The following is a 505,362-nucleotide window of genomic DNA, read 5'->3' on the forward strand; positions in this document are numbered from 1 at the left end:
CCTCGAAGGGACGCGCTCCCTTTCTCCCCAGGCTCAGGCAGGGTCTTAGACGCGAGGGCAGCGGCGGGAGCGGGGTCGGAGCGCACGCCTTCCGGGTTCCCCAGAAGTTCGCAGGTTGCAAAGGGACCTCGCCGAGGGTTTCCAATTCCCTTTCTCCCTGCTTGGGCTGTTGGCGGCCACTCGCGAAGAACTCCGGCCCCCTGCCCCCCGCCACACAAGCGCGCTCTGGTTGTGCGGACCAAAAATAAACACACAGGAGGTTATTGCTTTTTCAACTCCGCGCTGCGCGCTTTACGCGTTGCGTTCAGTTGCTTCCCTCTTTCCTCTCTCCTCTCGAATTTTCCTTCTTTCGTCTCTTTCATTTCTCTCTTTCTCTCATTTTTTTAAGATCTGCGAGCTTTGCGGGCGCCGCATGTTGGCTGCGGCCCGCTTCCTGCTTTCTAATGTTCCATTGTGAGGAGCTTCCATTGTGACGTCGCGCCCCTTCGGCTGGGCTTTGTCTGTCCATATATGGGCAGCTACGTCACGGAGCTTTCCCGGGGCTCAGATAAATAGGCTGGTGGAGTTCCCTGGCTGGGAGCTTTTGGGCAGCAGTGAGCTTGCTAGGAAGCGGCGGGGCTGGTGGTGGTGGTAGCAGCGGCAGCGGCAGCGGCAGAGGCGGCGGCGGCGGCAGTGGCGGCGGTGGCGGTGGCGGATCGGGGGGCGGGGGGGCCGCCGGCGCGCATCTGTTTGTGAGATCAATACTGAGGCCGCGTCCAACCCCCTCGGACCGAGGTTCCCCCAGCCCAGGCCCCCCACCACCCCCCCGCACACGCCCCCCCCCCAGCCTCTTACGGCACCAGCTGAGGCACCCAAGAGGATTACCCCCCCTTTGCCCTCTCTCCCACCCACCCCAAAAAAGAGAAGATCCCCTCCCCTGGCCCACCCCTTCCCCTCTTCCCTCCCCCTCCCCCCGAACTTTCCCTCTCGCATGCTTTTCCCCTGCACCACGGATCGCCTCTCGGATGCCGCTTGCCTGGAAGCTGCGTTAGGAGCGAGCGGCGGCGGTGGCGGCGGTGGCGGCGGCGGCAGCTCGGGAGTGCTATGACCGGCAAACTCGCCGAGAAGCTGCCGGTGACCATGAGCAGTTTGCTAAACCAACTGCCTGACAATCTGTACCCCGAGGAGATCCCCAGCGCGCTCAACCTCTTCTCCGGCAGCAGCGACTCGGTAGCCCATTACAATCAGATGGCTACAGGTAAGGGCGGCGGGGAGGCGGCGAGGCTGCGAGGAAGGAAAGGGAGAGAGGAAGAGGAGGAGGGAACGAGCTAGCGATGGATGGATAGATGGCTGGCTGGCTGGCTGGATGGAGAGATGGATGGATGGAGAGATGGATGGATGGATGGAGAGATGGGGGGCGCGCTGGAAATTTTCCGGGGGGCGAGTTGCTTTTCCCACCCACTCCTCCCGCCCTCCCCGATCGGGAAGGCTCGGTTGGCGACGCCACGGTAGAGGCTTCGGTTCTCCCGGGTGGGGGCAGCCGCCGACCAGAGGGAGGTAGGTACGAGCGAGCGGCTCCGGGGTTCTCCACTTAGGGGGCGCGATCGCCAGGCTGCGCGCAAGGCGTGGTGCTGTCGCCCCCTTTCCCGGGAGGAGCCCAGCGTCCCTTTCACCCGCGCTCTCCCCCCCTTACTCCCTCAGCCTCCCACCCGGGATGGAGCCATGTGCGGCGTGGAGTCCCCGCGGTGGGAGAGGTACTGCGACGCTGCCTTTCCGGGGCGTTCAGCAAAGCCGTGGGGGTGTGGGGACGGCGGGGAGAGGGAGGGGGTCCACCGGCGCGGGGGCCGCCTCGGGGGGCGATCCCCCAGCCGTGGAGCTGGAGGAGAGGAGCCACTCCCGCCATGGAGACACGGGCCGGTTTTCCGCCGCCCTCCACCCTCGCTAGCTGAGGCTGGGCTTTCCCCCTCCAGCAAGAGCCGAAAGCTCCTCCAGGCCTGGAGAAGGCTGGGGCCCGGGAAGGCGGCGGGAGAGCTCCCTTGGCGGTCAGAACCCCTCTACGCGCAGAGGACAAAGCGTCGGAGCGCTCCGGGTCAGCGACCCGGGCGCGGTGCGCACGGGGGGCTTCGTCGGGGCAGGAAAGGCGCGGCGTCCCGGCGCGGACAGGGCTAGGGGAAGAGGCCGAGTTGTGTGCGCTGGAGAGCGAGAGCCCGGCGCGCTCCGGGTCTGAAACTACCTGTAGCTGCTGCTACCTGCCCGCCCCACCTCGGAAACAACAACAATGCTTCTCGCGCGCGCGCGTGTGTGTGCGTGTGATACGTGAGTGTGTGCGCGGCGTGTGCGGTGTGTGTGCAGCAGCCACTCCACACCCCGATCCGTAGTATTTTGCTGTATCCAGGTTGCGCCCGGGAGCGCGGCACCGCCCGCTTTGCGCCGGGGCGCAGCTTTCCTCCTACCCCGTGCGCTGCTCACTCCACCCGGCCGCACCCTCCGCACCTGGGCAAGGACCTGGGCGCCCCGGCCCGGGAGCCGGCTCGGCTTCACTCACCCCTCCCCTCTCTTCCCCGCTCTCCGCAGAGAATGTGATGGACATCGGTCTGACCAACGAGAAGCCCAACCCGGAACTCTCTTATTCGGGCTCCTTCCAGCCAGCCCCCGGCAACAAGACCGTGACCTACTTGGGAAAGTTCGCCTTCGACTCCCCTTCCAACTGGTGTCAGGACAACATCATTAGCCTCATGAGCGCCGGCATCTTGGGGGTGCCCCCGGCCTCAGGGGCACTCAGCACGCAGACCTCCACCGCCAGCATGGTGCAGCCGCCGCAGGGCGACGTGGAGGCCATGTACCCGGCGCTGCCCCCCTATTCTAACTGCAGTGATCTCTACTCGGAGCCTGTGTCTTTCCACGACCCCCAGGGCAACCCCGGGCTCGCCTATTCCCCCCAGGATTACCAATCGGCCAAGCCGGCCTTGGACAGCAATCTCTTCCCCATGATTCCTGACTACAACCTATATCACCACCCCAACGACATGGGCTCCATTCCGGAGCACAAGCCCTTCCAGGGCATGGACCCCATCCGGGTCAACCCGCCCCCTATTACCCCTCTGGAGACCATCAAGGCGTTCAAAGACAAGCAGATCCACCCGGGCTTTGGCAGCCTGCCCCAGCCGCCGCTCACGCTCAAGCCCATCCGGCCCCGCAAGTATCCCAACCGGCCCAGCAAGACCCCGCTCCACGAGCGGCCCCACGCGTGCCCGGCGGAGGGCTGCGACCGCCGTTTCAGTCGCTCGGACGAGCTGACCCGGCACCTGCGCATCCACACGGGCCACAAGCCCTTCCAGTGCCGGATCTGCATGCGGAGCTTCAGTCGCAGCGACCACCTTACCACTCACATCCGCACGCATACGGGCGAGAAGCCCTTTGCCTGCGAGTTCTGCGGGCGCAAGTTTGCGCGCAGCGACGAGCGCAAGCGCCACGCCAAGATCCACCTCAAGCAAAAGGAGAAGAAGGCGGAGAAGGGGGGTGCGCCCTCTGCGTCCTCGGCGCCCCCCGTATCCCTGGCCCCTGTGGTCACCACCTGCGCCTGAGGCTCGGGCCCCCAGATCCCCACTTTTCCCCTCCAGTGTCTCCCAGCTGCTGGCCTGAAAGCAGCGGGAAAGCTAGCTACGGAGGCGCAGGGGCCGCGCCCTGGCCTCTCCATGGACGTAAGGTCCCTTGTTCCCCTTCGATGTCCCCCGTTTCCACCCTTTCACACCGGCCAACGGTCGGGGGCCAGGGCAGGAGGCGCCCTCCCTTCGCTGCCCCCCCTTAACCAAGGCGTGGGGGCGGAAAGGTGGCGTCTAGCCCGCTTTGTTCAGTTCGGATCGTCTTGATCCAGGGGCCGCTGGGCCGCGCCAAGGACCTGCGGGGGACTGAAGGCGGGGCCCGCCCAAGCCTCGCCCGACCCAAGCACCTCACGGCTCCCCCCACGTCTCCCTCGGTTCCCCCTCGAAGACCCGAGAGGGGGAGGGGGTAAGGAGCGCACCAAAGCGCAGAGCTTGCTGCCCGCCGCACGCACGCGCGCCTGCGTGCGGGGATGCGCGCGAGTGTGCGTGCTCGCGTGAGTGTTATGTGTGTGGGTGTGTGTGGGTGTGTGTGCGCGCGCGCGCACGCGTGTGTGTGGGTGTGTGAGACTCTTGAGCTGAACTGGGCTGTGTCCACCCCAAACTCTTCCCCACATCGGGTCCCCAGGCCGCTGGGGGAATGTCCCAGGTTGGGGGCCTGCACGTGGCCGGATGAGACGGTCTTCCATCTGCTCGGAAATAATGTTTCTTACAGAAATGCCTCGGATGCCGCCGCCGCGGGGCTGCTACCGCCGTGTAGGGTTCGGCCCCTCAGCACCCCTCCTTTTCCGAGCGCTTCCCTCTTAGGCCTCAGGGCAGTTTGATCTGCGGGGAGACGGAGCAGCCATCACTAAACCTGCCTTGTAACAGATCTATTTCCTCAGCCCCACTTTTCAAAATCTCTGTTCCTGAGTTCACCCTCGGCCCTTTCTCCCCCCTCCTCTCCCTTCGCTCTAAGCCTTTTCCCATCTCTTTCAAAATCTTCTTCCAGAAAGGCAGGCCTCAACCAGCCACCTCATTTCACCATCTTTCTGTTTTTGCTCGCACGTACCCATTTCTCCTTCCCCGCCATTGATGGGAAAACAGGCTCATTTTTCATCCTTTGTCATGGCCAACACAACAGGTAGAATTAAAATCTATGTGGTGTGTGTGTGTGTGTGTATGCATGTATGTGTATATACACGCATACATGCATATGTATATATAACACACACACAATATGTACTCCTAGTAAAATAAAATTTCTAAGGTACTTGGCTATCCAGTGCAGTGCACCGGGATAAAGAGAATTTGTAGGTATATAAGCTTTAAATGATTTATTTTTTATGAAAAATTTAACTGATGAGATTATATCTACATAGGTATGTGTATGTATATATACACATATGTATGTATGTAGGTATACCTGCATATACACACATCTCTGTCCAAATTTTCCTTAAAGATATGGGTATTTTTGCATTAATCCATGTTTCTGAATGAGGCATATCTTTTCCCCCCCGTAGCCCAGTCTCACCTTCTCCCTGCCCTACCTCACCTCTTCTCAGGCACCCCCTCCTCCCTAGCGCTTCCCCCACACAGGGGTGACTCTTTTGAAGTGGAGTAGTAGGGAAGGTTGCTCTGACACAGCTTCCAGCACAGTCTTGACTGAATGTACTGTTCCCTATTAGCGTTATTTCTCCTGTGGTCACTAAGCTGCCCAGAGAGAAGGAACAAAGGTCTGGAGTTTACAGAATGTCTGTTTTTAAAGTCACTTTATGCGTTTCCCACTTTTTTTTTTTTTTTTTTAAGAAAAAAAGCATCGGGGGTTTTTGTTTTGTTTTGTTTTTTGTTTTTTTTTTTTTTGGGTTTGTTTTTTGTTTTTTGTTTCCTTTGGTGGTGGATAAATAATACTAAAAGGAGTCTAGTGAAAGGGAAAAAAATCAAAGAGCAGGGGGATTGTGAATTTCCAGGTACTTGGACTTTTTGTAGGAGAGAGAAGAGGGTGAAGTTTGCCAGGAGGGCCCATATTTTTTCAGCTGAAGGGTAAAATCTTTCTTTGCAGAGACAGTATTTTGCTGAATACTTTTTATAATGTGATGATTATTAAAAACAAAAATTTTGGTCACTTCAAAGCTGGAAGGAGGAATCAAATATCCTTTAATATTTTTTCCTTGCTCCTTCTGGTTTATGCATGTCACTGCATGATAATCTGAGTTTTCCTTTGTTTTAATAAAACTGTTCTCAGACATTTAAGCTTAAACTAAGAGAAAAATAACTTTGTTGCCAAAAGGTTGTGCTATCCAGATTTTTTATATGTCTGCATGTTTAAAAAAAAAACAACAAAAGAAAATGCACTCTAACTTATGTGAACTGAGAGAAAAAAATCAGGTTTTAAACAGGAAAACCTATGGGGAATGATATTTTTTGAAAGACTTTTGTATAAAGTTGAGTACTTAGAAAAAGACAAACCAGATGTAATATATTTTGTGGATGTTTTTATTTCTTGGATTTATAGTACCTTATACTAAGGTTAAAAAAATATGCTTGATATTGTGAAAAGGTGAAATTCTTCACCAACATTTCATTTGCTCCTTTGTCACATTGTTATGCCAATATAATATAGTTAATGAAAACAGCATTTTTAAAAACCGAAATATTGAAATGGTGTAATGTTGTACCATTTGCACTGTGAGCAAATGCTAATACAGTAAATATATTGTGTTTGCTGACAATCAGCCGGCCTATAAATCTCCTTATTTTATTTCTTGTTTTCATAGTATAAAGTTTTGGTTTGGCCTGTTTTTTTGTCTTGTTTTGTTTTTGGCTGCTTGTTGGTTTGATAGGTTCTTATGCCAGGTTTTGCTGTTCTTGCTCTGAAAACTCAAGGTGAAACATGGAATTTGGCCTTATTAGAAGTTGGTCAGAATTTTGCGCGGGTTCTGGTGTTTCAAATCCAGTGTCGAGTGTTTACTGTGGTTCTAACAGAATAGAATTCTTCCTCCATACTGCTGAGACTCTCAAACTGCCAGAGAGATGAGGCTAACAGATGAAATAAACTCATGGGAATCAGGACTACTGACCGGAACTTTCTAGAACCCTTCTCCCTGGTTTCTAATGGGTTTTGAGGGTAGAGAAGTGGGGGGTCTTCTAGTTGATAAACTATGCCTCTGGAGGTAACAGGGCGCTCCAGAGCAGGACTCTGTAAAGTCTGTACAGCAACACTGAGTAGTGCTCTTGCTAAAGCTTTTGAAGCCTGAAAAACAGGTGGAGACTTGAGAGAGGGTTCTTCAAGGTTGGCAAGATAACCAGAAAGATTGGAGGCTCTATTGTGGTCAGATAATTGGGAAAAAATCAGATTTTAAAATTCTGCAACTTCAGTCCTACTTGGATGGGACTGTCCAGGCCTCACTATTTGTAGCTGCCTGGGAAAGAGGGTCTTGGCTGAAACCACAGCTCTTATGAACTCCCCAGGGACCCCATGCTTCTGAGAGGAGTAAGAACATTTGGGATTTGGAGAACTTACAAGGAATATTTTATATAGCATTAACTGCTCACATTTTATGACTTCTATCTCCCATAGATGTGATGCTTCCCCTACTCTATGAGCTTTCTTCCCCAGAATCTTACCCTTTCTTAACTGAGTTCCTATGCCAACCCTAGAGCTTTCTCCCGGTTCTCTTAAAGAGATATGTATCCACCACTTTCTTCGTGTGTCCCCCATCTCCACCCTGCTCCCCTCACCTTATTTCCCGTGAGTCTTTACAATCCTTTATCCTCGTGAGGCTTGTTCTAGAATGGTCTTTGGGCAGATCTATCCTTTCTCTCCCTTTCTTCCTGATTGCCCTTTAAAACACTCAGTTGGGCTTCTCTGTCATGTATTTTGCTTACCATCTGCCTCAGTGAAGCTTAGGGGCAGGAGCTCCATGTCTGATACTGCACTGTGTAAATGTAGCACCATACTGCAACTCAGGGGACAGTGTCTTGACACCTGAAGCAACGATCCAGTGACAGAAACGTAGTATAGCGTCCCTGCTCAGAAACTACTCTTGCTGCCCCAATCAGGCCCATCACCCAGAAAATGTGGGTGGTATTTCTGGCTGGCTATAGTTACCAAAAAGTTGAGGGCAGACCTGGGTGGAGGTGGTGGGTTGTGGCCTTAGAAAAGAATGTTTTTGAAGTTCAAGACCAATAAAGAGAATGCGGTATGGAATCTTACATTTTCTCACCCACACAATTCTAGGTCAGTGGCTGCCATCTTGAATTCCCTTCTCTCACCTCACGAAACTTTCGAAATTCCAGACTGCAACTATAGCCACAAGGAAGTGTCCTTTTTTAACAAAGCGAATCCAAGATGACTGAAAAGTCCTAATGATTGAGTATATAATCCACCTCTTTGCTAAACTAGGTATTTGCTTCCAGATTTCTATGTGTTTTTCAAGTGCATATTATCAGAGAAGGATAGCGTCACTGGGTGTCTTCATAGTTAGCATCCAGCCCCACCTGCACCTTCCCCAATCAGATCAGGCCTTCAGAGTTACACTTTCGTCAACAGTGTACTATGCTTCATGATTAATAAACTCACTTCCCATTGGTGCATATTACTCAACTCAACCTGGTTCAACCACTGGGTGACAATATGGCAGCCCGCCTGGCTGGCACCAGCCCTTGTGTGGTGTAATCTCTGATTCATGCTTTGTAGCTAGATAAGGCTGTCCCAGATAGCATCACACCAGCAACCCAACCTGCCTGGGTTTTGTAAATATGGGGAGAGGAAACTCAATCCTCAAACTTAGGGATGAAGTAGGGAGATGGGTAGAGGAAAGGGTTGGTGGAGCTATCATGAGAAGGAATAAATGGAAGCTTTGCTGGGAGCAAAATCAGGCATAGAAGTATGGAAGAAGTAGAGGCACAGCTACATACAAAGCAACTTCTAAGGTGTTTAGGGGTAACTGAAAGGATTTCTCTCTCTCTCTCTCTCTCTCTCTCTCTCACACACACACACACACACACACCTTGGGAGTGGCTTGCGGAAGGTGATGAGTCTTTGCAAAATTGTACTCTGTGAACTAGGGCTGGATACAAATGAGGAGATACTTCATGAGAAGCAGAGGCAAGGAGTGGCATATGTTTTTAAATGGTGGTGGCAGTAGTGATGTGTGTGTGTCTATGTATTCTTCTCAAGGATATAAAAAGGAATATTAAGGTGGATGATATTAATGGTAGCAAGGTAATGGCTTATGGCCAGTCACTACTGATCTCCTTTTACTAATCCAGAATATGCCTGCCATGGGTGAGGGGGTGTGAACTGCCTTTTCTTGCCCTTGATCAGCTCCCCTGGTGCCATGGATAAATAAGCCTAGGGAAAGTAGAAGGTCTCCGTGAGTGTCCCAAAGACTAGAAGTCATACCAACAAAATCTTAATGACTAGGGGAAATGACTTTCTAAAAGGTACAATGGGGTTTTCAATATAGGTCGTGATCCTAATTCTATCCCAAGTGGTTCTTTTTGGAAAACCACTCTCTGCATGGAGAGGAATGAGGCCCCCAGAGGAAGAGGAGAGATCAAGTGACTCTTGGAGCCCTTCGGACACACTAGTCCCTGAGACAATGCTGGGAGCAGTCATGCCCCCATCAGTCATCCACAGTGGCCAGGGACATGTCTGGCCTTGTCAGCTTCTCCCAGCATCCCAACTCTTGAAACTTCACCACTCTTTCTGCCTGAAGGTTCCTTTCTACCCCATCTCTCATATTTTCAACAGCTGATCATTTTCACAGTCTCTGCAAGAACAGAGGTGGGCCAGGGTTGGGGGCAGTGTGATGAGGCTTTCCCAACTTGCCCTAAAGTCACTGACCTATCTCCATGCCCAGGCAGGAAGGGACCAGACCCTGACTCACTTGCCTAGGATCCTCATCCCCCATCCTCATTACGGCTGCTTCCTCGGGCATGGGGAACTGGGACAGTCCCTACCTCTGCCTCTGCTGGCCACCAGGGGCACAGTGCTCCTCTGGCCGGCTGACCTGGGTGTGAAAACAGTATTTCCTCCCTCCCGACAAAATGCGCAGATGGCTAGAAGAAAGGTTTCTGAGCAATCTTACTAAGGAGCTGACACAAACATGGCCCAGAGCTGCAAACGAGAAGAATGAGAGAATCCAAGATTCTAGATGGTGCTGGCTACTCAACAGAAAGGCTCTAATGTCTAGGTTGGGTGGGAGTTTGACCACCATCTGATTTCTTTAGTGTTGCCTAGGCCGCTTCTTGACCTCATCTCCAGGAAGGCCCTAACGCATTCTCTTAGGACGAAGACATGGGGCCTCCCTGGTTTATTGATACCCTCCTCTCAAGGTCCCTGGACAAGGGACAAAGAAGTCACTCTCTGGTCCTCAGAATGCCTCTCCTGGACCTCAGGCAACCCACCCTTAGCCTATAATCTCCTCTTCCGTCTGTTCCTGGGGCCTCTGCAACTCCACCACCGGTCCCATCCAATCACTACCCACCATTGTTCTCTGGGCCCTGATCATTTTGCAAGGAGCATGATCACAAGTCCTTCAGGCTGGCTTTCCTGGTGAGGTCTGCCCAGGGTCTGCAGCCCTTCACCTCGGGCCTTCTCAGTGGTATCATAACCCACCCAGAAACAGACTGCTCTTTTCTCCCAGCTAATAGCTGACTTGAATTCCTGTTTGAGTTCCCCACCGAGTTCCTAGTTATGGTCTTAGGAATGCTTCCACCTCTTGGCTTCCTGGGGGGAAAGAGATGGCTGACACCACTAAGGCTGGGGACACCCCAACCTTCCAGAAGGGCAGTCACCTTTGTCTGAGGATCTGTATTCTCTGCGGTGGCTCTTTCCAGGGGGTGGCTTCCCACACACACACCCCTCCCCCATGCATCAGGTCCCTGTCTCCATCAAAGGGCTAGAGATTAGTGACCAGAACAGAACTGGACCCCCAGGAACCTTGGCTTCTTCTCAAGCATGGGCTACAAGAGCTCTAGCACTTTCTACTCTTTGTGTTTTGCTCCTCTGGGTTGTCTGGGTGCCTGATGGTCTTCCATTCCACTTTGTCCCCTTCTAGAACCTCCCCACTTAAGAAGGTCAAGCTATCTGAGCAGAAAGGCAGAAAACTTCTAGTGCCTGTGTGACTCCAGGGCACTAAAGAAAGTCTCCTTTGGAGCACTTATTCCTCCCTCAAGCTTCTGTCCTGAAAATTGGGGGGCTGTTTGATAATCCAGCAGCAACTTGGCTTTTCCCATGGGGCTCTGAGCCAGCTTTGGAATCACCATCTCCATCTCCATCTGAATCTCCACTCTGCCACTTATGGTGTGACCACTGGCAGGTTTCTTAGCCTCTCCACACCTGGGTTCCCTCTGGTCTTAACATGGCATTGTAGGGTTCAAATGACGCAGTGTATATGGTGCCTGGCTCATGATGGGTGCTCCATACATATTGCTTATTTCCCTTGTCCTGTGTCCTGTCCCCTTTCCCCATCCTTCAGAAACAGATGCAAGTAAGAAGGCTCTGTCTCCACCAGGGATCCACACACCCATTCAAATAGAGCCAAGGCAGTCTCCGGTCCTCAGCACTCGCTCCCAGCTCCAGCCCTCTATGGGACATCTGTATTCTGAAAATGGATCCTTTCAACCCCACCTCCTCCCTCCAGTCCACCCAGAGGACACAAGTCCTGTCCATTCCCAGCTGCAGCTGCTGGTCATTGTTGTCATTTCCTGGCTGGCTCTTGACCCCATCCCAGGTCCTCTTGTCTCTCTCACTTAGATGGGTGGATGGAACACCTTCCTGATGCAGTATCATCTGCAAAGTTAATTAATGTGTCATTGGGCTGTTGCCTGCTTCCTGATCCTTATCAGGGATTTAAATAAAACGCAGCAGCCCCAGTTCCTCCCCGTCTGTCCTTCTCTCTGGATCTGAGGCTTGTTCTTAGTCATCCATCCTTGACCTCAGCCTTCTGGCCAGTTCTCAGCTTCCAGCCTCAGGGCTGAGGGACTGCCCCCGGCCCAACCCTAGTTCGGGAGCAGAAGCACCACCCAGGGCTTTCGTGGCAGTGATGTTGTAGGAGAGAATCATGTAGAGCAGGGCCCTTATCTCATCCCACCCCCTTGAGTGGGTTCCCCCACATTTGTGGAGTCATAAGGGACATTAAGAGTCCAATACCCTCTTTTTCAGGAAATAAATAAATAAATAAATAAATAAATAAATAAATAAATGCCTCCAGAGGTTCCATGACTTTTCCAAGATCACATCCAATAAGGGAAGAGCCAGGACTTCAGATCCAGATGCTCAGTGGAGGGCCCCATAGAAAATGTTGATTGCTTCATTTATTCAGTACTATTTGTTAGGGGATATAGCAGTGAACAAAGCATCCTTCCATTCACAAAGCTTCCCTTCTTCAGGCCAGAAGCAGGTAAAAAACATATATGTTGGATTGTGATTTGTGTCAGAGAAAAATACAGCAGAGCAATTGGAATGAAAAATCTTGGAGTAGGAATAACAATTAGATAGGGGGCAGCTAGAGCCGGCCTCAGTGGGGAGGGGCCTTTGTACAGATGCAAGAAGTGCTGGAGGCAGTCCTGTGGACATCTGGGCAAGAAGGGGTAGCAAGTCTAAGGCCCTGGTGGTGGTGTTCTTGAACTATTTAAGGAGCCAATGAAGCCAGAGTGGCTGCTGAGAAGTGAGGAAGGGGGTCAACCGCAGGAAGAAGGGGAGAGGGTAGGACCTATGCTGGGCTGCCAGGCCTCCTCCTCTCTGCCCTCAATGATCACCCTTCCTCCACTTGGCTTTTTAATCCCCCCAACTGCAGTCTTCTTAAACTTTATTTCATGTCCTTTCAGAGGCCCCTGCTGATTCCTAAACCCCAGTTTGCTTGCCCAAGGAGAGAAAGAACTGCCTCCTTCGAGAACCACAGCCTGAGAATCCTTTCTTTTCCTGCTGACATTTGCCTGGGTACCAAGTGTCTAATAAGATGGATGACTCTTCCTGCTGCCCAGTCTCAAAATGGGAATCTCCCTTGGCCTCCTCTCACAGAAATCGTTCTTACAAAGCCAGCTTCCTCCTTCATCTTAGCTGGATGGGCCATGTTTCCTGCCTTGGCAAAGAGCTGACGAATGGCCAAGTTCCTCCAATATGGTCATATTCTCACCCCTACCCTGAGCCCTTAATGTGCAAGATGGGACATTCCTAAAACCACTTGACCCAGTATACCATGAGCCATGAAGCTCTGTGTCCCAGGATTGTCACAAATCTTGGTGCTCTGGCATTATCTCTATAGGCTTGTCTAAACCATTTATTTCATCTGGACAAGAGAAATTGCTTCCCTCTGCCCTTTCTTTGGTCTTCCATGTCATGTCTTTCCAAATGCCCCTCTCAGTCTGTCTTTCCTTGGCAGCTTGGCATCATCCAGAACTCCTTCACATTTCATTTGTTCATCCGTTAATTTTACGAAAATGTATGAAGCCAGGTATAGTGTCTGTCTGTGGGGTTGGGGGGAGTGGCAGGCAGCACGAAGATGAACATGACAGGACACTCTCCCTGCCCTCAAGGGTATTTCATTCTGTTGGAGAAGAGGCAGACACCTAAACAGATTATTTCAATACACTGGGCCTGGTGTCATGTAATGGTGGTCCCTGATAGAAAGACACCTACCTAAATCAGAGTCTGGTGGGAGGTGGGGGAGGCAAGAAAGGGAACTTCTTGGAGGATCTCAGAAGGTCCTCTTCCATGTCTCTCATAATAATGAAACCAAGGCACTGAGAACTCACTACCTGACAAGTGTTGAGCTAAGTGTCTCTTTGTAAATTATCCTATTAGACTCCAGGTAGAATGGATCTACCCCAGAATGTTCACCTGGCACCCTGGGGGGCTGCTCACTCTCTTGTCCCTTTCCTCAAGGAGGAAAAAGAAAGTCTCAGTGGCCCACAGGCCCCAGGAAACAACATACCAGCTTGGCATCCCTGGAGCATGCCCAGCTGGCTTGGTGGAGGTTGTCCAACCCAGATGACACTTCTCTGTGTTACATTCTGGTTGCTTCTTCTTGCTACAGGCCAGACTTTTTCAGAGCTGGGGGAAGGGTTATGTTGGGGGATCCATCTTCTGGTTCTCCTTGGTCCACACAGAGCATCCCTCTGGCTGACTTCCCAGCCCACTCCTCATTTCACAGCCTGAAATAGTGAGCTGGAAGGGAACACTGTCCTCCATTCTCTTCTCTTTGGGCACTTAAGAGTTCTGCTTCCACAATTCCAAGCATAGACAAACCTCTGCCTTCCTCCCCTCGGCCTACTCACCTACTTCTCTGTTGCTACCGGTTAAAGAGCTCAGGCCTCTCAACCAAAAGACCCAAACTATAGCTTTGGCCTTAGTATTGTTCTTCTCTCTGCGTTGAACCATATCAGATCAAAAGATAAGAGATAGACCAAGTCAACCTCATAACTTGGTCAAGCATCTGTTCTCCCATCTTCCATCTGTAGGGGGTTATTAACCCCTACTCCACATGGCTGCTGAGAGGTCGACTGCAATGTAAAATTATGAAGGACTGCTATCCCGTCCCAGAAGCCTGAAGAAGACTGTTGGGGAACACTTTTCTCTTTCTACAGTGAATATTCCAGGCTGACGTTCTAGGCAGAGCTAGGAGCCGCGTCTGAACTCAGTGACTCTTCCTACTAGGTCAGATGAGAAAACCACACAGAGTTCAGATGGTTCAGAGGTGGCAAATCCGGGAATGGTCCTTGTTTCATTGTTATAAACTATCTCCTGGGTCTAAGTGTACTGAAATCCAAATCCAATGAGGATATATATCATCAAACCGCTGTATACCTCTGGGACTCCTTTATGTCACTCCTGTACCGCACCCAGAGAGTTAGGACACCTGGCTCCTGATCTTGACTTTGATATGAGAACAAAGCTGCATGATGTTTGCAAAGCCATAGCCCCCCCTCTGTGTCTTCAAGTCCCCATCAGAAAAGTGAGTGGTGCTAGTGGTGGATCCATATGGTACTTCAAGCTTGGATGTGCAGAGGTGCCAGGACCATCACCCTGTGCATACAGGACCCACCCCTCCACCTTAGAGCTGGAGGACTGAGCCAGGGCCCGGCAGGGGCAGGAAAAGGAAAAAGCCTCTGTTTTTGTCCTCGTAGGCCCGAACCTGATCCTACTTGCTGCTGGCCTCTTTCCATCCCATTGACTTCCTGGGGCCTCTCGTTCTCTGGGCCAAGCCAAAGGTATTTAAGATGACATTTAGTGAGATCCTCTGGTTTGGGGTCTCGGCAGTGGCCTGTGATACATGGATCAGCCCCAGGCCATGGACTGGAAGGTGCCAGAGGGTGGCTGGCTCCTGAACAGGAGGGAGTAGCAGAACTGTGGAGGGCTCAGAGCTCTGCCTGTGGGCCTCCACCCTGTGAATTCCTATCACTCAGAATCCTCTGTTTGGGGATATTAGCCCCAAAGAGCCTCTGCCTCTCCTAAGGGGGCCTAATCTCAGGAGAGGCTACCCCAGAGGTCCTGGAACCTCATTTCTTCTTCCCAACCCCAAAGACCAAGTGTGCTTCTCCCCCATCCTCCTCCCAAACAGGCTGCCCGGAACCATTGGCCCCTCCCTACCGGCCCGCCTTTTCTCCCTTATCTTGAGCATCACCCATTTCTTCCATCCCTCCCCACACTGGAGCGTCTGCTGGGTTACCCAACCACCCCTAGGTCAAGCCTGTGTCGGATGGGTTGAGTCATTACCTCCATCTCCTCTCCAACCCTCCCAAGGTCCCAGGGCTTGGTCTGGTTTAGCAAGCTGGGAGGGAAGGCTCCATCCCTTCCATGTGGGTAGGCTCCAAGGCTCCACAGGCCTCTTGGGACCAGGATTTTCCTGGTATTTGGCCTGACTTTGTCTTCTCTGGAACAGTGCCTCATGGGCACTCCTATGTCCTCAGCACTATAGATTCCCCCCCTCCCCCATCACCAACGAGACCACCCAACAGATGGCCTGAGTTTGCTTCCTGCCCATCTCTCCACCCCAGCTCCTTCTCTGGCTAGTCATGGAAACTTGGACACAGCAACTAGCCTCTCTGGGCCCCTTACGGGCTGACACTTCCATAAGGTGGTGGTAATAGCACTGTGCCTGCCTCAGGCAGGACACCAGCCCAGCTGCCTTGCCAGGTCCCTTAGGTCTGCTTGCCCTCTGCTCTCTCTTGCCCTTGCCCCAGAACGCCTCCTCTGCCACCATGTGGGATTCTTGGTTCACCATGCCCCTCTTCCTCATGTGCCAGCGGTCCTTGGCTCCTACCTCTCTCCCATCCACATCCTCTCACCCTCCGGCCTCCGAGGGCTGTCCTAGGAGAGTCTCCAAACACCTGACAACAGGCTTCCCCAGACAAATCTCCCAGAGGTTCAGGTCACTGCTTCCCTCTGCGATCTCCCCACATTATCCAGGAAACCTACAGGCTATGGAGCACAGCCCAGTTTCCCCCACCCTGGGACAGGAGGATGGGCTCTGTCCTCTCCCTGGCTGGTCTTGCAGTACTCGGGGGTGGGGGTGGGGGGATGGGGGCCTGGGCCATCCCGCTGTATACGGCCTGCTCACATGACCCCCATCTCCGTGCATGCCCGCAGCACCCCACTCTGTTCTCCCACAGCCCAGGCTCCCTTGCTTGCCCTCCCCCTCTCGTTCTCTTTCTGTGCTGCGCTCCTAGAACACACCCTCCCGGCCCACCAATCCTACACAAGCCACTGTGCCTTACAAGCCTCGCGGCTTCACAGTCTCCCAGGCTGCCTTTGTGGGAAGGGTCTCTGCGGTCTACTCCCTGAGCCCTGAGCCCCTCTCCCAGGGAGGAAAAGCAGCCCCAGGCCCCCAGGGGCCCAGGCAGCCCCTCCCCAGCCTCTGGTGAAGGGAGCAGGAGAAGGAAGCATGGTCGGTTCTTTTCCCTGAGACTCCTAGATTTTGCACCAAAATGCAGGGTGTGCTCCTGTTTGCATTTTTTTTTTTTGTTTCCTTTCTGAAAATAACCATGAAACTATCATTTCCTCCCACTGCCTTTTCCCTATCTTATTTGGATTAGCAGAGTTGCTGGGAGAGGTGGTTTGGAGCCACTGGCAAGCCTCCTTCTCTGACCTGGGTCCAGAGAGCTCACAGGTGGCTTTTGAGCAGGTGCTGCCAGAGGGGCACCAGGTCCCACGGTGGGGAGGAGAGGGGCACAGACGCTGGACACCGTGGAGTCCCGTGACTCCCTCCATCACAGACCTCAGGCAAACCAGGTTTCTGCCCCGCCTTGTCCCCAAGTTGGCAAATCCTGGGACCGACTGTGCCCTGGTTTCCCCTCAGGCGTAGCTTCTGGACGTGGGGGAGGGGCCAGCTGCTCACCCCCATTCTTGGCTGGCTGGAGGGGAAGCCACGATGGTTGCAGACTCTCCTAGTGAAGTGGAGGGGATCCACACAGGAGAGTCTGTCCTTATATAAGAAGGAAAATGGGGTGCATGCTGGGGGGTATATTATTGTGTTTCCCGTCCAGTGCCTCCTCCCATTCGGCCATTCTAGGCATTCATGCTGGTCCTCCAAGAAGCAACCCTCTAAGGATACCAGATCCAGGTTGGGGTGGTGGACCAGAGAGGCCCCCAACGGAACCTGCCGCACACTCCTCCCAAGTACCTCCAGGTCCAGCCCACTTCCCATAACTTGCTTGACAAACTGGGTTCTCACTACCTCCACCAGCCCATGCTGTGGAGGCACTGGTTCCACGGGTCTCAAGCCCTCCAACACCTCAGGCGGTGAGGAGAGCAGTCAGAAATGAGGGGGTGAGAAGCCAGCACTCCTTGCCCTGACTACTTTCACAAGGCACCCCATACCAAAGGCTCAGGGCCCCAGCTATACAGGATTCCAGTCTCCAAAGTCCACAGCTGCTTGTCTTTGTGTCTGGTTGGGAGGGAGGGCCCCTGGGGTCCAGGAAGTGACGATGCCATCCAAGGCAAGGGATGCCCAAGGTGAAGAGGGGCTAATGCCTGAGCAGCACTCATACCTTGGCCTGGCCTCTGGGGCAGGGAGAGTTTGAGCCCAGCACCCTCCACACCTTCCCTTAGCCTCTCTGCCCTGCACTGCGTGCCTTCTCTGGGAATTCGTTCCCGATCAGGCCAGAGGTACAACAGGCTAGGACTGGAGGCACACTGGCCTGGCCCAGTGGCACCACTGGTTCCTCCTACGGAGCAATGAGACCCTTCCTACATGCTGCTCCATGCTGGTCACCACCTCCTCAGTGCGCAGATTTACCCTCAAGAAGCCTGGAGTAGTGGCGTCTACCCCAACCACTGACGCCCTTCTCTAAGTCGGCCTGCTATAGTGGAGACCTCCTCCCTTTCTTTCAGGGTCCTTGACTGCCCAAAAGACAGAAAGCCTGACATGGTGCCCTCCCTGCCCCCACAGGCCTTCCAAACACATCCATACCATGCACCCCTATGGTCCTGCCCCATCTTCTCCAGCAGGACCCTTCTCCACCCCCACTCCCTGTGCCAGGCTGAGCTGCTGGGCTATTTGGGGCTTTGGCCGGCCTTGCAGTGTAATCAGTGCCTCAGGATAATTGCCACCTGCCCTGCCGGTGTCTGGGGGCTGTCTCGGCCACAACAGCAGGGGGCGGACACTGGGCAGCCAGGCCCAAAGTGAGGTCAGGCTAGGGCAGTCCTCCCCACTCCCTGGATCCGCTCTCATCGTGTGTGGGACCTGCAAGGATTCCCGAGAAAAGCCATGCGCTCCTGGGGGCTGTGCTCACCTGGGATACCCTGCGGCTTTTGTGGAGAGCAAAGGGTTCTCCCAGCCAAGGGACAAAAGTCCTGAGGCCACTCTATCACCCACAATCACCTCCCTGCACTGCCATCTGATATCAGTGGGTACCCCTCCTGTCTGCAAGCTGACCTCTGGGCACTGCCACCGCTGGAGCATGGGCTTTGCAGCCAGAATGACTTGTTGGACCATCCCAGGATCTCCTGTGGCCAAGCCAACCAAGCCTCATCACCCTCCTTTGGGAAGGTGGCAAGGGTTATTGAGATGGCATATGAGTGAGAATCCCACAAATGCTAGCTCCCTCCTCTTTTGCTACTTTCTTTTCTACTCCAAGGCAATTTAGATAACCTGGTTTTAAACACCTGTCATTGTCACTTGGCCAACTCTATGACTTTGGGCAATTGGTTCAGCCTTGGTTTCCTCATCTATAAAAAGGATCATCAGAGCAGCTGCCTCATCAAGCTACTGTGAAGAACATGTTGTCTTGGGTCACCTGGTTGGCTTGGTCAGTAGAGTGTGTGACTCTTGATCTCAGGGTTGTGAGTTTGAGCCCCATGTTGGGTGTAGACATTATGAATAAATAAAATCTTTTTTTTTTCAGCAAGGTAAATAAAATATTTTTTTAAAAAACAGAATACAGTGTTGAATACATGTCAAATGCTTCACTCAGCACCAGTAGCACTCAACAATGATAGTTATTATGGAGAACTGTGAAGAGCAAAGAATGGGTGTGGGGAGCGTCAGAAAGCCAAGTGTGCCACAGTCAGGAGACCAAAGCCTGAAGAGATGTGCTGGAGCTGATGGGACAAAGCACACAGCAACCCCAGTGCCTGGACATCCTCTGTGACAGCTAGGGCTCTGAGGGTGAGGGGGACTTTTCCCAGAACTTCTCTCTCTTGCAATCCTTTTTGCTCTAAGGTGATGCCCCTATAAGCTCCTCATTTAAAGAAAATTTGCAACAGCAAAATTAAGATGAAGTAGCTTTGATCTTGGGAGATGTCGAAGTAAAATTGTTTCCTTTTCTTTACTAATATAATCCCAAGGTTATTTGTCCTAATCCTTGGAATTCTTTACAAGGCTATCCACTAGTGGCTAGCCAGTGGGAGGGCCATTCAGACAAATTCCTTCTTCACAGGATGGAGCAACACGGGTGGGGGGATGGGTTGAAGGACTGACCAGAGAGAACAGGATTCACAGGGTCAGCCTGTCAACATACAGCCCAGTTCCATCCCTCCCTGCCTCAGAGCCTTCCCCAGGGAGGTGCTGAGCTCCCATCGCTGGCACCCAGGTCAACAGGACAGACCAGGAGGGCACCCCGGCTCTTCTGCCCCATCAGCACCAAAGCAGGAGCAAAGGCCACCCAAAGTACCAAAGACTGTCCCCTTGATAAGCAGAGGAAGGGAGAAGGTTGGAGGGTAGGGCCTGGAAAGCAGGGACTAGTCCCCACCTGCAGGAACTGTTCAACCCCAGGTGGCACCCTGCAAGCCCCAGGCCGAGGTGGCACTTCTTGGCCCCTCCACAGCCTGGGCACCAGCCCCATGTCACAGCCACTGTAGACTCTTTCCTCCTCTTCGGCCACCAATGTTCCCTCCTCAGGAGCTGCAGTGACTTCCCTGTGACTTCCCTTTCCAGTTGACCCTAGACCCACCTAGAGGAACAGGCCACCTGGAGCCAACTCAGACCCTGGGGAGCACAGGCTCAGTGCTCCTCTGGTCAGTTCTCTTTTCAGTGGGCACCTCCTAATCCAGGTCGAGCTATCAGGGGGCTGCCCAGCCTTGACAGAGCAGCCCTTGGACTGATGCCCAGGACACATGTTGTCCAGGGGGATTGTTTTCCCTCCTGGGTGCACTCTTTCTCACTCGCGTCTCCTCCTTGGCTTCTGCGAGCTAATCAGGGAGAAGGAGGGGGAGGAGGGGGATGCTGCTTGCCTTCCCCGTTATCTGCAGCAATCCACGGTGACTAATGCTCCCAGTTGGTAAAAAGGCAGTGTAATCAAAACACTTTTTTTTTAGTCCTTAAAGTTAGTCATTCTCCCAGAGTGGAGGAAAAAAAAGCCCACAGCAGGCACCATGAAATGCAAGCTGAGAGGCTCACGCTGCGGGTGGAACTAAAGCATTGGCCATGGGAGCTCCCTATGGGTTTGAGGCCCGGTCCTTCTTCCTCCTGGACCTTGGCTAGCCCTCCTGCACACCCTCCTTTCTTCTTGCTTTCCTTGACATCTGGGCTGTCTGATCCCTAAAGGGCTTCCATGCCAAGTCCGGAATCTGCCCTTTTCTCTCACCCTGCCAGGTGCTGCCACCTGCTGGTCCTGAGCTCGCCAAACTGGGGGAAGCATATAAAAGCTCCCAGGATGAGGCCGGGCACCGAATCCCTTTAGGTGCCCAGTCTCCTGCTGGCCCGCTCTCCAGCCCCAACCCAACCGTTCCGTGTTTGTGCTTCTCCTGTCCCCGACTGTCTGCTGCTCCCTTCCACTTTGCCTTGGCAGAACTATAGGTTGTCAGAAGTAGGAACTTCTAGAATCATAGGTAAGAGGTGGGGTACCATAGTGGCAAAAAGCATGAGGCTCAGGGCCAGGCTCCCCAGGTGGGAATTCCATCTCCCTACCTACCAGCTGTTCTTTGTGCTGATCACAACAATGGTACCTACTTCACAGGGTCATTGTAAACAACAAAAACTGAACCACTGAGAATAGTGCCTGCCATGTTGTGAGTGCTCATGATATTTACTAACTCATAATAAAAATAATAACAGCAACTAAATGATAAAGTAGAATGTACCTCATTAGTCATCCAAGGCAGACATTGCTAATCAATCACAGAACTTCCCCCACCAATGGCAGACTCCCCAGAATTCTCATATGGTGCCCCAAGCAGCCAGGAATAAGCAATTCGAGATGCCAAGTGGGATGGCACCCATTTGCCATCCCAGATCTAACCTGGACTCTTTATGTGGCAGTCAAGAAAAAGGAGACCCTGAGGAGGGAAGAGACTCATTCCAGCTACTTGGGAGACATAGCCGGGGTCCAGACAGCTATTCCTGGCCCTGACAGCTTGGCTAGCCCAGCCTCTGACTCGCCACTTTGCACTGACATTTGAGCCATTGAGGTGTGCTTCCTGCCACTGGAAACTCTTACCCTCATATCTTCCATCAGCTCCCACCCTTGGTCCTCTCCCATGCCCTTGGCCCATGGCTGCTCAGGGAACTCTGTTGTTCTGAGACATCTTGCTGAGCAGATGCAGAGCAGAGGGAAGTGGGTAGTGAAACCAGAAAAACCTGAGGGTCCCGAATTTACCCTGCAGGAGACTCCCGAGGAGCACAGACCTTCAGGGCTGCAAGGGAGCTCAGCCCATCAATTCGGCCCCTGAAGGTGAGTCCCCTCAGTCTCAGCTCTTATGTTGTAATGAAACCCCTAATGGCCCAGCTCTGGTTCTGGAATCCTTGCTCTTAGCTGATCAGAGGTCAGCAGGGTGAAAGAATGAGAGGGTCAGTCCTAGACCTCTGACAAGACCAGAGAGGAGGGTCAGTGGGGAGCACTTACTTACCAATTTCTGAGTGAAAAGCTCCAAGGAGAGGGGAGGGATGTGATGGCAGGACTGGTTCTTTGGCTGCTCTCCCTCTGGTATAGAACTTTGTCCACCCAAGCAGATCTCTGCCACCTGAACACTCTTTGAACTTCAGACTCAGACTCTGGGGGAGGAAGCAGCTTCCACCAGGCTTGCAACCAAGAGCATCCACCTCTGTCTGAAGCTCCTCTACTTTCAGCTTCCACGTAGAAACTGAATTTGCTCCTTTTCCAGCCCTCTCCTGGACGGGCAGGATCAACCTAACCCGCACGGTGCTGTTGCTTGGTTGGTTCCCAAAAGAAAGACATAACTCCCAAGCCTGGTCTGGATACCCTATGGCTGAGTTTTCTATGACAGTGGGAGGTGTTGATGCTTCCTTGTGTTCAGCTCCCAAGGGATCAGTGCCACAAGGCATGGCACGCTCATGGAAGGAAGCTCGGGGGTCCACGGAACAGCAGGGGACCTGGCCATCCATCCTCAACCTGGCACACTTCAGGCTGAGCAAATGAGCCACAGACAAGGAGTCAGAGCAAGCACTTTCCAGACAGATTCCTAGAAGGCCAGCATTCTTTCCAGGACCCTCAGAGGTCCTTCTGGCCTCATCAGAGCCAGGGTTGGAGGTAAGCAGCACAGCCCTAGTTGGGCCTTGGGCTGAATCCTTCCCTCCCTCTCCCCCAACCCCCCTGCGGGCTCTGAGATGTCACTGATCCCTCAGAGCTGCTCTGAGCTTGCCTTTCTGTTCTGGCCCCACCCCACAGGCCTCCCCTATTTTCCTATTTCCTGAGGACCTCTTCAGTCAACAAGACAGTCAACGTAAAACCTCAACATGTTGGCAACTTTGGTGATATTATCCAACCACTCATCTTCTGGACAATGGGGCCAAGGCTCAGAGAGGGGATGTGATTTCCTGAGGTCAGTCCTAGTATCAAAGGTGGAACCAGAGCCCAGGACTCCTCCAGACTCTTAATTCAGAACTCATCATTCTTGACCTATGGGATGTTCCTGCTATTCCCAGCCATGAAACAGTCTTCCCCTGGGATATGGTGATGGCCTAGGCTAATACTTTTGGAAATTCTTTAGCACTTTGGGGGAATAACACAGAGCATGAGGAAAGGAAGAAGCAGGTGGGAGAGCCATCCACAGGTGTTAAAATGCCAGAACATTCATAAACCACAGCACCCATCATCCATCCACCACACCTTGTACAAAGCAGCAAGGACTGTCCTTACCTTTGCCTACTCTGTCCTGGCTGCTCTTTGGTCACTTCTCCTCCTCTTTATTCTTCAATATGCTCTAGTGCTCATTTTGGCCCATTTCCTGAGGAATAACACGGTGATGAAACTAATCTGTGTAACGCACTTGAGGGCCCACCCTTTATCGGAAAACCTTGGTGGAGTCAAACTCAGACCCTCCACAGAGGAAACAGGAAACACAAACGAGGGACCATCTCCTGTAGAAAGTCCTCTGAGCCTCTCTACTCCTCCTGACCAAGCCGTCCACGCTCCCCTGAGAAGGCAGAACAAGTAACGTACATCTGTTCAGTGGCTTAGCTGCTCTCCAAATGACCCTAAAACACTCAAGATCCATTTGAAAGAGAATTCCCAGAGAGAGGGCCCTTGTGGATCTGGCAGTTACCTTCACGGGCTTCACCACCTGCCTTTCTCTTCTAAGGCAAGGAGGTTCTTGGGGGTAAGGAGGCCAACACAGCCCAAGACCCCAGGCAGCTTATGAGGAACTGAGACCCTGAACTCTGACTTTGGGAGACCCAAAGTGAGCTGCTTGCCTGGAGCTCAGGTCCCTTCTCGGCCAAGACAGGTCCCTCTGCCTGGACCGTCTGCAGCCCTCATCTCAGATCAACCCGGTTAGCCTGCTTTGCCTTCAGGACTTGGCTTCTCCTAGAAGCCACGTACAGCTTGCAGGAGCCCTTGACTGGCAGCCCAGCCCCCTGTCCTTTCCCATCACATGTGATTCTTTAGGTGCCCCTTACCTCTCCCTCTGGGCAAGTGGCCCTGGGACGGATTAAAGGCAGGATCCACCTTCTTTCTCAGGGTTGTGACCTTGAGGTTGCACAGGGCCCAGCACATGGCAGGATCCCATTTGTTAAATGACAGAGTAAAAAGAATGGGACCGGTCACATCCCCTGGGTTCTGTAAAGGGGAGCGGAGAGGGAAGGACTGGGAGACCTTTACTCTTTGTTCTCTTCCGTTGGGTCAATCTACAGAATGTTTCCAACCCAAAAAGCATCTATTTTATATTCAGAGCCTTGTGCCATCTTGAAGAAGGGAAGATCCATTTGTGTCTGTGTTTGTAGGGGAAGGTCAGGGTGCACAATTTAAAAGACACAAAAATCCCATACGGTGAATGTAATCCCCCCCTCTTTCCCCCAACTGGCTCCTTCCCCCATCAACAAGGACTACTACTGTCTCTGGATTAGAAGCCTTTTCACAGAAAAACTGAGGCACTAACAAGGTTAAGAGGCACGAATGAGAATTTTACAAGTCAGTGTCTCAGGACCCGGGGTCCCCACGCCGCCCCCCCCCCAGCCCCCCAGCCCCCCAGCCCCCAAGGCAAGGCGCGAGGTCGCGGGCCGGGGACACCGCGCGGGGCGCCCGCCGCTGCAGAAGGGTTAATGCAGCGAGGCCCCGCCCACCGCCCCGCCTCTTCCGGGCACAGGAGGCGTGGTCGCGTCACTTCCTGGAGACTGGCTGAATCCGGAAGTGATCCCTGAGGACCCAGTCGCGGCCGAGGACCCCGGCGGCAGGGCCGAGTTCGGGACCATGAGCTGGTGAGTGAGGCCGAGCCGCCGGAGCCCCAGGCCCGCCGTGCGCCTTGCCCGCGCCCGCCTGGGTCCCCTCGCCCGCGCTGCCCGCACGGACCCGCCGCCCTTGGTCGTTTGAGGGCCCTTGCTCCGGTGCTTTCCCGGAGACTCACCGGGAGTTGGGTCGAGGGGTCCCCCTCGGCTTGGGATCCCGCGTCTGTTTCCTGACTCTTTCTGTTGCAAGGAACCGGTCGCGTCTTCTCCCGGCTGCTTGAACTGAGGAAGTCTCCTGTTTCCTCGTCTTGTAAATGCTCGCTGTGAGGTGGAGTCAATGCTTTCTCCCCCGTGGGCATCTGTCCACCGCTCCCATAGCCCCGGAGCTGTGGCTCTCACTCTGGCAGTCTGGGCCCAGTTTCACCGACCAAAAAAATCCCCTCGCTTCCAGATGGCTAGCCTTTGCACCACTTCATTGTCTTGGAGAGACAGAACTTGCTTCTCTTTGGGGGTGGGTCCAGAGTTGAAAACCCACACCCACACTCCCAGTGTGGGATTGAACTAGCTTTCGTCGCTAACAGGGCCATTACCCCACTCACTGCTTTCTCTTTAAAATAGACATAGGTAAGCTTAAAACATGATGGGAACCAGCAGGCCATCAGAAAAGATGCTAAGGAGTCTCAGAGTAGTAGAGTCACCACTCCAGAGCCGGTAGGTACGTTGCTCTATGATGCCCACAGCTCATAGTAGAGACTTCGTAATATGTAATGGTTGATTTGTCTTGTAAGATTCGGTTTGCCCAAAGGGCCTTACCTTCAGGCCCAAGGACCTGCATATAACCACAACCGGAAACCTCAAGACGGTCCAACTACAGTTCGTTTATATGAATACATTGACCCCCAGAGATGTAGGAGATTAATCAAACCTCTCTTGGAATCCAAGGTCCATATGGAATGTGTTTGCCACTCTGCCCTCATATAGTCTAGCCTGTTTCTTTATGCAAAGTAAATGTAAGATAACTAGTCATGAGTGAATGAAGGTAGTAGAGTATCCTTCAGGAAGGCTCTTGCAGGCTCACATTTGACCATTAGTGTAGTGGAAACTACACGCTAGCCACAAGCAGCTAATGGCAGTCAGCGTTGAGGACAATTCTCTAATGTAAAATTTAAACCATTTCTGTCCCCTCCTCCCTCCTGCTTCTTAGACAAGATTGATGGACAAATGTCAGGCAGTAGGTGCCAGCACGTGAGGGAAGCCCGGAGCAATGCCCTAATAAGCCCCGGCAGGAGCTGCTCCTTTTCCCTCCACCTTTGCCCCAGGAGGCCGATAGGGGGTTAGAGCTTTAAAAAGCTAACTTTCCCATCTTGTTATAACCTAGTTAGTGATGAGAAAAGTGGCAGTCCTTCGATTCCCTCTCCTTGAGGAATTACTTCCTTAAAGTGTCAGCCTGGATCCCCTGACCCTGTGATATAGACGTCCTCTTGCCAGCCACATCTTGAATCTTTGGAGTTCTCTTGCTTAATTTTTCAAGGTAAAAAACAGAAAGTGCGAATGCTTTGTATTGCTTAGATTGGCATTTTACAATTTTAAAAATCGATCTTTTCTTCACAAATGGGGAGAAGGACAGACCGGAGACCAGTGTAAAAGATTCTCTTGGTGATCTGAAGCATACTGTTAACACCTGTCTTGAGGAAGTCTTTTTTTTCTGAAAAAGTAATAGCCTGTTTCCTGAGGCCTGTCAGATTGCAGAGAATTGAAATTGACAACCAACTGTTCAGCGAAAGCTGAGATTTTTATCCTGTAGAATTAATTCACTAGTCCATGTGCGGCTTGGCACCTCCCTGGACTGAGGGTCAGAACCAAAAGGGTGGCTTTGTCCCTCAATGCCGAGATTCCTTTTTCTTCCTCTTTAGAGGGCTTCTACGTCATCTCTTACGTGGACCCTGACCCTGTCTCACTGAGAGGGGAACAGCACCGGCGCCTGGGCACACAATCACACTCAGTTCCTGGCTCAATGGCTGGCAAAGGGATCGGGGCTGGGTCCTTCTGATTCACTCCTGGAGTGGTTTTCCTGCTCCCAGAATGAATCTATCCATTCATCCGAGACTGGAATTCTCAGTGGGGGAAGAGACCAGAGTGACGTAGGGCCATGATAGGAGGCCGATGCCCAAGGTCAAGTTCACCAAGCACATGGGGTATTCCAGCCATCATTGAATAAGGCCCAGGGGCATGCAGCGCATGGTCCCCAGAGTGTAACCATTGTTCTGGGCTAGGCTGGGCTCTCAAAATGTCACAGTGAGAAATGTCCAATATTGATGCCCTTTGTACACTGTGGACTTTGCATGAAGAGTGAGCGGTCTTTGTTCCCTGCTTCCTCTGTGCATGCAGCTCGCCCACCGCGTTTGTTTAGTGGGTACCTGCTGCCTTCCTGTACCATCTACCCATCCATTGGTCTGCTGACCACCCACGTGTCTTCTAGCCAGCTGGCGCAGTGGTGTGCCCTGCTAGAGAGAAGGCGTTTGATGTTCACATCTCAGATACTGATCCACCCTCTGGGCCTAAGTCCAGTGCTTATCTCTCCTCTCCTCCTGCTTGTTTCCCCCTCTCTCTTCTTGTGTGTCTGTGTCTTTACTGTTGTAAGGAGGGAGAATTCAGTAGAATTAAGAATATAATATATCTTGTTAATCTGGCTTAGCTGTCTCCAGTAATTGTAGCCTTCCCTGGAACCACACACCTTGATGCTCTTTAGGCTTAAGTGATGAGGAGAAAGGAGGCTACAAGAAATCTTCCTCTATTAGGGGTGTAGAAGTTTGACTCAGGATGAAGGAAATGAGGGTCCGTACAGAGAAATCTGGCTGGGTGTTAGAGGGGTGAGTTCAGGGTCTGGTTCCTTCACAGCCTGGCCTGGGTAGGCATCCAGCCTTCCTCCGTCTTGTTTTCTCCAACTGCGGCATGCAGAGGACAAGCCTGGCTGACATTGTACCACCCAACTGTGTCGTGAGAAAAAAATACAGACTATGCACATATGATTGTTTTCTGACTCTTCTGGGCTCTTCTACCTCCCGCTGCCCCTTAAGTATCGGTATTCCTTGGAATCCATCCTTTTTCCCTCGCCTTGTTCTCACCATGTAGGCCCTCCCCCATCATCTTCAGGATAAAGGCTGGGCCATGACTTATAAGGCCTTCCTGGACCTGGCTGTCCATCTTTACTCTTCCCCTCATCGCCTTGTCCATCAGGCCAATGCACACTCATCCTTCCAGAGTCAGGTCAGGTTTCACATCTTCTGAGGGTTTTCCCCCAACAGCCCCCCACACCCTGCCAAGCCAAGTTGGATGCCCCTCCTCTGACCCTCATTAGTGTCTGTACTTGAATTGTTGGTCTGCTTGTCAGTAACTCCACTGTGCATGAGGACGGGACTGTGTCTTGGTCATCACTGTATCCCTAGCAGTGTTCCCAGCAAACAGTACATGTTTATTGGATGTATGAGCGAGCACTTTTTTTCCATTTCCTGACTTGCCTTAGCTCAGGAAAAATTTTCAGATAAAAACATGCAGAACCTATAAGCCACTTCCTGAAATGGAGAGTCTCTAAAAGTGCTGTTGTTAAATCAACGAGGGAAGAAGTGGCTTCAGAGCCTTTCAGAGACTGTCTGATTATTCTCTCTCCTCTCCCCCTGCCAAACTACCCTCTTCCATACATGCCTAGAACTCCTGTAGCACTTCCACATCCTTCCAGGGAGCACAGACGTGATCCTCTCCCGCTCAGGCTTTGTGAGGGCAGGATCTACAGCTTCTTCACCTTTGTGTGTGTCTACTGTTTGCACATAGTAAGTACCTAATTGGTAATTGTCAAATGAAATGAATGGAATATAAAGAAAGGAACGTAAACTGCCGAGTCAAACTGAACCACCCATTCTATTTCATACATGTTCTCAGTGGAGTCTCTTTTCCCTCTAGTGTTACCCTTGCTATTGCACATTTGTATAATGCTTTTAACTTTTCAAATGACTTTCCCATCCATTATCTGACTACATCCTCACATGTACCCTCAGAAGTATGCAGTTCAGGTCTTCTTATCTCCCTTTGACAGCTTATTAGAATTCATGTGCGGAGTACCCGGCAGCACTAGAACTAAAATCTGCTGCTCCTGAGTATTCTCTGTGCTTGAACAGAAACGTTAGAAGAATGGAAGACCAGGGGCATCTGGCTGGCTCCATGGGCAGAGCACGTGACTCTTGATCTTGGGGTCCTAAGCTCGAGCCCCATGTAGAGTGTAGAGATTACTAGAAAAAAAAATTTAAAAAGGAAGACCATTCCCAAGTAGATTGGGCCCCAAAGGAAGATATTTTACTTTGCCAGCGTGTATGAACTCTACCAGGGTGGTAGTGAATTACAAAAAGTCGCCAGTGTTCACACTCCAAGCAATAGAGGAAGTGTTCTGGACCATCTCAGCTTCTTACTCTGAGGCCTTCCTGCCTTGGGCAGCCTTCCTACTCACTTCCTTGGACAGGCCAAACTCTTCCCAAGCTTTTTCCTCTTCTGTGGAGAGCATGGTCATGTCCAGAAGACAGGGCCCCCCTGGAGAGCCTGTGTGATTCTATAGTTAACGTTGCTTTGGGCACAAATGTAAAGCATCTCACTCTTGTTTCTGCTGAAACATTCCCCTCTTGTAATGAGAGGGGAAGGGACTTTTTTTACATTTGGAAAGAGTCAAGTATCTTAAATCCCACAGCTTCTTTGTCAAAGATGTTTTGTTCTGTGTTATACTCTTTATGTGCATGTGTTGGGGTCACTTCGGAGTTGGCGGTTTAGTTATTAGGGTTGCTTCCCTGAACCCGTTATTTCAGTGGCTAATCCATTAAATATGGCCCATAACATGTTGCCATACAGATAATGCTCAATAAATATTTGTTGATCTGATGCTCATTGAACATTTCTACTGTACAAGGGCCTGTAGTAAATGTTGGGGGACATTGAAAAGGCTATAAGCATCGATGCCTGTCTTGAGCCAGCGTATAGAAAGTGCCAGGGATTCATGGAATGACAGCCAATCGCTAAATGTTAGGGTGACATCAAGAAAGATTTCAACCAGAGGATGTGATTTTAGCTGAACCTTGACTAGTGAGTGTGCACTGTCGCAGTGGGCAGTCAGAGAAGGGTCCAGGTAGAAGAATAACCTTGACAAGGTGTGTGGAGACAATGCATCAAGTATTCGACACGGTCCATCAGGAGGCCAGCATGGGTTTCTCAAATAGGGATTTGAGTGGAGGCTTCGTTGATGACAGCTGGCCCCATAGTCAGGGCCATGTTGTCAGTGCTTTCAGTGCAATGCCGAGGAACTGAACTGAGCCGAGGCTTTTGAAAATTGAAGGGATTTGAGCATGGAAGTGGCATGGGGAAATCAGTGATTTAATCAGATGAATTTGGTGGTGGTCTATACAAGAGCTCAGAGGAAAGGAAGCATGGAGCCATGGGGACTGACTGGGACAGTAGCTTCCAAATTTTTTTGACCACAACTTGCAGTCAGAAATACCTTTGATATAACGGCACACATACATTTATACTTCAGATAAAAACTTTACATGGTATATGTCTAATGTACTCTAGCATTTTCTGTTATATTCTATTTCATGTTTAAAAGAATGGTGTATTCAGTTGATCTCATGACTAATTTTGATAGGTTTACAGTGGAGTAACATGTAGCAGCAAACGTGATTGATGCATGACCCCAGTTAGAAAAACACTGATCTAGGAGTTCATTGCAGGTATTCAGACTAGAAGCCAACGCCTGTAACTCCAGCCAGCTAAAGGTAGCATTGTTAGTTTATTTGTTTGTGTTTCGTGGGTTATAATAATAAACCTAGAAGGAGTAACTATAAAGAACCCCAGCTGTGTGCTTTCTAAGAACTTAATCCAGAGATGTGAAAGCTGTCAATCACTTTATAGAAAAGAAAACCCAAGTGGACAAAAGCCTTTACCAAGATGTTGGTTTGTTAGTAATCAGGGGAAAGCAAAGATGCCATTGCACAGCCATCCAACAGGCAACAATTTTAAAGTCAGGCAAGGGCCAAGTATCTTAAGGATGAGGAGCAGTGGGAGCTGGCTGTCCACTGGCATCAGGAGTGCAGAGTGGTGTGGGGGGTGGAGGTGTAAATTGATACAACCCCTTTGGAGATTTCTACAGTGCCTCTGGCAATAGGAAACATTCGCACCCCCTCACCCAGAGAAACTCCTGCCCTGGTGCAGCAGGAGACTACAAGGGAGGGTGAGTTGCTTCATTGTCTGTAGATGTCCAGCCTCTACAATGTGATATCTTTACATAATGAAACATGTAATCATTAAAATGAATGAAGTAGAACTATATATATCAGCATGGACAAAATCTCAGAAGCATAATGCTGGACATAAGTTAGTTTCCTAGTGATACATTCAGTATTATTCTATTTACATAAAGTTCAAGCCTGTAAAACAATACTATGTTGTGCTCACAGATTTAAATGTATGTAGTGAAAGTATAGGAATAATGCCTACTAAATGCAGGGCAGCAGTTACCACTAGGGTGAGGAGGAAGAGAGAAAAGAAGATGGAATGGGGCTGTAGCATTCAGGGAACTCCAGCAGTATTGGAGATGCTGCATTGCTAAAAGAGTAAGATCTGAAATAAGTGTGGCTTCATGTTAGAACCTGATGGTGCTAGGTGAATGCATGAGTGTTTTTAGTATTCTCTGTAATTTTTTGAGTGTTTACAATCATTTATAATAGTTTCTATTAACTTTTGTCATGCCTCGCCTGACTGGCATCACGGCTAGGGTTGACCTCACTGTTCATGGCAAGAGAATTATTGCCTTGCCCAGCCAGTAGGTGCGGATGACCTAGGGAGGTAGGCCTAGAAGCGAGTTTCCATCCCCCTTCTCTGTCCTGCTATCAGACCTTCCACAGAGAAGGGAAAAGGTCAGTGCAAGCTCTTTGTGTAATTTCCAATTGGTTAGAGACAGGAGTGAACGTGAGATTAGAGGTAGTGCCTCAGAGCTAAACAGTTGGTCTGGTGCTTCTCAGGGTCTGTTGGTGTCTGAGCCACTGTTCGCCCATCAGAATGGGAAGCAGGCATTGGAGGCTTCTCTCTGGCTTGTTGAGTAAGCAGGATAAGCTTTTCACCTCAGAAAGCCTTCTGTTTTCCTTTTATAAAATGGGGAAATGCATCTTCTAAGGAGCTACAAAACAAACAAACAAACAAACAAACAAACAAACAGAATACCTCCCTGAATTGCCTTCCTTCCTTTTGTTTTCCTGACCTTTAGATGCCTCATCAGCCTCCAGACTTCTGTCACAACTCCTTTCACTACTCAGGAAGAAGTCCCCATTCACTGTAGGCAAAAGGATTAACTTGGGCCTGGCAGTGATGCACTATGATACGGGACTGCTGCTTGCCCCCAAAGCAGAAAAAAGCATTTCAGGTTTCCTAGCCATACTTACCTCTGTGCAACTGTGTGTGAACCACCCCCTCAGGCCTGTTTGATCATCATCATCAAAATATCACCACCACTGTCTTTCCAGCAAATACAGGCTGCTGAATATATGTCAGGAACTATTTTAAGCACTAAACTCATTTAGTCCTCTCAGCGACCTGACCCTACATAATATATATGTTCTTGTCCAATTCTAGACAAGGAAACTGAGAGCCAGCAAGGTTAGGTAACTTGTCCAGAACCTCACAGCTGGCAGTCTGTCCCCCAATGCAGCGCACCGTCTCTTGTGAGGAATACAGCAGTGGACCGCTTTAAATGAACTGATGTATCAGAAGCACCTAGCACAAACCTGCAATAGGAGATGCTCAATAAATGGTCACATGAATTGGAGGATTTCTAAGATTTCACGTGCTGTGAGATCTCACTGAACAGTCTGTGATTCATTCTGTCTCAACTTCTCAAGAGGTCAGCCTGGGGAGCAGTGGGGAAGGAGGGATCACAGCTGAGCTGGGGAATTGTTCTGGTCCAAGTGACAAATCAGCCAAGTCACAGAGTCATGCCTTTTATTTTTAAACACACACATACCTCCTCGGACGGGTGGTGAGTTAGGGTAGCGTTGTGTGTGCTCTGGTTTTAGATCTGGCTAGTTTAAGGGAAAGGCTGACGGGAGGGGGGATGGTGGAGAGGCTGTGGTCAGAGGTGCTGGAAATGGCCATTTCACAGCTCTGTTTTCCTCCATTTCCCCTTCGGATGGGGTCTCTCACACCCTTGCTCGGGCTGAACTCTCGATGGCCGGGTGACACTGTGGCCAGATGGCCTTACAGAGAGGATGACATCCAGCAAACAGCTGTTCTGCTGGAGCCAGCTTCCTCTCCATAAGGCCTGCCCTGGCCCCAGCCCTGTTTCCCCTTGGAGCGTCAAGGTGGTGGTAGCCTTGGTGGGCCCTCAGACCAGAGAAGGCAACGACCCAAGGATAGGGTAACAGAAGGATGGGGGGAGGAGGGGCTTGTCCTTCTAGCCTGCAAAAGCTGCTGCCTTTCGCCCACCTTCCTGCTCTTGCCGAGACAGTGACTCAGGCCCAGACCACTCCCCGGGGAGCCAGGATTTCAGCCACTATCAACTGCCGCCTACTCTTTGCTCAGCCCTCCCTTCGTTCTCACCTCCCTCACCTCCTCCCTCCCCCCCAAAACTGTGATCCATCAGAAAGATGTGGGGTGGGGTGGGCTGAATCATTTCAGGGTTCTTTCCACCCCCAAGCCAGGCCGAGGGCTCATTCACATTCAGTAGAAACAACTTGCAGAGGCCAAGGCCAAGGTGAAGACCAGGGAGGAATGTGTAGGTTCCAGCTTCTTTCCACTCTTCATTGTAATGGAAGCGGAGGACTCTCTGAAGAAGGCGGGGCTTGAGGGATCTGCTGGGGTGACCAGGGGATCCCCACCCAACTGCCATCTGGGCCTGCCTCTTGTCTCTGCCTCTGCAGTCGAGGGGGTGGGGAAACAAAAGATTGAGAAACCTAGCAAATTGAAAATGCAAAAGAGCTGTTTTTGTAAATAGACATTACACAAGAGCAGGAGTTTTTCTGGAAAGGTTTTACTGAGATGGACAGAATTAGCCAACTGGCATCATGCTGCTAATAGAGATATTTACTGTTTGAAAAAGTATATTTGTAGCTTTGGAGAACATCCTGTTGACTTTTCTTTACTGTGAAAGTGAATTTTCCCCCTTTCCCTCTGTGCACATAGAACTTTTTTTTTTTGTTTTGTTTTTTGAAGTGGAGCACGTTGAGGGATGGAGAAGGGGAGGCTCAAGAGAATTGTTTTCTCCGTTTTGTTGCTGAGACCAAAATATCCCTTCTCCTGCCCTCTGGTGCTCATATTTACGGATTGGCAAACAGAACCAACCAAGGAATTCTCGTCCAGAGGCTAGGAGCACCGAGCCCTCTTGATTTCTTCCAGAGCAGAGAGATTCTGTGGGGAGCAAGCCCTGTCTTCTCTCTGGACCTCATCTCACCCACCTGATGCCACAGGAAGAACACTGAGGGGAGCTGTGAGGAGGAGGGGGACAAAGGTTCTGAGGCCCAGTGACCGTCTCCGGGTCCTGGAGGACTGCCAGCCTCGGCTCCACAGTTCCAGCTGGGCCAGGACTCCGCTGTCCTCTGAGATGCCACGATGCTCTTACTCTTGCCACGTGCGTTCCAGAGCAGCTGTTTCTCCCGAGGAAGTCCCTGCGTCCCAGCAGGGTTCTAGAACCACAGGGATGAGAACAGGGAGGCAGTGTTGAGAAGCAGAGAGAAAAGGCAAAGAGCTGCTTGAAGTGTTAGTCCTTCTGCTCTGTCTTCTCGCTCTCCCCTGGCCACCTTTCACCGTGTCAGTGGCAGAGAATCTGTTCTTCCCTCAGGGTACCTGCCCCAGTTTTCAGGCTATTGAGGGGAGCATATCTGCCATTTGGCAGCCTTGGAATAAATCCAGGAGACTCTTCTCCCATCATATTTCCTCTTAAGCTCTTCAAAATATTAGTTTTAGGGGCGCCTGGGTGGCTCAGTCGGTTAAGTGACTGACTCTTGATTTCGGCTCAGGTCATGATCTCAGGAGCATGAGATGGAGCCTGAGGTTGGGCTTGTGCTCAGTGGGAAGTCTGCTGGAGACTCTCTCTCTCCCTCTCTCCCCCTGCTTGTGGGCACACTATCTCTCTCTCTCTCTCTCTCTCTCTCAAATAAATAAATAAGTCTTTCACAAGAAAATATAATAGTTTTCCCTCAACCCATATTCAGATAACATGTCTAGCCAGGCTTTACTGCCAATGCCAAAGGCTAGCTCCGTTTTCACAGTCTCCACCGAGTAAACTTTCCCCTGTCCCCAACTGCTGCTTGTGGCTGGGAATATCATCCTTTTAGGTTGGTTTTAGTTAGATAGGGACTGGGAAACCAAAGACAATGATACTACTTTTCTTTGTTGTTTATAAAGCCTTCTCTGAGACTAATTTTTTTCAGGAACCTTAAATTAAATGGGGGTATGGTGTTATATAGGGCCCTTGGGGCAACATAACCGGTTTACTCATTTATTTAGCCACTTATCTATCCAACGCTTACTATGTGCATCAAACTGGACTATACACTCCCTGAGATCACAGAATGAGTCAGTCTTGTTCATCCTGATAGCCCTAGCACCTAGCATAGTTCTAGGTATAAAGGAAGCCCTCAGTAAATATTTACTGAATATTCATTCAATGAAAGGTACTTACAGAAGTTGCAAAAAAGCATAACATTCAGTCCCTGCACTTGAGGGCTTATGTGTCATCATCAAAAGCAAGACAGATAAACAGCAAGTTGGTTAGCCTAACCCTTTACTGGGCAGAGTGTAACAGTGAATCACAGCACTAGGTCTGAGAGAACAAACTGGGCATCTAAATGCATGCTGAAAAAGCTGTGATATAACTCAAAAATCCAACCTTCGTATCTTTTAGGAAACCAGGAACAAAAAGATATTTCCTTACCATTAGGAGGCTTCCTGGCTGAAACCAGTAGACTTTTTCATATTTAATAGTGAAAGGTCAGTCTCGAAGCATCCTTACTAAAGTCAGACATATTTTTCTACAATTTCAGGCCAATGCTACAGACAAGACAAGAAATGGGTACAAAATATCAGGAAAGAAAAGGGAAGTTTTATCATTATTTTCAGGTGCTATAACTCTCTGTTTGGAAAACCTAATTCTTTTTTTCCTAGCTGAATTTCTCAGACTATATAGGCTAAGTATGTAGGTGTGATGACTGGGTCAGGGTAAATATTTAATACCCAGTAGCTTTCCTGTGTACCAGGACAATAAAATGAAAGGGAATTCCACTTGCAGTAAACCAAGTGGAATTGGTTCCGTGTGTAGGGCTAAAAATTTCACATGTAAGTGTTATTTTGGGATCTTGATATTCAGCAAAATAAAAGTAGAGGACCTATATGAAAAAACTCTTAAGACTAAAGCACATGGGGATCCCTGGGTGGCGCAGCGGTTTAGCGCCTGCCTTTGGCCCAGGGCGTGATCCTGGAGACCCGGGATCGAATCCCACGTCGGGCTCCCGGTGCATGGAGCCTGCTTCTCCCTCTGCCTGTGTCTCTGCCTCTCTCTCTCTCTCTCTCACTGTGTGCCTATCATAAATAAAAAATAAAAAAATTAAAAAAAAAAAAAAAAGACTAAAGCACATGATAAAAAAGACTTAAATGAGGGATACCTGGGTGGCTCAGTGGTTGAGCCTTCGGCCCAGGGCATGATCCTGGAGTCCTGGTATCAAGTCCCACATCAGGCTCCCTGCATGGGGCCTGCTTCTCTCTTTGCCTACATCTCTGTGTGTCTCATGAATAAATAAATAAAATCTTAAAAAAAAAAAAAAAAGACTTAAATGAATGGAAAGAAATATTTTGGCCTTGAATGAGCCAACCTAATATTTGTAAAAATGTAGGCTCTTCAAAAGTTAATCTATAAATATAATGCATTTTTAGTAATAAGTATCCTGGGGCGGGGGGGCACACAGCATATGACTCTTAAGTTCATCTTAAATATCAAGACAAATTAAAATAAATTACCTGAAGTGAAATGTAATGAGAAGGGATCTGTTTGGATAGGTATTAAGAACTCTTATAAACCTAAATAATTAAATCTATGTTATTGGCAAAGGACAGGTCTGTGGTATGGAATAAAAGTATTTAACACTAAAGAAATGATTTCTTGGGGATCCCTGGGTGGCTCAGTGGTTAATATCTGCCTTTGGCCCAGGGCATGATCCTGGAGTCCCGGGATCGAGTCCCACATCAAGCTTCCTGCATGGAGCCTGCTTCTCCCTCTGCCTGTGTCTCTGCCTCTCTCTTTGTGTGTCTCTCATGAATATATAAATAAAATCTTAAAAAAAAAAAGAAATGATTTCTCAAAGATAGTTTATTTTTAAATTAGGTTAAAATAACTGGCTAACCATACACTCAAACTCTAAATAGAATAAGGATTTATTTTTTTATTTAAAAAAATTTTTTAAGATTTTATTTATTAGAGAGAGAATGAGAGAGAGCATGAGCGGGAGGGGAGGGGCAGAGGGACAGGGAGAAGCAGACTCCCTGCTGAGCAGGGAGCCCTATGGAGGGCTTCATCCCAGGACCCTGAGATCATGACCCAAGCCTAAGGCAGACGCTTAACTGACAGAGCCACCCAGGTGCCCCTGGAATAAGGATTTAAATATAAAAAATACACCACTAAAATTCATTTGGAAATGCAAGGGACACAGAACAGCCAAAACAATCTTGGCAAAGTTGGAGGGCTTACTGCTTCTCAACCACAAAACTCTCAACAAAAGTCCAGGAAGTAGGACATTGTGATACTACCATAAAGATAGTGTAGGTCAATGGAATCGAAATAAAAGTCCAAAAATAAACCCTTAACATTTATGGTCAGTTGATTTTCTTTTTTTTAACAAGGATGCCAAGACAGTTGAATAAGGATGGAATAATCTTTTCAACAGTGCCAGAATAACTGGGTATCCACATGCGAAAGAATGAAGGGAGGCCCGTACCTCACACCATACACAAAAATTAACTCAAAATGGATCAAAGTCCTGAGTGTAAAAGCTAAAACTATAAAATCTTAAGAAGAAAATATAGGGGTGAGTCTTCGTGACCTTGAATTTTTTTTGACCTCTGCTTTTTTTTTTTTTTTTAAGATTTTATTTATTTATTCACGAGAGACAGAGACATAGGGAGAGGGAGAAGCAGGCTCCATGCAGGGAGCCCAATGTGGGACTCGATCCCAGAACTCCGGGATCACGCTCTGGGCCAAGGCAAGATGCTCCACTGCTGAGCCACCCAGGCATCCCGTGACCTTGAATTTGGCAAAGAATTCTTAGATGTGATACCAAAAAGCACAAACAACAAAAGAAAAAATAGATTGTACTTCTTCAAAACCTAAAACTTTTGTGCTTCAAAAGAAACCACTAAAAGAGTGAAATAAACAACTCACAAATGAGAGAAAATGTTTGCAAATCATATATCTGATTAGAAACTTATACCCAGGGCAGCCCCGATGGCCCAGTGGTTTGGCACTGCCTTCAGCCTGGGGTGTGATCCTGGAGACCCGGGATCAAGTCCCACATTGGGCTCCCTGCGTGGAGCCTGCTTCTCCCTCTGCCTGTGTCTCTGCCTCTCTCTTTCTCTCTCTCTGTGTCTGTCATGAATAAATAAATAAAATATTTTTTTAAAAAAAGAAAAGAAACTTCTACCCAGAATAGATGAAGAACTCTTAACAACTCAACAATAAAAAAAGACAACCCATTTTTAAAATAGGCAAAGGGTTGGAATAGATGTTTCTCCAAAGAAGACATTTAAACGACTGATAAGCACATGAAAAGATACTCAACATCATTAGTCATGAGAGACATGCCAGTCAAACTGCAATGAAATAACTCTCATACTTGCTGGAATGGCTAAAATAAAAAAGACAATGACAAGTGTTGGTGAGGATGTGGAGAAATTGGAACCCTCACTTACTGCTGGTGATTTTAAAATGGCACAGCCACGTTAGAGAAGTCTGGCAGCTCTGCAGAAATGTAAGCATGGATTTAACCATATGGCCCCAGCAGTTTCACTCCTAGGTATATACCCAAGAGAAATGAAAATATACGTCCACGCAAAAACATGTGCAGCATTTATAATGGCCAAAAAAATGGAAACAGCCCAAGTGTCCATCACCCAGTGAATGATAAATGGAAAGCGAATTTGTGGATAAAGATGGTATATCCCTACAATGGAATATTATTCGGTGATAAAAGAGGAATGAAGTCATGATATATGCCACAATGTGGACGATCCTTAAAAACATTTTGCTAAGTGAAAGAAGCCAACACAAAAGACTTCTTATTACATAATGCCATTTGTATGAAATGTCGATGCTAGGACATTCCATAGATACAGTAGATTAATGGTTTGCCTGGGGGCTGACTACTAATAGATATGGGGTTTCTTTTGGGGTGATGAAAATATTCTGAAGTTGGATTGTGGTGATGGTTAACTCTCTAACTGTACTAAAAACAACCAAATTGTACAGTGAGTGAATATTATGGTATGTGAATTATATCTCAATAACGTTATTTAAAACTTAATAAAAATCAGCTTCCAAGTAAAGATGACAGATTGAATACATATATCTAAGTTATCTCCCTCACAAATCCCACAAAAAGCACAGTAAAGTGATTTTTTTTTTTTTAAGGCACAGATCTACAAACTCAGGGAGAATAGAGACATCAGCCACATTTAGGAATTGGAATGCAGTAACATGCAGTAACAGTCTTAAGTTCCAAGAAAGCCAAATCCTAAACTGGCATTTAGGAAAACCAAGAGCCCTCATGACTTACATTATTGAATCCTCAAAAGTACAGGAATTGGTGGCAATAGGAACTTCTAGAAGTGGGGTGAGGCCAAGCACTCAGATCAGAAGGATTGCTTAAAAGTGGTTTCTGAGTAAATTTTTTTTTTTTTTTAAGATTTTATGTATTCATGAGACACAGAGAGAGAGGGAGAGACACAGGCAGAGGAAGAAGCAGGCTCCCTGCAGGGAGCCTGATGTGGGACTCAATCCCAGGACTCTGGGATCAGGCCCTGAGCCAAGAGCAGACACTCAACCACTGAGCCACCCAGGCATCCCTCTAAGTAAGTTTAGAGCCCTGCCATCTCCTCCCCAACTCCAGTGTCCCTGGGAGACTGTCCCTGCCTCACCCTAGCAAAAGAATGAAGGGGCCCCACCCCTTGGAGAGTATGAGACAGGGAGTTCCTCTACTAGGCACACAAAGGTGGATTTACTATGTGAAAACTATTTAATAAGGTTTAAGCTTTGGGGCCCCTGACTTCCATGAACCTTGTCCAAGGCCCCAGAAGGAACCCTGGTGGTGTGTTCACATGATGCTGGGTTTTGTAAACATCAAAAATATATACTGCACTCAGTTAAGAAAACCTCTGCCTTCACTTCCTCCTTTTTCTGCTTATACTACTCGTGTCAGGCAGCTTTGGAGTAGCACAGGCCTTTCTGGAGATGTGACCTGAGGGTTGAACAGGGAGTATGCTGTTTTAGCTGCAATTTGTCGACATTTGAAAACTTTGATGAAACCATGAGATATTGCACATTCCTGAATGGTAGATATACAACGAGTCCCTCTTCTTATCCTCTTTAAATGTACTTAAAAACTAAGGGAAAGGGCACCTGGTTGGCTCAGTCAGTAGAACTTGCAACTTGATCTTGGAATTGTGAGTTCAAGCCGCACGTTGAACGTAGAGCTTACTTTAAAAAAAAAAAAAATTGTACGCCTTCAACTTTCACAATGCTATATATATCTATTGTGTCTCAATAAAGCTGGAAAACATTTTTAAAAGAAGAAAAAAAGCTAAGAGGAAAATTGGGTCAAAAATAATGGAACACAATATAAAAGTGACAAAGGTGAGCAATTAAATCAAGAGATTCTGAAATCAAAGTACAACAAAATATTTTCAAATTGTACTAAAAACTAGTGATTCATTATGAGAACGAGATCGGTTTTAAATAGCGGCAGTTGCTTGATAATCTAGTTAATAAAGAGGAGGAGCAAATCATGAACACATTGATAAAACATTTAAATTTTTTAACATGAAAGATAACGAAGATGACATAACTCATGATGTACCCTCTTCCAGGGACATCAGTGACAAAACAATTAACTCCACTAATTCAGAGTGGTTAAGATTAGTAAGATTAGTAATCATACAAGAAACCCTGAAATGTGTCCTAGAATCTTAGTTTATTTATGAAGGAAACATGAGATTTTCCTAAATTTTACAAGTCCTAAAATTTATAGTATATTTATATATTACTGGTAAGCCGAAAAAAAAGCTTTTCTAAACTGTCAGTAATAGAAAACAAATCTTAGTCAACCCTACTAGAGGAAGGCTGAATTACCTTTCTTTTCTCTAAGAAAATGATGGTACCCACTCTGTGTCATATAAAGAGGCAATCATAGACTACGCAGCCAAAAAAATGTAGGGAAATGAATACAGAGGTGTGTCAGGCAGATGATTAATAAAAAAATTAGGTGATTCTTGATTTTCTGATGTTCATGTTATTTGTCAGCTTTTATAACTTATAATTTGTTATGTTCTTTTCTCTGTCTAAATAAATACTTTCCTGCCTATTTTTATATTTGTTTTTTTTTTTAAGTTTTTTTAAAGATTTCATTTTTAAGTAATCTCTATACCCAACATGGGGCTTGAACTCACAACCCCGAAATCAAAAGTCACACATGCGGGGATCCCTGGGTGGCTCAGTGGTTTAGTGCCTGCCTTCACGCCCAGGGCATGATCCTGGAGTCCTGGGATCGAGTCCCACATTGGGCTCCCTGCATGGAGCCTGCTTCTCCCCCTGCCTGTGTATCTCTTCCTCTCTCTCTCTCTCTCTCTCTCATGAATAAATAAATAAAATCTTAAAAAAAAAAAAAAAGAAAAAAGTCACACATGCTACCAGCTGAGCCAGCCAGGCACCCCATCTTGTTTTTATATTTGTGAATTGGCATCCTTTTTCTTTAAAAGGGCATGCAAAATCACATAAGCTAAAAAAAAAAAAAAAAAAAAAAAAAAAAATCACATAAGCTACAGGCCCACAAACCCCAGATCCGTTGTAAGCCCAGTTGAAGGCCAGACTGCATCCTGAAGGCAGGAATGAAGTGAAGGAATGCATGGGGAGGGCTGACACAACCCTTCGCCTCACGTGTGTGTGCACGTGACCTCTTCTCACTGAGCCCTCAGAACACTCCATGGCGAGACAGCAGAAGAATCTTCTCTAGGAAAATTTACCTGCCCATGATTAGAGACAAGTACTAATGTCAGGGGCTCCCCCACAAAACTGCCCAGCCAGGCCACTCTACATAGTAGACAGACATCATCAGAGCACTCCCGGCTTCTAATCAGCTGTTTTGTCTCCTGTCACGCATGTGAGCAGACACCCAAGAATTACCATACCCCAAGGGGAGTGTTGAGAATAAAAAATGGAAACAAAAGCAGAAGACAACTTGAGGGGGAAACTGAGACTACAGGAAGAAGAAATGTTTTCTAAAGCTATCATTAAGGTCTTTACAGAGATAAGGCATCCATGAAATAAAAAACAGGATACATAAAAAATAAAAATAAAAAAAAAACACAGGACATCCTGAAAATTAAAAAGAGCTCTCGGAAATTAAAATTATGATCACAGAAACAGGGCACCTGGCTGGCTTGGTCCGGAGAGCTTGCAGCTCTGGACTGGGGTCATGACCTCAAGCCACACGTCGAGTGTAGAGATTACTTACCTAAATGAATAAAAACTTTGAAAAATGTATGATGGCAGAAATGGAAAAGTTGACAAGTGTTAGAGGATAAGAAAATGTTGAAAAATTGAAATTGTGGAAGCAACCAAGGAGGGTCTGCATTAGTATTACAGGAACTTCAGAAATAAGAGGCAGAAAAAATGGGGGGAAGAAACCAACCACAACCACGTTTTTTTAAAATTCCAGACAGAAGATGATGAATTGCCAAACTGGAAGAGTGGCATTCAATTTCAGTGAGTGAAATTAGACCCACAAGGTACATCGCTGTGAAATTTCACACCGCCACCGCCAGAGACAAACATGATCCAATAAAGTTGCGTGAAGAAGTAGGTCACCTACAAAGGATAGAAACCAGGGTACTTTAGACTTCACCACCACAGTAGTAACTGTGAAAGGAGAAGCCAGCAAAGCAATGCCTTGGAGATTCTGAAAGATAAAGCCCAGCCCACATTCTATACCCAGTCAAACTAACTGGTGTGAGGCAGCATCAGAAGGGTTTTGGTTATGCAAAGTCTCAGAGTATCTGGCACTCGCTTTTACTCCGCCCAAACAAGGAGTAAACCAACAAAGAGGTAGATGTGGATTCCAGGTGTTTGAATTCCTGGGAGAAACAAACGGATTCCGTGTGAGGGAAGACACGGGGAGAGCCTGGGCCCCCAGCTGTGCACCAGGGCCTGAGCAGCTAGCTCACAGGCTGCCGCCAACACTGCTTCAAAAAGTGAACCCCCATACAAATGAACGTATTGGTGGTAGACTGGGACAGCTGAGACAGTGAGGGATAAATACGTAGGAAATTCTGCACGTGCAAGAAAAATGACAGTTTCAGGGAAAGCAAAAACCTGCAATGTTATTAGTTATGTATGGCCGCGTAACAAATTACCCCACAACAGTAGTGTCTCAAAACAACAGTACCAGTTTCTGCAGGTCAGGAATTTGGGAGTGGCTTAGCTGGGGGGCTTGGCTCAAACACTGTCTTCTGAGGGTTTGGCTGAGGCTGAAAAATCTGTTGGCCGCTGCCACATGTAGGAAGGAAAAGAAATCACATTATTGTCCTAATAGTTTACTTAGTATTGATCTAACCAAATCACATAACTATTTCGAGAAGAAGAGGAGATGCAGATGTGCCTCTGTGTAGTGGGGGTGGAGGCCTAGAAAAGGTTGGTTTGTTAAATCTTCCTCTTCCAAAATAAAAAGGCAGGAGCTAGTGCCTAAAACCTAACAAGAAATAGCAATAGAAGCATTTTTATTTAGAGATGCAAGGGCACATGCCAAAAAAACCAGTGGAGTTGAAAGCGCTTGTCTTGGGCAAGTGAGACAAGGGTGGGGAAGGGAGGATAGAACCAAATGTTTCACTTAACAAACCTTAATGTCTTATTAAACTATGCCCACGTAGAACTCTGATGAAAGCAAACTTAGATTAATAAAAGGAAACCAATAAAATAAATTTAGGTGAATTTTTATATATTGGGGCGGAGAGGGCAGTTCATTCTCACTAAGACACCTAAAGAAGACATCATAAAAAAGATTTGGTAGATTTGACTTCATACCGATTGGAAGCTTCTGTACATTAAACACATATGTACAGGGGATCCCTGGGTGGCTCAGCGGTTTAGCACCTGCCTTTGGTCCAGGGCGTGATCCTGGAGTCCCAGGATCAAGTCCCACATTGGGCTCCCTGCATGGAGCCTGCTTCTCCCTCTGCCTGTCTCTCTCTCTCTCTCTCTCTCTCTCTGTGTGTGTGTGTCTCATGAATAAATAAATAAAATCTTTAAAAAATAAAAAAAAAAACACATATGTACAGAAGGGAAGAGCAAACACTAAGCCAGAAAAAGAAAAAAAATCCTGATAAAACAGGCCGAAGGGCTAGTGGTAAAATGTAAACCATTTCAATCTTTTAAAAAATGTAAACTGTCTCAATCTGCCTCTAGGGTGATTTGGCAAATGTATCAAAGTCTTGGACATGTATATATCCTTTGACCTAGCGATTCCAATTCTAAGAATTTATCCTATGTGACTAGTTCTTGATGTACACAAAGATTTAGCTATTAGAGTTTTTTATAATAGAAGGAAAATATGAAACAGTTGAAATGACCACCAGTAAGTGATGTGGGACACAAAAATAAAATGGTGAATGAAGTACTAGGTAGCCTCTTACAAGTCAGCCTGGTGACAAACCACATACTGGCATATAAAAGCCCTTATGAGGGGGATCCCTGGATGGCTCAGCGATTTAGCGCCTGCCTTTGGCCCGGGTGTGATCCTGGAGACCCGGGATCGAGTCCCACATCAGGTTCCCTGCATGGAGCCTGCTTCTTCCTCTGCCTGTGTCTCTGCCTCTCTCTCTGTGTCTGTCATGAATAAATAAGTAAATAATCTTAAAAAAAAAAAGCCCTCATGATATGTTTCCTTTATTCTTTAAAAGTTATATAAATAGGGGATCCCTGGGTGGCTCAGCTGTTTGGCGCCTGCCTTTGGCTCAGGGCGTGATCCTGGAGTCCCGGGATCGAGTCCCGAGTTGGGCTCCCGGCATGGAGCCTGCTTCTCCCTCTGCCTGTGTCTCTGCCTCTCTTTCTCTCTCTGTGTGTGTCTATCATGAACAAATAAATAAATAAATCTTTAAAAAAAAGTTATGTAAATAGGCATATATACCCATGTACATATATGTACACACAGATTCAGGGTGTTGCTGTTTATTTTTCTCTGTGTGTGTGTGTGTGTGTGTGTGTTTGTATTTTTCCATGTTTTCCAAGTGTTTGACACTGATCAGGTGTTATTTTTGTAGTCAAGGAAAAAACAAGGGATTTTTTTAGTTTATTTGAAAAATATGGAAAGTGCAAAGAAGAAAACAGTAATCACACACCACCCCAAATTAACCGCTACTAACATTTGGCATATTTGCTTCAGATTCTCTTCTTTCTGCAAACTTTTAAAATATAATTAACACCAAAACATTAGCTTTGGTTATCTTTAGATATGAGACTGTGAGCTGTGTTTTGTTTTTTTTTTCCTTCTTTTCCTTACCTTTCTCTCTCTCTCTCTCTCCACCCCCCCATACTTTTCTGTATTTCCCAAGTTTTCTCTGATGATTGTATTTTACTTTTTAAAGGCATAAACTTCAATTAACTATAAAAGGTAGACTATTTTTAAATACCAAATAAAGTCTTAGGTATTTAGAAGAAGGTAAGCAAGATTTTGGACTAGAGAACAGCTTTGATCAAGCTGGGAAAAGGAAAGGCATCCCATGTGGATGGGGTGGCCATAGGTCCCAATTGCCCTGGATGGTCCAAGTTTTATACCTGTCGTCCTGATGACATTTTGCACTCAGTTGACATGGTACATGTAACCTGTCATTTGTGCAGAAGGAGCTGTGTTTGCACAGCCCCTTACCTCCTAACAACACTGCTCTCTTCATTTCTTGTGTTTCCAGTCTTTTAAAGAACAACGAGCCCCTTTGAAATTCCATGGTGTTTTAAGGTTAGGTATTTTGATCAAATGATTTTTCTTACTTGCTTCAAATAAATATAACAAATTCATGTGAAAGAGTAGTAAACCATGAATAGCAGAGAGAGAAGTGGATTGTTTACTCCTGGTTCGGTTGTGAAGGAGCAGAATGACCCTGGGCTAGTCATTGGACCTCTCCAGATTGGCTTTCTCATCTACAAAATGAGAGGGTTGAACTGGAACAATTTCTATGGTAACTTGCAATTCTAAAAATACTGTGATTCCAAATTAAGATTTAGAGAGGCTGTGGCACCACAAGTAATGGCATCTAAGTTCCTAATTTCTTTGTAGCTTGTCTGTAGTATTAGACTCCAAGTTAGAATCATTTTGAAGACCACTCAGAATTCTGTAGAATTCTCATCCAGCTCCTGTGTTCCTGCAATGAAGATTCAGTTTAGAATTCAAGTTTTATTAGATGGGCTGAAGGGACCCTCTATTCCATCTCCTTTGTCTTAGAGTTTAAGAAACTGAGTTCCAAAGAGATCGTGATTTGTCCACAAAACTAGTCAGAGACGGAGACAGGCTTTCTGATTCCCAGGCTAGAGCTTATTATACCGCAACATGCTTCACACAGAACAGAGTCCATCTTTTCTCAATGCCACCAGGGCCTCATTTGCACTGTCACCAAAATGGTCCTTGAGGGCAGTTGTTTGCCTTACAAAACCATTGTGTCAATCAACTCCAGTCCCTAATTTTGGGAAGAATAACTGGGGGCACGAGGAGGGAACTACAGAGCTTAGCTCCCCTAACCTCTGTTCTTCAGATCTGAAGAAGGGAAAGAGCAATTTCGCCTTTTCTCTCCTTTTCAGTTCCAGAGCTTACCTTTCCCCCCTGCTAATTATATAGCCACTGATTATTTGTTTACAGAAGCCACGTGAATCAGCCAGCCCCCAAAGGGTTAATGCTCCTAAATTACCAGGCTGGGTTAACAATAAACAGGATGTCCTCCAGAAATTAAATTTAAACCGCTGTGACTCAGGCTGGCCCATCCTCTCAACCGGATCGTTGTCTGGGGTTATTATCCGTGGTTAATTATACCATTGGGTTTAGCAACAGCGTTGGTCAGTTTGGGCCAAGAGAAAGCAGGCTTGGGCAGAAGGGGGTGCAGAGGGAAGGGGCGGTGGATGGGTGGGTGCGGCAGTGGAAGCGGGAGGTTTGAATGGGAGGGATTCTGGCTCTAGGGCGTGTCCTGAGTGCTACAGGGAATAGGAGTAGGAGTGGCATTGTCCCCTCAGTGTTGTTGTGGTGTCCCCTAAGTTGATCCCAGGGGGGCTTAACACACTTTTAGCTTGAGGGCCTCCCGGAGCCTCTGCTTCTCCAGCAGTTGGCACCCTGGTGTTTACTTCTGGCCAGGCCACACTTCTCAGAATTGTAGAATCAGAATTCTCAGTGCCTCCAGGAAGCTCTGAATTATCCAGTTTAACCCTGTCCTTTCACAGAGCAGGAGATGGGTCCCAGGGCAGTCATTACCTGCTGAAGGGCAGCTGGCTCCTCAGAGGTGGAGGCGGCAGTGGGGCTGGTGCCTTGGTTTAGAGCCTAGACCTTGACCTTCCTTCTTTTAGGCCAAACTGTCAACTGTTTCCAAATGGGGAACCCGAGGTGCAAGAGCTTCCTAGCAAGTTCAGGACAAACTTGGGCTCAATTCAGATTCCTCTCCAAGTTAGCCACCTTTCAATTTTGTCACTTCTTACTGGAAATAACCCAGCCTGGTTGGTTCTTCACGCCCCGATAGTTTGCTATCTCCAGCCACATAGGAGGCTGTGCAGGGCTACTGTTTGTCCCTCTAGAAAGAAGTAGTGAAGCACCTAATACAGACGATAACTGGTTCTTGTGGTGTTTTTTTAAATGCTTGTTTTCAAGGATGACAGCTACCTAGGCAAGCCTGTGATTTCTGACTTCACAGCCCCTCAGGACAGACTTACAGTGACCTGTTAGTGAAATTGCATCTCTGCTTTCCCACCTTCACTTCTGCAGTGTGTCTCAACACCAGAGTCTTGGTAGGAAAGATGGTCTGGGGCAGAAGGCTGCACCCAGGACTTCCAGCTGACACCGTCCATGGAAAGATCACTCTCCAGAGCCCAGCCTGGCTTCCGATGGCCTGAGACCCACGGGGCATGTGGCATGAGTGCTGAGGAGTGAGCCATGGCTGCTCTTTGCCTTCCTGGGGAATAGCAGCCTAGACTTCATCAATTCTTTCCAGCCACATCCTTTCCCGCATCTCCTAAAAGCCCCCTTTGTCTTTTTTTCTCATAGGATTCCTTTCAAGATTGGGCAGCCCAAGAAACAGATTGTCCCCAAAACAGTGAGTAACCCGATTCTTTCATTCTAAGACTCTGTCTCACGTGGCCTTTGCAGAGAACCAGAACTTTGACTCAGCACATCGTGGCACTGGGAGGGCAGACCCTGGGCTGCCTTCTTCCCAGCCGCGTCACTCTAGAGCCTCACCTAGACTGGGACTTGCAAGGGGCCTCCTAGCTTGGGACATTTTCCTGCCGCAGATCAGCCTGGGCTCGTCCCCGTCGTCCTCAGGCAGGTCGAGGAAGTAGGTGATGGGTGAGGAGAAATCCATTGCTTCTGAATGGCCCAGCTCTGCGATCTGGCATGACATCTGCACTTTCCTAAGAGGGCTCCTGAAACATAGGCCCCCACCGAAGACATGTCCCAGGCCTTTATCTCCAGCCACCTCGGGCTGCATGAAGACCAGGAAGCTTCTCCAGGGGGGTCCTTTTCTCTCCACTGCCAAAGGCACGTTGGCCAGGACCCAGAGTCAGTGGGAGGGCATGACTGAATCCTGCCCCCTTGAAAGCCCACAGTGTTTATCCCTATTTTATCTCCAGAATGGGAGAGGAATCATAGATTCTTAGAAAGTTAGAAATGGAAGCCCTTTCAGATCATCTAGTCCGACTGACAAGAAAACCCAGGCCCAAAGAGTCACAGTGACTTCCTAAGGTTGTAAAAAAAAAGACGAATACTGACAGAGCTGAAATTGGAACCCGAGTTAGAGCTTCTGTTCAATACACATTCCAGTACTTTGTGCTACCTTACTCAGGTTGTGATGGTCTCCCAAGGTTTGGGAATTCTGGTAAAGAATGATGTCTTGAACATCCCCCCAAACCACCCTCCAAAAACCTAAGCAGGCTCTTGGTTTTACTGTGGGGAACCGTAACTGCACAGCGCCTCTCATTGTGACAGTTGCAGGAAGTGAGTGCTGTCAGCCTGGTAGACGTCCTGATGGTCCTCCTTGGCTCCAGCCTCAGAGCTACAGGAAAGATAACTGCTTCAGTTTGGCAAGAAGGGAAGTTCAGCACACATTTGACCAATGGCTTAGTCTTTGGAAAATCCAAAGTCAGGCCACTTAAAAGGAAATGGGCCTGCATTTCTCTTTCCAGTGAAGGCAGGCCGGGGACAGCCTGAGAGTTTACCTCCCATGCAGAGGCTGACCATCTGTGGAGGCTCTCAGCTGAAGCGCCGAGAATCTGGGCGTGCAAGTGTTGGGCTCTAGCCGGCTACAGGAAGTGGGAAGGTGTGGCTTGGAGTCTCCAGAGTTTAATCCAGGGCAGATCTGAAAGGGAAGTGGTTTTGAGAAGGGTCCTTTATTCCCAACACTCACTACCAAAAAACAAACAGACAAACAGAAAACTCTCCCAACATCCTTACCTTTGTGGAGATAGTCGTCGTTCTCCACAGAAAAGTCAGTTTCTGGCTTCCTTACCGGAGTTTTTTGACGGAAAGATCTCTGGGTCTTTTCCTCTGAGGAGTAGCAAGGACTCCCCAGAGAAAGGACAGAGATACAGTCCCAGCACCCTACAGACAGGCCCACGGCTGGGCCCCTGGCCTCTCTCTTCCCTCCCCACATGGCTCTTATTTGGGATAGAATCGCAGTCCTCTGACTTCCGTAATCTGCTCCCCCGGACAGACTGGGCAGCAAGTAGTGGTTACAAAGAGGGATTTGGGAGTTTTCCTGCCTGGATTCCCACTGCTCTGCTGCATGCTGTGTGTGACCGAGGGCAAGGCCCTCACCCCCTGAGCCTTGCTTCCCTCCTCCATAAGTACGGATGAGCCTCGAACCTGTGCCATTGGTGTATTATAAGTCTTACATGAGCTCCTGCGTATGAAACACTTCACCCAGCGTCTGGCACATAGTGCGCCCCCAATAAATATTAACTACATGGTGGGAAGATAGTTGATTTGACTCTTAAACCACCAAGGACTCAGCCTGTCCCCAGGAGCCAGATCCCTAGTTCAGGGAAAGGGTAGGCGGGGCCTTTGATCTCTTACAAGGAATCAAAGCGGAGTTAGGGCTTTAGAAGAGAGTTATTTGCTCCCTCAACTCCCCAGAGGCACTGAAGTATAAGGAATGAGAGCCTGCCCCTTCGGTCTCATTCTCCGCCACCCCTCCTGGCCCCCACAACAGGCCGAGCCCAGGCAGCTGTCTCGGCGCCTCTGGCGGCTGCCCCTAAACAATGGTGACGCACTGCTGTTCTTGCCCAGGCACTGTCAGAGGGGGCCCAGATGTGGCTGCCTGCTGACTGGAAAGCCTGGTGCCCCTGTCATGGGAAGAAACACTCATGTTATCTTCAGGGAGTTTCAGGAGGTTTTTGGCTCAAGGCACCCAACTGTAAGACACAAAGAAAGCATTGTGCATGTGCTCTCACTGTTCTCCTGTGCCCAGGTCATGAACACGAATTCTATTATTGTCAAGGCTCTGGCTGGAATAGCATGTTCTCTGCAGGGGCTGGCCATTGGGATGGAAGTGCAAGGACAGAAGGTCCCCCAACTCCAGGTCTGAACCTCCTGCTCAGTCCCCCTCCTGCTCTTGCAGTCCCATAAAGTAGCTGGAGCATCTTGGTGTGGCAAGAAGTAGCTACTCCTCCCTCCGTCACCTGCAAGGATGGAAGAGCTCTTGGAAGCAGATAGCTTGGGTCTTACGGGTGAAGGAAAGCACACACTCAGAGTCATAGCTACGTAGGTTCTCCACAGCATCGAGGCAGAAGAGCATCCACCGTATCGAGCCTTCACTCCAGAAAGATTTTCGCTTGCAAAGTGGAGCATCTCTCAGCCTCATTTAATCTCGTTGCAATATACCAAAGGGACAAAGGGAAGCTGCTCCCCCCCACCAACACCTCTCAAAGAGAGGCTTCTTAGAGCACCTCGCATGCCCCTTGCCTCAGCTCTGATCTGACACAGCTTAGCTCCATGGCTAAAGCCCCAGCCCTGCCTGCTGGCCTCCTTTTTCACATCACCATGCATGGCCATTTGGCTGGGAACTGGACCCAGTCACCCACTTAGAGACTGAGGCCTGCCCTGGGCCAGCCTGCCCCAAGGCGGTGGCGGTTGAGCGGTGAGCGCACAGTCTCACCCTTCCACCTGCAGTATTCAAGAACATAGGGAGCAGGCGACAGGGTGGTGCTCGAGTCCCCCTGTGCTAACCCCGCCAGCCTGGCCCAGCCGCCCCTGACCCTCTGACAGTCCTGCACATGTGTTTACACTCACATTGTTGACTGGGGGCCAATCGCCTCTTTGGCAAAAGCATCAAGCGTTCAAAGATGTTCCGATCTTTTGTGTTTGGCTCTTCCTTTCAGAATGGATATACCTCGGACTAAGGCTCCAGTGTGTCTCTTTATTCCTTCAGCCATTGTCTGAGGGGCCAGAATCCTGGCTGTGTGGCCTTGGATCTTTCCCCAGGGGAAGAGAGAGATCTTGAGGCCAGGGAGCTGTAGAAACAACCCACACCTGGCTTCCAGAAGCAGAGGAGGGAAACGCTCATGAACATCGCAGGCTGTCACGGCCCCTGAGCAGCAGCAGAAGGACCAAGCCCCACCCCGACATACTTCTGACCCGCCAGTGTGAGACCTCGAGTTTCTCACCAACCAGAGTAATCCGGCCCAGTTGGAAACCCACAGTCGCTCACTCTGTGTGCAAGTCCAAGCAGTCCCAGCTGGGGGGACCAGGTGCTCTCTGACATCCCACACACACACACACGCATCAGCACACGTGGGGATTGCAAAAGAGAGTGCCGGGAGCCAAGGCTGGAGCTCCGGTGGGTCGGCAGGCGTTCCTTGAGCCTGCCTCCCCAGCAGCAGCACCGACTCCACGTTCTTGATCTTCAGGAAAGCTGGATTGTGACCAGGACCTCCTTAATCTTAGTTTCATTCTCTTGGGAAGAAAAGACTTTTCATATGTGAAGACTCCGCTCAGCAATCCTATGAAGTAAGAGGTGATGTGTCCTGTGAAGGTTCATCCTAGCTATCAACCAGCCACATGCTATGCACTGCCTCGCCTCTCAGCCAAGGGGCTACAGTTCACTCTGCACCCCCAGACTGCTCTGGGCTTGGCACGGACTCCTGGGAATCCTCCAAGCAAGCCAGTGGGGCCCCATGCTACCCCCTTGCCTCGTTGGCTACCGGAAATCTTCAGAGGGAAAAGCTAAACAAAGTTTTCCCATGCTACCAGGAAAGAAACCGAGACTCAAAATGTTAGGTAGTGTGCTGCACAGCTGGCGTCAGAGTTCATGTCTCATCCATCTCTGCTCTCTCCTGTCCCCGACCGTCCTCGGAGAAAGGGCTGGACTGCCTCTATGCCAGCTTGCTGGGCCTGGGCCAGGCGCCCCCCCCCCCCTGCCCCCCAGAACAAAGCCACCACCTGTAGTCATGCCAGATGTTCTTCAGTCCTTGGCTGAGACTTTGATTCCTGCCCAGCTACACATCCCCTGGGACAGGTGGCACTTGAAGCTTTTACCAGGAATATATGCTTTAGTGAGAGCAAATTTTGAATTTCTCTAGAGCAGCTTTTGATGGGTCATAAGGAAGGCAGTGATGAAGATGTCCAGTTCCTGGAAACAGAGACGGGGGGTCTATAGAAAAGAGGGCAAAGACTGTGGGAGGGGGAGAAACCAGGAGTGAATTTTACCTCACACTTTTGTGCCAGATCCCAGATGCTGGGATCATAAAGTAAGGAAAGACCCTGGGTTCCTGCCTTTAAATTTTACAGTTCAGATGAGGAGGATGAGGTATGTCTGTGCAAGGGTGACACATGGTCATGCCCTAGGACCCTAGCTACTCAGGTTCTCCGCACCATTCCCACAGTGTCATGTCTACCATTTGGGTTACATGTGTGTGCCTGTGTGTGAATCTGTTTCATCTCTTCCACAAGGCCCTGCGTCTGTTGTATTCACCGGTGGATCCCTCACACCTGGCAGAGTAGATGGTCATAAGTGTTTGTGGGATTAATGACTGTCATTTTCTCTTTTTTAAAAATTTTTTTAAAGATTTTATTTATTTGACAGGAAGAGAGAGAACACAAGCAGGGGGAGGGGCAGAGGGAGAAGCAGGCTCCCCGCTGAGCAGGGAGCCCAACACAGGACTCAAACCCAGGCCCCTGGGATCATGATCTGAGCCAAAGGCAGACGCTTAACCAACTGAGCCACCCAGGCACCCCCCTGAATGTCATTTTCAAAGTGGGGGAGGGTGCCGAGCTCGAAGACTGAATTCTAGCCTTGCTTTGCCACTGACTAGCCCCTACGTCCTTCCATCAATCACCTCCTATCTCCAGGCTTTGTTCTCCTCATTCATAACATGAAAAAATTGGCCCAAATCATGGGCCAATTGACTATGACTATGTTGAGTTTACCTCGGTGCACATGAGGAGTATGGGGTCCATGGGGCTCCTGAAAGCTCCTTGGCTGGGCACCATGAAGGAAGGGTATGCTGGGTAAAGAGCAGTGAGGCCGTGACACTTTGCACAATTTCGCACTCCATGAGCGTCAGCCTGCCTGTTGTGAGCATGAGAATCCATTCAGGGCTCTCACTGGCCGGAATCTTGGAGAGCAGCCAAGAAGGCACCTTTCTGAGATCATGACTTTAATTCATCAGCAAATACATTTTTCCCCTTTCACTAGAATGCTAAGAGCACAGGCCTTGGAGCCAGGCCACCCATGTCCAAATCCCAGCTGGGCCACTCACTAGTGGTGTGATCTTGTACAGTCTGTTTCACTGTGTCCTAGGGAGCTCCTGAGTACAGTGAGGCCCATAAGTACACCTGCCTTCTCCAGGTGTGGAGGAACGGCCGTCCCCAGAAGCACGGGGTGAGCGCCCTGTGAGCGTTAGCTGCTTTTACTTGAGACCCTCAGCCCAGAGGCTCAGCAAGCCGCCAGGGGAGCTGGTACTGCCTCTGTGGAAGGGAAAGAGGAGAGGCCTCGGCCCCCTCCTTTCAGCTCTCAGAGGTTGTATAACTCACGGGCCACTCTCCTGAGAGACCATTGCCAGAGCCCTGGTTGATGGATGGAGAAATTCAGGCACTAGACGTGCAGATGACTTTCTTAATTTCTGATATGTGGGCAGCAGAATTGGGATCAAGACTCACACACATCTGATGTAAATATTGGTGGCATCGGGGAAATGTGGTAACTCAATCCAGAATTTTAAGAGAGCCTTGCCTGAGTCCGTAGTAATAGTATTTGTGCTGGGTACATCCCAGCACACAGAGCTCAGACACAGGATCTTTCAGGATCCACCCGGAACCTCCTTGCAGGTGGCAGGCCCTGTGAGGAAACCGGGAGCTGGACGGGACCCACCTGCTTCCCCGCTGGGCTGCCTGAGTCTCGGCACATTCCAAGCACCTCACCTGAGGGGTGAGGGAGGAGAGGGAACCCAGCTGAGTGCCTCGCTCCCTGTGGCAGAGGAACAGAGCCACAATCCGCTGCTACTTGCCTGGCTGGCCCATCTGGGAGGGGAGGCTTTTGCCCTAAATCCAACACTTAATTAATTTGGGAACACAGGGATACTGTGTCGTTAACGATCTGCTGGTGCTTGTATGGGCTGGACCGAGTTGTTCTCCACAGCCGGGGGGAAGTCGTGCAGGGAGTTTCGGGAGGCTGGCAGATTTTTTCCAACGTGTTGTCATTTCTCTGATGATTGAGTTATCTCTTTGGTTACAGGTGGAGAGAGATTTTGAAAGAGAGTATGGAAAACTCCAGCAGTGAGTGTCAACCCCCAGAAGGATGAGGGAAGCGGGGAGGGAAGGGCAGGAGCCTTCCGCCAGGTCTCAATTTCTGCTGTGCCCCTTCTGGCACCGCCGGTGGTGGGCCTCTCCTCTGCCCCACTAGTACCCTGGGAGCTGAGGGTGGCTCAGTTCACAGCCTGCCGGAAGTTCTCTGCCAGCTGATGGCTGTGGGAGAGTCGTTAACTCATAGCCTTTGGGTGCCTGGCTTCACGCAGAGCTGGTGGTGGCCCTGCGGTCAGTGGGAAAAATCCCTGCAGAGTTAGGGGCCCCTTCTTCTCCTGGCAGGCATTCCAGAGTGTCAGGTTGGCCTTAACTCAGGTGGATGGGAAGGAAGGGGGTTGAAGCAGGCTGGTGGTGCCAGGTGCCCAAGCCTGTGCCCCTGCCTTGCAGGCTGGAGGAGCAGACCAGGAGGCTGCAGAAGGACATGAAGAAGAGCACCGATGCTGACCTGGGTAGGTGGCGGATCCCCAGGCCTGGCTGGGAGGGGCGGGGGGCGCACAGGGTGGGCCTCCGGCCCTCCATCACTTAGCACTGGCTCCTGTGGTCTGTGCACAGAGCCCCCTGCCACTGCTCACCCAGAGGCTGCAGGTGGGTCTGAACACAATTGCCACGGCGTCCACATGCTGTGTGCACAGCGAGCCGAGGGTCTGATTTCGGAGCCCATCTATCACTTGTTTTGTGGGTAGCTGCACGTTACCTGGGTGGCATCTTTATCATTTGCCACTGCCTTTTTAGCACAGGAGAGGCGGCAGCCTACTGCTTCCTTTCCTCGGTGCTTCTCCAGACCACTGTACTGTCCAAGCACAAATGAAGGGAAGGTAGTGTTTTTATTGCAAGCAGCTTTGGAAGCAGTGGAATGTCAGGGGTCCATGAAGTAGAGGGTGTGGTTGTCCAACAAAGAAATGGGGCGGGGGGGCAGGGAGCAGTGCCCTGGAGCCCAGAGTCAGAAGCAGAGTCTGGGCAGGAAAGGCCCTCCTGAAACAGCAGCACCCCAGCCCAGCCCAAGGCCTGAGCCCCACCCCAGACAGTATGTCAGAGTCTCCGGAAGGCCCACCCCAGACAGTGCCGCTGCAGCTGCTCCAGGGACCCCATTTGGAGAACCACTGCTCCAAACAGTTGAGGGGAATCAAGTTTCCTGCTCTTGGAATCTAGTCCGCTCCCTGGACAAGATCTAATGTCCCATTGCATGTGCCCAAACCAGATCACCTGCACGTGACCAGTCCTGGTTGACCCTTACATTCTCAGGTTGCATTGGGGTTCCAGAGACCCATGTGGTGTCTAAGACCCCCGCTCTCTTTAAGGTTCAAAGACAACCAGGCTTCCAGTTTGCATTAGGCTGGCCACACAGTCCCAATGCCTGAGGGTGGGGGCCCAGTGGTCCTTGGATGTGCTCACAGAGGCGGCTGAGGACTCCCGGGGGACGGGGGTGAATTTCGTGCTATTAATGGACTTCAGATGGTTCAAACAAAGGACCCCCCCCCCCCCCAACAAAGGCATGAAGTGTGAAGGCTTTAGGAAAGAAAAGGAAAGTTGGGAAGAAAGTCTCCTCCAACCCCGACTTTTCAGGGATTATTCCCAAAATATTTTTTAAAAAATTAGAAGAAATTTTTCAGACATTTCCAGTTTTGTCCAAGTTTTTATCCTTTCATGACACTGTCTTGAGACCATTTCATAATCCAGGCAGGTGACGTTTGCTCCTTGGCCTGCAAAGTCACCTCGCAGATTTGAAAGAGGGGTTTTTTTGCTCCACTGCTTTGACATTTCTGGGAATTTTACATTTTCAGGGTTCTCCTGTGTTTAGCCTGTTTGCTGGGTGACCGCAGCAAGCTCCCAGTTTCGAGAGGAAGCCAGGACAGGTCTCTGCCCAGGCCAGTCACCCACCTTGGGCCTCTTTGCTGGCCTGTGGAGGGGCCCAAGTGACGAGGGGCCTCTGGGTGGGTTTCTGTCTCTCCCCTTCCCCCCCGCGGGCTAAGGCTGGGCTTAGGGCTGCTCCCTCCTCGTATACAGTGGCCAGGCAAGGCCACATCTGTCATGAAGTGGAGTGGCCCTGATTTCATAAATTCAGAGATTTTTTTTCACATTTAATAACAGCTCTGAAATCTAGACACCGTAACACTTAATGGTGTTTAGTTGGCAGCATTTTTGTCCTTCAGTGGCTCGTATGGTAACGATGTCTTACAGTTGCTGGCATCTTAAATCCAATGGTGTAAGATAGTAAGAAATACATTCAGAAGCTTGTTTTCCCCTGAGACCCTGGATTTGGCACAGACCCTGTGGAACAAGCATGACCCTTCTCCTGTCTCTCTTTCGGCACCTGGAGACTTTGTTTTTTTCTCCAGAGCTGCCACTAGAGCTCGATCCTGCCTCGGAGCTGCCATGGGATTTCCAGACTCCCCTTATGTCAAACAGGGTCAGAACACGTGAACAAGGCTACAGCAGGGCAGTGGTCTCTATCCATGTGGAAGCAGTCTCAGGAGCCTTGAACACCATAAGCCAAGACTGTGGCAGAGAGGCAGGTACCCGGAGGCTAGGCCTGGCCCGGCACTCGCAGTTGGCTGGCCTTGAGGGAGTTAGACGCTCCTCTGAGCCTAACGCGCCTCATCTGTAAAGTGGAGCCAAACATGACTCCTGGGTTATTGGAGCCCCGAATAAAACAGTGGGGGCATGGGAACCTGTTGGCAGCTATGTAGTTCTTGGCTTGTACGAGTTTTTAAGTCTCCATTGTTTGTGAACAGAAGTCCCAAGGGGCAGGAAGAGACTGCAGAAGGGCCATGGTTCTGGAAGGTCTCCGGGGAAAAAGGGTTTCTGAATGTATGTCTTACTGCTCTGTGGCACTGAAGCCTGGGGTGGTCTGAACACACCAAACCTGCCCTTGTTGTGTCGATAAGATGATATCAGAAGCAGGCCACCCCCATTCTGCAGGTATCATCTGTGGCGGAGCTGAGTAATGACAGCAGAAACCAAGCAGCCCCGAAAGCCTAACCTCTCAATTTCTAGCCCTTTACACTGTTTGCCAGCCCTGGTGTGGAAGGCTGTTACTCTTGTCCGTGAGGGAGTCCCAAACCAAGCTTCACCTCCAAACCGCCCAGAGAGTGTCTTTAGAATGCACGTTCCTGGATTCCAGACTTACCGAATTAGAATCTGTACAGCTAGAAATAAGTTTGTTTTTTTAACAGCTTCCCACCCAAATGATTCTGTTAAAATCTCGAGTTCAGAAAATTAAGTCATCGCAAAAGGTAAAGCTACTCAAAAGAATGACCCAGAGCCGCATCAGATGGTCAGGAACAACCACCAGGTAGTAAGGACTCATGACTCACGGCTCTGTGGTGCTTTGTAGAGCCCATGGCCCATGGCCGGGGCGGAGGTCAGGGGGTGGCCCCTGGGCTGAAGGAGGACAGGGTCCTTCCTGATGACAAGGCCCTGAAGCCAATCCCCTCGTAGGTTCACTGAGCTTTGACTTCTTACAGCCATGTCCAAATCTGCTGTGAAGATATCCTTGGACTTGCTCTCCAATCCCCTCTGCGAGCAAGACCAGGACTTCTTGAACATGGTGACAGCCCTAGACACGGCCATGAAGCGGATGGATGCCTTCAACCAGGAAAAGGCAAGTGGGGTTTTGCCCTCCCCCTCCTCGTGGCTTCTGCCCGGGTGGAGCTCCTGCAAGGGGTCCTCAGCAGGGACTTCTCAGCTGCCCTCAGCCCTTGGAGGCCCGTGTGTCCAAGCCCCATGAGCTCTTCTGTGGCTTCAGCACTGGAAGCTCCCCGTAGCTCACTCACAGTGCGACCCTGAGGGAGAAGGGGAGCCCCTCACACTTGCTGCAGTGCCTTCCCGGCCTCCCCACTGAGCGGCCTGCAGACAGCGGCTGGGGGAGGAGAGCTGACCCAGAACGAGCACAGTTCTCCCCGTTGCCTCGCTCCCGCCGCAGAGGTACGGACGCCACGCCTCGCCTGTTCGCTCCTCCCCACAGTCTTGTCCCTGCCCAGGGCTTTCAGCGTAACCCTGAGGCCCCCTTTCTCTTCTCAGGAATTTGGAGGCCCCTGTGTGAGGAAGAGTTTGACTCCCCCTCAGTTTTGTTGTCATTGGGTATTTTCTTTTAACAGGTGAACCAGATTCAAAAGACCGTGATTGAACCTTTAAAAAAGTGAGTAAAGGTCATCCGGAGACCACAGGCCTCAGGGAACTGGGTTCAGGGCATTTATTGGAAAGGCAGGTCAGCTGCCCAATTGGCAACCAGATATCATCTCTAGCAGCCTGTCCGCAAACACGCCAGGGCTGACCAGAAGCTCAGCAGGAACGCTGGCTACATGACCTGTGGCCCTAGGGGTGCCACACCCGTGGCAGCTCCAGAGCGCCCACCTGGCTGGGGCACACTCAGTGACAGTGGGGCACGTCTGAGCCGCCACAGCAGGTGGCCTTTGCTCCAGTGGTCACTTCGCCACTCTCCCCTTTGTTCCCGACTGAGAAGCAGAGGCCCGGGGCCTGCCGAGTCAGGCGAGCGAGGTCTTGGCCGGCCCTGAGCGGGGCTGGGCAAGGCCTTTCATCTCAACCGGCCGCACTGGGAGAGCAGCTGCCTGCCGCACTCAGCTTTTGAAATGTGGGGGTGGCTGCACATGGGGAAGGGCGCAGCCGCGGGGGCCTGCCTGGGAAGGTCCCCTCACTTGTGACCTGTCAGGGTCAGAAATTCTTCTGTAAGACTCATCTTCTCTCAGGCAGGCCCTGGGCAGTGATCAGACAGGCCTATTCTATTCCCTGAGTCCCTGGAGGGGGTGGGCTGGCGGCGGGCTGGTGGGGGGCGGGGGGGGGTCCAGGCAGGAGCCTTGCCTTGAAGCTCCCGGATCACTTCATCATCTTCCCTAGCCTCTCCCAAACTGACTCTGACCTAGAAAGGCTCCCGCTCCAGCCCGGCAGCTGCACTTTATTACCTCTTCTGTGGTGGTCCCTGGCAGCTGCCTCACCAGGCCTGGGTAATGAGGCTCTGCTAATTACCATTAGGCCTGGATCAGGGCCCGGAGGGAGATGAAGAGCGCAGCTTTTGGTCCTCCAGCCCCTGGCGTTGGGGTTATGGAGCTCTTCGTTCCCTGCTCAGGTCCAAGGGGTGGGGTTAGGGAAGGCTCCTTCTAAGCCGGGGCTCTCTGGCAGCTTGGCCATAGTGGGAAGGGATTTCTCCCTGCACCCCACTCCTTCCCTGGCCCCTGCTCTGCCCCAGGTTGCAAGCTGCCGAGGAGGCTGGTGGCTGGTGGCTTGAGATGTCAGCAGGAGCTCCATTGCTGGTGGCCTTCTGAGTGGGTCTCCAGGACTGAGGGTTTGCAGCTGGGTGGGAAGGACCATGGGCAGAGTACACCCTGTCCCCCGGGGTCCCTGGGGCTGCCGCAGAGGCTGCCGTGGACACCCACAGCTGGCAGAGCTAGGCAGGGGACACCAGCTCCGAGGACTAGGGGGACTGACTCCAATCTCGATTTCACAACCAAGGAGGCGGCCTTGAAATCTGATGCCTGGCTTCTAGAGCCAAATGGAGAGAAATCCCGGCTGCTTCCCACCGCCCCAGCAGCCCACCACCTGCCAGGAAGGTGGGTGAGTGGCACAGGGGGCGGGCACCATCTCCGCAGCGGATCCGCTGACCTGCCTGAGCCCCCGGCCCGCCTGCCTGGCGGCTGGCTCCTCCGGCCCGTAGCCGACATGCGATCCCCCCCAACCACATAAAACCGCCACTGCCTGCTGCCGCCTCTTGCCAGGAGAGGAGCTCCCAGGGACCCCGGTACCGGAAACAGGAAACTGCAGCTTTCCTGTCCTCTGATGAAGAACATGGCCACATGGCCACCCCACCGCCCCCAGCCTCCCCCCAGGGGGCTCGGCCTCTAATCCCCCATCTCTGGGCTGCGTTCACATGGTCGGATGGGGATGCTTTCAATTTCCCTTTCCTGGTGGGTGGAAGATCCCGGCTGTGTGGGCACAGATTGAGGAATGGCAGGCATTCCCCACCAGGGCCGGCTGCTCCCAGCCTACCTCCCAGCCGGCCTCTTCTCCCTCCGCCTTCCCCTCCTCCCTCTCTCTGCCTCCTCACCCCACCATTAGCCCAGGGGAGGCAGTTTGGTTGAACCTTAGGACAGTCACCTGGGCAGAGCTCCAGCGATGGTCCGGTGTAGGCCCAGCCCTATTCCCCCTTCTCCAGAGGGTAGACACAGCACAGATTTGAGGAGCTTGTGGCCTAGTGCGGATGCTGCAGAGGCGCTCTGGGGAAGAAGGACCCGGATAATCCGTAACTGCCAAGGTGGTGCAGCTCAGTGGGTGTGGCAAGTGCCAGGTGGGCCAGCCTGCCCCAGCCAGCCCACGGCCCTGGCCAGGCCCCACTCCTCTGAACCTGTTTCCCCATCTGGGAAGGGAGGCCTGAACCTCCACCCGCCACCTGGAATGGCTTGGTCGGCGCTCAGGAGGAGGAGACAGAGGTGTCCATGGGCTGAAGTGGTGGGTTGAGCTGCCTCTGGAGGATGGAGTCCACCCTGGGGCCCTGGCCCGGGGCCTCTTGTGTTCCACAATACTGCTTATTATCGGGGGGAAGTGGGAGATGAGCGGAGGGCCCCGACTTCCCAGCCTTGTTTCTTTGTGGCAGCCGGGTGAAAGTGTGGACTTGGTACCTGCGGGACAGCTGGGCCCCCACCGCCCCTTCTCAGCTGAAATCAGCAGATAACTCTGTAGGGTCCTGGGAGCAAGTCTGGGAGGGCCCAGGCACAGGGACCAGCCTCTGGCTGTCCCCACCTTGCTGCCCACCCCCCTTCCCTTCCCGACCTGAAGGTGGGTGAGAGCACTGGCACCCCGCACCGGGGCCTGGTGCTGTACGAGCTCCCGGCGCAGGCAGCATCCCATGTGTTGTGTCTGTGTAGTTAACCAGAGCCAGGATTACAGACGGGGTCCCCCTGGGTCCCCGCGCTTTTGTCACCACCTCAACTGTGCCATCCGGTCCCCCTGCCTGCCCTCGGTTTACCCACTTTACTGTAAGAAGGGCATGACGCCTGTCTCCACTCCGAGGGAGTCCTGCAGCCCAGAGCCCAAAGCCACCCAGGTGGTAAGTGACTGACTCGTGACCCATCTGCAGTGACCTAAGCCAGCCAAGCCTCCCGAGGTCTGTTGGTGTGACCGAGGGGCACCATTTTGGGAGGCAGAAGTTACTATGGTGAAGAAATGGTTTTCCTAGAGGCTCTAACAGAGCAGCTGGGACCGGTTTGCACTGCAGCCACTTCCTCCCCACGGGGGACAGGTGCTCCTGCTTCTAGAGGCCGCCTGGCATCCTGGAGACACATCACTCGTACACTGCCTGTCCCCTGAGGTTGCCTGGCACTGCATGGAACTCTGTAGTCCTGGACCCTTGCTTGGCTCACTCAGGGCTCAGGACTTGGCCCTTGGTGGGATTCCTGTTGCCTTTATGAGCTCATCCAGTCCTTGCATTTAGTCAGCATCCCTGGTGCCTTTGACCAGAGAAGACAGGCGCTGCAGGGGCCAGAGGGCATCCGGAGCTGCTCAGCTGACCAGCAAGGTGGTCGTCCACACGCCCCCCCCCCCCCATCCCCGTAACGTGCATCTCGTGCTGTGGACACTGCCGTGCTGCCCTCTTCCTAATAGGAGAAAACCCTTCAGCTGCCGCTTCCTGCCTCCTTCCCATCCTGTAAGCACCCCCTGCCCCCCCAGGCCACCAGCAGCATGGACAGCAGAGGTTCAGGCCCTGGGGCCACCCAATCTGGGCACCTCTAATGAGAGAATGAAGGTGGCCCTCAGTGGCCCCTCGTCTGGCTGGGGTGGAGGGGGAGGTGGCAGTGGCTTTCTCAGGCTCCATTGCACCTGCTTCCTTGAGTCACATCCTCTCAGCTGCTGGTCACAGTCCTCCCAGGGAGGGAGAGGGGCTCACCGAGCCGCTGACACCCTGTCAGAGCCACCACCTGAGGCACAAACAGCAAGGCCTGTCCCTGCCGGTGGTCTCAGCTCTTCAGACCTGCCCAGAGGCGGTGGGGAGGCGGTGTCCTGGAGGTGGCCACTACCCACACCCGGCCTGCACCGCACCCGGGAGGCCTCTTCCACCGGCAGCTCAGTCGGTAGCAGTGATTTGATGACTGATTTGTCCAAGGGCCTGTCTTACCCACTTCTGGCCTTTCCACTTAGGTAGTGAGCCCATTAGCACACGCCATCAGCTAGAAGCGCTCACTTTAGTGCTCTTCCTCGGGTGTAAGAATCACCAGAATTTTCCTGCATCTATAGCCTTGGCTGGGGAATTCAGTGCTTTGGTCAAATTTATATTCTCTGTTCTCTGGCAAAAGACACTCTGTCACAAGGACCCTTCATCTGTTGAGGCTTTTTTTGTTTTGTTTTTTTGTTTTTAGGATCTTATTTATTTATTGGAAGGGGAAAGAGAGAACATGAGGAGGGGGAGAGGGAGAAGCAGGCTCCTCGCTGAGCAGGGAGCCTGATGTGGGGCTCGATCCCAGGACCCCGAGATCCCGACCTGAGCCAAAGGCAGTCACTTAACCCACTGAGCCACCCTGGCGCCCCTGTTGAGGCTTTTAAAACCCAAATTCATCAAACTAGAATTTTATGCAAAACTTGGAAAGAAAAACCAAATTCATGGGCAGGCCCCTTTGAGAGGCGGACTTGGGGAGTCATTCCTGATGTGGCATCTGAACTACCTAAACGTGGCCCGAGAGGCCCTGGGCGCTCGTGGAAGGGGAGAACCCCACTGCTCGCTCCTGGCCCTGAGTCGCCCCCTCTGCTTCGCAGCCCCCCCCATTTACCTCGATTGCGGGGCCGGATCTTCTCAGGCTGCTCACGTTCCCACCTTGCAGGGTGGACACCTCCAGCCTCCCACAACAGTGACAGGCACCTCCTGCCCTGCACGCTTAGCATTCCAGGAAGCTGGCCCATCCCCTCCTGTCCAGTTCCAGAAAACCTGCTTGCAGGTTTGCCTTGCCTCCTCCACCATTCCCTTGATCAAGGGAAGTCCAGCATCCCTGCCTGGGATACAGCCCTGCCCTGTGTCTATCTCCCGGTCTCCCACTCCTCCCCGTTAGAGATGACACCTGCCGCAAGGATGATGCCCACAGAGCCAGAGTGTCCGTTGCCCCTCCGTGAATGGCATATAGTCCTCAGCATTTCCCTGTGGTCCTTTTTAGTTGTGGTGGGGCCAGAAGATGCCCTGGAGCCATTGCCCTCAAACATCTGGTTTGAGAGTGTAGCCATGTGAAGGAAAGCACCAGAGGATGCCTGCTTTTCCCGTGGTCAGCTGATAGAGACCAATCCTAGGTTTCCACTGCAGTTGTCACCTGCTGGTGACATCTCATGGCATCATGAGATGGTGGGGAGGTTCCCTGAGGACTGGGATGCTTGAGTTCTCTGCTGGACAGTCACTACCTAATTGTGACCTTGGAGAAGTCACATCATCACTCTGGCCTCCATCTCATTGGTTGTATTACAGGAGGATGTTGGACAGAGGACTCCAAGGAGTCCCTCGGCTCGGCCACCCTCTGTGACAGGTGTCTGTCACGCACGGGGCCATGTGAGATGGGCAGGGAAAGAGCAGGGACCGCCTCGGTGGCCTCCTTGCATTCCTGCCCCTGTGGCTCATCTCAGGTCAGTAGGGTGACCCTTAGCCCTACCTTCTTTCCCTGGGCCTCACCCCAGATCGTATTCTCAGCAGCGGGAGCCCCACGAGGCCCGGGCCTCATCTGCCTTGCTCATGCGAAATCGCCAACACCCAGAACGGTCCGGCACTCGGTAGGCGCTCAGGCTGGGCCGCAGCTCCGAGAACGGCCCGCATCCAACGGGGCTGTGTCTGGCAGGTTTGGCAGCGTCTTCCCGAGCCTCAACATGGCAGTGAAGCGGCGGGAGCAGGCCTTGCAGGACTACAGGAGGTTGCAGGCCAAGGTGGAGAAGTACGAGGAGAAGGAGAAGACCGGACCAGTGCTGGCCAAACTGCACCAGGTACCAAGAGGAGGGCGAGCTGGGTGTGGACAGCGGGCCCCCTGGGGACACACGGCGGATGCCTCCTTTACCTGGGGACCGCCCTGGGGGCTGTGGGACTCTCTCCTGCCCCCGACGGGCACGTCCTGCCCCAGGCAGGGACGCTGGAGGAGCCACCGGGAGCCCTGCCAGCCCGTGTCTTGGTCCCCAGGCCCGAGAAGAGCTTCGGCCTGTGCGGGAAGACTTTGAGGCCAAGAACAAGCAGCTCCTGGATGAGATGCCGCGCTTCTACAACAGCCGGCTCGACTACTTCCAGCCCAGCTTCGAGTCCCTGATCCGAGCGCAGGTGAGGCCGCGCCCCACCCCGCCCGCAGGACCGCGGACACCTCCCTGGGGAGATGCGACAGCGGTGCCGTCACCCTGCCCCCGTCACTGCCTCCAGAGACTCCAGCTCTGAATGTTTGCTCCACTTCTCTGTCTTAGCTCCTCCGTGGCTCTTTGGTTAATCCCAGCTCTGGGATGAGGCCCTTTTTGTGGAATGGCTTTGCCCTCCAGTTCTCTCCTTCCTGTCCTTGTACCACCTGTGGCAGGAAGAAAGCAGGCCACACTGTCCACGCCTCCCTTTGGTGGGCAGGTCCTTTGCATGGTGTGCTCAGGAGGCCAGGCGCAGGGGCCTGCAGGATGAGGGCCCTTGGCCCCGCAGCCCCACAGCAGTCACTCCTCTTCTGATGTCCTGACTTGTAGCAACCCTTGGAGGCCTCCCTAAACCCTGGGGAGAGCGTGCTCAAGGCCCCTGCGTGGGGGCCAGGCCAGGCGCACCTTCCAGCAGAGAGGCCAGCCGGCCTCAGACAGGGTGTGGGAGGGGCACGGGAGCTCCGGGGTCTGGCAGTGAGAGTGTGGCGGGCCACAGGCTGTGACCCTGTCTCTCAGGCCTCAAAGGTGTAAGGACACAAAGTACAACTGCCCACAGCTCCTGCCTGTAAGGGAGAAGGCTGAGGTACAGAGTCCCCACCAAGAAGGACCCCCAGCCCACGGCCGGTGCCCCGCATCCTGCCACCTTTCCCACAGTCCCCCGCAGGTAACAAAGCTGGCGGCGCGGCCGCCTCCAGCCCACCTCTGCCCTTGGCCTGGGTGTCTGGCGCCCTCCAGTGGACACATCCGGTCCTTGCAGTCAGCAATCACAGGCGGGGCCCCCCACAGCTTTGAGAACACCGAAGGCGAAGGCGGGGCTGCACACCCGGGCTCAGGAACCCTGAGCTGGAACTTGTTAGTGTCCTTGGTCGCTGGGGAGAAAGGAGGCCGCACTTGACCTTGCACGAGCGAGTGGGGGTTCCTGCCCCTGCCCCCTGAGCAGTGCCCCTGGAGATGAGGCTCCCCTCCAGCAGCTCAGCCTAGGCCTGGGAGAAATGGGCTCAAGGAGACCTGCGCCCTCCCTCCCCTGTGCCGCCACCACCCCTGCTCCCGGCCCCCGCCCCCTCCATTCTGTTGTGAGTTAGCTCCAGGGTGCCCGGACCAGAGCAGTTTAGGGGCTAGGGATGCCCTGTAACCAGGCAGCGGGGTGCCTGGGGGCTGTGTACTGCCTCCTCGGCACCAGCCTCCACCTCCCGAGGCTGTCGCTGCCATTAGTCACTAGAGAAGTGAGCATCCCTAGTGACTCAGCCTGCGCAGTGCGGCTCTGGGGCAGGGAGTGGGGGAGGGCGGGCCAGCCCCTGCCCTCCCCCAGCACCCGCCCAGGCCCCATCCGCTCCGGTGGCAGCACCACTGGCACACCTCCACTCAGCTCCCCCTCGGCCCAGGGCAAGTCCAGCTGTGGACTTGCCATCAGACCTGCCGCCCCTCCAGGCCTTGCCCACCGGTGACAGCACTCCAGGGTCCAAGTGGAAGCAGAGCTCCTGCTGCCCAGGCACAACTTGGAGCCGGACATGATACCACATAGGGGTGGGTGTCCAGATAGTGTTTCGAGGGGTGGGCATCACTTTCATGAAAGTAGGTGTTTGATTTGGTCATGAAGTGGCGACTGGGGCAGAGGTGGCCTCTGGAAAAGGTGCTGGGTCTGAGCAGCCCTCCGCCACCTGAGAGTTGCTGGTGGGTCTCCTGGTACCTGAGCACACCTGCACCTGCCCCACTGCAGGCCTCTCCTATCTCCCCTGGACGCCCCCCCACCCCGACATACACACACATGGACACGAGGCGGACTCTGAGCCCTGCCCTCAGCCCACGACAGCAGAGGTGGTGATGAGCAGGCTGTTGCCATCCATGAACAGTGGGACAGGTCAGGAAGGAACAGAAGGCTGGGGAGGTGTCACCTTCCTCATCTTTGCTTCTGGGAACTCCCAGGGTCTGGCGGCCACTACACCCTCTCTCCTGTGGATGAGGGTCCCGGGCTTCTAGCTCTGCTAAAGCAGCCTGTAGTTAGCACCGGCCTCCCCGGCCTCCCGGGACCTGCCTAGGGCCCTGCCAGTGCCCCCACCCCAGCCTCAGCTTCCCGAGGGCATGAAGGCCCTCCCCACCTCCGCCTCCCCAAGGACCCTCTGACTTACTGCCATCCTGGCAGCAGCAGCGGCTGCCCCTGAAGGGCTGGGGCCCGTGGCTTCAGTCTCCCTGCCTGCTGTGCAGTTTCGGGATGGGCCGAGGGGACAGTGGAGACAGCCCTTTCCCCAGCCTGAGTGCTCTGCTTGAGGGCACAGCAGTGTGTGGGCCTCTGGGACGCTTCTCTGGCCCCGCTTGTCCTGCTGTGCCCGGGGGTGCCGAGCTGTGGGGCCTGGTGCCACGGGAGCCCGGCACCTGCCAACCTCCTCCCCGCCTCTCCCCCCAGGTTGGGTACTACTCAGAAATGCAGAAGATCTTTGGAGACCTGACCCAGCAGCTTGACCAGCCTGGCCACCCTGACGAGCTGCGGGAGAGGGAGAATGAGGCCAGGCTGAGTGAGCTCAGAGCCCTCTCTATTGTGGCAGATGACTGAGTCCTCGCTGCCCTTTGGAGACTCCGGGGACACAAGTCCGCCTCTCCGGTCTCTGGCCTTGTCAAGCTTAGGCTCAGGTATGAGCCAGCAAAAGGCCCTCCCCTGAGAGAAGCACAGGGACAGCAGAGCCCCTGCTCTACCTCACCAGCCCTCTGAAGTGACCTGGCACCAGGAGCCCCACACAGGCTGCTATCTCCCCACCCATAGCAAGAGCCCAGACAGGTAAGCAGAGCAGAAAAACTCCAGGGGCCTTCTCCCCTCTAAGAGAACCGTCCAGAGGGCATCCTGGCCCGGGGCCTGCGCGAGCTTCCAGCCTTCAAAGGCACCGGCTTTGCTCACCTGGCATCAGCCTTGCTTGCAATGTCGCGATCACATCTACCTCCAAAGACCCCTGGGGAGTCCACCTGCCCTCGTTGCCTTTCCGCTCCAGACTCCTCTATTCTGAAGAGGCCTGAGAGTGCCATGGGGAACAGAAGAGCTGTGCTCCCCCAACCCATAGACCCCCTCACTCCAGCCTCCCAGCACGACAAACTGGCTTAGCCCACTTCTGTCCCTTAGGTCAGGTGCACAGAAGAGTCCCAAGCCTCGTAGGTTCCCTAGGAAACCAGACTCAGCTCGTGTAAATAGGCTACCAACCACACAAAATGTCACAGCCTGATTCACAGGCCTCAGAGCAACAACAGTGGGTTTGTCTCACCGGAATACTTGGAATTTTATTTTTTCAAGTAAAGTTTTCAATAAAATTGCCAGCTGTTACTGTGCTGTGACTGAGAGGAGAGCCACCCTAGGATTGTGGCAGGGTGTGCTGCCCCCTGCCGAGCTGGCCGCACCTCTACAGCACTGCCCCTCTCGACCAGCAGGTGGCAGGGCCCAGAGCACCCGGGGCTCACCCTTCCCACTGCCCCGCCCTACCTTCTGGACTAAGGGCTGGGAGGAAGGGGGCCTGCACAGGCAGACCTAGAAGAGGAAGAAGGGAAGGGCTATGGAGGACACGTGGCTTGTTTTTGACTTTGGTTTATTTAAAAAACAAAAAGCCAAAAAAAAAAAAAAAACCAACTTTATATACAAAGTCAAACTGAAACCACGGATTATGGAAAGAGGCGAGACTTATGGGGGGAACAGGGAAAAAGGCTGGGCCAGAGCCAATACCACATTCTGAACATGGGGAGGTGCTGGTTTCTTCTGGCAAGTCTGGGGTGGCTAGAACACAGTGCTCTCTGGGAAACACAGCCCAACACCAAGAGTTTGCTAGCACGGACTCCATTCCTGCGATGGCCAAGGGAGACCCTTCCCCCAAGAACCTGCTCCTGGACCTAGCAGGATTTGTGCCATCCGGAGGAAGGGCTCTTACCCGCCCCCGCCAGATTCCACGTCTGTTTCTTCAGTTTATTGGCATCAGACCTTATGACATACTTGAAAAGCCTTTTCCTCCCCTGTCTTATTCTAAACTGGAAAAGGACAGGAGAAAGCACAAGACTAAAGGGCCCCAGGAGAAATCCCAAGGTGGAGGGCAAAATGACATTCGAGGGGTGCAGAAGGTGTTGGATTTAGTTGTTAAGTGGAACCAGGGTTCCCCACTCATCCATCCCACATAGCGCAGACCCCACCCTGACGGCCTGAGCTCCTCTACAGAGGCTGAGCACAGGGGTCAGCCACCCCTGCCCATGGCTCCCAGGTCCTGCTCCAGCTGCTTTCTGGAACCAAAAGGGCTCGAACGTCAGCAGGCTCCATCGCTGACCCCACGGGAGGGCAGCTGCTGCGCCAGGCCCCTTCAGTTGCTAGGTGCCGGCTCCTCCTTCTCTACCCAGCTGTCAGCCTGTAACGAGAATCAGGACTTGAGGAGGAAGGGCCAGGACGGGGGTGCCCACCGACCCCCCTTGCTAGGAGCAGGCTGCAGCAGAGGCCAGACTGACCCCCATCCCCAGAAAGGAGCAAGTGGGGAAGCCGAGGCGAGGTGTGGCGAACTGGGGTGGGGGCGGGAGGGGCAGAGCGGTGGCTGGCTATCGTCCTCACAGCCTCCCAACAGGACACCGAGCCGGCCTGGCTCTCCCCCGGGTGGAGAGAGGGCTCACCTTCTCAACCATCCGCTGCATTTCCAGCTGCAGGGGGGTCAGGCGCCTCCGGAACTCCTGGAGCAGCCGTTGCAGCTGGTTCTTCTGGCGCTCGGCCGTCCGGGCCGTCTCCTCCGCCTCGGCCAGCCGGCTGCGCAGCTCCTGCATCTCCGCCGCCAGTGTCTTGTTCGTCACCTCCGTGGCTGAGAACCGATTATGGCTCTCCTCTGGTGGGGGGAAATGGCAGAAAGACCCCTGCTAAGGTTGAGTGTCGCAGCCCAGGGCAAGAGGCCCGAGGCGTGAGGAGCCTATGAAGACACACGTCTGCATGTCCTATCCTGGTTGGGTCCCTGCAGCCGCAGGCCACTCACCCAGCTTCAGTTCCAGTGTGTGAATCTTGTTCTCCAGGTAGAGCCGTCCGCTGTCCTGCTGCTCCGCACGCTGCAACAGGTTCCCCACGTTGATGAGGCTGCCGTTGTGGGACACCAGGCCTTTGTGTTCCGTGGGAGCAGCACCTGGTTTTGCGTTTTTCCCCGAAGGAGGTAGCAGGTCCAGGTTTCCTAGAAGGGGCCGTGAAGATTTAGGGAGAGGTTCTCAGGAGAAAGCAGCCTGCCCTGCCCGTCCTCCTGGGAAGGCTGCAGGGCACTCCTCAGGACGCACCGAAGAGCACCTCCTCGGGAAGCCCGGCGTCTGTGCCCTCCTGGCGGCTGTACTGAAGGCTGCGGTACTGGCAGATGTTCTGGGTCACCACCCTGCTGACCAGCTGTTTGGCCTACAGAAAACACACACCGAAGAAACCCACTGACGAGAAGGGGCAGCCCTCGCCCCTGTGACATGCAAGCACCCTGAGCCACCCATGGGAGTGCATGCACAGGCGCCAGGGGAGGCCATCTGAGGAGGCCTGAGGGGATGTAAGAGCAGGCACCTGCTCTGCACTGAGCCGGAGCCCAAGGGTGAGCAGGATTCTCTCCAAGTCCCGCCGGTGCAAGTAGCCACACCAGTTGGCGTCAAAGAAGACAAAAGCAAGAAGACAGTCCAAAGGGAGCACGGCAGAGGGGTCCAGCTCCTTGGGCTGCAAGATAGACAAGGATGAACAAGATTTACAAAGCATTCTCTGAACAGCGAAATCACCCAGGAGGTAACCCCCTGAAAAAGGAGCTGACATCATCACACCCGGGTACCCCTTCCAGCTGGAGATGGGAGCCCTGGGCCACTTGGGCACCAGGGGCTGTCACACACACACAGGAGCCGAGTGTGCTCCTGCATCAGACACCGCCCTGGTTCGCCCAGATGGAGCTACTAAAGCATCCCGGATCCTGTGAAAGTACCACTCCGCAAGCCAAGAACCACATTTGTCTTTTGTCGGTCAGAGGATGCCAGGAGTCATACGGTAAAGTCTCCCCATCCCAGCAGTGAGTCAGAGGCCTCGCTAGGCTTCACTGTCAGTGGGGCGGGGGGAGCAGGAAAGAGGTCTCACCATGTCCTGAAGAGAGGAGAACTCCATCTCTGATTGGTTCGAGGCAACCGACCGCACCTCTGAATCTTCCAGCTTGGCTCCTGCTACAGGAAGCCCGAGGTAAGCAGGGAGCAAGGAGACCCCTCCCTCCCCCCGGGGCCCAGATGCACAGCCATGACAGGAGAGCACCAGCTACAGAGCCGGGAGGCTGCTGCGTGATGCCAGAACGTACCAAACTCTTCTTCGCCGTCATCCCTTAGAAGGAGCAGCTCTGGGTCAAGGGCCATCTCACAGAGATCCTCGGATGCCTCACCCCGGGGTTTTTCTTCTTCCTCTCCCCCGGAAGACGGAGGTTTGGGCAAAAGCCCATCTTCCTTCTGGAAGCAAACCAAGATGCGAACGGTCACCTGTAACCGCTAACAATGATAAGAGCCGACATTTGTGCGCTGGCCGTGTTTGGGCACCGCGGTAAGGGTTCTCTATACAGTCTGGTTTACTGCGTTGTGACGTGGGGTTCAGAGTGAACTAGGGCAATTCTCAGGCACCTGGCATTCTCTTTAAGAGTCAATTCAGTCCCATAAGAAATTACATTTATTCAATAGCATTTAGGAAGAAGCAGACCCATGTACTTTAGAAAGCATTAAGAAAATGCAGTGTGCTAGTTAACCATCAAGGAGCCCAAACCCCTGTCCTCAGAGCATATTAACTTCTGTGCTGCCGTGGCCCGTCGGCCACACTTCCAGGCCCACCTCCCTCCCAGCACCCCACCTCCTGGCTGTGTGGCCATGTGGCAGAGTGCAGTGCCCTACTCCTGAGGACGTGCCAAGGCAACGGGGTGCATGCAGGCAGTGAGGGGACAGTGAGAAGAGCCCCGCAGAACCCCCCCAGCAGCGCTCAAACCCGCTCGGCACTCCCGTGTGCAGCCCCAGTGCCCAGGCAGGCAGCAGAAGTACTCACCGGTGGGGCGTCTGACTCGGCAGCTGTGCCCTCACTCTGTACCTCATCCTTGGGCTCCTTGGCAGCCTCTTCCTTGACTGCTTCTTCTTCCTTGGCTGCCTCCTCCTTCTCAGGTTCAGGCGGAGCCACTACCTTTTCAGGAAGGCTCAGCAGCATTTTATAAATCCTATAGCCAAAATCCCTCTGGAGCATCTCCAAAAACAGCTCAGCCAACACCATCACCTTGTGGAAGAGACAACAGCAGCCCGTGAGCATCTGGAGAAAGGGAATGTTCCAAGCCCTCCATCCCATACACCCTGCCACACAGCCCTTCCAGACCCCTACACCTACTTCAAAAGAGATCCTTTCTTTTGGCCTCCGGTCCTCCACAATGCTATGGAGGGAGAGGTTTACACAGCCAGGGCGGGCCATGACAGCAGGTTCTAGAGGGGGTGGAGGGGCCTCGGGGAGATCAGTGTCCATTTCCTGCTGTGTGGTGGCCTCCGGATTCTCCGCATTCTGTTTAGAGGTGTCTGCTACTTGCTCTGATGTATCAGCTGCCTGCTCCGGAGGCTCTGCTTCCTGCGACAAAAGTCAAGAGCTATGACCACCTGCAACCAGAGGTCAGGACACCCACTCTGCCCACTTGTCTGTAAGGCTTAGCCTTACCCCAGACACCTCTTGGGCTGGGGGAGCTGCCTCTGCAGCTTTCTGCTGGCACAGGGCCTCCCACTCTTCCAAAGTAGGCATGATGGTCCAGACATCTGGCAAGTACACCACCACAGTCTGGAGCCGTCTTGGGGGACCCGGCTGCAGGTACTGAAACTCAGCAAAGCGCCACCTGCTCACGGCAAAAGGAAAAAAGAAGTCCTGACCCACAACCTTTACAGGTGCTTCAGTTTCCAACCAACATTTAATGAGCACATACTGCACACGCAGCGTTGAAAACATGAAAACAAAAGAGACCAAGTCCTCGAGAAGTGGTTCCCCGATGGGCCGACATGAGTAAGCAGACAATTACTATCCAGGGTGCTCCCAGCACCAAGGACCACTAACGTGGCTGGGGGGTTGCATGTGACAAGCCTTGAAGGGTCGGCTGGCCCTCAACACACATACACCTCCTAGTCATGCTCACAACCAAGACAATCATCTGCAAGGGCTGGAGGGAGGGGTGAGGTAGGCCTGGGGGAAAAGAAGAGTTCTGACAGGTCAGAAAGGCACAGGAACCTGGTCTCCCAGACAGTCGTGCCAATGAGCCACCAAAGAGAAGCCCAGGACAGCCACTCACCACTTTGTGCAGGCGCTCAAGTCAATGCCAGTCTGGGCTTGCGCACAGCGAATGGCAGTGCGGACTAGCACCTGCGGGTCGCCCTTGGGGTCGAGGCCATCCAAAGAGGGAGACCACTCCCCCCCAACCAGCACTGCCTCTTCTTCTTTCCGGCTCAGCAAAAACTGCAAAAATAAATGAGATAAAAAAACAAAAAAACAATTATCTGGATCTCTCACCAGGAGGCAGCTTACCACCCCTGGGGAATGAAAGCAGCAGGATATGGTGAAGAGTCTGCCACACGGGGTGGAAAGCAGGGGAGGATGGATCTCTCCACCTACAAACATGAACTAGCCATGTAACTTTTTCTGACAAGAACATCCTAAGCCATGCTGTCTTTCTGGCAAAATGAGTGGTCATTTCAGTTCTGGGCTCCTTGTTTCTACGAGCTCGTGAACAGGAGCCAGGCTGCTGAAAACGTGACAGGGCCTGGCCATCATCCAGGACTACCTCCTGCCTCATGAACTCCAGCTCTTACTTTAATCTGCTTCAGAGGATGTTCTGGTGTCTCCCTTGGCTCAGCCAGGTCATCCACAAAGAGCATGCAACAACGATACAGTTCCTCCAGTCCCGGGGAAGAGAGCAGCAGTACCTGTGCAGGGCAGCATGAAGGACACGCTCAAGAACTTTACTGGCCTCCAACCATGGGACAAGGCAGCAGGACCTCAGTCCTCTTACCTTAGAACTGTAAGCGGGGTCACTGTCTGCAGAGGTGGGCTCAGCACCAGCATCTGGAGCTGGCTCCTTCTCAGAAGATACCTGGATGCGGCTTGGAGGATGGAGGGAAAAGGGCTGGCTCAGAGGGAAGGCTGACAGCCAGCTCAGACACACAGCCAGAAAATCGGAGGGCACCAGGAGGCTGCGGTAGCGGCGCTGGAGCTCTAAGAAGTCACAGGTAGGGCTGGGGGAAGAAAGCAAGGGGATCCAGACTGAGCAAAGACCACACTATTTAAAAAATGGAACCATGAAAGACTTGGGGGGAGAAAAAGGGCAAATTATTTTCTAATCTGGGAAGAAGACATCTCTGAATAGAAAAAGATGGATGAGATTTGACCACTAAAATGTTTCAGCCTCAAAAAAAAATAAAAAATAAAAAATAAAAAAAATAAAATGTTTCAGCCTCTAACAGCAAAGTAAAGTCGAACTGGGAAAGAAAATACAGAAAAACATTTGCGTATCTGACAGCTACGGCTCACTATCTTGATTGAAGAGAAGCAAACAAATTATATCAGGTTCACAAGAAGGTTCACGAGTCTGAGAGAAAACTGAGAAAATGGTCATCAACAGGTACTTACCAGAAAAAGAAAAGACTTAAAAGCCTGTGAACGCCTGCTCAATCTCACTTAGAACTAAAGACATGCAAATCAGAATATTACTTTTCTCCAGAGAGACTGACAAGGACTGAAAAGTTTGGTAGCACAGCACTGCCAACAGCAGGGGGAAAGGAAAACTGAGCACTTCAGGCCCCTCGGGCAAGAATGGAAACCAACACAGCCTCTTTGAGAGAACCGGCAATGGATGTGCAAGTTCAACATCAGACCCTCTGAGCCAGCTACTCCATTTCCAGGAAATGACCTCAGTAAACTACTTGCCCCTGTCCACACGGACTGTTTGTGACAACAATATGTAGGATGATTAAAATGTGGAAACAGAGAGCTGGTGAAATAAATGGTCTATCCATTCAGTGGAATATTGCGTAGGTGGTGAAAAGTATGAGACTAATCTAACAAATGCTAACATGGAATAAATTCTAAGACACATTAAGTGAAAAAGCAAAATCCCAACCAGTACGTACAAGAGGCTTCCGAAGACATGTGTGTGGCTACCTGCTGGCAGTCACATTCTGATTAGCAGGAGGCGCTACCTGCATCCTTCTCCAAGATATGGGGACCACACCATCCTATGAGACTAACCTGGGAAAGCAGCTGGGTTAGCAGGGGGCACGGGACAGGCCCTACCCGGCCCTGCAGAGAGGAACCACTGATGCCAGAAAGGGCAGCAACAAGCCCTCTTTCCCTTGCACCTCGAGGAGGAGGTGCCAGGAGGCTGCCCCCTACCCTGAGCTCGGGCTTAGGTGAACTTTGCTACTGGGGCAGTGGCCGGAGCCCTGCCTCCACGCTGCTGGAATCACTCATCTGCCTCTGAGTCAATCAGTTCCTAAGCACGATACATAAGCTTGCAGGCCAGAGTCCTCCCATGCTCTGGAGCACTCTAAAAATGAGTCTAAGGTCCCCCTGGAAAACCAGTCCCAGGGTGCTTAAGATCAGGACTTTTCTACCTAAATTAGAACTGGTATTGGGTACCTGGATTCTGACCGGTAAACCTTAATGATAACCTGGCATAATTATTTCTGGTGATAAAATCACAAAAGCTCTATCAAGGCATCCATGTCCAAGGCACTATGATGGTCAAAATTGTGGAGATTCAGAAGCTAAAAACTGGGATCCCTGGGTGGCTCAGCGTTTTGGTGTCTGCCTTTGGCCCAGGGCATGATCCTGGGGTCCCGGGATCGGGTCCCACATCAGGCTCCCTGCGAGGAGCCTGCTTCTCCCTCTGCCTGTGTGTCTGCCTCTCTGTCTCTGTGTCTCTCATGAATAAATAATCTTTAAAAAAAAAAAAAAAAAGAATCTAAAAATTGTTAGATTAAGAAACAGAAAGGTCCCAGGCGCATGACCCTACACACAAACACACTTATTCTTGCATAGACTGTATCTCATTTACACAAGAAACTGTTACCAGCTGCAAAAGCCTCACCCCCCACCCCAGCCTCACCACTCACCTGTCCACAGTATAGGGAGTGAGATGGACCCGGTAAGGAGGCAGGTCATGCCTTGGTTTCTTAGCACCCCAAGTCTCTCCACCAGCCCGCTGCTTGCGTTTCTTGGAGTCATAGTCATCGCTGGGGGGGTTGATCCATCACCAGGAGGAAGAAACCACAATGTTACATTAAGATTCAATACCTACTGGCCTAAAAGAACTGGAAACAATCTGAATCCCCAACATCAAAGAAATGGATAAAGAAGCCTAGCTAACAGCCATCTAACATTTATAACATTGTTATAAAGTTATTAAAATGGACCTTTAAATACTTATAAACAGAAAACCACCCATGGTGAGCAAAAAGACTAGTACAGGAAAGTATGTATATAGTATTGTCTCAACTGTGCAAAAAAAGCTTTAAAAGACTGAAAAGTAGTAAAGTATTGGGGCACGCCTGACTGGCTTAGTTAGTGGAACATGTGACTCTTGATCCAGGGTTGTAAGTTTGAGCCCCAGGCTGGGTGCAAAGATTACTTTTAAAAAATATATCTTATAAAGTATTAATGATGAACACCTCTGACTGGTAAGGCTTGTGAATAATTTTTTTCTATTTTTCTGAACTTAAAAATTATAGCTAACGTAATTTTTTGAAATGCCAAGATTTTAACTGATTTTTAACATGAGACACGTATATAGCATCATGCAAAGGATTCTATAAAGGAAGTTTTATTAAGAGACAGTTCTTGTAACAAACCCTTAGCACTATGCATTTAAGTCATAAAAACACTAAAACCCTTTGATCCAATTATTCCATTCTTGAAAATATTATCCCAAGGAAGTTAACTCAAAAGAAAAACATAAGACTATGAATAGTGGAAAAAATTCACGCTGAGAGGCGCCTGGATAGCTCAGTCAGTTAAGCGTCTGTCTGCCTTCAGCTCAGGTCATGATTCCAGGGGTCTGTGATCGAGCCCCACATCGGGCTCCCTGCTCAAAGGAGAGTCTGCTTCTCCCTTTCACTCTCCTTCTGCCTCTCTCCCTGCTTCTACTCACATGCTCTCTCTCTACAATAAAAAATAAAATAAATAAAATAAAATAAATTAAATAAAAAGATTTTACTTTTTTTAAAAGATTTTATTTATTTATTCATCAAAGACAGAGAGAGAGAGGCAGAGACAGGCTAAGAGAGAAGTAGGCTCCCCGCAGGGAGCCCAACGTGGGACTCCATCAATCCCAGGACCCAGGGATCACAACCTGAGCCAAAGGCAGACACTCAACCACTGAGCCACCCAGGCGCCCCCAATAAATAAAATCTTTAAAAAAAAAAAAAAAAAAAAAAAATCAAGCCAAGAATATGAAAACCACATTCAAATCTAGTTAATACTTGAACTTTTAGGATTATACCGCAATATGGAAAAAAATGTTTGATCACTTTAATCACAATGTATAGAAATAATTTGGACTCTAAAGTCAAAATTTTTTAAAATTAAAATTGAAAAAAATTATAAAAAGTATGCTCATACTCAGAAAAATTATAAAAAGTATGCTCATAAAGACCACAAAAGAACATAGAAAAAAAAAAAGCAGTAAGTAATTTCTCTTTTCAAAATTGTTTTCTAAAGGTCTTTAAGAATGGTAACCTTTACAGGGAATGACACATTTTTATCGTATTTTAACTTTACCTACCTAATAGCATGTACTACATTATACATTTCTATACTTATGACAGTTTCACTACTTTATGGGTTCAGAAGTAAAAACAAAAAAAGAAAAACCTTTAGACCATTATAAAATGCCAGACTGATAAGAGAAAACAAAACCCGCATGTCTCACGAGAGAAAGGAAATCACTGTCAGTTCTTCCTGCCCAGGTATGGCGCAGACTGCAGTCTATTTACCAGAAGGCCTCTGCTCTTCCCTTCAGACCCACCTGTCTTGTTTCCCTGATCATTCCAGCCCTGGGCATCTAAGTTCATTACATTCAACACAAGGTTTTTCATCATTTCTCTATCTGCCTGGCTCATTTCCTGGTTTATTAGCATCTCCATCCGAAAGCTGCCTTGCAATCTTGCCTTTACAGGATGTCAGTACTTGCACGTTTCTAAGAGTCATTCTGACAGCTCTCCTCAGCTCATCCACGACTGGGTGAACACTTCAGTAAAGGCTGTCCACCCCTAGTGACGGTGGATGTCCCACTGAATCCTAGAATTCAATGGCCAGTTTTCTCTCCTCACTGTGAATCGTAAAGAACACATTAGAAAAGTGGTACCAGTGGGAGACATCTCAGTAACCTCAGCAGGATGCTGCGATGGCATCCCGCTGGATATGCCTGTCCAAAAACCTCAGTAGTTCAGTACCGGCAGTCCAACGGAGACACCGTTACCTCCGTTACCTCCCACCACCATTATCCCAAAACCTGAAATTTAAAATAAAACTTGGCTTCCAGTCAAAACGCTAAAGTAGCTGGACTCCTTTGTAAATTGTTGTTCTCCCCGAGTGACCTAACTCCTACTGCTCCCTTTCCTACTTCGCAGCCTCTCTGTACTGACTGATGGTGCTATCTCTCAGCCAGTGGCAAGACCTCCTTTCTCTAGAAGCCACGACGCCAAAGCATTATGGTGAGAATCATGTCACACAGGCCTCACACAGGGCTTGGCGTGTCCAGGACAATCAAATGCATGTGACTATACAGAATTTGAAACGAAAGCACAAAGTCAATAGCAACCATTGATTCCCACCCAGGCTACACTATCCCTCAGGGCACTTGCTGTGATTTGGTAATGATGCCTTTAATAAACCCACAGGATGGGAGAGGTACAAAGTCTGAAAATTGGAGACAGGGAAGATGCACAGGACAAGAGGTGTAGGTGTATGCAAAATATACACCAGTGACTTGAGGACAGAACAAAGCATTTCAAGTAGTGGAAGCACGGTGGAAAACAATCCTGGACCACAGAACCATTCTCCTAGTTAGAGTTCATGATGACCTAGCCCAAGGGAACATCCTTTTGTTTGCTTTGCTTGTATTTGCAATTTTCCATAATAAAAAAATTAAAGTAAGGACCGACAGAAGAACTAAAACAAGTCAACAAACTAGCCCAGAGCTTAACTCCTAGGAATATAAGCATAACCTTCTAGGGAGAGAGTAAGGCAGGAGAAGGAACACATGAGCTGGAGAGAATGGGGAGTGTGCTCCCAGCAGTCCCTGAAGCTCAGAGATGATACAGGATGGCCTAAAACACCCCCAACGTCCCAAAGCTACCATGCCGGCTGCACATGTGCCATGAAGCTATTTACATGTTCTAGGCACAGGCCTGGACTTTTGGGAAGAGTGCAACCTATAGACTCTAACGCTAAACTGAGGTGTACAGTGTATATAAAGAAACGTTATACTACAAATTAAGACATACTACAAATTTATACTACAAATTAAGACATTCCCATTTTTTGGACAGTCACCAGTATCTGCATAGTTTGATTTTTGGCATCTCAGTCTTAAGGACAAGAATTAAAAGGGAAATTTCTATATTTTAAAAATTCAGTGTGGTATTTTGAAAGATAAACTATATTATCAAATCCCTGCTGAACCAATTTATAAAGTTCTGACATTGGCATATACATCTCAGTGCATCAACTTATTTCAGGGGAAAAGGCCCAGGATCTAGTTGCAGAAAGAGAATGCTGGTGTCAACAGGTGGCAAAGAGACACTGCTCCTAGAGACAAATAAAGTATCTTCCCTATTTGATCATTCTCTTACCTTCGGCCTTGATCCAATCGTCCGTGAGGGCCCCGAGCAGGAAATCTGTTCAGGTGGCTCAGATGAAGTGTGTGGGATGTTTGGAAGAGACTCAGAGCTACAGAGAAGAAATGGCTGGTGACTCTAAAACCCTACATATCTGCCCAATTTCCCTGTCCCTTTCCTCCAGTGATAAAAGTACTCCCTCCTAGTCTGAGAGTAACCACCTGAGAGTTACAGGCCCATTCATCCAAAATACCCCATAAAGCCACACCCCAACATCCATCCCACCGGTACGCACGCTTCTGAGGAAAGAGCGGAGGAATCCGGTGAGGCTGGAAGATCAGCTGGGGCTGAGCTCCCAGAATCCCTTGCTTCTGGCCCAGGGCTGCCACATGTAGAAGGGGAGGTGCTGGGGACTTCAGCAGGGGCTGTAGGACAGTAACCAGGAAATTCAGGGAATCCTGTGGCTGATGTGCTCACTACCTTGGAAAGATACAGCCCCACCCCTTGACAAAAGTAAGGTTCTTGCCCAGCTGTCAAGGCACTGGGGGTTCCCCCCTCCCCTTTCCAATGCAGACACCAGAAAGACGAATACCTGGTTGGAGAGCGTTTGCACCTTGACAGCATTCCAGGGCACTGCCTGGCCTGGGTTGTATGCAGCCTTCACCAGTACCTTCTCACCCAGCTGGGGCAGCCGGCCCTTCACCACACTGCCAGCACACAAGCCAGGAGACCCAGTCAGGAGACAGACCCTGGCCAAGCCACCTTGACTGCCCCTATGAGGCCCTGCCCATCAAGATTTCGCACACCTTGCATAAAAACAGCAAAGCAATGGCTTCAGAGGGGCCCCACCAGCATGGTGACAGAACTGAATTCAACAAGCATTTCCAGAAAGGGACTAACCTCAAGCCTACCTGAGCTGAAAAAAGACCTCTTCATCCACCACCCCAAAGTAGTCATGCAAGCTGGTAACAATGCCAGTGAAGACCCGCTGCTTCTCCCCACCCTGAAAGAGAATAGTGCAGTTTGAAAGTAACAGCATTTGTCTACGCTCTGCCATTAGCATCTCATCTCCAGCCAAACCCCATCTAGCTCAACAGAGGATGGCATCAAGGGTCACATGAAGGAAGCACACAGAAAGAACAGTCATAATCTACTGCCGGGAGGAGGAAGAGATCACACTGAACCTTAGCTCACAGGCTTCTTCTGGGATTTCCAGTTCTTTAATTCCAAGAAGCACCCAAGAGATTTCAGCCAGAACTTAGGACTCCCGGTCAGAGGTGTCTAGTTACCTCCATCCCAGCCCAGGCCAGGAGCTCCAGGAAGGATGAACATGGCAATGCAAGAATGAAAGCACCAGGCCCCCATGCATGCTGCACTAGTCCCAAGTGCTGAAGCTCACTAGAAAAAATGCACAACCTACCTGAAGGTGCCTGGCATTTTGGGACAGGTCTGTGGCCACAGGAGGAGTGAGCAAACCAGGAGGAGGACCCAGAAGAGATGTTGAAGCTGCGCCTATGTGGACAGAGAAGCAATCTCCAGGAGCTGCACCCACCATTTTGAGCACCAGAGTCCTCCAGAAGGTACGGGGGACCCAAAGGGCAAAGGGACTCGAAGGGACTCGAAGCGACTCCTCCGCAGGGTCTCACTTGCCACCACTGTGCTCGTCTCCTATCTTCCTATGAAACGTGGGCAGCAAACTGCGCTCCCCCAGAGAAACCCCCAAAGCCACATTTTAAAAGACTAACTCCAAAGCACATCATACCCACTATGGGGCCAAACAGGGATAAAGGTGATCACCTGAGAAGTTACGTCCCCCTGGAAGCGGGTTGATCCGCTGGCGCTTAAACTGGGACATTGGGAATGCTGTCCTCTTTCAGAGTCTTAGAAAAAAACCTTTAATTGGAAAAGAAAGAAGTTAAGAGCTCAGAGGGAAATTTTCCATCGACTCCCCCCCACACACACACACACACAGACACCCCAGCCAAAAAGTAACGGAGGATCTTGATGTAGGTGTGCAGGTGGGTGCGGAGAATGAATGGAGGAGCTGGAGAGCACATAAAGCAGGAAATGCAAAAACTACACCGCTGCAGGGTGCCCTCACGGTAGTGTCGTGGTGGGTGATGCCGTCAGGCTGTTTTTAAAGAAAAGGAAACTGAAGCTCGAAGAGACTGAGGCTTGCCGAGGGTCACATCACCAGTCGGTGACAGAGCTGAGCCTCGCACCCAGGTCGCCAACAACTTGGCGCCCCTCTCCCTCTCCGCGGATGCCTGGGGAGACCCCGGTGACACTCATTCATTCAAATACATCCGTCAAAAGGCCCTCCACCAGGCCCGGGAAAATGGAGGAGGCCGGTGCGGGAGAGGAGGAGGTGTGGGCCCTGTCCCCGGAAGCCCGGCCCGTTGTTCCCCGGACCGGCTGCTGCGAAGGGAGCCCCGGGGCCCGGCCGACGCGAATCCGGCAGCGCGCCCGCCCGCCCCGCCGCTCCCGAGCTCCCGAGCTCCCGAGCGCCCCGGGCCCCCGCTCCCGCCTCAGCAGCCGCCGGCACCGGGCCTCCCGGGCCGGGCCGGGCCGCGGCGGGGCCACCGTGGGAGGACCGAGGCGCGCGGTTTCTCCTCCTCCTCCCGCCCGCCCCCAGGGCCGAGGCCGTTGCCAGGGAGACGGGGCTCGCAGTCCGAGGGGGGCTCGGCCCCTTCCGCGCCCCGTGCATCTTGGCCGCCCGGCCCTCGCAGCCCCGCGGCCGGGGGAGGGGCAGACGGGCGGAGGGGCGGCGGGGGGCCCCCCAACCCACCTGCGGGCCAGGGCCGCGACACCGGGGGGACAAAGACACCCGGAACCACCACAGCCGCTGCTGCCGCCACCACCGGAAGCGCCTCTCCGGAAGCGCGACCACTGGTCGGAAGCTGCCACTCTCCCGGATATGGTCCCTCCCTCCGCTCCACCGACTTCTCCCTTCCCCCACGCCGCCTGCCATCCCGCTCCAACTGTGGAGCGGAAGTGCGCCTTCCCCGATCGGACGCGCGTTAGGAAGCCGGGCCTCGGTGGTGCCCCCGCTTAACGGTCCCATTGGAAAAGTAGGTTCTGGCGCATTGGTTCCTAATCAAAAAAAAAAAAAAAAAACCGGCAGGAGCAGGACCCCCAAAGAGAGTACCCACCGCCCGACACCTGGCCTCCTGGCGGAGCCCCGGGCTGCAGCCGCAGAAACAGCCCCTCCTGTCTGAGGGCGGAGGGGCGCCCCCGCGGTGGCCATCTCTAGGAGGCGTTCCTGAGGGACTCAAGCCCGTGACTTCATCCCCAGCCCGGCCCTTGCATTGACAGCTCCCCTCCCGACCTCCGATACCTACCGGAGACTAAGCCTTTCCCCGTCCTCAATTCCCAAAGAGCTGGGAGCCCAAGGTGCTGCAATAAATAAACCACCACAATATCTTGGTAGACATTTACAACGTGCTCAGGAACATTTTCCTTTAGTCCTCACAACTCTGGAAGGTCACAGAGGTCAGGAATCGGTGCCCTAATTCTCAAGCTATGAACCCGAAGACCTTGGAGAAGTGACCTGCTTCAAGTCTTGCCTGCTCCTCACTGGCCACTTAAGCCTCCACTGGCAGCCCCAGTCCTCCTGTAGCCGCCTCAGGCCTCCCCGTCCTCCCTCCAGGGTGTCCCCCTCCCAACACCACACCCTCCTCCCCCTCCCCGTTCATTTAACATTCACAGCGTACTTGGATGAGACAGTTTAATCTCATTTTATCTTCATAACAAGACTGTGAGGTAGGTGGGGCAGGTATCATGAAACCATCTGGGAGGTTAAGTAGGAAGCCATGGCTCAGAAAAGTTAAGGGATTTTTGTCAAGGTCATAAAGCTCGTAGGAGTCTCTGGTTTTGGCTCTGATGTGTAAAGGGACCAAAGCGGCGGAGGACAGATCTTGAAGGTTACTACTCTGCTCTTCTCCACGTTGTCCCAGGCAAGCTCTCTGCAGAGGCACCCAAGGTGGGACCCTCCTGCCCCGTCCTGGGGCTACCCACGAAGGTATGAGGAGGAAGCAAGACTCCAGATCAGCCCACTGAGGAATGAAGGCCGGTTCCATCCTTCTGCAGTTACCTCACCAGTTACGTCACCCAGAGGACCAACCCCCTGAGCGCATGATTCAGAAGACAGGGATGGATCCAGCCAGTTTGCAACAGTGACACACTCACAGAGATACACGTATCATTTTGCATAGATCCACCTCTGTGACACGCCATGCCCCAGTAGGACATCGTGCCAAACCTGCTCCAAGGACTCCGGATAAATAAGTTAGTTCACATTGTCTAGGACCAGGGATTTCTGGCAACCAGTAAGGAGCCCGGGGGCTGCCACACCTGGGGGGCCTCTCAGGGAACCAGGGCTCCTCTGCCAGGCTGCCCAGAGGAGAAAGATCCAGCTCTCTCCTCAGAGAGAAGAGTGAGTATCAGCAGCTTTTCCTGGCAGTGCCCAGAAGCAGCAGAGGGCAAAGGGCGAGGAAGAAGACTTCACTGCACACCCCTCCACCCAGGGTCACGTCCCCGCACCAGGAGGTCTCAGCATACAGAGAGGTTTTTCGTTCGCTGCTTCTTAACCACAAATGATGGCATAAAGGTCTTCCGGAGTGGCTGGCATGAAGTTCTTTCGGGGACCCCCCTTGACTCAATCCTGTGCAAAAGGAAAGGTAGCTTTAGGCTAGGAGGGGGACACGAAGGCAGCAATGGCCACAGACTTGATGGGGAATTGCCTATCTGCCGTGGGGAGCCGGGGACTTCGGCATGGTGCTTCCTTGCCCCACTGAGTTATTCACCATCACCCCCCATCATCTATTGGGGAATCCTCTGTGTCCCTTTGCTCTCCCAGCAAATCTGGGAGGTGGCCTAAGGTTCAGCTGCGAAGGGTGAGGGCTTGCTGGGTGGACATGAGGGGGTTTCCCCTCTTCTGGCCCTGCCCCTGCCACCGTCTCACCACACATGTGGCCTCAGGAAAGCAACTGCCTTCCCCAGTCCAGTCCCCATCCTCCTCTGTAAACGGGATGTGTTAGCTACTTTCTGTTTCTTCCAGCACCCTCTCCAAGACTACCTGCGTCTCTCAGATTTCAAAGGGACCAAAAAAAAACCCACAACTGGCAGTCCAATCTCAGCATCCGGGTTCATCACTCCTTTCGCTGCCCTAACCTGGGCTGGGCCCCAGGACTCACCTAGGGGCACGCCCATCAGAAGGGGCAGGGGACTCAGGGTGCTTCGGGCTCCTCCAACGGATCCGGTTGAGCAGGACTTTGACCTTGTTCCAGTGGGAGAGATCCAGCTGAGCAGAGGGTGGGGGGATCACCACAGAGCTCCTCCCCACAACGTACCCCTGACCAAGCTCCCAGAGACAGCAGGCACCACAGCCAGGACAAGTCACCCTCTCCAACCAGGAATTCCATCACTTTCTGAGTGTTTCCAGCCTTTGGGATATGTACACATCCCAACCAGCCCCTAACCCCCTCCATCCTGTCACCTGCCTCCGCACACACCCATCACCTACCTTGTGTCCCTGGGAGGGTGGGAAGATGTGGGCTGGCTCTGCGGTGGCCTCTGACAGCCTGTCAGGGTTGGCACTTGGCAGCCCTACCTTTAGGGCTACTGCTGTTTTTGCCCCTTCAGAAAGAGAATCAGATTACCCAGGGCCAGAAGCAGGAACCCACCCATCAAGGCCAGGACTCAAAGGGTCTGCCTGGGGGGCCCTGGGCAGGCAAGACACAGTGGGAGATGCCATGGCCCCTCACCTGTCTCCTGTGCCTGGCTCAGCAGTTTGCGTGCCTCACTGCCTGGGGCACGAGAAGGTGGAGGTGAAGGTGCCAGGATTGGCTCCCCCACCTCCTCCTCTTCCTCTGCCTCCTCCGCTTCAGGATCCTGTACACAGGACAGACGGGCACTTGGGACCTGACTAGAGGGCTGAGGCTGTTCTGAAGGGAGCCCTGGTTCCAGGGGTCCCAGACCTTCTCTGCTTCCCCCACTCACCTGTCTCCACCCACCCCCCACTGGCCTGTCCACCTGCAGCTCACTCACCCTTGGGGGCCTCTGGGTCTGCAGCTGCAGGTAGAGCTGCTGAAGCCTTGCCATCTGCTCCAGCACGAGGCACAGGTGTTCCAGGTAGCGGAGACCCTGCCCTGGGAGACAGGCCCAGGCTTCAGGCCCCAGGCCCCTGACCTGTGGGACAGAGTGAGGTAGGGGAAACCCCTGAATTCAGCCAGACGCCCATCCTGGGCAGCCAGCAGATGGGAGCAGAGGGGCCGGGGATAGTAGGCGCACACCACCAGCTGGCCTCCCTACCCGGCCAGGCATGGCCAGGCTGGCCCCGTACTGCCCCCCTCCACACAGCTGGGAGTGGGCCGAGGCAAGAACAACCCGTCAATTAGAAGCAAGGAATGCCCCACCCCGAGAGAGCTCCAAGGAGAAAGAGCCAGTGAGGCCCCACAGCCAGCAACCCACCCCCAGCCCCCCCACCCCCGTGTGAAAGGGCCATTTCCATCGCACTCTTCACCCAGCCTGAGAGGTGGCGTGGCACTCACCACCTCTGCTTCTTCCAGGCCTGCCTCTAGGTCCGTTTCTGCCTCAGTGGCCTCCTGTTCCCCTGCTCCAAAAAGGGGCACATCATATTGAGGCTTGCTTGGTGGCTTCAGGGAACGGTGGTGGGGCGGCGCGCCGGCAGGGGAAGCCGGGAGTTGGCGGGACCGCTCCAGCACCTGCTCCAGCTTGTGGCTGGCCACAAGCCGGCCTAGGTGGGCGGGAGGCTCCATGGAAGCGAGGGCCCGGGGCTCAGGGCTCCCTGTGGGCTCAAAGTCCAGAGAGTCCTGAGAAAGGCCCGGTGAGGCGGTCAGGGGGCTGTCTCCAACCACCATCTCCACTCCTGAGTCCCGGGAGGCCAGTTTGAGAAGCGGCTCCTGCCTCCTGGGACCTCTCAACTGCCCATCCGCCTTCCAGGAGGCCAGCGAGCACCCCTGAGCAGCGTCCGGGATCCGTCTGTAGGTGCTGCTGACTCCAGGTACTACGCAGCCGAGCGCCAAGTCCTCAGCAACCCCATCTGCCAGGAGAGTGAGTATCAGGCTGAGCAGGCCGCCCCTGACGCCCCCAGCATTCCTGGCAGCTGGCAGCATTCCCCGCGGAGGAGTGTCCTGGGCCAGAGGTGGAGGGAGGCGAGCCACTGGGTGGCCACCGCCCCGCCCAGGTCTCTCCCTTCCCTGGCCTGGAGAAGTTAAGATGGGTTCCCCTCACAGTAGTCTTTGTTGGCCATCACAGCCCCCCGGGATCTGGGCTGTGTGGCAGGCAAGGCCTGGTAGGGCACATTCATCAGCTCCCGGTCTGGCCGGTCCCCCTTTTGAGGGGGGAGCTGCTGCTTCTTGGGATCCCTTGTGCCCTGGGGCCGGGTCCGCCTAAGACCTCCAAGTGGTGAACGGGGAGCCTCGGTCTCTCCAACTACTCCCCACGGGGCGGTAGGGCTGTGACCTACTGTGACCACCCCCACCCCCACCCCCACCCCCACCCCCACGTCGGGACACGGGGAAAGGCACAGAGAAGGAAGCCTGGGGTCGGGACTGGGATGCGAGATCAAGTCCCTCCGGAGCTCCCGGGGAGGGTAATAAAAATAACAATCGCCGTAGCCGTGGCGGGCTGCTGTGCTTTTAAATGAGAAATAGTGAAGATTTTTTGGAGAGCTGGTGGGAAAAGGGGGGGGGGAGCTGATTGGGGGGGGAGCGGAGGCGAAGCCGCGCCCGGCCCCAGGGCTGCCCTCGGCGCTGGGCCCACCCAGCCTGATGCACCAGCGCCGGCGCGAGCGGACAGACCGACGGCCGCCCCCGGCTCCCCAGGCCAAGCGGCCCCCGCCCTCCCGGCCGAGGGCGGTCTCCTTCGGGGACGCGGCCCCCACCGCGGGGGGATCCACTGGGGGAGTCAGAGGCCGGGATGGACGGGGCCGGTCTACCGCCCCCACCCGGGGCTCCGGGGCGCGGCGCCATCCCCAGCCGGTCCGAGGGGAGGCGGCCCCGGGGCAGGAGGCGGGGGGGACTCACCCCGGCCGCCGAGCGGCTCCACCGCGAAGACGCGCCGCCGGCCCAGCATGGCCCCGACGCGGCGCCCGGCCCGCCTCCCCCGCCGCTGGCTGGCGGCTCCGCACGCGTCCGGCCCGGCTGGGCGCGGCCCCGGACCCTCCCGCGGGGCGCGGAGGGGAGGGGCGGGGCGGGGCGGGGCGCGCAGGTGAGCGGCGCGGGGGGCGCGGGCAGCGCCTGGGTCCGCCGACCCTCGGGCTCCGGGCGCCGTCGGCTGCAGCTGCGGCCCCCGCCCCGCCCCGCCCCGCCCCGCCCCGCCCCCGGTTCCCTCGCTGCTCCGTCTTCCTGCCGCCGAGATGCCGCCGCGGATGGGGGGCGTTGGCGGGGCCTGGACGGGGCGCGGAGCGCGGAAGGAAGTGGAGCCCCACGGAGCTGCGGCAGAGCCCCCGCCCCGGCCCCGACCCGCGGCCCCGCGCTCCCCGCCGTGTGCCCGGGCCCGCCGCGCAGCCGCCCCAAGCCCGCCGCGGCCGACGGTCCCCCTGCGCCGAGCGCGCGTGTCCGCGGCGAGAGCCGAGCCCCGCGGCGCCCCCTCCTCTTCCTCACCCGAGCACCTCGGGGAACTGGGCCCGGGGGGGGGCCGAGAAGCAGCCTGGAGGCCGCGTCCCCACCCCCACCCTCTTTGGGCCCATGCATTCCACCGTCCTTCACCCCCAAAGGCTCCCAGCCTGAAAGGGGAGCTGCCGAAGGTGACCCGAGGGGCCGCTGGCCTCCAAGGAGACCTCACTCGCCGGAGGAAGGGGACAGGACTGGAAAAGTCCCGGCAGAACCCAAACCCCCGGGAGGCAGATAAGGGAGCTGGTGGACGTGCAAACTTGCACCTGAGCCTCGGGGGGAGGGGCTGGGGCCGGAGCCCTGGGAAGGAAGTGGCCGTTAACTGGGAGGGGAGAAGACACTACCCACCCCGCTGTGCTCCTTGCTCCTTCATACCCTTCCTCAAACACCTTACACGGGAGCCTTACCAGGGGGCCACAAACTAGAAGATTCTAACTGTGTAGGAAGAGGAAACGGAAGCCGGTAGCCGGTAGCCAAGTCGGGAGACAGAATGAGAGCCTAGTCCCTCAATTACCTGCCATTCAATTACCTTGATTTTCAGGCCAAGCCCTACCCTGCTAGGCATAGGTCCTCTGGGTTGCCCCCTCCTAACCCCATCCTTCTAGGCAGCACCGCTACTCCATTCCCCTTGCCCAGATATAGACGGGGACACTGAATGCAGGGCCTGGCAGGAACTGCTTTATGCTTGTCCAACAGGATGTGTGGCACCAAACCCCATAGGCAGTGTCCGACCCCACCCCAGCCCTCCTAGGTAGGAGGGTTGGAGGGCTGGCCCCTATCAGGTGGCTTCCTCCCTCCAAAGAGAGGGTGGGGAGGTAAAGGGGGGGAACCTTTGCCAGATCTCGCCCTGAATTTGGAGAATGTGGGGCCAGATTCCAAGCAGTCTCCCTGGTGACTCTGGGGCAAGAATGCATCTGGAACAGGAAGCCCAGCCAGCAGGAATGCAGTGTCTCAGCACAAGGCTTTGTGTGGGCTCAAAAGAACCCACACCCCCACCCACACACACCCAAGCACACTCCCTTCCAGGCCACACGCCTGCACCCCACCACACCGATAGGCCTGAGGGGTATCTGGTGATGGGGATCCTTCATGGGGGCTACACACTTCCCTCCCATCTGCCTTCTGAAGCCCTGACTGGAGCAGCCCTGTGACCAGAGCTAGGTCCCGGCTTCGCCACACAGAGGGCTCTGTATCTCCCACCCTCCCTACTACTAAGGGAGAATCCTTTCCCTTTGAGAGATGCTTGAAGGAATGGCAAAGCCACCCCCTCGCTGCCCACCTGACTGGTGAGCAGCTGCCCTGAGTTCCTGAGACACATGGTGGCCGGGCAGAGTCATCTCTCAGGATGAAACCAGGGATGCCCAGCTGCCCCTCGTCCTCCATGGGGAAGTCCCAGCTTCAGGAAGCACATTTCCTGCAAAGCTCAGCACTGAGCTAGGCCCGGTGGGAGGAAGGTCAAAGCCAAGAGGCTGGAGGCAGCTCCTGCCAGAGCAGAGAAGGCTGGGAGCCATGGTGACCTCCCTTGTGGCCTGGGAGGCAGCCTCTGCTGATAGAGGTGCAAAAACTCCCTACCCCAAACCAGAAATGCGGGATTCAGACTCCAGGTGCCATTTCCTCCCCTCCCCTTAACCAGCTAGGAGTGCTTGGACTGGTTACTCATCCTCCCTGTCCACAGTTTCTTCATTTATAGAAGAAAGGGGATAGCAATACCTATCTCAGAACTGTGAGGCTTAAAGCACTTAAAACATCTGTGTGTTAAGATTATCTAGTCGTGTAACTTTGGGAATGTCACCTTCCCATTTCTAACTAAAGGGGCTATGTTAGATGCTCTCTGGGGAACTTTTTATTTTTTTAGATTTTATTTATTCACAAGAGACACAGAGAAATGCAGAGACACAGGAAAAGGGAGAAGCAGGCTCAATGTGGGACTCCATCCCCCAACTCTGGGATCACGCCCTGAGCCGAAGGCAGACACTCTACCACTGAACCACCCAGACACCCAGATGCTCTCTCAGGGAACTTCTAACTTGAATCTGTCTCCATTTCTGAAGTTATTCCCCCAAATGCAAAAAAAAAAAAAAAAAAAAAAACCTCAAGAGGGCACAGCACTGGACAAATTGCAGTCTTATAATTAGATAGTTGCCACACACACATACACACACACACTATATCTGGGTCACGTGGAGTGGCCGCTCACAGCTGGCTTGGCATGGGTGGAGGGAGAGCAAGGTAAAAGATCGAAGACTGCCCCCAACCTTCTCCTCTGACCAATGGGTTTGGCTAATAACTCCATCTTCCAAAGAAGTTTGCTCCCAAGCTCAGGCTGGCTGTGTAGCTGCAGAGCACTCTGAAACCCTCAGGCTCCTGCAAAGAGAGCTGCCTGCCACAACTAAAGAACTGGATTTCAGCTTCAACCCATCCAGCAAAAACAAAAACAAAAACAAAAACAAAAAAGCCCATCCAGCCTTCCAAAGGCATTCAGCAACTCACTGGCATACCCATTTCACAAGGGGCTCCTATCCCACATTTTGTTCTCCTCCACTCCTTAGAACACTGCTGGCCCACCAGGCTTGGTTACAGGTGGGGATCTGACCATGTTAATATCCCAGCCCACCTTTTCCAACCTGTCACTTCCCTGCTTTAAATTTTCAAAATGTTTCCAGAGCCTCAGGTGAAGTTCAGACCATTTCTTCTGGCATTCAAGGCTCCCATCTCCCTTTCTAGTCTTCTCTTGATACCTCCTTCAGCCTCTGCCCTAAACTGAGCATTCCACCTGCACCCACCCCATCGGTTGGCGTCTGTCCATTCCACCGGTCAAGTCCTGTCCATCCTTACACACAGATGGCCTCTGCTCTGTACTCACGGGGCCCGCCTTGTATGTTCCACATTAGCTCTAGGACTCATTGCCATATAGTCTTATTTCATTCATGCCATCTCAGTTGCTGCCACTTGACCATTACCTTCAGGAAAGCAACAAAAAAAGGCTATATTTTTCCATATTCTCACTGTGCCAGGACCCAGGTATTGACGGAGGGGTGAAATGGCCCCTTTTGGGCGCATTCTCCTCTGTAGCTCCCTGTCGTGGGCTACCTCTGACAGTAGGTGGCGCCAAGGAGGCCGTCCCGTTGCGGACCAGGTGTTCTGGCCTGGTGCACTCCTAAGCCACAGAAAGCCTTGATCTTTTCTATGAAAATAAAGGCAGCCATCCAGGCAAAAGGTGAGACAATTATAGGAAGGTGTAAATTATATCAACAGGTGCCTGAGGAGCCAACACAAACAGTCTCCACCAAGGTTCCTTCCAAAAAAAAAAAAAAAAAAAAAGGTTCCTTCCAAAAAGAGCCCCACAGCACAAAAGCCTCTGAAGTCCAGCTTTGATCATTTCTGTGAAAATAAAGCTGAGGCTGTGGCCCATTCCTCAAGCTACCTGGAGGTGGGGTGGGTAGGTCTGGAGCACCCAGCAGCACCCATACACCTTTCTGAAATGTCCTTTGGGATTAGGACTGGGGGTGGTGGGTGAATCAAGCCCTAAATCTGGTAGGGAACCTCTGGCCCCCACCTCAACTCAAACATACCTGAGGGTAGACTCACCTGGCACCTAGCACTCTTCACTGATTGTTTTTGTTTCTCAAATCAACTACCAATGAAGCCAGTGGGGTCTCCCAAGATGGGTAGGGTGGTCCCTTGGGATGGAGACTCCACTGGCCTGTCCTTCCCAGGCAAGGCTAACCTGCAGCCCTGTCCGAGGTTCTTTCTGGTGATTATCTTTCTCAAATGGGTGCAGACAGCCTTGGCCAAGTGCTGGAGGTGCTCTGGATGCTGCCCTTCTCCTGCCCACCCGGCTCATCTGGGTAAGTCAGCGGGGCTCACAGCATTCACCCCAGGTAGAGCAAGGAGCACAGAGTCCCAGGCTGGCCAGTGCCAGAGGAGTATTGACACTGTCTCACCAAGCCGGGCCTGGACAGATTGGACATCCGGGCCTGCCTCCTATTTCTCCTGCCTGCCCTCCAGCACCTCTCCTCTTCTCCAGGCTCCCAGTGAGAAACTCACACCTCTCATGGACCAGGAATTATCCGTAAAACTGGCATCTATAAAAAAGGGTCTAGGAGGTGGGGCGCCTGGGTGACTCAGTCAGTTTAGCACCTGCTGGGGCTCAGGTCATGATCCCAGGATCCTGGGATCAAGCCCCCCATGGAGCCCCCTGCTCAGTGGGGAGTCTGCTTCTCCCCCTCCCTCTACCCGACTAGTCCTTATCCACATGTGCTCTTTCTCACATAAATAAAATCTTTAAAATAAATAAATAAATGGGTTCAGGAGGGGCACCAATAAATGGGTCCAGGAGGAGCACGCAACCAAATGTACTCCACCAACTGTCGTTTTAAGTTCAAGCCCCATATTGGGGGGTAGAGATTACTTAAAAATAATATCTTTTGGGCAGCCCCAGTGGCTCAGCGGTTTAGCTCTGCCTTTAGCCCAGGGCCTGATCCTGGAGACCCGGGATCGAGTCCCATGTCAGCCTCCCTGCGTGGAGCCTGCTTCTCCCTCTGCCTGTGTCTCTGCCTCTCTCTCTCTCCCTCTCTGTGTCTCTCATGAATGGACGAATAAAATCTTTAAAAATAATAAAATAGGGATCCCTGGGTGGTGCAGCGGTTTGGCGCCTGCCTTTGGCCCAGGGCGCGATCCCGGAGACCCGGGATCGAATCCCACGTCGGGCTCCCGGTGCATGGAGCCTGCTTCTCCCTCTGCCTGTGTCTCTGCCTCTCTCTCTCTCTCTCTCTCTCTCTTAGACTATCAGAAATAAATAAAAAAATAAAAATAATAAAATAAAATTGTTTTAAAAAAGAGGAGAAGTTGTCCAGAAAGAGCATAACCTTCCACCAAAAGAAGCAAGCCTCTTCAGTAAGGGGGATCACATAGTGAAGCACCTGGTAAGGCAAGGGTTCATGGGAGGGAGGGAAATAAAAGGGAAAAAATTATGCCAATAAGGACTTTCTCCCCAGTGGTAGAGAGAAGCTCGTCCCCAGGGGCCCGGGCTGGGAAGGAGAGAAAAGATTTACTTTGTTTTGTCCATGTATATATATTTATAGAGCTCATATGTGAAAACTATACAGAGTGAATACCTTTAGCCTCTGGCCCACCCCTCTCTTTCTACATATTTATCTCTGTGTCACATCCCCCACCTAACCCCTGTTGCACAGAGATACCCAATGCAGTGCCCACCTCAGACTTTGGTGCACAGCCTGTCCTGCGGGGGAAATTGAGAGTACCTAGCAGAAGCCTGGGACGGTGAGACCGTGCATGAGGACAGGTCCCAGGCCCTGGCCTCACCTAGCGCGGAGGGCGGAACCCCACCACCTGCCACCACCCTTCCCTGCCAACTTGTTTTTGGCATGGCCTTGCTATACAGGTGCCCACAGAGTTGAGGGCAGGCTGAGAGCACAGCCAGGAGCTCAGGCCTGGGAGCTGAGGGTGGGGGGTGAGGAGTAGCGCTGGCGGGCATGCTTCTCACAGTACAGCTCGTCTCCCACCCAAAAGTGCCCCCGCATCTTCAGGTTCAGCCCACAGTCTGCGCAGGAGTAGCAGCCCGGGTGACGGTAGCGCCCCTCCTGGATGCGTACAGCATGGTTCCTGCAGGGGCGATGGAGAGGGGAAAGCCATTAGCCTGGGGCGTTGGGGTGGAGATGGGGCGACAGGCAGGACGCTGCCATTCTCATTTCCCAGGAGCCTAGTTCCCAGCCCAGAGTCAGGGAAGATCCCCAAATCTCAGACCCTAGACTCCCTGAGGCTTCCTTTGGGGCTCTCACTTCAATAACTCCCAACCCCCACCCCTAGGACCTCTGGTTTAAAAAAAAAAAAAAAAAAAAAGGAGTCCTTTCTCCTTTACACAAAGCAGACATAATCCATCCGGAATTTTCTGGGTTGTTAATGGAGCAGTGGTTCTCAAAATGTGGTCCCAGGTACCAGGACCCTCAGGATTGCAACCCCTGGGAACAAGTCGGAAATGCAAATTCTGGGGCCAGGGATCCCCAAAGAGGAAGCTCTGAGGCATGGGCCAGCCATCCGTCTAACGAGCCCTGGGGAGCCCTGCCCCCTGCTCTGAGATACACCACTCGCATCTGCACAACAGGCATGAGCAGTATCCCATTCCGCAGGGGGAACACGAAAGCCCGCAGAGGCTAAGGGCTTTGCCTAAGGTGAGTCATCCGCTCGTCAACACTGCACACTGCACGTTAAGAAATTTATGGCAGGGGGAGTGGGCTTTCAGCAATTTGCCAGAGAATGTGGCTGCATTATAATGCCACCCACTGAGAAAAATGAACCTACCTCTGGAAAATCTCTTTCCAAAGGGGGTGAGGGAGGGGGAAGAGCAAAATTTTCCAGGAGGAGGCACCTCATCTAGAGGCAGATCTCCAGAGGCTTTGAGATTATTGGAGAGCAATCAGAAGCAGTAGCATTTCTTCTTCCTCCTCCTCCTCCGGGGTGGGGGAGAGAGACCAGGAAGGAGGAGATGCAGCAGGAAGAAGCCAGCAAGGCGTGTAAGAAGCCTGAAAATAACCCACAAACCCCACCCCACCCCCTCCAGGGGCCCTGACAGGCTGTTCTCTGCAGAGTCTTCCTGAGGGCATCCCAGGCTCCACCCCCCACCCCCCACTCCCACCCCCAGCAGGGCCCTGCCTGGGCGTGCCTGCCTCCCAGCCGCCAATACTCACACAATGCTGGTGCCGCACTTCTCGCACGTGTGGAGCTTGGGTGGGGTGGCCAGGGCCCTGGAGGTGGGCAGGGAGGACTGGGGGCTCAGCAGGCTGGGCAGGAAGGCAGGTGTGCCACCTGGGAGGGGTGGGGGGTGCAGACAGACACATTAGAGTCATCCACCAGCGGCAGCCCCAGGCTGTATTGATCCTTGCATGCTCCTCGCACGCGGACTCCTAAGAGGTGCTCTTGTGCACCTCCAAAGGAACACTGGGTGTGAGGCAGGTAGGTAATAGAAGAAGAGAGTGATCACGGCAGCTCCTTGGCTAAGGCTCAGTCAGCCCAAGCTAAGGCACCCCGAAGAGCGTCTGTGCTGTAGCTACCACCTCCCACCAAGCAGGCGTTTCCTCTCGTGATCCAGTCGTGAGGATATTAATTAAAAATGGTAATAACAGATAATAGCAGCACCACACTACCTTTATACAGTTTTCAAAGAGCTTTTATGGACACTGTTGCATGTGAGCCTTGGAACAACACTGAGATGAAGCACAGATGTTCCTGGGCGGGTATGGTCCCTGTTGGCCGCCAAGGACGCCAAGGCTTGAGCCTTGGAGTCACCGACTGTCTGTGCTCCCCCCACCCCTCTCCCTGGGCCCCGTCCCGGGCTCCACCAAGGCCTCAGGGTGATGATGCACAAGACTGGCTCCCTGCCCTCTGACCGCAGTGAACATCCCAGGAGCTGAAGGTCAGAGTTGAAAGGGGCCACCAGATACTGTGCTGGTGAGGCTGTTGATCCTCCCGACCGCCCCACCTCTGCCTCCCTGTAGCCAGTGCTCAGGCCGGGCCTCCTCGCCTCTCCCCTGCACGGGGGCAGCGCGCACGCACGCGCACACACACGCACACACACGCACACATGCACACACAGTACAGGTACAGCCACCTCAGGAGCTGCGCAGGCCCGTCTGCCCCATCAACAGCTCCTCAAGGGCGGACAGGTGCCCGACTGCGCTCGGCCCCACGCTCCGCACGCCCCTGGCCCATCCGACAGGCACAGTAAATCTGTCCAGTGAATCACCGAGTGGCCGGCAAGAGCCCGTCCCTCTCCTCCTGCTCACTCCGGCATCCGAGAGGCGGCGCCTGGCGTTACGTACCGGGCCCTCCTGGGTCAGGGCACTCGTCGGCCGGGCACGCGACACCTCTCAGCCAGGACTTGACCTCCGAGACCGCCGTCTGCGCTGCCAGGCCCGCTGCTCCGGCTCCCACACCAAGCCCCGCAGCTGCCAGCCACAGCCACCACAGGCCACGGAGCTCCCTGCCACTTTTTTTTTTTTTTTTTTGGTGTCCTCTCTGAGGCTCCAACTCCCAGCCGCCATCTTAAGGCCTTTGTTAAAAGTCTTGATCTTTCTTCAAGAGTCAAGTCAAACCCACCTTCCTCTGTGAAGCCCTGCCTGGGGACCCTGCCCCCCACCTTTATGCTTCCCTTGACACGCTTCCTGATCCCAGGGAGCACCTCTGGGTGCACCCCTGCCAGCACCTCTGGGTGCACCCCCCTACCAGACCTACCAGACCTACCAGACCTACCAGATTGAAAGCTCCTTTGGTGCTGGAACCCCCCTCTGGTGTCTACTCCTGTGATGCGCACTTAAGAAATACTAGTTCAATATCGTGTCCAGTCGGGGCCCAGGGGTGTCCTGCTGGAACCTACTTCCTACCCTGGGGGTTGGAACCCCCCGCCCCCCCTCCCCAGGGACTCACCTTTCTCCTCAGCCTCCAGGGCTTCCTGCAAGAGCCGAAAGGAGCTGGACTGCCGGGGGGCCACCCGCCCCTCGCGATTTTCCTGCAGCATCTTGTAGACTTCGGAGTCCTCGTCCAGAAGGTGGCTTCCCCTTTCGGAGTCCGCACTGCGGGGACGGGAGGCAGCCAGGAGTGAGGGGCCCTCCCTGGGTATGAGCGCCAGCATGGGGGCAGGGAAAGGGTGCCCCAGGGGAGACCCAGGGGATTCCGGGGGACTCGGAGGAAAGCCAAGGCCCCCCCCACCTCCCCACTACCCCATCCCTCTTCTCTGGAAAGCCCGTCGGCCTCAGGCCCTCCCAGGCCCTCCGGGACCCCCCACCCCCACCCCGGGGCCCGCCGGTACCTGAGCCTGGGGCTGGAGGGACAGGGACCCGGGGAAGGCGGCAGCACCAGCACCGCCGCGTCGCCAGCGCCGCCGAGGCCGGCCTGCGGGACAGCGAGGCACCAGGGGAGGAGTCGCGGCTGCAGCCTCGGGCCGCCCGCCCGCCCGCCCGGCCCCAGGCCCGCCACCAGGGGGCGCCCGGCCCCCGCTGACCAGCAGGCCCCCTGCAGGCCCCGGGGTACCCGGCGGCCAGCACCCACCTACACCCACCTACGGAGGTGCAGAGGCCCCGCCAGGAGATTGGGCAGGGGCTGGACAGCAGAGGGGAAGCAGATCCTCCTGCGGTGAGGTCGGGGAAACATGGAGTGAAGGGCCTGAGACCCCTCCAGGGGCAGGGCTGGGGCCGCACCAGGGACCTCGCCCCTGCACACGCCTCCTGTCCCAGGTGTGGGCTGGTGGGCCTCTCGTGGCTGCCCTGGAGCCGTGGGGGGTCAAGCCCATTTGCGGCCCACGTGCCAGCAGCAGTGCCCCCTCTCCAGGTGTGTGCTGTCCATCTGGGGCTCTTTACACTTGCTGTCCAGTGGAAATCTTGCCTTCGAATTCCCTGTTGCTCCCCTTTCTGGCCTGCACCTCTGCACCCACCCCTCCTCCTCTGCTTCCTCTCTCTGGGCACCCCCAAGGAAAGAGGGAGCCCCACCCAGCCACAACCAGACAGGCCACAGCGCACCATGCTGGGAGCACAGTTCCCCAGAAGGCCGAATTCCCTCTTATTTTATTTTATTTTATTTTATTTTATTTTATTTTATTATTTTTTTTATTTTTTTTTAATTTTTATTTATTTATGATAGTCACACAGAGAGAGAGAGAGAGGGGCAGAGACACAGGCAGAGGGAGAAGGAGGCTCCATGCCAGGAGCCCGATGTGGGATTCGATCCCAGGTCTCCAGGATCACGCCCTGGGCCAAAGGCAGGCGCCAAACCGCTGCGCCACCCAGGGATCCCTTTATTTTATTTTTTAAAGATTTTATTTATTTATTCATGAAAGACCCAGAGAGAGAAGCAGAGACACAGGCAGAGGGAGAAGCAGGCTCCCCGCAAGGACCCCAGTGTGGGACTTGATCCCAGGACTCCAGGATCACACCCTGGGCCAAAGGCAGGTGCTCAACCACTGAGCCACCCAGGTGATCCCCAAATTCCCTCAATTTTAAAATTCAAAATCAGGGACAAATTATGGGATGAAATGATAAAGCCCTATGAATTTTTAAGCTAAAAGCAGAAACTTGAGAGTTTTGAGAAGACAGCCCTGGACCCTCACCCCTGCAGCCCCCTTCCACCTGCCTACATTCCTCATGCTCTCAATGCCACGCAGTTGACAGACGGTAAGATGGTTTCCTCAGGAAGGACAGTCAGCCCCTGCTACTTAAGAACCATGTCCCGTTGCACCATCTGAAGTCAGCATGTGCCCACACAGGGGCAGCGGCTAGCCAGAAGGGGGTGCTGAAATCCACCCAGGCGCTCTTGGCAAGCCAAGTCCCCGTGCCAACCAGCCAGAGGGGTGCTCCCTTCACTTCACATCTGCTCACCAAAGCATGTGCCGACCCAGACATGGCACTTCCAGTTTCCAGAAGGGCACCATAAAGGCTGGTGGTGTCCTGTGCCCTGGGCTCAGTGGAGCCCCAGCCAGCTCAGGAGCCAGCAGCAAGGCCCTGGCCCTGGCAGACTGGGGTGGGGGCACCTCATCTACAGTCACCTGTACCCCCCTTCCTCCTGAAAGACCACTGTGCCCTGGTGGAAAGGGGCCCAACCCCCTTACTGGGGAGCAGCTCTGCCTTCCTTCTCCCTCCCTCCTGGTCAGCTAGGGACACCTGCAGGAACCTTCATCCCCAAGTACAGGGGGTGAAAGGGCTCATCTATAGCCAACACCTCTCAAAATGTGTTCTGGTGAACACGGGGACGTTAATAAGTGAGTTGCAGGTGTGGGGCAGGGAGCGCCAGGAGAAATTCTGTTGTTAAAGTAAGTTTAGGAAAAATAAATAAATAAAGTTTAGGAAATTAATAAAATTAAATCTATTTCTCATGGGACTTCTTAGAGCCTTGAAGGTGCTACAAGTACACAGTGACTCCCAAGAGGGAGGTGTGGGGCCCTGTGACTCCCACACCATCTGACCACAGCCTCCTTTATAGGCCAGAATGCAAAGCTTCATTGGGCTAGGAATTTCTGTTTATCCACCAGTGCATCCCCAGAGCCTAGAAGGGTGCCTGACACAAAGCAACTGCTCAATAAAAGTTTGTTGAAGGAATGACCACGGTCCTCAGGCCAAAGAAGGAAACTCAGAGCATGGAGACTAACTCTGAGGTCCAGAGAGAGCAAGAGGGGCTTATCCCAGGTTAGATGGTGGCGGTGGTACTAAGCCACGTCTCCCTACCACCCAGCCCAGGGCTCCTGTTTACACAGCATGGGTGGTCTTCAAGTCTTTGCATCGGGTCCCTGAGGGCTTCTGAAAACACATATTGGTGCCCCTGCTCCGCACCCTCACTCCTGCATCTCAGGCTAGGACCTGAAAATTAGCATTTCTAACAGGTTCCAAGGTGCTGCTGCTGGCTGGGGAGCCACACCCTGTACCACCAGCATCTCCCGTTTGCCCAAGTTTGGGACGCTGCAGGGAAGAAGGCCAAGATGATGGACCCTCTCCAGCCATGCCCTGGGCCAAGCGTATTTTCAGCTGGTCTCCACCCCAAAGCTCTCCCGGAGAAGCCCCTCCCCTCCCCACCCCACCGCCACCCCAAACATGCCAGGTCTTGCTGGTACACCATTTTCCCATCTCCCTGGCTTATCGTCCCCTAATCTAAACCCTACCCAGTCCTACCTCCGACGTCCAGCAAAATTCCTGACAAAGCCTTCTCAGGCCACCCAGCTGACACTCCTCTCCCCTCCCAGAATGCCTCCTGCTTTTATAATTAAGACCACACTGTTCAGTTCTTAATTGTTCCAGAACTGCTTTACATGTTTGTCTTATCTCCCAACTACATTTCACATTCTTTAAAGACGGGGATCTTATCGAAGGCATCTCCATGCCCACACTGCCTGGCAGGCCACTGAGTAGGCCCACAACGAGTCACTGGAGGGGCCCTACCATGGGCTCCCCCACAGGAGCCCTCCCTCTCCTTCTCCAGAGCCCCCAGTTTCTAATGCCCTCCCCCAGCCATCTCCAAAGGCTCTGCCTTCTGGAATGCAAAATCAACCGGGAGGTAGGATTCCAGCGGCTGGGCCTCATCCCCTTCACCCCAAGGCTGGACATGCCCCCCCCCAACTCTGCCGCCAGCAGCTGTGGCCTCACTCCCTCACTTCCTCACCCCTGCCCTTACAGAGGAGAAATACCACCAAGGCAGGGAAGGCGGGGCCTGTCACCAGTTCACAATGGGACCCAGTGGGGGGTGTCCAGGGTAGAAGGGCAGGGAAGGGGGCAGACAGAAAGTAAGCCAAATGCAACTTGAGGCAGAACCACAGTCCCACTGGTGGTGGTTCTCTGGGCTGAGTCAGAGGAGGAGGAAGGGGGATGGGGGGGACAGGAGTTGGGGGTGGGCATGGGACTTGGAATGGGGAGGAATGTGTTCAAGAGATGCAGCCAGAGCCAAAGGGAACCATCCCAACAACAGCAGCAAAACTATTTCAGCCCTGGCCCAAGAGAAACACTCAGGAAGGGAGGAAGCTAGCAGGAGGAGGGGAGGCGGCAAGTGGGAGGGCAAGAGGTAGAAGGCCGCTGGGGACTGGCCAGGCAGGGCTGGGGCACAGAGAGGGCGGCCCACCACAGACACAACGGCCTCCTGGCTCGGGAGAGGGGCGTGCTTGGTGCTGGGAAATGGAGGCCCCAGCTGCCCAAGTGGGACCTGAGTGGGTCCTGCTGGTGGGCAGCAACCAACCAGGATGGGAGGCTCTGTCCTCCCCCCAGGTATCCTCACCTGGCGGCTTCCAGGACGGCCCCCATAGGAAAAGCGGTTGGCAGCAGTGGGTCCCGGGGAATATGCCAGGTTCTGGAAACTGAAATGCAGGCAAGGGCAGCTGGGTGCCAGGCATCCCCCCCCCACCACCCGCCTGCCTCAGGGACACAGAGGGTGTTCCCTCAGGCTCCCCTAAACCCTAAACCCAGCTATGGAGACTGAGGGGCCTGGTCTGGACCCCACCCCGTACGCTCACCTGCGGCTGACCACAGCCTCCCCAGGGAGGGTGTGCGGGCTGCTGGGGGGCAGGGCAGAGAAGGGGCTGCCCGGCTGGGGGCTGGAGGAGCAGGGGCTGGAGCAGGAAGACCGCAGGGAGGACTGGCTGTCCGAGTGGGTCCTCACAGAGCCCTGTGGAGAGAAGGCTGGGAGGGTGGCACCCAGCCCCTCCCGGCCCTGCCCCTCAAGGCTCCCCTTCACTTCAGGGTGCTGGAGTTCCCAGAAGAAGGCCCCATCCTACCTGGAAGCGAGTGGCCAGCACTTCCACAGAGCTTTCCCCATTGGTCTGCCTGGGGGAAGCAGCCGGAGACCTGAGGAGAGGCCAGGGGAGGCAAGTCACAGGAGTCCTGGAACCCTCCTAACCTGACAGGGGCTGCAGATTCCAGCTGGTCCCACAACAGATTCTCAAGATTAGTAAAATGTTCAAAACGTGGATATCAGGTTGTCAACTTGCAACTTTGCCAAATTCAAAACAAACAATCATTATCAACAACCACCGCCATTTCTCCAAGGAAAGGACAGTTTAGCATCAATATGTAGACTGGACATACTTCATAAATTCAATTTTGTTAAAAACTCCTCACAGTATCCCCTGTCTTTTTCTTTTCCCTTTTCTTTTTATTCCTTTTTTAAAAAGATTATTAATTAATTTATTTATTTATTTATTTATTTATTTATTAGAGAGAGAGAGCATAAGCAGGGGAAAGGGCAGAGGGAGAGGGAGAAGCAGACTCCTCAATGAGTGTGGAACCCCGACGTGGGGCTCGATCCCAGGACCCCAAGACCATGAACTGAGCCAAAGCCAGATGCTTCACTAACTGAGCCACCCAACCACTCCTCTTTTTTTTCTTTAAGTAATCGCTATGTTCAACATGGGGCTCAAGCTCACGACCCCGGGATGAAGAGTTGCATGCTCTACTGACTGAGCCAGCCAGGCACCCCTCTTTTAATTTTTTTTTAAAGATGTATTTATTTACTTATTTATGATAGACATAGAGAAAGAGAGAGAGAGACAGAGACACAGGAGGAGGGAGAAGCAGGCTCCATGCTAGGAGCCCGACGTGGGACTTGATCCCGGGACTCCAGGATCATGCCCTGGGCCAAAGGCAGGCGCCAAACTGCTAAGCCACCCAGGGATCCCTTTTTTTTTTTTTTTTTTTTTGCATTTCATCCAGACTTTGTCACTGGTCAGCATCAGTTTGTAGATTAATTTTGGGGGAGATTGCTGATTTCACATAAATAATCCTTTATCTTGCACCCATGGAGAAACTGAAGCCCAGAGAGAGAAAGCAATTTCCTAAAGCCCAACAATGGTCAGGCCAGCCGCCCACTCTCCTCTGCCCAGCCAGATGCTGTCTGCCACCAGCTGCTAATGGCTTGGAATACCTTTGAGAGGGTCATTCCTGGTCCCTTCTGAAGCCAACAAAGGATGGAGCCTGTGCCTTCTTCCCCCCACAGGACCCAGAGAGCTAAAGCAACAAGCAGCCCCAACCCCCCCACCAATCACCAAGGCACCCAGAAAAGAGATGCCCTTACCTCAGCTCCCTGGGACCCCCTCCAAAGCCCTTCCCACTGGAGCCTTGAACAGGAAGCCATGGGAGGGCTGGGGCTGGCTGAGGGTGAAGAAAAAGCCCACCATGTCCCAATCCCACTACACCATTCCTGGATGTCGGGTCACTTCCAGAGAGGTCAACAAGAACCTCAGTCATCGCACACCACAGCAGCCACAGCCTCAGCCTCCCCAGGGAGGGGTGTGGAGCCAGAGTGAAGGGAGCTCAAGCTCAAGCTCAGGCTCCAGTCCAGAGCACTGCTTCCTGCCACAGAGCTTCTGGGTGCCCAAGTGGCCTCCTGATGTGGGGGAGACTCGGGGGGTTTCGGAGGAGGCCAGACAAAGAAAGAAGAGGCAGGGAGTCTTGACCTACCCAACATGGAGCTGGAGGCCTGGAGGGATTCAGCCAGGCCCACTCCCTCATGGGACTGGGTCCCTCTAGAAGGAACTGTGAGGAAGTGATGGCGTCAGCAGCTCCCTGCCCCTCTGCCACCCCATTCTGCAGCCTCTTATAGACTTTGGTTCCCTTCACATATGCCATAAGCTACTCTCCACCCTCCTCTTCTAGGCCCCACTCCTGCAAACACTCATGAGTCCGAGGAAGGAGTCAGGATGGGGCCAGGGTCATGAGAGCATCACGGAAGCCAGCTTCTGCAGCACTGTGGGATGGTGGGGGGTGAAGAGATGGCATGGAGCCAGGGCCCAGAGAGAGCCCAAGTGAGGGGAGGGGATGGCAGAGAGGCTGGAGGTGCCTGACTCAGGTTCAAGGCTTGCCCAGAGGGTTCTCCTGGCTGGGGGATCTCCCAACATTCTTGCCCTGTGACTCACTTGGACGCTCCACCCCAAGGAGCCACCTGTTCCCCCCACCCCCACAACCAGGTCTCCGGGCTGAAAACCCAAGCCTAGGAATCTTCCTTCACCAGCACAGCCCCCAGAGGCAGTGGGGAGGGACCGAGGGGTCCTATGGTGAGTGAGCTCCCAGACCCCTCAAACCACCCCCCCCCGGATCAGAACAAAGGCCATCCTCTGTTGGAGGCAGGGGCCCAGGAGACCCAGCCTAAGGCACACCTTTCCCCTCTTCAACCCACTTCATGCCCACACCCTGTACCCTGCGCACTTGGGAACCCGTCAAACCCGGGCATCCAGGTGGCTGATGCCAGCCTGCCCTGCCCATGGCTGCATGCCCAGCCATGCATAGGGACACCCCCCAGCCCACCCTGCTGCAGCCCCAGAGCCTGGACCTTCTCAAAGATGAGCCCAAAGGGCCCAGGAAGGCCGGGGTGGGGCTGAGGGCAGGTGGGTGAGGACAGCCGCCGTGCAGCAGGCAGGCAGAGGAGAGAAAAAGCCGGCGGGCCCAGCGGAGGTGGAGGGCCTACCGGTCTAGCTGCAGCCGCAGGGGTGAGGGGCTGTGGCGGATCTTGCTCTGGGCCTCAGCATGGAGCATGCCCTCGGCGCTCTCCCCGTTGATGGCCACGATAATGTCGCCAGGCCGGAGGTCAGCAGCCTCAGCCTTGCCCCTCTCGGTTACCTGTAGGGGATGAGATATCCCTGCTCAGACAGTGATGACATTCCCGTCGGGATGGAGGAGAGGGGGTTTCTCTCTGTCCTGCCCAGGGAACACAGACGCTGGTTTGAAGCAGGCTGGCCTGCTTCCCACTTTGTCCCCCGGCCCAGCAGGCTCTGCCCAGCTGATCGGCTCATGCCCTCCAAAAGCTAGAGGGGAGCCACCCCCCCTCACCCCAGCGCTGGCGTTCTCACCGGGCCTCCCGAAGAAATGGCAGCATTTCAGGGACTGTACTTGGAAATGCTTTAGGATAGAGAGCCCTGCCCGTGCACATCACACCATGCAGGTGGCTGCCTGCATGCAGCCCGTTGGCACGAACGCTCCCTGGCCTGGGCCTGGGTCAAGAGGAAACTGCCAAGGACCTGGGGCTTCTGTTCTAGTAAACTCCCCCAAATGGCTGCCAGCAGGTATAGGGTTGGTGTCCAAGGAGAGAGGAGCCCTGTACTTGGCCCAGCTCCCTTTCACTCCCCAGAAGTCTGTTCCTGGAGTGGTCATCGCAACCCCATGGCAATGGAGCCCCAGTCCTCCCCAGGCTACCACTCCCAGCAGCAGACCTCTGCTTCCAGAATAAACAAAGAAAGGTGCCTGTGCAGAGCAGGGTAGACCCTACCTCTGGGGGGCACCTCCTTAGCTCCTGGAACTAGCCCTTACCTTGGTCACCATGATGGGCGAGTGGAAATCCCTGCCCCCAGTGATCCGGAAGCCCCAGGGCCCTGGCCCTGCCACATCCACCGTCAGCGTCAGCGCCATATCTGAGGAAGCAGAGGGATGGAGACGCTGTAAGGTGGCAGGAGAAGCAGAAGAGAGGGGATGACAGGTCCAGTGAGCAGCCAGTTAGGGGCTGGGGGGGTGAGGGGGAGGGTAGAGGAAGTGACTAACTCCCTTCCTCACCCCCCAGTTTCACTTCCCCCCACGCTGGGAAGCCATGGCTCTGAGTTCCCCCTTCGCCGCCACCATCTCCAGCAGCGCGGCTCCCAGAGGGCAGGCTGCCAGGGCGCCTCACGGGGGCTTGCGGGATGGAGACCAGGAGAACAGGCGGCAAGGCCGAGGCAGGTGGTAGGAGATGTCACCGCTTCCTGCCTCTCCCCCTCCTCCACCAGCAAGGCTAAGTCGCTTCAGGGCCCGCTTCCTGTCCCCAAAACTGACTGCACAAGGTACTTCCTCCCCACTCTGGGGGAGGGCAGTGTTCTGGGAACAGGAGTGATAGCAAACAAGGGGATGAGGCCACCGCAGACTGTCCCAGTAGTTGGCTGGGTGGGGACTGGCCCAGGGTCCTCAGAGGGGCCTCCTGGCTGCCTGCCTGGCCCCTGGCAATGTGGTCCAGATAGGCAAGACTGGGCTTCCCACCACCCCCAGCGGCCTGCTGCCCTCCGAACAGCCCCAGCCAGGAGGACGGGCTCATGTGCCCGGCTGGGCACATCCACCCTCTGGCAATGAGCAGCAGGGTGAGCTGACTGATGCTGCCTGCTAGCTGGCGCCCCGGGCCTCCCATCCACTGCCCCTCCGCTGGGCAAGGGAGTGTCCTCGCAGACCAGCCCTTGTAGGATTTCCTGAGCCTCTAGTTATGGAGTCAGGAGCCAACCCGGGCAGGAAGCTGTAATGCCAGCCTGGGCCACCACCCTACCCAGCAGCCCCCTGAGGCTGCCCCTGGGGAGGCCCAGAGACCGCAATTGCTGTCAGAATCGATCAAGGACACTGGGGCCACTTCCCAAGTTTAAGAGCCTGGGGAGAGCGCGCTCAAGCCAGAACCGGCTGCCCGCCCTCTCCTCGGCCTTTTGCCCAGGCCTAGCCCCTGCCCCTGCCCCTGCCAGGTCCCGGGGCCCGGGCCGGCGCTGGCAGTGCAGAGCCCCCGCGTTCTCAGACCTTTGAGCCGGCGGTGGACTCCGCGCCCGGGCCGCGGGGAGGTGCCCAGCCCGTCGGCCCGGCTCTCCCAGCTCCGGCGCCCTGTGCGCTCCGAGGCCAAGGTACCGCGGGCCGGACGCTGGAGCAGAAGCGCGGGGATGAGAAAGGGCCGCCCGCGGGGGGCGCCGCCTCCGGGGAGGCTGCAGGGCGGGCGCCGGGGCGCGGAGGGGGCGGCAGCGCGCGGAGCCGCCAGGGCCCCGGAGCCGGCCGTGCGGACGGCGCGCAGGTGGGCGCGCTCACCGGGCCCCGCTCACCTGGCCCCGCTCACCGGGCCCCGCTCACCCGGCCCCGCTCACCTGGCTCCCGCTCACCCGTCGGGCTGGGCGGCCGGGCCCGGGAGGGAAGGGCAGGGAAGGAGGAAGGGTGAGGAGCCGCCGCCGCCGCCGCCCGACTCTGGGGAGAGCCCGCCCGGGGCTCCGGGACCTGCCTCCGCCCATGTGATCCCGGGGCCGCCCCTGCCGCCGCCTCCTCCGCGCAGCCCGGCCCCGGCGGCCACCTGGCCCTCGCCCCGCCGCGGCGTGCGGGGAGGGGGCGCGGCCTCCCCCGCCAGGTGCCCTGCGACGCCCGGGGCTGCCGCCCCCCGAGCTCTCCCAGGCCGGCCGCGCCCACCCGCCTTCCCGGGGCCTCCCCCCAGCACCCCGCGGCGGGGCGGGCCGGGCCGGCTGGGTCCGTCTGCGGTCCGCCCGGCTCCCCCGCCCACTCCGGGCTCCGACGCCGGCGCGGGTGCGGCCGACACCCCCGATCCCGAGGCGGGCGCCCGCCGCCGCCCCCACCGCGCCCCCGAGGCCGCGGCGCTCCCGGTGCTGGGGCCCGCGGGGGGCGCTGAGCCGCTGCCGAGACGCCCGCGAGCCGGCCCCGCTGGGGCGACCTCCCGACCCGAGGGCCGTGGCGGGGGTCGCCGGGCACTCCCCGGGCTGGCGCCGTTTCCTTCCCTGGCTGCCCTCTCTGCTGCCCTGCTGGGGTGCGCCAGCCGCAGCAGGCACCCCTGGCCCCCGCTCCCGCCAGCCACCTGGAACCCAGGCTCCGGGGCTAGGGACACGGCAGCCAAGGGAAGGCCCCAGGCCCCAGCCCAGACCCCTCTGGCACACGGTTCCCCAGAGCCATCCCCGGGCACCTTCACCCGGAGCCCGAGGGTCACCGGTCCTCGCGCATCTCCCGCCGGCCCGGACTTTGCACGGTCGCTGTGGGGCTGGGCTGTTTTCAGGGAAGCACACCTGTGGGCACAGCTGTAGGCTGCCTGGCTCCGAGTGAGTCATTCCCTCGGCTTCCCCCTGCGAGGACTGCCTTCCACCCTCCCGCCACCCTCCCCGCCCACCTCAGCCCCGGCTCATCCTCCCTGCACTGACCCGGCCATCAGCGACAGCGACAGCGCAGCCTCCAGCTCCCTGCTCGGGCTCCCCCCCCCTCCCCAGGTGTGAAAGCCACTCTCCCACCCCTCAGTCCCGGGCCTCCAGGATTGACCTCTTTGCAGGACACCACTGCTCTCCCCCCCACAACTAGACTGGAGGCCCTCCAGGGAGCAGGAGACTGCAGGACGGGCAAGTGCAGCCTTGGAGTCGCACAGACCTAGCCTCAAATGTCAGATCTGCCTCTTACAGCGTGACCTTGGGTAATTTCCTCAGTTTCCCCATGGATAAAATGGAGATAATGCATACCTTAGCCTCCGGTCTGCAGACTGTCCTCCCCAATGTGCTGACGGGCAGGTTCCTCTTAGGGTGGGAGGGATTTGTTCACTGCTCCATTCCCCGAGCCTAGCACAGTGTCTGGCACACAGCGATTAGCATTCGCTAATCGTAGAATGAATATTGTTTGAATGAGTGAATGGATTCATTTCCCTTCCTTCACCCCCAGTTTGTGGCAGGGCCTCTGTTTTATGTCTTTCTGTGCTCCTGACATCACCCTAGTCCCTAGCATCTATAGGTTAATCTGTAGGATTTCTACTCTGTGGCTTGTGCATTCACAAAACTCACAACAAAAACAAAATTGACTAAGCAAGGGCCAGACCCTGTGGACCAGAGGGGAGTACTGTCCCCATCTAAGCAACTCTGGTCCTGGGCAAGTCACTCAGCTCACCTCGCCAATAGGATAAGCATCCCTCTCCCCCACTGTGGCCTGCAGCCCTTTCTGACATCTCAGGTCCCCCTCACCCCCTCAGGCCTCGGGCCCTCCCCTCCCCTCCCACCTCACACCAGGTCAAGGGACAGAAGCTGTCATTGTGCAAGCAGGTGGCAGGCAGCCCATGGGCGGAGGGTTGATTTGCTGCAGAAGTTTCAGGGTTCCATCAAAGAGGGTGTGGATTTGGTTTCTGCCCCAGGGAGAGGAAGTCCCAATCAACCCTGATATCTTTTATGAGGGCATCAGGGAATGCGAAGAAGCTGTGACAGGGGATCAGGAAAGGACCAGTGGGTTCCTGAAGGAAGGTCATTTCCACAAGATGGGCTGGGCCTGCTAACTTAGAAGCAGATGGTGGTGAGGACTGGGGTGGACAGAAGAGACGGGTGCACATAGGTCTTGTTCCTCCAGCTGCTGTTTAACCCCCACTGGGGCCCAGGCCACACCCCAGCTCAAGGAAACTGCCAGGGCCAGGCTGTGGCCCGGTCATTCACAAGCACAACTAGGCGCCACCACCTCTTCCCACCCACCTGGCACCACAGGGTGCCCTGTGACAGGTCTAGCAGACAGGACTGTCAGGAAGAACGTGAGAGGCCCAGCCTGGCGCTGCCCCAGGAAGTCCTGGGCCTCATGCAGGACCTTCCTTATCCAAGACAAGGAAAGGACTGCCTGGGCATTTAGTATACTTAGTGCAGAGAGGTGACAAGAGTCATTGGACTTGACTTCACATTTTACAATCATGTAACCCAGACAACTTAATTTCTCATCCTCAGTCTCTCGTCCCATAAAATGGAACCCCACCCCTGTCATTGGGACGCTTACATCAGATAACCCACGTGTAGCACCTTATACTTTGCTCAACGCCCAGCAGCTGGCAAGGAATGGAGTTTTCTTTCTCGGCAGAGCACCCAGGCCCAGACTGTGCCACTGCTGTGGCCCTGCAGGAGCCACCAGGCCCCAGGACTCTGAAACCCCGGATGAGAGGCGTTGCTTTGGCTAAGCTGTGCCCCACCACTCCCAGCTTCCCACAACCAATGGCTCAGAAACCCAAACCCAAAGAAGAAAGTAAACAAACACACGAGAGCTTCGGTGTGGAAATGGAGCACACAGAAGGAAAACATTAGAGCAGAACAGCTAGAAATGTCATCTAGTCCAGCAACCCCATGGCGGCTCTGGAATCAAAACAGCCTGCACACAAGGCCGCATTCAGCTCCCATCTCTGGTTTCTCCCCATGGCCAGGCCTTGCCCTGGGCCCTGTGACAGAGGTGCTCTCAGGGCTGCTTGTCAGACAGCTGCCCAATCCCGGGGGCTGCCCCATTCCGCCCGCGAACTGACGTCTGAGATCTCCAGAGATAATGATGGTGCTGTCTCACCTCCCCTTTCACACACAGCCTCACGTCCCACCTGGCTCCCGGCACAGCCAGCCGCCGAGACAATCCCCACAATCCTTCCCACCCGGAAGGAAACAGACTGGCGAGGTCCCTGGTATCCAGATTTATTTTATATTCTCTTCCAAGGGGGATTTGGGGGTTTGGAGGAGCGGGTGAGACAGGAGGGCAGCACACCTCAGTCTCCCCAGAAAACACTTGGGGCGGCGGCCAGTTCTCTGAGGCTCAGCCCTTCCTGGGCACTGCAGCAACACGATGACACGCACGGCCCAGGCCCAGGTCTGGGCAGCCTCTGGGAAGAGGGGGCGTTCAGGCAAGGCCTCTTGCCAGGGCTTAGGCACTAAAGAGGTGCTGGGTCTCTCTCCCACTTCACTCCCAAGCCCAGCTGGAAGCAGGAAGACAAAGGGGGCAGCAGGCAAGTTGGAGTGAAAGAGGAGGACTCCCCCCTGCCGCCCCCCCAGGCAGAGGCGGCCTTTGGTCTCTGTTAGGTTAGGAAAGCTGGTTCTGGGTAGAGGAACCCCATGGGGGTGAAGCTGGGAGCCAGTCCCTGTTAGAGGAAACGCCATAGCAGGGCAGGGGGGAGCGGGGCTCCAGGGTCTGGTCTCAATAAGGCCTGGAAACAGTCTCCACTTCAAAGCAGACCTCTATATTTGAGGGGTGTGGTAGGGGGGGAATAAAAAGGCTGCTGGAGGAATGTTTGTGAGTTGTGGGTGGGAAGCGTTCCAGGGGGCTTTGAGGGGGGCTCCAAAGAATGGTTGCTGGGGTAGTCTGCAGATGCCAGCAGCTCGGGTCTTGGGGAGAGGATGGAGGGGGATCCTCTTTCCTTCCTGTAAGTGCTACTGCTCCACACCCCATCCTGGCTGGGCTCTGAGTTGCCACGGAGACGACTCACACCGGAGCTACATAATTTCCAGGGAATGTCCCAAACTTCTGGGTCCTCCGAGAGACACCTGAAAGAGAGAAAGAGGAAAGGCATAAAAGGCATTCCCTGGACTTTAGGAGGAAGGTCGGGGTGAGGGATCTTCTCCCTACTGGCAGTGCCTAGAACTGCAAGTGGAGTCCCCCACCCAGGGAGGGAGGATTTATTTTACTCGTTTCTGCCCCCTAGTGAGCAGATGGGCAAAGCTACACTTTTTTTTTTTTAAGCTACACTTATTTTTTAATTTTTTACTTTTTTTTTTTTTTAAGATTTTATTTATTCATTCATGAGAGACACACAGAGAGGCAGAGACACAAGCAGAGGGAGAAGCAGGCACCACATAGAGAGCCCAACGTGGGACTCGACCCAGGGTCCCCAGGATCACGCAGGCGGCACCAAATCGCTGCGCCACCACGGCTGCCCAAAGCTACACTTTTTAAATGCAAGGACTGGGAATTGAAGTACTCTAGAACTTTGCACTCAGCCCTGAATTACCCCGCCTTCCTCAGGAATGCCAGGAAGCAGGAGGGTGAATCCAGAACTTAAATGCAGAGGAAACTCACTGGTCTCACCTTCAATTTAGAGATGGGACTGTCAGGCAAGGCCTAAAGAGAAGGCCAAGTGAATCCCCAAAAAGCACTCTTGCTTAGAGGGAGAGGTGGGAGTAAAATCCAGGCCTCGGGTCTGCTACCACCCCAAAGAAACCCATGTTCTGGGGTGGAGAAGGGAGAGTGCTAAAAGATATAGGAATGCAAAATGAAATTAAAGTCCTGAACCTTCTCTTCCTTGCAGGCTGGCATCCTGACTTCCTTCTGGGCAGCCCTTGCTCACCCTGCCGCCCCCCAGGTCTTGCTGACACAGTCCTGCTGCCTGGGATGCCTCATTTGCCCTTCACGGCCTCGCTCCCCCACTTCCTCCAGGAAGCCTTCCCTGATCTGCACTGTCTGAAATGATAACCACTAGCCACATGTAGCTGCTGAGCACTTGAAATGTGCTAGTCTGACCAAGACACTGAACTTTCTTAACCTTTCCTCTGAAAGCACTTATGGCTTTAATATCACAAAACGGCACTTTTTCTTCTTGTCTATATTTGCACAATTTTATTAGTGGTATTAAAAAAATTCAAATGCAGGGGCGTACACAGTAAAATGATAATGTGCCCCCGAGCCCACCCCTCCAAGGCAAGAACTGTTAACAGGTTGGTGCTCCATCATCACTGGTGTGTCCTAAACTTGGTGGGGAATGAGGTGCTAGGATTCAGATGAGAAAGGGTGGGTTGCCAGGTCAAGAGACTGCCTGCCCTTGGGGCCACCTCTGCTCTAGCAGCCTTGCCACCCTTTAAGCTCTACAGTCTGCTGTGGGAGGGGGCTTCGGGCTGTTCACTACTCTTTGAGGACAGCCCCTTCCTCTGAAGCTGAGGCTGGCCCTGCCCACTCTGAGGACAAGGCCTTGTGAAGCCTGCTGGCTTGGTCACCTTGAACCAGGCCAAGGCCAACTTGAGGCTTCCTGCTTCAGTCCTTTCATGAACTGCCCTAGGGCCAGCCCTGACGACTGGCTCTTTCTCTACTCTGTCCCATGGGGGGTGGCAGGGGCAGCTGCTAACTGGGGGCAGGGGATGGGTGATACATGCGTGTGAGACTCAGTCCTTTCCATCAGGAACTCAGTGTCTCAAGAGACAGGCCCTTCCTTGCCAAACTGCTCCAGAGACAGGTGAGCGGTGGGAAGGAGCAGGGGTAGAAGGTCAGGAGCCCTGCTGCCCCGAGTCTGTACTGACTTCAGCAGTGACCCTGGGCTCGTCTGTCAGACCATGAATCTTTGCTCAATCAGCCCTGGCAGGCAGTGACAGTCCACCCAAATCTCCCCAGCAACCCCAAGGTACTCCCTTCTAACTTGCCCCCAAGTCATCTTCCCCAGGATCCTGGGATACTCCCTCTGGTCTGCCCCCCCAGCTACCCCACCTGGGGACTCAGAGGTACCCCCTTCTGGTCCGCCCCTCAGCCCATCCCCTGGGGACCCTGAAATACCCCTTCCAGCCTGCCCCCTCCAGGCCCACATACCCACAAACCAGCCGTCGTCACACTGCTGCATGACATCCACCCGATCCCCCTCCTGTAGCTCCAGCTCATCCTCATTCTGGGGCCTGTACTGGTACATCGCCCGATACCTGTGGGAGACAGCATCGCGGCAACTACTAGAGCCCGGCCCCTGCCTCAAACCAGGCCCAGAGTCTAACCCAAGTGTTGCCACATCCCCCGGATTTTCCAGATGATCCCATTTGCCCTGGCCCAGCTCCTAGAATGCTGACTCCCATCTGGCTTCAGCACATTCTTCCCCAGGCCTGCTCCCTGCACTCTGAGCCCTAGCCACCCCAGCATCTCCTCTGAGTTCCCACTGCCTCCAAGTTCATTCTACTGGTTTCCACACTTCACGCATACACACACTGACCACAGAGCTGGAAACCCAGTGAGGAGACTGAGGCCCAGGGGGCAGAGAATGGGAGGCTTGTTTTAAGGCTGTAGGGCTGGCAGGGACAGGTGAGGACCACCACAAACAACCCATAAGTGCCGGAGGTAGGAGTCACCAAATCCATCTTAGGGGGGAAGGGGCAGACTATGGTCAATGTGCGTAGTAGTGCCTGCCAAGCAACACTCCACCCCTGATCCAGCATCCCCAGATGGTACTCACGGGGTCCAGTGTATCTGAGTGGTGGTGGTGGGGGTCCCCAGGTCCAGGGGACGGCTGGAGTCTCCAGGATGGGACAGAGTTGACCCAGGGGTGCTGAGACCCTGGGTGTCCATAGGAGGAAAAGCAGGCACACGCAAGCATGAGGGAGGAGAAGTGCGATGGGCCCTCCCACCTGTCCTGCAGCAGCGTTCTCATATTGCCCCGTCTCATCCTCTCAACCCCCACGGTCTGTTCGACAGTTTTGCTTCACAGGCGCCAAGAAGCTGCGGCCCAGGTAGGGTAGGTGACTGAGTCTAAATGCCAGCACAAAGCTGGGAACGGAAGCATCCCACGCACTGGCTTGAGCCTGCTCACAGGGGTTTCCTGAGTGAATGGATGAGTGTGGGAGCGAATGTACTCGTTTACAGGCCACATCAGTATGAGGACCAATGAAATCCTTTACCTGTTGGCTACTACAAACTTTTAGGTCAAACCCACCCAAGTACCCTCCTCAGGGGGAATTACTACCCCTATTCCACAGCTGAGAAAACCCAAATCCAGAGAGGGTAAGAAATCTGCCCAAGGTCACACAGCAGGTGAACGGCAGACTTCTGACTCCCACGTGACCATGTCCCAGAAATTCCTATTGGCAAATCACAAAAGTGGAATCTATAGGGTCAGGAGGCCTGCGCTGGCTTTCAGGTCATTCCTAGAGCTGGCTGGCTGCCCCATGCCTCCGTGGGCTGCAGCTGTGGCTCAAAGGCCAACCAGGGGTCTGAAGGCCACAAGGCCAGGGTGGCTCTGTGATGCAAGGCTCTCGGTCCGGGGCAGACCAGGAAGGAGTCCAAAGTGCAGACCCACTTGGTGGGAGGAGCAGGGAAATGGAGGAAATGGTGTGGGGAGCAGGGGTCAGCTCTCTAGCCCAAGGCAGATCACCCTACCTGGGTCTGGGCTCTGGGCTCCTGGGTGGGGAAGGAGAAGCCAGTGCGGCGGGGGGAGGTCCGGCTCCCCCAGTCGGTGGGATCACCTGGGCTGTGTGGTGTCAATGGGGAGCTGGAGTGCCGAGCCAGATGGGCGGTGGTGGTCAGGCGCGGTGACGCGGGGAGCTGGGGACCATCGTCACTGATCCGGAGCCGGGGCTCACGGCACACCTGCACGTAGCTGGCAGGGAAGATGCCCTGGCGCCCGGTGCCTGAGATACGCCCCTCGTACCAGTTCTCATTCACCTTGCGGATGAGGCAGATGCGCTCCCCCTGGAGGGGCAGGCACAGGGGCATTAGCATCTGCAAGGCCCTCCTGGGCATCATGCCCCGAGGGGAGGGGCCTGTGTGGTCTGTCTCATTTAGACCTAGCGCCTTGCACAGAGTGAGCAGGTCAGCAGGAAGTCACGGGCACATCACGAGGCAGTGGTAGAGTCAGGAGCCAAGCCCAGGCCGCCTGAAGAAGCCCAGAAGTCTAGGCTCTTCCCACAACATGCCGCCCTGGGTGTGGATCAGGTCCTGCCTCTCTGGGAAGCCTATCTGACACGCACCCCTCTGACTTCATAGCATCCTCTCCCCAGAGTTCTGGTGGCTATGAACAAATCGGGCTTTGCCAATTCCAAGTTGGGCGGCACTGGACCAGTTACTTTGCATCTCTTAGCCTAGTTCCCTCACGTGTTAAGTGGAAAGAACAATCCTGTTGCTGTGAGGAGCAAAGGAGATCAGTGACAGATGGTAAGAAGCACTGGACAGTCATCGGCCACCACTCCTGTCCCTGCCTCCTCGCTGGTGATCCATCACCAGTGCATCAAAAAACAAACTCTCCGAGGGCAGCCAGCACATCCTCCAACCTACATGCTCACTGACATTAGGTGAGGCTGCCCTGGGGAGGGTGGTTCCCTGCCCCCCACCTCTCTCCACCCAGCCACCTCCCTCCTTGTCTCCTTGGGGCTAGTTCTTCTGGAGGATGTTCTCTAAGGGCATGCCCCAAAAATCAACCAAAGAGAGACCAGTTCTGTTTCCTAGGACAACATTTTTCAAACTTACCCTGACTATGATCTATAGTAAAAAATATGTCCTAATAACAACCCAGTATACACACATGTGCATGGGTACATATGTAACCGCTTAAAAGTTTGATAAAATAGCCTTTTTACATGCAAGACATTCTAACACTTCCTTTCTGTTCTAAAAATGCTCACAGCCTATCAACCTGCAACTGAAAAAAAAAAAAAAACACACAACCACAACTACTCTAGAAGTTTCAAACTTTTTAAAAAATGGGCTAAATTAAGGGAAACATAGATAAAGAGATTAGGGAAAATTTTAAATACTGGCTGAAGATTGGTGCACCTGACTCTTTAAAAAGATGTTTTTACTACACATATTTACCTATGTCTTCACCTCCCCCCTCACCCCACCCCTACTTCCTGCCTGGCCTTACCTTGCGGAAGGACAGCTCCACCTCCAGATCCCCCTTGAAAGTGTACTGGGCCACAGCTTCTCCATACTCCAGCACCTGGTAGGTGGGGGGCTTGATGGGCTTAGGGATCTCATCTGCAGGCAGCACCTACAGGAAGAAAGTTCATGAGAAAGACTCAGCCTGGGTATCAATTGGGCACAGGTAACAAAGAGAAGATGGTATGGGCACGATCTGCCCCCAAGGCCAGCAAGGACACAGACACCAGCCACAAGCTTGAGGGTAGCCAAGGGGTGGTTAGTCCCAGAAGGCTACTAGAGGAAGAATTTCCCCAGGAGGTATGCAGAGTAGGCAATGACAAGCCAAAGATGGAAACCAGTCCTAAGAGACAGCATATATTGGAGCCCAGATGTACATGAGGAGTTCCAAAAAGCAAGGCATAGGGATGCCTGGGTGGCTCAGCGGTTAAAGCATCTGCCTTCGGCTCAGGGTATGATCCTGGGGTCCCGGGATCGAGTCCCACATCGGATTCCCTGCAGGGAGCCTGCTTCTCCCTCTGCCTATATCTCAGCCCCTCTCTCTGTCTCTCATGAATAAATAAATAAAATCTTAAAAAAAAAAAAAAAAGCAGGGGATAGCTGTAACCTGATCTAAAAGTGAGGATCTAACTTTTTGTTTTTAAGATTTATTTACTTGAGAGAGAGAGAGAGCTTGAGCTGGGAGGGGGGCACTGGCAGAGGGAGAAGCAGGCTCCCCACTGTAGAGGGAGCCCAATGTGGGGCTCGATCCCAGGACCCTGAAATCATGACCTGAGCTGAAGGCAGATACTTAACTGAGCCACCCAGGCACCCTGAGGATCTAACATTTGACCACTGCTGAGAACCAAATGTCTCTCTTCCCCCCACCTTTCTACCCCATCAGGTACCCAAAATTCCCATGTTCTCTCTGCTTCACCCTACTTATAAAAAAAATCAAGAAGCTAGTAAACTAGTTCATACTAAGAAGTAAATTACTAATACCACGGAATGCTGTATATACTTGGTGGAATTTCAGAATCAGAGAAACTGTTTTGAAGGTAGGGGAGGCCTACTAATGCTTATCAAATCGAGAGCCTGAATTAAACAACAGCCCAATCCATGGGTCAAAGAGGAAGTCACAAAGGAAATGAGAAAATAATTTGAGTTGAATGAAAAAAAAAAAAAAACTCACAAAATACCAAATCTGTGGGGTGGAGTTAAAGCACTGCTTAGAGGGAAATTTATATCATTAAATGCTTGTATAATATTTTTAAGTAAACTCTATCCCCAACGCGAGGCTCAAACTCACAACCCCAAGATCAAAAGTTGCATGCTCTACTGACTGAGCCCGCCAGACACTTCTGGATCTTGTACTCAACCACTTGTCTTTGAACCTTAGCAAGTGCTTCTGTAAAACGGGGACGACTGATCACTTCTCAGGTTAATGAGAAAAGCAACGGAGGTAATAGGCGTGAAGGATGTGATGAATGTATATGTGATTTGTAAGCTGTCACACACTTCGTGCTTTTTCCCCGTTGCCTTCATTATCCTTCCCAAAGACAGCTTGAGAGAGGTGGATGCTGAATGGTGGAAGTCTGGCCTGGTGGCCTCTGGTGCAGGAGCCAGAGGTTTCATTTGGTTCCCCATGGGCTGGGCTCCACCTTTAGTGTTCATTTCAGAAACATGTCCTGAGTGCAAGCAGAGCACTGGGCCAAGAGCATGAATGAGGCTGGCTTGCCCCAGCCTCCTGGAGTTCACAGTTTTACCTATCAGGAAGCCTGTCAGATGTAGGTTATCTCCAGAGAGAGGCTATGGAGGGGATAAAGGGATCTGCACTCTAAGTCTCTGCAAACCCATCCACCCTCCCAGCTGGGCTCTCCTTTGCACCCCTGCTTACCTCCACATAATTAGCAGGGAAGATGCCCAGCCGGCCATGGTGTTCCCCCTCCAGCCAGTTCTTGTCCACCTCCTTGTGGATGTAGACAATATCACCCTTCTTCAGAGTCAGCTCCCTGCAGGCCAGTGCAAGGATGTCCAGCAAGGTGAGCTCCGCCCCATCCTCCTTCCCTTCAGACCCTGTCTAGTGCACCCAGTCTCCTCCACCCTCTGGGGGAGACCACTCCTCCGTGGGGTGCAGAGACATGTGGGGTGGGGGTGGGGTGGAGAGAGAAGGGCGCTTACTTGGGGGACTGTGCCTGGAAGTCAAACTTGAGTCTGGCAGCTTTCCTCTGGGCAGGGGGAGAGGACAGAGGCAGGCACCTTAGTCAAGCAGGTGGCAGGTCCAGAACAGCCAACAGGAGATCCATCCTGGATCCCCATGCACTCTGGTCCGAGTAGCTCCCATCCCTGCTTACCTTCTTCTCTTCCTTCCTGACTGGGCTGGCCCCGCGTTCAGTGGCCTTAGGGTCTGTGGAAAAGCGCGACCTCAGCTGGGGAAGGCCACGCCTGGGGGGCGGGGTTGGGATGGGGTTCTGCTCCCCCCACCCCAGGACATGGACCAGTGGAAGCAGGGTGCTCTATGACCGCCCGCTCCCCACAACCCCACAGCAGGGGGGGGGCACGGTGGCAGGCCTCCAGGTGAGAGAAAGTGCAGGATCCAGTGCTTACCTCGGGCCGACGAAGGGTAGACAAAGTCCCTACGACCTAGGAAGGGGCTCGCTCCATCCGCCATTCTGTGGGGGCTCAGAGGCCGGGAGGAACCCTGGTAAAGTGCATTCGGGGAGCTGGTGCTCCAGGCGGAGGCCGGGCTGCGCGGGGACGCGGCGCGTGAGCCACCTGTCGGGGCCTCGCACCGCAGCCACTCACCCCGGCCGCCCGGATGCGTCCCCCCTCCCGCCGCCCCCAAGGCGTCTCCCCGTCCCGGGCTCGCCGCAGGATGTCCTACTTCCCCCGCAGCCCCGGCAGGACAGGGTGCGGCCCGGGCCGCGGGGGGCGGGAGCGCGCGTGGGAAGCGCGAGGCTCCCCCGGGCGCGGGCCGCGGCCCCCCAGGCCCTGCGCGGGGACCGGGGACGGGGACGGGGACCGGGGAGGGGGACGGGGACGGGGACGGGGACGGGGACCGGGGAGGGGGACGGGGACGGGGACGGGGACCGGGACGGGGACCGACCCCTGCGCGGCCGCCCGCCCGCCGCCAGGCCCCTCCTCCGCGCCCTCGCCCGGCTCCCCCCGCCCCGCGCCACGTCCCCCGCGCCCCGCCCGGCCGCGAACTCACCGCGCTGGGGGCCGCGGCTCCCGGGACCGTCGGGGCGCCTGGGAGCTCTGTGCGGGGACACGGGGCGCGGTCAGGGCCCGGGGCGCCGGGTTCCCGCGGCAGCCGAGGCCGCCGCCTCCGGAAAAGTTTGCGGCTCGGCCGCAGGAGGGGTGGGGAGGGCAGGGGAGGGGCGGGAGGGGCGGAGGGACGCGGGGTCCTAGAGTCGGCCGCGCAGGAACCCGGGAGGAACAACGCGGGGGGCGGGGGCGGGGGCGGGGGCGGGGCGGAAGAGTGGAGGCCGGCCCAGGAAACCCGGCCCGGGTAGGTGGGGGTCCCTGCGGACAGGGGGGGGGCGGGGGCCCCCAGCACCCCGCACCCCGCCGGCCGGCTGACGTGGAGTCGCCTGGAAGGGTTCTTAGGGGTCACTTGGAAAAGTCAACGCCCTGCATTTTATACAGGAGACAGCAGTCCGGGATGAAGTCCGTCCAAGGTCGTGCCGAGCGCGCCGGGGGCGACACCTCCGCTTTGCCTGCCCCTCCCGCCCACGCTCGGAGGCCGTGCGGGGGACTCCGGGTCATCCGGGAGGGGACTGGGGGGCCGGTACCTTCGGGGACGGCTGCCGGGTCTCAATGGCCCGCAGGTCCTTGTCCAGCTCCGCACTCAGCTTGGCCAGCTCTCTCTCCAGCAAGACCTGGGGGCGGATTTATGGGGAGAGACCCGGGCAGCGGGGCGCGGCGGAGGGGTGGAGGGCACGGTGGGGGAGCACTGGTCGCAGGTCAGATGTGAGAAACCCAGGGGGCGGCAGGACGAAGCAAAGCACACTGTGCCTGGGTAAAGGGCAGGCTCGGGGCACAGGGCCAGGCCAGGCTCCCTGCCTGTGGGCCTGCCCAGAGCTGTGTCTCAGGGTGTCAGGATGGCCCATCCACAGCTCCTCGCTGGCCCCTCCCATCTGACCTGGCTCACCCATCCCTACTCCCAGGATAGTACCTTAGTACTTCCTGTTGGTGCCTTTTGTCCGTTCACTTCCCTGTTCCAGAGCCTATAGAGCTCCCTATTTCCTCCCTCACCAAGTTGCCGGCGGCTTTCCACAGCCTGTGCTCCACCGGCTTTCCCTCCTTTGCTTCTGCATCTCCCTCACACTGAGCTGGCTGTCTGCCAGAACCAAGCCCTCCCAACTCTTGAGACCTCAGCTCCACCTCCAAGAATACTTCCTGACAAGTCCACACTGACCACTCCTTTCTCTGCTGCTGCTCTGGTCAGGGGACATGTATTCAACACATCTTTGTGGGCAGACTGTATGCCAGGCACTGTCCCAGGTGCTGGGGATACAGAGGCAAACTGTATGGGACTGGAGAGGGTCAGAGCTTTGGGTCTCTGTTTTTGCCCATGGTAACTGGGGCTAACACCACCCCAAAGTCTCCCTCACTCATCCCCCTGCATAGCTGTCTCCCTCCTCCTCCAACCTGTCCTGCAGGACTCACCTCAATGGGCTGGGAGGGCTTCTCAACAGGGTCATCCACTAGTGGTTTCTTGGGCTAAAGGTGGGAAGGGTGAGTCAGAGGGGGTGAACTCACTTTCCAAAATGCACTAGCTAAAGAGTATCTTCACTCTTAGAGGGCCAGGAGGACACTTACCTTCTGTCCAGTTTCTAGTTCTTGCAGAAACTGGTTCCAAGAATCTTCCGTCCAGACATTGTCTGCTTTCTCTTGGCGTTTGGGTACCTGCATGGAAGTAGGTGGGCATCAGCTTAAGCAGAGGGGTACCAGGACACTGTCCAGGCTCAAAAAGCAGGCTTGTAGGCCCCTGCCTCACCTCTATGCCTGCCAGTGCCCTCCTAAGGATTCTGGGCTCTCCTGGCTACATAGGACAGGCCCCAAACTGAAAGGGCATTCATTATCTGTGCTCTTCAGCAGAGGTGTCTGGCCCAAGAGCACAGCAGTGAGGAGAGGATGCCGGGCAGGCTACCTGCTTTGGGGTCTGGTGTAAGGAGGAGGGTGCTCCAGGATTACAGTTGAAGGTACTTCTAGGAAACTCTTCGGAGGGGTTCCAGCTTCTTCTAAAGAAAGGGGAGGACATCTCTTCAAGTTTCCTTTTAGGGAGACTGAGGCATGAGTGAGAACACCACCATCCCCATCCCCCTGCACTATGGGTTCCAGCCTGCGAAAGCACTGTTACATCGAGGAGTTATGAGCTCTAAGTTCAGATGACAGCTCCACCACTTAGCTGTGACCTGTTGGTGAGTTACAGAGCTCTCAGAGCCTCAGATTCAATACCTGTAATATGAGGAGGAGACCCACCTTCATGAGAGTGTGGTGAAGCTCAGGTGAGGGAACACATGTGAGGCACCCAGGAGAAGGCCTAACACATGCATCTGTTCCATGAGTGGCCAGTCCCTTCCCACTGGTTTTGGTGAAATACGCTACATTTGTGTTCAGTCTGAACCCACGCTGTGGCTATGTATGTCTGTGCAGCTTTGATGAAGCTGGTCTTCCTGGCTGTCACAGTCAAGCGGTCTTGCTCACATGCCCAATGGGTGGGATGACATCCTAGTCTGAAAACCAGGATAGAGCAACGGGCCTGCAGCCTTGACTCAGGACCCCGGGCAAACTATTTCTGCTCCCTGAGCCTCAGTTCCCTGGGGGTGCTGGATTCAGTGATGTCATCTGTGAAACCACGCCAGCCACCAAAGCTCCACGCTGTCACGTTTGCCTTCATTCCCCTCCAGGGCTCCTTTCTTGGCTGGCCCAGATGCTCCAGCCTCTGTTGAGTCAGAATGTTTCCACCACTGTACCAAGCTTATCAAATGATGGAATGTCTGACCAGAGGGTCAGGATTTATTGGCTGTAACTATGACTCTATTCTCTATTTTAGCAATAATAATATTAGTAATACCACTGATAATGAGAACAGAACATATTATTCCTAACTTAGGGAAGCTCTAGTCATAACTGAGCCTGTATATTAATAATATCCGTGGCTCAGTTGGTTAAGCATCTGCCTTAGGCTCAAATCACAATCCCAGGGTCCTGGGATCGAACCCTGCATTGGGCTCCCTGCTCAGTGGGAAGCCTGCTCCTCCCTCTCCCTCTGCCTACCCCCCCCCCCCACACTCATGCTCTGTCTCTCTCAAATAAAGAAAGAAATCTTTTAAAAAATAATAATACGTGGAGATTTGCTATGTGCCTAAACTCTCACAACCACCCTGTCAGGGTCCCCACTTGGCAGATGGCTAAGATTGGTTATGTTGCCCAAGATCACATGGCCAGTGACAGTGTACCAGCTTGAATCTGAACTCTGGGCTCAATCATGAGGTCTTAACCTCTATCTTATTGATGATGCCAAGAGCCACAGGCCAGGTATGGCCATGCTAATGAGGTTAATCCCTTCCTACAAAGGAATAAGAAACTCATGGATTTCATTTTGAGGCAAAGCTCCTGATTCTCAAGGTCTGGTTGAGCACCCCCCACCCCCCCACCCCTCATCCCACCCCAGGACCCCAGCAGCCTGGGCGGGGCTTGTGTGGTTTGTGCAGGGCAAAAGAACTACATTCTTCACTCATGTGGAAGGGTTCCTCACTCATCCTCATCTCCCCTGCCTTTGAGGAAAGTTGGGATCATCTATACCCCTGTTTTCTCCCAGGATTTGGAGTGAATGGCCACAGGTCCACACCTACCCATGGGCCACCCCACTTTCCATCGCATTATGACCTGTGGATCTTTGGCGTGATGAGTTCCTGCTGCCAAACACAAAAGCATCAGAGGCATTCCTGACTGGAAAGGGGTGCTTAAGTCCACCCCTGCCCGCCATTCCCCTTTGGCCCTGGCAGGGAACAAAGAGAGTATCTAGGGTAGGGACCCTAAGAAGGAGCAGCAAACTGTGGAATGGGGTGGGGGGGAAAGGCTGCACTGGCTTTGGCCACCAGGGGGTGCCAGTCCCCTCCAGGAAGCCAGGGCCCCTCTGCAGCCTGTGGGCCCTTTCCCAGGATGGCTCACCCACTCAGAGAAGAGGCCTGGCCCGGCCTGGCAACTGGTCTTTGCTGGGGCCCTGGATGCCTTGAGTCTGTAGAGGCGGCACAGGAGGAAGGCACTGAAGGTGGGAGAAGACAGGCCAGGGGAGGTGAGAGCTGAGCTTGAGGGTACCCAGGTGAGCACTGAAGATTCTGGAACCCACTTCCACACATGCTCTTGGGTGGTTTGTGGGAACAGGGCTGGGGATGCTCTGGACCACTATATGGGAGTTTCGCATCAAGAGCTTTACACTCTTTACTAAATCTTCACAACTCTGGGGGCAAGGAGTATCCCCATTTTACAGATGAGGAGAGAGAAGCCCCGAGAAATCATAGCCAGGGCCAGGACACTCTCAGGAAAGTGAAGCTGAGGCTCTTAACTGCCACCTACTGGGAAATTTGGAGCTCACCGAAAATGGGTATATGAACTTTTCAAGTTGAACTAAGCAACTGGGGAGCCTCAAAGCCAGACATAGCTTGCCACACCACCCCCCTCACCTTTGGGTGATTCCTCAAAGTTCCAGTCCAGCTGCAGGTCTGTGGGAGCAGAAAGGACCAGATCAGAGGTGGGGCAGCAAGCGAGGATGGAGAGCCTTGTGAGGCTGCCTCAGCTGCTCCCAGCCATCCCCCTGCCTACAGCAGGGGCCGAGGGGCTGAGTCAGGGCCTGAAGAATGTCCCGAGGGAGGCAAGGAATTAGGAGGGCAGTTCTCTGGAGGGTTTGAAATGCCTCTGGCAGACTTAGGGCCTGAGTGAGCCAACCCCGGCAGTGGACTTGCCCAAACCCTCCTGCTCCTCCCTCCCTGCATTCCCACACACACCCTAGCCCTGACCTTTGTAAACCTGCCCTCACCATGTCAGGTTGGAGAAATTCCACTTCTCCTTCTCCCTCTTTCCTTTTCCGCACCCCTTCTAAATGCTTGTCCTTCCTCCTGTGCCCAGACCTACTCCTCATGGTGCTCATGACTTTCCTGGGCCTCTTTGGAAAAGCAACTGCCCAACCAACCCACTCGATCCCCTTGGCATGCAGACATGCCACAACAGCACTTGTCTTAAATACAAACCAAAATGCCTCTCTCCAGATCCCATACTGTCCTCCAGCTCCTGGACTATTTTGCTTTCCTTTGCAGCCAACAATTGCCCATAACTAACTCACCGTCTCCAATTCCCCTTTTCGGTTAAGTAGACTTTCAGCCCAATCACCATTGCCCCAACTGCTCTTAAAAAAAAGACCCCAGTGAGGGGCGCCTGGGTGGCTCAGTGGCTGAGTGCCTTTGGCTCAGGTCATGATCCCGGAGTCCCAGCATTGGGCTCCCTGTGGGGATTCTGCCTCTGCCTGTGTCTCTGTTTCTCTCTCTGTGTTCTCTCTGTCTCTCACTAATAAATAAATAAAATCTTAAAAAAAAAAAAAAAAAAAAAAGACCCAGTGACCTGCATGTTACCAAATCAAAATACTTGACCCATCAGCAACATCTGTTACAGTAGATCATTCCTCCTTGAAATTCCTTTTCCACTTGGCTTCAGGAAGACAACTCTAGTTTTGCTCCCTGCTGTACCTTCTTAGGCTGCTCAGCTGATGTCTGTTCATCTCTCAAACCTCTGAACATCCAAGTGCCTCAGGGCTCAGTGATTAGGCCTCTGTCTATCTCCCCAGGTGATCCTGTCTAGTCTTCTGGCTTCGAAAACCCCATCTATTGCAGGGATTCACGTTAGAATTAGTTGGGGAGGTTTAAATCAAAATCTCCTTGAGTGAATCCCAGGTACTTCCATCTGCAGCTTAGGCCTCACTGCTGAACTAGAGACTTGCATATAACTGCCTACTTGACATCTCCAATCAGATGGACCTCACTGAAAACTGAATGCCTCTTAGACTGTACCTGCCTCAGTCTTCCTTGAATTTGGAGGCAACATCCTTTGACTTGCTCAGGTTTCAAATCATCCTTGACTTCTTTCCTTCATGCCACATCCAATGTATCAGCAAATTCTCATGACTCTGTCTCCAGATCCCACCAGGCCCGCTGCTACTGACCTGGTTTGAGACACTGCCAGCTTCTAGCCTGGATGAAAGCCAGGTCCCCTAAATGGTCCGCTGTATCCTCCACTGCCTCATCACCCTCCCCCAGCTGGCACCGGAGGGAGCCTTCAGAGCATGTCATTCTTCTGCTCAGAACCTCCCATTGGCTCCTCAGCTCTTATAGAATAAAAGCCAAAGCCCTGATCATGGCCCCAAAGGGCCTCCCTGACCAGATCCCATCACTTTGACTCTGTCTCCCACCAATGCTCCTCTCACTCCAGTCTAGCCTCTTCTTGCTGCTCTGGAACAGGCCAGGTCTGCTTCTGCCTCTGGGTCTCTGCTGCTTCCCCTGGCTCTGCAGGACTGGCTCCTCCTTTCCCTTAGCTCTCTGCTCAGATGCCACCTACAGGGCCTTCCCTGACCAGCCTGTACTGGGCACTGACCTTTCCTTTTTCTCCCTTGCCCTTACCGCCATCTGCCATATTAAATATGTATCTGCTTATTCTCATGCCTTAAGCTTCACTGGGGGCAGTGACATTCTTTTTTATTCCCTGTTTTATCTTCAGCACCTAGTATAGTGCTTGTCACGCAGTTATGTGTTTGATAAATGGTCGGGGACGGATTGGACAAATAAGTGACTGCATGGCAGGACAGAAAGGAGTCTGGAGGCACCTCCCCTTTAGCCTCCCTCCCCTGGCCCCAAGGGCTGGAGCCCACTCAGGCACGGTGTTTTACCTGGCATTTTCCGGTGAATCTGCTGGAACATTCTCCGGTACCAGTCCCTGGGGCTATCAACACTCTGAGATCAGAAAAGACAAAGTCAGGCCGCCCTTTTAATATGAAGCCACGGAAGTTGTTCTTCACAGAGTCCTTTCTCTAGCCACCCTTGAAGCCCCGGTGGGTGGGCTGTTGTGATGGGTCTAATAACAATAACTTCATATAGCATATTACATATGAATGAGGTGTACATAAGGATCTCCCTCAGCGATGATCCCAAGCCCATGAGATTTGGGGTGGTTTCTTTTTTTCTCTTTGCTTTTCTGTATCTCTGATGCTTCTACAACAACTATGTGTTTCTATGTCATGAAAGAATAAATGCAATGACATAGGAGTAGAATGGTGTTTCAAAGCTCCTGCCCCACGGAGCCTGAAAATAGGCCCGGGAGGTATACTACCAACTTCAGTTTCAGATGGAGAACTGGAGGCATGTGGTGGGCTCGAGATAGACATGGCTGTAGAAGACAGGCAGGCCCTGGAGCCTGGGCCCTGGAGCCTTCCATGCCTGCCACAGTGTAAGGCCTTCTCACCCAGAACTCTGCTGGCTTATCCAGCCAGGTCATGCACTCAGCAGCTGTGCCTGGCCCTGGGGCTGTGAACAAAGGGGGTCCCTGCCCAGGTCAGCCCTTATAGCAGGGGCTCTGTACCTCTGAGAACCTGGTGGCAGGGGCATTCTAGATTCCCCTTCCCCCCTACAGACCACTTGTGCAACTCAGACACACAAGAACACCTGTAATTTTATGTGGTTTATGACACCCCCACCAAACTCATCATGGCAGAACCCCTGTTTTAGTCTGAAATGGCTTGGGTGCATTCTTTGCGGCTCCCACTCTAATTCACAGAAGTGGAGCTCAGCGTGGGTCCCCGGGCCCCATCTATCAGTTATCAGTGGCCCGCAGCCCTGGACTCACAGATCGGGGGGCAATAGGCATGCCGGTCTCATCCACAGGCCCGATTCCCTCGTACTTGACCCAACGCTTGTCCTGACGCTTGTTGTCCTTGGTCCACGTAGCTGACCAGTTCTGGGGATGCTGGGAGGCAGGGGTCTTCTGGCTCCCAGAGGGCCGGCTCCCAGGACCTGGCCAGGTCTGATACCAAGCAGGGTCTGTGGGAGTGAGCAGCACCACATTAGCAATCGGCAGGGGCACCCCCTGGACTAGTTTGGGCCTTAGCTCTTCAGAACTTGATCCCATGGGTTCAAAAGTTTCAACATCTTGTTTGTTTGACTTGATGAAGCAGACTCTACAGACTTCCCCATCCCCAGAAGGACCACACGACGTTGTTTATTTTTTAGTTAAAGTGAATGAAAATGGATTTTGTCTTGGGGGGACATCTGTGCCCACATGTGCCCTATCCTTTCCACAGGCTGTCCTAAAAGTCTTCAGAGTGAGGGCTGGGAATCATTACTTGCAGAGAATGCTGGGGATAATCCCAGCTGAGAAGGCAGCAGGGTGTGGCAGACAAGACGCTGGGCTTGAAGGGGATAAAGGATTCAGGTGCCAGCTCTGCCACCTACTGGCTGTGTGACCTGGGGTACGGCAGGCAACCTCTCAGTGCCCCTGCTTCCACTCCTGTAAAAGGAGGATAATCTTGGCAGACATCCAGGAAGAGCTAGTGTGTGTGACCGTGCCCAGCAAGGTGCCTGACACATAGTCACTTGGCTCCTCATAAGGGACAGAAACTCATTCACCAGACATGGCAACTGTGTCCTCAACTCCCCTAGAACCTTCAGCCTCCAAGTCACCAGAGTAATGGCAGAAGGGCTTCGGGGCTGGAACGACCAGGGTTTGAATCTCAGCTCAACCTCTGCAACTGAACATCTCTGAGACTCAGGTTCCTCAGTGGGAAGATGTTGACAATTGTATCTTATCTTTCCAGGACATCAAGGGATTATATGAGATAAAGCTTGTAACATGTCCCACATGTTCCAAGGGTTCAACAAGTTAAATGAATAAACTATTTCACACAGTGCCTGCCTCAGTGGGATGCTCAAGAACGGATGTCTCCCTCCTCAGGAAAGGGGCCTCCCAGGTAGACCTGTACCCAGGAGGTCCTGGGATCTTTTGGATCCCATGGCCCAGACTGGTGTGACTTGCAGGAGCCCAGGAGCTGACAGGCTCTCAGAGCTGCCTTTCCAAACTTCTGCTTGGCTGGTGAGTACAGACCACAGCAGCCCTCAGGGCCTCTCATGGGGTTTGGCCTCGTACTCTTTCTGCAACCAACACATGGTCACATCCCTCCCCCTTCCATCCCCAATCCAAGCTATTCCGCAGCCTGCTAGAGGTCCCGCTGCCTCCCAAGGCTGTGTCCCCTGCACACTTCCTTCCCCTGGCTCAGGGGGGGCAGGGAGAGGGGAAGGCATGCGTCAGCCTGTTCTCTCCCACAGCAGATTTCACACTCACAGCGCTCACATAGAGAAGGGCAGCTAGCTGAATGCAGAGCCCAAGACCTTGAGAGCCCTTCATGCCCCTCCTGACCCCCCTGCCCATCACAGGGTGGTGGCCAGATGGCAGGGAGGCTCTGATCCCCCCAACCCCGACATGGAGCTCCCAGAGCAGGTTTTCCTGAGCAGACCCACCTGGGTGCCGGGAAGCATCTCTCCTCTGGGGGAAGTACCCATTGCACACGGTCCTGGGCGCAGGGTCATGAAACTGGAAATTAAGGGTGTTGGAGCCACCATTCCGGATCACAGGCACCTGTGGGGAGGGGCCAGGAGCAGCAGCTCAGGCCCGAAGGTTCCACAGAGGGGTGGGAAGCATGGATACAGTTTACCCCCTGGGAAGGGCTGGAGGGCCACCCTGACCCCTTAGCAGGTAGCCCATCAGGCTCTCTAGAGCTCCCTCCTGCCCTGTCCCTCCATTCCTCTAATCCTCCTGCTTCCCACCCCTCCGCCTGTCCTTCGAGGTCCCCATCAACTCTGCACCCACAGGAGCCCGCTTCTCACTGTCTCACTCACCCGTGCCCCCCGGGAGGATGACCCTCTGTGGGCCCGGAGATGGCCAGGGATGAAGTCATCCAGGCTCAGCCCAGCGGGGAGGCTGCAAGGCGGGGCCTGCATGCTTGGGTCAAGGTTGGAGGGTTCCGGGTGTGCCAGCTGCTCCTCTGTGCGTCCTCTGCAGGGAAGGAAGGAAGAAGGGAATGACCAGCTGGGCTCAGGCCACCTGTGCCCTCTGGGCTCAACCTTGGGGTCGGGGAGGAGGGGACAGCTGTGGGAGGGGGTCAGGCCAGCTGGGTGGGAGCTCAGGGACCCAGGAAACAGGCTTCTGCGGGCACCGGCCTGCAGGCTGCCCGTGCTGGCTCCCAGAGGCACAATGGGCTGCTTGTTAGGCCGCTGGGCAGGAGCTCCGGGTGGGAGCGGGGGAGGGGGAAGCCAGGCGAGGAGGAGGGGAGGCTGGCCAGGAGTGGGCCTGCTGGACAAAGCCCTGGGCACACGGGCCCGCTGGCCAGCCCCTCTGGGGCTCTCACTGCACAGTGCGGCCTGCTCCCCCAGAGGGAAGGCAGAGGGAACTGGGGCAGCTGGCAGAGGAGGTCCTGGGCATTCAGGACTTTGTTTCAGTTCCCCATGCCTCCTCCAGTCCCTCTGTGAGCATCTGCTTGCCAGCAGGCACCACAAGTTTCTTGGGCTGTGGGAGAGGCCCCAGTGACAGCAAGGACACCCGCCCACAGTCCAACAGGGCCAAGGCGATGGGAGGGGGCGGGGCATTTCCAGGCAGCAGGAACCACTCCTGAGCTCAAAGCAGTATCAGCTCCCTTCTTTGGCCTTCTTCCCTGGGACTGATGCCTCAGAGGGCTCAGGGTGCCAGCGAGGGGTGGGATGGAAAGCAAAGCGGTGCACAGCAACAACGTTGGACTTGCTCTTGGAGACGTGGTGCTGAGTGCCCCCCACTCCTACAGTCCCACTTTCTTTTACACCTCCAGGCTGGTTTTGTTTTTTAAGATTTGTTTTTCAATTAATCTCTTCACCCCCAACTGGGGCTTACACTCACAACCCCAAGATCAAGAGTTGCACATGCTACCAGCTGAGCCAGCCAGGTGCTCCTATCATCTAGGTGGCTTTTTGAACAGAGTGTCTTCCTGGCAGAGGGTCTGGCTGGCCAGCCTGGTCCTTCTGCCCCACGCAAAAGTTACCCCAGGCACCAGGATATGGAGGTGGTCAGGCTGTCCAACAGGGCTTTTCTACCCTGTGCAGAGCATGAGCCTCCTTACCTGTGCAGTTGGACTGGACCAGAGCTGAGCCAACCTCCACTGCTGGGGCTGGACCTATTCTGGTGTCTGTGTTTGAGGTTAGGCTTGTGTGTGTCTGTGGGGTTTGGGGACTCACGAGAAAGCCCAGGGGGCCCAGTGAGGTGCTATGTTTTTGTGTGGGGGGAGTGCAGTGCTGTGAATGTGACTTGTGGGAGATACCATAGGGCTGGGAGGTATGTGAGCAGCATGGAAGCTGTGGGTAGGGAGGGGTGTCAGCTGAATGGTAGTTGGGGGTGGGTGGGTATGCAGTGGGGGTTCATAGGGGAAGCACAAGAGCTATGGACACCAGAGGGGGTGAAGGTACAACAGAGGGCTGTGATTACTCCTGTACCAGTTCCTGCTCAGGCCACAAGGGCTGGAGGGTACAGACAAGGCTGGTGGCAGGTCCCTGTCTCTGTTCTGAGTGGGGATTTCGCCTGACATTTGCAAAGACCCACTGGGGACATAGCTATTCCATGCCCATCCCTGGCTGTGGGGGGAGTGAGGGCTGAGGCTGGAGGAGGGGCAGCTCACCAGCTGGATCCAATTAGGACTCTTACCAAAAGCAAAACATGCAGACACACCCCAGTTCCGGCTGTGCTCCCTCCCCTTGAGAGGGAAATTGAGGCAGGGGAGAGCAGGAGATCCAGAGGCCCGGGGCAGGCTGATTCCTAGCAGCCACCCCTCCCTTCCCAGCTGACTGCTTGTAGCCAAGTTGCGAGGTCAGCATCAGCAGTCCCAGCCATCAGCTGACCCCAGCCTCCTTCCCTCCTCCGGTCCCACCCAGTTCTGCTCAAGAGAACTGCCCCCCCTAGCAGGATGGGTAGGACAGGAGATCCCCCAACACCACTCAACTTTTCAGGGGTTGCTGATCCTTGGTGGTCTAGCTTGCCCTCTCCCACACTGTTGCCTGCGGCAGGCACCCCCCAGAGACAGGGGTGCGTGGGCAAGAGCGGGCTAACTTTTGCTCTCAGTGGCGGAGCCAGGAGAAACTAAAAGCGACTTCTGATAGGGAGACGGGGTCCCAGAGGCATTGGTCCCGCACCCGCAGAGGACAGACAGAGAGGGTGCCAGGAAATTCCTGGGGTCCTCCCATAATTCTGGCAGTCCTTCACCCGAAGGGCTGAAGCTGTGAGGTAGCTCCGCCGCTCGTAGTGGGCAGACTCCTTTCCACCTCCAAGGATGGCCCTGCCCTTGGGGGCTTGGCCCTAGGAGCTTTAGCAGGTATTTTCCAGCCGCAAGTCCACGTGGGCAAGGACAGGATTTCTCGAGTTTTGCCTTTTCCAGATTGAGAGGGGACTCCCACCTCTTTCCCCCCCAGAGCTGCGGACGGGACCCCCGGGGGAGGAGCGCGCGCCCTCCCCGCCTCCTCTCCGCCCCCTCCCCTTCCGGCGCTTACCTTCCCCGGCGAGCAGGTGGCGCGGGCCGAGCACGCCCGGGAGGGCAGGAGCATCTCCGGCCGGCCCCCGCCTGCTGCGGCCGCGGCGGGCCCTCGAGGAGGGCGGGCGGGGAGAAGTCCGGGCCGTGCCGCCCGCCCTCGTGACCGGGTCAGGACGGGCTCCGCGAGGCAGGGCGCCGGAGGAGGACGGGGGGGTCGCCGGGCCCGAGGGCGCGCGGGGCGGGCGGGGGCGAGGGGCGCGCGGGCGGCGCAGCTCGCCTCCCTCCAGTCTGCGCCGCGGGGCCGGCGGGGCGTGCGAGTGCCCTGCGTCGGGGTGCGACGGGGGACGAGGTGGCCCCTGCCGAGGGGGCCGGGCCGGCCGCGGGCGGCGCCGGGAGGGGCCGCCGAGGGTCCCCGGGGAGCCCGCTCCGGTTTCCCAGCTGCCTGCCCGGGCCCCCACCGCAGGGCTGGCGTCGGCCGGGGGGGCGGGGGGGCGAGCGCCACTCAGAGTTTCCAGCGACATTTCCAGCGTGTGGGAAGGGAGCCCTGCACGGCGGAGCCAGGACAGAGGGCAGGGATGATTAAAGATCCCGGGGCAAGCCCGCGGCTGATACCGCGCCGGCAGCTCGGAGACAGGCCCGAGATGCAGACAGGCTGGGGCCGGGATAAGGGCGCCCCGACAAGTGGAGTGGCTCAGCGGACCGAGTTAAGGCCCCGCCGCCTCCTTCCCCTCTTGGGGGAGATTTTGTGCTTTCGTAAGCGCGCGTCCGGGCGTGTGCAAACAAACACACGCACGCAGACGCGCGCGCGCCAGCACATGGGCGGATGCTCACACACGTGCAAGCGCCGCTGAGGGTAGCCTGGGGGAGGAAATCAGCCGTAGGGAGCGGCCCCCTGGGCGTGCCGCGCCCCTGAAGAGGATGAGGGCGGGGTCCCTTTGGCGGGGATGGGGTTACCAGGGTCTTGGTGTTCCCATACACCGTATTTGTTTTGATCTTGCTGCTTTTCCGCTGTTCCCACTGCTCGGACACCAGTCCCAAGAGCCTGCGCCCATTGGCTCCCAAGCCCTCTGGCCCATCTTTCCATCCCCCCCAAGCCTCTGCGTCGGGCGCGGAGCATGGTATAGAATGCCAAGATGCTTCATGAATGTTCACAGCTAATGGGAAAACTGGAGGGCTGCTTCACCCATGGCTTGCCTCTGGGACCCAAGCCCCAAACCAACCAAAATAACAAGTAGTTATTGGGCAATTTTAGATCTATTTTGCGAGGGATCAATGATAATTTATGAAAATATGAAAACATTTATTGCATGTCTACTGGGTGTAAGATTGGTGTCCCAAAGCCACCATGCGCTTAAGGGTGTCTTCCAACCACATCATTCAACTCAGAAGTGGAGAAGGAAGGGAATGAAGAAAAGATGAAAAAAAAAGTTTTTTTTAATCCCATTATTGATGCTGTTAGCTTTATCTTTTCTCAGTTCAGTTAAAAGAGCTATTCCAGTGTGGTGAACCAGCTTGAAACAATACCACATGTGAAGAAGGAAGGAGGCACGTTTAGGTTGTGGAAAAGATTGAGAGAGACAGACATGCTGGCTAGCTTCCAGTGTCTACAGGGTAGACATGTGGAAACGGCCTGGCTGCACTAACAGAGGTGGGACCCTTGGGTGCATACTTGGAAGCTGATCCAAAGTTTCCAAGGAAAAACTTCTAGAATGATTACAGGGGTTCCAAAGCCTACTGATCATTGGGTATCTGTCTAAAAGCAGTGACTGCTCTGAGCAAGGAGCTGGACAAGGTCACCGTTAAGGCCCCTTCCAAGAATCTATGATTATCCAGGAGAGCTGAGGGATGGGGTGCGATGGGTAGCCCTGGCCCACAGAATGCAGCTGCAGAAAGGAGTGTAGGCATTCTGGGACTTCTTGAGGACAGGCAGCAGTGCATTGTCCTACCCCTAAAGCTTGGATACTTACCTACCCACCCTCCGCACCATCCTCTTCCCTCCCTCAGAGATAAAATATATGCCCCTTTCCCCTGTCACCAATTTTTTCCCACCTGTCAGGATCCTTTCGACTAAGAAGGGCCACATCTCTTTCATGTTCTTCCTTGTTCTCCAAAGATGGTGAAGCTGAAGATCTTCCAATTCCAGGAATCCTGGCCATACCCTCTCTCACCAGCAGCGAGCGTCTCTTATTCTCTAGGGCTCTGACCTGGACTCCAAGATAAATATTTAATGTAGATGGTGCAGCTGAGCTGACAAAGGTCCTCACTTCCTGTTTCTCACAAAAGGAGGTAGCAGCCAGGGGCAAGGAGCTGGGGACTGGCTACCAGTTTCATCTCTATGGGAATAGGGAGTCCGGTAAACAGCTTTGTGGGGGGAGGCAGGGTAGGTCCCACACTGGAGACCTGAGCCTTTCTCCTGAGCTGCTCTGACTTCTGCCTACTTAGGCCCAGGCTCTGCTGGGCTTATCACCTCTCTCAGGTCAGAACCTGCTCTGCCCGGGTACCAGTGGAAATCACTCTCCTCTGAGTCTTGAGCCGTGTGCTTGGACCAAGGAAGAGCTACAACAAGATCCCTGCGTAATATTCCCTCGTTGCCATTGGGCCTCATAGCAAAGAGGATGAGAGATTGGTGGGAGCATAGAGCATAAGGAATCTTGACTGATTGCTCCTTTTCTGCACATATTTAGGGAGAAGAATCCCTCCTCTGAAAAGTGGAAGATTAAAGGAGGGGTGGGGAGGGCGCCTGGGTGGCTCAGTTGGTTGAGCATCTGCCTTTGGCTCAGTTCATGATCCCAGGGTCCTACTCAGCAGGGAGTCTGCTTCTCCCTCTCCCTATGCCCTTCCTCCCCATTTGTGGTCTTTCTTTCAAATAAATAAAAGTCCTAAAAATAAAAAAAGTAAAGGGCGGGGGTGAGGAGTAGCAAAGTCCAGAGATGTAGCCAAGAAACAGGTATCTGATCTCTCATCTCCTCCCTCCAGCCTCAGTTCTACTTGCTGATGGCCTAACCCTGAAGACAGCTGGCACGGTTTAGGGAGAGGCTGTCCGAGGTGACCTGGCTGTTGTCAACAACAAAGAGATTCTTTTCATCCCAATGCATTATCTCCTCTGGTGACTCCCTTATCTAACAGGGACGTCCCTCCCTGTGACTCTTCCCCCATCTCTGGCAGTGCCTCCTGTCAGGGGGCTGCCTCTGCCTTCTCAGAGTCACCTGAGCCATAGTAAACACAGTTACATAACTGCTCTGTTTTTCCTAGCTATCTGATCCTGGTCAGCCGTATGCGCCACCCCCCACCCCGCTCCTCAAGCCTGGCACCTTTTGTTCCGGGAATTATCCCCTGGTGGCACCCAAGTCAACAGAGATCTGTCCATGCCCACCACCCTAAGGAATGATTAGTCAAGAGACTCCCAAGAGATGTGACTCTTCACACAGAGCAGGAGAAGAAGCCTGTGGCTGTTCATACAGGAATACAGGTCACTCTGAAAACCAACCTCTGTCACCAAGAAAAAGGATGAATTGAAGAAGCCCTTAAATAGCTTTTTACTGTAAGTGAGCAGAGAATTCAGTTTTATTCCTCAAGTGGGAAAAGGAAGCCAGGGATCCCAGAAGACATACACCTGGAACGCTCATTTCTGGAGAAGTATTTATCTAGTCCTAAGAGTCCGGTATTTGAATGTCACACTCTGAGATCTGCCCTGAGCAGTTAAGTGGCTTTCTGGCCCTGTGCCTCAGTCCTCCCACATTAGGCAAAGGAAGGGCATCTGATTCCTTCTCTTCTTCACAGAGATGAACTCTGGCATATTCTTTAGTTAGGCTTTGAGCAGGTTATTTGTGCTCTCAGAAGAGTGTTCTCTTCCTGCCAGGGGAACTGAGCGAGCAGACCATAATGGAGTGAAAAAATACCCACCACAGGTCAGATATGGTCAGCGCTGGGGCCTGGCGGCCAGGGTGCATGAGTGGACCCTCATGGGCGTGGAGGAGGAGGCTCTCAGGCCTGCCTTGCACACGGCTCTCCATAGCACACACATGATGTAACAGGCATCATATATGCAGGGTTCTCGGAGTCAGTCACATCCCAACCCCAGAGGCTGCAACAGAACTCAATCTTTTGTCCAATTGTCTATGCTGTCTTCAAGGAAGCCTTTACACTGACATCACGCCAGCGACTGTTCTCTCTCCTTTTATAGATGAGCAAACAAGCATCATGTGCACATGGGGTGTCTTTGAGAAGAGCTGAGCTGGACCTCTTTTAGTTCTCAGAAAAGAAAGAAAGAGCAAGTAGCTGTCAGCCCCTTTAGAAAGTAGATTTTATGAGGGAAGGATAAATAAGTGATGACCTCAGAGGGAAAACCCAGCCAAGTTAATTCAGCCACAAAGACGGGCACACAGAGCAGGGGCTGGAAAACTAGGTCTGCATCAACCTTCTTCCCTAGCACAGGTAAACAGATAAGATAAGAGGGCTGATTTGTCGATCAGAGCACGACTTCACGGTGTCTACTGGCCTCCAAACAAAGAATAACCTTGTCTTCCCCTCCTTGAGTTCTATGATGAAACTTCTCCTAAACTGTATCAACATTAAAAAGATTGTCTAATTTGCCATTAAGTTACTAATCTACTGGGTCAAAATTAATTCTTTCTAAAACCTGCATGTCACAATAGAAAACCCAGGAAGACCATATAATTACATACAGCAGGCAAGAAGGTAGAGATTGAATCTACACGTAATGGGAGGTAAATATGAGTTTGCACTTTAGTTCTTAATTTCCAGGATTTTAAATAACTTTTTTCACAGTTCTGGAAATAAGGGCAAACATTGCCTCATTTTACTGATGGTTTAGCTGAGGTATAAGGACATTGCCAAGTCAGGACACTATTTGGATAACAAAGATCCCAAAATGCATACCCAGCTTATTTGAAATTAGGAAGCTGGGCTTGTATTCTGGCCTGTAAATTGCTCTGTGGCCCTTGCTGGGGCTATACTTGCAGTGAAATTACCTTACTCAGGCCTGGCAAGGCCTGGATTTAAGAGGCCTGATGTCTGGCCTCTTCTGCCAGAACTGATAAAATCCTCTGATATATTTGTCCTAAGGACCCTGGGTGCTTTCTCTCCTCTCAATCCTCTACTTATTTTACCTTGTGAATCCACAGCACCTCATGCTATTTTTACTTTGGGGAGGAATCAAAAGGCTGGTCTTATACTTCCTTTTCTTGTCAGTCCAGCCCCATAGTCCATGCCTCTCTGGCTCCTGTGACTTTTCCCAAGATAGAACTCATGCCTATTATTAGGATCATCTGCAATTATTAAGTTACTATAATAAAAATTATTTTTATCTTTTGTAAGATAGATAAAAACTAAAGAAGAAAGACATTCCATTCTTTCTTCCTTTCCTACAAGTAGTGGCCTCTGCCAGAAAAGCCACAGGAGGAGCTGGGACTGGAGCATGAGTTAGTGGTAGGCAGAGTGCCGGGGGAAGAGGGTGGGGCAAGGCAGTAGATTCTGAGTGGGAGAGGCAACACTGCAGTCACCAGAGCCTATTTAAAACTCAAGAAAGGGCTGAAGAGGTAAGGGAAAGAAGAGGTCTTTTTTATTGTGAGGAGATTCCTTTATCAGAGACCAGACATCAAACACCAGACTTTCCTTTGATTTATGGAATTATTAAACGGGTAAGAGCCAAATATAAGTGCCTCTACCAGGAAATAAAGGAAATAAAGACACAGGAAGCCAATAAGGTTATCATTTAATTTTAACAGTGTTTTTTTTTTTAAGATGACTTCCAATTTACAATAAGAAAGTTTTAACAAATTAATTTCTTGATCACAAAAAAGACTTGTTAATTTCTGCCAGTAAATAACATTTCCACCATTTTCTTTCACATAACCAAAAGCAAGATAAAGCAAATAATCTCTCAGCATAGGCAAATGATCCATCATTCAGAAAGGCCTTTTAAAAAATGACATTACCAGCTAATTTATGTCTGACCACCTCATTTAGGAAGCAAAACTGGGATGCTTTCTTGGAAAATGCCTGCTAACATTTCCATTGGGAAAAATACTATTGGTCACAGTGCGCTGAGAAAGGAAAAGTAAGGCATTCATGATGACATCTTCAAAAAGGTTCTCTGACACAAAAAACCTATCTTTATTGCCGCAAATCAAAATCTATGGTAGGCTTCCTCCCTATTACATGCACTTTCAGTTTAACATGCAAAAAAAACCCCCACAAAATGTTATTTGGAAACAGCTATGTTAAGGAAGTGAACGGGATCGGGGCAAGAACTTACAGGAAGGCCGTGTGCATGGCCCTACTTTAGAGTTGCTCAGAGGGATGGTCCACATTCATTGTCCTTGCTTCTTGATCTTAAGCCACCTTGACTTGTCATGAGGGTGTAGAAGAGGGGAAGATGCATAACCCTGTCCCAGACAAAGGTGTTATTTAGCAAGTCTTGCCAAGGTTGCTGGGGCGTGAGGCCAAGGCCTCCCGGGAGGGAATATCCTCGCCAGTATCATCTTTACCTTTGTGACTGCATAGATGAAGGCAGCTAAGCCTGGCCCCATTCACTTTGGCTGGCTAGACATAGGCAGGGCAGGTGATGAGTCTCAGAGTAACACAGGTTCCCTCTTTCACACTCTGGCAACGGCACAAAGCTCTACTGTTAACACAGTTCTCTGCACAACTCAAGAGTAACAGCCCTGTTTTTCGACTACACAACTTTCTTCCTCTATACACATCTGCTCTTTCTTCTGACTTTCCTATGAGTGTTTGATCACACTACTGCTGAAGAGGAATTGTAGCAACATAGTGCTTTGGAACTACCCTCCAGGTCATTCAGACCCTCCTCTGGCTCTTGATGAGGTCTCCCAGGCTGCCCTCTACTCCCTCTTATAGAGGCTTTGGGAAAGATGTGGACCAGGTGCCAAACAAGATGGTATCCATCACTATAACCACAAATGATTTAGGAAATTGGAACCTCATTCCCAAACTGGGGCTGTGGGTTTACCTTTCCTCTGAAATTGTTTCTGCCTAGGTATAAAAAGCTGAATAATGTCTGAAAAACACTTAGGTTCCACTGTTACTATAACAACTACAATAAATATTGGGGATTCTAGAGTGATGTCTTAACAAGTCTTTATGGGTTCAGAAATAATTTTCAATATAAAAACTGGAGAAAAAACCTGATAATTAATATGAAGAAAAAGTTTATAAATTAGTCAATCTGGGGCAAGTTCTTCCTAAACCATTTTAACTTAGTTAATTCTAAAGAGCTTGAATTTTATATTTATAGATAAAATAGTCAAAAATTCTGGCAATCAGCTACACTATATACATAAAACAGGAGGGTGGAGGGAAGCGATTTTAGCCTTATTCCTTCTGAGAGGCTGGACAGACTCTTTAGTAATGACCATGTAAGCCCAGCTATATATCATGTAAGCATGGTTTATATTATTTTTCTTATGAAGAGCAGCTGCCTCAAACTTTGTATTTTAAAATTACTGAGAAGAGGATATATGGGACAATGACAAAGCCGAAAGGCCCCAAAGTTATCCGATTTTAAGAAATCCCACCCTTGCTCCTTAATGACATTGAATAATAATATTCTGTTGGCAAAACAAATAAAAGGATTTTTCTTTTCCTATTTTGAACAGTGTCAGGAAGTCATACCTAAGTTATTAGGATAAGTTATTAGGATGTCTGTCTGCTATTGACAAGAACTTGCTTCACTGAATTGCAACTGTTTGTGTAGGAACAGAAAAGACAATGTAAATATAGATAGAAGTATAGGAGAAATACTGATATTCCCAGAGAGTCTGATTCTTCTACCCCTGCACAAGGAGCCAGATCAAGCCCATCGGAGGGCGATTCACAATTTTCACTTTGCAGTTTGCAGGTCAGTATCCAGTCACAAAAGGCCAGTGAAACAGCAATGTCTGTCCTTATTAACCAAGTGTTTGCCTTGAGGTTTTAAAAGAAAACTGAGGCTGCTTTTGTTTTAGCATGCCATTAAACACACACGCACACACACCCTTGGCTTATTGGGTTGTTTTAGCTCTAAATATTCAGAACACAGAGATTTAAAAAGGATGTATATTTTAAGCTTGTGTTAGATGAGTTTTTACATTTTTATTAAAAAAAAAAGTCATCTGATCAGTTTGAAATTTCCTATGATGCAGATGTAAAAAAAAGTCAGAAAAACTGGTCCTTGGGAAGCATCAGTTTTTAAATGATATTTCAGTAAAATATACAAAAACTTACTATATTTCAGTAAAATAGACATGTCCTCCAACATGTCTAGGGAACGGATGTAAGAAGTGGGTTTTTTCCCTCCTAGATGAGAGGAATTGAAGAAAATAAGGTCTCTATGGATCTTAAAGTAGAGAACAAGAGAAAAGTATTTTTAGTATCTTTAAAACATGTGGGGGTAAGATTTAATAAAATAGAAGAGGCTTTGAAAATGGAGATACAGCAGAGCTCTGACAGCAGTTAAAGTGTTTGAAATGATGGCCTAAGGGAAACCCAGAACAGGTAACCAGCCATCCTGGGAGCTACTGTTTAGATTAAAATATTTGAAAACATATTAAATACCCTCCAATGTAAGGGATGCCTGAGTGGCTCAGTGGCTGAGCGTCTGCCTTTGGCTCAGGGTGTGATCTTGGAGTCCCAGGATCGAGTCCTACATCAGGCTCCCTGCATGGAGCCTGCTTCTCCTTCTGCCTGTCTCTGCTTCTCTCTCTGTGTCTCTCATGAATAAATAAATAAAATCTTTGAAAACAAACAAACCCTCCAATGAAGCCTAAAGTGAAGAAAAAGTACTGTTATCAGTCTTTATTACTATCACTTTATCACAGTCTGTTACCACTATCTATAGATATCACTATCCATAGATGTAATCTATAGATATCTAGATAGTGATAGACCTATCATAATCTATCTGGTAGGTAGATAGATCCTCAAGGCTCAGGCCTTCTAAACCCATCTTGAGTCATAGGTGCAAATACAGATGAAAGTATAGATTGTTGGTCTTACTTTCAGAAGCTACCTGTATCACACAGACACACATTTATACGCAATTTTCTAAACTGTTGAAACACACACCCCAACTTTCTACAGAACTAAGAAATATCTTTGCCTTTAGAACTCAACAGAATTTGAATTTTCAAACCTAACTTCCTTGTCACTTTGTTATAAACTCACTCTTACTTTCTTGAATCATCACTTCCTATCTTTCTGGCTGATCCCTTAACAGCTAACAGGGTACCTGTAAAATACATCCCTTTTTTTTTTTTTTTTCCTCCTTGGAGTATAGTTGACACATGTTACATTTCAGATATACAAGTTAAGTAATATGACAAGATAATACATTATGCTATGTTTACCCCAAGTGTAGCTACCATTTTGGCCTGTTACATTGTTATTATGGTATCATTGACTGTACTCCTTATCCTGTGCCTTTGTTCCCATGACTTATTTACTTCATAACTGGAGGCCTGTATCTCCCTCTTGCCTTCACCCATTCTGCCCATCCCTCACTCCCCTCCCTCCTGCTGGCAACCCTCAGTTTGTTCTCTGTATTTACAGGTCTTTTGCCAGGCCTGTCAAGAAGACTTGCTTTACTGTATAAGTTGTTTTTGAGAAGATATGAAGACATTCCTAAATAACTATCCTTTTTACTAGAACAGTATTTTTTTGCTTGTAGAGATTTTCAATAACTATTTCATTGTACTTGCCTGCTGATTGAAGCCCTTAAGAGTGGTTTCTACCTGCAGGTTATGTATGTATAACAGCCTCAGCTAGGAGAAAAGGAGAAAGGGATGGGGACTCCCATCCATCAAATCTGTCATGTGGACTGACCTTCATATTAGGTGAGATTTCCAAAACAGTGGTCCTTTCTATAGTGGGACTGGGGGAGGGAGGAGCATGAGGCTATTCAGGTGATGAATTCCCTCTTTGAGTATAAATAAATGATGATCAGTAAAAGATAACTACTCATGGCTTTAGCTCCCTCCTTTCACAGGTTTTACTCATAAGCCAGTAAGAGGTCTTCTATCTCCTTCCTCCATCTCCTTCCTATCTTTTTATTATTGACAGAGCAATACATGTCACCAGATTCCAAGCCCTAAAATGCTTTGATCTCTGTCATAAATTGGGAACTGATAGCAAAAGGTATAGGAAAACAGAGATAGATGGGCTAAATCCTCATTATTTTAGTGAAATGGTGTGGATTTTTTGTTTTGTTTTTTGTTTTTGTTTTTGTTTTTTGAGAAAGGTTTCTGGTGTCCTTAAAGCTTACAACATTAAGTATTACTGTCTGAGATACTTGCTTCAATGCTGGACTCCTACATCCCAAATGATATTAAGAATTTTGTTAATAATCACTTTGGTGTAGTATTGCCCAGACATGCACATTCACTGCAAAGCTGACCAGTGAGTATTATGACATGGCACTTGTCACCAGACTAAACCAAAAATGGGAGCCCAAGGATCACCAAAATTTCTTTGCCTCACTGGTTGTTACTTGAAAAAGTAAGAGAAGGCTATTCAAACACTGTGTCTGAATACTTTTTGTATTCCAAAATATGCTAATGGAGACTGACATACAGTTCAACCTAATGAGTGTTTAAAGATGGAGAAACATCCCAGTAATTACAGAAAATAGGAAATACAGAAAATAGGAAATCCTCATCATCCAATGCCCTTTAGAAAGACTTCGAATTCATAAGGGGATCAAGAGGATCATTCTACTCTAATCAGTTTTGAAACGCTGACATAGAAAAATAGAAGGACAATGGGGAGAACAGATACAACAGCTGATGCAATTGCACAGAAGGACATAAATACCTCTTACTGTCAAAAGTTCTACAGAGGGCATTTATAAAATATTTAGATACGTAGCTTCCTTTGCAGTTGGGTAAATCACCTGGGCTTCAAAAATCAAAGCAAAAGGATTTGGGAACAGTTAAGAAACCTCCCAAGTTCTAAGGGAAGTTTAAACCAATTATGCCCACGGTTGGAAGAAGAAATTTTGAGTAATTTTAAGAAAATCCCTCATTGCTTTTTATTTTGTTTTACTAGAACATATTAAAAGAACTGAGAGTCCAAAAGAAAGTAGGTTATATGGAAAACATTCTCCTTGGCCTTCAAATCACTGGATTTGGGTTATTCACTTAGAAGTTCTACTCTAATCAAGTTTTCCATAAGAAGAGAAGTTTTAGCCACTGAAATCTGAACAATCTTTTCAATGGCACCCCATAGAAAGGGAAAAGAAAAACACCTTCTTGTGTTTGAAAAAGTCTTATTAGTCTGAAATGAAAGATATCACCTTCCAAAAGAACAAGAGAAAAGGCTGGCTAGTTCAAGTCAGAAACCCAGGGTGGAGGTTTCCAAGGCCCTTTTATTAGGGGAAGGTCCCCTTTGTAGCACAAGACTTCACATATGTATCAGACAATCAGATCAGTTCCTAAAAATTAGGGGGAAAAAAGGAAAACATGTATTTTTTATATATATATTAAACATAAATTAAAAACAATTTATAAAATGGTCACCTTTCTTACAGCATAAATGCAGAGTGAACTATGAATGCACCTCCAGGTTTAAGTTGTTAAAGTTGTTTTGTTTTGTTTTCCAATAATAAATAAATAAAATTCGTTCTTAGGTTTTGGATCCACCTGTGCCACAGCAGGGCTCTGTGTCATTATTGGCTCTTCTCCCCCTATCACTCCTATGCGCAGCATTGGGTTGTGCAGCAGCCACCAATTTCACTGGCCCATCAGGGTACTGGCTGTCTTTTCGGGGTGGCATCCGTTCGTTAATTCGGTCCAGGCCTCGGGCTTCTTCAAAACTCCGGATCCTGTGCTGAAGCGAAAACCCTCTGATGGCTACAGAAAAACAGGAAAGGGAGGAGCTTGATTAGACAACAAAGCAACAAGCTTAAAGTTTTTTTAGCATACAGCAACCTCGTAGAGAAAACCAAAGAAGGGTTGGAGCACATGTCTGGTGAAAGTAATATGCAAGACTTGATTTGAATCAGCCTCATCTGAAGCTACTGCTTCCCTAAGGCTGATAAGGCCATCGAAACTGAGAAAGTTAATTTTCACAGAAGCTCAATACAATTAATCATGGTCTAAGTATACCTGACAAATGGCTAAGTTCATTCTTAACCTCAATACATTTGAGAAAGAGTTTCTTATGGGCCTGAAATATGCTTAATGTAAGAGAAGAGACAACACTAGAATAATAGAACAAGTTCAACAGAGTAGTTGACTTTAGCACAAACACCATATTGACCACAAAAAAAGTAAAAAAAGAGCTCATCTTTTTGTTTAGAAGGACAGCTTTTTCTCTTGCACAACCAGGGGCTGAATATAAGTTAAAAGGCATCTAAAAAAGAGCTTCTGGATATCTTCCTTCTAGTTGAACTTTTGTATCACCAAGGAAAGGCATTCCTATTTTGAACCCACCTTACTTAACAAAACAATGAAATTAATAACACAAGTTTATCAATCCCAATGATTTCCATTATTGGATTCATAGATGATCTGTTACTTGAAATTTGTTTTCATAGAAACAGATAATTTAGCCTAACTGCCTTAGGGCAACCTCAGAAATGAATCAAACTAAATCCTTGTCCAATTGTGTCTCTGCTCTGGATATCCCTCAGAATCATTAGATAAAGAGGCTGACCTGTTTGAGTCTCTAGTGATCACACAGAAGTCACTTCTCTATGGAAGGGCTACAGGATTAAACTACCTGATTCCTCATGACCAGTTGCTTAAGCTTCAGCCATTGCATTAAAACTGATAGAGCCCAGAGAGGCCTTTAGCTGTGGAGAGGGTAATTTAAATTAACATAAATACAGGACATAAAGGAAACACTTTGTGAGCATGCCTAGAAATATTTATTCCTTTTCTCACTGTTACATTTCTGGTGATGCAATAATAGAAGATTTCAGATGTTGACAAAGCTCTTAAAACTAGTAGACAGACACATGATCACATCTATCATAGGAATATGGCCATACCTTCCCGGGCCTCTACCGCTTCTACTGTGGCTGTAAGAGGCAGGAGCAGTGGCATGCAAAAATGAAGACAGAAAAAGAGTGAGTAAACCAACAGCATTGCTGCCAGCACAGACATCCCAGGCTCCCACCTCAGCCTATTCCCATCCATAATAAAAGTCAACTAGTTAGAGAAGTGAGGATTACTACAAAAAACTAAATTGGGGAGAAAATGTGAAATGGGGAGAGTTCTGATACTTTTTAACATTTCAGGTGGCATGGGAACTTTTTTAGCTAATAGCATCTATAGCTAAGACAACAGGTCAGTCAAGCTGACTATAAGAAACCAAGAGTTATGTTGCTTTCCTCATTTTTAAATAGCCAGCTGCTAATTTACATCTTGACATTCACATATCAAAATAAGTTGAGTCAAGTAATTTAATATTACAACTGTTCTTTAGTTTCTAACAGCTCAGATGGTATTCAATGAGCTGTTGCTGGGTCCTATTCAAAATGGTCATTTAAGACTACTTCTTACTGCTCTTAAGCAATTTATGTAGGGTAGGGTCCAACTGTCCTTTTTAATTACCTAATAAAAAGAGAATGGCCTTTGAATAACAGACTAGCATTTGGAAGGAGAGAAAAATGGGTTATAAGTAAGTGGTTATTTCTTGTCCAGGGGTAGAATACTAAACTGGCAAAGACATAAAACTACTCAATACCGGATACAAATTCATGTACCATTTGGGATTAGAGATCTAGCAGAAGCTGACATTTCCAACCCATACATGGCTTCCATTCACTGTGCAGAAGAGTGGGTCAATTACTAAGAGAGCCTTCTCCTTCAGTGATGGGAAAGGAAGCAATTTAAAAATTAGTGCCAGGAGGTAAACTTCCTTGCATCATCTTTTTAAAACAGTAAAAACCCTAGTATATGAAAAGGTTACAGGTTGTAGCAAGAAAGATCCTATTAGAGGAACCCTCTCAGTTCCTTCAGTAACAAATTTTTACAAGAAGTCAGGGAAAAATAATGAGCAGTATAGCTTGCTGTTTCTGAGGTTTTATATAACAACAAGAGAGGAGAAACTGGGAGGACTGACAATTAACCTCCTGTCACAATGTGAAAAATGGAAACTTGGAATCAACTTATCAAGTGCTTGAATTTGTCCACCGTATGTGGGCCTGTGGTAAAGCAATGTCACACGCTTCCTAATCTCCTGGAATAGAACAAATAAACTTTTACAAGAAAATGATAGTGCCTTCAAGCAGTACATCACTGCTGCTACTGCTACAAAGTGGAAGAACAAAGCACAGCCTGAAATTGTATACAGGTTGTTGGTCTAATTAGAGTTTAAAAGCTATGTGGTAAAATGTGTACTAGTATTACACTGTTTTGAGTCCTTCTAGAATTACTTTTTGCACGGAGTTTTAAGATACTAGCCTGCATTAAGGGGCATTATAAGAAACAGTCACAAAAAAACCTGAGAAACTGGTTTATTTATATTTAATTTATATATATTTATTATATTTCTTTACTGAAATATAATTCACATACCATAAAATTCACTTGTTTAAAGTGTACGGTTCAATGATTTAATATATTTAGAGTTGTATAACCATCACCACAATCTATGGTTAAAACATTTTCATCACCCCAAATATCCCTTCCCCTTAATCCTTGAGCCAACCAATAATCAACTTTCTGTCTCTGCACATTTGCCTGCTCTGGACATTTCACATAAATGCAATTGCACAGAGGGTGATTTTGGTGACTGGCTTCTTTCACTTAGCGTAATGATGGGAAAATGACAATGTTTTTAAGGTTTAGTCATGTTGAAGCATGTACCAGTAATTCCTTCCTTTTTATGACTGAACAGTATGCTGTTGTGTGAATAGCCACCTTATTAGGTGATGGACATCTGGGCCATTTCCACCTACTGGCTCTAATGAAAAATGCTGCTGTGAACAAGTCTTTGTGTGGATACATTTTCATTTTGGGGGGTATACAACTACAAGTGGAACGGTTGGTCATAAGGTTAACTGATGTTTACTGATCTAAGGAACTGCCAGATTGGTTTCCAAAATACTTCACCATTTCACATTTCTACCAGCAGGGTACCAGAAGGTCTCAATTTCTCTACATTCTCACCAACACCTGTTACTATCTGTCTTTGTGATCACAGCCATCCTGGGTGTGGTATGTAGTGGTATCTCATTGTTGTTTGGATGTGTTTCCTTAATATCTAATGATGTTGAGCAACTTTTCCCATGCTTGTTGGCTAGTTGCATGTCTTTGGAAAAATGTCTATTCAACTTTTTTTACTCATTTTTTAATTGGGTTGTCTTTTTATTATTCAATTATAAGAGTTCTTTTCTGTTTTCTAGATATCAGTCCCTTATCAAATGTATGATTTGTAAATATTTCCACTGATTCTATGGGTTGTCTTTTCACTTTCTTTTTTAAAAGACTTTTTTGTGAGAGACACAGAGAGAGGCAGAGACATCAGCAGAGGGAAAAGCAGGCTCCCTGCAGGGAGTCTAATGCAGAACTCGATCCCAGGGCCCTGGGATCACGCCATGAGCCAAAGGCAGATGCTCAATCACTAAGCCAACCAGGCGTCCTGTCTTTTCACTTTCTTGATGATGGTTTCATTTGTAGCACAAATGTTAATTTTGATGTAGTCCAATTTATCACCCACTTGTTTCTTATTTTACGGTCTTTGTGAATCTCATTCAGTTCTTGGCACTCCTCTTTATTTCGGTACTAGGAAGCTTGGGAGTAAAATCTGTGACTATCTATTGGCTTTTTGTTTGTTTGTTTTCCTTTGTGCTCTAATTCCAAGCATATTTATTTTACTTCACTGTGTTATATGTACACTGTAACTTACTCAAATCCCTCTTGGAACAAGCTAAGACATAAATGAATGAATCCCATAAGGCCATATGGGATATTGTTGGTTGAAAGCTCTCCAAGTAGAGTTACCAGAACAATAAAAGGTCTTTTTTAGCTAATGCTCCAGTTTGCCAATGAACCTGTAAAACTGAGTGATGGGAAAACGACAAAATAAATTCAGTTTCTGTCAATCAATGAGACATAAGAAGCTCTAAAAAGCTGGCTCCAACTTTAGTTTTGTTCTTAATGCATTCCTGAAGACATCTATCAATTTCAAAAGTATCAATAAAAATGCTATTTTTATTAAAACACTCATATTCCAATTAGGAATGAAGAGAAACTATATACTTGGGACTGAGAACAAAAGGCAGACCAAAGATTATAAACAAATCTCCAAATAGCACATTTATACAATTCTCTTCATTATTCATCCCAGATTTGGTCTTTCAAGGTGCAGATTAAAACAACAACTTTGTGGATCAGCAAGTTTCTAAAATTTTTCAAGTAAGGATATAGACATTCCCTTTTTCCTTATCCATGGTGTTTCCTACTAATTCCAACCTGCCTCGTCAGAAGTACTCTCAGAGTAGCTCCCATGACTAACTACCAAACAAAGTAATGGAAGTATTTTGTTTATAAGAAACTGCACATTTGTTTGAGAGAAAAAATTTCAACCTGAAGTAGTTTACTGATCCTTTCTATGAAACTAAAGAAATTAAGAAAATAGTTATGTACTTCCAAGGAGAAAATGTTCATTCCTCCTTCCAAATAGTTGAACTCTAATATTCCAGTATTTAATTTGAAAGAGAAGGAGCAATTCAATCCTATAAAAGGAAAGGGGAAAAAGGGGCTTGTTCCTATTAATATCAGTGGATTTTCCACAAAAAGCAAAGGATTCCTATAAGTAATGGTATGACAAGGAAAAAAAAAAGACAAACAATGTAATAAAATAAGGGGCCAATAAAAGCAGTGAAAGTCTAGTTTAAGTTGTGAATGCTTCAACTCCAGTTTTTGTGCCTAGAATTAGTTGCCTTGCTTGACCACATCTATGTCTATTCTGACAAACATTGATCTCTTCATTGCAGGGTTCCATAAAGCCCTCTCCTTACAAGTCAGCATCCATAAGCTTTTTAGTACTGACACTGACTGGATAGGTAGGTGACTGTGACACTGGAATAGGATATGGCTGGCAGGCAGAGGCAAACTCCCTCTCTGAGAAATTCTAACACCCCAAAATAAGACATTAAGTGGGGTGTCTACGTGGCTCAGTCAGTTGAGTGTCTAACTCTTGATTTCCACTCGGATCATGATCTCAGTTAGGCATGAGATCGAGCCCCAGATGGGCTCCATGCTCATCAGGGAGTCTGCTTGAGATTCTCTCTCTCCCTTTCCCTCTACCCATCCCCTGGCTCAAGTGCTCTCTCTCTCTTTAAAATAAATAAATCTTAAAAAAAAATACATGAGACATATCATGTGCACCAATATCTATACGTTTTTGTGTATGAATACACTTATGTAGGGATCCCTGGGTGGTGCAGCGGTTTAGCACCTGCCTTTGGCCCAGGGCGCGATCCTGGAGACCCGGGATCGAATCCCACATCGGGCTCCCGGTGCATGGAGCCTGCTTCTCCCTCTGCCTATGTCTCTGCCTCTCTCTCTCTCTCTCTCTGTGACTATCATAAATAAATAAAAAAAAAATTTAAAAAAAAAATACACTTATGTAACTACTACCCAGGTAGTGAAATATACAGCATCGCCACTACTCCAGGAGTCCCCTCTGCTTCTTCTGAGTCAATATTCTCCCAACAGAGTGTCATTCTGCTTCTATTACCATTTGGCTAGTTTGCTTATTCTTTCTTTTTCTTTTCCTTTTTTTTTTTTTAAGATTTTATTTATTTATTTATTCATGAGACACACACACACACACACACACACACACACACACACAGAGTCAGAGACACAGGGAGAGGGAGAAGCAGGCTCCATGCAGGGAGCTCAACATGGGACTCAATCCCAGGTCTCTAGGATCAGGCCCTGGGCTGAAGGCGGTGCTAAACTGCTGAGCCACCCAGGCTGCCCCCTTTCTTTTTTTGTTTAAAGATTTTATTTATTTGAGACAGAGCAAGAGAGAGTACCAGCAAAAGGAGGGTCAGAGGCAGAGGCAGAGGCAGAGGCAGAGGCAGAAGCAGGCTCCCCACTGAGCAGGGAGCCCGACATGTGGTTCAATCAGGACCCTGGGATCATGACATGAGCTGAAGGCAGATGCTTAACCAATTGAGCCACCCAGGTGCCCCTAGTTTGTCTATTCTTGAACATCCTATAAATTACACAGTCTGTGCCCTTTTGTGCCTAGCTTTTTTAGTTTACCATAACATTTGTGAGATTCAACCATGTTTTTGCATGTATCTATAATTTTTTCATTGATGTGTAATATTCCATTGTATAAACAGAACACATTTATCTATGCTGCTATTGATGAACATTTAGGTTTTTCCCCATTTGGGGCTATTATGAATAAAGCTATGGTGAACATTCTTATGCAATTCTTTTGGTGGACATATGCACTTATTTCTCCTTGATATACGAGGTCTGGGATTGCTGGGTTTTAGGGTACGATAATGTTTTGCTTTATTGCCCAACAGTTTTCCAAAGTGGTTGAACCAATTTACATGCCCAGCAGCAATGTATATAGTTCTATTCTCCACAAATTCACCAACACTTGGTATTGTTAGAATTTTTTTTTTAAGATTTTATTTATTTACTCATGAGAGACACACAGAGAGAGGCAGAGACACAGGTAGAGGGAGAAACAGGCTCCATGCAGGGAGCCCGACATGGGACTCGATCCTGGGTCTCCAGGATCACACCCTGGACTGAAGGCAGCGCTAAACGGCTGGGTTACCAGGGCTGCCCTAGAATTTTTAATTTTAGCCATTTTGCTGAATATAATGGTATCTCACTGTGGTTTTAATGTCTATTTCCCAGATGAGTAACTATATTAAGCATCTTTTCATATGCTCTCTGGCCATTTTGATACCCTCTTTTGTGAAGCATAAAGTGTAGTTGTATTTTTCTTCTTGAGTTTATAGTTCTTTATAGATTCTGAATTTAAGCCCTTTGTCAGACAGACATATTGCAAAAAATCTTCCCTCGGTTAATGGCTTGCCTTTTCCCTTTCTTAATCATATATTTTTGTGAATAGAAATTCTCAGTTTTAATGAAATTTAATTGATTTTTTTTTCTTTTAAGGTTACTACTTTTTGTGCCCTAAGGACTCTTTATCTACTTCAATACTCTCCATATTTTTTTCTGGGAGTTTTATTGTTTTATCTTTTATGTTTAAGTTATAATTCATTTTGAGTTAATTTTTGTATATAGAGATAAGAGTTAAGATTCACTTTCCCCTCACATGGATATCCAATTGCTCTAATATCATTTATTGAAAGAAGCCCTAATTTTAAATTTTCTGTTGACTGCTGGGTAATGGGAGCACATCTTCCATGAAAGGAGTATTTCTCATACTCACCTGTCTCAATAGTCTGCTTTCCTCCTGAGAGGACACCTAGAGGGAGTGTCCCTGTAGGAGTCAGGCCCTTAAGAGTCAGCACACTCTCACTCTCTTCCCTGCAAAGGAAGGTGAAAGCCCTACATTAATGCCAGGATGTCTACCACTCAGCAGTTCAAAGATACTAGAAGGGAAGTTAAGATGCACAGAGATAGAGGACAGGTTCTCCTTCTTCCTACCCCTTCCCTGACCCAAAGAAAAAGATGCTTTCTGTAAATATTCCAATTTTAAACAACCAGCAGGTTCAATAGCCAGGAACTATTTAAATGTTTCCCATATATCATCCCATTTAATCCTCCTAATAACTGTAAAGCAGGTCTTGTTATTATCACACTTTTATAGACAAGGAAACTGAGGCTCAAAATCATAGCTAAGAAGAGGTCGAGCCAGGATGTGAACACAAGCAATCTGGCTCCAAGAATCCACAGTAAGTCACTGCATTCACTACATCTAAGCTTGTGCCCAATGAATGTTTGCCAAAACATTTCTAGTCACTTTAACATATTGGTTAGATTCAGTGTGCACTCAGCTCTGAAGACCTATCCAATCATACCAAACTCCAATTCTAAAAAAAACTGTCCTGAAATCAACTTCTAATTGTCTCTCAAAATGCCTTGATCCCACATTGTAATGACAGATTTATCCTTACCGCAGAATTGAAAAGACCCGTGCCATCTTCCCAATGGCTCTGATTTTATTCTTGATGATCTCCTTTCGAACTGTAGTGCCTCCTTCAATACAAAGAATCAGTGAGTTAAAAGAATGTGTTAACAGGTTAGATGATAAAAATGCAGGATGAAGTCTCTTTCTAAGTTAAAGAAATGGTTGTTTTAGAAAAGGAAATCAGGGCCTAAGTTTGTTTAGACAAACAAAAATCCCAGAAAGTTCTAAGGAGCAAGAGAAAAAAACAACCTAAGGGGGCAAACAAGATGAAAAAATGGAAGGGTCACAACAAAGACAGACTGGATGGACCTACGAGAGGCAGGGACTTCTTTGTGGCCTCTGAAATGCAGAGCACAGCAAAGAATGAAACATACACATGTCAACAAAGACAGCTGCTACAGCAAAGATCTCTTCTGAGAATGCTGTGGGCCACCTCAGGATGCAGGGTTTGGCCTGCCAAAGGGCAAGTGATGATTCACGCAGTTGTCTTCTGCAGGCAAACATACAGCTAGCTCTCCTCAGTTTAGTGAGGGCTGCTTTCATTCTATAATCCTCACTTACTCACACACCAGTGAGTTACTTCCTACCATAGACAACTGTGCAATATCAGTTATGATGGGGGTGGGGGAGGCTTCTTTAAAAAAGCTACCACAACATTGTATGGCCTTTTCTCATCTAAGATTCAGGGAACAGCTCACACATGAAGCCAAGGTCCAGGCATGCACCAGGTGACCGCACTCAAAAGTCAGAAAGAGAAACATGGCCTCTCCTTCCTTGCCCCTTCAGCTCTCAATATTCTGCAGAATTATACAGCAGGCACAAAGAAAACATTTACACTAAAACAGAAAGGGAGGATGGAGAGCCTCTCTGAAATCATTCAACTACAACTAAAAAAGTCTAATAAAATTAATAGGCTGTTGTGGGACAGACAGCAGGTATTAAGCTCTTAGCACATTTTAGTCGGATACCTTTCCGATAGCTGGAAATGTAGTGATCTTCGGGGAGAAGAGACAGCAAGAAACAAGGAGATGAAGATAGAAATATGGCAAGAGAAATTTAAGTTGACATGGAAGAGAGAAAAAAAATCAAAATGAAATGCAATGAGAGAAGCAGGCTACTATCTTTATCGGCTCAGAAGAGACATCCTTGGTAGCATGACAGTATTAAATTACAGAATTCTTGTTAGCATTTTCCATTTCTTAAAAGTCTATAGTTTTACATTAATTCACATTTGTTGTCATCCAACATACCCTGTCCCCCCATAAGTCACGCAAATAAAATTAGACAAAGAAAAAGATACTGTTTGGGAAACAAATGACACTGAAAACAGGGAACCAAAACAAAGGGCAATATGAAGAGCCTACAAATCTCTTAAGAGAGGTATATTTTTTGTTTAATTTTTGTTACTATCTTCCTACATCTTTTTGGAGATATTATAGTCTTTCCCTTTTTCAATTTTGTATTCTCTTCAGAATCTCATATTCATTCACATTGCTTTTTGCTGTTTGTGTTGTTGATTCTCTTCAAGACTATCCTGATATAATCCCAGGAGTCTGATTGTGGCTGAGAATGGGGACCTACAAGGCTCTCCAAGTTGCCGAGTGGACAGCTTTATCAGAAGTGATCAGAGTGGGACTTTGTGAGGGAGTTCTCTGTATCAGTATTGAGGATATACATGGCCACTTAATTCACATGTCTCGGGCACGGCACTGACATCTTCAGTTGTACCCCTAATCCAGAAATTCTTTGGCTTACATTTTTTTTTAGAGATTAACCTCCAGACCTGGAGGTGAGGCAGTTACCCAGTAACAACTAGGACTTAATTGCCTTTTTCTTTTAAGATTTTATTTATTCATGAGAGATACACACAGGCAGAGAGAGAAGCAGACTCCCTGTGGGGAGCCTGATGTGGGACTTGATCCCAGGACCCCGGGATCATGACCTGAGCCAAAGGCATAAGCTCAACGACTGAGCCACTCAGACGCCCTGTAATTGCCTTTCAAATAGCTTCCATCTAGTCTCATTTCAACTCAGTGACCATCTCCCTCCTCCCCACAGCCCACAGTCCCCAATTCTAAAAACTCCTACTACCAATTCCTTTGCCTTTTGAGAATTCTGTGCTGGAACTCAGCATTCCCCATTACTTCAGCTTTCTTGAATCAGCCAAGTGAGGAACATTCATTCGTTTTCCAGCTTCTAAAAAGTCCTGCAAAAATCTCATGTTTTTATAGGTTTGTAACTTTTAAAACTTTTTTATTGTCAAGTAGGAGAAACATAAAGAAAAGTACAAAATACAGATATATAATCTCTTTCTTCCCAAAGAAAATCGTTCTCTTGACCCTTATTGAAATCACTTTCTTGCTGTTCTTTATAGTTTTACCATGTAAGTGTGTGTGGATCCACAAGCACTATGGTTTTCATTGTTTTTATACTTTATGTAATTGGAACAATCAAATATATATTTTTGTGTCTGGCTTCTTTTGCTCAACATTATGTTTTTGTTTTTTCTTTTAAGATTTTATTTATTTATTCATGAGAGAAACACAGAAAAAGAGAAGAGAGGCAGAGACACAGGCAGAGGAAGAAGCCAGCTCCATGCAGGGAGCCCGATGTGGGACTCAATCCCGGGTCTCCAAGATCACACCCTGGGCTGAAGGCAGCGCTAAACCGCTGAGCCACCCAGGCTGCCCTCAACATTATGTTTTTTATTTAAAGATTTTATTTATTTGAGAGAGATAGTGAGAGAGAGCATGAGCAGGAGGTGGAAAAAGGGAGAGAGAGGAGACTCCTTGATGAGCAGTGAGCCTGATGTGGGGCTCAATCCCAGGACCCTGGGATCATGACCTGAGCCAAAGGCAGACGCTTAGCCCACTGAGCCACCCAGGTGCTCCTCAACATTATGTTTGTAAGACTGATCTGTGTTTTGCCTGTTGTAGTCCATCGTCATTATCGTATACAATTCTATTATGTATATGCCACAATTTACCCTTTTAACTGTCAGTGGTATTTGGTCTGATTCCAATTTTTTGGCTATTGTGAATTTGACTGCTATGACTATTCTGATGCATTTCTCCTTGCTGCTATTTCTGTGAGGTATATTCCAAGAATTAGAATGCTCAGTTATTGGATATGTATATGTTCAACTTTGGACAACAGTTTGGCATTACTGACACTAGAGTGGACATACTAATTTACACTTCAGTGTATGAGCATTCCTGTTGCTACACATCCAGGCCACCATTTGGTGTTATCTGTAATTCACCTTTAATTTTAGCCAATCTAGCAGATGTACAGAATCATCCATTGTGGTTTTAATTTGCATTTTCACAATTACTAATGTGGATGAAAATCTTTTCAGGTCATTTTGATATTCTCTTTTGTAAAGTGTTTGTTCAAGTCTCATCTAACTGACCTGCAGTTCTTTACACATTCTGCAACTGAGCTCTTTGTTGATTGTGTTACAAATATGCTCTACCACCCTGTACCTTGTCTTTTCACATTCTTAATAGGGTCTTTTGATAAATATAAGTTCTTATTTTAATGTAGTCCAACTTATTAATAGTTTCCTGTATGGTAAGTGCTTTTTGTGTCCGCACTAAGAAATTGTCCTTTACCCCAAAGCCATGAAGATATTCTATATTATAAATTCTAGAATAGAAGCTTTACTGTTTTGCCTTTCATATTTGAATGTATTAATCCATCTGGAAATTATTCTGGGGCTTGAAATGTGATATGGATCAGGTATAATTTTTTCTGATATCCCCAAATCACTTATTAAAAATACAACATTTTCCTACTATTGGTAGTGCCACCTCTGGTGTAAACCAAGTGTCCACATATGTTGTGATGTTTCAGGGTTCTCTGTTCTGTTTCAGTGCTCATCTGTCCTTGAATTAATAATTATAATTACTCTAGCTTTATAGTAAATCTTGATATGAAGAATAAGTCCTCCCACCTTGTTCTTCTTCAAGACTTAAGCTATTTCCATACTAATTTTGGAACCTTATCTGTAGCATTTTCATACAAATTTTAGAATCTATCCTCAGCATTTCCATATGAATTTTATTTATTTGTTTGTTTATTTATTTATTATTTAAGATTTTACTTACCCATGAGAGACACAGAGAAAGAGGCAGAGACAGAGGCAGACAGAGAAGTAGGCTCCCTGTGGGGAGCCCAATGCGGGACTCAATCCCAGGATCCCAGGATCATGACTTGAGCAAAAGGCAGGTGCTCAACCACTGAGCCACCCAGGCATCCCTCCATAGGAATTTTAGAATCGAATGGGCTGCTAATATTTGACTTTGTACTAAATCCATAGATCAATGTGGGAATAATTGAGATCTTTAAATACTGAGGTTTCCTTTTTTTTTTTTTTTAAGATTTTATTTATTTATTCATAGAGACAGAGAGAGAGGCAGAGACACAGGCAGAGGGAGAAGCAGGCTCCAGGCAGAGAGCCCGACGTGGGACTCGATCCAGGGTCTCCAGGATCATGCCCTGGGCTGCAGGCGGCGCTAAACCTCTGCGCCACCAGGGCTGCCCAATACTGAGGTTTCCAAATATTAATGAACATTTCTTTCCATTTGTTTAGATCTCCTTTAATTTCTCTAATAATGTTTTAGGGATCCCTGGGTGGCTCAGCAGTTTGGTGCCTGCCTTTGGCCCAGGACATGATCCTGGAGACCTGGGATCGAGTCCCGCATCGGGCTCCTGGCATGGAGCCTGCTTCTCCCTCTGCCTCTCTCTCTCTGTCTATCATGAATAAATAAATAAAATCTTAAAAAAAAAAAAAAAAAACTTTAAAAAAATAAAAAATAATTTCTAAAAAAAAAAAAATTTCTCTAATAATGTTTTATAGTTTGTTGTTCAGAGGTATCACACACTACTTGCTAGATTTGTTGTTATGGAGGATATCCTAAATGGCATGCTTTTAAGATTTCATTTTGTTTGTTGCTGGTAATAGAAATATAAATAATTTTTGCTTATCGATTTTGTATCCAGCAGTTCTGCTGTATGCATTTGTTGATTTTAACAATCTATAGATTCTTTTAAGTGTTCTCTGCACACAATCACATCATTTATAAATAATGACAATTTTGTTTCTCTCTTTCCAATCTTTATGCCCTATGTTGCTTTTTTACTGCCTTATTGTATTGGGTGCAACTTCTGATACGATATTGTATAGAAGTATTGATACTGGCATTCTTGTCTGTTCCCAGTCACTAAGGAGAGCTTTCAATATTTTGCCATATGATGTTTGCAACAGGCTTTTATAGATATGTTTGTTAAATTAAGGAATTCCTTTGTAAGCTGAGTTTAACATATCTATTGCAAAAGAATGATGACTCTTAATGCTGTTTCTACATCTACTAAGATATGACTTTTCTCCTTTATAATGCAGTGAATTATACAGTTTTAAATAAAAATTCTTAAGAATAGTTTTAGATGTTAAGTAAAGTTGTGAAGACACTATAGAGTTCCCATACACTCTCCACCCAGTTCCCGCTATTATTAAGATCTTACAAAAAAAAAAAAAAGATCTTACATTACTATATACTGACTGAATTTTTTTTTTTTTTAATTTATTTATGATAGTCACAGAGAGAGAGAGGCAGACACAGGCAGAGGGAGAAGCAGGCTCCATGCACCGAGAGCCCGATGTGGGATTCGATCCCGGGTCTCCAGGATCGCGCCCTGGGCCAAAGGCAGGTGCCAAACCACTGCGCCACCCAGGGATCCCTACTGACTGAATTCTGAATGTCAAATCTTCCAACATTTCTGGAATAAATCAACTTGGTTGGGAGGCATAATTCTTTTATGTATATTGTTAGTTTGAATCTCTTGATGTTTTGTTTAGGATTATTTACTTAGGATTATTATATAGATATAATAATGTCCTTTCACATTTTAGTATCATAGTTATACAACAGCCTCACTAAATGAGCTGGGGAGCATTTCTTTTTTGTTCTCAGGAGGAATTTGTATAAGGTTGGTGTTGTTTCTTTCTTAAATGTTTGGTACATTTGTTGGTAAAGTTATCTTCACCTGGAATTTTCTTCCTAGAAAGATTTTAAGTTACAGATCCTATTTCTTAGTAGGCATGTAATTATTAAGATTTTCTGGGGATCCCTGGGTGGCTCAGCAGTTTAGCGCCTGCCTTTGGCCTAGGGCGCGATCCTGGAGTCCCAGGATCGAGTCCCACATCGGGCTCCCGGCATGGAGCCTGCTTCTCCCTCCTCCTGTGTCTCTGCCTCTCTCTCTCTGTGTCTATCATGAATAAATGAATAAATAAATCTTAAAAAAAAAAGATTTTCTATATTGTGTCAATTTGAATAAGCTACATTTTTCAGGAATCTGTCCATTTTACCTAAGTTTTAAAATTCATTGGTATAAATTTACTTTATTTTCTTAAAGTCTATAGGGTCTGATGTCTACATTTTTTAATACTACCATTGGTAATTTTTGTCTTATCTTGTTTATTTGGTAAATCTTACCTAGGATCCATCAATTTTATTACCCTTTTAAACGAGCACATTTTGGTATTACTACCTCTGTATTTTTTTCCTATTTTGTAACTAATATTCTTAACTTTTTATTTTATTCCATCTATTTTCTTTAGGTTTAAAGTACTGTCTATCCTTTTGTCAACCTTTTGAGATGGATGCTGATTTTCTGCCTCTCTTCTTTTCCAGTATATGTATTTAAAACTATAAATTTAAACACAGCTTTAGATACATCCCCCAAATGTTGTTGTTTTTTTCCCCCAAGTTTAAATCAATTTGTATTTAAGCACTGATTTTATTTTTATTTTATGTTTAAAGCTTTTATTTAGGGCAGCCTGGGTGGCTCAGCGGTTTAGCGCCGCCTTCAGTCCAGGGCCTGATCCTGGAGACCCGGGATTGAGTCCGACGTTGGGCTCCCTGCATGGAGCCTGCTTCTCCCTCTGCCTGTGTCTCTGGCACTCTAGATTTTATTTATTTATTCATGAGAGACACAGAGAGAGGTAGAGAGAGGCAGACTCAGGACATAAAGCCAAATACTTGATTAAAATTTTTGAAGAACTCTTTGTGGATGGCATCTCTTTTACTTAATTCGGACCATCCTGTTACTTTAAAGTCAAGTATAACTAAATTCCTCTCAGAAGACAGCAGAAGCTGTCAACCAGTGAGTATCTGCTGACATGGCCACAAGGTTCAGGCTCTAGCCCCAAGCCCAGTCCTGCCTGGTGTGCTGCCTGTCCTTAAACTTTAATATGCACTACTTTTCATTTTCATTCAGCTCAAAATATTTTCAAATTTTCAATGTGATTTCTTATTTGACTCATTGGTTATCAAGTATGTATATGCACGTGTGTGTGTGTGTGTGTGTGTGTATACATACTTTTTTTTTTTTTTAAAGTAACCTCCAGGGATGCCTGGGTGGCTCAGCTGTTGAGCATTTGCCTTCAGCTCAGGTGTGATCCCGGGATCTGGGATTGAGTCCCACATCAGCCTCCTTGGAGGGAGCCTGCTTCTCCTTCTGCCTGTGTCTCTGCCTCTCTCTCTGTCTCTCATGAATAAATAAAATAAAATCTATAAATAAATAAAGTAAGTAAGTAAGTACATAAGTAGGTAAGTAAGCTCCAGCCCCAATGTAGGGTTTGAACTCATGACCCTGAGATTAAGAATCACCAACTGTTCCACCAACTGAGCCAGCCAGCCAGCAGAGCAGGTATCAAGTGTTTGTTTGTATGTATGTATATATGTGTATATAATATATATACTTTAAAGATTCACTTATTTTATTTTATTTTTTTAAATATTTTATTTTATTTTTTATTTATTTATGATAGTCATACAGAGAGAGAGAGAGAGAGAGAGAGAGAGAGGCAGAGACACAGGCAGAGGGAGAAGCAGGCTCCATGCACCAGGAGCCCGACGTGGGATTCGATCCCGGGTCTCCAGGATCACGCCCTGGGCCAAAGGCAGGCGCCAAACCGCTGCGCCACCCAGGGATCCCAGATTCACTTATTTTAGAGAGAGGGAAGGAGAGTGTGTGAGTGGGGGGAGGGGCAGAGGGAAGAGAATCTCAAGCAGACTCCCCGACTAAAGCTCAACTGGAGCTCGATCTCATGACCCATGAAATTATGACTTGAGCCAAAATCACAAATGGGACGCTTAACCAACTTAGCCACCCAGGCACCCCACATATATTTTTAAATCTCCTAAAATATAGGAGTGTTCTAGATTACCTTTTTATTATTGATTTGTATATTAACTATATATGGTCAAAGAACATATAGTAATTATGATTTTAAATATTAAATATTTTGACATCTGAAACTTGCTTTTAGCTCAGTACATGGTCAATTTTTGTAAATGTTATGTGTGTTTAAAAAGGTGTATTCTGGGCAGCCCCGGTGGCCCAGGATCGAGTCACACGTTGGGCTCCCTGCGTGGAGCCTGCTTCTCTCTCTGCCTGTGTGTCTGCCCCTCTCTCTGTGTGTCTCTCATGAATAAATAAATAAAAAGTCTTTAAAAAATAAAATAAAATAAAATATAAAATAAAATAAAATAAAATAAAATAAAATAATAAAAAGGTGTATTTCAGCACCTCTTGGATGCAGTGTTCTTTATATGTCCATTAGGTCAAGTTCATTAATTACATTGTAATCTTCTACAATGTTTCTAATTTTGTCTGCTTGTTCCATCAATTACTGAGAGATATTTGTTCATTTCTTCCACCATTGCTGTGAATATTTTTTTCATTATACTGCTATTTTTTGTTTTATATATTATGAAGCCATATTATTAAGTCATTGCATACACACTTAAAATTATTACATCTTTTTTAAATTTTTTAAATTTTTTATTTTTATTATTAACTAATTTATTTATTGAGAGAGAGAGAGAAAGAGAGGCAGAGACAGGCAGAGGGAGAAGCAGGCTCCATGCAGGGAGCCCGACATGGGACTCGATCCTGGTCCTCCAGGATCACGCCCCGGGCTGCAGGCAGCGCTAAACCGCTGCGCCACCGGGGCTGCCGTAACATCTTTTTTTTTTTTTAATTTAATTTAATTTTTAAAAGATTTTAGTGTGGGTCTCTTGGTAATTCTCTAAGTAAATATTTTAAGGAAGGGATATCTGAAAAATGCTATTTTCTCTTCACTCTTAAAGGTATTTCTGCTAGGTCTCCAGGTTACCAATTATCATCTTTCAGTGCTTTGAATATGTTATTCCATTTTTCTTGCTCCTACTGTCAGTTAAATTGATCTCTTTTGAAAGTAATCTCTTTTTTTCCCTGGCTGCTTTAAGATTTTTTTCTTTGTGGGATGCCTGGGTGGCTCACAGTTGAGTTGCCTTTGGCTCAGGGTGTGAATCTGGGTCTGGGGATCGAGTCCTACATCGGGCTCCCTGCAAAGAGCCTGCTTCTCCCCCTATCTATGTTTCTGCCTCTCTTGGTGTCTCTCAAGAATAAATAAATAAAATCTTAAAAAAAAAAAAAAAAAAAAGGTTTTTTTCTTTGTCATCCGAAGCATTTTTACTATGTTGTGCTTAGGTGTTACTTCTTTTTCGTATTTATTCTACTTTGGTTTACAGAGCTTCTTCAATCTGTGGCTTAATGTCTTGTCAATTTTAGAAAATTATTAACCATTATCTCTTCAAATAGTGATTCTATCCCATTCTGTCTCTTCTGGGACTCCAAACACAAAGATGATAAGCCTATTACTGTATCTTCTGCTTCTTGGGCTTTTTTTCATATTTTATTTTTTCTATTGATTTCATTCTGAATTTCTTTTCCAAACTAATGTCTAGTTCATTTATTCTTTATTTAGCTTTACTGAATCTGTTAATTCATCTTTCACAATTTTAAAATTTATTTTACTTTTCATTCCTAGCATTTTCTTTCAGTGCTTATCAGCTCTGCTTTTATAATTCACAATTTCCTGCCAAAATTTTAAACCTAGTTTTTTATGTTCTTTTTTTTTAATTTTTATTTATTTATGATAGTCACACAGAGAGAGAGAGGCAGAGACACAGGCAGAGGGAGAAGCAGGCTCCATGCACTGGGAGCCCGACGTGGGATCTGATCCCGGGTCTCCAGGATCGCGCCCTGGGCCAAAGGCAGGCGCCAAACCGCTGCGCCACCCAGGGATCCCAGTTTTTTACGTTCTTGAACATAGTATACATTGTTTAGGTTTGGTTTTTAGCATAGTTATTTTATTTTATGATGAAAGAGCTTATTTATTTATTTGACAGAGAATGCACAGGCAGAGGGAGCAGCAGGCAGAGGGAGAGGGAGAAGCAGATTCCCCGCTGAGCTGGGAGCCTGACATGGGGCTCGATGTCAGAACCCTGGCTGGGATCATGACCTGACCCAAAAGCAGATGCTTAACCCACTGAGCCACCCAGGTGCCTCAGCATAGTTATTTTAAAGTTCAGTCTGATAAAGCCAATGTCTGGAGAACCTAGCATCTGTTTTTTTTTTGTTGTTTTTTTTTTTCTGTTTCTGTTGGTTCTCATTTATGTTATATTTCCTCATAAGCCTTGTTATTTTTGGTTGTGAGTCACATATTATATTTGAAAGACTATTTGTAGTAATTTAAAGTTCTACATGATGTTATCTTAGTATAGAGAGGTTTACTTTTGCCAGGCATCTGGGCTACTTTATTTAAATTTCATGGATTAGGGCAGCCTGGGTGGCTCAGCGGTTTAGCAGTGCCTTCAGCCCAGGGCGTGATCCTGGAGACCAGGGATTGAGTCCCACATCAGGCTTCCTGAGTGGAGCCTGCTTCTCCCTCTGCTTGTGTCTCTGCCTCTCTCTCTCTGTCTCGAATGAACGAATGAATGAGTGAGTGAATGAATGAATGAATGAATAAATTTCATGGATTAAAATGATTTGAGGGTAAACTGTAGTCCCTTTCAGGGCTGTTCTGCTTCCAGTTCACCTTGACTCTTAAATAGATGCAACGTTCTGGAGTCCCAAGCCAAAGAGCAGAAACTTATCAGCATTCACATCATCCTTAGTGAGCCATGAAGCCCTAACTTTTTTTTAACCTAGACTCCATACCTAGCCTAACACTGGGCTTGAACTCACAACCCCAAGACCAAGAGCCGATCTGAGATCAAGAGTTGGATGCCGGGGATCCCTGGGTGGCGCAGCGGTTTGGCGCCTGCCTTTGGCCCAGGGCGCGATCCTGGAGACCCGGGATCGAATCCCACATCGGGCTCCCGGTGCATGGAGCCTGCTTCTCCCTCTGCCTGTGTCTCTGCCTCTCTCTCTCTCACTGTGTGCCTATCATAAATAAAAATTAAAAAAAAAAAAAAAAAAAAAAGAGTTGGATGCCCAACCAACTAAGACACCCAGATAATACAAGCCCTAATTTCTTAGCTTCTATCAAGAGGGCTGCTTAACCTCTTAGCCCCTTCTTTTGAAATTCATGAATATCTCCAGGAGAGAAATAGTTCCAAATTTTGGTTTTACCTCTCTGATTTATGCCTTCTTTCAAGTCTCTTGGTAATTATTTTACTTCATTAGCTTTCTGAATGCCTTTAAAGCAAATTTTAAAATACTGGGTCTAGCTTTTACAGTTATCTTAAGTCAGGATTGATTTAAACGATCTATTATAGCATTATTAAAGTAGAAATCTTTAGTTTATATCACTAAAATTGTATGTGGTTTTAGTGTAGCTTCAGAAAGGAATGGAATTAGAAGTATGTTCAATTCACCATCATAACCTAAAAGGTTATTCTTCATTTCCTTTCATAAAAAATTAAAAAGCACATATCAGCTTATGGCTACACACCCTGTAAAAAATGGGAGAGGATTCTATTCATTTACTTTTGCACTTAACAGAATATCTAATAAATTTTCCATATTAGCACCAAAAGCTCTACTCCATTCTCTTTTTAATAGTTGCCCTTCATATCACTCAATCTAACTCAAGAAATGTTTACTTACCATGCTCATTACACTACACTAGGCTTTAGGGCTCTCTTGGTGAGCAAAAACCAACTGTGTCCTAGCCCTTAGGGGGTTTATAGTTGAGTGGGAGTAAAATATATTAATCTTATATTAATATAAATAAATGCAAAATTACCATTCTAGTAAATGGTAAGGAGAGGGACATGGTGATATGACACAGCATGACAGGGGTATTAGATCTAGTCAGGGAGGTCAGAAAGGTCTTCCATGAGAATGTTATAATAAGCTGAACAAGAGCTAACTAGAAAAGAAGGAGGAAAAGGAGTCTTGCATAAGGAAAATAATGTTATGTATTGAATCTATCATATGGGTATGTCATACTTGAATTACCCACTTCTCCACTGAGGGACATTTAGATTATTTTGAATCTGTTGCTATTATGACAATATTTTAATATATATATTCCATATACAATTTTTGGCATAATTTTGTAAGCATATCTTTATGGTAATTAAGAATCCTTTCTTAGTGCATACAATTAGCATTCACAATAATTTCTATATGCACAAAGATTTTTTTTTTTTAATTTTTATTTATTTATGATAGTCACAGAGAGAGAGAGAGAGAGAGGCAGAGACACAGGCAGAGGGAGAAGCAGGCTCCATGCACCGGGAGCCCGATGTGGGATTCGATCCCGGGTCTCCAGGATCGCGCCCTGGGCCAAAGGCAGGCGCCAAACCGCTGCGCCACCCAGGGATCCCTGCACAAAGATTTTAATACAAATTCTATTACATCTATTTCTTACATATTTTATCTATCCCTAACTTAAATGCTTTTTTTGTTTTAATCTCCTCTTGTCTATACTATTTCCTCAAGAACTGGTTCCTTATAGTGATCTCCTATCTCATATATAAAGATACTCACAAGCTATGCTCCATCTGCTCTTCACCCTCATGTGGAATCTAAAACATAAGGATGTTTAGAACTCCTCTCTATCTGCCCAAAGTAAGCTAGGCTTTTTCCACTACATAGATGGTTTATCCTAACAGGTGAGTAAGTCACTTCAGCACAGAGCTTGGAAAATGAGACAGCCAGAGGTTTGAACTTAGGAGCCACCACCTTTCCAGAATCTTCTACATTCTCAGATAAATTAGGACCTATCTTTTTTTTTTTTTTTTTTTTTTTTTTTTTTTTTTTTTTTTTTTTTTTTTTTTTAATTTTTATTTATTTATGATAGTCACACAGAGAGAAAGAGAGAGAGGCAGAGACACAGGCAGAGGGAGAAGCAGGCTCCACGCACCAGGAGCCCGATGTGGGATTCGATCCCGGGTCTCCAGGATCGCGCCCTGGGCCAAAGGCAGGCGCCAAACCGCTGCGCCACCCAGGGATCCCTAGGACCTATCTTTAAAATCAAACCTCCCACAACATACTAGACAAAAAAATACATGGCTACATATCTAACAAAATGTTACTATATAAAGATCCCTCACACAGCTAAGAAGAAGAAAGCAAAAAACAAACATGCACATAACCCAGTAAGAAAATGGGCAAAAGGAATGAATTGACGATTCACAAAAGAAAAATACATGTGGTCAATTAAAAAAACTGTTCATCAGTCATCATAAATATACAAATTAAAATTTTAAAAACACCAGACATAAAAATGGTAATAAACAGTATTGGAGAGTACACATGAACTATGCATCATACACAAAAAAATGTAATCTGGTATAGCCTTCCAAGAAGTTATCTGTATCTGATTTAAAATTATAAATACTAATTAACACAGATATTCAATTTCTAGAAGTTTATCCTGTGAAAACAAGAAAATGTTATTCTCAATTTCTTAATGTTTCCCCCTTTCTTTCGTATCATGTATCAACATCTGACTTGCACTTATTTATTGTTTGTCTTCCCACCACTAGAATATAAGCTTATTGCATGCAAGGACCTAAATAGTACTAATAGTAGGCATGTAATAAATATTGGTTATTGACAGAATGTGTAAAGATTTATCTGTAAGAATTTTCAAAACTGTACGGTTTTTAAAAAGTTAGAAAAAATCCAATATCCAACAGCAGGAGATTGATTAAAACAAATCATCAATAAAGACAACTAAGTAACTATTAAAAATTAGTCTATAAAAAAACTATAAATGTTTGTGATACTAATATATGACCTTTTTGTTAAAAAGGAAAAAGAGGGGGAAAATATATGCAAAGATAAAAGGTCACCCAATATTACATTAGGATATGAACAGTCGCTATCTATAAGATGGTAGAATTATAGGTAACTTTTTTGTTATTTATGGTTTCCTGCATTTTTCAAATTTTATTTTTCTGTAACACACACAATTCTGTTTTTAACAAGACACAGAAAATTACTCAAAACAAACTAAAACCAAAGCTAAAATTTCTGTTTCTAGTTCAAATGAGAAAAAGGCAAGTTTACCTTCAATTTCATCATCAGAGATCAATTCATCGTCAGAACAGATGTTGAGAATGTTGACCAGCATCTCTGTGACTGTATGAGAAGACAAAATAACCCAGAATTTGTACAATTAGTAAGATAGTCTTTCTACAATGATGTGGATGTCTAAGTAAAATACATGTTAAATAAACAAAAATTATTTATCATAATGCTATTAAGAATAATTATAAAAAGTCACATTAAATCTAGACTTTCAGATTTATAAAGAATTTGGGGAAATTACTTGCTTCAGTAAAGGTCAGGTCTTTGAAGATTTGATTGCATAATTACTTGGTTCCATGGAATTGCTGTCCAGAACCTTTTCCTCACTGATGTGTACACAAAAAGATTTCCTCCCATTTTACAAAGACAGATTTATTTTATATTTGCATAGCTTACTTGTATAGGTGCACAAATAAAATTTACAGGACAATATTTCCTATTTATATTTCTTTATCACTGAATAAATACTGAAGGAAAGGTGCGGTGATTTATGCTATTTTAACATCCTGGTCATAGCTGGATAGCTACTTTATATTGATATTTATAATAAGATGAGCATAATTGAACTATAATTTAAAAACCAATTAAGTGCCACTCAAAAATCTTTGTCAAGAAGAAAATTAGAAAATATTTCTGATAACTTTATTATTCTTATTTTTATTATTTTTTTACTTCTATAAGTTTAAGAAAAACATTTCTGAATCAGGGGGCTCAGGCAAATATAAAAGTGTGTTCCATTACTAATTAAGACGATAATCCGGTTCTCTTACCTTTTTCCCCAACAAAAGGCAAAGACCAAGTGAAAACATCCATAAAGTTTGGAAGCCAGTAGGGGTGTGGAGAACAGTTAAACTGCCTGATATTCATGACATTGTTTTCATATTTTAACACAGCAGCTAAAAAGGAAAAGGCAGGAAAGTCTGGTACAGAAGAACACGACATGGCAACTGGTATGCTTTGTATAGCTGTGTACCTACTAAACAGAATTCATGAGCTTACTTTCCATTTGTAAATTCAGAACTCAGTATTTAAGAACAGATGGAAAATCTTAAAGCATTTTACACAGTTCATTCTTTTGAGAATTATCCCAATGAACAAAGTTACCTGAAGATCTCATATAATAAAAGTACAAAAGAAACTGAATTTTGAAACTTCAAAGGGTCACTGCACAGTAACTGTCTATAGAAATCTCAGGTTCCACATTAGAAAAATGTTGTCATAATTTCCCTTTATAGGACAAATGGTTACAATTACAGCTTTCTTTTGAAGACAAACATTTTTCATTAAGTGAACACAGCTCGTTTTGCTAGTCATTACCCAGAGCCAAAGACTTTATAAACTGTCTGGGAGCTTATAACATAGCAATTATCAATTCATAGAGGGGAATGCAGATGGTAAACCTGAACCGATTTACAAGGCTCAAAAGTAGATTAAATCATCTCTGCATATTATATAAAGGACTAAGAAATATCCACCTCTCCTATACAGAATCACTATATTGCTAGCACTGTATAAATGTTTAAATTAACCAGTTCATGTATTTGTATACATACTTTGGTACCAAACTAATTTTCTTTATATTTTAAGTTTTAAAATCCAATTTCTTAGACTTTACCATGAGCACAAGCACTGCAATGTTGTTGGCATTATTCTCTTTACTCTTACTGTGCTCAGCAGGGAGTCTATTTGAAGTAGTATTTATGTGATCATAAATAGAATCAGGTATTATGAAGTACTCCAGAAATGACAGGTATAGGTCATTTCCTAGTTTCTGTTTCTTTGCTTATTAAAGGATAGCCTCGTATGCTCAAAATTTAAGTTGCTGAGTGTCTAAAATGTACACCATGGATTATAAAGAAAACACATTAAAGTAGGATCTCCTGCTTTTTTTTTTTTTTAATTTTTTTTTTTTAATTTTTATTTATTTATGATAGTCACAGAGAGACAGAGAGAGAGGCAGAGACATAGGCAGAGGGAGAAGCAGGCTCCATGCACCGGGAGCCTGATGTGGGATTTGATCCCGGGTCTCCAGGATCGCGCCCTGGGCCAAAGGCAGGCGCCAAACCGCTGCGCCACCCAGGGATCCCCTGGATCTCCTGCTCTTAAAAACCTAACACTGGATATGATATACATGTCCCATTATTTTCATATACATGTATTTTATTTAGGTTAGATGAATTTATAATTATTCAGCATTTCCCTCAATCTATACAGGAAAAAGAAGTGAGAAGTGGGTCTTTCTAGTGGGTGATTAGAAATGAGAGTATAAAAAATTGCTTTTGGGTATGTTCCCAGTAGACACAAAAAAATGAAAATAGAAATCTTTAAAAATCATGACTTAAGGATCTTTCACATAATCACTGGAACTAAGGAATACTTGTTGGTACCAATATGCAAGAAAGAAGAGCAACAGGAGAAGAAAGAGAGAAAGGAAAGGGGGAGAGGGCTGTCATTTTCAAGAAAGAGGTACTTGGATGGGGAGTAAATGAGTACCAGCAGATATTGTTTCAGATGCCACTGTGTTTTTCTTAAAAAAAGAAAAAAAAAGTTTGAGAAACAACCAAGGAAAATAAGAATGTTTAAAATAAAGTTACCAATTGTATCAGTCAACAGAAAACTCTGGTAGAATGACTATGAATTTAAAAGTTCACTAAAGGAATAATCAAGATCAAAACCAGGTTAGAAGGGGGCAGAAAATGAGCTAGGGTATTTAGTGAGTAAGTGAAGTGACTGCTATGTTGGGTGCCATGCTTCAGGTGAGCACACTGATAAATCCACTGTGCAGTCAACAGACACTCTTCCTAGAGAGGTTTAACAAGGGACAAGGGAACGTCTTCTCACAAATATAAGAACTAGGGCCAGGAAGTGTCCTTGAAGAAGTGACCAATACAAGCAGTACATACCATTCATAATGGAAGAAATAAGAACAAAACTAAGTCTAACATATTGGGAATAGTAGGAAGAGGAAATAAGAAAGAATGGAGTTAGGGAGAAGCAGAGTGTTGCAGGATAGGTAAGACTCAGAAAAGAATGACGAGATGTAAAAAATTATACAGCTAAGAGAGAACTTTTTTTTAAATTTTTTTATTTATTTATGATAGTCATACAGAGAGAGAGAGAGAGAGAGAGAGGCAGAGACAGAGGCAGAGGCAGAGGGAGAAGCAGGCTCCATGCACAGGGAGCCCGACGTGGGATTTGATCCTGGGTCTCCAGGATCGCACCCTGGGCCAAAGGCAGGCGCCAAACCACTGCGCCACCCAGGGATCCCCGCTAAGAGAGAACTTAAAGAAGTTTTTTTTTTTTTTAAATGGATAGTAAGCCACTGAAGGACCCTGAGATGACTGATTCAAATCAGACTGAAGTGAGATGTGTCATTCCTCAGTTTCCCTTTAAAAAGGCTACATAGTTAGTATACTGTGGATTTCTTTTAAACTTGACTCCCCAGCTGCATATACAAGGTATGACTATAAAGTAATGAGACTTAAAAACCACCAACTACAAACACACCAGACCTTATATATGAGATGAGTATGGTCCTCCAATGTAATCACACTAGGTACAATAACAGTAAAATGTTATAGTATCATAGCAATTTCAGAGTTTGACAGATGCTTTTAATGTTTATTTTTATTGTTCCAACTTATCTTCAATAACCCTATTTTAAAGATACACTGAGGCTCAGAGAAGTTAAATGTCTTCTTAAATGTGAAATTGTCATGTTAACTGTGAATTTAAAAGTGAAGCAGGACTAGACTAGAATTTCTGATTCCTAGCTTAGTACTCTTTTCAATATACCTTGCTCCCTTACTGTATATTTAATCCAAAGATGCTGCCATTACTCAAAACATTTTTGGAACTCCTCTTTTGGAATCGCCTCCAAACCTATTTTATAAGCAACACAAGAAAAACCAGTCTCATTACCCTATAATCATACCTTGTTTCTGACCCCAAATGGTAGCATCTAGCTTGATCACTCACCTTATTCACCAGTCTTGACTCCGAATGACTTTTGGCTGTTCCAAAAATCAAATCCACCCTCAAAGGACGAAGATTTCCCATCACTGAGGATAATCAAAAGAATGTGTCGCAGACTCTGAAGGCAATGCCAAAAGAGGAGTTCCAAAAACGTTTTGAACAATGGCAGCATTGTTGGAATAAGCATATACCTTTCCAAGGTAACTACTGTGAAGGGACAATACTCACTTGGATATATATGTTCCAGCATGTTTGTAAGGAAGTTCTATTATTTTATAGTCATACTTTGTAAACGACAAAATAGTTACACAGAGGCATGTTACAGAGGATATTACAGAGGAATTTTGCCCTGATACTTACAAATTATGAATCATAAAAAATTTTTTAAAAAAAATTTCAGGGTACTTCGCTGGCTCCATCAGTAGAGTATGCAACTCTTGATCTCAGGGTCATGAGTTCAAGCCCTACATTGGGCATATGTAAAAGTAAAAAATTTCAATAGGATAAAGTATAAGAATGAGAATTTCTGGATTGCAAGCATGTTTATATTTAATCCTCTTTGTTTATTTTTTATTTTTTCCCTCTTTGTTTATATGGGAAACTGAGGCTTAGAAAAATTATGTGACTTATTTAAAGTCACACTATTGGTTTATGGTGGGGCTTGGACTAAAATGATTTTTCTGACTTGTTATACAGTATTCATTCTACCTCTATCATTCACAAAAAGCAAAAACAGCTTAATAATTTACAAACATTAAAATACCAGTGACATTTTATTGAGATACTGTTACAAATAAATTAAATTCACCAAAAGCAATAATTTATGATGACTATTCTAACATGAACCTGAAATAACTTCTTCTTATATACGTATTTTTAAAGATTTATTTTACAGAGAGAGGGAGAAAGAGTGGGGAGGAGGCACACAGACAGAATCTTCAAATAGACTCCCTGCTGAGCACAGAGCTCAATCCCACAACCCACGAGATCATGATCTGATCAGAAACCAAGAGCCACGGACTCAATGGACTAACTCAACCAACTGAGCCACCAGGCACCCCATTCTTCTTATATTTTGATTCAGGAGTATACATCAGACCTATTATGATCATTATTTATATTTACAAAAAGCCCAATAATCCTTAGGAAATGAAAACCAAGCAGTAGCCTAAATTCTAAGTTCCTTGGCCCTTGTTTCAATTAAGACCTCTTTTCTTATTTAAAATTTATATATATATATAAAATATATATACATACATATAATTAAACTAGAGCTCACATTTACTCACAAATTCAAATTCAAATATCACTGGACTCCTTTACCTTTATTATTATAGACATCTAGGTAATTGGGGGCAGAGAAAATTGTAATGAGTGATGGAAAGCCTGTCGTTTGGCTCTTCCTGTACATTCGATACCTGGAAGAGAGATAATAATCTGTCTTGATATTAAAGGCAAAAACTCGACCATGATAATTGGTATAGTTTTATTTTTTTATTATTATTATTTTTTGGTACAGTTTTAATATAACTTACCCAGCATCCTGGGCTTCATGGGCTCTGATTATTGATAACAAATTATTGTTCTGCAAAAATTCACAAACTGCAGGGTAACTGAAAAAGAAAATTAGAAAACATAAACCGAGAACTAAAACAATTGTCTTTTATTTTATTATTTTTAAAGATTTTATTTATTTATTTGAGAGAGAGAAAGAGAGCGAGCACAGAGGGAGAGAGAGAAGCAGACTCTCCACTGAGCATGGAGCCCGATGGGGGGCTCAATCCCAGGACCCGGAGATCATAACTTGAGCCGAAGGTAGACATAACTGATTGAGCCACCCAGGTACCCCTTATTTTTTATTATTTTTTTAAAGAATTTATTTATTTTTGAGAGAGCAAGAGAGCCCAAGCAAGGGTGCAGGGGAGGGGCAGAGGTAGAGGGAGGAGGGGCAGAGGGAGAATGGAAGCAGGCTCCCTGCTGAGCAGGACCTGACTCAGGGCTCAATCCCAGGACCCTGAGATCCTGACCTGAGCCGAAAGTAGATGCTTAACCAACTAAGTCATTTAAGTGCCCAAAACAATTGTTTTCTAACAGGAGGAAGGGGAAAAGTCAAGATGCTATAAGTTGAATTTGTTTCAAAATTATAGGTTTGATATATCAATAAACTTTTATTAATGGCTTAGCAATCATCACTGTTTTCCCACTTCACTAATATACCTCATTCCAGATCAAATATGCAGATAACAAACAACCTTAAGACAGAAAAAGAGCTTCCTTACCTTTTAATTTTTTTTGTCTTAACCCATAACATAACACCACCAAAACTTTTCTTGTCTTAATAATAATAATAAAAAAAAACCAGGGTAGTGTGTGTGAAAGTGGGGGGGGGAGGGAGAGAAAGAGAGAGAGTGAGAGAGAATCTCAAGTAGATTCTGTGTTGAGCATGGAGCTCAGTGGGTTGGAACTCATAACCCTGAGATCAAGACCTAGCCAAACTCAGGTGCCCCAGGTGCACTCTTGATTTTTGTTTAGGTTTCTTAAGATTCTTTCTCTCTATTAAAAAAAAAAAGAAAAAAGAAAAATCTGATAGGAAAAATTGAAGGATACTAAATTATCCTAGAATTAGTGTTAATTATTTACTTCATGTTTAAATCTTTATTTCTTATTATGCTCATTAGAAAAATCAATTACATTCACATGGTATAAAATGGAAACATACAAATGGTTATATAGTGAAATGCTTCCTTTTTTTTTAAGTTTATTTTTTAAAAATAATCTCTATACCCAACATGAGGCTCAAACTCACACCCCCAAGATCAAGAGGCAGCTGCATGCTCTTCTGATCTAGCCAGGTGCCCCTAAATGCCTCCTTCTTCTTACATCTATCTTCCAGCTACCTTAGAAGCAACCAATGTTCTCGGCTTCTTTGACTATCCTTTAAAAGATATTCTATAGGCATACCTTGGAGATGTTGTGGGTTCTGTTTCAGACCACCATAACAAAGCAAATATTGAAATAAAGCAGGTCAAATTAATTTTTTGGTTTCCCAAAATTTATTCCCATTATTTATGTCTAAAAAAATAATGTACATACCTTGCAATAAAATAAGGTATGCTTTTATTTTGTATACATATATAAAGAGTTTCTTTTCTTTTTTTTTTTTTTTTAATTAAAAAAAAAAAAATAGCCTCGGAATCCCTGGGTGGCTCAGTGGTTCAGCACTGCCTTCAGCCCAGGGCGTAATCCTGGAGTCCTGGGATTGAGTCCCACATCGGGCTCCCTGCATGGAGCCTGCTTCTCCCTCTGCCTCTCTCTCTCTCTCTCTCTGTGTGTCTCTCATGAATAAATAAATAAAATCTTTTAAAAAAATAGCCTCATTGCATAATCTGGCACATTCCATTGTCTGAATGTACCACAAGGTATTTAACTACTCTTCTATTAACAATTAGGTTGTTTTAAATCTTTTATCATAGGGGTACCCTGTCCTGTGTGGCTCTATTGGTTAAACATCACAATCTTGATTTTAGGGTCTCAGGGTCATGAATTCAAGCCCCACGTTGGGCTCCTTGCTGGGCATGGAGCCTACTTAAAAAAAAATTGAGTTTTTTTTTTTGTTTTTTTTTTTTGTAAAAATTGAGTTTTTATCATAAATAATACAGCAGTGAATAACCTCGTACCATTGACTCTTAAACAATGTGGGGATGCTGATTCTCCATGTAGTCAAAAAGCTGTGTTTAAAATTTTTCTTCTGTTAGACTTTTTTTAAGTAGGCTCCATGCCCAACATGGGGCCTAAATTCATGGCCCTGAGATCAAAAGTCACATGCTCTACTAACTGGGCCAGCCAGGCACTCCTCACGTATGTAACTTTTGACTCCCCCAAAACTTTACTGGCCTATTGACTAGAAGCCTTACCCTTAACAGTCAATTGATACATATTTTGTATCAACATTCTATGTTCTATCTATTATATGCTGTATTCTTACACTAAAGCAAGCTAGAAAAAAGAAAAACGTTATTAAGAAAATCATAAGGGGGACACCTGGGTGGCTCAGCCATTGAGTGGCTGCCTTTGGCCCAGGATGTGATTCTGGGGTCCTGGGATCGAGTCCCACATCGGGCTCCCTGCATGGAGCCTGTTTTTCCCTCTGCCTATGTCTCTGCCTCTCTGTGTGTCTCTCATGAATAAATAAATGAAATCTTAAAAAAGAAAATCATAAGAAAAAATAAATTTATAGTACTGTATTGTATTTGTATTTAAAAATCCATGTGTAAGTAGACCTGTTCAGTTCAAACACATATTGTTCAAAGGTCAACTGTACATATATTTTACACACTTCCACATAGTTGATTATTATTATTTGCATTAGCTATGTTCTATAAAGCTAACTTGTAAATACTGAGTTAGTTAAAACTGAACCACCACTCCTAGAGAAAATACATAGTTAGGGTCCTCTGATCCTCTGGTCACATTTTCATTAAGCAATCAATATATAACCTTGTTTTATGTGTGTCTCTGTGTAAGGATACCTTACTTAATAATATATACTGTTGGTTAATTAACATGGAACTCATGGACAACAATGCTGTAAGTCATTCCCAAATAAAGCTTATATAACATAAATGTATTTTTTAAAATGTATTTATTCATGAGAGACACACACAGAGAGAGAGAGAGAGAGAGAGAGAGACATAGAGAGAGAAGGAGGCACCCTGCAGAGAGCCTGATGGGGGACTTAATCCCCAGACCCAGGATCACGCCCTGAGCCAAGGGCAGATGGTCAACTGCTGAGACACTCAGGCATCCCAACATACACGTATTTTGTCTGTAAGACACATCACAGCCTTCTTACATGAATAAATACTCAATAGCATTTAAGCACTATGCTTAGGGGCCATTTTACCAACAAAAAAATGCGAAAAATATTGCACTAAATGGATCAGAAAAAGAATGGTCTTAAGCATGAAAGCAGAAACAAGAAGGCAGAGCAGCTCCTTGAGACCTCAGGAACACACATTAAGTAACATAAAGTAACATATTTTTCATCATTCTGCATGTGTACATGTCTGAATGACAGTGAAAGTGCTATGAGTGGGGACTTTACACTTATAAGTAATTCTTAGCAAGTAGACAAGTTTGCATATCGGAATTCATAAATACCAAGAATCAATTGTATAGCCACAGGACCACACGTTAGAAGTAGAACTTCTGGATTAAAGGCCTTTATAATAGAGAGATGCTGTCAGGTTCATCTCCAAAGAAATCATACCAGTTTATATTGAGCAAACAATAAAAAGACATTATGCTCTTTATTTTAACCAGTGTAAAGATTAGTAAAATTTAGGTAGTCAGTTGGCTGACTGTCCTTCTCCTGGTTTTGGCTCAAGTCATGATCTCAGGGTCATGGGACTGAGCCATACTCTGTGTGGGTTCCATGTTCTGTGGAGAGTCGGCTTGAGATTCTCCCTCAAACTCTGCCCCTCCCCCCACCCAATGTGCTCTCTTTCTCTCTCAAAATAAATAAATAAAATCTTAAATTTTTTTAAAAGAGAAGTAAAATCTAAATTATTTAGAAAGAACTAAAACAAGGTTGCTTAGAAGAATGTTAAAACTATGGCAGTAGTAAAGCTTTTTACTTTTTGTATGTGGATTTCACTTAATGGATATGTTATCTCATGCAATTAACAGAGATTTTTAGGGAACTAAATATATGCATTACTTGTCACAGTAAAATATTGGGATTAAAAAACTTTAGACTTCAAACCTCTATCTCCCTATTTTTGAATGGCAGAACACAATAAAAGCTCACATAGGAGATTTAAGACAACAGCCAACTTCCAGGAAATGTCCTGCACTTAGTTCACAATGTCCTATTCTTTTTATATCTTTGCCTATAGCAGTGGTTCCAAACACCGGAGAACTCTTTAAAAAAAAAAAAATAACCGGATTTTCCTGTCTCAGATCTACCTAATCAGAATCTCTGGGGGAAGAGCCAACAAATCTTTATTTTTAAAAAACTCATAGATAATAATCGAGATCGTTTAGAATCAGAAAACACTTAAGCACTGCAAGATGTTCTGTTCAATTATGTTCAGTACATCACACTTAGGTATTAATGAAGGTACTCCTATATATTATGGGAGCACATAATACCTATTAAAACATGAAAAACAAAATAAACACGTTTTCTACCTTCTATTAATCAAAAAATTAAACAAGTCTCTATACTACACAAATCAGAGATATAAAGTACTTAAAAATAATTTGATGATACATATTACAATTGCCTTTCTTAATTTTATAACTTTGGGGATTAGCTTACCTGTAAAAATAAGAGCACCCTCGGACAGTGTTGTGGGTATAGTGCTCCAAAGTCTTTTCATTGCCATAATCCTCTGAAGGATCGGACCAAAGCAGGTCACACACTGGCCCAAAGGCTGGAGGTTCTTTAAATCTGTCTAACTAAAAGACACACAAAAGCCAAAAGAAGAAAAATCATGAAAGCAAAAGAGCTTTTGGAAACTGGTATGGGTCAAAAAACAAAACAAAACAAAACCCTCCTACCCACAAGAATGTATTAGGAGAAAAGCCCCTTAGAGGAGTTTTCCTTTAGGAAGAAAATGAGCATTTAACAAATCTGGATACATATTTATTATTTTTTTGAAATAAATTTTTATAAATATCCCTGGCATCTAACCATACTGTAGAAAAGGACTCCTTTACATCCTAGTCTTAAAAGCAGAACTCATTTAATTCAAATGTGAAATCAACCATTATAGAGATATACTATTATTGAGAAAGACTATGTAAAATTCACTTCAACTGCCTAGGTGAGCTAACATTACCATCAGACCAGGAAAGGTTTTACAATGGTTCTGTTCACTGTTTACCTCATTCCAAAGGAGATTTCTAGTTTTGTTTGTTTTTTTCAAGTTTTTTTTTTTAATTTTTATTTATTTATGATAGTCAGAGAGAGAGAGAGAGAGAGGCAGAGACATAGGCAGAGGGAGAAGCAGGCTCCATGCACCGGGAGCCCGACGTGGGATTCGATCCCGGGTCTCCAGGATCGTGCCCTGGGCCAAAGGCAGGCGCTAAACCGCTGCGCCACCCAGGGATCCCCTCTAGTTTTATTTTGTAAAGAACTTTCATCCTTTCCCTTCTATGCAGTGCAGGCATTTCAATGTAAGTTATTAATTTAAGCTTTTAGTCATTGCTGCTTTGGTTAGTAGCATGAAAACCAAGACAAACCCAGTAACTAAAAGAGTTGAAGACTTCTAAATGAAAGGGGAGGTTTTTAATACAATTGATTCAGAATTGCAAAATTCAAGACTTACAATGTAAAGGAGAAAGTCGGTTATTTTAAAGATCATAAGGCAGCAGAAATATAGGCACACCCTCTTACCCTGAGGAGAGTAACTTTAATTCAGAGAAAAGTTTTATAAACAAAAAAAAATCTTTAATTTCAGTACCTATATGAGACAGGTACAATACAAAGGTAGAGAAAAGATGATGATAATGTAGGACAAAAGAAGTAAAAAAAGATTGATCATCTTTATAGAAAATCCTGAAAATAATAATCATTAACTCATGCAAGTGTAGCAGTTAAACTCTATCATCTAAAATGTCAAAGCCAGGATCCCTGGGTGGCTCAGCGGTTTAGCGCCCACCTCCAGCCCAGGGCATGATCCTAGAGTCCTGGGATCGAGTACCGCATCAGGCTCCCTTCATGGAGCCTGCTTCTCCCTCTGACTGTGTCTCTGCCTCTCTCTCTCTCTCTTTCTCTGTGTGTCCCTCATGAATACACAAATAAAATCTTTAAAAAATAAAAAAATAATAAAATAAAATGCCAAAGCCAATGAATTTGAGAGCTGGAAGTTCACAGACTATCCATTCTAACTTCCTCATTTCCCAGAGAAGAAAATGTAACTAAGAGTTAACCTTGATTTGGTCAAGGTTACACAATTAATTGCAGAACAGGGGAAGCCTGATTTCCTTCCTTTCGTAATGCTACATAATTTAAAATTTTAGGGCTATACTCAAAATAGGTTATGTTTCCAGTTGATGAAAGTACAGATTTCACTAAAATTTACAGAAATTTTCTGGAAGACATTTAGCAAAATGTTAATAGTAGTCCTCTCCCAATAATGAGGTCACAGATGATTTCCATTCTCTTACTTTTGATTATCTGCATTTAAAATTTTTCAGCAATAGAGGCATATAGTTGACTACAATAAAAAAACTGAAAAAATATATATTCCATGAGGCTAATGAAAGGTTACTTACTTTCTTAATGTCATCTAAACTAGTAATTTCAGGTGACATCCCTCCATGTACACACAGAAACTGCTGGTTTAAGAGGGCAGCAAGAGGAAGACAGTCAAATGTCTCCATACATGCATCATATACCTCTTCAGAATATTTAATTCGACCTATAAAAAAAGAAAAACAGTCAAAAGAAGAAAAGCTAAATTTATCATATATGAATAAGAATATTGGGCAGAAAATTATGAAGCTAGTTCAAAGTCATTTATTTCAGGCAAATTTGAAAACACAATCATCTTTATAAAAATATTCTTGAAAAGTTGTAAACAAAATCTAAAAGGTAAACAAAATCTTCTCTAAAGACAAATATGACCCTGGATTAACCTTCTAGTCCTGTTGTCCTGGAAACCTGTTAAGGTGAATGTCAGCTGTGTTATTAGGCAACATTTCTTATGGTAAAAATTACTCAATTACCTGATAGGCAGCTATAGCTTTGGACTTTTGAGTGCAATGATGACTCAAGGTAGGTCCCTCTGGGACCCTGGAATCTATACCAACCAAGCTTTATGGGAGATACTGGCAACTGTGCTACATGAGGCTTCTAAGCCACAGTGGCTCCCTGATCTGCCCAATGTGGATTTTGTTTCCCTGCACCTGGGATTGTGACTTGGAGGGGATGGTGAAAGGCAGAAAACGTCTGGACTGCTATACCCACTGAAAAGGAATGCCTGGTGTTGTCCCCCTTCCTGGACCATATCCTTCTTAAGTAGATGAATGCCAATATGGCCCATGGTAGTCTTGTAAGCCTAAATGTTTATTGGGTCTAAAAAGATTCCCTGGAGGTACTGAACATATATTAATGGAAACTGAAGTGTTAAGAGTAATCAATAAAATGTCAATAATCTTTTGCTCATGATCTTTAAGGTCTTTAAGCAAATTTTGTCCTAATTATATTCTGTATAAAAATGTTCATCTTAAATTGTATTTTGGGGTTAAAGAACAAAGAAACACTCCGGTGGGCAGAGGGTGGGGTCTCTACAATTATCCAGAAAATATGTCATTAAGTAACAGGTGGAAAACTGACAGAGATAAACCAAGAAACAGACTCTTAACTATAGAGAACAAACTGATGATGACCAGAGGAGAGGTGAGTGGGGGGGGGATGGATGAAACAGGTGATGGGGATTAAGGGTACACTTATCATGATGAGCACTAAGTAACATATAGAGTTGCTGAATCACATATTGTACATGTGAAACTAATATAAAACTACATGTTACCTATACTGGAATTAAAAATTAATAAAAATTTTTAAAAACCAGGAGGTTATAAATCAAATTAAGCAAAACAGAAGTAAATGTTATATTAACACATGACCAAAATAGTTTACAAAATGTTATTTTCTTAAAGTATATGGATAGGTATATAAACACCAACACTTATCTCCTGAGGGGTTAGACTGAAGATGATATCTATATTCTTCTTTGGCTTAGTTTATTTGTGTTTTCTCTGATGAGATATATTAACTTTCTATAATAATATATATTATCATATTACCTTTATTATTGAATTTGTTGAAGGCTCACAGTGTATCTGGGTTAAGTGTTCCTCACAGGGACGCCTGGGTGGCTCTGTGGTTGAGCGTCTGCCTTTGGCCCAGGGTGTGATCCTGGAGTCCCGGGATTGAGTCCCCATCGGGCTCCCTGCATGAAGCCTGGTTCTCCTCTCTCTGCCTGTGTCTCTGCCTTTCTCTCTGTGTCTCTCATGAATAAATAAATAAATAAAATCTTAAAAAAAAAAAAGTGTTCCTCACAGCACAGTGGTCAAGAGAACAATCTGGAACCTGACTGCCTGGATCTGAACCTTGTTTTACTAGCTATGCTACTCAGCACAGATGACTTAGCTCCCTATGCTTTGATGTCCTCATCCATAAAATAGGCATAATAACAATACATGCCTACATTACAAGGCTGCTGTGAAGATTAAATGAATTCATATATGTAAAATGCTTTGAATAATGTCTGGCACACAGTAGGTACTATGTAAGTATTAACTAATATAATTACCTTATTTTATCTTCACAGAAACCCTATGAAACAAGTACTATTACTATCTTCATTAAAAAGCTAAAGAAATTGGGTCTACTTGCCAGATGTTGGGCTGGAAACTGAACCTATTCATGCTCTTAAAACCATGCAGTTCTCTTCCCAATCATTATTTCAAATTAAATATTTAATAGGAGAATCTAAATAGCCAAACATATAATTCCCAAAGGTTAATTAAATTACTTGACTCAGTGTTTTATTTTCATGACAAATTTTAAGCTACATTCCATAAGACAATCATTTCCATAATAAAGGAAAAACGTACCTCAATCACAGGATCACACTGATGATACAAGTTCTAACCAGTATCAACACTACAATATTAACAAAGTTTCAACAATATTCTTTAAAAGTAATTTTGTGGTTTTTTTTAAGATTTTATTTATTTATTCATGAGAAAAACAGAGAGAGAGAGAGAGAGAGGCAGAGAGAGACACAGGCAGAGAAGAAGCAGGCTCCATGCAGGAAGCCTGACACAGAACTCGATACCAGGTCTCCAGTATCACACCCTGGGCTAAAGGCGGCGCTAAACCGCTAAACCGCTGAGCCATCCGGGCTGCCCTATAAGTAATTTTGAGAGTCAACACTATTTGCAAGAAACCCTGACCTGGTCTAGCCACTGATTATATACTTATCTTCATTTACATTTGCTTTCATTATTTAAAAAAAGATTTACATTTACATGGTTAAAAAATACAAAAGCTATAAAAGGCTATACAGAGCCTCCTACAAACCTCTACTCCTGCCACCCCCCCCCACCCCCCCCACCCCCCGCAGGCAACCAGTATTTCTAGTTTTCTGGAGATCTTTACAAAGATACCCTATGCATACACATGCACATATTTATTCTCTTTTCAAAACATCCTTTTGTTTTTCACATAAATGGTAGTTTATATACACTGTTTTACACTTGCTTTTTGTACTTAACATATTTTGGAGATCATGCCACATCTTTATATGAAGAGTTTGTAATTATTTTTTATGCTTGTTTCATTCTAATGCTGCATCTGAAATGTGAATAAATCTTGGAACAAGCACACAAATACTTTATGGCTAGTAGTTCACTTTATGGATATACCACAATTTAACCACACCAATCTCTTAGTACTACAAATAATACTATAATTAATGACAAGCAATACTTATTTTAAAAAAATAAACCTGTCATTACAGTACTGTTTTCATTAGCAAAATTACAAGAGGAGTTTCCAGAACTTGTCAGTAAGCTATTTAATTAAATATCAAAAAATGGCTTATGGAAACAACAATTAATTTACTTTAGAAATTGCTATGAGATGGAATCATAAAAGCATTAGGTTCACTTTTCAAGTATATAACAATAAAACAATGCTTTTGCAACCATAAATGATATGTCAAAAGTTAACTTCTATTTTTCTTTGCTACTCAAATTATCTCTGGGTTTGAAAGGAATGTTTTTTAAAAACTGTAATGTAAAGCAACTTAAGAATTGATGTAAGAAAAAAAAAAGAAAAAAACCAATCTTCACCTGCGATCCTTAGAAATAGTCACAAGACTGCAGCTGCACACTCAGAAACTAAGCATCATTTAGCAGTAATTGTAAGGTGCTGATTCTAAAAGCCACAATGGCCCTTTAAGAGAGACAGTTTATCAGTGAAAACATCCATGCAAAGCAGCACACATAATCTTTGTTCATAAGAATAAAATGCGAAAGTGTATTTATGTGCTTGTTCCAAGATTTATCCACATTTCATATGCAGTATTTGACTGAAACTGGAGTATCTCTATAGATAAGAAAAAAAGAAAGAAACCTGGTTTGACAAATTAAAGCATGTGAAAAGCAAATAAAAACCTAAGATAAGAAATTCTGTGTAAAATGAAATACTTAAAAAATTTTCTCCCAATGTTGTATTGTTTCGTCTTCTAAAAATAGTCTGAACCAATTTATACTAGTCAAAAAAAGAACTCTGAGCAAACAGAGGAAGGATTGGATAAAATATTACCTAAAAAAACCTGACCCTTAATTCAGAACAGAGGCATTCATAGGCAGCTTTCTTATGACTTATTTTTTGCTACATACTGATCATTCCAGAACCTTTGTTAATGGCTTGATACGCATTATTTAATTTTCCCAGGTAAAGAAAAGAGAAGTGTAATGAGTAATATCCCCATATTTGGTTTATAAAAACAATGCAAAATATTTCCAATTTTTACTATTTGGTGAAGCGGTTCTCAAATGACAAATTGTAGATACTTTCAAAGCCTCTAGACCAGCGGCATGCAGCACAATTACCTGCAGAGCTTTAAAAAAGCCTCTTAAGTGCTTGGGGCCCATTCAGGTGATTCTAAATTACCAGTTAAAAATTTTATTGTAATAGTTGTACATGGTAGTTATAAAAATAACTCTAGCAATACCACAGGCAGATATAAAATTAAAAATACAAGTTACGCTGACCCAACTCCCCACAGGTAATAACTATTATACATTTCTTCTAAACATTATATATTTTTAATTTACAAAGGAGATGGCATTATATATGTTCTGCAAATGGGATCCTGTCACCTAACAATATATTTGAACGTCTCTCCATATCAGTACATGTAGGCCCACCTTGATCTTTCAATAGCTGCCTAGTATTCCATTCTTTAAAATGTATTCTCACTTATTTAAGTAGTCCTTCATTTATATTCAAATTCTTTTTTTGTTGTTTTCCTTTTTTGCTATTACAATTAATACTATAATTGTTATCATACATCCTTATACATGCATAACCTATTATCTTTGTGAGTATAGTAAGCAGAATTCTAAAATGAACAGCAATGACCTACAGCAGTGAGTGTGGAATTTGTGGCTATGTTGAGAGTCCTATGACTACATATCATTACAGCAAAAGGGAGATTCTGCTAGGTGGACCTGACCTAATCAAGTGAGCTTTTGAAAAGCAAAGGGTTGGGATGCCTGGGTAGCTCAGCGGTTGAGGTCTACCTTTGGCTCAGGGCATAATCCTGAGTCTGAGGATAGTCTCACCTAGGGCTCCCTGTAAAGAGCCCCTGCTGCTTCCTCTGTCTATGTCTCTTCCTCTCTCTCTCTCATGAATAAATAAATAAAATCTGTAAGAAAGAAAAAAAGAAAAGGGTTTTCCCCAGCTGGTTGATCACAGAAGGCGGTAGAGATATGCATTTAGGCTGTCTGGAAGAAAGCAAACATCGATACTGTGAACTGCCTACTGCCAATAACTGGTGAGCTTAGAAAAGATACCAAGCTGCAGATGAGAACTGCAGCCCTGGTGACACTTGGATTTCAGCTCAGGGAGACCCTGAGCAGAGAATTCAGCCACACTCTGCCTGGATCTCTGACCTACAGTAACTGTGATATAATAAATGCATTGTTTCGAACAGCTGAATTTGTGGTGATTTGTTATACAGCATTAAAAAATGTATATATATATAAAAAAGTATATAATCTGCATGATAAATTGCTAGAAGCCAAGATGCTGGATCAGAAATTTCACAGACATTCCAAAATTACTCTTCAAATACTTTATACCAATTTAAACACTCACCAACGTAGATCTAATTTTTAAAAAAATTTCGTGGTTGTTACCTACTGGTTTGAACTGTATTCTAAATCCCAAGGGCTGGAATGATCTCTATCTTGCCCACCTGTAGCTGACTGTCCTGTCAGAGGAATTTTTTTTTTAAGTGTTCATACTCTAAATTTTTCATTCTAATACGAATGACCTTTTCTTTCAGAATCTACTAGGAGACAGACTGTCATCACAACTGCCAACTCCAGTGTAGGAAGCTTCAATAACAAGAGTTACTATGAGTCGAACACTATTAAGTTGTTACCTACCTGTAAATAAAGGGATTTGGGGGAGAAAGATTGGATGAACTCTTGAACCTTGGGAAATAAATTTAAAAGTTGTTTTTTTTTTCAATTTTGAATATTCTTTGGGAATAAAACTTTAAATATTTTATGATTTATTCCTCCAAGATAATAAAGAGAAATCTAAATAGGAAGCAAAGTAGAATCCATGATCAAATCATCAATTATATGACATTAAAGCATTTGTATATATTCAGTTTTATTTGGGGAAAGAGGTAGATCTCAGAGCTTCCTTATTTTATAAAGAATGTGCTAACATTTTAGAAATCAAAAGTGTTAAAATTTTGTGGGTTCTATTTCTTCTCACTTTATATAAAAATACAAAAACTCCCTAACGTATAAATTGATAAATCTTTATAGAGGGCTAGTTAGAGTATGTATCAAGTCTTTAAAATGTTCGGGCTCTCTAACTTAGTAATTGTCTTCTGAGAATATGTGCCCAAAGTACAAATTCTAGATGATCATTCATTCAACAAATTAACTCAACCAATATTTTTAAGCATCTCTTTTGAGTTATTTATTTATTTTTTAAAGATTTTATTTATTTATTCATGAGAGACATACACAGAGAGAGGCAGAGACACAGGCAGAGGGAGAAGCAGGCTCCATGCAGGAAACCCGATGTGGGACTCGATCCCGGGGCTCCAGGATCACGCCCTGGACTGAAGGCGGTGCTAAACCGCTGAGTCACAGGGGCTACCCTCTCCTAGGAGTTATTAGACGCTATTATGGAAAAACAACAGTGGATAAAACATGTCCCTGCTGTCATGAAACTTAAATTATGGTAGGAGAGAAAAATAATAAACAAATCTATTTTTAAAAATATAAATCTTATATAAAAATCCAGGTGTTGATAGATAATATTAAAAAAAAGGCGAGGTATGAGAGTAAAATGATGATATATATAATTTAGAAAAAGCAACCAAGGAAGAAAGTCTCTGAGATGACATCAGTGAAGTAAGGACATAGGTCTTATGAACAGATAGCTAACTGGGAAAACAAGAAATACTAAGTACAAATGTCCTGGGGTAAATTCTCTCAAACAAGCCCAATAGATTAATATTCACATTGAATGTTAGTTAAGAGTCAATAGTGAGTACCTAGATTCTGGTCAAAGAAATCTTTTTTTTTGGTCCAAGAAATCTGTGACGTTTTTTGTTTTTTTTATCAAACAGCAATTTTTTTTTTTAAGATTTTATTTATTTATTCATGAGAGACACACAGAGGGGGGAGGGCAGAGGGAGAAGCAGGCTCCACGCAGGGAGCCTGACGTGGGACTCCATCCCGGGTCTCCAGGATCACACCCTGGACCAAAGGTTGCACTAAACTGCTGAGCCACCCAGGGATCGCCAATATTTTGACTTTAAAAAACTCTACCTTTAATAATAGTTTTTTTTAAACTATTACAGTATTAATGTCATTCAACAGAAATGTCATACAGTTGTCACTAAACTGGCTACATGATAGTGCATTCATAAGATGGAAGACCTTTTTTTTTTTCTTTAAGAACTTATTTATTTATTTGAGAGAGGGCACACAAGCAGGGGGAGTGGCAGAGGGAGAGGGAGGAGCAGGCTCCCTGCTCAGCAAGCCTCTATCCCAGGATCCTGGGATTACAACCCAAGCAGAAGTCAGATGCTTAAATGATTGAGCCACCGAGGCACCTCATAAGATGGAATACTTTAAAAATATTAAAATAACATTTTAAAATCCTGTTTAAAAATATTTAATGATACAGAGAAATTTTATTAAAGTGAAAGGCACAATTTATTAAGCAGTGCATATAAAAGCCCAATTTTATTTTGAAAACGTACAAATATACATGCATTTGAACTCTTTCATGATAGGTTTTTATGTATACAGAAAAGACTACCTCTCAAATAGTGAGATAATAGTTATCTTTTTTTTTTAAAGATTTTATTTTTTATTTATTCATGAGAGACACAGAGAGAGAGAGAGAGAGAGAGAGAGAGAGAGGCAGAGGGAGAAGCAGGCCCCATGCAGGGAGCCTGATGTGGGACTCGATCCCGGGTCTCCAGGATCATGCCCTGGGCTGCAGGCAGTGCTAAACCGCTGCGCCACCAGGGCTGCCCAATAGTTATTATCTTTAAGTGGTTTTACTGTGGACAACTTTTATCTTCTTTGGACTATTCTATGTTTTCCAAATACCCCAAATGTACTACTTTACATACATAGGGGAAAACCACAGAAGTTATTTTGAAAACAAATGTCTTGGTTCTTACCAGAAATAAATAGGAGGCATTTGAGTTCCATTAATTTAGTTTATGTTTGATTCATTTTGGGATTGACAAACGGTAACTAAAAAATTTATGTGGTGCCTGGTTCAGTTGGTAGAGCATATGACTCTTGATTTCAGAGTTTTGAGTCCAAGCCTCACACTGGGGGTAGAGTTTACTTCAAAAAAAAAAGTTCTGGAAAAGTGATTATACTTACATTCTTGTTTGAAGGTGAAATATTCTGTAAGATGCCTACATTCATGATTTCCTCGAAGCAGAAATACTGTTTTGGGATGATTAATCTTTAAACTCCACAAAAACAGCACACACTATAAGACAAAAATAAGGATATATTTTTATTTGTGACCATAATGCATAAGGATAATTTATAGAAATTCAAATGACCTGCTATAATGGCATATCTCATTGCTATTCTCAAATTGAGACATGAAACTTTCTAACTTTTTGTATATGTGCTGCCGAAGCGAGCACAACTTTCTAACTTTTTGAATGTGACATACTGTTGCTCTAAAATCTGACAGACAGTAGTTTCATACATACCTCTTCTTAATTTATATTTTAATGTTCTATCCAAATATCTATAACTCTGTGACAAAGCCACCTACTGACCCTACCCCCACACTCTTGGTCCTAAAATCAGTATTTTATTTAATGAAGAAACACCAGAGACATTTCCATTAAAATAAGGAATGAGGCAAGGATATCCACTATCTCTGCTATTATTCAACACTGTACTAGAGGTACAGGTAATTAATTTAGACAAAAGAAATCAATTAGAGGTTTAAGAATGGGTAAAGAGGAAAAAAAAAAAACAAAGAATGGGTAAAGAGGGGCACCTGGATGGCTCAGTGGTCGAGTGTCTGTCTTTGGCTCAGGTCATGATCCGGGGGTCCTGGGATCGAGTTCCACATCAGGCTCCCTGCAGGGATCCTGCTTCTCCCTCTACCTATGTCTCTGCCTCTCTCTCTGTCTCTTATGAATAAATAAAATCTTTATTAAAAAAAAAAAGGAATGGATAAAGAAAAAATAAAATAACTCTATTTGAAGAATATATATAATAATAGTATATCCAAAAAAAAAATAGTATATCCAAAAACCCCCCAAAAAATCAATGATAAAACTAACTCAGTGGAACACGTGGGTGGCTTAGTTGGTTAAGCATCTGCCTTTGGTTTAGGTCATGATCCTGGAGTCCCAGGACCGAATCCCATGTTTGGCTCCCTGCTCAGTAAGGAGTCGGCTTCTCCCTCTGCCTCTCCCCCACTCATGCTCTCTGGCTACTCTCATTCAAATAAATAAATAAAATCTTTTTTTAAAAAAAGATTTTATTTATTTATTTATGAGACACACACACACACACACACATACGAGAGAGAGAGAGAGAGGCAGAGAGAGAGGCAGAGACACAGGCAGAGGGAGAAGCAGGCTCCATGCAGGGAGCCTGATGTGGGACTCGATCCCAGGTCTCCAGGATCAGGCCCTGGGCCGAAGGGGCAGGCACTAAACCTCTGAGCCACCCAGGGATCGTCCAATAAATAAAATCTTAAAAAAAAACAAAAACAAAACACAGGACAGCCAGGGTGGCTCAGGGGTTTATTAGCACTGCCTTCAGCCCAAGGCCTGATCCTGGAGACCTGGGATCGAGTCCCATATCGGGCTCCCTGCATGGAGCCTGCTTCTCCCTCTGCCTGTGTCTCTGCCTCTCTCTCTCTCTCTCTCTCTCTCTCTGTGTCTCTCATGAATAAATAAATAAAATCTTAAAAAAAAAAAAGAACCCAACTCAAATAATAAAAGAATTCAGTAACATGGCAGGATATAAAATTAATATATAAAATAAATAGCCTTCATATACACAACCAATAAATAGGACACCTGCCATTTATAATAGCAGCAAAGAAGATTAAACATACAGGAACAAATTTAGCAAGAACTGTACAAAATTAATACCAAGAAAAATTTAAGACCCTCCTGAAAGACACAAAAGTAGGCAAGAACAAATGGAAAAACATCCCTTGTTCTTGGATAGGATGATTCTGCCTTAGTTCTTCCTAATTTATAAAATCATTGTAATTCCAAAAAAAATACCAACAAGTTATTTTCTTTTTTTTTTTTTTAACAAGTTATTTTCTATGGAAAAATAAACATGCAAGAATAGCCAGGAAACAGCCAGGAAAAAAACACTGAAAAATGAGAACTATGGGTGGACAGAGAATGGAGGGGAACTAGTCTTACTGGACATTAAGAGATACTATAAAGCTTCTATAATTAAAACAGTGGTACTGGCACATATATAAATATACCAGTGGAATAAACTAGCTCAGAAATTAATCCAAGTATACACAAATTTTTTGGTATATAATAAAGGTAGCATCCTAGTTCACTGAGGGTAATGATGGATTTAAGTTTTTATTTATTTATTTGAGAGAGAGAGCACATCGTTGCACACAAACATAGAGAGGGGCAGAGGGACAAGCAGATTCCCCATTAAGTGGGGAGCTCAGCGTGGGTCTCCTTGTGGGGCTGCACATGGGACTTGATCCCAGGACTCTGAGATAACGACCTGAGCTGGTCAGATGCTTACTGACAAAGCCATCAGGTGCCCCTAATGATGGATTTCTTAATAAATATCTCTGGGTCATCTGATGCCATTTCAAAAAAAAATTAGATCTATATCTCATGTAATACATAATAAATGACAAATGGATAAGGGAGCTAACTGTATCAAAATGAAATCATGCAAGTTCTATAAAAAAAGTGGTGAGTTCTGTACCCTTAATGTAGGGGGAAACTTGATTTTTTTTAAAAGATTTTATTTATTTATTCATGAGAGATACAGAGAGAGGTAGAGACATAGGCAGAGGGAGAAAAGCAGGCTCCATGCAGGGGGCCCAATGTGGGACTCAATCCCGGGACTCCAGGATCACGCCTAATCCAAAGGCAGACGCTCAACCACTGAGCCACTCAGGCACCCCGGGGAAAAACTTGATCTTAACTAATGATAAAAAAAAACCAGGGGCAGGGAACCCTGGGTGGCACAGCGGTTTAGTGCCTGCCTTTGGCTCAGGGCGCGATCCTGGAGACCCGGGATCGAATCCCACGTCGGGCTCCTGGTGCATGGAGCCTGCTTCTCCCTCTGCCTGTGTCCCTGCCTCTCTCTCTCTGTGTGTGTGACTATCATAAATAAATAAAAATTTAAAAAAATATATTAATTAAAAAAAAACTAGGGGAAAAGAAAAGAAAAGAAAAGAAAAGAAAAGAAAAGAAAAGAAAAGAAAAGAAAAAAGAAAAGATGGAGGGGCTCTTGGATGGCTCAGCTGGTTAAGCATTTGCCTTCAGTTCAAGTCATCATCTCAGGGTCCTGAGTCTCAGCCCATGTCAGGCTCACTGCTCAATGGGGACTCTGCTTGTCCCTCTTTCTCTGCCCCCCACCTCACTCCCCATTTGTGCTTTTTCTTTCTCCTGAATAAATTTTTAAAAATTTTATCTATCTATCTATCTATTTATTTATTTATTTATTTATTTATTTATTTATTTATTTAAAGTCTTATTTATTTATGAGAGACAGAGAGAGGTGCAGAGACACAGGCAGAGGGAAAAGCAGGCTCCATGCAAGGAGCCCGACATGGGACTCGATCCCGGGTCTCCAGGATCAGGCCCTGGGCTGAAGGGGACGCTAAACTGCTGAGCCATCAGGGCTGCCCTAAAAAAAATTTTTAAAGGATGGATAGGGATCCCTGGGTGGCTCAGCGGTTTGGCGCCTGCCTTTGGCCCAGGGTGTGATCCTGGAGTCCCGAGATCGAGTCCCGGGATCGAGTCCCACATCGGGCTCCCTGCATGGAATGGAGCCTGCTTCTCCCTCTGCCTGTGTCTCTGCCTCTTTCTCTCTGTCTCTCATGAATAAATAAATAAAAATCTTTTAAAAAATTTGTTTAAAGGATGGATAAATTTGACTATCTACAAATAAAATAAAAATAATTTGTACAGTAAAAAAACTGGCAAAAACTGCTAAAACTACATATTCATTTAACTTTTGACCTACCCTGAAGATATACCTCCAAATAATAATAATAATACAAAGTTGTGGTGTTGTTTATTTTTTATAAGATTTTATTTATTTATTCACGAGAGACACAGAGAGAGGCAGAGACATAGGCAGAGGGAGAAGCATGCTCTCTGGGGGGAGCCTGATGTGGGACTCTATCCCAGGACCTGGGGATCACTTGACCTGAGAAGGCAGATCCTCAACCACTGAGCCACCCAGGTGCCCTGTGGTATTGCTTGTAATAGCAACATTTCAGAAACAACCTAAATGACCATACATTGGACAGAAGGCTTAGCAAATTATGACACACACAAAACAGAGAGAAAGAGCTGTATAAACTGATTTGGAGCAATTTCTAAAATACAGTATGAAGTGAAAAAAGTAAAGTACAAAAGAGTATGCTACTGTTTCTGTAATAAAGAAGGGATACAAAAAGACATAGGTACTTACTCATTTGTGCAGAAGAATTACAGGAAGGATAAGTCAGAAACTAAAGTTACTTACAGTGGGCACAGAGGAAAGGGGTGGAAAGGAGGGGGCACTGGGGACAGTTTAAGAGGGTTGAGGAGAGAGCAGTGCCTCTCAAAGGATAACCTTTTGGATAGCTTTGACTCCTAGAACAACAGTAATGTTTTACATGTGTCTCCCAAAATAAATAATTAAATCAACCAGCATGTGAAAGAAACCCCAAACAGAATACAAACAGTAATAACCCTAACTGTATTATAAATAGATATCAAAGCAACAAAGAAGGGTATGGGGAAAAAGAACCCAAGTAACTTTGGAAAATAGTATTTTGACTGCCTACTACAAGACTAAAGACACAAAGAAATGTACACAAACACTGTATCTCTAGTTAGGAAATCTGTTTTCACAGTATGAACTGGCTGATATATACCTATTTTATGGATATACTAAGATTGAACAGACAAGTGAATATACTGTAGATAATGGGAGTAGGAAAGGAGGAAGGCTAGACTAAATCTTGTGATGGTTGGACTGTAATCAAAATTCATTCTTTTTAGGGTATATAAGAGAAATACAGAAACAAATAAAAATGTACAGGTTGGTATGCTTATATATATTTCCCAGTTCCTGGTGAGAGGGCCTAGGACCTCAGAATCACTAGGTGTATTGAATTGGGGACTAAAATAAATTTTATCAGGGAGACATATATGCAAATACAGAACCTGCAAATAATGAAACCAATCATATATACTAATTATGAAATATACATATCTCACACATAGTCTCAAAACACAGCAACAATTGACAGGACTAGGGGGAGAATCCAACAATCAGTAACTGTAGTTGGCAATTTTGACACATAAAAAGTAACTCCTAGTTCAAGCAGATAAAAATAACGAAAGTTACAGGGAACAATTCCAAAGACAATGCATTATTTTCAAGTATATGCAAGATAGTACAAAGAGGCACCTGGCTGGCTCAGTTGGCAGAACATGTGACTCTTGATCTTGGGGCTGTGAGTTCAAGCCCCATGTTGGGTACACAGATTACTTAAAAAAAAAAATAGTCACAAAAATCTAGTAGGTACCTCAGGAAAGGAGTCTCAATAAATTCCAAAGAATATTATTCAGGTTATGTTCTCTAAATTATATTAATTAGAATCAGTAACAAAATACTAACTCTAAAAAAAAAATCCTGCATGACTGGAAATAAAAACCAAACTACTTCATTATCCTAGGGTTAAAGAGAATTCTTAAATATAAAATACCAAATAATAATAAAAACAATACATGCCAAAATCTGTGGGACCCAAATAAAGTAGCACTTAAGGGGCAATATACACTGACAAGTACATTTATTTTTTAAAAACATGTGGAAAAAAATAAAAAATAAAAACATATGGAAATATGTTTGTAAAGCTAACATATGAGGAGATGCTCAATTTCATTAGTAATTGGAGACATTTTCGCTAAATATTAGAAAGTGAGATAAAACTAAATTCTGGAGAGAGGACTGTAAGGAAAAATGAACTCTTAGGTGCTACAGGTAGGCATATAGATTGGTACAACTATTCTGAAGAGGAATCTGGGATCGTCAGTTCAAGTATGAAGTATAGAGTATGAAGTATATACCTTCAAGTATAAAAGTATATACCTTTTTCCCTGGCAATTCCACTCTTGTTCATAAACCACAGAGAAACTAAAGCATGGGAATATCAGTGGATTTATATAAGAATTTTTTTTTTAAGATTTTATTTATTTATTCATAAGAGACACACACAGAAAGAGAGAGGCAGAGGGAGAAGCAGGCTCCATGCAGGGAGCCCGATGTGGGACTCGATCCCACGTCTCCAGGATCAGGCCCTGGGCCAAAGGCAGGCGCTAAACCGCAAAGCCACCTGGGCTGCCCTATATAAGAATATTTATCACAGCAATGTTCACTGTAGAAAGAAACTACAGACAAACTAGCTGTCCACCATTGAGAATAAGGAACTAAAATGTCATATAGGTATACTATGGAAACTACACAGCAGGCAGAAAGCAATGACCGAGAGACAGTAATCTGGATAGATCTTATAAACATCATAAGTGAAAACCCAAATCAACAGAAACAAAGCCACAGCAGTAGTTCTCAGTGTGGTCATATTCATCTCAAATGTGGTGCATTAGCATTACATGGCAACTTGTTAGAAATAGAGATTTTCAGACTCTATATCAGAAAGTGAATCAGAAATTCTGAGGTGGGGCCCAGTAATCTGTTTTTGAGCAACTGTTCCAGGGAGTTATGATGCATGCTAAAGTTTGAGGACCACTGAATAGCACCAAAAAAACTTATATAAAATTTAAATACTTTATCCAAAACCTTACATATTAAAAAATTAATGTAATGTATTATATGTATTCTGAGGTATATACTAAACATAACAGAGATATACATAATAGCAAGAGGAAGAAAAAAATAGAGTTCACAGATAAGAAAAAAAAAATAAGACAGGGACTTTGCAATGATTAGTAATAAATGTGTCATGACCTGATGAGCTTGATTACTTGAACTGAGATTTTCCCACCTCCCAAAAAGGAAAGACTTCAAACTTCTTCTAAATCCCAGGTGCTTATGAATAAGCCTAATCTAAATCACCAACATCTCCTGCCCATGTACTGGATTAGATTCCTAACTGGCCTCCTTGTACCCACTCTTAGGCTTCCACAGTCAGTTTACCACAAAAGAGCCAGAGTAACTAGTTTTGTTTTGTTTGTTGTTTTAGAGAAGGAGGGGGAAGGGGAAGAGGGAGAGAGAATCTTTTTTTTTTTTTTTTTAAGATTTTATTTATTTATTCATGAGAGACACATTGAGAGAGAGAGGCAGAGACACAGGCAGAGGGAGAAGCAGGCTCCATGCAGGGAGCCTGACGTGGGACTTGATCCCAGGTCTCCAGGATCACGCCTTGGGCTGAAGGCAGCGCTAAACCGCTGAGCCACCAGGGCTGCCCAGGGAGAGAGAATCTTAAGCAGACTTCCTGCACAGCAGGAGCCTGACAAGGGTTCAGCTCCATCTCACAACCCTGAGGTCAGGAGCTGAGCAGAAATCAAGAGTTGGCATCAGACTGAGCCAGGTGCCTCAGAGTAACTGTTTTAAAATATAAATGTGAATATGTCACTCCCCAGCTCAAAACAATCAATCTCCAATGGCTTCCTATTGCATTCAGAATAAATCCCTTACTATGGTTTGAAAGTGCTGACATCATCTAACCTCTGCCTATCTTTCTGATACATCACCTACAACTTCCCCTTACTCATTATTCTTTCTGGCAAAATTGGCCTTGTTATGATTCGAGGACTGCATAAGTCTTCCTCCAGCCTCAGAGCTTTTATACTTAATATGTTCTCACCCCTCCCTCAACCCGGACTGCATAGGCAAGACTCATTCCCTCAGGTCATTCAAGTTTCTATTCAGATGTTAACTCAAGTAGGCCTTTCCTAATCTCCAACTAAATTAGTTATCCTTGTGGCCCATTACCCTGATTTGATTTTCACAGGCATAAACAAATACACAATGAAGTCCTTTTCACTAGAAAACATGTATGGGACCTGGCTTTGCTTGTTCATCTCCATCCCCAGAATTTAATGGTGCTTCTCTACAGAGGTACTGACAATCTGAAAAGCGTGGTTCTTTGTTGTTCAGGAGTTTCCTGCACATTGGATGATATGTTTCCCTGGAGCCAGCTCATTAAATGACAGTAGGACTTCTCAAGCATTTTGACAAACTATTCATTCATATGTCTTTGTACATAATTATGTGTACATCTGCAGTATTTCTAAAAAATAGAACTGTTGTATCAAAATATATGTACATTTCAGGACACTGCAGAACAAACAAGAAACTTAAATATGTGGACATACACAAATATACTTAGATGACTTTTTTTTTTGGTTGACTTTGTTTTTGATATATATCAACTTGCACAGAATATTCCCCAAAAAATATACATTAAATTTTATTTTATTTTATTTTATTATTATTTTTTTTTTATGATAGTCACAGAGAGCGAGAGAGAGGCGCAGAGACACAGGCAGAGGGAGAAGCAGGCTCCATGCATCGGGAGCCTGATGTGGGATTCGATCCCGGGTCTCCAGGATCACGCCCTGGGCCAAAGGCAGGCGCCAAACCGCTGCGCCACCCAGGGATCCCTACATTAAATTTTAAATGAAATAAGTCAGGCAGAGAAAAACAAATACCGTATGACTTCACTTACTTGTGGAATTCAACACAAAACTGAATAAATAAACATAAAAAGCAGAATCAAATTCATAAATACAGAGAACAAATTGATAGTTGCTAGAGGGGAGGTGTGTGGAGGGACTGACAAAATGGGTAAAGGGAGTAAGAGGTATAGGATTCTACTTATGGAATGATTAAGTCAAAGAAATAAGAGACAGTATAGGAAATACAGTCAATGGTATTGTACTAGCATCGTATGTTAGCTCCACTTGTGGTGAGCATAGCATAACTTATAAACTTGTTGAATCACTATGTTGTACACAATATAACGTTGTGTTAATTATACTTAAAAAAAAAAAAAAAAAGACAGGGGGATCTCTGGGTGGCTCAGAGGTTTAGGGCCTGCCTTCAGCCCTGGGCATGGTCCTGGAGTCCTGGGATCGAGACCCACGTCGGGCTCCCTGCATGGAGCCTGCTTCTCCCTCTGCCTATATCTCTGCCTCTCTTTCTGTGTCTCATGAATAAATAAATAAAATATTTTTAAAAACTCACTTCTTGGGGCACCTGGGTGGCTCAGTGGTTGAGCATCTGCCTTTGACTCTGTTCATGATCCTGGGGTTCTGGGATCAAGTCCCGCTTGGGGCTCCTTGAAGGGAGCCTGCTTTTCCCTCTGCCTATGTCTCTGCCCCCTCCCCTTCTCTCTCTCTGTCTCTCATGAATAAATAAATAAAAATCTTAAAAAAAAAATAATATGACTCAAGGAAATATCAGAAATGCTATTAAAAATTTATTCGAAAAGATATTAACTGCAGCAATATGCAAAATGGAAATAACTAGAAAATGACCACTTGTAAAAATAATAAATATGCAATTAAATATGGCTTAAGCCACAGAGACATTTAAGTAATTTAGGAAGAAACAAGAAATCAGATGCCCAGTTTAGTGTATCAGCTCAGTACTGTCACCAAGAAACCATGTCCTCTCTCTTTGATCTGTAATTCACAGCAAGTCTGCTTTTCATTCTTAGCCCTTCCTCCCACATGGCCACAAAGTGGCTGCTACAGTACATTTGAAATGACAAGGTGAAATAGTGCTCAAAAGCTTTCACCTTGCGAGAGTCTTTTCATCTGGAAACAAGTATTCCAAAGTACCCAAGTGTGTGTGCACCCTCACACCAAAATATACACAGCAGAGTTCCCATTACATATTACTGGGCAAAACAGAATCCCATGTTTACCCTAGACCAATCACTGATGACAGGGAATTAATTCACATGAGTAGCTCAGACCAATTAGAATTCATTCCCTGAGGTTGGGTTAAAGGGCCTCCTTTCCTGAAATCAAGGTTCTCTCTAAACCCCCAATCTCATTTATCTGAACAAAATAGGTATTTTGATAGTAAGGAAGAAGGAGAGAAAAGATGGGCAACAAGCAGTACCTGCTAAAAATTATTGGGCAACAAGCAGTACCTGCTAAAAATTACCTGCTAATAATTATCCAACAATAGGAGAATGGTGAAGTAATTTATGATATTTTTACCATTAGCCATATTTTGGAGAGATTTTTCCAAATAACAGAGAAAAATGCTTTCAATACAATACTGAGTGGAGAAAAAAGACTACAAAAAGGAAATGTACAAAATGATTTCAATTTTCTTTAAAAAAGATATATGCATATATAAAAGAAGAAGAAAGACTATAATAAAATATAAGATGTTGGTGCCTGTCAGTGGAGCAGGCAACTCTTGGTCTCAGGGTTGTGAGCTTGAGCCCCACATTGGACATAGATTACCCAAAAAAAAATCTTTATAAAAAAAAAAAGAAAGAAAATACAAGATGTTAACAGGGATTATATCTGATTTATAATGTTTTTTTTCTTTTAAGATTTTATTTATTTATCCATGAGAGACACAGAAAGAGAGAGACAGAGACATAGGCAGAGGAAGGAGAAGTAGGTTCCATGCAGGGAAGCCTGATGCAGGACTTACTTGATCCCAGGACTCTGGGATTACAACCTGAGCCGAAGGCAGATGCTCAACCACTGAGCCACTCAGGTGTCCCAAAAGTTTTTGTTTTCTTAGATTCTACATTTCCAAATTTTTCTACAAAAATGAACTATTTATGAGTACCTGGGCACCTCGAGTCCTACATTGGGCTCTCAGAATGGAGCCTGCTTCTCCTCCCTCTGCCTATGTCTCTGCCTCTCTCTCTCTCTCTCTCTCTCTCTCTCGTCTTTCATGGATAAATAAAATCTTTAAAAAAAAAAAGTGAACTATTTACAACAACAAAAAATTGTAATAAGGGTTCCATTACCTATTTGCATCCATTTGACAAAAACATCATATTCATGCTTATCAAGGACACTGATAAAAAAATGGTTCAAATATATACTTGTATTATATTGGACTAATCTGTTGCCTACAGAAGTTTATAACCTTAGGGGTTTACAAATAAGTGACTTCCAACTAACACTACATACACCCTGATGTTTACTTTTAAAACTGGGATAAAATAGGGATCCCTGGGTGGCGCAGCGGTTTAGCGCCTGCCTTTGGTCCAGGGCGCGATCCTGGAGACCCGGGATCAAATCCCACGTCAGGCTCCCGGTGCATGGAGCCTGCTTCTCCCTCTGCCTGTGTCTCTGCCTCTCTCTCTCTCTCTGTGACTATCATAAATGAATAAAAATTAAAAAAAAAAAACTGGGATAAAATAGCATTGTCACTGGGACACCAGGGTAGCTCAGTGATTGAAGGTCTTTCTTTGGCTCAGGGCATGATTCTGGGGTCCCAGGATTGAGTCCCATATCAGGCTCCCTGCATGGAGCCTGCTTCTCCCTCTGCCTGTGTCTCTGCCTCTCTCTCTCTCTCTCTCTCTCATGAATAAATAAAATCTAAAAAAAATAAAGGAAAAAAAATAGCATTGTCACTTTACAGTTTTAATCCATTTATCTCTTCAGCTATTCCAGAAAAATCCTTTAAGTTAGTCAAACATCAAATAACAAGATAAAATGAAACTGATTTATTAACATTCATTCATTCAACAAATATAGATTCAGTGTCTACTGTCAGGCAATATGCCAGTTCCTAATATGAAGAATACTGCAAAAAATTAAATCAGCATTTTTGTACGATTACTGAAAGATCTGTTTATAAGTGCATCTTTTCTAATAGACTGTCAGCTCCTTTAGAAAGCATGAATCTTTTTTTTTTTTAAGATTTATTTATTGGGATCCCTGGGTGGCACAGCGGTTTAGTGCCTGCCTTTGGCCCAGGGCGCGATCCTGGAGACCCGGGATCGAATCCCACGTCGGGCTCCCAGTTCATGGAGCCTGCTTCTCCCTCTGCCTGTGTCTCTGCCTCTCTCTCTCTCTCTCTGTGTGACTATCATAAATAAATAAAAATTAAAAAAAAAAAAGAAAAGATTTATTTATTATTTTCGAGAGTGTGTGAACATGGGGAATAGAGGGCGTGGAGGGGCAAAGGGAGAGAAAGAATCCCAAGTAGATTCCCAGCTAAGCATGCAGCCACGAGGGGCTCAGTCTCATGACCCTGAGAGCATGACCTGAAGAGAAATCAAGAGTTGGATGCTTAACTGACTGAGCCATCCAGGTGTCCTGAAAGCATGAATCTTAAAAAGAAAACAAACAAAAAATAGAAATCATGAATTTTATTCATTAATTTCTTTTTTTTTTAATTTTTTTTTATTCATGACAGACACAGAGAGAGAGAGAGAGAGAGCTAGAGACACAGGCAGGGGGAGGACCAGGCCCCATGCAGGGAGCCCAACGTGGGTCTTGATCCCGGGTCTCCAGGATCAGGCCCCAGGCCGAAGGTGGCACTAAACCCCTGGGCCACCGGGGCTGCCCCATTAATTTATCTTAAGAGCCTGCCATAAAGTTGGCAATCAGGAAACATTTGTTGGTGAATGAGGAAAAAAATATATAACAGAAAATATTCTGAATATAGTATATGTATATAAAAATCATTATGGATTTTTTTTGATGTATGCTTTACTGAACATACTGATGCATTGAAACTATTTATAAATATGTGAGTTGATAATCTGAAGATGATTTGGTACAATATTATCTTTTTAAGAAGTTGTTTCATTGGGGCAGCTGAGTGGCTCAGCGGTTTAGCGCTGCCTTCAGTCCAGGGCATGATCCCGGAGCCCTGGGTTTGAGTCCCACATCAGGCTCCCTGCGAGGAGCCTGCTTTTCCCTCTGCCTGTGACTCTGCCTCTCTCTCTGTGTGTGTCTCTGCCTCTGTGTGTGTGTGTCTCTCATGAATAAATAAATAAATAAATAATCTTTAAAAAAATGTTTCATTAAATAGAACTAAAAATTTAGTAAGTTTTGTATTCTTCTCGTCAGCTTCTAAAACCTCTTCATGCTAACAAATACACAAATAAGTACACATTCAATCTGTCTTTCAAAATCCATACTTTTGACTGTCTATTGAAACGTGATATGAATAGAAAGTAGGAATCTTTTCTTTTTTAGGCTATGTTTGCTTCCCTTTTTATCTTATTTATTGAACTACAGTTGATATACAATATTATATTAGTTTCTAGTGTACAACATAGTGATTTAATAATCCTATACAATATGCAGTGCTTACCACATAAGTGTAGTTATCACCTATAACCCTATAAAGTTATTTTTTTTAAGATTTTATTTATTTATTTATTTATGAAAGACACAGAAAGAGAGGCAGAGACACAGGCCGAAGAAGAAGCAGTTTCCATGCAAGGAGCCTGATGTGGGACTCAATCCTAAGAATCCGGGATCAGGCCCTGAACCAAAGGCAGATGCTCAACTGCTGAGCCACCCAGGCATCCCAACCCTACAAAGTTATTACAGTATTACTGACTATATTTTTGGTGATGCACATTTCATCCCTGTGACTTATTTATTTTATGACCTGAAGTCTGTACCTCTTAATCCCCTCTATTTTCCCAAATCCGTACATTCCGCCCCCCTCGGGAACCACCAGTTTGTTTTGTGTTTATAAGTTAGCTTCTGTTTTGTTTGTTCATTTGTTTTGTTTTTTACATTCCACATAAATGAAATCATATAGTATTTGTCTTTCTCTGTCTTATTTCACTTAGCATAATATCCTCTAGGTCCATCCATGTTGTTGCAAATAGCCACTTTTCATTCTCTTTTATGTCTGAGTAATATTCTATTATATCTGGTATATATGTATATAGAACACATCTTTATCCACTTATCTATTAATGGACAGTGAGATTACTTAGAATAGAGAAACATTTCAATGGTACAGTCTGCAAGTATCATCTCTACCCATCCCAGGTCCCTACTTAGAGACTTTGGGAATTTACTGAGCAGCAGGGAAACATAATTATTTTCTTAGCTTCTACCACTACCTTTTTTTTTTTTTTAAGATTTTATTTATTTATACATGACAGACACAAAGAAAGAGGCAGAGACACAGGCAGAGGGAGAAGCAGGCTTCCTGCGGAGAGCCCGATATGGGACTCCATCCCAGGACCCCAGGATCATGACCTGAGCCAAAGGCAGAGGCTCACCCACTGAGCCACCCAGACATCCCTCTATCACTAACTTCTGTCCTCACAGATGACACTAAATTAATTGGAGTCACTGGCAGGTAACACCAAACTTCTGATTCATTAATTTAGAACACTCATCTAACTAAAAAGGACAAGCTATTTCTCTTGTGTATCTTTCTAGCATCTTTAGAATGCTGCTTTTTTTGGTTGAGCACTAGGTAGGAGAGTTGACTTGGATCTAGGAGTGATGCTGCAAAAACAATAAACTTTTAACTGCCATAAATACACTAAGTACAGTGAGACTATATAACGCTATGAAGGAGAAGCACAACTAAAGACTAAAAGAACAGCAAGCAGACTCAATTTCTCATCTCATGTTTATTCTGGACACATTATAAATTCAATTACCTGCACTATTTCAAGTTACTTCTCTTTTATTTGCCAAACATGTATACATAGCTGCATCAATGGACATTAAATATGAATGTGCTTTTTGTTCCACTTTACTCAAGTCATTGCATTAGGGTCTAAAACAGTTTTGTCTTTTATATATATAACAGTTTACACTTTAATTATTTCTTTTTTAAAGATTTTATTTATTTTTTTGAGAGAAAGAGAATGATCAGGGAGAGGAGCAGAGGAAGAGGGAGAGAGAGAACCCCAAGCAGTCTTCATGCCCAATGTGGAGCCAAACCCTGACATCATGATCTGAGCCGAAACCAAGAGTCAGATGCTTAAGCAACTGAGCCACCCAGTCCCTCCTACTTTAATTCTAATCATTTTTTCTCATCATTCAATTTTTGAAATATATTTAAGTAAATTGTGGGTTTACATTAACTTCATTAACTTTATTTTTTCCTTCAGTGAATATTTATTGCTTACTATGTGCAAGAATATCAAAAATTATTCCTACAACATGCTAAATGACTGCTTATTTAGCATTGGGAGCTAATTTAAGAGTAAATTGCAGCCCAGCAGCTTATGGTTTTATAAATAAGGTCTGCTAATTCAAGCCCTGTTTAGGAGGAATAGTAATTTATGTCATTTATATACAGCCTATACACTATTTTCAAGAGAAAAGTTTGGTAAACAATTTATTTGCAAAGCTGAGTTAATATAGATTTCTATATGTCTACTACATACAGAAGCTACAAGAAGGAATAGACCTTTCTTATATAAATGAAAACATTTTTCCAACACTTTAATACTCAAAGTAACAAAGTTTATAAATTCTGCCAGTGTTCTCATTTAAATTTCTTCTGCTGAAGAATGGAAAACAAATTTCTTTTTTTCTTTTTTTTTTTTTAAGATTTTATTTTATTTACTCATGAGAGATACAGAGCGAGAGAGAGAGAGAGAGAGAGAGAGAGGCAGAGACACAGGCAGAGAGAGAAGCAGGCTCCATGCAGGGAGCCCGACATGGGACTCGATCCCAGGTCTCCAGGATCACGCCATGGGCTGCAGGCGGCGCTAAACCGCTGCACCACCGGGGCTGCCCTGGAAAGCAAATTTCTAAAAAAAAGACAATATAATTGTTCCAAGGTATCCAGTTTAATTTTTACCTCTATACTGAAATAGCCTCTGTCCACATAGTCACCCAGAAAGAGGTAGCGCGTGTTACTAGGTGATCCCCCAACTTCAAACAACTTCATCAGGTCAAAGAATTGTCCATGAATGTCACCACAAACTAGGAAAAAGGACACAAGGTGAGGTGAAAAATTGTATCTTATAAGAGAAGGGCAGTACACCAATAAGATCACAGTTTAACTTTTAACTTAAATCACTTTAGCTTTTGACTGGATTGTTCTATAATTGTAGTCAATCTACCAATACTGGAAATATTAGGTATTTTAAATTGTATTTCTTTGACGAACAAACATACTGAACAATCCCTAAGACTATTTCATAATTCCTAGAAAGATTATCATACATCTTAGTTGGTTATTTGTAATAATTTCTCAAATTTGCCGCTGTGCAAACACTTCTCTTACCCGTGATTGGAGCCTCTACTTCTATCATGGTCTTCTCTTGTCTCAGGATGGCAGCCCCATCATTGATTATCTTTAATGCTACTTCCTCTTCCAGTCGCCCTTCCTTCACCAAATGGTTTTTCAAAACATCAATTTTAGGCTTCCCATTCTCAAATACTTCCTTCAAAGTAAGCCGTTGGGTTGGAGGAAAGGGAACAGCTAGAAAGAGAGGAAAAGTAATTTAAAATACTTAAACGTAGAGAGAACTGTGAACCCATTTCTTTTACGTAACAAATTATACCTAATACATCACTATGATTTCACAACCACAGCACTAGAATTTTATGGGGAAAGAAATCTAAGATACTGTATGTTACAGATGATAGACTCTAATTTTTAAAAAAGCCACAGTTAAAGTGTTTAAAAGATGTATGTGTGGGACGCCTGGGTGGCTTAACGGTTAAGTGTCTGCCTTCAGCTCAGGGCATGATCGTGGAGTGCCAGGATCGAATCCCACACCAGGCTCCTGCCTGGAGCCTGCCTCTCTCTCTCTCTCTCTCCCCCTGCATCTTTCATGAATAAATAAATAAAATCTTAAAAAAAAAAGAAATCAACACTAAAGGGCATTTATTTTTCCAATGAACTGACATAATGGAACTGTTTTAAAAGTCTGACTTCAGCTCCTGATCGGGTAATGAATCATAGTTGTATACTTTATTATGAAAAAGCAGTTGCTTAAAATATTACTGATAGCAAGCATATCACTAACTGAATGGAGCTGTTCCTCAGAATTACTTGTTACAGTGACACAGCATAAACTCGAGAATACCAGATAAGGAAGGTCTAGCTGTGTTTTCTAATCTGGAAATGCTAAAAGATAACTTCAGTTTATGTCTGATATAAAGTTCATGTAATATCATGGTGAACTAGCAACTTTAACAGGAAAAAAATTTTTGACTTTAAAATTGGCCATCGGGATGCCTGGGTGGCTCAGGGGTTGAGCGTCTCCCTTTAGGTCAGGGTATGATCGTGGAGTCCTAGGATCGAGTGCCACATCGGGCTCCCTGCTTGGAGCCTGCTTCTCCCCTTGCCTATGTCTCTGCCTCTCTGTGTGTCTCTCATGAATATTACATAAATAAATAAATCTCATTTACTTACTTCATAAGGTAGTCTACTTTAGATTATCTATGATCTAACATTCACAAGGCTATAAATTATACATTTAAAAGAAGGGCTCATTTTAATTTGTGATTTATGCCTGGTAGTTCCACTTCTAGCTTTATGCATGTGTTAAGTACCAAGATGAGGGACTCTTGGCTGGCTCAATCAGAGGAGTGAATGACTCTTGATCTTGGGGTTGGGAGATTATTTAAACAAATAAACTTTAAAAGGGGGGAGAGGCACCTGGTAGCTCAGTTGGTTATGTGTCCAACTGTTGATTTCAGCTCAGGTCCTGATTTCAGGGCTGTGATATTGAGCCCACATGTTGGGCTCTAAGATGAGTGTGGAGCCTGCTTGGGATTCTATTCCCTTCTCCCTCTCCTACCCCATAGTTTGCACATGCATGTGTGTAGTCTCACTCTTATGCTCTCTGTAAAAAAAAAAAAAAAAAAAAAAAAAAAAAAAGAGAGAGAGAACCAAGTTGAAATCTATAGGCACTATAAAAATTTGAGACTTGAAAATCCTTGAAAATGGTAGTTTCACCAGGCTCTTAGCTACAACTTGACTTTTTTGGGCTATTCAGAGCTTACTGAAAAAATTATAGTAGTTATCTAACCAGCAAATATTACCTTGAAATAGGGGACCATATACATCCCAGTTTATGCAGGCAGTCGTAGATTTCCACTGCTCTCCTATCGTAATTGTTCATAGTGCCAGCTTTCACTCTCAAAAGTATTCTAATTTGCAGGTTAAATTAATTTAATTTGTGTTATTCAGGTAGAATATCAATACATTATTTTAGTAAAATAATCTACTTCTAAAATAAAACAGGTGTATCCTTGGATGGCTCAGCAGTCTAGCACCTGTCCTCCGCCCAGGGTGTAGTCCTGGAGTCCGGAGATCGAGTCCCGCATCGGGCTCCCTGCATGGAGCCTGCTTCTCTCTCTGCCTGTGTCTCTGCCTCTCTCTCTCTCTCTCTCTGTCTCTCTCATGAATAAATAAGTAAAATCTTTAAAAAATAAAACAAAAATAAGATAATGAAGATTTTTAAAATTTATTCATCTGGTGAGTCTCTACAACAGAGTGAAAGATAAGTCCTAAACAAATTTACTTAAATTTTTACTGAAGTGTATTGTAATATGGTTGTGTTTAACAATAACAACAGAGTCCTTTATAGTTTAGAGATTCTTTTTTTTTAAAGATTTATTTTATTATTTATTCATTCATTCATTCATGAGAGACAGAGTCAGAGACACAGGCAGAGGGAGAACCAGGCTCCATGCAGGGAGCCTGACGTGGGACTCGATCCCGGGTCTTCAAGATCACACCCTGGGCTGAAGGTGGCACTAAACCGCTGAGCCACCTGGGCTGCCCAGTTTAGAGATTCTTATTGAAATATCTGCAGATGAAATTATATGCTACTTGGGATTTACTTCAAAATAATGGAGGGACAGGGAATAAGCAGTGGCACAGAGGAAAAAAAAGACTGGTTTTGAGTTACTAACTGAAGCTGAGTGATATTCACTTGAAAGTTCCTCTATTGTTCTAATACATTTGAAATACTTATTTTTTAAAAGTGGAAAAATTACCAAAACTAAGGGTATAAGGTTTTTTTTTTTTTTTTTTAAGATTATTTAATTGTTTGAGAGAGAGAGAGAAAGAACATGAACAGGGGAAGGGGCAGAGGAAGAAGGAGTAGCAGACTCCCAGCTGATCAACTCTGAGGGCTTGATCCCAGGACCCTGATATCATGACCTGAACCCAAGGCAGATGCTTAACCCACTGAGCCACCCAGGCACCACAAGAGTTTAAGTCTTAGAGTAACTTTCTTTGGGGAAATTTATATGAGGTTCAATCAAGAGCTACACTTAATTTCTTGTACATAACTTCAGAGAACCTCCAGTCCTCTGAAATCTTTTTCCAGAAAAATAAAGAAACGTATTTAATCAGTCCCCTTTTCATACTTAATTTACCTCTTTTTGGTTTTCAAAGTTTTACTCTCAATTCTGGCTAGCCAACCTGCCCTTCCCCATTTTTAAATGAACCCAAAAGAAAGCCTGCTTGTTTTTAATTTACACTTTGTAAATAAAAGAAATTGGTCAACAAACTATAAACAAAATGCAATAATATAAAACCAAATATGTTGGAATTGACAAAAATGGTATTTTAATAGAGGTAGTCTCAGAGACAAGAGATCCACAGATGATATTTGACTTCTAGCAGCAGGATTATTACTACTAATAAAAATAATAATACTAAAATTCAGTTGTTTTTTAAAGATTTTATTTATTTATTTGAGAGAGAGAGAGCACAGGTGTGGTGAGGGGCAGAGGGAGAAGCAGACTTCTCACGGAGCAAGGAGCCCGATGCAGGGCTCTATCTCAGGACTCCACAATCGTGACCTGAGTTGAAGGCAGATGCCCAACTGATTGAGCCACCCAGGCAGCCACCCGCCCCAATATTCAGTTGCAATCAAATAATAATTTACAAAATAGAAAAACCATTTTTTCTATCATATAATTTACGTAAGGAAAGGTGACAACAACCTAAAGAACTCTTAAATTTAGAAAGGTATTTTTTCTTTCTCTCAAATTCTTCAGTTGCAATTTACTTAAAACAAGTAAACAAGTCACTTAGTTAAATGAAAATGAAAGCAAGGTTGAAATGGATCAAGGGGATTATGCCCAGCTAAGAGAAATGGGACACAGCTGATCCAGGAACACTAAGAGGCATTAAGACTGGCTTGAGACAACATGCATAACAGAAAGTTCCAGAAGAGTCCTAAGTTTTTAGCTAAGGGCAAATAAAATCAATTTCCTTCAAATCAGAAGAAAAGAATCTTCCACTTTAAAGGAGTGGGTCCTATCTCCCTTCAAGTTATTAGCTATGTTTAAAAGCCCTGAATGCCATCTTCCTTTATTAGATAGTTATATACACATTATTATTAAGGTTGATTCGTAGAAGAGTGGGAACAGCCATCATCCTGAGAAGACTAAAGGAAATCTAGCTAAGTTTGGTCATGAAAAGAAATAGCGGGAACTTTCTGATTAAACTTTAAACCTCAAAAAAAATAAAATAAAATAAAACAAAATAAACTTTAAACCTCTATTTTCAAAAAACAAGCCCCAGGTACAGTGACCATGTGTCTGAGTATGTGTATTAAGATATTCTCAGATTATTTATCTTGCCCTAATGTGATTCAGTAGTGTCCTCTTTTACTCTCAAGTATCCTGATTTAAATCACCTACCCAAAAACAATATTCACCAGAATCAGCTGGGATGTTTGTTTAGAATGTAAATTCTTGGGTCTCAGACTGGTAGAATTAAAATTTGGAGGGATCCTGCACAGGCATTTGCATCATTAACAGGTGTCCCAGGGGATTTCCCTCTGCCAGTGTCTCTGCCTCTCTCTCTCTCTTTCTGTGTCATGAATAAATAAAATCTTAAAAAAAAAAAAAAAAGAAGAAGAAGAGAGGATCACTAGTAGTGTTTCTCAAACTATCTGTGGGAAGTGCCTCACTCCATCCTCCAACTTGTCAAAACCTGTACTTTGTAAAATGCAATAAAAATAAATTACTGGAAAAACGACCACATGCTTAGATGTTGTGCCAATGTCAAATTACTATTTAAGTTTTTTAATGCTCAATTTCTATACTTCTTGAAGTTAATAACAGGTTGTAAACTGACACTGATCCATGGACCACACTTTGTGTTAACACTGGTTTGGATAAACAAGGATTTAGGGGAACAAGAATAGGACTAAAGTCAAAACTTGAATATTATGTATGTATCCATCTTTTTTTTTTTTTACATTTTTTTTAAGATTTTATTTATTTATTCATGAGAATACACAGAGAGAAAGAGAAAGGCAGAGACACAGGCAGAGGGAGAAGCAGGCTCCATACAGGGAGCCCGACGTGGGACTCGATCCTGGGTCTCCAGGATCACGCCCCGGGCTGAAGGCGGCACTAAACCCCTGAGCCACCCGGGGGCTGCCTTGTATCCATCTTTAAGCCAGAGTTTGGAGATTTTATTATGTCTAATGTATACATAGGAGGATTTTCAGCTGACTTCACTATTCACTTCACAGTGCTGAATGATAATCTTTTCTTAGAACCCAAGTCTGATAAGTTCATTTCCAACTGTTCTTAATGACACACAGGATTTCACTAACAAAAAATTCAACAAAACACTATGACTATACAAGCAGACGAACAACCTCAACTTTTAGCTTATCCCTGCCTTAAACTATGAAGTATATAAACTGTAACACAAGAGTTTTAGTTCTTGAATCTTTTCAAATTATAAACAAACTACTCAACACCAAGCACTGAAGTTTCCCTTCTTTCTGAGGCTGTATGTTACCTCTTTAAACACTCCATTTATGGTCATACTTCCAAAATGTCTTGACACAATTTTTCAAATTTCAAAGAAAATGTACTTAAGTGATTTTCAAGGCTAATAGTAATTCCAGACATTTCATTTGTTCAAAAAATTAAACTAGGCATTTTTAAATGAAAGAATCAAAATGTCATTAGTGTCAGCTCTCAATTTACTGCTTTATTGATTATATCATATCATAAATTGAGGGGAAGTTGTCCCTTCATCTTTAATATAGGTCTATTATTGGATAAACTACAATCTTTACCAATGAGAAAGGAGAGTTACTAGAGGGATCGAAGGGTCTCAAAATACAAGCACGGAGTTAAAAAAAATGACTATGAGCCAAAAGATGACTTTATCCAGAAATGCAATAATTTGGGGATTATAAAACTACAGTACTTTTTTTTTTGAAGAGTAGAGGAGGTCCTTGTTATTCAAAGAAGATCAGTACTAAAAAAAGGCCACTTAGAGGGGCGCCTGAGTGGCTCAGTTGGTTAAGCATCTGTCTTTGGCTCAGGTCATAATCTTCAGGGTCCTGGGACTGAGCCCCACATCAAGCTCCCTGCTCAATGGGGAGTCTGCTTCTCCCTCTTCCTCTACCAACCCCCACCCCCCCACACCCCCCCCCCCGCTTGTTCTCTCTCCCTGTCTCTCAAATAAATGAATAAAATCTTTTTAAAAAAGAGGCAGCCCGGTGGCTCAGCGATTTAGTGCTGCCTGAAGCCCAGGGCATGATCCTGGAGACCTGGGATCGTGTCCCCGCTCAGGCTCCCTGCGGGGAGCCTGCTTCTCCCTCTGCCTGTCTCTCTCTCTCTCTCTCTATCATGAATAAATAAAATCTTAAAAAAAAAAAAAAGTCACTGCTCTGACCTCTACTGACTGAGCCAGCTAAGTGCCCCTGGTTCATTCTACCTTTAAAATATACTTTAAATTTGGAGACTCTCCAGCCAGTCCTCATTCGTGCTGGAAGCACAATGTACCCATTCTAACAGATGTGAGATGATGTCTTAACTGTGGCTTTAATTTGCATTTCCCTGATCATTAGTGATGCCAAGCAGCTTTTCAAGTACCTGCTGATCTTCTGCATGTCTTCTTTGGAAAAAAATCTATTTAGCTCCTTTCCGATTTTGTTAATCAGACTATTCGCTTGTTTTTGCTATTAAGTTGTACAAGTGGTAGCCCCGGTGGCTCAGCGGTTTGGTGCCTGCCTTCAGTCCTGGGCCTGATCCTGGGGACCCAGGATGGAGTCCCACATCAGGCTCCCGGCATGGAGCCTGCTTCTCCCTCTGCCTGTATCTCTGCCTGTGTCTCTGCCTCTCTCTTTCTGTCTCTCAAGAATAAATAAAACCTTAAAAAAAAAAAAAAGTTGTACAAGTTTGTTACCTATCAGATACATGATTTATAAATATTCTCTCCCATTACATATAGGTTTTCTTTTTGTTGATTGCTTTTGTTATGCAAAAGCATTTTAGTTTGATATAGTTCCACTTATTTTGTTTGCTTTTTGATCCTATGCTTCTGGTGTCAAGTCCAAAAAATCATTGCCATAACCAAGGTCAAGGAGCTTTTCCTTGTGTTTCCTTCTAGAAATTTTATGGCTTCAGGTCTCAAATTTAATTCATTTAAACAGGGATGACTGGGTGGCTCAGTGGTTGAGCATCTGCCTTCGGCTCAGGGCGTGATCCTGGAGTTGTGGGATCAAGTCCCACACTGGGCTCCCTGCATGGAGCCTGCTTCTCTCTCTGCCTCTCTCTCTCTTCTCTCTGTGTCTCTCATGAATAAATAAAATCTTTAAAAATAAAAAAAATAAAATGGATTAAGTTTAAATGAATTATTTTTTTTTCAAAGATTTTATTTATTTATTCATGAGACACAGGGAGAGAGAGAGAGGCAGAGACACAGGCAGAGGGAGAAGCAGGTTCCATGTGGGGAGCCCGATGTGGGACTCGATCCGGGGTCTCTAGGATTGCGCCCTGGGCCGAAGGCGGTGCTAAACCGCTGAGCAACCCGGGCTGCCCGAAACTTAATCCATTTTAATCCATTATGAGTTAATTTTGTGAGTGGTAAAAGATAGGAATCTAGTTTCGTTCTTCTGCATGTGGTTATCCAGTTTTCCCAATACCATTTAATGAAGAGGCTATCCTTCCCCCATTGTATTTCTTGGAGCCCTTATCAAATTATTAGTTGACTGTACATGCAAGGGTTTATTTTTGGGCTCCTGATTCTGTTCCACTGGTCTGTGTGTCTATTTCTATGCCAGTACCATACCATTTTGACTACTTACAGGTTTGTAGTATGTTTGAAATCACCCGTGGGGAACCCAGTGTGGGACTCAATCCCAGGACCCCAAGATCATGACCTGAGCCAAAGGCAGATGTTCAATCACTGAGCCACCCAGGTGCCCTAGGGGATATATTATATATTTAACTATTTTCTTACTGATGGTTATGCTATTTCCAAAAAATTTATAGTCATAAATTATACGGTAGTGAAAATTCTTATATATATGTCCTTGTCCAAATCTGATTATTTCCCTACAACAGATGTTTAAAACTTGCATATAATTATTTACTGTTGTATAACAAATTACCCAAAACTTAGTGGCTTTCTTCTTCCTTTTCACTTTTTAGAGATGGGGGAGGGGCAGAGGGGGAGACAGAATCTTGAGCAGGCTCCATGCTCAGCGCAGAGCTGATGTGGGGCTTGATCTCACAACCCTGAGACAAAATCAAGAGCTAGACACTTATCTACTAAGCCACTCAGGCACCCCAAAACTTAGTGGCTTTAAAACAATAATAGTTATTGTTATCTCTCACAGATTCTGTGGACCATGAATTTAGACAGTGGAAACAGTGGGGCTGACTTGTTTCTCCTCCATAATGTCCGGGGCTGCAGTGGATACTTGACAGCCAGGAGCTGGAATCATCTGAAAGCTCACCCACTCACTCATCCAATGGTTAACGACTATTGCCTGAGGCTTAGCTCAGGTTTTCAATGAAATTATCTACAAGTGGCCTGCTCATATGACTGAATTCTAAGAACATGGATCTCAAGATAAAGAAAAAGGCAGGAGGAACCTGTATTCTTTTTATATTCTAGTCTCAGAAGTCACATCATATCATTTCTACCACACTCAACTGGTTGGAGCAGTCACAAGTCTTCCCAAATTCAAGGGGATAGGAAATGGATTCCACCTATTGATGGAGAGTGGCAAAATTCTGTGAGTATGTGAGACTAGAAATACTGCTGTGGCCATTACTTGAAAAAGAGAATCTGGGGATCCCTGGGTGGTTCAGCATTTAGCACCTGTCTTCAGCCCAGGGTGTGATTCTGGAGTCCGAGGATTGAGTCCTGCATCTCCTGCATCGGGCTCCCTGCATGGAGACTGCATCTCTCTCTGCCTGTGTCTCTGCCTCTCTCTTTCTCTGTGTGTCTCTCATGAATAAATAAATAAAATCTTAAAAAAAAAAAAGAAAAAAAAGAAAAAGAATCTGTCATACTTTCTCTATTTCAAAGGGGAAAAGTCACCAATGCCTCTAATGATACCTTTATTTTACTTTATTTATTTACTTGTCAGAGAAAGAGAGAGAAAGCACACAAGCAAGGGGAACAGCAGGCAGAGAGAAGCAGGCTCCCCGCTGAGCAAGGAGCCCAATGCAAGGCTCAATCCCAGGACTCTGGGATCATGACCTGAGCCAAAGGCAGATACTTAACCAACTGAGTTACTCAGGTGTCCTTTAAATTCGAGTCCTTTTTAAACAGTCTGTCCTATATTCTCCAGGCTATTATCAAATGAGAATATTTATTCACTTATTATAGGGAAAACATTAAAGTAGATAATTCCCAAATGTTTCAAAAAAATTTAGGGTACTGTATTAGAAGTTGCATAAACTGTTTTCTGATTTGCTAGTTGTTAAAAAACAAATCAGGATTTTTAAATAAAAAAGATAAAAATGCAAAAATAAACTATTGATATAAGGTGAACATTTTACAAATACTTGATTCAAAATAAAATGTCAATGGGGATCCCTGGGTGGCTCAGCAGTTTAGCGCCTGCCTTCAGCCCAGGGTGTGATCCTGGGGTCCCGGGATCAAGTCCCATGTCAGACTCCTGCATGGAGCCTGCTGCTCCCTCTGCCTGTGTCTCTGCCTCTTTCTCTCTCTCTCTATGTCTCTCATGAATACATAAATAAAATCTTTAAAAATAAAAAAATAAATAAATAAAATAAAATGTCAAGTTCTCAGTTTAAAATGAAGATGTCATGGTACTAAAGATTTTCAAGTCCAGCTTTATTCACTTTGAACCTAGATCCAGAAGTCCAGGTTGATTTCAAGATTATATAACTCTGAGATCAAACTTAACAGAAACTCTCTTGATATGGTTGATGACCACATCCAAATTACATTCTGGACACTCTGCAAGAAAAATTACATAACAAAATATCTGTCTTTACCTCTCCCCTCTCTTCAAAAGTAAAAGTATAGCAAGTAATAATCTATTTTATTGTCGAGCAACTCAAAAAATGATTTTCTGTATTCTTTAAAAATTCACATAGCAAGGGGCACCTGGGTGGCTTAGTTGGTTCAGTGTCTGCCTTCAGCTCAGGTCATGATCTCAGGGTCCTGGGATAGAGCCCTATATCGAGCTCTCTGCTCAACGGCAAGTCAGCTTCTCCCTCTCCTTCTGCCCCTTCCCACCATTTGTGCTCTCTCTCTTAAATAAATAAATAAAATCTTTTTAAAAAATTCACACACACACACACACACACACACACACACACATACACACAAACATAAAAAAATAAATAAAAATAAATAATAATAAAGTAAAAAATTCACATAGCAAGAGGGGTACCTGGGTGGTTAAGCAGCCTACTCTTGATTTCAGCTCAGGTCATGATCTCAGGAACATGGGATTGAGCCCTGAGTCGGGCTTCACTCAGCTCAGTCTGCTTGTCCCTCTTGCTCTGGTCCTCCCCCTGCTTGCATGCTCACTCTCTCCCTCTCTCAAATAAATAAAATCGTAAAAAAAAAAAAAAAAAAAAAAAAAAAAAATATTCACCTAGTAAGAGAGCCCAGTCTACCAGTATTTCAAAAGAAAGACAGTGCACTGAGGTTTGATATTAGTCTGTACCTTCAGCTGAGGCATTTTGGCATGATAGTCAGTATAAGAAACCAGGAGGGGACATAAGATACAGTACTCTGTTTTACTAAATCTAGAATGTTCTTTTCAGACCTCTTTTTGGGGGGTGGTGCCTCGGTGGCTCAGTTGGTTAAGCCTTTGACTCTGGTTTTCGGCTCAGGTCATGATCTTGGGTCATGAGATCCAACCGCATCAGGGCTCCAGCTCAAGAGTCTGCTTGAGATTCTCTCCCTCCCCTTCACCCTTCGCCCCTCCCCCTGCTTGCACATGCATGCTCTCTGTAAGATAAAAAAAATTTTTTTTTTTTTTTAAAGACCTCTTTATGGGCAGCCCGGGTGGCTCAGCGGTTTAATGCCACCTTTGGCCCAGGGCACAATCCTGGTATCCCGATCAAGTCCCATGTCAGGTTCCCTGCATGGAGCCTGCTTCTCCCTCTACCTGTGTCTCTGCCTCTCTCTCTCTCTCTCTCTCTCTCTCGAATAAAAAAAAAAAAAAAAAAAAAGACCTCTTTTAGGGGCATGTGGCTGGCTCAGTTGGAAGAGCATATGACTTGATCCCAGGATCAAGTTTGAGCCCACATTGGGTGTAGAGATTACTTAATAAAAATAATAAAAAGGGGGACCTGGGTGGCTTAGTGGTTGAGCATCTGCCTTCAGCTCAGGTCATGATACCAGGGTCCTGGGATCGAGTCCCACATCGGGCTCCCCGCAAGGAAGCCTGCTTCTCCCTCTGCCTGTGTCTCTGCTTCTGTCTGTGTCTCTCATGAATAAATTTTTCAAAAAAAAAATTTTTTTTAATAAAAAAAAGACCTCTTTTCAAAGCCATTTTCTTCTCTTGAGCAACTTGTCCCCCAATAGGGATGCCAGAGCCAGTGCATCTTGTGCCAAGGAATAAGACCGAAGAGCCAATGGAAATGTGCTATCCTTCGCCCATTGATGCTAATAATAAACAGTGAAAACTCAACTGTCAGGGACCCTTGAGGACTGAGTCAATTTAGATAGACCATGGAATTTTGTTTTGTTTTTTTTACTATTTCATTAAATATTGATTATGAACCTATATCAATACATATTTTTTAAAAGATTTTATTTATTTATGAGAGACACAGAGGGAGAGAGGCAGAGACACAGGCAGGAGGAGAAGCAGGCTCTCTGCAAGGAGCCCAATGTGGGACTCGATCCTGGATCCCGGGATCATGCACTGAGCCGAAGGCAGAAGCTCAACCACTGAGCCACCCAGGTGTCCCTATCAATACGTATATACACACAAATATATACATACATACATATGTACAATTTTGAATAGAAGAAACATTTATAAATCTAAAACTCATACAGAATAGTAATTTTTATTTTTAGTTTTAGTTTTTTAAAATATTTATTTTAGAAAGAGAGAGCACACATGTACAGCGTGGAGAGGGAGAAAAAGAATCCCAAGCAGGCTCCCCTTTGAGCACAGAACCTGACATGGGGATCAATCCCATGACCCTGAGATCATAACCTGAGCCAAAACAGAGTCAGATGCCATAACAACTGAGCCACCCAAGTGCCCCAGTGAAGTCATTTTTAAAGATTAGGATACAAAAAACTCTACCAGGCAATATATAATATGTCAAATGCCTCTTACATAATATCCACAAGTGTTCCAGTGTTAACTCTACTTAAAAATAAATCCACACAATAGGATCTAAACTGTGATTAAAGAATACATTAGAAAAGGTACTAAGGAAATATATCCAAGTATTAGTGATGAGTAACAAGATTCTAAATTATTTTATTCTTCTTACTTTCCTATTTTTTTTAACTTTTCCAATGACTGTATTACTTTGATAATTAGTGAAAAAATACACTTAAGTCAGTATAATTATTTCATACACCCTGTGATTATAATGATATTCTCTTTCCTTTTAAAAATATTTTATTTATTTACTTGAGAGAGAGTGATATCATGAGCAAGGGGGAAGGGGTGAGGCAGAAGCAGATTCCCCGCTGAACAGGGAGCCCAATGAGGGTCCCAGGACCCTGAGACCATGACCCAAGCAAAAGGCAGATGCTCAACCCACTGAGCCACCCAAGCACCCTACAATGATATTCTTTTAATTGAACAATAAAAACTGGAAGAAAATGATGAAAAGTAGTAGAAGGAAGGGACGCCTGGATGGCTCAGCGGTTGAGTGCCTGTCTTCTGCCCAGGGCGTGATCCTGGAATCCCAGGATCAAGTCCCACATCAGGCTCCCTGCATGGAGCCTGCTTTTCTTTCTGCCTATGTCTCTGTCTCTCTCTGACTCTCCCATGAATAAATAAAATCTTTAAAAGAAAAAAAATAGTATAAGGAAGAGTGTTTGGGGATCCCTGGGTGGCACAGCGGTTTAGCACCTGCCTTTGGCCCAGGGCACAATCCTGGAGACCCGGGATCGAATCCCACGTAGGGCTCCCGGTGCATGGAGCCTGCTTCTCCCTCTGCCTGTGTCTCTGCCTCTCTCTCACTGTGTGCCTACCATAAATAAATAAAAATTAAAAAAAAAAAAAAGGAAGAGTGTTTGGACTACAGGTGGTTTTGTTTTGTTTTTTTCTATCTGCTTTGCCCTACATTCTAGTTTATTTCACATTTTTGTAAACTTTATTCAAATAAAAGTAACAGATGCAAAAAAAAAAACACAACAATCCCATTTGCAATAACCTTCCATATGGTAATCAGTTTTATACCTAAATACTTTTCTTAGATCAGTAGAGCTATATCCCGAACTGACTCTTATGAGTAACACTGAAAAATTCAACCTCAAACTTACGTTACACCTATAAACCACCAAGAGTTACTAAGATGACACACAGGCTTATGCTTCAGAGGATTAAAAAGACACTATGATAGGCAGGAGGTAGGCCCCCAAGATTTCTGGCCTATGATATATACACATCTTCTCCCAGTTATATCATCAAACAATAATGTAGGTACTGCTGTGAAGGAAATCTGCAAACATAATTAAGGTCCCAAATCAGGTGACCTTTAAATATAATTATCCAAGTGGGCCTGATCTAATCATATGACACCTTTAAATCTGGATCTAGAGATAATATATGTAATATTTCATGGATTTGAAGCATGAGAGATTTCATTTGCAAGTTCCACATTATTGGCTTGAAGATAGAGGGGACCATGTAGCAAGGAATACAGGCAATTTCTAGGAGTGACCCCTGGTTGACAGACAGCCAGCAACAAATATGCAGTCAAATGCTCTACCACTGAGCTATACCCCCTGCCAGCAACAAATATGGATTTCATTACTACCACCATGATGAATTGCCAACAACCTCAATGAGCTTAAGAGCAGATTCTTGGGATGCCTGGGTGACTCAGCGGTTGATCCCAGGATGCCTGGATCGAGTCCCATGTCGGGCTCCCTACACAGAACCCGCTTCTCCCTCTGTCTATATCTCTGCCTCTCTCTGTGTGTTTCTCATGAATAAATAAAGAAAATCTTAAAAAAAAAAAAAAAAAAAAAGGCAGATTCTTCCCCAGAAACTCCACATGAAAACAGCCTGTTTGGGCACTTTGATTTCAGCCTTTGAGACCACCATGAGCAGGGAAGTCCATGCCATGATTGGACTTTTGACCCACAAAATTTTGAGCTAAAAATTGGTTGCTGTTTTTAACCACTGAGTTGTGACACAGGAATAAAAAACTAATGCAGAATTCTTGAAGTCAAAATTCTTTTCTAAGGCCTTTCAACAATTACAAATACAGTGTTAAATACACAAGAAACTAACATAGGCTGTCTCTTAGAATTGCAACAGAAGCCACAACTTGTAACTGTGCTATGATTCATAAAACAGATAAACTGAACCAAACCAAACCAAACCAAACCACAACATGTATCACAGACTATCTTAAGCTCAAACTGTTTTTTTCTCATTTTTCTCCTTTATCTATTCAACCCATCCCCCCACCTACCTCCTCTCTGGCAATCACGTTTGTTCTCTGTTCTTTTGTTTGTTCATTTGTTTTGCTTTTTAGATTCCACATATAAGTAAAATGATATGGTATTTGTCTTCTTTTTGGGGGGAGGTATTTATCTTTCACTGTCTGGCTTATTTCACTTAGCATAATATCCTCTAGGTCCATTCGTGTTGTCTCAAACGGCAAGATCTCATTTCTTTTTTATGGCCAAATAATATTCCAGTGTGCACACCCCACATCTTCTTTATCCATTCATCTATTAATGGACACTTAGGTTTAGAGTGCTTACATATCCTGGCTACTGTAAATATGCTGCAATAAACATAGGGATACATATATCTTCAAATTGGTGTTTTCATTTTCTTTGGATAAATACCAGTAGAATTACTGGATCATATGGTATTTCTATTTTTAACTTTTTGAGGAACCTCCATTCTGCTTTCCTTAGTGGTTATACCAATTTACATTCCCACCAACAGTACACAACGGTTCCCTTTTCTCTACATCCTTGTCAACTCTTGTTATTTATTCTTTTTTTTTTCTTTTAATTTTAACCATTCTGACAGGTATGAGGTGATATTTCATTGTGGTTTTTTGACTTCCATTTCCCTGATGATCAGTGATGTTGAAGCATTTTTTCATGTGTCTGTTGGCCACCTGTATGTGTTCTTTGGAAAAATGTCTATTCAGGTCCTCTGCCCATCTTTTTAAAAATTTATTTATTCATGAGAGACAGAGAGAGAGAGAGAGAGGCAGAGACCCAGACAGAGAGAAAAGCAAGCTCCATCAGAGAGCCTGATGTGGGACTCGATCCCGGGTCTCTAGGATCACGCCCTGGGCCGAAGGCAGGTGCCCAACTGCTGAGCCACTCAGGCGTCTCTTCTGCCCATTTTTTAATCAGATTTTTTTTTTTTTTTTGGTGTTGAATTCAAACTCTTTTTTAACACCAAACTTCAAATTCATATGTTCCAAGGTAAGGCCTCACACAAACTGATTTAATAGTTAACTGCACAGACACTAGATCTAATCTTCTCTGTACTAGAATCTCATGAGTTCTAGCAACTCATCTAGTGTACAAATTCTAATCAATCCTTGCTCAGATTACAAACTTCCACCCTAAAATCTAACAACAGTCCCTAATCTAACAACAAACCTGCTAATCCTTGATGAGCAGGTTTTCCTAACTGTTCCCCCTTTTGAGAAGACTCCTCATTCCTCTGGTTCTCTGCTTGTTGTAGGAAGTTAAATAAAGCTAACTAACTTTTTTTTAACTACAAATAAATCCTTGATGATCACTGGTAGGTGGTTTATGGGTATCCTACTATTTAACAACTGGCATTTCCACTAAGATTCAGTTGACCCCTTTGTTTCTGGGGAGACCTATGACTTTGTCATAGTGTGCATGTATGTGACCACTTGATTTCTCAGCTGTTCAAGGCCATTCTGCCTGCAATAGTGAGGTATCTGAGCTTCAGTGATTTTGTTGAGCACTTCAGGATCAAGGTGAAAGTTGGGTCCTCTGACTATAAGTCTTACCAGATTATGCTGTTCATGAATGAAATTTGGCTTCTACCTAGTTAATAACATTCCTATCGTCTGTCTGCTTGTTGAATATCTTTATTTAAGTAAGCTCTACACCCAGCATGGAGCTTGAACTCATGGCCATGAGATCAAGAGTCACATGCTCTACCGACTGATCCAGGCAGGCACCCCTTGTTCAGTAACTTGAGTGTCATTCATCTCTAAAAGGAAGTCCATAGCACAGGACAAATTCAGTCCTAATAAGCCTATCTTCCAGCCAGCTCCAAAAGCTGACACGTTCAGGTCTCACCAGACCAGCATCTTTACATAAACTTTGTATTGAGTCATGTTTTCTAAAACTTCTTAAGGACTTTCCTTAGTCCTTATAATCTTGAGATATGTTTTACTTAGTTCTGAACTTGGAGCTGAGGTTCTGACAAGTTCTCAACTAATGAAAGCTGATCTTGAGTATCACTTCCTGTTTTCTACAAAAGCACCATCCTTACATCCAATCTTACTGCAGGTCACATAAGAATTTTCTTAGTCTATATCTGTGTCCACTCCGTGCCTCCTCTATATACTTCCTTCATGCTTTCAGATGATGAATATAACCCAACAAATGGCATAATTTCACTAAAAAAAATTCTGAATTGGAGCAGCCCGGGTGGCTCAGCGGTTTAGCACTGCCTTCAGTCCAGAGCATGATCCTGGAGACCCAGGATCGAGTTCCACATCAGGCTCTCTGCACGGACCCTGCTTCTCCCTCTACCTATGTCTCTCTCATGAATAAATAAATAAAATCTTTAAAAAAAATTCTGAATTATAAACATCCTCTTAGGGAACTATTGACACAAACAAGATTGTTTGAGAGGTACCTTAAAAGAAAAAGGTGGAGTGTCTAGGTGTCACATGAGTTGGTTAAGTGACTGACTCTTGATATTGGTTCAGGTTATGATCTCAGGGTCATAAGATGGAGCCCAGAATCAGACTTCTTGAGTCTGCTTGAGATTCTCTCCCTCTCCTCCACCCCGCTCCTGCACTCATTCTAAAAATAAATAAATAAATCTTTAAAAAGAAAATAAAAAAAAGAAACAATTTTGACTATTCAACGGTATTCACTCCTTAACATGGGGAAATTTCTAAATACAATTCAAATTCTAAAACTGCCTCCCTGAAAGAATTCCCAAACCCCAGGATAAAAAGGAGAAAGTTCAGGGGTACCTGGGTGGCTCAGTCAGTTAGGTGTCTGACTCTTGATTTTGGCTCAGGTCATGGTTTCAGGGACCTGAGATTGAGCCCCACGTGGGTCTCCACCCTAAGCAGGGAGTCTGCTTCTCTTCCTCTCCCTCTATCCCTGCCCCCCTGATCACAAACTCCATCATTCTCTCTTTCTAAAACAAAATGAATCTTAACAAAAGAAGAAAGTTTATTGAAAAAAATCAGCCTTGTGTAGGCCTCCCTAATGTCTATCAATTAGTCTATTCTGATGTACCTAGGAGATGCAAAGCCTGGTAAAGGCTAATTGGAATCACCCTAAAAAGAAATTAGAGATTAATCCTTTAAAAAAAAAAAAAAGAAAAAAAAGAAAGGATCCCTGGGTGGTTCAGCGGTTTAGTGTCTGCCTTCGGCCCAGGGTGTGACCCCACAGTCCCAGGATCAAGTCCCGCATCAGGCTCCCTGCATGGAGCCTGCTTCTCCCTCTGCTTGTGTCTCTGCCTTTCTCTCTCTCTCTGTACCTCTCATGAATAAATAAATAAAATCTTAAAAAAAAAAAAATGAAAAAGGGACACCCAAGTGCCTCAGCTGGTTGAGTGTCTGCCTTCAGCTCAGGTCATGATCTCAAGGTCCCATGTTGGGCTCCCTGCTCAGTGGGGAGTCTGCTGCTCCCTCTTCTTTGCCTCTCCCCCCTGCTTGTGCTCTCTCTCTCTCTCAAGTAAATAAAAAAATCTTTAAAATAATTTTTAAAAAAAAACAATGAAAAACTTATGATTTTTAACTCTCTGGAAGTTATGAGATTACTCAAGTGGTAGGAATTTCTTTTTTTTTTTTTAATTTTTTATTTATTTGTGATAGTCACAGAGAGAGAGAGAGAGAGAGAGAGGCAGAGACACAGGCAGAGGGAGAAGCAGGCTCCATGCACCGGGAGCCCAAGGTGGGATTCGATCCCGGGTCTCCAGGATCGCGCCCTGGGCCAAAGGCAGGCGCCAAACCGCTGTGCCACCCAGGGATCCCGGAATTTCTAATACCTTTAGAAATCCCCTCTCACTTGGCCCTTAACTGTAACACTGTCTTGCAGTAATACTGATTTTGAAGGAATGTAAAAGAGTATGTGTGAAGACAGGAGAATGTGAATGCATAGTATCAGATGTGTTTTTGTTTATCTAGAAATAAAGAGGATAATTTTGCCTTAAGTAAGAAATGCGTATTTTACCACCAAAAAAAGAAATGGTAATTACATAGCATTATATATTGTTAGCTAATCCTATGGTGGTAATTCATTTTGCAAAATATATAGGTGTATCAAATGAACTCATTGTACATCTTAAAATTACATGTTATATGTCAATTGTATCTCAGTAAAACTGGAAAAAAAAGTGAGAAATTTGAGAAATTGCTGTACCAAGGTGTAGAAAAAAAATTTGACACTCACTATAAAGGTAGAATGAGAATTATTACACTTTATTTGTCTGGGTTTGTAATAGCTACCATAAAAAAAAGAATTTGAAGGTAGAAATAAAACATGTTAAAAAAATTTTTTTTACATTTATTTATGATAGTCCCACAGAGAGAGAGAGAGAGACAGAGACAGAGACATAGGCAGAGGGAAAAGCAGGCTCCATGCACCGGGAGCCCGATGTGGGATTCGATCCCGGGTCTCCAGGATCACGCCCTGGGCCAAAGGCAGGCGCTAAACCGCTGCGCCACCCAGGGATCCCCACATGTTAAAATTTTTAATAAAACTGATCAAATGTGAGAGGTTTATCATAAAACATAATTTTAAAATAATAGCTTAAAAATAAAGGCTTACAAATCCTTTTAATGTGGGATGCCTGCGTGGCTCAGCGATTAAGTGTCTATGCTTGGCTCAGGGTATGATCCTGGAGTCCCGGGATCGAATCCCATGTCGGGCACCCTGCATGGAGCCTGCTTCTCCCTCTGCCTATGTCTCTGCCTCTGTCTCTCTGTCTCTCATGAATAAATAAAATCTTTAAGAAAAAAGTCCTTTTAATGTAAACTCTCCATAAATAATAAATGGAATAAAACTAGGATTTAATTTCCTTTTGTTGAAAAAACAAAGCTATTTTGTGCCCAGATAAGACATCCCTTAAATTATCAAAATATTCTGTTAAATCTCTGTGCTTTTTGGAATACTCATAAATCTTTTTTTTTTAAGTTCCTTACTTCCGGGAAAAAAAATTAACATTCCCAATAATCATTGTTTTTATTTATTTATTTAAGATTTTATTTATTTATTCATGAGGAAAAAGCAGGCTCCCTGCAGGGAGCCTGATGCGGAACTCGATCCCAGGACCCTGGAATCAAGACCTGAGCCAAAGGCAGACACTCAACCACTGAGTCACCCAGATGCCCCAATAATCACTGTTTTTAAAAATACTGCTTGGGGGTGCCTGGCTGGCTCAGTCAGAGAGCATTCAACTCTTCATCTTGGGGATGTGAGTTTGAGCCCCACATTTGAGGAAGAGATTTCTGAAGAAGAGGAAGAGACTTTTCTGAAACTATTTCTTTGGATAGTTATGACTTACATCAAGATCCAGACTGTCAATAAACACCCTGTCCTGGGACGCCTTGGTGCTCAGACCAATGTCTGCCTTTGGCTCAGGTCATGATCCCAGGGTGCTGGGATCAAGCCCCAGGTCCAGCTCCCTGCTCAGTGGGGAGTCTGTTTCTCCCTTTCTCCTCTGCTTGTGCTTTCTCTCGCTCTCTTTTGCTCTCTCTCTCAAATTAATTAATTAATTAAAACTAATTAAAACTATATGCAAACAAACAAACAAACAAAAAAACCCACCCTGTTCCTTATTCTTAGCACTACCAAGACCTGTATTCTTGACAATCACCACATATAGGACTAATTCTTCAGACACTTGCAAGGTGAATAATCCATACCTAAAATTAAAGGGGAAAAAAATCACTTGCTTACTAAAGGAAGATTCAAATAGATATGGAATATATAGGACATTATATCACTTTAATAGTAACTCTTGGGCAGCCCGGGTGGCTCAGCGGTTTAGCGCCGCCTTCAGCCCAGGGCCTGATCCTGGAGACCCAGGATCGAGTCCCACGTCGGGCTCCCTGCATGGAGCCTGCTTCTCCCTCTGCCTGTGTCTCTGCCTCTCTCTCTCTGTCTCTCATAAATAAATAAATAAATAAATAAATAAATAAATAAATAAATAAATAAATCTTAAAAAAATAGTAACTCTTGTTTGAGCTTTTGTTGCAGATGACATGTGTGTATGATCTCTGGGTTTTAAATGCTACAGTCACATATTATCATGCCAGATGATTTAACAAATGAACACCTAAGAAACAGAACAGAGTGGGGACGCCTGGGTGGCTCAGCAGTTGGGCACCTGCCTTTGGCTCAGGTCATGATCCCGAGGTCCGGGATCCAGTCCCACATCAGGCTCCATGCAGGGAGCCTGCTTTTCCCTCTGCCTATGTCTCTGCCTCTCTCTCTCAGTCTCTGTCTCTCATGAATAAATAAATCTTAAAAAAAAAAAAATGAAAGAAAGAAACAGAACAGAGTGGCCTGTGCTTATAGAGGTCAAAATTACTACCATCAAAAGCTTGATAAACATTCACAACCTATCTAACAGTGATATAGATCTTTTTTTTTTTTTTAAAGATTTTATTTATTCATGAGACGGGGTGCGGGGGGGCAGACACACAGGCAGAAGGAGAAGCAGGCTCCATGCAGGGAGCCTGACGTGGGACTTGATCCTGGGACTCCAGGATCAGGCCCTGGGCTGAACGCAGCGCTAAACCCCTGAGCCACCCGGGCTGCCCAATGATACAGATCTTAATTGATCACTTCCCCTAAATGATGTTAAGTCCTCCCGCTTCCTTAACAAATGATCAAAAGCAGAGACTGAGAATTGAAAGAGAAACCATAAATTGCTCACAAACACTCACAAAAACACTATGACTTATAAAACAGATATACTGAACCAAACCAAACCACAAAGTGCTATCCAAGCTCAAATTTTTTAAAATATTAGCTCATTATACTGCAATACAATAGACAAATTGATCTAACTGTAACTTCTGAAGGACTCCTGTGTTCTAAAGCTAAGAACCATTGACTATTCCAGCAACTCACTTAAATTACAGATTCTAGCCAATCCCTGTCCAAACGACTAATTTCCACCCTAAAATCACTCTACAACTAACCCCAGCTCCTAACATCCTATGTATCTTCTTTGCAAACCTCCTCCTTTTGAGATGCCTCACAGTTATTCTGGTGTGTATTATTCCTTGCTGTAGCAAGCTAAATAAATGTGAACTTATTTTTGTCTATAGGTATATTCCTGGTGGTCTTTGGTAGTGGGCTTTAATATCCTCAAGGCAGACAACTGGTGGCCCAGAATTAGGAATAGGAAGAAGACTTTATGATATATACCTTTTAAATTTTTATACCGTTATTGAATTACCTATTTAAAAGAATAAAATGAGAACCAACAAATGTATATAAGTCTTTTATAAATAAGTCAACCAACACTAAAACTACCAATATTCAATCAGCAGCAATTCAGCCAGCAATCAGAGTATTGCTGGCTGTCAGCAGTCAAAATTTACTACCTGTCTCTACAAGGCTAAAAAGATTCCAGACCACTAATGGATCATCAATAGGTCATCAACAGATCTTTGTGTCAAAATTCAAAATCTCCTCTTGTTTGGAAGTTAAATCTAAATCAGCCAGCAGTTAGAAGTGAAAATTAGCTTTGCATCTAATGTGAACAAATTTTTATTATACTATGTGGAACAGTATAATGAATACCCACGTAGCAACAATTAACAACCTTCTGCTAATCTTCAAGCTACTCTTTATTTAAAGATTTCTCTAAATCAAAGATACTACATTATAATTCAACGCAAAAGAATTATTTATTTATTTATTTATTTATTTAAAGATTTTATTTATTCATGAGAGACATAGAGACGGAGAGAGGCAGAGACACTGGCAGAGGGAAAAGCAGGCTCCATGCAGGAAGCCTGATGTGGGACTCAATCCCAGGTCTCCAGGATCATGCTCTGGGCTGAAGGCAGCTCCAAACCCCTGAGTCACCCAGGCTGCCCGCAAAGGAATTTTTTAAAAACTAAAGAGCACACATGCACCTGGCTGGCTCAGTGGGTAGAGCATGACCTTGGGGTCGTGGGTTCAAGCCCCATATTGGGCATGGGACCTATTTAAAAAAATAATAATAATATAAAAAAACCTAGAGCAAAAAAAAAAAAAACCTAGAGCACAAAAAAACAATAACTACCACAGAATAAAAACAAATCTCTTAGAATGCCAAAGATAACCATTTAATAAAATTTTGGTATATATCTTAACATTTTAAATATTTAAAAATATTTTATACTTAGTTATATTATACAGTCCATAGTCTCTTTTGAATTTTGTGCAAGCTACTAAAATTTTCTCATACCAACAAATATTCTTCTATAATTTTCAGACTCTGCATCACGAGATAATGTAATTCACCTAACTAATCTGCTATTACTTTTTTTTTAAGATTTTATTTATTTATTCATGAGAGACACAGAGAGAGGGGCAGAGACACAGGCAGAGGGAGGAGAAGCAGGCTCCATGCAAGGAGTCTGATGTGGGACTCGATCCCAGGAATCTGGAATCATGTCCTGAGCCAAAGGCAGACGCTCAACCCGCTGAGCCACCGAGGCATTCCCTAATCTGCTATTATTAAACAATACAGTTATTGTTTTCTTCTTTGCTATCATGAATAAGGTAGCAACAAATATCTTTGTTAATACATTATGAACTCACACGTTTATCAACCCTTTATATGTATTCATTTATGGGACATCTGGGTGGTTCAATGGTTGAGCATCTGCCTTCAGCTCAGGGTTTGATCCTGGGGTCCTGGGATCAAGTCCTGCTTCTCCCTCTGTCTATGTCTCTGCCTCTCTGTGCCTCTCATGAATAAGTAAATAAAATATTTTAAAAAATAAATGTATTCATTTATAAATTATCTATAAACAGCTTACCCTTTGCTCATTTTTCTTTTTCTATGATTTGCAGTTAAATATAAAAAGATGACTAAAAACATCTTTAAATATTAAACATATTAATATTAAAGCTAGTAGTGGGACATATTAAAGCTAGTAGTGGGAATCCCTGGGTGGCACAGTGGTTTAGCGCCTGCCTTCGGCCCAGGGCGTGATCCTGGAGTCCCAGGATCGAGTTCCACATCAGGCTCCTTGCATGGGGCCTGCATCTCCCTCTGCCTGTGTCTCTGCCTCTCTCTCTCTCTCTCTGTGTGTGTGTCTCTCATGAATAAATGAACAAAATCTTTAAAAAAAAATAAAAAATAAAAAAAAATAAAACTAGTAGTAAAACATAAATATTTTTTCCCTAAAGCATACTTTTAAAAGGCATTTCAACTCCAGGCAATATTTTATTTATTTTTTTTTTTTAAAGTAATCTCTACAATAAGGGCACCTGGGTGGCTTAGTGGTTGAGCATCTGCCTTTGGCTTAGGTCATAATCTTGGGGTCCTGGGATCAAGTCCCATATCAGGCTCCCCACAGGGAGCCTGCTTCTCCCTCTGCCTATGTCTCTGCCTCTCTCTTGAATAAACAAATAAAATCTTTTTTTTTAGATTTTATTTATTCATGAGACACACACACAGAGAGAGAGAGAGAGAGAGAGAGAGAGGCAGAAACACAGGCAGAGGGAGAAGCAGGCTCCATGCAGGGAGCCTGACATGGGCGATCCTGGGTCTCCCGGATCACACCTGTGCTGAAGGTGGCGCTAAACTGCTGAGCCAACGGGGCTGCCCAAATAAAATCTTTTTTTTTTTTTTAATTTTTATTTATTTATTTATGATAGTCACACAGAGAGAGGCAGAGACACAGGCAGAGGGAGAAGCAGGCTCCATGCACCGGGAGCCCGATGTGGGATTCGATCCCGGGTCTCCAGGATCGCGCCCTGGGCCAAAGGCCGGCGCTAAACCGCTGCGCCACCCAGGGATCCCCCAAATAAAATCTTAAAAAAAAAAAAGTAATCTCTACATTCAATGTGGGGCTCCAATTTATAACCCCGAGTTCAAGAGTTGCATGCTTTTCCTGAGCCAGCCAGGCACCCCGACTCCAGGCAATATTTTCTTATATATTTCACTTTTTAAATTTTTTTTAGTTTTTATTTTTTAGAGATTTTATTTATTTATTTGAGAGCAAGAGGGTGGAAGAGAGAGCATGAGCAGGGAAGAGAGGTAGGGAGACCCTCCATTGAGCAGGGAGCCTAATGTGGGGCTTGATTCCAGGACCCTGAGATCACGACCTGGGCAGATGCTTAACTGACTAGTCAGTTAAGCATCCCTATTTCAGGGATTTATCTCACATCCCTATTTCACTTTTTTAAAAAAGATTTTATTTTGGGGCACCTACATGGCTTAGTCGGTTAAGCATATGCCTTTGGCCTAGGTCATGATCCCAGAGTCCTGGGATCAAGTCCTGCATCTGGCAGGACCATTTCTTTACCAAAAAAATTATTTTATTTTTAAGCAATCTCTATACCCAAAGTGGGGCTTGAACTCACAGCCCTGAAATCAAGACTGACTTGATTAAATCTCCACTGACTCAGCCAACCAGGCACCCCAGGTGATATCTTAAAGTAAATTTTATCTTCCTAAAGCAAACTACTAATCCTTAGTTCATAGGGGAATCTCCATTTACTTCCTTCTTTCAGGCTGTCAATACAATTCCACAATAGCCTATTAACTTATGATCTCATTTTAATCAAGGTAAGTCAGTGCTAGCTTTGGTAGCACATATACTAACCAAGGTAAGTCATTTGTACTAAATCCTGCATTAATTTTAGGGAATAGCTTCCATAGCTTTTTTTTTTTTTTAAATAAGCTTTATCAAAGTTTTATTTAGGTACAATAAACACATCCACTGAAGTGTATAAGTTGGTAAGTCTTGACACATGTATATATTTGTCAAAACCACAATCTCAAATCAAGATACAGAACATCTCCATTACTACCAAAAGATCCTCTCCTCTGCCAGCCCCCAGCACCACAACTACTGATCTGATCTCTGTCACAAGATAAATTTGAACTTTTCTAGTTTTATATAACTGGAACTGTCCAGTATACAGTCATTTATGTCTGGCTTTTTTCACTATGTTTTTGTGATTCACCTGTGCTGTTGCATATATCAGAAGTTTGTATCTTTTTATTGCCAAGTAAGGATGTACCATGTTATGGTTATTCATTTACTTGTTGAATATTTTCTAGTTTTGGCTATTATGACCAACACTGCTATAAACACATATGTATAAAATCTTTTGTTTTCATTTCTCTTGGGTAAATACCTGGGGGTAGAATGCCATGGTAGAATGGGAGGTGCATAACTAACATATTAAGAAACTGTCAAATAATTTTCCCAAGTAGTTTACATTCTCACCAGCAGTATATGAAAGGTCCACTAATTCCACATCCTTGTCAAAACTAGTAATTTTTAGTTTCAGCTGTTCTAATGGGTATGTAGTGGTATATCATTGTAGTTTTATTTTATTTTTTTAAAAAGATTTTATTTATTCATTCATGAGAGACACACGGCGAGAGAGAGAGAGGCAGAGAGACACAGGCAGAGGGAGAAGCAGGCTCCCTGCAGGGAGCCTGATGTGGGACTAGATCCCAGGTCTCCAGGATCACGCCCTGGGCTGAAGGCAGACACCAAACCGCTGAGCCTGAGCCACCCAGGCATCTCTCAATGTAGTTTTATTTTATTTTTTTCAATGTAGTTTTAATTTGCATTTTCCCAGTAGCTAATGATGTTGAATATCTTCTTGTATGCCACTGGTCATCTATAAACATTCCTTTGTGACTCATCTGTTCAAATCCTTAGTCCATTTTTTAAATTCTGATTGTCTTATTAGTGAATTTTATTTCATATATTATTGGTACAAGTCTTTTGTAAGATATAGTGTGAATATTCTCTCCCAGTCTGTGGCTTGTCTTTTCTTTCTTTCTTCTCTCTCTTTCTTTCTTTTTTTTTTTTTCTTTTTCTTTCTTTCTTTCTTTCTTTCTTTCTTTCTTTCTTTCTTTCTTTCTTTCTTAAGATTTTATTTGAGAGAGCGAGCATGAGCAGGGGGAAGAGCAGAGGGAGAGGGAGAAGCAGACTCCTCACTGAGTGGGGAGTCCAATACAGGGCTGGATCCCAGGACCCTGAAATCACAACCTGAGCTGAAAGCAGATGCTTAACCAACTGAACCCCCCAGGAATCCCCCCACCTTTTTAAAGTAGGCTTTATGCCCAGTGTGGAGCCCAACATTGGGCTTGAACTCACCATCCTGAGATCAAGACCTGAGCCAAGATGAAGAGTTAGACACTTAACCAACAGAGCTTCCCAGGTACCCCATGCCTTTTCATTTTCTTAATGAAACATATTTAGAAGAACCAAACATTTTAATTTTGATATAGTCCATCAAAAGTTATCAGTTTTTATGGTTCATGTTTTGTGACCTAAGAAAACTTTGCCTACCTTAAGTAACAAAGATCTCTCCTATGCCTTGATCATTGCAGCTTTATAGTAAGTCTTTAAATCAGGTAGTTAGAGTTCTTCAACTTTGTTCTTCCTTTTGGAAATTGGTTTGCTTAATTCTCAGTCTTTTACATTTCCATATAAACTTTATTTTTTCTAAAGTTTACTTATTTATAATCTCTACACCAAACATAGAGCCTGAACTCGTAACCTCAAAATCAAGAGTCACATGCTTTATGGAATGAGCCAGTCAGGTGCCCCTCCATATAAGTTTTAGAACCAGCTTACCAATTTTTATTACAAAATCCCAGGATTTTGGGGGTGGTTGGGTGGCTCAGGTCATGATCTCACGGTCCTGATACAGAGCCCCAGTTCAGGCTCTCTGCTCAGTGAGGAGTATGCTTCTCCCTCACACTCTCCCTCTGTGCTCTCTTTCTCTTGAATAAATAAAACCGGGACACCTGGATGGCTCAGTGGTTGAGCGTTTGCCTTTGGCTTGGGGCGTGGTTCCAGGATCCTGGGATAGAGTCCCGCATTGGACTCCCTGAGTGGAGCCTGCTTCTCTCTTTGCCTCTGCCTCTCTCTCTTCCCCTCTCATGAGTAAATAGATAAATCTTTTTTTTAAATAGATAAATCTTAAAAATAAATAAATCCTCTCAAAAAAAATCCCAGGATTTTGATTAATATTGCATTTCTTTTTTTAAAAAAATTTTTAATACTGCGTTTCTTTATAAATCAGTTTGGAGAACTGACATCTTAATAATTTTGCACTGTCTGATTATGAACATGATGTAACTTCCTTATAGTTAGGTCTTAAATTTCTCTCAGCAATGTCCTGTAGTTTTCAATAAATAAATTTTATGCATTTTGTCACATTTATTCCTAAGTATTTTGTGGGTTTTGGAAATATTCTAAATAAAATTTTTGGAAATTTCATTTCCTAATTCCTTACTGATAGTATATAAAGATACAATTGATTTTTATATATTCACCTTATATTCTTTGACTTTGCTAAATTCAATTATACTAATGATTATTCTGCAGATTACCTAGGATTTTCTATATAAACAATCTTGCAATTTATAAATAGAGATATTTTTTTTCTTTCTTTCCAAACCATATGCTTTTTAGTTCTGCTTTTTACCCTATTTCAATGGTTAGAACGACAGAAATGGCAAGCAAGGCCATCTTTGCCTTATTCCTAAGGGATACCTTAAGGGAAAAGCATTCACTATTTTACCATTAAGTATGAATTTGCTGTAGGTTTTTCTTAGATGATCATCAGTCCAGGAAGCACCTCCTAACTTATTCCTAGTTTTCTGAGTTTTATTTAAACCGTGAATGGATGGTGAATTGTTGTCAAATGGTTTCTCTGAATTTACTGAAGTAATCATGTGAGTTTCCTACCTTATTTTGTTAATATGGTAGATTATACTGATTGATTTTCAAGCCAACTTTGCATTCCTGGGATATACCCTACTTGGTAATTATGCTATTATTAGTATATTCAAGTTGCTAATACAAGTTAGTTAAAAATCTGATGCTAAATGACTTACGTTTTGCTAACCATCGGAACTAAGGTATCTACAAAACCTTTTCAATATAGGTTTCAATACAGGTTTTAGATTTCAATTTCCTTAACTGGAGTTGCAATAACAATAGTGATCCTGATGTTTACTGTTTGTATGCTAACTACACAACAGACATTAAGCTAACGGCTTTATATATATTCTCACTGAATCTAATAACACTCTATTAAGTATTATTATCTCTATTTGACACATGTGGCAGCCAAGGGTTAGGGAAGTTAGAAAATCTATCAAAGATCTCACAACTAGCAACTGGAGGAGGTGAAGTTTGATTCCAGGTCAGTTGATTCCAGAGACTAAGCTCTTATCCCTCTTCTGCTATACTGCTTTACCAAATACTCTCTTTTTCTTAACAAATATAACATAGCTTAGAATGAAAGTAAGTTCTCTGAGAGGCCACTAAAGTTTAAGTCCAAATGAGAACTATGTAGGCATACATAACACACAACAAATATGCAAGACAGACTCTCATGGATACAAAAGGATTTTACATAATTCTATATAAATTAGCTAAAACTCTTCTACATACCAAAAAAAAAAAAAAAAAAAAAACAGTGCCTCAGTCAGTTAAGTTTCAGTGTCTGCCTTCAGCTCAGCTCCAGATCTTGAGAGTCCTGGGATAAAACCCCAACTCCTACTCTGCACTCAGTTGGGAGTCTGCTTCTTCCCCGCAACTCATGTGTGCACACACGCACTCTAATAAATAAAATCTTAAAAAGAATACATACAAAAAAACCCACATACCAAAGTGAATGACTGTAAAGTGATTATTAATGGTCATTCTGAATTCACTCTAATTCTAAAATATGTAAAATCATTCAAAAACTTCAGGACTTCAAATATTAGTAAATAATTCACACCTGAATTGCATAAGGAATAGTAACAACTTGTGGCTTTATCATAAAAGAGAACAGAGATTTAAAAAAAATACTAAATTTACCTTTCTGATGTCAACTTCAATATGTGAAACATACAATGCCACATGCTAAGACTGCACCCTTCTTCCTAACAATGAAGCATTTTTTTCCTTTTATCATTCTACTTACTGTTGCTGACCTCCTTGATTTGATTTAAAAGTAGCAAACTTAGAGGAAATCCACTAATCACAATTAAAACTACCTTTCTCTCTTCCTAATAATAAAAGCTACAAAAGACTGGGTATAATTACCAACTCTCTCCTGTTTCTTTATGAAACTTTAACATTTTAGCTTCATCTCTAACAACACCAATTGGGGGAAGTTTACAATGTTTACAATTCAAGTCTAATTATCCAGTATCATCTATCTATCTATCTATCTATCTATCTATTTATTTTTTTATATTTATTCATGAGAGACAGAGAGAGAGGCAGAGGGAGAAGCAGGCCTCTTGCAAGGAGCCCGAGATGACTACTCAATCCCAGACCCTGGGATCACACCCTGAGCTGAAGGCAGACACTCAACCGCTGAGCCACCCAGGCGTCCCCCAGTGTCAGCCTTTTAAAAGCTGAGATTATATGATAGTAACTGAAAAACAAAACAGTCAATAATAATTCTATTTAAAATAGATCTAAGTTTCTATACTTAGCTTTTTTTTTATATACTTAGCTTTTTTGGAACTGGATAACAATATTTGTTAAAAATCTAAAGTCCAAATAAATAAATAAATAAATAAATCTAAAGTCCTGAAATCTGTAGGAGAAAGAGAGCTGGAAGGGTAAGTAAAGGTCAAAAATAGTACATAAGTAGTTATATTTTAAGTTAAATAATCCAATATTTATCTGATACCTATTACATGTTCACATTGTGTAAGTCATTTAGAGATTATAGTTTTAACAGTTGGACTCTACCTTGAAGAAACTTTATGTTCTTTTTTTTTTAAAGATTTTATTTTAAAATAATCTCAACACTCAACATTGGGCTCAAACTCAACCCTCCAAGATCAAGTTACCTACTCTACCGACTGAGTCTGCCAGATGACCCTATGTTCTATTTAAGTAGACAAAATAATTCATATAAAGATTTAATATGAACACAGAAGAGTTAAGTAATATATTAAATGGTATAGACTCTAAGTATGGAAGCATACAAAGGAGATATCAGTGGTGGCTACAGAAATCAAGTCTCAACAGGAAGTTGAGACTTGAGCTGGGTTTCTTGAATTTCCAAAGCCACTTCCTCATGTTCAGATATTTGTCATGGCAGCATTCCACTCTTGGCACCAAAATAAAATAAATAAAAGGTATACTAAAAGGAAGAAAAGAAGAAATTATAGACATACACATAATATACTGTATGTATGGATATTTTTAATGAAATATTTCAAAAATAATTTAACATAAAATGGCACAGGAAATAAATGCCACAAATGTTGCTACCTACTCATATACCTACCATGTAGATTTAAAATATTAAGTTCGCCGTATTTGTTCCAAATATTTTTAAGAACTAAAATATTGCAGATATAATGGAGCAACTTCCATCTGCTTCCTTCCACTCCAGAGGTAATTACTACATTTAAGTAGTTGTACATCCTTCTCATACTTATATAATTTGTTACGAATATATCTATACACAACATAGTATATTTTAAATTTTATATAAACAGCATCATACTGTGTATCTTTTTGTAACTTACATTTTTATATTTTTATACTCAACATTGCTTTTCAGATTTACCTAGAATGGGGCCACAGTAGTCATTTTTCTCCCATTTTTGTTTTTAAGTTCGACAGCTAATTCTGATGGGTAACTAGAGCTGAGAACAATCTTTTTTTTTTTTTTTTGGCTTTTTGATTGATTGATTGATTATTTATTTATTTATTTATGAGAGTGAGCAAGCGAAAGCACCAGCAAGGGAGGGGCAGAGGGAGAGGGAGAAAGACTCCTACAGTGCAGGGAGCCCAACAGGGAGCCCCACTCAAGCAGGGAGCCTGAGGTGTAGCTTGATCCAGGAACTCCAGGAACTCTGGGACCATGACCTTAACTGAAGGCAGATGCCCTACCAAATGAGCCACCCAGGAGCCCCTCACTTAAACATCTTGATTGTGGTGGTAGTTATGCAAGTCTACACATGTACAATTGTATAGCGCTACACACACATGCATGTGTGCACAGGTTCACATATAACTGGTGAAGCCTGAATGAAGTCTGTGCACTGTGCCAACGTCAATTTCTTGGTTTGGTATAGTGCTGTGGCACTGTAGGATGTTGATACTGTGGAAGACAGAGACCTTGGGGAGGATGTATAGGACCTCTCTGTACATTTCTTGGCAACATCCTGTGAATCTATTATCTAAAAGTAAAAAACTGGGGCGCCTGGGTGGCGTAGTCAGTTAATAGTCTGCTTTCAGCTCAGCTCATCATCTAAGGATCCTGGGATCAAGCCCCATGGCCAGCCCCCTGCTCAGCAGAGAGTCTGCTTCTCCCTCTCCCTCTGCCCCTTCTCCTGCTCTCTCTCATATAAATAAATAAAATCTTTTTAAAAATTAATAAACATACATGAATTTTTAAAACTAAGTTTCTTTTTTTTTAAATATTTTATTTATTTATTCATGAGAGACACAGAGAGAGAGAGAGGCAGAGACACAGGCAGAGGAAGAAGCAGGCTCCATGCAAGGAGCCCGACGCGGGACTTGATCCCAGCTCTCTAGGATCATGACCCAGGCTGAAGGCAGATGCTAAACTGCTGAGCCACCAGAGCTGCCCTAAAACTAAGTTTCTAAAGTACACTGAAGAAATTCTGCAACCTTTTCACAGGCAAAATCAGTTCAGTATCATGCTACAATGTACATCCACTATATAAATAACATTGTTAGGTAAATAGACCTAACATCAGATGCAAATCTGCATAAAAGAGAAAGAAAACATTTCTGATGACCACTTTAATTCTGCAGTAAGTATAAAAGATAAATCTTAAAAGTTATTGGCCTATAAGCTATTATTTTTAGATTATTGTGTGGTCTTACCCTCATGGGACACTAGGATTTAGCTATCTCTGTTCACTACAAATAACCCTGCTTTCATTCCTATTTTAAGCCAGCAAGCCTGCCCTACTTTTGCAGACTTATTTCCTAATCTACTCACCTGCTTTTCCAATCATGAACCAGTTAAACACTGCTGAAAAGGTTATGTTAAGTATTATTGAAAGTCATACATAGCTTTCAGATCCTTTCATAATCTATTAGAACAAGTAATTTTATTTCAGTGATTGGATACAGCTCTTTGAGATTATTCCCTCTATTCTTTGATAGTCATAGAGCACACTTTCAAAGTATTGGAACTAGTCCTCCTAGAACCAATTAAGTAATAACCACTATTGGTGATAGTCTGAGAGAAGCAGTAAGTTTATGGTGACATCATGTTTTCAATAAAACAGTGTACAACAGTAAAAAATAAGTAGACTTATTTCACAGATAAACCCACCAATTACCTTTACTACTCTGGCCATTAATTAAAGCTACCTTATTTTTTTTTTTAAACTACCTTATTTTTTAAAATTTTATTTAGCATTTTACTTTTCCTATTTTATTTTTAAACCTCCACAAAGCCTTTGGTCACAAAAACAAAATGTACCTATGGATATACACAAAAATCCACAAATTAAGTCTTACTTCTTTAGGTTACTGATCAACAGATTAAAAAAAAAAAAAAAAGATCCTACAACTATCCTATAAATTAGGCTCTATTATGCCTTTTCTTCAGATAGGGAAAAGGAGCCACCTAGGTGTCCCTCAAGGCCATGTTCTAAAATCAGTCTCTCGGGATCCCTGGGTGGCGCAGTGGTTTGGCGCCTGCCTTTGGCCTAGGGCGCGATCCTGGAGACCCGGAATCGAATCCCACGTCCGGCTCACGGGGCATGTAGCCGGCTTCTCCCTCTGCCTGTGTCTCTGCCTCTCTCTCTCTCTCTCTCTGTGACTATCATAAATAAAGAAAAAAAATATTAAAAAAAAAAATCAGTCTCTCGGGCAGCCTGGGTGGCTCAGCAGTTTAGTGCCACTTGCAGCCCCGGGTGTGATCCTGGAGACCTGGGATCAAGTCCCATGTCGGGCTCCCTGCATGGAGCCTGCTTCTCCCTCTGCCCATGTCTCTGCCTCTCTCTCTGTGTGTGTGTCTCTATGAATAAATAAATGAAATCTTTTAAAAAAAATAAAAATAAATAAAATCAGTCTCTCTCTCTCTCTTTAAAGATTTTACTTATTTGAGAGAGAGACAGCACAAGAGGGACCATGGGCAGGGGCAGGAGAGGAGGGGAGTGGCAGAGGGAGAGGAAGAAGCAGACTCCCAGCTTGAGCAGGGAAGCCCAACATAGGGCTCCATCCCACAACCCTGGGATCATAACCTGAGCCAAAAGCAGATACTTAACAGATTGAGCCACCCAGGCACCCCTCTATACAGCCTCTTAGTAGTAAAGGAGAAAAAGCTTCTCAGATGTCCTCTTAGCTAATTCTTGAAAGATAAATAGGGGCTGGTCAAGTTGGGTCATAGTATTCTACATAAAAATAATGCAAAGAGGGAGGCCTGGGTGGCTCAGCGGTTAAGTGTCTGCCTTAAGCATCTGCCTTTGGCTCAGGTCCTGATCCCAGAGACCTGGGATCCAGTCTCACATCAGGTCCCTGCATGGAGCCTCTACCCATGTCTCTGCCTCTCTCTCTGTGTCTCTCATGAATAAATAAATAAAATCTTAAAAAAAATAATAATGCAAAGAACCCATTCACAGATACAAAATTTCATGACATTCTGGGGAAGTAATAGTAAAGTAAGTTTGGGAACAGGGGTATGAAATGGGAAAAAGTAACACAGGATTAGAGATTTAGCATGAAGGGAACTATTTATCAACAAAATTAGAGTTTATCCAATGGGCAGAAAGTGCTCTTGAAGGATTTCATGCACAAGAATAATCATTTACATTATCTACAGATCATGATGGCACCATGGACACTAAATTAAATCGCCCTAGCAAAAGGCTACTGCAATAGTATAAGCAAAAAGAGAGGGAGATAACGAGAAGGTTCTGCACAAACCAAAAGACCACAGAACTGAGTCTGGTAGAACTGGATGTGAAGTGAAAGGGATAGGAAAGAGTCTGGACTGACTCCCAGGCTTGTCATCTGAGCCAGTGACTAAATGGGTAAGTGGTGTGATTAACAGGGATGGGAAATACATTTAGAAAATCCTTTCTATCTCCTCTGCTTTTTAGTGCTTTTTAATATTTATTTTATTGTTCTACCAACTTTTTCTTTTTTCAAAATCTCTTCAATGAAATAAAAACAAGCCTGTCTCACTTTCACAATATCTGCTTGTATGATGTTTAAATCATCTGTAATCCTGAGTTACATTTACAAGCCAATTAAGCCTTGGGTTTTTTTTTTTTTTTTTAAACATATAGCCATCAAAATAATCTTGCTGTTCCCTCAATGGAATCATTGTCAACTGCCCTAGCAGTTTTCAGCTATCCCTCTTCCTCATTTCACCTCTTTTAATTCTTTAGCATTTCTAATTTTACCTACCCCATCTACTCCTTCATCAAGTACACTTTGTTTTTCTACATCCTTACTTCTGCATGTTTTTCCAAACCCTATGTAGCTGAAACAACTTCTGTTTTGCTAAATAAGTTACTTCCACTTCATATCAGGTATAACATACTTGAAAACTCATTTTTCTCCTTTTTAGCTTTCACTAAGACACTACTGAATCCTTCGATATGATGGTAGCCTTTCCCAAGTCTACCTGTTTTGATACACTTAATTGTTAATTCTTTTTTTTCCTCTCCCTAATTTTCTGTTTTGAAAAACTGTAGTCCTATCAAGAGAGTAAAAGAATAGGGGTGCCTGGCTGCCTCAGTAAGTGGAATCTGTGACTCCTAATCTCAGGGTTGTGAGGTCAACCCCCACACTGGGTGTAGAGATTACTTATAAATAAAATCTTTTTTTTTTTTTTTTGAAGAAGAAAGTAAAAGACTGGTAACATGAATACCTATTTGCTCCTTTTCTACATTCAAAATGGTGGACATTTTGCTACTTTTGCTTTCTCTCCCAATAAATACGTAATTTTTTTCTGAACCATTTGAAAGCAAATTGCTGACATTTTAACCTAAATACTTCATCAGGTATCATCTAAGATCATTCGTCTTTACAAGCACAATACTATATCATCAGACCCAAGACACTCAACACTGATATATTATCTAATATATGTTCCATATTCATATTTCCCCAGTTGTCTCCAAAATGGCCTCTACAACTTTATTTTCCCAATTCAGGCTTGGCACTATACTTGACAGTCATTTCTCTTTCATTTCCTTTCCTCTAGAATAGTCTTTCTGCCTTTTATATTTTTCATCAGCTTGACATTTTTGAAGAGTTCAAACCAGCTGTCTTATATAAAGTCCCACAAATTGGATTTGTCTGATTATTTATTATAACCTGATCCAGGTTAAATATTTTTAGCAAGGATTATATAGGTAATTCTTGAATGAATTCTAAAATTATCTCCCAGTGTTTATTTCACTTGTTTTACTTCCATCTCTTGAGCTAACACTGTCTACACTGCACAAAACATCATGAATTGTTTGCATTCAATAAATCTAATAATGATCATGGAAAATACACATTGCCTTGGCTAGCTTATACAACATATCTGTCACCTCAAAGATTATAGTTACCAAGCTGTATCCTCTTCTAATAATAAAGACTCAAGAAACTAACAGATTTCTTGATAAAAATCTAGTTTGCACCAAATAAAACTGAATAGATAAAACTAAAAGTACTCTCTGCATGTATCTGAATAATTAAGTAGATTATAAAGATAACTAAGATATCACCAACCATGAGTTGTAACTTTTACATCTCAGTTTTGCAATTTAAAATGCAGCTAAAATTTAACATGAAAACTTAAAAACATAGTATTCTGTATTCTGTTCATGATTATACCAAAGAATGATTACCAGACACCCCTTTATTTCCATTAGTCCTGTAGCAATTAAGTAGCAGCAAAGCCCCAAAATGACTGCAAATACCAAGAATTAGCTGAATAATTTTGTATATATGTCTAGGTATGTCTTTTTTTTTTTTTTTTTTGTCTAGGTATGTCTAAAATTATTTTCCCCAAAATGTTTCTTTAATGAAAAAATATTTTATTTTTTTAAATAGTTTATTTATTTATTCATGAGAGAGGCAGAGACACAGGTAGAGGAAGAAGCAGACCCCCTCCAGGGAGCCCAATATAGGACTCAATCCCAGGACCCCGGGAACCACGTCCTGAGCTGAAGGCAGACACTCAACCACTGAGCCACCCAGGCATCCCTGGAAAGATAATTTATTACCAAATACCACTTAAAGGAAGATTTGTTTTTTAAAGATTATTTATTTGAGAGAGAGGGAGTGTACAAGTAGGAGGGAGGGCAGAAGGAGAGAGAGGAGAAGCAGACTCCCCACTGAGCAGAGAGCCCATTGTGCATTGTGCAATGTGCATGCCTGAGAGCACAACCAAGCCTAAGGCAGGCGCTCAACTGCTGAGCCACCCAGGCATTAATTTTTAAATCACCTTAGGTACTGAATCCTTACCATTTTTTTTTCAAATGATTCAAAAACATTTTTTACTTTTACTAAAATGTAGTAATATGTTACTTTATGGGAGAAAGCTTTATTACCAAATGTCTGATATAAATAAAGCTTTAATCATAACCATTAACATACAGGTAAAAAAGAACACCTTATTCCTACTCGAAGAATTAAGTGTTTACATTAAGATATCCTTTCCAAGGTTTGAGACTTTCACTCAGAGGTATGAATCTCAAATAGCACAGATTTCCTTTTTTTTTTTTTAATTTTTATTTATTTATGATAGTTACAGAGAGAGAGAGAGAGAGAGGCAGAGACATAGGTAGAGGGAGAAGCAGGCTCCATGCACCAGGAGCCCAATGTGGGATTCCATCCCAGGTCTCCAAGATGGCGCCCTGGGCCAAAGGCAGGCGCAAACAGGCTGCGCCACCCAGGGATCCACTAGCACAGATTTCCAATGTTTAAATAGTTTGGCAGCTTGGTAAGTACAATGGTAAAACTAAGTATAACTTAGTAATAGTGTTGACAAATTCAACAGATATACACTATCTAACTTGTCTATGTCAAATATTTATATTTGAAATGTTTCTTCCAGATTGACACTGTATCAAATGATTGATTTTATTCATAAAGGTCCAAAATATGAATAAAAGCACTTTCAAACCATTCCATACTGATTGAAACCGTCATGGATATTTAGGTAAAATTATAATATTTATGTTAAAATGATATGAAAACATTTTCCAAGAACAAACTTTAATATATGTGACCTATTCTCCTTTGAATTCAAAATATACTAACACAGAAATACATGAAAAGTTTTAAGAGCACTTATTTCCGGGAGGAATACGACACCTTTGTTTTCTTTTATTTATTTATTTATTTATTTATTTATTTATTTATTCATTCATTCATTCATTCATTCATGAGAGACACAGAAAGAGAGAGAGAGGCAGGCAGAGACATAGGCAGAGGGAGAAGCAGGCTCCATGCAGGGAGCCCGATGCGGGACTCGATCCCAGGACTCTGGGATCATGACCTGAGCCAAAGCCAATCGCTTAACCACTGAGCTACACAGGTGCCCCAGGATACCTTTGTTTTCTTCCCTTTCTGCCTTTCAAATTTTATAATTAGCAAGATTAAACTTATATGTTTTTTAAGGATTTTATTTATTTATTCATGAGAGATACAGAGAGAGAGAGAGACAGAGGGAGAAGCAGGCTCCCTGCAAGGAGCCCCGATGGGGGACTCAATCCCGAATTCCAGGATCATGCCCTGAGCCCAACGCAGACATTCAACTGCTGAGACACTCAGGCGTCCCTAAGCTTATATTTAAAAGAAAAAAAAAATTTTTAAAGAAAAGAAAAAATAAAAGAAAAAAATTGAGATGCCTGGCTGGCTCAGTTGGCCGAACATGCAACTCTTCATCTCAGAGTTGTGAGTTCAAGCCCTATGTTGTGTATAGAGGTTAGTTAAAAATAAAATCTGGGCAGCCCCGGTGGCCCAGCGGTTTAGCACCGCCTTCAGCCTGGGGTGTGATCCTGGAGACCAGGGATGGAGTCCCACATCGGGCTCCCTGCATGGAGCCTGCTTCTACCTCTGCCTGTCTCTCTCTCTCTCTCTGTCATGAATAAATAAATAAAATCTTTAAAAATAAATAAATAAGGGATCCCTGGGTGGCTCAGCGGTTTAGCGCCTGCCTTTGGCCCAGGGCGCGATCCTGGAGTCCCAGAATCAAGTCCCACGTCGGGCTCCCGGTGCATGGAGCCTGCTTTTCCCTCTGCCTGTGTCTCTGCCTCTCTCTCTCTCTCTATGTCTATCATAAATAAATAAATATTTAAAAAATAATAATAAAAATAAAATAAAAATAAATAAATAATAAATAAAAATAAGATAAAAATAAAATCTTTAGGGATCCCTGGGTGGCGCAGCAGTTTGGCGCCTGCCTTTGGCCCAGGGCGCGATCCTGGAGACCCGGAATCGAATCCCACATCGGGCTCCCGGTGCATGGAGCCTGCTTCTCCCTCTGCCTGTGTCTCTGCCTCTCTCTCTCTCTCTCTCTCTCTCTATCATAAATAAATAAAAATTTTAAAAAAATAAAATAAAATCTTTAAGAATAATGAGAAAAAGAAAAAAATTATTTTTAAAAAGATATTATTTATTTATTCATGAGAGAGAGAGAGGCAGAGACATAGGCAAAGGGAGAAGCAGGCTCCATGCAAGGAGCCCGATGTGGGACTCAAACCCAGGAATCCGGGATTACGCTCTGAGCCAAAGGCAGACATTCAACTGCTGAGCCACTCAGGCATCCCAGAAAAAATTAAAAAAAAAAAAAAAAAAAAAGAAAGAAAAAACACTTGGGATGCCTGGGTGGCTCAGTGGTTTAGTGTCTGCCTTTGGCTCATGATCCTGGGGTCCTGGGATCAAGTCCCATATCGGGTTCCCTACAGGGAGCCTGCTTCTCCCTCTGCCTATGTCTCTGCCTCTCTCTCTGTGTCTCTCATGAATAAACAAAAATCTTAAAAAAAATAAAAATTCAAAAAAATTTTAAAACCGGGGCACCTTGGGTGGCTCAGTGGTTTAGCACCGCCTTCAGCCCAGGGCCTGACCCTGGGGACCCGGGATCGAGTCCCACGTCGGGCTCCCTCCATGAAGCCTGTTTCTCCTTCTGCCTGTGTCTCTGCCTCTCTCTCTCTCTCTGTCTCTCATGAATAAATAAATAAAATCTTAAAAAGAAAATTTAAAAACCAAACCCTTGGTAAACACATTCTCATAATACAGAAAAAGGCAAGAGAAGATAAGAGCTGTATAAATAAATGAGGCATAGGTACCAAGGACTGAAACAGTTCAGGGTATACTTGTGAAAATAGCAATTTTTGTACATACTATTCTTAAAATCTTTTAAGAAAGCTATAGCCACACTCTTCCAATTGGCAGGATATACAAAAATCAGTAGCCTCTGTGTGCTACAAATGACCGTACATTTTGTGAATATACAATACACTTGAATTCCAAATGAATGGAAGAAATGTATCAGCATCTTACTGAAAAGAAATCTGACTTTTTGTGAAACATCATTTGACCAACAACAATGGATTCTCCATATCTGTCATGCAATTCCTAGTGAAATTTCTTTATTGCAGCACAGGAAAATAAACCTTTAAAAAAAAAATCACTGTCAAAGGAAAAAATTTTCTTAAACAGGAAAAGAACTTGGAAGCCAGAAAGGAGAAAAGAGAAAAGAGAAAAGAGAAAAGAGAAAAGAGAGGAGAGGAGAGGAGAGGAGAGGAGAGGAGAGGAGAGGAGAGGAGAGAAGAAAGAAAAGAAAGAAAGAAAGAAAGAAAGAAAGAAAGAAAGAAAGAAAGAAAGAAAGAAAGAAAGAAAGAAAGAAAGAAGAAAGAAAGAAAGAAAGAAAGAAAGAAAGAAAGAAAGAAAGAAAGAAAGAAAGAAAGAAAGAAAGAAAGAAGAAAGGAAGGAAGGAAGGAGATAGATCAAGCTGAAAGACCTTCACAATTCAGTCATTTGAGTTTCTGGGGGTTTTTTCTGCTCTAGATAACAGCATCGATGCCACCACAGTGTATATGGACTATTCTAGAGGCACACAGAACTGTTACTTTAAAAACAAAAAAGAAACAAATGAGCACTTGTTGGTATACACTGCAGATGGCTCTCCATAAACACTTAACGAATGAGTGAAACCCTAAGAATTTTTATATTTTTAAACATAAAACAAACACCTTCGACTGCTAGGGGAGAAACCAGCTGCCAAGAAAGTACTAGACGGAAATGTATTGATCTCTTCATGCTGTTACACATGAGATTCCACCCAGATATCCTCTAAAGCATAAGAAGGGGAGGGGCGCCTGCCTGGATCATTCAGTAGAGCATGAGACGTTTGATCCAGAGGATTGTAAATCTGAGCCCCATGTTGGGTGTAGAGATTACTTAAAAATAAAAAAATTAATTGTAGAACAGGTATTTTCCTGACTGGAACAGTTTTCCAACCTATGTTATAATTTCATATACTTTCTAATTCTTACTTTTTCAAGTGTTGATTTCTCAAAAAATGTTAATGAGGGGCACCTGGGTGGTTCAGTTGGTTAAGTTGATTTCAGCTCAGGTCATGCATGATCTCAAGGTTGTGAGATGGAGCACAGCGCATTGCTCCACACTCAGCCTGGAGTCTCTACCATTCTCTCTCATTTCTCTCTGCCCCTCCCCCAAGTCATGCCCCCCCAAGTCAATCAATCAATCAATCATTTAAAAATGTTAATGATTTCTCTACTAACCACTTATGTAGATCTATTATCAAACTATCATGTTTCGTAATACAACCTGTCTTAAGCTTTTCATGTCAGTTATATCATTTGCATGGCTCTGAAGCTTGACAAAGATTTTAGTAACCCTATTTTGCCAGTGAGATTATTGAAGCAAAAAAAGGGGGGGGGGGTTAAGTAAAAAAAGGAAGGTCAAAAAAAAAAAAAAGGGCAAGGTCGCAAGTAAGCTCCAGATGCAGTAAAACCTAGGTTTCTTGACCATCCATCTAGTCCTTCTTCATTTTAGGAAAGTTGCTGTTTAAAGGACACTTAAAATACTAGTCATTCCCTCCCACTCTTCTTCAAGATTTGTTCAAAGAAAACAATTAAGTAGACTTTAAAGTTAACAGGAAATGACAGAACCAAAAATAACTGGGGTGTGGTCTCACCTCTGAAAAAGATTTCCAGCTGTGAATAAATGCAGACAACTCTGGCCAGACAAGATAACATCAGATCAGGATTTAGTACCCAATACAATGGACCTTAGCTACATATACAATGACACCTTTCACTGAACAAATCTCAACTATTTCAAACTCTGCAAAACCCAGAAAAAAAAAGCAACATAAGTCACGGAGAAGCCAAAATTGCTACGGTCAAGTTCTTACACTACAGTTTTTAAGATAAATCCACACATTCTAAGTAATGGCTTGAAATTATTATATTTCATTTATTTAAGAGTAATCTTATAAGTATACAACATGCAATATACTCCTAAAAAACAAAAATTATACAGATTATAAGGGTGTTTACTTAACTGTGAGCATGCCTAGCAGTAAGACAGCACCTGCTTTTTAACTACATTTCATTTTACTTTACTTCTATACTTCAGGGTCTGAAAGGGTTATTTTAAAATTGAAAATTTCCTTTAGGGGGATCCCTGGGTGGCGCAGTGGTTTAGCGCCTGCCTTTGGCCCAGGGTGCGATCCTGGAGACCCGGGATCGAATCCCACGTCAGGCTCCCGGTGCATGGAGCCTGCTTCTCCCTCTGCCTGTGTCTCTGCCTCTCTCTCTCTCTCTGTGACTATCATAAATAAATAAAAATTTAAAAAAAAATAAAAAAAAATAAAAATAAAAAAAAAAAAAAAAAAGAAAATTTCCTTTATATCTCATGGCATCTTACAGTGGAAATTACATGCTACAATGGTGATCAGAATTTGAGATTCCTGAAGGTCTGAGGGCTGACACTAAGCTTCACTGAGATCCTATTCATTCTGACTTGACACACAATTCTGGTTTATCTGGTTTCCCTGCCTCCTTCAGCTTAGAAATAGCAGATTAGAAGGGCATATTTTGACAGATAAAGAACAGTACTGCAGGATATAAACTAAAAACAGACAAAAGCATTTTTAAATAGTATAGCAGTAAGGAGTCATTTTGGTACAGGAGGAAAGTGCCAACACCCTTCTACAGCAGAATGCACCAGCCATGTTAACATCAGAGGACAGAAATTAATGTACACAACTGACCTTGATTTATCCAAAAAGGTTATGTTTAGTATATTCTTTATCTTAAGAGAAGTTTTATTATACTCTTTATGGGTTATATACTATAAAAACTGACATTAAAATGGCCAAAATTATTTAGCTGTTAAACGGCTGTCAGTCATATGAACAATTAATTCACTTAGACCCTTAATAATATCAAACTGAGTAGATAAATTTCAAAAACCCCATTATATTCACTGAATATTACATAATATAGGTCATCAGTGTTTATGATCATCACTTAGGATCTTGACTTTTTAGAGGGGGGGAAAAACTTAGTTACATGCAAAAATTTAGCAGTGCAGAAGATCAACATTTATGATGATTCATGTTTTAGGGAGAAAAAAAATCTAAGTCAAACACTAAAATTCTGTCTCTTCACTGAACATTCAAAATAGGCTTTTCCACTTAAAATACTTTTATTTTTTCCATTTCGGTGATTAGAAGGAGAAAGGAAACTAACATTGGTGACAGGATACATTTTGATAGTTTTGCCCACATCCAGAAGCCACTAAAACAGCTGGTCGAAGCATACTCCCTTCTTATAAAACCAGTGCTTTCAAAACCGGTAGTTAAAGAGAGAAGAGTCTTTACCTAAGTGCTACCGCTGAACAAAAGAAGTGCATAAAATAGTGGTCATGTTTAAACCAGTATCCATAGTTTAAGAGCAGAAACAGGGGGATCCCTGGGTGGCTCAGTGGTTTGGCTCCTGCCTTCAGCCCAGGGCGTGATCCTGGGTCCAGGGGTCGAGTCCCAGGTCAGGCTCCCTACATGGAGCCTGCTCCTCCCTCTGCCTGTGTCTCTGTGTGTCTCTCATGAATAAATAAATAAAATCTTTAAAGAAAAAAAAAAAAAAAAAGAGCAGAAACAACTGCAGTGTAACACCCCACAAGTATCCGTAAGGAACAACCTAATTTTTGGTGAGACCTCTGAACCAGAGAACGTCCTTCTCCAAGTCTCTACAGCCAAAAACTAAAAACACCATGTCAAGAGATCTGTAAATCCCTCTAAAGCATCGCAAAATGGATTTAGTTGTGTCTATTTCACCAATGGTTTCTTTTCATAACAGCAGTAATTTAGGATGATCTGTAGAAAGTGGGCCAAAAGGTACTTGGTAAACCTCCTCAAAAAAAAAAAGGGGGGGGGGTGGGGGAAGGGCGAGATGATCAGGTCCTAACGGGGAGCGGCTGAGAGAGATGTGACTTGGAAGAATCTACTACATCACCCTAGATGGCTTCACCAGTTAAAAGGCGAGAATAGAGGAATTGAAGGAAAAAAAAAAAAAAAGATGGGGGTCCCGGCCCTCTGGGGTGGCGGGGGAACTCCCCATCCCACCTGCAAGTCCCACACGACGGCGGGAGGTGGACGAGCCATCCCGGCGAGCTCCGGCCTGAGGCGGCCTGAGGTGCGAGGGAAGACGCCCCGGGATCCCCTCGCGTCCCTCACACCCCCTCCAGGCTGTCCCCCCGGACCCACGCAGCCAGGGTCCCCGCCGCCCTCCGTCCCTCCGCCGTCGCCCTGCCGTGGGCCGTTTCCCGCGGGGGGACGACGAGGGCCCGGCCCGCCCGGCACCTTTGACGACGCGCTCGGTGGTGGAGAGGTGGAGGTTCCTCCCGGACATGGTCCCCTCGGCCTCCTCCCGCTCCCGGCGACCTCCAGACGAGCGCCTCCGCCTTCGAGTCCCGCGGGTGTCAGCTCTCCGGGGCCAGTCGGCCCGCCGTGCGCCGGCCGGTGCTCCTCCCGCTGGCCCAGGTACCGGAGGGCGGTGGCCGCCGCAGCCCGGCCTCGAACCCCGCCGACAGGATGCGGGCCCACTGGCCGCTCCCTCCTGAGGCGCCGGGTCGGGAGCGCGGGCGGCGGAGGGAGGCAACCCGGGCGGCCGCGGCGGCTCGCGACCCGGCCCCACGTGCGCGTGCGCGCGCTCCCGCTCCCGCACCCGCTCTCCCAACTTCCCGGCGGCCCGCGCGCGCGCCGCCGCCGTCCCCGCCGCCGCGGCTCCGAGGCCCAAGGCGAGGCGCCGGCCGGCCGGGCCCGCAGCACCTGCCCCCCGCCCCCGGGCCCCGCACGGAAAGCCGGGACGACGCAGCGGCCATCTTGTGACCCGGTCGCAGCCCCTTGGGCCGCGAGCCTTCCCCTGGGGCCACCCCGCCGGGAGCCCTTGCCGTCCCCGACCTCCCCGACCTTCCGCAGCGGGGGCCTCCCTCCTTTCCTCCCGGTCCTCCTCGGGCTCGGTCTCCAGGCGCCGCCGTCAGCCCGGCCACGCTCCTCACCTCGGTTTCTCCTCTGCATTCTCCAGGCCCGCGGAAGCCCTGATCTCAGTGTTCGCGGTGGTGCGGTGCAGTTAGTACAGGAGGAAGCCCGCTGGTGCCCGTGCTAGTTCCAGCCCAGTCCTTGGGGAGCCTTCGATTCCAAGCGGCTCGAGACCCGGCTAGGCCCCGTGGCCTCCCCACTTGCTTTCCCGGTCTCCGAGGAGGGAGCCGCTGGCCTGGACCTCTGATGTGCAGGGAACTGACCTTATAAGCCCTGCGTGTCACCTCCTTTGCTAGAAGCATCCCCCTCCTTTTTCCCCCTTGTTGCAATGACAGCACCTGCTGGCCCCGCTCATGCACTGGGGAACACGATGGGCAAGACTAGAGAGTCTTGGGGATCCCTGGGTGGCGCAGCGGTTTGGCGCCTGCCTTTGGCCCGGGGCGTGATCCTGGAGACCCGGGATCGAATCCCACGTCGGGCTCCCGGTGCATGGAGCCTGCTTCTCCCTCTGCCTGTGTCTCTGCCTCTCTCTCTCTCTCTCCTCTCTCTCTCTCTCTGCGACTATCATAAAAAAAAAAAAAAAAAGGCTAGAGAGTCTTAACAATCTAGCTTGTCTCTGGGTTAAAAACTGACCGCTTGGGACGCCTGGGTGGCTCAGCGGTTGAGCGTCTGCCTTGGGCCCAGGGCTTGATCCTGGACCCGGGGATCGAGTCCCGCATTGGGCTCCCTGCATGGAGCCTGCTTCTCCCTCTGCCTGTGTCTCTGCCTCTCTCTCTCTCTCTCTCTCTGTGTGCCTCTCATGAATAAATAAATAAAATCTTAAAAAAAAAAAAAAGGCCTCTTCTTTCCTTCTATTGTGAGCCTAGAACAGAAACTGTCTTACTGTGACTGTCTTCCCTCCCTGAGTATAGTGCCTAGCAAAGTCAAAAGTATTTTGAGTTTTAGCAATGATAATGTAATAGTGAAACTGAGACCCAAGGAAAACAGGCAATCCAGTCTTAACAGTTACTGTGGGGGCAGTAAGTCCTATGTGGTTACACACATTTAAATAGAATTAGAAATTTGAATATTCAGTTCCTCAAGTGCACTAGCCACATTTCAAGTGCTCAGTAACTACTCGTGGCTGGTGGCTACAGTATTGGACATGGTAGCATAGGACATTTCCATCATAGCAGAAAGTTCTTTTGGACAGCTCCTAGCTAAGAGATCTGAAGGGTTAAAGCCTCTATCTCCACTAATATAGTAGATTTAAGTATTGGGAGGAGATCTGGGGATATATATATATATATATATATATTGCAGTCATTCCCTGAATTATGCCTTGGAATTTTGACCTAAAGCCATTCATGGCAACCCCAACAAGGCAGGAACACTTTGAAAGCTGGATTTAATTTGGTTCTGTTTTCTTGGGTCTTGACATCAGGCTTCTACCCAAGAGAGTTGTTCAGATATCCTGAGGAAGTTCTTCATTTAAGAAGTAACGAGAACTCCAGACTTCTATCAAACAGAGCAAACCGCTAAAGGTCAAAAATAAATTGGTCCCTGCAGCATGGTAGATGCTAAAATTCATCTGGAAGAACATAAACAGGATAACTAAAAACAAAAATGTCAAACATTGCAAACCAATGTGAAGAGATGGATTTTTCAATAATAATGATAATAGTAATAGTGGAGGGACACCTGGGTGGCTCAGTGGTTGAGCATCTGCCTTTGGCTCAGGTCATGATCCCGGGGTCCTGGGATCGAGTCCTGCATCAGGTTCCCTGCAGGGAGCCTGCTTCTCCCTCTGCCCGTGTCTCTGTCTCTCTCATGAATAAATAAAATCTTTAAAAAAAAATAGTAGTGGAAAAATTACCATTTGGATCTCAAGTTGGAGCCACTCCATAATATCAAAATATTTTATTTTTTACTTTTTAAAAAAGGTTTTATTTTTAAGTTATCTCTACACCCAATGTGGGGCTCAAACTCACAACCCTGTGAGTTCAAACTCACAACCCAAGAGGTGCGTGCTCTACTGACTGAGCCAGCCAGGCACCTCAAGGATTTTTATTTTACTAATTTATTTTTTTAAGATTTTATTTGTAAGCAATCTCTGTAACATTAGAATAAAGTGAAACTTGTTAAAAAACATAAAAATAAATAAAGTGAACCTTGTTTAAAAAGTTACATATAAAAAAATAAAAGGAAAAACTATCTAGGGCAGCCTCGTTGGCTCAGCAGTTTAGCGCCAGCTTCAGCCCCGGGGCTGATCCTGGGAGTCCCAGGATCGAGTCCCACATCGGGCTCCCTGCATGGAGCCTGCTTCTCCCTCTGCCTGTGTCTCTGCCTCTCTCTGTGTGTCTCTCATGAGTAAATAGATAAATATATTAGAAAGAAAGAAAGAAAGAAAGAAAGAAAGAAAGAAAGAAAGAAAGAAAGAAAGAAAGAAAGAAAGAAAGAAAGACTATCAAGAAGAAAATAAAGTTATCTTGGTTAATTTGGTTAATTGTGGTAACTCCAGGGATCCCTGGGTGGCTCAGCAGTTTAGCGCCTGCCTTTGGCCCAGGGTGTGATCCTGGAGACCCAGGATGGAGGCCCATGTCAGGCTCTCGGCATGGAGCCTGCTTCTCCCTCCTCCTGTGTCTCTGCCTCTCTCTCTCTCTCATAAATAAATAAATCTTTAAAAAAAAATTGTGGTAATTCCAGAGCTAATAATATATGCCAACAGATGCTGATGCTCCCTTCCCCCACTTACCAGATCAAACACAACTTAGTTAATTCAGAGAAGGGCTTTCAAGGCTCAAAGGTAATGAAAGGGGAGCACCTGGGTGGCTCAGTCAGTTAAGCATCTGACTCTTGAATTTGGCTCAGGTGATGATCTCATTTGTGGGATGGAGACCCACCTCAGTCTCTCTGCTTAGCAGAGTCGGCTTCTCTCCCTCTCTCTCTTTGCCCCTCCCCATGTGTCTCTGTCTCTCTCAAAAATCAATCAATCAATCTTACTGCCCCCCCCCAAAGAAGTAATGAAAGGAATCACAAAAGAATATTGTGTTTGACTACTTGAAAAAGATAAACACAATCAAAAAGCACAAAACCAGGAAGATATTTGCATCTCCTAAGTCAGGATAAAGAACTTCCACTATTCAAAAGAGATCTACAATACAAGTATGGGCAAAGGCCATGAACAATGAATTTATAAAAGAGTAAAAGATAAGGCACTAAACATTACAAAATGTTCGACTTTGAGCAGCCTGGGTGGCTCAGGGGTTTAGTGCCGCCTTCAGCCCAGGGTGTGGTCCTGGAGATCCGGGATCGAGTCCGGCGTTGGGCTCCCTGCATGGAGCCTGCTTCTCTCTCTGCCTATGTCTCTGCGTCTGTCTGTCTCTCTCTCTCTGTCTCTCATGAATAAATAAATAAAATCTGTTTTTAAAAATGCCATTTTTTCACATAAAAAATTAGAAAACTTTTTTATTTTTATTTTTTTTAAGATTTTAATTTATTTATCCACTAGAGACATAGAGAGGCAGAGACATAGGCAAAGGGAGAAGCAGGCTCCATGCAGGAAGCCGGATGTGGGACCCAAACCCAGGACCAGGATCATGACCTGAGCCAAAGGCAGATGCTCAACCACTGAGCCACCCAGGTGCCCGGAAAACATTTTTAAAAGGGGACACTCTACAGAGCATGCAACTCTTGATCTTGGAGTCATGAGTTCCAGCCCAATGTTGGGTGTAGAGATTACTTAAAAAAAAAAAAAAAATGACACTGTTGGTAGAATTACAAATTAGCACAATTTCTCTGGAAAGGGATTTGTCAGTATCAGTCAAAGAAGAGCTTGGATATGGCTGATGAAAAGATTCTCTCGGGGCAACTGGGTGGCTCAGTGGCTGAGCATTTGCCTCTGGCTCAGGTTGTGATCCTAGGGTCCTGGGATTGAGTCCAGCATTGGGTTCCCCACAGGAAGCCTGCTTCTCCATTTGCCTATGTCTCTCTCTCTCTCTGCATATCTCATGAATAAATAAATAAAATCTTAAAAAAAAAAAAAAAGGGTTCTCTCACTATCATTAGCCATCAAGGAAATGCAAGATAAACCATACTGAGATACCACTTCACTAGGCTGAATAGTACTAAAGATTCTTAGTACTAGGATACTTGACTGGCTCAGCAGAGTATGTAACTTTTGAACTTAGGATCATGAGTTCGAGCCCCTTAAAAATAAACAGACAAACAAATAAATAAAATGCAATGTGGAACACCTGGGTGGCTTAGCGGTTGAGTGTCTGCCTTCGGCTCAGAGCATGATCCCGGGTCTGGGGATTGAACGGTGCATCAGACTCCCTGAGAGGAGCCCACTTCTCCCTGTGCCTATGTCTTTGCTTCTCTTTCTGTGTCTCTCATGAATAAATAAATAAAATCTTTAAAAAATAAAATAAAATGCAATCGTCACAAAAAAAGATTATATCAAGTGTTGGCAAGAGTGGAAGCAACTGCAACTCTACTATGTTACTGGTGGGAGGGTAAAATGCTAAAACAACTTTGGAAAACAGTTTGGTAGTTTCTTATAAAGTTAAATATACACCTACTCTATGACCCAGTAATTATACTCAGGTATTTTACCTGACAGCAATGGTTATCCAAACAATGAAATGCTACTTAGCTAATAAAGAGGAATAATTACTGATACATGCAACAATATGGATGAATCCCAAAAACGTTGTGAACAAAAGAAGCAAAATACAAAATAGTACATACTATATGATTTCATTTGCATAGGTGATGACTACATGAAATATGATATTGGATATGACATTGTGCTTTATGAAAAACCAGTATTTATTTGTTTGTTTGTTTATTCAAGTAATCTCTACATCCAATATGGGACTCAAACTCACAACCCTGAGATCTAGAGCTGCATGAGTAACTGCTGACTCAACCAGCCAGGTGCCCCAAAAAACAAACATATTTTACGTTACTAAGATACTTGGTATCATGAGAAAAGCCTCAGGAAATAATGAAAAGTGAAAAAGCTAGAATATAAGAACGCACAGTATGGACCCTATTTGTTAACAAACAAGCAAATGTGTGCATAAAAAGATTAGAAGGAGATATCAATATATTTGTACATTTGTACACTCAATAAACATTAATCAGATGCCCACTATGCCAGGTACTGTGCTAGGTGGTAGGATGAACTAAAATTGACACAATTCTTTTTTTTTTTAAGATTTATTTATTTATTTATTTATTCATTCATTCATTCATTCATTCATTCATTCAGAGAGAGCAAAAGAGAGGCAGAGACACAGGCAGAGAGAGAAGCAGGCTCCATGCAGGGAGCCCGACTTGGGACTCGATTCCGGGTCTCCAGGATCACACCCCGGGCTGCAGGCGGCGCTAAACCGCTGCGCCACCCGGGCTGCCCAAATTGACACAATTCAATCAAACCTCCAACATTGTCTGATTTAGAAAACAATGTTAATAGCCATCTCTCGGTGGCTAAGAATGACTTACGCGAAACAAATGAACAGTAATTTCTGTGGTTTACAAATTTTCCCTGGTGAGAATATTTTACTTTATAACTAGGTGAACATAAAGAAAAGTGCACTTTTCTTTCAAAGATCGATTGTCCATGCCTATTTCCAGTAGTGTTACATATTCATTTGGGGGTACTTTCTGACTTCTCTGATCAAAACAACTCAATGAGGGTACCTTGGTGGCTCAGTCGGTTGGGTGTCTGCCTTCAGCTAGGTCAGGATCCTGGGATCCAGTCCCATGTGGGGCTTCTTGCTCAGAGGGGAGTCTATTTCTCCATCTCCCTCTGCACCTCCCCCTGCTCATGCTCTCTCTCTCAAATAAATTATTTTTTTAAATTCATGAAAATATGAAAAGAACACTCTAATTAAGCTCCTTCCCAATTTTAGATAAGTGAGGCTTAACTTTATTGATAGTAGTGATGCTTTTAGTCATAACCTTAACAGTCCCCAGCAACAATTAGATGTTTTATTTCATTCAGCTTATACATCATCCACCTGGCCAGCTGTGGTATTTTAATCTACAGGAGCTGTGGTGAATCTGATTCTCTTTCTTTTCACTTTCTGCATTGGTCAGGATTAACTAAATATTTGGAATCACCAAGATTGATGGGTAATTGGCATTTCTACTCATCTTTTCAAAGCTAGGTTTCCATCTTACAGAGCTTGGGAGATTTGGTATATTTCCTTGTGAAACTCCCTAAGCACTTCATAAACCTTAATTAACGAGCAGCTCTTCCGAGAAATAATTACAAAGCTTTAACAATGCACAGGGAATTCTAGTTTCCATTGTTGTATAAAAGTAACCTGGTTTCAGTTTCTATTTGTATGAAGCCATTAAACTTCTGGGTTAAATGCAGGTTAAGAGAACTATATAATGTTTTTTAAACTAAAATAAAATGAGTGTTTCTAAAATAGCTACATAGAAAGGGTATCTTATAGGGATCCCTGGGTGGCGCAGCGGTTTAGCACCTGCCTTTGGCCCAGGGTGCCATCCTGGAGATCCGGAATTGAATCCCACGTCGGGCTCCCGGTGCATGGAGCCTGCTTCTCCCTCTGCCTATGTCTCTGCCTCTCTCTCTCTCTCTCTCTGTGACTATCATAAGTAAATTAAAAAAAAAAAAAAAATATATATATATATATAAAGAAAGGGTAAAAAAAAAAGAAAAAAAAAGAAAGGGTATCTTATAGTATATAATTCCTAATTTTATATGAAAATCCCTACATAGGGGCACTTGGGGGGCTCAGAGATTGGGGGTCTGCCTTTGGCACAGGGTGTGATCCCGGGTCCTGGGATTGAATTCATCATCAGGCTCCCTACAGAGAGCCTGCTTCTCCCTCTACCTATGTCTCTGCCTCTCTCTGTCATGAATAAACAAATAAAATATTTTTTAAAAAAAGAAAGAAAAGCACTACATAATTTTTTAAAAGTAATCTCTACACCCGACATGGGGCTCAACTTGAAATCAAGAGTCCCATGCTCCATGAACTGATCCAGCCAGGTACCCCAATTAGTAATACATATTGTATGGACATCATATAAGGTATTATATTTAATTCATATCTTCCTATGAGTATGTTTTAGTTTTGATTAAATTACCTTGATTAAATTTTGATTGGATTATCTTGGCATGGACCTTCCACAGTCTTGAGGTCTAAAACAATTAATGAATCCAAATTAAGAACACAGCCTAAAGCAACATCCTACTAATTATAAGAGCCCAATATGAAATTCGGAATCTCTTCAGACACTTGTAAGTAAAAAATCCTCATGAAAGTCCTGCTGACTGGTAAATATGTATTTACAGGTTGATATTCAGGCTATTTTGGGGCAGTGTGTAAACCTCTTAGTGTGTTATCCCTTGTTCTTCCTGGGAGACCCCCATACTGTGAGAACCATGATATGACAAGGAGCCCCAAAACTGCCATCATCCCCTATTACTTTTGTTTGCATCATTCCAAAGCAAGAAATAATGGTGGCAGTCATTACTGGTTACATAATATAATCATCTAGAAGAATAGAATTTAATACCTCTTTCACACCTGAGCCCCAGCATTCCACAGGTAGGATGCCAAGGTAAGTGGCACTGGCATTCATCAAGTTGCTTGGGCCAAAAATTTAGAATGAGGGGGGCGATTAGAGGAGAGGACACCCTCCTTCAGGAGACATATCCTGTCAACTGACGCCCCCTACAGTCCATTTTCTCACACAACAAATCTTTCCAAACTTCAAACATAAACCCGATTTGTATCATTCCTCTGCTTTAGAATCTTCAAGTGTCTGGGGCACCTGGGTAGCTCAGTCATGAAGCATCTGCCTTCAGCTCAGGTCATGATCCCGGGGTCCTGGGATGCAACCCTGAGTGGGGCTCCCCGCTCAGCAGGGAGTCTGCTTATCCTTCTCCATCTGTGCCCCCACCATGCTCTCTTTCTCTCTCATTCACTATCTCAAATAAATAAAATCTTTTAAAAATAAATAAATAAAATAAAATCCTCAAGTGTCTCTTCCTTTCCCCAAAGTGGCCTGACTCCAGTCTACTCTGAACTCAGCTCAGACCTCTTTCCTCTGCCTGCTGCAGTTCAGACATGGTGGCCTTGTTTATACTGTTTGTACTAGATTTAGTTACAAACTGGCCTCACACAGACCAAGTTCATTTCTGTCCCAGGGCTCTTGCATTTACTACTACTTTATCCTACTTTATCTGTAGCACTTGTTTTTTGTGTGTGTGTCTACCCTCACTCCTCAAGGGGAACATCTTTGTCCTGTTCACTGCCATTGTCAGTGCTGTGCCTAGCACAAAGTTGGAGCTCAATAATTTGTTGAATGAATGAATACCTTACCCTTGTCTGAAGCAGTTCTTAACCTGTGGTGCAAGGCTTTCAGATCACTCCCTTCTCATCCTGCCCCCAACTATAAATGAAATTAAGGTTCAGAGTATATTTGCAAGTGGTTTAGGGTGTGTGTGAGAGAAATGTTAGAAAATTTTCAGATTCTGAAAGGAATCCAAACAGAATATTCATGTTAATTACCACTGGTATAGAGTTTTAATTTATAAAGCACTGTCTCATACATTTTGTTCTCATCACATTTATGGAGATAGATGGGATGGAAATGACAACTTCTACTTCATAAATAAAGGCACTGAGGTGCAGTTCACCTAGCCAGTCAGTAATGGAATTGACACATCCAATTGGCCTAAAGATCTTATGCTTCTTTAGGTGAAGACATAAACAGAATCCAGAACCATGGGGGAGCAGTCTTGTATTCATTCTTGCTCATCTTCATTTGCTTCAAAACTTTCTTGTTTAAACTAGCATATAAGGCTGAATTAAAATTTTCAATGAAAAATTACCATCAGCTAGATCAAGGCAGTTTTCAAGCAAAATTTTAATGCATGAACCAAGGATTGCAAATTAGTTTTGTTAGGCTAAGTAGAGCATAATTAGGAAAATCAGATTGCAGGATTAAATATAATAAACTTTAAAACTAAATAAAAACAACATTGAAATCTCTAATGTTTAGATTTTATCTACACTTTTAATTAGGATATACGACTGAATCATCTATATTAAAAAATCAATTTAATTAAAAAAAATCAATTTTTCCAGGGGCGCTTGGCTGAGCAGAGTCCATAGAGAGACTCTTGACCTAGGGGTCATAAGTTCAAACCCCACATCAAGCGTGGAGCCTACATTCAAAAAAAATTTTAAAAATCAGTTTTTCCAGAAAAGAAAAATCTAAATTTTTTTTAAAAAGATTTTATTTATTTATTCATGAATGACACAGAGAGAGACAGAGGCAGAGGGAGAAGCAGGCTCCATGCAGGGAGCCCGACGTGGGACTCGATCCTGGGTCTCCAGGATCACACCCCAGGCTGAAGGTGACACTAAAGCGCCGAGCTGAGCCACCTGGGCTTCCCAAAAAATCATTTAATCTCTTCTTCTGCTCACACAATTTTTGAGAGAAGGGGAAAAAAACCCTACATTACTTGGAGAATTACTACAAAATGTTTAAACCATGTGAATTTGGTAGGCTAAGAGATTTCTCCTCAGGGGCCTCACCTATAGGATACAACCAGACACTGAATTCAAAAGAATTTATTCTTGAGGTTAATAAACCTCAAGAAGTTGAGAAGTTATAGGAAATATACCACTTGAAAGAATTTCCTATCCTGGGAGGATGTGCTGGATCAAAGAGACTTTTTTCACCTCCTTACTAGCATCTGTAATGAAAGACCTAAACTTTTATTTTAAGCAACAACAAAAAGTCTTTATCGAATGAACTGTTTTCCCATCCCTTAAAACCCATAGGGTTAGCATCATGTTTGGAAGGAATTTCCACTAAACTGGCTTGGGTGTCATTCTTAGATTTTGTTGCATTAAAAAATGTTAGCCGGGACACCTGGATGACTCAGCGGTTGAGCACCTGCCTTTGACCCAGGTCATGATCTTGAGGTCCTGGGATCGAGTCCTGCATCGGGATCCTTGCAGGGAGCCTACTTTTTCCTCTGCCTGTGTCTCTCCTCTCTCTCTGTGTGTCTCTTATGAATAAATAAAATCTTTTTAAAAAAACAGTTAGCCAAGCAGCGCACACATCCTTTCTCCCAGGATTTGGCCCCAGTCCCCCGATGTCCATCCCTGCCTCCCGGGCAGCCGCATGCACCAGAAGGCAGGCCGTAGACCCAGCTCCCAGGCCACCGCAGGCCTCAGGCAGGACAACCCCATCTTCCGTGCCGGCAGTTGTGGAAGGGAGGTCAAGTTCACCAGCTCATAGCTAGCAGCACAGCGTAGTGGTAGCAGACGGCCACAAGCTGATTTCCTCCAGCAAGGCCAGGGCAAGTACCCCTGAGGGGTTTCAGAGGGTTCCCCTAGGCGGCTGCAGGGCCTGCCTGACAGCTGTGGCAGACTGGGACAACCACCAGGTCAGCATCCTTTGCCCTGAGGGCAAGTTGAAGACAGATTGGAGGCACACCTGTGCGGCTCAGTGGTTGAGCATCTGCCTTTGGTGCAGGTCATGATCTAAGAATTTATTTACTTATTCCTGAGAGACACAGAGGCAGAGACACAGGCAGAGGGAGAAGCAGGCCTCCTGCAGGGAGCCCGATGTGGGACTCGATCCCTGGACTCTGGGATCACACCCGGAGCCAAAGGCAGATGCTCAACCGCTGAGCCACCCGGCATCCCTAAATAAATGAAATCTTAAAAAAAAAAAAAAAAAAAAAAAAAGACTGAGATTGGAGCCAGCCACCTCCTGGGCCCCCAAAGTGGCCACATCATGGTGGTTGACAGGTTGTGTTTTCACCTTCCAACCCAAGGGCATTTGGTAGGGCCCCGTTTTGTGGCTTAAACAAGAATGGGATTGTAGTGCAGGAGTTCCAGAATCAATCCCGTGAAGGTGGGAGAGTGGGTGGAGAGTTCCTGTTCAAGCTTACTCCCCGGGGAGTAGCTGCAGACTCCGGAGGGACTGGGGTGGAGCCAACAGCAGCATCCAGGTTATTCTGCACCCTGGCCCCTTCCTGTTCTGTATCAACGGTCTTCAGATCCCGCGCGGGGTGCACAGGGACTGGCACCGGCCCTGCGGTGGTGGCTTTTGCTGATAACCACGGATTCAAAGCCAGTATGTATGTAACTGCACAGGGGCCCCGCCTAGCTCGCAGACAGATGGATGTAAGGGTGATCGGTCAAGGTCAAGAGGGGCTGGCCAGGAGGTGGGGCCAGACCTGGCTGCACTGAAGGTGGGCTGTGGGCAAGCCTGGTGTCTTCATTCTTCCCCCTCCCAACACGGGGGTTGCAATTTTTGTATTCGATTCTACCTTTGGTGACTGAGTGGGCCTGGACTGTGGTCCAAGAATGCGGGCAGAGCTTCACCCAACCCTGCCCCGACCCCTCGGTCTGCACCCTTTCCCCCAGCCTAGGGCCATGACAGCCTCTCTGGGGCATTAGTCCCTCTGGTTGTCTTCCTACCACCCCATCCACATCGACAGAGATGGCAATACCCCACTTCTTTTATTAAATGTATACACATACACAAAGCCAACTGCAGGATGATACAGATTTTTTTTTAAATTTTGTTTATTTATTCATGAGAGGCACACAGAGAGAGGCAGAGACATAGGCAGAGAGAGAAGCAGGCTCCTCACAGGGAGCCTGACCTGGGACTCGATCCCAGACCCCGGTATCACACCCTGAGCCCAAGGCAGACACTCAACCACTGAGCCACCCAGGCGTCCTCCCATATGATTATGAGTTTATTCTTAGTGCTCCAAAAAACTAGAAGCAAACTACATTGAAAAAGAAAAAATCCAGATCCCAGTGGAAGAAAAAACTACTTCTTGGCTTGTGACTGTCGGTCAGAGAACAATTTGGGGTTATTCCTTAACTATATCGTGAAATCTCACCTACTGCCAGGGTCAAAGATTGCTGTTCTACAGGGACATGGTCTATTAACTCCCTCCCTTCGTTTAAAACAAACCATGAGGGGATCCCTGGGTGGCTCGGCGGTTTAGCACCTACCTTCAGCCCAGGGTGTGATCTTAGGGTCTCGGGATCGAGTCCCACATCGGATTGAGTCCCGCATCGGGCTCCCTTCTTCTCCCTCTGTGTCGCTCAAGAATAAATGAATGAATAAAATCTTTAAAAACAAACCATGAGGAGTGCCTAACTGGCTCAGTCAGTTAAGCAAGCGACTTTTGATCTTGGGGGTGTTGAGTTCAAGCTCCAAGTTGGGGATGGAGCCAACCTCCCACCCCCTCAAAACCATCAACAGGCATCCAACAGGAAGGGGCTGTGATGTTGGTAAGAAAAATGTTTTCTTGGCCATGGACTCTAAACATACTTCTCCAAGGGCTGATAAGGGCCTATGGATCTTTTCCAACTACCAGTATTTTGTATTTTATTTATTTTATTTTTATTTATTTATTCAAAGATTTTATATTTATTCATGAGAGATGAGAGAGAAAAAGAGAGAGAGAGAGAGAGAGAGAGAGAGAGAGAGAGAGAGGCAGAGACACAGGCAGGGAGAAGCAGGCTCCATGCAGGGAGCCTGATGTGGGACTTGATCTGGGGTCTCCAGGATCAGGCCCTGGGCTGAAGGCAGGCGCTAAACCGCTGAGTCACCTGGGCTGCCCCAGTATTTTCTATTTTAAATGGAATGTTAATTCATTTTATTCCAGAGGGATGAAAGGAGTCTACTTCTGGTGGGATTCGAACCTATCATTCCTCAGAAACCTAGGTATTCCACACTAAATCTAGAGTGCAAAAATCTTTAAAAGAGATGAGCACTGGGGTGCCTGGGTGGCTCAAGTTGGTTAAATGTCCAGCTCTTAATTTTGGCTCAGATCATGATTTCAGGGTCCTGGGGTTGAGCCCTGAGTTGGGCTCCACACTCAGCAGGGACGCTTGTCCCTCTCCCTCTGTGCCTCCCCCTGCTTGTACCCTCTAATAAGTAAGTAAAATCTTAAAATAGAAGAGCATTGGGATGGGACCCCTTGCTGGCTCAGTGGGTGAAGCATGTGACTCTTGGGGTTGTAGGTTTGTCCCCACAGTGGGTGTAAAGATAACTTAAAAAAAAAAAAAAAACAATCTTAAAGTCTTAAATGGCCTACCTGGTTAAGAGCATTACAAAGAATGGGCTATGATCTGTTTTAACCCCCTGAAGGACTTATTTATGTTTAGCTCTCTTCTACACAGACCACAAATTCAACTCTCAAAAACTTGTTTCTAGGGATCGCTGGGTGGCGCAGCGGTTTAGCGCCTGCCTTTGGCCCAGGGCGCGGTCCTGGAGACCCGGGATCGAATCCCACGTCAGGCTCCCGGTGCATGGAGCCTGCTTCTCCCTCTGCCTATGTCTCTGCCTCTCTCTCTCTGTGTGACTACCATAAATAAATAAAAAATTAAAAAAAAAAAAAAAAAAAACTTGTTTCTAAATGAAGGAGGACTAGAGGCACCTGGCTGGCTCAGTTGGTAGAGCATGTGGTTCTCTATCTCAGGGTTCTAACTTTGAGCCCCACATTGGACATAGAGATTACTTAAAAAAAATCTTTAAAATATTTAATTAGGAAAAGTAGATAGAGTCAGGTAGCAAGGCAGAAGCAAAACCAACACCAAAGAGAAAAACCCCACTCAAACAATTGCCAGTGGAAAAAGATTATTTTCACAGACCTTTCAGTTGTTTTTCTTCATTTATTCCTCCTGTGTGGCAGGTGCTGAAATCCCACCAAGAAACCAGGGGAAGGGGCAGAGAGGGAGAAACAGACTCCCAACTGAGCCAAGGTGGTGCTCTATCCCAGGACCCTGAGTTCATAACTTAAGCCAAAGACAGCTGCTTAACCAGCTGAGCCACCTAGGCACCTCCTTACTGCTCATTTTTGTTGCGGAAGAAACATAACTGATCCCTGGCCCTGTGACTAAACTGGAATAAGAAGGGTTTAAAATTTTAGGTCCCATGACAGGATTTTCTCCTGTAACCCATACAGGAGATGTGGCTCAAATCAACCAAGCTTACTCTACAAATTTCATTCAAGTGGTGGATGTGCACAAGGGAGAAGAGCGTGGATAGAAAGCTCTCCTTAGTAAACATAAGTCAGGGATGCCTGGGTGGCTCAGCGGCTGAGCGTCTGCCTTGGCTCAGTGTGTGACCCTGGAGTCTGGGATAGAGTCCCGCATCGGGCTCCTTGCAGGGAGCCTGCTTCTCACTCTGCCTCTCTCTGTGTCTCTCATGAATAAAAAAATAATAATAATTAATAAAAAATAATAAAATAAATAAAAATCTTAAAAAAAAAAGGAAACCCAAGTTCTTCTGTGATGCAACATTAGCAAAGTCAGGCTCCATCAAAGATAAATGATTTTCTTTTCATTCTTTAAAAAGATTTATTTTTAAGGAATCTCTATACCCAACATGGGGCACAAATTCACAATCCCGAGATCAAGAGTCACATGCTTGGGGCACCTGGGTGGCTCAGCAGTTGAGCATCTGCCTTCAGCTCAGGGTGTGATCCCAGGGCTCTGAGATCTTGTCCCACATCGGGCTCCCCACAGGAAGCCTACTTCTCCCTCTGCATGTGTTTCTGCCCCTCTGTGTCTCTCATGAATAAATAAATCTTAAAAAATAATAATAATAATAAAAGTTGCATGCTTCACTGACTGAGCCAGCGAGGTGCCCCTAAATCATTTTAAAGCGAGCAGGTTATGGTATCTAAGGTTCTTTCTGTCTAAAATCCCCTTTGCAAATAGAAGCGGGATTGGCACACAAAGCTTTAGACATTGGTGTGACACTATCGCCACCTTGTGTCCCCCAGTCTCCCTTACTGTAAAAGATCACACTTGTGATTCAGTAGTACAGAATATAGCTTTTATTTATAGAATCTTACAAATAAAACATTTACAGTCCACATAAGTTATTTTCTTTTCTAATTTATCCTCATTAACACCTGAGTTATTGAAAAAAAACACTGTGATGGAACTGCAGAACTGTAAAAGAAAAGATGAATAAAAACCTAACCTCTCTCTTTTGCAAAAATCAGACAGCTTCTTGTTTTTAAGCAGATTTCCAGAATACTACCATCTCTTTGGAATGGGACTTCCTAAAGACAGGTCTTAGGACACCCAGAGACGCCTCCTCTTTTAAACCCAGGGCAAAGAACCTATGAGGAAAAGCCCGAGTTGACACTAGAAACAAAAGATCCTAAACACCTCTGGGAGGGGGGAGGACAGAAGGCAACCTGCTGGCCAGGGCAAGGGTAAAAGCAGCAGAAGCCTGCTCCTGGGTCACCGCTCCTGTTCATGATACAGGCTTTCCTTGTTGACATTAGGAGCTGGTCACCTGGGGAAAGATGTCAAAGGTGCTAATGCCAGGGGTTCTCAAAGCTTGCTACTCTTCAGACTTCTAATATGTACAAATGCTTAAAACAGCAAATCCAATACTTCAAAGTCAAAAAGGAATTGCCACATTTTCAATGCTCGAGGCAAATCTGCTGCCAATGGCAACACAGACTCGATTGTACTATTTGCGTGCCTCCACCCCTCCTGAGTTCCAGCCAGGACTGGTCTCTGGACCAATTACAGTTTAAAGAGAATTTCTCTTTGAGGCAGCTGTCTATGAAAGGAAAAATTCTTAAGTTAATATAGATGTGCATGAAAAGGGAAAGCACCCTACTACTTCATACTTGATTTTTAAATTTGATACCAATTACATGTTCAAGCTCTTCTCCTAAAACTAGGATCCCACTACCTCTAACTTAGTATTCTACTCCAAGAAGATCGGTATTTGTAAGGAATGACGGATCTATAGGGAATGCTAAAATTATAAATTTCATATATTAATGTGAATTAGGGAAAGAAAAATCTCCGTAAAGTCTTAAAGTTTGTTACTGGCTGCTAGCTCCTGAAAGCAAAGTCAGACACAGAAAAATAAAACAGAGAAGACAAAGAACCGTTTTTAAAATAGCAACAACGATAATAAAAACAATGATAATATAAAAAGTTAGATTCCAACATTCGAGGAATTGGTTCTTTGGTAAAATTGGACCATAATCCTATCAGGAGTCAGGCCTGATATTTACTCTAGAATCATGAGAACTCAAGTTTTCCTTCTTCTTCAGCCCCTTCTCAAATCTCTCCAAGTCAACAGGCAAGAGAAGGAAAAAAACTTATAAAGCATCGCCAGCAGTGCAGTGTTCCCGCTCATACTCTTTTCAAGACTATTCCTGATTTGAGGGCCATTTCCCAAGAAGAGGAAAAACCAAAAGAGATGTGGCTTTTAATTATTGTGTTGTGGAAAGTCTTCCTGTGTAAGAACAGAAAAGCTCACAGGTGTGGGCCATGAGCAGCACACCTGTGAGTCATGCACACAAATCAGTTAGTGAGCACAGCCCCTGGGCTGCAACTGTGGGCACCACTAAAAAAGGCTTCTGGGGAGACTGGCTCCCCAAAGTGGCTAAGAATCTCACATTATCAATATGATAATAATAAATCAATTCACCTAGTGAACCTGGAGATGAGCTCCCCCTGAAGCCAGAGTTCTGAGGCGACGGCTCCACAGTGCCTGGGGCTGGCCTACAGTCTCACAGACAAGCCTATCAATCCATCTTCTGAAGAGGGTTAGAGCAATTCATGTTCCGTTCAGTCTAGGATTCGCCCTTTCTTGCTTGGGGTGAGGGATGAAGGGGAACCTAAAACCCACTCGTGGCATCACCAGGAAGCTCCTGTTCTGCAAGCATCTGCAGCGCCCCATCTGAGCACTTGGATCTTCCAACTTAGACTTCCATGACTCGTACTTTTTTATCTACGAAATCCTAAACTGTGCCCGCACCGATTCCATTTCTGATCACCTTTGTCTAAGAAGAGCATGATCTGCACCCGATTCTGCAAGTGATTGGATTGCCACTTTGCAGCAGAAGTGGTGACCAGGGGAGGGAAATTTGTGCAGTCTCCCCTCAAATACAAGACTGGGTGTGCTCAGAATGTGCTTCTATGGAGGCAGATAAAAATCTCTCAGAAGAAGGGAGAGGGGAGGAAGGGGAGGTGGAAATCATAGCAAAACCAACTGGTATCTTGCAGGTCTCCATTCTTGGCCTTCCATTCTGTCAGTGTTAATGTGAAAGAAGGGGAGGTGGTCCAGGCAACTGGCCCCATGCAGCGGCCCACCAGTGGGGAATGTGAGCTCACCGGTACAGCCATGAGATCGCAGCTGCAGCATGCCAGGGGGACAGGTAACCATCATGACAGGGCACAACCATCACTGCTAGCCACCCACCTCGCACGCAATGAGGATTCTTACGCTCCTCTCCTGCCCTACACGTGTTCCAACTTTCAGTTCTCTCTGAGAAAACAGGCAACTGGACAGACTTTGAAAAAAATAGGAGGGGTTCTTGTTCCCTGGACCCTTTCTCTGTAAAAATAGGTGAATCTACTTCAAAATGGGTTATCTTGAGGTCCAGGACACACATTTAGATTCATGGGCCCTGAAACCCCAGATTTGCCTCCCATTACCATGAACCAAGTCATGAACACTGGTGGTATTTTTGCATTGTAGGGCGATGGTACAAAACCTCTCAGCGCTGGTTCAAAGAGAAAGAGGCCAGGGTAACCAAAGAAAAAAGTTAGGCTTGCCTGCTAAGTAAGCTGCATTCAAGGTTCCAGGGTCAATCTGAGAAAGGGGGAGAGAGGGGAGAGAGGCACTACCTAGACACTGGTTGCCAGGGCAGCTTATTCCTAGGACAGAGCATGTGTAAAAACAGCTGACATCTGAATGCGGGAGTACAGTCCGTGTCACAGTCTTTAATACAACTGCCACTTCGGAGGTGCGTCGCGGGTGCAGAGTCCTTGGGCCAGGGACTGGGCGGCCCAGAGCCAACTTCCAATCCCGCCGGCTCCTGGCAGGGCCCTACCCAATCTGGATCTGTCCTGAATACATAGTGAGGAGGAGCATGATGGTGAAACCCGTCAAGAGGCCCAGGTTCTGGATGACAAAGGGGATCAATACGCTCCCATTCCTTTCATCCTCTTGGCAGACCTCATTCATCTCAGGGAACTGAGAAAGGAGAAAAACAAGAGAGCTAGAGTTCCTTTCCCAACCTGGGGAGTCCAGGACAATTCAGTGAGAGATGGATCACATGGACGGACTCATCGTTATACCTATCCTAAGAATATCTGTATTAGAGTATGTTATGTATCATTCAAGTGTTATATTATAGGGAAAGAATATGTAAATGAGATATATGTATATTACATAGAAGTCCTTCACAAAAAACGCCAGCAGCAGTAGCCTTATCAGCTTTGGTCCAAGGTGGCTACTACTACTTTTCAACTACTGAGGTAAAAGTATCTGTGCATGAAACCCTGGATAGGTTTAGATGTTGGCTAAAAAGAACTGCTTTGATAAAAGTCAACTTTTTGCTGTGGACTTGAAGAACACTCGAGAAGATCTTTTTGTTACTAAAACGCTGCTGCCACCTCTTTGGAAAATTCAGCAACTGTGCGAGGAGCCAGAGCTTGGAGCTATGAGATGGCTATGACTCAAGGCCCTGGGCTGCTGGCCAGCAAAGCAGGTGACAATGAACAGACTTCCTAGACCTCCTAATTCAAGTAATGCAAAAGGATATCCTCACCGTGGGAGGGGCTCCCCACAAGAGAGGAGGGAATTTAAAATGTTTCCAGGGAGTGAGGAGGGGTCATGGTGGTCAGCACTCTCATCACTGTACCAAAAGTATTATTTTCAAAGGATGTGGGAAATAAGTCATGCAAACATGCCAGAGAATGTCATGCCAACAAGAAATCAACCTCCATCTACAAAAGATGTAACCAATCAGGTATTTCATTAGCCGACTTAAAGCCACTTAAAAGGGTCACGCCAACGTTAGTGGGTACAGTACCACGAATGTTGGCGGTCACCGCCGAAAGCAGTGACACTCATCAAAAGCCTCCAACCACAATACATCCTTCTTGAGCCAGCAATTCTAGTTCTGGAAAAGGTATATCCTCTCACCAAATAACACTGCCATGGAATAGAATATGCTTCTAAAGGGTACGCAACGTGGAAAAAATGTCTAGGATACATGAAGTAAAAAAGGAAAGCAGAACATAAAAGTATATATTCAATGTTCATTTCTTTTCCTTCCTTCCCTTCGTTTATCTGTACATACTTATTCTGTAATACTTAAGTATTTAAGGGAGGAGTGTGGGATTAAGGTTAATCATTTTCTTTAATAACACACGCTGGTAAGTTTTTTGTCCTTTAAAATCCAATGTCTTCTTTAAAAGTACTGAACTGTAGACCTTAAGTAGGTGAATTGTGTGGTAGGAGTGATTCCTCAACAAAGCTGTTACTAAAAACAAACTCATGTCCTCTCGGCTGCCTCCTGCCCAGTGAATAACCCAGTCCCTCCCATGGTGCCTACATGGCATGAACTATGGAAGACTTACCATATCAGCCAGAGCAATATACAAGAACATTCCTCCAGCCAGTGCAAAGATCCAGTTGGCAGAGAAGTGGCTGCCAGCCAGGATGCCAAAGGCCAGACCCACGTAACAGCAGCAAGCAGAAAGGAAGTTGAAGAAGAGAGCCTGCTGGATACTCATCCCGGCATTGAGCAGGATGACAAAGTCTCCTAAGGGGGGACAAGAGGGAAAGGTGGGGAAGAGTTACTCTAGGTCACAGACAGAGAACGTGATGAGGACAAACTGTTTCAGCTATGCATCATGTCTTGGGGGGGAAAAAAAAATCAAGACAGCCTCAGGCCTGAGACTGCAATGACAAGTCCAAAGCACCCTTTCCTCTTCACATCTAGGAGCTTTCTCCATTTACAAAAGTAACCATGCATTTCCAGCCTAGAGGTGAAAATAACACACAGGATTTTCAACATAGATAAGCAACTAGCAAGAACCTCACTGCTCTTTAGATGGATGGTGAAATAGGAGCTTCTTTCCTCACAACTACACTGAATGGTATTCTCAGAAAACCAAAGTGACACTGAGAGAAGTTAAATAATTTGCCCGAAGTCACAAGCCAGTAGATTGGCAAAGCCAGGACCTGACCTTGAGTTTCTGAGCCTCTGAAGTCTGGGCCTTTTACATTCTTGCTCTGATAAAACTAAGGACTTCCTAACTCCCGGCTCATCTACTTCTTCCACCCACTGACCTCTAACAGACATCTGAACCTAGTAAGATTGATAGGATGTAAGAGATAACCTTAAAAAGAGAGAGAGAGAAAAAAAATAAAGAGAGAGAGAGAGAGAGAGAGAGAAAGATAACCTACTCTGTACACTTAGAATACACATGGCACAAAGCAAGTCCTTTTCACTGTTTTTGCTCCTTTAATCCTCATGAAAAATCTATGAAATATTATTATTAACCCCATTTTAGAGGTGAGGAAACTGAGCCACAGGGAAACAAACACCTCTATAAAAATGTCCATCATTTTTGGGGCACCTGGGCCTCACTCAGTTAGGTGTCTCTTGATTTTGGCTCAGCTAATCTCTGGGTTGCAGGATCAAGCCCTGTGTCAGCCTCCATGCTTAGTGTAGAGATGGCTTAAGATTCTCTCTCCCAAAAAAAAAAAAAAAAAAAAAAAGATTCTCTCTCCCTCTTCCTCTAGCCCCCCCCCCCCCCCACCCGCCACTCTCTCTCAAATAAATAAGAAGGGTGCTGTGCCAACAACCACAGCAGTGCAGGTACAACGGGAATGGCACAGTGCAGGCATTCTTACCTAGCTCATGTGGGAACTCCTCGCAGAGGATGGCCACTGAGGTACTGATGCCTTGGAAAACAGACACGGTGAAGGAGGCACCAATAGCCAGGCCATCAATGAAATTATGGAGGCCGTCGCTCAGCGTGATCATCCAGGCCAGAGTGCCGATATCAGAGTAGCGAACGCCTTTGAGCCAGTAGCAGGCACTCTGGGAAGCCTGCAAGTCCTACAACAGAGCCCATCCCCATGGCCCCCAGGTCAAAAGGTGGAGGATGGTCCTTCAAGGTAAGCCTGAGCCATCAAGGCCATTACTAGTTAAAGGCTCCCACCCAACAGCAGACGGCCCACTGACCTGGACAGAGAGTGAGCCCACGATGACCTTCTCGTCCATCACGGGGGCCTTCCCATCCAGCTCACTGCTGCAGTGCTGAGGAATCATATGGTCCAAATCCCCATTCTGCAGCTTCTCGGTCACCCCCTCCTCCTGGTCCTTCTTGGAAGGAAGTGTCTCAGAGGCATAATGGCTATGTCCATGATGATGCTGGAGGGGCCATCAGGAGGGATCAGCATGACACTCACCAAAACCACAAAGCTTCCTGAGCACTCACTATGGATAGGTGCTCCCAGCACTGGGAAGACCTCCTCCTTCCCACCATCAGAGAAAACACAAGCAGGCAATACACACAGGAAAAGGAAAGTTGTTATAGGAAGCTGAACCCAGGTGAAGGCAGGACTTGGTGTAGGACAGAAATCGAAGCTGTGACCTCAGAGCCAACACCTGTTCCGGTGAGGCGGCTTTGCTTGAAAAGTTTATAGCTCCTCCTTTGCAATGGCTCATTTTATTCCATTCAGCAACTATTTGGAGGACATCCACATGCCAGGCACCAAAGATACCTTTTCGGAGCTATACTACAGTAATCATCCTGTTTCTTTGTAGTGGTACTTCCTACACCATGACTATACACATCAAGCACCTCCCTCACCTCCTAAAGGTACAAAAGGTGCATTAAAGAAATAATTTTGAATGAGACAAGGGAATAAACTGCTGCTGCCTAGCAAAGGCACACACACAGGCCAGACATGGACATCCTTGCCTGGTAAGGTGAGATAGGAGATCTGTTCCTGAAATCTGTCCACAGCAGGTAAGTTCACTGCATTGGTGCTTGTAAGATAATACGACTACTGAGACATACAAACATTTCTAGGATGGATGCATGCCTAGGAGCACGGTTTTTTTGTTTTTATTTTTATTTTTTAAAGATTTTATTTATTGATTCATGAGAGACACACACAGAAAGAGAGGCAGAGACACAGGCAGAGGGAGAAGCAGGCTCCATGCAGAGAGTCCTATGTGGGACTCGATCCCTGGACCAGGAACCACACCCTGGGCTGAAGGCAGACCGCTGAGCCACCCGGGCTGCCCAGGAGCACTGTTTTTATTTTTTAAAGATTTTATTTATTTATTCATAAACACAGAGAGAGGGGCAGAGACAAAGACAGAGGGAGAAGCAGGCTCCATGCAGAGAGCCCGATATGGGACTCGATCCCAGGTCTCCAGGATCACACCCCAGGCTGTAGGCGGCGCCAGTCCGCTGTGCCACCGGGGCTGCCCAGGAGCACTGTTTTTAACCAAAAATTGGGCCTCACCTCATTTTTCTGCTTAAGAAGCATCTTCAAGATCTTCTCTGTGAAAAAGAAAAGATAAAAGCCCCCAAACACCACTGCAGACTTGGAGACATAATAATCTTCGAGAGGGTTGAAACCAAAAGCCTGTGGACCCAGGAAAACAAAATGAGTTTAAGAAAATAAAAAATCTTCACAGGTCCCCGCTTGTCTCTTAACCACTTTCTTATTCTAGGACTGGAAAGAGTGGTCCTCAGTGGGGGTAGCTCTGCTACCTACCAGTTCCTTCCTTTCCCAGCAAAATCGAACTCCTGACTTTCCTTCAAGCCACATCACCATGCCTGTTAGGTTCTCTCTAGCTTATTTTCAGATGCAAAAGACCGATCCTCTTTAGAATTTTACTGTCAGGAAGAACAGCCCTTGGATATGGTTTTCCACTTTTAGAAAAGACTGTTTACATTTTTCCTGGTTTTCTGCTACAAGGACACAATCTGCCTGCAAATTCCATCCTTAAGGAGACACTTGTGTTTACTTTCATTGTTATCTAATGTCCCTCGCTGATCTGCTTATAAACAAAGAGTGATGGTGTAATTACGCTTTCTAAAATGGGAAATCCATTCCCCAGTTAAATAGTAAGAATTTTGGCATCTTCCTGACCACAGACCTCCCAGTGACCACAAAGCCAAGAAAGCAAACTGTGTTGCTGCACATGCCAATTTGGGGAGTGGGAAGGGAAGGGGGGGTTGTTTGGGGTTATTTCTGGAAACTTCAATGACCATGGGGGTGGAAAAAAGCAATCTACTGGGAAGAGGACTGGAATAGGAATCGGGAGAATTCCATGCTCAGTGACGCTCCTGACTTGTGGTGAGGTCTTGGGAAGCTGGCCAGTGAAGGGCTCTCTCCATTTTCAGACCGGAAACAAGCCTCTTGAATAAACCCACCTTCTCATGTGGATAGGTCTAAGATGAAAGTGATCCTAAGTACCAGGAACACTAGACTGCTTAAAAGGTTAAGTGTTTTTCCTTTCTGTTTTAAAGGGGCAAAAACGCATCTCCACTTGCTTGTGTAGCTTCCTAAGAGATGTAAAGGTTAAGTTGTAGAGTAGAAACGGCACATGGAGGCCGACTTTCCAGGAGAGGCACAGCATCTCAGAAGAGTGGAGTGGAAACCGCCAACTAACAGTTCTCCACAAAGGCATGGCCTTAGGAGTTATGAAACCTGGCCTCTAGGATATGTGCTCTTGTTCCATATCCGTTAAATGGGTAAAATGTTACTAGATCTCTAGACATTAGCTGATCTAAGATTCGATCAGGGAGACAGAAAACCACCTCTTAGAAAACACAAGGTGCTCTAAGAAGCAGCAGGCGGCGTCATGTTTGTGCCAGACTCTGGCTATGCCCAGGCCTGTCAGACCACCACAAGGAGACGCCGCCCGCACACCACCACAGACGCTGCACCAAGTCAGATAAAGCTTCTCCACGGCTGCCTGCCAAACCCCACAGGGACTAAGTTCTCTGAAGATTTTCTCAGTAACCTAGGGAATGGGGCAAAGGTGCCATTAATGTACGTGAAAACCAGGCTGCTTTATTCAGATTACCTTTGCCCCAAAACAACCTACTGCAGGGAACTGATCTTTTTACTGAGACCTATGGATTCTGTTGGTTTCTCTGCTTGTGCCACAAGCTCCAAATTGGGAGCCATAAAGCAATCTTAACTACACTGCATCTTCTCACCCAGCAGTTAGAGAGTACATAGCAGGCACCCAGTTGCCTTACAAGTATTAACTCACGTAGCCCTCACAACGTCATCGTGAGGCCCATCCTATCATTTCCCCTGTTTTGTATAGGAGGAAACAGAAGCCCAGAGAGGTCCAGCAACATACCCAAGGTCAAAGAACTTGTCAAAGGTGGAGCTGGGATCCAACTTAGCTCCCAAACCTACATTATGTGGTCTTTCCTAACTCGAGATTCAATCTCAGCTTCACCTTCCGAAAGGAAAGGACCTCCTATGCCTTGCGTCAAAGTGGAGGGTCCTCCCACTGTGCCCCGCAGTCCCCCCCAGAGACTGGCATGCTCCTGTGTGAGAAAGCCCTGGCTTGTCATACCTCGGGGATGAGCTGGAAGAGGGCGTTGGAGTAGAGGGTTCCAATCGCCAGAGCTATGAAGTAGAGCAGCAGCCTCTTGTAAAAAGTCTTCTTCATGAAGGGCACCACGCTGGCCCCCATGAGGGAGCAGAGGGAGATGACGGTCACACAGAGGAGACCATATCCCCACACTGCCGTTGGGGGAGAGCCAGCCCCACCCGGGACAGGGAGCAGGGCAAATGCCCCATTTCACAGCAACCACCATTTAGGGGAAACACAGGGTGGAAAGGATGGGGAGGCAATGAGGAAGGTTTGGGTGGATATTAACAAGGAAACAAAAAGAAAAATCAGAGAGACAAGTAGGGAGGGAGAGAGAAACAGAAAATTTGTTAGTGATTCAGGTCTGATGAAATTTCCTTCAATCAGTTCAGGAGAAATGAGGAGGAACTCAAGGTGGCCTTGGAACCCTGTGGCTGCCGCTTCTGGTGGCCCGAGTGACACCTGGAGGTGCACCTGCCAGCTGCTGTAGCTACAGGGTGGGGCGCCGCCTCGTCACACAGCTGAGGTGTGCTGAGGTGTGCTCGGGCCTATCCCCAGGCAGCGCATGGCAGACTTTGGACTTGAGGGCGCTCTCTTTAATAGGAAACAAGATCAAGGGGACAAAGAGAGCTCACGGTGCTGCCGTGTTTGCTTTCACATCCGGACCATTCAGTACCACCTGGACTAGGTCGGCTTTGTGCAAGATACAACAGGTCAGAGGTGCAGGGCGGCGGGAGAGAGAACAGGCAAAGCCTGATGCCCATCAAATTCAGTCTCTTAACTTCTCAGGGTTTGTGTTTTGTTTCTTTTTTTTTCTCCCCAAGTTTGTTGCCATTTGCTCTGAGAGTGCTCCAACATACAGGGCAGAGTTCCAAGATCACCTTGTCACAAAACAGTATTTCCTCTGTCATTTCCCAGCATCCCACACTCTAGGTAGGATGAAATGGAGCCAGGATGAGATGCATGCCCCTGTGAACCACAGGGGCACAGAATGTACAATTATTACATTTCCATTCAATAAGCAATAACGGTATTTTATTTCAAATCTTTAAAAAATTAATAAATTCAATGTCTGGAGCTGAAAAAAGAAAAGCCCAAGATGAGGCCTCCCATGACAAGTGTTTGTTAGATTTACGTGGGATTTTGAGGTAACAATGAGATGGTTCCTCTTAAGCCAGATTTCTTCCTTCACTTAGAACCAGGAAAGGCCCAGGAATCCTATTGGCAGCTCTTCTGGGTAAGAGTCTTGATTGGGATAAGCTGGGCAGTCACTGACACCGGCTCTTTTTATGAAAGGCGGCTGCCCCTGTTCCCAAAGGCGGCCCACAGAGTCACCCCGACCACATGGGCACAGCCTTGCCAGAGCTGACAACATGGGCAGACCATCAACTTGGGTCTTCTTCTTTTTTTTTTTAGCTCCTCACTGGTCACAATTAAAAAGCAAAATTAACAAATATTACAAAACAGTCAAGTAAGGGCACCAGGAAGTCAGTCCTATCCCAGGAAAAAGTCAAGATGCAAGGTATAAAGGACTGAGAGCCTCTTTTCTTTGTCTCAGAATTTTAATTTTGTTTTGTTAAATAAAGTTTTGGTTCTGTTTGGCTCTCTATGCTCTGAATTGTGGCCTACTTGAAATAAAAAAATAAAAGGATCACTTGCTTTTGAAGCCAATTTTATTGATCAGTTGGTAGCCTCTTTTCCTTCCGTCTCTTTCCATATGGGGGATCTCTGGGTGGCCACACTGGAGAACAGCCAGGGCCTCTACTTAGAGCAGAGACGGCACAAAGGACCAGGGCTCAGACAGTGACCACCAGCTGCAGCGCTCCTTCTGAGCCCTGCAAACCGGGTTTCAGAGAGTCAGCGACCAGGGAAAGGAGACAGAGAGATCTCGGACAGGGAGGGCAAATTCAGAGTGCCTTGCATCTGACATCACCTGAAGAGGCCACAGGCCAACCTGGGTGCCCCAGGAGCAAGAAGAAGGCCCTTGAGATCCAGAGTTTGAAGACATATTGGTGTCCCTTCATATGAGGGAGAAGTGAATTTTCCAGGTGGTGGCTGCCAGGTGCCTCAGGACAAGGGGGTGGGACAGGGCCATGAAGCAGGGCGGCGCAGTGGCCAGCCCCCAGGGAGAGAGGACGCACAAGTTTCTGTTCTACTGCACCTCTGGGATGAGCTGGAAGAGCGCGTTAGAGAACAGCGTTCCAATGGACAGGGCGATGAAGTATGTGAGCACACGGCTGAAAAATGCTTTCTCCGTGCACGGCAGGACGAGGACTCCCAGGAGAGAGGCCAGGTTAATCAGTGAAACACTGAGGAAGCCAAAGCCCCACACTGCGGAGGAACAAGAACAGATGGGGGCCTCCGTTACTGAGGGTGGGGGTGTTCCTGCTGCCTGGGGAGGCCCGTTCTCAGTTCAGCTACGAGCGGGGCAGACAGAGAACACCAACCCATCAGCACGTGTTTGTTGAGTCCATCTCTGGCGGGATGCTGTGGGGAAGCCTACCAACAGCACAGCAGAGTCGCTATCAAAAGCAGCTTACCTGTCAGATGGGAGAGGCAAGTGAAAACAACAGGAAAAGTTTAAAAACCGGGAGGGAAATGGACAGCAGGAAACAATGAGCACAAGGCAGGCAGCACGTGCTAGGCACCAAGGGGTGGGCCGCGGGCACCAGCGAGGCAGAATTTCAGGGCGATGCAGGCCCGTGAAGTCACACAAGCTCATGGCCACGGTGAGTCTGCTGTGGCTGGAGCAGAGATACTGGGCAGGGCGGGGGAAGGGAGGTGGGGGCCAAGGGCAGCCAAACTGAAAAACGGAGGCATTAGTCCCTTGTAGTTACAAAAATGAAAAAGTGGCTGGTCCAAAAGGCCAGTACTGAACGTTCAACAGCCACACCACCGGGTCCAAACAATATGCCAGGGCATCTTGTGAGCGCGGGAGATGCCAGTGTAGTCATTCCTCTAATCCACTCCCCAGGTGTGGACGAGCTGCTCACTGGTCAGATCTGCCGCGAGCAGCACCATCCATTAGCCCGGCAGTCCACGCGAAGACCTGCATGGCCCCCGGCCCCTGCCTTCTTGCCCCAGCTCACCTTCGATGGCACTTGGCTTCCCCTCTTCTATCTGCTCATCCTCCTCGTTTTCCTGGTTCTCAGAGGAGCAGGCTCGGGAATCCAGCTGCTGGAGGATGGTGGGACAGAACTCCTGGAACTCGTTCCTTCCGATCCGTGACTGGTTGCTCAAGTTGTGGGCAGCAAAGAGGTCTCCAGAGCTAAAGCACTGAGGCAAAGGGGAGAAGCAGGAAGTCTCTCAGGATCCAAACTCATATCTCGCCCCTTGTCGCCACGGACTCGGCCTTACAAGCATGGAAAACAAAGATGGGACCTGTCCCAATCCTGGGGAGTCTGCAGACTCATCTCATGGGAGGAGAGCAAGGTAGTCCCTAAACTTGGAAAACTTTGAAGTAAAATCTCAGGCATCAGTCACCCAGTGAAAGTCACACACCTGACACACACGCACTAGAACATGGCTGCCCACGAGGTCTGGGAACAGCTGGTTTCTAATCTTTGTGAGCAGGGTGTGTTTTTTGGAAAACATGATTCTATTTGCATACCTGAAGATATAGCTTCATCCAGATACCAAATCTGCCCGCACATCACAACAGCCTGAGGAGCTATTGTATCAAAGTGCCTATTTGAGAGACTTCTCCAGAGCTACTGAGCTCCGGCATCTAAGGAGGTCTCCATGACCATATACGTAGTGTTGACCCCAGCCTGAAGAATGTGTTGACAGTGATTAGGGGAGGAAGGAAGGAAAAAATAAAGATTCACTCTACCGTGGAGCAGGCAAGGGCTGGTACAGGACATGAACACTCAGTCCCCTTAGGAGGTGGTTAGGGAATGGTTCTCACATACCGTTCTCATGAAACACTGCAGTTTTACTTCTAATTATACTTTATATACTTACACATCAGTCTTTATCTATCTGAGGTGGTTTAATACGGGTCTCTAACAGCCCTCTGGATGTGCTGACAAGTGAGAGCTTCTGGGCCCACAGAGCAGAGGGTTGGACTCTAGTGACCTCAAGACATTGCTGCCATGCCAGGAGGGCCTCTGGGGTCAGTCTGCAGGAGCCTATGCGGGCAGCCTCCTCCCCAACTCTGACATTACCTCCAGCCTGTGGTTCTGTGTCCAGGCTACCTGGTCCCTTACCTCTACAAAAAGTTGTCCTTCAAGATAAAGTCCCTGGACACCTAACCCACGGACCTTCCTTGATTACTATAGCACACACACCCCACTCCCTCTCTCGTTTCTGAGCCCTATGAAGAGTGTCCAACTCACAGCATCTAACTTATTTATTTAATTTATTTATGACAGAGAAAGAGAGAGAGAGGCAGAGACACAGGCAGAGGGAGAAGCAGGCTCCATGCAGGGAGCCCGACATGGGACTCGATCCCAGGACTCCAGGATCATGCCCTGGGCCGAAGGCAGGTGCTAAACCGCCGAGCCATCCAGGGATCCCCTAACACTCCATTTTTAAAAAAGATTTATTTATTCATTTTGAGAGAGCACGAGAATGAGAGTGAGAGAGCACGAGAATGAGAGTGAGCAAGCATGGGGGAGGGGCAGGGAGAGGGAGAATCTCAAGTAGACTTCCTGCCAAGCGTGGAGCCCAAAGTTGGACTCAATCCCACAACCCCTCCCATGACCCCAAGATCATGACCTGAGCAAAGTCAAGAGATAGATGCTCAACTAACTGAGCCACCCAGATGCCCCTAATACTTCAGTTTATTATCCGATAACTTTGTCCTCAGCTGGTTAAGCTCTCCATCTTGACAGCAAACTCTTCGACATGACTCATTTTTCTCTATTTCTCGCAGCACTCAACCCCGGGAACAGAGCAGATATATAAAGACACTGCTGGCTGACTTACATTTGGCTGCCACAAATAGCCTCAGACTATGATTAGCCAAGATGACATGGAAGAAAGAACAAAGAACGAGAAGCCAAGGACTTGGGACCAGGAACTGTGGGACCCCTGGAATTCCCTTAAAAATAATGAAGACCTTCCGCCTTCTGTTGGAGGTACTGTGAGGCTCCCCTGCAACTGCAGAGAGGCCTTGTAGAGCATAAACCCTGTGAAAAATGCTCAGCTTGCTGGCGGGGCCAGGTGATCCCACTGCAGCTGTGAGGAAGCCGGTGGAGGACTGAGGAGCCTCACTGGCTGCTTCCTCCAGTAAGGGCTCCAAAACAGCCACGTGGAAGGACAGGAGGTGCTGCTGGGGACCCAGACTAAAAGGGAAGAGCTGGCCCCTCTGCTCTGCCATCAAGGCTCGTCTGTCCCAAGCTGCTTGGGCTACTCATGCCTGATGGGACTGTGACCCCCCCCCACCCCGAGGGCAGACAGTGCTCAGCAGACCTGACAGCCTTACCGTTGAGAGGTTCCTCTGTCCGTGCAGGGTGTGGGTGACATTGTCCCGGCCTACCCCCACATCCAGGTGGTTGAGAAGGGCCTTCAGCTGCTGCAGAGTGAGGCTGTCACCCTCCCCATAGCGATGCAGGAGGTCCTGCAGGAAAGAGACTGCATTGATGGTTGGCGTCCCCGTGGACAAAGCGTGAGCTTCAGGAACAGCACTCCATAAACTGAGCAGGATCAGCTGGAAGCAGTTAAAGGCCGCTGGGTGTAGCAGCTTCATGGTGACAAATAAGCCTGCAAGAAGGAGAGGCAGGTGAGTGAGAGGCTTCAGAAACCCATCCTCTCCTCTCACTTCCCCACCAGATGCACCAGACCTGGCAGCCTCAGCTCCACACAGCCTTCTCTCCCCTCTGACTCTTCACCCTTCTCTAAAACCTCTGCCAAACTTTTGAGAAAAAGCATAGAATAAAAAAATGAAAGGACAAATCAACAGGTTTGACTAAATTTAAAAATTAAAACTGTGATTATGCTATAAAAATTATCTTTTTAGAGATACTTAGATCACAAATTAAATGATATCTGGAATTTGCTTCAAAATAACAAAGGAGGGGGTATTTGCACTAAGAGCATAGATGAAATAAGACTCAGCATGAGTTAATAACTCATGAAACTGCTTGATGAGTGAATGGGTATTTATTATATCCCCCCCTTTTTTTAAAGTAAGCTCTACACTCAATGTGGGATTCAAACTCCCCGAGATCGAGAGTTGCATGCTCTGCCGACTGAGCCAGCCAGGCACCCCTATACTATTATTACACTTTTGTACATTGGAAATTCTCCAAAATAAAAAATTTGCCTTAAAAAGAAAACACAAAAAAACTACAACTAAAAGGGGCGGGGGGAGTACACCAAACATGATGGGTTTATTTCTATACCACCTAAATTAGAGAATAAAAATGAAAGAATACTCTCTGGTTTGTTAGGAATACACACTTAAGGGGGCAAGAGGATGGGCGAAACAGGTGAAGGGGATTAAGAGGGTGCCAACTTCCAGCTATAAATTAAGACAGGGGGATGAAAAGTACAGCATAACAGGCACATGATGTGATGAGCACTAGGTGTTATACTATATGTTGGCAAAAATTGAATTTAAATAAAAATAAAGTAGTAATAGAAACCTCTAAAAAAAGTACAGCAAGGGGAACATAGTCAACGCTACTATAATAAGTTGGTGTGGTGACAGGTGGTGAATACACTTATCGTGCTGAGCACCGTGTAACATAGATAAACGTCAAATCACTATGGTCCACACCTGAAACTACTAGATTGTATGTTAACTATACTTCAATTAAAAAAACAAACTTAGGGATCCCTGGGTGACACAGCGGTTTGGCGCCTGCCTTTGGCCCAGGGCACGATCCGGGAGACCCTGGATCGAATCCCACGTCGGGCTCCCGGTGCATGGAGCCTGCTTCTCCCTCTGCCTGTGTCTCTGCCCCTCTCTCTCTATGTGACTATCATAAATAAATAAAAATTTAAAAAAAAAACAAACAAACTTAAAAGATGGATGGTGCTATATTGCTGTCTATTACAGCAAAACAGATTTCAAAAAAATACAAAACTGAATGTTAGTGAGGTGAAACAACAGAGTAGGATGCTGCCGGTGGCTAGGTAAATATCGAGACTTTTGAAAAGTTATAGGACAATAAACGGGCTCCCTGCTCATCCCTTTCCCTCTCCCTCTGCTCCTCCCCCTGATGGTGCTCTCTCTTGCTTGCTCACGCTCTCCCTCAAATAAATTTTTAAAAAGCCTATAAAATTGATACTAATAAAGCAATCCAAAAATAAAAAGGTTATAGGCAGAAAGTTATGGTCAGGTGAATTATATCAATTCATCCAATAGTATGGAGTTTAATGTTAAGCAAAGAAACAGAACAATTATGTAAAAGTTAGGCTGTGAGAAGGAAGAGGGAAATACAGGCCTGAGAGATAGCAGGGGTGATGATGATTTTCTTTCGTTAATCATTTCCCTCAGTATAGTTATAATTTAATTAGGGAAATAAACACCAGGTGGGGAAAACGAGCCTCCTATTTAATCTAGGCCCAGGAACCCAATCACTGCAGGGGTTTCCACGCCTCCCAGGCTTCCGGGGCCTGGGCACGTCCCACAGTGGATCACTCCACCTCCAGGCCATTGCTGGTGACATTGGAGCCAGAGCAGAGTGCTTAAGAACAGGCTTGTTTGCACCCTGGTTCTGTCGCTTACAAGTGGTGCAATGTTGGCCGATAAATTTAACCAGAGTCAACATTCTGGAATCAGAGCAGTGATGCAGGAACACCCAGCTGGCTCAGTCGATGATGGAGCCTACCACTCTTGATCTAGGGCCCCATATTTGGTGGCTAGATTACCTAACAAAACAAAATCTTAAAAAAAAGAAAAAAAAAAGTAGTAATGCAGCTTACCCTGGCCTTTAGTGTCAGAAAACCTGGTCTGAATTTCTGTGCCACTGTGCTGGCCAGATTAAGTGGCCTTGGGCAAGTTACTTGGGCTCTCTACTTCAGTTTTCTCTTCTATAAAATGGGTACATACCACACTGGATTATTGTGAAAATTAATGACATGAGCTACGGCAAGTCACCAAGGGCCTGACCTATAGAAAGCACTCAATCAAATGTTATAATTTTTTTAAAGGGATTTTTTTTCTTTTATTCATGGCCTAGTTCTTTTTTTTTTTCTTTTTTTTAAATATTTTATTTATTTATTCATGATAGACATAGAGAGGCAGAGACACAGGCAGAGGGAGAAGCAGGCTCCATGCTGGGAGCCTGATGCAGGACTCTATCCCAGGACTCCATGATCTCGCCCTGGGCCCAACGCAGGTGCTGAACCACTGAACCACCCAGGGATCCCCTCAAATGTTATAATTTGATTATAATCAGCAGAGTTCCTCCACTTTCAGGACCTGGGATGGGAGTCAGCTACGCCTAGAACTAACAAGAATACCCCTGTGGCTAACTTTACTCCAGGCCCATAGAACACACATCACACAATTCTCCCAGGGGACATTCCAGGCTTTAGCTTCCACACATGGGACATGCACAGATCTGGAAAATCTCACCCTTCAGTGGAATGTCCTTTGAGTTACACAAAAGAGTGGATTAGCCATCAGAACAAACGGCGGTTTTGTAAAGTGTTACTTTGAGGTTAACAACTCTCAAATCTACAGAGAACCAGAAGTTCATACAGTGAGCAGGTGGGATCTTAGGCCAAAATGGCTAAAATCCAATGTACAAAGCAAATGGTTCTCTACCTGAACACCCTGTCATCTGAGACAGGTGTTGTACTATCAAAGGAGAGCAGGGCTGTGGATTTAGCAAAGGAGGGCAAAGAGATGATGAGGGCAGCAGCCGGCTTCACCAGCGCCAACCCTGCTAATAAGCACCTGACAGTCACAGATGCCTTGAAAAGAAGTTGGGATGCTTATCTTCATCTAATAGATGAGGAAACCCGGTTTCAGAGATTAGGAAACGTGATCGATGGCCAACAAGTTGAGCAGTGAAACTAGAAATTAAATTTTTCATCAAGTGAAGCCAGGTCTGAATGAAAGGAAAGTCCATGCACTCTGAACCACTTCCCCGCTGTATGGAGACATAAAATACACGCCCTGGCTCCCCGAGGAGGCCTGAAACATCTCGCATGTCTCCTAGGCAGGGCTTCCCAATCTCTTTAAAGATTTTTTTTAAAGTAACCTCTACATCCAACGTGAGGCTCGACCTTACAACTCCAAGATCAAGAGTCGGCACATGCTACTGCCTGAACCAGCCAGGCACCCCAGCTCTTCCCAATTTCTACCACCCTCAGCAAGCACCCCAAATCCAGGCATAACGCATGCTGAAGACCTGCGCAAGAGACACCCCCCCCCCCCCCGTACACCTTAGAGGCCAGGCGGTGTTACGGGTACCTTCCTAATAAACAATGGTTCCCACTTCAGTTACATTTCTCACATTTATCTGCAGCAACCTCAAAACAAACACAAAATCACTTCAAGTGTGAGACACCCCACAGAACTTTAGCAGCTTTACCTGGATTGCCATTCATTTCAAAGTCAGCATTTACAAAACATTTGCTCTTTGCCAACTCCCTGGCCGGCTGGCACAGCTCCCCAAGTGCATGAGTACGTTCAGTGAGTGGGACCTACTGCCTGACCCAACACTCAAGACACAACCCACCCCTCAGAGCATCTAAAAACAACTGAAGGGCAGGAAGAGGTCCTGGTCCAGGGATCTTGGAGTTGCTAAAAGACACTTCAAATCCAAGTGACCCTGGCCTTTTGGTAGACACAAAAGGGGAGCCTTCTGCTCCAATAGAGATTTTTTTTTTCTTTAGCTCCCAGTTATTCTTTTTTTTTTTTTTAAGATTTTAAAAATTTGTTTATTCATGAGAATACGGGGGGGAGGGGAGAGAGAGAGAGAGAGGCAGAGACACAGGCAGAGGGAGAAGCAGGCTCCATGCAGGGAGCCCAACGCGGGACTCAATCCTGGGTCTCCAGGATCACCCCCTGGGCTGAAGGCGCTAAACCACTGAGCCACCCGGGCTGCCCGCTCCCAGTTATTCTTAGGGGGGAAAAAAAAGTTTATGAAAGATTCTTTGGAGGAAAGAAAGGAGAGTGGACGAGAACACATAGAGTTCTTGATGCAGATGGATGGTGGTGCTGAGCAGGGGTCATCCGTCACCTTGTGGGCCCAGCTGCAGGACAAGCCCAGTCTCTGATGGCTATGGAAATGGGCAGGCCCCTGGGTGGGCCGCTCTGGTCTTTCCAGGGAGCCAAGCCAGCTGCGCTCAAGGACACCTTCCAGGAGTCCTAAGAGAAGCGCACAGGACAGGAAAACAAGCTGGAAAGAGACAAAGGTTTGAAATGTGCTCTTGGCTCAGAGGACCAGGCTCTCCCACTCAAGAGAAGTTGGAGTCTCTCCACTCCTTTGTTCACTTGGCCTGGGTTCAAAGAAGTCAATTATTTTAGTGCCTTTAGGTCTGCCTCCAAGGCGCCAGACCCAGCCCTTCTAGGGGGAAGTAAAAAACCCCCAGGGAGAAAGTCAGTGAGAGCCGCTTGCTTTCAGACCCTCTGTGAACCTTCAGGTCTCTCTACCATCTTGGGGGCTCCTAATTCCACCTGCCTGCCATCCACCCATCCCTTCACTTGGCTCAGAAGAATCTTATCCTAAACACGGCATTTCTGTGCTGTGGACATAGTTTTACTGTTGTATTTACCACACTGTTGGTTTTCTATGCCCACCTCCCGTCAGACATGAGCAAACATTGATTTCTCTCTATGGTGATACAGTGGCACCTTTTCCTGATGCTGGATCTTCTAGGCCTCCCAACATCCACTTCCTTCCCTGACTACCAGCTGGCCCACCGTTCTCATTCTCAGATCCCTCTGAGCAAGGAATGAACAGGGAAGAAAAGAAAAGAATGCTCCAGAGACAACTGTATCCGAGGCCACTGGTAAGCCGCAGGAAATGGGTGAAAGATGTTTGTAAGCACACCTACTTGGGCCTATCCTGTAACCCCTCAAATGATGGGTTATGTAGGAGCACCATGAATTCTAAAGCTAGAATTCAAGCTGATGTCTTAGCTGCAGATTGAATGGCAGCATTCAGGGCAAGGGCATCTCAACTGGGTTTTTACAAAGCGCTTGACTTAAAATTTTACAAAGCACTTAACTTAAAAGGTTGATTGTCCATACCAAAGCAAGCAAGCAAGAATGGCCATGGGGGTTGGAGGGGTAGCAGAGAGCGAGGGGGATGCCACAGTGACAGAAACAATGGCTCCCCAGAACCCTTGGCCCCACCACTGGCTGGCCTCAGTGAATCACCTTAAGCTTTCCTCTGAACTGTCTTCTCCTCCACCTAAAATCCAAAGGATGTCAAAAGAAGTGTCTAGTTCTCTTATGTTCCTCTTGGGGACAGACAGTAGGGGGTCTCTGAGGTACCTGTGACCTCAGCACATCCAGGGCTCCAGGGCTATGAGTGACCCAGCTAACTATGAGGCAATTCCCCACCCCTCTGGGGATTCTTTCCAGGTCAACAGTTCACTTCTGTAGAACAGCTTTTGATAGATTGGTCTTTCTCCAGTAGAACTGTCTCCCCAGGGGAGACTCCTCACTAATGGTTAACTATTGAGGGGTAAACAAATGCAGATGGCCCCAGGGGAGTCAAGGGGGCAACATTCCTGCACCTCTATTAGGAGAGGTATACAAAACCCTGAAACTCGCAGACAAAGACAAAGCTAGGGGGAACAGAGTGGGTGGGGAAGGTCTTGAGGAATCAAGAACACTGGGCATCTGTCTTCAGAACACTGGGCATCTGTCTTCCTCATCCATGAAATACCAAAGGAAGTGCTGGCTTTGGCAGGAGAAGGACCACTGGGCCTGAAAGCCAATTTGCAGGGACTCCACTCAACACACTCATCTCACTGGGTCTGTTTCCTTAGTTCACAAAGAGGGAAAAGAAATCTTCAGCGTTTTCTCAATATTAAGAAAGATAAAGTACGTTGAAACATTATATGAAAATAAAGACCTGAGTTCAGATGGAGAACCCAAATGGTTTTCACAATTTTCCTTCCCCTAAATCATTAACATTTGAGTAAAACATGAGCAAAACCAAAACAAAACACCAAGAGTAACCAAACAAGAGGGTAGACATAGTCTAATATAGTAGCTTCAAATCCAGAGGCAGGTTAAGAAATCCAAGAGGCACCACCCATGGCCCACCTCTGACGCCTGGCCCAGCCTCACAGCCATTAGCAGGGACAGCGGAGAAGAGCTAGAGTTCTCACTAACCTCCCCCACATCTGCAGAGGCAAGCGGTTGCCAATCCCTTTTCCTCTCCAATTAAGGAGTAGTGGGAAAAGCTGCTGGGAAAATAAAAAGGTGACACTGAAACAAGAACAATGAGTGACTCTCTTTTGAGGGAAATGGGAGCTCCAAGGCCATAGACTGAACTGGAGAAATGATCCACATCCAGTGAGTATACCTCCCCCTCCAACACCAGTGGGACACACCCCCCAAATCTGTGGGCTGAGCCATGCCACAGGAGCTGCTACTAACACCCAGAATCTGGGACAGATCCATCTGCCCCATCTCATCTCCACATTCCTACTGGTGCAAGGCTCAGTAAACAGGTGAGAAATACGCAGCCCTTAACATTGCTGGTGCTAGAGTAGGGGGCAAGTCAGCCCCAGTGTAGAGTCATGGTCATGTTTTAGAGCTGACAAAGTCCAACAGCACTAGCGTGAACATGATGGAAACATAATGCAAAAGACAAAGACATCACCCAAAGTAAAACATAACTCCAGAGAAGCAATTCTTCCCAACTGCCTCACACTGCACAATAAATTAAAACATTAATGCAATAAAACCAGAGCTCAAAGATGAAATTACAAAACCAAATGAGATCAAAGAGAATGCAGGCTTCCTAAAAAAAGAACAAAACATCACTAAACAATCAATCAATAAATTATAATGAACATAGAACAAAATTCTACCAGTAATTTAAAATAGAAACATTGACAAAAAGAGGGTCCAAGATAACCACAGTAAATGTAGATGGAAAAGACAGATTCATCTCACTGATGTGTCCCAATGGGAGGTGGGGAATGAGGGGCGCTAGTGGCTCAAGTGGGCAGACCTTGCAACTCTTGGTCTTGGGGTTGTAAGTTCAAGCCCCAGTTTGGGTGCAGGGATTACTAAAAAAATGAATCTAAAAACAAAACAAACAAAAAATGTAATGAGAAGACAATGATACCAAACATAGGATAACTGGGGTTCCTAAAGTTCCTAAACCCAAGACTGGATTCCAAGGTATGTTCAAAGATAAAGGGCACAAGATTTCCCTGAAACGAAAGGAGCAACAGAACCTGAAGACTGAAATAATAAACTACCTCCCACAACAATCTGAAGCAGAATGCTAAACTTGAAAGATGTTTTCAGGCATCAAAAAGGAACTTTTTCCCCAAAAAAATTTTATTACAGAAATTGTGAAACATATTAAAACTCTCTTAAGAGGCAGAAAATACAGACTTCCCTCATCTTCCCCAGAGCAACATTCAGTATCAGAAGAAAATGCACCAATGTTTACATCAGTGGGAGAGAAAAGAACCAGAGATATGGGATCCCTGGGTGGCACAGCGGTTTAGCGCCTGCCTTTGGCCCGGGGCGCAATCCTGGAGACCTGGGATCGAATCCCACGTCGGGCTCCCTGCATGGAGCCTGCTTCTCCCTCTACCTATGTCTCTGCCTCTCTCTCTCTCTCTCTCTCTCTCTCTGTGACTATCATAAATAAATAAAAATTAAAAAAAAAAAAAAAAAAAAGAACCAGAGATATTGTTCCCAGCCGAGATGTCACACAAATCTAGTGAGGACAACAGGCAGAAATTCTCAAGCATGAAAGAAGTCAAAGGCTATAGTCTCCTTCCTAGAGTGCGAAAACAGAAGAATGAAATGCAGCTAATATAGAGAAATAAAGATCTTAGGAAAGCAGAAACCATGGTAAAAGTACTGATGGTAAACATTAAGGTAAAACCCTTAGAAAAATAAACCCTGGGGATTATGGTTACAGTACAGAACCTAAGTGTTATAAAAATGGACAATTTACAAGACAAGACAAAAAGATGAGGACACATTTGAAAAAAAAAAAAAAGATGAGGACACAAAAATGTGAAAATGCTAATGTCCTCATCTCTCCTAGCAGGAATAAATACTATCTAAAACAGTTATTATAGATATGACTCAGTTTTTGTTTTTAAACCTCTTTTACGAAATAATCTCTTGGTGAAAAAACATATTTCTTTAAAGCTTAATAATTCCTTTAATTTTACTGCTTCCTTTTCTTCTGTTACATTCAGGGAAATTTTAAATACTTCTCTGTAAGATGATTTCTTTCTCTATATGCATTCATCTGTAAGTATGCTTAGAAGATTATCCAGCAGAGTATCTACCTAATAGTAGTGAGGACCATTTGAATGGTGGGATTTGGAGCATTTGTTTTTAGTTTTTTACTTCAACTCACTGATGTGTCCCAATGGGAGGTGGGGATAAGGGCAATACACGTAAACATAGGTGGTTATTTTTATAGTCAAGGAGTTAGGGTGAACTTTCTAAATATGGCATAAAACCTACAATCTATAAAAGCAATGATCAGTACATCTGACTACAAAAACCGCCCAGTGTTCTATAAATTAGTATACTCCCAGTATTCGTGCTCAAACTAATAGTGATACAGTCGTCTGAATGAGAAAACCAGTAGCCTCACAGCCCGGTCCTCGGGGGAAATACCCTACTGGCTCTCTGGAGTTCAAAGAATTTTTGAGAACTACCATCCAGTATGCAGCACCCCCCCACCCCCATTCACCAAAAGAACCATGTCCAAGAAGCCACCCTCCTCTGGGGTGGGCTGAAATCCCCTCCAAGTACAGTGCAAACACAGTGGCTTGAAAGCCAGCCCTCCTCCTCACCCAAGAGGCCCAGGTCTCAATGGGCCCATTCTTCTGCCCCCTCCAGGCTTCTGCTCTCTTACACACCCTAAAAGGATGTCTTCTCTTCTCCCAGCTCCCACTCCCAGAACCTTAGCCTGGAGCTTTGGCTCAACCAAAGGCCACCCAGAAATCAGGCCTGATTTCTGCAAACAGTGCAGGAGGTCTGCTGGGTGGAGGGGCGGGAGAAGGGTGGTGTTACCTAGGGGCAGTGGCCCATTTACTTTCCCCAGAAAAACCCCTTGTTGCTGGGAGGGGCAGGATGAGAAACTTTATATATATATAAAAAGTGGGGACTCAGAAGCAGGGAACAAAATTAGAACCAGCAGCCAGCCTGCTGCTCATTGAGTAATATTTACTGAGCCCCCACTGTGTGTGTGCCTATGGGAGGGAGATTGAGAAAGTCAGAGCCTGGAGTCAGGGCCCAGTGTAGACAGCTGAGGCGGGGTGGGGGTGGGGTGGGGTGATGCAGCTAGCGGCTTGACTTAGCCACCTGCTGAGCCCTGAGTGAGGGAAATGACAGCCAGGCCCTGAGGGCTGGACCAGTAGGGGAGAGAGGAAGTGCATTTTGCCAGGCTCCTGCATTCAGCTGGAGCCTGGACTTGACAAAGCAGAGAAGTCTTCCAAAACTAACTAAATGAGTCAGGCGGCCTGGGGAGCAGCAGCCAGTAGGGGCTTCCCCACCAGAGGCTAGGTCAAGAGTCACTGCTGTTCTCATCATTCATCCATCACCACTTCCCAGACACTTGGTTGCAAAATTCTGACCTGTTGTCCCTTAAGTCCACTCCTGTTTGTCAGACCACGGGGCCCGACATGTGGCTTAGGAAACACAGTGCTCACATCCACCACTTACGTCACCTGCCTGAAGCAAAACTCCCTAACTTGTTATTCAAAGTCAAATAAATAAGAAAAATGTATGATCTAGCTGCTAAATCATCAGACAACATGACAAGCTGGGCAGACCTGGGTTCAAATCTGAGGCCTGCCACTTATTTACCATGTGCCCCCAGTACAATTAAGCCATGAGACGTCCCACCTCACAGGGGCACGCTGATAAGAGAGAGCTTAGTCTGTTCCTTCCCTTTCAACCCCCAACCTCTCAGGCCAATCCCTTCACCTACAGCTGACTCCTGCCTAATCTCAGAAGGCAGTTCAGTGCGGGCACCTGGGTGGCTCAGTCGATTAAGATTAAGTGTCTGACTTGAGCTCAGGTAGTGATCCCAGTGTCCTGGGATTGAGCCCCATGTGGTCTCCCTGCTCAGCACAGAATCTGCTTGTCCCTCTTCCTCTGCTTGTGCTCTCTCTCTCAAATAAATAAATAAAATCTTAAAAGAAAGAAGCTTAGTGCTATCTTCTTCCAGGAACACTCTTTGGACACTCTTCTCCAACTACCTTGGACTCATCATCTGGTGTCCCAGGGATCCCTCCCAACAGATTTTTTGCTCCTTGAAAGCCAGGAGGGCCTCACTTTACTCCTCCCCAGAACACAGTGCCTGGACCAGTGCTGGGCACACAAGGAAGGGAAAGCAGAAAATCTGCTGGAAGATGTGAAGTCCAATGTCCCTTCTATTATTTTTTTAAGACTTTATTTATTCATGAGAGAGAGAGAGAGAGAGAGAGAGAGAGAGAGGCAAAGACATAGGCAGAGGGAAAAGCAGGCTCCCTGAAGGAGCCCAGTGTGAGACTCAATCCCGGGACCCTGGGATCACGCCCTGAGCTGAAGGCAGAGTCTCAACCACTGAGCCACCCAGGCGTCCCTCCAACATGATGTTTGCCTGCATTGTCCTTACAGCTTGATAAGAAACAGGGAGCTCAGTGCCCCCTTCCAGAGACATTCTGTCTCCCCAACCTGGGGCCTTCAGATATTATCTGAAGTCAGCGGCCAACACCACTTACTACTCTCCTATTCTCTAGACTAAACAATCCCCATTCCTTCAATTTCATTTATATTCATTGAACTAAAAGCTAGCTACATCTACCAGACTTTTAAAAACTGAGCCCAAGAGTTCATTTTTTTCAATAAGTATTCATTGCATACTGGCTTTATACCAGGAATCACACTAGGTACTGAGGATGCCTGGTAGCTGTCCTCAGGGAGTAGGGAAAGCAAATAATTCAGCAACTTACAAGAACGATGATGACAAGGGTCATCATGTTGTTCAGGGTTCAGCCAGGAATTTAAACAGAAAGGGATTTTGTGGAACATATTGAACGGCTTAGAGAATCATGGGAAGAGGTGAAGAAACATACAGCACACTGTAGACTGAGGAGGGCTCCCCAGATCACAGGGTAGAGATGGATCACCAAGGAGCAGCTGCCTCTCCTGCCATCAGGTGGTATGGTATCAAGAAGCTGCCTGCTTCAGAACGATGTCGCCCCTGCCATGATCTATACCAGCAAAATGGATGTCCTGGGTTGCATCCTGAGGAAGAGGATATTCACACATTTAAGACTGGATCAAGGGGCACCTGGGTGGCTCAGTGGTTAAGCGTCTGCCTTTGGGTCATAATCCTGGGATCGAGTCCCGAATTGGGCTCCCCACAGAGAGCCTGCTTTTCCCTCTGCCTCTCTCTGTGTCTATGACTAAATAAATAAAATCTTAAAAAAAAAAAAAAAAAAAAAAAGCCTGGATTGAGGGCAGCTAATCAGTGAATCCAAGTCACAGTGGAATTTTAGTGCAAGTGAGTTTCTGACTCTACTTTTAGTAGGTTCAGAACATAATTATCCAAAGTAGTGTGCTTGAGATAGTGAAAGGAGGCACTGTGAATAAACACATGGCGAGAACAGGAGTAAACCACAGAGTGGCCTGGGCACGGAGGCCTGGTTGAGTAGGCGGGGTACAGGATGCTACGGGGAACACGGTGGGGCGATCAAATCTAGCATCAGAAAAGGCCTCCAAAAAGAAACATTATTTTAGCAGAGACATGAGGGCATGTAAAAGTGGGCCAGGAAAGGTCATGGCGGTGGGGGTGAAGTAGAATGTTCTGGAATGTAGCTGCGAAGATGGCACACAGAAGAACTTACAAGTTCAGTAAAACATGTTAAGGTGGCTGGACTTCATTTCCAGTAAAGAGGTGATCAGATTTGTGATTTTAGTGTACTAGTCTGGTTATGGTCTGGAGAACGGACTTGAGGTGGTCAAGCACTAAAGCTGGGAGACCAAGAGGCGCTCTTGAATATGGGTGGAAGAAAGAACACAGCACTCAGTTTGTTCTCAAGAGCAAAGCGTCTTTCTCCTTACTTCAACCCAGCCTGGTGTGCTTCCCCTGCCCCTGCAGGCCTCCTAGTTTTCCATTAAAAAAACCAAATGGGCTCCTCTCTAGCAGCTATTAGGAAGGAAGAAGCCACATCATTGTCTTCATAACCAAAAGTATCAGAGTGAGTTAAAAAAGACCAACCTACCTCCTGCCATCATTTCCTAAATCAGGGTCAAACAGGTCTGCACAACTGTCCTGCTGTCACAAGAGTGCCATTTATAAATGCTAACTCCCAACTCCCTGCAGCAACACTGCGGGCAAAATTTGCCACCAAGAGCCTCTGCCTACAAGTCTCTTATGCTGTCTTCTTCCCCAAATGGGTAAGAATGATCCTCTGAGCCTCAGGCTCCCTCTGGGAGGTGAGGTGGGCCCTTACCAGACAGTGAGCCTTTATAAGACCCTGAGCTACACCCAGCAGAGGCACGCTTGGTTTTCCTGATGCAGTGAACCTCTCTCTACCAGGAGCCAGGACCTGGGCAGCTCCACTGCTCTGTAGCAAAGACTATCTCTGGGCAGCCCTGGTGGCACAGAGGTTTAGTGCCGCCTGCAGCCCAGGGCGTGATCCTGGGATCCCGGGATCGAGTCCCACGTCAGGCTCCCTGCATGGAGCCTGCTTCTCCCTCTGCCTGTGTCTCTGCCTCTCTCTCTGTGTCTCTATGGATAAATAAAATTAAAAATCTTAAAAAAAAAAAGACTATCTCTGCCTTGGGGCCAGCTGCTCCACCTGCCCCTCCTCTTCAATGCCCTTCTGCACACTACCTCCCCCTATAACAGCCCTTCCATCCTTAAGCTGGCTCAAGCCCCTGACTCCTCGTCAAAGACTCTGACCATGCCAATCTCCACAGTGAGATGCTGAACTGTGTGATAATTTTTTCTAGAAAACTGGTTCTCAAAGCGTGGCCCCTGGACCAGCATCATCATCATCACCTGGGAACTTGCTGCAAGTGCAAATTCTCGGCTGCACCAAAGCAGATGAGTCAGCAACTCTGGGGTGGGGCCCAGCACTCGATTTCTTCAAAGAGGACAACCCCTTCTTGCCTAGCTCCTGCTCCTGCATGTGACCAGAGGCCCCAGTAGAGAGGCACAGATTTCTCAGCAGAGTCATAAATGAGCCCTATTTTTATGAAAAAGAGGATTATTGGGGAAAAGAAAGAAAAAACCCCTTATTTCCAAATTGGGGAAAGTGACAGGAAAGGGAGGGACACTGAGTAATTACATCCCTGAATCATATTCCTCCACTTTCCCTCCCACTGTCCCAACTGCCCACATGGCTCATCACTGACCCAAGGTTACTGGCAGTTACCATCTAATTATTGAGGCAAAGGCTTTCCCACATCCTGCTTCCTCACTGCAGGCCTTGCCACGTGACCAGAGAACCCCTCTTCCTATGATTCCTAAAGAGAAACCAGAGTCGCCCACAGCTTCATGCTATATCTGCTTATAGACTCCATCTCATTCCCTCCACTCCCCTGCACCATGCCATCCTACCTCTCATGCTAAAATAATGCTACCTTCCCAGCACTTTCTTCCACCCCACAGCAAGCTCAATCCCTCTGCCTATAGTTAGGACTAAGAGTCCCTGCAACTAGACCCTAACGCTTGCACCATCGCCTGTGTTTATTCTCTGGCCTGGACCCTGGGTTCATATCGGGAATGCCCTACCCACACCCCTCTTCACCCCTGTACCTCCTGTCTTTGCAACCCACAGGCTAGAAGTCTGATTAACACCTGCTAGAAACACCTGTCAGAAAGTCTGCATGTGTTTCAAGCATTCTCTTCATAAGGTATGAAGGGCCTGGATGTGGAGGAGGAAAAAAAAAAAAAAAAGGATGACATGCAGGCAACAAAGCTCCCCCTCTGACCCACCCTAAATCTTCCTAGCACAGGTCCCACCATTCGGGGAAGCACCCTTACCTTCCTCTGGTTCCTACCATTCTTGTCTCAACTGTGTTCTGTCCTTGAAGGCCAACTGGTTCTAATACTTTCGACTACCTTCCCAGGTTGCTTCATAACAGTCCTAGGTTGGTAGAACCTACATAAGCACCTGCTGCATGAATATGTAAATACAAATGCATATATATGCAAATGTACCATCTTGTCTGGAGATTACAGAGATAGGCTTCACTGAAGATGCCCCACTTACAGCCGTGGGGTCAAGGGCAGGACCAAGTGAGAGTGTCTTCCCAAAGCCCACTCCAAAGGGGCAAAGGAAAGCATGAGGATCTGACCCTTTGCCCTCCGGATTGTCCCTTCTCTGCCAGAGCTCTACAGAGGCTGTCAAGAGCACACAGATGGATTCCAGAGCAAAGGCAACCAGGTTTCTGCCTCTTATCACAAGATACAGAACAGCGCCAACAAAAGACCCACATGGGCAAAGTTCCCCTTCTGCAGGTTAAAACATCCCAAAGGCTGTGGGTACAGCAGCAGTCTGGACAATCCATTGCAGAAGTGACTTCCCTAAAAACACTACTATTTATGCATGTATTTCCACTTTCCCTTCCACTTCCCCACTTCCTATAAACTGCTTGCCTATTAAAAAGGGATCAACATTCTGACCAGACTTAGAGGCTTAACCCCTCTCCAACCAACCCCAACCCCAACCCCAACCTTGAGGGGCAACTGGATTACTCCCTGGAAAGTGTTTCTGATTTTGGCTTGCAACTCAGACGAGCTGTAGTTTGGGTGACTTTCCACCCAAAACAGAGAGGGGGTTAGAAAAGAATGATTCGAGGGCAGCACTACTCACAATAACAAAAACCTTGGAGGCAACCCCCAAAACCCATCAGCAAGAGTAGATGAATAAATGAACCAATTCTCACAACAGAATAGTATACAACAAAAGTGAAATCACCCACAGTGACATTAACATCGAGTGTATATTACAAGACGTTAATAACAACTGCCTTGTGAATGCCACTCACTGTTTCAGGCTTCTTCTCCAGGAAGGTTGGGAAGGACTGTCTGAATCAAAAGATACTACAAATGAGGCACCTCGGTGGCTCAGGGGTAGAGCACCTGCTCAGGGTGTGATCCTGGGGTCCTGGGATCAAGTTCCGCATCAGGTTCCCCGGAGGGAGCCTGCTTCTCCCTCCGCCTGTGTCTCTGCCTCCCTCTCTGTGTTTCTCATGAGTAAATAAATAAAATCTTAAAGGAAAAAAAAAAGAAAACACTACACTATAAACTCCCCAAGAACAAGAGCCCATTCTGGTTCCTTGTAAAGCTGATGGAGCATGGGGAATGCGAGTGGAGGGGATATTGAAATGAAATGAAACCTCTTAACCAGCCTTCCAGATTCCACTGGGCACCTACCTACCCCCATACTGTCAGTCCTTTCTCTCCCTTTTTAAACTATGACACACATATAAAGTGCCCAAATCTTAAGTGTACAGCTCAATGAAAGAAGTCATCCTTTTAAGCATAATTCTGATCACAGCACGTTCTTTACTCTAAACCCTCTGATGGCTTTCCAGTACAAGTGGAATAAAACCTAGACTCCTTTCCCTGGTCTAAAAGTCACTGTGTCATCTGGTCCTTGCCAACCCCACTTACATTTTTGAGCCCTCTCACTCACTAGGATTTAGCCACTCTGGCCTTCTTTCTATCCTTTTAATGTGTTATATGCATTCTGATCTCAGGGCCTTTGCATTTGTTGTTCCCTCTGCTTAGAGTGCTTTTTCAAATGTCACCTCTACAAAGGTGGAGAGTCACATGGTTCATTAAAAAAAAAAAGAGCCAGGGATCCCTGGATGGTGCAGCGGTTTGGCGCCTGCCTTTGGCCCAGGGCGCGATCCTGGAGACCCGGGATCGAATCCCACGTCGGGCTCCCAGTGCATGGAGCCTGCTTCTCCCTCTGCCTGTGTCTCTGCCTCTCTCTCTCTCTCTGTGACTATCACAAATAAATAAAAATGTAAAAAAAAAAAAAAATTTATTAAAAAAAAAAAAAAAGAGCCCACTTCCAGTCATTCAGAATTTCAACACACTGTTTTATTTTTTTTTAAGATTTTATTTATTTATTCATGAGAGACCGAGAAAGAGGCAGAGACAGAGGGAGAAGCCGACTCCCTGCAGGGAACCTGATGCAGGACTTGATCACAGGACCCCAGGACCAATGACCTGAACCAAAGGCAGATGCTCAACCACTGCACCACCCAGGTGCCCCCCAACACACTGTTTTATTTTCTTCTTGGCCTAAGTCACTATCATCTTCTTGGGATACCTGGGTGGCTTGGTTGGTCAAGCGTCTGTCTTCGGCTCAGGTCATGATCTTGGGGTACTGGGATTGAGCCCCAAGTCAGGCTCCCTGCTCAGTGGGGAGCCTGCTTCTCCCTCTCCCTCTGCCCCTCCCCTCTCCTCCACTTGTACTCTGTCTCAAATAAAATCTTAATAAAATAGTCTTTTTCTTTTTTCGATTATATTTTTATTTTCTGTCTCTTAGTACTATGCTGTAAACTGCACAGTAGTGGAGACTCCAGATCTCTGACCCTCCCAGAGCCTGAGAAATGCGTGGCTGGCACCAAGTCAGCACCCAAAGAATACCTGCTGAGTGAAATGGTTAATTTCCCACTGCTTGTTTTCACAGTGCCAGGCAGTTTAGAATCGTGTTGTTCTTTGGTCTCTATCTACAGTTGAACTAACAGCAACCTTAGGGACTGGACCCCTTCTCCTATAGCTTAAATAGAGCTGAAGATCCCCCCCAGAAGTTTATCTGGAGCTGAAATATAAAATGTAAGACAGAGTTATCTAAGCTGTAGCAGGGGATCTAAGAGCAAGATGGTGGGAGAGAAGCAGGCACAGGCAGGCAGTCTCCCTGCCCTGCAACCCCGAAGACAGTGTAGAGGATGGGCAGCCATCTGATGATCCCGCCAAAAATAACGTGAACTTTTCCCCATGGCAGGGAAGAAAAGGAAAGCAAACCCCACAAGTACAGGCTGTTTCTAGAATTTCTCAGCTGCTCATGGAAACTCCGAGTCCCGGCCTAGTTGCATATAACCTCTCAATGTGCCAACTGCACACATCCTGAAATGCGGGGGGAGGGGCTTGTGAATGGCTGCCAAGAGGGAGTGGTGTGAGAACAGTCAAGGTCACAGGCATAAGCTGGGCAGCAGGGCTGTGCACACACCTCGGTTTGCCCATGGTCAAGGCCTCTGCCGTGGGAGGCATCCCCACACAGTGTCTGCTGGACGTGGGGGGTGGCTGAGGAGGGACGAGGAGGGACGAGCAGGAACAATCTCTGAGGGTCACAATCTCTGTTCCTAGGGCTGCTCAGATTGCTCCACAGGCCTCTGTGGCTAGAGCCTGGTGGGGTGGTTGTCTTTGTACTTTTTGCACCTTTCTGGGAAAGGTGAGGAGATGGGTCGTGGCTTGCTGCTCCTGGAAATTAACCAGGGACCTGGAATCCTGAGAACTTGCCTGGCCTCTCAGATGGAACGTCTCCAACATCGGAGAAAACTGTTCAGCGCTGAAATACACACATGCCAGTCAGTGTCACCTGGGCCTAGGATGGCAGAGCCGGGCCATGCCATCCATGAGCAGGGGGAGAGAAAGAAAGAGGCGGGAAGGGATTTATTTCAGGGCCTTAGGCCACTGGCTCATCTCCTGGAGGGAAACAGGGCCAGCTTTCCCCAGGCCAACATGGCTCCACCTCGCCCCAAGCCTCACGTACTCTGTGCTCTAAGAAAACAAGAGTCCCTGGGGCTGGCTGGGAGCCCTCCGGTTTCCAGGAAAGGATGAGAGTGCCCAACAGTTCAGCCTGCGCCCCATGATTTTACAGGACTTTCTGGACTAGCAGGACACACACACATTCCACCCCCTCCCCCCACAATCCAATTTTTTAGGCTTCCAGTAAAAAAGTGAGAAAACAAATAGCTGTTGAGTCTGCCCTCCTAACCTCCCTTTGGGAGGACGGCTCAGCAATCCTGGGGTCCGAGTGGTGGGGAAAGGCCTTCAGAGGGGTGAGCTGTCTCCTCTCAACCTCCACCTGGCAGCAGGGCATGCGGGGGAGGCCCTAAAGCATCAGGGGGTCTCTGCAGAAGGAATCAGTGAGATCCAGGAGCAAGTTATCCTGGGGGTCAGGCCTGTCCCAGAGCAGCAGTCAACAAATATTTACTAAGAACTTACTTTAGGGGTGCCTAGGTGGCTCAGTGGGTTAAAGGTCTGGACTCTTGGTCCAGGTTTAGGCTCAGGTCATGACCTCAAGGTCTTGAGATCAAGCCCCATGTGGTCTGGCTCTGAGCTCAGCAGGGAGTCTGCTTGAGAGTCTCTCTCCCTCGCCCACCCCTTCTCTAAAAAACAAACACACACACACACCCCTTACTCCACAATTTACTCCATCCTTTTGAAAGTTTTTTTTTTAATAAGATTTTATTTATTTATTAATGAGAGATGGGGGGGGGGGGAAGAGAGGCAGGCAGAGACATAGGCAGAGGGAGAAGCAGGCTCCATGCAGGGAGCCTGACATGGGACTCGATCCTGGGTCTCCAGGATCAGGCCCTGGGCTGAAGGCGGCGCTAAACCGCTGAGCCACCTGGGCTGCCCCTTTTGAAAGTTTAACTAATTTAATACTCCTAGTATCCGTGCATAAGAATGCCTGTGTCAGGGACCCTAGGTGGCTCAGTATGTTGGGTATCTGACTCTTGATTTCAGCTCAGATCAAGATCTTAGGGTTGTGAGATCCAGCCTGGTGACTGGTTCCATGCTGGGCAAGAAGCCTGCTTGAAGCCTACATGAGATTCTCTCTCTCTCCCTTTCTGCCCCTCCCCTGCTCACAGTGCATTCCCTTAAAAAAAAAAAAAATGCCTGTTTTGTAAGATTCTCACCAATGTTTACTATTAAAATAACATTCCACCTTTGCCAAATAGGTTAAAAATCATTCTTTCAATTCTTTTAATTTGCATTTCTTGCATTAGCAGTGTGGCTAAACGTGTTTTCTCATTTACTAACATTTCTATATCTTCTTTCACCAATTACTCTCCTTTGCCCATTTTTGCTGAGATTCATTCATCTTTGTTCTTACTGGTGTTAGCAGGAGTTCACTGTATGGTAAAAATATTAATCTCCTGCCACATAGTTACAAATACCTACCTGATTAATTACTTGCCTCTTAATTTTGTCAATTGGTTTACTGACAAATTTTTAAAATAGAGGCAAAGTAAATATGCTTCTGCTTTAAGTAGTGTGCTTAGAAAATCCTTCCCCAACCTGAAATTATAGAAATATACATCTGTATTTTCTTGCATTTAAAAAATTTAAATCGGGATCCCTGGGTGGCGCAGCGGTTTGGCGCCTGCCTTTGGCCCAGGGTGCGATCGTGGAGACCCGGGATCGAATCCCACGTCGGGCTCCCGGTGCATGGAGCCTGCTTCTCCCTCTGCCTATGTCTCTGCCTCTCTCCCTGTATGACTATCATAAATAAATTTTTAAAAAAATTTAAATCTCATTTAGAATTTGATTTGGCACAGTGTAAGAAAGGGAATCTAACTTTTTTTTTTTTTTTTTTTTTTATTCACCTGACAGAGCACAAGCAGGGGGAGCAGCAGGCAGAGGGAGAAGCTGACTCCCCACTGAGCAGGACCCAGGATCATGACCTAAGCCTAAGACAGATGCTTAATCACCTGAGCCACTCAGGTGCCTGGAAAATCTAACTTTTAAAAAATACTCAATTAACCCAGTATTGTTTAATAAAGTCCATTTTCTTTATAAACTTTAAGTGTACAGTCTATGAAAGATAAGAAACAGAGATAAAAGTCAGATATATCCTTTGCATAGGTGGCTGCTCTAGCTAATAAAATGTGGGTGTCCTCTCTTTTCTTTCCTCATTCCTGCTCAGAGGTATAGGCTGGCAAGCAACTATTACAAGAACAAAGTCCTCTGCAAAGGATGACAGAGCAGAGAGGCACTAAGGAGAGCCTGGGACCCTACAGGCATCATCTTATACGACCTTACAAGTTATTTACCAAACCAGCATTGGTTGGCCTCTGTCATTTGTACTCAACACCCCTGTAACTTATCCATAATCCTTTTTTTTCTTTATTTTACAGTAAGAACTGCCTGGATTTATTGTTGTCTGCTAGGTACCACGGCTAAGCAATTCATTTTCATCCTCACTTAATCTTCATTAACAACCTTTGTTACGATAGAGTCTACAGGACTTCCCTAATTGTAAAAGTATTAACAACATCTTTTCAGAGTAGAAGACACTGCATGAAATGCCCACATAAATGAGATAACTCTATTTTGGAAACATTAAAATAAAACCAAAGCACCGTAAGATAGCATCATCTTCATTTTACAGGTGAGGATACTGAAGCTAAGAATACGTGTTCAAAATCAGATCAAAACTAGTCAGAAATAGTATCATTTGCTAAATTCCTACACACATTGCAGTCTGGTTTTGGAGGTTTCTATTTAGTTTTAATTACCTCTCCTGTGCCAATGTCACCATGTTTTTCCCTGGTAAAGCAAGTCTAACTTCACTACTTCCTTCTTTATTTTTTTTTAATTTTATTTATTTATTTGGCACAGACACAGAGAGAGAGCCTACAAGCAGACTCCCCTATCCTGAGCAGGGAGCCTGATCCAGGGCTTGATCCCAAGACCTTGGGATCATGAGATGAGCCAAAGGCAGATGCTTAACCGACTGAGCCACCCAGCTGCCCCACTTTCTTTAAATTGTTTGGCTATTTTTACACATTTATTCTTTCAGAAAAAAACTTTTTAAGTTCTCTTGTCAAGTCCCAATACTTCCCCGTTGGGAATTCATCCTATGGAAATCATGTTGCAAGAGGGTATTCAGCTTTAAGGACTTTACAGAAGTGTACATACATTCGACATCTATCTATTGAGTGCCAACTGTTCTGGGCATAGGGAATACAGCAATAAACAAAACAAAAATGTTACCCTCACAGAGCATGCATTCTTGCAGTACTTGTAATGGTATAAAGTTGCCAGTCATCTAAATGCACAATAGGGGTGCCTGATGGGCTCAGTCAGAAGAGCATGCAACTTTGATCTCAAGGTTTTAAGTCTGAGCTCCACAGTGGGCGTAAAGATTGCATAAAAATAAAATCTTAGGGGCACCTGGGTGGCTCAGTCAGTTGAGCACCTGACTCTTGGTTTCAGTTCAGGTCATAATTTCAGGGTCATGGGATTGACTCCCATGTCAGGCTCTGTGTTTGGCGCAGAGTCTGCTCAAGATTCTTTTGGTCCCTTTCCGTCCCTCCCCCAACTCATGCTCGCATGTGCATATGCTCTCTCTCTCTAACACCTACAAAAATCTTAAAAAAAAAAAAAAAAAACCACCTTAAAATAGGGTACCTGGGTGGCTCAGTCAATTAAACATCTGCCTTCAGCTCAGGTCATGGTCCCAGGGTCCTGGGTTTGAGCCCTGAGTCAGGCTTCCTGCTCAGCAGGGAGCCTGCTTCTCTTTCTCTCCTTCTCCCTGTCAAATAAATAAAAATCTTAAAAATAAATGGATGCACAAGAGAAGGGGACTGCTAGAACAAGGAAATCCATATAACAAAATTTGTATAGTTTGAGCACAGAGATTAGAAGCTTCGGCTTTAGGTGAGACAGACTTCAGTGTGAATTCTAAATCTGCTTTCACTAGCTTCAAGGCCTGAGTCAAAAAGACTTATTTTCCTTATACAGAAAAACAAAGCCTATTTACTAATGGTCCCTCCTGAAGAACAGGGAAGAAAAGTAAATGAGATACTGAATATAAATACAGTGCCCAACACACAGTAACTGTTTGATACATCTTAGTTATTTGGGGAAAGATTAACATGGAAAGATGTTCATGATAGGGTAAATGGAAACAAAGAACCTATCAAACTGTAGGCACAGCAGACCATCTTTCCTTAAGCTGTATACATTCACAGAAAATGACTATAAATGTCTAATTGTTATCTCTTGATGATGGGTTTAATGGTTGTTATCTTCTTATTCATCTGCATTTTCCGCAATGAACATGTATTACTTTTAAGAAGAAAGTTAATTTTAGATTCCAGTTAGGAAATGGGACAGGCTTAATGATGACCAAATGGGAAGGCTTTTCCCTCTCCTTTCTAAAGATCTTAAGAATTGGAGGTAGGCGGCAGTCCTCATCTGCCCTGGGATGGTTTACATTTGTGCTTGGTTGGTTTCTAACCTGGCCACCCCAGTGAGCAGGGCCTCACCTCAGTTCTCCTGGATCAGAGCATCTTGGGTGAGATCCAGGTATCTGTACATCAAGTTCTAAGAGATCAACCTGAAACTGGGCTGGAGCACTGGTCTGACATTTCAGAACCGCTGGACAGGACGTGACTAAATTATAACATTGTGATATATCTAAACTCTCTGAAGTCAGATCCTGCCTCCCCCTACCAAATGAGTCCCACCATCTCTGCCCTGCCTATCCTATATGGAAACTAGTGCTCAGTGAGAGCTCCATGCACAGGCAAGCTGTTGGTACTGCAAGATGTATGGATCCCAAGCATGAAGGACCTCAGAGGCCAGCTTTCTAGTTTATATTTGCTTCTCAGATCTGTGTCAACATGAGGGGAGCAGGCAAGTTAAGGTTGGGCCCTTGCCTCAATAGCAAGGCCTGCTTTCTGACTTAGGTCTAAAAAGAAGCCTCTTTTTTCTTTTGCAGCCCTCTTTTTTCTTTTGAATGACAGTCCACAAAAGACATTCCCTCCTCCATCCTAAGTGTAGTGGTTTGAAAAATACCACACCCCCAATCCATGTCTACCCAAAACTTCAGAATCTGACTTTATTTGGATAGGATCTTTGCAGATATAATTAGTTAAGGATCTTAGGATGAAACCATCCAGTATTTAGGGTGGGCCCCTAATCTAATGACTGGCATCTTTACGAGATAAAGTAGAAGTGAATTTGGACAGAGGCACACAGAGAAAGATATCTGATGATGGAGGAAGAGATTGGAGTGAGTGAGCCAAGAACAGAAGCTGGCCTCAAGGTCGAATTCTCCCCTAGAGCCTTGAGGGAGTGTGGTACTGCTGACACCTTGATTTCAAACTTCGGGCCTCCAAAACTGTGAGAGGATACATTTCTGTTGTTTCAAGCTACCCAGTTTGTGATCATTTGCTAGAGCAGAAATGGCAAACTCATGCTTTGGTGCTGGAATTAAGGTCTGATTATTTTGATCTGGGGTTCTCTTGCTATGGCTGGCGGGATCTTAAGATGACCCCAGTGACCCTCGCCCTTGTGTGGAGGCAGGACCTGTCAATATGAGACATCACGCCTGTCATAATGTTACAAACTCTGGCAAAAAGGGATTTTGCTGGTGTTAGCTGACCAAATTTGTTGACCTTAAGATAGAGAAATTACCTTATGTGACCACAACTAATCAGGTGAGCCCTTGAAAGAGACAGGATCCTCCTGGTAAAAGGGATTTGAGGCATAAAAGGATTCGCCATGGGAGAAAGAGTCTTTTTTTCAGTGTGGAATTCTAATAGACACCAATTTAACCAAGTGATCCAGGAAAACCTCACCAGTAATCAGACATCTTGGCGTCATGAATGCCTTGATAGGATGCTCTGAAAAGGATGCAGCATCATTTCTGTGATATTCTTACCCAAAATGCCTGACTCCATTCTAAGAAGGAAAGACAGGGGAACTCTTACAAACTAGAGGAGACCAAAGAGAAATAACTACTAAATGTAACGTGGGATAATAGGAATAGGAAAATGGCCGTAGCGAAAATACTGGTAAAATTTAAAGAAGGCCTATAGCTTAGTAAATAATATTTGCCAATGTTGACTTCCTGTTCTTGAGAATTGTACTACACAGTACAGGGTGAAGGATATGAAGGAACTCTGCTGTGCTATATTTTCTGCAGCTTTTCCTTAAGTCAAAATTAGTTCAAAATTAAAAGTTTAAAAGGAAATAGTTGCCTAAGTTATTAGAGAGCCAGAAAGCAGACTAAATCCTTAAGGAGAAAATCTGATGCCAAGGTAAGGGGGCAGGGGATGGGTACCCAACTGTATCATGAAAAACAATGACAAAGAAATATGCAATTTGTGAACAGAGGTTGCCTCGGGGTCACAGGATTACAGTCTTTTTCTCCAATACTTCTTTACTTTCTTCTTTACAATAAGTATGCCTTACTTTTGATAATCAGAAAAAAAATAAAAATTTCAAACATACACAACCGCCGCTTGGAGATGCTGTGGAATATGATTAACCACAAAGTTTCTGGAAAAGGCTTTTTAGGGATCCCTGGGTGGTGCAGCGGTTTAGCGCCTGCCTTTGGCCCAGGGCGCGATCCTGGAGACCCGGGATCGAATCCCACATCGGGCTCCCGGTGCATGGAGCCTGTTTCTCCCTCTGCCTGTGTCTCTGCCTCTCTCGCTCTCTCTGTGTGACTATCATAAATAAATAAAAATTAAAAAAAAAAAAAAAAAAAGCTTTTTAAGGTAGACAGGGCAGTGTTGAGATGGGATAGAAAAGTGTTCCCTGCCTCTGAGGGCTAAGAGGAGGCAGGAGGTGGCAGTTTAAGTGGACTGGTGCAGAGGATCTAGATTTGGAGCCACAGAGTTGTTCTGGATAAGAGCAGGCTGGACCCCGAGACAGCTGCTGAAAGAGGGCAGTTAAGTGCTTGACATGGAAACAGCTAAGGGTTCTCAGAGTGAGTTTCAGTACCTTAGACTCCAGAGCCCTTCAAAACCCCTGGATCCAACCTAAATTTTCAGTGATGCCTGTCACCTGCTCTTTCTTCTCCAGCTATCAACCTCTGGTCTATGCTGAGCACCCCTACTCCAGGACAGTATGTTCTTTGTGCCATTATTCACACAACCCTCCTTGCCAGGACTCCTCAGTTTCCTTTCTTCATAGCTTTCAAAATTTGGTTTAATTCCACCTCCAGAAAGCCCTCCCAGCTTACTCCTACCCTAATCCCTTCACCTTCTTTCAGTGGAAGTATCTCACCTGCTTCATTCAACTGTAGCTTAACAACCCACAAGACAGCACATAACATTCCATGTGTACTCAGTGCATCTCTGCATGGACTCTGCAAGCATCTTTAGACCTGAGACAGAGTTTGCCTATCTTCACTGGGTGGAAGCTCTCAGCTGAGCTCCAGGGGCTTGCCCCACCCCCCACCTCTGCCCCAGTACGTCCTCCAGCAAATGGCCCCTCTGCTGTCACCAGCAGAGGTCACATTTACCAAGTCTGCTGAGCCTATGCCCAAACATCTTTATGCTAGTTTTGTTTTTGTGGTTATGATTTTATTAAGTAGTAACTGAAATGTCAGTGCAGAAAGAAAAAGTTTAGTTTCTATGAAAATTAAACGCTCTAGCACAGCAATTCTGCAATTCCGGTCTTAGAGGATAACTGGGGTCACTGAGACCCATTCAGGAGGTCTAGCAGATAAAAACTATCTTCATTATAATAACATTTTAAAAAGTCTCTTCACTGTCCTTTTTAGAGGCTACATGAAGTATGGTGAATACAGTAGCCTTAAGTTTTGTGAAGAATTCTAAGGTAGAAGTTTAGAGTATAAATATGTGTGTTTTCAGGGATTAACTTAGTTTGTTCTCATGACTTCAACTGAGTCTTTACCAGCAAACTTACACTATAGCTATTACAATTTCTGCTATCATCTAATAAATGACTATTTTGAAATCCTGTAGATCAGCAAAAATGTAAAAGCAAACGCCATTCTGTTCTCCGCTTTTTTTAATCTAGGAAAACAGGTATTTTAAAAAATTATTTGACATCACAAGCAGGGGGTATGGCAGAGGACAGGGAGAAGCAGGGAGCCTGACACAGGGATCGATCCCAGGACCCTGTGATCAATGACTTGAGCTGAAGGCAGGTGCTTAACCAACTGAGCCACCCAGGCGCCCCGGAAAAGATATTTTTATTAAAATACGTTTTTTATGTTTACTTATAATGTTTTTATTTATTATATTTAAATCTGCTTAAATTTTTTGGTGGGGGGAGAGGGAGAGAGAGAATCCCAAGCAGTCTCCACACCCAGCTCAGAACACAACATGGGGCTCAATCTCACAACCCTGACATCAGGACCAGACCTGAAATCAAGAGTTGGATGCTTAACTGACTGAGCCACCCAGGTGCCTCAAATCGATTTTAATTCTTAACACAGCGAATATCAAGAGATTTGGAACATAAAAGACATTATTAAAGAATCTTCGGATCAAAAAGTCTGAGAACTGCTCATCTAGAAAGGCATGTAACAAAGGAGGGGAAAAATGGGCACACTTACGTGGCTCAGTCGGTTAAGCACGTAACTTTGGCTCAGGTCATGATCTCAGGGTCCTGGGATGTAGGCCCTGGTCTCAGACTCTGCACTCAGCAGAGTCTGCTTGTCCCTCTGGCCCTCTCCTGACTCTTGTGCGTGTACTCTCATATAAATAAATAAAACCTTCAAAAAATAAATAAAATTTGGGGGGCACCTGAGTGGCTCAATGGTTGAGCGTATCTGCCTTTGGCTCACGTCATGATCCCAGAGTCCTGGGATTGAGTCCCACATCTCCCCACAGGGAGCCTGCTTCTTCCTCTGCCTATGTTCTCTGCCTCTTTATGTCTCTCATTAATAGGGATCCCTGGGTGGCGCAGCGGTTTGGCGCCTGCCTTTGGCCCAGGGCGCGATCCTGGAGACCCGGGATCGAATCCCACATCAGGCTCCCGGTGCATGGAGCCTGCTTCTCCCTCTGCCTATGTCTCTGCCTCTCTCTCTCTGTCTCTCTGTGACTATCATAAATAAATAAAAATTAAAAAAAAATTATGTCTCTCATTAATAAATAAATATTAAAAAAAAAAAGAAAAACTAATGAACAGATGTCTGTGTCCATTTACCCAGCAATCCCACTTCTGAGAATTTCTTCTAGAGTCATAATTACACACGTAGGAAATACCATTTGTACAAAGTTATTCATTGCAGCATTGTATGTAATAACAAAACAGACAAAATAATGGAAATAACCCAAGTTCAGAGACAGGGAGAGATGACTTACGTACATTGGTTAAAATATCACTGTACTTCCATATCCTGAATATGTGACCACAATAAAAGAATGACCCAAGTGTTCTCTGTGCCCATATGGAAAGATCCAATACAGTTAGGAGGTAAAAACAGCAAAGGGTAAACAACATGTCATGTCTAAAGTGCTAACTTGAACCATCTGTAAAAAAAGGGGGCAAGGGTAAGATGTTTCACTGATGTTTCACCAGGTGTGAGTGTGTATATTGTTTTTTAACCTTTTGATTCTTGAACTATGTGAACAGAGCCTAGTGAAAAAAAAATTAATAAAAGAAAAGAAAATGTGGGGGCACTGGGTGGCTCAGTTGGTTAAGCCTCCACCTTCAGCTCAAGTCATGATCCCAGCGTCCTGGGATTGAGCCCTGTGTGTGGCTCCCTGCTCAGCAGGGAGCCCGCTTCTCCCTCTCCCTCTGCCTACTCCCACCCCCCACCCCCCAATCCTGCTTGTGCAGGCAGGTGTTCACTCTCTTTAAAATAAAATATTTAAAAATAAAATAAAAGGAAATGTGAAGGGGATCCCTGGGTGGCTCAGTGGTTTGGCGCCTGCCTTTGGCCCAGGGCATGATCCTGGAGTCCCAGGATCGAGTCCCATGTCAGGCTCCCTGCATGGAGCCTGCTTCTCTGCCTCTCTCTCTCTCTCTCTGTCTCTCATGAATAAATAAAATCTTAAAAAAAAAAAAAAGGAAATGTGAAAATTGCAGGTGGTTATGTATAGGTATGATTTTTATAGACAATTTGCAAGTTTAATTAGGGTACCCAGAAACCCAAAGAAAAGGCCTCAGCCCTAAATCACTGTAGTGAATAAAAAAAATACATGCGTAGGTTTTTAAAATTAAACAAATTGCTTAAAATATGGATTGTTTAAAACTCCCTACTTTAAGCTGACTTTTTAATTTACTGAGTGCCTTGCCTATGAGCCCCTAGGCACAAATTTAGGACTGCCACCTTCTCATTCCACCAAACCCCAACACTCTCCAGGGCCAGATGCTGGTTAGGAGGCCTGAGAACACAGCCAGATCTTGAGTTCTCAAGGCAGGGAATATTTATTGTTTCCCACAACTGAGCATGCCAGGCTCTCTCCAGGCTGATTCTGTGGGCACTTTTCCTCTTGCTTTAGGGTGGTGGGTCTCAGAGGGCCCACAAGAGTTCTGCCTCGGGGAGGCTCAATGACCACAGTAAGGGTGGGGACAAGGCAGTTGGGTCTCAGAGACTTTGTGGTGAGGTTGTCCTACTGGTTCCCTGGGAGGGCATGAGGCCCCTGGCTGGCAGCAGACTCTGGACTGCTTTATCTGCTGGCATTTTGCCAACCCGCCAGTCTCGAGGTCAGAAAAGTCCCACTGTAGACATCTAGTGAGTCCTGGCTGGGGCCCCAGCAGCATGACCCTTCCGCATCCACTCCCTACCCTCACATGTCTCAAGGCATTCTGGAAAGAGAAGTAGAAGACTTCTCCAGAGGAAACTTCCACACAAGCAAAGCAACTTCCTTTCCCCTAAATAAATACAGGGGATAACTAGCTCCTTCCTCTTCACCTTTTCAAGGAAAAGACTAGAATTAGCAATTTTATCTTCACACTTAGGAATAAAAACAGAAGCTTTCTTCAGTCTTCTCCATTAAGTCCCTTGGTCACTAGCAAGCAATGTGACTTGGGAATACCAATTAACCTCTACAGATCTAGTTTCTTTAGTTGTAGTTCTGCAAAATGCCTAAGCATTATTTTCTTCATGCAAACAGGCTGAATTATTGTAGCATGGTGGGGAGAAGGAGTTTCCAATTCTCAGACATATACCATCTATTCACAGAACCACTCCTCAGATCCCAAGATCCTGTGATTATTGGACATGCATTCAGGTTCCTCCTGGAATAGAGTGGGGTAGGAGGAGGTAAGGAAAACTGTGGGAAGGGACTGAAAACAGAACCAGTCCAGTGACTGATCTATACCCACAGGCCTCCAACCCACAATGTTAGTCTTTCTGGCCTATTATCGGCTCAGAAAAGGAGTACACTTCGATTACCTGAAGAAAACAGAATAGCTCCCAAAACTAAAGGTTAGGGGAAAAAAACAACAACCCTCTTTTCCCTTTGCTCGGTGATTCTGTGGGACAATCCCTGGCAGGGCACAGAAATGCCACCTACCTAGAAAAGGCATGGAAATTGCAACCATGTTCCTAAGGAGGAGATGAATCAACCCCAAGTCTGCACTCATACCACTCCTACAACCCAACCTACCTATCAGCTTTAGACCCCTAAATAATACACTCCATCCCACAGAGATGATGATGAGACCTCTACGATGTTCCAAGAACAATCACAGCGTGCTTCACTGTAGGGAGAACAGGCCTACAGAGGTTAGAAAACCGCCCTGCTGTTGAGTAATGGGGTCAGGATTTGAACAGATTGATCTGGCTCAAAAGCCCAGACTCTCCCACCACCTTACACCACCGCTAATAGAGTGCTGTCTTCTCTGAACTTACTGAACACAACAGCATGGCCTCTCTTGTGTTGCTACCTTATTCTTCTTGTCTGGATGTTCTCTCTCCTCATCAAGAGTCTGCAGAAGCCAGGCCTCATCCATCCCCTCTTTGCACCCAGCAGTGGCCCTGCAGAGCTGAACACAAACCAGGCCCTCCGTACGGACTTACTGGAGAGTCACAGAGCCTACAGTTTTTATTTACTCTTCTTGCCTAAATGACAAGGCCAGTAATTCTGTTTGGTGCCCTTTAGTCATACCTGCAAACCAGAGGCAGAAAGAATAGCACTTATCTATCTCCTGGCTACCACACAATTTATGAAAAGCCCACCTCTGGACCACCAACAAGAAATGGGATATGTCGTTTTTATCACAGCTTTTAAGTCACAATTCTGGACATTCTTTCCCTCGCTTCACCACCAAGTTCCTCTCAGTTTCTGTGGCTCTTGTTTTAAGAGTTAAGGGTTAATCACAGATGCTGCAGATAGATCTATTCTGACCTTAGCACTAACCCCCTTCCCAAGGTCACAGGGCAGGTTAGGAGCAGAGCTGGGACAGAGACCAGGGTAACCAGGCGGGTCCCCAGCACACTGTACCACCACCACCTCCCAGCAGCCTATCCACGTGCCTGTGACTCCCAGGGAAGAGCGATTCTAAAGACAAAACCAAATCCAGGGTGCCTCCAGGAAGAAAAGTCAGGTTCAAAGCTGCTCCTACCCTCGCCGCTCCTATGGCCCCGGGGAGCCCTCTGCCCTCCTGCAGTCATGCCCACACGGTCCTACTGGACACCCAGGCGCTGGCAGACACGAGGTCTTCGCTACGGAAGCCGCAACCCCGAGCTGAGAAAATTTTGTTGGCTTTAACTGAATCTCAGAATCACATGGTGAAGCTGCTTGGATGGCTCTTTTGTCCCATTGCCCTAACCCACCAAGAGAGGGCAGCCTCAGCCACATCGCCCAACTCGGTCGGTAGGACCAAAAATAGCTAAAAAAGCCATGCCCACGGGGTAAGCCAGGTCAGGGTTTAGCACCATCCCTCCTCTGCCGCTCTCCAGCTCCAGTTACCAGGCAGCCGGAAGGCAGGGGTCATCGGTCTTCGGCGGGCTGGTGGGCTGGCGGGTGCGGTGGGCTGGGGCGACGCGTTTCGCGGAAAGCCCAGTCCGGACACCAGGGTCCCATCGGAGCCGCCCACCAGATTGGCCCATCTACTCTCTGCCTTTCCTGAGCTGCTACCCACGGGCTCCAGGAAGCCTTTCGGCCTTTCGGGGCGGCTATAGACGTTGCGGACAACCCTCTCCGGCCCCCACATCCCTCGCTCTCCAGCCGAAGGGAAAGCAGCTGCGAGCCCCTTCCCCGCCACCAAGTAACCCCCGCCGCGGCAGCGCGGCCAGGTGTCCCCTCCATCCAGCGTCCGGCCCAGGCGCGGGTCCTCCGGGGCGCCTCCCCGCTCTAGCCCGAGGCTTCGGAATCCGGAGCGGGGCTCCCGGTCCGCGGCGCCGCCGGGCGCGCGCCTCCGCCCCCACCCGGTGACCCCGAGACCTGGAGGCGCGATGCCCCACTCCGGAGCCCTGCGCGGCCCCGCGCGCACGCGCGCACGCCCTCACCTGAAGCTCCGGCGGACGCCGCCTGGGCCCCGCCGACCTCACAAGCCAGGCCCTCGGGCGGCCCGCGGCGGCGGCAGCAACGGCGGCAGCTCAGTCGGTGCGTGAGCGGAGGGACCCCGCGCGCCGCTGCCCCCCTCCTGCCGCCGTCCCCGCCACGCCGCGCATGCCCCGCTATATAGCCTGCGCGTCAGCGGCAGGGCCCGCCCCCGCCCCGCCCCGGCCCCGCCCCCGCCCCGCCCCCGCCCCGCCGGCCCCGCCCCCCGCTCACCGCACCCTGCGCTCCCCGGGGCCTGCCACGTGGGGCCCCCGCCAGCTGGCCGCCCGCTGGAGCCCGGCTCCCTGGGATCCCGGCCGGACCTGCCTCGTCCTCCAGCCCGACATGATTCCATTCTTCATTCACTCGGGCCCCAGACTCCTCCTTCCTTTGGAAACTCCCATTAAGACCTTTCCCTCTCAGCGTGGGAAGCTCTTACAACCTGGCCTCCGTCGCTCAGCAGTTAAGACTGCTACTCACCCTATACGTGCGTATGTACTTTAACACTTTTGATTAATGGAAAAAACTTCTCACACACACCCCACCCCCCAAACTCAAATCTGAAATGTAGTCTATTTTGTTTGGGTTTTGTTTTTTTTTTTTTTTTAAGATTTTATTTATTTATTCATGAGAGACACAGAGAGGCAGACTTCCTATGGAGACCCCAATGTGGGACTCGAACCCAGGACGCCGGGATCACGACCTGAGCCAAAGGCAGGCGCTCAACCACTGAGCCACCCGGGCGTCCCTGAAATAGAGTCCAGGAAGGGATGCACCCGTATAGGATGTTTGTTCTGCGTATTCCAACCAGCCAGAAGAACAAAGAACAACAGGGACGCCTGGGTGCCCAGCGGTTGAGCGTAGGCCTTCCGCTCAGGGAGGGAGCGTGATCTCGGGGATCCGGCATCGAGTCCCCTATCGGGCTCCCCGAAGGGAGTCTACTTCTCCCTCTGCCTGTGTCTCTGCCTCTCTCTCTGTGTGTCTCTCATGAATAAATAAAATCTTAAAAAAAATAAAACAAAAATGTCCTGTTCAAGTTCCAAATAAACCATGTATTACTTTCAAATTAAACGTCCCCAAATAATCAGGCTCACTAAGGGAGCTACATTTCTTAATCCCAAAGTGGGAGAAATGTTAATTTTGGGGTGAGGCTTCTCCTAGGAGTCTCTTCCGGTGTGGGATACTCCTATTGAGATGGATATCAGGCCTCGGAAATGCAAATTTCTTGAGAAAATAAGCCACCCATTAAACTCCCATTGTTCTATTCTGCTGGACATCATGATTATTTCCTCTACAGCTATACCAGCTGCCACCTGGGTGTTGGGGACCGAAAGGAAAGGTCTTGAAGCAGAACTGGAGCCGGTTTCTACCCATGTCCCAGTTTTACCTCAATGACTAATGCCTCCCTGGCACTTAGTGTCTCTGTGAATTTGCCCAGGGAAGGGGGACTATATCCCACTCTGAAAGTTCTGGAGAGAACCCTCATGCTGGCAGTGCTAATGATAAGAGGAAAGCAGACAATCCCTGGAGCACACAGCAGGAAGACTCCGGGGCACACTGGCAGCTTGTTCCTAAGTACTGGGTAGAGAGGGAAAAGAAAGAATTGAAACAAAGCCAGAGCAGGCCAGATTGTTTATGCCACTCCTGAAGAGACTAGCTGGGCCCTGAGTTTTTCTAAAATTCAATTATCCTCATCCTGCAATTATAGTGCTCCAGTTGGGTAAGGGGTGGGGTGATATTCCTCTCATTTTCCAAGTGATTTCAAAGTAATAGTATCTCTTGCAGAATTTCCCTCAGAGCCCCTTCATCTTTGTAATAACCCTTTATATTTGTCTTTCTTGGTTAAACTCGGAGTATTTTTCAGACATTATGTCATCCATTGGGACTCAATCCCATCTCCAATGGGCCATCAGAAATGGTCCAGTCTATACCACTCCTTCCTTAAAGTACTGGGAAAGAAATGAGAAACTCACACAGAGATTAAACAAAACAAGCATGCTTCTAACACAGCACTGAAAAGTATTAAGCCCATAAATGCACATTACAGGAATGTGTTAATCTCTTCTTAAACCTGAGGTCCATAAACAATCCCATGACTTTTCTAGGCAAGGTGTCATTACTACACAGGGGAACAAGGCTCCTGTCAGAGAGACCGGAGGGCAGGCAAGACAAGACACCCCACCATAGGGCCTACGGCAGCATTTCACTTGTTTGCAACCAGACGGAGGGTAAAGTTGCCAAAGTCCACCAAAGCTGATAAGCTATCAGTAATCCATTAGGGGAATACAATTAATCATTAACACAGCTTAAAATCAAAAGGTTCTTAAAACTCCATATCCACCCCCACACAAAATTCTGTAGGGTGAACCCGAAATCTCTCCTTGTTGCTGAGTAGTACTCCATTTTTTATACTAGTGCCATGCTCGGGCCCCCAATTCTATATTTCTTTCCGTATGACATGCCCCTTTTCCTATTAGCTCCATTTTCCACCTGTTAAAATTCTAACTCTTCAAAGCTACTTCCCTCCAGAAAGCTTTTTGATTCTTCTGTAGCACATTTGATCCACCCTTTGAAATTTTTTTGACTGTAACCTACGTTAAAAAATATTTTACACTCCAGTATAAATAACTCCAGTATAAATAATACAGCAAACAAGTTTTACAAGATTTCCTTAGTATATGCAATGTACTGCTATTTTATATTCTACTTTAATTTTTTTTAATTTTTATTTATGATAGTCACAGAGAGAGAGAGAGAGAGAGGCAGAGACATAGGCAGAGGGAGAAACAGGCTCCATGCACTGGGAGCCCGACGTGGGATTCAATCCCAGGACTCCAGCATCACGCCCTGGGCCGAAGGCAGGCGCCAAACCACTGCACCACCCAGGGATCCCTACTTTAATTTTTTTTTAAAGTGGTAACAAGCCCATTAAAATGATTTTAGGACCTATTATTGGTCATGACCCATAGAATTAGAAGACTTTATATGGGGGACCCCTGGGTGGCTCAGCGGTTTAGCACCTGCCTTCGGCCCAGGGCGTGATGCTGGAGTCCTGGGATTGAGTCCCGCGTCCGGCTCCCTGCATGGAGCCTGCTTCTCCCTCTACCTGTGTCTCTGCCTCTCTCTCTCTCTCTCTCTCTCTCTGTGTCTATCATGAATAAATAAATACTTTTTTAAAAATAAGAAAAACACTTTATATAGTTCATGGTACTTGCATATTCCCCTTAAAAATTATTTCATTTTTATCTCTAACCTCATTAGACCTTAAACTGTCTTGATTACTAAAGATTTCTGTATATCCCTGCATCCCCTAACATAACATCTTGCAGATCATAGATTCTCAGTATTTTTTTAGATGAATGAATAGGCCAGCTCACTAAGTTTGATGTTGGATGATATTTAAGGGAACTAAGCACAAAAACCTGACGTATTTCATGACTGTTTCCCTTCTGACAAGGTACGACAGCTACCAGTCAAAAGATACACTGATTACGCATAGCTGAAGTGGATTGAACAGCCTTGGGAAAGAAGTTAGAGAAATGAGACCCCAGCCCTGAGTGTGTATAGGGTAGGACTGGGGACTCAGAAAATCAAACCCCGCCCTCTGTGGTGTGTGTTGACAAGGTAGGCAACTTGATCAGCAGGTGGGGCAAAGATCCTTTTTCTGCTCCCCAGCCCTCAGGCCTGTTGAAGAGAGAAACCATAGACAGGTTTCTTTTAATTTTTTATTTATTTATGACAGTCACAGAGAGAGAGAGAGAGAGAGAGAGGCAGAGACACAGGCAGAGGGAGAAGCAGGCTCCATGCACCGGGAGCCCGACGTGGGATTCGATCCCAGGTCTCCAGGATCGTGCCCTGGGCCAAAGGCAGGCGCCAAACCGCTGCACCACCCAGGGATCCCCATAGACAGGTTTCTAAGACGATTTCAAGGGGGTAGATGAGTTTTTCATGTTTTGGCATGGTTTAATGAATTTAAGAGGATCATAGGGAATGTGAAGGCTCTGGTTTCTCCAAAATATGTCAGAGGACTAGCACCTCATACTCTGCCGTCAGCCGAAAGAAAGAGAATGCCTTTAGCCTCAGTCACTTCTGTTATCATCAAATGGTTTTGGCAAACAAAAAAGACAACTGGTAAAGATAACACTTTGATTAAGTAGCAAATTAACTATAGGAATTTACCCATTTCATCTAAGATACTTAGTTTGTTGGCATAGAGAGGATTGATATGTCTCCAATTGTTCAGAGTATTCCCTTTATAATTCTTTTTATTTGTCAGGTCAATAATCCCTTCTTTCATTCCTGAGTTTTGTGATTTGAGTCTTTTTTTCCTTGGCCAATCTAGCTGAAGATCTGCCCATTTGTTAATCTTTTCAAATAACCAACTCTTGTTTTTCTGTTCTTTCAGTAATTTCTGCTCTGATCTTTATTAAAACATATCACTATTTTTGCCCTTGCCTTGGAATAAATGTGTACTTGGCAACAGAATTCCAAGTTGATGGTGCATTTTTTTAAATTTTTATTTATTTATTTATTCATGAGATACACAGAAAAAGAGAGGCAGAGACACAGGCAGAGGGAGAAGCAGGCTCCACATGCCTGATGTGGGACTCCATCCAGGGACTCCAGGATCATGCCCAGCTGAAGGCAGACACGCTCAACCGTTAAGCCACCCAGGCGTCCCTAATGGTGCATTTTTAAGTTACTATTCCTCCGTATTAAGCACTTGTGGGTGAATGACAAATCAGCTGCTAGTTTGACACCCTTTCTTTGTAAGCAATCTTTCACCTCTAACTTGCTAAGATTCTGTCTTTGGGGGTTCTATAGTTTTACTACAGTATACTTAGAAGTGGATGTGCTTTTCTTTATCCTCCGATTCTTCAGATAGAAGACTGATATTTGCCTCTAATTCTGGAAAACTGTCTTTGTATCTTTCTTTCAAAGATTTTATTTATTTATTCATGATAGACACAGAGAGGTAGAGACATAGATGGAGAAGCACGCTCCCCGTGGGGAGGCCGATGCAGAACTCGATCCCAGAACCCCAGGATCATGACCTGAGCCGAAGGCAGATGCTCAACTGCTGAGCCACCCAGGTACCCTGTCTTTGTATCTTTCATATTATGCCACTCGTTCTTTCTCCTTTAACTTGCAGGAGCTCATTTTAGCTGCTTTAACCTGCTGCAATCCAATTTACTGCATTTGTTTCTGCAGGGCTCTGGGCCCTCTCCCGTCCGAACCAATCTTCATGGTAATGTTCATGGTAGCTTCTGGTCCTTCCACATGCTAGTAATATAAATTCAGACTACATATACCTACATGTGGCCCAGGCTTTGGATTTCCCATGATTGTCTTTTTACCCCTCAGTTCCATGTTGCCGCCCCAGGATGATTGGCAGGGACCCTTTCAGGCTCTAGCTCTCTTCATCCAAGAGACTTCACTCCTGTAATGAGGCACCTCATAGGCATCTTCTATCCTTAAGTGGAATGAAAATCCTCACTGCTCCTGCTCTGCCCATGCACTTTTGTCCATAATCCTGGGAGCTGTGTTGGCATCAAATATTATGACTCTGGCTCCCCTTTCTTTCTTGTACCTTGATGTTTTCTTTCCTTCTTCTTTCCCTCCCTTCCCTTGTTCCATTTTCCCCAAATTTAGCTACTTCACACACATTTTTTTTCCCCTATTTTGGTCAGCATTTGTTCAGTCTGCCATGTTGCCAGAGGTCTCCCTAATATACTCACTTAAATATTTTTTTAGAGCAATTTTAGGTTCACAGCGAAACTGAGTGGCAGATAGAGATTTCCCATTACATATAGCTTCCCCCACTACCAACATCCCCTACCAGAAATGGTACATGTGTCAAAACTGCAACCCACACTGACACATCATAATCACCCCAAGTCCACAGTTTGCATCAGGGTTGGTGCTTAGTATTTCACATTCTACAGGTTTGGAAGAATACAGGACATGTATCCCACCATTATAGTATTATTCAGAATAGTTTCCTTGCCCTAAAAATCGTCTGTGCTCCACCTTGTCATCTCTCCCTACACCACCCCCCACCTCTTATCTTTTCACCGTCTCCATAGTTTTCCCATTTTCCAGAATGTCATGTAGTAGGAATCATACATCATATAGCCTTTTCAGACTCGTTTTTCACTTAGTAATAAACATTTAAGTTTCCTCCATGTCTTTTTGTGGCTTGATAGGTTTGTTTTTTTTTTCCTGAATAATTTCCCATTATCTGGATGTACCGTATTTTATTTATGCATTCACCTACTGAAGGACATCTTGGTTGCTTCCAAGTTTGGGCAAGTCTGAATAAAGCTGCTATAAACCTTTGCATGCAGGTTTTTTTGTGAACATACATTTTCAACATATTTGAGCAAATACCAAGGAATGTGATTGCCAGAGAACATGGTAAGAGTAGGTTTAGTTTTTGCTTAGTTTGGCTAAAGGTTTATCAATTTTGTTGATATTTTCAAAGATCTTGGGTTCTTTTTTTCATTCTATTTCATTTCTGCTCTAATCTTTATTCTTCCTTCTACTGATTTTGGGTTGTTTTTTTTTTTTCTTTTTCTAGCCCTTTATGTGTAAACTTACATTGAATTTTTCTGGTTTCTTGGAATAGGCCTGCATTGCTATAATCTTCCCTCTTAGAACAGCTTTCACTGCATCCTAAACATTTTGGATTACTGTGTTGTTTTCATTGGTCTCTCCAAGCATTTTTTAATTTCCTCTTTAATTTCTTGGTTGACCAAGAAATTTGTTTCTTTTTAAATATTTTATTTATTTATTCATGAGAGACACAGAATGAGAGAGAGAGAGGCAGAGACACAGGCAGAGGGAGAAGCAGGTTCCATACAAGGAGCCCGATGTGGGACTCTATCCTGGGTCTCCAGGATCACACCCCAGGCTGCAGGCAGCGCTAAACCGCTGCGCCACCGGGGCTGCCCGAAACTTCATTGTTTAGTAGTGTTATTTAACTTCCACCTATTTATGGGGTTTCTTTTTTTTTTTTTTTTTTTTTTATTGGTGTTCAATTTACTAACATACAGAATAACCCCCAGTGCCCGTCACCCATTCACTCCCACCCCCCGCCCTCCTCCCCTTCTACCACCCCTAGTTCGTTTCCCAGAGTTAGCAGTCTTTACGTTCTGTCTCCCTTTCTGATATTTCCCACACATTTCTTCCCCCTTCCCTTATATTCCCTTTCACTATTATTTATATTCCCCAAATGAATGAGAACATATAATGTTTGTCCTTCTCCGACTGGCTTACTTCACTCAGCATAATACCCTCCAGTTCCATCCACGTTGAAGCAAATGGTGGGTATTGTCATTTCTAATAGCTGAGTAATATTCCATTGTATACATAAACCACATCTTCTTTATCCATTCATCTTTCGTTGGACACCGAGGCTCCTTCCACAGTTTGGCTATCGTGGCCATTGCTGCTATAAACATCGGGGTGCAGGTGTCCCGGCGTTTCACTGCATCTGTATCTTTGGGGTAAATCCCCAGCAGTGCAATTGCTGGGTCGTAGGGCAGGTCTATTTTTAACTCTTTGAGGAACCTCCACACAGTTTTCCAGAGTGGCTGCACCAGTTCACATTCCCACCAACAGTGTAAGAGGGTTCCCTTTTCTCTGCATCCTCTCCAACATTTGTTGTTTCCTGCCTTGTTAATTTTCCCCATTCTCACTGGTGTGAGGTGGTATCTCATTGTGGTTTTGATTTGTATTTCCCTGATGGCAGGTGATGCAGAGCATTTTCTCATGTGCATGTTGGCCATGTCTATGTCTTCCTCTGAGAGATTTCTGTTCATGTCTTTTGCCCATTTCATGATTGGATTGTTTGTTTCTTTGGTGTTGAGTTTAATAAGTTCTTTATAGATCTTGGAAACTTATTTATGGGGTTTCTTTAAAGATTTGAGAGAGAGCGAGCGAGCACACAAGTGGGGCAAGAGGGAGAGGGAAAGAATCTTGAGCAGACCCCCCCCCAATGAGCACAAGCCCAACATGGGGCTTGATCTCATGATCTTTATGTATTTGGGTGCTGCCATGTTGGGTACATATTTACAATTGTTGTATCTTCACAATGGATTGTTCTCTTTATGATTATATAGTGTCCTTTTTTGTTTAAAAATGTTTAAAAAAAAAATGTTTTTCTGGGATCCCTGGGTGGCACAGCGGTTTGGCGCCTGCCTTTGGCCCAGGGTGCGATCCTGGAGACCCGGGATCGAGTCCCGCGTCGGGCTCCCTGCATGGAGCCTGCTTCTCCCTCTGCCTGTGTCTCTGCCTCTCTGTCTCTCTCTATGTGGCTATCATGAATAAATAAATAAAATCTTTAAAAAAAAATAAAAATAAAAATGGTTTTCTTTTTTAAAGATTTTATTTATTTATTCACGAGAGACAGAGAGAGAAAGGCAGACACACAGGCAGAGGGAGAAGCAGGCTCCCTGTGGGGGGCCTGATGCAGGACTCAATCCCAGGACCCCGGGATCAGGCCCTGAGCTAAAGGCAGATACTCAACCACTGAGCCACCCAGGTAACCCCCCCCCCAAATTTTACTTTGTAGGCTCCACACCAAGTGTGGAGCCCAATGTGGGGCTTGAACTCACAACCCTGAGATCAAAAGTCCCATGCTCTACCAGCTGAGCTAGCCAGGTTCCTTTGTCTTTTGTTACAATCTTTCTTTAAACTCTATTTTGTCTTGATACAAGTATTGCTACTCCTGCTTTCTTTTCACTTCTATTTGCATGGTAAATACTTCTCCATCTTTTCATTTTCAGTCTGCAGGTGTCTTTTAGTCTGAAGTTAGTTTCCTGTAGGTAGCACGTAGATGCGTCTTGCTTTTTTATCCATTCAGTCACCTTATATCTTTTGGAGTATTTGTATTAAAACTACTAAACTGTCTTCCCAAGTGCTATACCATTTTGCATTCCTACCAGCAAAGGATGGAAGTTTCTATTGTTCCACATCCTTGTCAGCATTTGACTTTGTCAGTGTTCTGGATTTTGGCCAGACTAATAGGGGTGTAGTGGTATCTTCTTTTAATTTGTAATTCTGGGGATCCCTAGGTGGCGCAGCAGTTTGGCGCCTGCCTTCGGCCTAGGGCGCGATCCTGGAGACCCGGGATCGAATCCCACATCAGGCTCCCAGTGCATGGAGCCTGCTTCTCCCTCTGCCTGTGTCTCTGCCTCTCTCTCTCTCTCTGTGACTATCATAAATAAATAAAAATTAAAAAAAATAATAATTTGTAATTCTGTAATGACGTGATGTTGAACACCTTTTCATATGTTTATTATGCCAATTGTGTATCTTTGGTGAGATGTCTATTTAGGTCTTTTGCCCAATTTTCAATCAGTCTACTTTCTTATTATTAAGAGTTCTTTATTTCAGATAAGTCTTATATCAAATGTGTTTTGGCAAATGGTTTCTCTCAATCTGTGGCTTTTTTTCTCATTCTCTTGACTTTCTTCTTTTTTTAAAGGCAGAAAATAAATTCAGACAGGAAAACTTACTAAGAAACTCAGGTAAGACTGTTGGTGGGAATGTGAAATGGTGCAGCCACTCTGGAAAACTGTGTGGAGGTTCCTCAAAGAGTTAAAAATAGACCTGCCCTACGACCCAGCAATTGCACTGTTGGGGATTTACCCCAAAGATACAGATGCAATGAAACGCTGGGACACCTGCACCCTGATGTTTATAGCAGCAATGTCCACAATAGCCAAACTGTGGAAGGAGCCTCGGTGTCCATCGAAAGATAAATGGATAAAGAAGATGTGCTTTATGTATACAATGGAATATTACTCAGCCATTAGAAATGACAAATACCCACTTCAACGTGGATGGAACTGGAGGGTATTATGCTGAGTGAAATAAGTCAATCGGAGAAGGAAAAACATTATATGTTCTCATTCATTTGGGGAATATAAATAATAGTGAAAGGGAATAGAAGGGAAGGGAAAAGAAATGGGTAGGAAATATCAGAAAGGGAGAGAGAACATAAAGACTCCTAACTCGGGATCCCTGGGTGGCGCAGCGGTTTGGCGCCTGCCTTTGGCCCAGGGCGCGATCCTGGAGACCCGGGATCGAATCCCACATCAGGCTCCCGGTGCATGGAGCCTGCTTCTCCCTCTGCCTATGTCTCTGTGCCCCTCTCTCTCTGTGACTATCATAAATAAATAAAAATTAAAAAAAAAAAAAAAAAAAAGACTCCTAACTCTGGGAAACGAACTAGGGGTGGTGGAAGGGGAGGAGGGCGGGGGGTGAGGGTGAATGGGTGACGGGCACTGAGGGGGGCACTTGACAGAATGAGCACTGGGTGTTATTCTGTATGTTGGCAAATTGAACACCAATAAAAAATAAATTATTAAAAATAAAAAATAAAATAAAAATAAAACCAAAAGAAAAAAAAAGAAACTCAGGTAAGGCTAAAGCTAAGTAGGGAGCCACAAAGTAATAGTAGGGTCCTTCTCCAATATTCTCAAATCACTGAGAAATTTCAGGCACAAATTTTGTTTTTAATGTAGAAAGATAGTCTATTTATAAAACTGTGTCTTTTTTCACACCATTCAATAAAATGCTACCCACATCAAAAGGGCCCTGTAACATTGTACAGAAATTAGGTTCTCTCTAGTGGTGCCTACATGGTTCAGTTGGCAGAGCACGTGACTCTTGATCTTCGGGTCATGAGTTCAAACCCCATGTTAGGCACAGAACCTAATTTAATTAATTAATTAACTTATTTATGCATGCCTACTTAAAAAATTAGGTTCTATCTAGAATGAGTTCAAGAAGCACCAAATCATTTCAGAATGGAGTTTCTAAATAAACAGAAGGAGACGTAGTGGTGAAACAAGCAGCCAGGGTGCTTTTGGAAGGCATTTTTAAGGGTTACAGAAAGAAAAGCATTATTAAAAAAAGGGGGAAGGGAGAGGCCACTCTTGTAGGTGGCTCTCACATAGATAATAGAAACTGATGGGAAAAGAGATTTGAAAAACAAGACTGCACATAGACACATCCCTCAATTGTCCCAGAAGATAACTAGTGTCTTTTCTAAGAAATCTTACTATCAGGTCACAATGAAATTACCTTGCTACTAATACTACAGCTGCCATCTTGCATAATGAATAGTAAATTAATAATTGTAACAAGTGTTGCAGCTCTAGGAAGGCAAAGAACTATATATATCAACAGCACTATTTCAAACACAAATTCACATTTATACAAATTTGTTTTTATTTCCCAACCCACAGCTCAATCATTTCACATTAAGACTGAAAAACAAGGCAAGAAAACAGGAATAAAAAGTGAAGAAATATTTGTATTATATTCAAGCATTTGTCTTTTCTGATTATATAAGAGAAAATGAGTATTAGGAAATCCAACTTCAAAGGAGAAATTCAAAATGCTTCCAAAGAGAATCAGAAAGCTGATCTGTAAAGCCAGAGACCAGTGATCCAATTTGTTTGATTCAGTGGTTTTAGATTCCAGGTCTTAGCCTTACCCTTACTCTACCCTATGTCCTGTACTCCAAATGAAAACAGAAGTGCTCTTAAGGACTATCACACTCAAAGTTCTTCAACAGAACTTTGAAGCAAAGGCTGGGCACCGCAACAAACTGAAGACTTGCTTGGTTTTCTTCTTCTAAGGAGTTTTTAAAGCTAAAGTTTCTCTTCTCACAGACTGTCACATAAAATGGGAATTTCTTTGTCCCCTCCATGCCATCACACCAAAAAATAAATAAATAAAAATTCAAAAAGGGTAAATGAAACTGGCTTTTAAAACCAGCTAAAGAAAGTTAAAACTGAATTAACCCTAAAGGGGTTAGAAGATTTTAAAACAGGGAAAAGTAAACACAAAAAAATCCCACAGGCATAGTGACAACTTGCTAAGCTGAAATGCCTGGACTTTGGCAGGAGTGTCATGTTTTCCAAAGCTCACTTCTGGAAATCTTACGCTGGATTCAGAAAAATTCCTAACAAAATGAGCCAACAGTCAGGAATAGGTTATTGAGCAGGGGAAATCAATGATTCCATTTACAAACACATCAGCAAAGAGAGGCCTTCCTGGGAGGAAGGTTTGAGGAAGGTTCACATTCTGTCATGAACCTTTCTAGCTGCTGAATTTCACCATGTTCTCATTCTTAATTTAAAAGCTGAAGCTTATTAAAGATCAGTAATAGAGCAAGTGTGTGTCAGGGGTGAAGAGTGTAGGAAAAAATCAACATAGGGCACTGTAAAGCAACTAAAACATACAGAAAAAAACTTTATCTGACTTCTCTCAGGAGGCTAAGGAATGACTTAAAGGCCCCTTTCAAAATCTTCAAAGCCAACTTGTATCACAGGTGTCATAAACTCAATCCCCAGACAAGATTAGGTCAGAAGGGCCTGAATATGCCACCAGCTGGTTTTACTACGTGCCTTTCACACTTGCCAGTAATAGCAATATCTTGAAAACTTTGCCTCACAGGCCTTTTTATTACCTTTCTCAGTTGCCCAAATAAAGTAACTGTCTACTTTAAGAAACTTGGAATGACTTCGTTCATTATCACCTCTGGCGCCAGAAATGGTAACTGCTTAGTAAGCAGAACTTAGAAGGTGTAATTGTTGCTTCTGCAGGTCTCCACAGCTCATGTTGGCTGTGGAGGCTCTTAAAGGATCCCCCGTATTCACCCTTCCATCTATGCAGGTACAGTACTGCCTCCGTTTGCTCTACAAAGACCACAAGGCAATTTCCAGCTGACATTTAGAATGGAACTTATTTCTTGGTGCTATCAGGTATAAAAGGAAAAAAAAAAAAAGAAGAAAAGGCATCTTATTCTACTGGGTTGGTGAAAAAACCCCACCAACACAAAAACCATTTCCATCCCTGTTGCTCCTACAGGAGTACAGCTGAGTTCAAAACTCTAACCTCCCTAACCAGCCCACATCCTGGCCGTCCAGTCACAGGAAGAACAGGTTTTCGCACAACTGGATGGCTGGTTCATGATGCAAGATTTGTCCTGACAGGAAAGCAAGCTTGTGGGCATACTTGCAAGGAGCTGGAACTCTGATGGTGCCAGGCCAATTCCAGTACATGTGGCACAATTTGAAAGTCAACCTGTAGGCCAAGAAGAAAATACGATCCATATGACTCTCCATCTTCAATTTGGGAATGACTCTGAGTGTATGACACACAGCATACTTTAAAAAAAAACTGAGAGACTGAGAAAAACATGATGCAACTTTTGGGAATCATAATTTTTAAGTGGGATTATTTCTTTTCCACTATTTGTAAATCAAGAGGACATGGGTAATTTAGGTGCCCCCGTTTTTAGATCGAAACAAGATAAACACAGAAGAACTTTTTTTCCTCCCTCAAGAATAGGCTGCAGAAGAGTAAGTACCCTAGCACAGTACTGATATAATCTGAGCCCAAGGACATTGGGTCTCAAAACTGGCTGTATGTCATAATCATCCAGAGCAGTTTTTAAAATAAAATGCCTCAGAATGCTGGGGGTAAGGCTTGGGTGTCACTATTTTTTTTAAAGCTCTCCAAATAATTTTAATGTGCACAAGAAATACCAATCACTCTTGAAAAAGATACCATTATCAAGAAAGCCAAAAAGAAATTAAAAGGGAAAATATTCTGGAGGGCGGGGATTGACCCCATTTTAGCTAGCTGGCCAGAATTAATTACGAGAGAGAAAGAGTAAGTTATCTCTCGGTCAGTTTACCTCTGCATGTGATCAGGGCTCAGGTTTGCAGTGTTGAGAACACAGACGTAATGGGTAGGAATGCCACAACCTTGCCGTACATGATGAGCAAGAAGGTAGAAGTCCACCCTAGGAAGGAAAAAGTACAAAGGAATGATATGGTCAGATTTGGCTAAAGATAGCTGGAAAAGATCTTGGCGATCACTTTGGCTCCTTCACCTAAGGCTCAAAGAGGTCAAATGACTGGATCAAGGAAACACACAGACCACACCATGATTACAATGCAGGTTTCCAGACTCAATAGGTTATTTAAGAATGGTAGTAGAAACCACCAAATCTGCATGCATAGGCTTAAAAAAGCATGCATAACCTTAGGAAAAACGTGTGTTCAATATTTTATACCTAAGAAGTAAAGGATTTATTATTGGCTTTTTAATTGTTTTTGAAAATACTTTATAACAGTAAAATCTCTGAGGATTCCATTCCACATCTTTCCAGGCAACTTCCCCATTTCAATACCCAGGGAACAGATAACTCCTTCAACCTATTCTTACTAAAATATAATGTTTTCCCCACTTACCACTCACAGCTTGTTATGGTATGATCTACCACAGTCCCAGGGGAGGGAGTCACAAAGTGCTCAGTAGCAGCCAGGTACAGATTGGTGCTGATTTTCTTCTGAACTACAAATACTACCATCTTGGGCTGATAATTCTCAAAAGCTTCAAAACACTTCTGTAGCTGAGGAATCTCATAGTTGGCAACCGTCTTTAGTTGGCCATCAGACACTCCATCACGGTACACTACGATCTTCTCTGGGAGACAGTGGTTTACCTGCAACGACACCATGCTGAGGTGAACTGTGGGGCCTGGGACAATGACCCCTTAGGGAGAGGCTGACTCAGCACAGCCTGGAGATCTGGCAGCAGGGCCCAAACCCCCCAGAAGGGAAGAGGGGAAAGTTTCTAGTCATTTCCAGACTTCCTCAGGGTAGTAAAACAGAAATGCTACAGCAAAGGTGTTATAAAATATGAAAGCAAAAATAGGCCAGTGATGAGTCACATATATAATAAGGCACATAAATAGTATGAACGTTAAAAGGAATGGTAAGGAAATTATGGGGTGACTCCATCTTCCTTTGACTTGGATTTAACATGAATTACTGTCTAGGCAAAGAACAAGGTAAACTGTTAGAGAAATTCTAACACATGACTGCACATTCTACAGATCCACCATCTTCACATTTTTTGTGTACAAGCAACATCCAAAGTTGCTAATTAGTGAAAAGGTCCTTTACTAAATGTTATCCTATAATCAGGTATAATGTGAAACATTTTTAATTTAACTAATTAATTAGCAAAAAGTCATGGTAAATTGTCTATGGATCCAAATCAAATTTGCTAGTTTGGATCAGTTTGAATAATAATCTGTTTCCCGTTTAGAAAATATAATTATCTTCTAGCTGGGTTTGATTTCAATAGTTTAAGAGAATAAGATGCTCTATTTTAAACTAGAACTTCCCTGAAAAGTGCTTTAGTTTGTTTACTTATTTAGTTTTTATTTTTTTTATTTTTTTTTTAATTTTTATTTATTTATGATAGTCACAGAGAGAGAGAGAGAGAGAGAGAGGCAGAGACATAGGCAGAGGGAGAAGCAGGCTCCATGCACTGGGAGCCCGACGTGGGATTCGATCCCGGGTCTCCAGGATCGCGCCCTGGGCCAAAGGCAGGCGCCAAACCGCTGCGCCACCCAGGGATCCCACTTATTTAGTTTTTAAAGATTTTATTTATTTAGTCATGAGAGACACAGAGAGAGGCAGAGACATAGGCAGAGGAAGAAGCAGAATCCCTATAAGGAGCCCTATGTGGGACTCGATCCCAGATCCTGGGATCACACCCTGAACGGTGGGCACTCAACCGATGAGCCACCCAGGCATCCCAAAAGTGCTGTAGTTTAATTCACAGTAAGTGGCAGTTTGATTCTAATCCAGTTGTATAGGTTACTCACAATTTCTCCCCAAAACCTGAATTATTACTGAATTAAATACACACACACAATACATTCTTTTTTCCCCACACCACTCTTTATTCTTAAGTTTCAATTCAAAGAATACTTTTTTAAAATAATCATTTAGAATCTTTCTGGAGTTTAAATTCAGAATTTCAAATATTTCATAAATTTTTTAAAAACACCTCAAGTATGTCATTTACAAATGTGTGTATTCAACTTCACAGTCCAAAACTGAAATTATTGCTCCAGTTTGTACTACTCTTTTGTTTTTGTGTTGTCTTTGGCTGTCCAGCATCTATTCTACCTTTTTTAGTAAGAACATTTAGTTTCCTCCTACCCCCAGTAGGGTAAGTCTGCTAAGGACTATTAATTGAGGTGCCTTCCCCACGTCCAAGATTTTTCAGCACTCCTGATCTATGGGGCTAGATAATTCTCTTTTGCAGGGGCTGACACTATAGGATATTTAGCATTCCTGGCTACTCACTAGATGCCAGTAGTAATTGCCCTCAGTTGTAACTAAAAATTCCTCTAGACATTGCCCACTGGGAGGATAAAATTGCCCCTAGCTGAGAACCACTGCACTAACCAGAGGACATAAAGATAACTCAAGTAGTGCCAACATAAGGCTCCTCCTTGCTCTGAATCTTGAGCAGAGAATGAAAATCACTTGGATTTCAGTCCCTCTGTGGTAGTGTCTCTTTATGTCCTTGCTTCCGGAACTTTAGGAGCTAACCTGATTCCTGTCCATTTCCCAGTTTTATGGGGTTATTTTCAAGATTTTATTTATTTGAGAGAGAACGTACATGGGAGAGGAAGAGGGAGAGAGCACTGGCATGCGCCCTAGCACAAAACAGGCAGGCAGCTGGAAAGGGAGTAGACTTCCTGCTGATCAGGGAACCTGACCTGGGCTCAATCCCAGGACCCTAGGATCATGACTTGAGCTGAAGACAAATGTTTAACCGACTGTGCTACCCAGGTGCCTCATTTGCCAGCTTGATGCTAAACCTTCCCAGCAATCCTGAGACTCTCCATAATTGTATCAATTAATTCCTATTTTGCTAAAGTTAACACATTTCTGTGACTTCTCAAAGACCTTACTGATACACTGTGTTAAAAGGTGGATCCAAAAAAAAAAAAAAAGGTGGATACATGGGACACCTGGGTGGCTCAGTGGTACAGCGCCTGCCTTTGGCCCAGGGCATGACCCCAGGGTCCTGAGATGGGAGTCCTGCATCATGCTCCCTGCATGGAGCCTGCTTCTCCCTCTGCCTGTGTCTCTGCCTGTGTCTCTCATGGATAAATAAATAAAATCTTTTTAAAAAAATAAAAATAAATAAATAAAAGAGGGATACCACCAAGTTAGATCAAGGAGAAACTCAATTCCCAGATATGGAAACAGAGAGGAAGGGTCCTGGATGTGGGACTGACTCTGACTTTGTTCCTTGGCTATGCTCTTGAACACTTTCCTCGGTTGTAAAATGGAGATAAATAATCACCTTACCTTCTTAGCAGAGTTAAGAGGGATGAAGTAAAACATATATACAGTTGAACATTGAACATGAGCTTTAACTGTGTGGGTCCATTTATATATGATTTTTTTTCAATACAGTACTGTAAATGTTATTTTTTCTTCCTTACCATTTTTCTTAACATTTTCTTTTCTCTAGCAGAATGTGACACATTTAACATACAAAATATATGTTGTCTATATTATTGGTAAGGCTTCTGGTCAATGGCAGGCTATTAAGTTTTTGAGAAGTCAAAAGTTATATACAGATTTTTGACTACATGGGGGGCTGGTGCCTCTAACCTTGTGTTGTTCAATAGGCAACTACATTTATCTTTAAAAGCTATTGAGAACGAGCTAGATCAAGGAAATACAGATATTTCGAAGCAATGAGAAGGGACATAATGAGATCAATGGAGTGAAAAATAGAATCATATTCATCTGAAGTATTCACTGACATCACCTCTTTCTTTAAAATTTGCTAACCAACCACTGAGTGTAAGATACTATACTTGGCCCTATACAATCTGCCAACAAAAGTGAAAGACATGATTCCTGTCTTATCAAGGGGCTTAAAAATCTAATAATAGTTAACAATGGTAAGTTTTCTAGGTCATCTAATCCAGTATCCTCACTTCATAAATGATGATTATGATCTAGACAGGGAGCAGGATATAAAATAAATCACAATATTGAAACATAAATGTTAAATGCATATTACTAAAGCCACTTCAGTACTGTAAGAGTAAATACAGTAAATAAGTTCATGAGTACTCTGAGAGCAGGATAACACTTGTCTGATGTGGTACTGTTAGCAGTGACTATAATGGCAAGGATCAAGTAGGAAATCAGTATCTTCTGAGTCTGAGATGTTCTTTTAGGTATATCTCCATTCATTCACAGAACACTCAATGCCACTAAATGCAAGCAATTGTGCTCAGAATTTAAAAATTACTTTTATACCATCCAAATATTCATGGAACCCAAATTAAAACTGGAGAGACAGACACATAAAGTAAATGCTCAGGATAAATTATAAATAACATAACAAAGGGGTAAATAAAATACTGTAAGAACAGAAAAGTATAATGTACTTGTCATCTGGAGGGAGAAATGAACATTATGTCTCAGGAAAATGTATAATGAAGGATCAGCAGACAATTCAAGCAGCAAAGAAGGGTAAAAGGATTCCAGATAGAACACAGAACACAAGCAAAGGCTTAAATTATGGCTGGAGAAGGGGTAAGAAAACAACTAAGGTATAGCAGTAAGAAAACCACTATATGATCAGTCACACATTTGAAAAACTGCTCTGGCAACCATCTAAAAAACAGATCAAGGGCACCTGGGTGGCTCAGTCAGTTAAACATCTGCCTTTGGCTCAGGTCAAAAGGGTCCTGGGATTAACCCCCACATTAGGCTCTCTACTCAGTGTGGAACCTGCTTCTCCCTCTCCCTGCCCGCCCCCTACTTGTGCTCTCTCTCTCTCAAATAAATAAAATCTTTTTTTAAAAATTAAAAGTTAAAAAAATTAAAAACAGATCAGTGATGATTAAGAATGGGTATTAGGACTACATTACTTCCAGTTCAGGATGTCAAAAGACACCAAAAACCTTTATTCTTATGGTAACAAAAAAAAAATCAAAAGGTAAAAATCACACTTCCAGGGAGCCCTGTGTGGCTCAAGTTGGTTAAGCGTCCAACTCTTGGTTCTGGCTCAGGTCCTGATCTTGCAGTCACAGGACTGAGCCCCACATGGGCTCCATGATCCGCTTGGAGTCTGTTTCAGATGCTTTCTCCCTCTGGCCCTCTCCCTGCTCATGCATGTGTGTGCTCTCTTTCTCTCTAAAATAAATAAATAGATACATACATACATACATACATACATAAATAAATAAAATCTTTTTTTAAAAAAAATCACACTTCCATATGGGACTATCAAAGACCAGCCAATGCAAGAAAGCCTTGATAAACTGACTTGGACAAAAGCCTTCACAGATGAGCAGTGAATTTCTGAAACATCCAGGAGACAAATGCCAAGAGTGAGTGTGGGTAGCAGGAAGAGGAGGCCTAAAGCTGGAGAAATTTTATCAAAAACAGACCAGACTGACAGGATTCTGAGGAGATGGTGGAGGAGGAAGAACAAAGAATTTGTTCCCCACCCGCTCACCTCCAGATAACAAATGCACTAGCGGAATACACCTGATATAAACAGTTTTGGAATGCTAGAGTTTGTGGAAGGCTTACAACTTCCCAGGAAGACTTGGACAGTGAGAGCAGAAATAACCTGCAGCCCTATCTCCATGCTCACTGACACTGCTCAGTACTGTCCTACAGATACTGGGATCTGTGCTCTGATTGCTGCTTCTGATTACATGTGTGCAAACAGGCAGGGAGCTATTCTTGCTGCCATCTATCTCTCCAGCTAAATTGACTTCCAGAGGATTTAATGAGCAAGTGCCATCCTCCCCCATGCTCTTCATTTTTCTCTTTCTCCTTTTATGAGGGTCAGGCACTGAAGACTAGACATTCAAATACAATTGCATTTATGTCAAGACTCTGTGACAAATGCATGCCTAGACAAAAAGCCAAAAGAACCAAGGAGGCCTTAAGTCCCAGCACTCATAGCCTAGAGCAATCAAAAAGGAAAACTAACAAACAACAGCAAAGCCCTGAAGAAGGGGAAGAATCTGATTTCCAAAGTTACCACATCATTAGATTCAAATGTCCAGTTTTCAACAAAACTCACAATGCAAACAAACAGGAAAGCATGGCCCAAAGGAAAATATTAAATCAAGACAAACTGTTGCTGACAAAGACGTCATGGCAGTTATAATGACCAAAGGCCTTAAAACAATGATTTTAAAGATGCTCAAAGAACCAAAGAGAGATATGGACAAAGTAAACAAAAGTGGAAATATTAATAAAGAAAATACCTAAAAAGTAACTAAAAATAACTTCTAGAGTTGAAAAGCACAATAACTGAAATGAAAATTCACTACATGGATTCAAATCCAGAGCTGAACAAGCAGAAGGAAAAAAACCCAGCAAACTGGAAGTTTGTATAGTGGATATTATTGAGTCAAAGGAAAAAGACTGAAAAGAGAATAGTGCCTCAGGGACAATAGGACACCATCTAGCGGGACAACCTAAGTATCATGTGACTCCCAAGAGAACAGAGAGAATATCTGAAAAAATAATGGCTGACAACTTCCTAAATCTGATGAAAGACATGAATATAAACATTGAAGAAGCTCAATGACCTCCAAGTAAGATAAATTCAAAGAGAACCACATTGATGACACATGATCAAAATTTCAAAAGCCATAGACAGAATCCTGAAAATAAGAAAAAATCACCATACACACAAAATACTCAGTAAGATTATCAGCAAATTGATCATTAGAAATTCTGGTGACTAGAATGTAGTGAGCTGATATATTTCAAAGGGTAAGAGAGAAAAACTGTCACTCAAAACTTATACCAGCAAATTATTTCTTCAAAAAGTAAAGAAATTAAGACATTCCCAGATAAACAAAAGTTGAAAGAGTTTCTTGCCAAGAGGCATGTGATGTAAGAAATGCTCAAAGGAGTCCTGTAGTGTGAAATAAAAGAATACTTGACAGGGGCACCTGGGTGGCTCAGTCAGTTACGCATCTGTTTTTGGCTTGGGTCATGATCCTGGGATCCTGGGATGGAGCCCTGCATGACGCTCCCTGCAAAGCTTCTCCTCACCCCACCCCCCCCCCCACACACACACCCACCCCTTCCCCTGCCTGTTCTTTCTCTCTCTCAAATAAATATGAAAAAATAAAATAAAACAAAAGAATACCTGACAGCAATGTGTAGCCATGTGAAGAAATTAAGATTTCAATAAAGGTTAAGTATGATTTTAACAATTGTTGGTACGACATTTTAAATTTTTCTACATGATTTATGAAATTAGTAAATTTTTAAAAAGTATTACTCTAGAACTTAGTAAAGGGACACCTTGGGGGTGGCTCAGTGGTTGAGCATCTGCCTTTGGCTCACGTTGTGATCCTGGGGTTGTGAGGTCGAGTCCCCCATCGGGCTCCCATGGGGAGCCTACTTCTACCTCTGCCTATATCTCTGCCTCTCTCTTTGTGTCTCATGGATAAATACATAAAATATTTTTAAAAATAATAAAACCTTGTATTCTATCACTTTGGTTTGTAACTCCAAATCTTGCTTTTTACAAAATTTAAAGACCAGTGTATTTAAGAGGATTATCAGTCTAAATTTTGGGGCACATAATGTATAAAGATATATAATTTTATGATATTAACATCTAAAGAGGTAGAGATGGACCGGTAAAAGAACAGAATTTTTATATATTATTGGTGTTAAACTAATATACATTCAAATTAGAGTATTAGAACTTTAGGATGTTAAATGTAATCCCCATGTTAACTGCATGGAAAATAGCTACTGAGGGCATTTGGGTGACTCAGTCAGTTAAGTGTCTGCCATTGGCTCAGGTCATGATCTGGTTCTGGGATCCAGCTCCCCACATGGGAGCCTGCTTTTCCTTCGCCCTCTGCCACTCCCCCTACTTGTGTCTCTTATGCTCTGTCTCTTTCTGTCTCAAATAAAGATGTTTAAAGTTTTATTTGAGAGAGAGCCCACAAGCGGGGAATAGGGTCAGAGAGGGAGAAGCAGACTCTCTGCTGAGAGGGGAGCCCAATGTGAGGCTCGATCCCAGGACCCTGAGACCATGACTTGAGCTGAAGACAGATGCTCAACTGACTAAGCCACCCAGGTGCCCAATAAATGTTTTTTTAAAAAAGAAAACAGCTACTGAACATACACAAAAGGAAATGAGAGCACCCTCAACAAAATCAACACAAGGAGGTCCACACCAAGACACTTGAAAATTAAAATGGCAAAAAGCAGGACGCCTGGGTGGCTCAGTGGTTGAGCGTCTGCCTTTGCACAGGCCAAAAGTAGAGATAAAGATAGTAAAAGAAAAGAAAATAGTTACATTCACTGGAAACCACAAAACCCTATCAGCTTATTTTTCAGCAGAAACATTTCAGGTCAGAAGGAGTGGCATGATATAATCAAAGTACTGAAAGGAAAAAAATGTCTGTCCAAGAATTCTTTACCCAGCAAGGTTATCATTCAGAATAGAAGGAGATAGTTTCGCAAACAAAAGTTAAAGAAGTTCATCACCATTAGACCAGCATTATAAGAAATATTAAAGGAAATTCTTTTTTTTAAGTTTTATTTATTTATTCACGAGAGACAGAGAGAGAGAGGCAGAGACACAGGCAGAGGGAGAAGCAGGCTCCATGCAGGGAACCTGACGTGGGCCTCAATCCCGGGTCTCCAGGATCACACCCTGGGCTGACAGCAGTGCTAAACCGCTAAGCCACTGGGGCTGCCCGGGAAATTCTTTGAGTGAATAGAAAAAGCCATAACAGGAGTAAGAAAATTATGAAAGGAAAAAAATTTCAAAAGTAAATGCAAACACGTAAGTAGGAGATTAATCACTTATAAGACCTGTATAGAGGTTAAAGCACAAAAGCAGTAAAATAAATTATACCTATAAAAATCAGTCAAGGGAGTCATAAAATAAAAGAATGTAAAGTAGAATATATACATACACCATGGTTGGTGGGAGGAATAAAAATTTAGTGTTTCTAGAATGAGTTCAAACTTAAGCAACCCATAAGATGTTATATATGAACCTAACAGCAGCCACAAATCAAAAACCTTAATACACAAAAAATAAAGAAAATGGAATCCAGGTATATCACTAAAGAAGGCCATCAAACTATTAGGCAAAAGAGGAAGAGAAGGAAGAACAGAGAAGAACTATTAGAACAACCATAAAACAAGTAGGGGTGCCTGAGTGGCTCAGTTGGTTTCTGCTGAGAGCATGATCTCAGGACTGAGAGATCAGGTTCCACATGGAGTCTGCTTAAGACTGTCTCACTCCTCTTTTCCCCCCTCTGTTCCTCTCCCCACTTGAGTGCGAGCATGTGCGTGTTTTCTCTCTCTCTCTCAAATAAATAAATAAAATCTTTAAGACAACCATAAAACAAGTAACAAATGTTGGGCGTGTATACCTACCAATAATTAAATTTAAATGGACTAAATGCTCTCATAAAAAGACATAGGGTTATTGAATGGATAAAAAGCAAGACCCATGTATATGCTGCCTACAAGAAAATCACTTCAGATCTAAAGACACACACAGACAGAAAAGGGAGGGATGGAGAAACATTTATTAGGCAAATGGAAGTAAAAAATAAACCAAAAAAAAAAAAAAAAACCAGAGTAGCAATACTTGTATTAGACAAAATATACATTAAAAGAAAACCTGGGGCGGCCCAGGTGGCTCAGCAGTTTAGCACTGCCTTCAGCCCAGGGTGTGATCCCGGGGAACCGGGATCGAGTCCCACATTGGGCTCCCTGCGTGGAGCCTGCTTCTCCCTCTGCCTGTATCTCTGCCTCTCTCTCTCTCTCTGTGTCTCATAAATAAATAAAATATTAAAAAAGAAAAAAGAAAAAAAAAAAGAAAACCTGTAACAAGAAACAACATTACATAATGATGAAGGCAACAATCCAACAAGAGGATACAACAAATGTAAAAAGTTATATACCCAATATGGGAGCACTTGAATATAGAAAGTAACTATTAATAGACATAAAGGAAGAGATTCACAGTAATACAATAATAGGGGATTAGAAAGACATTTCATGCTCATGGATTGGAATAATATTTTTAAAAGTCTATACTATCCAAAGCAATCTACACATTTAGCACAATCCCTATCAAAATACCAACAGCATTATTCATAGAGCTAGAACAATCCTGAAAATTTGTATGGAACCACAATAGACTCCGAATAGCCAAAGCAACCTTAAAAAAGAAAAGCAAAGCTGGAGGCATCATGGGATGCCCAAGTGGCTCATTGGTTGAGTGTCTGCCTTTGGCTCAGGTCATGATTCTGGGGTCCTGGGATCAAGTCCCACATTGGGCTCCCTGCGGGAAGCCTGCCTCTCCCTTTGCCTATGTCTCTGCCTCTCTGTGTCCTTCCTGAATAAATAAATAAAATCTTAAAAAAAAAAAAAGTAGAGACATCACAATTCCAGACTATTATAAAGTAGTATCAGAACAGTATGGTACAGGCACAAAAATAGACACATAGATCAATACAACAGAAAAGAAAACCCAGAAATAAACCCACAACCATATGGTCAATTAATCTTTGAAAAAGCAGAAAAGAATATCCAATGGGAAAAGGACAGTCTCTTCAACAAACGCTGTTGGGAAAACTGGACAGCAACAAGCAAAACAAACAACCCAGACCACTTTCTTACACCATATGCAAAAACAGACTTGAAATGGATGACAGACTTGAATGTAAGACCTGAAACCATAAAAATCCTAGAAGAGAACATAGGCAGTAATATCTCTGACATCAACCATAGCAACTTTTTTCTAGATATGCCTCCTGACACAAGAAACAAAAACAAAAAAAAAAAAAGAAAGAAAGAAACTATTGGGACTGCACCATAATAAAAAGCTTCTGCAGGGATCCCTGGGTGGCGCAGCAGTTTGGCGCCTGCCTTTGGCCCAGGGCGCGATCCTGGAGACCCGGGATCGAATCCCACATCGGGCTCCCGGTGCTTGGAGCCTGCTTCTCCCTCTGCCTGTGTCTCTGCCTCTCTCTCTCTCTCCGTGTGACTATTATGAATAAATAAATTTAAAAAGAAAAAAAAATTAAAAAAAAAAAAAAAGCTTCTGCACAGTGAAGGAAAAATAATCAACAAAACTAAACGGCAATCTATGGAATGGGAGAGGATATTTGCAAGTGATATATCTGATAAGGAGTTAGTATCCAAAAATACATAAAGAACTTATAAAACTCAATATCCCCCAAATAATCCAATTAAAAAGGGACAGAATAGGGGTGTCTGGGTGGGTCAGTGGTTGAGTGTCTGCCTTTGGCTGAGGTCCTGATCCCAGGGTCATGGGACTGAGTCCCGCATCAGGCTCCCCACAGGGAGCCTACTTCTTCCTCTCGCTATGTCTCTACCCCTCTCTCTGGGTCTCTCATGAATAAATAAAATCTTTTTTAAAAATGGACAGAATAAAAAAAAAATGGACAGAATATATGAACAGACATTTTTCCAAAGACGACATACAGATGACCAAAAGACATATGAAAAGATGTCCATCATCACTTACTATTAAGGAAATACAAATCAAAACTACAATAAGCTATCACTTAATACCTGTCAGACTGGCTAAAATCAACAACACAAGATATAGGTGTTGGTGAAGAGGTGGAGAAAAAGGAATACTTGTGCACTGTTTGATGGGAATAAAAACTGGTGCAGCCACTGGGAAAAACAGTATGGAGGCTCCTCAAAAAATTAAAAACGGAACTACCCTACAATCCAGCAACTGCACTACTGGGTATTTACCCAAGAAATACAAAAATACTAAATCAATGGGATATATGCACCCCCTCTATGTTTATAGCACCCTTATTTATTATAGCCAATATATGGAAGCACCCCAAGTATCCATCAATTGATGAATGGATAAAAAAAATTGATGAATGGATAAAGAAGATGTGAAATAATGAAATTTATATTAATTTCTTTAAACTCAGCCATAGAAACATTTTTTTCTAGACAGGACTCCTCAGGCAAGGGAAACAAAAGCATAATTAAACTACTGGAACTAGAGCAAAATAAAAAGCCTTTGTACAGTGAGGGAAACCATCAAGAAAACCATCAAGAAAAGGGCAACCTACTAGAAAAGAGAATAGTAACTGATGATGGACATCTTAATCTCAAGGTCATGAGTTTAAGTCCCATGTTGGGCATGAAGCTGACTTAAAAAAAATGGGCAGAGGATCTAAATAAAATAGACATTTTTCCAAAAAAAGACATACAGATGGCCAACAAACATATGAAATGATGCTCAACATCACTAATCATCAGGGAAATGGAAATGAAAACCACAATGAGATACCACCTTACACCAGTCAGAATAGCTAAAATCAACAACACAAGAAATAACAAGTGATAGTGAAGATGTGGAGAAAAAGGAACCCTCATGCACTGTTGGTAGGAATGCAAAGCGGTGCAGCCACTGTGGAAAACAATATGGAGTTCTTCAAAAAATTAAAAAGAAAATTACCATATAACCCAGCAATTGCACTGCTGGATATTAATAAAAAGAAAGCAAAAACACTAACTTGAAAAGATATATGCACCCTTTTGCTTATGGAAGCATTATTTACAATAGCCAAGATACAGAATCTATCCAAATATCCACTGATACATAATGGATAAGGAAAATGTGATGTACACAGATACACGCGTGCGCGTGCGCACAGACACACACACGCCCATAGAGGAATATTACTCAGCTATAAAAACTGAGATCTTGCCATTTGCCAGAACATGACAGACCTAGATGGTATTATGCTAAGTGAAAAAAGTCAGAGAAAAATAAATTCCATATAATTTCACTCATATGTGGAATTTAAGAAAGCAAACGAATGGACAAAGGAGACAACAGACAAAAAAAAAAAACCCCACTTAAATACAGAATGCAAATTGGTGGTTGCCAGAGGGAAGGTGGGTGGGGAAAATGAGTGGAATAGAAAAAATGGATTAAGAATTCACTTGCCTTAATGAGCACTGCATGATGTGTAGAATTGTTGAATCATTATACTGTATACTTTAAACTAATATAACACTCTTAAACATACAATTAAAAAAGAAATGAGAAAGGAATTTAGCCATTTTACTACCAAAAAAATGATCAAAGAAGAAAATAGTAATACAGTAAATGGAAAACAAAAAAAGCTATAAGGCACATAGAAAACAATCAGCAAAAGGACAGAATTTCTCTCATTACTTTAAATGTAAATGGATTAAATTCTCCAATTAGAAAAAGACTGGCAGAATAGATTAAAAACACATGATCCAACTATATGCTGTCTACAGGAGACTCACTTTAGATCCAAAAACATATAGATTGAATGTGAAAGAGTAGGAAATGATATTCTGTGCAACAGTAATGAAAAGAAACTAGGGGGGCACCTGGGTGGCTCAGTCAGTTATTTTTATTTTTTTTTTAAGATTTTATTCATGAGAGACATAGAGAGAGAGTCAGAGACACAGGCAGAGGAAGATGCAGGCTCCACGCCCGACGTGGGACTGGATCCCAGGACCCAGGATCACGTCCTGAGCCAAAGGCAGATGCTCAACTGCTGAGCCACCCAGGCGTCCCGGCTCAGTCAGTTAAACATCTGACTCTTGATTTTGGCTCAGGTCATGATCTCAGGTTGTGAGATCAAGTCCTGTGTCAGGCTCTGTTGGGTGTGGAGCCTGCTTAAGATTCTCTCTCTCATCATCCCTCTGCCCCTTCTAAAAAAATAAAAGAGAGGAAGAAACTAGGAATGTCTATACGAGTATCAGACAAAATAGACTTTAAATCAGAAATAGTTATGAGACAAAAAACATCATACATTAATAAAAGGTTCCAAAACTGCAGGATGATGTAACAATTATAAACATTTATACAGCTGATAACAGAGCAACAATGTATGAAAATGACAGAATTGTGGGAAGAATTAGGGAAATGCAAATCAAAAGTACAATACACCATCTCACATCCGCCAGGATGACTAATAAAAATACACACACACACACACACACACACACACACAGAAAACTACTGGTAAGAAGGTGGAGATATTGGAGTCCTTGCACACTGTTAGTGGGATTCTTAAATGGTACAGCTGCTGTGGAATACAATGTGGCAGTTCTTAAAAAAATTAAAATAAGACTTACCATCTGATTGATCAATTCCATTTCTGGAGATATATACCCTACAGATTGCGTGAAGGACCTTGAACAGACGTTTGTACACTTGTATTCAATGCAGTATTATTCACAATAGCTAAAATGCAGAAGCAACGCAAGTATCCATAGACAGATGAATGGATAATCGTAATGTAACTATTACACATACAATGGAATATTATCCAGTCCTAAAAAAGGGAGAAAATTCTGCAATATACTACAACATGGGTGAACTTTGAGGATATTATGTTAAGTGAAATAAGTCAGTCACAAAAAGACAAATATTTTATGATTTCACTTACATGAGGTAGTTAGTAAAAAAAAAAATAGCAGAATGGTGATTGCTCAGAGGCTGGGTAAAGAGGAGAATGGAGATTTATTGTTTTGTTTTGTTTTTTTTTTTATTTTTTTTTTATTTATTTATTTATGATAGTCACAGAGAGAGAGAGAGAGAGAGGCAGAGACACAGGCAGAGGGAGAAGCAGGCTCCATGCACCGGGAGCCCGATGTGGGATTCGATTCCGGGTCTCCAGGATCGCGCCCTGGGCCAAAGGCAGGCGCCAAACCGCTGCGCCACCCAGGGATCCCAGATTTATTGTTTAATGTGTGCAGTGTTTCAGTTTTACAAGATGAAAAGAATTATGGAGAATGTGGTAGTGATGACTGTACATTATAAATGTATTTAAAACATCAACTGTATTAATTTAAAAATGGTAAGATGTTACATTTTATGTTATATTTATTTTACTCAATAAAAATAATTGGAAAAAAAAGAAAGAGGAGGTCAGGCAAAGTATGGGCAATTGTGAGTGCAGGAAGGGCAGGCTGATGTCTGGAAGATCCCTCCAAATAATAATCACTTGCTGGAGTTAGCACTCCACCCTACTTCTGCTCCCAATTCTGCTACAAAAAGAGAAGTGAAAGTAGAACTGAAAAGCAGAAAGAACCCATATTCACATATTCTATAGCTGCCTGCAAGTTTTCATTCCAAAGGCAATACTTGGCCCTCCTCTCTCTAAAGTCAATTACTAGTCAAAACCAGTCTAGTCCTACATAATCATTGCCACAGTCAGAACCACACCAGCAAAAGGGGTTGATTAGAGCAGAGTTCCAGCTTCTTAGGCTTGAACCAAATAACTGATGAACTTCACATCTGGTGATTACTCATGAGATATAAGGCTGTGGCAAGTGTCAAGAATTTTTTTTTTTTAAGTGTCAAGAATTTAACTTGGTTTTGATTTTCACACTTGAGTAGAAGGAAATGCTGGCACTCAGATGCAAAAACTGGGTTTCAGCAGCCCCTGAGATACCAAAGTGGAGAGGCCATGCAGATCGTTGAGGATAAATCTAGGAGCTCAGTGTGCAAGGACTCCTAGTATTGACTAGGGTGTATGTCCTCCAGGGTCCCATCTTTCCCTACCAGCAGTCCCTGGAACATTCTAGGGAGTCCATAAAGTAAAAAATATTTTTATACTGCTGCTACATTATCTGCCATATTCCCTGTAATTCTTTCATAAATATAGACTAGAATTTTCCAGAGAATAAATGATACGTAACATCACAAAAGAGTAAATGCAGAATATTTACTTGTATTTTGCTAACCCAAACATTAAAGCCTTTTGCAAAAATGTAAAACAATGGGTCTCTTCTCACTAAACTTTAGAAGTAGTTATCTTTAATTAAAAATGTTACTGGGGCACCTGGCTGGCAGAGACAGTAAAGCATGCAACTCTTGATCTCAGGATCATGAGTTTAAGTCCCGTGCTGGGTGTAAAGTTTACTTAAAAAATAAATAAAATAAAAACAAAAATATTATGCTATTAACATGTACTGAATCTGTACTTTTTGTTATCCTATTTTTTACTGAAATATAATTGACACAGGAAATTAGTTTTAGGTATACAACACATATTTATACATACTGCAAAATCATCACCAAAATCAATCTAGCTGATATACATCACCACATATAATTACAATTTTTTTTGTGATGAGAACTTTTAAGACCTACTCTGTTAGCAACTTTCAAATATACAACATATGGTATGATTTTTTTTTAAAGATTTTGTTTGTTTATTCATAGAGACACAGGGAGAGGGAGAGAGAGAGAGAGAGAGGCAGAGACACAGACTGAGGGAGAAGCAGGCTCCATGCAGGAAGCCTGACGTGGGACTCGATCCTGGAGACCCCCATGCTGCAGGCAGCACTAAACCGCTGCGCCACTGGGGTTGCCAACATATGGTATGATTAACTATAGTTGCCATGATGTATATACATCCCCATGACTTATATAATTTTATAACTGGAAGTTTGTACCATTTGACCCCTTTCAATCATTTTGCCTACTCTCCTTGCTCCCCACCTCTGGCAACTACCAATATGTTCCCTATAAACTTGGGATTTTGTTTTTTCTTTAAGATGACAGCTGTAGGGTGCCTGGATGGCTCAGTTGTTGTTTCTGACTCTTGGTTTTGGTGCAGGTCATGATCTCATGCATCTGGAATCAAGTCCCACATTGGGCTCCATGCTTAGTGGGGTGTCTGCTTGAAGACTCTTCCCCTCTGTTCCTCCCCCCGCTTTGTGCACATGCACTCTCCCAAATAAATCAATCTTTTAAAAAATGACACGTATAAACTCATATGGTATCTGTCTTCCTCTGACTTATTTCAGTTATCACAATGCCCTCATGGTCCATCCATGTTGTTGCAAATGGCAAGATTTCATTCTTTTTAATGGCTGAGTTATTCTACTATAATACATATGCCACAATTTCTTTACTCACCTATTGATGGATAATTAGGTTGTTTCCATATCTCAGCTACTGCAAATAATGCTCCAGATACCATTTTAAGTTAGTGTTTTCATTTCTCTTCAGATAAATACCCAGAGACAGAATTGTTGAATCTTACGGTAATTCTGTATTTAATTGCTTTTAAAGATTTTATTTATTTATTCAGGAGACACACACAGAGAGGCAGAGACATAGGCAGAGGGAGAAACAGGCTCCATGCAGGGAGCCTGATGTAGGACTCAATCCCTGAACTCCAGGATCATGCCCTGAGCCGAAAGCAGAGCTTAACTTAACCACTGAGCCATCCACGCGTCCCTGTATTTAATTTTTTGAGGAAATTCCATACTGCTTTCCATAGTGGCTGCCCCAGTTTATATTCCCACCAACAGTGCACAAGCATTCCCTTTTCTCCACATACTCACCAATACTTATTTTTTTTTTTTTAAAGATTTTATTTATTTATTCATGAGAGACACAGAGAGAGAGAGGCAGAGACACAGGCAGAGGGAGAAGCAGGCTCCATGCACCGGGAGCCCGACGTGGGATTCGATCCCGGGTCTCCAGGATCACGCCCTGGGCCAAAGGCAGGCGCTAAACCGCTGCGCCACCCAGGGATCCCGACTGTATTTGATTTTTCAAGATTTACTTATTTGATATAGAGCAAGTATGAGCTGGGAGGGGCAGAGAGAGAGGCAGACTCCCAGCTGAGCAGGGAGCCTGCCTGACTCAGGGCTCATTCTTAGGACCCTGGAGTCATGACCTGAGCTGAAGGCAGATGCTTAACCAACTGAGCCACCTGGCACCCCCATTATCTAATTTTAAAAAATATTTTAAAAAAATATTTATTTATTCATGAGAGACACAAAAACATAGGCAGAGGGAGAAGGCTCCCCGTGAGGAGCCCGATGCAGGAATGGACCCTAGGTGACTGGGATCATGACCTGAGCCAAAAGCAGCCACTCAATCACTGACCCAGCCAGGTGCCCCTTTAAAAAATATTTTGAGGGAGTGTGTGCATATGTGCATGCATGTGCACACACACAAGTAGGGGGAGGAGTAGAGGGAGTAGCAGACTCCCCACTGAGCAGAGAACCCAATGTGGGAGTATATCCAAGGACCCTGGGATCATGACCTGAGCCAAAGTCAGACAGTTAACTGACAGAGCCACCTAGGCACCCCACCAGTATCTAATTTTAGAACATTCATCACCTAAAAAGTTAATCTCATACACATTAGCAATCACCCTGTGTTCCCCCCATCCTGGAACATACCAATGTACTGTTTCTTTGGATTGGCCTATTCAGAACAAACAGAATCATATAGTACATGGTCTTTTGTGACCAAATTTCACTTAGCATTTTCTCAGTTCATCCATGCTGTAGAATTATGAGTCCTTCATTCCTTTGTGTTGCCAAATAATATTCCATTGTGGGATAGAGCACATTTTGTTTGTACATTCATCAGTCTGTGGACATTTGGACTGTTTCCATTTTTTAGGGGTGCCTGGGTGGCTCTGTCGGTTAAGTGTCTGCCTTGATCTCAGGGTCCTGGGATCAAGCCCCATGTCAGGCTTCCTGCTCAGAGAGTAGTCTGCTTGACCTTTGCCCCTCCCCTGTGTTCATGTGCATTCTTTCTCCTCTCAAATGAACAAAATCTTGAAAAAAAGACTATTTTTAGACCACTTTTAAATTCACACCAAAGAAAACTGAGGTGACAATACAAAGTTCCCACATACCACCTCTTCAACTTACAGTTTCACATTACCATATTGTATTAGGGTGGTACATCTGTTACAATTAATGCACAAATATTGATACATTGTTCTTAACTGAAGTCCCTAATTTATATTAGGGTTCACACTATGTTGTACATTCTTCAGACTTTGACAAATGCATAATGTCATGTATACATCATTACAGTACCATATATAATAGTTTCACAGCTCTAAAAATTCCCTGTGCTCCCCCTATTTATCTTTCCCTTCCTTACACTCCCAAACCTCTGGCAAACACCAATCTCTTTTCCATTTCCATAGTTTTTTTTTTTTTTCCAGATGTGCCATAGTTGGAATCATGCAGTATGTAGTCTTTTCAGACTGGCTTTTTTCATTTTGTAATATGCATTTAAACTTCCTTCATATCTTTTCAGGAATTGATAGCTCACTTCTTACAGCTGAATTTTAATACTTCATTGTTTGGATACAAGGTTTAGTATTCCATTCACATATTGAAGGAGATCTTGAGTGCTTCTAAGTTTTGGCAATTGTGGATAAAGCTACAATGAACACCTCTGTGGAAGTTTTTGCAATGTCGTAAGTTTTCGGCTCATTTGGGTAAATACTAAGAAGCGCTACTGCTGAATATTATGGGGAAAGAGGGGATACTAAGAAGCGCTACTGCTGAATATTATGGGGAAAGAGGGGAATATTATGGGGAAAGAGAATATTATGGGGAATAGAGGCCTGAACTCACGACCCTGAGATCAAGAGTTGCATGCTCTACTGACTGACCCAGCCAGGCACCACAAGAATCTTTTTTCTTTTTTTTTTAAAGACATATTTATTAGGGATGCCTGGGAGGCTCACTGGTTGAGTGTCTGCCTTCAGCTCAGGGCATGATCCCAGGGGTCCTGGAATGGAGTCCTATGTCACTGTTTCTCATGAATAAATAAAAAATCTTAAAAAATATATATTTGAGACAGAGAGATCACACATGCATTGGAGGGAAGGTCAGAGGGAGTGGGAAAGAGAAAATCTCAAGCATACTCCATGCTGGGTATGGCTCCCAAAATGAGGCTTGATCCCAGAATCCTGAGATTATGATCTGAGCTGCAACCAAGAGTCGGATGCTTAACTCAGCCCCCCAGGTGACTCTCTTTTAAGACTCTCTTAAGACTTTTGAGGCAGGGTGCCTGGTTGTCCAACTCTTGAAGCTCAGGTCATGATCAAGCCCCACCTTGGGCTCTGTACTGGGCATGGAGCCTGCTTAAGATTCTTTCTCTTCCTCTACTTTACAACGTCTCTAAAAAGAGAGCTTTGAAAGAAACCGTCAAGTTGACTTCCAAAGTATCTGCACCGTTTTTGCATTCCTACCAGCAACGATGAATGAGAATTCTTGCTTCTTCACATTTTCATTGGCATTTGGGGTCATCTGTGTTTTGGATTTTGGCCATTCTAATAGGAATCTGGTGGTATCCCACTGTTTTTTATTTTTATCCCACTGTTTTAATTTGCCATTCCCTAATATTATCTTTTCATGGACTTTTTTTTGTTGTTGCCATTTTTGTATCTTTTTCGGTGAGGTGTCTTTTTTTTTTAAGATTTATTTATTTATTTATGATAGAGAGAGAGAGAGGCAGAGACACAGACAGAAGGAGAAGCAGGCTCCCTGCCGGGAGCCCAATGCGGGACTCGATCCTGGGACTCCAGGATCGTGCCCTGGGCCAAAGGCAGGCGCCAAACCGCTGAGCCACCCAGGGATCCCCCTGTTAAGTCTTTTAATCAGATTGTCTTCTTGAGTTTTAAGAGGTCTTTGTATATTGTATATTCTGGATAATGATCTTTATCAAATAGGTGTTTTGCAAATATTTTCTCCCAGTCTGTAGCATCTTTCCATTCTCATGGTATCTTTCACAGATAAGTTTTTAATTTTTTTAAAAACGTCTTAAGTAATCTCTACACCCAAACCATAAGTTTGGGGGCTTAAACTCACAACCCCAAGATCAAGAGTCACATGCTCTTCCAACTGAGCTACCTGGGTGCTGTAAGAAGTTTTTAATTTTCATTAAGTCCAACTTATCTTTTCTATTATGGATTGTGCTTTTGTATCTAAGAAAGTTATTGAAACCCAAAGTCACCTAGATTTTTTCCTGTTACCTTCCAGAAGTTTTACCATTTTGGATTTAAAATATAAACTTATGGTACCTTTTAAGTTAATTATGGTAAGAGAAAGGTGATTAGATCTTTTTTATGCAGGTGAATAGTTGTTCCAGCAACATTTGCTGATAAAGACTATCCTTTTTCCATTGATGTGTATGTGCTCCTTTATCATAGATCACTAGACTTCATTTATATAATTCTATTTCTGGGCTCTCTTGTTCTGTTTCATTGACATCTACTCTGCTGCCAAGCCCACACCACCTGGATTACTATAGCTTTATATTAACTCTTTGAGTTGGGAAATGTCAGTCCTCTGACTGTTCTTCAGTATTGTGCTGGCTGTCCTATGTCTTCTGCCTTTATGTGTAAATTTTATAGATTTCCACAATATAACTTGCTGAGATTTTGACTGGAATTGCATTGACTCAAAAAAAAAAAAAAAAAAAGTAATTACATTGACTCTACAGATGGAGTTGAGAACTGACACGGAGTCTTCCTATCAATGAACATGGAACATCTCTCCATTTATTTCTTTTTTATCAAAATTTTAGTTTTCCTCATGTAGATCTTGAACCAACTTTGTTAGCATTATACTTTAGTATTTCATTTTTAGGTGTCAATATAAATGGTATTTTAAAATTCAAATTCCAATTGTTTACTGCTGGTATATAGGAAAGAAACTGACATATATATTAACCTTGTATCCTGCAACTTTGTAATTTTTGCTTATTCCAGGTTTTTTAGTTGTTGATTCCATGTGGTATTTTCTGTAGACATTCTATCTGCAAACATTTTTCTTTCTTTTCTAATATTTGTATATCTTATTTCCTTTTCTTGTCTTTTTTGCATTAGTTAAGGCGTTCAGTATGATGTTGAATACAAATGATGAGAGGGGAAATACATATGCCCAATCTTACGAAAAACTAGTGTCTTGGGACACCTGGGTAGCTCAGTGGTTGAGGGTCTGCCTTTGGCTCAGGGGATCCCAGGATGGAGTCCCACACTGGGCTCCCCATGGGGAGCCTGCTTCTCCCTCTGCATGTGTCTCTGCCTCTCTCTCATGAATAAAGAAAATTAGCCACCTGGGCCACCCAACTATAGGGTTTTTGTAGATGTTCTATTATTAGGTTTATGAAGTTCTCCCTCTATTACTAATTTTTTGGGAGCTTTTGCTATTTTTTTAAACCATGACTGTCAACAGAATTTTGTCAAATGCTTTTTTTTTTTGCATCTATTGTTGTGATATTTATTCTTTAACCTGTTGATGAAATGGATCACTAGATTTTTAAATATTGAGCCAGCCTTGTATAACTGCAACACAACATGGTGGGTGTGTTCTTTTTCCAAGCATTGCTATAAACAACCAACCACAAACTGGATGGCTTTGAACAATAGACATTTATTCTCACAGTTCCAGAGGGTGAAAGTCCAAAATTCAGGTATCAACAGGATCATGCCTCCTCCAAAGGAGTCTATGAAAGAACTCTTCCTTGCTTCCTGTAGTTGCTGGTGGTTGCTGGCAATCCTTGGTGTTTCTTGGCTTGTACATACGTCATTACAATCTCTGCTTGCACATTCACAACAGCTTCTCCTCCTCTGTGTCTACTTCTTCACATGGCTTTCACCCTATGACTCTATGACCAAATTTCCCTCTTCTTATAAGAGTATCAGCTACTGGATTATATATAATCCATCCTAATTCAATCACTGCATCTTAACTTGGTTGCATCTGCAAGGACCCTACTTCCAAATAAGGTCACAAGTTCCAGGTGGACATGCATTTGAAAAGGTATGTAATTTTTTACTTTGTTGAGAATTTTTGCATCACCTATGTTCATGAGAGATATTGCTGTATGGCTTTACTGTAATCTTTTATCTGTTTTTGGTGTGAAGTGGTATCTCATTGTGGTTTTGATTCCCATTTCCCTAATTATTAATGATGTTAAAGTTCTTTTCCTGTGTTTTTTCTTTTTTAAGGGGGGAAGGGACAAAGGGAGAGAGAGAATCTTAAGTAGGCTCCACACCCAACACAGAACCCGACATGGGACTTTATCTTACAACCTTCAGATCATGACCTGAGCCAAAATCAAGAACCAGATGCTTAAGGGATTGAGCCACCCAGGCAACCTTTCATGTATTTGTCTATTTGTATATGGTCTTTGGAGAAACATCTATTCAAATGTTTCCTGGTTTTAAATTGGGTGATTTTTTTCTTTGTTGTTGAGTTGTAAGAGTTCTTTATGTATTCTGGAAAGTAGACCTTTACCAGGTATTTCAGATGAACGATTCCGTCCCATTTCATGGGTTGTCTTTTTACTTTGATGGTATTCTTTGAAGTAAAAAATAATAATAACAACAACAATTTGGGCAGCCCCAGTGGCACAGCGGTTTAGTGCTGCCTGCAGCCCAGGGCGTGATCCTGGAAACCTGGGATCGAGTCCCACATCAGGCTCCTGCATGGAGCCTGCTTCCCCCTCCTCCCGTGTCTTTCTATCATAAGTAAATAAATAAATCTTTAAAAAATATAATAATAATAATTTAATTTTGATGAAGTACAATTTACCTGTTCTTCTTTACTTGCTTTCACTTTCAGCATCACGTCTAATACATGGTCACGATTTACACCTATGTTATCATCCAGAGTTTTAAAGTTTTGGTTCCTATATTTGAGTGCTTAATCCTTTGGAGTTAATTTTTTACTTTGTGTGGGGCAAGGATCCAACATCATTCTTTTTTGCATTTGGATTTCTTTAGTCCCTGCATCATTTCTTGGAAAGACAATTATTTCCACCCCTGAACAGCACCCTTGTGAAAAATCCATTTACCATAGGTACATGGGTTTATTTGACTCAGTTCTATTCCACTGATCCCTAAGCCTATCTCTATATCAGTACCAAACTGTCTTGCTTATTCTAGCTTTAATAAGTTTTGAATTCAGAAGGTAGGAGTCCTTCAACTTGCTCTTCTTTTTCAAAATTGTTTTGCTTATTCTGGACTTTTTACATTTCCACATAAATTGGAAAATCAACTTGTCCATTTCTGAAAAAAAAAAGAATGTTACATTCTTGATACATATTTCATTGAACTGTAGATTAATTTAGGAAGTATTGCTACTTTAACAATATAGTCTTCCAATCCATTAATAAGTGATGTCTTTCCTTTTATTTACATCTTCTTCTATTTCTTTCATAAACATTCTGCAGTTTTCAGTATGTCTTGCCCTTCTAAGTTTTTCCTACATTTCATTTTGATTACTGCTAGTGTATAGAAGTATAACTGATTAGTGCATTTTTTTTGAAGATTTTATTTATTCATGAGAGACACACAGAGAGAAGCGGAGACTCAGGAGGGAGAAGCAGGCTCCATGCCGGGAGCCCGACGTGGGACTCGATCCCAGGACTCCAGGACTGCGCCCTGGGCCAAAGGCAGGCGCCAAACCGCTGAGCCACCCAGGGATCCCCTTAAAGTCTATTCTAATAGCAAGCAGTACAGCCACTCCATTTCTGTTTTGGTTACTATTTGTATAATATACAATCTTGTTCTATCCTTTTACTTTCAAACTCACTGTGTCTTTGACACTAAAATGCATCTATTGCAGAAATCATAACCATGGATTTTTCACTTAATTCATTCTCTAATTTCTATCTTTTAAATGGAATGTTTAGTCCTTCATTATAATAAAGGTAATTACTAATACGGTAAAATTTACATGTGCCATTTCACTGTTTTCTACATGCTTTCTTTTTTTTTTTTTTTTAGATTTTATTTATTTATTCATGATAGTCACAGAGAGAGAGAGAGAGAGGCAGAGACACAGGCAGAGGGAGAAGCAGGCTCCATGCACCGGGAGCCCGACGTGGGATTCGATTCCGGGTCTCCAGGATCGCACCCTGGGCCAAAGGCAGGCGCCAAACCGCTGCGCCACCCAGGGATCCCTCTACATGCTTTCTATCACTTTTCTCCTTCTATTCTTCCACCACGGCCTTATTTTCTATTAAATAGATATTTTCTAGTTACCATTTTAATTTCATTATTGTTCCTTTTGTTTTATTTTTCAGAGTTCTTTTCTTAGTGTTTTCCCTGGAGATTACAATTAACATATTAACTTGGAACAATGTCATTTGGTTAATATAACATTAATTTTAGTAATATTAAAAAAGTCCACTTGTATATTACTTTATACCCTCCCTTCTACTTTGTGCCTTTACTGTCACATTATATCTTGATACATTGTATACACATCTACTCAGATTTACATCTACTAAAAATTTTTTTAAAAAGATTTACATCTACTGCTTTATGCAGTTGTTTCTTAAATCATAGTCAAGAAAAAATGACAAAAATACATTTTGCTCTCTTTTATCTTTTATGGTTACTTTTTTTGGTTACCTTTTCCAGTTACCTTTTCTGGTGCTACTTACTTCTTCATGTGGACACAAATTACTATCTAGTGTTATTTCATTTCCACATGAAGGACTACCTTCAGTATCTCTTGTAGGATAGGTCTGCCAATGACAGATTATGCCAGCTTTCGTTTATCTGAAATTGTCTTAATTTCTTCTTTTTTTGATTGGGTTAATTGTTTTATCTATTTTTCCCTTTATTTTTAAAATTTAAACTCAATATATAGTGTATTATCACTTTCAGAGATAGAGCTCAATGATTCACTCTCCTTCATTTAAAAATATTTGACATAAATCACATATCATAAAATTCTCTATTTTGAACTGTATAATTTAGTGACTTGTAATATATTCACCAAGCTATGCCCTAACACTAATTCCTTAATATTTTCATCACCCCAAAAGAACCCTGCAATCATTAGCAATTATTCCCCATTCTTGTCCACATCCTCACTCTCTGGAAACCAATCATTTAATGTCTCTATGATTTACATATTCTGGATAATTCACTGAAGTAGAAGAATATAAAATGTGGTTTTTTTACAATATTTTTTTATTTATTTATGATAGTCACACACAGAGAGAGAGAGAGGCAGAGACACAGGCAGAGGGAGAAGCAGGCTCCATGCACTGGGAGCCCGACGTGGGATTCGATCCCGAGTCTCCAGGATCGTGCCCTGGGCCAAAGACAGGCGCTAAACCGCAGCGCCACCCAGGGATCCCCCTCTATATGGTTCTTAAATTTTTTTTAAACATCTTGTTACTGAGATATAATTCACAGACTATACATACAATTCACCAATCTAAATTGTATATATGTTTTTAGTATATACATAGGTATGTACAACATCACCACCCTACCCACCTTTCCATCCTTTCTGAATCTCAGCCCTAAACAACCACTGGCCTACCTTCTGTCTCTAGATTTCCCTCTCCTGCACATTTTTTATGAATGGGAATCTATAGTCTTTTGTGACTGGTTTCTTTCACGTGGTATAACATTTTCAAAATTCAAGTATTGGATGCTATTTGTCTCTGTTTCACTTTTTTTTTTCTTCCTTTTTTAAAAAAAGATTGATTTATTCATGAGAGACAGACAGAGAGGCAGAGACACAGGCAGAGGGAGAAGCAGGCTCCATGCAGGAAGCTTGTTGTGGGACTTTATCCTAGAACTCCAGGATCATGCCCTGAGTCAAAGGCAAACACTCAACTGCTGAGCCATCTAGGCATCCATCTTTCTTCCTTTTTAAAAATTTTTTTGTGGGCAGCCCTGGTGGCTCAGTGATTTAGTGCCGCCTTCAGCCCAGGTCCTGATCCTGGAGACTAGGGATCGAGTCCCACGTCAGGCTCCCTGCATGGAGCCTGCTTCTCCCTCTGCCTGTGTCTCTGCCTCTCTCTCTCTGTGTCTCCCATGAATAAATAAAATCTTAAAAAAAATTTTTTTTGTGTGATTGGACATCTCGGTGGCTCAGTGGTTGCACATCTGCCTTTGGCTCAGAGAGTGATCCCAGGATCCGGGATCAAGTCTCACATCAGGCTCCCTGCGAGGAGCCTGATTCTCCCTCTGCCTATGTCTCTGCCTCTCTCTCTCTGTGTGTCTCTTGTAAATAAATAAATCTTAACTTTTTTTGTAGGGTGCCTGGGGGGTGGCTCAGTCAGTTAGGCATCTGACTTTTGCTCAGGTCATGAGCCTCTCTTTGGGCTCCCTGCTTGATGGGGAGCCTGCTTCTCCCTCTGCCTCTGCTTGCTCTTCCTGCTGCTTGCGCACATACTTTCTCAAGTAAATAAAAGTTTAAAAATAAATAATTTTCAAAAAAACAAAAAAATAAATAATTTTCTCTTGATAGTTCTATATTCTTTTATTATTTAGTGTCTAATCTAGAAATTACAACAACATAAATCTAGTTAATCTAAGTAATATAAGTACTTTCAACTTTTACTCAATAATTCAAGAAACTATAATAATAATAATTCAGGAAACTAACAGCATTAGAATTTCATTTACTTCCTCCTTATGTACTATTTTCATTAATTTGAAACTTAAATATACCAACACACAATAAATACCCATTCAGGAATTGTATTATTTTATTTTATTAAAGATTTTATTTATTTATTTGATAGAAAGCATGAGAGAGGGCAGGGAGAGGAGCAAGCAGGGGGAGAGGGAGAAGCAGGTTTCCCTGCTGAGCGGGGAGCCAGATGTGGGGCTCTATTCTAGGACCCTGGGATCATGACCTGAGCCAAAGGCAGATGTTTAACTGACTGAGCCACTCAGGTCCCGAAGGAATTATAGTATTTTTAGGTAGTATGTATTCATTCAAATTTATCCCATATTTGCCACTTTTTTGCCATAACCACATCTAAGCTTCTCTCTAGGATAATTTTCCTTCTAGGTGAAGAATATCATTTAGTATCTTCCTTCAATGTGAGTTTCCCAGAGACAAAGTCTCTCAATTTTTTGTTTGCCATAGGGTATCTTTATTTCACCTTATTAGAAGTTATTTTTCATGAATACTAGATTCTACATAGGCAGTTTTCTTTTCTCTTTTAAAGACTGTATTTTTTTAAGTAATCTCTGCACCCAATGTGAGGCTCAAACTCACAACCCTGAGGTCAAGTGTCCCATTCTCCACTGACTGAGCCAGCCAGGTGCCCTTTTAATCACCTTGTGGCTTACACTTTTTGACAAGTTAGCTATTAGTACATTTGTTGCCTTTTTAAGGTAACCTTTCTTTTCTTTTCCTTTGAGACTGGTCTTAACATGTGTGCATGTGCATCGCATATGCATATTTGTCTTTCAACAGTTTTACTGTAATATACCTAAGTGTACTTTTTTTTATATATATTCTACTTGGGATCTTTCAGACACCTTGTATCTATTGCTCTGTTGTTTTCTGTCACCTTCAGAATATTCTTTACCATAGTCTTTTCAGATATTTCTTCTGTTCTATACCCTCTTTAACTTCCTTCTGGGCCACTTATGCATATATTATAACCCCATATCTCCCATATCTTTGTATCTCAATGCTTCCGTTTTTTTTTTTTTTCTCCTTATCTCTCAGTTGACTTTTTACTTCCTCAATTAAGTCTAAACTACCATTACCCAGTTTTTTTGCATGGAGATGTTTTTCCCCAAAATTTGTACGTTGAAGTCCCTAGTACCCTGGAGTGGGGTTGTATTTGGAGATAGAGCCTTTAAAACTAGATTATTAAGTTTAAATGAGATCACTGGGGTAGGCTCTAATTAAATATGACTTGTGTCTTTGTAAGAAAAGGATATTAAGACACAGATACACACAGGATAAGACCATGTGACTGAGAGAAGACAGTCATCTACAAGAAAAGATGAGAGGCCTCAGGAGAATCCAGCCCTGCCAGCACCCTAATCTTGGACTTCCCATCCTCCAGAACTGTGAAGAAATAAGTCTTTGTTAATCTACCCAGTCTATAGTACGTTGCTATGGCAGTCCTAGCAACCTAATACACCCATCCTTTGAGTATTTAATTTTATTTGGCAGAAATTTCAGTTCTAGAAATTCCAACTTTTTTTCCTCATAGTTCCCAATTCTTTGCTAAAATTCTTACTGTTGTATTTTACCTCTTTGAATACAGTAAGTGTAGCTATTTTTTTTAAGATTTTATTTTTTTAAAGAGGGGCTTAGAGAGATTGATGGGGAGAGGAGGAGAGAGAATCTTAAGCAGGCTCCATGCCCCAGCACAGAGCCTGACACATCACTTGATCTCACAACCCTGAGATCATGACCTGAGCTGAAATCAAGAGACCAATGCTTAACTGACTGAATCACCCAGGCACCCCAAGTGTAGCTATTTAAAAATGTATCTGGTTGCTCAATTATCTGAGTCTTATATGGATCAGGATCAAGCATCTATTTTTTTTCCTATTTTTAGTCACCTCATTTTCTTTGTGTTATTAGTTATTATTGATTGATTGGTAAGCATTGTGGAAACATTTTGATGCCTAACATAATGTTACCTTCCTTCAGAGAATTTGTATTTGCTCTGGCAAGTAGCAGTTGAGTTCACCTAAATTCATATTTAGGTGATGAGATGAGCACTGGGTGTTATACTCTATGCTGGAAAATTGAATTTAAATAAAATTTAATAAATAAATAAACTAATTCATATTCAGGGACTGACATGATTCAGTCTACCTATAGTTCTTTACTCCAACTCTGTAGCCCTTTAGATTCACAACTCAAGGAGTGGGGAAGTATACTAGGGACCACCACTGATTTAGGAGCCCTGGCCTCTGTTTTTGATCCTTAAAGACTTTCAAATGTGCTAAAGCTTTTCAACTTTTAGCTACTGCTTTCAGAATTAGAATATGCCTGTAGGGTTTCTGTCCTTTTGTATCTTGCCTTTCTTATGGTTTTCTTCATTAACTCTTCAGTTAAATTTAGGTGTATTTTATATACATGTTTATATATAAGCACATACGTATGTCCATGTATATATGTAATATACCTACCTACAGACACACAGATGGGTAGACATGTAGGTGTGTATATATAATCTACATGTACTGCTTTCTAGAAATTGCATGCTAAACACAGCATTGATAATACTGTTAATAGAAATGAGGGGAAGGGATCCCTGGGTGGCGCAGCGGTTTGGCGCCTGCCTTTGGCCCAGGGCGTGATCCTGGAGACCCAGGATCGAATCCCACGTCGGGCTCCCGGTGCATGGAGCATGCTTCTCCCTCTGCCTGCTTCTCCCTCTGCCTGTGTCTCTGCCTCTCTCTCTCTCTCTGTGTGACTATCATAAATAAATAAATAAAAGTTTAAAAAAAATATTAAAAAAAAAAAAAAAAGAAATGAGGGGAAGCCTGGAATGAGGTTTTAATACAGAGAAGATTTATGTTTACTTTTTCCAAGAGTCTGGAGTATTAGCACTATGAGAAACTCAGGAACGTAAGCATTCGGGGTCATTGTATTTGATTTCAGGGATAGAAAAAATTCAAAGATAAGCCATAGTTTGCTCTAATGGTTATATACTACTCACTCACGCTTATTCCTACAATGTAACCCTTTAGGGCACCAACCCAAAATGTTGGAGGTTTCCTAGTGTCATCTACACTTAGTGGGTTCTAGAATCTAATTATTGTCCACCTGGAAAATTGCAAGACTGTCAAAAGCACTCCTTAGAATATATTTACTGAACGGGGAAAAAGGGACCTTGAAAAATCTCCTCCATAAAAGCAACGAGTACACTGCAAAACTGGTCAAAATCAAACTTTCTGGAATTGTGGATACTAGCCAGAGGTTTGCAACAATCTGAAGAGCATTTGTTCAGTTAAACCGGCTGAATAAAAAAAATAAATAAAATAAAATAAAGGCTGAATCTCACAAGCTTTGTGGTATTTTAACTTGTTCTACTCACATCCTCCTTTCTCTGCAGTAGCATCTATAGCCTCACTACTATGGTAATAATGTAGCAGTCATGGGGGGGGGCGGGGCAGAACAGGTTCCAGGCATTTAAAGAAGTGTATGTCTAGACATTAACTGATCACTAAACTACCAAGGGAAATTTTCAGTGCTACACATAATCTAGGTTACAGAGATTGTAAATCAGGCAGAAAAGCCATCAAATAAAAAATAATAACAGCAATTCCTGGGAGTGGAGATCTAATTTGCAGAGTTGCCACATATATGAAAAATGTCTAGTTTCCAATAAAAAATGAGACATGTTAAGAAATAGTAAAATAGGGATCCCTGGTTGGCGCAGCAGTTTGGCGCCTGCCTTTGGCCCAGGGCGCGATCCTGGAGACTCGGGATCGAATCCCACATCGGGCTCCCAGTGCATGGAGCCTGCTTCTCCCTCTGCCTGTGTCTCTGCCTCTCTCTCTCTCTGTGACTATCATAAATAAATAAAAATTAAAAAAATATAAAAAATAAAAAAAAAGAAGCCAAAATCATACAGTGAGGAAAGGACAATCTTTAAAAAAAAAAAAAAAAAAGAAATAGTAAAATATGGCCCATTCACATGATAAAAAAAAGTAGTCAATAGAAACTGCCTAGGATAAACCCAGCTGATGGCTTTACTGAACACGGGACTTTAAATCAGTATTTTAATTACTGTTTAAAAAAATAAAGAAAACCACATCTAAAGACATTAAGAAAAAAAAAATAAAGACATTAAGTATAGAAAGTGTCTCACCAAATAAACTATCAATAAAGATGCAAGTTATAAGCGAGAAAAAGGCAAAAATTTGGAAGTCAGAAAATATAACAACTGAAAGGACAATTTCCACTAGAGGGGCTTAACAGTAGATCTGATGAGGCAGAAGAAATAATCCATGAACTAGGAGATAGGTCCACTGAGATTATCCAGTACGAGAAAGAGGAGGGAAAAAGAAGAAAAATAAACACAATTTCTGGAGACTAAGATGCCATCTAACATACCAAATACAAATAATTGTGGAGTCTCAGTAGGAAAGGTGAGTCAGAAAGGGTCAAAAAGGTCATCTGAAGAAATAGTGGACCTAAAATTACCAAACCTGGTAAAAAATTCAACTGAATCTCCAAGAAGCCTAAAGAATACAAAGTAGGATAAACTCAAATTTGATTTGCAACATCAACTATTTCCTGGGTCTCCAGCCTGCTGGCCCACTCTGAAGATTTTGGACTTGACAGCCTCCATAAATTATGTGAGCCAATTCCTTAAAATGAACAAATCTCTTTCTTCGTGTGCATGTGCATGCATGTGTGCGCATGCAGGCTCCCGATTCTGTTTCTCTGGAGAACCCTAATACAGAATTAGCACCACACAAAAAGAGGAAGAGAGGGGCACCTGTACGGCCCATTTGATTAAGTGTCTGCCTTCCGCTCAGGTCACGATCTCAGGATCCTGGGATCAAGCCCCACCTAGGGCTCCCTGATAAGCAGGAAGCCTGCTTCTCTGTGTGTATGTTTATGCTCTATCTCACAAATAAATAAAATCTTTAAAAACAAAAAAGAGGAAAGAACAGAACTGTGTATGAACAAAGTTTTTGTATACTACTGAAATCAATTTGGTATTAATGTGAATAAGATTGTTATACATTAACATGCAGAAAAAGCATCTGATAAAATCCAACACACTTTCAACATAAAAATGTTCATCACGTGTCAAAAAAAAAAAAGAAAAAAGAAAAAATTCTTGTCAAATTAGGAATAGAAGGAAACTTCCTTAACATTATCAATCAAGTTTATGGAAAACTCACAGCTAACCTATACTCAATAGTGAAAGACTTAAAATTATTCCCTATAAACATCAGAAATAAAATAGGATGCCCATTTTCACCATTGCTATAAACATTGTAACTGAAATTCCAACTACAGCAACTGTGCAAGAAAAAGAAATAAAAGACATCCAAATTGGAGGTGATTGGCTGGGTGGCTCAGTCACTTAAGTATCTGACTCTTGGTTTTGGCTTGAGTCATGACCTTAGGGTCATGGAATGCAGCCCTGCAGTGAGCTCCACACTTGGCATGGAGTTGGCTTGGGATTCTCTCCCTTTTCCCCTCCCTCCCACCCTCCCTTCCCCTGCTCATGCACACTCACTCTCTAAAATGAATAAATAAAAAAAATCTTTTAAAAAAAGAAAGGCATTCAAATTGGAAAGAAAGAAGTATAACTATCTCTGGAGATCATCTGATTCCATAAATAGAAAATATCAAGAATTTTTTTAAAAAAGAAAAAGCCCTAAGCCTAATTCAAAAAAGTGGTTAAGGTTAAAGATTAATGCATAAAAACCAGTTATGTTTCTGCACACGAGCAATGGACAATTCAAAAATGAAATTAAGAAAACAATTACAGTAGCATCCAAAACAATAAAATTCCTAGAAATAAATTTAATCAGAGAGGTAAAATACTTGTATGTGGAAACTATAAAATGTTGCTGAAAACAATTAAAGACCTAAACAAATGGAAAAAATATCCTGTCTATATAGGACTAAGTATTATTAAGATGGCAATACTTGCAAGGCACTGTACAAATTCAATGCAATCCCGATCAAAATTCCAACGGCTTTTTTTTCCCCAGAAATGGAAATTTCACATGAAATTCTAAGGGGCCTGAACAGTTAAAATTAAAAAAATATTCGAAAAAGAAAACAAATCTGGAAGACACACTTTCCAACTTCACAACTAACTAAAAAGAAACAGTAACCAAAACAGTCTTATACTGACATTAAGAATGACATTTATGGAGGGGCGGGGGTGGGATAACCGGGTAATGGACATTCAGGAGGGCATACAATGTCATGAGCACTGGGTGTTACAGAAGACTGACAAATCACTGAATTCTACCTCTGAAACTAACAATACACTGTATGTTAAATTTAAATTAAAAATAAATTAAAAATGATATTTAGACCAACAGAATAGAATTTAGAGTTCAGAAATAAACCCTATGAAATAAACATCTATGCCCAATTGATTTTTAACAAGGATGCCAAAACTATTCTATGGAGAAAGAATATAGTCCTCAACAAGTAATACAGGGATAAGTGGATAAACACGTGCCAAAGAATAAAGATGGATTCCTACCTCACTCCATATACAAAATGTAACTCAAAATGGATCAATGATCCAAATACAAGAGCTAAAGCTGAAAACTGTTACAAGAAAACATAGGGGTAAATCTTCATGACCTCAGAGTTGGCAACAGATTCTTAGATTTGACACCAAAAGCACAAGAAACAAAAAGAAAAACAGATAAATAGGACTTCACAAAAATTTAAAATTTTTATGCATCAAATTAACATTATGAAGAAAGAAAAGATATCCTACAGAATGGAACAAAATATCTGCACATCATTTATCAGACAAGTATTCTGCACCCAAAATATGTAAAACAACAAAACAAAACAAAACCCCCACAACTCCAAAAACCTCTTTACAATTCAACAAAAAGATAACTCAATTTAAAAATAAGGAAAATAGGGACACCCAGGTGGCTCAGTGGTTGAGCGTTTGCCTTTGGCTCAGGGTGTGATCCTGGAGTCAGGATCAAGTCCCACATCAGGCTCCCTACAAGGAGCCTGCTTCTCCCTCTGCCTGTGTGTGTCTCTGCCTCTCCCTTGGTCTCTCAAGAATAAATAAACAAATAAATCTTTAAAAAAATCAGGAAAATATTTGAAAGGACTTCTTCAAAGAAGATATACAAATGGACAATAAGCACATGAAAAGATGTTCAATGTCATTGGTTATTAAGGAAATGTAAGTTAAAACCACAATGAGATACCACTTCACAGTGGCTGTAATTAAAAATGGAAAAGTCTTGGCAAGAATTGGAGAAAATGGAACCTCTGTTATGTTGTTGGTAGGAATGAAAATGGTGCAGCCACTGAGGAAAACAGTTTGCTGGCTCCTCAAAAAGTAAACAGAATTACCTTATAGCTTATCTATTTCACTCCTAGGTATATACCCAAAGGAAATGCAAATAGGTACTCAAATAATATACAGGCATATTTACAGCAGTATTCAGAATAGTCAAAACGTAGGAACAAGTCCAATTGTTCATCAATAATGAATGGATAAATCTATTGTGGAATAAACAGATAATGGAATATTACTCATCCATAAAAAAGAACAAAGTAGGGATCCCTGGGTGGTGCAGCGGTTTAGCGCCTGCCTTTGGCCCAGGGCGCGGTCCTGGAGACCCGGGATCGAATCCCACATCGGGCTCCCGGTGCATGGAGCCTGCTTCTCCCTCTGCCTGTGTCTCTGCCCCTCTCTCTCTCTCTCTCTGTGTGACTATCATAAATAAATTAAAAAAAAAAAAAGAACAAAGTAGTAATATATACTACAACTTGCATAAACCCTAAAAACATGCTAAATAAAAGAAGCCAAACATAAGTCACATATTTTATTATTACTTCCACATAATGTATCCAAAATCAGTAAATCCATAGAGACAGGGGACCCCTGGGTGGCTCGGCGGTTTGGCACCTGCCTTTGGCCCAGGGCACGATCCTGGAGTCCCGGGATCAAGTCCCACGTCGGGCTCCCGGCATGGAGCCTGCTTCTCCCTCTGCCTGTTTCTCTGCCCCTCTCTCTCTCTCTCTCTCTATATATATATATATATATATATATATATATAATAAATAAATCAATCAATCTTTAAAAAAAATCCATAGAGACAGAAAGGTAGACACTTATCAGTAAGTACAGGGAAGTGTGAATGGGGAATAATTACTTCCTTCCAGGATCAAAAAGAGGTTGAAATTAGCAAGTGGTTATTTTGGTGTGCTTGCTTAAGGTGACACCTGAGTCCATGAAATGAGCGGACATTGGAGCCACAGGAATGAAGAAATGGGTTAATCTAGACATTTCTCTTGTACCCTCTGAAGTGCAAAATGCCAACAAGCATTGTTCTGACAAGAGGGGATACAAAGAATGCAGATGGTTCTGGGGTAGATTTTCTGAGGGGAAGGCCCTGCACATACATGCCAAGTTACACGGACAATGGTAGCTCCAAGAGGCAAGAAATAGTTTTTGTTTTTTAAAAGGTTTTATTTATTTATTCATGAGAGACAGAGAGAGAGAGAGAGAGAGAGAGAGAGGCACAGACACAGGCAGAGGGAGAAGCAGGCTCCCTGCAGGGAGCCCAACGTGGGATTCGATCCCAGATCTCCAGGACCCTGGGCTGAAGGCGGTGCTAAGCCACTGAGCCACCCAGGCAGCCCAAGAAATATTTTTTTTGACATAAACAGACATCTATTGTGGACTGGGCTATGCATACCTGTTGGTAGATACAAATGCTCAAAACAAAAACAAAAAAAAAAAAAAAACAAAACTGAAAACAGAAGATACTGCACCAATTTGGACTGCCAATTCACATTCCTCAGACCAAGGAACACATTTTCATTCCCAGAGGAACAGTTTGTTAGAGAGTAGAATGGACAATTGAAACTTTGTCTAAAATGGAGGGAATAAAGGCATGAAGGGTTGACTTGCACGCTTCCATGAGTGTGTACTGACACAGCATGAGGAAGGCCCAGAGATTCTCTCCTCTGCTCTGGGGGATCTAGAGAAGAGGGGGTGGAGAAAGATGCTGGTGCAACAATACTTTTTTTTGTTTTCCCCACCTTACCTCAACATTCTTTTTTCTTAATGGTTCTCAGACCAGAGCTGCAACTGCATGTGCCAGAGCTGGGATGAACTGAGTATCTGTTCACTGGGGCTGCCATAACAAAGTACCACTAACTGAGTAGCTTCGACAGCAGATATGTATTGTTTCACAGGGCTGGAGGCTAGAAGTCTGAGATCAGGGTGTTGGCAGGGTTGGTTGCTTCAGAGCGCTATGAAGGACAACTCTTTCATGACTCCCTCCTGCCCCTGGTGGGCTTGGTGACAAAGTAGTGTGTGTGTAGGACTTGGTTACAAAGTGGCATATGTATTTACATCTCCTCAGAGACAAAATTCAACTTTGTTTTTTTACATAATCTCAAATACTGAAAGAATATTAAACTATTTGAAAGACAATGTAGGAAACATTCATCTAAAAAGAAACAAGGTGGAGTTCTAGTGACTGGCTATAACCATATGAAATTATTAAATTTCTTATTGTTAATCTCCATGCAAAGGGCTAACTCTGACCCTAAGAAATGAAAGCCACTTATCAGCACTTCCTTTGATGTATGGCCAAGGTAAAACCCAGTATTTTGCTTGCTTATTGTGCCAGACCCACTATCAGTTTAATGACAGCAATTCTCCATGGTTAGCATTCCTGGGAGTTCTAGGGGTGATTTACAGGGAGGCATTTGTCTTGAACCAAAATGAAAAGTCCTAATAATAGCCATAAAAAGCTGAGTAAATTCATAAGCTGCTTTAATTGCTGAAATTTACTCCCACTTCCCTGATAAGGGCATGAAGATTATGTCTACAGGCATCAGACTGACAATCTAGGAATAATCATTACTTACCAAGCAAAATCAAAGCATTTATCTTTTTAAGCTGCTCTGTACAAGCAGAAGCCTGAAAGCAGTCCCTTTGAGCTGCCTATTCAGCAATGACTAACTTTTCAGTCAGTTTAGAAGACACCTTCAATTTGGGATCCCTCCCACTAAATCAGACTTCCTCTTCAAGTGGTCAGATAGGCAGTCCTTAAAAACCGTGAAACTTTAAATCTGTTCTCCTCACCTCGTAAAACTTTTTTAAGGAGCCCACCAGGCACAGCTTCAGGCTATCCACAATCTCCTGATGAGGCATCTGGAATACCACTCGTGAATACCATTTTGTGAGAGTGCTGGGGAGAAGGCAGTGAGAGAGAGAGAAAGATGAATACATACTCACAGAGGAATGTCTACAGTCTGAATGTCAGTACACACAGGCTTCTCTATGCACCAAAACAACAAATACCTAGTAAATGTATTTATGTTACAGGTAAAAACACATGGTGACATAATATATATTATATACATATTTATATATGGTTTTATTATATGTTTTATATTTATATTTTACACATATAATATGTATTTTTATATGTCATACATAGAATATAAAAATATAGGCACAATTGTGGTCTTTGCAACAAAACTGCTTCCAACTGAAAAAATTTAACCACCTAGATATCCACCAACAGAGAACTAAACAGTGCTCCAGCAAACAATAAATTCCATGCAGCAGTTAAAAAGAATTGGCTGAGATTTATTTGTATTGATAGAAAATGTCTGCAATATACAATTTAAATACATAAAAAGAGTTGAGGAATAGTATAAATACACATTTATACATATATACACCACCTATATGTGTTCTATGCATATAAATGAGAATCTGAAAGTATATATACACATACATTAAACCTCTGGTGGTAGTTAATAAAAGATTTTCATGAGGAACTTTCACTTTCTAAATTTCTACAGGTATCTGTATGAACATGCCTTGTTTTTACAATGAGAACAAAAAAATCCCTCACTGCTGTGGGAGGGAACCCCACTAAGATACAGCCCCCATTCTGAAGATTATACCACAGCCAGGGAAATAAACTTACAGATCTGACAAATTTGGGAAACAGATTACATAAGCTAATAGAAAGATAAAGGAAAAAAGAGCTTAGCATACTTTTGTAAAGTATACTTTTCTATAACAAAAAATTCAAAAAGTATTTCCTAATTTTGTAGTAAGATTAGGCATCAAAATGAGGTAACCAAACAAAACGGCATTATGAGTAGTACTTACAGATTGATGCTCGCAACAAAGCCAACCACAGAGCGCATGCCTCGGCTAGGGTCATGGTAAACATCCATCCCAATCACCATTAATTGTTTCTGGGTTAGAAAACAAAAAACAAGCAATCCATCCCCCCATCTTTTTATTATCTGCCCCTCAAAAGCAAAACACGAAAATAAATTCTGGGAAAAGGAAAGACTGAAATCAACCTTTTTTTTTTTAAACACTAGGAAGAAGTCGGAAATCTAGAATAGAATCAGCAAACTTTTTCTGTAAAGAACTACACAGTAAATAACGCTGGGCTCTGTGAACCACACAGTCTCTGTAGGAACTATTCAATTCCATTTGTCATTAACAGCACAAGAGCAGCCATCGCTAGTCTGTAAAGAAATATGGCTGTATTCAAATAAAACTTCATTTAAGGACACTGAAAGTGGAATTTCATATAATTTTCATGTGTCAGGAAATATTAGTCTTATTTTTATTGGTTTCAAGTATTTGAAGTTATAAAAACCATACTCAGTACTTGGGCTCTACAAAATCAGGCCATGAACCATTTAGACTACTAAACATGGAGAATAGATAACTCTATAAGGAAAATAAGGAAAACAACTAGGTAGGAATCTCTGAAGAGCTAAATTGAATGAAGACACATCACTCACCAGAGGAATATCCACTCCCCAGAGCTCACCACCCAATTTACAATTAATCTGAAGTAAAATTTTCTGGGCCACACTCCGAAGCCTGGTTGGCTGACCAATGGTTCGGACATTGATGACCTATAACAAAAGGGTGTGGGGAAAGAAGACACTATCAGCCTGTCAGACAATGTAAAAGAAGCCTGACATACACACAACATTTAAGAAACCCCAGTTAGCAGATAATACACTTTGCACGACTAGTTCTAATTCTAGGATTTCCATGCAGGAATGCACAAGTGTGAGTGTGCACATTTGCACGCACACACACACCACAAACACAAATCAAAATAAAAGAACCACCAAAAAGCGAACTTTCAAAAGAATCTCATACAGAATAAAAAAAATTTTAAACCCACTTAGGAAAAACAGCTTTCCCCTTTTAGAGTGAAGCCTACACTCTTAGAACCCAATCATGTGAGACCGCCCAGCAGCTCAGGCACTTGAACCAGCCAAAGTAACTCATTTGGAAACATGAAGGCAGCATTTATAAAGAGCATCTGCTCTTAACCAGGTTACTCTAATAAGGGGAATGTTCCACTGGAAGGGTTACACATGATGGCTTCTAATAGTTACTTCAGTCTTTTTGAACACCTGAATCCCTCTTTTCAAAGACTCGAGGGAGGCTAGACTTTCCACCCATGCCTCCTGCCCAGCTCCCACTCACCTGTGAGGGCACAGGAGCCTGCACACAGCACAGCTTTTTAATAGCCCCATAGAGATCGTCACGTGTGCCCATGATGATGCAAACAACCATCTGTATCTTCCCCTTGAGGAGATAAAGTACATAAAAGTCAGGCTTTGGAATTCTCAGGGGATCCTGACAGGGTTCCAGCTGGGGGCAGTGTAAGAGCCTGCAAAGTCATCGTACCTTAAAGGTACCAGAAAAAAAGAGGGTAGATTGTTCCAACCCCAAATAGGTCCTTGAACCTTTGTTGGGTTCAGGGCTTCTTTGCACATGTACACAAAATATCTAGAGCCAGTCCTTACTACCTGACTTCATTCTGCCTAAAGTTGTCTAAAAAGGTAGGTTTGAACATTTGCAAGGGTTACCTAGTTGCTGCTTTCAATTCCCTATAATGCTTTCTACCACTCTCTTCAGTAAGCTAAGTACCTTATTAACATTCATGCCACAAAACTGAGATACCACAAGAAAGCATTCAGAGCCAAACACAAATAGACGAAGCTATTGCCAAATCCGTAAGTGGCTCTTCCTAATTCTATGGTTAGGAGAGAGAATGACATTGCCAGCAGTGTATCTCATATAAGCATCCCTGACCCATCTGTTTAAGAGATCCAACACTGGAAACAGGATCTTTCAAAGTCTGAATAAAGAAAAGTAGCACTTAAGTGAAATGAAGTGCCAATCCTTTATGCAGGAACAGCTATTAATAGTAAATTAATAATATATTATTCCAAATCAAGATTAGTGTTAGATTAAGACTTCTGTGAGAACACACATTCCAGCAATCACATCAAAGAACTTCCAAAGTCACACAGAACACACTGGGAGCCTATGGGCTGGACCTATCAAACACAAGGAGCTTTTAAGCCCCTAGGGTACTTACTAACAACTCTGGTTGTGGGTTTAATAATTTTAAATTTTATTTTTTTAAAGATTTTATTTATTTATTCATAAGAGACACACACACACATATAGAGGCAGAGACATAGGCAGAGGGAGAAGCAGGCTCCATGCAGGGAGCCCTATGTGGGACTCAATCCCAGGACTCCAGGATCATGCCCTAAGCCAAAGGCAGACGCTCAACCACTGAGCCACCCAGACATCCCTTTGTTTTTATTTTTTAAGTAGGCTCCATGCCCAGTGTGGGGCCTGAACTCACAACCTTGAAATCAAGGGTCATATGCTCTACCAATTGAATCAGCCAGGTGCCCCCTGCCCTGCTTTTTAAAATTAACATCTAAACATAAGGAAGGGCACATACACACAAATCCAGATTTTTTGCTTCTACTGAAAAATAAATAAATTAAAAATCAACTTGATAATGGTGTGCTTTCATCTGCAGTCCTGTGGTTTACTCTCTTTAGTTCACTAGGTCCCCTCCTAGCCCACTTCAGTTGTTTGTGTTATTCAACTGATTCCCGCAGACATCTGAGTCTATGACCCCTAACAAATAATAAAGCAGTACACCCTAAAGACAACAGAGACAAGACCAATATGAATTAAGTTTGGTAAATGTGATGAATGAGCCTCATATCCATGCTGCAGGAAAACTGATGGCAGTACACTCTCCTAAAAGAACATGGCAAGTGGGGAGATGGGGGCACTGATGTACTACACTGCGTTATTCTTTTGAAAGCACTGCATACTTACCTGGCAGGGGAGATACCATGATCACGAAAGCACTGCAAAATTATCAATGATCAGGCCCAGGGAGAGGCCATGGCAGACTACAAGCCCGGGAAACCAGGAGGAAATTACAAAGAGAGACAGAACACGAGGGTGGTGCTATGGGTGATAACCCAGAGTCAAGGATCAGAGAGATCCTAAGATCTCACTCTAGTACTCATCCCACAAGAATGGATCCTTCAAGTCAAAGGACTAATTACTTCCAAAAACTTTTCCTCTGCTTTTGTTCCTTCCTGAAGCTTCTTTCTCTGTTTTGCACACAGGTAAGAACTACAGGCCTGAACTACTGAGTCATGAGTCCCATGACCTGCTTAGCTCCAGGGGTCCTGATCAGCTGTCAGGACTGGGCTGATGGGCCAGGTGCCAAGTTCATCACCAGCACAATTCAAATCTTAAGCCAGACCAGACTGTGACAGCTCAGTACTGAATCGTGCAAAATGGCACCAGGCCCAGAAAGTTGCTTTCTGAGCACAACATGTTCTATATAGATAACAACTAAAGTCAAGTCAGCTACTCTCTCTGTCAATTACATGAAAAAACACCAGAGTGAGTGAGGCTGCAAGCAAAGAATGAGAGAAGCAGAACAAATCAAAGGGCATAAGGACTACTTATATTTAGTTCAATATTTAATGTGTACGTAAGACACAGGTTTCTGGGGCATCATAAGCATGCTGATAACCAAGATAATTTAAAATCAAGTATTCAAGTATTTTAAAACATTTTAAAATATACTCAAATTAATATATTACCTCAACTCCTAGCATGGACTGAATGGTTCTGACGTAGGTCTCTATTCGATCATCCTTTAGTTCAACCCAGGCTGGTGGGCTCATGCGCATACCAATGGGGCCAGCTATCTTCTCTAACATGTTAACCAGTTCTCTGGCCTGATCCATTGCTCTCTTTGGGTAAAACAGTGCCCAGAAATGCATGGGGACCTAGGAATAACCACAAGCTATTTTTAGCACTTCCCACAGCTTAGACACTCCAAAACCAAACCCAGGAGGTATTATTGTAGAGAATAAATTGCTTTTAGCTTTGAGTCCTTTCTGATTTAATTCTTGTAGCTAACACAGATGTATGTGATAAGTAAACTGGGGAATACTCTCACAGTGGAATACTATGCAGCAATGAGAATGAAAGACCTACAACCATACCTAAAAATATGGATGAAACCCACCAATGCAAGGCTGAAAAAATGAAGCCAGACATAATAGAATATATGCCATATGGTTTCATGTATAAATCAAGTACAAAAAACAAAAGAATCTATCCTGTTAAAATGAGGAGACCGATTAGTTACTCTTGCGGTTTTTAAAGGTGAGAGGTAGATAGTAAGGAGGAGCAGGAGGGATGGCTTATGGGGCATTGGTAAAGTTATCTTTTTTACTTTTTATTTTTATTTTTTTTTAAAGTTGTCTTTTTTTTTTTTTTAAGAGTTTTTATTTATTCATAGAGACACACAGAGAGACAGAGAGAGAGAGGCAGAGACACAGGCGGAGGGAGAAGCAGGCTCCACGCAGAGAGCCTGACGTGGGACTCGATCCAGGGTCTCCAGGATCACGCCCTGGGCTGCAGGCGGCGCTAAACCGCTGAGCTACCGGGGCTGCCCAAAGTTATCTTTTTTAACCCTTGATTGGATTCCACAGGTTTATAAACCTTTGAAAATTCTTTTAAGTATACTTTTTCTTTAAACATATTTCAATAAAAAGTTTGAGAAACAGATGTGTGTACTTTATGCATGGCCAAAAAGACCAGGTTAGCCAAAAACATTTAAAAATAATTATTATTATTTTTTAATTATTTATTTATTTATGATAGTCACAGAGAGAGAGAGAGAGAGAGGCAGAGACACAGGCAGAGGGAGAAGCAGGCTCTATGCACCGGGAGCCCGACGTGGGATTCGATCCCGGGTCTCCAGGATCGCGCCCTGGGCCAAAGGCAGGCGCTAAACCGCTGCGCCACCCAGGGATCCCTAAAAATAATTATATATCATTCTGTTCTTTAGTTCCCTGGGTGGGGGTACTATTTAAATTATACGTCATGGATAAAAACATCTTCCAGGAACACCCAGGGAAAAGCGGGGGAAGATAAAGGAAGATAAAAGGGAGATTGGGTAATAGGTTGGCACTATATGAATTATCATAGCAATCTATTTCCTTTTCCTAAGTCTATGGCCAACCAAAGTTCTTTCCTCTAAAAACTCATCAGCTTGCTCTATTTAAAGGAACCCTGTTTAGTAGATAATTCAGGATGGGAATTCAGTTGGTACTCTCAAAAAGAAGATACGGAGTCATTCCTACACCCTAATTTCCATACTTATTGGAATACTGGTCCTCTCTTCACCACTTCAAATGTCACTTACAGTCAAGATGGAAAGGTCTCTGGTTACTTCCTTAATCCAGTTTAGTTCCTGAGATGTGATAAATGAAGTATTTCTTAAGTTAATTCTTTCCATTGGCAGAACACGTCCTTCAATCTAAATAGAAAACAAAGTTACACCTGACATGAGCCATCTACAAACACAATTTAGGAAAGAACAATGATACTGTCCTGTCTTGGGTCTGGTCAACTCCACTATGTAAACCTGTCCCTGTTATAACTTCTAAGAATGGCACAAAATGAAACTCCTAGCTGTGAGTCCAGGCCAATAAAACTCTGGACAAATATAGGTAAAATTTTTATAGGCATGGCTCTTTAATTACTGAAGCTTCCAACATGGTCTCCCAAGGAAGGGATTAGAAAGCATTGCTTCTTTAGAAGTAGAGAATGTCTGTAAAACAACTATAATTTCAAGATAAATAGGAAAATAATATTTTAAGGGACCAATTGAAAGTAAAAAATTAAAAGTAAAATTTCTTAAGAAGGCTGAACATAAACTATACCTTAAAAAGAAAAACCAGGAAATCCCTAGGTGGCTTAGAGGTTTAGTGCCTGCCTTCCACCCAGGATGTGATCCTGGAGACCTGGGATCGAGTCCCACGTCGGGCTCCGTGCATGGAGCCTGCTTCTCCTTCTGCCTGTGTCTGTGCCTCTCTCTCTGTGTGTCTCTCATGAATAAATAAAATCTTAAAAAAAAGAAAGAAAGAAAGAAAAACCAGAAAGAGAAGGCATAAATATAACAGAAGAAAAAATTAAAGTTAGGAATAAGTCACTCAAATCTAAATATGCAAAAATAGGAAGATAGTAAAGTCGATGATATAACAACATGATGGACTATTTTGCAATCATTAAAACCACTTTTTTTTTTAAGATTTTATTTATTTATTCATGAGAGACACACAGAGAGAGGCAGGAGATAGGCAAAGGGAGAAGCAGGTTCCATGCAGGAACCTGATGTGGGACTTGATCCCGGGACTACGGGATCATGCCCTGAGCCAAAAGCAGACGCTCAACACTAAGCCACCCAGGTGTCCCTTAAAACCACCTTCTAACTACACATAATATGATCCCGTTTTTACAAAAAATAAATAGTAATGTACCTATCATAAAAACTGAATGAGTCTATACTTAGTAGTGATTATTTCTGGAGATGTGCAATTATAGAGGATTTTTACCTTCTATGATCTCTACCATTTGCTTATTAAAAAATAACACTGTGGCACTGGCTGGCTCAATCAGTTAAGCATCCAACGCTTGATTTTGGCTCAGGTCATGATCTTAGGGTTGTGACATCAAGCCCCACGTCAGGTTCAGTGCTCAGCGGGCAGTCTACTTGAGATTTTCTCCCTCCCTTCTGCCCCTCCCCTCACTTTTGCACAGGCACACATGCTAGCTCGCTCTCTCCCTCATTCTCTTAAATAAATAAATCTTCAAAAAAAAAAAAAAACTTATATAACCCAAAAAATTTTAATGAGCTTATAAACATAAATAACAATGCCCACATTAGCAATAGTGTAAGGAATCCAACTCATGATATGAAGTAAAAAATTTTTGAGCCTTTCTAGAAGGCAATGGACCAATAAAAGTACTAAAAATATAAATGTCCCCTGCTCTAAAAATTCCACTTCCATAAATCTGACTATGAAAATAAACATTACAAAGACCTAGTTAACAAGGCTGTTCACTGAATAACTATTTCTAATAAAAAAATACTAAATTCAATTTTTAATGTGAAGGAATAGAAAAATGTTAATAAACTATCTGGATAGAAGCCATTAAAATATTATGAAAGATATTAAATGAGATGGAAAACCATTCTAAATATATTGAGGGGGAAAAAGGAAACCATATGAACACATGCTGTGTGACTATGCATAAGCATGCAAGCATGCACATCTACACACACACACACACAAATCTACTGAAGAGTACGTACAAAAATGTTAACAGTGGTTGTTTTGAAATAGATGAACTTTCTTTTCTTCTTTGGCTTATGTTTTCTACATTTTCAAGTTAACATTTAGTAACACAAACACATGTTTAAAGTATAACATTAAATGAATGCAAACCCATATACGATATAATCACAGCCTTGTAAGAAAAAGATTTATTTTTAAAGGAAAAATGTGTGGGGAAATGAAATACATTGAAATATTTTTCATATATATCTAAAATAAATCACTAAGATATACTCTTTGGATCATTAAATTACTATATTTTTATTTTTCTTGGGGGTTTTTTTGTTTGTTTTACTTTTTATTTATTCATGAGAGATAGAGAAAGGCAGAGACATAGGCAGAGGGAGAAGCAGGCTCCTTATCCCTGTAGGGAGCCTGATGTGGGACTCAATCACAGGGACCCCAGGATGACGATCTGGGCTAAAGGCAGACACTCAACCAGTGAACCACCCAGGTGCCCCTCTTTCTTGCCTTTTTTGTAAGGTTTCAACATTTTCTTATTAACTATCCATTATTTTTATTGAAAAAAAGTTAACAAGGAGTCAATTCAGAGTGCAAGGAACTAGAGAAAAGATAGAATTATTTTAGTATAACCTCAAAAGAAAGGTGAAAAGTAGTGATAGCTAATGTTTACTGAGCACTTGCTATGTCACGTATTATGCTAAAGATGCTACCATTTAAATTCTTATCACTCAACTATTATCCTCCATTTTACAGATAAACTAAAAGATGCTAAGCAATTTGCTCAAAGTAACTAAGATGGTAACTGGCTGAGCTGAGATTCAAAGCCAATAAGTGGACACCAGAGGCAAAGGACTCCACCACCATCTCATACTGCCTCTGCCCCATGGGTTACACCACACAAAATACAACCTAGCAGACTCAGAACAAAATGAAGCAGAAAGGGCCACAGGAAAATTAGATGGTGTAAGTCTGATACTCTATGCCTACAGAAAGAATGACAGTAGTGTATTCAAAGGAATCACTAGTTATTGGGAAAGAAAAATACCAAACATACAAAACCTTAGAAAGTATTTATTTATTTATTTATTTATTTTTAAATTTTTATTTTTATTTATGATAGTCACACACACACACAGAGAGAGAGAGAGGCAGAGACATAGGCAGAGGGAGGAAGAAACAGGCTCCATGCACCGGGAGGCCCGACGTGGGATTTGATCCCGGGTCTCCAGGATCACGCCCTGGGCCAAGGCAGGCGCTAAAACCGCTGCGCCACCTCAGGGATCCCCTAGAAATTATTTAGATTGGAAAACTGAACATGAGGTAAAAGTTTTAAAAAGATTTATTTATATATTTTTTTAGGTGGTCAGGAGAGTGCATGTGAGTATCAGGACTGGCAGAAGGAGAGGAGGAATGTCAAGCAGAATTCCATGAGAAAAGAAAGAAAAGAAAGAAAAGAAAAAAAGAGAAAAGAAAGAAAAGAAAAGAAAAGAAAAGAAAAGAAAAGAAAAGAATAAATAAACAAACAAACAAATATTCCCAATGAGTGCAGAGCTCAACAGTGCAACTTGACTTCACAACCTGAGATCATGACCTGAGCCAAAATTCAAGAGTCAGATGCTTAACAACTGAGGCACCCAAGCACCCAAATAATGAGGTAAATTTTAAGTCGATATTCCTTCTGCTATTTGATTGAAAATTAACAGCTCATTATCCCTGCAAAATACAGAAGAAAAATCTTTAAGAGATACTAATCAATTAGGAGAAGGAAACTTAAATATTATGACTAGGGCCCTCCTCACCCCCAAAAAAAGTATAAAAATAGAGCAAAACTCCAAAATAAAGACAAGAAGGAAGCTATCACCTACTTTCACTAAGCTCTGAAAATAGCTGGTCACCACGGTTTCCTACTTGGCTACATCCAGTTTACCTTATGTACATCCTTCTGCAGATAGAGTCCCCAGCGTGCCAGTTCATTGCTGGCTGTCTCATTCTTTGAAATTCTCTGCAGCAAGCATTCCAAAGCATTATGGTGCTGTTTGGGGCTCAGGTTAATCTGCTGGGTCAAATCCTAAATAGATTTAAAATGGAGATAATAAAAGTATTAGTATCTCCAATATGAAGTTAAACCCCAATATAACTAAAACATTTCCAAAAGAAACCTCTTTTCCACTGAAATCTGTAGACATTTTCAAATACCTCCAAAGATTTTAATAAACATGACTCAGGAATGTGAAACATAAGCTTAAAAATTTAATCATAAAAGAATTGAAATGTTGTTTTTTTCTCCCACATGACAGCTAAATCTTATCTCTTTCTTAAAACTATGTTCTGAATTTAAATTCCCCAAGAAATTCGGGGGCACCTGGGTGGCACAGTTGAGTTAAGTGTCTCCCTTTGGCTCAGGTCCTGATCCCACCTGGTCCTGGGATCCAGCCCCACATGGGGATCCCTGCTCAACATGGTGTCTGCTTTCTCCCTCTCCCTCTGCCTCTCACTCTCTCTCAAATAAATAAATCAAAACTTTTATTTAAAAAAATTTATTTATTCAGAGACACACAGCAAAGAGAGGAGAAGTAGGCCCCATGCAAGGGAGCCTGATGTGGGACTCCATCCTGGGACTCTGGGATCACGCCTGAGCCAAAAGGCTGTCGCTCAACCACTGAGCCACCCAGGTGTCCCTCTAATTTTTTTTAAGCTTTTTTATTTATTTCTTCATGAGAGACACATAGTGAGAGAGGCAGAGACATAAGCAGAGGGAGAAGCAGGTTTCCTGTAGGGAGCCTGATGTGGGACTTGATCCCAGGGATCACGACCTGAGCCAAAGATAGACACTCAACCACTGAGCCACCCAGGTGCCCCAATAAATAAAAACTTAAAAAAACAAACAAACAAAGTCTATGAAACAGGAGAAAAGGGAGCTTGATTACACCAATTTATTATTTGGAAAAAATAGGGGGAAAAATGTCCTGTACTAGGCACAGAGCCAAACATAACATGAATGGAAAACCACATCCACTCTTTCTATTTCATGTCCTACTACTACTGTAATCTAATGTTATCATAAGACTCCTTTTCTGTCCAGTGCTTGGTCATAATATATGCTTTTTAATGTTATTATTAAATGAATACTTAATGTGTATATGAAGATCTGAAATCACATATGTGAGTTCTTTATTCTTCTGGTACTACAGAACTATACAGTTGTTGTTCCCTGTGAGGCAGCTATTACCGCCAGTCCTACGGGGCTGTACCAGATAGCCCTGTGATCATAAAGTCATTAGGTGATTGAGTGTTGTAAGGAAGGAGCTTGACCTACTGTTAAATGGAAAAGGGACGAAGGTAAACATGAAAGAAATCTCTTACAGGAATGCTAAGCTTCACTTCAGGCTCTTTATGATGTTCTGAAAATAGTCTGTGGCAGCGGAGACAGGCATGGGTCCAAGGGTAACAGACATGCTCTAGGAGAGTGAGGAAGCACAGAAGCTCAAGTGTGGAAAGCCCCAAGCGCTGCAGACAGAGTGGAGGTGAAGGGCTCCGGCTCCAGATTTGTGCTGCTGCCCACGTCTGTGCTTCTCAGCTATTTCCTAATGGGGACCAAGCCCAACATCTCCTGGACACTCCACACCCCATGAGATAAACTTCTATCCTTTTACCTCAGTCTCTGACTTATTGATTACTTTTTTGCTACATTATCTCCTCACCCCTTTAAATAGACTGAAGGCTTGTAAGAATGCTAGAAAAACTCAAGGCTCTCAAAGAACCTCACTTATGATCATATGACCAGTTTATAATCATCTATCTGACTGATAGGGGTGAAGACAATTACTTGTTTCCTTTTCCCTTATAATTCAGTCACTCTAGTGTGCTGACAGTCTTCCAAAGGGAGGCTCTGATCAGCTTCTTCACAGTGAATGGGAAAGGACACAGGGCATGTTTTAGAGAGAACTGGAGCCTGGAAGAACAGACCTGCCCAGGTGATAACACAAGCCTGCCCAGGTCTAGCTCAAGCTGTTAGCGAAAAAAGGCCTTCCATTCAACACAGGCATTTCTCACCTTCATGGCTCTGAAGTCCTTCTTCATCTTCTCGGGGATTCCAGTCATGAATGAAAGCTCAGGCAGCAGCAGGATTTCACCTTTTAGCAGCTTTGAAGAGAGAACGGGGAGGAAAAATAAGGCACCAAAGATGGTCTTGTTCTCCTGACCTGAGAAAACATGCCATGCCCAGGGCTGGGCCTGCGGGAACATAATTGGTACACTAGGGAACATAAAACCTCAGAAAAGGTGGCAGTGAAATACTGCAAGTATTTTAACCTTTTCCACTCAGTCACAATATTATAAGCTTGTTATATTAAGTAAAAGGAAAATGTTGAAATGGTCAAAAAAAAAAAGGGGAAAAACTAGGAAAAAAAATAACTGTCCCTCTTAGACCTCCAGACAAGCTAAGGCCTCCAGATCTTATCTTAGCTGGGTGATTTTCAGCCATACTCATTTAAGACAGAAGAGTTGTTATCAAGGCACTTTCCCCTGGATCCTGGCCCGGTTAAATGTCTCTCTTCCCTAACGGATCTAGTGTTTTAATCTTAGCAGAAAATAATTCTCTTTATTCCTTAACCTGACTTGCTCATATGGATACTTAGCTCCTCATTATGGGGATTTCAAAAGCAAATCCTGGGGATCCCTGGGTGGCTCAGCGGTTCAACGCCTGCCTTTAGCCCAGGTCATGATCCTGGAGACCTGGGATTGAGTCCCAGGTCGGGCTCCCTGCATGGAGCCTGCTTCTCCCTCTGGCTGTGTCTCTGCCCCTCTCTCTCTCTCTATCATGAATAAATAAATAAAATCTAAAAAAAACAAAAAACAAAAAAAACCCCAAATCCTACCATGTTAAGTGGCACTTCTGGCTAGAGACAATCCTGCACAGTTTTCCCCAACCACACTGTAACTCTGCTTCATGGCTCCCAGCACCACAGATGAAGAACTTAAACTACAAGTACAAATCTAATTACCCCTCCCCCCGCCAACTCACCATCCCTTGGTTCTGTCTCTCGCTGGGCCTGTGGATCAGCAGTGGTTGGTCCTCTTCCTTAATTGTGATTCCATAGTTTTTGCTAGACCAGGACAGAGGCAGAAGCAGGAAAGCATTTCAGAAACAGCATCACTAAATGGAGGAGAAATCATCTAACAGTCCAGAAAAAAATTTGCTTAAAACCACAACAGGTTGGGGGCGCTTGGGTGGCTCCGTTAAGCATCCAACTCTTGATTTCAGCTCAGGTCATGATCTCAGGGTTGTGAGATCGAGCACCAAATCAGGCTCCACAAAGTCTGCTTGGGATTCTCTCTCTGCCCCTCCCTGTGCTCCTCTGTACTCCCTTCACCCTCAAATAAATCAATCTTAAAAAACTGCATCAGGTTGAAAGGCTTGGGCAACTGAAAAGGCAAAATGATAGTCAAGTGATTAGGGATTTGAACTTAATCTCTCCAACCAGACTTCTACTTAAATCAACAAAAGAAATATAATTCAAAACCTTGGTATTAATTTATAAAGTAATTTCCAAAATTACTAAATGAAACTTTAAGTCCAATCCCACAAACAAGTTCATTCAATCTTGGGAGCATTACCAATTTATCGTAAAAGTGTCCCACTGTAGGCTACAATGGAACTCAACATTCTGCTAGAGAATGGCAGACTACATCCCACACCCACCCGAAGGCCCAAGCCCAGTCTCTACTTTCCACCTGTAGTATTCCAAAAATGTGATCTCCTTTCCATCAGACATTGTGAAGCTATCTTTTGGTGTCTTATTCCAGTCCACATCATCAATACGATAGGTACGATTGTTGTATCTGGTTATAACAATATTGCCAACCAAAAGCTTAGTGCACTCATCCTGAAAGTTTTCTTTGTTCTGCTGATAAATGGCATGCCTTTGGAAAGAAACAAGAGACTTCTGAATCATATTTGTATTCACAGAGCACAATGAAAAGGATGGAGGATGCAAATAAGTACTTCAGGGGTATGATCACAGCCATATAGCAACAAAAGGCTCCAGTTGTCTCTTTTGAGAGACATGACTCATCTCTTTTTGACATTACCAAAATATCCAAAATTAATAAAAAATAGTGAAAAGAGGGGTGCCTGGGTCAGTTAAGTGTCTGCCTTTGGCTCAAGTGAGGATCTCAGGGTCCTGGGAGGAGCCCTGCATCAGGCTTCCTGCTGAGTGGAGAGTCTGCTTCTCCCTCTCCATCTCTCTCCTCACATCCCTGCTCGTGCTCGCTCACATGTGCTCTCTAATAAATAAAATCTTTAAAAACAAAATAGTGAAGAGATAAAAGTCAAACTAAAAACAACTACAAATTAACATTCACAGTTTGCCTCTGAATAAAGTATTTTAATCATCAAAATAATTATTTTGTATCATCATCATTAGGATAGTCTACAGAAGGACAACAAAACATTTTTTAAACTATATTTGCCCTTTTTGGCTAACGGAAATACCTATTACAAATCCCTATTATTAGACAGTCCTGGTGAAGATGCTAAAGATGCAGATGAACAGATTCACTATAGTTAAATGTACCCTCGCCGTAACCTCTAAACAGTGTCGTGAATAAGCCGACAGGAAATTCACAAGAACTGTGTCTGAATATGCCTAGGGAGTCAAGGAACATTAACATAAGAAGCTGATGCTTGAAGGAGCAGTCTGCCAAGCAGAAACACTGGGGCAGAGGAATGAGTGACACTCCAGGCAGAGGCAGCAATATGCAGGAGATGAGCAGCAATCTGGGGATGGGGAGGGCAAGGACGTTGAAGAAGGATAGAAGATGGTGTAAGTACAGGCCAAAGACAGGCAGGGACCAAATCTGAACGTCCTCCTAAGTCAAGGAACAGAGTTTGGACTTTCTTCTGTGGGTCAGGGTCACCCAGGGTATATTCTTCAAAAACACTGGTCCCTTGATAGGTTGTGAGGAGGTGTGAAAAAGGTTCCACAATCAAAAAAGTGGAGTCCACTCTGCATATTTTAAAGCTTGTTTAGAGACTCACAACGTACATATGCACCTCAGGCTGCTAAAGAAACATATTTACCTCTGATGTATTTAACCACAGATTCCTCCGACCCTTTACTTCTAACCTCACTGAACAAACATTTATGGCCCTTCTGGGTAATTATAGTATCCTACAGAACTCGCCCTAAGAAAGATTAAGTAAGTGATGAAAAACCATCAGAGACTTTAAGCAGTTCAACCCTGACGACAGACCCTGAAGCCAATCCCTGAGTTCAAATCTTGTGTCTTCCACTTACTAGCCTGTGAAACTCTGAGAGAGCTACTGCTCTTTGTGCCTTGGTTTCCTCATGTGAAAGTGGGGTCAGTGAAAGCACCTAACTCACAGTGTTGAGAGAATGCAATGACTGTATAGACCCGAAACAGTGAGAACTGTACCCCTCGTACAGAGAACAGAACTGTATGTTTGCAAATATCATCTCCATCATGATCATCAGTACCTGATACATGCCAGATGCAGTGTGTGTGTGTGTGTGTGTGTGTGTGAGAGAGAGAGAGAGAGAGAGAGAGAGCGCTTATTCTGTCTGCCAGATTAAATACAGAGGAGAAATGGCTATAAAGATAAATTCACTACAGGAATACCTGGAGAGCTTAGTCAGGTAAGCCTCTGATTGATTTTAACTTAGGTCATGATTTCAGGGTCATGAAATCAAGCCTGACGCCAGGCTCTGCGCTGAGCATGGAGACTGCTCAAGACTCTGTCTCCCTCTGCAACCCTCCAACTTGTGTGTGCACTCTCTCCCCCCAAAAAAGTAGGTTAACTATATATGTAGTTGTGGAAGTCAAAAGAAACCACTACTATAGAATCCATATCCAAACACTTTTTAACTTGTAATTTATTTTCAGAACTCATAATGCTAGTTTTTAATATTCTCTTACCTAATTCCTTTCCCCTGATCACTGTCTTTTCCATCAGAAAATGTAGGAAGACATGGAGGAAGAAGGCACAATCAAGAAAAAGCTAAAAAGGGATGAGGAATGCAGGAGATAAACAATATAGACCTGAATCCTGTCATTCCAACATTCAACATTGAAAAGTAGATAGAAAAAAAAAAAAAAGTAGATAGAAATCAATGATTTTTAACTACATCTATTTCACTTTGATTTCTAAATGCTGGGATTAAAATAAAAAAAATTTTTTTTAATCACACTGAGGACAGCCCGGGTGGCTCAGCAGTTTAGCGCCGCCTTCAGCCCAGGGCATGATCCTGGAGACCCGGGATTGGGTCCCACATCGGGCTCCCTGCATGCAGCCTGCTTCTCCCTCTGTCTCTGCCTGTGTCTCTCATGAATAAATAAATAAAATCTTTAAAAAAAAAAAATCATATGATAGATACCCTCCCCTTTTTTTTTCAGCCTGGCTTGTTTTCAGTGTGATTTTTTTTTTTTAAGATTTTATTTATTCATGAGACACACACAAAAAGAGGAAGGCAGACACACAGGCAGAGGGAGAAGCAGGCTCCATGCAGGGTGCCCAACCTGGGACTCAATCCCGGGACTCCAGGATCATGCCCTAGGCCAAAAGGCAGGTGCTAAACCGCTGAGCCACCCAGGGATCCCCTATCATATGATTCTAAATATAGAAAATTCTAAATGATGCACGCTAATCTCTAGTGACAGAAAGCAGACCAGTGTGTGCTGCCTATGGTGGACAAAGGAGAACAAAGGTAGAAAGAGATCTGAAAGAGACATAAGTAAATTTTGAGTGGCAATGGATATGCTCATTATCTTCACTGTGATGTTATGTTGGTATATAAATAAGTTAAAACTCATCAAATTGGGGGTGCCTGGGTGGCTCAGTGGGTTAAGCGTCTGCCTTTATGCAGGTCGTGATTCTAGGGTTCTAAGATCAAGCCCCACATCAGGCTCCCTGCTCAGTGGGGAGCCTGCTTCTCCTGCTCCCTGCTCTTATACTCTTTCAGATAAATAAATAAAATCCAAACAAAAACCTCATCAAATTGTATACTTTAAAAATATGAGATTTATCATGTCAATTGTGCCTTACTAAATCTGAAAAAAGAAATTAATGGAATAGAAGACCCCGATGAGAGTAAAATACAAATTAGGACTGAGTGCCAATAATGGTGCCAATAATTACCAGTGACATTTCAAGTTAGTGGGGAAAAAAATGGATAAGAACCAGGGCACCCTGGGCAGCCCGGGTGGCTCAGCGGTTTTAGCGCCGCCCTCAGCCCAGGGCCTGATCCTGGAATCCCGGGATCGAGTCACAGGTCGGGCTCTCTGCATGAAGCCTGCTTCTCCCTCTGCCTGTGTCTCTGCCTCTCTCTGTCTCTCTCACGAATAAATAAAATCTTTAAAAAAAAAAAAAAGAAAAGAAAAGAAAGGAACCAGGGCACCCAGATATTGCAGTTAGTTAAGTGACCCAACTGTTTGTTTCAGCTCAGGTTGTGATCTCAGAGTCATGGGATCAAGCCCTGGGTCAGGCTCTATGCTCAGCCTAGTCTCCTTAAGATTCTCCCTCTCTCTCTCTGTCCCTCCCCCTCTCAATACATCTTTGAAGAAATACATGTTTAAAAACACAGATAAAAATTTTGGTAACCATTAAAAAAATAATCAATAGTAACATGTAATATATATATATCATTTAATAAGAAATTTTATTAATATGTTTTAATATCATAGGGTCAATCCCCCTTTGTATAGTTTTTTTTTCTTTTCTAGACTTTTCCTCAATATTCTTGATTTTTTTTTTCTTTTTTTTTTCTTTAAATATTTTATTTATTTATTCATGAGAGACACAGAGAGAGAGGCAGAAACATAGGCAGAGGGAAAAGCAGGCCCATGCAGGAAGCCTGATGTGGGACTCAATCCCAGGACTCCAGGATCATGCCCTGAGCCAAAGGCAGACACTCAACCACTGAGCCACCCAGGAGTCCCGATTGGCTATTTTTTTCATATCAACTTTAGAATTAGTCTAGTCTCGGGGAAGCAACCTATATGTAGATGGATGGATACAGATTAAGTTATTTGGAGCATTTATATCAAGTTTAAAAAAACATTGAGAGAATTGTTAAAAAATATATATTAACATGTAAGAAATTAAACAATAAAATCAGATGAAAGCACAAACATTCATGTCTTCCTTGCAATTAAAAAAATCACAAACTTTGGAGAAGATTGTATTGTACCCATGGTAACAAGTAGCCATAAAATCCAAGGGTTTGGGGTTTTTTTTTCTTTAATATTTTATTTGACACACACAGAGAGAAAGAAAATGAGTGTGGAGAGGCTCAAGGGGAGAGAGAGAAGCAGACCCCCACTGAACAGGAAGCCCCACTTGGGGCTCGATCCCAGGACCCCAGGATCACAACTGGGGTTGAAAGCAGATGCTTCACTGACTGAGCCACTCAGGCACCCCCAAAAAAATCCAGTTTTAAACTTGCTTAATACAATTCTGTTCAACTCACCTCCACAAACCTATTTTTGCTAGCTATCCAACCAGAGTTGTCCCCTTGTTTCCATAAATTGACCAGTCGGGAACAACTTAATCCAATAAGCATCCCGATGATGAGTACTACTCAATCAAGAACAGACGACCTGAGCAACCATGCTTCTACTGCTTGCCCCCTGGAAAACTGTTGTCCTGAACTCCATACCTCTCCAGTACTCTCTATAAGATCAGTAGTCTCAACTCACTGTAGTAAACAGTAAATCAGCCTTCTCTTTATTTCACATGGAACAGAGGTCTCCTTGTCCTTTGACAATTCTGAAGGTCTCATCACAGTAACTGTGGAAGCTCTTCCTTTGCAACACTCTACAGGATGCACTCCCTGGACCCCTTGTGCTTAACTCCATTTGTCCTTCAGATCTGCTGCCAGTGAGTACAGTCCCAATAACCAGCTGAGCTCAGACTAGTTTCATTAGGTTTTAGCTGCTTCTCTAATGAGTTTTCAGGTTAGACCTGGGTCTTTGTATGATGTCTTTGGGCTTTTTGTTTTGAAAGAATACCATTTGAAAATTATTTTTGCCATTAACTTGATTACTCTCCATCTGCTTATTTTGCTTTTGCTGTTATTTGTCTATATGCATACAGGCTTCTTTCACATGTTTCTGTTTTGCCCTGGATTTCCTTGTCCCTATTAAGCGTACAAGAGAGTGTTCTATAGGGAATGCATGGAAGCATAAGCCAGATAAGTCTATAAACCAAGCCAATCCACTCCTGAAACATTATAGTTGGAGGTCATTTGGTCAGAAACCAATTTGTGAAAAAGCAAGTGGTCAAACATTAGGAAGGCACTTCTTGTCTTAGCAATTTGTGAAAGAAGATCATTGTGTTTATTTGTTCAAATTCCAGGGTCAACGATAGTTGGGTCGCTGATCTCATGGCCCTTCCTATCTGTGTTTGGAACCTGAAATATGGTTCACAAACACACATCCTTAGACAACTTCAGTGCTTCTTTCTTGTTTGTCACAGGTTTGCCTATGTCAAGGTCTCAAACTCTCCCTGGGAGAATTTCTGCTTTCAATATAAAGGTTTACCATAAGTCCTAATTCTGGCACTTTCCTTAGTAAAAGGCAAAAAAGTATTTTGAGTTAAAATTACAATGTCCAAAAGTACACAAAGAATATTCTCCAGTATAGATCACATGCTGGATCATAAAACAAACCTCAATGAAAATAAAAGGACAGAAATAATACAAAGTAAATTCTCTGATCACAACAGAATGAAATTAAAAATCAGTAACAGAAAAAAATCAGTAACAGAAGAACTCAGGAAACTCACATACACGTGGAAAGTAACATATTCCCTTAAATAATCAAGGAGTCAAATAAATGACAAGTGAAATTAGAAAATACTTGGAGTTGGATATAAATGAAAACACAACATACCAAAACATATGGCATACAGCTATAGCATTACTTAAGAGGGAAATTTATAGCTGTAAAAGCCTATATTAAAAAAAGAAAAAATATCCCCCAAAAACTAACCTTTCACCTGAAGACACTGGAAAAAAAAAAGAGCAAACTAATCCGTAAGTATGCAGAAGGAAGAAAATAATGTATATAAGAGTGGGAATTAATGAAAGAGAGAACAGAAAAATACAGTCAACAAAACTATACATTGGCTTTTTGAAAAGGTCAAAAACACTGACAAATCTTTAGCTAGACCACCTATGAAAAAAGGAGACTCAGATTTCTAAAATCTGTGATGAAAAGAGGGAACACTACAACTGGCTTCACATAAATAAAAAGAACTGTAAGGGAACACTTTCAACAGCTGTATGCCAACAAATTAGATAATCCTAAATAGAACGGATAAACTCCTAGAAAGACACAAATGACCAAAACTCACCCAAAAATAAACAGAAAATCTGAATAAATATCTAACAAGTACAGAAATTAAATTAGCAATTTAAAAACTGCACACAAAGAAAAAACAAAACTCAGATGGTATCTCCGATGAATTTCTACCAAGCATTCAAAGGAAAATGAATTCCAATCCTTAATAAACTCTTTCAAAAAACAGAAGGGGGGATCCCTGGGTGGCGCAGCGGTTTGGCGCCTGCCTTTGGCCCAGGGTGCGATCCTGGAGACCGGGGATCGAATCCCACGTCGGGCTCCCGGTGCATGGAGCCTGCTTCTCCCTCTGCCTGTGTCTCTGCCTCTCTCTCTCTCTCTCTGTGATTATCATAAATAAAAAAAACTTAAAAAAAAAAAAAAAAAAACAGAAGGTGAAGGGAATACTTCCGAACTCTTTCTATAAGGCCTGTATATCCCAGATATTAACACCAGGCAAAAGTATCACAAGAAAACTACAGATATTGCTTAGGAATATAGATAAAAATCCTCAACAAAATACAAGCAAACCAAAACCAGCAACATATAGAAAAAATTATACACCATGAACAAGTGGGATTTATCCCAGGAATGCAAGGTTTAATACTGAAAAATCCATTTTAAAAGCAGAATGTTTGGGGCTTTTTTTAAATGATCAAAACCCAACTGCCGGGGATCCCTGGGTGGCTCAGCGGTTTAGCACCTGCCTTCAGCCCAGGGTGTGATCCTGGAGTCCCGGGATCGAATCCCACATCGGGCTCCCTGCATGGAGCCTGCTTCTCTCTCTGCCCCCCTCTCTCTCCCTGTGTCTCTCACGAATGAATAAATAAAATTTAAAAAACAAAACAAACAAACAAAAAAACCCAACTGCCTTTCATGCTAAGAACACTCAATAAACCAGGAATAAAATGTAACTTCCTCAATATGAAAAAGGGCATCTACAACAAAAAATTCACACCTAACATACTTGATGAAAGACAGATGGATATGTTGCCCATAAGATCAGGAAAAGGAAAAGGATGTCCACTTTTTTTTTTTTTTTGGCTAGTTGAATTGTCTTTATTATCAAAGGGAATATATCCAAGGCTACTTACATTGAGGAGGGGCGGGGTCAGGGCTTTTTTCTTTTTCCACACCATTTCTATTCAACATTGTATTAGAGGTCCTAGCAGAGTAATTCAGCAAGAAAAATAAATAGAGATCCAGATTGGAAAGGAAGAAATAAAATTACTTATCTTTATTTGCAGATGACATGATCTCCTATATTGAAAATCCCAAAGAATCTATGAATAAAATGTTATAACTAATAAATGAGTTCACAGGGGTTGTGCTATACATGAATGATATTAAAAAAACAGTGTTTTTCTATACACTTGTAACAAAAAAAATGAAACTTTTAAAGAAATCCGTTTACAAGGCATCAAAAAGAATAAAATACTTAGGATAAGTGCAAAACTATACTCTGAAATCTATAAAAAGTGAATTAGTGGTAAGTACACATAAAATTATGTACTTAGGAAATAAAAAGATAATTTTATATACAACATAAGCTATTGTGCAAAAAACAAAATAACAAATACTATATAACTCATCTATAAATAGCTTTTGTGTAGTTAAAATACAACTATAACCTTTAATAAAGTAAAACTTTAATAAAACAATTTCAATGAATGGAAAAATATGCCATATTTGTGAATAGAAGAATCACTGAATGTTCTCCTCAGTCAATGCCAATCAAAATGCCAATTTTTTTTCTTATTCTCATTAAATTATTCAAAGGACCACATGCAAGAGTAAATTGGTGAAATTTGCTACAAAAATTCTGAAAACATGGGGCAGCCTGGGTGGCTCAGCTGTTTAGCACCACCTTCGGTCCAGGGCCTGATCCTGGAGTCCCAGGATCAAGTCCCACATTGGGCTCCCTGCATGGAGCCTGCTTCTCCCTCTGCCTGTGTCTCTGCCTCTCTCATGAATAAATAAATGAAATCTTTTTAAAAAAATTGTGAAAACAGAATTCCTTGACAAATATTAAAAGCTAATACATTTACAGTATCTGAAACAGTGTCACATTGATTTTAACCACTAGATCAAAATGAAATATTCAGAAATAAATTCAAGTATTTTAACATACGATAAAGAGAGGGATTTAAATAAAAAAACAAAAGGTTTTCACTAAGTTGTGTGATAGTTCCAAGGCAATCAATATGATCCTAATATCACATCAAAATAAAATCCAGAAGGTTTAAAACACTGGAAAAAATAAAACATAAGTTAGATCTAAGAAGAAAAGCAAAGCAGAGACTATAAAGAATCAGTGCACTTGAAGACATCTACTCTTATTTAACAAATATTCTTAACACTTACTACATGCTAGGAATCAACTAGAGCTGGATGTACTGTGAGAAAAAGAGACATGGCCCCACCATCAAGGAGAGATAGTCTAGGAAAGATAGAATAAATAATTACAAATTCACCCAAAAAAGTGTGCCATCTTCAACCTCTCTTTATCTCATACCCCACATTCAGCCAGGAAACTTATTAAGCACTACTTTCAAAATATATCCAGGAGCCAACCACTTCTCTTCACCTCCACTGCTGCCATCTTCATGCCTCCACTGGATTCCTGGTTGGTCTCCCCATTTCTATTCCCATCTTGCCAAGTTCCTCCTCCACAGGGCAACAGGAGGGATCCTTTTACAACTCAAGCCACGTCATCTCCCTCCTCAGCTCTAAGTCCTACACTTCACTTTAAAAGCTAAAATCTCCTTATAATAGCCTTACAAAGCTCTATACTATTATCTCCTCCATCTTCTCCATACTTCCACTTGCTCTTGCCTTGCTCTGCTCGCTCTGCTCTAGCCACCCTGGCTTCCCTAATACTCCTTGAATGAGCCAGGTATATTTCTATCTTTTAAAGGCTTTTACCCAGGCAGTCCCTCTGCCAACAAGTCCCTTCACCCATATATTCACCTGGCTAACTCACTCATCTGAGAGTGTTGGGCTTGAATTAACTTGACCACTCTATTTAAAAGTACAGCTCTCCACCTTCCCCTACCCCACCTCTGGTACTCCTGATCTCTCCTAGTCTATGTTCTACTTTTTCTTCCTTCCAAAGTTCTCAACACTTGTAGTATGCTATACGATTCACTTATCATGTTTATTATTTATTGTTTATGTACCCAACTATAGTACAAACTCTTGAGAAGAGGGATCTTTGTTACGTTAACTTATATGTCCCAAGACTCTGGTATACAATGGAAGCTCAATAAATGCATGTTGAAAGAATCAATTTATCAGGTAAGCAAAGATTTATAAGCCTGATAACACCTAGCAGTTGTATGCAGCTGGTAGAAAAATGAACTGAGTGTTCTAGAAGATAATTTGTCAATATATAAGTATATTATAGCAAATATTTTTTGAAGTCTTTAAAATGTTCACCCTTTTTATTAAGTAATTCCACTTCTAAGCACATAGCCTTTAAAAAAGAATCAGTGATGGACACAGATTTATCTATAAAATGGGATTTCAAAAAAAAATAAATAAAATAAAGTGGGATTTCATGAAGCCATTACAAATTAATCACATCTATATTTACTACAGTAAATAATTTACTACAGTAACACATTCACTTCTTTTTAGATTTATTTATTCCATTGACAGAGAAAGAGAGCATGTGTGCAAGTACTTGAAGTGGAGGAGGGGCAGTGGGAGAGGTAGAGGTAGAGAAAGAAATCCTCAGACTCTGCCCTGAGCACAAAACCCGACAAGGGACTCCAGTCCATGACCCTGAGATCACAACCTGAGCCAAATCAAGAGTCAGATGCTTAACCAATTGCGCCACCCAGGAGCCCTGAGGAGGAATTGTATTAACTCTCTAAAAAAAACTTGGTTTAATACACACACACCCTGAGTTTTTGTTTAAATGTGTTACTATAGAGGCATTTGGGTGGCTCTTGGTTTCTGCTCAGATGGTGATCTCAGGGACATGAGATTGAGCCCTGAATTGGGCTCCTCACATAGGGTGGAGCCTCCTTGAGGATTTTTCTCTCCCTCTTCCTCTGCCCCTCCTGCTCATAAGTGCACACATGCATGTGCACACACACATACTCTAAATAAATAAAATAAATCTTTTTTTGAAAAAAAAAAGAAACAATTCCTGGGGTGCCTGGGTGGGTCAGTCAGTTAAGCATCTGCCTTTGGCTCAGGTTATGATCCCAGGATCCTGGGATACAGCCCGCATGGCATCACGCTTCCTGCTTAGTGGGGAGCCTGCTTCTCCCTCTCCCTCTGTTGTTCCCCCTGCATGTGCTGTCAAATAAAGAAATAAAATCTCTGTCGAATAAAAAAACAAACAAACCCCAATTCCTCCTCAAAGTACAGTAGGTCTCTATTCATATGCTATCCCAGCAAGACTTATATACATTCAGTATTCTTAATCTGTTCTACAATTTAAAACCTAAACAGAACAATGGTCAATCTGTATTCAGCTATCACTGAACTTTTCAGAAAATTGCTAGCTTGTTAAAAATAGATCCCACAATTCACTCACATGACATCTAGAACCGAATCATTCCGAATGACCTTATGGGAGACATCAGCTAGGAGAAAAAGACCTCCATCTGTCCTTCGGATGCTAGCTGCGTAGCCTGGCCAGATCTGCAACCTGAAGAGACAGGTGAGCTTTACCTTAGGGTTCTAAAAGGACCACAGATACTTCCATGCCCCTATTTGAAACAATAGAGCAAATACGGCCCCCCTGCATAGTAACAGTGAGAAAGCACCATGAAACAAAATAAATCAACATCATTGTGAACCTACTAAAACAATAACTATGGAACAAGTTTAACTGATAAATTGTATTCACAATCATAAAATACTGTTGAGATTTCTGTACTACATATGGTAATCACAATGAAAAATTTCTTTCCAGAACATTTGAAAGGAAGAGACCACCACTGACCTGTGTTGCTGCAGTACCATAGCACTTGTAGGGTCATAAAAGTTTCTCCCCACAAGCTTCATATCTAAAAGTTTCATTACCCTGAAATAAAGAGCAAAAATGGGTCTTCTAAAGAAAAATAAAAAAAAATTCAAGCTCTATTACTCTTAGCTATATCTTCCTTTTGAAGCCTAACGTCCCAAAATCTTTGGTGTCTTTTGCACAACATAGCTTTTATGCTGAGAACACCATTGCAAATAAATAAATAATCAAAGCATTTATCTTGAGGTATATACAACTGACAACAACTGGCCTTATTTACAAAGGTAACCAAAAACTTATTTCCCAGGTTCAATTTACATTATTTTTCACCATTAACTAAAAAGAATTGAAAAAAGTCGATTCCTGTTTGTAAAGATCAGTCTGGAATAGGAAGTTATATGTTTGTTCCTGGCAGTTCAGCTTACTAGGCAGAAATTAGGTTCTGTATTTCGTTTAAAAAGAGGTGATATAGGAGTAAATTTTATGAAAATTTGAGTCTTATAGAAAGTTAAAAAAATATGAGCTATCTGAATCCAAAAAAATCAAGGGACCTGGAAAAAAAATTCTTCCAGCAAAATTTTTGCAGGCTGCCACTTTGAGTAGCCCCATCAGTAACACCATTAAATTATGCAATATAACCTCTGCTTTTAAAGTTCCTGAATGATTCAAAGGAACCCATCCAGCCACCCTTCATTATACCTAAATCTGGAGAATCACCTGACATAATTTTTTAGTAAGTTAGCCTCAATACCATCCATTTATTTATTAAATATTTCCAAACTCATCTTTATATATGTGTTGTATAATACCATCCAAGCTTCTTGAAGAACATGGTTACATATTTAAGACAGAGATTAAATAAGCTGTTTTCTCACCGACGGAAAACAACATTGTAGAAAGGAATGCACAAGTCAGAACAGGGCTCCAGGGTCTTTGTCAATTGAATCTTAATGTTGATATCTGCGCCATCAGTTTTCCTTTGACTTTTTAGCTCAAGAACCTAACAAATAAATATATTCAAGTAAAAAAAAAGACAAAACTGTCAAGCCCTCATCTAATCCAACTGTGTTCTAGAAAACACTAAAATATCTTAAATATATTTTCTACTTTCCCCTGACTTTGCTGCCCACACTAGGCAAAATCATAGCATGACAACTAGGATTTAAGAAAGGATTTGGTAAGAGGACTGACTAGCAACAGATCTCTTTGCATGCTGAAACCTAAAACCATTCTCTGTCACTGAGGTCAAAGGCTTCCAACCACTCTTCCTCTCTGAGAAGCAACTTCTTGAAGAATTCAAATGAAAAAGTTTCTTAAAAAAAAAAAAAAAGAAAAAAAAAGAAAAAGTTTCTTAATTTGACATTTGTTATTGAAAAGCCTGTCTTTCCTCTAAGAATAGGAAAGTACAACTCAAACATCAGGAGGTCTATGATTTCCTACCACTCAAAACACCAAAACACTCTTAGGTTTCATTCCAAAATATATTTCCTATTTGGTCTCACTTGTTGAAGTTTAATAGGCAGATAGAGAATGGATCCATCAAAAGCAGTAACGTTTCCGGTGACAGCTTGATGGTCCTTCAACATGCCAAACCTCATGCTTTTGCACTCCACATTGGGGCTAGAAAACAATAAAGAGGATTTTACTTCAATTTGTTCAAATGGCAGTCTTTACTATCCCTGTGTAATAGGTTTGTTAGAGTCACTTGTAACTACTGCTCCATCTAGTGGTCATATTAAAAATTCAAATATACCTGACTATAAGAGGAATTTCAACCCAAGAATACCTGCCCATAGAAAAAAAAAACTCGTAATTTCACCACCCAAAGACAATTGCTTTAACATGTCCAGATTTTAGACAAGAGGGTCAGAACATCTTTTCAGTAAAGGATAGCAATTTTTTTAGGCTTTACAGACCATATAGTCTCTGCTACAACTACTCAACTTGGCCAACACACACTAAAGCAGCATGGACAATATGTAAACCAATGAACCTGGTTATGTTCCAGTAAAACTTTATTATAAAACAGGCAGTGGGCCAGATCTGCCCTCCAGGACAGCCGTAGTTTGTCAATCATTGCTCTAGAGTCTGCAAAAATACACACATTAAAAATAATTTTTTTAAAAAAGGATTTTACTCCAACTTTTCACCTGTGGCAATGCAATTTCTACTTTTTATTGACTCACTGTCTCAAATATTACACCTTTGAAAAGCTCCAGTAGCTACTTAGTACAATGACTGTCCCGTTTCATATCAATAATATACAATGTTGGTGTACAACTGGAAAGCTTAAACAAATCTAAGGTTAATATACGGTATGTTCAAGCACATGACAAAAGATGAAAAAATCAAGTGGTAATCCAATATAGCTGTCCCAAAACTAAACATTCATATATTAATATCACATTTCAAAATGCTTCTGCAGGGGCACCTGAGTGGCTGAGTGGTTGAGCATCTATTTGCCTTTTGCTCAGGTCATGATCCTGGGGTTCTGGGATTGAGTCTTGCTTTGGGCTCCTCACGGGGAGCCTGCTTCTCAACCTCTGCCTCTGTTTCTGCCTCTTTCTCTGTGTCTCTCATGAATAAAAATTCAAAAACAAAAAACAAAATGCTTCTCCAAAAAATTTACCTACATGAATGACACTATGCCCTAAACATAGTATTTAAAATTGTTTTTCTGGACTTTCTTCACTTAATAAAGGAAGCCACAAGATGACCAGTTCACTGTAATAAATCTCAGTACCCTCTCAATGGCCTGGCTAGCTCTTTATACTGTGGCTTCAAAGGTCCGTATCTACCATCTTGAAATTTATAGAATCCATGTCTTCTCCACTGTCCAGTCAATGCAGAGACTTCTGAGGACTCACATTCCTTTCTGCTTCATTAACATTTGTCAATCCATTTCCAGAGAAAGAGTTCTTCCCTCTCATTATGCTCATCCATTTCTCTTCCAGTTCCAGAGCAGGCCCATTCCCACTACCCTCCCTTCTTAGGGTATAATTTCACCCTCTTTTTTAGCTTCTCTTCACCTGCCACATGTGCTCAGTTTTAAAGCAATCCTACTACTCTATTTAATTATCATTTCATTTCTCATCCTCTTACCCACTTTTTATTTTTATTGTTTCATAATTTCTAGTAAGTCTTTTCTTTAAATTTTATTTTTTTATTCATGAGAGACACAGAGAAAGAGAGGCAGAGACACAGGCAGAGGGAGAAGCAGGCTCCATGCAGGGAGCCTGACATGGGAACTCAATCCCAGGTCTCCAGGATCACACTCTGAGCTGAAGGCAGCGCTAAACTGCTGAACCACCCAGGCGGCCCCCCCACTTTTTAAATAAGTAGCCAAGGGCAATCCCAGTGGTGCAGCGGTTTAGGGACCCCTGCAGCTCAGGGCGTGATCCTGGAGACCCTGGATCATGTCCCACATCAGGCTCTCTGCATGGTGCCTGCTTCTCCCTCTGCCTGTGTCTCTGCCTCTCTCTCTGTGTCTCTATGAATAAATAAATAAAACCTTTTTAAAAATCTAGTTATAAATAAGTAGCCAATTCACTAGCTATTTCCCATGGCCTGTGCTCACCTTGGTTCCTTTAGTCTAGTTTTTTCTCCATAACTCCAATAAAGCTACTAGAAAATCAAGAGTGCTCTTCAAAGTAAATTCAGTAACTTTTTTTCCTGTGGCTGAAGTCAACTACCTCCTCGTTCAAAGGAGCCCTTCCTTTGGTCTTTATAACCTGTCTTCAGGGTATTTCCCCCTTAACTGTTCCTTTCTTTCACTCCATTTATTTCTCTTATACCAATTAGCAGCTGTGTTCCAAAAATTCAGCCTTCCATCCTCCTATTTTCTCTTCAAAGACACTCCAAAACACATATTCGTTTTCGCAATTCCAGCTAATAACCTCTAGCTAATGACTCTCCTGAGATTTTAAGCAGGCTCTACACCCAGTGTAGAGCCCAACACAGGGCTTGAACTCACAACCCTGAGATCAAGACCTGAGCTGAGATCAAGACCTGAGCTGAGATCAAGAATTGGACACTTCACCATCTGTGCCACCCAGCACTCCCTTCCTGAGATTTGAAAAGAACACAAACATGAATTATTAATTTTTAAGAAGTATGAGAAACCCTGAAGTTATTGATATAAAATTATTCATAGTATGAGACTTAGGCAAGAGGGATCCAGGTTTTGTGGGATGTGGGTCTTATACCAGCGGTGGGGAAGAGTCTCTCTTTAAGAAGAGAAATGCAAAATTACAAAGTAAGTTAAAAGACTATGGAAGCGGGACACCTGGGTGGCTCAGCGGTTGAGCATCTGCCTTTGGCTCAGGGTGTGATCCCAGAACCCAGGGATCGAATCCCACATCATGCTCTCTGCATGGAGCCTGCTTCTCCCTCTGCTTTGTCTCTGTCTCTCTGTCTCTCCTGAATAAATAAAAAAATCTTAAAAAAAAAAAAAAAAGATTATGGAAGGGGTCTGTGCATGTAAAAGGCCCGAACTTTAAGCTTCATCAATTTCACAGTAAATCCACCTTGCAAGTGCTTAAAATGGCACCTAATAAGTTAAAATCTGAAGTAGTGAAATAATGTTAACGTTAACAAGTAATGTTTGTTTGTTTTTAATTTTATTTATTTATTCATGAGAGAGAGAGAGAGAGAGGGGCAGAGTCACAGGCAGAGAAAGAAGCAGGTTCCATGCAGGGAGCCTGACATGGGACTCGATCCTGGGTCTCCAGGATCAGGCCCTGGGCTGAAGGCGGCACTAAACCACTGAGCCACCTGGGCTGCCCCTGCAAATAATGTTAACCTTAAAATTATCACAAGGATCTGAGTTTGCACATTATCGTGGGGGGATGTTCATTAGGAATCACACAGAAAAATATTCAGTTATTCCAGGGAAACGATTTCATTACTGTTCTCTAAGAAGTAAATACAGAGAAAAAAAAGTTGTGAATACCTGAAGGTCACATGATATTGATAAACTGCTTCATTATGACACTGTATTTTGATAAGGTTCAATCCTAAAGATTGAGGTGTTCCTTTTGAGCCCTGCTTCACAAAAACCTCTCTGGAAAATAAAAGTAGGCACATATAACAAAAACAAATGCAAGCAACTCATGCTACAAAATAATAAGAAAGAAAAAAACACTGGGGGAAGTAATATTTTACACTTAGCTTACACAAGTTACACGAAAGCAAGCTTTGAAGGCTAGAAGCTAAAATCTTAGCAATCTCTAATTAGAGAAGCAAGATCACCCTTTTTGCCCTGGTTAATATCAACGGAATAATTGAGGCCAGCTAACTAAAACACAAAAATTAGTTCCAATAAGAAAGATGAACTGCTGCAATATCTTTCCTAGACTATTTCCTAATCTTCGATGAGTCAAAAAACTGGCTATGTCTGAATTGAGAAGGAAATGAAAAATCATTTGAGTTCATTCCCTGGTACGTATTATTTAACCCATCAACCCCATTTCACTTCATCAGGCATTGTCCCACCCCCTTGTCATTTTCCCCCCTGGCAAAAACCAAACAACAAAACAAACAAGCCTGCAGTACCCACCACCCACAAAGGAGTTTAGATGCAACAGAAACAGTGCTTATGATTTTATGAGGTCTCCTCCCACATCATTACCAAGTAGAGACTTACTTTTCCTTATGTTCCTTATGTTCCACAGCCCCAAGTAGAGAGTGATCCAGAGAGTGCGGTGAGGATGGCGGCAGAGGTGGTGGTGATGATAGCTGGGAAGGATCTCGACAAGTCAGGCTGATAGCACCAGGAGCCTTGTGTACTCCTCTGCCTAAACCACCAGCTGCTCTTCCCAAAGATAATAAAGATGTATTCGAATTCCCTCTTCCAAGCATTCTGAAATGTTGAAAAGAAGCAAATCGGGCCTTTCTCAACCATGCTTCTATCTATACCCCATCTAAATGATTTCTCCAAGTCTACATTCTTTTCCTGAAGGAGTCAGCAAAAGGGACCCAAACCTTGGGATTTTTTCCAGATCCAAATATGCCTACATGACTCATTTGCTAATTGTTACTAATACTGATTTTCAGGGCCAATTTCCTCAGCAGAATTGAGGTGGAAGAGTGAGTCAGCCAGGTTGTGAACCACCACAATCAGGTTAACTTATCAGGGCAAATGAGAGTTGTAAACTGCCCAGTGGAGAACTACTTTTACCCATTTCCAAGGACTGACTGGATCAGTGGCTGCTGATTATTCTGGGGAAAATACCCACTCTTTAGTATAAAACCATGCATTGTTTATAATATGATCCTTTTCAGAGTTTCTCTTTGGTTTTATAAAGACATTTCATCTGAATTTGACACTTACCCTAGAAGGCAACTTTACCCACCTATTCCAACCAACACAGGCCTCTGCCATCTTGCTATCCCCAGCTGCCAACACAGAAGGATCCGCAAAAGTGGAATGGGGTTCTTCTTTGTCCTTGCGTACCATACTGGCAGACAAGCCTCGACCTAAAATGCCTCTACCTGAATGGAAGGGCCAAAACCCAACTATAACTGTGAGTTGAAAATGTTGTATAGTACACTTATTTTTCTGAAGATAAACTATAAATTTAAGAACAAAGCAATCATACATACATACTATACTTTGAATTAGTTTTCCACATACCTGATGGAGGCATTTCCCGTTTCAGAGGGGCCCGGGACACAGTTTCAAGGCCCAGTCCTCGGAACATAGACACGAAACCTACAGATTCCTATGAAAGTCAAAGGGTAGAGTTATCTGAAAATATATTTTGACAGTTATTCTAAGATATAGAATATATTTCTAAAATGAAATAAGTGTTATTTCAATGACTGGAAGTGACACACATTCTGTAACACATATAGTGAAATGTTTTTTTTAAAAAAAACATTGTTTTTTGTTTTTTTAAAGATTTTATTTTTTTTTTTCACGAGAGACACAGAGACAGAAACACAGGCAGAGAGAGAAGCAGGCTTCCATGCAGGGAGCCTGACGTGGGACTCGATCCCGGGATCCCAGGATCACGCCCTGGGCTGAAGGCAGACGCTCAACAACTGAGCCACCCAGGTGTCCCTAGTGAAGTGTTTAAGAAGACATAATAAAGATGTTTATAACAAGACACCCAGAAACACTGAAGGTTTTCTTTTTTTTTTAAAGATTTTATTTATTTATTTATTCACAAGAGATACACACACAGAGAGAGGCAGAGACACAGGCAGCGGGAGAAGCAGGCTCTACGCAGGGAGTCTGACGTGGGACTCAATCCCAGGATTCCAGGATCATGCCCTGGGCCAAAGGCAGGCTCTAAACCGTTGAGCCACCCAAGGATTCTCCACTGACGGTTTTCATAAAGTATTGGTAACTAAAATCATCTTTGAATTCTATACACGTTATAAGAATAAAGGATAAAAATACCTCATAAAAATTATTTAATTAGATTACGGGGGTGCCCAGAGGGAGAGGGATAGAGAGAACCTCAGACTCCACGCCCAGCACAGAGCCCAATATGGGGCTCTATCTCACAACCCTGAGATGACCTGAGCTGAAATCAAGAGTCGGATGCTTAACAAACTGAGCCACCCAGATGCCCCTTTAAGTAGCTTTAATAGGGACGCCTGGGTGGTTCAGTGGTTGAGCGTCTGCCTTTGGCTCAGGGTGTTATCCTAGAGTCCCAGGATCGAGTCCTGAATCAGGCTCCCTGCATGGAGTCTGCTTCTCCTCCCTCTGCCTGTGTCTCTGCCTCTCTATCTTGTGAATAAAATCTTTAAAAAAAAAGTAGTTTTAATAAATACTTTTAAGACTTATAACTATGTCATATTAGGTTTTTTTTTTTTTTTTAATTTTTATTTATTTATGATAGTCACACACACAGAGAGAGAGAGAGAGGCAGAGACACAGGCAGAGGGAGAAGCAGGCTCCATGCAGGGAGCCCGACGTGGGATTCGATCCCGGGTCTCCAGGATCGCGCCCTGGGCCAAAGGCAGGCGCTAAACCGCTGCGCCACCCAGGGATCCCCATATTAGGTTTTTAAGCATACATACAGGTATAGTCCCTGCTTGGTGTACAGAGTAACAAAGTATAACTTTTCTTATTTGTTTCCTATATACAGAAGGTAAGAGGGAACACATATACTAGTTAATAAATTTTCAGAAAATTGGACCATTTAAAAGTATCTGAGATTTGGGTTTTTAAAAACAACCTCCAACAAAACTTGCAACTGTCTTCCTGTGGAAGTCTTGAAAGTTTACTGGTGTTATGCCAGTTAGAGCTGTCACATACAGACTTATGCAAGCCATCCAAGCATAACATAATGTCCTTTTTCTTTCTGCCTACACAACATTACATTTGACACTGTCTACTCCACTTCAAAAGTTTTTTTTTTTTTTTTTTTTTTATGATAGTCACAGAGAGAGAGAGAGAGAGAGAGAAAGAGAGAGGCAGAGACACAGGCAGAGGGAGAAGCAGGCTCCATGCACCGGGAGCCCGACGTGGAATTCGATCCCGGGTCTCCAGGACCTCGCCCTGGGCCAAAGGCAGGCGCTAAACCGCTGCGCCACCCAGGGATCCCCTGTCTACTCCACTTCAAATGGTCATAACTGCATTATCAGGTTCTTCCTCTATTTGCTAACTTTTATTCTTTGAGATTTCTTAATTATAGACAATTACCATTCTTAAAACTACTATATAATTATGAGATTAACAATGTACATACATGCAAATGTACACACATTAGAAGCAATAGCTGAAAATATTTTTAAGATTTGAGCAAAGAGCCCTCTAAAAGGAAACTTAACAAGCTGCTAATACCACAGAGCCAAACCCAGTGTGAAAATCTAAACACTTAGAACACAAAGCTGTATCTTCAAACCTGTCATTTATGTATACATGTATATTTATATCTATGGAAACTAGAAGACTGAGGATACCCAAGCCTATCTAGCATTTTTTATGAGGTACTTTTTCTAAACTCACAACTCCAGTATTTGAAATATATGTCCAAAATGCAATTACCAAGAAAAACAAAAACAAAATCCAACCAACCAAAAAAACCCAAACCTTTCTTTTTCCCATATGGGGCTTCATAGTTATTTGAAATATTTTATTTCCTCTGATGATAAGCTATATGTTGCTACTGTGCATCCAGACATGATCTTACCCTTTGTGCTGGCCCACTCTGTTTGCTTGGTTCCCCTGGCTTTCCAAACACATGGCCTCTGCCTGCAGGTCCTGCCCTGCCCAGAGCTGAGTCCAAAGGTTTAGGAGCTTGTGGCCAAGGGCCTGGCATCCGTACACACTGAGATGGGTGCACAGAAGAGCCCCTGAAGGGTGGTCGGACAGGATCCATTGAAAGGCCGCAGAGGATACGGGTGTCGATCCTGTTCTGATGAATTACCTGCCAGTATTTCATAAAGATTAAAAAGATCCCCAATTGTTTTCCTTTTCCTTCAAGACAGACCCACAAAGCATTAAAAATATAGTTCCCTTATGTCAGACCAGTAATACAACCAGCTTCCTACATCGTATTCACTTCAAAAGCTCTATTTAGCCTAGAACATCCTAAACACTTTCCAACAGCAAGCAATATTTACTTAATGATTTAAATAAATATATATAAATATATATTATAATGTGTACTATTACAAATATTATAAATATGAATATTTATTAAATGAATGTTATTTAATTATTTTAAATCTTAAATAAGTGATTAACTATTAAATATTATTTAATTAAAATTTAAATAATTATTAGATATTATTACTTATATTTGATATAAATAAAATTTATTTGTTCTTTTTTTTAATAAATAAAATTTAAATGTTGAACTAGACTATCCTCTTTCACACAAAAATGGTAGGCTATGCCTCCCTACCCTAAAGGCTACAAGAGTTCTCTCCTTGAGTTTGTTTCAACTCCTTTTGGGTTAGCCTGACCTTTCTGCTCTCACTTCTTCGCAGCACCACCCAAGGAATCCGAGGTCGCCCTGGGGCATGCTGAGAGGCGCCGTAACCCCCTGCCAGTTAGAGGAGCTCCGCCATGGGGCCCCTTTCTCCACTCCTCCCTCATCACTTCTGTGGATTCAGGCCCCTCCTCCAGAAGGCCCTCCCTTAACGTGCACCTCCTCCTCTGGATTAGTTAGCCTAAAGCTGGCTGCCTGGAAGGTGCCACGGAAGAGGGCGTGGGCCCCGCGGGCCTGACCACAAGGGAGGCCCCTCAAGGCACATCAGACCCCCGCCCCACCCCCACCCCCGCCACCCCGAAGGCGAGCCCCCAAACCAACAGCCCTGCAGCGGCTCCCACCCACCCACCGTGCCCGTCCAAACCACTCTCCCGTTCACTCAGACCCAGCAGGCGGGGCCTCTCTCCCTGGGCCGCCACCTTCCCACCTTCTCTCCAGGTCCTGCGCTGCTCCTCCACACACCAGGCCTCAAATAACGACTTCCCGCCCCCGCCCCGGCCCCACCCCGGGTCCACAGACCCTCACGCCTGAGGTGAGGGGTGAGGAGGAGGGGGGTGGGGAAGGACGGTCCGCACCGGGCCGTAAGGTGACCCGCTCGCCACTCGGCCTGCAACTGGGCTACCTGGGCCTCCCTGGCCTTCCAAACCTCCGCCCGGTCCACACGGCGGGCTCCAGTCGTCGCCCGGCTCCGCGGCGCCCCGGGAGAACACGGCGCTCAACAGCATCCGGCACGCCAAGTGGCCCACATGCTTCAGACCAATTTCCGGTCCTCTCGCGAGGCCTTGAGGGCTGACCCCATTGGCCAGACAAAATGCCACTCACGGGATGCAGCCACCTCATTGGCTCGTCTGTGAAAAGGCCCGCTCCCTTTCTAGCAGCTTCGTTCTATAGAGGGTTCATCCTTAAAGAGTGCTTGAAATGGGGGCCCGGAAGTTAGGAGTAAGCCTAAGCGTTAAATGCTGTTTCTAGGGTCTCGACTCTGTTCTGCGGGTAACTCCAGTAGGAAAAGTTGGCTCATAATGAAAAAAAAAAGTTTTTTTTAAAGATTTATTTATTTATTTATTTATTTATTTATTTATTTATTTATTTATTTATTTATTCATGATAGAGAGAGAGAGGCAGAGACACAGGCAGAGGAAGAAGCAGGCTCCATGCAGGGAGCCGGATCACAACCTGAGCCAATGGCAGACGCTCAACCACTGCTGAGCCACCCAGGTGTCCCGCTCATCATGAAATGGACTTGCCCCATCCATCCCAGCTAGAGGATATAGGAATATAGGTAGAGACTCGGCAAGGGTAAGCTTGAGTTTACATTCAGATACCTATGTGATCTCTGCACCTCACTTTCTTTATATATAAAATAGGAATGAAAGCATCCATTCCTAGGGTTGTATGGAAATGTACTTATATTAATGAGATGATGTATATGAATTATGTACCTCAAGGAAAGGATTGCCTGCAATAGATGTTGCATACTGTTATTATTTATTTATTTTTAATTTTTAAAATTTTATTTATTTATTCATGAGACACACACACACACACACACACACAGAGGCAGAGATACAGGCAGAGGGAGAAGCAGGCCCCATGGCAGAGTGCCTGATGTGGGACTCGATCCCCGGACTCTAGCATCATGCCCTGAGCTGAAGGCAGACACTCAACCACTCAGCCACGCAGGTGTCCCCACTGTTATTATTTATTGATATCTGAATCTGTAAACCAAGAAAAGCTTTCTCCCAACTATATAAAAGTGTTGGTGGTTAATTTTCAATTATAGAATATTTTCACCCAAAGAAATAGAACTCTCCCTCTTTCCAAATATTTTGGCAAATAACTACATCCCTTGTCAACTCCAGGATTTAGGATGTGGTTGGGGTCAAGCTTCAAGAAACCACGGCAGATGCTATAGAGACATGTAAATGCTCTGCATGGAATTGCACTACAGAAGGCTTTTCCAAACCTTAGATATCTCATACCTTGTTTTAATCCATACATCCAAGGACTCTCCTCAAATCAGAATAGTATTTGAAAAAAAAAAAAAAAAAAAAGAATAGTATTTGAAAAGTATTGGAGCAGGACGATTTACAAAGCAGGGATCTAATTGACAAAATATACCTTTACTCTTTGTGGATGTATTTGTTTTACATTTTAAGTTCTTCTACTCTACAACCTTCCTACCTTTCAATGTTACAATGTTATGTTCTTTTAAGGTATATAGTAGGCAGAATTTTGTGGCCCATGCAAACATCAGTAGCAAGTGCACTCCAAAAAAGTAATGCAAATTGTTTTGTAACCTTGGTAAATTCCCAGTTCCCTGTTCTTTTAGGTATTTTGACCAAACTTTGCATGAAAGATTCATTCCATGCTCAGGAAACCGTATCTTCGGGGCAGGATTCAGAAGATCTTCACAACAGTAATTCTCAGGTAATGTTCTGAGGCCGTCAGTTTTGGAATATAAACCAAGAGCACCATTACAAAGAGTAATGGTAATATGCATTACAAAGGGTGGATCTAGGTTTCCCTAGTTTTCTATATCTTGTCATGCAAGAGTAGGTGGTCTCGGAACAGTGTCTCTAGCTAATCCATACGTTATAAATACTACTTATTCACCAAAGAAAAATCCATATGATCTCAGTGCTGAGTGGCGATAAAGATGGTTGAAGCTCTCTAAAGTATGGGCATCTGCTTAGAATCTTTCAAAAAGCTAATCAACCTCTCCAGGAGTTTCTATTCCCAATCAGGGTACTTCAGTTGTTAATTAACCATCTTTAGGATACTGATTAAAAACAGCACGCATACATCTACTGTTTTAAGTATTTAAAATTAAATTATGAATGATATTTTCATACTGCCAAATTCTGTCCACTTGGCCCTACCAGGCTTTAAAGCTCAGGGTAAGGATGACCCTGTAACTATAAGCAATCTGGATTTTCCCAGGCAGTCATGACTTCAAATAGTCTGGCCCTTTGTCCCCATAACTACTTCCATTCTGACCACATTTCCATATTATTTTTGTTCAGAAAATAAAATCACCACAGCCACATCAAGATCAAGGGCAGAAAATTACATTGCCTATTTGGCCTAGAAACTACAGGGAGGATTTAATTGGAAGCAGACCTATGTCAGTAGTGCCTCTGGGGTCCAGATAGAGGTAAATACAGATCCTCCAAGGAGAAATATGGCCTCAACCTGGCCCCAAACCTCCCATAAACAATGTCATAAATATGAGCTCACAAGAAAAATGAATAAATCACAAAACACATTAGGATCAATAAAATGGGTGAACTGTTCTTTTGTTATTTGTAATTTAAATGTAAAATACACGTGAGTGCACATAAAAAATTACAGATGAGGCTCAATTCGGAGATAAAACACCTCAATAAAAAAGTGGAGGGTGAGGTGCCTGGGTGGCTCAGTCAGTTGTCTGCCTTGGGCTCAGGTCACAATCCTATCTATCCCAGGCTCAGCGAGGATAGGCTCTGCTTTTCCCTCTGCCCCTCTCCCTCCTCCTGCCCCTGCTCTCTCAAATAAATAAATAAAAACTTAAAAAAAAGTGGAGGGTAAATAATTGAACTGATCTTTTACCTAAGAAGATATACAATGGAAAAAAAAAAGATATACAAATGGCTAACAAGCACATGAAAATATGCTCAATATCATTAGTCATTAGGGATGTGTAATAATACCACAATGAGATATCATTTCATATTCTCTAGAATGCCTATAATAAATAAGACAGCAGGACGCCTGGGTGGCTCAGTGGTTGAGTATCTGCCTTTGGCTCAGGGCGTGATCCCCATCCCAGGATCGAGTCCCACATTGGGCTCCCTCAGGAAGCCTGCTTCTCCTTCTGTCTATGTCTCTGTGTCTCTCATGAATAAATAAATAAAATCTTTAAAAAAAAATAAAAGTGCTTCTGGTGAGTTCTCAGATGAAATGAGGACCATGTTAATGGAAACTGAAGGAAAGATGATCTTTGTTATAAAGTGGCAAAGAACCTGGCTGAATTGTGGTCTAGTATTTTATAGAAGGTTGAACTCATAAGCAATAAACTTGTTTATTTAGTTGAGATTTCTAAGCAAAATGTTGAAAGTGAGACCTGGCTTCTCCTTCCTGCTTCTAGTAAGTTGTGAGAGGAAAGAGATTTAAAAAAGATAAAATTAAGCAAAAAGGAACCAAAACTTGAAGACTTGGAAAGTTCTCAACCTATCCATATTGCAAAAATGAGAAAGCTTGTTCTAGAGAGAACATCAAGGGTGTAGCTAGATGATCCACCCCATTAGGAGATTATCTATGATTAACCATGGGGATAATCAGCTATCTCAGCAGAAGCTAGGAGTAAAGATAGGATTATACCAGCAGAGACACTGCCAGTTTGGACCAAAAGGAAGAGACTGGATGAAAGGAAGGCTTTTGGATTTCTGGGACTCTAGAAGACAGGACAATAGAGCTATTCAGCATGCTTTATCCTTTAAGAAGAGGGAAGAATAACCCCAAAGGTGGCTCAGAGATCATCAGGACTGGCACTCCCACCACAGCCTGGGAGGCAAAGCTGTTTCTTCTTCAAGGTTCACAGCTGGAGAGGAATATGAATCAAACATCAGTTGTCACCTATATCTGATTAGATAATATCCTGATGAGACTTTGGACTGGGGTTAATGCTAGAATGGGTTAAAACCTTGGGGGAGGGATACTGAGATGAAGTGAATGTATTTTGCCTGTGAGAAGGACATAAATGTTGGGAATCCACAGGGCAGAAATTATGGACTGAATTTTGCTCTCCCTAGATTCATATGTTGAAGCCTGACTCCGAATGTCACTGCATTTGGAGACAGGACAGAGGTAATTAAGGTTAAATGAAGTCATAAGGATAGGGGCCCTATTCTGATAAGATTAAGAAGAGGAAGAGACACCAGAGATCTTTTTTCTCTCCATGTGAGCAAAGAGGAAAGGCCCTGTGAGGACACAGCAAGAAGGTGGCTGTCTATAAGTCAAGGAAGGCTCCCACCAGAAACTGAGTTTGCCAGCACCTTGATCATGGACTTCTTTCTTTCCTTCTTTTTTTTTTTTTTTTTTTAAGGATTTATTTATTTGAGGAGCACCTGAGTGGCCCAGTTGGTTAAGCATCTGCCTTCGGCTCAGATCGTGATCTCAGAGTCCTGGGTTGGAGCCCCGTGTCCAGGTCTCTGCTCAGCGGGGAGTCTGCTTCTCCCTTTCCCTCTGTGTGCACTCTCTCTCTTTCTCTCATTCATAAATAAATAAATAAATAAATAATAAAATTCTTCTAAAAAATAAAAATAAATTTTAAAAAGAGTTATTTGAGAAAGAGAGAGCACATGAGGGGGCAGGGGCAGAGGGAGAGAAAGAATCACCAGCAGACACTGAGCACAAAGTTGGCATGGGGCTCAATCCCAGGACCCTGAGATCATGACCTGGGCCAAAGTCAAGAGCAGGCTGCTTAACCTACTCAGCCACTCAGGTGCCCCTTGATTGCAAACTTCTACACCTCCAAATCTGTGAGAAATAAATAGACTGGATGAAAGAAGCACCACCCTCACCACCCCTCCTATTTGTATTTTGCCAGGGCAGCCCTAGCTGACTAATACAATAATAAATGTCAACAAGGATGTTGAAGTGTAAGTGCAGTGCCTGACATTAAGCTTTTGATTGTTGAGGTGCCCATTTCAAAGACATGCTTCTCAAACAAACATATTACCACCTAAACAACTAGGTAAGGAGCCAGCCAACTCCATCCATGAAGTTCCCCTTTAGAAAGCCTTATGGAGGGACACCTGGGTAGCTCAGCGGTTAAGCGCATCTGCTTTCAGCTCAGGGTGTAGTCCTGGAGTACTGGGATCTAGTTCCACGTTAGGTTCCCTGTATGGAGCCTGCTTCTCCCTCTGCCTATGTCTCTGCCTCTCTCTTTCTGTGTCTCATGAATAAATAAGTAAAATCTTTAAAAAGAAAACATTGTAGAACTATGATTTCTTAAATGCCTCCACTTTTCCCTTCCCACACCTTATTTTCTGCTCTTCTGTTTTGTTGTTTTTTAATTTTTTGAAAAAGATTTTATTTTTTTAATTCATGATAGAGAGAGAGGCAGAGACACAGGAGGAGGGAGAAGCAGGCTCCATGCCAGGAGCCCGATGCGGGACTCGATCCCGGGACCCCAGGACTGCGCCCTGGGCCAAAGGCAAGTGCCAAACTGCTGAGCCACCCAGGGATCCCCATGAAAAAGATTTTATTTATTTATTTTAGAGTGTGAATGAGAGAGAGCACAAGCCAGAGGGAGGGGCAGAGGGAGAGGGAGAGGGAGAAGCAGAATTCCCACTGACCAGGGAGCCTGAAGTGGAGCTTGATCCCAGGAGCCTGGGATCATAACCTGAGCTGAAGGCAGACACTTAACTGATTGAGCCACTCAGGCACCCCTAAGATTTTAAGTAATCTCTATACCCAGTGTGGGGCTCAAACTCACAACCCTGAGATCAAGAGTCTCACACTCCACTGAGCTAGCCAGACACCCCATACTCCTATGTTTTAAATTCATCAAATAAAGAGCAAACCCACAAAACCCCAGCACCCCACCCTAGATCCTAATAAAGGCAGAATGCCAGGTTCCCACGCCTACCCCATCTCTCTCCTTCCTTTCTCTTCTCTTGACCTTGCTGTGTGGCCCTCAGGCATGCTGTGTACCCTCCAGGATTTGTGAGTAATAAGCTTTGTTTTTTTTCAAAGTCCCCCAGTGGTTGTTGCTGAGATGGGTCTTACAATCCTAAGAACCATAAAGGTTGGTCCAGTCAAAACATTGGCTCTGGTCAGGGAAATGTCTGTGGGGGCTTGCCACAAGTAGTACAATAAATGCCAGGTGAGTGCCCCCAGGCATTCCTAGCTGATAGCACCACTATCAATAGGCTAAGACTGACACAAAACAGATGTGGCAAAACCAGAACTGTAATACATTGCTCCTGGGAATGTAAAGTGGTGTGGTCACTTAGGAAAACATTTGGCAGTTTCTCAAAAATTTTAACAAAAATTACTGTAAGAATCAAAAATTCTACTTCTTGGTAACTACCTAAGAGAAATGAAAACATATGTCCACACAAAGCATGCATGCAAATATTCCTAGCAGCATTACTGATGAGAAACAGACCTTAAAAACAACCTAAATATCCATCAGCTGGTGAATGAATGGATAAACAAAATGTGGAATATCTAAACAATGGATAAATTCAGCAGTAAAAAGGAACAAACTATGCTATATGCCATGGATGAACCTCAAAAACATTAAGTGAATCACACCACATATTGTATGATTCCATTTATATGAGAAGTCTAGAAAAGACGAATGGGTAGAGGTAGAGCGTAGAATAGCAGTTGCCTACGGCTGGGAGTAAGTATTAATGGACCTAAGGGATCTCATTAAGGTGATGAAAATGTTCTAAAATTGATTCATAGTGATGTCTGTACTACTCGATAAATTTACCAAAAATTATTGAATTGTAAACTTGAATAGGATCAATTTGATGATATGTAACATACACCTTAAAAAGCTGTTTTAAAATATACACATTAGGAAACAAGCAGAGGGATGCCTGGGTGGTTCAGTGGTTGAGCATCCGCCTTCAGCTCAGGGCATGATCCCAGAGTCCCAGGATCGAGTCCCACATTGGTCTCCCTACATGGAGCCTGCTTCTCCCTCTGCCTGTGTCTCTGCCTCTCTCTCTGTCTCTCATGAATAAATAAAATCTTAAAAAAAAATAAAGAGGAAAGAGAATATTTAAAGAGTTAAATGGCTGAGAATTCTTCAGAATTGATGGATACAAATCTTTAGAATCAGAAAGCCCAAGGAATCTCAAACAGAAAAGTAAAAATCTACACATAACATCATAGTTGTACTGCACAATATCAAAGCCAAAGAAAAGATCTAAGAAGAAACACATACCCCCAACCCCCGGCAAAGAAATAAAAATAAAAAAGACAAAACACATTCCCTACAAATGAAAGAAAATTGGCTCAATAGAAAAAGCCTGGAAGACAGTGGTATAATATAACCACAAGCCCAAAAAGTTAAAGGAAAACAACAAGAACAAATCGTTGTCAACCTAGAAATTGCATACCTAGTGAAATTTTCTTTCCAGAACAAGAGAAAGTTAAACATGAGACAAATATAAAAGAGAGATTTACCTCCAACAAAACACTAAAATGAAGAAAAATGACCCCAGAGGAAAAATTTGAGATGAAAAAAGAATCATAAGTAAAGTACTTGGCTAAATAAAATAGTAATAACAATGTGGGTAGCTCAACATCGATTCCTCAGAAGGCAGAGTCTAAGATAAGTTTAAGTGCAAGGATTTTACTGGTGTGTGTGTGATCCCAGGGAACAAGAGTGAGGGATGTAGGAATGATGTAGGGTAGGAGAATTCATTCAAGGATATATGATTAATTTGGCCACAGCTACAAAGGTCTGGTTGCTCCATCACTCAGGACCATTTGAGAAACCATATGAAGTACATATCGCGACTACTTATCCTGGAGAATGTTCCCGGGGAAAGCAAGTGGGATGCACGTATCCATTGATTCTCTCCTTTCCCTTGGTTGAAGGCTCACCTCAAAGAGCCTTATATATTCTAGGTGCACCATGGTTTCCGTGCTCTTCTATTTCTTGGCATCAACACAGATGCCTCAGGATAGGCAGGAGATGCAGAGGACAAGCCTGAAGCTAGACATTATCAGATTCAATCTGTGTAGACCTGGTGAGTGCCCACAGAGATGATCACCACAAAGCTGGCTATATAAGGAGAGAGAAAGCTGAGAGGATCTGTAATGAGGCATAGAGGGGTCCAATACAGTGAAGTTTAAAAAAAAAAGTAGAGCCAGAAGGTTAAGAAAAATAACATATAAATCAAGAGAGAGGTAATTAGAATGAAAGCATTATAAAATTCTGGAGGAGGGTAATAATAATTCTGCACTCTGTAAGTATGCATATTAAAATTTTAAAAAATATTTTTTATTGGGGGTGCCTGGGTGGCTCAGTTAAGTGTCTGACTCTTGATTTTGGCTCACGTCATGATCCCAGGGTCATAAGATCCTGCATGGAGCCTGCTTAAGATTCTCTCTCTCTCCCTCTGTACTTCTCCCCTACCCTGCATACTCTCTCTCTCTCTAAAAAAAAATAACGGGACACCAGGGTAGCTCAGCAGTTGAGCATCCATCCCCTTCAGCTCAGGGCATGATCCTGGGGTATCGGGATCAAGTACCACATCAGGCTCCCTGCAGAGAGCCTGCTTCTCCCTCTGCCTGTGTCTCTCTCATGAATAAATAAATTAAATATTTAAATAATAATAATAATAATATTTTTATTGAAGTATAATTAACATACAATTTAAATTTTAATTAAAAATTGGGGTATAATTGACATAAAACATTATATTAATTTCAGGTGTACAACATAATGATTTGATATTTGTAGACACTGAAATGATTACACAATGTCTAACATTTGTCACCTTACATAATCACAAAAAATAATTTCTCTTTCTTGTGATGAGAACTTAAGATTTACTTTCTTAGCAACTTTCAAATATGCAATACAGTATTATTAACTATAATCAGAATATTGTACATCCCATGACTTATTTATTTGATAATTTGAAGTTTGTACATTTTGACACTCTTCATCCATTTCTCCTAACCACCAACCCCTCTGCCTCTGGCAATCACATCTGTTCTCTGTATCTATGAGCCTATTTTGTTTGTTTTTAAAGATTTTACTTATTTATTTGAGAGAGAGCACAGCAGAGGAAGTGGCAGAGGGAGAGGGAGAAGCAGACTTTCCAATGAGCAGGGAGCCTGATGTGGGGCTCAATCCCAGGATCCTGGGATCATGACCTGAGCTGAAGGTAGACAGTTAACCAAATGAGCCACCCAGGCCCTTTGCTTATTTTTTAGATTGCACATGTGAGATCGTATGGTATTTGTCTTTCTCTGTCTGACTTATTTCATTTAGCATAATACCCTCCAATTCCATCCATGTCATCACAAATGGCAGGACTTCTTTTTTTATATTTGAATAATATATATGTATGTATATGGAATTGCTGGATCTTATGGATCATGTGCTAGTCCTATTTTAAGAAAGAAATAAAATGCATAAATTCCCAATAAGTATGAGGAAAAAGGAGAAAAAAAATCAATCCAAACAAAAAGTCAAGAAAGAAAAAAAATAAATCACAGAAAAATCTGGACAAAGAGAAGGCACAAAATACGTGGTAGAAATAAATCGAACAGTATTAGTAATGATGACAAATATAAATGAACTTAACTTTCCAAATGCAAAGATTATTAGGCTAGATTTAAAATACAAAATCCAGTGATACAGCATTTGATTAATATTAGAGATTGACATAAAACATAATAATAGAGAAAGACTGAAAGTCAAATGCTAAAAAAAAAGAAAAAAGTTGGTGCTGCTGTATCAACTTCACACAAAATAACTTTAAAGCAAAAGTATTATTAAAGCAAAAGTATTATTAGAGAAAAAGTGGGTCAATTAATGATGAAGGATTCTGGAGTTTTAACAATTCTCAATTTATATACACTTAATAACAGCATCAAAATATGTAAAACAAGAACTGATGAACACAAAGAGAAATAGAAAAATCCACCAACAAACTGGAAGTTGACAATATACATCTCTCAGTAATTGAACAAGCAAACCAAAAAAATTCAGGAAGGTTAGAGAAAACTGGAATAACACAGATCACAGGCTTTATTGGTTTTATGTACTTGTTGTTTAACAAATATTCATATAGAGTTTATTATGTAGCAGGTGCTATTCTAACAGAACTTTTGTCAAGAACTGGAAAGACAGGGTTCTGATCTGAATACCTTCCAGGGTCAAGGTGGTATCATTGATCACTTTAGCTAAATTCAGAGACAAATTTCATAGCACTTCCTCTCACAGGACAACTCCTATTGTGAGGATAACTCCCCACAGAATCCATACAAATAACAAGCTAGTTATCTCCAAGTAATAAAGAATAGCCTCATTCTGAAGGAATCTGCAGAGATCTAAGAGCCACATGATCTACTGGTGTTCTTATGGTGTCTTACCACTCACCATAAAGTGCAAGTCACCATGATTTGGAGAAGCAGGCAAGTTAATGCCTGGCTTCCATGTACCAAAGGTGTTCATGGTGCTCCTGGAAAAAAAAAAAAAAAAAAAACAGCATGATTTACAATTGCTGGGCCCCCAAGTAGGACCCTATATCAGTCAGGGGTATGGGTTGACACTATCTCCACTGTGTCCTCCCCGCAGGATTGTGATCCTTCTGTGTGATCCTTCTGGGTCTTAGTGTTCTTCCAAGAATTGAGTCTAGCCCTTGTTTTTGGAAGGACTGCTAGGGGTCAGTCAGTCTTTACCTGTCTACACCACCAACCAAGTGGCATTTGTCCATCCATTCAATGAAATGACTGATCAATGACTAGGGGAATGATGGTGATATCCAGAGGTGCTGATGGGTGTTTTGTGTGGAAGGGGCAGAAACTAGGACCTGCTTCTGCTTTTTCTGATAGACCCTAGCTAAGATGGAAGAGAATGGTGATGGAACAGAAGGCCACCTCAGCAGTCAGTTCAGTGTCAAGGGCTTGCAACAGGTGGCGCGAAGCAGGGTGCTTTCCTTTATGGGGAAGGTCGAGAGGCAGTTCTGGAAGACAAAGATGATTAACATCCTACCCTCTCCTACACCTTCCAGGGGACTGAAGTGCTCCCTCCCTGGTGCCTAATTCATTATTCTCCCTCCACTCTGTTCCATTCCAGTAACTATAAACTTACTATTTGTCACATCCAGACCATTTGTCCAGAAGGATCAAGTACAAGAGGGACAAAGGTGTTTTTAAAAAATTTAAGCAGTTCTGTTCCTAGTGCCTGAATAATTTCTTTCACATCAACTCGGGACAAAGGAAACACCTAACGATCCCATTATTAATTTATCAGGTCCAGATATCTTAATACATATTTATGTTGTCACCGCTGTATAGCCATTTGAAAAAATAATACACATAAATTGAAAGAAAAATAATACTGTTATTCTATTTTTAAGTAACTATCATTACTTGCTAATGGGATGTGCTAGGTGCTGTATGAGTTCTCAAACCTTGGCATCAGACTGGGTACTGCCATGCTCGTTGATTCCACATTGATGTTCACCCAGTAAGTGCTTTTTATCACAGCAACTGCAGAAAATCCAACTTTGCAATGCTATGACATTATTTTTTTTATTTTTATTTATTTATGACAGTCACAGAGAGAGAAAGAGAGAGAGGCAGAGACATAGGCAGAGGGAGAAGCAGGCTCCATGCACCGGGAGCCCAATGTGGGATTCGATCCCGGGTTTCCAGGATCGCGCCCTGGTTCAAAGGCAGGCGCCAAACCGCTGCACCACCCAGGGATCCCACTATGACATTATTAATAGGATAATATCCCATGTTGGAAGCACAATCCACCTTGTACTAGTAGTTCACACAGTTTCCCTCAGATGTCGAATATCACTGTGCTTCCCTTTAATATTTAAAATATTATCTGGTGGTCCATAGGCTTGCTACTACAGCATGCTGGTGTGTGGTGGTCTGGGTCTCACACAGAATTGTTTAGTTTGGGGCACAAAATTCTTGGAGGGAAAAATCAAAATCAGATTGTCATACTTGATATTCCTTAATAGTGTAAATGTTAATAAACTGTATAACAAGTTAATATTTTTATTTTATTTTTAAGATTTTATTTATTCATGAGAGACACAGAAAGAGAGGCAGAGACACAGGCAGAGGGAGGAGAAGCAGGCTCCATGCAGGGAGCCCAATGTGGGACTCGATCCCAGGAACCTGGGATCAACGCGAGCCAAAGGCAGGCACTCAAACCACTGATCCACCCAAGTGTCCCACAAGTTAATATTTTAAAAAACTTGATAATCAGCATTAAATGTGAATCTCATAGGCTCCCTTGTGTCTGGGCAGCCAGCAGAGGATGAAGCTACCAGGTCTGCTGGGGTTGCCTTTGGGAGAAAGAAAGAAACGTTGCATGTACCAGGGAATCTTAAATTCTCAAAACAGGTCTGTATAACATGCCACCTTTTCATCCTGATTAGTATCAGGGAGTGGCCAAGAAGAAATTATTGCTTTCTAAAACAGTCAAATTTAGTGACCACACTGCCTTACTAACACACCTGAACCAGGAGGAGCTGATGGAGGAAGGGTCAGAAATCATTTTGAGTTGATTTTTGAAGAATGCATTCCAAGGCTCCACAATCCCAGACGCCTGTGGATGGTGGATAGTAGGAAGGTCCATCGAATACCTTGAGCAGCTTGACAGCCCACTGCAGTCAAAGATGCATCGTGGTCAGACTGCAAATATCCGGAAAGCCAGAAATACAACAAAAACAGTTTCAAGTGCTACAAGGAGCTAGACTCAACATGGAGGCAATATTACAGCCTGAAAAATGATCAACAGTGGTGAGCCACTACCAGTAGCCCCAGGAGGGGATCAAATGTCCCATGGACTCAACTGCCTCACCCTGTGCAAGGGGGCCTCCCCTTCCAAGAGACAAACAGTTCAACTTTTATCATGAGTGGCGGGCCTGGCATGCAGTAATGGCCAGTGCATCTGAAATAGTCTTTACCCAATGCCCAGTCTAAGCCTGTGGGTGTGCTGCATGTCTGGTTTAATGATGGGTCCAGGCAGCAAAGTGGCTATCTGAGCCATGCAGGCTGGATCTGCAGCTTGACTTGGGTTGGTCTCAGATGATGGGCCCTCATCATGAGCACGTACACGAGTGACCCAAACAGTTCCATCAGTAGCCATGATTTGTTTCCATGGTTCATGCTCCCAAAGAGGGAAGAATCTGCCAGTCTGTAGTTTTCCAAGTGGCAGACCAAACAGCTAGGACATTGTCAACGGCCCAAGAGGCAGTAAAAAAATGTAACAAGGTTCATCAGGGAGCACTGGCTGGAGCTGTGAGGATGGCTTTGAGTTCTGACCACGGAGAGGAGTGAGCACATCTGTTTTCCATTCCACGTATCTGGCACCGACGCTGACCAGCCACAGCAGCCCAGTGGACACGACGGGTTTCAGCTGAGCCAGACCATCAGCGCACTGGACCCAGGCATTTAGGGGAAGCTCTGTGGATTGAGAGCCCTGCTGAGCAAATGGCTTTGCTTCAGCTATGGAGTGGAGGATAACCTTTCCTCCAAAGGGAGAGCTGCCTCTTCTTCATGTAAAGCTGAAAATGCCACCAAGGCCAGGCAGCTGCAGACTTGAATATACCATTTCCATCAGACAAGTGAGGCTCGTCAGGTCCCTTCCCACATTATTAGTTGTTGAGTCTAATAAGTTAACCTACCCTCTCAGGATAACAGTCACAAGGCCTCGATGGGAGTGTGTTTTAGCACTATCAGGTGTTCAGATCTGACAAGAACCCAAGAGATACTAAGAGCTGCTTTTCAAAAGAGGTGTACCTCTTAGCCACAGGAGGGAGGCAACTCCTGGTGGAGGCAGCCTCCCTGGAAAGTGATCAATCAGGAAATTGATCAATCAGAGAGACTTTTAGCTTAAAGGGGTCATAAGGTTGTGGAGTCCCCAAAATGCTAGCACTTCTCTGATGCAGAATTCCCAATTGATCTAATCCCTTTGGACATTTATGAGCATTCACAGTGCGTTCATGGAAAACACAAATGCCAATTACACACGCAGTAGTGAAAGCCACTGGAACAGTACATTGACTTGGCCCAAAGCTCTGCCCACAAGGTCAATGAGATCCTTTCTTCTCTCCAGAAAAGTGAGGGACATTCTTCCCTTGGGAGGAAGTGAGACTTGCAAAGTACTTTCTTGCAATTGCTCAGAAATGTGGAATAATTCTTTAGCACATACAACCTACATTAGTAATAGCCATTTTTTCCTTCTTTCAACAAACATTCATTTGGTGCCTGTTATGCGCAAGGAACTATTTCAAGTTCTGGGGATACAGTAATGAACAAAACAGTTTCTACTGTCACATAGCTTACGTTCTAGGGGGGAGTATCAGGCCAAAAAAAAAAAAAAAAAAAAAAAGGAAATAAAAACATGTCCGAGGGTGGTAGATGCTATGGAAAAAAGGAATCAGGAAAAGGGGCACTGGGAATGTCAGGGGTGGGGCCTTGCTAATTTCTGTAGTGAGGTAAGGTTACTTAGTCTCAGCAACCTGAAGGATTGAGGATATGGGAGGTGAAGAGATCCAGGGAGGTGGGTTCTAGGCAGGGGCGAAATAACACCAAGACCCTAAAGCTGGAGTCTGCCAGCTTTGTTTCAAAAGTAGCAAGGCCTGTGCAGCTGGAGTTGATTGAGATCACAGAGGAAACGCGAGGATCCATGAGGTCTTGGCAGGTTGAACAGACTTGGCTTTAACTCAGAATGAGGTAGAAATAAATGTAGCATGATATGGCACATTTTACCAGGATCTCTCTGGCTGTGTGTTGAGAACAGACTGGTGGTGGGGTGGGGTAGGGTGGGGGTGCAGTGCAGAGGCAAGCAGATTGTTCAAGAGGCAGTCATAAAAATCCCACAAAAGAGGATGCTAGTTTGGTCAAGAGTGATAATGCTGCAAGTGTGGTGAGAAGTGATAACATTCCAGATAAATTCTTTTTAAGTAAGATTTTGAAAAACAGAAGCATAACACCATTATCATAGCTTAAAAAAACTAACAATATTTAATATTATCACATATCTAGTCAATATATAGGTATACAAGATTACCTCATGAGTTTTTTTTTTTTTTTTTTTTTTTTAACACATTTGTTAGAAATGTCAAAGATAGGGGCATCTGGGTGGCTCAGTTAAGTGTCTGCCTTCAGCTCAGGTCATGATCCCAGGGTCCTGGGATCCTGCCTTTAGCTCAGGTCCTCCCTGCTCAGCGGGAGCCTGCTTTTCTTCCTCCCTCTGCCCTTTCCCCTCTGCTTCTGCTCTTCCTCTTGTGCTTTCTCAAAAATACATAAATAAAATCTTAAAAAAAAATCAAATATAAAGCTGGGTATTAAAGCAGTGAAAACAGATTTTATTCGGTAACTACTGACAGTAGGAAAGAGCTGAGCTCCATTCTGATTTGTGAAGAGACCACAGGGCATTTTAAAGGGAGAATGGAGGCAGGGGGGTAGAGCAGGGCCTCATGCTGAAAATTACAAAGAGTTGGTCACTGTAAATGTGATTAGGGCAGCAGTGTCAGCTAGCTGGCAGTTAGGGAAGTTAGGATTCTATCCTCCCAGAGACAGGGAGACCAAAGACTTCTCCTTTCTGATTAGACTTCAAAGAAATGGCTTTCTTGAGACAGATATTTGGGAGTTATAGAGGATATACATAACTCTCAAAGGGACCAGGAAGGATTTACAATTGCAAGCCCTTTTTAGTGAGTACTCGAAGAAAATGAGGTGGAGTCGATGTCAGGTGTTTGCTACGACAAATAGCATTTTTTTTTTTTTTTTTTTTGACAGCTCTGAGTTTTTCCGAACAGGAACTTAGGAAGGACTGGGTTGTCCTGGGGGTGAGGCCTTAAGCTGCTAGAAGCCATGCTGAAGTTTGGTCAAGATTTTTACTTAGGGCAGGAAGTCTTCGTTTTGAGAAGTTATTGCAGTTCTCATAATCTCTATTAGATCAGATCCATACATCACATAACTGATTGACATTCCATTTAAAATTTTTTAACCTCTAGGGTCCTCCTTCATTCTTCCCTTTTACCCCTTACAACTTGTTTGTTGAAGAAACAGAGTAATTTGTCCTGTAGACACAATCAAGTCTTTGCTGGCTGGACTCTCATGGCTTTTTTTTTTTATTTTTTATTTTTTTAATTTATGATAGTCACACAGAGAGAGAGAGAGAGAGAGAGAGAGGCAGAGACATAGGCAGAGGGAGAAACAGGCTCCATGCACCGGGAGCCTGACGTGGGATTCGATCCCGGGGCTCCAGGATTGCGCCCTGGGCCAAAGGCAGGCGCCAAACCGCTGCGCCACCCAGGGATCCCTCTCATGGCTTATTTTAACAAGTTTCTTGCTCCTTATATTTCCCCAAAATTGGTGCTTAGGGTTGAGCGGCCTAGTTGACATACAAAAAGAGATGGGAGGGTAGGCAGTTGGATGTAAGACTGGGAGACAGGAGAGATCCAACTGTCGACAATAAATTGAAAGTCATAAACAGAGAGAGTTTAAAGCCAATTCCAGATGTGATTGCTAAGGGAATGAGAGGACAGGAGAAACCCTCTAAAGGTTTGGAGGTATGGAGATGGGGCAGTACTGGGAAGGATGAGGAGCACGTCCAATGTGAGGGTAGTGACCCCGAACCAAGAAAAGAAGGTACTTAAGGAAGGAAGGAGTGCTCAACTGTGTCACATGTGGTAATGAATTCCGGATTCCATCAAGTAAGGATTGCAAATTTACTATTGTTCAGTAAAGACGTCACTGGTGACCTTGAGCTGTTTGGAATGAGTTCAAGAGGGAATGAATGAGAGCAACTGGAGACAAGTAAAGACAACTCTCAAGAAATTTTACTGCAAAGGGAAGCAGAGAAAAAGATTAAGTAGAGGCCAACTCGACCTTGAAGGAAAATTTGTTGTTTTCAAGATGGATCATAAGAGCCTATATATATCCTGTGAAACTGATCTAATAGAGGAGAAAATTGGAGTGCTGTGTTAGGGGCGTTGCTGGAGCAACATCCTTGGAATAGGGAAGAGGGGATGGAATCTAGTGCCCCAGGGAAGGGTCTGGTCTCAGGGAGAGGCAAGACAGTCCATCCGTAGTAACAGGAGGCAAGGCTGTACCCCTGGACACAGATGCAAATAGACCTGTGGATGCTGTAGAGAGAACATGTGTTCTAAGTGCTTCTACTTTCTTAGTGCAGTAAGAAGCAGGGTCGTCAGCTAAGAGTGAGAAGGGGAGAGGTGTTGCATGTTTGAGGACGCAGGAATAGGGGTTAGCTGTACACTCTCAGGAGTGAGGAAAAGTAAATAGACAAGGAAAATGTAGACTATTGGTCTTAAAATGAGACCATCAGCTTTGGCTGGGTGTTTCTCCAGCCAAGTTTAAGCTCTCAGCGGAAATGCAGTATAGGCAGAGATTTAGATTTACCTAAAAGTGGGATTTTGTCCAATTAATAAGACAGGAGAGAAAGGGCAAGGGCACAAAGACTGTATGCAAGGAAGTAGTTATAATGACTACATGTGATATCCACACACGCAATTGAGGGTTTGCTTACGTAAGTGACGTGCCTTGGAAGCTCTTCCCTGGCACAACTAGGACTAGCAGCCATTCAGTTATAATTTTTTTTTTTTTTAAGTGCACTCCACATCCAGCATGGAGCCCAGCATGGAGCTTGAATTTATGACCATGAGATCAAGACCTGAGCTGAGACTAAGAATTGGATGCTTAACCAACTGAGTCACCCAAGGTTTCCCTGTTCAGTTATTATTACAGTAAGTTAAATAGATGTGACCGAGGTTGCTCATCATTCCACAATATCTTGTTTCCTTCTTCCGTGATCATGAACCTTGAATCTTAGAAAGGCGTATGTTTATTCAAGATGAAGACCACATTACTTGGTCTCCTTTAAGCCCAGAGGTGACTATGTCTCTACTTTTTGGACAAAGATATATAATCATCAATATTATGAGACTGCTCCCAGGAACCTCCCTAAAAGGAGATATGATACATATACATACCTGTCATTTTGCAAGGGGGGGGGGCATGAACTTTTCTTTTATCTGGTTGCCTGGGGTGGGGATGCAATGACTAGAGCTCTGCTCTTCTGCTTAGAACATGAGGATGAGATCCACACCCAGGCACCATAGGGAGATAGGCTGAAGGAACCATAGGCCCTTAGGGCTTTGTGGCAGTGAGCTACCATACCAGCTCAGACGGTGCATCTTTAAAGTTTTACAAGAGAGAAATAAAATTCTATCTGTTAAAAAAATTGCTTTTTTGGGGGGGAGGGGGAGAGCCATTTCTCATACCTGAATCTAATTTTAACTGATACTTTGAGGGAACATTTTTAATGAAAGAAACATGGCTATTTCAAATATTTTAACTTGACACTTAGAAATGGGATATTTACCCACTGGTCTTTTGGTGTAGGGACAAGTCCTTTTCTTTGAGTAGGGTTCCACTAATTAGCATTCCATGGAAACTACACATGCCCATAATACACGGCTAAGATCACATTTCGATTTCTTCAAAAGCAGAATGCAATGGCAAAGCCTTAGGGAATTTGTGAAGCCATGTGAATGCAGAAGTACCCTGGATGTTTACAATTACCCTCATTTTTGGTCTTCCTTGCCAACACTTTAATTCAAAAGTATTTTTTTTTATTGACTCACCTTTCCTCTTTCGTGTTTACTTTGGTTTAGGAGAACTTTGTTTTAGCACTTACATTTCATCAGTTTATATAAGATTAAATTACATATTTATCTTATTTTCATGAAAAATATTTTCTCTTAGCCCTCATATTTTATTAGTTTATGGAATGTTTGAGTTATGTAATTACAGCAGTGAACATAACTGGCAGAAATGAGCTGGGGAAAACACAACTGACTTTTGGGAAGCACATAATCAACTGTGGGAACAGCACGTTCTTCGTGGGAAGAACCCTTTCTGGGAACATCAGTTTTCTATCCTGTTGAGTAGGGGTCAGATCTGCTACTCACCATCTTTTTTTATATAATGTAAAACAGAATTTTGATTATACATTTAACTTTATAAATGCATGAACAACTCTTACACATGGTTGATGGGCGTGTGAACAGGTATGAGCATTCTGGAAGGCAGTATCTATCAAAGCCCTTAAAAACATCATAGAACTAGTGTGCCTAGGTGGCTCAGTTGGTTAAGCATCTGCCTTTGGCTCAGGTCATGATCTCAGGGTCCTGGTATCGAGCCCAGCATCTGGCCCCCTGCTTAGCTGGGAGCCTGCCTCTCCTTCTGGCTCTGCCCCTGCTTGTGTTCTTTCTCTGTCTCAAATAAGTAAACAAATAAAACCTAAAAAAAAAAAAAAATTTAAAGTCATAAAACTGACTCAGCAAAGCCATTTTTAATAAAGAATCCTAAGAAAATAATTGAGACATTTCCAAAAGATTTTCTATGATTATCTTGCCCTGGGGAGAAGTTTAAGAGCCACACGGAGTATGGCTAGTGTTACATACTGTGTTTTCATTTGGAATAAACTGTTTTTTTGTTTTGTTTTTGGAATAAACTGTTTTGAAGGAATGAATCAGAACTTTAGCTTTGGATTGACAGCATAACATGATCACTGAAAGCTTTTTTTTTTTAATTTTTTATTTTTTTTAAAGACTTCATTTATTCATTCACAGAGACACACACACACAGAGAGGCAGAGACATAGGCAGAGGGAGAAGCAGGCTCCACGCAGAGCCCCGACATGGGACTCGATCCTGGGTGTCAGGATCACACCCCAGGCTGCAGGCGGCGCCAAACCGCTGCACCACTGAGGCTGCCCACTGAAAGCTTTTATTAAAGCTTTTGGAACCTTAAACTGTGGTGAGTAGTGCCACCTGTTAACTAGGATTAGGAAGGGAATACATTTCCCCAAATCTCTAGTGCCAGAGTTCTGGATGGGAGTTCGGTTCCATGAACTGAGATGTGAAAAGTGGAAGTGCAGCCACCTTCCTCCCACTTCAGCAGTTTCCTACTGCTGAAGCTGTAAGGTTGGACTCTTCTCTTTCCCTCACACCTCACCTCTAGTCTATCAGCAGACCAAGCTGGCTCTACCTTTGAAATTTAGAATCCAAGCACTTTCTGGCACCTCTGCTGTTCCCACTCTGGTCCACACCACATCTGTTGCTGGATGACTGTAGCAGCCTTCAAGTTAGTGTCTCTGCTACTACCTTTGCCTTGACACGGCAGCTAAAGCAAGCCTTTAAAACCCAGGTAACACTTGTGACAGCCAACCATTTTACTTAGAATCCAGCCCAACTCCTCTTAGTGTCCTAAGCCCTGGCTGACCTGGACCACCCACTGCATACCTCCTCTGCTACCCTTCTCTCTCCTGTTTATGGCTCCAACCTCCAACCTGTTTCCTTTGCCTCTGCCCTTCCTGATTCTAGCTGTCCTCACCTTCTATGGATCCTGCCAGTTCACTTCCTTATCTTACTGTGACATGATGACCTAACTAGACTCCCCCTATCTTCAAAACAAATTCATAAGCACCTGTTACCTTCTAAATACCATGCAACTTACTTAGGCTTATTGTCTGTCCCCCTCACTAAGATGAAAGTTCCCCTCATGACAGAGATCTTCCTCTTTGGTCACTGATGTATCCTAAGTTAAAATATGCCTCGCACCAAGGAGGCACTGTGTGTGGGGTTTTTTCCTCAGGTGTCCTAGGGTCCAGTCTTTAGCTCTGGGGTTCCCCAGAGGCAGTTGAAACTGGGGATTTCATTATCACTGGGCTGCAGCTATGCAGTGTTCTGTAACTCAACAGCTCCATAGCCGGATCCTCTACCCACCCAACTATGGGAGAGCTTGTAGCTCCTCTGGTGGGAGTTCTCTAGTGTCCCAATTCCTGGAGGCTCCACCTATTACTTAGTCCTCCAGCTTTCCCAAGAGTCTATAAACACTTATTTTCCTGTATTAAACTTTTCTGCTTAGAATTGGAATGGTTTTAATTTTTCCACAGAACACTGAAAAATACACAAGATACAGTTGTCAGACCAATGATGATCGAGACTGCATTTTTTTTCTGACTGGGTCTTAGATGTAAATGAGCCAAACAGAAGAAAGCCTAGCCCCTGCCTCAGTTCTTGGGGAGTTGGACCAGTGACTGCTCCAATACAAGGGAACAAAAGAAATGCTTCAGAGAAGCTAAGTCAGAAGTTGGCCACACAAGGAGTTACTAGAGTTGGCATTCTCGCTCCATTTTTTTCGAGGATGCCCCTGAGACCCAACCACTCTCCCGTCTCTACCCTCTACTGGTGGAACTTTGACAGCTGAATCATATCTGAGGAGCTCTTTTTTTTTTTCTTTTTTTTTTTTTCTGAGGAGCTCTTAATACCACGTCTGTCACTAGCTACAGCGATCTGAAGAGGGGGAAATGCCCCTACTGTGAATGTCCTGCACTAGGATGGGGGTGGGAGCAAAGGAGGAACAGGCAGTGGATGTCATTTTTTTATATCATGCATAAGACCTAAGAAATAAGCATCTTTTCCTTTAAAGAGCCAAGTGGTAAGTGATCAATTCAACTGGACCATGGGGTTAGGTCTAGGATAAAAGACCTTGTCTTTAATTCATTCAACTAGCTCAGACAGATCTTAAGTACAAGATGCTTATTAACAAAGAACAGTATATATTTTTAAGATAAAGCACATAAGACAATATTATATCTAGCTCTGTCAAAGAGACACAGAGGCAAGTCTCTTTGGGCTTCTGAAGGGTATTCCTCCCTGAGAGCACAATGAGGAGAAAGTTCCTTGACTGCTATCTACTTTGCTTCCTGCTATGGCTCTGGACACTCATTTGAAAAAATGAAGCTGAGCTGTAGCAGCCACTCTGCAACACTGAGGCTAGCAGAACAAACAGATCTAAGAAAATCTTGATGATGTTTTGGCCGCCACCCAACTCTGGAGCCATTTATCTCTAGACTCCTCATTACAGGCGATAACTGAGCATCCTTATTGCTTATGCCACTGTCAGCCCAGCTTCCCGTTACACTTATGCTGATCATACTCTGCGAGAAGCACTTTTCTGTCTGGAACCAAATAAATGCTTTATTTTCATTGTAACTTAAAAACCACTCTATTAAAAGGCCACTATTACATAATTTTTATAGAAAATAAATAAAACTGAGCTTAGGGAGGGTAATTTTCCCCAAGGTTTACCAGTGGGGTTGGATTCAAACCCAACCCTGACTCTAAATCCCACACTGTGCCACTTTACTCACAGTTAAAAAATTAACAAGTCTATAGTTCTCCCTTTTAGAATCGCAAAAAAATGCCTACACACGGATGCAGGTAGTAATAAATTTGCATGCATTTGCACTCACACATAGCAATTTTGACTTTACGCTTTTTACTTCCATTATTTGCATTTATTTGTTGGTAGAAATGTATGCTTCAGAGGCTTGGTAAGAAAGCAGACTTGTTTCATCTTTTTTCCACACTTTCACTGATGACATCCAATCTGTGAATCAGGGATACACAGACAGGTCACGGGGACTCTGATGCAGGGTCATAATAGTTAATCCCCAAGATACTTGAGATGGAGAATGTGAACGTAGTACATGTTCTTCCCCAAGCTTTCTCGGGGGAGTCAAAAAGCTAAAGACTGCAAAAGACCAAAGAGCTAACAAGGCAGGGACTCTGAGTTGACCCAGAAAAGCAGAAGAGTGTTTTTGAACCAAAGAAACAGAAGAGAAACTGAGGATTGCAATAGAGGTGTACTGGCAGTGCTTTAGCTTCTGAAAGCAGCACGGGAGCCCAGAGAACAGAGCTCAGCCTTCGAGCAAGCAGAACTTCTACATGTTCCCACAGAAGCCTTCTGTCCCTTGCAATAGGAGACCAGAACAACACTACCAACAGAGCTCCCATGAGCTCTGACCTACAGAAGGGACAATGTTCAATCTTTCTTCATAGCTGCTGGCTAGGTATGCAGTTTGAGGGGCTGGGCACAGGAATACCCCAGCTGTCATGAACAAAATCAGATTCACAGGACAGAAAAGTGAGACTAAAGGAAGGAATATTCATTCAAACCTCTGGGGCCACCTCAAAGTCAGGAGGAGGTACTCTTATGGAGCCTGTGTGGTCCATCGCTGTTCCAGAGGCAGTTGGCTAAGCTCACAGAAAAGGGAGCTGTGACATTGGCGTCGAACAACCACAGACACTGCTGTAGGCAGCCTTTCCTAAGCTCTAAGATGCCTCCTGCCACTGAACCAGGGAAAAAACCCAGCCCCATAGGCAAGGGATAAGGGAAGAGCAGCTGCTCCTCCAGGAACGACACACTGAAAGGATCAAGAGTGTGATGACTTGGTAAAAGGAACAAAGTAATAGACCCATGAACTAAAAGGCCACAGTGGCCAGCTGGGATTGGGATGCAGACCTGGTGATGGCGGGACAGGAAGTGGGGGCGGGGGGCTCTCAAATTCAAAACTTTTGAAATGGGAGGTCATCTCTCAAGTGTCAAGTAAGTTGTTATGCAATAAATCTTTAATTGCCATGTTACCAAGGTTGTTTTTTCAGCAGTATTTGAGTGTGGTCATAATTCTGAGTACTCACAGGATTCTTTTGGGAACTATTTAAATGGAAGCCAAAAGAGTACTGCTAGACATTGCATGGCTTGTGGGGAAGGGACAGGGGAGGAGTTCTGGGGCCTTGTTTCACCAAAGGCAGGTGTACGGTGCTGGGGGGCAGTCTCTGACTTCACCTCTGGTAGAACTATAGCTAGCACCTCACCAAGTAAATAGGCAGTACTTGGCTAAGAGTGCTCAGGAGAAGACGGGCAGGGAAGGGCCTGGACCTGTATCCTCAGAGCTTCAGGCCCAGGGGGATTGTAAGTGCAGTCAGGAGGTCAGGACAAAGCAGCTCTATTCATGTCTTCGAGAGATTCCTGGAATCTCTATTTTGTTTGAAAACAGACTCAGGCAAAGGGAAGGGAAACTAACATTTATTGAGTGCCCATTGTGTTTATCTGGCCTTGTGCAAGGAGTTTTCACCTACAACATTCCACTTAATCCTCACACCAACCCTGTGAGGTAGGTATTGTCCTCATTTTTGTCCCATGAGGAATGAGGCTGAGAAAGGTTAGGTAGTTTGTCCAAGGTCACACAACTAGTAACTGATGGAGCTGGGATTGAGCACTGAGTCCCAGACTCAAAATTCCCAGCTCTCTCTCCAACACTGCTTCTTGGGAAAGAGGAGGGAGTAAAAGCAGCAGCAGTCCTTACGCTTCCTACCCTGAGAACAAGACAGTCAGCAAGACAGGAGGAGCCTGGACTTTTCCATAGACCCTCCCCTCTCTACCTGGGGAGGGTGCAGTCACTCGAAGAGATAAGACATAAATATAAAAATAAATAGAAGGGACAAGTCCCCCAGCAGCAAGGATGTGCAGGATCCATGCTGTGGGAAGGCCACGGTGCCATTCACAGCTGCCGTGGGAGGAAGCCATGTGGGCCCTGTGGGGAAAACTGGGACAATGGCTGCCAAAGGCTGGAGTGGGTGGGCTAAACAGGCCCCTTCTGGGTCGCACAGATTTGAGAACAAAACGTCTGGAGCAGGCAGCCGTGGGCACAGTCACCATCATCCTCCATCTGCTCATTTTACCGGTGTTTGTGATCCAAGAGGGACTCAAAATCAGGGGAACATACAAGTTTGTGCTTTATGTGTCCCAGGACTGTCATCTCACCGGTCCTACTGTCGCCAAGGCCCACGGATACCAGCTCCTGCCAATCAACAGAAACAGCAATGAGAACCAAAACCATACAGCCCATTCCTCAGCCCTATGATTTAGGAGAATCCCAAGAATGCTTCTCCCTTAGTTAGCATGGACTCCTCAGCACTCCTTACCTCTTAAAGAGCCCCTACCATGACCCCACAGGCTCTCACCTGCAGGAAGGAGCAGGCGGTTCCCATCGTCACATCTAGAGTCACCTTGCCCAGGAGGAGCTGCACCTTTCCTGACTTGCGGATGAGCAGCTTGCCAACCTGACCCTCTGTCAAGTCAGCCAGGGTACAAGCATTCTCTGCCAGCCTGGCTTCCTGCGAAGAGAATCAGAAGATGGAAACAAGATAAGGAGCTTCTTCCTCCAGCCTGCATGAATGATACCGTTTCCAAAGGAAGAGGTCAGCAGCAAAGATTAGAATGAGCTCCCTAAGAGGGCCTTTCTTCACAGTTGCCTGCCATTGGCCAAACAACAAAACCCAAAGCAAACAAATGGACAAATAGACAAAATATTTATTACTGCTGACGCTGAGTGATGGTACATGAGAATTCATGTTCTCTCATCTGTGTATACACTAAATATTTCATTGTAAAAAGTAAAAATACGTAACAGGGGTTGAAGTACAAAGCCTCAAGCACCTTGTGGGTGGAATGAATGCGTATTATTCTGGCATTTCAGCTTGGGTGGCACCCCTTTGCTCCGCAACAGATGGCTGTTTCCTTTCCTGGCCCCCTCAGTGCTTCCACAGAACTCATCCATGCACATACCCGGTCTTTCTCCTGCTTTATGACCACCATCTGCCCATCCTCAGTCTGCACCTCTGTCTTGATAGGCTTGATGTCCTGAGTAGGTGGCTGGCCAGGGAGCGTGTCTGGCAGTTGAAGGAATAGCAGCTCTTCCTCCTGGGTCAGGCTCAGCTCCCTGAGCAACTCTGCCACAGATATGTCCTTTGGGAGGCCCGGGGTCTTTCTGGCTGTTCTGGGAGGAGCCTTCATCTTGGCCTCCTCCTCCTCATCTCGGGGCTCCTCTTTCACTGCCCAAGGAAACATAAATGGAAGAGCTATGAAGTAGCCATCTTGCAGTACCCATCCCTTCATTCCCATCTGCTTCATTGTCACTCAACCATGAAGCAGGAGGGAAGCACTGGTATGAAGAAGGGTCCAGGAGTTGTGTGGCTTATCAAAAAGGAGTATCTGAGGCTAGGCCCACGGATCCATGTCAGCATGAACTTTCTGAGAATGAGAATTTAGTGTCCCTGTTCAGGTCATGTACTTCACAACTGGAATGGGGGAGGACCCGCTTATGAGTCTGGGAGATTCATTCCTAGAGAGGATTCCTGGGGGGCAGCCACAGGGAAGGAGAGGAGACGTTAATGGACAGAGTACCTTTCACAACAGGTACATCCACCTCCATGTCCTCTTCCTTGGGGCCAGCCAGCCAAGGTTTAACATCTGGCTCTTCATTCTCTTCCTTAAAGAGCCACCCTGAGTGAGCCAGCGGCAGCTGCACAGGCATGTTTCGAGTGTCATTCCTCAGCCCAGGGTCATCGATGAACTACCAGGGAAGAGTCAGGGGGTCACATGGTCTGGCTAGCATGCACACATACCTGGACTGCAGCCCACCTCAGCTTTTTCTAACTGAAGATTCCTGCTGCTCACAGGCTTCTAGGACATCAGAGAGCTCTTCTTCCCCCAAGCCTGGCTCCCCAGAAGCCCACTCTGCCCAGCCTACCGGTACCTACATCATCCTTCTCCAGCATGCGCAGGATCTGTTTTGTTTCTTCATCTGTCTCCCTCTTCTCTTTTTTGATGTTGATGATATGAGAGGGCCCCATGTCTGATACATCCACTGTCTTATCCCAGTTCCCTGTGGGAAATAACTCAGTTCACCAGGGGCATGGAAGAGGCCAACAGCAAGGAAAAGCACACAGGGAGCAGGGAAATTTTACTGCCCTTGCCCTTCTCTTGGGCAGTCTGGACTGAAATCTATGGATTTCTTCTTCCCGGAACCCCAGAAGCTTTGTACCCTTTTTCTTCATCATTTCAGCTGGGCCCTGCTCAAAGATGGAGTGGGACTGGATCACTTCTGGGCGGCCTCGGCCCCGTCCATGCCCGTCTCGCTGCCGGTCTCTATCCCTGTCACGCTTCTCTTTCTTGATGGCTACTTCTTCCTTGGGCCTGGAAAAGAGAATGGAGGAAGGGAAACCGCTCACTCACTCTGCCTCAGAGAACTGGTCTTACTCTGACACACACTCTACTCTACCCGAGCAGAGAATCAAGAGCCAGTGACTGTATCTGAAGAAGCAGAACCCAATCCTAAGTCTAGCACCTTTTCTACTTCCTTGATGGGGCAGTTTCCTTTCAGTTCACTTTACTTATCTTCTTGCTTGAGAGTATATAACAGGACTACGACTCAAAAGTGGAATTACAGAGACTGCCCCTAAATGTGGACTTCTCAGTATTGCTTAAAAGCAAGAAGACTGTGATACAAAAGAATGTAAGTGAGAACTGAACACATTTTTGTCTAAACTAGTGTCTCTCAACTCCAGCCGTAAAGGATAATCACTCTCTTTCATCGCAAAAAAGTTAAATCACCATTTCCAGAGATGGACTTCCAGGCATCAGTATGTTTTTTAAAACTTGCACGTTACAATCACCTGGAAGCCAAGGTCAAAAATCACTAGTGAAAAAAAAATACACAAATTTAGATTTCTGAGCCACATATGTAGTTATTTCCCAAAAGACCCAAATTCAGAGCAATAGGGGAAATTTGTGTTATTTTTTAAAAGATTTTATTTATTTATTCATAAGAGACAGAGAGAGAGAGAGAGAAGCAGAGGGAGAAGCAGACTCCATGCAGGGAGCCCGATGTGGGACTCAATCCTGGGTCTCCAGGATCACGCCCTGGGTGGAAGGCAGGTGCTAAACCGCTGAGCCACCCGGGCTTCCCTGTTTTATTATTTTAAAAGATTTTATTTATTTATTCATGAGAGACACAGAGACATAGGCAGAGGGAGAAGCAGGCTCCTGAGGACTGGATCCTAGGATCACGCCCTGAGCTGAAGGCAGATGCTCAACCACTGAGCCACCCAGGTGCCCCAAGGGGAAAGTTTTTAGAAGGCTGAGCTACTTACTCTTCCTTAATTTTCCGACTGATGATATTTGGGGTGAAGGTTTTCTGAAAATAAAATATGAGTCACTGATTTGTTAAGTTTCCCAAAGTACAGAGAAAAATGAAAACTCTCAAAAGGGATCTTGTATGGACCAAGACCACCATTCTACATTCCCTACTGTTATAATGGTTTACAGAGATAGGCATGTGCTTAAAAGGAATGAAGATCCTGTCATGATAGCAGTGGACTTACACACTGAACAGGGCACCAAAACCCCATTTTAGTTAGTGGCCTCAGCTTCTGCCCTCTGAAAGAACCCTGAGCACTTCTACAATTTATTTATCTAATCTCACTTCTTGTCAAATCATTGAATATCACAGGAAAGAGCTCTAGCAGCAAGCCTCAAGTACAAAGTCCGCCTGCACCCACAAACAGACACAGCTAGACTGCCACCAGCATTTCCCAAGGCAAACAAGTCTTTGAAAACTGGCTGCTTTATGCTTCTGCTACATCACCACCACCAGCTGCCTCCCCTCCCCAATTTCGGGACGATCTTAACATCTACAGTGATAAACACGACGGAAAAGAACACTGAGCCTCCAAGGCCCTGCCTAGAATTCATTACACTAGATCACAGTTTGCCCACCATAATCCATGGCGGATACAGAACTCTCTAAAATTGAGGGCAAACTTTATGCCTGCTGGCTCTCAGGGGTTTCTTAAAGGTATCCCAAACACATTTTTAAAAAGTAAATAAACATTGCCCAAGTTGCCTGGGAAGTAATTAGGATTCTCTGCCCTTCAGCCGTTTCTGAGAACCACGTCAAGGTCCTGCGCCCGGTGTCTAGACTCCCTAGAATCTGTCAGCAGAAGTCTGGGGACGGGGTTTCCCTGGGCCCAACACAGAGCCTGGCACGCGGCGGGCCCTACGCGAGCGTCAGGTGAACCCCAGGGTCCTGGGACTCGAGGTAGCAGGGTTTCTTCAGCAAGGCGCCGTCGGGTACCTTCTTGACTCCCCCGAGGGTGAGGTCCCTGGAGCGGATGGAGGGAAGGCGACCCGGAGTGAGTGGAGGCGCCGGCCGCCGCCCAACAAGCCCCCGGCCCCCAGAGAGGAGGGGGCGGGGGCCTCCCGGGGCGCTCGGCTCGCCCGCAGCGTTTCCTTGCGACATTCTGCCTGGGAGAAAAGGAGGAAAGGGGCAAAACAGAGTCACTCGAGGGGGCGGACACACGGACCCGGGGCGGAACCCCACCCACGTGGCCTCCCCTAGTCCCGGCGTCCCTCCCTCTCCACGTGGCAAGGCTCCCCGGACCACCCAGGTGGAGCGCCTGGCTCGCCCTCCGCCCAGGCTCCCGGCCAGGCACGAGGCAGAGGCGCACCCCAGCGTACCCGGGCGGCGGCTCCGCACCACGCGCGTCCCGACTTCACCTCCGACGCGGCCCGCACACCGCCCCGGGTCTCTGCGCCGGGCGGAAGTCTGCGTGGCAGGGCCCGGGCGCCGCCATCTTGCCGCGGGCCGGAAGTGAGGTCAGGGGGCGGGGCCGGGCCACAGTATTTATCCGGCGGCGCCTCGCTCCCCTCCGCCTTCTCTTCCCGGTTCTTCCCGGAGTCGGGAAAAGCTGGGTTGAGAGGGCGAAAAAGGAAGAGGGGTCTGGTCTGGGTTACGCTGTGGTGCCGCGCTTTGGGGGCTTGGCCCGGGCGGAGGGGGCAGCGGCGCTCAGCTCGGAGCCCGGGGTGGGGCCTCGGCGGCCGCCACGACCCAACCTGGGGATTCGCCGTGGCGGAGCTTCTGGGAGCAGTGGGGTCGCGGCTCGGGACGGGGCGCGGGGCGCGGGGCCGGGAGCGAGACCCGGGCGCGGGGCTGGGGCGCCCCGGGCCCGGCCGAGCCGCGGCTGTGGGCTCGATGGTGACCTTGGAGTGGTCACTGTCCTCTGGGCTGCGGCCTCGCCCTCGCTCGGGGGTCCTTTGCCCGGACTCCTGGTAGGGTCCCGAGGTGGGGCTGCGGGCGCTGCGCCAGGGCAGCTGCGCGGGCTACCTGGGTGCCTAAGTGCACCCAGCGTGCTAACTGCAGCACGCACCCGGCTCTGGACTGCCGACCCTTGTGTGCACTCTCGTTCCAAGCCCCGAATTGAAAAATGAAGTTTGCTCCGACTGGGAGGGACGAATTTAAAGAACTTTTATGGTGACTCCGACATTAACATTTAAAAAAAAAAAAAGCCTTTTTACTGTTCTCTCCACCCCCAAACCATGCAAAATAAATAAATAAATTAATTAATTAATTAATTAATCCCACGTAACATTGCAGAGAGTTTGAGGGAAGGAAAAACAATTCTGCTACAATTCCACGTAGAATACTACCATTGAAACTTTTGTAATATATTGCAATCCCCTTGTAGAGCTGTCCTATTGTACCACAATTTTGAAGCCCTTTTGAAATAACATTTCTTTGTTGCCGCATCAAATGAGTAATAATTCTTGGTGGCTGTGTCATGATTTGCCTATTTTCCTGTTTGGACACTTAGATTCACCACCCCCACCCCCACCCCCACCCCCGCTGTTGTAAATAACGCTACAGTGAACATCTGGTGCATTTAACCTTTTTTTCTTCTTTTGGAATCTATCCCTAGGACAACTTTTCAGACTCGTGATAACTGGCCAAAAGAAGTTGTACTTTCTTTTTGAAGTAAAGTTTTTGAGGTAGTAGATACACATGCAGAGTTTTTTTTTTGCTTTTGTTTTTGTTTTTTGTTTTGATTGATTGATGTTTAGAGCAAGACAAAGAGAATCCCAAGCAGACTCTGCACTGAGCATTGACCCTACCCAGAGCTTGATCTCATGACTCTGAGATCATGACCTGAGCAGAAATCAAGAGTTAGATGCTTAACAAACTGAGCCACCCAGGTGCCCCAGATACACATGCAGTTTTAAGAAATAATACAGAGATCTCAAGTTTTCTCCAATAGAAACATATCCTAAAACTATAGTACAATATCACAACCAGGGTATTGACATTGATACAGTAGAAATAGAAAACATTTCCATCAATGCAAAGATCCCTTTTAGTTGCCTTTTATTATTTTTATTATTTTTAAATTTTTATTTATTTATGATAGTCACAGAGAGAGAGAGAGAGAGGCAGAGACACAGGCAGAGGGAGAAGCAGGCTCCATGCACCGGGAGCCTGACGTGGGATTCGATCCCGGGTCTCCAGGATCGCGCCCTGGGCCAAAGGCAGGCGCCAAACCACTGCGCCACCCAGGGATCCCCTTTTTAGTTGCCTTTTAATAGCCACACCTCCCTCCCTTTCATCCACCCCTGGTAACCACTAATCTGTTCTTCACTTTCATACTTTTGTTATTTCAAAAGGGGAACTCACTCAAAAATGGAATTGTTCAGTATGTGACCTCTTGGGATAGTTGTTTTTTTTTTTTAACTCAACATAATTCCTTGAAGATTATTCAAATTGTTGCATGTATCACTAGTTCCATTTTTTATTACCAAGTATCCATGGTTTGTTTAACCATTTGCTCTTTGAAGGACATCTGGGTTGTTTCCAGTTTTTGGCTATTATGAATAAAGCCCCTATGAACACATGTGTACCGGTTTTTGTACAAATGTTGTTTTCATTTCTCTGAGATAAATGCCCATGAATGCAACTGTTGGGTTGAATGGTAGCTATATGCTTAGTTTTATAAGAAACTGCCTGGGGCACTTGGGTAGTTCAGAGGTTGAGCGCCTGCGTTTGACTCAGGTCATGATCCTGGGGTCCTGGGATCCAGTCTTGCATCAGGCTTCCCCCAGAGAGCCCGCTTTTCTCTCTGCCTCTCTCTCTGAGTCGCTCATGAATAAATAAAATCTTAAAAAAAAAAAAAAACCTCTGCCAAACTATGTCCACAATGGCTATACCATTTTGAACATGTACATTTTGTAGTTCTTCATCTGTATTGCTAAATTGCTTTTGAAAAGAGCCATGCTAATGTGTATCACCACTAGGAATATATATAGTATATAAAATATGTAAAATTTTGCCACATCCTTTTGAGTATGGGCTTTTAAATTTTTGAACTTTTTTGCCAGTTTCATAATACATACGTATTAAGTTAATATTTTTTTGTATTGGTTTATAACCAGACTTTTTCCAATTTCTTTCCTCTGTATTGGTTTTATGGTAACCAAACCTAACCAAAGGAAAATTCTTCCTGTCCCCTACGGAACTGACCTTCTGACTGGAGCACTAGATGAAATTGCTTTGATTTCTCTGGGCTTTGAGGTCACAGACCTTTTAAGTATCTCCTAGGTTTTTGTTTTGTTTTGTTTTGTTTTGAAGATTTTATCCATTTATTCATGAGAGACACACAGAGAGAGGCAGAGACACAGGCAGAGAGAGGAGCAGACTCCCTATGGGGATCCTGATGCGGGACCCGATCCCAGGACCCCGGGATTATACCCTGAGCCAAAGGAAGACACTCAACCACTGAACCACCCAGGCGTCCCTGTTTTTTTTGGTTTTTTGTTTTTTTTTTTTTTTTGACAAAGATGCTTATTCATTGTAGAAAATTTGGAAAATTTTAACAAGCACCCAGAAGAAAATGAAAGTCATCCATTTCACACTTGAAGTTGTTTTTCTATGCATGTGCCTTTTTAAAAACTGAGGTGTTTTACATATGGCTCTATGATCTGCTTTTTTCTCTTAACAATATACTATAAACATTTTTTGAGTTATCGAATATTCTTCTAAATTAGTTTTTAGTGGCTAAATAGTACTCCACATTGTTGTCTTGCACCATAATTTCTTTAACCAGTTTCCCGTTAACCAGGAACCCAGTTTCCTTCCTGCAATGCTGAATGGATTTCTGCAAAATTTTTCACCCCAACAGAACAAGAAGAGAGCAGACTTAAATCAAGACTTCTATCTTTAATATTTTGGGGCTTGCTTCCTAACCACAATTACTATAATTTCCCATTAAGAATATTCTCCATGTTCCCTCTAATTAGGCTAATATGCTTTTGGCACCATTCTCCTTTATTTTCCCTTCTTTTTTTTTTTTTTTTTTGAGAGAGAGAGTGCACACCTGCAGGGAGGTGGCGGGGATGGGAGGTGGGGGATAGAGAGAGAGAATCTCCAGCAGACTCTCTGCTAAGGGAAGAGCTGCAGGCTTGGCACAGGGCTTGATCTCATGACCTTGAGATCATGACCTGAGCCAAAATCAAGAGTTGGAGGCTTAACCAACTGAGCTACCTAGATACCCTCCATGCCATTTTCTTTCTTTCTTTCTTTCTTTGCTCTAACACTTCCCTCTCTGTTTTCTTCTGAAGGGTGTACATTCTTTTATCTAGCCTCAAAAGAAACTAGTAAATCCTTACCAGCTGAACCCCATATCATTGCATCTGTTATTCTAACAGATCTTAATTGTTAGTAATAACATTTTATTTCTACGCATTTCATGATAAAGGTGATAATCTCATTGTTGTCTGATGACTTTATGAAATTATTCGTCAAACTCATAAGAGCAAATATAGTTTTTTTGGTCTAAATGCAGAATTTGGAAGGTGTAAACAGATTCTGTCAAAAGACTGTTTCTGTGAACTCTTGTTGGGCATTGGGAATACCAAATGAATAAGGAACTGTTTTGAATATGCATCAGAATAAAAGGAATGTGTGGTATGATAATGCTATCCAAGGTCCAGCCATTACATGTTCTCTATGAGCAATTTCTCCTTTTTGTTTGCATCATTTTGCAGATCATTATTTGCTGGTTCCTCCTCATCTCCTTGACCTCTAAACATTGGAGAGCCCTAGGATTCAGTCGCCAGAACTCTTCCCTTTTTCTCTATACTTACTTCTTTGGCAATGGTTCAGTTTCTCAGTTTCAAACCCTGTGCTGAATGCTGATGACTCCTCCGTGCTTATCTCAATATGGACCTCTCTGAATGCCAGATGTATATCTCTGCCTATCCCACACTTCCACTTGGATATCCACAAGGCATCTCAAACCTATGTCCACATCCAAACTTATGATCTCGCTCTTCAACCTACTTTGAAATGTTCCCCATCTCAGGATGTGGCAACCCCATCCCTCTAGCCATTCAACTCAAAATTTTGCAGTTATTCTTTCCTCCTGTCTTTCTCTCCTGTCATTTTTCTTTTCTTTTTTTTTTTTTTAAGATTTTATTTATTTATTCATGAGAGACACACAGAGAAAGGCAGAGACATAGGCAGAGGGGGAAACAGGCCCCCTACAGGGAGCCCTATGTGGGACTCCATCCCAGGATTCCAGGATCACGACCTTAGCCAAAGGCAGATGCTCAACCTCTTAAGCCACCCAGTCTCCCTTTCTGTCATATTTTTCATCCAGTACATCAGCTTTTCCAGGTATATCCAGAATCTTACCACTTCTCACTACATTCACTGACATGCCACCCTGAACCTGACCACCATCATTTTTTTTTTTTTTTTGCTGTGATTATTTTAATAACCTCCTGACTGGTCTCCCTGCTTCCACGTGGGTCCTGTCAGTTTGGTTGCAACATAGCATAATTAACATATTTCACATCAGGTCACGTATCTGCTCTCACCTTCCCAGAGGCTTCCCATTTAAGAGTAAAACCCAAAAAATTTAGGCTGGTCTACACAGCCCTACATAATCTGTCCCTCCACCTACTATCTCTCTGTCCTTAACTCCTACCACACACCCCTCACTCACTCAGCTCTAGCTGCACTGCTCTCCTTGCTGTATCTAGAACAATGCGGCATGCTCCCTTGTCAGGGCCTCTACATCTATTGCCTGGAATGTCCTTCCCCCATGTTATTCTGCATGACTCCTCTCCTCTCTTCAGTCAGGTTGTTTTCTATCCCAAAGTCACTTTTTTTAGAGAGAGAGGCAGAGACATAGGCAGAGGGGGAAGCAGGCTCCCTGCAGGGAGCCTGATGCAGGACTTGATCCCAGGACCCCGGGATCATGACCTGAGCCAAAGGCAGATGCTCAATCACTGAGCCACTCAGGTGCCCTCTCCCCAAGTCACTTTTTCAAGGAGGCTTTCTCTGATGGCATCATTAAAAATTGTAACCTCCTCATGACATTCCCCATCCCTATTTACCGACTTAATTTTCTCCACAGCACTATCACTTAATAGACTATAAAGTTGGTTTGTCTCTCTGTCTTCCTCCCCACCAGAAAGTAAGCACCATAAGAGCAGGGACTTATTTTCTTCCTCCTCCACTACCATATTCTCACTGCCTGAAATAGTGCCTGACAGAGTCAGCACCCAATAAATTTTTGTTGAATGAACGAATGAATTCCAGTTTGTGTCGAGACCAAGTAGCAAATCCGGATATGCACTAGAGAAATAAAAGGATGGATTGTTTCTAGGTGGATTGTGCCAGTGATTTAACTTTAGCACCACTGATGTAAAAGCCATCCTAGCATTGCACATCCATATGTCTTCTCTATAGGTTCTCTATATCCAAGTTGCTTAAAGGAGTAACTGAACAAATACTGAGTGACTGGAGGGAAGGCTTTGCAGCACGGCAGCAGTCAGTGTAAGTCTAAGTCTTGTCCTCGACATCTTGCCAGGAAGTGCCCAGTGGTATTCCATAGCTTCTATATTATACTTTTCCCCTTTTGGTATAGCTCGGTGACTACTCAGTACCATGGACTCATCCTATTAGTCCTTCTACCTCTCATTGAACTGGTGATTCTTTCTTCATTGTTCTTGGTCTTTGCCCCATGAAGTTTCTTTTTGCTCCTTCAACATTTCATTAGTGTCTCTTCTCTTGCTTTTCAGTGTGCTTAAGTATAATTCAGCATTTTGCCAGTCTTAAAATTGTTAAATAGTTAAGTAAAAAACAGCTAAAAAAACCTCGAAAAGTTCAAAGTGGTGAGGGTTTTTAAGAGGTCCAAAAGTAATTTCCAAACAATAAAGTAAATAAATGCTGAGAAATCCATACAGTTCTTATACACAGTCACTAGCCACTCCTGTCATTGCTAACACATGTAAACAAATAAAGTGGTTTTTATGAGCTTTCTGGATGTGTCTGTATTCGTTAGCCCTTGAGATCCCCACACTTAGCTCCACCATGAAGAAATATATGTAAACATTTTGAGTCTACAAAATTCACAAACAATATTAAGACTGTAGATCTTTTTCACTTACAACCTCTATTGCCTCATTCTATATCCATTCTGTGTCCTTCTACCATGAAGAACCCAGCCCTTGCACTCAGACCTGAATTTGAATCTAGTTTTACTTTTTATAGACTGAGTCTCATTTCCCACCAGTAGCCCTTTTTTTTTTTTTTAAGATTTTATTTATTTATTCATGAGAAACACAGAGGGGAGGGGGCGCAGAGACACAGGCAGAGGGAGAAGCAGGCTCCATGCAGGGAGCCTGACGAGGGACTCGATCCCGGGTCTCCAGGATCACGCCCTGGGCCAAAGGCAAGCACTAAACCGCTGAGCCACCCAGGGATCCCTCACCAGCAGCCCTTTTAAGATGAGGTTGATGGATCCACCTCTCAGTATTGTGGTGAGAGGAATACCTGGGTAGCTCAGTGGTTGAGCATCTACCTTCAGCTCAGGGCATGATCCTGGGGTCCTGGGATCGAGTCCCACATCAGGCACTCTGTAAGGAGCTTGCTTCTTCCTTTGCCTATGTCTCTGCCTTTCTCATGAATAAATAAACAAAATATTTAAAAAAAAAGATTATGGCAAGAATCTCACATCTAGAGTGGTGCTTAGTAATAAGTGAATAAGTAATAAAATAGCTTTCGGTATTCTTGCAATCATACACTAGATATAATATCAAATATGGAAACTTCCAAGCATATACAAAAGTGGAGAGAATAGCTTATTGGACCTCCAGGTACCCAGCTTCAACAATTATCTACCCAAGCCAATCTTGTTTCACCTGTCCATCCCATTCTGCCTCAGATTATTTTTTTGGGGGGTTTTTAAAAAAGATTTTATTTATTTATTCATCAGAGAGAGAGAAAGAGAGAGGGAGGGAGAGAGGGAGAGAGAGAGGCAGAGACACAGGCAGAGGGAGAAGCAGGCTCCATGCAGGGAGCCCAATATGGGACTCGATCCCGGGTCTCCAGGATCACACCCTGGGCTGAAGGCAGGGCTAAACCGCTGAGCCACCCAGGCTGCCCCCAGATTATTTTTAAATAGGTCACAGCTATCATGTCATTCATCCATAAATATTATAGTATGTATCTCTGAAGGATATTCTTTTAAGAAATAATTATAAAATATAATTATCAGAGTATCATCCCTAAATATTATCAAATACCCCCTTAGTATTCAAATTGCCCAACTGTCACATAGTTTTTTTTTTTTTTTTAGTTTTTTTTTTTTAACAGTTTAAGTCAGTATCCAAATAAGGTCCATACCCTTGAATATTTTATTGGAGATATATAATTAAGATGTGGGAAAAGTTTTGCTGTAAGAATGTCCATTTTAGAGTTATTTAGAATGGAGAAAAAGTAAAATAACCATAGTAGAGTAGGGGATTGGTATGTTACCTGACAATAGAACATACACAGCAATTTAAAACAATACTGCAGAGAGACTATGTAATGAACAGAAAAGGTATTGGTAAGTGAAAAAAAAATAACAGGTTATATGACCATATTTACACTTTAGTTTTTTTTTAAAAGATTTTTATTTATTTATTCATGAGAGACACAGAGAGAGAGGCAGAGACACAGGCAGAGGAAGAAGCAGGCTCCATGCAGGGAGCCCGACGCGGGACTCGATCCCGGGTCTCCAGGATCACGCCCTGGGCTGAAGGCGGCACTAAACCGCTAAGCCACCCGGGCTGCCTACACTTTCTATTTTTGTTAATAAAAAAAAAAAAAAAAAAAAAAAAAATATATATATATATATATATATATATATATATATATATATATATCATGTGCCTATTTCTGAATGGTGGGGGAAATGAATGATTTTAATTCTCTCTTCAGTGTTAGAGTTAAATTTTCTCATTCTTTTATAGTGATCATGTATTCCTTGTATAACAAAAAGCTATTAAAAATAAAAATGCAGCAGAAGGGCATCCTGGCGGTTGTCTGGTTTCATACAGAGTTAGTTCTATTTGGCTTGTTAAGCTTTCGTCTTACCATGTGTTTTCTCATGTGATCTGAAGAGAAGTCCTCAGAGGCAGGAAGCAGCAGAAGCCCAGCCGCAGTCTGTGCCTTTACCTGAGGCTATCACACATCTCCACAAAAGCACATTCAGATAGCTGCTGTTCACCCTTGGGACACATGATCTCATGTGGACTCCGCATGCCATCCTGGGAAGGTGGGAGGCAGAGGTGTGCTAGAACACGTCTTCCTTTTAAGAGGGAAACCGAGTTGCAGAGAACCTGACTTTTTCTCACCACCCCTTGGGTTAGTTGTAGGGTCAGGTTTGGGTCCAGATGGCTGGTGCTGGCCATAACCGTGAGATTACGTTTTGCATCCTTTCAGAATTGCAACATTTTAGTGTAGGTGTGCGAGAGGCGGGATCTGCTTATGTTTGGCCCAGGGAGTGCTTAATCCTGTCTCAGTGTAACGCACCACACTGCATTCCATGGTTCAGGATCTGACCCAACTTGCTCAGGTTCTCCACACCCATTTGGGAAGGATTGGCTTCTGCTTGTCCTTGCTTTCTGTAAAATATTTACGTTCTGTCCACTGTCACCTCCTCTACCTTTTGCCACCTGCCGATGTCTGCAGCCCCCGAGTCCTCTTGGTGAGTGTCCCTTGCACTCAGCTCATGCCTTCTATGGTACTCTGAGGCCATCAGCCAGGACCTGTGTGATCTGTCCGCTGCCCCTGCACCAAGTCCTCCCCACCCCACCCCACACCGGGCTCCTTCCACGGTCCCCTCTTGGCTGTGCTCTGTCTATATTCAAGCTAGTTCTGACACTTCCTTCTCCAAATCTTTATGGGCACCCTGCCATTTAATTATTTCTTGTTCTCTACATGCACCTTCCTCTCCCCTAAAAAAACCAAAAAACTGTGGAATCCTTGCAGGCAGACTCTATCAATAATGACGGCAATGACAACAGTTCTGATGGGTGTCTGGGTCCTTCTTGTGTACCAAGCCCATAGCCTTAGTGATTTACATAATTTCTCATCCAGTATTTATCTCATTTGGCAGATGAAGAAATCGAAGCTCTGAGAGGTCGAGTAACTTGTCCAAGATCACTCAGCTAGAAAGTGATAGAACAAGAATTTTAACCATATCTGCCTGGCTGTAAAGCCCATGCTTTTCCCACACTGTGCACACTCCTTGTCACTGCTGTTGTTTGATTCAAATTTCCTTGAGTGCTCTTCACAGTGGCATCCCTGGCGTTTTCATTTGGTGGTAGAAAAGCCACTTGTCAATAAGAGCAGATAGTACTCTCTCTAGCCCAGATGGTTGGTTGGGATGAGAACACTCCAAGCTCTCTGTGTGTTTTTCCCACCCCCACTTTCTTGCCTCTACACACCCTTCTCTGCCCTACAACCTCTCTCTCTCCCCCGTCTCTTTTCCTGGGGACACCTGCGCAGCCAGAGGACTCTCCCTAGATGATTGGGGATCCCTGGGGCTGCAGGTCTAATATCAGTTGATAGAGTTGATAAGAAAATGGAGTCATGGGTCAGCCAAAGTCCCCGAGGAGAGTATCCAGACTGAAGATGGAACCCCCTCATGCCCCCAACTGGACCTTTTCCTGTTGCAGCACCCTTTCCCTTCCCCCAATTAGGATCCTTGTTTTGGGGCTCCCAAGCCTCTGGGCTCCGCCCCACCCCTTTCCCAGCATCCTAAAGTTTAGGGGCTGCATTCAAGTGAGAGATTTCCAAATAGAGGTGTGTTGGAGGGACTTCTTTGGAGGGCAGCTTGTCCTGGAAGAACAGGGGAAAAGTGGCAGCCACCGTCCCTGACTCTGAGGACATCAGCGGAGCTTCCTGGGAGACCCTCTGCCCTTTCCCCTCCCACCAGCCAGGGCGAGCAGGGACCAAGCTTGCTTATTGTCACCTGACGCTGGGCAGCCACTGATCCCATTGGTGGAGCCAGATTCGGTCTGGCTCTCTCGTTCTTCCTCGTCTTCTCTGCCTCTCTCTCTCTCTCTCTCTCTCTCTCTCTCTCTCTCTCTCTCCTCCACGCTGCTTTGATTTCGCTCTTGCCTCTCCTTGCGCACGGCCGGGAACATCGCCTCTCCGGGGGCAGGGGGGCAGCAGCGGTGCGCTGCGGAGCCGGGCAGGAGCTGCCTGCGGGGCATGGAAGAAGCCTCTCTGGCGGCCTCGACAGGAGCGAGAGGAGCGAGCGCGCGCCGCTGCCTGTGACCCAGGCGTCGCCGCTGCCCCTCTCCCCGGGGGAGCACATCCACCCAGAGGTCTCTCCCTTTCCTCCCTTCCAGGTCGTCCTCTGCAGAGCCCAGTGGAGCCAGGTGAGTGCCCTTCCTCCCCAGAGCATCCTGCTGTCAATACTGAGAGGGACTCAGGTGGCAAGGGGCTAGGAGCTGGGGGCACCAGGGGCCTGCCACTGCCCGCGGTGCCCACCTGGACTGCCAGGGCCAACGACCTTGTTCCCTGTCCCCTGTCCCCCCCAGGGCCTTGGCAGAGGGATTAACAGCTGGATCCAGTCCCTGGGGCACCACAGTTAGTCACCCCGTGACCATTCTGCTGCAGTCAGTGATGCCCACAGGGACAGCGGGGTGGGGGAAGATTTCCCCGTGGCTCGCGGGTGGCTTTTTTTGGGTGGCTTTTCTGGGTGGGCGAAGGGTGTCGGCGTGTACGGCATGGATGCACGCTTGCGAGGAGACTGGAGGTTTGCTTGCGTAGATACTTCTGTATGCACGCACTTATGCTCTTGTGTGGGTTTCCACTGCCGTGTGGCATGTTTAGGGACATATGTTTCCTGTACACGTGAGGTGCATGTGTGGGGGGATCACTTATCTGAGTAGCCTCTGGCTTATGTGGGTGGGGGCAGTGCGAGGCAGTATATTTCTGGGGTGGACACATCACTTGTCATGTGTGTGGGAGTACATGTTGAGGGAGGGAGTGCATGTAACCAAAGGTTTCTACGTGGGGAGGGCCAACTGCAGAGCAGAAACGGAGAGGTAGGTGGAAAGTGTGGGCAGACCCATGTAGGTGTGCAAACCTGTTGGCATGTGAGGGATCAGGGCTGGCAGAGTGTGGCTAGGGACAAACCACATTTTCAAAGTCTGGGTCTTTGATCTTGAAGAAGATCTGAGAGAGGATATCAGAATATGGGCAGAGGTTGACATGTGTGTGAATGTACATGTGTGTGCAAGCTGATGTATGGGTTGTACGCCATCTGTGGAGATAGCACACGTGCATCTTGGTGCCTGTGGCTTTCTTTTTTCCCCAAATATGGCTTGCGAGAAGGTGTGTGTGTGTATGTGTGTGTGAGCCTGTGGACTTTAACATGTGTGGGTCTATGTGGAGGTGACAGCTTGTAGAAGGAAAACTGGGGGACATTCTTAAAACGTGGAAGGTGGTAGAGGTACCAGAATGCGTAGGTGAGTGCATGGGACCGAGAATGTCTGAGAAGGTATGTGCAGCCCTGCGTGGCAGGTGCGGGTGGGCACATTCGGTGCATGTGTGTATGCGTGTGCACTCATGTGCCTGCCTGAGTGTGGGTGTGTAAATGCTTGTCTTGGCAGTGTGGGTGTTTCTCAGGTGCTGTCTCAACCTGTCCCTCACACCCTCACCTTCCCCACTCACCTGGCCTTAGAGAACTGGGGCTCACACCCACCCTCAGCCCACTCTGGCTTTGCTGTTCTCCAAAGTGTCACTCAAGACCACTCTCCCAAGCGAGCACCGGGGAGTAACCTCAGCTCTTCTAGAACTGTAGAAAGGAAAGGATGAACCAGGTCCTGGACCCCCCCCAAACATGGCTACCCCTGTCTCTGGGGGAGACTCTAAGGAGAGGAATACTGAGGCAGGAATAGGTACCCCGCTGTGGGGTAGGCATCGACTGAATCCCGTGTGGGTGGGAGGTGATCACTCAGGCTCTCTCTAGGGTGGGAGTGTGTCTATGTTGGTGTGTCATGTCGGTGCATGTGTGTATGTGCATGTGGGTGCATGCGTGTGTCTCCCTGGGGAGCTCCTCACTGGGAGCCCAGAGGATGGCAACTCCCAAAGTCTCCACATCTGTCCCCGTGAATTGTAAACTGGTTTATTATCATACAGTTGTTTCCCCATCCTATTCTGCTTTATTTTGGGGTGGACCAGATAGTACCCCCATGCTTGTTTACTGTAGGATTCTCTGTGCACAAGCCACTGACATTTGGCTGAACTTCACAACAGGCAGGCTCATGCTTTAGGATAGGAAGCCAAGGTGAAGCAAGGGCTCAGGGGACACCCCAGAACAGGTAAAGGCTGTCACCCATATCCTTCCCCCTGTGCCTGTCACTCAGGCAGCCCACGGATGAATTTAGAGGTACCAGGCTCACAACAGGCTTAACTGACAGGCAAGTGTGGGTTGGATCTTCTGGAAGCTATAAATAGAAGTACCTGCTTTCGAAGGCACAAGGTACCCTCACCCTTATCGCCTGGGCAAAGAGAGGAGAAGAAGCTGAAGCAGGAGGAAAGGAAACAACATTCCAGAAAGCTGAGGTGTGCTGGGACGGGGCTTGAGAAAGAACTAGGAAAGCATGAGCTCCACGGGGCATTAAGCAAATGCCCGGGAGCAAGTCCAACCCACGTTCATGTTCTTGTCCCAGACACAGCCCCGCCCCTCCTGGTCCCTCCCCCACCCTGTTCCCCAGAGCTCGTGATCCAGGCCACAGTCAAGGGCAGAATCTGTTCTTCCTCGCTGAAGCACAGGTGAGTGCCAGCGGTGTGGTCCTTTCATACCTGGAAGAACAGCCTCGAGTAGAAGCCACGGGGTAAGAGAAGAGGAAGGTGAGAGAAAATGTGGTTACTTGAAAGGGAAGGATAGAAGGAAGAAAAATTAAAAAAAGAAAAAAGAAAAATAAATGGCAATAAGACCATATACACCTACACATATACAGATGCCACACATTTCACCCACACAACATGCATACACACACACACACACTTACACACTCACATGAGGGGATACAACCTTTGCTTAATGATAAAGAGCTTGGGCTCTGGAGTCAGATATGAGTTCAAATCACTGTCTAGCTGCATGACCTCTGGCATCTTAGTACCCCCCCAACCTCAGTGACCTCATCTGTAAAATGGGGATAATATTAGTCCCTACCTATTGTGAGGGTTGCAGGAGATGATGCTCAGGCAATCATCACACATATTGGCCTGTCCTAGATGCCAAAGGTAAAAGGAATTATGCAAACGTGTCAAGCAACAGAGGATCAGCTGAAAGGAAAGAGTGATAGTTGAAAAGTCACAGGTGGAAGAAGAGCTCTGGCCCACATTGCCCCCACCCACCACTGGTGTATCCACCTGCATCTCTGTGGTGCTTTGGACTCCCAGCCCTGAGGCTTGGTGACCCTCCCCTAGCCACCCCTAGGCTAGGAGGGAAGCCTGAACCTGAACAACCTGGCACCCTTGGCCTCTTGGTGGCCAGGGCCCTCTGCCCACCTCAACCCTCACACAGGTCTCCTCAGTGGGTGCTTCCTGCCTCTCTTACACCGCCTCATACGGTTCTCTCCACCCCCACCCCTTTCTCTTTTCACGCCTGCTGGCTGAGGGCCCCCCTCCTCGGCTCCATCTGCTGCGAATCTGTCCTGCCCGGCGTTTGCAGCATTCCCACTGCCTCAACCACCTGTCAGGTGCCGTCTGCTCGGCAGACCCCTCTGAGGAGGGCCAAGAGCCCTGCCCCAGGGGTGGGGGACACCCCATCCCACCTTCCATCCTACCTCTCTCCATCTTTGCGTGCAATCTCCCCGTCAGATGGCATGAGGCAGGTGCAATCAGTGGCTTCCCAAGGTTCCAGTTTGCAAGGGATGTTGGGAGCAAGACATTCCAGAAAACTCTGGTGGGGAGGAAGGGGCTAATGCTTCCTCTCCCCTCAGTCCCCACAGGAGCCAAGCCAGAGGGGAGCATGGAGCTGCTGTCCACACCCCACAGCATCGAGGTCAACAACATCACCTGTGACTCCTTCCGCATCTCCTGGTCCATGGAGAACAGTGACCTGGAGAGGGTCACCCATTACTTCATTGACCTGAACAAGAAGGAGAACAAGAACTCCAACAAGTTCAAGCACCGGGTGAGTGGAGGGGGTGCAGGGGGCATCTGGCTCATCACCTCCTTGAAGGAAGCAGGGTAATGGAATGCTTATGGGCGATAGTCAGGAGTCAGACAGGTCTGGTCCAAACCCAGGCGGTCCTCACTGTGTAATCTTAGGAAGGTTACTGAGGCTCTCTGAGCCCAAGTCCCTTCACTGATAAAAAGGGAAGAATAATGCCAGCCCCCGCAGCTTGTGAGAGGCTTCAGTGAGGTAACGTTTGCGTAGTGTCTGGCTTGGGGCCCAGTCACCGTGAACACCATTATCGGCAGCATGACTGGGGCTTTAGACCGAGCGGGCAAACCCGAGGGGGGCCACAGACATCACACCTGGGGCTGGCGTGAAAAAGGCTACGACAAAGCCCCCAACTCAGGAAGCCGCTTTGTTGTTGACCATGTGGGCAACACGGGCTCTGGGCAGGGCTGGGACCCTTTGCTCCGTCCTGAGTGACCCCTGTTGGGCCCCTGTAATCCTTTCTGCCCCTGGCCCTCTGGCCTCTTGGTGGCTAGGTTGACGAGAGCGACATGGGAGAGTCCTCTGCTGGCTGGGGTGTCCTTTCCCTGGGTTAAAGCCGGTGTGGGGGTGGGTGGGAAGAAGGCTCCCATCTTCTCAAGCTGGCAGAGAGGAAGGGGGAAGAGTGAGGTGGGAAGGAGCTGGTTCCCACGACGACTGCATCATGTGGGTTACTCACCCTCTCTCTCTTTGGAACTGGCTCTCCCGATCTGGGTGTCTTTTGGCAGGCCAGTTGCCACGGTGACGTGAATGTTCAACACCACCCCCTTAACCCTCCCCCCCCAAGAATAAGGCATATTTTCCCTTCCTCCCTGGCTCTCAGCATTTGCCGTTGCCGTGGAGACGGCACTGCAGTGTGCAGAGCTCTCGAAGTCTCCCTCGAAAAACGGAGGTCTCGCCGCCCTCAACTTTTCGGCCTCCGCCCCCGTGGCCTTTCTCCTTAGTTCCCAAGAGAACGGGCATCAGGGGGCGTTACGGAGGGGTGGAGGCTGGGGGGCATCCGAGCGGCCTTCCCAATGGCCACTGCTTGCTTCCACAGGAAAATGGTGGCCAGGGCACTGAGCCATTGAATCTTGGAGATCTTGGCCCTCCTCAGGCGGCATAGGGGCCATCTGGGGAGTGTGTGGCCTGGTGGAATGCCAAGGTTGGGCGCGACCCCCCAGTTTGACTCTTGGCTCTCTGCATCCCGTTTCTCAGGATGTCCCTACCAAGCTTGTGGCCAAGGCCGTGCCACTGCCCATGACAGTGAGAGGCCACTGGTTCCTGAGCCCCCGCACAGAGTACAGCGTGGCCGTGCAGACCGCCGTGAAGCAGAGTGACGGGGAGTACCTGGTGTCCGGCTGGAGCGAGACGGTCGAGTTCTGCACCGGGGGTGAGACCCTGCTGTCCCGCTGCTTTCCCACATCTGCTTGAGTTACGGTCGGTCGGGAGGGGGCTTCGTCTTAACCCAGCAGACACTTCTGAACACCTGCTGTCCCAAGGCACCATGCTTAGGCCACCAGGGAGGCACAGGTGGACGAGACCCAAACGGGCCCCCACCAAGCCCGCAGTCTGACACGTCAGCACTACTAATCATGTGGGCAATACCACTTCCATACAGTGATGGAGTTACTTTTCTGGCTTGAGGCAAGCATACTTTCTTGAATTGTAGTAAAATACAAACACAAAATTTCCCATTTTAACCAGTGAAAGGTTAAGTAGTATTAAGTATGTTCACATTAGTGTGCAAATGATCTGCAGGAATTTTTCATCTTCCCAGACTGAAGGTCTATCCCCACTGCACCACAGCTCCCCTTCCCTCCTCCCTTCAGCTTTTGGCAACCCCCATTTCATTTTCTATCTCTGTAACTTTGACTACTCTCCGTATCTCATGTGAGGAGAATCATGCAGCATTTGTCCTGTGACTGGAGCATTAGCTCCATTATTTCACTTAGCATCATATCCTCAAGGATCATCCATGTTGAGCATGTGTCACAATGTCCTTCTGTTAAGGCTGAATAACATCCCATTGTATGTATAGACCACACTTTGTTTATCCATCATCAGTAGATGGATGCTCAGTAGGTAATAGTAATAATCCCATTTGCTTACTTGAGCCTCCACTTAGCCTGGGAACGTGACCCCTACTCAGGGGTCCTGCAAACCCTCTTAGAATTTAGTTGGCAAATTGTGGCATGAACAAACACTGTGCTTAATGTGAACCTGGTCATGGACGACCCAGGATCTGCCCTACAAATATTCCACTCTTCTGGTGTCCATAGTGAGAAGTGCTCCAGATCTCTCTCTGTCACAAGGAAGGGGTAGGGAACATTCTCAGCCCCGGGCCTCTGAGGCTGCTGGCTCCATCTTCTGCCAAGGCCCATGCCCTAAGTCTCCTTGAGTTACCATTCTCTTTTGAGCGGTGCTTTTTCTTAGCTCGGCTGCAAAACCCCACTCTGGTGGCGCTCCCACTCCTTGTGGGGAAAGCCTCTTAGTTTACCCCAGAACTCCACACGTAGTGGGAGTTTAACTTAAACTGGGGAGCTGGGGATGGCTGCGGTCCAGTCCCCACCACTACTCTTGCCAAACCCAACACCCTGGCCAGGGCTGCATCAGCAAGGAGGAAAGGGCACCTTTTTCTAACTTGTACAAAATCTCTGTCTTGGCTGGCAGCAGCCCTGCCTGGGCCCCAGGGCCCCAGACTCTGGCCCTGGCCCTGGGAGGTGTCCAGTTTTACCGTCTTGTCTCCAGCCTTCCCTGCTTTTTCCGGGGTGCCGAAGCAGTCACCGCCCCAGACCCCACTCTGGCTAACCAGGCACATCAGTGTTTGCCAGGCTTCTCATGAGCCTCCCCCCACCCCATAATTACAACTGGCTTCCATGTGGGTGTTATGGACAGCCTCCTACCTGTGGCATTTGCCCAAAATCCTAAATCTCCTTAGGGGACCTCAAATTCTCTTCTCTCAGTCTTTCTTTTGCCTGCTGATCCTCTTCACATGAGGATGGCCAGCAATTAGGGCTTCTGGGGCCCCCGGTACGACTGTCTAACTGGGCAGCCTCTGCCCCTTTCTGACTCAGAGAGCCTGAGCTTCTGGCAGTGAGACTGTAGAGGTGATAAGGACAAACAGCATCCAGCTGGGCCACCTGGCCTGTTCCTATGTGGTCCAAATTGCTGTGACTGTTTGATGTCCCCTTTTGCTCTGAGGACAGAGGTGGGCTGGCATGCTGGGTGTGCAGTGGATGAATGGTGGGTGGATGAGGCTGTGATGTCCAGTCTGGCCCTGGGCTTACCAGCCTGGACTCTTGCAGATTATGCCAAGGAGCACCTGGCCCAGCTGCAGGAGAAGGCTGAGCAGATTGCAGGCCGCATGCTCCGCTTCTCTGTCTTCTACCGCAACCACCACAAGGAGTACTTCCAGCACGCCAGGTACAGCATGGCCCCAGCCGGGGCCACCTTCCTCCCGGGCTCTGCTTTGCCTGTTTGGCCCTGGCTGTCTGCTGTCATGCCTACCTTGTTGTTGCCAGATCCTCCCACAGAGTTCCTATAGCCTCTAATCATGGACTGGCTCTGGGGGTGCTGGCTTTGGCGAGATGGCTGGCTGCTTGGGATTGGGCTCCAGGGAAGGAGAGGGCTCTAGGGATGGGGCTGCCTGGGGGAAATCATGCTGATGGGCCTGGATGAATAAGATCTCAGGTTTGCTCCTCCTTTGGGATAGTTCCTTTCACAGGGTTTTAATGCCAAGGGCCAGCCATCTCTAAAATTGAGGCCCTGGGTCCTAGGGGGAGGTGTTGAGGGGAGCACAGGATGAGAGGCTTCTGTGCATGAAGAGCTATAGTTTTCGAACTGTGCTGCAGAGCCTGGAGCCTCCAGGGAAGTGTCTCAGCATTTTAGGGGAGTATAGAGGAGCTGTCGAGAAAATTAGGGTGAGGCTTGGTGAACCCCATACCTATCATTCTACTGGAGCAGCTTCAACTTCACTGCCTATGTATAATTTCCTTTGGGGAAGAAAGAGAGGAGCCCTGTGGTCCAGAAATATTTCATCCAGTTGATGATCTGATTCAACCCACTCAGCCTACAGATGGGGAGCTGAGGTGCAGAGAGCCAGTAAATCACCAATCTCCTGGGACACCCAGGACATGTCAAGGGTGAACCTGGGTCTGGGGTTGCCCATCCTCCCCAGGCCTGCTGACACCGCCCCAAGTCCATGTCCTTCTAAGGCTGGGCTAAGGCAACCTAGTGGTCTTACTGTCTTTGTCATTACATTCAGCTGGGGTGGGTGGTACTCTGACCCTACACCAGGGCAGCAGGAATCTAGTGGGGTCTTTGATCTTTGTACTAAAGAGAGGCAGTGAGGTGAGTGGTGAGCACACTGGCCCAGTTTAAGCTACTCTGTCGGCAAGCAAGCAAGAGACAGAAAGAGCCCATACGTGCCACGATATAAAGATGAATAAAGGCGGAGTCCCCCCGTCTTGAAAACTTCAGGGTCTATCAGGGGACAGTCCAGACAGATGGAATGTAATAAGTATGTGTGATTGCTGAGTACAATTCAGTTTCTTCACAGAGTAGGCAAAGTTCTGTTGAATACAAGTGCCTGATGCTCCTGGAAGATTTTAGAGAAGAGGGGACACCTGTGCTGGGGATGGAAGGATGATTAGGAGTTTGCCGGGCCAGGTGAAGAGAGGTGGGAAAGGCAGTCCAGGCAGAAGGAAGAGCACTGCAAAGGCACAGAGGCAGGGAAATTGGGGTTCACTTGTGACTGGAGGATGTTACTTGTGGGTGTGGGGGTGGTGGGAGGTGGGGTCAGGAAGACCAAATCTTGATGGCCTTGCTTTTTATGAAAGCCCCATCAAGGGCTTTTTAAGGTAGGGAATGGTGGGTTCAGACCTCTCCTCTGTGAAGGAGTGGGCTGCATCGGCCCATCTCCAGGGCTCTCCCAGCTCTTACATTCTGGAATGTTCTATTTGCGACTGGTGGAGGCGGCAGCTGGTGGGAGAGCTGGGAGCTGCACTGGCTCCCTTCTCAACCACACACAGCAGCCAAGCCTTAGCCTAGCTAACCAGAGGCATTTTCTCTTCCCTTTGGCATGATCCCCTGGGGGTGGGTAGGACCCACTGCGGGAACATGCTACAGCCCTACCTGAAGGACAACAGTGGCAGCCACGGCTCCCCCACCAGCGGCATGCTCCACGGGGTCTTCTTCAGCTGCAACACAGAGTTCAACACAGGCCAGCCACCTCAGGACTCCCCCTACGGCCGCTGGCGCTTCCAGATCCCCGCCCAGCGCCTTTTCAACCCCAGCACCAACCTCTACTTTGCGGACTTCTACTGTATGTACACAGCTTACCACTATGCCATCCTGGTGCTGGCCCCCAAGGGCTCCCTGGGGGACCGCTTCTGCCGTGACCGCCTGCCCCTCCTGGACATTGCCTGCAACAAGTTCCTGACCTGCAGCGTGGAGGATGGGGAGCTGATCTTCCGCCATGCCCAGGACCTCATCCTGGAGATCATCTATACCGAGCCTGTTGACCTGTCCCTGGGCACCCTGGGGGAGATCAGCGGGCACCAGCTTATGAGCCTATCCACTGCTGACGCCAAGAAAGACCCCAGCTGCAAGACCTGCAACATCAGTGTGGGCCGCTAGGGACTCCTCGGGAGCTGGGGGGCTAGGGAGAGACGACAGGAAGGGTGGCGATGGGTGGCATAGGTTCAGGGAGTTGGCTTTCTCTCCCTTGCCCCCCGCTCCCTCCACGCCACCACCTCCCCCTTTCCCACCCCTGGCTCTGGAGTCAACAGAGGGTGTTCCCTAGGTAGGCGTGGCCTATTCACCCCCAGTGGACTTGGGAAGGCTTCTTAGCCTCCGCAGGTTGGTGTAAGGAGGGTAGATTTCTGGAGATTTCCCCATTCCTGGTTTCCCTGTCCTGCTGTTTCTTGCTTCATCCCAGCCTCCACCTCACGGAGACTTGCAGCCTGGGGGTTCTCCTTGAGCAGCCTTGACTGGACGAAGCCCACGTGTGGCTTGCCCACCCCCAGGTGTGCTGCAGAGAGCTGCGGGGTGCTCCTCTACAGCCCCGCCCACCCCACTCAGGGCCACTCACAGAACACCCCACCCCAGTGTGCTGGCCCTGGGGGCTTCCCACTCCAGGCCTGGCCCTGTCCCCCTATACATAGTCTCCTGCACCGCTCTGCCCCCCAGCTGCTCCCTGACCCCCAGCACCCTCTTCCTGCATGGGGAGAGCTGTCCCTCCCCCCCTCCACCTGCCCTCTAGAAAGGGGCTGTCTTTCTCCTTTAGGCTTTGGGGGCTCCGGGCTGTTGGGACTTTGCCTTTCTCCTCTGGAGATGATGAATATCCCAGCGAATCTTCTCCTTTGCTCAGAGTACTGAGGTCTGCAACGGCGGCCACTGGGGTCGAGGAGGGGGAGAGAGACCCCTGAGACCCAGAGGTACCCCTTCTCTGTCCGCCAAAAGTGGGCCTCCTCGAGCCCTGAGGGGACCCAGCATTGAACTAGAAGAGCCCTGGCACCCTGCCTGACTGTGCGCTTTGCTCGCTCTGCCTCGGTGCCGTGACTGCACTGTGCCCGCGTGTGATCTGGACTGTGGCTCCCCTGCCACCACACCTCACGCTTGCCCACTGGCACTGTCCACTCCCCACCGCGAGGCTTTTGGCGGAGAGCCCCTTCCCTGGGGAGTTCTTGGTGAAGTCTTCCTGGGCCTCCCAGTGTTTTCATCTATTTCCTCCTTCGGTCTGGGTCATGAGGGTAATAAGGGTGGACCCCTGAGATAAGTGGACCAGGTCGGGGTCTGGTGGAGGTGTGGATGGAGGCCGATAGCTGTTTGGGGGATCATGGAGGTGACATCAGGTAGAGTGACAGCCAGATTTCCGTAATGAAGTACAGAAGGGGCCAGAAGGCCAACAAGGCCATATCTCAGTAAGAGCGCAGGTGGGACAGCTGGTCGCCTCTTGTATAGCCACAGGGAGTGGTGTGGTCAGCTGTCTCTGTGGCATGGAGCAGGTCTGGGGGCCCTGTGAGATGCATGGAGGAGAGGACACGGGCCCCTAGGCCTTTTCCCCTTCTGCTGACAGCATTGCTGTGGGGGGGGGGTGGCCCACTGCTCTCCCCTGGCCCTCTGTCTCCCCTGAGCTGGGGGCACACCCGCCTGTGTTGTGCTTGCGACTTGCATCAATAAACCACCATGGCCTGAGAGCCCTGACTCCTTGAGCTCTGGGAGGGGTGGGGTAGGAAGGTTGTACAGTCACGGAGGAACTCAACAGGGGATGTTCCCCAGGACAAGACATCTGGAACTGTCTCTGAGGGTGTTCCAAATCTTGCTGGGGTGGCAGGGCTCAGAAAGCAGAGCCATATCTCTAGCTTGGAAGGGACTTTGGAGGTCTTTTTGGTACTACCCTGCACTTGGCAGAAAGGGAAACTGAGTCCTCTTGGAGAACCTGTAGCAATATGGAGACCTCACCAAGGTCCCCTGTTTGGAGCCCTTCCAAGCAGCAGCCTGCCACTGTGTCAGACCCAGATGCTACTGAATTTCCCTCCCCCAGAGCCCAAACGTCCCCTCCCCAGCAGGGCTCCTCATTTGCAGATCTGAGTCACCTCTGTGTCTATTATTATGGACTTATTAAAATTATCCTCTGCCAGAGTAGAAAAGCTCCAGAAAAATTAGAGTCACCTCAATGACACTGCCTGGCTCAGGACCAAATGAACATGTGTCATCCAGAGCTTGGGGCACAGCCTCCTGGGATCTGGGAAAGCTGAAGGGCAAACGACCACTTCCTGAGGTCCTACTGTGGGCCAGCCATTTGACCAAGTCCTTTCACACACAGCAGCTCATGTGGTCTGCACAACGGCCCCGCTCTGTAGTATTCCCATTTAACAGATGAAGAAACTGAGGCACAGGTTACAAGGCTTGCCCTTGTCTTACAGCTGGTAGGCAACAGTGCCTGGATTTGATTTGGAAGCTGAACCTTCCCTTCCACTGTTCTGTCTCCCCTAGTGTAGGCCAGAGGCCACCCAATCAGTAAGACCTGGGCAGGCTGGTCTCAACCCTTGGCCTTCTCAAGGGTATCCCCTCCCCATCTCTTCTGGCTGACCGAGGCTGCGCCTTGATCCTAAATAACACCAGGGGGGGCTGTGGAGTCACAAATGCCAAGGAGCCTTCTTTTAAAGGTATAGTGGGCAGCGCTGGGTGTCCACAATTCCATGGATGGGGAGTGACTTCCAGGGCCCATCCTTCTACCTCTGGTTGGGACACCCCCACCTCACCCCAGAGGAGCTTCAGAATCCTTCAGAGGTGCAGGATTTAGTCTTCTTTTTGTGAATGCTCTGGGCTTCTTAGGGAAATTTGGCTCCCAATGTCCTCTTAGTGGGGGAGGAAGGCAGTTAACTGAGGTGGGGGTGGGGGTGGGGCCGCACGCAGGTTTCTCCAGAGAACTTGCTTCTCCTTACTCTGTCCAGTTGGTGGCTCTCCGGTTGCTGCAGGTGCCTGTCAGAGCTGGGTCAGGACTCTGGCTGGAATCTGCCCTGAGGTCCCTTCTGGCCTGTGTTCCTCTAATCTGACCTGGTAGAGGAAGAGAGGCCTACGTGCCAGTGAGTGCGCGCGCACCAGTGCCGGTGTGTACACACACACACACACACACACACACACACACACACACCACCTCCCTAGGCTGGATTTAGAAGACTCATGGCTGCCACAGAGAGCCACAAGGTGACGGACAACCCTGGACTGCAGCTGCCGCTGACCAGCTGAGGGGCCCCAAGTTAGTCCTGCTTCAATGCAGGCAGGGAGGGAAAATGAGGCAGTGGCCACAAAAGGGTGCCTGCAGATTACAAGTGGGGTGTTCTGCTGTGTAGGCAAATACACAGACACACCCAACACATACACATGGCCACATGCGCTCATGCCCCCAGCTCTCTGTCTCGGCCTCTCTTCCCCTGCCTATTCCTTCCCTACTGGGCCAACATCTTTCTTTTAATCTTGGATGAATGACAGTCTCCCCAAGGTTGTAGGAGGAGAGGTGCCAACTCTGAGGACCCTCACAGTTTCATAAGGTTTTGGTCTGTGTCTCTTCTCCATGTTAGGAAAAGAGGTGGCTGGGGTCCCAAGGAAAGGGATGAGGAGGGACCATTCCCCCAAATAGAGGGAGGCCTTCAGGAAGCTGAGCTGAGGTGATTGGCCATAAAACAGCTTGGCCACAGCATCTGGAAGAGATTGGAACCAGATGTTCCTGAGATGGGGGAGGGGAGGGTGTGGGGCCGGGAGGAGGCTGGAGCAGGAGAAGCAGGCTGGTCAGGAGGAGGCTGGTTTTGAGGGGGGTGGCTCGTGGCTCTCTGGGGAAAACATCTGGCTGCCCTTCTCCCCACTCCCCAAGTCAGACACTACTATTTTTGCAAACTGGAGCAGCAAATCTTTTCACGGATTCTAGAATCAGCCTTGTGTGTAGGGACAGTCAAGCACAGGGTGTGACTTGGGAGGTGCCCAGAAAGGCTACCAGCTAGCCAGAAATGTCTCCTGCTGCCCCACAAGCCCCGCCTCGCTGTGGGCTAAGCGTTGCCTTCTCTGGCAGGAGTACTTCTGCCCTAAGCTCCTAATACTTGACTGGAAACTAGCGTACTCCGAAGTTTCCTTTTTGCATAGAAAGAGAGTAGTCCAGGAACTGGAAAACTGTCTGGCAGAGGAAAGGAAAAGAAGGTCCATTTGCGGAGAGCCTCGTATTTGCCTCGTCATGTCAGGATCTCCTCAAAGGGCATCTCATTCCTTCCTTGAAACCCTGTAAGATGTTGTCATTCCATGTGTCTAGATGAGGAAACAGGCTCAGAGAGGTTAAATGACTCACCCAGGGGCACACAGCCACCAAATGGTAGAGCTTGTGTTCGAAACCGACTATTGTTTGCATGCAAGCTCATGACCTTTTCATGACAGAGAAGCATATAGGGTTTAGGGGAAAGGGAAGGGAAAAGGAAGAAAGAGGAGTAAAGTGGCAGTGTAGGGCATGTGACTTCCCTCCTACTAGAGTTGAGCCACACTTGGCCCTAGACGCTCCCCACCCCCACCACTGCTGAGGAATCCCACCCTCTGGCTGCTTGGAGACTAGTCCCTGGGTTTTCTTGTCTGCCTCAGTGGTGGCAGGAAGGGGTGCTGGGGACAGGGGAGAGGCTTAGGGAGCAGAGGCCCAGGGAGGAGACAGCTAGCCAGAGCCACTGGGTAAAGGATGCCAGAGCCATATCTCCTGACTGCCAGGCTAACGCTGTTGTCCTGGCCTCTGTGGGTGCTCCTGGAGGGATCAGTCTGAAGCTCCAGGGTGTGCACTTATCTCAACCTGGGAGCACAGTCTGGGGCAGGTCCATCCCGGCTCTTTCGCTGCTGGCCCCGCACTCAGGACCAAAGAGATCCTCAGTCCTTCACTATCCTGAAGACAGTTGTAGGCAAGGATGCCTTCCTTTGACATGCAGTTAGTCTAGTCTAGAACCCTGAAGCAGCCAGAAGGTGAGGCAGGTGGGGCTCTGGGAGCACATGAATTGATTAAGTTCTGGAATATGTATCAATGGCCTGCACCTGGCACCTGAGCAGCCTCCACCACCCCCAGAGGCAGCCTCCGAAGATAGGCCCAGAGAAGACAGGGAGGGCCGATCAGCACAGTCCCCGAGTCATTAGAGGGGTCTGAGTCTATGGTGGTGATGGAGTCTTGGGACAGGGGACTGGGGTGGCTGCATGAGCTGCCTCTGGCTGTGGCATTACTGTTCACAGAGCCCTTATTCAGGATGGAGGACCAGGGACTGGAACCCTTACGTCTGGATGGGGTTAGGATCTTGGCTCTTTCTGGATATGTGGCTTATGAATGGTGAGTATGTCCTCTGAGCTTCAGAAGAACCTGGAAGGCTGGTGCGGAGAGGTGTTGACCACTGACTACAAATTCTGCTGTGGAGGAGCTGATGCCAAGTTGGTTGGCAAAGAGTCTGGGTGAGATGCCCGGGCAGCTCCAATGGTTCGGGGGCCTTTCCATTCTGCTCATGGCCTCCAGGCTGTCCTGAGCACTAAGGTCAGAGGAGGTGGAGGTAGGGAGGGGTGGCTGTGATGTCACAGCCTGTGACCTCATTGGGACAATAGGCAATAACCCCTCAGGCCATCACCCCTTCCCTTACAGGATTTCAAGGGCTCATCTGCCAGCAGGACTGGAAGAGAGAGCTGCAGCCTGACAGTGGGAGCAGGCTGGCTTCCTGGAAGGAGAGGGTCCTGCCTACACATCAGATGCCAGCAACGTGTCTGGTTTCCACTACTGCATTCTGCTTACAGGGCCCATCTGGGGTGCACCGTGCTATACTGCTGTCTGGGGGTAGGTCCCCTCCCACAGTCCAGATAGCATCTGGCACGACATGTGCCTCTGCAGTAGGAGGAGCGTGGGGCCGGTAAAAGACCTATAGAGCTACTGAAGGATCTCAGAGAGCCCCAGGGCTTGGAGCAGGATGCCTGGCTCTCTCTGAAATAGAGTGGCCAGCTCAGGCATAAGAACCTGGGTCCCCTCTCTGCTTTCTTGCCCTTTGAGAAAGGGGAGAGGTTCCTCTGAAAGGAGGGAGCAGAGATGTGGCTTCTGTCCTCCTGGCCTCTGGGAAACAGGTCTGGGCCTCACTGCCGGCTGGAGGGGGAGGAGGCAATGGCAGGAAGGAGGAGGCCAGACAAGACACAGCCTTGGGAGAGGGGGCCAGAGCTGGAATGTTTGCTCAGTGGCTGCTGAGTGTCTGGCTCTTGTCTCCATGAGAAGAGAAGGACCTGCAGGGGGCCAGCACTTGGTGTTTGACCTTCAGGAAGGCAGAGTTTCGGGGCCAGTTATGGATCTGTTCAGGCTGATGCCAGTCTGGCTTCTGGTGGGCTCCCCTAGGACACCCTCCAGCCCACCCACCCCTTCCCCAGACAGAGACAGAAAACCCGGATGGACACCAGCTGGGCAGACACATGCTTGTCCCCTTTTACATACCTCCCCCTCCCCGCCCCCAAACAGCCTCTTTACAGAATGTTCCACTCCTCAAGTTGTGTGGGAGGGCTCTGAGCACTGCGTGTATGCTGTACGCCTACAGGCTGAAGTGTGCGAGGCGGCTGTGTTTGTGTGTGCCCGAGTGTGAAATCACACCCTCAGGGGTCCTGGAATCGAGGGATGGAAGGGCAGCCAGTGAGGCCAGGTGTCCTGGCTGTGGGCCGGTCCCAGACATGGCAAGCCGGCACATCTGGAATGAGATGCACCCCCCCCCCCATCCCAGACAGCATCTGGCACAAGACACTGGCTGTAACACTTTCAGTTTATTGGCTGGGGTGCCCTGGTGTGGCTGACCAGCCGCTGGGCCTGAGAGAAGCCCCGTCTTGTTTCCCCACCCCCTCCCCGGCATCTCCCCACCGTGGCTCCTGTGGGACTCAGATGGAAACTCAAGCCCCAGGAAGCGGGGAGGTGGAGGCTTAAACAAACCAAACCGAGGTTGGAGAAGGGGTGGGAAATGTACGTTACAATGAAGATATGCCACCGGCTATACACAATACAGCGCGCGTAGAGCGAGCAGAGGAGATGGGCAGGTCTGCTGACACCCTCCCCACCAGGCCAGGCCCCCAGAGAGGACTGGCCACTTCAAGTGTCTCAGTGAAAACTCTGGCTCCCTGGCCCTGGTCCCCTTGCTCTGCTGGGGGCAAGGAGGAAGGGATCACGGGGAAGGGGCTCATGAAGGAGTCCAATTCTCCTGCCTCCTGAGGACAGCCTCACCTGGACCATCGGCCTGCAGGTCCTGGCGCCTGGGGGAAGGGGACGGGGTGCCCACCTCCCGCCCACCTCCCACTGTCCAGTCCAGGTGACTGAGGGCAGCAGGCCTCCCGTCCTGGCCCCCGTGGGAGGGCAGTGGTCATTTCCTGCTGTGCAGTGTGTCCTGGAACTTGGTGCTGGTGTACCGCAGGTGGAAGCCTTTTTTGGTGATGGTGTCATCTGAGTGGAATTTCACCAGGACAGAGTCTCCCGCCGAGTACACCTCCTCAGGAGGCTGACAGAGGAAAGAGATGGGCATGAGGCTGAGGCTGTTGTTTTTCCTCCCCAGGATCCCCCGCTCTAAGGAAGGCGGGCGGCTCCCAGAGATTCACCAGACTCCCTCAGCCCCTTGAAGCAGGAGAAAGACTATTGCCAGTGGGAGTTTAAGGGGGTGCCTGGAGGAGGGCAGGAAGTGGGGCACAGAGGAGCTTGTCTTAGGTTCAGAGTCACACTTCATTCTAAATCCAGTGCTGGGCGCCCGGGTGGCTCAATAGTTGAGCATCTGCCTTTGGCTCAGGTTGTGATCCCGGGGTCCTGGGATCGAGTCCCACATTGGGCTCCCCGGGGGGAGCCTGCTTCTCCCTCTGCCTGTGTCTCTGTCCCTCTTTCTCTGTGTCTCTCATGAATAAATAAATAAAATCTTAAAAAAAAAAAAAAAAAAAACAACCCAGTGCTGCTATTAACTAGTTAGTTGTGAGGTCTTAGGCCAGGCTCTGCCCCTCTCTGGGCCTCACTTACTCCAAGGGCAAAAGGGGGGAAACGCTCCCTGCTCTCTAAGCCTAGAAGGGCTGGTGGGGGCTTGAGGAGAGAGCAAAGGAGAGGGCAGCTGTGAAAGGCTTTTACAAAGGGACTGAGTTCTCCTAGATGCTGCCTTTTCACTGTCCCAGCTGTTTCCTGGAGAAGGTGGGATAGCTGGGGCCCCTGGCTGGAGATGTGGCCATTCCTTGCCTGTCCCCCTCCAGTTCTGGCCATGATCAGCTTCAGACAATGCCTCTTCCTAGGCCCCTGCAAGCCCCTCCTCACCTCTGCGCACAGGCCCTCAGAGGGAGAGTTACCAGAGCATCGGCCCACAGATGCCCTGGCTCTCAGAGCATAGAAAGCATTATTTCCGAGAACCTTGGGGACATTTCCAACAACCTTGCCAGGAAGACCTGACGAGATTGGGTTCCTTCCCCAGGTCCCCTCCCGCTGGCTCCAGCCTGGTGGAAGTCTCTGGAAGAAGCCACCTGGGGACACCGGATTTGATGTGCGGCTCAGTGGAATGTGCCAGATCAAGGGCAAAATGGGGAGGGGGTGCTGGCTTGACAGCCAGGGGATTCCAGAATGGTGAGCCAGGCAGGCTGAGAGGCCTGTGTGCTCTGCTCCTGCTCTACCTCTCCACCTCCCGACCCGGTCAGAGTCCTAGAATGGCTGAAGCTCTGTTCTAAGGGCACATTCAGTTGGCTGATGCTGGGTCCAGCAGAAGCTTAACCCTTCTTAGGGTGCCCAGGCTGCCCTGAAGCATGGCCATGAGAGAGCTGAGGGACCAGGGAGGTGATGGAGGGAGGGCACTCATGCGCCTGTGTGTAATGGAGAGGGAAAGATGCTATTATCTGAAGGGGAAAAGGATTCACAAAAACAAAAGAAAAAAAAAAAAAAAAAGAAGCCACAACCTCTGACTGAGAGGAAAATAAATCCACCTTTGTGGTTTTCCCGTGGCCTTGGGTAAAATCCCATTGAGCAAACTTTTGCCCACGGCCTCTAAAAGTGCCATTTTTATGGACCACGAAGCAATGCTCAGCATCTGCTTGGACAGTAGCTCCAAAGGCTTTGGGACCAGCTGGCCTCCCACCAAGAAGAGAAACTTGGCAGTGGAAGAGATGAGGGTGTTTTTATGGCTCGGCCAGAACGACTGGTTAGCACAGTTCGGCTCAGGCCCCAGAATCCTGGCTCTTGCCCCAACCTCTGCCCCTGCCCCTCAGCCCTGGTAAGCTAGCTGCCTTGGGACTGGAACAAGGGATGAGGGGGGCAGAGGGAACTCCATCCTTCTCCCCAGATGCCAGCTACCCTGTAGGTCCACAAAACCAGTGCTGAGACAGCTTTGGTCAGAGCAGGGCCTGTCCCAGAGGCCACCGTAACCACAGCGTTGGCCAAAGAAGGACCAGATTTCCTGGGTGGGGATGGCCCAGGCCAGAGCAGGCCTCTGTGAGCTGCCACCCACCAGGCCGGGTGTCCCAGCTCCTGCAAAAGGCCAGGCGTGTGCTCCCACCCGTACTGGCACCCCCGAGCTGCAGAGGCAGGGCCGCCTGGGTGCTGGGCTGGGGGTTGGGGGGTCTCACCCCTGAGCCGCAGTAGCGTCCCAGTCTGGGCGCTGTGCTGTCATAGCCATCGAAGAGCTCCATGTAGTCGTAGCCACAGTCTGTCTCCTCCTCCACCTCGAAGGTCTGGAACACCAGCTCCACGCCGTAGCCTTCTTCTGCCACAATGACCCACTCGCAGTCCACCCCCCCTGGGTAGTTGTTGTCGCCAAACTGGGCGTGGGAGTAAAGATCCTTGGTCTTCACCTCTGCCCGCACCTGGCCTCCACACTCTGCGGGAGGACGACGAGGTCAGCTGCGGCTCCCCGGGCACCTCCAGGAGCTGAACCCCCGTGGCTAGATGGAAGCTCTGGGGGAGAGCCACACGGCTGGTGGTGGGTGGCTGTGGACCCGGCCCAGGACAGGGCCCACAGCAAGTGCTCTCCTGCTCCACCTCCAGATGGATGCCCGGGGACACAGGGAAGGGCATGCTTGTCAAAAGAGGACATTGCTAATTTGCTCCAGCTGATGGCCTCCATGGAAGAATGTGGGTCCTCTGTTGCCAGAGCTTCCATTCTTAAGAGAGAAGAACTACATCTGGATTTTCTGCGAACACTTCTGATTTTTAAATGTTGGCTCAAATGTGTAAAAAACACAGTGTGGGCCAAACAGAACAGGTCTGAGGGCCAGATAGAATTCCGGGCCTCCAGTCTGTGATCCTCTACTGAGGGGTGGAGGAGAGTGCACAGGGCAGGGCCCTGGGTGTCTACCCTCCTCAGGAAGCCCTCTGGCCTCTGGGACAGGCCAGGGGCTTGGTGCTCATGTTTCCCTGGAGGCTTGGGGGTGGGGGTGGGGGTGGGGGGCGGGACTGGGCCTGAGTCAGGGCCTGAGTTGCAAGGGAGGAAGGGAGGCTGTGTGCCCATCAATCCTGGGGACTCCCAAACAGGGGCTCGAGTCCCACAAGGTGCTTTTGAAGCCCTCATCTGACACCCCTGGTCTGATGTGCCAGGCCTCCTGAACCTGGGCTCCAGCCGCTCTCTGCTGCTGCTTTGTTTCGACGTCACGGCTGTCCTCACACACCCGTTGCTCAAGCCAAAGGAAATGACCTGTGGTCACCTGTATACACCCAGAGTTCTACTGGGGTTGTGGCTATGCCTGGGGCTCCTCCCCCTGCTGGAATGACCCTACCAACCACCTTCAGAGCTAGAGCTTATCATGTTCTGTCTTATGCTGGAGTCATCTGTGCACGTCCCATCTCACCTCTGGACTGTGAGTTCCTAGGGTGGGTGAGGGGCTCATGCCTCATTCATCACCACGTGTCCCTCCCAAGTCTTGCATGGGACCACAGCTCAGGAAACAGTTGTTGAATCAATGGACAAGGGATCTCTAAGTAAGCCCCTCCAGGGCTGAGATGTTTGCTTTGTTTTTGTGAGCAGCACTTACAACACTGCCTCAAACATGTTATGGGTTAATAAATATCTGCAGAATGAATGAACGGGTGACTTTTGGGGGTTGGAATGTGGGTGGGCTGCTGCATGGTCAAGTGTCCTACAGCTGGGGACTCTGGGCCTTCCCTCCCCATCCCTGGGTTCCCCACCCACTGTCGTCACTGCCCTCTGTTTTCCAAGCCTCCCTCCCCTACTCTCCCTTTAGTGGTCGCTCTCCGCTCCCCTGCCCGGTGCTCAGAACGCAGTCTCTCTCCACCCAGGCCACAGGTTCAGTCCAGCTGCCCCGTCACACACTCTTCATAATCCCCCTGTAAACCTCCTGAGCCTGGGCCTGCCTCTGAGACCAGAATCAGCAGATGCTTGCAGGCTGCCCCATGCCCTGGCCCAAGGTGGCCTCACCTGTGGAGTGGGATGCCTGGAAGCCCTTCCTCTGGACAGAGTTGTCAGAGTAGAAGCGCAGGAACATGCGGCTGCCCGTAGCCAGGACAGGCTCAGGCTTCTTGCTCCCACAGAAGCGGCCCAGGACAGGGGCCTTTGCGTCACGTCCGTCATACACCTCCAGGTGGTCATAGGCACACTCAGGCTGGGACTCAATGTCCATCTCCATGAAGGTCTGGAGGGCATGAGGGAGGATGGCAAATTCAGAATGTGGCTGTGGGGTGGGGGGTAGCAGGTGGTCCCACATCTAGGCCTCTGGACCCCAGCTCCTAGAGACCCAGGGAAGCTGTCCCTGCTGGTAGTACTACAGGTAGCAATGAGGGAAGACCTGGGAATGGGCCATGGGAGGCACACCCCTATGTGCACTGGGGAAGGGCCGCCATCCAGATGAGACGGGGGTCTTACTAGGATCCTCACAGGGATGACAGCCCTGTGGGCTCAGCCAGGCCACAGCCTGCAGTCTGCATCACTCTGAGTTTCCTAGGGCTTTAGAGCTGATAGGAAATAGGTGGTGGCCAGATGGCAGAGAGGAGCAGGAGCACCCATGCAGGCTGGGGTGTGGGCACCTTACCAGTTTGACACGGTGGCCGGGGGTGCTAGAGATAGCCCAGGTGCACTCCTTCTTGCTGGGATATTTATCGGGCCAGTTGGGGCTGGTGATGGTGCCACTGGTGGATGTCACCTTGTGGTCACAGCCGGCTGTGGGGAAGTGAGGGGAAGGGGATCAGAAGGACCCCAGTGCTCCAATGCCCCCTGTGAAGAAAGGAACAAAGCCCTTCTCTCCTGTCCTCCTTGCTTCTCTTTCTCCTTACCTACAAACTGATGGAAGGCTTACATGACTTCTTTTCTGCTCAGTTACCTATGCCCAGGGAAATCTAGCTGCTTGCTTCCAAGCAAGGCCCTGCCCTGGCAGCTTCCACAGAAGCTACCCTCACAGGTGCCCCTGTGCAGATCTTTGGATCTTTGAGGCCATCTGGTCACACCCTGTCTGCCCTCCACGATGCTGTCATCCTCTGGTCTCCTGCCACATCTCCACAATCACAGAAGACTTTGACACCTGACTCAGTTCTCTGGTCACTCCTGCGGCCATCCTAGGTGATGTCAGCAAACACACTGGCCTCTCTGTCTTTGATCTTCTCAGCTCTCCTGGTGCTTATCTTCTTCCTCTCGAGGTGGGCTTTCCATCCCCCACCATTTCCTTGTGCTTCCAGTATCACGTCTCTATGACCACCTCCTGTTCTTTCACGGTGCTGTCCCTTCACTGCTTCTTCAGCTTTAGAGAGTCCTCCGTGGCCTTGATCCTTCCCGCTTCTCCCAATACTTCCTCCTTGGTTGACTTAACTTACTTCCCTATCTGACTGACCACGTGGCCGATCACCCAACTACTCATCAACATGCTGTTCTCTACTATACCATCTTGGAAAGCCCCATCTGTGACCCCAACCACTGGGGACCCAAACCACTAGATACTCTTGGATCTGTCCTTCACCAGCTCTACCTCTCACCTCTTCAACAGTTGGCTCCAAACCCTCAGCCCTTCTCCCTCCCAGAAGACCAGCTCTCCTCCTGCTTCCCTGAGAAAATCAGGGCCTCAAATATGAACAACTTTCCCTTCCTGGCCCCTACCTGCAAACTCACTTTCCCCTTTCCTTGTTTCTAAGAAGGCGTCCCTCCTTCTGTGACCTGGAGCTCATTGGCACCCACCTCCTGGATACCCTTGAACCACAAATTATCCACTCTGAGTCTCTGTTCCAGCTCTGCCAGCCCACGGACCTTCCTAAGGTTTGCCCCATCCTGAAATAGCTCTCCCATGGCCCTACATTCCCTTCAGCTGCTGCCCATCCTCTCTCCTTTTCTTCTCAGTTGACCTTCAAGAAAACTTGATGTCACCACATTCTCACGACTGAAGGCTCCTTGATCCATTACAATCTGCCTTCCACCTCTGAAAGCGTGGCCTCCCAAACACATTTAAAAGCTGATGCCCATTATTTATTATCGTCCAGTCTGACAGGTCCCTCAGGGAAAAATGGGCAGCCTCTGCCCTGCGGGCCAGGGAGGAGAAAGGGATGGGTGGGCAAATATGGTCAATAGCTCACAGGAGGAACGAACACACAGCTTCGAGGCCCTGAGAGCAGTGTGTGGGCTGCGCAGAGGCCCCGGTGGAGGCAGGTGGAGCTCCTGGCTCTCTACATTGGACCTGTGGGCTGTGTCCATCATCCTTCTGTGGTCCCCCATGGCCACGCTTACTGCCTGCCCTCATTTCTACACCTCTCTTCCCTCTAGCTTCTGGATGCATGCCCGCTTCTCCCGCAGCTAGACGGCAGCCTCCTTGGGGGCAGAGGGATTCCCGCCCTGAGCCCCCTGCCGAACTCTGCACAGCACTGCACCCTTGCAGGGATTCAGGAAATAGTGCCTTGTCATTCTCCTAGCTTTTGAGTGAGGCACGGTGAATGCTTCTCAAGTGACTCAGCGCCGCGTACAGGCTGTCTGTCCAGAAGTGTGAGCCCTCTCCCGGCTTCCCGGCTACCCAGTCAGTGCTAATGTGCTCTTTTTCTCACAGTACAGAGAGAGAAAGTGCACTTTGGACAACCTCAGAATAAGGTCCCCTCCAGCTAAAAGACGTGAAGTCCTTGTGAGTCAGGAAGTCCATATTCAGGGATCCTGAACGGATGGACTTGGAAGCTCTTGAGCGCTGCTGAGTGCTTCAATTCTGTATACTTTAGCCAGGAGTTTGTATGTTTATACCTTGGTCATCCACCTGATAACACTGAGAAGAGGCATTTGCCAGGCCTTGTGCTAAATGCTCACGTGAGACCTATAAGACTTCGCATGCTGCAAAGTAGGTCCCGTTGTTTATCACCTCATGGGTGGGGAACCTAAAGCTCAGAGAGGTGAAGGGACTCACCCAAAGTCACACAGACATTCAGTGGCAGAGCCAAGTCTACGTTGTGCTACTGGGATAGTATGTTCCCAGCAGGCAGGGAACACAATAGAATTAATGACTTGGAACAGGCCAGCGTTGTATCATGTCCAAAGAGGTATCAGATGATATTGGTGATGATAAGAGAGCTGTTTCCAAATATCTGCAAGGTTTTAGTGTCTGGGAGGCAGTGACTGTTCTGAGTGTCCTCCAGGGGTCAGAAGTGTGACCAGTACGGGTGACACACGTGACTGTGCTTGCTGTGAGCCAGTCACTACTCAGAGCACTGCGGAGAGCCCCATGCCCTGATGAGGTGGGTCTGTTACCACCTAGGGGTCACACAGAGCACACAGAGGCACTGGAGGGTGGGCAGCTGGCTAAGCGGCAGGGCTGGGCCAGGGAGCCTGTGCTCTTAACCGCTATGCCATCTTGCCTCTGCCACAGGAAGGCTGTTAGGAAGAGAGGGACTTGGACATTGATTTTGAGAACTAACCTGCCAAATCAGTCTCAAATAGAGGCTGAGGACAGGTGTGAGCCCCTCCCCTCCTGATGGGCACAAGCAGATGTAAGTGTGCGTGTGGGAGTCTGTGGACCAGGTGAGAGGTCAAACACGGTGACCTCAGAGGCCACTCATGTCCTTGAGCCTACATGGAGCCTGATGGCGATGGTGATGGCAACTCTGCCTCCCGTGCCCCGGTCTCTGGTCCTTGGGGCGCCCCCTCCCTGGGGCTCTGGGGGCCGCGTGGGCAGTGCTCACCTTCCTTGCAGTCGTGCTTGTTGTCGTGCAGGACGAAGCCGCTGCGACACTGGCACTCATAGCTGCCAAACGTGTTGACGCAGTCTTGCTGGCAGCCTCCGTTGTCCTTGGAGCACTCGTCCTTGTCTGTAGGGGAGCACACAAGGCAGGCCCGGGTCTGTGCAGGGCTGGGGGCCAGGTGGTCGCCCCAGGGGAAGCGGGAGGCTGGCTAGGCTTCCTCCCCCCGGGGGCGCAGGGAGGGGTGGCCCCGGCCCAGGTGGTGGTGGTGGTGGTGGTGGTGGTGGTGGTGGTGGTGGTAGGGTCCGGGGTGGTGCCTCCAGCGGAGCCAGCCAAGCGGCCCAGCTGTGGGGAGAGAAAGTAGAAGTGGGGTGGACGGAGGGCCGGGGGCTGCAGCTGACCCATGTGGGCACCCTCTACCATTACCTGCTTACTGGACAGACGGACAAGTGGAAAAACAGACACACGGACAAGCAGACTGCAAGAGAAAGGGGCAGGACGCGAGGGTCCCTCTTTTACTTCACAACAGGAAATGTCACAGACACCATCAAAATGGGAGGGGGTGGGGTGGGGAAGGTCCCCTGTCCACGGGAGTGGGGACAGGGGAGAGGAGAGCACCAGTTCTGTCCGGCCAGAAGGAGGCAGGCCGGAATGGCAGAGCGGAGGTGGGGGGTGGGCGGGCACTGAAGCCCCCATCCCATTCCGTCCAAGGTGAGGTTCCTGAGTAACAAAGGGTCCGGGAGGCCTGGCAGGCCTCACTGGGGGGTCCGGTTTCTTTTCTGCACTCGGAATTTGAGCTGGTGGGGGCGTCCCCGAGGGGGCTGCAGAGCCGGCCTCTTTTCTGAAACGAGAGAGAGAAGGAGAAAAGGGACCAAGGGGTGGGGGTGGAGGGCAGGGGCCAGGGAGGGAGAGCAGTGAAAACCAGCCCGGGCCTTGGAGACAGATTCATGGGGCAGTGCAGGAAGGCAGTGGGACATACATGCAGGACGGCCATGTCCGGCGCAGCCAGGTCAAAAAGGAATAGCAGGTGGGAAGAGGCACAGCGACAGGGGACACACAGGGAGATAGCCTGTGGCAGGAAGAGGGCCTGGAGGGGTTTGGAGCCGCTGTCCAGGAGGTGAGAGGTGGCGCTGGGAAGGACAGATCTAAGAGCATTGAAGGTTTTGGGTCCCCAACAGTTGGGGCCACAGATGGGCATGGGGCCCCCACCCCAGGGAAGGAGAGAGACAGATCTCCAGAAGAGGGGGGCATCCCAGGGAAAGGGTGGGCCTGGCTGAGAGCTCCGCTCTCTCATTCTGGCTGCTGCCACTTAAAGTGTGCTTAGACACACACTCACACTCACACCAACAAGCCTGTGGACACAGGATCCCCTTAGGGATGCATGGTTGTCCCCACGTGGCAGCATGGACACGGACCCACAGGTACACACACACACATGCACAGGATACACAGGCAGACACGGACACTACACTAGCCATCCACCCATCTGTGTACATGAGCGCACAAGAGATCCACACTCCTCACTCCCCCATCTGTGTGAGGAAGCACGCACAGGTACAGAAACATAGGCACCTTCAGAGGCCAATACATGGGCACAAAGGCACACGCAAATGCAGAGACCACGAGCTCATCAGCAGATCGGTGGACTCGAGTGTGCTCACACATGCGGCTGCTCAAGTGTGGGTCAACCCACACACGTACTCCCCCGTGAGAACACACATGTGTGCACTGACACACGGAGAAACACACAGTCCCAGGCATGCGTATGTCACACCCACGTATTCTCCGGGCTGTCTGTGGTCACCTGGCACAGAGGCAGGCATTCAGGGTAGGTGTGTAGATTGAATGGACACCCAGAATTCCAGAGGGGAACCACAAGGTAGAAGGATGCCCTCTGGCATTGAAATGGTGGGGAAGGGGTCCCTGACAGAGGGAGCCTTGTTCCTGGTCTCTATCAGTAGAGGGACCTGAGGACCTACTTCTTGGCTCCATTCTCAGGTGGCCAGACACCTTGGGGCCGGCAGGAACTCAGGGCTAAGAGGTGGAGTCCCCAAGTCTTTCCCCAGGACTCTTTCTCAATTAGAGCCCCACAGGGGACCCTGGCTGAGGACCTTGTGGAAGCTGCCTTAGTGCCGGCCCCTGCAGGAAGGTGGGGGTGAGGGGCATGCTATGACTTCCCTTGGAGGTTTACCCAGGAACTCGCCTGTGACTATGCTGGGAGCTTCAGAGGCCCCAGCTCATGAACTGAGCCAACATTTCCCAGAAGCGTTTGGCTCTCCATGCCTTCTCATACTTGGACTCTAAATACCTAGTACAGTGCCTGGCACATAGGAGGGGTAGAAGAAATACTTGCCCGTGAATGATTGCGTGGGTAAGTGGGTGGCTGAATGGATGAGTGACAGAAAAGTGAGCCCTGCGGAAGGCCTGCTTTAGCGTCCCGGGGCAGGGCTTGGGCATGGGTGGGGGTGGGAGTGGCAGCCTCACCTCGGAGCCAGGGGAGCAGGTTGCGGGGGGGGGACAGGAGCGGGGAGAGTGGACACGGGCCCGGACAAGGAGATGGCACTCACCCTCCAGTGCCAAATGCCCCGGAAGGTGGCTGGGGTCAGACTGAAGGTCTTCAGGCTCTTTCTTCTCCTTCTTGTCTTAGGGTCTCCTCGCTGGGTGTCCCAAAAGTCCAAAGAGCCCCCCTCCTGGGGGGCCAGAGTCAGATGCCCCCTGCCCTGAGGGCTCAACCTTGATGCCCACCGGTGAGGGTCCTCTGCAGGTTTCTTGTGCTGCAGGGCAATGCCTGTGTGTGCACGTGTGTGCGTGTGCATGTGTGTGCATGTGTCTATGCAGGGCTGAGGGGCGGCTGGCCCAGTGTCGTGCCAGGGCAGGGCAGTACCCGGGGGTGGAGAGCCCTGGGCTCTAGGCCTGACAGGTGTGGTGTTGGCCCCCTTCCCCCCTCCAAGACTGGAGCAACAGAAGGGCAGGAAGAGACGAGAGTAAGCAGGTAATGGTTTCCCCAGGACTGAGCCCACCCCTGAGTAGGTGATACAACCCCTCAGCCCTCGGGTGAGCACCTGTAGGATTTCCAGGTGGGCACAGGGAAGAAAAGGATTCGTGTTGCAAGGGGAGGGGTCTCAGCAAGCAGTGGGGCGCGGGGTGGGGGGACTTTAAGCAGAGCAGGTTGGCTGGTAGTGCCAAGCAGGGACCAGTGCACAGGGGCAGTACATGGCATCCAGGTGGGGCAGGCAGGGGTGCAGGGCCACGACATAGGGGGCTCGAGGATGCAGGACCCTGGGCAAAGGAGGGGAGAAGGAAGGCAGCGTGGACTCGGCCATGGGCTTCCTGCCTTCCTGCCATCCCATGCCCGGCCCACCAGGCCTGCTGGGGATCAGGATCCCTGGGCCACTCTCCCATAAAACCCATTACTCCAGCCACTCCCTCTGCCTCCCACTCCCCCCAACTCTTCTTCAATTTCATGGAGTTCCCACCCCACCCTATCTATGTCCCAGGTCCAACTGCCTCTGAAAGACCACCAGCCTCACCCCAGGATGAGGACAGAGGGATGACTAAAGCAGGGGAAAGGTCTCTTGGGATCCCTGGAGGCCCAGCTCAGAGAGGCTGACTACCTTCTAGGCCACCCAAAGATGAGGCCATCAAAGGGACTTGACCTCAAGCCTTCCATAGGGCGGCTTGCAATAAACACATGCTGGCTGGATCTGAGTCCCTGACGGGTGGGAAGGCTTGGGTGTTGAAGAGAGGGAGGCTCCTCATCTTTTCTGAAGGCCCCAGCATGAACCCATTTGGCACGTGGAGGGTCTGATTAGAGATGTGGCCACTGCCAGATAATCTGCTCCACACAGTCCAAGGCAAACACTCTCCTTCTTTGTGTGTACCCTGAATTCTCTGTCCACAATGAACTCCCTGGTCCCCAGGCCTGCCCTCTCTGGGGCCTTGTCATCATGGCTCCTGATACCTGGAAAGCTCTTTCCTTTCATGGGTATGCCTATGTCCTGCCCGTCCTCAGGCTGCCTCCCATAGAGCCCAGAGGATTCAGGAGTAATGGGGTTCAGGAATGGAGGGGCTGGCCTGGTGGTGGAGGGTTCATGGGGGGAGCAGAGGACAGACCCTGTGGGCCTGGCAACAGGGAGGGCTAGAAGGCATACAAGTGGCAGGGAGGAGGGGAGGCGGGCTCAGAGCTGGGGAGTCTGGGTTACCTGAGAAGAAGTGAGCCTTGAAGCCTTTTTTGGAGACTGTGTTGTCAGACTTGAACTCCACACGCATGTTGTTGTACTGGGAGGTGATGACCTCGGGCTTCTCAGAGCCACAGAACTTGCCGTGTAGCTTGGAGTCGGCTGTAAGCCCACTGCGGACTTCCACGAAGTCATACTTGCACACCTGCAGGGCAGTGCAGCTCCAGGCCTGCCTCCTCTAGGTAGTTTCTCCTGACCACCCCTACCTGGGAAGGCTTCCTGTTCTGTGGGTCCTTTTGTCTTTAGTTACAAAATCTAACAACTCAAAAAGGTTCCATGTCACCCCCATTCGATCCTCTTGTGCTCTCCACATGAGCCCAAGGTCTTGTCTCACTCCTCATTGCCACATGTATGCTCCCTGGCCTTGAAGTCCTCCTCCCTGACCCTCCCCTGCTTCCTGGAATTGGGAGAAGTCTCTCCTCCTCTACATTCTTTGGGTATTTCTTTATAGGAAAGGAAGCTGGCTCCCACGCCTTCAGACCTTCCTGCGTCTCCTCAGCCCAGTGGCACTTACGTCATTGCCCTCGGTCTCAAAGAAGTCGAATTGCAGGGAGATACGGTACTGGGTGGGGGCCACCAATTGCCAGATGCAGTTTTTGTTAGGGGGGTACTCCTTGGGCCAGCCTGGGCTGGTGATAGAGCCATTCAGCTTGGTGAGGAATCCACCACAGGCAGCTGGGGGGAACAAGAGAGGAGACATCACCCACCAGGAGTCCCCACTCTGGGGAAGGGCCAGAGACATGCGCTGGGTGCATTAAGGAGATGTGGATCTTGGATTCCCTCAGCCCTGGGGCTTGTGTGTAGTCTCTCAGGAATGAGAGGGAAGCAGGCAAGGTGACAAGGGCATCTTCAGAGTATGAGGAATTGAGGACACATATGTGTGAACACTTCTACTTTCTCTGCCACAGAACAGCCAGGACATCTGCTGAGGGGGAAGAGGGTGAGTGAGGGGCTCAGGCACGGCTGGGTCCATGGACAGCGAGGCCTGGAAGCATGGAGAGGCGGGTAGAGAGAAGCTGCCCAGCAAGATCGGGCTGAACTGGAGGCACTGGGCAGGGAGTCCCTTCACCAGCTTGTTCCCTCGGCTGAGTATTGGGAGAGGCCGAAAAAGCAGTGCCTGAGAACAGTGGTTTCCAAATTGGGGATCATGACCTTGTGGATGGTGACGAGATTTGCCAGTGGGTCAAGGTCAGCATTTTAAGTGAATAAAAATGAAAAAAAAAAAAAAAGACGAAAACAACCCAGAGTGCATCCCACTTCTGGTAAGTGTGTCTTCCTTGTCTGCCAGTAGTGAAGAAAGTGCTAGGGAATCTTAGCTTTTGCAGGGAGGGTGTGACCAAAACATGAGAGATCTTGGCTGGAAGGCTTGGGTCGTGGGGCAGTGTGGGGGGACACTTACCCTCACAGCGGCGCTTGTCCGGAGCTAGCTCGTACCCGGGGTCACAGCTACACTTATAGCTGCCCAACGTGTTGAGACACCGCTGCTCACAACCCCCGCGGTTGGGCCGCGAGCACTCGTCCACCTCTGCCGGTTGGAAGGAGAGGGGGTCAATGACTTCCAGGCCAGAGCCTGGGTCCCTCCTCATGCCCTCTGCTTGCAAGTCAAGTCCAGGGTCCCTCAGGCTTCCTTCCCGTCCAGCTCCATTGCAGGGGCCAGAGGTCAGCTGTGGACCACTCAGTCCCCAGGGGATCCTGCTAATGAGAGCCCCAAAGGGACAGGTGGTGGTAGACCCCACAGAGCCTTCCTCTGACGACAGTGATGCCTCTTATATGCCATTCTCTGGCTAAGTGCTATTTCTTCATTTTTCCATTAATCCTGACAAGACCTGTGATGAAGCTACTGTTGCTATCTCCATTTTACAGATGAGGAAATGAGGTTCAGACAGATTATCTCCCCACTATGACACCAGTTAAAAAAAATCCACACTGTCTTCTTCCTCTCTAAACTTTCACAGCACTTTCTGCCTCTATGGCTCATTGGTATTTCTTTTACACAAACTTTTGGACTTTAAGGCAACTCCCGAATTATTATTTCAATTCATAGTTAAGCACTTATCATGTGTTAGCTACTTTTATATAAGTGTGTCATTTACTCAATGAGATATGCAGTGTTTCAGTGGGGTGGACCTTTTTTCCCCAGTTAGGCCATAAATTCAAGGGCAGGGCACCAGGGTCTATGCATCCCTCATACAGACTCTATGTTGAATGCGTAAATAAAGAAGGCATGAACTCACTGCAGCAATATCACAACAGTCAAGGAGTAGAAACAGCCTAAATGTCCATCAAGAGGAGGATAAAGAAAATGTGGTGTCAGATGGGAAGAATTAATACTGTTAAAAAGTCCATACCACCCAAAGCAATCTACAGATCCAATACAATCCCGATCATAATATCATTTTTCACAGAGCTATAACATGTGATCCCGAAATCTGTACAGAACCACAAAAGATTCCGAACAGCCAAAGCAATCTTGAGAAAGAACAAAGCTAGAGGTAGCACCCTCCCATATTCCAAAGTGTACTACAAAGCTATAATCAAAAATAAATAAATCAAAACAGGTGGTACTGGCATAAAAATAGACAAATAGATCAATGGAAGAGAATAGAGAGTCCAGAAAAAAAATATATGGTCAGTTACTCTATGACAAAGAAGGGGAGAATGTAAAATGGGGGAAAGACAGTCTCTTTAATAAATGGACAGATCGGACAGTTATGTGCCAAAGAATGCAACTGGACCACTTACACTATATACAAAAAGAACCTCAAAATGGGCTAAAGATATAAGCTATAAAACCTAAAACCATAAAACTCTTAGAAGAAAACATAGGCAGTAAGCTCTTTGACATTAGTTATAGTGTTATACGTGTATTTTTGCTCTGTCTCTTTAGGCAAGGACAACAAAAGCAAAATAAACAAATGGGATGATGTCAAACTAAAAAGCTTTCACACAATGAAAGAAACCATCCATAAAATGAAAAGGTAACTTAATGGAAAAGGATATTCCCAAACATTATATGCAATAAGCAGTTAACATCCAAAATATATAAAGAATTCATAAAACTCAATATAAAAAAAACCTATTGATTTAAAAATGGTCAGAAGATCTGAACAGACATTTCTCCAAAGAAGGCTTCCAGACAGCCAACAAATACATGAAAAGATGCTCCACATCACTCATCATCAGGGAAATGCAAATCAAATGCATGTTAGGCTGTATCACCTCACCCCTGTCAGAATAGATAGTATCAAGAAGACAAGAATAACAAGTGTTGGTGGAGGATGTGGAAAAATGGGAACCCTTCTGCACTGTTGGTGGGAATGCAAATTGGTACAGCCACTGTGGAAAACAGCATGGAGATTCCTCAAAAAATTAAAAATAGAATTACCATATGATCCAGCAATTCCACTTTTGGGTGTTTATCCAAAGAAAATGAAACACCAATTTGAAGAGATATAGGCACCCCCAACGTTCACTGTGGTATTACTCACAACAGCCAAGATATGGAAGCAACTGAAGTGTCCATCGATAGATAAATGGATAAAGAAGATATGGGATAGCCACACGGTGGAATATTACTTAGCCATTGAAAGGAATGAAATCTTGCCATTTGTGACACCATGATGGACCTAGAGGGTATTATGCTAAGTGAAATAAGCCAGACAGAAAAAGAAAAATACTGTATGATTTCACTTACATGTGGAATCTAAAAACCAAAACAAGGGCAGCCCGGTGGCTCAGCGGTTTAGCGCTGCCTTCGGTCCAGGGCCTGATCCTGGAGACCCCGGATCAAGTCCCACATCGGGCTCCCTGCATGGGGCCTGCTTCTCCCCCTGCCTGTGTCTCTGCCTCTCTCTCTCTCTCTCTTTCTCTCTCTCTCTGTGTCTCTCATAAATAAATAAAATCTTTAAAAAAATAAAAATAAAAACAAAACAAATGAGTAAACAAGAAAAACAGAAACAGGCTTGAGTGCCTGGGTGGCTCAATGGTTGAGTGTCTGCCTTCAGCTCAGGTCATGATCCTGGGGTTCTGGGATCGAGTCCCACATCAGGCTCCTTGCAGGCTGTTTGCAGAGAGCCTGCTTCTCCCTCTGCCTATGTCTCTGCCTCTCTCTCTGTGTCTCCCATGAAGAAACAAAAATGAACATCTTAAAAAAAAAAAAAAACAGAAAGAGACTCACAGATACAGAGAACAAACTGATGGGTGCCAGAGAGGAGGGGCTGGAGAGATGAATGAAATAGGTGAAGGGGATTAAGACATATGCTTTTCTGGTCATGAAATAAGTAAGACACAGGGATGTAGTGTACAGCATAGGGAACGTAGTCAACAAGATGGTAACAACATTGTAAGGTGAAAGATGGTAACTAGACTCACTGTGGTGCCCATTTTGTAATGTACATAAATGTTGAATCACCATGCTGTACTCTTGAAACTAAGAGGATATTGTATGTCAATTGTCCTTCAATTAAAAAAATGTGTTACACAGGGGAATATTATTCAGCCTTAAAAAAGAAGGAAATTCTGTCATATGTAGTATGGCAGATAAATCTTGAGGGCATTATTTTTTTTTAAGATTTTTTATTTGAGAAAGAGAGAGCACGCATGAATAGCAGGGAAGGGGAGAGGCAGAGAGAGAGTCTCAAGCAGACTCCCTGCTGTGCACGAAGCCCGAGACACAGGGCTCCATCCCAAGACCCTGAGATCATGACCTGAGCCGAAATCAAGAGACAGACATTCATCCAACTCAACCACCAGACGCCCCTTAAGGACATTACGTTAAGTAAAAGAAGTCAGTTACAGAAAGACAACTACTGCAGGATTCCGCGAACATGAGCTATTTAGGGTCAAAGAGGTAGAGTGGAATGGGAAGTTGCTAACCAACAGGCATAATAAAGTTTCAGTCAAGCAAGATGAACCAGCCCTAGAGATCTGCTGTACAAGCCCACGGTCAGCAATACCGCACAGAACACTCACAAATGTGTTCAGAGGACGGGTGTCACGCTAAGTGTTCTTACCATAATACAATACAGTTTTTAGAAGTAAAAGAAGGAATGAAGGAGATGGATTGGCCCTGGGGGGCTGGACAGTGGGGAACAGGGAAGGAGCACCTTTGAAGAAGTTGACAGCAAAGCCAGCTTTGTTAATGGATCCATCGGAGACGAATTTGAGCCAGAGGCGGCTGGACGTGCTCTTGATGTCATCTGGCTTCTCATAGCCACAGTAGCGCCCGATGAGGGTGCTGGTCTCACTGTGCCCGTCGCGCACCTCCAGGTAGTCATAGGCACAGCTGTCGTGGCGCTCGATCTGAGGGTCGGGGGCTCAATCAGTTGGAGGAGCTCCGGCCGCCAGGGCCCAACACCAGGAAGGCCCCGGAGAGATGGGACTGAGGGGTCCCTGACCTACCTCAAAGGACTGGAAGGTGAGGCCCACGTGGAAGCCTTCAGACACCTGGATCCGCCAGATACAGACTTTGCTGGGTCGGTAATCGTCGGGGTAATTGGGCGACTGGATGTGGCCATTGTCCTTCTTCACATCTCCCCCACAGATGGCTTTGGGGACACAGAGTGAGGTCAGTTGGGGTGCTGTGCCCAGATCAAGGGCCCCTCTCTCCCCTCCTCCAGACCTTCCCACATCCCCCCAGCTTCTCAGTGTTCCCCCACCACCACCCCTCCGCCACCCAGGCCTGGCCAATCCCACCGGGATCTCTGCTTCCTCCCTCAAGGGCCCTCAACCTTGCCCCTGGGGCGCCAGGATGCCCAGGGACCCGATATCTGACTCTTCCCTCGTCACTCTGTCTCCTACCTTCGTAGACAGCGAAGAAGCCCTTCCCAACCCAGTTGCTGCTGCTTCGGAACTCCACCCAGAGGCGGCTGTCGGTGGAGACAATAGGCTCGGGTAGTTTGCCCCCACAGAAGCGGCCTGTGCAGACAGTGTGGACAGAGGGCAGTGAGGCCTGAAGCGGGGTGCTCTCCCCTCCCTGCTCCAGGGGTCTCAGGGTCTCTGGCCCTGCTCTGCAGTTGGCACATGATCCCAAAACCCCGCAGCTGGCCTGAATCTGGTCCAAGATCCAGTGTGGCCTTGAAGAGCAAGAGAGTACTAGACTTCTAGAGGGTTCTGTCCACTTGAGGGATGGAATATGAGTTCAGGGAGGAATAACCAGCTGTATCTGTGTTTTATTTACTTTTTTTAAAGAGCATCTTACCATCATTACTTTTCTTATTTGATCTCCACACAAACAAGTCATCACCAAGAATGAACACAGTTTTCTTTGTACATTACAAATGTTTTCATTTGACCACACGCACAAGATGTCAGAGGACCCCAAGTAAATCCTACTATCTAGTGACTGGGTCAGAAAATATACCCTTTGAAATAAAACCGACGAGAATCCACGTAAGCAGATGCAGTTGGCCTTTTGTGGAATTCTTTGTAGTCAAGGGTCAACTGGGGATGACTTGTGTGTTCCAAATAAGATTGGGTGTTTCCCAACCTTCAGCAACGGACAGAGGGTGCTGACCTAGGAATGTAAGTTATGAAAAAGAAAGTGGAATCTTGGAAACACTAGCATGTCTGCAGGAGGAAGCATTGAAATGATGGCTGCTTTGGGTGACTAATAAATATTCAAATATCAGAAACTGGGGGGAAAAGAGATGGTTAGCAATGATTCATCAGCTTGCATCAGGCCCAGGCTGTGGAACAAAGGTTCTAATGCTAATGAGCAGTCCTGGGCTACTTAGGAATTTGTCCAGATTGGAAGAGGAGAATTCATGCAGCTCCACAGGCTTGAAGCAGAAACCTCTCTTGACCCTAATTCTATGGCATTAAAGCACCTTTTGTCTTATGGTTCTGACAACTCACCCCCTGCTTACCAGTCCCCTCTCCACCAAGCGACAAAGTAGCCTGTGCAAACAGGTTGGGGCCACTGGGCCAGGTAGGTAGCCCTCTGTAGTGTGCCAGGCTATATTATGGGCCAGACCTTGTAGAGAGAGAAAACGGAGCCTCTGAAATTGCCCAGATGAGGAAGAGAGCCTGGAATTGTGGAGTTGCACCTGTCTGTCTCCCTCTGTCAACCTGTACGACTCCCAAGACCCACACATTGAGAGTCACCTCTGAGGGAGGCCCAGAATCCCGTACCAAGGACCCTGAGGTCCAGATCAGGGAAGGTACTTGCCCAAAGTGCACTTAGTGATACACTTAATGATGTATCACTAAACTAGAAGGCACTAACTCCATCAAGACTCTTGGCTTCCACACCAGAGTGGCCAGATCACCCTTGGCCAAGCTTTGGGTTCCACAGGAGGATGAAGAGAGTGTGAAATAAGTAGTTCTAAGAAGGAATTAGCCGCATTGAAAAGCCTTGCATAGTGAGGGAAATTGTCAACAAAACAAAAAAGCAATTTACTTAGTGGAAGAAGATATTTGCGAATCATACATTGGATAAGGGATTAATAACCAAAATACATAAAGAATTTATACAACTTAATATCAAAAAAATAAGCAATCCAATAAAAAATGAACAGAGGACTTGAACAGACATTTCTCCAAAGAAGACATACAAATGGCTAATGGGCACATGAAAAGATGCTCAACATCACTAATTATCAGGGAAATGCAAATCAAAACCACAACAAGATGTCACCTCACATCGTCAGATTAGCTAGGATCAAGAAGAAAATGATAACAGGTTTGAAGAAGCAGTGATAGGGGAGCCCTTATGCACTATTTGGGGGAATGAAAATAGCATGGAGGTTCCTCAAAAATTAAAACTAGAACTACCATATGACCCAGCAATTCCACTTTGGGGTATTTATCTGAAGAAAATGAAAACACCAATTCAAAGAGGTATGTGCACCTTCACGTTCATTGCAACATTATTTACAACAGCCAAGAGATGGAAGCAACTGAAGTGTCCCGCTGTAGATGAACAGATAAAGAAGATGTGGGATAGCCTTACGGTGGAATATTACTCAGCCACAGAAAAGGATAAAATCTTGCCGTTTGTGACAACACGGATAGACCTAGAGGTCATTATGCTAAATGAAATACCGTATGATTTCACTTATGTGTGGAATCTAATAGCAAAACAAATGAACAAACAAAAAAGACTCAGATACAGAGAACAAACTGAAGGGTGCCAGAGGGGAGGGGGTGGGGGCAGACAGACTAGCTGTAAAGGGATTAAGAGATTCAAGTTTCCACTTGGTCTTAGGCAGAAGGCCGAGAAGCCATATGAGCTTTCGAGTATAAAATAAATAAGGCATGGGGATGTAAATAGGGCATGGGATATATAATCAATAATATCATCATAACACTGTATGGTGACAGATGGTAACTAGCCCTATCCTGGGGATCATTTAGTAAAGTATAAAAATATCCAATTACTATGAAGTCCACCTAAAACTAAGAGGATAATGTATGTCAATCAGATTTCAATTTAAAAAACCCGTAGGGCTCAGCCGCAGAGAGGCAGGAGGTAGGTTGGTGCCAGTTACCTCGGAGGGGTGCCTTCCTCCAGAAGCCGTCTCGGACCTCCACGTAGTCATACCAGCACAGGCGGCTGCGATACAGATCCATGGACGTGAAGTTCAGAATGATCTAGAGGAAATGGGAAGAGTAGGAGGGTCACGCAGCCCCCACACCTTACCAGCCTCGCCTGCCAGCCCATGTGGCGGCCTGCCTGCCCCTACATGAATAGCGAAGGGGTCCAGAGGATGTGTTCCCAGCACAGAAACATCACCCCTCTCCCCAGCTGTCTGCCAGCTGTCTGTCAATGACAGCCAGTGTTCTTCTTGGACATCCCAGTTCTCATTTTACCGATCCCCTTAGTGAAGCCATTGCTTCCAGTTACTCCTGGCAGTCAACTGAAGTAACTCAAATCCCAGCTCCTTTAGAGGGATGAGGTCTCAGTGACAGGAAGGGCCCGAACTTCTTCTCTGCCTGTGGGTACCAGGGGCTCTGAAATGGGAATGGAGGGTCCAGAGAGGAGAGGCAGAGAAGGACCAAGTCACATATTTAATGAATGCTGGTTGCAGGCAGGGAGTCATGCTGGCTGCTGAGGAGAATTCCAGATCTGAATCTTTCCTGTGAATGGGCTTAAGGTCTGTCCCTGCCAAGGGGCTTAGGATTCAGAAGGATGTATACACATGAAAAGCTCACTTAAGTGAAAAAACTCAGATCCACACACACAGGCCTGGGTTAGAATGTCACCTCTGCATTTCCTGCTGTGAGTCCTTGGCTCCATCACCCGACCTCTCTGTCCTCAGCGACCTCGAGCATAAAATGAGGAAAGGGCATCTCGCCCTGACGTAGCACCTCACAGCTACAGGAACTGCCTTAAGTGCCTTCTGAGCAAACAAATGGTCAAGTAATACTGGAGGAATGTTCGACACTTTGATAAATACTCTCCCCAGCAGGTGGGCATATTAACAGGTAGAGGAGCACACTTTCCAGGCGGGAAATTGCTTTGGTAGTTTCCAGAATGCATCCCAAAGCCTTTTGTTTATTTAGAGTCCAACAAGCGGGGACTCCAGGGAATGGTTCGTGGTGACCTGAGAAGTATGTACAGAGGACAAACGATGGCCCAGAGGGCCCACCTGTTGTTAGATCTAGCTGGCTTCCCCATTGGAGAAAAGGGGGACAAGGAGATGTCGTCCCTCCGGCACGCTGCAGAGTTGGAGGCTGTCAGAGCAGAGGCAAGAACAGTCTATGGCCTGTGTCAATATTGCAATGGTCAATGTTCAGGGAAGAGCTCTGGCTGGAGGTCACTCCCTGACACTGACTCTCCTTCAGAATTCTTGGTGATTTCAACATCCACCTAGACGACTATTCTGGTTTCCTGGCCTCTCCACCATGACTTCCTCTCTCTACTTCTTCTCGGCCACACATGGCACATCATGCCCTACACTTTGTTATGATCAATAACTGTGCATCCTCCAACACATAATCTCAGGTTAAAGGACCCTACTCTCCAACCACTTGCCCCAAACTCTCCTTGATCACCCACTCTATACACTGAGTCCAACAACTCTTCCAATTCACCATGACCATCAACCTGAGCCAACAAGGTTTTCCTGCCTTTTACCTCCACGTACTCACATCTCTCCTTGGCTAGCTTGGAACTCACAGCCCATCCTGCTTCTTTTCTTATGACTCGTACATGAGCTGAAATGTGTTTGGGGATGTGTTTATGAATTGTGGCACTCTGAGACGTACTGAGGAAGATCATGTTTAGTTAGAAAAGTGCACTATACGGGATCCCTGGGTGGCGCAGTGGTTTAGCGTGTGCCTTTGGCCCAGGGTGCGGTCCTGAAGACCCGGGATCGAATCCCACGTCGGGCTCCCAGTGCATGGAGCCTGCTTCTCCCTCTGCCTATGTCTCTGCCTCTCTCTCTCTCTCTCACTGTGTGCCTATCATAAATAAATAAAATAAAATAAAAAATTAAAAAAAAAAAGAAAAGTGCACTATACTACTCTTGATGCTAATTATTAGTCATCATTGAGAGTTGTTATTATGAAGATAAAAGTCCTGACATTTTTTGGAAAACTGAAGTTGAAAATTTGTTCTGGCTCTTGCTCTGGAGACAGACAGTGTGTCCAACATTTCATCTTTCTAGAAAATGACCAAAGTAGGACACAGAAGAAGTCGTAAAGGCTGGGGGCAGTCACCCCACTTCAAAGCAAATCCATGGTCTACCTTTTTCATCACCTCCTAGCATAGGACCTCAACTCTCTTGTTCCTCTTCTTCATCTGAAAACTGCATCCCTGGTTAAATCCAACTTTCTACCTATTCTATGCCTCTTCCCAGATGGTCAAAGGTCATGGTAGAGAAAATACATTTGAAATGTAAGACTGGTGACCTCCACTGGGACCTTTGCGATGCCAAGATACTCCTTTTACACCTTCCCCGTCTCTCCTTGAACCACCTGTTCCTCTTTTTTTTTTTTTTTTTAACCTGTTCCTCTTCTTGATTCTCAGTCCTGGCCCTGCCATCATCTTTTTTCAAGATTAGTTCAGTAGTTTCCACTCTTGATCTTGCTTCCCACCACAGCAGACCTTTCATGATGTAATCGGATCATATCCTTTAATGCATGTTATTCAGAGTAACATCCAAAGTCTTCACCGTGTCTTCTAAGGCCATCTGTGGTCTAACTCCCTGCTATCTCTCTGACTCCATCTCCCCTCAATTTCCTCCTTGCTTACTTGGCTCTGGCCACATGGGCCTTGCTAGTCCTCAAATGGACCACTCCAGCTCCCGCCTCAGGATCTTTGCACTTGCTGCCTAGAAGTTCTTCCCAGATATCTGCCCCATGTGCTCCCTCTCTTCCTGCCCATTTCTACTCCAGCTCACTTGACATGAATGAGGCCTTCCCGGACTATCCCACATGGAACCTCCACCTCCCTCCTTTATCTCCAACTGCTGATTCCTTCATGACACTTATTACCACCTGACCTGCTGAATGTACTTTTTGTTTGCTTGTCTGTCCCCTAGCCCTGCGAAAATGTAAACCCTGTGAGGACAGGAATTTTGTTTAATTCATTATGGAATCTTCGGTGCATGGCACGTAGTAGTTGCTTCATAAAAATTTCTTGAATAGAATTTTGCTTTTTGGAATCTTTTTTACAGATATACTCGCCCAAGTGCGTAAAGCTCTAAGTTTTGAGATGTTTATTGCAGCATTTTCAGTAATACTAAAAACTTATAAAACACTTAAGTGAAACATCCATCAATAGAGACCTTCAGGTGATGGCTAAGCAGTGAAGAGAAACGGGGATGACAGCTAAGCAGCCATGAAAATGTCTGAGGTCAAACGACGTGTGGACAAGGAATCATGACCACAATTCACTGCTGGGGGGGAGGTGTATCCCTGGGTGGCTCAGTGGTTTAGCTCCTAGGGCATGATCTTGAAGTCCCGGGTTCGAGTCCCGCATTGGGCTCCCTGCATGGAGCCTGCTTCTCCCTCTGCCTGTGTCTCTGCCTCTCTCTCTCATGGACAAATAAATAAAATTGAACAAATAAATAAATAAAATCTTAAAAAACAAACAAACAAAAGAAAACCACCAATTCACTGCTGAATGAAAGGCAAGTTACATAAGATCATACATATCCATACACCCAGTACACACATGCTTGGAAGGATCTAGAAGGAGGTAGCAGGTTTACCAATGCCTAGTTGTCTCTGAAGAGTGGGATTTGGAGGATCCAGGGGGAGAATATTCACCTTTTTACCTTATGAATTCCTCTATTTTTCAAAATCCTTACAACATGGATATGTCATCTTTATATCTGGCAAACAACAAAAATATCTTTTAAGGAGTTGCCGGATGGAAGAAGGAATGCAGAGGGCCCAGTGAGAGCCCTCTGGTTCCTCAATTTATTCCCTTACCACTATTCCATGTGGCCCACCGAGTCTGCCAATCGATGTGCTCAGCAGCTGTGCTCAGAACAGCAGCAACTTTCCCTTCATCCTTGGAAACAACTGGCTCTGTCCAGGGCGGATGAACTCACACCCTCTGCAGAAACCACACCCAGCCAGCGCGACCCCACAGGGCCCACCAGAGACTTCCTCCATGGCAGAAGGAGCCAGGGGCCATCTTACTCAGGAGGAAGAGACCTGTGCTGGCGGTTAGGGGCATCCTCCAGGGAGGCACAGCCGTGGCTATATTGAGACCAGAGATGTCTAATTAAGAGTTGTAACAGCTCCTGTCATGTGGAGACAGCTGTGCTCTGGTGGCAGAGGCACTGCCCTTTGCCAAAGAAAACCTGGTCGGCTCCACCACTTCCTGGCTGGTGACTCTGGGCCTGTGGCTTGCCTTCTTTGTGCCTTGGCATCTTTGTCTAAGACATGGAGGTGATCCTAAGGAGCTGGGGGATTAGAAGATACAGCGTGCAGAAGCTCCAAGTGCACTCTTCATATAGGAAGTACTCCTCACAATTGCTGGATGCTATCAAGGAGCCATTGGGACAATACGTCAACTCCTGGGGACCCAGAACCTGGTTTCAGTCTGCCTTTGCCAGACCACCTGAGGCTCATCATTTAACACCTCTGTGCCTCCATTTCCTTATTCGTAAGATGGTAATGGTAATAGTGCCTACCTCATAGGACTTAGGGAATTAAGTTAATATACGTAAAGTTTGGAACGCTGACACACGTATGTGTCACACATACAACATACATACAAGCCATGTATATATACTAAAGGGTATGCCACTCAGAAAAAGTTAATTTCACTTCCAGAGTTGAGTTTGCTTAAGATTTTGAAATTTTAAATAGTTCACGCCAGAATCTGGAAGTAGGGATGCCTGGGTGGCTCAGCGGTTTGGCGCCTGCCTTTGGCCCAGGGCGTGACCCTGGAGACCTGAGATCGAGTCCCACGTCAGGCTCCCTGCATGCAGCCTGCTTCTCTCTCTCTGCCTGTGTCTCTGCCTCTCTGTATCTTTCGTTAATAAAAATAAATAAAATCTTTAACAACAACAACAACAACAACAACAAAAGAATCTGGAAGTAGAGGGAGACGGATGGGAAACCCAGGGAAGAGGACCAGGGATTACTCAATTAATAGATTAAGACTAAAAGAAAAAAAAAAGATTAAGACTACAGAATGATGGGGTGCCTGGGTGGCTCAGCTGGTGAAGCATGTGCTTTCAGCTCCGGTCATGATCTCAGGATCCTGGGATGGAGCCCTGGGTTGGGCTCCCCAATCAGTGGGGAGTCTGCTTCTCCCTCTCCCTCTGCCCTTCCCCCTTCCTGGTGCTCTCTCTCTCTCTCTCTCTCTCTCAATCAATAAAATCTTAAGGAAAAAAGACTGCAGAATGATAATAATAGCTAGCATTGATTGAACCCCCACCACGAGCTAGGCGCTGCTCTAGTCACTTCACATCCATTAACTCATCTAATCCTCGAATCATCAGCCCCATGAGGAGTCACTACCAGCATAGGCCCACTTTACACATGAGGGAGGCAGAGTGGTTAAGCAACTTCCTGGAGATCGTACATGCAGTAAACAGCACAGCAGACCTGAGTCAGACCCAGGCACTCTGGCTCTTACACTTCCATCCTTAACCACCACTCTATGTGGCCTCCCTAGGCCTGCCGCTCAATTCTGCCCAACAGCTGTGCAAAGAATGAGGGTCAGCTTTCCCTTCACCCTGAGAGCCCCGCGCCCTTCAGCACGGGGAAGCAGGGACTCCAGGGAGGGTCCGGCCCGGGCCCTGCAGGGCAGGGAGGGCTTGTTTCTGCCCAGCTGTGGAACGGGAGGTGGGGGTTGAGGAAGGCATTCCAGGGGAGGCGGGATGTGGGTTGGATCCTGAAGAACAGGCAGGCTATCAGAAGGCAGGGATGGGAGTGAGGGTGGACACTGCTGGATCCAAAAGACATTTTCAGCTCTTATCTTCTTGGCTCCTCTGCAACAATAGACCGTGGTCTCCTGAAATTACTTTCCTGCTCATAAGGAGCTGGCTCCGTTGCTTGGGAAACACTGTAAGTCCTCTCTGGGACAGCTGCTAATGACGCACAGTATAGAGACGTGAGGGCCCTAAAAGAAGCCTTCCAAAGTGGCTCTTTCTTGTCTGACATATCCTTACACAACTGTCTAAGAAAAAATTTACGTGTCACTTGAACTCCTGGCCATAATCGAAGTTGAGAGCAGGGAGAAACAACCTCTCAGCACAGAAGAGACATCCAATTGCACCCACAAATGCAGGCAGGTTTACTCAAGGGTGACTGTTGAAAGAGCGTAGACTTTGGAGTCGGACAGTCCTGGAACTGAACGCTGGTTCCACCACCACTGTCTGTGTAAACTTGGGCAGATTTACTCAGGCCCTCTGAGCCTCGACATCCTCATCTATACAGAAGAGATGATAGCACTGGTGCCACAAAACTGATGTGAGGAATAACGAGGTCATGCACCCAAGATGCCTGCTACTTTACTTATGCCTGGTACATAATGGGTACACAGCAAAGAATGGCTGCTGTGATGTCATGATGCCATCTTCCCTGGCTCCCCAAGGTCTGTAAGCCCTTAAAGGGCTTCTGCCCCCAGGGGTCCATCTTCAACTCACTTACAACTCTACAATTTCATCTAGGACTGTGAGTTTTACTTTTTCTATTTCTGCAACCACACACTGATGGATCTGGAATCTTTCTCTGTAGCTTCCTTTTCTCCCTGGAGCTCCAGGCAGGCCTCTGAAAAAAGATGGGGAGTCTCCTGGGAGAGGTGGAGGAACAGGCCCAAGGCACAGAGAGCCTCCTGGGACCAGGCCATGTGTCTACAAGAGATTAGGGCCAGCCCACTCCAGCTTGGAAGCACAGGGAAAGAAACTGATCCTGACCAAGTTGCCATATCCCTGCTGACCCAGCAAATCTTCTGAATAGGAAGGACAGCAATGCTCTACCCTACTCTATGTTCCTCGGGGCCAGGACTTTCCATCCTCCAGTGCTGGGTGAGTAGTGGTCACACACGTCTGTGGACAGGCGCTTTAGCAATTGTTGCTATGGGTCAGGGCTTTAGAATACACAGTATTGCAATCACGGAGTTTTGTGTCATAATCTGTTTTCTTGGTCAAGTTCCTTAAGTTTTCCAAGTTTGTTCTCTCATATGCAAAATGAAGATAACATTAGCACTGGCCTAAAATGCCCTTGTGTTAATTACAACACATAACACATAAAGAATTTAACACATGCCTGGCTGATCCTGTGCTCAATAATTGTTAGCTGTTGGGAGTTTTTTGTTGTTGTTGTTATCTGCTGTGAGATCTCCAAAAGGCTACAGTAGTGGACACCTTCGGCAGAGGATGAAGGAGGCCAGGACATGGTCAGAACAAGACAGGAAAAAGGACAGAAATTTTTAAGTTTGATTCTGAATTAAAAAAAAAAAAAAAGAACAAGGAGGGGATGGGTTCACTTTTGAGGGAAAAAGAATGTTAACTGAGAGAGGTAATGGAATTACTCAATCCTCAATAGAAGTCTAGCACAAATGAGAATGATATTCAAATCACAAAAAATAAAATAGGCACAGTTGGAAAGGAAATGGAAACTGCATCATATTGGAGGAGAGTCAATGAGCACCTCTTTAAACCGGCTTTTGCCTCTAGGCTCAAAAATGACATCAGAGGACACTCAAATAACTTACAGATGTGATCAGTGTCTGTAATCTTGAGAACTCAGAACAAAAGCTTTGCCAATTTTCGAAAGGGGTGTGCGTGTGCGCGCACACGCGCGTGTTGGAAAGAGGGCTTGGAAGGAATTCTGGGAATTGCAAACCACGGAGTTGAATGTCAATCTCCAATTAAACAGATGGTCTGCCGCCATTTAGAAAAGAGATACTTGATTAATAGGAACTAGTTTGGGTTCACTTGAAACAATGCACATCAGACAAACATCATTTCCTTTTTAAAAGGCGTTTTACCAACTGGTGGAACAGTAGGTTTGATTTGGTAAGGCAATCTGTCTACATACTCAGCCTTTATCCCTGCTACTTTCTGTACCAGGGATAATAAAGACAACAAAGGCGTGGTCTGAGAAGCTCACTTCCCAGTCAACAAGGTAGTGACTTGTGGCTGGATGGTAGTGACATTAAGTGGTGTCATAGCCAGGAATAACTCTGCCCAAAGTCTGCAGATGAACTGTGTCAGCTCTGAAAGGGATCTTGGATCTGCTTTGATTCGTGTCATATTCAATGTTTTGATCAAAGACCAGGTTCCGTGCAGCCCGGATGGCTCAGTGGCTTACCGCTGCCTTCAGCCCAGGGCATGATCTTGGAGTCCCAGGATCAAGTCCCACATCAGGCTCCCTGCATGGAGCCTGCTTCTCCCTCTGCCTGTGTCTCTGCCTCTCTCTCTCTCTCTCTCTCTCTCTCTCAATCTCATGAATAAATAAGTAAAATCTTAAAAAAAAAAAAAAAAAAAGAAAAGACCAGGTTCTGAAGACCCAGAAGACATGCTTATCAAGATCTCGGGACAGAGAAAGGGATGGCTACCTGCTGAATGGTGGAATCGGATTCCAAATGGTCTTGTGAGCTGCTGGAATGAACACTGTGATCAGGAATAAAATCTAGCTGGGCTCCAGACTGCATTATAGTACATTAAGTACCATGTACCAGTCGAGGGAAATAAAGTGTTAAAGTTGATTCTTGGAAATGATCAAGAGGCATGGAAGGACATGGAAAGTCCAGGGGTGGGTGAGAGGTCAGGATTCGACATGAAAACCCTGTGGGTGAATCTGAGGAGCACTTGGAAAAGTGCCCTTGGGGTAGCAAGCACTCTGTGTGGGCCAGCCTTCCTTTACAACTCCTGGTGGAAAGCCCTCCTCAAGGTAATGCTCCCTTTCTTGTGGGGTGAGTGGGTCTATGTTCCCCACATCTCCACATAGTCGACTATGCTCTCGTGCTCTGGGGTCCTGGCAGAGGCGGGCATGCATGGTTACCTTCTCCCCAGGCGTGACTGAGATGCGCCAGACGCAGTGCATGTGGGCAGAGTAGCCATTGGGGTACTCGGGGGAGGAGAAGTTGCCTGTGCTGTCCTGTAGGGTCTCTCCGCAGGCTGTCAACAAAAGGAAATGACTCAACTACTGGCTGCAGACACCCAATCCCCCCAACCTTCTGGCTTCCCTCCCTGATCCCTGGCATTCTTTGGGGGACAGAAGAACGGCTGAGGAGAGGGGGAGTCTGGGATGGTCCCGTCCATTTAAGGTCTGCTCCCTGCCTCTCACAGAGAAGCTCACACTATCTGACCTCTCTGGCCTAGTGCTGCAGGATGTCAAGGCAACACAGTCCAGAGTTAAGGTCAAGCTCCTTTGATGGCCTCACCCTACCTCACTCCCTGGGAAATGCTCTGCTGGTCCTCTTTACTGCCCCTGCTCCCTATTCTCCCAGGTCCCTGGAAGGTGTGTGGGGCTCAGCATCTCACCACCTCCTGATCCCAGCCCTGGTTTGGTTCTTAACTAGAACACTGCCCCTGCCTGGGTGCCCACACCTCCATCACCAGGCAGCCTCTGGCCTTCTTTAAGAGTTACAGCTTTAACCTCCTCAGCCCCAGGCCCTGGCCACTGTCTGCCTCGGGCTCTGTCCTCCCCACCTCCCTGTCCCATCCAGACCTGGGCACTTGTAGAGCTTGCGGGCCTGGGCAATGTCCCCCTTGCTGAGCCGGGTCCTTTGGCCAATGGGAGGTTTCACCCCGTTGACCTCATACTTGGGAACAATGGTGTCCAGGAAGATGCCCCTGAGGAGGAAAAGCCCATCCTGGGTGAGAGTCTGATGGAAGGAGGGGTGGGGTGCCTGTGTGTACCCAAGGTCATGACCCTGCCAGAGCCCAGACATTCCTCAGTAGGGTCAGGGACGGGTGGAGATAGCTCACCCTGTCATTATGCTGCCCACTGACCAGCTGCCACCCTGCTCCGTGGCAGCCACACTGCTGGAGCCTGGGGGAGCCCCAAGAATACTCTGAGAGGTCAGGGACACAGGCTCCACATGCCCTGGCCACCTGGTGCTCCGGATCAGTCTGGGTCCCGTCCCCAGCCTCAGAACAGCTTGGGACCCTGAGTGAACTTGTGTCCAGCCTCATCCAGCCCCTGCTTCTGTGACTCCTAATGCTGGTTCAGCTGTGATAGAACTTCTCCTAGGACTAACAGGGCCAACGCTTCATCCTCCTGGCACAGGCTGCTTTTGACAAGTTCTACTGTGGCCAGACCAGATCCTGGGGACAGCACCACAACTCCCGATCTATCAGTGTCTCCTGTTCCCCCATCCCCAGTTCCTGCTTGCTAAGTCCTGGGTGTTCCCATCTGGGAGGGGCAGCACCGAGGGGAAGCAGGCCGCTCTTCACCTCCCCAGGGCCCCTGACTCACACCCAGCTGGGTGGAACTCGGCAGGGGGTAGGGTGGGATGTGGTGGGAAGCTTCCAGGGGAGGTCTGTGGCTGTGGGATGGGGGTGGGGGGCGGGCAGGATGACCTCACCATCATTCCTGGGTCTCTGTGCCCTCAGTCTGGAGGCAGGGAGACCAAGGAGGGCCACTGTTTGTGGGACAGAGCAGGAAGCAGACAGAGAGTGAGGAGAGAGGTAGGCATGGGAAAGGCCAGCCTGGGAAGGGAGCCTGAGGAGGAGGAAGGAGGGGCCAGTTCCTACACTCTGCTGAGGAAAAGCTGTGGGTGCGGAGGCTGGACCGCTACCTCTGGGGGTTCTGGCTATGATTTCTGGGAATGTGGGCCCAGGAAAAGGAGGAAATGTGTGTGGGCTTGTGCGCAAGGGAGAGAGGCTAGTCTAGGGAAGGAACCAACCTTTGTACGAATCAGCCAGTTATAAAAAGGCAGACCGATGAGAAAGGATGCCCCCAATTAGAAAACTGTGCCTCTTTTGGTGCACAGATGAGGAAAAAGATTAGCTTCCTTGGGCTGATATGGTTCTGCAGCCATGGCATATATATATATCTATATATGCCCGGCAAAGTAACTGGATTTCAATCCCCTGGGCCAGGTGCCCTCGGAGTACATGGTATTAACCTTCGTGAGTCCAGGCCATGCCACGGACCCACCATGGAAGGGGATAGCAGGGCAGTAGCTCCCACAGGTCCTCTGCTTAGGGGCTGCAGCCACCCAGAAGCCCACTCTTATCCTTGGTGAGTGCCCCAGAAGGGCAGCACAGTGCCAAGTGAGAGGCCCAAAGAGAATGGCCCACAGAGGGCAGGACTGGGCTGCCCCTGAGGAGGAGGCCAGGCCCTATCTCTCACCTGGAGAACGTGTTCCGGGCATAGTGCATGATACTGTCGAAATCATAGGTCTCCCCCAGGGACTCCACCTCCTGCAGCTCCATCTTCAAGAAGTTATACTCCTGCCCTGCGAAGACCAGGAAAAAGGTGTGGGGGGTGGGAGGGGTGGGTCTGTGTGGGATGCAGTGCCACCTTTTCAGGGTGGGGAGTGGGGTCCTCCCTGTACTTGAGAGGTGCCCCCCTACCTGAGGGTCCAGGGAGCAGCCAAGGGAAGCCTGGGGGGTAGGGGCGGGTCTCTAGAAGAGTCTGTCCAGCAGAGGGGCAGGGTCAACGAGGACTGGCTGGAGGGAAGGCTCAGGGAGTATGGAAAGGAAGCACCCATTTCTAGAACCACAGGGAGAGGAAAGCAGGGAAGCATGGAGGAGGCCTGGGGAGGGAGGAAAGAAGCAGAGGAGGGAGGGGAGAGGCAGCCAGGAAAAACAAGAAAGAAAAAACCCTTAGAGGAGAGACCAGGCAGAGGGCAGAAGACCGGGGAAAGTGAACAGAAAGGCTGAGGCGGCATGGGAATGTGCCAATTCCCTGCCTGCCTCCCCCACCCCAGGCCGGGTGGCTTCTGTGTCCAGGACCAGGCCTCTCCCAGCCCCCCAAGCAGCTCCACAACTGATCAGTGGTCTCAGAGCTGCTCCGGGCAGGGTAAAGCTGCCCCAAGTCAGGGACCAACTTGGGCCTTGGGCAAAGGGCTGCCCACTAAGTGGACTGACCAAGAGTGAGGGCTCCAGGCAGCAGCTCCCACCCCCACCCGAGGCCCTGGAGGGCCGGCTGGGGCAGGTGTCAAGGTCAAGGTGCTACCTGGCTGGATGTTTTCACGCACGATGGACACGTGGCGGTCCCGGTCCGGCCGCGTATGCTCGTGCCAGAAGCCGATGACGTGGCCCAGCTCATGGACAACAATGCCGAACTTGTCACAGTTCTTGCCGATGGAGATGGCCTGTGGGCCCCCGCCACGGCGACCCACGTAGGAGCAGCACCTGGAGGGCGGGGCCAGCTCAGGGGGGCGGTCCCGAGCTGGGGGAGTGCATCCACTCAGGGGCCGGGCGAGGCTGCCAGGGGGGCGGGGCAGTGAGGCGCGTGGGGAGGGATCTGAGCGCAGAATGCCCAGGCTGTGTGCAGGGGTCATGGCCACAACCGGGGTGGTTCCTGGGGAGATGCCCCAGGATGGGGGGTGGGGGAGGGAGTGGAGGAGAGACAGAGGGCGCAGTGTGTCAGGCCACGTCGGGGCAGCAGCAGTGCCCAGGGCAGGATATGGGTTGGGGTGATGGCAGATGGTGCTGCGCCCAGGGGCCCCTGCTCACCCGCAGGGTCTGTAGGTGAAGACAATATAGCTGTCCTCATCAGTGCGCTCCAGGAAGGTGACACAGGTATGCTTCTCCCAGTGCCTCATGGCTTGCCGGAAGACCGCCCTCTGGCTGCCTGCCAGGACAAAGGGGGCCAGGTGGTCACAGTGTCCAAGGGCGCCCATCTCCACCCATTGCTAGGGTGTCAGCCTCTCCTTGCAGAGATAGGCAGAAGGCACCACTCGTACCACTATGCACAACCCGGCTGTCCCGCGGCCAGGCCCAGAGGCAGCTTCAGCATCACACTCACCAGTGAAGTTTCCCCCAATAACAAAGGGGATGACCCCATCGGGCCACACCCGCTCTGGTCTGGATGTTGCTGCCCGCCGGCTCCGGGACCTGCTTCTCCATCTCCCGCGGCTTCTCCTCTGCAGCTGCCCACTAGTGCTCTGGCAGTTGAAGGCAGAAGAGTTTCCTGGTGTTGGAAGACGACCACAATAGTAGTAAGTGACTGAAGGGGAGGAAGGGGAAACAGATTATAATCGATCCTCATTTTGGGGAGGATTCCATATTCGCCCACTCACTAACATTTATTTGTAACCCCCAAATCTATACCCTCAGCTCTTTGATGCTTATTCGCTGACATGCACAGAGCAGGGAAAAGTATGAGTCATCCACATACCCAGCCGAGGTGGAACAAGGTGATGCTTTGCCTTCTTGTTTCAGCTGTCATACTGTAAACAAGCATCTTTTTCGTAGTCTATTTAGTGCCACTTTTTTTATTTTTATTTTTTTGCATTTGGGGGCTTTTTCTTGGTGATATTGCTGCTTAACATGGACTCCCTACCGCCCTGACAGAGCTGAAGCACTGCAGTGCTGTCTGGTGTTCCTAAGTGCTAGAAGGATTTGATGTGCCTTATGGAGAAAATACATGTGTGTTACATAAGCTTCACTCGGTCATGAGTCATAGTGCTGCTGGCCATAGTTCAATGTTAACGAATCAACTATGTATTAAATAAGGGGTCTTTAAATGGAAACACACATAAGACAGGGTTACCTGCTGATCAGTTGATGAAAATGTTATGACAAGACGCTAGCGGGAACTGAGCATGGTATTTCTCCTAGGAGTGATGAATGGCTCAGTATTTGTTAATTCAGTGGTCGCGGTGACTTTATAGAACAAGGTTATTCTATAGCTCTATTCATAACTACCATGGACAGCAAGAATTGACCATAAATGAAAAAGAGAACCATAGTATACTCATTTCCGAGGAACTATAGGGGGTTGGTACTAGGAAATGTTCCCTTCTCACCTAATAAAGCTTCTTCCTTGTGGAGCATACAGAACTTGATGTCTTTAAGTGTTCCCAAACACATGTTCTCATGTGGACTAGTAGCTCTCTGGGATGCACTGGGCAAGTGCCACTGTGTATATTTGACAGATGAGGAAACTAAGGCCAAAGATTTGCCCAAAGTCACCTGGTGGGTTTGTGGCAGGCCCAGGTGCTCCAGCTCCTCCATTCTGCTTGTACCATGTCTGCTCATCCCCTCTCAGGCCAAATAAGCCTTGCTAGTTATCAGGCCACCATGTCACCCTCCAATGCCAACTGTTCTGTGGGGTAGTTTGACCTTTACTCCATGGTTGTGCATGCCAGGATCCTCCCTCGTGCTAGACAGGACAATTGCCTGGCACCAGCAGAATGTGTGCAGAATGGGCTCTAGGTGAGAATCCCCATCCTTGGCAATGGGGCATTACCTGTAGGCAGCCCCATGTTCCAGAGCAGTGATAAGGCTGGAGAGAACTGAACCAGCCCATGCCCTGATTCCTCCTGTTGTCTCACCCATTCACAAGTGCCAGGTAGGTTGCCCATTCCTTAGGCCACCCCTAGAGATAAGAAGGACGCATCCCTGACCTTAAAAAGCTTTGGGTCTAATTGGAAGGATAGACATAGTTTAAAAAATCATTGAAATGTGCTTTGCCGAGTAAGATAGTAATGTGGTAAACAGAGAGCAGAGAGAGAGAGAGAACAAATGGAGGTACAACCATGCCTGGATGATGACCAAGGGTTTCACCACAGAAGCTCTGGAGATGGGCTTCGAAAGATACATAAAAGCTTGCAAAGTGGGAGCACGAGAAGAAGCCAGGAGGGATTGGGGTGTTGAGCAAAGAGCCTCAGATTTGGAGTAAGAAGGCTTGGGTTCCTTTCCAAGCTCTGCCACTGACCAGCTATGTGATCTTGAATGAATAGTGTGACCACTGTGAGTCTTAATTTTTTTATGTGCAATGCAGGAGTTGTCCTGACATCTACCTTTGAAGGTGGTGGGGGACAGTTAAGTTAGATAATGCTTTTGAGAGTACCTCATAAACTGTAAGCAAAAAGAATCTCAGTTCTTAGTTCCTGGGTTTGTCTATACTTGTTACTTCTCTGGGGAAGGGATAAAGATATCCCCAGAGAAGATAAGCCATTATGCTGGGTTCAAGCTCATAGCCTCTGTCCTGAGAAAGCCTGGCTGGGAAACAGGGAGATTCCTTGTTTCTCCAATTCTGGAACCCATTTCTGGGACATAGGAAGGCCAGCCTGTACCCAGTGTACCTGCAGTTTTGATGGAAGACCTGTGGGTTGTACGCTGCCTGAGATCCGCAACCTGCTGCACCTGGAAGGCTGTCAGGTCCTCCTCATCCAGGGCAATGTCCCCAAGGAAGGCAGCTAGAGAGAAAAGAAGAGGCCGGGGGAGTTAATCCTTCCACCCAGTACTGACAGTCTCAACCCCATGGGCACCCCCGTGGCAACGTTAGTCTTCAAATGCCTTCTGAGGAAGAAGGGAGCGGTGGACTGGCTTTGAGGATCACTTTGGAGTTGGGAATCCAGCCAAGCTGATACCCACCCCCTACCAGAGGAAGACACAGTCGTGTCACCTTTCCTATCACTCAGCAGCAAATATTTAGTGAGCCCCTTCTGTGGACCAGGTACCACTCGAGTGATTAGCAAGATAGAAGAGGTCCCTGCTTGCACAGAGCTAACCTTCAATGACACATAAGTAAACAAACACTGAACTCGAGAATTCCAGATGGTGATGAGTGCTATGAAGAAAACAGAAGGGGGTCAGATAATAAAGTGTCTACTCTGTGGTGCTATAATCATAAAGCTGTGCTGAACATGTGGTATTCACTCAACAAATGCCATTTCAATTAGATCGAGGGGAGGATGTGAATAAAAACTGGAGCAGATAGGCATATTGGGGAAACCAGGACGTAACAGGAGCTGCCCAGCTAGAGGAAGAAGTTGAACCGTACTCAAGTGACCTCTATTCTGAGGCTCAGGGTCCCCTCTCTGGAGGAAGAAAGGCCTGGGGCAGGGAAAAGCCCCCTGAAAAGGCCATTTTGATTTCTGGGCCTGGGGAGAGATGTTTTTGGGGAAGAAGGGCTAAACAATCTGCCTGCCTGTTGGGAGCAAGCTTTTGTAGAGTCAGCTCTACAGAGTGAACGCTCTAGAAGGAGCTCAGAGCAGCTTCATGCTGGCTGGGCTGGGGGAGGCGGGAGGCTGAGTTGGATGGAGGTGGAGCTCCGAAGCTTCCCTGAAGCTCCACCCATGGCAACATCTGCTTCTCATCCCAAATGCTACACAGGCCTGGCGGCAGCATTACACAAATTGTTTTAACCTTGACGCCTTGCACACAGGTTTCTCCTCCCCAGATGGCCTGTTGGGTGGACACACACAGACACACACATACTTCATCATACAGAAACAGACACATGGTATCATCCACAGCCATGCCCTCAAACACAGACTCTGCTTGAGTCACAGAGATACCCCGCCCCCCCACCCAAGCAAGCGAGTGCCTGCCCTCGCAGGTGGAAGGCACTCCAGAATGTTTGTCTGGGTGAAGTATTCTATCCATATTCTTTGGCCCTGCAGACACATGCCCATAGACACATACTCTGATGCAACATAGATCCGGATTGACAGAACATGGGGGTCCCTCTAGTTATCCAGGCCAAATTCCATTTTACAGATATGGGAACTAAGGCTGGAAGGGAAATGGTCTCCCACATTGCTAGTCGTTAGAGATGCTGGAATTGTAACTCAGGCCTCCTGATTCCCAGTTTGGCACCCAATATACTCAAGTGCATTACCGCTGTAGAACCCATTTTGTAAACAGACAAAAACAGACATGCAGACACACACACATACGCACACACACACACACACACACACACCCCAATACAGTCACAGGCAGTTCTAAAAAACACACATGCACAAGCTCCAACACCCACAGGCAAACTGCAAGCTCCAAACCCATTAAGCAGTAATGGTAGCAATAATGACACCTTATGTAAATGTTGAAATCCATGTGGTCCTTCCCAGTTGACAGAATGTTTTCATATTAACAAATTCATTTAATCCTGGCCCACTAAGGGCATGCTTGTTAAGTCATATGCCACATGTGTACTTGCCTAGGAGTGTGCAATTACAAACCCTTCAAGAGAGAGTTCGAGAGTAGCTAGATTCCAGTCCACTTTCCTGACTTTAGAGATCAGAAAACATGGGCCTAAGAAGGGAAATGACTTGCCCAAGGTCACCAGAATGTCAAGTGGCCCAGAATGTCTTCTACCACATGAGAAAGATTCTTTTCCGTAAACCATCACCATTGGTGGGCTTCGCCTTGGCCTTAGCAACTGATTGGACATCACCAGATGTTTCTTAGATGACACATAAATGACATAAATGTCACGGGGTGAGAGGTACACTCCAAGAAGGCAGTGTTTGGCTCCTCCACGCTAGCATTCATAGAGGCACACACATGCCACATGAATACCCTCACACCTTCCCATACTTTACACCTTTGCACAGACCCTGGCACCTCCAGGCTCATGTGCCCACACCCATGGACACCATCATATACATATGTGGCTGGACATTTAGACTCATCTTTGGGCATTACAGCAAAAAGCAAAATCTCTGCAGGCAGACAGGCCTGGCTTTGAATCCTAGCTTGGCTACTATTAGCTGACAAGTCATATCAACTCTTCAAACTTCAATCTTCTCCTACATAAAAAGGAGCTAACAATAGCATCTGTCTCCCAGGATGACTGCCTGAAATAAGGCCTGTAAATAAAGCACCCAGCACCCAGCCTGGAGCACAGTAAGCACTCACTAAATGGCCACTGTTAATACTACCCCGGTAACAGCCCTGTAAGCTCAAGATCAGCTCTCTACTTTCCAAGGGCATATCGGTTCACTGACATTGGCCTCCTGGCTGAGTGAAGCCCCAGAGTGCTCAGAAGCTGAACCTCGAATTCCAAGTACAGAGGCCACAGAACTGTGCCGGCTTGGGAGACCAGGGCAGTGTGTGGGGGGAAGGGGGGGAACAGGGCAAGCAGAAGGCGGGACAGGCCCTAGGCTGGCCACAGAGCTCTTCTGCCGAGAGGGAGTCCTGTGGTGGGGATGTCATGGCTGAAGAATGTGTGGGAACAGAGTGGGGGTTGGGGAGACACGGGGGGGGGGGGGGGGGGGGGGGGCGGGGAGGTGCAGGGAGCAGGAGAGCCTTCTGGCCAGGAGCTGAGGCTGGAGGCCCTGCCCATTTGGGATTCTCTCATGTGGAAGCTAGGGAATCTGGATGCTGGAGAGTCCAGGACACCCCCCCCCCTCACCCCGCCCCATTACCCGGAAGGAAGCCCTGGGGTCAGGGTCAGGGTAGTAGTTGTTTTCAACACAGGATCAAAAGTTTGTTTTGTTTTCTGGCTGTAAACCAGCCAGGAGCCCTCATGGCCGCTTCATAGCCAGGCTGGGAGCAGGAGAGGAAAGAAAAGAGCAAAGTGGATGCCATGTTCCCATTCTCCAGGTAGGCCTCTTGACTCTGGAGTCTCCTCCCCTGGTGCATGGCCAGGCATCCCCTTCTGGGGAGCAGGAGAGGAACTCACTAGTGTGATGGAACCCCAATGCCGTGTGTACAGGACATACGCATACCCCATCACACAAATGCAAGCTTCTAGCTGGGGGAGAACACGCTTAAGCTCCCACAAACATGTACCTGTGTTTAATCACAGCTGTATGTTTCTACACAGGTGTGTACTTGTGCACACTCTTGCATATACTCAGGAGTACCTGTGTGCACAGGTGGATGCACTTACCCATAAAGCAGGGGTACACCCACAAATGTGCCCAAACACTCTCTTGACTACTTCTCTGTAGCCCTAGTGCATTCAAACACACAAATAATTGCATGTACACATTTCACACACCATACCCTCCAAAGAAGGGCACGCTTAGAAATGAATGGAGGGTGGAGAGAGAGACAGACAGACAGACAGATTAGCTGACTCTCCTGGATATCCTTAAAAGGCCCTTAGTGGCCTGAGTGACACATTCTACTCCCTCCTCATCCTCCCCCAGTGTCTTCTCCCAAGATCTCTGGAGAAACTAGAATTCCTGAGAGTTCCTTCTTTCTGGATAGTCCCATTGGTCCCCCTGTATCTGGAGCCCAGGGAGATTCTAAGTCTTTTCCACCTCCCTTAGGGCACCTAAAAGAGAAGGTGACTCAGGGAGCAGGGGCATAGGTGGGTGGGTGACTCATTCAGAGTGTCTGGAGGGAGAATGTGGTCCAGTAAGAGAAGGGATTGCTTCTCAATCTCCAGACCTTATGGCTGAGGCCCCCTGAGGTCCAAACCTAGGCCACAAGGCCCCTGGGATGGGGACAGTGATGAGGGTCGGTAAGCTCCTACCCCACCTCATGCCTTAAAGCAAACCTCAGAGCTGTCAGCTGAGGCCAAAGTAAGATCCTCACTGATTCAAGGGCAGTCCCCATGAGCTTCTCTGCCTATGGGAGCAATTGGGTCTCTCCCAGAGCCCTGAAGGTCACTGCCAAGTGTTGTGGGGCAGCCACAGAGAGCTGAGAATCTCAGGGAAGGCCCTCCTTGATGGTTTGGCATCCAAACATACAAGAAATCAGGGCTGACTCGCGATCTCCCTGGGCAAGGGGGAGAGAAGGAGAGGGGGTGGTGGAGAGTAAGAGCTTGCATGTGAACGTGAGAGTGTGCACACCAGAGTGCAAACTTGGGGGAACCAGCCCCCAGCACACACATAAATCAACTCTTGCTTCCCGCCTATTGTTCTAGTGTTGCCCAGAAGATCCAGGAAACTCTCCAGGGTACCAAGGGTCTTAATTTTGCCTTACTGCCCTCAATTTTGCCCTAACTCTGACAGTAACTGCAGGAGATAATCTCAAATTTAGGAGCCTGGTTATCTTGAAAGGTGAGCCAGAGGAGTCAACAGGGGCTTACATTCTTGGTCCTCTGTGTGCAAGGAGAAGAGGAGAGAGCTGGAAAAGGTCCAGGGAGCAGGGGTAAGCAGGTATATCAGGTGCATCCAGAGGAGGTAAAGGCAGGCACCATCACGTCTAGCATATGGATGTCAGCGCTCAGAGGAGGTGAGAGGACACAACAACACAGAGAAAAGAACCTGGGGACTTGAGGCTTGAGGATGTTGATGTGGGGTCTCAGGGAGTCAGGGCAGAAGTAGGCCTGAGGGCACCAGTCACACCCAGGAGGGAGGCCTAATCTGACCCTGAGTCTTGGCCTTGTCAGGCTCTGGGGCCCTCTCGGCCACCCCCTGGCCTGGCCCAGCTCCCCACCAGCCTCACTTCACCCCGGTGCAGAGCTTTCTCCAGAACTTGTGTTTGAAGTTCCAACTCAGCCAGCCCCACCCTAGCATGAAATCTGAGACTGGGGATCGAGCCCTCAGCCTCCTGCTGCCTCCTCCAAAAATCACTCCAAATCCATCCAGTGGTGAAACACATCAGATTGATTTCCTTCCCATTCTTCCGGGCCTTTCCTCTGCCATGAGGAACCCCCAAACCTTCCCAGCCCGCTGTGATCACTGGTTCTCTGCCACCACCACCACTAGGACTGCAGAGGGGCCGGAGGCTCCGGGAGCCTTTAAGTCCTTTCCCTCCAAGGTGGCACAGAATGCATCTTGGTTGGCACGGTCGGTCACATCCCCATGTGTCTTGTACCCCTCCTGGACTGGAAGCTCTTTGAGGGCAGGGGCCATGCCTTACCCTCTTCTGTATCCCCCATAACATCAAACCCAGGGCCTGGCACATACTGTTAGCATTCCGTACATCTAGATCAGCTGAATGAATAAGTGACCCAAGGACAGGGACAGGGAGACACTCCCTTTTCCTGAAAACCAAGCCCATTCCCTCAGAAAAAAATGGAGTGTGTGAGGCACAGAAAACAAACAGGCAAGAGAGCAAACACTTACTAAGTGCTTACTTTGCATTCATCTCTAGTAAGTGTTTTATATATGTTCTCATATTTAATCCTCACCACCAACTCTACAGAGAGACATATTATCAGTTCCATTTTACAGGTAAGAAAAGCAAAGTTCAGAGATGATAATTAACATTCCCCAGGCAGTAGAGCTAATGAGTTGTAGGTCTAGGATTGACAGCTTAGGTCTGCCTGCCTCCAAAGCCCAAGCTCCATCCACTTAGCCTCGTGCCCACCCCAAGCCCAGGGAGAAAGATGATGGCTAACGTCTGCTTTATCCACAGCCCAGCAAGGGTGGAGAAGGGCTGAGAGATCTGGCTTTTCCTCCTCCCACTGGAAGAAGGGTCTCCCTATTTTGGAGCTGGCTGTGATCCATCCACCCAAAAGAGTGGGGGAGCCCAAGGTCAGGACCACAGTGACCCCACCCCTTATGCCACATACAGGCATTCCTAGAACTCTAGGGACTGGGTCACTACCGCTGGCCCTGGCTATTTGGAGACAGGCTGAAATCAGAGGCAGGAAGTTGAGGAAAGGTTCTGATACCTTATGCCCTGTGTGTTCTCTTGTCCCAGGCAGCCTGTTCAGGGTCATCTGATTAGGCAAATGGCCTGAGTGCCTGGCCATCTGGTCACTCCAGGGGCAAGACCCCTCTGGGCCCAGTGGGAGTGAAAGGGTTATATTGGGTCTTCATGGACAAAGAACACACACAAACACACACTCCGGGGGCCCTGAGCTCAGCTAATTAGCCTCCAATGTCTGTGGACTAAGAGAGCTGATACACAGTATTTGAATTCTCTGTTATCCCCCTTTCCACCGCAACTTGGCCTTGGTAGGTACCTCTGGCGCATAAGGGCAGAGGTAACCCCCCTCCCTGGCTGGCTTCTCTAACTTTGACAGCTGTCTCCTCTGTGCCAGAAGAATGCCGTTTGGTGCGGGTGGTGGGGGTGGGGAGAACCATGGGATACCCAGGGAGCATGACATCAGAGGATTCCTTGGAAAACTTTCTTGTTTCACTTGGGCTGGGTGGGGGCCTCGGGAGACTCGCCCCTGGGAGACCCAGGCCTCCCGCACCCCGTGGCAGACAGATGTGCAGCCTGGGGGCAGCCCAGACAGGCTGGAAAACACCAACGTCCTGGAGCCCACGATGGGGGAGAAGGGAAAAGTCAGGCGCGGGCACGCGCGCGAACACACACACACACACACACACACACACACACACACACACGGGAGTCTGGCCAGAAAAGTTTCCTGCAGGAGGAAAAGCCTGGACCCAAGGAACCTTCCCCAGGAACCCTCTCGGAAGAGAAGGCAGTGGCAGCAGCTTCCACGAATAGCAGCGAAACTTCAGTCCTAAAGTCCCCCAAACTCCCCCCTCCCTCTCTCCCTCTTTCTTTTGTTCCCCACTGCATTGCCAACCAGGCAGCTCCCGGCTTCCCACACTGGACCGTCCTCCCCCAAGCGCGAACCCTAAGCAGCCCGCGCCTCCCCGCGGCGCCCGCCCGCGCCCCGGCCCCTGCGCCCCGGCCCCCGCGCCCCGGCCCCCGCGCCCCGCCGGCCCGCGGGGTGGGGGGGGCGCCTACCCGCCTTGCAGGGGTCTTTGTAGTTGACGGGCTCCGAGTCGTCCTCCTCCCCCAGGTCATAGGTGTAGTCGGCCAAGTCGAGCGGCCGGCCGGGGCGCGGGAGCAGCAGCAGCCAGAGCAGCAGCGGCAGCGGCAGGCGGGCCACGCCGGGCATGCTGGAGGGCGCGGCGGCGGCGGGCGCGGTGGCGGCGGCGGGTCGCGCCCGGACGCGGGAGCCGGCGAGAGGGGAAGCGGAGGACTGGCGGCGAGGGGAGGGCGCTCCCCTGCGCTCGCCCGCGCGCTCCCTCCCCGCCTGCCCCCCCGTGCGCGTCCCTACCTCTCCCCTCCCGGTCCTCGCCCCCCCTTCCTGTCTCCCGCCCCCTCTCCGGCCCGGCTCCCCGGCCCTCTCTGCCCGCGCCTCCAGCCTTCTCCGCTCCCTTCCCGTCTTTTCCTCTTTCCTTCTCTCCTCCCTCCCGCTCCCCCCCCTTTTTAGGGAAATGAGCTCGCTGGAGGGCGGGTTTTCGCCCGGAGCTCGGCCCCCTCGGGTCCGGGACGGCGCTCGGCCGGGCCGGGCGGCGCGCCAGCCGGGGGCGGGGACGGCGCGGACGGCGGGGAGGGGGCGCGGGCGCTCCCGGGGCGCGGGCCGCGGGGCCGGGGAGGGGGCGCGGGGCCCCGGGGTGCCGGGCCGACGGCCGCTCCCGCGGGGTGCCCTCTAGCGGCGGCCCGTGCGCGGGCTCCGGGCCGGCCCCCTCCCGGCGGCGGGGCGCGCTGTGGGGTCGCCGCGCCGCTGCCGCTGCCGCCCGCCGCGTGCCCTGGGTCTCGGCCGCGCGTCTCCGCCCGCGTCCCTCGGTCTCTGCCCTCGCCGTCCTCGTCTCTCTCGCTCTCTTGCGGTCTCTGGCTGTCTCTGTCTCTCCTCCTCCCTCGGGAGACACCACTGGAGGGCGCCTCGAGCCCGTGGATTGCCCGGTCCCTGGCCGCGGCCCCCGGTCCCGCAGCAAGCCTGGGCGGAGGGGGAGGGGGAAGGGGGAGCCCCTGCGCGCCCCCCACCCCGGGCCCCACCCTCCCCGCGCGGGCCCCACCGAGGGCGGGACCGAGGGCGAGGGCCTGGAGGATGGAAGAGCCGCACCCTTTATTTTTCAATCAGGTTGCTTTATTCTTTCGTGGTCGGAGCCCCGTGTGCCCAGGAGCCGCAGCTCCTGCCCGCTCCCACCTCTCCCCACAGCTCCCATTTCGCCAGCGCTGGTCCCCGTGGTGTGGGCAGGAGCAGCTTCCCGCGTCTCTGCCAAAGACCCTTTGAGCGTGGATCTTCCCTCCTCACCTGGGGCCTCCGTGGGTCCTGAGGAGCAAAGAAACACAGTTTATCAGGTGAGGGGGAGGGGCCGGGGGACAGGGAAGTGTATGACCCTTCCCTCCCCAGAGCTCCCTAGATGATCTGGCTTAGTGGGTTCCCCAGTTCCGGGTCAGCTGACATGGCAAGGTGGGGCAGTCCTGCCCAGGTCACACCTGCTCACCTGAGGGGTCCTAGATGTAGAAGAGGGGCACCTCACCACACAGGGTGCTCACTGTGGTGCCCAGGAAGTCCAGGGGATCCCCAGGGGATGCTGAGCCAGCATCATGGCCCTCCTCCTGTCCCAGCTTAGAGGTAGACACCGCTGGCTTGACCTAGAAAGAGCACCTGATTTGGAGCCTGGGAACGGAGTTTCTGTCTCACCTGTGGTCCTTACGGTGGGACCTTGGGCGTGTCAGGCCATCTCTCTGGGCCTTATAAAAGTCTTGCTTTCTTCACCAGTAAAGAGGGGCTGTGCTGGAGTCAGAAGCCCCCAGGTGGTGAGGTTCAGCTGAGGCCAGCAGGCTGGCACAGGTAGGGAAGGGGTGGTACAGGTGAGTCTAGAGAGGGCACTCACCTGGCAGCCCACAGGGAGCAGCGCTTTACAGGTGACAAATTGCTGTCCTCCTCAGATGCTCCTCCCGGCAGCCCTGGGAAGGGGACGACCCACCTCTTCTCACTCACACACCTACCTGGAAGTCCTGAAACTTTCTAGTGAGAGCCTCAAGACTTGGGATGTTCTCTGGAGTCATCTTCATGATGTAGCAACAGGTTCCCGGGGCTGGCTTATAGGCAATCAGGAGCTGAGTACACGAACCCCAGAGTTCATTCAGGAAGGACCCGCCTTGCTCACTCCCTAACCCTGAGCCTGGGCCATCTTCCTCTGGGCTAGGCACCCGGGAGAGTCATATTGGAATCTGGGGCTCAGCCTGGGGAGGCAAAGGGACTAGGAACCGGGGAGAGATGGGTGTGCATGAAGTGACACAGCTCTGTGGGTCCAGCAAAGGCTTGTCATTGGCCCCCGTCCCCAGGGTTGAGAGGTCCAGGTGTACCCACCCGCTGGTAGTCATACACTACGATGCCAGTGGAGCCAATGGAGAAGGTGGCAGTGGTGCCCACACGCTCCTGCAGGGCCAGGCGCTGCTGGGCTTCTGGCCCCCCCATGCTCATCTCTAGGACCTGGAGGAAGTCATAGGGTGGTGGCCTGGTATTTCTCTTTCCCCACACATCCCTTCGGTGCCTACCTCCACCCTCAGCCCTCTTTACTAAAATGCAATCCCGTCTTCTCTGAGAGCTCAGACAGGCTGGGTGGGACAGGATGCTGGAAGGAACAGGCGGCCATGCCAGCCACAAGCCTGGTGGAAAAGCCCAAGCCCCGGTTGCTACCTGGCTCCTGCTTCTGTCCTTTCTCAAGGCACCCCCTGCCTCCTCCTCTCCATTCCCATCAAACACTTCCCTATCTGCCAAGCCCACCCCAAGCCCCTCTGTTTCACAGGTTCTGTACCCACAGCCCACTCCATTCTAGGCCTGCTCACCATCTCAGTGTGTTTCTGGCTCATGTGAAGACCCATTAGCAGAGCGCCGACAATCACCACGACCACAAGGACTATCACTACTACGATGATGAGCAGGCGTTTGAGGGACGAAGGGAAGCAGGGGATGCCCAACCGGCCCCGGGGAGCTGCTGAGTAGTCCTGACGTGGTGGGGCAGGCAGGGAAACAGGTATGAGGTCGTGAGGATGGTCCCTCCTCTCCCTGCACAAGCGGGGCACCCTCCCACAGCTGGACACCAATGCTATGGATGTGCAGAGGAGGGCTGAGAACAGAGAAGGCTTCTTGGAGGAGGTGGCCTGGATTCCACCAGAAATGCTTAGACGTGTAGTCTAGCGTGGAGAGACCCAAGGGAGCCTGCCTCACCAGACTCGTCTCTTGCTGTTTCCTCTGGACCCCTGGCACCCCGGCCATTCCCATCCCTTTCTATTCCCCCAAATAATCTGTGCTCTCTCACACCTCCCTGCCTTTACACACGCTACCCCTTCTTCCTGCCAATGCTTGCCTCCTCCACCTAGTGAGCTCCTACCTATTCTTCTGGAGCCAGCTCAAATGTCATTTTCTCTGTGAAGCTTCCTGTGACTTCCCACACGGCAGCTGCTTACTCGGTGCTCTCTGCAGCCCTTTGCACTGACCACTGTTGTGCCTCTCGGCCCCCCATGTTGGAATGATTGGTTGCCATGTCCATCTCCCCAAGGGACTTAGTGGTTGGTGTCCCTGCCCTAACTTAGCACAGTCCTAGGTTAATTAAGTAGATGAAGTTGGATGAAGAAACAGGCTGAGGGGGGTTGGATGAGGCAAAGCCCAGCTCACTGACATATACACACACACAGTCATACTCACCGGCGGGCTCTCGATCAAGACCTCCTTGCTGCCCACATCCATCTTGCTGCAGGCACCTTCCCCTCTCATCTCTCAAATGGGACCTAGGCTCTTATATACGCCGGTAGGGAGAGGGGACAGAAGTGAAGGACCCAGTCTCCTTCTGCCAGCCAAGCCCTTGACTTTGAAACCTGTTTGTTCCTGGCCCTCCAGAACTGAGGTCCTGATAAGCCAGCTCAAGAGCGCCTGAGGACCCTCGGCCCTGGCACATGAGTCCACTTGGCCTCGGTGAGAGCAAAGCTGGGTGCACTGAGCAAATTTGCCCTTGGGCAATCTGCACCTCTCTCCGTAGGTGTCTTCCTGGCATTGGCCGCCTTTCTTGCTGGCACCTGCCCCTGCAGTTTTGTGGCTTTCCCTGTTCTTCTGCCAGGTTGAACCTCTCAGGCAGTCAGGGGTCTGACCCAATGTGGAGTCCAGCACACTTCCCGACAGAATTTTCCCTGTGTCTAGGATGAGCTCCAGGGAGAGGAGTGAGGAGGCAGTGCCTGCAAGCCCAGGGGGGCACAGCTGAAGGCAGGTGGTGCTTTGGCATCAGTGTGGGGGTTCATCATGGCCATTTCTTGAAGAGCCTCACATTTTCACTTCCAGTATGCCACCTGCCTGGCCTCCTCCCACACATCTGCTACCTAACCTCAGACTTGCCTCAGTCATTCTTTTCCTGATCCTGAAGACTCTGTCCCCTCTGGCTATAGGTTTTTATCTACCAATATGTGGTTTTTCATTCTCTGCTATGGGCTGGTTTGTAAGCTAAAGGCCTTTCCCCCTGCTTTTACTTTTATTTGCATCCATTTCATGCTGAATTTATTCCCAGGCCATACATTGCTGTTTCTCCAGCTTCTTGTGGGATATCTTTCTCATCTATGCAACCTCCTCTTCCAGTTTGGGAACGATCTGCTCTGTTTCAGTAAGGATCATCTTGATGTGGCAAGGAGGGCTTTTGCAGGGGTTAATCTGACCACAAGCTCTGTAAATTTAGTGGCTCGTTTTGGGGCTTTGTTCACCTGAATGTGCCCGATGACCAGGGAATCTACATCTAAACCCTTAGGTTTAGCATTACTCTACATCTTTAAGCCCATGCAGCAAAAATTCAGCACTGTTTATAGGCCACTGACACCATGCCCTGCCCCACTGTTTGGCCTGGGCCCACCTATCGGCCCCACCATGATGATGATGGAATGGCACACATTGCTTCTGTAAAGGGACATCCTTCAGATACTTGATGGCTTTGGGGATAGACATAGCCTTGGTGACCTGGGCAGCTTCATGAGTGTTCTTAAAATGAATGTGAAGATTTGAACTTCTGGATTTGAATGATTCTGTGGGGTTTTTTGCGTCAAGTAAATGGTGAGCCATTTTTAGAGTTCAAGCTGAAGGCTTTTTTTTTTTTTTTTAATTTATTTATGATAGTCACAGAGAGAGAGAGAGAGAGAGGCAGAGACACAGGCAGAGGGAGAAGCAGGCTCCATGCACCGGGAGCCCGATGTGGGACTCGATCCCGGGTCTCCGGGATCGCGCCCTGGGCCAAAGGCAGGCGCCAAACCGCTGCGCCACCCAGGGATCCCGCTGAAGGCTTTTGATAGCAGATTCCACACCTGACACTTCTTTCTTGTGCCCAAACAGCCTTGCATGGGGCTGGGTATGGTGACCCATGGGTCCCAATCTCCTCATTCTTAAATCTCACCTGCTTGGTGCTGCCTCTGACCCTGTTCCTCTGTGTTCCTCTTTTTATAGCCTTTGATCCTAAATTTGCCCTAAGAATGCTACTCACCCCAATGTGATCCACTTTCTGGACCTTCTACTTCTCCCTTCCATCTCTTTACCTCCTTCCTCAAAGCCGCTTCTGTTTCCTTGTTATACTAAGCCAAATCCACGAGTGGGTGCAGCCTTTCTCTTGGGCTTTCCTCCACTCCCCGGGTCAAGCGGTATCTACAGTGCCTTTACCTTGGAACTTTCACAGGTGTCTAAGTCAGATACCTACCCTTACTCCTCTCAGCCAAACTCCCTTATCTTCCTGCTACTTTACCTCCAACACTCCACCCCAGGTTCTGTCCCTGGCCTGGGGGCTCCCTCCCACCTTGGCCCTGCCCTGAGGTCATGGGCTGGTCCCCAGCTCTCCAGCCTTAGCCGGTTTCCCTGCCCCCACAGGGACCTCCACTCCACCAGGAGAGCCTTCAGTCTCCGGGTTGCACAACAGCATGGCATCTGAGCTGAGAGTGCCTGAAAAGCTCAGGGAAGGGGACAGGGGAGGGAAGGGAGTGTTTGCTCCCACCATCCTCCTCACCCTCCTCCTCAGCTGCCCCTTTAAATATTTGCCGAAACCTCTAGCAGCAAGGGTCCTAGGAGGAGTGTTGGGGAAGGGTGTCCAGGGAGGAGGGGGAAACGTCCTCCTCTCAACTGTGCAGTCTCAGCTGTGTGCAGGTGCCAGATGTAGGAGACAGCTGCCTGTGGTGCCCACCCCTGCCTGCCCCCAGCGCCCCCACTCCCGCCCCAGATTGTCCTGGCAACGCTGGGATTGATTGGCTGACTCACACGCACTGGGCCTGAGCCAGGTGGGCAGCGGGCCAGTGGGAGAGCCCAGGAGGGCTGCAAGCATCTCGGGGTCCCTGCGGGCATCTCAGGGGGCCGCATGGTCCAGCTGTGGAGCTTGTTCTAAGCAGGCGCTGTGTGTAGGGCTTGCCATCATCAGCTGGTGCTGAGAAAGGAGTCTCTCTTGGAAAGAAGCCTCTGCTCTCTCAGGTCCTCAGTCTCCCCGGCGGCTGCTCTTAGGCTGTAATTCTCACAAGCTTTATGGTTTTTCTTTTCTTTTTTATCTACTTATTTTTGCCTGTTTGGAGGTTGGGGTAAGAAGGTTGCCCTCAAGTTTCATAAGGGGAGTTCAGATGCTAGCATCAACCTCTCTGGCACTGACCCAGTGGAGGTCTTGGGGTCCTCATCTTTGTTCTCACGAAGCAATGTGGGACCTGTAACTGGGCATGGATAGCTGTCACCTCGCTACCCCCATCAGCCCTCTGTTGCAAACTTCTCACATCTTGGCCTTTACTTAGGCCATTTCTCCCTCCTGGAAATCCCACCCTCAATGCCTCTCCACCCTCAATGCCTCTCCACCTCTCTGAGTGCCACCAACCCTAAAAGGTCAGACAAGAGCCAATGGCACCTGCTCTGTGACCTTACAGGCCCAGGCTACAGTGCCTCTTCCCTCCTCCAAAATCTCCCAGCCTCCTGCTACCCTTTCACTTGCCACTTAGCATGCACTGCTGTTCTCATCAGCTGTGAGGGTGCTTTTTGTTGCCCTGTCTTCCCTGGGACTGGCCCCCCGACCATGGTTTCCTGAGGCTTCTTTGTACCTGCTGTGGGGCAAGGAGCATGCACACAGCTAACATGTAATTCTATTTAGTGCTGAGACTGTCACCAAACATGCAGGAGCTCCTGGAGAGTGGTCAATGTTCATTCCATCAGTGTGTGGAGGTCTTAATGCTTGACCGACCAGCTCTGGGACCCCTAATGAATCTATCTTTCTGCCTTTCCAGGCTTTAGTGTGTTCAGCTGTTAAATGGTACTAGTCTGCCTATCCTGTCTCCCCTCAGACAAGCTGTTGTGATGATCCAATGACATCAATCCAGTTGACATGATTATCATCTACTTCGTCTCCCAAATACCTCTTCTCACTAGCTGAGAATAGGACCCAGACTCCCCCTTTCTGTCTCTGGGAGGACCATGGGTGATGGAGAGCCCTACGGTAGCCACCCCTTCTGTGTGTACCTCCTCTTTTTCTCCTTCCAGCTCTTCAGCTGCAGTGGCTGGGACAAGATTCACTCTGCCCTTTGTGTGCTGGGCAGAGCTGTGCCAGGGACGGGTGGGGACGGTTGCCCAGCTGCCCTAGCGGCCCTCCCCACCCCCCATTGCTTTTCTTTCCACAAGCTGGCATGCAGAGGGCTGCACGGGCAGCTGGATGGGCAGTGACAAGTGAGGATCAAAGGGAAGGGGCATCCCTGGCTGAGACAACATGGACAGACGTAAGCTCCAACTAGAGAAGCCTCTGCTGGCAGAGGCTGGGGACAGCTGGGGACACATCCTAAACCCAGCAATCTGTTTCCTGGCCTGATATGGAAAGAGCACTAGACTGGGAGTCCATTCACCTGACTCCCAGCCTCCTCTAGTCCTGTCCCAGAGAACCTTTGGCACAGTCAGTCCCACACATAGACCCCCAGGGAGGTAACATGGCATAGAGCAG

The 505,362-nt window shown here is 46.0% G+C and overlaps 13 protein-coding genes, 3 long non-coding RNA genes and 1 other non-coding gene across 73 annotated transcripts; 5 read left to right on the forward strand and 12 right to left on the reverse strand.

The window, feature by feature from the left end:
• The first annotated feature begins 916 nt into the window (after positions 1-916).
• Positions 917-6,295, forward strand: EGR3 (early growth response 3). Of its 3 annotated transcripts, none has more exons than XM_072796284.1 (2): positions 917-1,237; positions 2,554-6,295. In XM_072796284.1, exons 1-2 carry the CDS (start codon positions 1,084-1,086, stop codon positions 3,561-3,563), a joined length of 1,164 nt encoding a protein of 387 aa, XP_072652385.1. In that variant the 5' UTR covers positions 917-1,083; the 3' UTR covers positions 3,564-6,295. The 3 variants fall into 3 exon arrangements, with proteins under 3 accessions (XP_072652385.1, XP_072652384.1, XP_072652386.1); XM_072796283.1 differs by lacking the exon at positions 917-1,237 and adding an exon at positions 1,298-1,536; XM_072796285.1 differs by lacking the exon at positions 917-1,237 and adding an exon at positions 1,578-1,733.
• An 18,257-nt stretch (positions 6,296-24,552) lies between these two features.
• BIN3 (bridging integrator 3) lies at positions 24,553-68,599 on the forward strand. Its single transcript, XM_072796341.1, has 9 exons — positions 24,553-24,661; positions 48,196-48,244; positions 54,878-54,918; positions 55,333-55,394; positions 58,410-58,546; positions 59,043-59,083; positions 64,761-64,902; positions 65,093-65,227; positions 67,697-68,599. The coding sequence occupies exons 1-9, from the start codon at positions 24,654-24,656 to the stop codon at positions 67,841-67,843; spliced, it is 762 nt and encodes a 253-aa protein (XP_072652442.1). The 5' UTR covers positions 24,553-24,653; the 3' UTR covers positions 67,844-68,599.
• A 242-nt stretch (positions 68,600-68,841) lies between these two features.
• Positions 68,842-83,059, reverse strand: CCAR2 (cell cycle and apoptosis regulator 2). 6 transcript variants are annotated; one of them, XM_072796292.1, is made up of 21 exons: positions 82,904-83,059; positions 81,913-82,008; positions 81,536-81,627; positions 81,027-81,118; positions 80,708-80,822; positions 80,411-80,540; positions 80,131-80,227; positions 76,393-76,512; positions 74,292-74,514; positions 74,092-74,205; positions 73,575-73,738; positions 72,956-73,127; positions 72,638-72,868; positions 72,308-72,529; positions 71,583-71,727; positions 71,372-71,451; positions 70,820-70,966; positions 70,555-70,666; positions 70,266-70,454; positions 69,916-70,121; positions 68,842-69,659 (listed from the first exon to the last, which is right to left on the reverse strand). In XM_072796292.1, the coding sequence occupies exons 2-21, from the start codon at positions 81,968-81,970 to the stop codon at positions 69,615-69,617; spliced, it is 2,754 nt and encodes a 917-aa protein (XP_072652393.1). In that variant the 5' UTR covers positions 81,971-82,008; positions 82,904-83,059; the 3' UTR covers positions 68,842-69,614. The 6 variants fall into 6 exon arrangements, with proteins under 6 accessions (XP_072652393.1, XP_072652392.1, XP_072652391.1 ...); XM_072796291.1 differs by having other exon boundaries at positions 71,372-71,454; XM_072796290.1 differs by having other exon boundaries at positions 71,583-71,766.
• A 769-nt stretch (positions 83,060-83,828) lies between these two features.
• C24H8orf58 (chromosome 24 C8orf58 homolog) lies at positions 83,829-88,261 on the reverse strand. Of its 4 annotated transcripts, none has more exons than XM_072796333.1 (7): positions 88,164-88,261; positions 86,667-87,178; positions 86,164-86,304; positions 85,881-86,007; positions 85,640-85,752; positions 85,311-85,393; positions 83,829-84,778 (listed from the first exon to the last, which is right to left on the reverse strand). In XM_072796333.1, exons 1-7 carry the CDS (start codon positions 88,210-88,212, stop codon positions 84,667-84,669), a joined length of 1,137 nt encoding a protein of 378 aa, XP_072652434.1. In that variant the 5' UTR covers positions 88,213-88,261; the 3' UTR covers positions 83,829-84,666. The 4 variants fall into 4 exon arrangements, with proteins under 4 accessions (XP_072652434.1, XP_072652432.1, XP_072652433.1 ...); XM_072796331.1 differs by having other exon boundaries at positions 85,311-85,417; XM_072796332.1 differs by lacking the exon at positions 88,164-88,261 and having other exon boundaries at positions 86,667-87,603.
• Positions 88,262-93,800: 5,539 nt separating this feature from the next.
• PDLIM2 (PDZ and LIM domain 2) lies at positions 93,801-108,049 on the reverse strand. Of its 6 annotated transcripts, none has more exons than XM_072796336.1 (10): positions 107,998-108,049; positions 105,533-105,633; positions 104,694-104,845; positions 102,010-102,079; positions 101,749-101,900; positions 101,514-101,592; positions 97,576-97,658; positions 97,194-97,339; positions 95,459-95,576; positions 93,801-94,376 (listed from the first exon to the last, which is right to left on the reverse strand). In XM_072796336.1, the coding sequence occupies exons 2-10, from the start codon at positions 105,629-105,631 to the stop codon at positions 94,199-94,201; spliced, it is 1,077 nt and encodes a 358-aa protein (XP_072652437.1). In that variant the 5' UTR covers positions 105,632-105,633; positions 107,998-108,049; the 3' UTR covers positions 93,801-94,198. The 6 variants fall into 6 exon arrangements, with proteins under 6 accessions (XP_072652437.1, XP_072652436.1, XP_072652435.1 ...); XM_072796335.1 differs by having other exon boundaries at positions 107,898-108,025; XM_072796334.1 differs by lacking the exon at positions 107,998-108,049 and adding an exon at positions 107,080-107,274.
• Positions 108,050-110,375: 2,326 nt separating this feature from the next.
• Positions 110,376-138,280, reverse strand: SORBS3 (sorbin and SH3 domain containing 3). Of its 19 annotated transcripts, none has more exons than XM_072796305.1 (23): positions 138,151-138,280; positions 133,923-134,077; positions 129,226-129,382; positions 128,848-128,920; positions 127,181-127,374; positions 126,228-126,291; positions 123,979-124,017; positions 123,467-123,533; positions 123,148-123,210; positions 121,440-121,530; positions 121,109-121,195; positions 120,956-121,009; positions 120,079-120,165; positions 119,496-119,542; positions 118,892-119,031; positions 118,639-118,691; positions 118,466-118,512; positions 118,182-118,296; positions 116,292-116,417; positions 114,809-115,120; positions 113,889-113,989; positions 113,261-113,367; positions 110,376-111,234 (listed from the first exon to the last, which is right to left on the reverse strand). In XM_072796305.1, the coding sequence occupies exons 2-23, from the start codon at positions 134,027-134,029 to the stop codon at positions 111,173-111,175; spliced, it is 2,193 nt and encodes a 730-aa protein (XP_072652406.1). In that variant the 5' UTR covers positions 134,030-134,077; positions 138,151-138,280; the 3' UTR covers positions 110,376-111,172. The 19 variants fall into 19 exon arrangements, with proteins under 19 accessions (XP_072652406.1, XP_072652403.1, XP_072652402.1 ...); XM_072796302.1 differs by having other exon boundaries at positions 123,467-123,560; XM_072796301.1 differs by having other exon boundaries at positions 121,440-121,527; positions 123,148-123,207; positions 128,848-128,965.
• PPP3CC (protein phosphatase 3 catalytic subunit gamma) lies at positions 137,591-248,408 on the reverse strand. Of its 8 annotated transcripts, none has more exons than XM_072796318.1 (15): positions 248,168-248,408; positions 203,076-203,273; positions 202,647-202,771; positions 187,023-187,134; positions 178,617-178,762; positions 176,656-176,795; positions 171,869-171,946; positions 171,657-171,751; positions 167,129-167,254; positions 166,338-166,409; positions 152,948-152,974; positions 151,966-152,047; positions 151,278-151,375; positions 144,883-144,912; positions 137,591-143,740 (listed from the first exon to the last, which is right to left on the reverse strand). In XM_072796318.1, the coding sequence occupies exons 1-15, from the start codon at positions 248,184-248,186 to the stop codon at positions 143,514-143,516; spliced, it is 1,575 nt and encodes a 524-aa protein (XP_072652419.1). In that variant the 5' UTR covers positions 248,187-248,408; the 3' UTR covers positions 137,591-143,513. The 8 variants fall into 8 exon arrangements, with proteins under 8 accessions (XP_072652419.1, XP_072652416.1, XP_072652415.1 ...); XM_072796315.1 differs by lacking the exon at positions 248,168-248,408 and adding an exon at positions 247,470-247,790; XM_072796314.1 differs by lacking the exon at positions 248,168-248,408 and adding an exon at positions 244,800-244,875.
• LOC140616031 (uncharacterized) lies at positions 245,502-248,982 on the forward strand. The gene is made up of 2 exons (XR_012016532.1): positions 245,502-247,649; positions 248,194-248,982. It is a non-coding gene; the product is annotated as an uncharacterized lncRNA (long non-coding RNA).
• Positions 248,983-262,984: 14,002 nt separating this feature from the next.
• On the reverse strand, positions 262,985-310,009 carry SLC39A14 (solute carrier family 39 member 14). Of its 6 annotated transcripts, none has more exons than XM_072796328.1 (10): positions 309,859-310,009; positions 300,099-300,222; positions 278,015-278,292; positions 275,676-275,862; positions 272,569-272,738; positions 270,489-270,611; positions 269,194-269,382; positions 268,860-269,067; positions 267,578-267,762; positions 262,985-266,186 (listed from the first exon to the last, which is right to left on the reverse strand). In XM_072796328.1, exons 3-10 carry the CDS (start codon positions 278,276-278,278, stop codon positions 266,040-266,042), a joined length of 1,473 nt encoding a protein of 490 aa, XP_072652429.1. In that variant the 5' UTR covers positions 278,279-278,292; positions 300,099-300,222; positions 309,859-310,009; the 3' UTR covers positions 262,985-266,039. The 6 variants fall into 6 exon arrangements, with proteins under 6 accessions (XP_072652429.1, XP_072652428.1, XP_072652427.1 ...); XM_072796327.1 differs by lacking the exon at positions 300,099-300,222 and adding an exon at positions 289,780-289,951 and having other exon boundaries at positions 309,859-309,998; XM_072796326.1 differs by lacking the exon at positions 300,099-300,222 and having other exon boundaries at positions 309,859-310,004.
• An 8,476-nt stretch (positions 310,010-318,485) lies between these two features.
• Positions 318,486-318,558, reverse strand: TRNAK-UUU (transfer RNA lysine (anticodon UUU)). The gene has a single exon. It is a non-coding gene; the product is annotated as a tRNA-Lys (tRNA).
• Positions 318,559-321,109: 2,551 nt separating this feature from the next.
• PIWIL2 (piwi like RNA-mediated gene silencing 2) lies at positions 321,110-397,644 on the reverse strand. 5 transcript variants are annotated; one of them, XM_072796344.1, is made up of 23 exons: positions 397,508-397,644; positions 396,082-396,318; positions 393,570-393,657; positions 393,289-393,427; positions 392,580-392,795; positions 391,887-391,997; positions 388,438-388,555; positions 387,811-387,935; positions 386,915-386,995; positions 386,504-386,617; positions 375,331-375,519; positions 374,621-374,702; positions 373,651-373,740; positions 371,525-371,665; positions 367,659-367,772; positions 366,043-366,231; positions 363,590-363,691; positions 362,887-363,003; positions 362,234-362,322; positions 361,190-361,295; positions 324,172-324,425; positions 323,613-323,720; positions 321,110-322,996 (listed from the first exon to the last, which is right to left on the reverse strand). In XM_072796344.1, the coding sequence occupies exons 2-23, from the start codon at positions 396,268-396,270 to the stop codon at positions 322,840-322,842; spliced, it is 2,919 nt and encodes a 972-aa protein (XP_072652445.1). In that variant the 5' UTR covers positions 396,271-396,318; positions 397,508-397,644; the 3' UTR covers positions 321,110-322,839. The 5 variants fall into 5 exon arrangements, with proteins under 5 accessions (XP_072652445.1, XP_072652443.1, XP_072652444.1 ...); XM_072796342.1 differs by lacking the exon at positions 397,508-397,644 and adding an exon at positions 397,461-397,485; XM_072796343.1 differs by lacking the exons at positions 375,331-375,519; positions 397,508-397,644 and adding an exon at positions 397,461-397,485.
• A 116-nt stretch (positions 397,645-397,760) lies between these two features.
• LOC140616034 (uncharacterized) lies at positions 397,761-421,142 on the forward strand. Of its 2 annotated transcripts, XR_012016533.1 has the most exons (5): positions 397,761-397,875; positions 397,994-398,181; positions 399,215-399,312; positions 415,235-415,370; positions 418,586-421,142. It is a non-coding gene; the product is annotated as an uncharacterized lncRNA (long non-coding RNA). The 2 variants fall into 2 exon arrangements; XR_012016534.1 differs by lacking the exon at positions 415,235-415,370.
• Positions 421,143-421,547: 405 nt separating this feature from the next.
• On the reverse strand, positions 421,548-426,979 carry POLR3D (RNA polymerase III subunit D). Its single transcript, XM_072796347.1, has 9 exons — positions 426,838-426,979; positions 426,455-426,624; positions 425,472-425,515; positions 424,364-424,515; positions 424,080-424,204; positions 423,724-423,892; positions 423,106-423,371; positions 422,502-422,654; positions 421,548-422,338 (listed from the first exon to the last, which is right to left on the reverse strand). Exons 2-9 carry the CDS (start codon positions 426,617-426,619, stop codon positions 422,216-422,218), a joined length of 1,197 nt encoding a protein of 398 aa, XP_072652448.1. The 5' UTR covers positions 426,620-426,624; positions 426,838-426,979; the 3' UTR covers positions 421,548-422,215.
• Positions 426,980-437,282: 10,303 nt separating this feature from the next.
• PHYHIP (phytanoyl-CoA 2-hydroxylase interacting protein) lies at positions 437,283-448,852 on the forward strand. Its single transcript, XM_072796354.1, has 5 exons — positions 437,283-437,868; positions 441,448-441,641; positions 442,869-443,043; positions 444,959-445,076; positions 446,756-448,852. The coding sequence occupies exons 2-5, from the start codon at positions 441,477-441,479 to the stop codon at positions 447,288-447,290; spliced, it is 993 nt and encodes a 330-aa protein (XP_072652455.1). The 5' UTR covers positions 437,283-437,868; positions 441,448-441,476; the 3' UTR covers positions 447,291-448,852.
• LOC140616037 (uncharacterized) lies at positions 437,784-442,460 on the reverse strand. The gene is made up of 3 exons (XR_012016536.1): positions 441,292-442,460; positions 440,676-440,788; positions 437,784-440,302 (listed from the first exon to the last, which is right to left on the reverse strand). It is a non-coding gene; the product is annotated as an uncharacterized lncRNA (long non-coding RNA).
• Positions 448,853-453,935: 5,083 nt separating the features above from the next.
• BMP1 (bone morphogenetic protein 1) lies at positions 453,936-497,576 on the reverse strand. Of its 6 annotated transcripts, none has more exons than XR_012016535.1 (20): positions 497,393-497,576; positions 490,135-490,248; positions 487,851-488,051; positions 487,559-487,676; positions 487,056-487,234; positions 486,228-486,333; positions 484,599-484,723; positions 483,930-484,045; positions 475,001-475,103; positions 472,311-472,427; positions 471,912-472,057; positions 471,617-471,812; positions 467,911-468,036; positions 467,026-467,186; positions 466,476-466,656; positions 462,277-462,402; positions 459,171-459,298; positions 458,561-458,774; positions 456,756-457,083; positions 453,936-454,672 (listed from the first exon to the last, which is right to left on the reverse strand). XR_012016535.1 is itself a non-coding variant. In XM_072796349.1 (20 exons), the coding sequence occupies exons 1-20, from the start codon at positions 497,544-497,546 to the stop codon at positions 454,538-454,540; spliced, it is 2,997 nt and encodes a 998-aa protein (XP_072652450.1). In that variant the 5' UTR covers positions 497,547-497,573; the 3' UTR covers positions 453,936-454,537. The 6 variants fall into 6 exon arrangements, 5 of the variants coding, with proteins under 5 accessions (XP_072652450.1, XP_072652451.1, XP_072652453.1 ...); XM_072796349.1 differs by having other exon boundaries at positions 456,756-457,006; positions 497,393-497,573; XM_072796350.1 differs by having other exon boundaries at positions 456,756-457,006; positions 487,851-488,015; positions 497,393-497,572.
• Positions 497,577-498,499: 923 nt separating this feature from the next.
• Positions 498,500-501,251, reverse strand: SFTPC (surfactant protein C). 2 transcript variants are annotated; one of them, XM_072797147.1, is made up of 6 exons: positions 501,093-501,251; positions 500,234-500,392; positions 499,755-499,877; positions 499,391-499,501; positions 498,883-499,033; positions 498,500-498,707 (listed from the first exon to the last, which is right to left on the reverse strand). In XM_072797147.1, the coding sequence occupies exons 1-5, from the start codon at positions 501,159-501,161 to the stop codon at positions 498,893-498,895; spliced, it is 603 nt and encodes a 200-aa protein (XP_072653248.1). In that variant the 5' UTR covers positions 501,162-501,251; the 3' UTR covers positions 498,500-498,707; positions 498,883-498,892. The 2 variants fall into 2 exon arrangements, with proteins under 2 accessions (XP_072653248.1, XP_072653249.1); XM_072797148.1 differs by lacking the exon at positions 500,234-500,392 and having other exon boundaries at positions 501,093-501,212.
• Between the last annotated feature and the right edge of the window lie 4,111 nt (positions 501,252-505,362).

The sequence above is a fragment of the Canis lupus genome, chromosome 24 (assembly GCF_048164855.1).
Source record: "Canis lupus baileyi chromosome 24, mCanLup2.hap1, whole genome shotgun sequence".
NCBI lineage: Eukaryota > Metazoa > Chordata > Mammalia > Carnivora > Canidae > Canis > Canis lupus.

What these genes read in the sequence shown, in the direction of transcription:
- EGR3 (XM_072796283.1), top strand. Translation starts at nt 1,326, where the DNA reads ATGGCTGGCTGGCTGGCTGGATGGAGAGATGGATGGATGGAGAGATGG. An exon ending in CAGCCGCCGACCAGAGGGAG is followed by an intron (nt 1,537 to 2,553) that starts GTAGGTACGAGC and finishes CGCTCTCCGCAG; the next exon opens with AGAATGTGATGGACATCGGT.
- BIN3 (XM_072796341.1), top strand. An exon ending in GAGTATGGAAAACTCCAGCA is followed by an intron (nt 54,919 to 55,332) that starts GTGAGTGTCAAC and finishes CCTGCCTTGCAG; the next exon opens with GCTGGAGGAGCAGACCAGGA. An exon ending in ATGCCTTCAACCAGGAAAAG is followed by an intron (nt 58,547 to 59,042) that starts GCAAGTGGGGTT and finishes TTCTTTTAACAG; the next exon opens with GTGAACCAGATTCAAAAGAC.
- CCAR2 (XM_072796286.1), bottom strand. Translation starts at nt 81,970, where the DNA reads ATGTCCCAGTTTAAGCGCCAGCGGATCAACCCGCTTCCAGGGGGACGT. An exon ending in GAGGTCTTTTTTCAGCTCAG is followed by an intron (nt 80,823 to 81,026) that starts GTAGGCTTGAGG and finishes GTGTGCTGGCAG; the next exon opens with TGTGGTGAAGGGCCGGCTGC. An exon ending in TCCCGAGGAGGTGCTCTTCG is followed by an intron (nt 70,455 to 70,554) that starts GTGCGTCCTGAG and finishes GGCCCCTTCTAG; the next exon opens with GAAACCTGGACCTGCTACCT.
- C24H8orf58 (XM_072796329.1), bottom strand. Translation starts at nt 87,251, where the DNA reads ATGCTGCCAGCTGCCAGGAATGCTGGGGGCGTCAGGGGCGGCCTGCTC. An exon ending in AGACCCAGAGGCCCCCAAGG is followed by an intron (nt 86,008 to 86,163) that starts GTGAGTGAGCTG and finishes TCCTGTGTACAG; the next exon opens with GATCCTGAAGCGGAGGAGGC. An exon ending in TCTGATGGGCGTGCCCCTAG is followed by an intron (nt 84,779 to 85,310) that starts GTGAGTCCTGGG and finishes CCTTTTGCACAG; the next exon opens with GATTGAGTCAAGGGGGGTCC.
- PDLIM2 (XM_072796336.1), bottom strand. Translation starts at nt 105,631, where the DNA reads ATGGCGCTGACGCTGACGGTGGATGTGGCAGGGCCAGGGCCCTGGGGC. An exon ending in CGCCCATCATGGTGACCAAG is followed by an intron (nt 104,846 to 105,532) that starts GTAAGGGCTAGT and finishes CATCCCCTACAG; the next exon opens with GTAACCGAGAGGGGCAAGGC. An exon ending in AAGTGCGGCACCAGCATTGT is followed by an intron (nt 94,377 to 95,458) that starts GTGAGTATTGGC and finishes TCGCCCCTGCAG; the next exon opens with GAACCATGCTGTACGCATCC.
- SORBS3 (XM_072796294.1), bottom strand. Translation starts at nt 134,029, where the DNA reads ATGGCCAGGATTCCTGGAATTGGAAGATCTTCAGCTTCACCATCTTTG. An exon ending in AGATGCTTCCCGGCACCCAG is followed by an intron (nt 127,375 to 128,847) that starts GTGGGTCTGCTC and finishes TCACTCCCACAG; the next exon opens with ACCCTGCTTGGTATCAGACC. An exon ending in TTCCAGGCACAGTCCCCCAA is followed by an intron (nt 118,297 to 118,465) that starts GTAAGCGCCCTT and finishes ACTGGCCTGCAG; the next exon opens with GGAGCTGACTCTGAAGAAGG.
- PPP3CC (XM_072796314.1), bottom strand. Translation starts at nt 244,860, where the DNA reads ATGTTATCTTGTCTGGCCAGAGTTGTCTGCATTTATTCACAGCTGGAA. An exon ending in CATGAAGCCCAGGATGCTGG is followed by an intron (nt 171,752 to 171,868) that starts GTAAGTTATATT and finishes TCTCTCTTCCAG; the next exon opens with GTATCGAATGTACAGGAAGA. An exon ending in CATTTCCAGCTATCGGAAAG is followed by an intron (nt 152,048 to 152,947) that starts GTATCCGACTAA and finishes TTTGTATTGAAG; the next exon opens with GAGGCACTACAGTTCGAAAG.
- SLC39A14 (XM_072796323.1), bottom strand. Translation starts at nt 289,735, where the DNA reads ATGTTCCACAAAATCCCTTTCTGTTTAAATTCCTGGCTGAACCCTGAA. An exon ending in GACAGAGGAACCTCTCAACG is followed by an intron (nt 275,863 to 278,014) that starts GTAAGGCTGTCA and finishes CCTTTGCCTCAG; the next exon opens with TGCTTTAGCTCTGGAGACCT. An exon ending in TCTTCCAGCTCATCCCCGAG is followed by an intron (nt 270,612 to 272,568) that starts GTATGACAAGCC and finishes CTGGGTCCACAG; the next exon opens with GCTTTTGGTTTCAACCCTCT.
- PIWIL2 (XM_072796344.1), bottom strand. Translation starts at nt 396,270, where the DNA reads ATGGATCCTGTCCGACCACCCTTCAGGGGCTCTTCTGTGCACCCATCT. An exon ending in TGCCTATTAAACTTCAACAA is followed by an intron (nt 387,936 to 388,437) that starts GTGAGACCAAAT and finishes TTTATTTGTTAG; the next exon opens with GTTCTTGAGCTAAAAAGTCA. An exon ending in GGGGAGTGGATATTCCTCTG is followed by an intron (nt 362,323 to 362,886) that starts GTGAGTGATGTG and finishes TTTCTAACCCAG; the next exon opens with AAACAATTAATGGTGATTGG.
- POLR3D (XM_072796347.1), bottom strand. Translation starts at nt 426,619, where the DNA reads ATGTCGCAAGGAAACGCTGCGGGCGAGCCGAGCGCCCCGGGAGGCCCC. An exon ending in TGAAATGATGAAGAAAAAGG is followed by an intron (nt 424,205 to 424,363) that starts GTACAAAGCTTC and finishes TATTTCCCACAG; the next exon opens with GGAACTGGGATAAGACAGTG. An exon ending in GCATGCTGGAGAAGGATGAT is followed by an intron (nt 423,893 to 424,079) that starts GTAGGTACCGGT and finishes CTTCCCTGGTAG; the next exon opens with TTCATCGATGACCCTGGGCT.
- PHYHIP (XM_072796354.1), top strand. Translation starts at nt 441,477, where the DNA reads ATGGAGCTGCTGTCCACACCCCACAGCATCGAGGTCAACAACATCACC. An exon ending in CCAACAAGTTCAAGCACCGG is followed by an intron (nt 441,642 to 442,868) that starts GTGAGTGGAGGG and finishes CCCGTTTCTCAG; the next exon opens with GATGTCCCTACCAAGCTTGT. An exon ending in GAGTACTTCCAGCACGCCAG is followed by an intron (nt 445,077 to 446,755) that starts GTACAGCATGGC and finishes GGGGGTGGGTAG; the next exon opens with GACCCACTGCGGGAACATGC.
- BMP1 (XM_072796349.1), bottom strand. Translation starts at nt 497,546, where the DNA reads ATGCCCGGCGTGGCCCGCCTGCCGCTGCCGCTGCTGCTCTGGCTGCTG. An exon ending in TTGAGACCGAGGGCAATGAC is followed by an intron (nt 466,657 to 467,025) that starts GTAAGTGCCACT and finishes ACTGCCCTGCAG; the next exon opens with GTGTGCAAGTATGACTTCGT. An exon ending in CCGGCCACCGTGTCAAACTG is followed by an intron (nt 458,775 to 459,170) that starts GTAAGGTGCCCA and finishes CATGCCCTCCAG; the next exon opens with ACCTTCATGGAGATGGACAT.
- SFTPC (XM_072797147.1), bottom strand. Translation starts at nt 501,161, where the DNA reads ATGAGAGGGGAAGGTGCCTGCAGCAAGATGGATGTGGGCAGCAAGGAG. An exon ending in GCCAGAAACACACTGAGATG is followed by an intron (nt 499,878 to 500,233) that starts GTGAGCAGGCCT and finishes GACTTCCTCCAG; the next exon opens with GTCCTAGAGATGAGCATGGG. An exon ending in GAAAGTTTCAGGACTTCCAG is followed by an intron (nt 499,034 to 499,390) that starts GTAGGTGTGTGA and finishes TGCTCTTTCTAG; the next exon opens with GTCAAGCCAGCGGTGTCTAC.